The 470000-nt window shown below is 41.9% G+C and overlaps 10 protein-coding genes across 33 annotated transcripts in view; 4 read left to right on the top strand and 6 right to left on the bottom strand.

Annotated features, from left to right (window-relative positions):
* Positions 1-58193: 58193 nt before the first annotated feature.
* Positions 58194-71622, bottom strand: MRPS34 (mitochondrial ribosomal protein S34). 3 transcript variants are annotated; one of them, XM_070761097.1, is made up of 4 exons: positions 71571-71622; positions 61966-62289; positions 60026-60068; positions 58194-59089 (listed from the first exon to the last, which is right to left on the bottom strand). In XM_070761097.1, exons 2-4 carry the CDS (start codon positions 62281-62283, stop codon positions 58833-58835), a joined length of 618 nt encoding a protein of 205 aa, XP_070617198.1. In that variant the 5' UTR covers positions 62284-62289; positions 71571-71622; the 3' UTR covers positions 58194-58832. The 3 variants fall into 3 exon arrangements, with proteins under 3 accessions (XP_070617198.1, XP_070617196.1, XP_070617197.1); XM_070761095.1 differs by lacking the exon at positions 71571-71622 and adding an exon at positions 64245-64896; XM_070761096.1 differs by lacking the exon at positions 71571-71622 and adding an exon at positions 63981-64031.
* EME2 (essential meiotic structure-specific endonuclease subunit 2) lies at positions 64661-73532 on the top strand. Its single transcript, XM_070761081.1, has 9 exons — positions 64661-64811; positions 65167-66245; positions 66837-66970; positions 67912-68001; positions 69185-69309; positions 71326-71425; positions 71698-71813; positions 72308-72497; positions 73238-73532. Exons 2-9 carry the CDS (start codon positions 65792-65794, stop codon positions 73406-73408), a joined length of 1380 nt encoding a protein of 459 aa, XP_070617182.1. The 5' UTR covers positions 64661-64811; positions 65167-65791; the 3' UTR covers positions 73409-73532.
* Positions 73533-73890: 358 nt separating this feature from the next.
* Positions 73891-84685, bottom strand: SPSB3 (splA/ryanodine receptor domain and SOCS box containing 3). Of its 9 annotated transcripts, none has more exons than XM_070761082.1 (7): positions 84354-84685; positions 80643-80791; positions 79278-79455; positions 78208-78395; positions 76905-77007; positions 76066-76191; positions 73891-75391 (listed from the first exon to the last, which is right to left on the bottom strand). In XM_070761082.1, exons 1-7 carry the CDS (start codon positions 84370-84372, stop codon positions 75006-75008), a joined length of 1149 nt encoding a protein of 382 aa, XP_070617183.1. In that variant the 5' UTR covers positions 84373-84685; the 3' UTR covers positions 73891-75005. The 9 variants fall into 9 exon arrangements, with proteins under 9 accessions (XP_070617183.1, XP_070617191.1, XP_070617188.1 ...); XM_070761090.1 differs by having other exon boundaries at positions 79278-79458; positions 84354-84549; XM_070761087.1 differs by having other exon boundaries at positions 84165-84389.
* Positions 84536-102694, top strand: NUBP2 (NUBP iron-sulfur cluster assembly factor 2, cytosolic). 3 transcript variants are annotated; one of them, XM_070761093.1, is made up of 7 exons: positions 84536-84952; positions 91527-91645; positions 96096-96294; positions 97786-97940; positions 99445-99555; positions 101438-101507; positions 102008-102694. In XM_070761093.1, the coding sequence occupies exons 1-7, from the start codon at positions 84937-84939 to the stop codon at positions 102151-102153; spliced, it is 816 nt and encodes a 271-aa protein (XP_070617194.1). In that variant the 5' UTR covers positions 84536-84936; the 3' UTR covers positions 102154-102694. The 3 variants fall into 3 exon arrangements, with proteins under 3 accessions (XP_070617194.1, XP_070617195.1, XP_070617193.1); XM_070761094.1 differs by lacking the exon at positions 84536-84952 and adding an exon at positions 84969-85004; XM_070761092.1 differs by lacking the exon at positions 84536-84952 and adding an exon at positions 89958-90118.
* A 2134-nt stretch (positions 102695-104828) lies between these two features.
* IGFALS (insulin like growth factor binding protein acid labile subunit) lies at positions 104829-129431 on the bottom strand. 2 transcript variants are annotated; one of them, XM_070761115.1, is made up of 3 exons: positions 129289-129431; positions 113293-113434; positions 104829-107356 (listed from the first exon to the last, which is right to left on the bottom strand). In XM_070761115.1, exons 2-3 carry the CDS (start codon positions 113300-113302, stop codon positions 105555-105557), a joined length of 1812 nt encoding a protein of 603 aa, XP_070617216.1. In that variant the 5' UTR covers positions 113303-113434; positions 129289-129431; the 3' UTR covers positions 104829-105554. The 2 variants fall into 2 exon arrangements, with proteins under 2 accessions (XP_070617216.1, XP_070617217.1); XM_070761116.1 differs by lacking the exon at positions 129289-129431 and having other exon boundaries at positions 113293-113488.
* A 34306-nt stretch (positions 129432-163737) lies between these two features.
* MRTFB (myocardin related transcription factor B) lies at positions 163738-277782 on the bottom strand. Of its 4 annotated transcripts, none has more exons than XM_070761111.1 (17): positions 277681-277782; positions 272881-272942; positions 246921-247087; positions 198607-198672; positions 196786-196841; positions 195397-195472; positions 193570-193731; positions 191747-191928; positions 188752-188895; positions 186634-186881; positions 185139-185292; positions 180462-181463; positions 178475-178618; positions 177466-177621; positions 173500-173637; positions 168224-168284; positions 163738-164415 (listed from the first exon to the last, which is right to left on the bottom strand). In XM_070761111.1, exons 3-17 carry the CDS (start codon positions 247072-247074, stop codon positions 163883-163885), a joined length of 3276 nt encoding a protein of 1091 aa, XP_070617212.1. In that variant the 5' UTR covers positions 247075-247087; positions 272881-272942; positions 277681-277782; the 3' UTR covers positions 163738-163882. The 4 variants fall into 4 exon arrangements, with proteins under 4 accessions (XP_070617212.1, XP_070617213.1, XP_070617214.1 ...); XM_070761112.1 differs by having other exon boundaries at positions 191747-191925; XM_070761113.1 differs by lacking the exons at positions 246921-247087; positions 272881-272942; positions 277681-277782 and adding an exon at positions 218340-218672.
* Positions 277783-284151: 6369 nt separating this feature from the next.
* ERCC4 (ERCC excision repair 4, endonuclease catalytic subunit) lies at positions 284152-324177 on the bottom strand. 3 transcript variants are annotated; one of them, XM_070761077.1, is made up of 11 exons: positions 323903-324177; positions 320882-321062; positions 315562-315757; positions 313612-313819; positions 308483-308663; positions 305317-305445; positions 302440-302550; positions 299301-299883; positions 296633-296725; positions 291622-291734; positions 284152-288313 (listed from the first exon to the last, which is right to left on the bottom strand). In XM_070761077.1, the coding sequence occupies exons 1-11, from the start codon at positions 324080-324082 to the stop codon at positions 287580-287582; spliced, it is 2709 nt and encodes a 902-aa protein (XP_070617178.1). In that variant the 5' UTR covers positions 324083-324177; the 3' UTR covers positions 284152-287579. The 3 variants fall into 3 exon arrangements, with proteins under 3 accessions (XP_070617178.1, XP_070617179.1, XP_070617180.1); XM_070761078.1 differs by having other exon boundaries at positions 302449-302550; positions 323903-324164; XM_070761079.1 differs by having other exon boundaries at positions 308495-308663; positions 323903-324164.
* Positions 324178-324582: 405 nt separating this feature from the next.
* On the top strand, positions 324583-335888 carry NME3 (NME/NM23 nucleoside diphosphate kinase 3). Its single transcript, XM_070761108.1, has 5 exons — positions 324583-325347; positions 327698-327828; positions 331583-331684; positions 333439-333551; positions 334932-335888. Exons 1-5 carry the CDS (start codon positions 325305-325307, stop codon positions 335050-335052), a joined length of 510 nt encoding a protein of 169 aa, XP_070617209.1. The 5' UTR covers positions 324583-325304; the 3' UTR covers positions 335053-335888.
* Positions 335889-337000: 1112 nt separating this feature from the next.
* MAPK8IP3 (mitogen-activated protein kinase 8 interacting protein 3) lies at positions 337001-438326 on the bottom strand. Of its 6 annotated transcripts, XR_011559848.1 has the most exons (32): positions 437822-438326; positions 425669-425789; positions 424209-424279; positions 422064-422155; positions 410055-410196; positions 406279-406522; positions 404036-404135; positions 402181-402299; positions 398991-399002; positions 389862-389919; positions 388064-388216; positions 384280-384361; positions 379296-379447; positions 376928-376984; positions 375336-375506; positions 373827-373953; positions 372673-372768; positions 370974-371138; positions 367630-367795; positions 365215-365400; positions 363074-363260; positions 361522-361644; positions 360362-360442; positions 359803-359870; positions 357305-357453; positions 355780-355951; positions 354459-354572; positions 353103-353141; positions 351262-351444; positions 349594-349737; positions 339605-340324; positions 337001-337482 (listed from the first exon to the last, which is right to left on the bottom strand). XR_011559848.1 is itself a non-coding variant. In XM_070761104.1 (31 exons), the coding sequence occupies exons 1-31, from the start codon at positions 438137-438139 to the stop codon at positions 340203-340205; spliced, it is 3987 nt and encodes a 1328-aa protein (XP_070617205.1). In that variant the 5' UTR covers positions 438140-438326; the 3' UTR covers positions 338248-340202. The 6 variants fall into 6 exon arrangements, 5 of the variants coding, with proteins under 5 accessions (XP_070617205.1, XP_070617208.1, XP_070617206.1 ...); XM_070761104.1 differs by lacking the exon at positions 337001-337482 and having other exon boundaries at positions 338248-340324; positions 384307-384361; XM_070761107.1 differs by lacking the exon at positions 337001-337482 and having other exon boundaries at positions 338248-340324; positions 437822-438284.
* Positions 438327-456936: 18610 nt separating this feature from the next.
* Positions 456937-470000, top strand: part of LOC139172207 (lysosomal dipeptide transporter MFSD1-like) — a 28839-nt gene continuing 15775 nt past the window's right edge. The window contains exons 1-5 of the mRNA XM_070761074.1: positions 456937-457058; positions 460823-460923; positions 463982-464106; positions 464208-464263; positions 466627-466770. Coding sequence (XP_070617175.1) covers positions 457034-457058; positions 460823-460923; positions 463982-464106; positions 464208-464263; positions 466627-466770 — 451 coding nt within the window. The 5' untranslated portion in view covers positions 456937-457033. The remainder of the gene's footprint in view (positions 457059-460822; positions 460924-463981; positions 464107-464207; positions 464264-466626; positions 466771-470000) is intronic.

Here is a 470000-nt window from a genome sequence, read left to right as displayed (position 1 = left end):
GTGAGTTAGCCGTGGTGAGTTGGCCATGGTGAATTGTCCCATGGCAAGTTGTCCCATGGCAAATTGTCCACGGTGAGTTGGCCATGGTGAGTTGGCCCCAGCGAGTTGGCCATGACAAACTGGCATAGACCCCTTTCAAGGATGTACTCAGATCTAAGTAGCAAAATAAAGCAAAGCCAAAGTTCTGTTCTACTTATTTGCAGTCTCCTTTCCCTGCGTTCATGTAGAATTTTGTAATCTGATTCATATTAAAAGGAGTCTCCAAGCGGGCGCAATAAAGCCAATCAATAAAGCTTGCCTGCCTCTCCCAAATTGTAAAAGTCAGATCCATAAAACGGAATAAGAGCAGGAGAAGCATATTAAAGGAAAGCCGGCAGCATCGGCTGGGTTTGAAACTTAGGTGAACAAGTAGACGTCTTGTTGCTATCGAACACGGATTCTATTGGGTGGCAACTGTAAACGAACAGACATATTGGATCCGATCACTTCAGTTTTGTTCATCGGTAATTCTCTCTATATATCCAAAAAACTACCCAAAATAGCCACATTTTTTTCTGGATGTGATCCACTCATTTAATGCTCAAATAATTGCACTGTTTCATTTCCAAATAAATGGCAAGAGGGAATCACTTCTTTGCAAATAAACCCAAAACGCGATGAGATCAAGGACAATAGACCTTTATTGTCCTATGCCGAGCTATGCCGAGCTCAATAAACAGCTTCCAGCAGGAAGATGCTGGAAAGCTGTTTATTGAGCTAGGAGCATCAGTGGAAACCAGCAGCCTCCACTTATATCAAACTGCCCTTTGGGGAAGAAGGCAGGGGAGGCAGACAAAGCATTTCTGGGTAAACGTAGCCTGGAGAATGTTCTCATCATAAAAACCTTCGCTTTCCGAGGAAAGAAATCCTGTGAGAGAAACAGTAGAACATATTCAAAGGGTTAGGGAATCATTGCACAGGGAACCAGATGTTCAAACTGCATCTGGCTTGTTTTTCCCACCTATCGAGTCCTTCCTAAGGACCCAAGGCAGATGCTGCCAAAGTTATAAATGTGAAAAAATGGTCAGAAGTCATTTTTTTCTCCCGTGCCGTTGTAACTTCGAAGGATTGCTAAACAAATAATTGTAAGTTGGGGACTTTCTCTATGCAGGCCAATCCTACCTGCTCAAACTCTTCGATGCACACTAGACGGAAGCAAGCTGTCTACTTGCGTACAATGATAATGATATTATTATTATTATTATTATTATTATTATTATTATTATTATTATTATTATTATTATTATTATTATTAATTAGGTTTGTATGCCGCCCCTCTCCGTAGACTCGGGGTGGCTCACAACACAATAAAACAGTTCATAACAAATCTAATAATTTACAATTTAAAATATTTAAAAAACCCCATTATTAAGCAGACATACATACAAACATACCATACATAAATTGTATAGGCCCGGGGGAGATATTTCAATTCCCCCATGCCTGATGACAAAGGTGGATTTTGAGGAGTTTACGAAAGGCAAGGAGGGTAGGAGCAGTTCTAATCTCTGGGGAGAGCTGGTTCCAGAGAGTCGGGGCTGCCACAGAGAAGGCTCTTCCCCTGGGGCCTGCCAACCGACATTGTTTAGTTGACGGGACCCGGAGAAGGCCCACTCTGTGGGACCTAATCGGTCGCTGGGATTCGTGCAGCAGAAGGCGGTCTCGGAGGTATTCTGGTCCAATGCCATGAAGGGATTTATAGGTCATAACCAACAATTTGAATTGTGACTGGAAATTGATCAGCAACCAATGCAGACTGCAGAGTGTTGGTGTAACATGGGCATACCTTGGGAAGCCCATGACTGCTCTCGCAGCTGCATTCTGCACGATCTGAAGTTTCCAAACACTTTTCAAAGGTAGCCCCATGTAGAGAGCGTTACAGTAGTCGAACCTCGAGGTTCTTTTTATTAAAAATTGCTTTTAAATATTTCTCACCACCAGCTTTGGGAAACCCATCCACCTAGAGTGGGATTAATGATAATTGTTAGGACTCTGTTCATAAGGGTTGGGTTGGCAATATATTGGCTGCAGGTGTTGCAGGCTGCCACAAGAGGGAGCTAGAGTTCATAGCTTATTTCTCTGAGTCACCCTCCCTGTTTCTCTTTGGCTACCCACTGCTAATGGCTACTCACTGTTAGGTTAGATCTGCAATCTCTCTGTATTGTAGTTATGTATATCAGCTAAAATTTGTTTAGGCTTTATATCTTGTTTACTGATTATGACAAACACAACTGGTAAGAAAGACTATGTACTTAATAATATTTGGATTGTTATTCTGATTTATTATGTGTATGTCTTTAGACTGTTTATCTGAATGTGTTATTTCTCAAAGTAAATTTTAATTTAAGTTAGTATACCTGTGTGTGGCTGAGTAATTATTCACAACTAATCTCAATCTAAACATTTATGTGTGTGTACAACCTTGGTAAACCAGGATTACTCTGCTCAGAGATTAACAATAATCTGCCTTCCATTGAGGACCTGTATACTACACGGGTTAGAAAGAAGGCTCAGAAAAGTAGGTAGGTAGGTAGGTAGATAGGTAGATAGGTAGATAGATAGATAGATAGATAGATAGATAGACAGACAGACAGACAGACAGACAGACAGACAGACAGATAGATGATAGGTAGGTAGGTAGGTAGGTAGGTAGATAGATAGATAGATAGATAGATAGATAGATAGATAGATAGATAGATAGATAGATATCCCATCCCATCCTATCATTCTCTACTCTATTCTTCCACTACAATCCATCTATCGTTTGCCTTATGCTGTCTGATCAGGAGACACATTTTTCTATAGAATGTAAAACCGTTGCAAGCTAATATCCCAAATGCAATTAAACTGCTGATTTGGTTACCATCTGCCTTCTCAGAAGTCTTATGCAATAGATAATAAAAGCCGTGTCAAATTAGCAGATGACAAGATTTTCCCCTTCCTCCCTCCCGGCCTCATTCTATAATCTTTTTGGCTCATTCTGTATTTTGTACAAAGTCGGATAACATTAAATTCTCTCGAACACAAAGAGGAATGTTAACAATAACAGTATGTAGGCTGCAAAAGAAAACCTCGTTACAATCATTCCTCTAATTATTTGTGTAGAGGGGGGGGGGGTCTTACTATGCAACAAACATCAAAACAATAACTTCAGCACAAGAGAGAAATCCTTCTCAACATGGAGGATTCTGTGTTGTCACTTATATGCCACATGGCTACAACCAGGAGCATCTGGTCAATTAAAAGCAATGGTTACTACTACAGCACTACATAAATGATTCTGTAAACACGTCCAGATCTGTGGGGTCCTTGGTGCTGTCTGAAATTGGTTGTTTTCTTGAAGATGTTTCATTGGCCAGCTAGGTAACATTTTATTTATTTATTTACTTACTTACTTACTTACTTACTTACTTACTTACTTACTTACTTACTTACTTACTTACTTACTTATTTTGTCCAATACATAATACACATTGAACAGAAAGATATGTAATAGTATAAGTAAAGAAAAGAATAGAAGAAAAGATATAAAAGTATAGGTGAACATATTTGAAAGGAAGAAAAGATAAATGAGATAAGGAGAGACAATTGGACAGGGGACGGAAGGCACACTGGTGCACTTATGCACGCCCCTTACTGACCTCTAAGGAACCTGGAGAGGTCAATCGTGGATAGTCTAAGGGAAAAATGTTGGGGGTTAGGGGTTGACACTACTGAGTCAGGTAATGAGTTCCACGCTTCGACAATTCGGTTGCTGAAGTCATATTTTTTACAGTCAAGTTTGGAGCGGATAATATTAAGTTTGAATCTGTTGCGTGCTCTTGTGTTGTTGCGATTGAAGCTGAAATAGTCATTGACAGGTAGAACGTTGCAGCATATGATCTTGTGGGCAATACTTACATCGTGTTTTAGGCGCCGTAGTTCTAAGCTTTCTGGACCTAGGATTGATAGTCTGCTTTTTTAGGGTATTCTGTTTCGAGTGGAGGAGTGAAGGGCTCTTCTGGTGAAGTATAACATTGTTCCTCAATCCCTTCTAGCATTGATGATGTTACCTTCAAGAAAACTGCCAAGCTCAGACAGCACCAAGGACCCTCCATTATTCCTCCTCCTCCCTCTCCCCTCCTCCTTATCCTTTCCACACAGCCCACCGTCTTCTAGCAGCTAATGATGTTACCTAGTTGACCCATAAAACATCTGCAGTTGGCCCATAAAACATCTGAGAAGTGTGATTACCATAAGATTTGGAGAAAGTTTTATGAATGGTTGGAAACTAAAAATAATTGAGAAGTATTTTCTTTTAATTACCTTTGAAAAAACACATGATGGTTTAATTTTAATCTATTAAAGACCCAGATGACTAAATAAGGACTGGTGGCAGCATTGAATAAGGAGTTAACACAGAGATGAAAGGAGTAATTAGATATTGAGTTAAGATGTTAAGATGTTTATGTTTTATTATAAATAGAAAAAGGGAATATAAGGGACTAGATTTCACAATATTGTTATTTGTAGATGAAATATATCTTGTGTGTGGTTAATTTTAAGTACATATTGAAAGTATTATTAGCACTTTTTTCTCTCTCTGAATGTTTAACATACCTAAGAAATATTATGAATTATTATTTTAAGCATTGATTTTGTGTTTTTTATTGCTCATGTTGTTTTACTGTATGTTGAAAGAAAAATAAAGAAAAATTTTATACCCACACACAAAAAAACCATCTGCAAAAAACCTATCAAGCTCAGACAAACACCCAGAACCCTACATTATTCCTCCTCCTCCTTCTCCACCACCATCTCTTCCTCCTCCTCCTCACAGCCAGCTCCTCTAGTCACTGATTTTGAACCAGGGGAACCGTGTCCGTTGGATCATAACAGACCTGTTTGGCTTGCAGAGGAGTCAGACAGTGAGGGGGAAGGAGAGGGGGAAGTGGAAGGTGCCGGAGAGGCTCCTGCAGAGCCTGTAGAATCCCCACTCAGAGCTTCGTCTGGGTCAGATGAAGAGGGGGTGATGGATGACCTCACCCTCAATGTTAGGGTGCGTAGAATGGTGGGCCGCCAGGAGCAGCTGCGCAGATGCAGACGAAGATTATAAAGCACAGCTGGGAGCAATTAGGAAAGCTTGCAGCAGGCTTTCAAAAGGGGAGGGCTTGCAAGAAGCTGTGTTGGAGTTATCATTCGGCAGTTAACAGGAACAAGGATACAGGAGTTCCTCAAATGAGTTTTGAATCTTGAGACATTTAAGCCTCGTTGTTGTACATTTGATTTTGAGAACATTAGAGCTCTGAAACCCAGTCATGTGAGTACTTTGCAGAAGCTCATCTAAGAGACATTTGTTGCCGGCTTGAGCTGTTAACCCTGACCTCTAGATCGTAAACCAACAGTCCTCTGCAGTCATTGTGGCTCTAAGCCAATTTGTACAGAAATATAACTTTGAGTTTGTAATCCTTCGTCTGTGTGTGTGTTTGTACACTGCCTTGTTGCGTGGCCAGCGTGCCAGACAGAACACCCCTTCTCTTCCACCACTACCCCCTCCTTCTGCTTTTCACACAGCCCGCCCCTTTTTGCACTAATAATAATAATAATATTACAAATCCCAGTGACCAGTTAGGTCCCACAGAGTGGGTCTTCTTCGGGTCCCGTCAACTAAACAATGCCGCTTGGCAGGACCCAGGGGAAGAGCCTTCTCTGTGGCATCCCCGGCCCTCTGGAACCAACTCCCCCCAAAGATTAGAATTGCCCCCACCCTCCTTGCCTTTCGTAAGCTACTTAAAACCCACCTCTGCCGCCAGGCATGGGGGAACTGAGATACACTTCCCCCTAGGCCTTTACAATTTTATGCATGGTATGTCTGTATGTATGTTTGGTTTTTATAATAATGGTTTTTTAACTGTTTTTAGTATTGGATTATTATTGCATGCTGTCTTGTTATTGCTGTTAGCCGCCCTGAGTCTCCGGAGAGGGGCGGCATACAAATCCAATTAATAATAATAATAATTATTATTATTATTATTATTATTATTAATTAGACTTGTATGCCGCCCCTCTCCGAAGACTCGGAGCGACTCACAACAAAACACAAAGCACAAATCTAATATTAAAAACAATTATAAAAACCCATTATAAAACAGTCATATCATCCAATTAAACCATACATAAAATGAAACAGCTAAGGGTCAGTTATGTCCCCCAAGCCTGGCGGCATAGGTGGGTTTTCAGTAATTTGCGAACAACTGATGTTGTTGTTGTTGTTGTTAATTTGTCAAAACATGTACAAGATAACAGGTATTGGTATGAATGTAAACAAAAGCAAAGTAGGTACAGGTAAATTTGGACAATAGGAGAATAAGACAGGGACAGTAGGCACAAGATGTTGCAGTATAACATAAATATGTTAGAATAGGATTGTATATATATCTGGACCTCTAGCATAAAAATGCTCTGCTTATTATAATCCAGGAGGGCACTAAACTTGCCTAGTTTGCATTCCTGGTAATTACAACAGGGAAACAAAAGGGCTCAATAAACATCTCACTGATAAACAAAGTCTACAGGACATTATAGGATCAAAGGGGGAGATTTACATTGCCTGAAGCATACACAGGAGGAGAGGGTGATTAAGGAAGATTAGTTGAGATAAGGCAGAAGGCTTCAGAGAAATTAGGTGTGAGAAACATCTGCTCTGAGGAAGAGTTTCTAGGAAATTGTTTTTTGATATCTATGGGAAAAGGAATAACTCAAAAGATATGTTTGAAGTTATGTTATTGGATGTATCACTTGACATGTACTTGTAATTATCCCCATTTCCTTATGCTCCCAAATAAAAAGAAGTGCATGGCTCTATAACCGTGTCACTTCACCCAGAGAGAGAATGTGTCCAAGTTTTCTTTCTAGGATTCGCGTTCGTGAGTGACCCCACACGGATGGGTTGCTCTTATCCCCATTGAAGACATCGTCTTCATCAGGGACTTTGACAGCATCCACAACAATGGACCATTAATGTTGTGATTCAGCCTGAGGCTCCTCAGGGACCGGCTGGAGCTCTGCCGGATCCATGCCCAGAGGAGGAGGACAGTGACCAGGAGGGGGAGGACCAGGCAGATGGGGGAGAGGAACGTCAGGAAGAGGAGGAGGGAGAGCAGCCTGAGACCCCAGGGGGGGGGCTCTCCCCAGCTAGTAGCCTGGATTCATTGGATGAAGACGCACAGGCTATAATAGACATGAGGCAGAGACGTGCAGCTCAAAGAAGGGGCCAATTAGAAAGGTATTTCCATCCCTGAATTGGCAACAGCTCAGCAGGGTTGAAAAGGCAGGCCCGCCCTTACAGTCTTGTGGAGAGTTATCAACTGGGAGTCCTGTGACCTTGCTTCAATTCTTGGCGTCTCTGATCTTGGCTTGTGGCCTAGAAGGCTGAAAGACTTGGGGGAGGCGTGGGTTTTATTATCTCCAGTGTTGTTTTTGCCAGCAAGAATCCTGTTTTATTGCCTGGCCTTCGTGAAACCTCTGTGAAGCTTTATCGTGTTCCTGTCTGTAAGAACAGTTTTTGTTACCTGTGTTTGCTTTGAATTATATAAACTGCCTTTGCTTTTTACCAGTGTGTCTGGATACTCTTTTTGGTTGGTGTTGGCGTATGGGGGGACCCAGACAGAACAATTAAACATCTGCAAGAAAACAACCAAGCTCAGACAACACCAAGGACCCCACAGAACTGAATCTCACTTAAAAGTTCACGGCAAGATAAAGTTTGGGCTCCATTTAGTCATGTCAACCTGTAACGCCTGAGCTCCTATTTAGCTTCTATTCTTCACCTCCCTTCCAGATTTCCTAACTCCTGTCTTGTCTTGACACCAGTTTCATCATGCAGAGACCAAAACAAAAATGACAACCTATTCTCTTGTTGTTGTTGGCAATAATGAAATCAGATCGCCTGCCCAGGTCTTTGCGGTGCTCCCATGTTTCTTTTGAATGGCTGCCCGTCTTTCTGGATTTCAAGGTTCGAATCTGCTAGTGCACCTCTCCAACGGTGATAATGAGAGGTGTCAAAAACGAGATGAGAGAGCGAGACGTGTGGCTTGGTACCCTAACAGGCCGGCTAATTAATTAGAAAGAATTGCCTCTCCATCTTCTGGCCAATCAGTTAGAACTGCAAAACAAGCTTACAGCTCTCCAAGCAAACAATTTTTCATTTCATTGTTTGACATCGTTTTGGTCATCAAATATGGACTCAGAATTGATTGCTATCTTTTCTCCTGAAATCCCATCCCACTCTGTAATATTCCTCTTCTGCACACCCGTGAAGTTGGCTTTCCTCTTCAATGATCAACAAACTCGTCACTTTTAGATATATTGATTCTTTGTGGTTTTTTAAACTCATTTTTATGATGACTATGATAATGATTTATCACTTATTAACCTTTATTTACATGGAAAGCTTATGCACCAAAGACAAATTCCTTTTGTGTCCAATCACACTTCGCCAATAAAGAATTCTATTCTATTCTGTTCCATTCTCCATTCCCTGTTCTCTGTTCTTTATTTTTTCTATTTTATTCTATTTTATTACATTTACTATTCTCTATTTTTTCAATTCTATTCTATTCTCTATTCTCTATTCTCTATTCTCTGTTCTCTGTTCTCTATTCTCTATTCTCTATTCTGTTCTGTTTTTCTATTCCATTCCATTCTCTATTCTCTATTTATTCTATTCTATTCTATTCTATTCCAATACAGAATCAATTTTGGGAAACATGCTTCTGTGAAGCACGCATAAAGCCATCGCAGATGAGAGGGAGAGTGCTAGAAAGAAAGAAATACAAAGCCTCCAACTGAAATGATATATTGCCTTATTCTGGAAGCCACCAAAGACTTATGATAACAATCCAGGTGGAGTTGTGTACAAGGATTGACAAATCAAGAAGCCATTGTTTTTATGCAAGCCCATTTCCATGTGTGTTGTTTCATTGAAAAACAGGACAGCTGAAGCATCAATCATTGTTATAAAGGAGGTGGTGACAATAATTGGCAGCATATTGTGAACCAGATAAGAGTCCTCCATTGTTACACCATCAGGATGAGCTGGAAAAGTCACTGATAAACTTGTCAGGGGTTTTTTCTGACTTGATTAAGCATTCCAGAGAATAGACAGAGTCTTCCACTGGTGGTGACTGATTCTTTACGTATTCGTTTACTCAGCAAATTAAAAACAGAGGTATCCCCCTGCCAACAAAAGCACATATAGACAAGGTGATTGTTTTCATAGTTGCAATGGATGGCTGTGAAAGTTGGACCATAAGGAAGGCTGAACCTTTGAACTCTGGCGCTGGAGAAGACTCCTGTGAGTCCCTTGGACTGCAAGGGCGATCCAACCGGTCAGTCCTAGAGGAGATCAACCCTGACTGCTCTTTAGAAGGCCAGATCCTGAAGATGAAACTCAAATGCTTTGGCCACCAAATGAGGACTCACTGGAGAAGAGCCTAATGCTTGGGAGAGATTGAGGGCAAAAGAAGGAGGAGACAGCAGAGAATGAAGTGGCTGGGTGGAGTCACTGAAGCAGTCCACGTTATCTTAAATGGACTCCGGACAGGGGGTGGTAATGGATAGGAAGGCCTGGAGGAATGCTGTCCAAGAGGTCATGATGGGTCGGACATGACTTTGCAACTAACAACAATTCATTTATTTTTAAAACAGACAGGCAGGTTGAGGCAGCTTTGATTGGTACCATTGCAATAGTAGTTACACAGTCCATACACATATAATCCTAATAATGGTTTACAAACCAGGTTATCGCATACAGCAAAATACAGTAGTCCCTTGCTATACCGCGCTTCACCTACTGCGGCTTCACTTCATTGTGGGTTTCTGAGGAAGTCGATCGGCAGATTTAAACAGCCCACCAAACTCGATCGGCAGGTTTTAAAAATATATATATATATATCTAAAATTGTAAATACTGTATTTAAATACTGTATCTAAAATAAATACTGTGTGGGAAGGGTTTATAAACACTTAAAACAATGAAAACTTACCAAACAATTACAATATAAATACTTAAATAAGTACTATCAGTCGATAAATTCCCCATCGCGGATTTCACCTATCGCGGCCAGGTCTGGAACGTAACACCAGTGATAGGTGAGGGACTACTGTATAGACACAGGAAATATAAATCTCTCTAGTATAAACTCCCCCAAGAGGAACATCATTGGCTCCCTCTTATGGTCAACCAGCAAATGACTCTTAAAGGTACAGTCTTCAACTTACATCGTTAGCTTCTCTATTGCAACACCCAGCATAGTTACATACAGTGTACTAACAATAATAATACTAACAACAATAACAATAATAATTGGCAGCATATTGTGAACCAGATAAGAGTCCTCCATCCTGATCTAAACCCTCTCTAGTCTGCAACTCTTCCCAAGGTCAATCCAACATTCCATTATATCTCATGACTTCACCTGATGCCCAGTTTGGATCTCAATCCTCATATTCAAGCAGTCATTAAATACTTGTCTTTTAAAATATCCACCTGTTTATGATTTCATAAAGCCTTTTATTATTGAATTTGTGTGGATGGTGTTTTTTATTATGATGATTGCTACATAAGCTTGATTTTTTAAAAAATTTGTAACACATTACATATAGGCCATGGTAAGCTGTGAGCCATGTGCATAGAGTGATTTGCAAAAAATAATTACATGAATGAATGCATCTCCTTGCTGTTTTATATTCCCCACTATCCTAATTCAGAACTTTTTTTTTGCTACAGGATTGGAAAACCTGATCTGAATGTTTCTACCATAGAGAAAAGAGTCAGAGATATCAATAATAACATACATGTCAGGCTTGAAAAGCTAATTCACACATTGACTTAACTACTTTATTGTATTCTGCCTATAATACAGGAATCTCCCAGTCTGATTACCTTCTCTTGAGAACAACATAGAAACATAGAAGACTGGCGGCAGAAAAAGACCTCATGGTCCATCTAGTCTGCCCTTATACTATTTCGTGCATTTTATCTTACAATGGATATATGTTTATCCCAGGCATGTTTAAATTCAGTTACTGTGGATTTACCAACCACGTCTGCTGGAAGTTTGTTCCAAGGATCTACTACTCTTTCAGTGAAATAATATTTTCTCACGTTGCTTTTGATCTTTCCCCCAACTAACTTCAGATTGTGTCCCCTTGTTCTTGTGTTCACTTTCCTATTAAAAACACTTCCCTCCTGAACTAGAGAAGGTTCCAAAGAACTTGGAGGAAGTCTATCTTTCCTCCAAGTGGTTTTGGAGGGAGTTTGTAGTTTTGTGCAGTGATTCCAGGCTAACTCTTCCTACCAGGCTGGGTGCTTGAAATAGTAGGTCCTCCTTGAATTCTATTGTGTAATCTCTGATTCTCAAAGAAACAAAAACAAAACAGAAACCATTCGATATCTGCCTGAGATGAAGCCACTTGAATGTCTTGTTAAAGTGCCCAATTAATGGGAAATTAGCAGGGTTGAAATTCAAAAAATTTCCCTACCGGTTCTATGGGGATGGCTTGATGGGTGTGGCGGGGGAAGGATATTGCAAATTCTCCATTCCCACCCCACTCTGGGGTCTAGCCAGAGGTGGTATTTGCCGGTTCTCCAAACTACTCAAAAGTTTCACTATCGGTTCTGCAGAACCTGTCAGAACCTGCTGAATTTCACCCGTGGGAATTAGTGGCTGGTGTTAAAAGTTGCCTCAAAATGATAAATGTGGAACTGATCACAGTAATCAATGCTTCCAGTTGCCAGTCCAAAGGATCCCATTAATCAAAGCCAAAAATGATTAAATTGCCTGGATACAGACAATTTCCAGCTACATTGATCACCAACATGCTAGTCAATCATCAACATCAAGTTTGATACCAGTTGTATTTGGAAGGGAAGGGAATATTTTGTCACTTTAAATGTATACTAATCAGTACACATTAAAAAGAAATTTCATTGCATTCAGCTCTCAAAAGATAACCATTTTGCATATACCCACCTACACACACATATATGACAGAGAAACATCACGGTCTAGTTAGAATGTATACATATACATGGCCAAGAAAAAAAAAGAATTCTGAGAATTCACCAGATGGATGGCATAAGGAACAAAGCTGTTCCAGAATCTAGCAGTCGTACTATAGATACTTTGAAGTCTCCTCCCAGAGGGGAGCAACAGAAACAAGCTGTGAAGTGGGCGGGTAGGGTCTCTAATGATGCTTTGGGTTCTAAGCTCATAGTGCTTATAAGCAATATGCTCAATGGGCTTCCTATAATCTTCTCAGTTGTCCTTACCACTCTCTGTATGGACCTTCTATCTGAGGCACTGCTGCCACCAAACTATTGCTGCCATCAGTGAATGCTTCATTGGCCAAGTGTGATTGGAGCAGGAGGAAGATAATTGATGGCTAAAGAGGGAGGGAGGGAGGGAAGGAAGGAAGGAAGGAAGAAAGGAGAGAAGGAAGGAAGGAGAGAAGGAAGGAAGGAGAGAAGGAAGGAAGGAGAGAAGGAAGGAAGGAGAGAAGGAAGGAAGGGAAGGAAGGAAGGGAAGGAAGGAAGGAAGGAGAGAAGGAAGGAAGGGAAGGAAGGAAGGGAAGGAAGGAAGGGAAGGAAGGAAGGGAAGGAAGGGAAGGAAGGAAGGGAAGGAAGGAAGGGAAGGAAGGGAAGGAAGGAAGGAGAGAAGGAAGGGAAGGGAAGGAAGGAAGGGAAGGAAGGAAGGAGAGAAGGAAGGAAGGAAGGAGAGAAGGAAGGGAGGGAAGGGAAGGAAGGAAGGAGAGAAGGAAGGAAGGGAAGGAAGGAAGGAGAGAAGGAAGGAAGGAAGGAAGGGAAGGAAGGAGAGAAGGAAGGAAGGAAGGAGAGAAGGAAGGAAGGGAAGGAAGGAGAGGAGAGAAGGAAGGAAGGAAGGAAGGAAGGAAGGGAAGGAAGGAAGGAAGGAGAGAAGGAAGGAAGGGAGAGAAGGAAGGAGAGAAGGAAGGAAGGAAGGAGAGAAGGAAGGAAGGAGGGAGGGAAGGAAGGAGAGAAGGAAGGAAGGGAAGGAAGGAGAGAAGGAAGGGAAGGAAGGAAGGGAAGGAAGGAAGAAGAGAAGGAAGGAAGGGAAGGAAGGAAGAGAAGGAAGGAAGGAAGGGAAGGAAGGAAGGGAAGGAAGGAAGGAAGGGAAGGAAGGAAGGGAAGGAAGGAAGGGAAGGAAGGAAGGGAAGGAAGGAAGGAGAGAAGGAAGGGAAGGAAGGAAGGGAAGGAAGGAAGGGAAGGAAGGAGAGAAGGAAGGAAGGAGAGAAGGAAGGAAGGGAGGGAAGGGAAGGAAGGAAGGAGGGAAGGAAGGAAGGAAGGAGAGAAGGAAGGAAGGAAGGGAAGGAAGGAGAGAAGGAAGGAGAGAAGGAAGGAAGGGAAGGAAGGAAGGAAGGAGAGAAGGAAGGAAGGAAGGAGGGAGGGAAGGAAGGGAGGGAAGGAAGGGAGGGAGGGAGGAAGGAAGGAAGAATACCATAGAGAGTGAAAGAGGGAAGGGAGGGAGGAAATAATTTTTATATTCTGCTCTTTTTGAAAAGTTTAAGAAATAATGCCCTTAAAATACATTATATTTATTTCGCATGTTTCAAAAATCCCAAGGAAAACATGAATTAAAATTCAAACTATTAATTTGACCGAAAGTTTCAGTCATAGTCCATGGTGACAGGAAACTATCCTTAGGGTCAGCCTCTCTGACAGTGAACCAATTATGAGAACCTCAAAGCTACGTTTAAGTTACCAGAAGTAAAACAAATTATCTTTCTTTTATTCTTTTGCTCCAGGATAAAGAAACGGGGTGGGGGTGGGGGGAGAGAGAGAAAAGAAATGAACTTCAATCAGTTTCTGTTTTTAAACACAAGCTTCGTTTCATTTGAGGAAACTTTGAAATTGGCAGTTTCTGGTTTTTGTCATTTTGGCGTTCTATTTGCTTCCTTTTTTACATAGATATATATACATAACTTAAGGACCTCGAACCAAAGGAAATTCAATTTGCAATCTCTCCATTCCCTTCCCAGATTTAACAAGACAAACATCATTTCAAAAATAAGCAAATAAATACTAAGCAGGAATTAAAGTGCGAATGTACTGTAAATGGTTATTTGTTTGTTTGTTTATTTATTTATTTATTTATTTATTCATTCATTCAATTTTTATGCCGCCTTTCTCCTTAGACTCAGGGCGGCTTACAACATGTTAGCAATAGCACTTTTTTTAACAGAGCTAGGCTATTGCCCCCACAATCCCGGTCCTCATTTTACCCACCTCGGAAGGATGGAAGGCTGAGTCAACCTTGAGCCAGTGATGAGATTTGAACCGCTACCATTTACCACCAGTAAAGAACTGGTGGGGTCATAAACCTGAGAAAGTAGTTGAAAACAAGCATGTCAAAATACTTTGGGACTTTCAAATTCAAATTGACAGGGTTTTGAAACACAATATACCAGACCTCACAATTGTGGAAAAGAAAAAACTGTTATTTTTGAAAATACAAGCCTGTAAAGTTCGTATTCTTGGAGTAGTCAGCTAGACCAGAACAGAAGGGACTCTGCAGGCCATCCAATCCAACCCCCTCTTCTACATTTATAAAAAATTTCTGTATACTATTTTATTTTTGAATTTTCTTACATCCTACAGAAGGAAGTAAGGAAGTACAGATTATCCTTCTTAGCTCCTTGTTTTAATTCATCACACCACTGGTTTCCTTTCTCTAATAAAAAAAAAGAGCCAATATGACTTTATATAATAATAATAATACAGCAGATAGGGATGAAAAGGGAGGGGAGAACTGATTATAGTGTAGGATCGGCAGAAGACGAAGAAGTTAGGAACAAGAACAAAAGAGCTGTGACACGCTATTAGCATGCGCACCAAAGATAGTATTTTGCTCAATAGGTTAATCCCCAAGTGGCTTTTCTTTAAAATTCATGCTAGTACGCCCGCAGAAGGGACAGTTGAAATAAAATTGTGACTCAGGACGGGAAACTTTGAAAAGATTGCATAAGTAAAAGGAACTTTTGAAGGTGGGATTGCCGGCAGAGGTGGGTTCCATTCTAATTCGGACCACATCGCCCAAACCATAGCAACAGGCTGGTGATGTAATTTTGGTTCTCTCTGTGCCATCTTTTTTTCTGAATTTTCACCCACTTTTCCTATGTTCGGATGCCTTGTCCTATTTTGTGCTTTGAAAATAGCCCTTCCGCCCATCCCCGGGTTTAAACTGTCCTTTATTTCTTCACCCAAAGCACAACTGATCAGCTCCTCAGCTATGTTTCAGGCTGAATCCAACTTCTGAGCATGCACAGATATGAAATCGCATGAAACATTGCGATGCAAACTGGTGGTGAAGGTAAATGGAACCCACCCCTAGTTGTAGGTAGGAGTCAGTCTTGGCAAAACTGAGCCTGTAACACAGGGGTGTCAAAGTGAAGGCCCGGGGGCTGGATCTGGCCACTCTGGAAATAGTGAAGAACTGGCCCGCAGTACCTCTGTCAGAGAAAGTGGAGTTCAGACAGCCCTCCCAAGCTCCATTTTCGCTGGCAGAGGCTTGCAGGAGACTATTTCAGCCGAAATGGAGGGGAGGGGAGAGAGGAAGGGGAAGAAGAAGAGGAAGGAGAGGAGAGCAGAGGAGGGGAAGGTAAAGGGAGGGGAGGGGAGGGGAGGGCAAGGGAGGGCAGGGGTGGAAAGGGAAAGGAAAGGAAAGGAATGCCCAAACATATATATGATGGAACAAAACAACGAATTTCGGAAACCTTTTTCTGCAACAACTGTTAATTTCAGGAGCTAAGTACCAGGAGGAAGGAAAGGGTTATATTGCCAAAAACAATGCGTATACTATATGTGCATGAAGCCACAAAGAATTAAGCTGAACAGAAATTTTATGTTGCTTAATTCCCAGATATTAAATGAAACGCGCGAACACCTCATGGGAAGAACAAGTTAAATGCTTTTTTTCTCCATTTTAAAAGTAGAGTGCAGAAAAAGCTATGTTTTTCTTTCATATTCGCTGCAGATCTGTAATTATTTGGGCTCTCCAGGAGTAGGTTTTTTTTTAAATTATGTATTAATAACATAACTGAAATAAAGTACCATATTTAGTCTGGCCCTAAAATCTTTCCATGCAGAGATCTTTATTAAATAAATTTACTTTGCACAGAATTAAAACAATTATTGCAGCACCAACGCAATTATTATTATCCATAAATAGGAGCATAAAAAGCGGGATATTATACGCAAACCTAGCCATTTTATTTAAAAAACAAAACAAAATTAAATTCAGATTTGAAATGCGCATTTGATGCTCAAGCAATAAATTGGATGCATTTCCTGGGCTGTTGCAGGAAATTGCATCTTATACTTCAGTTCAACTTTTTTGTGCTTTTAGCAATCTGTAATGTTTTGGTGACTTTCTCATTCATTCAGAACACATTGTATATTTAGAAGACCTATTAGTCTATGGTGCATAGATTAATCATTATTTGGTTGAAGTGTCTTCGTTTTTGTATTTCTAGAAAGTTTACTCATCCATACATAACAATGTGGGTGGTCCCCAATTTGCAGTTGACTTCCAGAGCTTCATCAAACAGAATGTCTAGGTTGCATTGGCCAAAAGGTCATCGGTTGTGTGGTCTGCTTATCTTTTGGAGGCTGTGGTCTGGCAGCAATCTGTTCCCACTTTCCTGGCAATGATGGATGAGCCTCCTCTGTGCCTTTAAGTTGCTTTGAGCAGGGGAGTTGTGGGGAGGAAAGCTGCTTCACAGCAGGCTCCTGAAAATCTCTCCATGATTGCAAGGGAAAGCTATCTTTAAAGAAACTCTCCTTGCTGCGATTTTGCATTTTCAAGTATGCTTATTATTACCACGGCAATCCCAAATGCTTGAGAACACAGTCTATTATCCATCTGTATTTAGGTTAACAGTTTGCATGTGACATGTAAATAAATGGAAGGGGATCTTGTGGGGGGAGGTGTGTGTGTGTGTGTGTCTATATATCTATATATCTCTATCTGACTATCATCTATCTACATCTATATCTACATTTACACCTATTTATCTATCTCTCCATCCATCCATCCATCTATCTATCCATCTCTATCATCTATTTCTATCATCTATCTGTATCTATATATCTCTATCCAGTTACCAAAAAATTTACTACCACACTGTGGGTGTGGCTTATACATTTTGTTTCAACATCTTTCAGTGCAAATTGGGCGCTCTGGGGTGGAGATCCAAATTTTGCTACCGGAACTGTGTTCCTGACCATTCCTGTAGGAGCCCATCACTGTCTCTATTTCTATCTCTATCCCTATATCTATTTATCTAATCTATCTATCTATCTATCTATCTATCGATCTATCGATCTATCGATCTATCGATCTATCGATCTATCGATCTATCGATCTATCTCTATTTATTTATTTATAAATGAATGAATGAATGAATGAATGAATGAATATGGTTTTTTTCTGTTGGATTACCCTGGTATATTGAAGGAACGTCACAGCTCCTTTTTGCCTCTAGGCCCAACCCAGGGCCATTTCAAGGTAGTTAATTTTTTCATAGCCAACAAACTATGTTCTGTATGTATCACATGTTTTTGCTGAATTTTTAAAATTAAGGGAGACTAGGATAGTACTATTTCGGCCTTGTTCTGGCCTCATCGGCTAAGGATATGGCTAGCTGATGAGGCCAGAACAAGGCCGAAATAGCGCTATCCTAGTCTCCCTTAATTTTAAAAATTCAGCAAAAACATGTGATACATACATACATACATACATACATACATACATACATACATATATCAACGACCCCAGGTGTTACCCCACTGACTCACCAGGAAGTTTCTACACAGCAGGCAATTGATGAGCCATCAAACTACACCCAGCCACCAGTATTTATAGAAGGAAGGCAGCTCAGGTCTCACAGTGTTCGCCCTAGAACAAGGACAGAAACACCAGCCTGAAGATGACGAGTGGGACCTCGTCGAAACGTCACCAGAAATTTCCAAATCCTACATGGGAAGAAACCCGAATATACCAAGACCTCAAACACATAAATAAAATGCAACCATCTCAACAGTATGATCGATGGATTTCAAGTGTTTCCACTGCAGATCAATAAAGGCTGTACGAATCCAACTAAAATCTTTAAAAAGAAATTAATGCTTTGGAAAAGGGGCCAGGCTATTTCAAAGACTGCCTCTCCCTTGTCACATCCAACCAACCCACCTTAGAACAATTAATCAGTAGAATGACTTGCTTCCAGAAGTTGTGAATGCGTCAACAATGAATTTTTTTTTTAAATACTGTAGATTGGATAACCATTTCAGAGAAATAGTTATCCAATCTACAGTATTTTAAAAAAAACTTTCATTGTTGACGCATTTGCAACTTCTGGAAGCAAGTCATTCTACTGATTTCAGAGAAATGGTATCAGTATTTATTCTGTTTTATTTTGGCAAGCCTGTATTAGGTAATAGATAGAGGTATAAACATGGTTATTAATGCATGAAATGGATACGAATAAGAGGGAACATTAGGACAGGTAAGTATGCTGGTGCACTTATGCACACCCATTACAGAACTCTTAAGAATTTATTTATTTATTTATTATTATTTAGATTTGTATGCCGCCCCTCTCTGCAGACTCGGGGCGGCTCACAGCAGGATACAACAATTCATGACAAATCTAAATATAATTTAAAATATTTTTTTAAAAAAAACCATTTACTAAGCAAACATACAGACAAACATACCATGCATAAATTGTACATGCCCAGGGGAGGTGATTCAGTTCCCCCATGCCTGACGACAAAGGTGGGTTTTAAGGAGTTTATGAAAGGCAGGGAGAGTAGGGGCAGTTCTAATCTCCAGGGGGAGTTGGTTCCAGAGAGTCGGGGCCGCCACAGAGAAGGCTCTTCCCCTGGGGCCCGCCAGCCGACATTGTTTAGTTGACGGGACCCGGAGAAGGTCCACTCTGTGGGACCTAATCGGTCGCTGGGATTCGTGCGGCAGAAGGCGGTCTCTGGGGTAAGGTCCAGTTCAAAGCACAAAAGAGGGTATAAACACCCCTCACTATCAACTCAATGTGGTCAGCTGCACCAGAACCTCAAACATGTGGTTCTGCTTCATCCATGAACAGGCTCTTTCCAATCAGCCTTCAGCCTCCATTTTGTCTCTAGTGCTTTCCTTCCGGCTTGGAATTGAACCAGATGGATATTTCTTCCAACAGTAGCCCCAGATAAATATAACACATAAACAAATAATAAGTAAAGTCTAACTACCCAAAGATTGATAACTCCCTTAAAATTACTGGATGGTTTTTCTTCCCTCCCTCCCTTTTCACCCAAAGTTTCGTTGATCCTGATCTCTGTTGAGATTCTCCCAAGGGGACGAAGGCCGATTGCTGTTGATGAGGAAGCAATTCAACCATGAGGAAAGACACTCCCGATCGTAGTAAATCCAAGAGTATTGAATATTTCAGAAGCATTCCTTTGGGGAATTCTTCCCCTGAAATAAGAATTGCACTTGTGATACATCCGGCATTAATATTAAAGTATTCGTCTCAGGGGCCTTATCGAAACCTCTGTGGTTGTTCTTCCGAGAGGAAGCTGCAATTGGGTATGCACATCTGTGGTTCATTTAAATGTCTCACTTTTGCCCTCTTAATAACACTTAGCAATTAACCCTCTACCTCCCACTGACATTTGGCACATATTAACTCATTAATCTTTATTCCATGAGAAAGAGATGAGAGAGATGAGAGAAAGGGGGAGATAGAGAGGAAGGAGAAGGAGAAGGAGAAGGAGAAGGAGAAGGAGAAGAAGAAGAAGAGAAGAAGAAGAAGAAGAAGAAGAAGAAGAAGACAGGAGGAGGAGAAGAAGAAGACAGAAGAAGGAGAAGAAGAAGAAGAAGAAGAAGAAGAAGAAGACAGAAGAAGGAGAAGGAGAAGAAGAAGACAGAAGAAGGAGAAGGAGGAGGAGAAGGAGGAGAAGGAGAAGGAGAAGGAGAAGGAGAAGGAGAAGAAGAAGAAGAAGAAGAAGAAGAAGAAGAAGAGAAGAAGAAGAAGAAGAAGAAGACGACAGGAGAAGAAGAAGAAGAAGAAGAAGGGGGAGGGGGAGGGAGGGAGGGGAAGGGAAGGCAGGGGAAGGGAAGGGAAGGGAAGGGAAGGGAAGGGAAGGGAAGGGAAGGGAAGGGAAGGAAGGGAAGGGAAGGGAAGGGAAGGGAAGGGAAGGAAGGGAAGGGAAGGGAAGGGAAGGGAAGGGAAGGGAAGGGAAGGGAAGGGAAGGGAAGGGAAGGGAAGGGAAGGGAAGGAAGGGAAGGGAAGGGAAGGGAAGGGAAGGGAAGGGAAGGAAGGGAAGGGAAGGGAAGGGAAGGGAAGGGAAGGGAAGGGAAGGGAAGGGAAGGAAGGAGAAGCGTTTAGGTGGGGTTATGCAAGATACTCGCCTAATCGCTGCCAAGGAAAATGGAATTCAAAGATAAAGCCTTCTGGGGGGATTAACAAAGAGGGCCTGTGGAAATATTTACTAACCCCTGGCATCCTGGACACAAACTGCTTCAATTCCTACCCTCAAAATGACGCTACAGAGCACTTCTCACCAAGACAACAAGACAACTAAAGAACAGTTTTTCCCCGAAAGCCATCACTCTGCTAAACAAATAATTCCCTCAGCACTGTCACACCATTTACAAAGTCTGCACTACTATTAATCTTCTCATCATTCCCATCACCCATCTCCTCCCACAACTGACAGTATGACTATAAATTTGTTCCTTGTTTATTTTATTTATTTGTTTGTTTGTTTGTTTGTTTGTTTGTTTGTTTTGTCCAATACACAATCAGGGTTTTAGTGGGTATATATCTATATACTGTACACATAGTAAAATACATGAAGAAGGTTATAGAGGAGATACTTATAGTAAAATATATCTAACAAATAATAGAAAAGAAGATTATAGTAATAGAACATATCAATGAAAGAGTAGAAGAAGAGATATAGGAATAGAAGAAAGGTATAGGAGATATAGGAGAGCAATAGGACAGGGGACAGAAGGCACTCTAGTGCACTTGTACTCGCCCCTTACTGACCTCTTAGGAACCTGGATAGGTCAACCGTAGATAATCTAAGGGTAAAGTGTTGGGGATTTGGGGATGACACTATGGAGTCGCGTAATGAGTTCCACGCTTCGACAACTCGGTTACTGAAGTAATATTTTTTACAGTCAAGTTTGGAGCGGTTAATATTAAGTTTAAATCTGTTGTGTGCTCTTGTGTTGTTGTGGTTGAAGGTGAAGTAGTCGCCGACAGGCAGGACGTTGCAGCATATGATCTTGTGGACAATACTTAGCTCTTGTTTAAGGCATCTTAGTTCTAAACTTTCTAGGCCCAGGATTGAAAGTCTAGTCTCGTAGGGTATTCTATTTCAAGTGGTGGAGTGAAGGGCTCTTCTGGTGAAGTATCTTTGTATTCTTATTATTTATATTGACTGGTTTCCTCAAAAAATCAGGACTCACCCAGAATGCCACGGGACAAGGGACAAACTACTCAAAATTGGGACCCTCCCACCAAAATCAGGACATCTGGTCACCTTAATATACACCAAAGACAAATTATATATAAGAAGGCGAAGTTGTAAGACATTGAGACGGGACATTTGGATAAAGTTCTCCGCATGCAGTCTGTTTCTTTCTAACTTCTTTATAAAGAATAGCAGCAAATTTCATTCCGGGGAAATAGCAAGCCTTAATTACGTTCTGCTTTACACAAGAGACCCAGCAGCCGTAGCCTATGCTTAATCACAACTTACACACACATAAAAATTACTGCCTTCAACATACATGCATTTCTTTTTAATTATACATAGGAAAGAGGGAATCAGTCTAATTAAGGAGCTCGGGTAAGAGCAGAAAAACAAAAATCTTTCCACCCAAATCAGAACAGGCCCCAAATTACTCTAAAGTGTGCTTGTTTTATATTTCCAAGGCTCCGAATGTCACAGTCTTCTTAAGTATACTCGAGATACGGCTGGTGTTATTAGATGATGAGTGGCTCCATGTTTTACAAGCTTGGTTTGACTATCTAGCCGCCCCGAGTCTACAGAGAGGGGTGGCATACAAATCTGTTGTGGTTAGCTCTGGCCCTGCTCCTGCCCCAAGCACTGTGGATGTGGGGGAGACATCCACATGCTGCAGGCCTGTTTTGCCGCCCCCCCCCCCAGTGGAATCTGATGATGAAGGCTCCTCTGACCAAGAAGATATGAGTGACAGGGAGGAGGAGAGTGTGGCAGACAGCTCAGAAGGAGATGAATTATCTAACTCCTCCTTGGATTCGGAACAAGAGTTAATGATACAGCCACACATGCGGAAAGCGATGCATAGGCAACAACAACTGAGAGATTATTATCAAAGAAAATGAGGCCACCTGTGGTTGGTGGGGCTGTGGTAATTAGTGAGGCTGCTATAAATAGCAGCCTGTGGTTTGGCCATTGTGGAGGATTATCTGATCGTTGTGTTTCGTGCCTGCCTTGCTGACTTTGACTTTTTGTGTGCTGATTTTTCCCCGCTTTGAAACTAAACCAGAGCAAAGTGTGTTTCACTTTGGGAAAGAAGAAGGACTGTGAATTGCCTCACAGCTGCAAGCTAAGTATCACAGAACTGATAAGGGACTTGTACAATTACCAGTTTGTTTGGAGACGAGTGCTCTTTGCTATACCAAAAGAGGGCTTACTTTAAGTGAATTTTCATTATAAAGAACATTGTTTTGAATTTTCAAACGTGTGTGTGTCTGAAATTTGTACCTGTGAATTTTTGGGAGGATTCTACAGAGAGCCTGACAGAACACAAATCTAGTAAATAAATAAAATAAATAGTCATATGCAGGTCTATTCATGAACATAGGGACATAAAGATTCCCGTGAAGGAGGGAGCAGAATCCAGAAAGGAGGTCAAGCTAAGAGGCAGCACAACCCAAAACAGTAGTCTTTTGCACAAATTGTAGTCTCCGAACAGTCTTCAAAGGCCAACCCCATGTAGAGAGCATGTATGATGCGAGATATAAACCTGCTTTGGGCACTCAATCCAGAAAAAAGTAGCCATCACTGCCCTATAATCCCCCAGTATTATTATTATTATTATTATTATTATTATTATTATTATTATTATTATTATTATTATTATTTGGATTTGTATGCCACCCCCTCTCCGCAGACTCGGGGCGGCTAACAACAATGATAAAAAAACAGCATGTAACAATCCAATTAATAAAACAACTAAAAACCTTATTATAAAACCAAACATACACACAAACATACCATGCATAACTTGTAATGGCCTAGGGGGAAAGAATATCTTAACTCCCCCATGCTTGGCGATAAAGGTGGGACTTGAGTAATTTGCGAAAGACAAAGACATAGTATCCATCAAGGTAAGAATATAAGGGTTGAGTCTGGCAAGATTCTGTCTAATGTCCATAAGCAAATAAAGAACTGAACTCTGTCTGGATTGTTCCACATCATTCTTGGGTTTAGCTTAACGTAGAGGAAAAGTTGGAGAGAGGATTAATTTTTGCTAAATCCACAGCCCAAGCCTAAGACTTTTCTCAAATGAGCATCCTAAATACATAGGAAATAATTATTTTCACATGGGATTCCTAGGAAATTCCTTTTCCCCATATTAGACTACTTTCCTTTCCAAAGTTTTGCGTTTATGTTATTTTCTCTTCCCCTAGTTTTACTACTATTTCTGCCTCTCATTCATACATAAAGAACAGCATCTTCCTACAAAAGAGGGAGCGCGAAAAATCAACCTGCAAGAAGGAATGTAATAATAGGCAGTATTATCATTTAAGTTATTGATCGTTTTCAAGCGCTGTAATTATAAACTCCCCAGTTGCTCCACAAAACTCCAAGCATCAAATCAATATTATAGAATCAAGGTCTAATTTGAAAATTCTCGTCTCTGAAAGGTTTTTTTGTAGAAATGCTTCCATTATCTTGTAACAATCCACAAGCTGGATGTCTTCCACACACCGAAGAGACTTTAATGACTTTGTTAATACTGTATGAAATGCATTGTGTTGATAATATAGATAGTCCTTAACTTACAACCATTGGTTTAGTAGCTATTGAAGTTGCTGTAAGAAGTGACTTTAGAACTGGTCCTCTCACATACAATCCTTTGTTCATGTGATTTGAGCAATCAATATATTTACAATGGTTGTGTTAGAGTTTGCAGCAACCCAACCAGCACACAAGTAAAGAATTCAGCAGGATTCATTTATAGAAGAAACTTCTTTATATACAACAATATAAAGCATGATGCATGTATACAATACTCATGCAGCAGAACTCAGAATCCAGAAGCACAGAATCAATCAGAAGCTATATAATACAGAGGTTATATTGCAAGGACAAAGCAACCCTTACATACAGATCAGACAAGCTAAGCTACATCTAGGCTCCCAGCCGTCTCGGTTACCAAACAGTCCCCCATTGGCTGACCTGTTACCATGTCTATTCCAATTCATGAACTCTCATAGGTAGCAGCATCCTGAAGTCATGAGATCTCCACTTGTGACCTTCCCAAGCAATTTTTAGCAAGCAAAGTAATAATAATAATAATAATAATAACAGCAACAACAACAACAACAACAACAACAACAATAATAATAATAGCATTGGAATTGACAAAATCTCCATCTGTCAATTGCAAAAGGCTGCTTTACTGGGATCGGCACACATAATTCGCCGCTACATCACGCAGTCTTAGGTGCTTGGGAAGCGCCCGACTGGTGATGAAATGCGAAATCCAGCATAGTGATCTTGTTTGCTGTGTTGTATTGACAACAACAACAACAATAATAATAATAATAGAATAGATTAGATTAGATTTATTGGATTTATATGCCGCCCCGTAGACTCGGGGCGGCTCACAACAATGGTAAAAAACAATACATAGTAACAAATCTAATATTTAGCAATCTAAATTACAGTTTTAGGTTAAAAAATCCAAAAGAAACCCCAATATATAAAAAACAAGCACACAGTCGAATCATACACAGAAACTACATGGGCAAGGGGGAGATGTTTCAATTCCTCCATGCCTGACGGCAGAGGTGGGTTTTAAGGAGTTTCCGAAAGGCAATATTTAATATTAAATTTTAATAATAATAATAATAATAATAATAATAATAATAATAATAATTGAAAACAATAACATTGTTACAAAATCATGACCTGTCAGTTACAAAATCACAATCTGTCAGTTGTAAAAGACCACCGTGCTTGGATATGCATGCATCATATGAAAATACATCACACAGTCCTAGAGGAAAAGCTTGGGAAGTGTTCGATTTGTGATATTGTGATACAAAATTCAGCATATCAATCTCGTTTGCTGTGTATTACTGTTTTTTGTGAATAAAATAATAATAATAATAATAATAATAACAACAACAATGACAAATGACAACAACAAGAAGAAGTCAATGAGGAAAGCTGGATTTGCTTAGCTACTTGCTGTTTCATTTAACAACTGTTGCAAAAAAGATAAAATAAGGCAAGACCCACTTAAAGACCTCCTTGCTGAGCAATAGAAATTCTGGTCCCAATCATAATTCAAGGGCTACCTTTGCATCTCCATCAGTTTTACATTTATTTGCTTGGTGGGTTTTTTTTTCTTTTTCCAGTGCTGTAAAATAGCTTTAGAGTTAACGAACAGCTGTTGTCTTGCCATTTGTTGAATTAGAATTGCATTCCAAAATTAACCTTAGTTACTTACTTCACTTCACTGGGGTCGTTAACCCACACGAGATAATTACTATTCAAACATTCAAAAATATCCAGAACTACATTGACATTGCCAGGATAAGCACGTACAGACAAAATAGAAAAGAGAAACGGCTAAAAGACAATATTAAATCAAATGTGCTAAAAGGTTTGCTTAGGCTACACACATCTAAGAAAAAAAAACTAAAACGTGCCATCTGGATAATATAAACTCGGAATAGCCATATTTTTAAAAAAGCAAATATTACATAAAGACATGCAGATCTAGACAAAGACAGAGACACAGGCGAATGTTACAACCACAGTTAGGACCAACATTTCTGTCGTTAAGCAAGTGGTCATTGAGTGAGTCATATCTGATTTGCAACCCTTTTTGCTGCAGCGAAGCCTCCCACCCCACCCCGAGATTTGTACTGCCCCCACTCTCTTCCGAAAGGTGTTAAAAACACATCGATGTGGGCAGGCCTGGGGCCGTGAGCAATACATGTTTTATGTATGGTATGACTGAGTTGTATGGTTACTTTAATGATATGGGTTTTTAGATGTCTTTTTAAATATTGGATTTGTTACATTGTTTATCACTGTTGTGAGGCGCTCCGAGTCTTCTTCTTCTTCTTCTTCTTCTTCTTCTTCTTCTTCTTCTTCTTCTTCTTCTTCTTCTTCTTCTTCTTCTTCTTCTTCCTTCTTCTTCTTCTTCTTCTTCCTTCTTCTTCTTCTTCCTTCTTCTTCTTCTTCTTCTTCCTTCTTCTTCTTCTTCCTTCTTCTTCTTCTTCTTCCTTCTTCTTCTTCTTCCTTCTTCTTCTTCTTCCTTCTTCTTCTTCTTCTTCCTTCTTCTTCTTCTTCCTTCTTCTTCTTCTTCTTCCTTCTTCTTCTTCTTCTTCTTCTTCTTCTTCTTCTTCTTCTTCTTCTTCTTCTTCTTTCTTCTTCTTCCTTCTTTCCTTCTTCTTCTTCTTCTTCTTCTTCTTCTTCTTCTTCTTCTTCTTCTTCTTCTTCTTCTTCTTCCTTCTTCTTCTTCTTCCTTCTTCTTCTTCTTCTTCTTCTTCTTCTTCCTTCTTCTTCTTCTTCCTTCTTCTTCTTCTTCTTCCTTCTTCTTCTTCTTCTTCTTCCTTCTTCTTCTTCTTCTTCTTCCTTCTTCTTCTTCTTCTCTCTTCTTCTTCCTTCTTCTTCTTCTTCTTCTTCTTCTTCCTTCTTCTTCTTCCTTCCTTCTTCTTCTTCTCCTCCTCCTCCTCCTCCTCCTTCTTTTCTTCTTCTTCTTCTTCTTCTTCTTCTTTTTATTATTATTATTATTATTATTATTATTATTATTATTATTATTCCAGACAGTAGTGTGTATTGGTTTTATACTTTTTTAATTGTTTGTACTATTTTTATTTTTGTTTATATTTTATTCTTGTAAGCTGCCCTGAGTCAGGGAAGAGAAGGGTGACCTATAAATCTAATTCATCATCATCATTATCATCATCATCATCACCATCATGCAGCTGTGAATCATGTAGTTAAGTTAGTCATGCAGGTGTTAAGTGAAGCTGATGCGGCCTGTGAGCTGTCTGCCCCTCTAGCAGCCGAATCCGAGGAGGATAGCTGAGCTATCAGCTTTCAATATTTAGCATAGTATTTGCACCCCAAAGCTAATTAATAACCCCAATTTACTTACCAGAGCTTACAAAACTTTCGCCAGACCCATCCTCGAATACAGCTCATCTGTTTGGAACCCATATCGCATCTCAGACATTAACACCCTTGAAAATGTTCAAAGATACTTCACAAGAAGAGCCCTTCACTCCTCCATTCAAAACAGAATACCCTACGAAACTAGACTTACAATTCTGGGTCTTGAAAGCTTAGAACTACGACGCCTTAAACATGATCTAAGTATTGTCCACAAGATCATATGTTGCAATGTCCTGCCTGTCAAAGACTACGTCAGCTTCAACCACGACAACAGAAGAGCACACAACAGATTCAAGCTTAACGTTAACCACTCGAAACTTGACTGTAAAAAATATGACTTTAGTAATCGGGTTGTTGAAGCGTGGAACTCATTACCGGACTCCGTAGTATCATCCCCTAACCCCCAACATTTTACCCTTAGACTATCCACGGTTGACCTCTCCAGATTCCTAAGGTCAGTAAGTGGCGTACATAAGCGCACTAGTGTGCCTTCTGTCCCCCTGTCCTATAGTCTCTCCTATATCTTGTATGTCTTCTCTACTAAATTCTCTATAACCTTCATTGTGTATTATTGTGTATTGGACAAAATAGATAGATAGATAGATAGATAGATAGATAGATAGATAGATAGATAGATAGATAGATAGATAGATAGATAGATAGATGATAGATAGATAGATAGATAGATGATAGATAGATAGATAGATAGATAGATAGATAGATGATAGATAGATAGATAGATAGATAGATAGATAGATAGATAGATAGATAGATAGATAGATAGATGATAGATAGATAGATGATAGATAGATAGATAGATAGATAGATGATAGATAGATAGATAGATAGATAGATAGATAGATAGATGATAGATAGATAGATAGATAGATGATAGATAGATGATAGATAGATAGATAGATAGATAGATAGATGATAGATAGATAGATAGATAGATAGATAGATAGATAGATAGATGATAGATAGATAGATGATAGATAGATAGATAGATAGATAGATAGATAGATAGATGATAGATAGATAGATAGATAGATAGATAGATAGATAGATGATTGATAGATAGATAGATAGATAGATAGATAGATAGATAGATACATACATACATACATACATACATACATACATAGATGATAGATAGATGATAGATAGATAGATGATAGATAGATAGATAGATAGATGATAGATAGATAGATAGATAGAAATAAATAAATAAATAAATAAATAAATAAATAAATAAATAAAAAAATAAAAAAAAATTTGGAGACGTTCAAAAACCATGGAGAAACTCTGCCCTGAAAGGAAAATTTTGCCTCCTGTTTATAATACTGTACTAATAAAATTACCTACCGTAGTTTCTTATTTTTAATCATCCCAAAACATTCTTCCTTCTTTAACTGCAAGCACTCCCCCCTTTTTAAATATATGTTTTATAAAACATAAATATATGCTTTCTTCCATTTTTATATGTTTTCTTTAATTCTATGTTAGTATTATTTAGTATTTATCATGGGTCTGACAATAATACTTTCATTTTATGTAACTTATGTTTAGACAATTTGTTCTCCAAACTCAGTTGTGGGTGTGTTTTTTTCACATAGATGTCTGTACTTAATCAGAAGCATATGACAAGGTCAGAAATACTAAAATGTGGGGAGAAAGCATCTTTCCATAAATATTGTGAATTCATTATAACACATTACACAATTCTTAATCATCGGTGTTTAGAGCTCTTGAAAGATCATTTTGGTACATGTCAAAAAAGCTTAATGACTAGGCTTGAATGACTGTAACCGTTGTAAATGTGTACATTTGTCACATAACAACATTACTGAGGCTAATACTGAGGACATTAAAAATAAAATTCCTGCAGACATTTAAAAGTGCTTTCCAAGGCTGGTGATAACTTTATATGGAAAAGTATTGCGGGTGGGTACAACGGAAATAAATCCATTGATCTTCTGACCAAGATTTTTTTGGGGTTGCCCAGCTATATAATGAATTCATTTGAATTATGCACTTTAATTAAGGAAGACAGTTTTTGCAGCAAATCATCTTTTAACAACCCCATAATCCCTGGCTTGGTGCAGTTTGGACTGAATGGAGATAGCAGAGTGCGGGTTTTTTTATTATTTATCACTTTATTCATTCAATTTTTATGCCGCCCAACTCCCTAGGGCAATGATGGCGAACCTTTTTTTCCTCGGGTGCTGAGAAAGCCTTGGCGTGTGCGAGTGCCCACACCCATAATTCAATTCCACCCCCTGGAGGCCCTCTGGAGGCCGGAAATGGCCTGTTTCCCAACTTCTGGTGGGCCTAATAGGCTCATGTTTTGCCCTCCCCGGGCTCCAAAGGCCCTCCCCCATCCCCCTGGAGGCTCTCTGGAAGCCAAAAACATCCTTCCAGAGTGTCTGTGTGACCCAAAAATCAGCTGACCAGCACACACATGCACATTGGAACTGAGCTAGGGCAACAGCTCGTGTGCCAGCAGATATGGCTCCACGTGCCACCAGGTTCACAGTCACTGCCCTAAGGATTCTGGGCAGCTTATTTATTTATTTATTTATTGGATTTGTATGCCGCCCCTCTCCATAGACTCGGGGCGGCTAACAACAGTGGTAAAAGCAACATGCGACAACCCAATACTAAGACAGCTAAAAACCCTTATTTTAAAGCCAATCATACATACAAACATACCATACATAAATTGTAGAAGCCTAGGGGGAAATAATATCTTAGTTCCCCATGCCTGACGACAGAGGTGGGTTTTAAGAAGCTTACGAAAGGCAAGAAGGGTGGGGGCTACTCTGATCTCTGGGGGGAGTTGGTTCCAGAGGGGTGGGGCCGCCACAGAGAAGGCTCTTCCCCTGGGTCCCGCCAAACGACATTGTTTAGTTGACGGGACCCGGAGAAGGCCCACTCTGTGAGACCTAACCGGTCGCTGGGATTCGTGCAGCAGAAGGCAGTCCCGGAGATAATCAGGTCCGATGCCATGAAGGGCTTTATAGGTCATAACCAACACTTTGAATTGTGATCGGAAACTTACAAACAAACAGCTTACAAACAAACTGTATGAATGGTGAGTCTTCTAGTCCAACCTCTGCTCAGGCAGGCAACCCTACACTACTTCAGACAAGTGGTTATCCAACATCTTGTTTAAAACTTCATTCACAACTTCTACTGATTAATTGTTCTCACTGTCAGGAAATTTCTCCTGAGTTCTAGGTTGCTTCTCTGCTTGATTAGTTTCCACACATTGCTTCTCGTTCTACCCTCAGGTGCTTTGGAGAATAGCTTGACTCCCTCTTCTTTGTGGCAACCCCTGAGATATTATAACACTGCTATCATGTCTCCCCTAATGCTACTGCTAACAGTTCTGGTCAATGACTTGCCTCCCATATCATGATATCTTTTAACATGGTTTAGCTTGGGCTTTCTCCAGCAAACCATGGCTTAATATGTTGATTCGATTGAGCTATTGGCTGCAGAATTCACATTGTGGGGAACGCTAGAGTCTCCAGTGGCCATTATGACTGGCTGCTTATGGCTTTTGGAAGTCTGGAGGATCATAACATTGTAAGTACATAGTGTTCTGACTCAGCCTTAATAGAACCAAGAAAGAGACTCCTTGTCCCAAAAAGGAGAAAAAAAAACCCTCTTTATTTAGCTCCTGTGAATTACTGGCATTCACATACTGGAAAAGTCCAGGCAATCATCCTTCCAAGGGTTAATTGCAATAAGAGACTTTATCAGTTCCTTGGGATACTTGCCAGCCTGAGAGCTTTCAGTCATGGCAATAAATCTCTACTGCAAACAAAGATTGCTTGGAGATTGGTTCATATTTATTTATTTTCCACTATCTTCCTTGGTTTCCCCCTTCACCAGCAACTGATATTAAAAAGGGGATTTTTCTTGCAAAATGTTCTTTTTCTTTTCCTTGGCAATTCTGATGTGATGTGACCTGAATCTCCATCTCTTGGATAAATGAGTCATTTCCCAAATTTTGTAGTGCAGTGCAGTGCAGTGCAGTGACAGAGATGAACAGAGTTGGAGGGGACCTTGTAGGTCATCTAGTCCAACCCCTTGCCCAAGCAGGAGAACTCTACACCATTTCTGACAGATGAGCAGTTCAATCTCTTCTTGGAAACCTCCAGTGATGAACAACTCCCACAACTTCTGAAGGTAGCTTTTGTTCCATGGGTTGATCGCTCTCACCATCAGACAATTTCTCCTTATTTCCAGGTGAATCTCTCCTTGGTCAGTTTCCATCCTGTTGTGGTTAGCTCTGGCCCTGCTCCTGACCCAAGGACTGTGGATGTGGGGGAGACATCCATCTGCTGCAGGCCTGTTTTTCCCCCTGTGGAATCTGATGATGAAGGCTCCTCTGACCAAGAAGACATGAGTGACAGGGAGGAGGAGAGTGTGGCAGACAGCTCAGAAGGAGATCAATTATCTAGCTCCTCCTTGGATTCAGAACAAGAGTTAATGATACAGCCACGCATGCAGAGAGCGATGCATAGGCAACAACAACTGAGAGATTATTATCAGAGAAAATGAGGCAACCTGTGGTTGGGTGGGGCTGTGGTAATTAGTGAGGCTGCTATAAATAGCAGCCTGCGGGTTTGGCCATTGTAAAGGATTATCTGATCGTTGTGTTTCATGACTGCTTTGCTGACTTTGATCTTTGTGTGCTGATTTTTCCCCGCTTTGAAACTAACACAGAGCAAATTGTGTTTCACTTTGTGAAAGAAAAAGGACTGTGAATTGCCTCACAGCTGCAAGCTAAGTATCACAGAACTGATAAGGGACTTGTACAAATTACCAATTTGTTTGGAGACAAGTGCTCTTTACTATACAAAAAGAGACCTCTGTTTATTTGCATTTTCGGTATAAAGAACATTGTTTTGAATTTTCAAATGTGTGTGTGTCTGAAATTGTATCTGTGCATTTTTGGGGAGGATTCTACCAGAGAGCTCGACAGAACACATCCATTATTGCTTATCTGTCCTTCTGGTGCCTTGGAAAATAGCTTGACACACACACACACACACCTCCTCTCTGGGCAGCCCCTCAAATATTGGAACACTGTTCTCAGATACTTGTTTAGAATACATTAAATTGAAAGTCTGCATGATGAAAAATAATCAGAACATAAATTAGTGCGGCTTCTGTTCATTTTCTTAAGATGTATTTTAATAGAGACACCTGGTGACTTGTCTTTTTTTTTCCCCAGAAGGGTGGGTGTTTCCCTAAATGTTTTTAACCTTTAAAGTACCCTAAGAACTCTTGAAAGAGAGACACTGGATCTGATCAGCATAATCAGCTTTATCTAAAGATACTTCTCAGAGGCAACTTGATCAAACCTCTCCTTTTAATCAGGTCTCCCAACTGAGTCGCCCTGGAACCATACAGGGCATCAAAGCAAGATGGATTCTTGACTTCAATTGTCTACTTATGCGCTTAGACATACTGTACTTTTAACCGGCTATCACAATCAGCTCCAATGATCTGAATTGAGCCAATTAGATTTACAAGTCAACTCCATGATGCAAATTGAATTGTGAGTAGATCACATCTCCCAGGGTGGCATGGCCATGACAGAAAAAGAAATTTATTTATTTTATTTATTTATTCAATGTTTTTATGCCGCCCTTCTCCTTAGACTCAGGGTGGCTTACAATATGTTAGCAATCACACTTTTTTAAAACAGAGCAGGGATATTGCCCCAACAGTCTGAACCCTCATTTTACCCACCTTGGAAGGATGGAAGGCTGAGTCAACCTTGAGCCGGTGATGAGATTTGAACCACTGACCTGCAGATCTACAGTCAGCTTCAGTGGCCTGCAGTACTGCACTCTACCTGCTGTGCCACCGCGGTGCCAAATCCAGACCAATAAACGTAACAATATATGACACTTGCCAGCAATTTGATAACAATTTGACAGGTGTTTGGGAGATGGGCATCATATACATTTAATATATTATGGTGGGTGGGCTGTACACAGTGAAGGGCCGCTCGTCTTACCTCCTACTGATAAATCCTCTGAGGCCGTCGCGGGGATGCGCCTACCCAATGGGTACATCGGTGTGAGATTTGGCTTCTGCGCATAAGCCGCAAGCGAAATCTTGTGTGAGGAGGCATGTGCGAGTGAGATTTCGGCAATTTTCAGCAATATCATTGCTTCCGCACATAGCCAAATCTCATGTGGGGGGGCGCAGCTGCGCACACGTCCCAGAAATTTGTATCGGGACGGAGTACCTGAGCTCACTGGCTGCTGCCCAGCACAACCAGTACAGTCAAATGGGTGTTTAGATTGGATTTGGCAATTTTATCCATCCAAGGATTTGAAATGGGCAGAAGCAGGAGTGAAAATTTTAGCAGGGGGTTCTCTGCCCAGTTGCTGGGTGGGTGTGGCCATGGTGGGTGTGGCCTAGTCAGCCTCCTGCAACACAACAAGGGGTCATTTTTGTTCTCCCCGAGTTTAGGAGCCTTTTTTTGAGCCTCCAGAAGGGCAAAAACCGCCTCCCCAGGCTCCCCCTCTGGCGGCTGGAAATAGGCCCATTTCTGGCCTTCACGAACTTCCGGTAGGCCTTTTTTTCACCCTCCCTGGGCATCCATACACACCCTGCACTTTCTTGCATTCAAAACAGGCCACGTGGGGGCTCCTGGGAAGGGAGGGGTGGGTGGGGCCAGCCAGGAGTGGGATTTGGGGGTTCTCCGAACTGCACAGAATCTTAGCTAGAGGCTCTCCTGAACCCCTGTGAACACCCAGCAATCCACCCCAAGCAGATATTGTCATTTGATGACATTAAAGATCTTTTGTCAAGGCCAATTATTATGGTTGGTTACATAGCCTGCCAGTTGTTTAGATTGGATTTTTTTTCCCCCATCCACTGAGTTCTTCTCAAGGAGTTGATGTTGTTTGATGGTCTTTAAAAGCATCGTCGTAGGACGTCAGCTGTTGCAAGTAAAGTTGCCTTTTGCAATTGACCAATGGTCATTTTTTCAGTGTCGATGGTGTTGCAGTTTCTACTTGTTCTTGACTTTTTGTGCCGCATTTTCTGAGCAGGAAAGAATTACCTCCGCCACCAGACACCCAACAATGCATCTGGGTGTCCTTCAATAACCAAGATTGCTCTGAAGTACATCCCGCCAACATTATCACTTTAAAGCTCATCTCCAAGCAGAAGAACCCAATGAGGGTATGGATTCTAAGAGCCTGGGAATGAAGGGGGGGTTTTTTAGTAGTAAGATCCCAAACTTAGACAGTTGCAACAGCCTGGAAGGGAGACCACATTTGCTTTCCTTGCATCTTTAACTTTTGTTGCTTCCCAAGGCTGGAGTGACCTTCCCTTGGTTATCGGAACAGAAATGGAAAGTAACAGCGAAAAAATATCCAAGGAAATCAAAGATGGTAAAAACAAATCTATTTGGCTTGCAAAGAGGTTGGCAAGAAAATTGCTTCGGTTGACATGCCTGACAACAAGAGAAAACCGATCCTTCGAAAAAGGAGATTTAATTCACATGATATGACAACCATCACAAATCCTCTCCACCTTTAAAGACAGCCGCAGGAAATTAAGACTCACCACAGCCTTGTATCTGATAGTGTGACAGTGTTACTTCTCCCTCAAGAACATGTCTTGATTGAAATCCTCAATATATTTTAGAAGGGCGTGACCATGTCTTTAAAAAGGATGCCGCTAGCCACATTTTTCCACGAAGGACTTGGGAGACATAATTAGATGGACTTCAAGAGCTATTCCACAGATTCCGGTGCTCCATCGGCTGTATCATATCTGTGTGGAAGGATCTCTTGTTCATCCACCCATTCAAGCTTTGACTTTCCACATATTTGAATCCAAAAGGTTGGACCTTTAAAAATACAGTGGTACTTCTACTTAAAACTTAATTTGTTCCGTGAGCAGGTTCTTAAGTAGAGACGTTTGTTTGTTTGTTTGTTTGTTTGTTTGTTTGTTTGTTTATTGATTGATTGATTGATTGATTGATTGGATTTGTATGCCGCCCCTCTCCGCAGACTCGGGGCGGCTAACAACAGTAATAAAACAGTTTATAACAATAATCCAATACTAAAAACAGTTAAAAACCCATTATATAAAAACCAATCATGCATACTGCGAAAGAGATCTTGGAGTCTTGGTGGACAATCAACTAAACATGAGTCAGCAATGTGCAGCAGCAGCCAAAAAAGCCAACTCAATCCTAAGCTGCATCAACAGAGGAATACGCTCCAAGACCAGGGAAGTACTAATACCACTCTACTATGCCCTGGTCAGACCCCACCTGGAGTACTGCATCCAATTTTGGTCACCTCACTACAAAAAAGACATCGAAACTCTGGAGAAGGTGCAAAAAAGAGCAACCAAAATGATTAGGGGACTTACAAAGAGAGATTGAGAGAACTGGGCATGGACAGCCTAGAAAAAAGAAGGTCTAGAGGGGACATGATAGCAGTTTACAGATACTTGAGGGGTTGCCACGGTGAGGAGGGGATCTCTTTATTCCCCAGGGCACCAGAGGGCTGGACGAGGAACAATGGTTGGAAGCTGACCAAGGAGAGATTCAACCTGGAAATAAGGAAGAACTTCCTGACGGTCAGAGCGATCAACCAATGGAACTGCCTGCCAGAGGAGGTGGTGAACTCCCCAACTCTGGACACCTTCAAGAGGAGATTGGACTTCCATTTGGCTGGGGTGCTGTAGGGTTTCCTGCTCAGGCAAGGGGGTGGACTCGATGACCTAACGGTCCCTTTCAACTCTATTAATAAAATAAAATAAAATAAATAAAATAAAAAATACAGACATACCATGCATAAAATTGTAAAGGCCTAGGGGGAAAGTGTATCTCAGTTCCCCCATGCCTGGCGGCAGAGGTGGGTTTTAAGCAGCTTGCGAAAGGCAAGGAGGGTGGGGGCAATTCTAATATCTGGGGGGAGTTGGTTCCAGAGGGCCGGGGCCGCCACAGAGAAGGCTCTTCCCCTGGGTCCCGCCAAGCGACATTGTTTGTAAGAAGAAGCAATTTTTCCCATAGGAATCAATGTAAAAGCAAATAATGCATACGATTGGGGAAACCACAGGGAGGGTGGAGGCCCTGTTTACTCCCAGGACATTCCTAGAGAGGCCCTATGGAGGCTTCTCCCCACCTTTTCTGGCCGTGTTTCCTCCCAGGAGATTCCAAGAGAGGCCCCACGGAGCCTTCTCCCTGCCTTTTCCGGTTACAGTTTCGAAGGCTCGGGTTTGTAACTGGAGAATGATTCTCAAGAAGAGGCAAAAAAAATCTTGAACACCTGGTTCTAATCTAGAAAAGTTCGCACATGTGCAGAAGCACCACACCCTTGCCTGCTACCAACAGCGAACCAATAGCGCTGGGATTTGAATCCTACTATTGATGAAGAGGGCTTTCATGGATAAGACACCACCCTCCCTGTGATTTCCCCAATTGTATGCATTATTTGCTTTTACATTGACTCCTATGGGAAAAATGGCTTCTTCTTACAAACAATGTCGCTTGGCGGGACCCAGGGGAAGAGCCTTCTCTGTGGTGGCCCCGGCCCTCTGGAACTCACAGTCTCCTGGTTTCTAACTTGCTGTCTTGGCCATTTGCCCAAACTGAATCGGTTCTGTTATTCTGTTCAAATGGATTCCAAGGAAATTTGTTTTTTAACGAACACTCTCATATACACCCTCAGACATGAACTTGCCAAAGTAGTAGACACAAACCTATTGGCTTTCACCAAGTCCGAGTGTGTTGGTTAGCTTTTTTTCTAACAGTGCAAAATAGGGTCATTCTTTGTCAAGTGGACCAGGTAAAATTGAAGCCTTATTTGAAAAGAAACCATCACAAAGGCAACATATATGATAGCAAAAAACGTGCTCTTTCTAATGAAATAAAAACAAAGATGATTGAAGGTGAGAAAACAGAGAGCAATAGAAAACAACATACTCTTTCTAATGAAGATGATTGAAGGTGAGGAAACATAGCTCTCTGTTTTCTCACCCCCCCAATCATCTTTATTTTTATTTCATTAGAAAGGTCATGTTTGTTTCTATCATATATGTTGCTTTTGTGATGGTTTCTTTTTAAATAAGTCTGCAAAATTCATTCAAGGGGACACCTGGTCCACTTGACAAAGAATGACCCTATACAGAGTTGACCCATAAGCTCAGACATTGGTGCAAAACCTAGCCTCAGTTATACAAGAACCTTAAATAGCTAAGAGGCCCATTCACATAAAGCTCTGCAGTCATGCATCTGAGGTCACTTCAGTAGTGGGTTCTAAAACCTGCTGCTACCAGTTCGCTTGTACAGTAGTACCTCTAGATACGAGTTTAATTTGTTCCAGAAGGGAGCTTGTATGTCGAACAACTCGTATCTGGAACAAATGGCTTTAGACCTTGTTTTTCCCCTACGAGATAACCAGAAGCAAGGATTCTTGCGCCACCTAGTGGACGCTCGGCTCATATCCCGAATTTGAGCTCGGGTCTCGAAAAGAAATTTCTCTCCCCTCGTGGCTTGTATCTTGGAATACTCGCATGTGGAGCAGCTCGTATCTACAGGTACTACTGTACACTCATTCTGCCGTGCAGAAGCATCCCAAGTGGGTGGGCGGAGCCTCCCAGCCCTGCCGCCGCTACAGGTTCATAGAACCAGGCCAAACCAGGAGCACCCTACCACTGCTTCATTTTGTTGAGAAAAGCTGCCCTTTTTTCACTGATTTTTCACGAATCCCCTCTTTGCATCAAACTCACGTAACCCACCTGTCACTTTTTTCCCCATTTAGACTCTCTGGGGTCCATAGTTGTCTCATTCTAATTTACACCCAGTTTGCCACTGCTGACTTTGAGTGGCATAACAAAAGGCAACATGGTGTGTCTGTTTTCATTTGTTGTATTTTTCTGGGTGTGTAATTATACAAGGATATAACTCTCTATCCATCGGAGAAAGCCCGCCCCTTTTCTATTTTATTATTGCTTATTAAAGCCTACCGCTGGTTGATTGAAGTGTGTGGGTTGCACTGAAGTTACAATACCTTGAAATACATATATAGTGTTTTGCTTCTGCCTCTGTTTGCTTGCTCAGCTGGGCTGCCCAGCAAACTCTCTTCATTAGGTGTGGTAAAATTGATTATTTCCTCTTGCAGAAATTAGACTGACACTTTGAACAGTTTGGCTATTTCTAAATTTTTATTTTAGGGCTTGAGTGTGATTAAAGTGGTTTTCATCCTCTGGTTTCATCTGCTTTTTTAAAAAAAACGGATGTCTGTATCTTTCTGTAAATTGAGGATGCTGTACAACTACTTCAAATTATAATAGATTTGTATGCCGTCCCTTTCCGTAGACTTGGGGCAGCTCACAACACAATAAAACAGTTCATGACAAATCTAGTAATTTACAATTTAAAATATTTTTTAAAAACCCCATTATTAAACAGACATACATACAAGCATACCATACATAAATTGTATAGGCCCGGGGGAGATATCTCAGTTCCCCCATGCCTGACGACAAAGGTGGGTTTTGAGGAGTTTACGAAAGGCAAGGAGGGTAGGGGCAGTTCTAATCTCTGGGGGGAGCTGGTTCCAGAGAGTCGGGGCCGCCACAGAGAAGGCTCTTCCCCTGGGGCCCGCCAACCGACATTGTTTAGTTGACGGGACCCGGAGAAGGCCCACTCTGTGGGACCTAATCGGTCGCTGGGATTTGTGCGGCAGGAGGCGGTCTCAGAGATATTCTGGTCCGATGCCATGAAGGGCTTTAAAGGTCATGACCAACACTTTGAATTGTGACCGGAAATTGATCGGCAACCAATGCAGACTGCATTTTAGGGCTTGAGTGTGATTAAAGTGGTTTTCATCGTCTGGTTTCATCTGCTTTTTTAAAAAAAACGGATGTCTGTATCTTTCTGTAAATTGAGCATGCTGTACAACTACTTCAAGTTATAATAATAATAATAATAATAATAATAATAGAACCTTGCCTTGGTTATAAATCATGATGGGTTTTATGATCTTTGGAGCAAGAACTTCTCTTCTTCTCCATAAAGCTAGTAGATTCAACACACCCACCCCCTTGTAAAAATATATTAGTAGACTTCGATCAAATCAACCTAGAGTTTAAAAAGCATATAGAACAGTGGTGGGTTTCAAAAGGTTTTACTGTGGGTTCTGTGGGGGTGGCTTGGTGGGGGTGGCAGGGGAAGGTTACTGCAAAATCTCCATTCCCTCTTCACTCCAGGGGAAGGATATTGCAAAATCCCCATTTCTTCCCGATCCGCTGGGACATGGGGAGCAGAGCATAGATGGTGGTGGGCCCAGCCAGAGGTGGTATTTACCGGTTCTCCAACCTATTCAAACATTTCCACTGACAGTTCTGCAGAACGGGTCAGAACCTGCTGAATCCCACCTCTGGTATAGAACACCCCTAAAGCAATTATATATCCATCCCTACTCAACCAAGTTTGAATGGGGAACACATTGTAGATATATGCAAGTTTTCACTCCTCTCCATCTCTAATTCTCCTTTTGCAACATAGGAAGCAAGGAATACAATCCTGCCAACCCACACTCAGTAAAAGACCTTGGAATACCATTATATTATTACCCACTGCAACAATATCGCCAAAACAGCTTCTAGAGTTGTTAACCTGATCCTACGCAGCTTCTGCTCAGGCAATCTCACACTACTCACAAGAGCCTACAAAACTTTTGCCAGACCCATCCTAGACTACTGCTCATCTGTCTGGAACCCATACCACATCTCAGACATCAATACCCTTGAAAATGTCCAAAGATATTTCACCAGAAGAGCCCTTCACTCCTCCACTCGAAACAGAATATCCTATGAAAATAGACTAACAATCCTGGGTCTAGAAAGCCTAGAACTATGGCGCCTAAAGCACGATTTGAGTATTGCCCACAAGATCATATGCTGCAACGTCCTACCGGTCAATGACTACTTCAGCTTCAACCGCAACAACACAAGAGCACGCAACAGATTCAAACTTAATACGAACCGCTCCAAACTTGACTGTAAAAAATATGATTTCAAAAAATCAAGTAATGGAAGCGTGGAACTCATTACCGGACTCAATAGTGTCAACCCCTAACCCCCAACATTTCTCCCTTAGACTCTCCACGATTGACCTCTCCAGGTTCCTAAGAGGCCAGTAAGGGGCGTACATAAGTGCACTGGTGTGCCTTTCGTCCCCTGTCCAATTGTCTTTTCTTTCTCTCACTTATCATATATATTTTCTTTCTTTCATATATCCTCTCCTCTAAGTTCACTTTTACCCTTATATATATTACTACATGTCTATTTTTCTTCCTATGTATTTGTGTATTGGACAAATGAATAAATAAAATAAAATAAATAAAATACTAAGCCTTTTGTACTTGTAAAAGACAATTGCGACGCATTAGCATGAAAGCAGGTCATAATTGTGTAAATTCTCATTTACAACGCAGTCCTTAATCCCAGGTGAGCGTACATCTGCTAGTTTTAGCAGCTTCCTCTTTCTTCTGGCTCTCTCTTCTGGTTGCCTTGGATTTCTCCACAACAGCAAGAAAAAAGCGAGGGTAAAAAACACTTAGCTACAAGCGTGTGCTGCAGTGAATAGTTACTACAGTACTATGAAAAATGGAAAGGAGAAGTAATGAAAGCTTGGGATGCAGGAGGCTGAATCCAGATGCAGAAATCTGACAGTGCCATCTTGTGGACATTCTGGAAATGACCATTTGCAGGAGTGGTAAACTGGAAAACTAAACCGAAACATTTTTTTTAAAAAAATTCCCAAATCAATAAAATTATGTTTCTTTCACAAACAAAAGGATTTTAGGGCTGAGAATGTTGTGAGCTGCTTCCTCCTGCGATCTGAAGCTTTAATCATATGAACACACACAAGGATTTGCTATCCAAAGGTCCAATATTGGGATGGAAAATAATTTCAATTCTGTCATGAAATTTCTGGAAGCAAAAGCTTCTGCAACAGTCAAACTTAGTGGGGGGGGAAAGTTGAATTCTCCAATTGGGGTTGCCTGTTGCAGAAGCAACATTTGAATCAGGCTAGAAATGATCTGATTGAATCATCTGTCTAATATATACTGATCAGGCATCACCAAGGACAGTCCCTGATTCAATTCAGAAGGGTCCTCCTTGGGTCCTCTGGGGAGCTGCCCAAGGTGCTGAACAGGCAGCACCACAGCCAGCTTAATTGGGCACACAGACCGCCCACTTATAGATTAACTCAAATATAACATATTTTTACAATCCGACCAATCAGGCGTTTACAGTGGGAGTGTTCCTCTGACTTTCCTGCCAATCAGCTAAAGAGCTTCCTGTTGGGAGAATTGGCGCTAGACGCATGGTTGGGAGTCACCACAACATGAGGAACTGTATTAAGGGGTAGCAGCATTAGAAAGGTTGAGAACTATTACTGTAATTCCTTTCACTGAATGGACTTGGGGCAGCTAAATAGAACTGAGCTTTTATTGGCTGGACACCCTTCCCGATGCCTACACGGAGTTCACAGCAGATATTTTCCATTTTGTTCCCTGGTAGAGAAACATCTGTCACTGCCTAGGATTGAACTCTCGCCCTCTCAAGTTTGAGGCAAGCATCTTCACCACTAGATGATTTTCCATTTCCTTCTCTTGTGCCTGGCGGGTCCCAGGAAAGAGCCTTCTCTGTGGCGGCCCCGACCCTCTGAAACCAGCTCCCTCCTGAAGTTAGAATTGCCCCCACCCTCCTTGCCTTTCGTAAACTTCTTAAAAGCTACCTCTGCCATCAGGCATGGGGGAATTGAGACATCTCCCCCGGGCCTATACAATTCATGTATGGTATGTTTGTGTGTATGTCTGCTTTAATAATGGGGTTTTTTAAATGTTTTTAAATTATTAGATTTGTCTTGAATTGTTTTATTGTTGTTGTGAGCCGCCCCGAGTCTACGGAGAGGGGCAGCATACAAATCTAATAAATAAATAAATAGTAAATAAATTCTAGTCAGGGATAATGAGAACTGTATTTCAATCCTTGTAGAGCACCAATTGTTCTCCATTTGCAACGTAATGTTAGAGGAGAATAAGGATAAGTTGTAACATTCTGCCTCACGGTTGGTTTTCACTTACTTTCCATACCATTTCGCAAATGTGAGCGCACACACCCTGTTCTGTCGGGCTCTCTGGTAGACTCCTCCCAAAAATTCACAGGTACAAATTTCAGACACACACACACGTTTGAAAATTCAAAACAATGTTCTTTATAATGAAAATTCACTTAAACCAAGCCCTCTTTTGGTATAGCAAAGAGCACTCGTCTCCAAACAAACTGGTAATTTGTACAAGGCCCTTATCAGTTCTGTGATACTTAGCTTGCAGCTGTGAGGCAATTCACAGTCCTTCTTCTTTCACAAAGTGAAACACACTTTGCCCTGGTTTAGTTTCAAAGCGGGAAAAATCAGCACACAAAGGTCAAAGTCAGTAAAGCAGTCACGAAACACAACGAACAGATAATCCTCCACAATGGCCAAACCCACAGGCTGCTATTTATAGCAGCCTCATTAATTACCACAGCCCCACCCAACCACAGGTGGCCTCATTTTCTTTGATAATAATTTCTCAGTTGTTGTTGTCTATGCATCGCTCTCCGCATGTGTGGCTGTATCATTAACTCTTGTTCTGAATCCAAGGAGGAGCTAGATAATTGATCTCCTTCTGAGCTGTCTGTCACACTCTCCTCCTCCCTGTCACTCATGTCTTCTTGGTCAGAGGAGCCTTCATCATCAGATTCCACTGGGAGCAAAACAGGCCTGCAGCATGTGGATGTCTCCCCCACATCCACAGTCCTTGGGGCAGGAACTGGGCCAGAGCTAACTACAACACCGTGTGGCTTCAAAAGTACCTAAATTGGACAGCATAGCGGTGGCGCGGGAAGCCTGGGCCCACCCATAGGCCGCTATTACCAGTTCGCTCAAACCTGCTGAATATCAGTTCTGGCCTGCCTCCTATTTTAATAAAAAAAAAAGTCCAAAGAATTCTGCAGGAAGGGAGGAAATGTTCACATGATTTCTCAACATAAAAGCTTCGTTTCATGCATCAAACATCCTGTCTGACCGGGGAGAAACAAGCCATTTGTTTGGCTTGCAAGCATAACAAGAATATTCCTTGCGCATGCAAAATTTGACAGGACTTCGTTTGTTTCCCTCACCTCCCACTCCCCACTACCACATCGTTTAATAAAAACAATTAAAAATAAATAAATTATGCTGCCAAAACAGAGCGACTTTAATGGGTATCACAAGTCAGCTTCTATGTTAAGTGTTTTTTTTTTCTTGAGAGTCAAACAAATCTTTTTGCTTCTTTAGGCAGGAACAAAACATAACTTCTGCAGTGTTCTGAGCCTTTTTTCAGGAGGAAAAAAACCCATAAAAATTTAGTTTGGGGAATTATATTCTGGCAGTGATTTTTCAATAAATCTAATGCAATCACAATTTTTAAGACGATATCAAAATTTGTTCTATTCACATAGGAGAAGAGCAAGCAGAAATGTTGGGTGAAGTCAAGAAAGGAATCAGTCTGGACTCTTGACATTCCCATAAGCAGTCTAAGTCCAAGCCCTCTTGTATTCTGTTGGTTCTTATCTAGCGCCAACTTAGTGCTGACCTTTAATTGGCTAGATTCTTGCGTATAGTCATGAGCAATAAATCAACTTAAGTGAAGCTTAATGTTTACCCCAATTCTTTGGGCCTGACAGTCCTGTGGTCGTTAAGTGAATCACCACAGTTAAGCAGAGTTCTTTTCAGGTGGGGAGAGGGAGTACAATGTCTATACTCCCAGCCTGTAGGCCAGATGAGTCACACGCTGGCCACACCCACTCCCAGTTTAGCAAAGGGGTAGCATCAGAGCTTGTTAATCTAAGGCAACTGGCAGTTGGAACAAATTCTTTTTGGGTTGGGAGGGGAAGTAGAATGTACTCCCAGCATGCAAGCCAGATGAGTCACACGCTGGCCACACCCACAGAGTTTAGTAAAGGGGTAGCATCAAAGCATGTTAATATGAGGCAACTTTAGACAGGTCTATGACAATTTGCCACAGTCAACTCACGATGGTCAAATCAATATTGTCAATTAAACACAGGATAAATTGCTGCAGCACAATTCAATAATTCAATTTAATTATTTATTATAGTTTAATAATAGTTTGTGTCAACTGGAACTTAACATTTAGTCTTGATTCTTTGTGCCTGAGAGTTCAACACACAGCTGAACAAAAAAGAATACTAGAACCTCGTTGTTGTTATTGTTATTTTTAACTTTAAAATAGTGTTTTCCAGTGTTTACAAATAATGTAGAGCGAGCCATTAGAAAGTAATCTGATATGGGGAATAGCTTTTGGGTAAGTAAAACAAGACCGTCTCGTTTTGCCATAAAACTAGTAAGCTTAAATACATCAAATATGTGAAAATATGTTCCTGGTAGATTTGATTTTCAGTAGAATAGGACAAAATTTATTATTTCTATGGCAAGGACATAACAGTAAGTTCACCAACCTTAGATCACAAAACATCCATCAAAGATATATAAACTCATATGACGCAGGAAACAACAAAGCTAAGCCTTTCATTGCAAAGAGATTGGTTTGCTCCAAAAATATTACGTTGTTGCAAGATATTTTCCTGATTTCTGTTCCCCCTAGAGGGTTCCTTCCACAGGTGATCCTAAACTTACAACCACAATTAACCCCCAAATTAAGTCCCAAATATGCCCATGTTACTCCAACACTCGGCAGTCTGCATTGGTTGCTGATCAGTTTCCGGTCACAATTCAAAGTGTTGGTTATGACCTATAAAGCCCTTCATGGCACCGGGCCAGAATATCTCAGGGACTGCCTTCACGAATCCCAGTGACCAGTTAGGTCCCACAGAGTTGGCCTTCTCCGGGTCCCGTCGACTAAACAATGTCGTTTGGCGGGACCCAGGAGAAGAGCCTTCTCTGTGGCGGCCCCAACCCTCTGGAACCAACTCCCCCCAGAGATTAGAATTGCCCCCACCCTCCTTGCCTTTCGTAAGCTGCTTAAAACCCACCTCTGCCGCCAGGCATGGGGGAACTAAGATACACTTTCCCCCTAGGCCTTCACAATTTTATGTATGGTATGTTTGTATGTATGATTGGTTTTTATATAATGGGTTTTTAACTGTTTTTTTAGTATTGGATTTTGTTGTACTGTTTTACTGCTGTTGTTAGCCGCCCCGAGTCTGTGGAGAGGGGCGGCATACAAATCCAATAAATAATAATAATAATAAATTTCTGTTTTGATCTCATTTGAAAGTGCACAGAAATGCATATAAAATAGATGTGAATATATGAAATGTAAATCAATATCATCTAAAATAAATAGTTGGGCTAGTTAGTACCTGTATAGATCAAAAGTATGCAAATTGTCTTTATGGCAACAAATACATGTTATATATCACAGATGCAGAGGGATTAAAATGCAAGTAAATATATGTAAAGTAATTTTATTTTTTTGCTTTACATTCTTTTTTGGGACTGTACATCACAGCTATAATTTCTTTCTGGGATTGTAATTAAAAAGAAAAACCAGCTTTTGCTTATCCATATAGATCGATTTAAATTTTTGAAACAACAACTTTTGGAAAAGTTTACTTGTCGATTAAGAAAAGGTAGAGTCATCACCAGTCAAGAGGCAGCTCAGAGGAACAATGGAGTTTTAATGATACAAGATCCTGATATATTGAGATATATATATATTTTTAATTCTTAGGTAGACAAGGCCTGTACCTTGTTCTCTGAATAATGTATGTGTCACATTGCAGTCAGTGGTCCCTACAATAATTGCCTGGCTCACAGTGATGTCTTTAAGCAGCAGGTTTCTCTCCTAATAACGCCAACCCTTTCCTATGTCTTCCTTTCTTCTTGTTAGCTGCTTTGCAGCTTCACAACTTCCTTCTAAGCTCATTATCTCAATCTCATGACTGTCTAGATCAGTGTTTCCCAACCGTGGCAACTTGAAGATATCTGGATTACAACTCCCAGAATTCCCCAGCCAGCATTTGCTGGCTGGGGAATTCTGGGAATTGAAGTCCAAATATCTTCAAGTTGCCACGGTTGGGAAACACTGGTCTAGATAATAATAATAATAATAATAATAATAATAATAATAATAATAATAATAATTTATTCGATTTGTATGCTGCCCCTCTCCGAAGATTCGGGGCAGCTCACAACAATAACAAAAACAATATAATAGTAATACAAATCTAATATTTAAAAAGTATATATAAAACCCCAACAATTAAAACCATACAACACATGCATACCAAACATAAAATATAAAAGCCTGGGGGAGGTGTCTCAGTTCCCCCATGCCTGGCAACATAGGTGGGTCTTGAGTAATTTGTGAAAGACAAGGAGGGTGGGGGCCGTTCTGATCTCCGGGGGGAGTTGATTCCAAAAGGCCGGGGCCGCCACAGAGAAGGCTCTTCCCCTGGGGCCCGCCAAACGACATTGTTTTGTCGACGGGACCCGGAGAAGGCCCACTCTGTGGGACCTAATCGGCCTAATAATAAGTCTAGGTTGCTATTACTGGAACGGCAGTGAGAAAGTGACTTACGGCTATTTTCCACATTTACGGCCATTGCAGCATCATCCCCATGGTCATGTGATCCAAATTCAGATGCTTGGCAATGGCTCATATTTACAACGCTCGCAGCATTCCAAGGTCACATGATCCCCTTTTGTGGCCTTCTGACAAGCAAAATCCAAAGGGGAACCCAACTCACTTAATAGCTACGTTACTAACTTAACACCTGCGGAGATTCCACTCTGCAACTGTGTTGAGAAAGGTCGTAAAATGGGGCAGAGCTTACTTAACAACCGTTTCAATTATCAATCAATCAAGAGTTAAGAAAAGCTACACCAGTGAGCTTCACTGGTGCGCGTGCCAAAAGGTGTGTATCGGGGTGCTAGCAAGCGTGCATCTGCCCACAACCTTTCCCCCCATGCATGCACCCCCTGCTTCCCCCCCCCCCTGCCCCACATGCTTACAGGTCTTTCTGAAGCCTGGTAGGTGAAAAAAATCCCCCAATGGGCAAACCAGAAATTTAGGAAAACAGATTTCCCTTTTGCCCATTGTGCTGTTTTTTTGCACTCTGGGGCTTCAGGGAGCTTCCCTGAACCATCCAGGGTGCAAAAAACAGCACAACAGCAAACTGGACGTGCGTTTTCCTGAACCTCTGGTTTGTCCGTTGGAGGATTATTTTTGCCTCTGGGGCTTCAGGGAAGGTTCCTTGAAGAGTCCAGAGGATGAAATGGCCTTTCCCAATGCCTAAAACCAGTTGGCCAGTGCACCATGTGTGCTGGAGCTGAAACCTAGCAAAGTCTGGCGTGCCCTCCAATATGGCTCCACACATAGGTTTGCCATCATGGATCTACACCACCCCATAGAATCTCAAGGACAAAGGGGTTATTTAGTAAGGCATCCTCTTGTCTTGACAGAAGATATTTTTTTAAAGAAAAAGGAAGCAGTGAGGAGAAAGCAGAAGGCCAAAATTGCTTTAATGGCCAGATATTAATAGAGAGGTTAGGTGTGACCCAGACTCTTTGCACTGAACAGTTAATTAACAATTAATTGTGTTCACTTTGGCAGCACATAAACTAGCAATTAGTTAATAGGGGTGACAAATAGCCTTTTATCTATGTTTAATCCATGAGAAATAATGTCGAACCTGCTAAGGAATTGCAGCGCCGTCTTTTTCGGTGATCTAATCGGACTGTGTAATTTGTTTTCTCAAGTATTGTCACCTTGAGGTCATCGGAGCCCGAACGGGCTTAATGGGAAAGGTGGGGGTGGGAAATGAGAGAGAGAGAGAACCGCATTATCTTCAAGTTCATAGACAGAAATATATGTACTGATGGGGCATCCCTGGTTTCACAGACAAAACAGGACCGCCTCCTACAGCATGAATCCCAGTGACCAGTCAGATTCCACAGGGTCAGTCTTCTCCAGGTCCCATCAACTAGAAAATGTCATTTGGCGGGGGAAGAGCCTTCTCTGTGGGGGGCCCAGCCTTCTGGAATCAGCTCTCCCCAGAGATTCCTGTTGCCCCCACCTTCCTTGCCTTGTGTAAGAGTCTAAAGACTCATCTATGCCACCAAGCCTGGGGTCATTAGATTCTACCCCCTGGCCAGTGAATGTACAGTAGGTTTCTTTGAATGGGAATGTGTGCATGTTAATAGGCCTTTTAGTTTTTCTTAAATGTAATTCTAAATTTTAAGTTTAATTATTGTATCTCGATGTACTATACTGCTTTTATATGTTGTAAGCCATCCTGAGTCTTTGGAAAGGGGCGCCATCAGTGATGGGATCCTATGGGAATGGTCAGGAACACAGTTCCGATAGCAAAATTTGGAGCTCCATCCCAGAGCACCCAATTTGCACTGAAAGATTTTGAAACAAAATGCATAAGACACGCTCACAGTGTGGTAGTAAAAATTTTGGTAGCCCATCACTGGGTGCCATATAAGTTAAATAAGTAAACAAGTAAATAATAAATAAATAAATAAATAAATACCGGTGTACCGGTAGCAAAAATGGAGCTGTACACACAGCTCTGCACGCACACACATTTCTGTGAGATTTTGCTTCTGCGTATTTATTTATTTATTACTGTACTTAGATTTGTATGCCGCCCCTCTCCGCAGACCAGGAAGCAAAATCTTGTGATGGGACATGTGGGTGTATGAGATTTTGGCAATTTTTGGCAAAAAAGTTACCCAAATCTCATGCACGCATCCACACCGGCCACCTGAAGCTGCGTATGCATCGCATTGGTAGCAGTAGTAAGTAGCAAAACCCACCTGTAGAATAGAGTAGAGTAGAATAGAATAGAATAGAATAGAATAGAATAGAATAGAATAGAAAAGAAATTCTTTATTGGCCAAGTGTGATTGGACACATAAGGATTTTGTCTTTGGTGTGCATGCGCTCTCAGTGTACATAAAATAAAAGATACATTTGTCGAGAAATAGAATAGAGAATAGAATAGAATAGAATAGAAATTCTTTATTGGCCAAGTGTGATTGGACACACAAGGATTTTTTCTTTGGTGTGTATGCGCTCTCAGTGTACATAAAATAAAAGATACATTTGTCAAGAAATAGAATAGAATAGAGAATAGAATAGAATTTCTTTATTGGACAAGTGTGATTGGACACACAAGGATTTTTTCTTTGGTGTGTATGCGCTCTCAGTGTACATAAAATAAAAGATACATTTGTCAAGAAATTGAATAGAATAGAGAATAGAATAGAATAGAATAGAAAAGAAAAGAAAAGAAAAGAAATTCTTTATTGGCCAAGTGTGATTGGACTCACAAGTATTTTGTCTTTGGTGTGTATGCGCTCTCAGTGTACATAAAATAAAAGATACATTTGTCAAGAAATAGAATAGAATAGAGAATAGAATAGAATAGAGTAGAATAGAGTAGAATAGAATAGAATAGAATAGAAAAGAAAAGAAAAGAAAAGAAAAGAAATTCTTTATTGGCCAAGTGTGATTGGACTCACAAGTATTTTGTCTTTGGTGTGTATGCGCTCTCAGTGTACATAAAATAAAAGATACATTTGTCAAGAAATAGAATAGAATAGAGAATAGAATAGAATAGAGTAGAATAGAATAGAAAAGAAAAGAATAGAATTTCTTTATTGGCCAAGTGTGATTGGACTCACAAGTATTTTGTCTTTGGTGTGTATGCGCTCTCAGTGTACATAAAATAAAAGATACATTTGTCAAGAAATAGAATAGAGAATAGAATAGAATAGAAATTCTTTATTGGCCAAGTGTGATTGGACACACAAGTATTTTGTCTTTGGTGTGTATGCGCTCTCAGTGTACAGAAAAGAAAATATACATTTATCAAGAATCCTGAGGTAAAAAATAATTGCCATAGGGTACAAATAAGCAATCCAATCATATTAGGAACCAGTCAGTATAAATTGTAAGACTTTGAAGTACAAATACTTTACTAGTCCAGAGAAACATTATATCTCAGTATTGAAACAGCCCCCTTGTTTATTTACTACTGGTAACAGAAAAAAAATATAGTTTACTGAATTGGGGGGAGGGGGAAAATTCACACTTTATAAAGAATTTTTAAACTGTTGACAGGCCAACACATTTCTATGAACCTTAAAAAACAAACAACCCAACATGGCAGCCTAGATAAAGCCAAGAACCCTGCAGTGTTCCTTTCCCTCAGGCAAATTATTATTTGTTTGTTTGTTGGAACCACTCCAAGTTGAATACCACAATAATAACCCACAAAATGACTTACCAGGGTAGTTGTTTTGCCTTCCCTGGAGAGGGGGAAAGAAGATTTGAGAAGGTTTTCTCAAAAGGATTCCTCAGTCCTGGTTGGACCATGCAGCAAATCCCCTCACAAGAATTGTCTGCAGAAGCTTCTAGATTACCAGCACAGGTGCTTGTCAGTAGCACTAATTGCAAGCACAAGTGTGAAGTAGATTGGGTGTGTGTGTGTGTGCCCAGAAATGCTAATTGCAAACACATGAGTGAAGTTGTGTGTGTGTCCCCAGAATTAATGCTCCAAGTCTGGTTTCCAGTAAACTTTTTGTATGTTTATCAGATAAAGGTGCATTTTTAAAGTTGATACATCACTGCCATTATAATCTCAATTTGCTTCTTTTATTTATTTATTTATTTATTTATTTATTTATTTATTTATTTATTATTTATATTTGTATGCCGCCCCTCTCCGCAGACTCGGGGCGGCTCACAACAAAATGAAACAATTCATAACAAATCTAAATTATAGTTTAAAATATTTAAGAACCCCATTTACTAAACAAACATACATACAAACAAACCATTCATAAAATTGTATATGCCCGGGGGAGATGTCTCAGTTCCCCCATGCCTGACGACAAAGGTGGGTTTTAAGGAGTTTACGGAAGGCAGGGAGAGTAGAGGCAGTTCTAATCTCTGGGGGGACTTGGTTCCGCAGAGTCGGGGCCGCCACAGAGAAGGCTCTTCCCCTGGGGCCTGCCAACCGACATTGTTTAGTTAACGGGACCCGGAGAAGGCCCACTCTTTGGGACCTAATCGGTCGCTGGGATTCGTGCGGCAGAAGGTGGTCCCGGAGATAATTTATATTTTGTGTTTTATGAGTTTTAAGAGTTGTTTTTCTATGTGAGCAAGAATAGAATAGAATAGAATAGAATAGAATAGAATAGAATTCTTTATTGGACATATGCTCTCGGTGAGCTGCCGTAAAAGGACACAACATGCCCCTACACCAGAGGTGCTACTCCTCCTAAACACCCCATACACTTCTCTCTCTTTCTCTCCTTCTCTCTCTCTCTCTCTCACACACACACACCGTTCCCTCTGCAAACTAGGGGAATTGAAAGAAAGAAGTAGGGTTTGAGGGTTTGAAAGGCTTTGCATTAAAACTGAGCAAGCTGCAGCCTTCTTGCTTATTCACGGCGGCACTCTGCCACCGCTAAAGAGCCTGTAAGGAGTTGTAATTTTCAGAGCACTTGACACCACGTTAATTCATTAACCCTCCAGACAGGCTTCACGGAGGAATTAAAGCGTTTTGTTCTCTTTTGATAAACAGCCAAAGGGAAGGGAAGGGAAAATAAAAGGAGGCTTGCCAAAAAAATATATATCAAAGAATGGGCAGTTACAAATGTGTTCGGTTATGATACCAGCAAAGAGGCTTGAAGAAGAAGAAAATTCCCTTGAGAAACAGAGTATTCCCCTTTACGCCTGTCCATGGAGTCCTCGACTTATAACAATTGAGACCAGAATTTCCCTTACTAAACACGGCGATTACTAAGCGGGTTGTGTCCAATGTTACGATCTGCTTTGCTAGAGTTAAGGGAACCACTGCGGTCGTTAAGCGAATCATGCAGTCGTAAAACGAATCTGGCTTCCCTCTTGACTTTGCTTGTCGGAAGCCAGTTGGGAGGGTTGCAAATGGTGAATATGTGACTCCGGGACAGTGCAACAGTCACAAGTACATGCCAGTTTCCAAGGATTTTAATCGAGGGATTGAGGGGATGCTGACAAGCACTTCAAAGTGCAAGGAATGGTTGGAAGTCACTTTTTTTTCAGAGCTGTTGCAACTTCGAAGGGTCACTAAACAAATGCTTGTAAATCGAGGAAGACCTGATTATAACTTCTCTAAAGGTATACAGCACGAATCCCAGCGACCAATAAGGTCCCACAGAGTTGGCCTTCTCCGGGTCCCGTCGACTAAACAATGTCGTTTGGCGGGCCCCAGGGGAAGAGCCTTCTCTGTGGCGGCCCTGGCCCTCTGGAACCAACTCCCCCAGGAGATTAGAACTGTCCCCACCCTCCCCGTCTTTCGTAAACTACTCAAGACTCGTTTATACCGCCAGGCATGGGGGAGTTGAGATAGCTCTTCCCCCTAGGCCATTACAAGTTATGCATGGTATGTTTGTGTGTATGTTTGGTTTTATAATTGGGGTTTTTAGTTGTTTTTTATTATTGGATTGTACATGTTGTGTTTATTATTGTTGTTAGCCGCCCCGAGTCTGCGGAGAGGGGCAGCATACAAATCCAATAAATTATTATTATTATTATTAAAGCTAAAGAGCTCAGTCAGATCCACAAGAGAAATGGGTTTCTACTGGTTCTAACCGGTTCCTTAAAACCAGTGAAGGGCTGCAAAAAATATTTACTACCATACTGTGGGCATGGCTTATTTGGTGGGTGTGGCTTGCTGGCCATGTGACCAGGTGGGAGTGGCTTGACAATCATATGAGCAGGGTGTGTGGCTTAAAGATCATGTGACTGGCTTAAAGGTAGCCAACCTGACGTCACTCACATCAAGGGTTAGGGTTAGGGTGCCTGGCCTCTCCTCGCCTCAAAGAGATATAATTTCCCTATCTGTTTACTATTACTGAACATCCAAAACATACTCTTAATTCTATGTATATCTGCCATATGCGTACATACGTATTACACACAAGCACACAAAAATATACATTATCTACTATATAAACTGTATGTGTATGTACACACGCGCACACACAGCTCTTCTATAATTATACATATTCAACTTCATTTAATGCTATAAGAAAAACATACCCAGAGCCCAGAAAAGAAAAAAGAAGAAAAAATTCTACCAGTTCTGCATACCTGACCAAATTTTTTCTACCGGTTCTGTGTAACTGACCATACCCGTGGGAGCCATCACTGCTTAGACCCTTAATAAATCACCAATGTCATGGAGTCAGTTGTCAGTGCCACCATCTTGGATTCAATTCAAAGTGTTGGTTATGACCTTTAAAGCCCTTCATGGCATCAGACCAGAATATCTCCGGAACCGCCTGCTACCGCACGAATCCCAGCGACCGATAAGGTCCCACGGAGCTGGCCTTCTCCGGGTCCCGTCGACTAAACAATGTCGTGTGGCGGGCTCCAGGGGAAGAGCCTTCTCTGTGGCGGCCCCAGCCCTCTGGAATCAACTCTCCCCAGAGATTAGAACTGCCCTCACCCTCCATGTCTTTCGTAAATTACTCAAGACCCACCTATATCACCAGGCATGGGGGAACTGAGACACCTCCCCCAGGCTTTTATATTTTATGTTTGCTATGTATGTGTTGTTTGGTTTTAAATGATGGGGTTTTATATGTTTTTTCTCTTTTAATATTAGATTTGTTCCACTGTAACATTGTTTTTATTATTGTTGTGAGCCGCCCCGAGTCTTCGGAGAGGGGCGGCATACAAATCTAATCAATTATTATTGTTGTTGTTATTATTATTATTTAATTATTATGCACATGTGCAGAAGCTATTTCTTACTGTGGGCAGGCACAGATGCGCAAAATGGGCACGTGTGCCCGATGTGACCCTGAGCAAATCGGCAGCAAAAAGATCCATAACCAACCCCTGGTCCACCATTCTGTTTGGACCAGATTTCCTCATTTTAAATCTGTGTTGTACTCATGATCCAATCTGGATTGGTCACTTGTACCATGGATTTAATCTTGCAGGTTTTGGGGACTGTGTTGTACTCGATACCCACGAGATACCATTTTTAAAATTGGGGTAGCCGGGCCTCCCAACCCACATCATTCAAACCAAGGTAGTTTTGCAGTAGGGTTGTTTGTTATAATTGTGTAAATGATTGCAGCAACGTTCCTCGGCGCTAATAGGATGCAACAAGCAGAGTGATTAGAAAAGTCAATCACACCGCCTTAAAATCCCACATTTGCAGCTTTCAAATTAATACAAAAATGTTTTTTTAATTGTCACTCTGCCGAGTTTACTGATCAAATTACTTTCCATTGGAGAATTAAACCTCCTAACAGGGGAGATGGCTGACAGAATGCTAAAGAGGCTTGATAGAATGAGTGCGTTGTGATAACTAAATGGAAAAAGAGCATTATGTTTTAACACTGATACGCAGATTATTTTCTGCTTTAAGCATAAATCTTAAACCACACCCTGCCTACACAATCCAGACGAGGATATTGTGGGGGACTCAGGAACCAGAGGCTTTCCACGGCTTAGATTCCAGGACCCATCATCCTTGGACATAATGGGGGGAGCCTATGGCAACTTAAAATCAATACTTCCAGACCAGTAGTGGGTTCTAAAACACGTTGCTACTGGTTCGCTCGCATGCAGCACTTCTGCACATGTGAAGTAGCGTCCCGGATGGGTGGGCAGAGCTTCCCGAGCCTGGTGTTTCCGAGCAGCCCAAGACCACAGAATCTAGAAGGCTTGTCCGACAACTAGTTGTCGGCTATAAAAAACTTATCTGCCTTGAATATGGCCCCTGACAGGGCCGAGTGGCAAAAAAGGAGTTGTGATGTTCCTTCAATATTACCAGGGTGACTCGACAAAAAAAATCACTCATATATATATGATTCGACACAAAAATATGTAACCCTTCCCTGGTGCAGAGCTGAAGGGATTGGATACTGTAGCCTATAGGATAATTCTCTGCCTTACAAGGCCAAAGGTTGCAGGTTCAAGTCCCAGTGGGTATGGCTAGCTGATGAGGCCAAAATAAGGCCGAAATAGATCTATCCTAGTCTCCCTTAATTTTCAAATTCAGCAAAAAAACAAAAACATGTGACATATATACCCACACACACACACACATATAAACTGCTCAAAAAAATAAAGGGGACACTTAAACAACAGAATATAACTCCAAGTAAATCAAACTTCTGTGAAATCAAACTGTCCACTTAGGAAGCAACACTGATTGACCATCAATTTCACATGCTGTTGTGCACCTTTAACTTTGCACAGAACAGAGTATTCAATTAGAATATTTCATTCATATATATACATATATTTCAGCCAAGAAAGGAAGGAAGGAAGGAAGGAAAGAAAGAGAGAGAGAAAGAAAGAAAGAAAGAAAGAAAGAAAGAAAGAAAGAAAGAAAGAAAGAAAGAAAGAAAGAAAGAAAGAAAGAATATTCTGTCCTGATTTCTAAGATGAAAAAGCTCTCCAAAGCTTTTGGTTGGGTTAGTGCAGTGATGGCAAACCTTTTTTTCCCTCAGGTGCCGAAAGCCCGTGCACTTGCCCACACCCATAATTTAGTGCTCCCCCAAACATCACACACACGGGCATGAGTGCACAACTACCACCGCCACTCTCCCATTTCCTTGAAGCCTGGGAAGGGCAAGAACAGCCTCTCTCGCCCCCTGGAGGCCCTCCTGAGGCTGGAAACAACCCATTTCCTGACTTCCAGCGGGCCCAGTAGGCCCGTTTTTTACCATCCACAGACTTCAGAGGCTTCCCTGGAACCTGGGGAGAGCGAAAATGGCCTCCCTAACTCTCCGGAGGCCCTCTGGAGGCTGGAAATGCCTCCCAGAACCTTCATGCAAGCCAAAAATCAGCTGGCCCGTGTGCACATGTGCACTGGAGCTAAGCTAGGGCAATGGCTCGTGTGTCGGCAGAAATGGCTCTGTGTCCCACCTGTGACACACGTGTCATAGGTTCATCATCACGGGTTTAGTGTTTGTTTTCTCCCAGAGGAATCTTTCAGAAACTCTTCTGCAAAGAGAGTTTATTACTGAATAAACTGAATATGACTGAACATCCAAAACATACCAAAAGAGCCGGGGTGGCACAGCAGGTAGAGTGCTGTACTGCAGGCCACTGAAGCTGACTGTAGATCTGAAGGTCAGCGGTTCAAATCTCATCACCGTCTCAAGGTTGACTCAGCCTCCCATCCTTCCGAGGTGGGTAAAATGAGGACCCGGATTGTGGGGGCAATAGGCTGGCTCTGTTAAAAAGTGCTATTGCTAACATGTTGTAAGCCGCCCTGAGTCTAAGGAGAACGGCGGCATAAAAATTGAATAAATAAATAAATACTCTTAATTCTATGTATACATGCCATATGTGTACATACATATTACACACAGGCACACAAAAATATACATTTATGTGTATGTACACACACAAACACATGAACACTCACAGCTCTTCTAAAATTATACACATTCAACTTCATTTAATGCTATAGGAAAAACATACCCAGACCCCAGAAGAGAGGGAGGAAAAAAATTCAACCGGTTCTGCATACCTGACCAAAATCTACCGGTTCTGCGTAACTGACTATACCCGTGGGAGCCATCACTGCTTAGAACCCTTAATAAATCGCCGATGTCATATAGTCACTTGTCGGTGCCGTCATCTTGGATTTTTGCTTATGCGCATGTGCAGATCAATAATTATTTTTGAAAAAGAAATTTCATGAACATTTCCAGTGGGTGCCACTGTAAGAGCTAGCAAGATTCCAACAGGGTTATATTCAAGTACTTTCTAAAGTGGTGATCTTACGGTTATGTGCTCAGGGGTAAAGAATGGAGGTGTTTATAGAGACACTTGGACATACATGAAGCACCCATGTAAAAACTTAAGTGTATTGCGTTAGGAAAATGCTTCCATTCAGGACTGACACCATTTCTTCACCAATCCACATCATAATGTCCATCTGTTTCAGAGGACAGCTCTGGCACAAATTCTTTGTACCCATGTTGTAATCATAGGTTTTTACGCACTGAACATTGGAATGGAATATTGCTGAAGAGTGATGTTTTAGCCTATTTGGGTGCTGAATAAAACCTTATTCTTCCTCTATAGAAAGGGAGCAAGTGTCCAGGCTGAGTAAGCAAGCTGCAGAATCCATGACCACGTGGAAAATAATTAACTTGATATACAGCATGAAGAAAACCTATAGCTAACTTCCATATAAGGAAATATATGCCTTACTCTCATTCCTTTGCTAATCACCAGTAAACACACAATCCAGGAAAAGGCAAAGAATGGAGCTTCCGTTAATTATCTATAGGGAAGTCACGAGGAGGTTGCCTTATACGGCGCATGAGTGAATGGTAGTTGGAGGATGGCCTAATGTATGTGGCGTTCGCGAATTGGTTATTCTGTACCACATGTCAGGAAAAGTGAAATACAATAAAAAGAGCAATCTTCCTTCAACCGAGGTCGTCTCATTGAGAAAATTATCTCCGTTGCTTCATTTTGATGTGGCAATCATGGCATTCTGTGCCTCCCTAGAGGTCGACCCACTAGGGGAGGGCTGTTTGCCTTCATACCCGTGATTGTAACATTCTTGTACCATTTATTTCTATCCCATTTTTATTATTTTTACAAATAACTGAAGGTGGTGAACATACTAATACTGCTTCCTCCTCCTATTTTCCTCATAACAAGCCTGTTTCATTTCCCCAATACATTTGGGGGAAAAAACAGGAAAGAACAATGCCACTTCTTAAAGTACAGAGCCCATTTTTTAAAAAAATTGGCATGCAATAATACAACATCACATTTTAAGATTGTGACTGGATTTAGGGGAGGAAAATGGTGCAATGCTAGAACGGACACCGATCTCTGTTCCAATCGATTATTTCAATTAGGAGTCCCTTTATATTGCTTCATTATTGAAATAGATTGATGTCCTTCCTTGGACTTGATAAGGAAGCAAGAAGAAACAAGGCAACGGGAATAGAAACAGATCTAAAAAACGAGATAGGATAATGGGGGAAATGTCAACGGAAGATTCGGATAGCAAAATTATCTTATAATTTTACTTATTGTGAGTGGGGTTTTTTTACCCCCAGCCTCAGCCACAGGATCATATTTCACAGAAACATCTCAGTGCAAGGCAGAATAAGAAAGTTGGGCTGTAGGATCACACCTGAGAATGTAAGAAACCCAAGAGCCATATCGAAGTCCTAAAGTCTTCAGACGGGGGTCCCTTCGGCTTGGCAAACAGGACGCTCCAAATCCAGCATGGGTTCTTCTTCAGTCAGTTTACCTTCTTTCTGCCTCTGAGCAAGGATCATGGCCCGCAGCAGTGGCGGGTAGAGGACATACCGGATTTTCGCCTCTTCCTCATAAGGGGTAAATTTCTTAAAGTCTTCCTCCTCGTGTTTTGGTACCATGCGCCAGTCGTGGTACATCACTTTGTCTATTTCTTTCTCTTCGGTTTCAGGCTTGCCTAAGAAGCAATGGAAAAGATGCAGAGAGGGCAGGCAAATCTTGCCAGAATGGAACACAATGTGAAAAGGAAGATTCGAAAGCCTAGACTGCATGCTGTTTCTTTTGTTATTTCATTTTTGTAATTATTTTGGGGTTTCTTTATGTAATACATAGTATCACACATGATTGGATTGTGTAATCTATCTGTCTATCTATCTAATCTATCTATCTATCTATCTATCTATCTATCTATCTAGTCTGTCTGTCTATCTGTCTGTCTGTCAGCTATCTATGTATCTATGTATCTATCTATCTATCTATCTATCTATCTATCTATCATCTATCTATCTATCTATCTATCTAATCTGTCTGTCTATCTGTCTGTCTGTCAGCTATCTATGTATCTATCTATCTACGTATCTATCTATCTATGTATCTATCTATCTATCTATCATCTATCTATCTATCTATCTATCTATCTAATCTATCTGTCTGTCTGTCTATCTGTCTGTCTGTCTAACCTATCTATCTATCTATCTATCTAATCTATCTAATCTATCTATCTATCTATCTATCTATCTATCTATCTATCTATCTATCTAGTCTGTCTGTCTGTCTGTCTGTCTATCTATCTATCTATCTATCTATCTATCTATCTATCTATCTATCTATCTATCCCAATCTAATTAATCTATCTATATCTCATATATACACACACATGAAAATTCTTTATGCTTTATATATATAAAGAGAATTGTTTATGAATACATAAATACACACACACACTTCTCTTTTGTTCAGAGTTGGGAGGGGGTTTAACACATTAGGCATCCCTTAATTCTTGACTCCCCCCCAGCCCAAAAGAATTGCCCTCACTGCTCCATGTCGTGAGACCTCATCCTTGCTGAAAGCTTCCTCATAAAATCTTCACCCATAAAAGCAAATCTTCCCTTACCTCTAAATGTCAGATATCCCCAAGCTTTTCCGTATTCCATTTTCTGTAGTAAAAGAACATCAAATGATTATATTCCATGCAAAATGAAGGGAAGAGGGAGTCCCACCCCTTCCTCTTCTCATCCTACTCTCTTACTCCCCATCTTTTTAGCTAGGTTGATTTTTTAATTGGTATCATTAGGTTTCATACAGTTTTATCTTTTAATATCGTAAGCAGATCGGAGTTACCTTCTTATAAGATGGGCAGCTAATAAATTTTACAAATAAAATAAAATGAATGAATGAATAACCTGCATACAGGTAGTTTTCGACTTACGTCCATAATTGAGGCCAAATTTCTGTTACTAAGCAGGACACACATTAAGCGAGTTTTGCCCCATTTTACAACCTTTTTTTGCCACACTTGTTAAGTTAGTATCATGACCACAGTGGTGAAATGAATCACTGCCATTGTCCAGTTAATAACACGGTTGTTAAGTGAATGTGGCTTCCCCATGGATTTTGCTTGTCAGAAGGTCCCAGAGCAGGGGGTGGGTTCTGACTTAGCCCGCTGCTGGTTCACTTCCTCAATGTGCGGGTGCAGAAGCAAAAAATGGTGGTGCCTATGCCACCAAGACAGCCGGTTCGGGGACGTGTCCAGCTCGCCATCGCTACCAGCTTGGCGAGCGGAGGGAAATTCCCACTACTATAGAACTGGTCCGACTAGAATTCGAGACCGAACCATAAAGAACAAATTGGAATCACTCTACACTTTGTCAATGCGTTGATGTTCCGGGTTGTAAAAAATTATAAATTAGTACACCCTCATTTGGTGGAGGGACTGAATGTATGTTGTTGGGTGGCGGGAGCACAATTCACTGTGCACTGTTTTGTGTTGTGTGTATTTTATACTATAAAAATCATTAAAAATTTATTTTTTAAAAAAATAGAACTGGCCCGACAGGAACCCACCTCTGATCACGTGACCCCAGGACCCTGCAACTGTCAGAAATATGTGTCAGTTGCCAAGCATCAGAATTTTGATCACGCGTTCATGGAGATGCCACAGCAATTGTTCGGAAACTTCAGATCGTGCAGAATGCAGCTGCGAGAGCAATCATGGGCTTTCCCAAAAATGCCCATGTAACACCAACACTCCGCAGTCTGCATTGGTTGCCAATCAGTTTCCGATCACAATTCAAAGTGTTGGTCATCACCTATAAAGCCCTTCATGGCACCGGACCAGGGTATCTACGAGACCGCCTTCTGCCGCACGAATCCCAGCGACCGGTTAGGTCCCACAGAGTGGGCCTCCTCCGGGTCCCGTCAACAAAACAATGTCGTTTGGCGGGGCCCAGGGGAAAAGCCTTCTCTGTGGCGGCCCCGGCCCTCTGGAACCAATTCCCCCCAGAGATTAGAATTGCCCCCACCCTCCTTGCCTTTCGTAAGCTCCTTAAAACCCACCTCTGCCGTTAGGCATGGGGGAACTGAGATATTCTTTCCCCCTAGGCCTTTACAATTCATGTATGATATGTTTGTACGTATGAATGTTTCGTTTTACAATAAGGGGTTTTTAGTTGTTTTAGTATTGGATTTACATGCTGGTTTTTTTGTGTGGTCCTTTTTGTTACTGTTGTTAGCCGCTCTGGGTCTATGGAGAGGGGCGGCATACAAATCCAATAAATGAATGAATGAATGAATGAATGAATGAATGAATAAAATAAATAAATAAAATAAATAAAATAAATAAAATAAATAAAGTAAATAAAATAAATAAAATAAATAAGTAAGTAAAATGAATAAGTAAGTAAAATAAATAAATAAATAAATAAATTGTGCGTAAAACAGTCATACGTTAATTTTTTTTAGTGCTGCTGTTCATTTCAAGCAATCAATAAACAAACTGTTGCAAATCGAGCATGCCTGAATTTACACCTTTCTCCAACCAATGAAAACACTCACCTCGGCTGTATAATCCACCTTTATTCTAGTAATGACCCAATAGCAAGGCTCATCGAATTCCCATACCCAGGATTTGCGTGTGACCATCCTGCCAATGCCAAAGAGGTGCAACCGGGAGAGCAGCATAAAAAGCCGGTTCTCATTCCTCACATCCTCCCAGGCCAGCACAGGGAGGCGCTTGCCGGTGAACGCCCGGGTCATGTTCTCGTAATCCACCGCATAACGTTGGGAGTCACGAGGTCGGTTTTTTAAAGCCCAGTATTCGCGGATTTTCTTGGCCTTGGCAGCAATCGGGCGGTATCTCAAGTAACGAACCATCGTTGCCTATGGAAAGATAACCCAGGATAGTTAGGTGTTCAAAGGCTAAGAACGAAAGTAGATTTAAATTGACCACCTGCCACAAAGCTGATTGGGGGAAGGGTCATCCAATCAAGTCTACCTTACAAGTCAGGAGGATGAAAGAGGACTAGGTAGAAAGAGGACTAGGAAGAAAGCTTGACTGCATAGATAGAGGTATAACAAGCAGGAAGAGGGAGATTGTGATCCCGCTGTATAGAGCGCTGGTGAGACTACATGTGGAATACTGTGTTCTGTTCTGGAGACCTCACCTACAAAAAGATGTTGATAAAATATCAAATAAAAGATGGGCAACAAAAATGGTGGAAGGTCTTAAGCATAAAACTTATCAGGAAAAACTTGATGAACTCAATCTGTATACGTCTGAAGGACAGAAGGGAAAGGGGGGACATGATCGAAACATTTAAATATGTTAAAGGGTTAAATAAAGTTCAGGAGGGAAGTGTTTTTAATGGGAAAGTGAACACAAGAACAAGGGGGCACAATCTGAGGTTTGTTGAGGGAAAGATCAGAAGCAACGTGAGAAAATATTATTTGACTGAAAGAGTAGTAGATGCTTGGAACAAACTTCCAGCAGACACGGTTGGTAAATCTACAGTAACTGAATTTAAACATGCCTGGGATAAACATGTATCCCTCCTAAGATAAAATACAGGAAATAATATAAGGGCAGACTAGATGGACCACGAGGTCTTTTTCTGCCATCAATCTTCTATGTTTCTAAGACTCCTGGGAATTCCCTCTTGGGAAATTCAACAATACTTTGAACTAAAATTAATCAAGGTTTATTGCACTATTCCCATAATGCAACCAACGGGTGCAGCCCCCTGCCCCTTCTGTTACCTGGGGAATTGTATTATTATTGAGTTATATTACTTATCAAATTCACTCTCTGACTTGTACTATGTTTCCCCGAAAATAAGACTCTGTCTTATATTTTTTTGAACCCTGAAATAAGCCCTTGGCCTTATTGCCATGCACTCAAAAGCCCGATTGGGCTTATTATCAGGGGATGTCTTTTTGGGGGAAAAGGCTATGTAACATCTTCAGCAGAAATTAGGGTATGTCAGTGCACTTTATATCATCATCATTAGTGCTGTTGATGTTAGTCTGGCTTTATAAATATACATATTTGGTGGTGGACATTTGTAATACTCCTTGCTTTTTATTTTATTTTTATTTCATTGTAGTCTTTGTCTCCTGGAGACTGTCTGGGCAAGGGCCTGCTTTAAACAAGTTCCTGCGTTATTCTATTAACACACCAATGCCACCAAAGCACGTCTTCATCTCCTTCTGGAGGTTCGAATTAGAACACAGAATAATAACACTGGTCAACACAAAAAAATAATCAGCAAAAGTAATATGTCCGCTTTATGGAGTTTGATGTGCTGATTCCAAAAATATGCTTAGTTTTGCTCTATCACATAAAGTGTGATATTTTGTTATTACATTATTTCTACATTTTCAAGGTACATGTGGAAATGCTGTTTTCTTAATGTTGCCAGTATATTTCCTATACCTAATAATAATGATGCTGCTCCGTGGAAACCATACCTGCTGCAAGAAAACTATATACGTTTTTGAAATCAGAAACAAAAAAATGATTCAGAAAAGTACAAGGTCAACTGCGATTATTACAAAAAAAAAAATTTGTGGACCTGTGTAATAGGGCGGTAAGTCTTGGAGGTCTTCTAGTCCAACCCCCTGCTGGAGCAGGGGAGACTATACTGTATATAGACACAGATTAACAGAGTTGGGAGGGACCTTGCAGGTCATCTTGTCCAACCCCCTGCCCAAGCGGGACACCCTACATCTGCCTCTACCTAGGAATCGAACTCACAACCTCTAGGGCTAGGCCACAGCAGAGCTGGGCAAATGGCTGTCCAGAAAATCCTTGACCGCCTCAGAGCCGGTCGGCCTACCTCTCAGGGTTGTCGTTTGGGAGACCAAAGAAGCCCTGCAGCTGAGCAAATCCTTCGCTCCCTTTAAGCCGCCCAGCGCTTCCTTCTCTTGCTCCTAATTCCCCGGCGACTCAAAGGCACCGCTCCGAGCAAGGGCGGTCCCCCTCGCTAAATCTTCCCCGAGCCTCACTTCCGCCTCTCTTCAGGCTTTGCTGGAATCCCAAACCTTCGCTCACGCTCCAGCAGGGACGGTACAACCTCATATGACGCTCGGCGAGGAACACTTCCGCCCCGTATTTATTTACTTTTTAAATTCAAATACAGTACAGCCGAGGTTGGTCCGTCGCTATAAATCATCCGGCCGCTCACGCACAGCCGCTCCTTTGCTTCCGGCCTTAGGTTTAAATTAGAGTACAGTACTGTGCAGTAAACGCTCCGTGAAAGGGCGAGCCGTCGCTATAAACGATCCGGCAGGCAACACTTCCGTTTCTTCCCTAAAATAATTTTCTTTTTCCCCCCTCTCCGGCATGATCCCGATGATTTCTCCGGCCTGCTTTGCTTCCCTTCGCTCTCCTTCTTCTCATGTTGGTTTGTTGTTTTCCCTCTTCGGCGAAATAGTTGTTTTGTCCCGATCCAAGTAGTATAAAGGGTTGCTTAAGAGCCTTTTCTCAATGGAACGGGGGTGGAATGATGCGAAACTTTTATATACTGTACTGCTCAAAAAAATAAAGGAAACACTCAAAGAACATATCCTAGATTTGAACGAATGAAATAGTCACATACTTTGTTCTGAACAAAGTTGAATGTGCACAACAGCATGTGAAATTGATTGTCAATCAGTGTTGCTTCCTAAGTGGACAGCTTGATTGACTTGGAGTTATATTGTGTTGTTTAAGCGTTCCCGTCTTTGCTAATGAAATGCATTTTTTTTTTTCGTTTCCAGGCTTGGAATCGTTGTAGCTGATATGGCTGAGGGAGACTGGACGTGCGGTTTTCTTTTATCCCCCACTCCCCTCCAGTGATGTCCCACAATGTTCTCTAACATAGCCCCACACAAGCGACCCAGATAAACCACTTGATCCGCTATTGCTGCATTGGTAGAAATGCTAGTGATGGGGAAAAGCTTTGCTCAGCTGCAGAAGCAACAAAACAAAATTAGACTTCAGGGGCAGAGCTTCTACAAATAAGTTGGCTTCTATTGATAGTATTAATATCCACGGATCCAAATGGTGTGAGAGGGAAAAGTATGACTTAGTATGACTTAGTTTGAAAAAAAGCTATTTCTGTTAATGAAAGGAGATCTGGTGAGCCTGGCTTTCCAATCAAATTGAGTTTGTTGATTTGTAGCCAACATTTAATCAGGATATTTGAAGAGTGTTTCATCATTGACATTTAATAATGACGAGAATGTAGATTTTTGCCACTAATACATATTAGTGCTTTACTGCAAATTTTTTATATAGAAATGATGCCCAACTTTTGATATTTTTACAAACACAGCTGGGGTTGGGTGGTTGCTGCCGATTTAACATTTGCACTGGATAATGTAAAGAGGATAAGCTTAAATCATGGAGGGGGAAAAGAAGACAGTTGCTCTTGATGGAAAAAGAGCAATCACGTGGGAAATCTCTGATTCTGAAGAAGACCGTGATGTTAAACCAGAATCCTCAACTGCTTTTGTAACTTATTCAGATGTTGGAGCTGAGGGCTGCTCAGATAAACAAAAATTAGAGCCAGGCATGGCTCTGCTTGAGGCAAAAGCAATTCCTTTACCATTGACACAAACTGTATCCTGTAATCCAAGGCCCGACAAAAAAAAGAAAAAACAGTCCCTGGAAAAAAACAAGATAGCCCAGATAAAAACAGAAGAAAAAAAGAAGAGCCTGCAGAAAAAAGAAGAGAAAATGAAGATAAAAGAGCAGATGGCAGCTGAAAAAGAGAGACGGAAAGAAGCTGCAGCTGCCTTGAAATTGCTTCGGCCCGATGAGTGCATGAAGCAAATGGTTGTCTGTGTGGATTCAGGTTGTATGTTTATATTGTGCGATTTATTCCTTTCCACTTTTGGCTTGGTATTTTTGGTGCCTTTACATCATTCCCTGCAGTTTGCTTGCAAAGATTTCAGAGGAAAAGTCAGTTACTTTCTCACCTAAGGCAGGACTAGAACTTAAAAAGTCTCATTTCTAGCCTGGTGCCTTTAACCATTAAACCAAAATGGTACTTTTCTTGGCAAGATTTTTGCCAGCACTTTGTCACTGTCTCCTTCCTAGGGTGATGGGAGTCAGGGAGCCCAAGTCACTCGTCTGGCTTTGTGCCAAATGTGGGACTACAACTGTATCCCAACCTCTGGCCTGATGTCTTAAACTGGGGATGTCAAACTTGTGGCGTCACGTTGTCATCACGTGACATGTCACAACTTTGCCCTTTGCTAAAGTGGGTGGGCATGGCCAGCATATCATTCATCCCATGAGTTTGACACCCCTGTATTAACACTACACCATCTCTACATGCTGCATTCCCATATTTTATCAAGAGGGAATTAGAGGGGAAGGGGCTTTGGATAGTACCGTGTAGAGGTGCCAACCAGTGATCCAATTTGTTATGCTTTCTCTTCAGGTCTTCTAGAGCACCCCGGTTCTGATAACCTGCTGGAAATTTTGGATTCTTTGGACTGTAAATACCATATTGAGCGTCAGATCATTCCAAACAGCATAACCTGGAGGAAAGTCTTCAGCGGTACATCTGGTTCAGTGAGTATCTCAATCAAAACTCCACTGGTAGCTAAAGACACAAGATTTTGTGTGTCTTACAACTGTTTCCTTATTCTGCTTTTGTGCTTTTCAGTCCTTGAAGGTTTGCATTCATTTAGGGTTGCCTCTGAAACACATCGAAGAGAGTTGACCCAACTCCAATAAAATACATTATTGTTGAAGGCTCTTACAAGGGAAATTCATATTTGGATTAGAGCAGATTTTTTCACTAGAAGTTGAGGACAGCCGTGTGTGTGAAGTGTTGCTCTGCTCCTATATGGATCACTGCTCTGATCCATTAACCTGTTTTGCCATACCTGTTAAATTCCTGCTCAGAAGTTAATAGGAAAAACAGATGCAAAGCAGTCAAGGAAGATAATAAATATAACAGGAGTCCCAGACTCAAATCTCTATTGGGTTGTCCCATTTACACCATTATTTGTTCGTAATAGATGTTTATCAGCTATGAAATTCACTGATTTTATTAGTTCTGAGGCTGTTCAGCTAATAAATCAGTCTGGCTTGCCAAACTTTCAAATATTTAAAAACCAGATATTTAAATCCTATCTTTGTATACTAAAGCTTACTGATTTGAAAGGGCTGAGGGCAGTCGAAAACATTTCGTCAGAAAAGTTTTTTCCAATTGTTTTTTATAGCAATTCTTGTTATCTCTAGATGGTGATATCTTTAAACTCTTGCACTAAAAACTGGGATGTGAGCTGGTCTGTGACAACTTTAAAACAAATTATTTGAAATTCATGAGGGAAGACAAAAAAGAATGCATGAGGTGAGAGAGGAAAGTAAGCTAAGAGAAGGATTAGGATCTCTCTGCTTCCGCAAACCACCATTGGGAGCAGATGCTGGATTTAGTAAGTTTTTAATTTGAGCTAGCAAAACTATTTTTTTTCTCTTCTTGCAAAATATTAACTTTATTTCCACAGGACAGTTCTCAAGAGACAGCAGGGGAAAGGGAGGTCCTGCTAGTGATGCAGCCTTTAAACTTCCTCAGACAACTTTCATCATCAGTGCAGGTGCTGTATGGTATCTTAACTTGTGAATATGATTATGAATGAGAAGTATTGGCTTTTATTCCCAGTTGCTTAATTGTCCTATTTTGCTCCATTTTTTACTGGGGCCCATTGCCCGAGTTTGCCTTGATTCTCTGCTTGTTATGCCTTGTATGATGAGGATGAGGAGAGAAGAGGGTGGTATGTTTCAGAGCTTTATCTTATTTCCAGATACTGTACCTAGGGAGATGAAGCTTAATAATTGAGAGGAAATGCAATAGAAAGCTAGATTGCAGGAGGCAGAATCCGAGAGGACAGTACTGGAACCATTAAGCAAAAAAGGTGAGCAGGGGAAGGGGGGGGAAGGTGAGCCAAGGCATGTGATGAAAAAAAGTATGGTACAGTATTTTTATTTTATTTCTTACATTAAAAAATCCTACACTGCATACTCAGCCAGGCATACTAGTTGCAATTTTCAAGTGGCCACTCGTGTGTATCTGTCTATCTATCTATCTATCTATCACATGTTTTTGCTGAATTTTTAAAACTAAGGGAGACTAGGATAGCACTATTTTGGCCTTGTTCTGGCCTTATCAGCTAGCCATACCCTTATTGGGATTTGATCCGGCAGCTTCTGCTTTTTAAGGCAGAGAATTAACCTCTAGGCCACCAGATCTGATCCCTTCAGCTTTGTACCAGGGAGGGGGCTATATGTTCTTTCTGTTGGATCACCCTGGTATATTGAAGGAACGTCACAGCTCCTTTTTTTACCTCTAGGCCCAACCCAGGGCCATTTCAAGGCAGTTAATTTATTCATAGCCAACAAACTATGTTCTGTATATATATAAATCCAGCACCTGGAAATAGAAAACAAATATATTCAAATATTGAAGAAAAAAGATAGCTAAGTGGTGGGTAATAACACAAAAGGAGGAGGTTCAAGTAATAATCAACTGTGACAGTATTTATGCTAAAAATACACCATGATATTCCAACCTTAAAAAGTACATCAGGGAAGCACATCATTTGTAAAATGACTCCAGTGCAGTTACCTGGGAGTTTAATATTGTCTTTTTCAGCTAAATAAATTAATGCAAACGCATTTGAAGTTTGAGTTCCTTCACCAGTGGAATCCAAAATAGTTTTAAAATTCATATGTAAAAGTGGTAGATGAGTTTTTGATTCTAAAATCTTGTTCCAATTCTAGAATGATAGTCTTGAGGGCCGGCAGAGCGCACCAGATCTTATTCATTCGTTTCCCTTTCACAATTTGGAAGATCCTTCTACAAAATCTTACAGCTTGGTTGTCGTTGGACTAGACACCTACCAATGGTACATGGGTGCGGGATGGCTGTGTGAGTTGTGGGTCCCAAAGAGCAAAGGATTGTGCGAGTTATGTGTGAGCTGTTCAAGAAGCTAAAAGTCTTAGTGTCCTCGATATACAGAATTGTGGGTCTTCATCTTGGATCCTTATATTTTGTTTCATGGCAATCTTGAATTTTTTATGATCTTGCAGATTACCAATAAAGATTTGAAATGGTATAAACATGCTATTCCCCACCTAACTGGGAAAAATTGATTCAAAAAGTATTAACGTGTGAACAGTCTTGTGTCAGGGTTCTAAATTGCATCCAAAACTAAATCAGAGTCCGAGGCAAAGTTTCAAGTTGCCTCATCTGGGAGCAACCGGATCAGAACTCCCAGGGAATTTCTCCACCAAGTTAAAAGTTCAAGCCCTTGTCCTCACACCCACAAGTCCATCACGTTGACAAATCTTCAACTGCCAACCTGGCAGAAATTCCCATCTCCTTCCATGCAGGTGCAGAAGTGCAAAGACAAAGGATGATCTTGACAATCGAGAAGGAATTTGTTATGGCTACATGCAGACATCCCTCATGCAATTTACACCTCCCAAATTCTCACAGCTAAAAGTATATTTTAACATAGCATAAGGTATGACAGGCCAAAGATCCCAATTAAGGGGGCTTCATCTTACTTATTCACTTGAGGCTGTTTATGGTAGGATTGTAGTAGGTCTAACTGGGCTTAGGATTCTGGGATTTCAACCATATAGCTGGCTTTCTGGTCAAAGGGTAAGCTGATACTAAATACAGAACAAACTCAAATGCTGACAAGGAAGACTCAAGTGTACCACGTCTCCTGGTTCTCCATTACCTTCTGCCGCATGTTAATTTAAGCTTTCCAGTCTTGTTTATAGTGCTAGGATTTCTTGGCTGCCCCCCAAGTATTAACCAATCTAATCCTGCTTAGTATTTTCAAGCTCATTTTAAGATTCTTAGGAAGCAGCAGCAGCAACAACACTTCTAACAATGAAAGGCAGTAAGACAAGTTCATTCTTTACTATCAAATACCTTGGTGGGTTAAATTAACATACACTTTCCCTGCATGAAGTTTCCAAACCACAGTAGCTAGACAAAAAAAACATTCTCTTCAAATCAATCTAGTGATTTCTGACAGTCTCAAAATGGGTGAACAGTGCAGTCAGGCGGTAGGGAAAGCAAGTAGGATGCTTGGCTGCATAGCTAGAGGTATAACAAGCAGGAAGAGGGAGATTATGATCCTGCTATATAGAGCGCTGGTGAGACCACATTTGGAATACTGTGTTCAGTTCTGGAGACCTCACCTACAAAAAGATATTGACAAAATTGAACGGGTCCAAAGACGGGCTACAAGAATGGTGGAAGGTCTTAAGCATAAAACGTATCAGGAAAGACTTCATGAACTCAATCTGTACAGTCTGGAGGACAGAAGGAAAAGGGACATGATCGAAACATTTAAATATGTTAAAGGGTTAAATAAGGTCCAGGAGGGAAGTGTTTTTAATAGGAAAGTGAACACAAGAACAAGGGGACACAATCTGAAGTTAGTTGGGGGAAAGATCAAAAGCAACATGAGAAAATATTATTTTACTGAAAGAGTAGTAGATCCTTGGAACAAACTTCCAGCAAACGTGGTAGATAAATCCACAGTAACTGAATTTAAACATGCCTGGGATAAACATATATCCATCCTAAGATAAAATACAGAAAATAGTAAGGGCAGACTAGATGGACCATGAGGTCTTTTTCTGCCGTCAGACTTCTATGTTTCTATGTTTCTATCTTGACCCCTGGTGATTGGACAAGTCCCTGCAATTTTTTTAGTAAGAATTTTGGAAGTGGTTTCATGCTTTCTTCCCAGAATGGAAAAAAGAGAGACTGGGCTAAAGTTAGCCAGCTGGTTTTGTGCCCAAGACAGAAAAAATTAGTCTCCTGGGTTCTAGCCTGGTACTTTTAACCGTTATACCAAAATATTAATTCCCCAATTGTGGTTCTCTGAATTGTCTAGGTATCATCAGCTTCCACAAGAAGAGCCAGTCATTGGACTGGAGAATGAAACATTGCATCTTGGTCCCGAACAGTCCATGACACGGCATCAAATTGAAGAGGTAAATTTAGCAGTGAGATTATCAACCACAGCTAAGGGCTCCGTTCTCCCAGGATATCCGGGTTATTCTTTGAATTCCTTGCCTGATTTAATTTACATCCTTACACCATATCAAGATGTAGTAAAAGCACTAAAACAGGAATTACCAGTTTGTCATTGCCTGAACATTAGCCAAGATGGACGGGAAGTGTTGAACCCTGGAACCTCACGAGTTACGCAGAAAAGCCAAATGTGTTTTTCTTCTTGTTTTGACTCTCTAACTTTCTCCTGCAGGCCCTGGTGGTGTTGCAACTCCAAGGTAACATACATGTCCTATTCCTGGAAACATGGCAAGAATTGGCCCAGCATGTTTTTGCGGTGACCAGAGCTATAGCACAGCGTCCTTATAAGTGAGTGTCAGTTGTCATGTTCCCTTGGCAAAGCTTGGAAGCCGTGAAGTAGAAACCAAGAACTCTTATTCCACAATTCTTTCATAAAGAAATCTGTAAAAAAAGGTTTTTGTGTGACTTTTGTCTTTGCAAGATTAATGAGACTGTTTCTATAAAAGAATTACTTAGCGTTTACTGTTAATATAGCTACTGCTTGATTTATGCTGCACTGAATTTAGAAGAGATCACAAACTCTTGCTTGTTTTGGTCTGCCTTGCTTGCAATGGTTAGTGTTACACAGTCCATTGATATACCTACTTCCTGTTAAATGTTTTAGCAGGGAACATTCTGAGCCCCTAATGGCTTCAGCCCCATTTTAGGAATGGGATGTCCTGACCAGCACGGAAACTGTCTGGCTCAAGACAACCCTTTCGGAACAGGTTATGGTGAGGTCCGACATGTTAAGCCAAAACGGTAGCCTAAGTATAACCCATATACAATGGCTTCTCCAACAGGAAACATCAGGAAAAGCAGCCTTTCTCCTTCTGTGCCAAAGGCAAGTGGGCTAGTGGCGTGCATATTGGCAAGGACGGGAAAGGGCTGCAAGAGACCTGGCTGAAACAGATCCAGCAGTTCAACCGAGTCAGTCCAACCATGGCAACAGCTATTGCCCAAGCCTACCCTTCACCAAGCTTGCTGCTGCAGGTCAGTTTGTTCCACCAATTGCTTTGTCTTGGCTGTAGAGAAGGGAAGAGAAATCAAGGGAGGCAATTCTCAAGAATAGGGGCTAAAATCAGGCACCAGATCTGTTGCGTCTCAAGAGTAGGATTAAGTAGGCTGCAAATACGTCACAGACACTTCAGCAAACAGGGAGGGAAATACTAGTGGTATGTTAACTTAGATGTTGTAGTGTCAAGAATTACTATGAAGGCTGGATAAAGCCACTCCTAGTAAACTTCATTCCATTCTCTCCTACAGTCAATTTCTCATTCTTCCAAGCCTACTGAATTCTCCTGGGTAGATGAAGCATTTCTGGACTAGGGTTTTTTCCGTCCTCTAAGTACTTGTTTCCCTGTAAATACAGCTCCATTTTTTATTCCTGTTAGCCACAAGGCTTCTATTTTGTTTATACAAGGGTCCTCCTCGAGAAAACAAATTGTAAATAGATCAAAGCCATAAATGAATTCATTAATTCCACTGGACTTTGTCTAATGCTGAGTTTTTTCTTAACCCAAAGCCTTGTTAGCGATGCTCGATTCGTTCTCCTCGTGGCAAACCAGTCTTGCTTACCTCAACATTTTTGCTATCAAAAGCTCTTTTTAGAGAATTAAAATTTTAAAACAGAGCTAGATAGAAGAGGATTAACACTGAAATAAACTCACATAGGCACAGAGACCAGATTACCAGAAATACATGGGAACTCGGTATCCTTTGCTTTCTTTCAGGCCTACCGGGAATGCAATACAGAGGCAGAAAGACGACTTCTCCTAAGCAACCTCCAGGTCACAACTGGGGACAATAAAACAGAGAGACGAATTGGCCCAGACCTGTCTCGCCGAATTTATCTTTTCATGGTATCGACAAATCCAGAGCTTGTCCTAGATTTAAGTTGTTGAAGCACCTTGTTGTACTGTTCTGACAAATGGGTCATAGCTCCTTAGCCTTAAAAGCTTACTGCCAAAGCTACAGGATTTATTGCAGTTTGTCAAAATCAATAAAAATCCTTGTGCACAAACGCTATCAATGAGCCTATTTTGACGTGTTTTTTTTAAAAAATTCTTCTCCTAAATAATTTATTTTGCACTGTTATTACAAACCATTATGCTGCTTGATTGAATTTATAAAGACACCCTTGGCCATAATTTTGAGTTCATGCATTAAACCATAATGTGGATTGGTGGCTGTATGTTTAAGAGGATTTAGCTTGAGTATAAAAAGTGTGAATAGGTATTTTAACTACAGGAAACATTTTTTTTTTAAAAAAGGAACACCAATTCCCTTATCTTAGTGCAATCTTAATCACAGTTATGTAATCAATTCCGTGACAAAAGATAGGTGCTCGCTTTCATTTAATCAGACGACACAAGGGAGCCAGAAGGGAATCTATTATACTGCCAAATCACAGTGGTTTAATTCAGAAAGTAATACTAATCCATGATGTATTACAAAACAATGCAGCTTTGTCCCCTTCATACACCTCCTTTCACAATGAACCATATTTTGTCATTTGCATTAAGCATAGGAGAAACCGAAGGGAATGCAATTGCCCTTGGGCTTATCCGTACATTATCAAGAGACCTTTTCTGGCTACCCACATAATTGTAAGTAATCATTAGGGGAAAATACTAATACTGGTTATTAAACTGCCAAATGTCCCGCTGGTACATATCCTTGCAGTTAATTTTAATGACACAAATCAAAGAAAGGATTGGAATATTTAAACTTACCTCCCAGGGAAATATACATGGGATGTGAATACCTTTAAATAAGTAAATTACAGTAGGCTGTGAAAGAGGAAATGCAGGACTTACGATCCAGAAGAAGAAAGCAGGAGCATCCAGAGCTGATGTTCATCCACATAATTCCCAACTACATTTGAATCAGATAATGTAAGTATTAGGGAACCTGATTAGAATTCTCTCAAAATGTGAGGACAGAAAGGTTGACGGACTAGCCTATCATCACCGATCAAGGTCTGCATATATTTTAATTCATTTGGGAATAGTTCAATACAGGAGAAGCAATAGACATGCAAAGAAGGTTGAAGAGTTGCAGGGCTCACATGATACCACTTAGGCTGTCAAAGATTTAACATTCTCTTCTGAATACCAAAGCACTGAGAATGGAGGAGACCCATTTGGCTCTGGAAAGACTGCTTGCTCCTCAGCTCCAAAACACCGGAGCCCTCTACTGCAATTCACATAGCACACACAGTAGGTTCGGAGAGTTCCCTAAGCATTCCTTTGGCTGCAGGAAGGATTACTTATTGATGCACTGGGCTGCTGAAAGCCTGACTTTCAAACAACCTGTGGCTAAACAGAGTTGATGGCCTGCTGTGGAGCTGTGGAAACTGCTTTGTCCCTTTAATGGTAGATTGAAATGGGCTTTAGTGTTCAAACAGGATGCAATCAGGAAGGTAAAATGTCACTGGGTAACACTGAGGGAACAGCTTATCCTTCATGACAACACTGTCTTTCGAAGGGGAGAAATAAATTATGTCCTCCACCTGCATCTCTTCCGATGACGTGCCTCGGCATCTGAGCAACAAGAGCTGTCTGAATCGCTTCCTGAGGAGGTGGAAGAGGAGGAGGAGGAGGAGGAGGAGGGAGAGGCGGAGGAGGAAGACTGGAGCGAGCCACAGTTCATGCTCAACACCCAGCCCAATCTGTTATGCAAAATCTGCTTGAGTCCTGGAGGGAGGGGAAGAACCTCCAGCGTGTCCATGTAGTCGGGAAGCAGCTGGCGGAGACGGTAGCAGCAGAGGTATTGCAGAGAGGTGGGGGTAGCACAGGAGCGGATGATTTTCATGCTACTTTTGGCTGCAGTCGAACACACCATCGGGTACACTCTCTTGTTCTGGAGCTTGGTGGCAGCCACACCTGAGTCAAAAGATCCGCAAACAAGTCCAAGGTTAACAGTCAGGCGTGGAATGGGATGGGGGAAAGACAACATAGAGAACGTCTGGGGGTGAAGTTGCACTTCCTTTATTCCTTTAGCATTTTTACAATGAGATACGAGTCCTCGGAGAGGGGCGACATACAAACCCAATAAATAAATATTCCACTTGGGCCACAAATACGTTACAGCTGCATAGTTCTGTTGTCCTTTTCTATGGACTCAATAGTGAAAATTGGCCAGTTTTTATAGTCTTCCCAGGAAACCATACGAGTGTCGTGGACAAATCCAATAACCAAGCAGCCAACTTATAAATTGTCATTTTATACATACGCAAAATGTTGTTTGCTATTTAAGAGGCCTTTATCTCTAGCAGAGACACCTTCCCCCAATCAATCTGTTAAATTGGTTTGTTAAAATAATTATTCTCTTCTAGTTTACATCATGCTATACAGGTTAGTTTTCAATAGGTAAATACTTAGGCAGTCCTTTCCAGGTGAAAATTGCTGTACCGCAAGATAGCCTCTCTCCCCTATTAAAATAGTCTGATTTTGGAATGGAAAACAATCTGTTGCCTTTTAGAGATCCTCCCATAAATTTTATCCATATTTCCCATATTTCACTAGTTGAAAAGTATATCTGGCCTCTTCCACCTTACCTATACATTTTCTGTTTTTGAAAAAGGTTAAAGTTCCATGCCATGTGTCCAGATGCACCCCAATAATGGAGCCCTGTCCAAACCTTGTCGAAAAATTGTTCCGTTCCCCCTTGTGCTGGAGGAGTCCTACAGAGAAAGGGACATTTGCCATTATAGTATTGTCAGTTTCTAATTTCTACAAAAGTAAAAAGGAACCCATAGAGTTCATCTAACTCTGTTTAATGCAAGAGGCAAAATAAGATTTTTGTCAGATAGTTATTTCCTTACCTTAACTTCTCCAGCAAAGTCAGTGGTCTTCTAAAACAATCCATTTCTTTTCAAGAGTTTTTATTAATGTTTCATCAAAATAGTCCCCCACTACCACCACCATACACACACAAATGTTTAGCCATTGATCTATTTCCTAGACCCCACAAAAAACAAGACTGGCATGATTTCTACCTGATGGCATTTTAGATATTTAAAAATGTTTCCTAAAAATAAACTGAAAACTTAATAAAGTGTCCAGTTATTCAAATAATTTGGATTTTTTTTTCTCTTCTAGTCCTAAGGCTTGGAATGTGATCTTAAATATTTGGGAAATTATAGTATTTCAAATCCCAAATCAATTTTGAGATTGTGTATATGATTTGCCATCACTTTTTAGAAATCATTCTCTAATAAAGAGAAACAAACATTTTCTGTGAATGCCAACCGATCTTTAATGCTAACCGAACAATATTTGCAAATCAACTATTACAAAGGAAGAGTTACATTCTTGTATTTGGACATAAGCTGCAAAATTTCATTGTCAAATTACAAATACAGATATAAATAAATGATACTTCTGCTGTAATTACCTGTGTAGGAAAGACCCCAGCTGTCTTCATCTTTTCCCAACAGGCTACAGAATGTGTGACGGAATTTATCCAGATTCACATCTGATGTTCCAATTCCCACCATCTAGAGGCCATGGGATGGAAGGAAGAAACACAAAAGTGATCTGAACGTTATGATCAAATCCCTATGATCAAAGATCAAATCCTTATGTAACCACCATTCATTTAGTGTCTGCTCAAAGTTAAGGCAGCACTGAATTAGAACCATGGCATAGCCTTATGGTCACTATTGTAATTTGGAAGTTTGGCACTTGGCACACATTTACAAATCATCACAGGAACCCAAGATCCTGTGATCTTTATTTGTATTTTTCACAGCTGATTTCCAACCACCAATGTCAATGGGAAAGCCAGCAAGAACTCACAAGTCAAAGTCGCGTGACATAATTAATAACCCATGGTGATTCACCTAATGACTAGCAAACTGTCATTCTAAGTTGGGCATGGTCATGTATTCTTTCTGAGTTTTGGCATACTATGTTATACAAGCCCAATCTCTGGAGGTTTAAAAAAATCACATGGGTTAGTGCCTTGTACAAAGCAGATTTATTTAGCCATTTAATCCAGTACTATGCTGTTCTAAGACTTATTTATCATCTGTTTCTTTAGCTAGAAATACCAGAATTTAAACCTCAAAATCTTACATATACTGAAAAGGACGTTTGGCAGGGACCTTTCAGTTATTATCCTCCAACAGTAGTGCCACATCCAGATAGCAAAGACACTATATGGAAAAACTGTGAGGACTCTAGGTGCCATATAGGAGAGTAATAGGAGGTTGAGAACTGGCCCCTTTTATCAGGAAACCACCTATATACAAATGGGCTGACTATAGAGCACACAGGCTGTTGTCCTTGTGAAAAGTCTACTTTCACAAGGACAACAGCCTGTGTGCTCTATAGTCAGCCCATGTGTATATAGGTGGTTTCCTGATAAAAGGGGCCAGTTCTCAACCTCCTATTACTCTCCTATATGGCAGCATTTGGTGCTTATGCCTACAAGATAGTAGTTTTGTTGATACTTGATCTTCCTCTATGATATCTGACTGTATTTTTGTAAAAAAAAATTGGCTACAAACTCTTCGGAGCTGGTGGAGTAAAATAAGTCTTAAAAAACAAAAATTAAAGACAGCAAATGGTGCTAACTACCCATTATGCTGCCCAACTCCTAGTGGCAGAAACTACCAAAATGTAATTATTGATGAATCATTAATTTTTTTAAAAAACTGATTACAAAACCTGTTGCCAGGTTTTATCCAGCATACCATGTCAGTGCCATAGACGGGTGAAGTCATCTTGATTTCCCAGAAGTGCTGACCCTCTACTAGTTCCTTGTTCCCCCGGATGGCAGCAGTACCACAACTGTAATCCATGTGGAAATTTACCTTACGATTATCACAAGTCAAAAGAGTATTTGCCGATTTGTTCAATTCATCCCATACCCAGTCAAAATCTTTGGAGAGAAAGACATGGAGAAGAAAAGTGGTATGAATGGGGAACACTTCCAGCCATTGTACTTCAAGTTATGTCTGTCAATTTGGTCCTAGTTGAAGAATTTAAAAAAATAGTCTAATTCAGGATTTTTTGTTCAAATGTAGTCTCAAGGCCACTTTAAAGATGTGTGAACTTCAACCCTCCAGAGTTCTCCCGTACATCTGAAAGTGGCCAAGTTTGAAAAGCACTGATTTAATTGCTAAAATTATAAATACATCCCTGGATATACCACAACATATGTAATAGCAAACACTAGACAAGATTTCTGCTCCCTCAAAATGTTCCCGTGTGCATTTGTGTCACTTTCCAAATAAAGTGTTCCCTCGATTTTCACGGGGGATGCGTTCTGAGACTGCCCGCGAAAGTCGAATTTCTGCGAAGTAGAGATGCGGAAGTAAATACACCATTTTTGGCTATGGACAGTATCACAAGCCATCCCTTAACACTTTAAACCCCTAAATAACCATTTCCCATTCCCTTAACAACCATTTACTCACCATTATTACAGGTACTCCCCATTGAATAAGACACTTAGTGATCCTGATATTTATAAATATAATTATTTATTAACAATAATTATTTTTTTTGTTATTTATTTGCAAAAATTATTAGTTTGGCGATGACATATGATGTCATCGGGTGGAAAAAACCTTGGTATAGGAAAAAAAGCAGTGAAGTATTTTTTAATTAATATTTTTTGAAAAACCGTGGTATAGGCTATTTGCGAAGTTCGAACCCGCGAAAATCGAGGGAACACTGTATATACTTATATATCTATAGCTCAACAGAGGCTAAAGGGATCAATGAGATAACAAAAGAAAGAATATTGAAGCTTTCTCACAATCATCTTCCTCTCCACACTGGCAATCTTTCATCCGATGAGCCATGTGGAAGTTAGAGCAATATGGAGTTTCGTTCTGGTTCTCGCAGTTGCAGTAAGACTCTCCTGTCACAGGTATGGCTGTGGGGATGGAAGGCAACTGAGAAGGAAATTCGGATTCTGAATCAGAGTCGCTGTGCTGCTAGAGAAAGAAAAAAGAACGGTAACCGTTTCTTCTTATTCTAAGAAAACATTTAGCAGCAACAGGGGCCCCTATACAAAGTTTAAGGTTTACATGCTCTGGATGTCACAAAGCCCATGCCTTTAATTTTTAGACAACCTTTCTGAGGTTGACTAGGATCAAATTAAATCCTGCCATATTCAAGGTAAATGGCTTTAATAAACTCCAGGATTAATCAGGGAGTTAATTATAAAATATTTGATTCAATACACTTTGAATTGAAGAAGTGTAAAATAAACAACCCTTGGAGATCAATGTTTGATAACCAAGCACATAAAACAATCATAGCACCAGGTACTGTTTATACCATTTTAAAAAAAATAGGGTTTAATCATTGTTATCTTTTTTAAATTAAAGAAAAAAAGAAAAAAATATACTTCCCACATTATTTTACCCAGGACTAGAACGTACAACTATTAGAACAGCAGCCAAATATTTTATTCAAGCCGTCTTTGTACTAGTTACATCAAGGCATAATTCTTTTTTTTTTAAAGTTGACTCTATGCCCTATTGCTTATTCTATCAGTAAGGGCAACTTGCTTCTTTCCATGGGCTGTCTAAATGTATAGCTTCTTCCATTAAAAAAAAAAACCTTCATTGTTTATTCAAAACGAAGAAGTCATGAATCCCAATCAGGATGGCATTGTTAACAAGCCATAGAAGGACTTTCTTGTTCTAATTAGATGCATTCATTTTTTAAAAAAGTAAAAAGTAGCAGCAATAGAAACCAGCAATTTAGTATCTCAGGTAAGAAGTAGGTACTTTTTTTTGCTTTACCTGGCATAAAAAATAAACTTTTCTAGGTTTCATTCAATTCCAACCTAATTATTAATTAAAGTTGTGCAGGGATCTATATTCAAGGGCAAAATTGATTTAAAACTTGCTTAAAGAAATTGCATATTTTCATGGGCTTCCATAGTTGCAACACGAATTCAAAAACAACTGTGTTGAAGTTAATGCATTCCTAGAAAGCACTACATATGTGCTGACATGCATTCTGAGCGCTGCATATAGTCTCTGAATTCAGTTTGTTGTATAAATGTTCAATCTGTAAGAATTTACAAGAAGAATCTGATGAAAGTGTCGAGTGTCCCAGTGGAATTGTGTTTTATAGTCAGTCTTGCAGAAAACAAAGTGTACTTCACCTGCCCATCCGTGTCAGATGACCAGCCATGGGTTTCAGAAGTTGTTGTAAAACTCCGTGAATCTGATTCTCGTCGCACTCCACTCAGAACATAGCGCCAAGCTCTACTATTGCGCATACGCCGCGCCATGGCCTCTTTGGAGAGGTAATCTGGAAGGCAAAGCAATATCTTACGCATAATGCCCTGTTCAAATGAATCATCACAATGTGCAACGTTTTTTTCCTTCAAACATTACATACTATGGTATAGATATAGTAAGCTATATAAGTAAAAAATTGAAACTTCACTTATCAGCTAGTGCCAATTTTATCACACTAGGCTTAAAAAAGAAATACGCACTCCGCCACAAAAAAGCAGGGAAATATGACAGTAAATAATTTTTGGCCAAGACAAACGAGATGGAAACCAAACGGAACAGAAAAAATATTTTAACCCAATCCTCAAATTGTTTTTCCCTTCCATCAAAAATCTTCTTCAGTAGAAGAGAAAGCATTAAATATACAGCTGAAGACAGGAAATGAGATAGCTATTCTTAAATAAGCGGGACTGAAGTATTTGTTAAGGACATTGGATGAATCACTGAGTTCAGTAAGCAGGGAAATGACCATGTGTATTTCCTGGTATGCATTAATGTCTAGCTTATTACAATATCCCTCCATCGATTTCAGAGCTCAATCAATCCAATAAAGTTTCAAAGCATCTTTTTTCTATCCATAGTAGCAGATATGGGTCAGCAAGTAACTACTACCCTAACCATTATTGGATGTGTAAAAATGCTCCCATATAGTTACTAATACTTAATAATGTTTACATTTTCTAAGACTCACTTCCAGCCAATTCACAATGATTACAGAGAGAAATCTAAATGTCACTTGAGCTAATGAGTACTCAATACTTAATGTCCCCAGATCTGCCTAACACAAGCATCATATAATGAACACACCTTATGATTAAAGGGATTCAAATGAGTGATCCAATAAATTCTGTTAGACAGATCAACAACTGAGCTGCCTTAGATTACTGCAGACATTTCTGTCTATGTGAAGGCAGTAGTTTTAAAAACTAGGGTGGGAGAAGGAAAATGAACTAAACACAAACAGCAATATAAGTACGGTATATTGAAGCAATCGAAGTATACTAAAGCAAAGGCATCAATTATCTAATATTTGAATCAGTTAGTTCCAAAACTGCTTTTTATTATAAGAAAACTTACAGTATCAAAATGAAAAAGGTTGAGTATGAATGGGGAAAGAAAAAGACATAAGATTTTGATAATTCTAAAATCAGTATTTCAGGCTATCTGGATCCAGATTTACAATCTAACCAGCATGCCTTTAGGATGTCAAAAGACAGTCATCGACCTTAGAAAGCAAGAGGTCTTCTCCTACACAAGGTTTGGCATCACAGAACAAAAAGAAATATTAAAGATATACGGTTTTCCTCTATCTTTTTTTCACTATCTCACCCTTCCTTTAGGAGCTTAAGGAGTGCATACCACTCTTTCCTCCCATTTTTTCCCCATAACAATACTGGGTGATAAGCTGGGTGAGGGAGTGTTTCAGAGCTTCTGTGTTTTGGAGCTCAACATTTTGAAAACCGCATTTCTTTGATAACCGCATTTTTTTTCTAGAATCACCATCAACAATGACTTCCATATGCCAACAAATGCAAAAGAATGGGCATCAGCCAGGCTTGAATATATTTGCTGCACATAACAGTCACCACCAATTGCAAACAAAATTTCTGTTTACAAAATGTGAGTTTCTCAACTTGTTTCAAACTCAGCAGTAGAGAACTTCCTTGTAAATTGAAAGCAGAATATAAAAGTAGTTTTTAACAATGAAAACAAGAATTAAGCACATATCCAACCCTGGGAGTTTTCAAAAAGATATTGGACAGCCACTTGTCCGAACTGGTATAAGGTTTCCATCTTGAACAGAGGGTTGGAGTAGAAGACCTTCAAGGTCTCTTTCAACTCAATTGTTTTCTTTGGAAATAGAACAACAAATCACCAAAGAGAGTTATCAGCTCAAACAATTTCTTACCATCTCCAGCCCACTTTTCCTCCCTTCAAAATTTTGGAAAGGAATATTGAGATTCAGAATGCTAACAGCCTTTTCCCTTCCCTTATCCCTTGCCAAGTCCATACTAAACTATCCCTGAAAAATCATTTCCAAAGGGACTTCTTCCCTGCCCAACTTTTTATTAACATCCACATGCTCTGTTGAAGCAGGTTAATTAAAAAAAACCCCATCACTTACTTGGAGCAGTATTAGATCAAATAATTTTTACTGTTAGTCTTTCAGCCCACTTCTCCAAGGAGGGGAGGGATAGCTACATCCTTTTGTGTTATACAACTATACTGCTAAAAAAAATTAAAGAAAACACTCTAATAACACATCCTAGATCTGAATGAATGAAATATTGTCATTGAATACTTTGTTCTGTACAAAGTTGAATGTGCACAACAGGATGTGAAATTTATTGTCAATCAGTGTTGCTTCCTGAGTGGACAGCTTGATTTCACAAAAGTTTGATTTACTTGGAGTTACATTGTGTTGTTTAAGTGTTCCCTTTATTATTATTTTTTGAGAAGTATAGATATACAATAGATGCAATGTAATTTTTTAATACCAAGTCTTCGGAGAGGGGTGGCATAGAAATCCAGTAAATAAATAAATATCGTATACATTTAATAAAGCTGCGGTAATTGTCCCAAAGAATGAGGAATAGTAGTAACCCAAGGAAAAAGAAGGCGGGGGGGGGGTGAAACATGTTTGGATAGGATAGATTTCAGATAACAAAAATGATTTTTAATCTTTGTTTAGTTATGAATAATGAGCTATACTAATTTGATTAAGAACAAATTGTAACTAGTTTGGGTATTTTACTTTTTATTATTAATACAACGTACTAGTACCAATAATAGATTAGTATAGTAGAATGAATTTGAAAGTATTTAAGCCAACGATATGAAGTACTGCAATGACATAGAAAGACATAAAAATGGTTAAGAGAGAACAAAGTTATCTCTCTTGTTTATAATGTAATTTCTTTCTTTTTTTGCCCACTTTCCTTTTTTTGATCTATTCATGTATAACATTTTTTTCTTGAATGTAACAAATATATAGCTGTAAGTCAATCTATTTTCTAATGAAAATAAAAATAATAATAAACAAAAAAACCCGAAGCCAATTCAGGTCAAAGGATTAGGCGGGTTCAGGAAGGACGTCCTCCATCCCGCCCGACGGAACTGGGTTGAAATTATGGGGAGAGGCGAGGACCCTCAGGAGGCGAGCCAGCCGCGGGGCCTCTCGACAAGGTCGCCCTTCCTTTCCCCCCTTCATTTAGTCCAAAGATTTCCCCCCTCAGGGAAGCCTCGAAGAGTATCCTTTACCCAACATCCCGCGCGAAAATTCCCAGCAAGCTTTGCGAAAGGCGCTTCAAAATAAAGAGAGAGAGCTTTTACTGTTATAAACTGTTCGAGGTCGGAATATCGGGTAGGCCGCAGGTTCCGTTTACCTCAGAGGTGCGCGCCGGGCGTCGGCCTCCGCTTTTTCTCCGAGGGCAGCGCTTCCCGCCGGCGGTTCCCAATCTGGGCCCGATTTCCCCACCCCCGAGACCTCCGCCCAGGCTCCCGCCTTTCCTTTCACCCCCGCCCCCCCAACGAATCCGCGCTCCGCGGCCTTCTCCCCTCCCTCCGCCTCCTACCTGCGTCATTGCGCGGCATCCGCCCCTCCCCTTCTCGCGCGGGGAAGGGGCGGAGCCGCCCTCTCGCTCTCCTCCCATTGGGCACGTCCCTCGCGAGAGGCTTCCACGTCCCTCTTCCTTTGAGGGGTGGGGAGGGGGCGGCGTTGGTTACTTCAAAATCTCGCTCCTCCCTCCCGGGCCGCGAGAGAAAGGCGCGCGCGCGCGGTACTCCCCGCACCTCGAGCTTTCATTGGCTTTCCCGGCTTCGAATGGGCGGCAGCTTCAGTGACGTCACAACCCGCCCTACACCCACTCTCTCCCGGCTGCCGGAGTTGCCTCGCAAAAAAAAAAAATAGGAGGAAAGCGGCTTCTTCAGGGGAATAAAAGCTGACTGGCTGAGAAAGGGTCCCGCCCCTAATGTATCTTTTCTTCCAATCGCCTTTTGAGGCAGGCACTCGTCGGCGAATGGAATTAGAAGGCGGGCGAAAACTGTTCGCGCTTGCCTTCTTATTAGTGTAAAAAAAGGGCGGTTATTCAAACCAGAAGCCTGATTAGACAACGGTGGTGTCACTCCGCCGCCGAGGAGAGCGTGAGGGAAAGCAATATGGAGGAAGAGGAGGGTGAGTGTGTGAGGGAAGGGGAGGAGGGGATCTGATGAGCGAAGTTCAATAGGTGAGGTTCTGCCTCATCAGAATGCCGGCCTTACCTTCAGACTAGGCCCGGCCCCACGGATGCGGGCAGTGGGTGGAACGGGGTCGCCCCTCAGTCGGGAATGCTCGTTTCTCTATTTACACGAAAAGCTCTGTGACTCGTTCTCACGTGAAGGCAAACACGCGGGTGGATGTTGGCAGTGATGGGCTACTGCCACCATGGGAGGGCAGTAGCCCATCATGGGAGGGGAGACGCAGTGGGGGTAATAGGTTTATGCACTATTTATTGAATACTTAATGGGTTTTTTTATTGTCTTTCCTTCTCTAGTACAGCGATACCTCGTCTTACAAACGCCTCATCATACAAACTTTTCGAGATACAAACTCGGGGTTTAAGATTTTTTTGCCTCTTCTTACAAACTATTTTCACCTTACAAACTCACCGCTGCAGCTGGGAAACCCCACCTCGGGACTTCCACGTTTTTGTGATGCTGCAGGGGAATCCCAGCAGCACAAAACGGGCACTTCGCTGGCAACGGAAGTCCGAAAGTGTGGTATTCCAGCAGCATTGCAAAAACGTAGAGGTCCAGAGGTGGGGTTTCGAGGACTTTGGTGTTTTTGCGATGCTGTGATTTCACTGATGCTCCCTTTGCTGGGAAACCCCACCTCTGGGGTTGCTAGCAAAGTGCTCGTTTTTACGCTGCTGGGATTCCCTTGCAGCATCGCAAAAACACGGAAGTCTGGAGGTGGGATTTCCCATGGAGGGGAGCCTCAGGGGAATCCCAGAAGTGCAAAAACAGGCTGGCAAAGGGGGTGAATTTTGGGCTTGCACGCATTAATTGCTTTTCCATTGATTCCTATGGGAAACATTGTTTCGTCTTACAAACTTTTCACCTTAAGAACCTTGTCCCGGAACCAATTAAGTTTGTAAGACAAGGTATCACTGTACCTTGTTATGATCCTTAATTACTTTTAAAATAGGAAATAATTAAATAGTATGTTTTTACCCATAAACGCTTTAATCATTTTAATCATTATCTAGAACTGAAGTTTTATAGCAATTAAAGAAAATTGAGCTACTTGCCTAATCTGTTATCCTACTGAAACTTGTGGCTTCAGGACAAAACCTTAAAATGTCACTGCTCCTCAACTCCACGGACTGCATTGGCTGCCAATTGATTTCTGGATAGACACACACACACAGAGACGGACAGACACACACACACAGAGTGAGCCAGGTTTTTCTGATCAGGTAATTTTGCTTGATGGATTGGAACTGCCAGCATTACTGCTTTAAGTCTAATGGCCAAGTGAGAAATTAAATCTAGTCTTACCAAATTCCAGATAGTGCCTTACTTAAATCCATTATGTCAACAGTGACATAACAAATGTGAGTACGTTTAATTAAATTGAAACCCATGTGATTAATTGGAATGGAAGCAGGAGGGAGACCAGATGGAATAAGCATTTAAAGCACAGATGTCAAGCATTTATTTCTGAATTTCAGTTATAGCCTTAAGCTAGTCAGCTGTTCCTACAATAATTCCTTATCTATTTGAGATTTTCCTTATAGGACTACATGAGAAATAGAATTCATTCAAGGCCTAATGTAAACAAAATTAAAATGTATCTTTTCATTTTAATTATTCATTAGACTCCACAGTTAAAGACTCCATAGTTCAACCCCAGTTATAAATATTCCCTATTAGTATTCATTATAACATTTCATGCCTAATATTTAGCTTAAATGTATATATTGTTTACATTATTTATTTACCCATCAGTCTGGATATGGTCCATCTGGATCTCCAGATTGTGCTAGTGCCATTTGGAAACAATTTCAGCAATTGGATAATGAGCATTTTTCTAGCTGGTGATGTTGAGATACCGTGCTGATAGGTCCCAAACTCTTAATACCACCAAGAAATAGATAATTAAAAAACTCTGAAGAGCATTCTCCACTTCCCTTTGATGATTCTACCACCCCCTCCGTAGTGGTTGCCCAGCCTCTGAATAGCATATAAATTGACTAAGTCTTTGAATGAACATTGGGATCAAAATATGATAGGTCAATGTGCTAGTCATATCATATTAATACAGTAGTCCTTGATTTATGACCACAATAAGGGCTGAGAAATCTGGTCATTAAGTGTGGCGCTTTATGATTGCATCCATTTTATATCCTTTCCCGTGATTGTTAAGTTTCCCCATTAAATTTGCTTAGTAGAAGCCAGTTTGGAATGTCATTTATAATCACGAGCACAGGGAAGCTGTGAAGGTTGTAAGTCATAAGTCCCTTTTTTCAGCACCATTATAACTTTGAACGTTCACTAAACCAATGGTCGTAAGTCGAGGACAGCTTGTACTGTCAGAGATATTCTAGCTGACCTTTGCTGTTAAATATTATATTTCCCTTTTATTTCCCTGTTGATAATCAAGTCCTGATCAAGGCATTCTCTTTGGATGACAATACATCCATTTTAAAAGAGAATGGCAAGGATGCACAGAATGTAAAAGCTGAACTTTTCTCCCAATTAATTTAATAGTAGAAAAAGAGAGGCAAATTACCCCAATTTTACCTTCTGTGGATTTCCTGATGAGCTCCGCCAGTGTCATCGAAGGCGCCATAATCCTGGTGCTGTCAATATCTTTGTCCCCCACCCGGGTTCAGGAGTCCTGTTTGCTAGGTTTCATTTTCCTAATACATTTTGGGATTCTCTGTCCAAGAGATGGTTTCTTCCTCTTATAATGCAGCTGAGTAACTTATTATGGTGCTCTTCAGCCTGGCTGTGTTAAATTGCAGGAAATTCCTGGGTGACTCAACATCTGCATAGTTATTCACCTTTTCCTTCTCTGAGTCTGATCACACACTAGGTGTTTACATGTTGGACGGTCTCCATTATAAGGCCCAATGACTGAGAAGCCATGGAATTCTAATCAACATGTTGTCTTGGATCTTGGCTTCCCCCAGATATAGGAAGTGTTGCAAATATTATTACCGGTTGCAGCAATTAAATGAGAGAGAATTGTGAATATGGATAGCAGAGGAGTTGGGCATGCTGGTTCTAAATTGTAAATTTATGAATCTTGATTTTAAACAGGCCAGCGAAGGCAAACCTTATTAAATTACTTTCATTTTTCTAATATGGGATGACTTTTCTTCTGTAATATTATTCAGAAATTCATTCCAATGCAGTCAGTAATACAGTGTTCCCTCGATTTTCGCGGGGGATGCGTTCCGAGACCGCCCGCGAAAGTTGAATTTCTGCGAAGTAGAGATGCGGAAGTAAATACACCATTTTTGGCTATGGACAGTATCACAAGCCATCCCTTAACACTTTAAACCCCTAAATTACCATTTCCCATTCCCTTAACAACTATTTGCTCACCATTATTACTGGTATTCACCATTGAATAAGACACTTAGTGATCCTGATATTTATAAACATAATTATTTATTAACATTTTTTTTTTGTTATTTATTTGCAAAAATTATTTGTTTGGCAATGATGTATGACGTCATCGGGCGGAAAAAACCGTGGTATAGAAAAAAAACTGCGAAGTATTTTTTCATTAATATTTTTTGAAAAACCATGGTATAGGCTATTCGCGAAGTTCGAACCTGCGAAAATCGAGGGAACACTGTACACACAACTTGCAACAGTTCATTTAGTGTCCATTTTGAAGTCAGATTGGCACTGAAAACAGTGACTTAACCATTTTTCACCCACTGTTGCAACATCCCCATGGTCGCGTGATCAAAAACCCACATTCTTGGCAACTGACATTTATGGTGGTCGCAGAGTCCCAAGTTTGTGTGATTCCCTTTTGCCACCTTCTGACAAGCAAAGTCAATGAGGAAGCCAGATTTATTTAACAACTGCATTACTAACTTAACAACGGCAGTGATTGACTTAACTGTGGCAAGATTGTGGCAAGAAAGGTCATTAAATGGGGCTAATTCACTTAATATCTTGCTTAGTAACAGAAATTGTCGTAATTGAGCATTACCTGTACATATTTCAAATCATTAATGGTGGTCTGGATCAAAATGAAAATCATCTGAACTTGGTTCTATGGAAATTAGTGAAGTAAGTTGCTTGTGACTTAATGGCCACGGATTTTGGTGTAAACAAAATCCAAATAGTTGAATTTGGATCCGAACAAACAACTGGGTTTATTCTTGCTTCACCAAGTCAGGCTCTGAGGCAGCATTCAACAGCTTTGTAAAAAAATAGCTTCAGCTTTGATTAGTCTTGTGCAATTTCATACATTCTGCAAACCTAATTTTTCTGCTGCCTTATTGATCCAGTCCATTATACTCTAAAAATGGGTTAATTCGAAAACCTGGTTAAGCTTGTTGGCTATCCCCTTGTGCTTACAATTGTGAGTTTGCCTTTTTGCTTTTTAACTAATCTATGTTTATTTTTTTTCTAATCTTGCTTAGAACACTTTAAATATACAAAAGCAGGAAATATAGAGCGGGCACCTTTTTAAGAGAACAGTTGCTCTGCTCTCTGATCCTATTCTAAGAAATTGTTTTCATTTGACCTTGGGCAATGTAGTCAAAACATACAAGCTTTGATGAAAATGTAGCCCATACAGAGAGCGTCTGGGTGATAAATTAAACGTTTTTGTTTGTTACGCAGTCTCCCTAATCTAAAAATTTACATGGTTTGATCGTTTTCCCAGCTTGATATAATCCAGATGTCCTCTCAGAATTTCCTAGCCAGCAGAGTCATGTGGATGGGAAGTTCTGGGAACTGTATGCCCAAACCAGGAGGTTGCCATGTAGGGTAAAGTTGTCCATCAAACCTGGCTGACCTTTCCGTTGTTGGCCAACAATAAGGCTTGTGAGTTTATATTCAGATCTGTTCATCAGGGTATGCAGCAATCCCAACTTGAAAAGGTGATTCAGAGCACATGCGTACACTTACATCACACCAATAGATATCTCCTTTGGGAAATTGCATCTGTTTTTTAAGATTTACAGAAGGAAAAAAGAGGCACTTGACATGCCCTCACATATTAGACCAGCTTTCCAGTTCATGCAGGAATGAGGGCAATTATAATCCATGATGCAAGTTTTGGTGGATTTCGGGAAGGTTTTTAATATACTAGTTGTATTCATTTCAGGTAAACTGTAACTTTTCTTTGGCTTTGACTTAGTGCAATGTATGACCCAGCCGGTATTAGCTTAGTCAAACCACAATTAACCCCGTAGGTTAGTGTGGGATGTGATTCCGTTCTTGACATCCTGTCACTTCTACAGCCACCTCTTTACATAAGAGCTTTGTTGCTTTTGCAGTTTCTGGCTTCTTTGGGAAATATAAAAGCAGCCATATCTCCTGTACTTGGGGATTGGTAAATATTGTTCTGTTGTACGTTTGGGAAAAGGGAAAGAGTTACTTTCTGAATTGTGGAGGTTTGTGTTTTAGAGTCTGCAGAATGGCTCCTAAGCTTTATCTCTTTTTACCTCCTCCTTTTTGTTCTTCCTCTCCCCCTCCTCCTCCTCTTCTCCTTCCTCTTCCCCTCCTCCTCCTTTTTGTTCTTCCTCTCCCCCTCCTCCTCCTCTTCTCCTTCCTCTTCCCCTCCTCCTCCTTTTTGTTCTTCCTCTCCCCCTCCTCCTACTCCTTCCTCTTCCCCTCCTCCTCCTTTTTATTTATTTATTTATTTTATTTTATTTTATTAGATTTGTATGACGCCCCTCTCCGAAGACTCCAAAGACTTTTGTTCTTCCTCTCCCCCTCCTCCTCCTCTTCTCCTTCCTCTTCCCCTCCTCCTCCTTTTTGTTCTTCCTCTCCCCCCTCCTCCTACTCCTTCCTCTTCCCCTCCTCCTCCTTTTTGTTCTTCCTCTCCCCCTCCTCCTCCTCTTCTCCTTCCTCTTCCCCTCCTCCTACTCCTTCCTCTTCCCCTCCTCCTCCTTTTTGTTCTTCCTCTCCCCCTCCTCCTCCTCTTCTCCTTCCTCTTCCCCTCCTCCTCCTTTTTGTTCTTCCTCTCCCCCTCCTCCTCCTCTTCTCCTTCCTCTTCCCTTCCTCCTCCTTTTTGTTCTTCCTCTCCCCCTCCTCCTCCTCTTCTCCTTCCTCTTCCCCTCCTCCTCCTTTTTGTTCTTCCTCTCCCCCTCCTCCTACTCCTTCCTCTTCCCCTCCTCCTCCTTTTTGTTCTTCCTCTCCCCCTCCTCCTCCTCTTCTCCTTCCTCTTCCCCTCCTCCTCCTTTTTGTTCTTCCTCTCCCCCTCCTTCTCTTCTCCTTCCTCTTCCCCCCCTCCTACTTTTTGTTCTTCCTCTCCCCCTCCTCCTCCTCTTCTCCTTCCTCTCCTCCTTTTTTGTGGTCTGTTTAAGGATAAGACCTGATGCCTAATTTGCATAAGGGGCACAATTTAACCAACCAAAACAATTACAGGAATTTGCAGGATGCCATTTCAGTCAGAATTGGAAGGAAGTCTTGGGTTGTGCTTGATTCTGCAAACCCTCCTCTAGCTCCTCATCTCTTATTTTTCCTCTCTTTTTTTTTGTCTCTGCTTATTTTCTCTTGTTCCTGGTTAGAGCGAGGCCAATTGGCTGGGGTCCAGCACATCATCCTGGTGCTGTCAGGGAAAGGGGGTGTTGGGAAGAGCACCATCTCCACAGAACTGGCTCTGGCTCTCAAGCATGCTGGGAAGAAGGTATGTGCCATTTATCTATCTATCTATCTATCTATCTATCTATCTATCTATCTATCTATCTATCTATCTATCTATCTATCTATCTATCTATCTATCTATTGGATTTGTATGCCGCCCCTCTCCGCAGACTCGGGGCGGCTAACAACAGCAGCAAAACAGTATATAACAAAATCCAATACTAAAAAAAAACCAGTTAAAAACCCATTATATAAAAAACCAATCATACATACAAACATACCATGCATAAATTGTAAAGGCCTAAGGGGAGAGTGTATCTCGGTTTCCCCATCATTTCAAGACAGGGCTGTACCAAAGTTAAAGCAGCCCCCATCACCACCTCACACAATACTCTGAATTTCTAGTGATTTGAAAGAAGCTTTTTTTGGGAGGGGGGGGCGTCAGAAAAAGAGAGATGAGGACTACAGGTTGCCCACCCAGCCCTACAAAGTAAGCCATGTAAAAGTGGGAACTTTTTAAGATTTGTAGACTTTCAACTCCCAGAATTCCCCAGCATGGCTGGTTGAGGAATTCTGGGAGCTGAAGTTTGAAAACCCCTGATCAGTGAAGGGCTACCAAAATTTTTACTACCACGTTGTGGGCGTGGCTTATGCAGAAGCCCCTGCATTTTCTTTCAACATCTTTCAGTGCAAAATGGGTTCTCTGGGGTGGAGCTCCATTTTCGCTACCCCACTGGGTCCGTCCCCCCCATCCGGGCAGCAGCCCACCCCCTGCCCCTGATGTATTGCAAATTAGGGATTTCTGGATGAAACCTGGAGATATACAGATCTCTTTGATAGGGCTGTACCTGCTAGACCAAGACTGTGATTTGATACCCACTTATTTCCCTGTGTCCTGCTATGATTATCACAACTGGTTGGATTGGGAAACGGAAGGTATCCAAACATAGGAAGCTTTCTTTCCTGTTAGGCTGAAGGAGGCTTAAGGAAGCAGTTGGCGTGAGTCATTTAACTCTTGCAGAGTCATCTCCCTCTAAGGCATGGTGGATACCGTGAGGCATTAAAAGCTGCACTTGGGCCCTGGGCTTTTTCCCTCCCCTGTAGAGATGGTGCTGATTCAGCCGGTTAAATTAAGTGGCATGGTTTCCTGATGTTCTGGAGTGGGAAAACATACAAAGCCTCTAGGCTGGCATCCTGTAGGAAAATGCATTGAACTCTCCAGAGATAGAGAGAGAGAGAGAGAGAGAGATAGACAGAGAGAGAGAGAGAGAGAGAGAGAGATAGAGAGAGATAGGGATAGATAGATAGATAGATAGATAGATAGATAGATAGATAGATAGATAGATAGATAGATAGATAGAGATAGATAGATAAATGGAGAGAGAGAGAGAGAGATTTATTTATTTATTTATTTATTTATTTATTTATTGGATTTGTATGCCGCCCCTCTCCACAGACTCGGGGCGGCTAACAACAGTAATAAAAAAACAGCATCTAAATCCAATACTAAAACAGCTAAAAACCCTCATTTGTAAAACCAAACATACATACATACAAACAAACAAACATACCATGCATAAATTGTAAAGGCCTAGGGGGAAAGAATATCTCAGTCCCCCCATGCCTGACAGCAGAGGTGGGTTTTAAGGAGCCTACGAACGGCGAGGAGGGTGGGGGCAATTCTAATCTCCGGGGGAAGTTGGTTCCAGAGGGCCAGGGCCGCCACAGAGGAGGCACTTCCCCTGGGCCCCGTCAAACAACATTATTTTGTTGACGGGACCCGGAGAAGCCCACTCTGTGGGATCTAACCGGTCGCTGGGATTCGTGCAGCAGAAGTCGGTCTCGTAGATACCCAGATCCCCAGTAAATGGAAAATCTCTGCCCTGCCTACTCCAGACCAACAGTGGGGTGCTCCCAGTTTGGCGTACCAGTAGCAGCGGTGGTGGGAGGCTCCGCCCACCTCCTGGGACGCTTCTGCGCATGCACAGAAGCATTGAGCACATGCACAAATCGGTAGCGATGGGATTTAGAAGCCACTACTGCTCCAGACCTTAGCCACGAAGGAAAACAAAATAAACAAAACGTTCAGAAGTTGTTATATTTATGTAGCTACTTACCAAGCACATCTAAATTATATTAAAGTCAACCAAAATATCTTTACAATCCCCAAGGCATGTCACAAATTTAAAATGTTTGGAAATTGAAAGCTGAAAATCTTGACACATCCTATGAAGTACAGACTGAGAGAGAGAGAGAGATTATCTGCGCCCAATGCAAGTCAAAGCAGGGAGCAGCGGGATGGAGCGTTTATTTGCTATTGGCTGTACTTGTTGGGATTGATGGCAGCTGGTCTAATATTGGAAGGACTATAGGATTGCCAGCTATTGTATAGAGTGGAGGGGGGAGAGGTAAATATTGTGTCAGGAGATCTGTGAAACGCAAGAGGTATCCGTGATAAGATTATTTGCTCTACCTTTTGAGCTTTGCATAGGCAGGGTGCACCTTATCACCTCGAGGTTCGATTACTGCAACGCTCTCTACATGGGGCTACCTCTGAAAAGTGTTCGGAAGCTCCAGATCGTGCAGAACGCGGCCGCGAGAGCCATCATGGGGCTTCCCAGATTCGCCCACGTATCTACAACACTCCGTGGCCTGCATTGGCTGCCGATCAGTTTCCGGTCACAATTCAAAGTGTTGGTCATGACCTTTAAAGCCCTACATGGCATTGGACCAGAGTACCTCCGGAACCGCCTGCTACCACACGAATCCCAGCGGCCGATAAGGTCCCACAGAGTTGGCCTTCTCCGGGTCCCGTCGACTAAACAATGTCGTCTGGCGGGCCCCAGGGGAAGAGCCTTCTCTGTGGCGGCCCCGGCCCTCTGGAATCAACTCCCCCCGGAGATTAGAACTGCTCCCACCCTCCTTGTCTTCCGTAAACTACTTAAGACCCACCTATACCACCAGGCATGGGGGATTTGAGACATCTTTCCCCCAGGCTTATTATAATTTATGTTTGGTATGTATGTGCTGTTTGGTTTTTAATTATGATAGGGTTTTTAGGGGTTTTTTTAATATTAGATTTGTGCCATTATAATATTGTTTTTTATCGTTGTTGTGAGCCGCCTCGAGTCTTCGGAGAGGGGCGGCATACAAATCTAATAAATAATAATAATAATTATTATTATTATTATTATTATTATTTTGACCCAACTGCTTCATAGCTCCCACTCAAGCTATCACAGGTTATTTCATGGTTTGCTGTTCTGCCTTTCCTTCTCAGGCGCACATTTTCCAATCGAAGACAACTCTAGATGCCTAGCTTGGTTGGTTGGTTGGTTTGGTTTCTGGAGTTTTAATAAGGCTGCTCCTTATTTTGTACTCACGTAGCGATCACAGGGAACTGCAGTTTACATGGTCTCAATTCTGTGGAATTGCCAGATTTTAATTTAAATGACGTGGCCAAAGTCTCGGCAGATTTCAAATGAGAATGCCAACATTTCAAGACGTTCCGTAGTCGCCTGTTTTTAAACCAGCGCTCTCCTTGCAGACCGTCAATAGCCGGGGTGGCGCAGCAGGTAGAGTGCTGTATTGCAGCCCACTGAAGCTGACTGTAGATCTGTAGGTCAACAGTTCAAATCTCATCACCGGCTCAAGATTGACTCAGCCTTCCATCCTTCCAAGGTGGGTAAAGTGAGGACCCGGATTGTGGGGGCAACAGGCTGGCTCTGTTAAAAAAAGTGCTATTGCTAACATGTTGTAAGCCGCCCTGAGTCTAAGGAGAAGGGCGGCATAAAAATTGAATAGATAGATGGATGGATGGATGGATGGATGGATGGATGGATGGATGGATGGATGGATGCATGCATGGATGGATGGATGGATAGATAGATACAGTAGATAGATAGATAGATAGATAGATAGATAGATAGATAGATAGATAGATAGATAGATAGATAGATAGATAGATAGATAGATACATTAGGTAGGTAGGTAGGTAGGTAGGTCGATAGATAGATAGATAGATAGATAGATAGATAGATAGATAGATAGATAGATAGATAGATAGATAGATAGATAGATAGATAGAGTAGACAGACAGACAGACAGACAGATACATACATACATACATACATACATACATACATACATACATACATACATACATAAATAGTGTCTGAACTGTGGATTGGCAGTAATAGCAGTAGCACTTAGGCTTATATACCACTTCACAGTGCTTTACAGCCCTCTCCAAGCAGTTTTGCAGAGTTAGCCTCTTGTCCCCAACCATCCAAGTCCTCATTTTACCCACCTTAGAAGGATGGAAGGCTTGAGTCAACCTTGAACCTGGTGAGATTCAAACTGCCAAATTGCAGGCAGGCAGGCAGCAGACGTAGCCTGCAGTGCTGCCCTCTAACCACCCCGCCACCCTTATTCCAGGCAAAAGCCTTGCGAGGTCTTTCTTTCAGAACATATGACTGCTTGTTTCTCTCTAGGTCGGGATCCTCGATGTGGACCTGTGCGGCCCCAGCATCCCTCGCATGATCAATGTGCAGAACCAAGATGTTCACCAGTGTGACAGTGGCTGGGTGCCCGTCTTCTTGGACCAGGACAAAAGCATCGCAGTCATGTCCATTGGCTTCCTTCTGGAGAAACCAGATGACGCCGTGGTGTGGAGGGGGCCAAAGAAAAACGGTACGGCATACGTCCTTGACCTATGACCACAACCATGGCCCAGATTTTCTGTTGCTAAGTGAATCAGTTGTTAAGTGAATTTTGCACTATTTTACAATCTTTCTTGACACAGCTGTTCAGGGAATCCCTGCAGCTGTTTTTTTTTTTTTGGATAAATTTTATGCATTTTTATAGTAATAAAACAAATACACACAACACAAAAACAGGGCACAGTGATATGTGCTCCCGACGCCACCCAACATCAATCATTCAATCCCTCCACCAAATGAGGGTGTACTAGTTTAAAATATTTTAAATCCAGGAACATTAACATATTTAAAAAGTATTGAGTGATTCCAATTTATCCAGTTTTTATCATTGTTGTTAGCCGCCCCGAGTCTACGGAGAAGGGCAACATACAAATCCAATAAATAAATAAAATAAATAAATTATTCTTTATAACTCAGTCTCAAATTCTACTAGCCATAAAACCTCTGACCCTATTCCATCTCCCCATCAGTTTTCCCCACTTTATTTTCATTGATCACATTCATTTTAATAGCCATGATTTCAAATTGAATGTGTTCCACCATGTCCCGATACCAATTTTGTATTGCCCATTTTGGTGCATCCTTCCAACCTAAAACTATTACTGCTTGGGCACTTTCTGTAGCTCCTTCCTTAATTTCTCTGAAATCACCCATATCCCTCCTGGTTACTAATACTGCCATCTCCTTTGTAATCGCCCATTTTTTATTTGTATTTGTATTTATTAGATTTGTATGCCGCCCCTCTCCGAAGATTCGGGGCAGCTAACAATATAAAAAGACAATGTAAACAAATCTAATATTAAAAACAATCTAAAAAACCCCAATTTAAAGAACCACTCATACATACAAACATACCATGTATAAATTCTATAAGCCTAGGGGGAAGGGAAATTTCAATTCCCCCATGCCTGACGACAGAGGTGGGTTTTAAGGAGCTTGCGAAAGGCAAGGAGGGTGAGGGCAACTCTGATATCTGGGGGGAGCTGGTTCTAGAGGGTCGGGAATTTTATATTTAACATCCTATTAATCTCATCTTGCATCTCTTTCCAAAATTTCTGCACTACCGAGCACTCCCAAAATATACACCTTAACATTCTTAAAAATACGCGCAAGTTGTGCAGGTGTATGGTACCACTTAGGAATCCCTGCAGCTGTTAAATTAGTAACACGCTTAAGTAAATTTGGATTCAGAAGGTCACAGAAGGGGATCGAAAGACCCCAGGGCACTGCAACCGTCATAAATGGTTCTGAATTTTGCTCACCTGACCATGAGGATGCGGCAGTGTTCGTAAGTGTGAAAAACGGTCCTAAGTCTACTTTTTTCAGTTCTGTAACTTCGGTCATCCAATGAACTGTTGTAAGTGGTTAGGACTGTCTTCTGCGTCACTTGGGTGGAGAAACATGGGGACATGTCTCTCGTATTCTTCCATGTGATCCTCATTTGCATGTTGTATCTTTCTAGCTTTAATAAAGCAATTCATCAGCGATGTTGCCTGGGGAGAACTCGACTTCTTGGTTGTGGACACGCCCCCTGGGACGTCGGATGAGCACATCTCCACCGTAGAATCCCTCCGGCCTTTTAAACCTCTGGGGGCCGTTTTGGTGACCACACCTCAGGTAACAGGCACTCGCCGCCACAAGCTTTGGATGTTCCGCTAGGCTGCTTGAGTCACATTACCAGTATCCATCTGTCCGTCCATTACCCTGGGGGTGGGGAATCACTAACCTCCTCAGAGAGGGTCTGCAACTTGGGCGTCCTCCTCGATCCACAGCTCACATTAGAGAAACATCTTTCAGCTGTGGCGAGGGGGGCGTTTGCCCAGGTTCGCCTGGTGCAACAGTTGCGGCCCTATTTGGACCGGGAGTCACTGCTCATAGTCACTCATGCCCTCATCACCTCGAGGCTCGACTACTGTAATGCTCTCTACATGGGGCTACCTTTGAAGAGTGTTCGGAAACTTCAGATCGTGCAGAATGCAGCTGTGAGAGCAATCATGGGCTTTCCTAAATAGCCCATGTTACACCAACACTCCGCAGTCTGCATTGGTTGCCGATCAGTTTCCGGTCACAATTTAAAGTGTTGGTTATGACCTATAAAGCCCTTCATGGCACCGGACCAGAATATATCCGGGATCGCCTTCTGCCGCACGAATTCCAGCGACCAGTTAGGTCTCAGAGAGTTGGCCTTCTCCGGGTCCTGTCAACTAAACAATGTCGTTTGGCGGGACCCACGGGAAGTGCCTTCTCTGTGGTGGCCCCGACCCTTTGGAACCAACTCCCCCCAGATATCAGAGTTGCCCTCACCCTCCTTGCCTTTCATAAGCTCCTTAAAACCCACCTCTGATGTCAGGCATGGGGGAATTGAGACTTTCCCTCCCCCCTAGGCTTATAAAATTTATGCATGGTATGTCAGTATGTATGATTGGTTTCTTAAATTGGGTTTTTTTAAATTAACTTAAATATTAGATTTGTTTACATTGTATTATTATTGCTGTTAGCCGCCCCGAGTCTACGGAGAGGGGCGGCATACAAATCTGATTAATAAATAAATAAATCCTGCATCCAGAGAAAATGGAACCTTTTACCTGAATACCCAAAAGTGGACTCCCCAGAGATTGACATTCTGCATTTCGTTTTTCAAGACTAAGAACTGAAGACGATGCCCCTCCAGTTTTTTTCCGGGGAATCTGCTGGAGAAGCATATGGGGTGATTCAGTAGCCTAGAGATGGAGCTCTTGCCTCACAATTGGTGTGTGTGTGTGTGAGAGAGAGAGTTTGATCCTAGGTAGAGGCAGATATTTCTCTCTCTGGGCCCACTGAAAATATATCTGTGGGGAGAAAAAACCCTCCGCATTAGTGACAGGAAGGGCATCCAGCAAATAAACAGCTCCATTCAGTTGCCCAGACTTCACCCCCGCATGGGATTATGGGGTTGCTGGCTGAGGAATTCTGGGAGTTGAAGTCCACAAGTCGTAAAGTTGGCCAGAGTTGGGGACCCTTGCTTTAGAAGATGCATTCCATTGCAGCTGCAAAGGGTTGGTTGGCGGATGATCATTTCTAACAAAAGCAGTTCACGCTTGAGAGCTTTCCCCCCTGAATTGACTTTCTTTCCTTCCTGTAGGCAGTGGCAGTGGGAGACGTAAGGCGACAACTGACGTTCTGCAAGAAAACCGGTCTGCGCGTCCTTGGGATTGTGGAGAACATGAGCGGCTTTGTTTGTCCCCATTGCTCGGTGAGACTCAGGTGCCAAGCCTACATTGGCCTGTGGAATTCATTGCTGTAATTAGTGACAGCTGCACGTCTATGGGGATTCTCAGTCATCCAGGTCATGGTTGTCCCAAAGGTGCTTTTTCCAAAGGCAGCTGGACTTTCTTGGTCTTTCTTTTGAAGACGTTTCGCTTCTCATTCAAGAAGCTTCTTCAGCTCTGGGTAGATGGTGGGGAAGGGAAGGATTTATACTCCTTGCAGACAGCTGGTCATTGACATTCTCTGCAAGGAGTATAAATCCTTCCCTTCCCCACCATCTACTCAGAGCTGGAGAAGCTTCTTGGATGAGAAGCGAAACATCTTCAGAGAAAAACCAGAAAGTCCAGCTGCCTCTTGAAAAAGCACCTTTAGGACTAGTGACAGCTACAAGAATTTCTAAACCTGAGGGCAGAAGGGAAAATAGAATTGCTTCCAGTGGTGTTTGGGTATAGTTAATTGCCATCCCATCCCATAGCAAGATTGAATTATATGTGGGGGGGAGTTTCTTTTAATCCAGGGTAGATTTTTGATGTAGAGATGTGAAGATCTGGAAAATTAATCAGGACAAAATGTGAAAGATCTGACCTCTGCCTCCACCCCACAAGAATGCCCAGTAGTGCAGAACTTTTGGGGAAAAGTGCAAGAGGATATTAATAGTAGTAGATCCTTGGAACAAACTTCCAGCAGACGTGGTTGGTAAATCCACAGTAACCGAATTTAAACATGCCTGGGATAAACATATATCCATTGTAAGATAAAATACAGGAAATAGTAAAAGGGCAGACTAGATGGACCATGGGGTATTTTTCTGCCGTCAGTCTTCTATGTTTCTATGTTTCTAATAGGATGTTAAATATACGATGGACAATTACAAAGGAAATGGCAGTATTAGTTAACAGGAACGAGATGGGAGAGTTTAGAGAAATAAAAGAAGCAGCGATAGAAAGCGCTCAGGTGATAATAGTCTTGGGTTGGAAGGATGCGACAAAATGGACAATACAAAACTGGTATCAGTATATGGTGGATCATATTCAATTTGAGATTATGGATAAGAGGTTGAATTCGGCCCATGAAACTGATCTGCGGGAACTGATGGGACGATGGGACAAGGTAAGAGGATATGTGGTCAGTAGAATTCGAGACCAAGGTATAAAGAATAAATTGGAATCACTTTATAATATGTAAATAGATATATGGCTCTTGAGTTAAAATGGTATATACAAAATATGCCCCCATTTTGGTGGAGGGGTACGAATGTTGTCTGGTGGCGGGCAGTAATCACTGAGCACTTGTTCTATGTTGTGTATTTATTATAAAATCAATAAAAATATATTTTTTTAAAAAATACATCCACCCCACAAGTCTGCAGTTTTCTTGGAAAGGTTTTGCCTTTTCTTTCAAAGACTAAGCGTGTGAGATTGGTCAAAGATCTCCCAGCTGGCTCTGTGCTCAAGGGGGATTAGAATTCACCTCTCTTGGTCTCTAGCCTGGTGCCTTAACCACTACACCAAGTTTGAGCTGAAAAGTCAAATCCTTACTTTTAAAGCCTTGCAGTTTTATTTTTACGGCCAGAACTCTGTAAATGATGGTTCTCCTTGGCCTGAACTTAAACTGGACTAGAGTAGAGTAACTTCTCAGTTGCTGGGAAACTCTGAGAAGGGATCTGCTGGGTATTTTTGTGGCATACAGGGTGGATCCAGTTGTCTCTTGCAGCATTTAGGAAAAGAAAGCCATAACTTTATGAATGTGCACAAAATGATAATTCTGTTTTCCAGCAGCTGTGACCCTTATTTCCGTCCATCTTCCTTCTTACAAAATCGAGCCTTTGTCGTCACCTGCTTTTATAACAAAGTTTTCTATCCGTTCAGGAATGCACAAATATTTTTTCCAAAGGAGGTGGAGAAGAACTGGCCAAACATGCAGGTGTCCCATTCCTGGGTGAGTATTTTCTCACTGAATATTAACTAGTAGTTAGCAGACATAACTGCAAACTCCTCTATCCACGGTTGTCTCTGTGGAGAACAGTCATAGTTGCAACATCGTATTGTCTGACTGTCAATTGGTTTTACCCTGCAATTTCTCCTAGGATTACAGCTGGGAGAATACAGATTTCAAGGAGCCATTGGTGTATTTTTTTTTTATGTAGCTTGCTAGGTTCACACAGCACGCTACTATAATAATGTGGCGTGTTTGGTTTTTAATCTTAGCAACTTGGATTGTGGTTTATTGCTTAGCATAATTTGTAAAGCCTGTCAGTTGTGACTTCATGCTTAAAGCCAGCCCTAATTCAGCATAATATCTAAACCAGGTTAACGAAAAAAGATGGGATGTAGACCACAACCAGGATATCAGACATGGAAAAAAGTGACATGTTAACTTTCCTTAGGAGGATGGAAGGAAGAAAAGCATTGTTCACCTTGGTATTTTCCTTTCAACAGGCTGTGTCCCTCTGGACCCACAACTTACCCAAAGTTTGGAAGAAGGCAGAGACTTTCTCCAGGAATTTCCCAAGAGTTTAGCCTTCTCGGCATTGACTGATATTGCCAAGCATCTTTTAGCCGAGGCCTCCACCTGTAGCTCTTGAGGCAGCAACCGAGAGTGGAGTTCCTAATGGACAATGTCTCCTCATTGCTCAGGCAGAAGCGAATGAATCTGACCAGGAAGTGGGGAAAGGTCTTTGGAAAGCCACATTCTGCAGCTACCAGACTTCAGTGGAGCAAATCATGATCCCTGAAATGAGTGTTGGTGCATTCTTCCCCCAACCAACAAGGGAGCCACTGGATGCTTTGGAGTGATCTACCCTGCAGTTAATTTTGTCAGCCCTTAGATTATTTCAGTTTCACACATGAAGAACCCTGGTCCAATGTGTTACTGTTTTACACATGAGAAAATAGCATTGTTTGGATACATGTTATTGAGAGACAGACAGAGAAAACTGTGGGTGCTTACATTCTGGATCTCTTCCTCTGTCACCATCCGTTGAAGCCTTTTAAATTGGTGCGTGTCAGTGAATGATCAGTGAAACTCAAAACTGGCATTCTCCATTGCTGTGCAGAATTGATCATGACTCAGGATTTATTTTTTTTTAAAATAACTGAATAAATTGTTTTCAATTGCAATCAAAATGTCTGCCTGTGTATTCTGCTTTATTTTTTGTATACAAGTTATAACACACACACAGAGTGTGTGTGTAACCTTTTTGCAGATAATGAAAATGAAGGAAGACTAGTATAGATCTATTTCAAACTATTTTACTCTAATTAGCTAGCCATACCCTTCCTGGGATTTGAGCCTGGGCACTCTGCCTCTAAGGTTCAAATCCCGGAAAGGGTATGGATAGCTGATGAGAGCTAAATAAATCAAAACAGGTCTATACTAGTCTCCCTTCATTTTCATTATCAGCAAAAATATGTTATGCATATAGAGTATAGTTTGTTGGCTATAAAAAATTAACTGCCTTGGATATAGCCCCTAGTAGGGCAGAGAGGCAAAAGGAAGCAATATGCTCCCTCTCATATTTGAGTATACCAGGGTGAATCAACACACATACGCACATATATACTATGTTTCCCTCAAAATAAGACCCTGTCTTATATTTTTTTGAACCTTGAAATAAGCGTTTGGCCTTATTGCCATGCACTCAAAAAAAGCCTTATTGGGCTTATTATCTGGATGTCTTATTTTGGGGGAAACGGTACATACATACATACATACATACATACATACATACATACATACATACATACAGTGCCTAGTTCAGATTGCACAACAGAAGGACTTCCCTTAGGCAATAACTTAGAAAACCACAACAGCCTGATGTCACTATATAGGAATAATCAAGAAATGCAGTTTGTGGATTCTTTTAAAAGGTTACTTAACCTTTCGTCTCTATCTTAAGCAGAGGTCCCCAAACCTGGCAAGCTATGCTGACTGGAGAATTCTGGGAGTTGAAGTCCACAAGTCTTAAAGTCCTTAAGAGTCTCACTTCTACATTCTGCATATTTACAGTATGTTGAGCTGTTCTTTGTCTGTTTACAAAAACAGAGATAAAATTGTCCAGGAGGACATATTGCTGTAACTTATCCCATGACACAAAACCTTTCATTTTCACAAAAGAATCCTGAAATGTTTTCATTTTCTAGCTTCTATGATAGCAAAAGGGGGAAATCCCCATTATCTCTTAGTTTTCATTGGGATGAAAGCAATTGCTAGGAAGTCTATGACAGAACTGAAGCGGAGGCTCCAAGAGGTTGTAAGTGGTGGTGACACAAGAGAAACTCTAGAAAAAAATGTAAATGTTAGTAAATTAAGGTCAGGATATTTCAGGAAAGACCAGAACATACTAAAATGGGAACTTGGGATTCAGAACTGAATACAGTGATCCCCCGATTATCGCGAGGGTTCTGTTCCAAGACCCCTCGCGATAATCGATATTTCGGGATGTAGTGGTGCGGAAGTAAAAACACCATCTGCGCATGCGCGCCCCTTTTTCCATGGCCGCACATGTGCAGATGGTGGAGTTTGCGTGTGGGCGGCGGGGAAGACCCGGGGAAGACCCAGGGAAGGTTCCTTCGGCCGCCCAACAGCTGATCTGCTCCGCAGCGCGGCAGCAGCGAAGAGCCGAAGATGGGGTTTCCCCGTTGCCCAGGCAACGGGGAAACCCCATCTTCGGCTGCCGAGCAGATCAGCTGGTGGGCGGCCGAAGGAACCTTCCCTGGGTCTTCCCGCCGCCCAGGCAAAGGGGAAACCCCAAGATCGCTTGCCCGTCACCCGCTCGCCCGGCCGCTCGCTTGCCGCTTGCCCGTTCGCCCGCCCGCCCGGCTGCTCGCTTGCCCGTTCGCCCGCCCGCCCAGCTGCTCGCTTGCCGCTCGAGAGCAAGAGGGGGAGAGATAGAGAAAGAGAGAGAAGGAAAGAAAGAGATGAGAGAGGGAGGAAGAGAGTGTGAGAGAGGAAGAAGCAAGATAGAGAAAGAGAGAGAGAAAGAAAGATGAGAAAGGAAGGGAGTGACATCATCGGGTGGAAAAATCGCGATATAGCGTTTCGCAATGATCGGGATCGCGAAACTCGGGGGATCACTGTATATGATCTGCTTTTCCCAATGAGATATGAGCCACAGTGACGCAGTGGTTAGAGTGCAGTACTGCAGGCTACGTCTGCAGACTGCTGGTTGCATGCAATTTGGTAGCTCGAATCTCACCAGGCTCAAGGTTGACTCAGCCTTCCATCCTTTTGAGGTGGGTAAAATGAGGACCCAGATTGTTGGGGGTATATAAAGTATACATCCTTTATAATGGGAGAAGGAAGAAAAAGAAAGATTAACCAATTTACTGGAATATTTGAGTCCTAAAGGCTTAAAAATATTAAAGGAAGTTACATTGACGCCACAGTGGTGATTCAGAACATTATTCAGAACATATTCACTATTTTCACGTGTGGATGGATGCAATGGCTCAGCGGCTAGGATGCTGAGCTTGTCGATCAGAAACGTCGGCAGTTTGGCAGTTCGAAACCCTAGCACCGCATAACGGGGTGAACTCCCGTTACTTTTCCCAGCTTCCGCCAACCTAGAGTTTGAAAGCATCTAAAAATGCAAGTAGAAAAACAGGGACCACCTTGGTGGGAAGGTAACAATGTGCCATGCACCTCTGGCATATAGTCATGACAGCCACATAACCATGATTGAATGAAGAAAGTTTATGCAGATTTTGCGGAAGCAATATACAAAGTTTGTCACCTTCTGAATTGTAACTTCCCAGCCCAATCTACAACTTTAGAAATGCCTGCTAGATTCTCAAGCAAGCACTAAAAAAAAAATAGTCTGGTCCAATAGTGGGTTTGATACCCGCCACTTGTTAACAGACCTTTGCAATGACCAAGGACACTTAAGTTGTGCCTGATTCCTGATAGCTTCTTAAGTCCAAACACCTAGAAGATTTGAGTCTGTACTGTTCCCTAGAAAGAAAGATTCTTGGAAAGCAACACTTTTTAACAGTCAACAAAATGGTCTTCTTGAATATCTCGTAGATCGAGTCCTACCACTTCTGCTGGGCTAAGGCAAGTGATATTGTTGTAGGTATATTCCGGGGCTTCTCCTTCGGTGATGGACTGTGTGTATCGTAGGACCACGCTGGGTTGCTGCAGAGCAAAGTCTCGAAGACCCTTGAGTGAGCAATTACACGCCCATTTGTTCCCTTCGAGCCATAGCTGAACCAGGGTAGGTGAGGGGCCGAGCCAGTCCACCGAGAAGGTTCTCAGAGAGTTGTTCCTGAGGTTCAGGTAGGTTAGTTTGGAGAAAGAGGCAAAGACGCCTCCATCCAAGTTCTCCAACAAGTTGTTGGAGAGGTCAAGCCAGGAGAGACGCAGCAACGGGGCGAAGGCTTCGGGGGAGATCTCTACCAGCTGATTGGAGGAAAGGAGGAGAAACTCGAGGTTCCTGAGGCCGACAAACTGATTTGGGGAGAGGCTCCTCAACTGGTTGTGCCTCAGGTCCAGATCAAGGAGCTCGTGTAAATCATTCAAGCTGTGGTCTTCGACGACGGAGATGGCATTGAATCTCAGGAACAGTCTTCGCAGGCTGGAGAGATCAGAAAACATTTGCGGTCTGATCCCTGTTACGCAACAGTTTTCAAGATGGAGGCTGTGGAGTTGGCTAAGGCCCCTGAAAGCGAACTCAGGAAAGGTAGAAAAGCAATTCCCGGACAGGTTCATTACCGCCACATTCGAAAGTCCGAGGAATGCCCCAGGCCTGATCTCCTGAATCTGGTTGTCGTTTAGAGTAAGAACCTCCAGCTGACCCAACTTATCAAAGCTCTTTTCCAGCAAGGTGTGGATCTTATTGTTGCCCAGCTGCAATTCTTCCAGAAACTGCAGGTCTTTAAAAGTCCTGGGGCTCAAACTAGCGATGGAGTTGCTGGAGATGCGCAAGACGTGAAGGCCCGAAAGGCCCAGGAACGTGTCTTCGAAAAGCGTGGAGAGGCGGTTGTGGGAAAGGTCCAACCACCGCAGGGATTTCAGGCCCATAAAGGCCCGCGGAGCAATGGCGTTGATTTGATTCTGGTTCAGGTAAAGCTTCAGCAGCTTGTGGAGCTTGGAGAAGATGTTGCCTTTGATGCCCTTGAGGGAATTCCAGCTCAGGTCCAGTTCGTGCAGCTCGCTGAGACTGTAGAACAACTGGTGTTGGAGATAATGCAGCTTGTTTCCAGACAGGACCATCTCCCTTACATTGGGCAAGTCATGGAAGACTTTGTCTGGCAGGACCACCAGGGAATTCCACCCTAGATTCAAGTACCAGAGGTTGGAAAGCCCAGCGAACACCCCTTCTTCAATCTTCTTGAACTGGTTGTTGTTGAGACGCAAGGAAGCCAGGTTCTGGAGGTGGAGGAAGATATTGGGCGCCAGCGACTTCAGCCGATTGCGTTCCAGGAGCAAAGAGTAGAGTCCTTCCAAGCCATGGAAGGCGTGTTGCTCAATCCCTGACAATTGGCTGCCCTGAAGGTTCAGAAATTCCAGGTTGGAGAGGTTCCGAAAAGCAAGCGCTTGCAAGGTCGTGAAATTGTTCCCATCCAGCCACAGCATCCTGGTGCTTCGCGGCACGTCTTCCGGCAAGGCGGTGAGGTTCCGGGCGCTACAGTAGACACTCACGTCATCGTTGCAGTCTTCAAAGCTACAAACGCATAGATTGGGGCACTTCTGACTTTCAGGACTCGCGCATTCTTTCAGCATTCTTGCTTCAGGATGCAGAGACATTGTCACCAAGGCCCATATAAGTGTCAGCATGGAGCCTTCCCCTGTCAGATGATGAAAAAGAAAAGAAAAAATAAGGAAGTTAACAAAACTGGGATGAACAGGCAGCCGGTGTAGAAGGGCGTGAAGAATTTTTAGCACACCTAGATAGTTGTTACGTGCTAAAAATTCTTCATTTATTTATTTAATTTTTATTGATTTAATTTTTATGTCGCCCTTCTTCTCTCAGGGCAGCTTACAACATGTTAGCAACATAGTTCTCTCTAAGCTGAGCAGTGAGCAATCGCTCACTTAAAAATCATCATCAACTCAGAGTTTTCCAAACCTGCCCAGAAGCCGAGAGGGAAAGAGTGAGAGGGAAGGAGAGAGAGAGGAAGAGAGAGAAACAGATAGAAAAAAGAGAGGAAGGAAAAGAGAAAGAAAAAGAATGGGAGTAAGGAAGAGAGAAAGAAAATCAAAATCTAGTTTGAAACTAGCTCAACTATTTAAGTGGCATTTTGATATTGATAGAGTTGCCCTATTATGAGCTCACTGTTATAGACACACAGTACAGTATTTTATTTTGAAATTCTCTGAGGCAAAACAGGGTGGGTTTTTTATTTGTTTGTTTGTTTGTTTGTTTGTTTGTTTGTTTATTTAATATTTCTGTGCCGCCCAGTCCCGAAGGGACTGCTGCTCAGACACTATACTTTTCTGCCCACCCCCCAAAAAAATTAGAGGGAACACTGGTTAGCAATAGCACTTTTTAACAGAGCCAGCCTGTTGCCCCCACAATCTGGGTCCTCATTTTACCCACCTCGGAAGGATGGAAGGATGAGTCAACCTTGAGCCGGTGATGAGATTTGAACCACTGACCTGCAGATCTACAGTGAGCTTCATGCCCTTCTATCAAGTATCAGATCGGTAGTAGAGTTGGAAGGGACCTTGCAGGTCATCTAGTCCAACCCTCTGCCCAAGTGGGAGACCTCTACATCTACCTCTACCTAGGATCAAACTCACAACCTCCTGATTGTGAGGCAAGAGCTCCACCTCTAGGCCACAGCAGCTGAGCCACGTCTCAAAGAGGCTTTCTTTTGAGTCATCCTGAGCCTTCTCCTTCCCTGCCACTGGGCTCCTCATCTCCAACTTCGCGAGCAATACTCGGAAAAAGAGAAGAATGAAGAAGCTCTTTGGCCTGTCCTCTCTTGCTGAATATGGGGGTAAATGGGGGTCCCAAGGAGAAGGATGTGGAAACGAGGAAGCACATTAAAAATCACAGCCCCTCAGCTTTCCCTTAAGAGCGGTCGGTCAGTAGGGCTCAATGCTCTCTTTGTCCTAGTGAATCTAGCACAGGGGTGTCAAACTTGCTTCCATTGAGGGATGGGCATCAAGGCTGTGTTTGACCTGGGGAGACATTTGTGTTGGGGGGGGGGCTGCGGCGGCCAGGTGCTAAGACAGGACTTCCCTCAGACCCTCCCTGACTCTCATTATAACCTTCCCTCCCTCCCTCCCTCCCTCCCTTCTTTCCCTCCCTCCCTCCTTCCTTACCTCCTCACCCTCCCTAGAGCCAGGGTGGTGCAGTAGCTAGAGTGCAGCACTGCAGGCTACTTCAGCTAGCTATACTTCAGCAGTTCAAATCTCACCACTGGCTCCAAATTGTCTCAGACCTCTATCCTTCCGAGGTGGGTCAGATGAGGGCTCAGATTGTTGGGAGCAAGAAGCTAATTGTGTAAACCGCTTAGAGAGGGCTGTAAAAGCATTACAAAGCGGTATATGTCTAAATGCTATTGCTATAGCTATTCCTTCTCTTTTCTTCTTCCTTCCCCCTCTTTCCTTCTCTTTCATCCCTTGTTCTCTTCCCCTCTTTTTTCTCTTTCTCCTTTCCCTTCTTGCACGCTCAAATGCAAAGGGAGAAACATTTCTCATTCTCTTTTTAGTTTGCTTTGCTAGCCCTCTCACGGCAGAAATGGAGCTCGGGGGGGGGGGAGACACGTTTCCCCCCCCCTGGCCATTTTCAGCTACGACAGCCTCCTGCAGCCCTCTGCCAGCAAAAATGGAGCTCAAGCCCTGAGCAGAAACACCGCAGGCCAGTCCTTTGCTGTTTCCAGGGTGGCTCTGCAGGCCATATCTAAGTACCCTGTGGTCCAGATCGGGCCCATGAGCTTTCACTTTGACACCCCTCATCTAGCACAATCCTCTGCACCATCTATCTTCCCTTCGGATCTCAGGACAGTGTTCAATTATTGCAATAGCCTCACGGAGAAGGCCTTACATGATGTTCATACTCTCACCCTCTTTACACATAGGATACACACACAGTGTATATCCTTTGTAGTAGATCCTTGGAACAAACTTCCAGCAGATGTGGTAGATAAATCCACAGTAACTGAATTTAAACATGCCTGGGATAAACATATATCCATCCTAAGATAAAATACAGAAAATAGTATAAGGGCAGACTAGATGGACCATGAGGTCTTTTTCTGCCGTCAGACTTCTATGTTTCTATGTTTCTATGTTTCTAATTCCCAGTAGAGCATTTGAGCCCCATTGAATTACACCTGGCTACCCCACGTCTAATGAATCCCAAAGAGCATGAAGTTAATGGCACGATGTCTCGTGGTGCTTAGTGTAACAGGAAACAACAACAGGAGACTCACAACAACAATGGGGTGTTTTTTTTTCAAATACTATACTACTATTTGTAGGGAAGCTGCCTCTCTAGAAGGGAGCATTGAGATTTGGCCTATGAGTACAATTGTTTAAAATGTACAGCCAATAAGAAATATTGAGGGTCACCCCACTCATTCCTCCAAAGTGATCTAGGGAAAGAATAATAAATAAAACCTTACTTCGCATTTCCTGCTATTACTACCACTATTTAAAAATGAATCCCTGTGTGTTACCTTAAAAAAAAAGAAACAGAATATTTTTTTGACTTGGGATTTATTTTATCAATGGCTAGATGTCAAAAACAGGGGCTAGAAACGGGGAAATGTATGAAAGGATCAGTGATACCAGGAAGATTGGTTAAAATATAGTATGACTATTATCAATATTATTAATATATGTTGATATAAATGCAATGAATATTGCTGTAAACATTTTGAATATTCCTAAAATGATTTGTACCCAATCAGCACTGGAGTTGGAATTTTGATATATAATATAAGAATAGAATAAGAATAGAATAGAATAAGGATAGGATAGGATAGAATAGAATTCTTTATTGGCCAGGTGTGATTGGACACACAAGGAATTTGTCTTTGGTGAATATGCTCTCAGTGTACATAAAAGAAAAAGATACATTTGTCAAGAATCATGTGGTACAAAACTTATTGACTGTCATAGGAGTCAAATAAGCATAACATAAAATAAAATAAATGAAATCTTATTGAAAAAATTACTGAAGGTTGGAAACTCAACATAAGAACTGAACCTCTTTTTTTTTAAAGGGACACAATTTGAAAAATCATGAACTAAATGGAAATTCTAAATTTTGAATGGAAAGGCAGCATAATAATAGAGAGAATGGCAGCGACCTCTGTGTGAGGCATCGTTACGAAAGCACTAGAATTAAAATCCCACCTCTTCTCGTTCCTTCGCACACGCAAGCACTTGCGCATAAATATGTTACTACACCCATGTGATTTGTCCTATCAGTGCAAGAGGGTGAAGAGAGACTTTTAACCCGAAGGCATAAGGATAGTTTGAGGATAGTTTAAGGTCAAGGTAGATTTGGCACAGAAGGTTGCAGCAATTTGATGGTCCTCCTATACCACCGAATGTACTTAGAAAACATAAAGAGCCTCAGTATTTCTTTTTTGGTGTAGCAGTTAAGACACTTAAAGGTGGGAAACCGCGAGTCCCAGTCCTTCCTTAGCCCCAAAATCAGCTGGGTAACCTTGGCTGACCCTCTTTTTTTGCTCTGGGAAGAAGGTGGCGAGGGCAAAACCACTGGGTGGAGAGGAAACGCCGAGAAAACTCATCAGCAATGAAATAACGGATGCAATTTAATGCATTTAAAACTGAGTTAAAATTATAAATTGATTTTTTTTCCGACAATACTTAATAGAAGTTACATTATTTAATAAAAGTTACAATACTTAATAGAAGTTACATTTTTACCAGCTGGTAAAGAAGCTGGTTTAAGTTTTATTTGACTTACAAGCTGTCTGAACCCAAATAAACTCTGGGTTGACATATGATTAAACAACAAAAAATTATTTCCTTTATTAAACAATTAAATGTTTAATGTGTGCCAAGCCAATCATTTGGATGGAGTGGGTTGCTAGCCTATGGCTAGATCACTGGTAACATCACCCAAATCTGAAAAGACCATCATTTGGAAAATAAACTTAAAAATCATAGCTATAGATAGCCCAGAATAGAAACTTCTGTGAACATGAACATCGGCAGCCATGCACGTTCAAGCTATGGACATGCATGTGAGGTGGCAAAAGGCATGTTTAACATGCTTATGATGTAATGGCAATTGGCAGAAACATTCAGAAGGCTAGAAATATTGAAACTGTCTTGAAAGAGAATGGGGAAAATTGATAAAATGACCTACCCTTGCCTTGCAGTTAAAAAAACAGTCTCTGCTAGACCAAAAATAAAGAAGTAATGGATGCAAACTAATGCATTTAAACGTTTTTAAAGAGGATTTTTTTTCAGACTTAACAACATATCACATATTTAACTCAGGCACCCTGCAACATAGTTGGCCATAATGAGAAATAATAATCGTAGTGGAAGCTCCAGTTTTATAATTTCCTCCCCGCCGCCCCCTTAGGTGCATAAGGTACAGAAGTGCTATGGAACTCATCACTATTATTTTCCAACAAGTGTTACAAGAGCCAGGTTAAGCATACCAGTGGCCAAGGTTTTAATGCGCCCCGCAATACCCAAGAATTAAGGAAATGCTTAGGGTGGTTGTGAAGGTTTCCTGTGAAAATGGTTTGAACATCCCCTTAGGCAAGAGAACACCCATACATTCTAAGAATGTAGCTAATACTTTAATTCCATGCAGGTTGATATGGCATGAGGACATAAGAAACTTGACCAGCTCCAAACTTGGCTGTAAAAAATATGACTTCAGTAACCGAGTTGTCGAAGCGTGGAACTCATTACTGGACTCCATAGTGTCATCCCCAAACCCCCAACACTTTACCCTTGGGTTATCCACGGTTGACCTATCCAGATTCCTAAGAGGTCAGTAAGGGGCGAGTACAAGTGCACTAGAGTGCCCTCCGTCCCCTGTCCTATTGCTCTCCTATATCTCCTATTCCTTTCTTCTATTCCTATAACTTCTCTTCTATTCTTTCTTAGATATATTTTACTATGAGTATCCCCTCTATAACCTTCATTATGCATTTTACTAGGTGTATACCCACTAAAACCCTCATTGTGTATTGGACAAAATCAATAAATCAATAATCAATAAATATGGTTTTTGTTTGAGTTGTGTTGCTTGCCTTCCCGTTTTCCTTTTGGTCAAGTCACCTGGTTGAAGTTGAGCAAAATCAAACCGTTTCCTCGATCCATACCACGTATACCTGTTCAGTTTTGCTCTTAATATCATATTCCTCTTTGATTTCTTCTTTCCCTTACCTGCTACTCCTGCCTGTTGCTGCAAAACCTGAAAGCAGTTTTGCCTTCTTTTAAAACAGACTCAGGATAAAGGGGACAAATAAAGGATTTGCCCTTTTTCCCTGCGGTGCTGATCTTTGTAACTGGCTACAGGTTAAAGCTAGGACACTTTGCAGAACAAATCCTGCTCCAAAACCCCCCTGCACGATTGTTGCACTGTGCAGCTAAAATCATGGAACGCTTTACCTTAGATACCCGTAGGGGGGGAAATAAAAGAGGAAAAATTCAGGAACGAACAGATGGATCCTGCAAAAGTTTTTTTCTCTTTCCACCCCACTGCAACAGCCCTTTTTCTATGGCAGAGTTGGTGGGACTGGCAAACCAAAACACAGAATCGCATTTTTCTTACCTTTGCTCATTCTGGCTGCTCTAGGGCTGAAGTGTCAAAAGTCAACTGGTCTGCGAGCAACCTCAGGTAATGCTGTCCTCTGGGTTTCCACCCCTGATACAAACAGAGCAGTTCAGCAGCTACCACCCTGTGGCTTGTCCAGCTATTTGGGAGAGAGGTTGGTTTTAACCCATCATTTACTGGGACACTGAATGACTGCAAGAGAGCAGCCTGGCCAAAGTTATTTTCCCTCCCGAGAAGGCAAAAAGGTTGAAGGAAGTCAGGCTATCTGGGCAGGGGTCTCTGTAAAAGTCTAAACTTTCCTTTAAAATTAAAACTCCCCTTTAAAAACTCTTAGAAACATAGAAACATAGAAGACTGATGGCAGAAAAAGACCTCATGGTCCATCTAGTCTGTCCTTATACTATTTCCTGTATTTTATCTTACAATGAATATATGTTTATCCCAGGCATGTTTAAATTCAGTTACTGTGGATTTACCAACCACGTCTGCTGGAAGTTTGTTCCAAGGATCTACTACTCTTTCAGTAAAATAATATTTCTTCACATTGCTTTTGATCTTTCCCCCAACTAACTTCAGATTGTGTCCCCTTGTTCTTGTGTTCACTTTCCTATTAAAAACACTTCCCTCCTGAACCTTATTTAACAATTTAACATATTTAAATGTTTCGATCATGTCCCCCCTTTTCCTTCTGTCCTCCAGGCTATACAGATTGAGTTCATTAAGTCTTTCCTGATACGTTTTATGCTTAAGCATAAATTAGATTTTAAAAAATCTTAAGACTTTTGAATAAATCCAGCGTCATATAGCTCTGGCCTGCTGGGATAGCTGAGTTTTAGTTTAGAATACTTGATTATCATTGCACCTGGCACAACGAAATTAAATGCCACCTTCAGTATACACCAGACACCAGAAAACTATACTGCTCAAAAAAATAAAGGGAACACTCAAATAACACGTCCTAGAGCTGAATGAATGAAATATTCTCATTGAATATTTCATGTGCATAACTATTCCATTTGCACAACAGCATGTGAAATTGACTGTCAATCAGTGTTGCTTCCTAAGTGGACAGTTTGATTTCACGGAAGTTTGATTTACTTGGAGTTATATTGTGGTTTTTAAGTGTTCCCTTCATTTTTTTGAGCAGTGTATAAAAATAAAGCATGAACACACTTCCTTCGCATTCTATACAATTGAATTGAAAACTCCTAATACTGCATTAGTATTACACTCTACAGCAATGGCAACTTGAAGATATCTGGACTTCAACTCCCAGAATTCCCCAGCCAGCATTCGCTGGCTGAGGAATTCTGGGAGTTGAAGTCCAAATATTTTCAAGTTGCCACAGTTGGGAAACACTACTCTAAAGTATACACTATAACAGGGCGCATGCTGATCCATCAAGCCTACCAGGCATCTGAGGCCAGAAGAATATTCATAGCAGAAGAGAAGTGAGCACTTTACAAAGCCAGAGCTGCAAATTATTATTATTATTATTATTATTATTATTATTATTATTATTATTATTATTAATTGGATTTGTATGCTGCCCCTCTCCGCAGACTCGGGGCGGCTAACAACAGCAGTAAAACAGTACAACAAAATCCAATACTAAAAAAACAGTTAAAAACCCATTATATAAAAACCAATCATACATACAGACATACCATACATAAAATTGTGAAGGCCTAGGGGGAAAGTGTATCTTAGTTCCCCCATGCCTGGCAGCAGAGGTGGGTTTTAAGCAGCTTACGAAAGGCAAGGAGGGTGGGGGCAATTCTAATCTCTGGGGGGAGTTGGTTCCAGAGGGTCGGGGCCGCCACAGAGAAGGCTCTTCCTCTGGGTCCCGCCAAGTGACATTGTTTGGTTGACGGGACCCGGAGAAGACCCACTTTGTGGGACCTAACTGGTCGCTGGGATTTGCTTTGACAATGGTGGCCACACATGTCTGTCCAACATGTGGCAGAACATTTACCAGCCACATCGCATAAAGCCCACAATCCATTAGATGTCAAGGTCCTCTTTGAACACAATGGACAAACATCACATTATACAGTAGATTTCAACGTACACTGCTCAAAAAATAAAGGGAACACAATATAAATCAAACACAAGTAAATCAAACTTCTATGAAATCAAACTGTCCACTTAGGAAGCAACCCTGATTGACAATCAGTTTCACAGGCTGTTGTACACATTCAACTTTGTACAGAACAAAGCATTCAATGAGAATATTGCATTCGTTCAGATCTAGGATGTGTTCTTTGAGTGTCCCCTTTATTTTTTTGAGCAGTATAGTTACCTGCCCTGGGCTAGAAGCTATTTTTCAGCCTACTTGTCCTTGTGTTTATTAACCTGTACCGTCTGCCATAGGGTAATAGTTCAAAAAAAAAAAAGGATGCCCAGGTTGAGATGGATCTTTAAGAATATTTTGAACTTTCTTAAGGCAGCGGGAGCTATAAAAGCTCTTCCAAAGAGGGGAGAGGGCAACCCATGATCCTCTGGGGAATGGCATTAACCCTCTGGAGCGCTGTCCTATCTGCCACTGTGCAATTGGCAAACCACAGACAGGTGCAGTAAGTTAAAATACTCTTTATGGCTCAGTGGTATTTTATTCAGTTGTTGTTTCCTGAGAAGTCTCAGTTTTTCAGGTTGATCTTTTGAATACTAGATCAAAGGGAGTGGGGTGTTAGGGCAGAGGGAGTCTAGAAAGATGTTAGATGTGGCTTCTGGATTTCTCCAAAGCATCCAATCGGGGGAGTATGTAGGAGCTGAATGCTGGAATGCCCATTGGCCTCATGCAACTGGGGTCTTACAATTTTGAGTTGTAGTGGTGAATACAAGATAGAGCTGAGGTGGTGCAGTGGGAAGAGTGCAATACTGCAGGCCACTGAAGCTGACTGTAGATCTTTAGGTCCGCGGTTCAAATCTCATCACCGGCTCAAGGTTGACTCAGCCTTCCATCCTTCCGAGGTGGGTAAAATGAGGACCCGGATTGTGGGGGCAATAGGCTGGCTCTGTTAAAAAGTGCTATTGCTAACATGTTGTAAGCCGCCCTGAGTCTAAGGAGAAGGGCGGCTTAAAAAAATCGAATAAATAAAAATAAAATAAATAAAATAGAGATACCGGCCTTCGACGATCAACCCTACGGCAAGGAGAGAAGAGACTATCTTGTATTCTCCTTGGGATTGGGTGGGGAGGATATGTTTGAACAGAATGAAGATACGGGTCCTCCTTAAAAGTTTCCTCTTGGAGGGCAAGGGCCATATCCCTGCCCTTCGTTTGCAGAGGCTCTATGGTTTAACCTCCACCGTTCCAGATAGTTTTGCAAAAGACATGATAGCACAGGAGAGCTGCCATTGGTCAATGGGGCAATTTTAAGAAGCCAGATCAAATGCCTAAGATAGATATGCTGGTGTGCACTATACTCCTTGGTGATTCTCTATCCTGCTAGCTGAAGTGACTGTGACAGGGAGGAGAAGCCTAGAAGTGGATGACAGTTCCCATCAACCCCCTGCTACTGGACTTGCTGGCTAGGATTTCAACTGTGTCTATATCACTACATGAGGGGTCCTTGGTGCTCACTGAACTTGGTTGTTTCCTGGTAGACGTTTCAATACCCAGACTAGGTAATATCATCTGTGCTAGTAAGGAGTGGGGTCTGTTCTCCATTTATATTCTAGTGGCCTGGCCTGGGGTGGTCTTGGGAGTTCTTTGGTTGAGCTGTTTACTGTTGGCTTGCTTGGTAGTTCTTTGATGGAAACATCTGCAGGAAAACAACCAAACTCAAAAGAGCACCATGGAGTCTTCATTTCAACCCCGAGCTTCAAATATTCTCTATTGGAATTGCTGCATACAAATCAGGTAGATATCCCAGTCTTACAACTTTTTGGAGAAGAGCAATCTGAATTCCTAATGATCCCCAACTAATCCCCGAGTCTTCGGAGAGGGGCGGCATACAAATCTAAATAATAAATAAATAAATAATAAATAAATACAGTCCTTAACTGACCTTTTTGTAGCCTTTTTGTACTGCAAAGATTGTCGCATCCTTTCCTCTCCTAATTAACTATTTAAAGGGGATAAAATTGTTAGGTTTCCACTTCTAGTGGGACAAGAAGCCAAACATCAACCCCCTCAGCCACCATTCAGAGGAAAGGCACATTCTCCTGGCCTCGTTCTTCCTACAGCAGAGGTCTCCAAACTTGGGGACTTTAAGACTTGTGGATTTCAACTCCCAGAATTCTCCAGCCATTTCTAGGAATTTCTAGGAAGTCCACAAGTTTTAAAGTTGCCAAATTTGGGGACCCCTGTCCTGTAGTATGGATCCCTGATTTCATCTTGCTTCCTAAGATTACAGTGGTCATTAGGATGAAGACAGAGGTAAGGTGGGTTTATTTATTCATTGGATTTATATGCCTTGCCCAGGGATACTTGTTCCCTGGGCAGATATTAAGTGTCCTGCTCAATTGCATATGCAGCCAAAGGCTAACAAGATGTCATTCCAACAGTTGCCCATCCAGCTGCTAAACAAGTCACCGAGCAAGTTTGTCTGGCCATGCTGGAAAGATGTTCTACTTGCTTGAGGACACCAGAATTTAATCAACGATTCTTAAATGGCTTACTAGGTTATGCAAATGTGGGCCACGATCTAACTGGAGGCTTTGAGAAGGAAGCAGCTTCTTTGAGAAGGAAAGAGCTAGGAACAAGGAATTATAAAAGGAATATTCACAAAGATGGAGCCCCATTCAGATGCCTTCTCCATCTCTGGCTTGGCTTTCCTTGACTATATTAGGGGATAGGAGGTTAAAATCAGGCTGGTTTCCTCCCGGTTTGGACCGGTTCGGGCAAACCAGTAGCAGCCCGCTGGTGATGTCACAATGATGTCACTGACCCGGTTCATTCATTGCCGGTCCATGAACACCGCCATTTTTTTTAAAAATGATTTTTTTTGTTTATTTTTTCTTCTGAGCATACACAGAAGCCAAGTTTCCAACACCGTGCATGGGGTCGGCATCTTTTTTTTGGCTTTTAATAATAATAATTATTTTTTTTATTTTTTTGCCACTGTGGACACGTGCACACGCGTGGGAGGAAACAAACAAGCAGGGAGGTGAGTGGATAAAACATACAAAGAACGGTTGCAGGAACTGGATATGTCTAGTTTAATGAAAAGAAGGACCAGGGGAGACATGATAGCAGTGCTCCAATGTCCTCGGAGAGGGACGACATACAAATCTAATATATTATTATTATTATTATTATTATATTATTATCATCATCATCATCATCATCATCATCATCATCATCTCAGGGGCTGCCGAAAAGAAGGAGTCAAACTATTCTCCAAAGCACCTGAGGGTAGAACAAGAAGCAATGGGTGGAAACTAATCGAGGAGAGAAGCAACTTAGAACTAAGGAGAAATTTCCTGACAGTGAGAACAATGAATCAGGGGAATAGAAGTTGCTTCCAGAAGTTGTGAATGCCCCAACACTGGAAGTTTTAAAAAAGATGTTGGATAACCTTTTGTCTGAAGTAGTGTAGGGTTTCCTGCCTAAGCAAGAGATTGGACTAGAAGACCTCCAAGATCCCTTTCAACTCTGTTATAATTTTCTATTCTATACTAGTAATTAAGGAAAAAGTACAAACTAAATAATACCAGTATATGATATGGGAAATATTTTATTAACGGTTATAGAGACTAAAAAAGAGAAACTGAAAATAAAAAAATGATTTAAAAAGAATGGAAAATATGTTAAGGTCGAGTTATAAATAAGATGATAATTGTTGTGTTATAACGATGAAGATAATTATGTACAATGTTATCATTATTGTATTCTTATTAGAAAACATGCTAAGAGGGAGTCAAGCTATTCTCCAAAGCAGCTGAGGGTAGAACAAGAAGCAATGGATGGAAACTAAACAAGGACAGAAGTAACCTAGAACTAAGGAGAAATTTCCTGACAGTCAGAACAATTAATCAGTGGAACAATTTGCGTGAATGATCCAACACTGGAGATTTTGAAGAAAAGACTGGATAGCCATTTGAACGAAATGGTATAGTTTCCTATCTGAGCACAGGGTTGGACTAGATGACCTCCAAGGTCCCTTCCAACTCTGCGATTCTATTCTATATACTTAACATCACAAAGACAGGGATGAAGTGTGCGGCTAGTATGTCAAAGCAATGGAAACTGCAGTTTAATGTTTCCAAATGTAAAATAATGCACTTGGGGAAAAGGAATCCTCAATCTGAGTATTGTATTGGCAGTTCTGTGTTAGCAAAAACTTCAGAAGAGAAGGATTTAGGGGTAGTGATTTCTGACAGTCTCAAAATGGGTGAGCAGTGTGGTCGGGCGGTAGGAAAAGCAAGTAGGATGCTTGGCTGCATAGCTAGAGGTATAACAAGCAGGAAGAGGGAGATTGTGATCCCCTTATATAGAGCGCTGGTGAGACCACATTTGGAGTACTGTGTTCAGTTCTGGAGACCTCACCTACAAAAAGATATTGACAAAATTGAACGGGTCCAAAGACGGGCTACACGAATGGTGGAAGGTCTTAAGCATAAAACGTATCAGGAAAGACTTCATGAACTCAATCTGTATAGTCTGGAGGACAGAAGGAAAAGGGGGGACATGATCGAAACATTTAAATATGTTAAAGGGTTAAATAAGGTTCAGGAGGGAAGTGTTTTTAATAGGAAAGTGAACACAAGAACAAGGGGACACAATCTGAAGTTAGTTGGAGGAAAGATCAAAAGCAACGTGAGAAAATATTATTTCACTGAAAGAGTAGTAGATCCTTGGAACAAACTTCCAGCAGACGTGGTTGGTAAATCCACAGTGACTGAATTTAAACATGCCTGGGATAAACATATGTCCATTGTAAGAGAAAATACAGGAAATAGTATAAGGGCAGACTAGATGGACCAGGAGGTCTTTTTCTGCTGTCAGTCTTCTATGTTTCTATGTATGTGGTCAAAATCGGCCTGGCTGCTTAAAAGAGGAACTTCGTCTTGTTGAAAGGGTGCAGGATCCCATCTCTTTAATGAAATTATCACCAATTGCTATATTGGCTTTGACACAAGGTTTCCAAACATTGAAAAGCTGTTCAGAGAAGGTGGCGTGTAGGAGGTTTCAAGACAAAAGGAAGACCAAGAGAAAAGGAGAACGGGGAAACGTCCTTAATTCTACACGCCTTCCAGAGTTTGTCCTTGCCATTGTTCCACATTTCTATTTAATTTAGATTTCCCCCTCCTTCCGCTCCTTCTCTTGTCTATTTTAACATTCTATTCTTGGAAATTACAGACCAAAAGGGCAAAATGAGAGATACACACACACAAAGAATCTCATAGGCGCTATGTACATATTGACACAATGCTCAGAAACACAGAGAGAGAGACATAGAGCGAGAGAGGGGGGGGGGAACCTGAGTCAGCAGAGACCTTTGAGCCAAGAAAGATAAAACCTGAAATTTCATTAAGCACTTCATTTCATAGAAACATAGAAAGATAGAAGACTGACGGCAGAAAAAGACCTCATGGTCCATCTAGTCTGCCCTTATACTATTTCCTGTATTTTATCTTACAATGGATCTATGTTTATCCCAGGCATGTTTAAATTCAGTCACTGTGGATTTACCAACCACGTCTGTTGGAAGTTTGTTCGAAGGATCTACTACTCTTTCAGCAAAATAATATTTTCTCATATTGCTTCTGATCTTTCCCCCAACTAACTTCAGATTGTGTCCCCTTGTTCTTGTGTTCATTTTCCTATTAAAAACACTTCCCTCCTGGACCTTATTTAACCCTTTAACATATTTAAATGTTTCGATCCTGTCCCCCCTTTCCCTTCTGTCCTCCAGACTATACAGATTGAGTTCACTAAGTCTTTCCTGATACGTTTTATGCTTAAGACCTTCCACCATTCTTGTAGCCCGTCTTTGGACCCCTTCAATTTTGTCAATATCTTTTTGTAGGTGAAGCAGGAAGAGGGAGATTGTGATCCCGCTATATAGAATGCTGGTGAGACCACATTTGGAATACTGTGTTCAGTTCTGGAGACCTCACCTACAAAAAGATATTGACAAAATTGAACGGGTCCAAAGACGGGCTACAAGAATGGTGGAAGGTCTTAAGTATAAAACGTATCAGGAAAGACTTAATGAACTCAATCTGTATAGTCTGGAGGACAGAAGGAAAAGGGGGGACATGATCGAAACATTTAAATATATTAAAGGGTTAAATAAGGTCCAGGAGGGAAGTGTTTTTAATAGGAAAGTGAACACAAGAACAAGGGGACACAATCTGAGGTTAGTTGGGGGAAAGATCAAAAGCAACATGAGAAAATATTATTTTACTGAAAGAGTAGTAGATCCTTGGAACAAACTTCCAGCAGACGTGGTAGATAAATCCACAGTAACTGAATTTAAACATGCCTGGGATAAACATATATCCATCCTAAGATAAAATACAGAAAATAGTATAAGGGCAGACTAGATGGACCATGGGGTCTTTTTCTGCCGTCAGACTTCTATGTTTCTATGTTTCTATGTCTCCAGAACTGAACACAGTCCTCCAAATGTGGTCTCACCAGCGCTCTATATAAGGGGATCACAGTCTCCCTCTTCCTGCTTGTTATACCTCTAGCTATGCAGCCAAGCATCCTGCTTGCTTTTCCTACCGCCCGACCACACTGCTCACCCATTTCGAGACTGTCAGAAATCACTACCCCTAAATCCTTCTCTTCTGAAGTTTTTGCTAACACAGAACTGCCAATGCAATACTCAGATTGAGGATTCCTTTTCCCCAAGTGCATTATTTTACATTTGGAAACATTAAACGACAGTTTCCATTGCTTTGACCATTTATCTAGTAAAGCTAAATCATTTACCATATTACAGACCCCTCCAGGAATATCAACCCTATTGCACACTTTAGAGTCATCATTTCTAGAGACAGTTATATGGTTATCTGGGGTTATTGTTTTTTTGTTTAAAAAAATGATGTGCAATACAGCATTTTTTTAAATAATTAACAAATAGCCTTCCCCATGTCTCCATTTTTTTAAATTTTAAATTATATGCCATCCAACTCACTCTGAAAAACTCTGGGTGATGGGAAGCACCCATACACATACGATGGGAAGTATCTCCTGACTGCGTTTTGTGATTTCAGCCACCACAAAATCTACGTGTCCAGCAGGAGAAAAGACGCACGTCCTACAGGAGAAATAAATAAAACTAGGGGATACAGTTAGGGGACGGAGTGGTGAGCCATGTTGCTTCCACCTTTTTTTTGCAGAATCTGTCCAGGTGGTTATACTTTCTGGCACGTGCCTTTTTCAGGGTTTTGTGAAGCTTTGGGATTTACAGTGATGATTCCCAAAGTTTCACAAAACCCTGAAAAAGGCGTGTCCTTGAGATCACCTCCTCCAGTTAAAAATCTACCCGCCCCGTATGTTGTGGATATAGAGAATGTAGGCATGCTGTGAGTTCCCTCATCCATCCTCACACCTATAGGGATGCACCTGGATGTGAAGCAGGCAAAGGACTGGAATCTAGCTTTTTATGGAAAGCTATGGGTCTGTTTCCCCAGTTTAGCCTGCTGAGACCACCACAGTCGGCACCATAGTTCCCTCTAAGCTGAGCAGTGAGCAATCGCTCACTTAAAAATCATCATCAACTCAGAGTTTTCCAAACCTGCCCAGAAGCCGAGAGGGAAGGAGAGAGAGGGAAGGAGAGAGAGAGGAAGAGAGAGAAACAGATAGAAAAAAGAGAGGAAGGAAAAGAAAAAGAAAAAGAATGGGAGTAAGGAAGAGAGAAAGAAAATCAAAATCTAGTTTGAAACTAGCTCAACTATTTAAGTGGCATTTTGATATTGATAGAGTTGCCCTATTATGAGCTCACTGTTATAGACACACAGTACAGTATTTTATTTTGAAATTCTCTGAGGCAAAACAGGGTGGGTTTTTTATTTGTTTGTTTGTTTCTTTGTTTATTTGTTTATTCATTTATTATTTCTGTGCTGCCCAGTCCCGAAGGGACTGCTGCTCAGACACTATACTTTTCCGCCCCCCCCAAAAAAAAAAAATTAGAGGGAACACTGGTCACCATCCATGATAATATCCAGGAAAGCAATTCAAACATTATTGAGGATGGAAGTGTTCAGAAACTTCAGATCGTGCAGAACATGGCCGCGAGAGCCATCGTGGGGCTTCCCAGATTCGTCCACATTTCTACAACACTCCGTGGCCTGCACTGGTTGCCGATCAGTTTCCGGTCACAATTCAAAGTGTTGGTAATGACCTTTAAAGCCCTACATGGCATTGGACCAGAATACCTCCAGAACCGCCTTCTACCACACAAATCCCAGCGGCCGATAAGATCCCACAGAGTTGGCCTTTTCCGGGTCCCGTCGACCAAACAATGTCGTTTGGCGAGTCCCAAGGGAAGAGCCTTCTCTGTGGCGGCCCCGGCCCTCTGGAATCAACTCCCCCATGAGATTAGAATGGCCCCCCACCCTCCTTGTCTTTCGCAAGTTACTCAAGACCCACCTATATCTCCAGGCATGGGGGAACTAAGACATATATCCCAGGCTTTTTTAATATATTTTATGTTTGGTATGTATGTGTTGTATGGTTTTTAATTGTTGGGGGGTTTTATATATTTTTTATTATTAGATTTGTCCCATTGCTATACTGTTTTTATTATTGTTGTGAGCCACCCCGAGTCTTCGGAGAGGGGCGGCATACAAATCTAATAAATTATGATGATGATGATGATTATTATTAATTATTACTGATTTACAGGGATCTTTTCCTCCATAAGTGCTGTATTAGGAATGTTAGCTTGTTTGGTTATTTAATGGTGTATTGATTTAATTAGGTCCTTTCCAGTTAGAAAAGACAAGACTATTCAGCACAAGAGCACACAACAGATTTAAGAACAGATTTAAACTTAATATTAACCGCTCCAAACTTGACTGTAAAAAATACGACTTCAGTAATTGAGTTGTCAAAGCGTGGAACTCATTACCGGACTCCATAGTGTCATCCCCAAACCCCCAACACTTTACCCTTGGATTATCTACGGTTGACCTATCCAGATTCCTAAGAGGTCAGTAAGGGGCGAGTACAAGTGCACTAGAGTGCCTTCCGTCCCCTGTCCTATTGCTCTCCTATATCTCCTATACCTTTCTTCTATTCCTATATCTCTTCTTCTATTCTTTCATTGATATATTCTATTACTATATCTTCTTTTCTATTCTTTCTTAGGTATATTTTACTATGAGTATCTCCTCTATAACCTTCATGATGTATTTTACTATGTGTATAACCACTAAAACCCTCATTGTGTATTGGACAAAATCAATCAATTAAACAAATAAACAAACAAATAAATAAATAAATAAATAAATAAATAAAATTTCCTACCTTCATTTTTTGTTTGCCTATTAGCCACTTTCCCACTTTGGGGAATGTGTGTGTGAGTGCCTGCTTATTGTCTTGTATACATCACAAGCAATGTGATGTGCTGGCAGCCCAAGGCTGGCAGCCACTGAGTGCTTTGCAAACAGCTTACTCTCATGAAATTCCTTTCTCTCCAATCTCTCTGCTCTGCAGGGGAAGGAGAGAGGAAAGCTAATTTTTATAGGCAAATCTATCCTTTGATGGACCCTTCTCCCCTCCATTCGTTTGTTTGTTTACTTACTTACTTACTTACTTACTTACTTACTTACTTACTTACTTACTTACTTACTTACTTACTTACTTACTTACTACTCAAGACCCACCTATACCGCCAGGCATGGGGGATTTGAGACATCTTTCCCCCAGGCTCCTTATAAGTTATGTTTGGTATGTATGTGTTGTCTGGTTTTAATATGATAGGGTTTTAGTTATTTCTTTTAATATTAGATTTGTGCCACTATAATATTGTTTTTATCATTGTTGTGAGCTGCCCCGAGTCTTCGGCATACAAATCTAATAAATTATTATTATTATTATTATTATTATTATTATTATTATTATTATTATTATTATTTGGATTTGTAGGGCACCCTTCTCCAGGAGACTCAGGGCAGCGTACAAGGTAAAATCGATACAAAATACAACATTTATGAAACCCAAGCATAAAACCTAAATCTTAAACCCCAGACATTTAAAAGCATTTCAACCAAATTCACTATTGCAACTTTTAACCATCTCTGAACAAGTAGCCAGTAAGTGAGGAATATGCATGATGTTTACAATGGCTAGGAAACAATCTGGAAATACCTTCAGAAAGCCCTATGGGCAAAGGTGAGTCCTGCGTAGATTCTTAATGTATCCATCTTACAAGAAGGTAGTACGCACCATTCCACGTTCCATGTAAGTGTGTGTATGTATAGAAAATAATTGATTTTATAAAAAAAAATTAGAGACCTAGAGAAAGATAATCAAGTTTTGCCACGAAATCTATCTCTAAGGATCTAGTGTGGAGCAAACATAGTAAGTTTTGTAGAAGCTGTGTTATTTTTCTGCAATTTGTAAATGAACCCAGGCGTTATATAAACGCTGGCTCACTGACGCCAAAACTCTTCCCCATTCAAAATCAAAGCAGCCTTGAGTTAACCCAGGGGAAGAGCCTTCTCTGTGGTGGCCCTGGCCCTCTGGAACCAACTCCCCCCAGAGATTAGAATTGCCCCCACCCTCCTTGCCTTCCGTAAGCTGCTTAAAACCCACCTCTGCCGCCAGGCATGGGGGAACTGAGATACACTTTCCCCCTAGGCCTTTAAAATTTTATGCATGGTATGTCTGTATGTATGATTGGTTTTTATATAATGGGTTTTTAACTGTTTTTAATATTGGATTATTCTTATACACTGTTTTATTACTGTTGTTAGCCGCCCCGAGTCTGCGGAGAGGGGCGGCATACAAATCCAATAAATAATAATAATGATGTGTGGAACTGTCTTAAATAATATTTCCTAGCCGATGCATCATTTTGATTTCCGGTGCCATTTTCTCAAAAGGCGTCCACCTTAGTTTTTCGACTTCAATCACTTCTTATTCATTGGAACGCCCTGCTCCTGGGAATATATTTTTAAATATTAAACTGAAGTATAGAAGTGCATTTATGGGTGGGCTTCAAAATTTTTAGCAAGGGGTTCTCTGGGTGGGTGTGGCCATGGTGGGTGTGGCTATTCAGCCACTTTCGCTACGGTTGGGGGGCAGCGTTTTTGCCATCGCTGGGCTCCGGAGGCTTTCTTCGAGCCTCCGGGAGGGCAAAAATGGCGTCCCTAGGATCCAGAGGCCTATGTCCGGCTTTCCTGAACTTCCGGTAGGCGTATTTTTTGCCCTCTCTAAGTCTCAGTGTGCCCCCTGCATTCCCCTGCATCCAAAACAGCTCGTGTGGGGACTCCTAGAAGGGGAGAGGTGCAAATTTGGTATCGGTACATGGTGGATCATATTCAATTTGAGATTATGGGTAAAAGGATGAATTCGATTAATTAAACTGATTTGCGACAACTGATGGGACAAAGGTACAAGGCAAGACGATATATGGTGTTGTGTTTGGGCCTGGGCCAGCCGTTGCCCCCACAGATGGGGGAGACGCGGCACACAGTGACTGTGAAAGCTTGGCTGACAGCCAGGATGATGTAGCAGACAGTCAGGAAGATGAGGCTGACAGCCAGGAAGATGTAGCAGTCAGTCAGAAAGATGGGGCAGAGAGCCAGGAAGAATTGGCAGACAGTTCAGGGGAGGGGGCTGGCAATTCGTCAGACAGTTTATCTTCTCTCAGTTCATCTGCAGGACAATACATTAATTTACGCAACCGAAGGGCCTTGCAAAGAAGGGATCGCTTTAAGAAGCATGATAAGCACACCTGGGCTGGGTGTGGTTCCCTTAATGAGGGCTAACGGCATAAAATGGGAACGGGGCCAAGGCAAACTGTGGCTGATTATCTGGGTGGTTTGTGTGGCGTCGTTTGTTCCTGCTTTGAAGTTCCTGCTCTTGGATTTCAACTCAGCGTTGTGGGAGTTGAAAACTCTGGGACAAGTTGCTGCTTTTGTGCTGTGAATATTCAGAGACTCTTGGAATATTTATGCTCCGTGACTTTTGTATTTGTTGGCTTCTCACTGAACTTTGTAGCTGACTGAATTTTCAACGAATCCTATGTGTTACTCCTGAAAGTAAGGACCATTTGCTTTAGACTTTTTTCTTTACTGTTTAATACAAGTTTGCTGACTAACTAAGCACGTGTGTGTCTGACCTCCTTTCCTGGACCGTTAATCATTGCTTGAGGCAGGTCAGGCAGAACATATGGTTAGTAGAATCTGAGACCAAGCTATAAGGAATACATTGGAATCTCTTTATAATATGTAAATAGAGACATTGCTCTTGAGTTAAAATGGTATACAGTGATCCCCCGAGTTTCGCGATCCCGATCATTGTGAATCGCTATATCGCGATTTTTCCACCCGATGACGTCACTCCCTTCCTTTCTCATCTTTCTTTCTCTCTCTCTTTCTCTATCTTGCTTCTTCCTCTCTCACACTCTCTTCCTCCCTCTCTCATCTCTTTCTTTCCTTCTCTCTCTTTCTCTATCTCTCCCCCTCTTGCTCTCGAGCGGCAAGCGAGCAGCCGGGCGGGCGAACGGGCAAGCGGCAAGCGGCAAGCGAGCGGCCGGGCGAGCGGGTGATGGGCAAGCGGCAAGCGGCAAGCGAGCAGCCGGGCAGGCGGGCGAACGGGCAAGCGGCAAGCAAGCAGCCGGGCGAGCGGGTGACGGGCAAGCGGCAAGCGGCAAGCGATCTTGGGGTTTCCCCTTTGCCTGGGCGGCGGGAAGACCCAGGGAAGGTTCCTTCAGCCGCCCAACAGCTGATCTGCTCCGCAGCGCGGAAGCAGCGAGGAGCCGAAGATGGGGTTTCCCCGTTGCCCATCTTCGGCTCCTCGCTGCTGCCGCGCTGCAGAGCAGATCAGCTGTTGGGCGGCCGAAGGGTCTTCCCCGCCGCCCACACGCAAACTCCACCATCTGCGCATGTGCGGCCATGGAAAAAGGGGCGCGCATGCGCAGATGGTGTTTTTACTTCCGCACCACATCCCGAAATATCGATTATCGTGAGGGGTCTTGGAACGGAACCCTCGCGATAATCGGGGGATCACTGTACAGTGTTCCCTCGATTTTCGCAGGTTCAAACTTCGCAAAAAGTCTATACCACGGTTTTTCAAAAATATTAAAAAATACTTAATGTTTTTTTCCCCTACACCACGGTTTTTCCCGCCCGATGACGTCATATATGTCATTGCCAAACTTTTGTCTGCCTTTAATAAATATTTTTTAAAAATAAACTTTAATAAATAACCCTGGTGAGTAATATCTAAATGGTTGCTAAGGGAATGGGGAATTGCAATTTAGGGGTTTAAAGTGTTAAGGGAAGGCTTGTGATACTGTTCATAGCCAAAAATATTGTATTTATTTCCGCATCTCTACTTCGCGGAAATTCGACTTTCGCGGGCGATCTCGGAACGCATCCCCTGCGAAAATCGAGGGAACACTGTATATAAGAAACACCCCCAATTTGGTGTGGGGTGTGAATGCTTGTCTGGTGGTGGGCACTGACCATGGAACACTTGTTCTATGTTGTGTGTGAGTTTTATATTCTATTTCTAAACATTAATTTAAAACATTAATTAAAAAAAAGGAGGGGAGAGCCAGAGTGGGATTTGGTGGTTCTCCAAACTGCACAAAATCTTAGCTAGAGATTCTCCCGAACTCCTGCCAACCTCCAGCAGCCCACCCCTGCATTTGGAATTTCTAACAATGGCTCAGAAAGATTTCTGCTTTAAACTCTGGACACCTTTTGCTGGCCAGTGTCAATAATAGAGACCTTGATGTACCAACCAGGCGAGCCAAAACTAGCACAGCTTCCTAATTTGCCAACAGGCCAGATTTCAAACACAAGAGGAGCAATATAATTTAGCACAACGAACCCCCGTTCCCGATTGTAATACCTTGAACCCCTTCCTGTATGATTAGAAGGAAGGCCCCAGAAAATGACTAGCAGGGAAGGAAAAACATCCCAAACTTGCTGGTAAGTTGTCATTAATTTTCATTTTAATAGACCATTCGCATAAATTTATCCCTGTTTCCACAGGATCTGTAAAAGAAAAAGAAACAAACAGTGGCACATTGACTAGCAATAGAATAAAATAGTCTATATCGTAAGGACTGTACCAGTAGAGTAGAGTATTATTAGCTAAGATAAAATCAATCTGTTTTGAGGCATTCAAGAGCTTAGGTCAGCGGTCCCCAAACTACGGCCCGTGGGCCACATGCGGCCCACTGAGGCCATTTATCCGGCCCACCAGTGAGTGACAAGAGTACAGGGAAAAGAGAGAGAGAAAGAAAGAAAAGGGAAAGAGAGGGAGGGAAAGAGAAGTGGAGAGGAATGAAGGAGGGAAGGAAGGAAGGAAAGAAGGAAGGAAGGAGAAATGGAGGGAACATGGAGGGAACATAAACATAGCTTAACATTGTAATTGGATTGGTGGGTATTGGATTTGTTATTATGTATTGTTTTTACTCTGTTGTGAGCCGCCCCGAGTTTGGGGAGAGGGGCGGCATATAAATTCAATAAATCTAATCTAATCAAATCAAATCAAATCTAATCTAATCTAATCTAATCTAAGGAAAGAAGGAAGGAAGGAAGGAAGGAAGGAAGGAAGGAAGGAAGGAAGGAAGGAAGAATTAAATGGAGGGACAGAGGAAAAAAGGACTGTTTTTGGGGGGGGGGGTAATTTTTTTTAATTTTTCTCTCAACATACATTCAAACAACACAGTGTTCCATCTCATTTTCCATGAATAAAATGTGGTATTTTGCTAGTAACTAATATCAATCATCAAAAAAGTTGCAAAAGTTTTTTTTTCTAATTTTGTCACCCAGTTACATTCATTTTCTTTTAATTAAATTCCCTCCTTAATGTTCCTTCAAAAAGTTATATTATATTTCTAACTTATTAGCCATTATGCCAAAGTGCTTCCTTCTTTCTTTATACATTTTTCATAAGCCAAGAAAACCTTGTATAGCCAATCAGATGTTAACAAAAGAAAATTAAAAACAAAACATAAACATATATGAATTTCAGACGTTCTCCCCCCTCTAAATAGTACTTTCCCATTTTGTTTTTTACTTTAAAACAAGGTATGTGCAGTGTGCATAGGGATTTGTTCATAGGGTTTTTTTTAAGTCCGGCCCTCCAACAGTCCGAGGGACAATGTGTAAAAAGTTTGGGGACCCCTGGCTTAGGTGGTCAATTTAACCACTCCCTGGAATTTTGCCCTTAAAGTAGTTTTCAAGGCCGTGTTGAACCATAAAAGCCATCTCCTTGAAGGGCAATTGTCTTTAAAAGTGATAGTTAGTAAATCTTGGCCAGTGGATACAAGACCCACCTTCAGAGTTCACATGTGTTGTGATTCAGCCTGAGGCTCCTTAGGGACCGGCTGGATCTCTGCCGGATCCATGCCCAGAGGAGGAGGACAGTGAACAGGAGGGGGAGGACCATGCAGACGGGGGAGAGGAACGTCAGGAAGAGGAGGAGGGAGAGCAGTCTGAGACCCCCCGGGGGGGGGGCTCTCCCCAGCTAGTAGCCTGGATTCATTGGATGAAGACGCACAGGCTATAATAGACATGAGGCAGCGACGTGCAGCTCAAAGACGGGGCCAATTAGAAAGGTATTTCCATCCCTGAATTGGCAACAGCTGGGTTTGGGTGTGGTTCTCCTCAGCAGGGTTGAAAAGGCAGGCCCGCCCTTACAGTCTTGTGGAGAGTTATCAACTAGGAGTCCTGTGACCTTGCTTCGATTCTCGGCGTCTCTGATCTTGGCTTGTGGCCTAGAAGTCTGGAAGACTTGGGGGAGGCGTGGGTTTTATTATCTCCAGCATTGTTTTTGCCAGCAAGAATCCTGTTTTATTGCCTGGCCTGCGTGAAACCTCTGTGAAGCTTCATAGTGTTCCTGTCTGTAAGAACAGTTTTTGTTACCTGTGTTTGCTTTGAATTATATAAACTGCCTTTGCTTTTTACCAGTGTGTCTGGCTACTCTTTTTGGTTGGTGTTGGCGTCTGGGGGGACCCAGACAGAACAACATGTAGGATTTCAGGTCCTCCACAATAATGTGATGTCAGGCAGCCGACATTTTAAAGAGCAGCTTATTGAAATTTGCCATGGCTGTCAGGTTAAGTTCATAAACCAGGCTCAAATAGGGCTTGCAAGGAGCACTGCCCTCAAGCCTGATGATAGCCAAATTACTGAGTAAACAGGGGGAGGCAGTCCTGGACAGTGGTTGTTACGGCATAAGGCTAGAAAGGAGACTGAGAGTTCTAGTCCTGCCTTAGGCACAAAGACTGTTGGGTAATCTTGATCCTGTTGCTTTCTGTTAGCCCTAGGAAACAAAAATCACTTCAAAAGTCTTGCTAAGAAAACTGCAGGAAGTGGGCAGGATTCAAGAATTAATGGAAAGCACATATGCAGGAGGGAGGGAGGGAGGGAGGGAAGGGAAGGAGGGAGGGAGGAAGAAAGGAAGGAAGGAAGCAAGCAAGCAAGGAAGGAAGGAAAGAAGGAAGGAAGGAAGGAAGCAAGAAAGGAAGGAAGGAAGGAAGCGAGGAAGGGAGGGAGGGAGGGAGGAAGGAAGCAAGGAAGGAAAGAAGGAAGGAAGGAAGGAAGGGAGGGAGGAAGGAAGGAAGCAAGGAAGCAAGGAAGCAAGGAAGGAACATTTGTTTCTGAACTTTGGCAACCTAAAGTAGTGTGGACTTCGACTCCCAGAATTCTCCTGCCACCAGTGGAACTCCGTCCATCTTCAAGCCATCAAGCCATCCTCCCCTCTCTTCTCTTCTCTAGGTTTGTCCTGAGAGACTCCCTCATGGAATGGAGCAGTAGGGAGTGTGTCATAACATTTCACCTGAGGCTGCAATCAGCCACTACCGCTGCCCAAAGAGGCGGACTTCCATTAAAGTTTCTTCTAGGAATTCGGTTTGTAGGCACAAGAAGGTGTGTTGTCCAATCAGATTAGATAACCATTGTCCAATGTAAAATTGACATTGGCGAGAAAAGAAGTCAACCTTTTGTTGAACACAGGAGCCCTTTTGACTACCTGACTTCTGGGCAGTGATGGTGTGGGGATGAAAAGTCCACTATCCAAACAAACATCGGTTCAGGAGGAAGGAAAGCATTGACTTTAGACTTGGAATGACCACATGTGAACACTTTAGAATTTCAAATCCTGGCAGTTTCTCTCAATCAAAGAAGTGTACAGATGGTAGACGTAGATTACTGGTAAAGGTAGTCCTTGACTTACCACTGCTCATTTAGTGACGGTTCGAAGTTACGACGGCATTGAGAAAAGGGGCTTACAACTGTTTTTCACACTTATGACTGTTGCAGAAATCCTGAAGCCACACGATCAAAATTCAGACACTTGGCAAGGGCTCAATATTTATGACTGTTCCAGCGACCCCCTGGTCAAGTTATTAAATTTTTGTGAGCTCCAGGCCAGCAAAAGTTAATGGGGAAGCCAGATTCACTTAACAAATGTGGCAAGACAATATGGTCATAAGTCAAGGACTACCTGTATTGCTATGATTTGTATTAAGTTGACAGCTACTTACTGCTAATAACAGCTGCCTCAACTATTGCTGAGATGCAGCCCAACCTGGGAATTTGGAAGGGGGGGGAATGTCTCTTGTTCTTACAATGGTAGAGATTCTTGTTGATCCAGGTCATGGTTGCCCCAGGGATACAGTAGAGTGGAATGGAATGGACTTGACTAGACTAGAATAGAATAACAGAGCTGGAAGGGATCTTGGATATCTTCTGTTGTGGTTAGCTCTGGCCCAGCTTCTGCCCCAAGGACTGTGGATGTGGGGGAGACATCCACATACTGCAGGCCTGTTTTGCTCCCGGTGGAATCTGCTGATGAAGGCTCCTCTGACCAAGAAGACATGAGTGACAGGGAGGAGGAGAGTGGGGCAGACAGCTCAGGAGATCAATTATCTAGCTCCTCCTTGGATTCAGAACAAGAGTTAATGATACAGCCACGCATGCGGAGAGCGATGCATAGGCAGCAACAACTGAGAGATTATTATCAAAGAAAATGAGGCCACCTGTGGGTGGGTGGGGCTGTGGTCATTAGTGAGGCTGCTATAAAAAGCAGCCTGTGGGTTTGGCCATTGTGGAGGATTATATGATTGTTGTATTTCGTGCCTGCTTTGCTAACTTTGACCTTTGTGTGCTGATTTTCCCCCGCTTTGAAACTAACCCAGTGCAAAGTGTGTTTCACTTTGTGAAAGAAGAAGGACTGTGAATTGCCTCACAGCTGCAAGCTAAGTATCACAGAACTGATAAGGGACTTGTACAAATTACCAGTTTCTTTGGAGACGAGTGCTCTTTGCTATACCAAAAGAGGGCTTAGTTTATTTGAATTTTCGGTATAAGGAACATTGTTTTGAATTTTCAAACGTGTGTGTGTCTGAAATTGTATCTGTGCATTTTTGGGAGGATTCTACCAGAGAGCCCGACAGAACATCTTCTAGTCCAACCCCCTGCTTAGGCAGGAAACCCTTCACCACTTCAGACAAATGGTTATCCAACATCTTGTTAAAAACTTCCAGTGTTGGAGCATTCACAACTTCTGGAAGCAACTTCTGTTCCACTGATTAATTGTTCTAACTGTCAGGAAATTTCTCCTTAGTGCTGCTTCTCTCCTTGTTTAGTTTCCCCCCATTGCTTCTTGTTCTACCCTCAGGTGCTTTGGAGAATAGGTTGACTCCCTCTTCTTTGTGGCAACCCCTGAGATATTGGAACGCTGCTATCATGTCTCCCCTGGTCCTTCTTTTCATTAAACTAAGCATACCCAGTTCTTGTATCCATTCTTCATATGTTTTAGCCTCCAGTCCCCTAATCATATTTGTTGTTCTTCTCTGCACTCTTTCTAGATCCTCAACATCTTTTTTGCATTGTGGCAACCAAAACTGAACGTTGTGTATTCCAAGTGTGGCCTTACCAAGGCGTTATAAAGTGGTATGAACACTTAGAAACATAGAAACATAGAAGACTGACGGCAGAAAAAGACCTCATGGTCCATCTAGTCTGCCCTTATACTATTTTCTGTATTTTATCTTAGGATGGATCTATGTTTATCCCAGGCATGTTTAAATTCAGTTACTGTGGATTTACCAACCACGTCTGCTGGAAGTTTGTTCCAAGGATCTACTACTCTTTCAGTGAAATAATATTTTCTCACGTTGCTTTTGATCTTTCCCCCAACTAACTTCAGATTGTGTCCCCTTGTTCTTGTGTTCACTTTCCTATTAAAAACACTTCCCTCCTGGACCTTATTTAACCCTTTAACATATTTAAATGTTTCGATCATGTCCCCCCTTTTCCTTCTGTCCTCCAGACTATACAGGTTGAGTTCATTAAGTCTTTCCTGATACGTTTTATGCTTAAGACCTTCCACCATTCTTGTAGCCTGTCTTTGGACCCATTCAATTTTGTCAATATCTTTTTGTAGGTGAGGTCTCCAGAACTGAACACAGTATTCCAAATGTGGTCTCACTTCACCTGATCTTGATTCTATCCCTCTGTTAATGCAGCCTAGAACTGTGTTGGGTTTTTTGGCAGCTGCTGCACACGGCTGGAGGAGGCAACTGGAGTTTCTTGAGGGGGGTTGGGGTTATTTGAAGATGTTTTGCTTTATATCCAAGAAGCTTCTTCAGCTCTGACAGCCTTCCATTCCCCACTATGCCGTCAGAACTGAAGAAGCTTCTTGGATGAGAAGCGAAATGTCTTCAAAAGGAAAAACAAAAGTTTTTCAACCGTTTCAAAAATCTAGCTGGCTCCTGAAAAAACAACTTTGGGACTGATTTTTACAGAAAAAAAGGAGATATAGGCACCTGTAACATGTTCAGTTCAGCCTGTTTCCTGGATTCTGAATCCTCTGTCCTCTGCAGTGGCAACAGGATTCTTGGATCTCTATTAAGTGAGGGGGAAAAGAGAGAGAAAATGAATATTGGCTTCTTGGGTTTTTGTCTTTTTTTTTTGGTTTTTAAACAACAAAGGTTTCTCTTTCCCTTGTTTGGTTGATTTCATGTTGTAACTAAAGCAGGTAGAGTGAGCTATAGTTGTTTTCTAAGGAGGCATAGTAGACCTCACTGTAAGGATGTGCATTTAATCGCTTTATGCTTGTACATGCAAACGGGCAACCTATAAATACGGTGGTACCTCTACCTAAGAACGCCTCTACTTACAAACTTTTCTAGATAAGAACCAGGTGTTTAAGTTTTTCCCCCCCTCTTCTCAAGAACCATTTTCCACTTACAAACCCGAGCCTCCGACACTGGAAACCGGAAAAGGCAGGGAGAAGCCTCTGTGGGGCCTCTCTAGGAATCTCCTGGGAGGAAACAGGGCTGGAAAAGGCGGGGAGAAGCCTCTGTGGGGCCTCTCTAGGAATCTCCTGGGAGGAAACAGGGCTGGAAAAGGCGGGGAGAAGCCTCTGTGGGGCCTCTCTAGGAATCTCCTGGGAGGAAACAGGGCTGGAAAAGGTGGGGAGAAGCCTCTGTGGGGCCTCTCTAGGAATCTCCTGGGAGGAAACAGGGCTGGAAAAGGTGGGGAGAAGCCTCTGTGGGCCTCTCTAGGAATCTCCTGGGAGGAAACAGGGATGGAAAAGGCGGGGAGAAGCCTCCGTGGGGCCTCTCTAGGAATCTGCTGGGAGGAAACAGGGATGGAAAAGGTGGGGAGAAGCCTCTGTGGGGCCTCTCTAGGAATCTCCTGGGAGGAAACAGGGATGGAAAAGGTGGGGAGAAGCCTCTGTGGGGCCTCTCTAGGAATCTCCTGGGAGGAAACAGGGCTGGAAAAGGTGGGGAGAAGCCTCTGTGGGCCTCTCTAGGAATCTCCTGGGAGGAAACAGGGATGGAAAAGGCGGGGAGAAGCCTCCGTGGGGCCTCTCTAGGAATCTGCTGGGAGGAAACAGGGATGGAAAAGGTGGGGAGAAGCCTCTGTGGGGCCTCTCTAGGAATCTCCTGGGAGGAAACAGGGATGGAAAAGGTGGGGAGAAGCCTCTGTGGGGCCTCTCTAGGAATCTCCTGGGAGGAAACAGGGCTGGAAAAGGTGGGGAGAAGCCTCTGTGGGGCCTCTCTAGGAATCTCCTGGGAGGAAACAGGGCTGGAAAAGGTGGGGAGAAGCCTCTGTGGGGCCTCTCTAGGAATCTCCTGGGAGGAAACAGGGATGGAAAAGGTGGGGAGAAGCCTCTGTGGGCCTCTCTAGGAATCTCCTGGGAGGAAACAGGGATGGAAAAGGTGGGGAGAAGCCTCCATGGGGCCTCTCTAGGAATCTGCTGGGAGGAAACAGGGATGGAAAAGGCGGGGAGAAGCCTCCGTGGGGCCTCTCCAGGAATCTCCTGGGAGAAAACAGGGATGGAAAAGGCAGGGAGAAGCCTCCATGGGGCCTCTCTAGGAATCTGCTGGGAGGAAGCAGGGCCTTCACCAGTGAAGGGCTACCAATTTTTTTACTATCACACTATGGGCATGGCTGATGCAGGACACCCTGCATATTCTTTCAACATCTCCCAGTGCAAATTGGGTGCTCTGGGCTGGAGCTTCATTTTTGCTATCCCACCCTGTGGTTTCCCCAGTCGTATGCATTATTTGCTTTTACATTGATTCCTATGGGAAAAAATGCTTCTTCTTACAAACTTTTCTACTTAAGAACCTGGTCACGGAACAAATTAAGTTCGTAAGTAGAGGTACCAATGTACAACTTAAAATGATTTTGAGTCCTTCCTTTTCTCTCATTGTCTTTGAAACCCTTGGCTTTTTCCTACTATTTTTTTTTTTATATTGGCTGATACTGTATCTGAAAAGAAGGGGGACATGACAGCAGGGTGACACCCGATATCTCAGAAGCTGCCACAAAGAAGGAGTCAATCTATTCTCCAAAGTATCTAAAGGCAGAACAAGAAGCAATGGGTGGAAATTAATCAAGGAGAGAAGTAACTCAGAACTGAAGGGAAATTTCTTGACAGTTAGAAATAAGTACTATATTTTTCGGACTATAAGATGCACCAGTGTATAAGACACACAAAGATTTCAAACAGGTAAGTAAGAAAAAAAAGGTTTTTGTCTCCCCAGCCCACAGGAGCACTCTGCAGGCCTCCCAAACCCTCTGCACACCCCATTTTTGTGAAAAACGGGGCCATTTGTTTGCAAAAATGGGATGTGGGAATAGGGCTTTGGGAGGCCAAAAATGGCTGTATTCGGTGTATAAGATGCACCGACATTTCCACAGTCATCAGTGCAACAACTTGCCTTCAGAAGTTGTGAAGTTTTAAAGACGTTTTTAAGAACACTGGAAGTTTTTAAGAAGAGCTTGAATAACCATTTATCTGAAGTGGTGTAGGGTTTCCTGCCTAAGCAAAGGGGTTGGAGTAGAAGATCTCCATGGTCCCTTTCAACTATTCTATTCTATTCTGTTTTATTCTATTCTGTTCTGTTCTGATCTATTCTATTCTATTCTTATTTCTGTTCTGTTCTGTCCTGTTCCAGACTAGTTCTCATTAATGTTCTGGACAAATTATTGACCCCCTCAGAGAGGGTACGCAACTTGGGCGTCCTCCTCGATCCACAGCTCACATTAGAGAAGCATCTTTCAGCTATGGCGAGGGGGACGTTTGCCCAGGTTCACCTGGTGCACCAGCAGCGGCCCTATCTGGATCGGGACTCACTACTCACAATCACTCATGCCCTCATCACCTCGAGATTTGACTACTGTAATGCTCTCTACATGGGGCTACCTTTGAAAAGTGTTCGGAAACTTCAGATCGTGCAGAATGCAGATGCGAGAGCAATCATGGGCTTTCCCAAATATGCCCATGTTACACCAACACTCCGCAGTCTGCACTGGTTGCCGATCAATTTCCGGTCACAATTCAAAATGTTGGTCTTGACCTATAAAGCCCTTCATGGCATTGGACCAGAATATCTCCGGGACCGCCTTCTGCCGCACGAATCCCAGCGACCGATTAGGTCCCACAGAGTTGGCCTTTTCCGGGTCCCGTCGACCAAACAATGTCGTTTGGCGGGTCCCAGGGGAAGAGCCTTCTCTGTGGCGGCCCGACCCTCTGGAACCAGCTCCCGCCTGAGATTAGAACAGCCCCCACCCTCCTTGCCTTTCGCAAACTCCTTAAGACCCACCTCTGTCGTCAGGCATGGGGGAATTGAAATATCTTCCCCAGGCCTATACTGTTTATGTATGGTATGTTGTGTGAATGTTTTTTAAATTATGGGTTTTTAGCTTTCTAATTATTGAATTTGTATTTTACATTGTTTTTCTGTTGCTGTTGTGAGCCGCCCCGAGTCTGCGGAGAGGGGTGGCATACAAATTTAATAAATAAATAAATAAACGAACGAACGAATGAACAAACAAACGGGTTCAAATTCAGAAAACTAAGAAGGGGTTTAGTCTCTCACAATCAAACAAGATTGATCAATTGTTACAACAATGCAACATGGCTGATGCACGCCCATGTCGGTCTCCAATGCAGACAGACTTTTATAAGTTGACATACCAAAATAGTCCTTTGTTTAAGGACCAAACACTTTATCGCTCAGTAATTGGGTCATTGTTATATATTAGTAGTTGGACAAGACCCGACATTTCACTTAGTGTGAATTTGTTGTCACGACACGTAGGCAACGCGACTGTATTTCATTGGTCATGTATAAAGAGATTGCTCAGATACATGAAGCACACGATGGACATAAAGTTGTTCCTGGAACCAGAACAAAACAAGTACCCTAAACTGATTTGCTATGCAGATTCTGATTGGGCGAGTGACATTGAAACTCGTCAAAGTACTTCTGGTTTCATAATGTTTTTGAATGGGTGTCCAATTTATTGGAAAGTCAGAAAGCAGAGATTTATTTCTTGTTCCTCCACTGAGTCCGAATATGCTTGTGTTTCTGACTGTTTCAATGATTTAACCAATGTTTCTGCTCTCATTACTAGTATCTGGGCAGAGCCAATGAAACCTATTGTCATTATGGAAGATAATATTTCAGTGAAATTCATTGCTGACGCTGAATATGTGGGAGCACGTTCACGGCACATCGATTTACGATATAAAAATGCGAGAAAATATGTGCAACAAGGATTCGTGACACTACAATATGTGCCTTCAAATGAACAGATCGCTGATGTGCTGAATAAGCCACTGCCAGCTGACCAACACGAATACCTTTCTGAGAAACTGTGCCTGAAGTGAATCAAAGTCCCTGATGACTGCCAAAGAAGGGGTGTCACGCTGAGTATTGCCAGCCAACAGAGACTTTCCTTAGTTAAAGTATTGCTGTGTTTCTTTATTTGCTCTGATCACACCCCCTCTTACATCACTCCCACAATCCTTATCTTTCTCTGTTTCTTATATATATATCCGCTTGCTTATGTGAGCGAGCACATTCTAATCTAACCTTCTTGTGTGCTTGTAGCCATGTTTTTGTTAGAAGCTGCTTGATAAAGCGCAGCTGGCTCAATGAACTTTTTCTGTTTATAAAATAGTTTGTTTTCACTATGGTTCCTGCCTGCTGAAGTCCTGCTTTAAAATCCATCCCCAACACAAACAAACAAACAAACTTTCAACCGACCCTTCTGCTCCTGCAGAAAAGCGTCTGTCCCTTCTTTGCGACAGATCAGTAATGAAACACAAGCCACTAACTTGAAGACCAACCTCTCAATGCTTAAGTCAAAACTGCCTGATTTATCCTTGGACAGATTGGCCTCCAATCGGGTGATTTACCTGCCTCTCTGCTTCTGCTTGCAGAGTCCGCTTCCACTTCAGAATAGGGAGGGGGCAGCTCTGGGGGACCAGGGTAAGGGGGAGGCCACAGAGGTAACATATTGAGAGAACCTGCAGGGTGGGGAAAAAAAGCATCGTATCAGAGAATCAGATGCGAAGGTACCCAAAGGTCCTATTCAAATATCAAGGAAGCAAGAACAGCAGATTCATTCTTCGGAAACGGTTGAGGTAAAGGTTCCCCTGCACATACGTGGTAGTTGTTCCCAACTCTAGGGGGCGCTGGCGCATGCACAGGAAGCAAAATCTTGCATTAGGACGCTCGCGCGCAAAAGATTTCGCCAATTTTCGGCGATTTCTTTGCTTCCGCTCATAAACGGAGGCAAAAAAACCCTGCTGAAAATCGGCAAAATCTCGTGCACACGAGCGTCTTTGTGTGAAATTTCACGTCCTACGCATGCGCAGAAGCCAAATCTCACGCGGGTGGTTGTGTGCATGCATCGGGGACAGCGTTATAATAATAATAATAATAATAAACATTATTATTATTATTATTATTACTATTACTGTACTATTATTATTTATTAGATTTGTATGCCACCCCTTTCTTCTCCTCCTCCTCCTCCTTCTTCCTCCTTCTTTTTCTCCTCCTTCCTCTTCTTTCTTCCTCTTCCTTCTTCCCCCTCCTTTCTTTTCTTCCTCCTCCTTTTCCTCCTTCTTCCTCCTCCTCCTCTTTCTTCCTCTTACTCCTCCTTCTTCTTCCTCCTTGCTTTTCTTCTTCCCCCTCTTCCTTCTTCTTCCTCCTTCTCCTCCTTTTCTTCTCCCCACCCCTCCTCCTCCTCCTTTCCCCTTTCCCATCCATCATCCATCATTGTCTGTCCACTGCAGGATGAAGGCCTCTTCCGCATATATCCAACTAATAGCGTCCTGAGCCTCCTTTTGCCAACTGGAACTGCTGTACTTGATGTCGTCCATCCACCTGGTTCTAGGTCTCTTCTGTAGACGCTTTTGATCCAAAACAAGAACTCTGCAAGCTTTAATATCAGGTCTTCGGGCTCTGCACAGAAGCGACATGGCTTCGTCACTCAACTGTCCCTCTCCCCCAGGGGCAGACCGATGTGGATATTGACTTAGCCTCTTAAGCCCGGTCACAGATGCCTCAGACAGCAGATAAGAAGCCTAGAGAGATACCCGCCAGCCATGGCGTATCTTCTGCCTATCTTTCTCAGCCAGCTGCCCTTAGGACTGGGGACAACTCTGTCCTCCATCAAAGGGAACGGTGGGCGAACAGCCTGTGTGGTGTCAAAGGGAGGGAGGTGTTCTGTGTTTTCTCCCTCTCAGGAATTCAAATGTCATTTCCAGAACCTCTGCCCTGGACAGAAGGACCACACGCCTTAGACACACGAGTGTCGTGTTGTGTTGAGCTTGTCTGTCTGTCTGTCTGTCTGTCTGTCTATATATCTAGCTATCTAGCTATCCATCCATCCATCTATCATCTGTAATTCTCCCTCCATCCTATATCTGTCTGTCTGTCCACCCAACCATCCGTCCGTCCATCTATCTATCTATCATCTGTCATTCTCCATCCATCCATCCATCCATCCATCCCTATCTATCTGTCTGTCTATCATCTGTCATTCTCCCTCCATCCTACATCTGTCTGTCTGTCTGTCCGTCCATCCATATATCTATCATCTGTCATTCTCCATGTATGCATGCATACATGCATGCATCCATCCATCTATCTGTCTATCTATCTTCCTATCTCTATAATCTATCTATCTATCTGTCTATCTGTCTATCTGTCTATCTGTCTATCTGTCTATCTGTCTATCTGTCTACCTGTCTCTATAATCTATCTATCTATCTATCTATCTATCTATCTATCTATCTATCTATCTATCTATCTATCTATCTATCTATCTATCATCTATCTCTCTCTACTCAGGTGTCCCCGAGGACATAGATAAACTTCCAAGTGGCCTCAATGACTCTCCAAAAGGATGCAAATGACTAGCTTTTTGCAAGAAGTGTAAATCTTTCCATTTTCCACATTACCATCCAGTCGAAGCTGAAGAATCCTCTTGGATGAGAAGCGAAACGTCTTCAAAGAGAAACCAAGAAAGCCCAGTTGTCTTTTGAGAAAAAAGCACCTTTGGGAAATTTGGTTAACACAAATAATGCACGTCTGTACTTACGGGTTGTCGGTGGGGCAGCAGGGTGAGCATAGGTATAGATGGAGGCGGTGGGGTATTCTTGGAGATTCGTAGCCTCTTTCAAAATATCTGTTGCATTAACAAAAAAGGTGAAGGTAGCATAGCACTGAACTTAAAGGAAATCCCTTTTTTTAAAAGTATACAGAGGGTCCTCGACTTACAGTAGTTCGCTTACTGACCATTCAAGATTAAAATAACAATAAAAGGGACTGACAGCCATTTTTTCACACATAGACCATTGCAGTTGATTTTCAGCTTACATGGAGGCTATGGGAGGGCGTTTTTGGCTTGTAGAGGGCCTCCAGGGGAATTGGGGAGGGCATTTTTCCCTCTCCAGGCTCCAGGGAAAGCTCTAGAGCCTGGGGAGGGTAAAAAACAGGTCTACTGGGCCCACCAGAAGTTGGAAAATGGGCCATTTCTAGCCTCCAGGAGTGGGGGCCGTTTTCACCCTCCCCAGGCATTGAATTATGGGCATGGGCACTTGCGCGTGTGCAATAGCATGCACACACACACTTTTGGCACCAATGGGAAAAAAGGTTCACCACATTGATCTGTAGTATCTGTCTATTATCTATCTCTATCTATCTATCTATCTATCTATCTATCTATCTATCTATCTATCTATCTATCTATCTATTTTGTCCAATACACAATGAGGGTTTTAGTGGGTATATATCTATATACACATAGTAAAATACATGATGAAGGTTATAGAGGAGATACTCATAGTAAAATATATCTAAGAAAGAATAGAAAAGAAGATATAGTAATAGAACATATCAATGAAAGAATAGAAAAAGAGATATAGGAATGGAAGAAAGGTATAGGAGATATAGGAGAGCAATAGGACAGGGGACGGAAGGCACTCTAGTGCACTTGTACTCGCTCCTTACTAACTAACTAACTAACTAACTAACTAACTAACTAACTAACTAACTAACTATCTATCTATCTATCTATCTATCTATCTATCTACCTACCTACCTACCTACCTATTTATCATCTATCATAATGTATAATCAATCTATCATCTGCCATAATGTACATTTCTCCAATTCTTTGCTATTTCTACGGATCAGGCACACATGCACAGAAATACACAGCAAACAGGGTATATCATCTGCACTTTGCTGTTTGCTGTTTGGCAAATTGCTGGGAGGCAGAGGCAGAATATTTTTCCCTTGTTTTCCTCCCCCAAAACTAAGCTGTGTCCTATACTCCAAAAAATACAGTAAGCTTCTTGCCCTTTAACTGCTTCTTCATTTTGAATCAGGAAGCCCCTTTCCTTTCATGCCAGAGAAAGCAGAATAGAAAGAATAAATCTTAGCTAACGGGTGAGAAAACAACTTACCTGAATCTACTAGATCTTTGATCATGTTTAGGCAATCGGATGCTCCATACTGGAAACTGAATTTGAAAGCAAGAAGTCCCTGGGTGGAAGCTGAGAAGAAAAGTCTACGCTGAGATCTTAAGTCAAGTCTGAGGCCTCACTGCAGAAGGTAACATCTATATCTCTCCTCATCTGTTGCCTCTCTTGCAGAGCCATTAATAATAATAATTAATTATTATTAATAGCGCTCCTGCAGAGCTATTAAAGCTACTCTTAGACCTCTTCAGATGTGTTAAGAGGTAATGATGAGAATTGTACAGGTATTCCCCAACATCACAACTGGAACTAGAATTCCCATTGCTAAGTATTTGTATTTGTATTTATTGGATTTGTATGCCGCCCCTCTCCGGAGACTCAGGGCGGCTAACAGCAATAATAAAACAGCATATAATAATAATCCAATACTAAAACAGTTAAAAACCCGTTATTATAAAGACCAAACATACATACAGACATACCATGCATAAAATTGTAAAGGCCTAGGGGGAAAGAGTATCTCAATTCCCCCATGCCTGGCGGCAGAGGTGGGTTTTAAGCAGCTTACGAAAGGCAAGGAGGGTGGGGGCAATTCTAATCTCTGGGGGGAGTTGGTTCTAGAGGGCCGGGGCCGCCACAGAGAAGGCTCTTCCCCTGGGTCCCGCCAAGCGACATTGTTTAGTTGACGGGACCCGGAGAAGACCCACTCTGTGGGACCTAACCGGTCGCTGGGATTCGTGCAGCAGAAGGCGGTCCCGGAGATAATCTGGTCCGGTGCCATGAAGGGTTTTATAGGTCATAACCACACTTTGAATTGTGACCGGAAACTGATTGGCAACCAATGCAGACTGCGGAGTGTTGGAGTAACATGGGCATTTTTGGGAAAGCCCATGATTGCTCTCGCAGCTGCATTCTGCACGATCTGAAGTTTCCGAACACTTTTCAAAGGTAGCCCCATGTAGAGAGCGTTACAGTAGTCGAGCCTCGAGGTGATGAGGGCATGAGTGAATGTGAGCAGTGACTCCCGGTCCAAATAGGATCGCAACTGGTGCACCAGGCGAACCTGGGCGAACGCCCCCCTCGCCACAGCTGAAAGAGTAAGTAAGTAAGGCAGCTGGTTAAGCAAAGCCGCAATATAATTTTACCTTCCTTTTTTTCTGCCATAGTTGTTAAGCGAATCACTGCAGCTGTTAAATGAATCACGTGATGGTTATGCCAATCTGGCTTCCCCCATTAATTTTGCTTGCCAGAAGCTGACTAAGAAAGTTGCAAATTGTGACTTCCTAAACCCAGGATAAATGCCAGTTGCCGAACAACTGGGTTTTGATCATGTGACTATGGGGGATAGCAATGAGCCATGGTGCCGCAGTTGTTAAACAGGCTACTTCTGCTGATCACCCGCTGCCAGCAGTTGGGCAGATCACCAGGCTCAAGGTTGACTCAGACTTCGATTCTCAGCTCTTAGACTTATATACTGCTCCATAGTGTTTTAAAGCCCTCTCAGCCGTTTACAGCAGGGGTCCCCAACCACCGGGCCGCGGACCAGTACCGGGCCGCGGGGCATGTTGCACCGGTCCGTGGAGTCAGCAGCTGCCGGCCCTCATGCTGCCACCCCCTCCCTCCAGCGCTTCGCCTCCCGCCGGGCAAGAGGCCTCGGGAGGCAGGTTCTGCCGGCCACAGGACGATGGACGGGACAGAGGGGCGGGAAGGACCGAGAGGCTCAAGCCTCTTTTGGCTTCTGCCGCGGGGCGCTTTTGCGTTTTTGGCTGGGGGGAGGCAGGAGGGCCAGCCTGACCCCCTCTCTCCAGCGCTTAGCTCCCGCTGGGCAAGAGGGCTTGGGAGGCAGGTTCTGCCGGCCACAGGACGATGGCGGGAAAGAGGGGCGGGGAGGACCAGCACCCCCATGCTTAATCCCGCCCCCAACCACGCCCCTTTCAGCCCCCACTGGGCCATAGAAAAATTGTCTTGCTGAAACTGGTCCCTGGTGGAAAAAACGTTGGGGACCACTGGTTTACAGAGTCAGCCCCTTTGCCCTTAACAATTTGGGATGGTGCAATGCTCATAATTTTGAGGACTGGTTCTCAATGCTAACTTTGTAACTTTGATTGTTAGCTAAACAATCGCCATCACTCTACTAAACAAATAATCCCCTCAACACTGTCAGACTTTCTACTAAATCTGCACTTCTATTCTACTAGTTTTTCTCATCATTCCTATGACCCATTTCCTCCCATGTTGACTGTATGGCTGTAACTTGTTGCTTATATCCTAAGATTTTTATTGATATTGCTTCTTCATTGCTTATTTGACCCCTATGACAATCATTAAGTGTCGTACCACATGATTCTTGACAAATGTATATTTTATTTTATGTACGCTGAGAGCATATGCACCAAGACAAATTCCTTGTGTGTCCAATCACACTTGGCCAATAAAATTCTATTCTATTCTATTCTATTCTATTCTATTCTATTCTAAACAAATGGTTGTAAGTCGAGGGCTACCTGTATTTCCAAGTGGATCAGGATAAAGTACCAAGGGAACCCTTCTTTTGTCTCAGTGTAACCCCAGCTGACCTTGTAACCTCAGATTAGTGAGTTGAAATAATATACTGCTCAAAAAAATAAAGAGAAGACTCAAGTAACACATCCTAGATCTGAATGCATGAAATATTCTCATTGAATATTTCATTTGCACAGCTATTCTATTTGCACAACAGCCTGTGAAATTGATTGTCAATCAGTGTTGCTTCCTAAGTCAATCAGCGTTGCTTCCTTCAGTTTGATTTCACAGAAGTTTGATTTACTTGAAGTTATATTCTATTTTGATTTGATTTGATTGATTGATTTTATTGGATTTGTATGTCGCCCCTCTCCGTAGACTCGGAGCGGCTAACAACAGTAGTAAACAGCATATGACAATCCAATATAAAGTTAAAAACCCTTAATGTAAAACCAAGCATACATACAGACATACCATGCATAAAATTGTAAAGGCCTAGGGGGAAAGTGTATCTCAATTCCCCCATGCCTAGCGGCAGAGGTGGGTTTTAAGAAGCTTACAAAGGAGGGTGGGAGCAATTCTAATCTCTGGGCGGAGTTGGTTCCAGAGGCCGCCACAGAGAAGGCTCTTCCCCTGGGTCCCCTCAAGCGACATTGTTTAGTTGACGGGACCCGGAGAAGACCCACTCTGTGGGACCTAACTGGTCGCTGGGATTCGTGCAGCAGAAGGTTTTTCTAAGTGTTCCCTTTATTTTTTTGAGCACTGTATAATCCAAATTCAGCGAGGGAAATTTTTCCCCTTTCTCAATGGGATATATATATTGCAGCCAGAACCTAACTTCCTTCCCTACACGTTCCCACCCACGGGATGAGTTATTCAGAGGGAGAAAGGGAGCTGCGGAGGGAACTAGAAACTTGACAGCAGTTGATAAGGACAGGTCAATAAATTATGGAACCTACTCAGAGTTCCTTTGATGTGTTGAGGTTTGGAATCGGGCTCTTCCTCCAGAAAGCAATCTCCCAACAGCTGCAGCGGAAAACGGATGATGGTTGACCCCTTATCTTTATGCTGGAATATTATCTAGGAAAACAATCAAGGAATCAGGATAATTTCACCATAGTCCATCATTTGGCCTACAAATGTACCCACTCCAAAACTTAAGGAAAGCACACCAAGGTGGGATTCAGCAGGTTCTGACCAGTTCTGGAGAACCCATAGTGGAAATTTTGAATAGTCCGGAGAACCAGTAAATACCACCTCCGACTGGCCCCACCTCCATCTACTGGCCTCTCTATTTATTTATTATTATTTATTATTTGGATTTGTATGCCGCCCCTCTCCGAAGACTCGGGGCGGCTCACAACAAGTGAAAACAAATCATAAATAATCCAATTAATTAAAATATTTAAAGATTTTAAAAAACCCATATACTAACAGACACACACACAAGCACACCATGTATAAATTAAACGTGCCCAGGGGGAGATGTTTAATTTCCCCATGCCTGATGGCAGAGGTGGGTTTTGAGGAGTTTACGGAAGGCAGGGAGAGTAGGGGCAGTTCTGATCTCCGGGGGGAGTTGGTTCCAGAGAGCCGGTGCCGCCACAGAGAAGGCTCTTCCCCTGGGGCCCGCCAACCGACATTGTTTAGTTGACGGGACCTGGAGGAGGCCCACTCTGTGGGACCTAATTGGTCGCTGGGATTCGTGCGGCAGAAGGCGGTCTCGGAGATATTCTGGTCCCAGCTATCAGGGGGAAATTGGGATTTTGCAGTATCTTTCCCCTACAGTGGGAAGGGAATGGAGATTTTATAGTATCCTTCCCTTGGAGTGGAGAGTGAATGGGGATTTTACACACTGCTCAAAAAAATAAGGGGAACACTTAAACAACACAATATAACTCCAAGTAAATCAAACTTCTGTGAAATCAAACTGTCCACTTGCTGTTGTGCACATTCAACTTTGTACAGAACAAAGCATTCAATGAGAATATTTCATTCATTCAGATCTAGGATGTGTTATTTGAGTGTTCCCTTTATTTTTTTTAAGCAGTATAGTATCCTTCCCTTGGAGTGGGGAGGGAATGGGGGTTTTGCAGTCTCCTTCCCCTGCCACGCCCACCAAGCCACGCCCACAAAACAAGTAGTAAAAACAAATTTGAATCCCACCAGTCCTCAACTTAGAACCATCTGTTTAGTGGCCATTCATAGTTGCAATGGCACTTTAAAAAGTGACTCATGGCTACTTTTCACACAACTCTTGCAGAATCCCTGTGGTCACCTGATCAAAATTTGTGACGCCTGGCAAGTGGTTTATATTTATGAAAGTCGTGGTGTCCTGGGGGAGGGTATCACGTGATCACAATGTGTTACCTTCTCAGCTGGCTTCCAACAAGCGAAGTCAATTGGGTGGTGGGGGAGCCAGATTTGCTTAATGACTGCATAATTCAAAGTACTACCTTGCTTAGCAATGGGAATTTTGGCGTCCCCTGTGATTGTAAGTCAAAAACTACTTGTAAAATGAGCCTAACGTCCTTTTCAACACAAGGCAGGCTGCTTACAAGTTAATTGATGGAGGAAGACTGAACATGGTCCTGGTCAGGTTCACCCACCATCAATGAAAGATGGACTGTCATGTTTCTTTATCAAAGACTGTTTATTTATTTATTTATTTATTTGATTTTATTTTTTTTTTAATGCCGCCCTTGTTGCAGTATAGCATAAAATATGTTAGAATAGGATTGTATTATAATTATATATATCTGGACCTCTAGCATAAAAATGCTCTGCTTATTATAATCCAGGATAGGAGGGCACTAAATTTGCCTAGTCTGCATTCCTGGTAATTACAACAGGGGAAAAAAAGGACTCAATAAACATTTCATTAATAAACAAAGTTTACATCACTCCAGACAGGACTTTATAGGATCAAAGGGGGAGATTTACATTGCCTGAAGCATACACAGGACTGAGAGGGTGATTAAGGAAGATTAGTTGAGATAAGGCAGAAGGCTTCAGAGAAATTAGGTGTGAGAAACATCTGCTTTGAGGAAGCGTTGCTGTTGCCTTCTTTGGCCACCTGAACCAAGAGCTCTTACTTTGTATTGAGTGAGGTACAGCATCCCTTTCTTGGCGCCTTGGAGTTCTTCTGGAATACCTGGTTCCCCTTCCAGAAATAATACCACCTCACTATAGTGAGCGAGGACCCTGGAAATACAACCGATGGTGCAGAAGATTAAAACACATCTCGAGAAGGAGAGGGATTCTTCATAGGAAGGACAAATCATGCTAGGTCATTGATGGTGAACTTTGTTTTTTGCTTGGGTGCCAAAAAGGGTGCATGCGCATACGTTAGCACACACGCATGCGCCCACACCTGTAATGCAATACCCTCTTCCCATACATGTGCACACAACTCCTCCACATTGCCTCTTCCCATGCATACTTGCAGGTCTCACAGAAGCCTCCAGATTCTGTGGATGGCAAAAAACAGGACCAGCGGGCCTACCGGAGGTTTGGAAATGAACTTCCAGTAGGCCCATTGGGCCATTGTTTTGCCCTCCCTAGGCTTCAGAAGGCTTTCCTGAAGCCTTCGGAGGACAAAAACGGCCTTTCACCACACTCTGGAAAGCCAAAAATCAGCTGGGCAGTGCACACGAGTACTGGACCTGATATAAGGCAATGCCTCATGTGCCCTCAGATATGGTTCCATGTGCCACCTCTGGCAAACATGCCGTAGATTCACCATCACGGTGCTAGATCGTTCTACTGCAGTGTTTCCCAACCTGCACTACTTGAAGTTTTATTTGTTCTATCTGTCTGTCTGTCTGTCTGTCTGTCTGTCTATCTAACCTTATCCATCTATCTATCTATCTATCTATCTATCTATCTATCTATCTATCTATCTATCTATCTAATCTTATCTATCTATCTATCTATCTATCAATCTAATCTTATCTATCTATCTATCTATCTATCTAATCTTATCTATCTATCTATCTATCAATCAATCTATTAATCTAATCTTATCTATCTACTCTATCTATCTATCTATCTATCTATCTATCTAATCTTATCTATCTTATCTTATCTATCTTATCTTATCTATCTATCTATCTATCTATCTAATCTATCTATCTAATCTATCTATCTATCTATCTATCTATCTATCTATCTATCTATCTATCTATCTATCTATCTATCTATCTATCTATCTATCTATCTATCTAGACTTCTATGCCAGTGTTTCCCAACCTTGGCAACTTGAAGATATTTAGACGTCAACTCCCAGAATTCCCCAGCCAGCAAAGGCTGGCTGGGGAATTCTGGGAGTTGAAGTCCAGATATCTTCAAGTTGCCAAGGTTGGGAAACACTGTTCTATGCTACCCAATCCTGAAGGACTGAGGGCGGCTTACAACAATATAAAAATTACAAATAACCGCAGCAATAAAAAGAAGTCAAGGAAAAAACTAATTTCTAAAACCTAATTAAAACTAAAGTCAATTCAATTACATACATACTAATCATTCAAACCTATTCGGACACATGGACAAGCTAGTGGTTGATTTAGGGCCCCCAGGCCTGCCAGCATAGCCAGGTCTTCGTGGCCTTATGGAAAGCCAGCAGGATGGGGACCATAAAGACCTCGGGGGGAGTTGGTTCCATAAAGTCGGGGCAACAACAGAGAAGGCCCTTTTCCGCAGCCCCGCCAACCTGCACTGTTTAGTTGACGGGACCTAGAGGAGGCTGATATGATTCTGTGTGCTCTAATTGGTCTCTAGGAGGTATGTGGCAAGAGACGGTCCCGTAAATAATCTTGCCCTGAGCCGTATAGGGGTTAATAGGTAATAACCAACACCTTGAATTGTGATGTGGAATTCTAGGGAATTCTGGGAATTGAAGTCCATGTCTCTTCAAGTTCTCTACATTGAGAAAGACTGTTCTACTGTGCTGGTTGCCGTAAACACCTACCCCATAGTTGCTCTTGCAACCACATGCCACAACTTGTCCAAATGATATGAATTAGGAGACTGATGTAGAAATTTACAAGAAATTTCTTGCCTCCTCCTTCTCCTTCTTGTCTGAAGAAGATATTCAATATGCTCTCTTCTTCTGATGTTATTGCTTAAGATAAGAGCACTGCATATTTTGTCAAATCGTATGCTCAGATTTTCCGGGATAGGCTTCATTTTCCAGTGTTGTATGTGCCTTGAAACTTTTATTGTATAATTAATTGAAGATATTTTATTGTTTGTTTCTGGATGGTATTTACTACTTCCCTGTCTTGGGAGGACATTTATTTATTTATTTATTGGATTTGTATGCCGCCCCTGTCCGGAGACTCAGGGCGGCTAACAGCAATAATAAGACAGCGTACAATAATAATCCAATAATAAAAATGATTAAAAACCCATTAATATAAAAACCAGACATACATACAGACATACCATGCATAAAATTGTAAAGGCCTAGGGGGAAAGAGTATCTCAATTCCCCCATGCCTGGCGGCAGAGGTGGGTTTTAAGTAGCTTACAAAAGGCAAGGAGGGTGGGGGCAATTCTAATCTCTGGGGGGAGTTGGTTCCAGAGGGCCGGGGCCGCCACATAGAAGGCTCTTCCCCTGAGTCCCGCCAAGCGGCATTGTTTAGTTGACGGGACCCGGAGGAGACCCACTCTGTGGGACCTAACTGGTCGCTGGGATTCGTACAGCAGAAGGCGGTCCCTGAGATAATCTGGTCCGGTGCCATGAAGGGTGCATGGCACTTCTATACATCCATCTTTCAGTCTTTGGAGTTTCTCAGTCATCCAAGTCACAGTTGTCCCAAAGATGGTTTTTTAAAGAGGCAACTCGGCTTTCTGGTTTTTCTTTGAAGATGTTTCACTTCCCATCCAAGAAGCATCTTCAGCTCTTTCCTGTATATATCTTTCATCTTTATTATCCACAATTCACAACTTTCTGCTCTCCTGACTGCTCTTCTGCTCATGGGTCTGAGACATACCAGCTCAGGAAACCAACTCTAAGGAAGACTGAAACTCTACTTTACTGAGATAAGATTACGGTAGAGGAATCTTGAAAGTTTGTGGGGGGGGTTTCCCCTCTCTCTTCTATCCTATAAAGAGTCACCACCAGTGTCTTTCTAATATTATCTCCTTTTCTAGAGACTTAAGGAATGATTCTGCCTTGCTTTTTTGGGAACTTCAGATTATTTCTTTCAAAGCCATCTTCATGGCTCTCTACATTGGTTTTCTAGTTCAGGGATGAATTGGGGGGGCTTTTGGTACCCGCTTGAGTTTGGTTATTAGCACTGCTAATGTTACCTAGTTGGGCAATGCAACATCTGCAAGAAAACAACCCAACACAAAGAGCACCAAGGACTCCCACCAAATGTACAACCCAGTTTAAATTTTAAGTCCAACAGCAGACATGCACACTTATTTATTCTAAAAGCTACTCTCCTCTGTTCAGTCCGCTTCCATTTTTTAATGCTATTTTTATGTCTGTTATTCGAAATGCAGTTGAAGTATTTATCTTGTCCCACTATCTGTGCTTCTTTCCTTCTTGTATATACAGTGATCCCTCTATTATCGCGAGGGTTCCGTTCCAAGACCCCTCGCGATAATCGATTTTTCGCGATGTAGGGTTGCGGAAGTAAAAACACCATCTGCGCATGCGCGCCCTTTTTTTCTATGGCCGCGCATGCGTAGATGGTGGAGTTTGCGTTCCCCGCCGCCCACGCAAAGGGGAAACCCGATTCGGCTCCTCGCTGCTGCTGCGCTACCAAGCAGATCAGCTGCTGGGCGGCCGAAGGAACCTTCCCTGGGTCTTCCCGGCCGCCCACGCAAAGGGTAAACCCCGGCTCCTCACTGATGCACGCCGCTCGCCCGCCCGCCAGCAAGAGGGGGAAGACCCAGGGAAGGTTCCTTCGGCCGCCCAGCAGCTGATCTGCTCGGCGCAGCAGCAGCGAGCAGACGAAGATCGGGGTTTCCCAGCCGCCCATGCAAAGGGGAAACCCCGGCTCCTCGCTGATGCCCCCGCTCGCCCGCCCGCCGCCCGCCAGCAAGAGGGGGAGAGATAGAGAAAAAGAGAGAAGGAAAGAAAGAGATGAGAGAGGGAGGAAGAGAGTGTGAGAGAGGAAGAAGCAAGATAGAGAAAGAGAGAGAGAAAGGAAGATGAGAAAGGAAGGAAGAGAGTGACGTCATCGGGTGGAAAAATCGCGATATAGCGTTTCGCGAAGATCGAGATCGCGAAACTCGAGGGATCACTGTACACCAGTTCAAATATTTTCTTCTGATTTATGTTTAGCTTCTAAGATTTACTTGTTTCATATAGCTAGCCGGAAGAAAATATGTAATTCTTGTTTCTATTTCTTAGAACAGTATAAGTTATAGAATAGGATTCTTTATTGGCCAAGTGTGATTGGACACACAAGGAATTTGTAATGTGTAATATACATAATATATTAATATAATGCGTAATATAAATTGTTTATCATCACCATCCTCAATGTTTATACCTTCTTGACATTTTAAACATTTTTTAAAAATAGTGTTGGAATATATACTGCTGAAAAAAAATAAAGGGAACACTCCAAGAACACACCCTAGATCTGAATGAATGAAATATTCTCATTTAATACTTTGTTCTGTACAAAGTTGAATGTGCACAACAGAATGTGAAATTGATTGTCAACCAGTGTTGCTTCCTAAGTGCACAGTTTGATTTCACAGAAGATTGATTTACTTGGAGTTATATTGTGTTGTTTAAGTGTTCCCTTTATTTTTTTGAGCAATGTATATTAAAAAGGGTAATTCACTCCTTTGTTGTGCTACTAAATATTTGTTTTTCCTAATGCATAAACAAGTGCCGTTTGTTTCCATTTTAATAATAGTGAATCTCTCTCCTTATGTTATCTAATCTTATGATCTATAGACTAGAATAGAATTCTTGATTGGCCAAGTGTGAATGGACATGCAGGTGCAGATGCTCTCAGTGTACATTAAAAAAAGATACATTTGTCAAGAATCATCACGTACAGCACTTAATGATTGTCATAGGTTACAAATAAGCAATCAGGAAACAATATTAATATAAACCGTCAAGATACAAGCAAACAGTTACAGTCATAAGTGGGAGGAGATGGGTGATACCGTAGGAACGATGAGCAGAATAATATTAGTATATATGTAGTACGAGTGAATGCAGCCTTAGTGAATAGTTTGACAGTGTTGAGGGAATTGTGTGTTTAGCAGAGTGATGGCGTTCGGGGGAAAACTATTCTTGTGTCTAGTTGTCTTGGTGTGCAGTGCTCTACAGTGGCGTTTTGAGGGTAGGAGCTTTTAGTCTTCAACCTGTAATACAGCCTAATCCCACATTAAATATTGAGAACAAAAATCTTGAGAAATTCTAGATATTTCCACATTTCAACTAGATCAAATATGTTCCCTGCCCCCAGTAACTACTGAATCAGCCTTTATCCTTACTATTTTGGATGGGTTTAATTTACCTTTCCTCAGAATTGTTGGCTGACCTAGAGAACTGATATCGAGTCACCTCCATATTCAGAGAGAAGTCCCTTTTCTTTCTCCGATACTCAAACTCTCCCTTCAGATGAGCAACACTGGAAACAAAGAGAAATAACTGGATCATGTCAGTATCTCTGTGATGTCAGCGGGTGAGGTAACAGCCCTGACTTTCAGTTGAAATTGGGGTTGCTATATATCCCTTTCTTTCTCTGAGGAGCTGCTTCCATAGGGCTAGGTTTATACTGCTCCCATTCCTCTTTGCTGTCAATACTATTTTTTTCAGTTCTATTAGGAAATTAATATGACCATCTTTTTGTTCCATTTGCTTACAACAGTTGTGTGCGTGGTCCTTCCTTCCTTCCCTTCCTTCTTTTCCTTCCTTCCTTCCCTCCTTCCTTCCCTCCTTCCTTCCTTCCCTTCCTTCCCTCCCTCCTTCCTTACCTCCTTCCTTCCTTTCCTTCCTTCCTTTCCTTCCTTTCCTTCCCTCCTTCCTTCCTTCCTTCTTTCCTTCCTTCCTTCCTTCCTTCCTTCCTTCCTTCCTTTCCTTCCTTCCCTTCCTTCCTTCCTTTCCTTCCTTCCTTCCTTCCCTCCCTCCCTCCCCCCCAAAAACCTAACAATAACCTAAGTCTTCAACCTTTAACCAAAACACAAATTAAAATGGTAAGATCAATATAACTGTCAGGTTTAGAACAGTTTCAGTGAAATCAGCAGGATTTAATTCAATAAAGGCAAATTGAATTCCAGTTAGTTTCAACATGCCCACTAAACGTAGGAATAAATCTGGATTCCATGTTGTATATATATACTGCTCAAAAAAATAAAGGGAACACTTAAACAACACAATATAACTCCAAGTAAATCAAACTTCTGTGAAATCAAACTGTCCACTTAGGAAGCAACATAGATTGACAATCAATTTCACATGCTGTGGTGCACATTCAACTTTGTACCGAACATTCAATGAGAATATTTCATTCATTCAGATCTAGGATGTGTTCTTTGAGTGTTCCCTTTATTTTTTGAGCAGGATATGAAGATTCAGAAACTTTGTTCTTTCTATTCAGTTAATTATCTCCACCCATCATTCATTCTCCTTTAGAGAAATTAAATACGACTTACATTATAATACAATACTTAGCCTGTTTGTCTTTGGTCCTGGATATACACCACTTTCCAATGGTATTAGAATACCCCTTTTAAGAGATAGGAGTTTTAAAACAAACATCACAAATTAACCAGCACATCTATTAACTTGTTTTATTTGACACACGACTTGCAAAAATTGCTGAGATTTTTTTTTCTTTAGCTACAATCTTGCCACTATGTACAAAATATATGATAAATGTACTACACATATAAAAAATACAATATGCATTACATATATACAGTACAATGTGCAAAACATGGCAAAAGTCGATGTATGGAATCGATCGTAGGGGGGTGCAAACAGCAAATACAAAGGCATTGTGGTCTCTTTTACAAAGGCAATAAACCACTGGATGCTCGGCTCACCATCATGAGTCTTCCTTTTCCTTTAATATATATTAAAGGAATATATATATTATATAATCCGTTAACGAGGCAACCTGTACAGACCAGTATCAATCTTCTTCTTTTCATAGAGTGAGATGCTAAGACATAATTGGGAGTATGAAAAGAAGAAGAGAAACACTCGTCAAGCGAAGCACGATTGTTTACCAAGCAAGCAATACAGTAGTACCTCTAGATACGAGCTGCTCTACATGCGAGTATTTCAAGATACGAGCCACGAGGGGAGAGACATTTCTGTTCTAGTTCCAAGCTCAAATTCGGGATACGAGCCGAGCGTCCACTAAGTGGCGCAAGAATCCTTGCTTTTGGTTATCTCGGAGGGGAAAAACAACTTGTTCCAGATACGAGTTGCCTCGAGATACAAGCTCCCTTATGGAACGAATTATGCTCGTATCTAGGGGTACTACTGTACAGTGGAATAAGATCTCTCTGACTAGAGAGATCTGTGCTCATGTCTTAATTCAGTTTCACAATTTAAAAAAGAGAGAGGGGGGGCAGTATTCCTATTATTTGACACTAAGACAGAAGCAACCTCAGAAATATCTACATCTTCAATATAAAATAAAGATCCTTCCCCACCCACGAAGGTAACATTGGGAGGACAGTGCAGAAAAACCTCAATCCCCCCGCCCCTGTTAGATTAAAAAATAATTATAATTATAGGAGTGTGGGCCTTGGTGAAAGAAGTGGAAATGCTTTGGTTCTTCCTGGGCAATCTTGCAATCACCACTTCTTTAAGGCTCTCAATTTCTGAACCATGCAGAAACAAAGGGGGAAAAATACAAAATGCTGGTTTCTCGGTTCGCGTTATCAAAAACAGTGAAGGCACAAAGAAGCCTTCTGTTGTGATGGCACTTGCCAGATATATTTTTTTATTTTATTTTTAGGCTAGGACTATGCATTAGTTCAGACACATTCTGGCCTCGGCTGTAGAAAACAGAGCTAAAAGACTTTCCAAGCTGAAATTAGATGTGCATATATTTGGAAACCCCTCTTAGGTTCTTCTTTAACGCGCGCTATACAATTTTTATTTGCAAATGTGATTCCCGAAACAAAACATGTCCGTTTTTACAAGGTTATTTCTCCTCCCAGTTTTTACAATTATGAAGAAATGATACATGTCCTGCTAACATAAGACTATAATTCACTGTACAACAGGGCCAAGAGGTAAAAAGAGCTGCCACCGATTGCGATTTATTATCAAAAGGACAAGCGGTCTAAATTTATCAAAATGCAAAATTCAGTACAACCATATATTAGCTTTGCCTAACTACGTAAATTGCTTATCCAGAAATAGGTGCAATTGCATTTCCGTATTCCAGTTCTAACAGAACTTTACCACGATTCTCGTTTGAGAGCAACCCAATTCCAATGCAGCCTGTTATGAATCATTCCACTGACTTGGTTAAGTGAGGTATAATCCAGCCAAAGTAAAACACTTTAGAATCCTGTGGATTATCTGGAGACTTAAAAGTACTTTGGCTTTATCGTGGGTTTTGGGTTTTGGGTTTAGGCCATATACAGATTGTGCACATCAACTACCGTACTAACTTATTTTGTCCAGAAGCACGACAGAAATCCATGGGAACTGATACTCTGCTTTTCAGAACAAAAAGCGGGTTTGAAAACTTAAGAGCAATGGTTCTCAACCTGTGAGTCACGACCCCTTTCATGGGGGTCACCAAAGACCATCGGAAAACACATACAGTGGTACCTCATGATACGAACCCCTCGTCTTACAAACAACCCGAGATATGAACCCGGGGTTCAGAAATTTTTTGCCTCTTCTTACGAACTTTTTCCTTCTTACGAACCTGCCGCCGCCGAGAAGCCCCGCCGCCTGGCTGTTGCTTTTTGAAACAGCCGGGGGGCTTCTCAGCGTCCTCCTGGACCCGAACGCCAAACCCGAACTTCCGGGCTCGGCGTTCGGGAGGCCGCCGAGAAGCCCCCCGGCTGTTTTAAAAGGTGACAGCCAGGCGGCGGGGCTTCTCAGCGGCCTCCTGAACGCCGAACCCGGAAGTTCGGCAAAAGTTCGGGTTCGGGAGGCCGCTGAGAAGCCTCGCCGCCCGGCTGTCACCTTTTAAAACAGCCGGGGGACTTCTTAGCGTCCTCCTGAACCCAAACGCCAAACCCGAACTTCCGGGTTCAGCGTTCGGGAGGCCGCCCAGAAGCCCCCCAGCTGTTTCAAAAGGTGACAGCCAGTGGGCGGCGGTTTTTTGCAGGTTTTTTTTCATTGCAGGGATTAATTGATTTTACATTGTTTCCTATGGGAGACAATGTTTCATCTTACGAACTTTTTGTCTTACGAACCTCCCCCGGGAACCAATTAGGTTCGTAAGACGAGGTATTACTGTATTTCCAATTGTCTTAGGAATCGAGACATTGCTCCTTCTCTATCCGTCTCCAGGCAGGTCTACTCACAAAAAATGGAAAAAAAGCAGGCAATACTAAGCAAATGAGAAGCACATAGCTGCGGTAAAATTGATATTTACTCAGAAGGCATGCTTGGTACTACTAGACAAATTCCAAAGTTATTTTGTGCAGAGAAAGAAGAGGCTAGCAGTGCAATTTGTAATCAAAAGAGCCAAATGTTCATCTTACACCCCCCCCAAAAAATCAACTGTATAGAAATTACCCAAGCAATAACATATATGTCTGTGTGTACATGTGTATGTATATAAAGAAACTGTTCACAATATCAGATTCACATACATTTGGTAAATATCGCACATCTCTGGTTGTCCGATTAAAAGGAAAGCCAGATATGTTTCATAATAAAGTTCTGCTTTGAAATGCACAGAAAACAACACACACTCTTAACCAAAAAAAATAAATAAGATTCCGTTATAAATGTTCATGATCCCTTAATGTTTGTTTTCTCCCTAGAAGGAAGCTTCACACTGCTTATCCCACTTTGCTGCCTGGATTTCATTCCAGGCTGGGTTTGCTCCAGTATGGCTTAGATCAGTGTTTCCCAACCTTGGCAACTTGAAGCTATCTGGACTTCAACTCCCAGAATTCCCCAGCCAGCATTCGCTGGCTGGGGAATTCTGGGAGTTGAAGTCCAGATAGCTTCAAGTTGCCAAGGTTGGGAAACACTGGCTTAGATAGCACACTACGCATGAGGGCATTTGTGTAGCAAGCCACCAAATAATACAATTCATTTTTTTTAAAGCTCTATTTACAAGCTCTCTGCCATGGCAGCCCAGTCAGTAAGAGGACAAAAAAAAAAGCTTCCTACAAACTAACTGATGATTGTGGCACCTTCTAAGCCAAAAGAGATAGCAGATGAGCCAGAAAGTACAAACTATTGCTTCCAAGCTATAAGAAAGTACTTCTCAAACTGTGTGGCTCAGGCGCCATAGACAGAACCTGGTAGGTTCCAGCTGGATTACACAGTGAGAGACGCACACCCGCATTTCCCAGGCTTGTTAAAACCAGGCTGGCAACATGTTTTTAGAAGCTCTGTGGGTCCCATGTCTTGCCTCTACAGTATGGACATTTTAAAATGACGAAAAGAGAAAGGCGCTTGTTCAGTGTCAACAAGTGGATTGACAATTGGGGGGCTGGGAGGGGAGCTGCTTGGAAAAGAGGGTTCTTTTACAATTATGGGGGTGTTCGGGTAGAACTGACTTCGAAACTACAGTAGTACCTCTAGATACGAGCTGCTCCACATGCGAGTATTCCAAGATACGAGCCACAAGGGGAGAGAAATTTCTTTTCGAGACCCGAGCTCAAATTCGAGATACGAGCTGAGCGTCCACTAGGTGGCGCAAGAATTCTTGCTTTTGGTTATCTCGGAGGGGAAAAACAAAGTCTAAAGCCATCTGTTCCAAATACGAGTTGTTCGACATACAAGCTCCCTTCTGGAACAAATTAAACTCGTATCTAGAGGTACTACTGTACTGAGATGGCCCATGTATAACAGAAATATATCTAGCTGTGTAAGTCAACTCGCCAGCCCTGCTATGGGGATAAGGATATTAGAAGCCTGATGGTTCTGAAAAATACCAAATCAGGGGAAGTTAATGAGCTTATATCAGCCTTTCCTGAGTTCTCCGGGGCCCTTTTCCTCGTTCTCTATTTGCTCTGGGGTAGAAAGTCAAAAAAGAGAGGTATATATAGAAAAGCACATCTTGCTAAAAAGGCAAAGTGTACCTTAAATCCAATGGTAGCTGGGGATGGAAAGTCAGAGTTGCTAAGCATCCATATTCAAGCATAAAGATGCAGTCTAGCAATCCGCTCTTCTTTGGATTAAAACATCATATATGATGCATCTATGGAAATAATTCTAATTTGCAGCAATATAGAGCTCATATCTCGCAGGCATCCCTATTGAACCCAGGATAGAGTACTGGATATCTTAATTCAAACTAATATATGTGGGAGAAAAAGATATTTAGTGGAAGATTATTCTCCCGCAAAGGATAAGGAAATGGAATGGTAAAGGTGAAAATACTTACTTTCTCTCAAAGTCATTTCTTAGTGTCTAGCTGAAAATACTCCTAGCTCTAGGCTAAATCACAAAGAAAGTTTAATATAGTTAATTGAATAACAGCGTACAATAGTTCTAAAATAAAAATGCAAAATGGTACAAGAATATGGGGATCCCAAACTGATGTTTAGGGGGAAGTTGTCAATGTTTTCAGTTTTGGCCTGAAGCTACCCTGACGTCAAGCAAGAGTTTCTAAAGTATCAAAGCTCGTCTCGACAATTAAGCCAACCTGAATTGGCATCTTCACAGTTACGGATTTCAGGAGAAAACAAAACGGCAAATATGCACGGCAAATACACAACTGGCTCAAAATATTGTGTATCGGATTAGAAACACTAAGAGAAACCCTGCTTGACGGGGCCCAGTTTAGTTCTCCTTGAGTGACAATTCTACGGGATTGCTAAGAGCACAAGCAAAATAAGGTCCACTCCCCCCCACCCCTCCCGAAGAACCAAGTACTATTCTAACAAGAAACAATCCAAATTCTGACAGGTTCTATTTTTTTAAAACAAAAATCAAATTCATCTGGTTCTGTGGAATGAAAAGAGAACTTTGGCTTGAAAACCCCGATAGAGCAATCTTGTAAAACAGTGCTTCCCCTTGGCAGCTTTGTGTGTGGACTTTTACCCTCCGGTCCCAGAATTCTGTTGAGGGCGATGCTCAATGCAGAATTCTGGGACTGATTGGGAGTCTACATACCTGGAAATTGCCAAGGTTGGGAAACACTACTGCAGAAGGTTGCTCGGGTTTTTTTTCTCTTCCCTTTAGATTTCTTCATGATTAAAAAGACAGCTAGCTGAGCTTTACAAACATGTTGAGACCTGTGATTGACGGGTGCGTGTGTGTGTGTGTGTGTGTTTTAATCTCCACCTTCAAAAGAGAGAAAAAATATATAGGCTGTGGTGCAACATTGGGAAAGATTTGAATAGCGCTGATGGTGTTCAAAAGTAGTGGATGTTGAAGGGTTTTTTTTCCTTGTCAATTTTTCAATCCAGCTTTTATGCTTTGCATATGTATATATATACAGTGGTACCTCTACTTAAGAACTTAATTTGTTCCGTGACCAGGTTCTTAAGTAGAAGCAATTTTTCTCATAGGAAGCAATGTAAAAGCAAATACATAATGATACCTAATGCGTGCAAAACCATTAGGAAGGAAATAAAAGCTTGGAATTTGGGTGGGAGGAGGAGGAAGAAGAAGAGGAAGAGGACAGCCGCTGCCGAAGAAAGAAGGTGAGGGAAATTTAAAAAAATCCAAAACCTTAAGGCTTAAAAAAAAAAAAAGAGGGACTCTGAGGCGGTGCCCAGAGAAAGGAAAATGCTTTGTTTGCTCTGGGTTGCCAAAGCCTCCTTATGCGCGCCACCAAAAGGCTCCTCTGGCAGCCCAGAAAAGCCCAAGATGGCTGGGATTAAAGGGGGAATGGCAGGAAACTGGCCAGGCCTTCATGCCACTCTCAAATTTCCTGGGAAATTTTTCCGGGTTTAGGTTCTTAAGTAGAAAATGGTTCTTAAGTTGAGGCAAAAAAACCTTGAATGTCCGGTTCTTATCTAGAAATGTTCTTAAGTAGAGGTACCAGTGTGTGTGCGCGTGTGTGTGCATGTATATAATGTATATAATATATATACATTCTATTCATTTCAAACTATGAAAACTCATAATACATAGGGTGGATAAAAACAACCTAATCATGAGCTGTGCTCCATAATCCAGTTAGCAATTTTTACTGTATTAAACGGTCACCCCCAATTTAATGTTTAATGATGATTTTTAATTTTTTCTTTAAAAGTGAGATTTTAATTATTTTCTCAATAATGACATACTGAAACAAAATTCTCCCTGACATCTTGGGTCCCATTTTTTCTTATTTGTATTATTTGTCTGTTACTCCTCTATTCTTTTCATATGTTCCTTAATTTTCTTGGTTTATGCTTCTTTTTTCAAAAGGGCTTAATAAATGTTTAAAAGAGAGCAGCTCTCCTATAATATTTATTATTATTATTTTAATGCCATAGGGTAACTTCTAAACCAAATTAATGTGAACACCAGACTAAAAAACAAAACGTTTAAATACTTTAAGATGACAACTGATGTCCCCGAAACATTGGGGCAGGGAAAGTGTGAAAAATATTTGTCCCAATATGCACCAGTTCCTGCATATCCTCTGCACAAATTAAATCAAAGTTTTACCATGAATTTAACTGATTATGACATGTGTTAACGATGTCCATTTACAAAGGTTGCCCATTGCCAGTAACTATCATGGGGGCTGGGGGGGATTTCCTTTATTTTTTTCATTCAGCTGCTGCACACAGATAGTCTCCTTTTCACACATAACATTTCCCTAATGGCCCACTTTCTGTCTGCAGGTTATACGGTTATTTGTAACTCTCACGCACAAATGTCAAAACTAACTGAAAGCACCTTTTTAACGTATCAGAGAATATTTTTCAAGTAATATGGTCAATTTAAAGCTGAAATTCTATGCATTCTTATAAGAGAAAGAGCTGCTCTGAATAGAACGGGGCTTATTTCTGAATAAAGGTGCATAGGATTTAGCAGATAAATAAACGTAGGTAGGTAGGTAGGTAGGTAGGAAGGAAGGAAGGAAGGAAGGAAGGAAGGAAGGAAGGAAGGAAGGAAGGAAGGAAGGAAGGAAGGAAGGAAGATCTGTTCGTCTAACTAGTGAGAGAAAGGAGCTTTTTAAATCATGAAGAAATCCAAACAGCGTCTAGTTTCATCCTTTTATAAAATCCCATTGGTTTTTTACCTCTTTCAAAAGCTTTCCCACCATGTAACTGAAAGCTTTGACGGAAAGTTGCTACAGCATTGTTCTTAAGCCAAAAGGTTTGCTCTCAACGTGCCCACTCACCTGAATCGTTGCTCGTGACACGTTCTCATAACCTTACAGTAATCGCAATCCTTTCTCGTGGGAACACTCTCAATCTTTTTTATTTAAAAACCCTTATGCTCTGTGATTTTTATTTTTATTTTTAAATACCTAAGATAATTATAGAGATGAGCTTGAAAAACAAAGGGAGAGGGAAACAATGGACCTTATTGTAAGTGGAGCTTTTAAAAACATGGTCGAGTCCGGTTCTGCCTTTTTCTTTTTCTCCCAGTTTAATCCCACTGCAACTGCAGATCTTGTGGATCAAGGAAATCTGTTGAAAACATGCTGGGAGCCGTTGAGCTGAGCGGCGTCAATCCCGATGAAGCATTTGGCATGGTGAGGTCTAACCACTCCATATTGTCTAAATTTGGGTCTGGGAGGTCAAGGGACAAACACGAGCTGGGGGTGAACTGTGAATCAGAGGTCTCCATTGGGGAGGGAGAGTGGTCTAGTATCCCAGAATGATTCAGGAGGTCATTGTGTAGGTCCTCGATAACCGAGAACGGTTCCTTGTCCATGTTACTGCTCGTCAGGTGAGGCATCCCGTTCCCTGAGGGTAGCGCGCCTTCCAAAAGAGCTTCCAACTGGTTCTCCAGAGATAAAGCGAAATTGCTGGTGGGTTCTAAGGAGAGAGGGGGGGCCATTTGGACTTGTGGGGGTGGACGTGACACCACGGTGTTGACTGGCATTGTGGTGATGTTGGCGGTAACCGGCCTCATTTTGGAAATCAGAGAAGGTTCCTCCTTCATAGGCATAGAGATCTCTGTAGGAAAGACAATGGCAGATAAATCAGATTTTTTTTTTAAAAAAAATGTTTTTATCCAGTCTTTATTGTTTTTTATAAAAACTTAATGCTCCTTCTTCCTCCTGTTTTCTCCACGACAACTTATTTATTTATTTATTCAATTTTTTATGCCGCCCTTCTCCTTACACTCAGGGTGGCTTACAACATGGTAGCAATAGCACTTTTTAACAGAGCTAGGCTATTGCCCCCACAATCCGGGTCCTCATTTTACCCACCTTGGAAGGATGGAAGGATGAGTCAACCTTGAGCCGGTGATGAGATTTGAACCGCTGACCTTCATATCTACAGTCAGCTTCAGTGGCCTGCAGTACAGCACTCTACCTGCTACACCACCCCGGCTCATTACTCTTTGATGTGGGTTGGGATGACAGAGAGGGACTTGCTGAAAGTCATTCAACCAACTTTCATATCTAAGGTAAGACTAGAACTCATGGTCACCCAGCTGGTTTTCAAGGCCTAAGGTGGGACTAGAACTCACAGTCTCCTAGTGAGTGTCCCGAAGTCATCCAGCAAGTTTTCATGCCTAAAATTGGAAGTAGAACTCATGTCTCTTGGTTTCTAATCTGATGCCTTAATCACTAGACCAAACCAGCTCTATATTTCACTGAATCCATAAAGTAAAAAGGAAAGAAGTCATTTCAGTGGATTCCTTTAAGAAAATACATTATCACTCAGTGAACTTTCATTACTTTTAAGTCCCTCAGTCAATCTTTACACCTGTTACTTTGTTATAAATTCATTCATTCATTCATTCATTCATTTATTTAATTTGATTTTTATGCCGCCCTTCTCCTTAGACTCAGGGCAGCTTACAACATGTTAGCAATAGCACTTTTGAACAGAGCCAGCCTATTTTGCCTCCACAATTCAGGTCCTCATTTTACCCACCTCGGAAGGAGGGAAGGCTGAGTCAACCTTGAGCCGGTGGTGAGATTTAAACCGCTGACCGGCAGATCTACAGTCAGCTTCAGTGGCCTGCAGTACAACACTCTACCTGCTGTGCCACCCCGGCTCCCCTAACTTACAAGGCAAGATCAGACCAACAATATCAGTATAAAAAGGATTACTACTTTGTGGCAAGCTTTCTATTAAGGGAAACCATTTGGAACTATAACCCATGAATTAAAATGGATTTCTGTTTATTATGAAACAGATAACTATTTCAGTGAATCAATTATTTCATATATTTTTTCAGCTTAGGTCCATGAACCACTATACTAACTGAATGGGCACAATCTCTCTATTCAGAACAGCAGATTTTAAAAAAATGATTTGAATCAAAGAAACATGGTGTAATTACCCCTCCATTTGCAGGTTAAAGAATTATCAATAATTGTTTGATCTATGACAGAGATTAGGACCAAGCCAAACTAGAAACATAGAAGACTGACGGCAGAAAAAGACCTCATGGTCCATCTAGTCTGCCCTTATACTATTTCCTGTATTTTATCTTACAATGGATATATGTTTATCCCAGGCATGTTTAAATTCAGTTACTGTGGATTTACCAACCACGTCTGCTGGAAGTTTGTTCCAAGGATCTACTACTCTTTCAGTAAAATAATATTTTCTCATGTTGCTTTTGATCTTTCCCCCAACTCACTTCAGATTGTGTCCCCTTGTTCTTGTGTTCACTTTCCTATTAAAAACACTTCCCTCCTGGACCTTATTTAACCCTTTAACAGATTTAAATGTTTCGATCATGTCCCCCCTTTTCCTTCTGTCCTCCAGACTATACAGATTGAGTTCATGAAGTCTTTCCTGATACGTTTTATGCTTAAGACCTTCCACCATTCTTGTAGCCCGTCTTTGGACCCGTTCAATTTTGTCAATATCTTTTTGTAGGTGAGGTCTCCAGAACTGAACACAGTATTCCAAATGTGGTCTCACCAGCGCTCTATATAAGGGGATCACAATCTCCCTCTTCCTGCTTGTTATACCTCTAGCTATGCAGCCAAGAATCCTACATGCTTTTCCAACCGCCCGACCACACTGCTCACCCATTTTGAAACTGTCAGAAATCACTACCCCTAAATCCTTCTCTTCTCAAGTTTTTGCTAACACAGAACTGCCAATGCAAAACTGATATGGTTTTTCGATTATAAGGATGCCCATTTTGCTGCTTTCCTCACAATGCTGAATCAAAAAAACAAGTTTTATCCCCGGCTTCAGATTCTGTTATGTTCAAAAACTAACCCAACAGTAGGGATCCTGATTCAGATGTTATATTAATCCACAATTGGAGGTTTCATACTCTTGTTTAATCACTTCTCCTGCCCAGCATGAATTGCCATGTTTGATCTCTCTGAATCAGCCAAAACACGGCAGGATTTCAAAATGGTCCATCTACAGTTGTTTATTGGTATTCTATCCAGCCACAGAACATTGTGAAAACCTCTGGCCTTCAGCCTGCCTGTTACAGTCAAAACATGAGGTCTTGGCGGAATCACTGGTTACCACTTCCAGTTCAAATGATTCACTTTCAGAAACTGCCAAAATGCCCCTAGAACGGTATGATTTATGAGGTTTGGCATGGTCCAGAGGCAACAATGTTCTGTTCCTGTATTAATTTTGCACTTCTATAAATTCCGTCCAGTAAATTGTTCCACCAGTAAAATAAAAGCAATAGATTCTATTTCTTATTCCTTAGACCAGTGTTTTTCAACCAGTGTGCCGAGCGCACACTAGTGTGCCGTGAGACATGGTCAGGTGTGCCGTGAAGCTCAGAGAGAGAAAGAAAGCAAGAGAGAAAGAAAGCAAGAGAGAGAGAGAGAAAGAAAGCAAAAGAGAGAAAGAGAACAAGAAAGAGAGAGAAAGCAAGAGAGAGAGAGAAAGAGAACAAGAGAAAACAAGCTAGAGAGAGAGAAAGAGAGAGAAAGAAAGCAATAGAGAGAAAGAGAGGGAGGGAAGGAGAGAGAAAGACATAGAGGGAGGGAGGGAGAAAGAAAGAGAGCAAAAAAGAGAGGAAGGAAGAGAAAGAAAGAGGGATGGAGAAAGAAGGAAGGGAGAGAAAGAGGGAGGGAGAGAGAAATAGAGCGAAAGGGAGGAAGAGAGAGAGAATTTTTTTGTCCAAACTTTTTGTAGCCCCCACCCTCCCCCCGCTCAATGTGCCCCAGGATTTCGTAAATGTAAAAAATGTGCCGCGGCTCAAAAAAGGTTGAAAATCACTGCCTTAGAACACTCCTAACGTGGTCCTCTATGTTAGAGGTCTTCAAACTTTAAGACTTGTTGACTTCAATTCCCAGAATTCTCCAGCCACAAATTGTGAGTCCACAAATCTTAAATTTTCCAGGTTTGAAGACCTCTGCTCTAGATTAAAGGCGTTCAAAAATCAGTTCCCCAAATACAGGTAGCCCTTGTGCTATTATGAACCCAATTTCTATTGATGAGTGAGATGCTTGTTAAATGAGTTTTGGCCCATTTAAAGACGTTTCTTGCCACAGCTGTTAAGGGAATCACTGAAGTTGTTAGGTTAGCAACCTGGTTGTTAAGTGAATCTGGCTTCCTCATGGACTTTTGCTTTTCAGAAGGTGCCAAGAGGTGATCACAGGATCCTGGGACACGGCAACCCATCATAAATATGAGTCAGTTGCTATGGGTCAGTGTTTTTATCATCGTGGGGATGCCACAGTGGTCGCTAGTATGAAAAACAGTCATAAGTCACTTCTTCCAGTGCCCTTGTAACCGTTATTACAACTGTTATTACGAACTGTTATGAGTTGAGGTCTACCAGTAGAGTCATGTGGTCTATCTCAGTGCATCTCACCTCCGCTCTTAATGAGGATATCAAAAAGATCATCCATCTGCTGGCTGTGGGCACTGGAAATCTGTTAACAAAGAAAAAAAATCTTGTTTACTTTATCATACCATTGCCCAAAGTACAAAGTTGATTGTTATTCTACATGGCATTGGGCCAGAATACATCCGGAACCGCCTTCTACTGCACGAATCCCAGCGGCCGATAAAGTCCCACAGAGTTGGCCTTCTCCAGGTCCCATCGACCAAACAATGTCGTTTGGCAGGCCCCAGGGGAAGAGCCTTCTCTGTGGCGGCCCCGGCCCTCTGGAATCAACTCCCCCCAGAGATTAGAACGGCCCCCACCCTCCTTGTCTTATGCAAATTACTCAACACCCACCTTTGTCACCAGGCATGGGGGAGTTAGGATATTCCTTCCCCATGGCCATTACAAGTTATGCATGGTATGTTTGTGTGTATGTTTGGTTTTTTATAATAAGGGTTTTTAGTTGTTTTATTAAATTGGATTGTCACATGTTGTTTTTTTATCATTGTTGTTAGCCGCCCCGAGTCTGCGGAGAGGGGCGGCATACAAATCCAATAAATAATAATAATAATAATAATAATAATAATAATAATAATAATAATAATAATAATATCTCAGTGATGCATTCTATGTTTGTATTTAAGTCTTTCTGAGAAAAACCTGTCTTCTAGCATACAAAAAAGGTGTACTATGTGACTGGTAGTAGAAATCAAAATAACAGGATACAGCGAGGAACATCTGTTCAAAGCATGTCCATTACAGCACTAATTACATAGAGAAAAGACAGCAAGCATTCTCCCTGCTAGCATCAGTTGAATAGAATAGAATAGAATAGAATAGAATATCTTTATTGGCCAGGTGTGATTGGACAGACAAGGAATTTGTCTTGGTGCAGATGCTCTCAGCGTACATAAAAGAAAAAGATGCATTTGTCAAGAATCATGTGGTACAACACTTAATGATTGTCATAGGGGTCAAATAAGCAATGAAGAAATAATCAATATTAATAAAAATCTTAGGATACAACAACAAGTTACAGTCATACAATCCTAAGTGGGAGGAAAAGGATGATAGGAATGATGAGAAAAAATTAGTAGAAATAGAAGTGCAGACTTAGTAAAAAGTTTGACAATGTTGATGGAAATATTTGTTTAGTAGAGTGATGGCGTTCGGGGGAAAAATGTTCATGTGTCTAGTTGTCTTGGTGTGCAGTGCTCTGTAGCGACGTTTTGATCGAAACATGATCGAAATATTTAAATATATTAAAGGGTTAAATAAGGTCCAGGAGGGAAGTGTTTTTAATAGGAAAGTGAACACAAGAACAAGGGGACACAATCTGAAGTTAGTTGGGGGAAAGATCAAAAGCAACATGAGAAAATATTATTTCACTGAAAGAGTAGTAGATCCTTGGAACAAACTTCCAGCAGACGTGGTAGATAAATCCACAGTAACTGAATTTAAACATGCCTGGGATAAACATATATCCATCCTAAGATAAAATACAGGAAATAGTATAAGGGCAGACTAGATGGACCATGAGGTCTTTTTCTGCCGTCAGACTTCTATGTTTCTATGTTTGAGGGTAGGAGTTGAAGCAGTTTATGTCCAGGATGCTCATGAAGTATACAGGTCCTCAATAGAAGGCAGGTTGGCAGCAATTGTTTTTCTGCAGTTCTGATTCTCCTCTGAAGTCTGTGTCGGTCTTGTTGGGTTGCAGAACCAAACTAGACAGTTATAGAGGTGCAGATAGGTAAGCTGCTTTTCTGCAGGGAATTGTCCAGGTGCACTGACCTTTGCCCAAATTTTCATATTGTTCTGGCGTGTGGAATTACTGAAGGAAAGTTCACACCCCTGGATGACCATGGAAGCTCATGCCATGAATGAAATACTCTCATCCATTCTTCTTCTTCTTGTGCCATATCCATCATCGGATGTTGGCAATCATGCTGGCAATCCTATTTTGATCGACAGCCACATGGAAAAGTACTATTGAGATTAGTCCAAATCAAATTTTGAAGCCATGAGGTTCTTCTTCTGGCTCATTTGCCTTCAATCTATCCTTGGAAGCATGCCATATTTTTCCAGGTGTCACATCACATGTCCAAAATAATCTAACTTTTGTTTTTTGATGATTTCCTTTGACTTTCTCAGGTGGTAACTCTCATCCATGCTTGTTCCCAATAAGTTTAAGTTTAAGTTTAATCAGATTTGTATGCCGCCCCTCTCCGCAGACTCGGGGCGGATCACAGCAATAGCAATACAATGTAAGACAAATCCAATATTTAAATTAATTTAAAAAACACCACAAATTAAAACCAATCATACACACTAGCGTACCATGCATAAATTTTATAAGCCTAGGGGGAGGGAACATGTCAATTCCCCCATGACTGACGACAGAGGTGGGTTTTAAGGAGCTTACGAAAGGCTAGGAGGGTGGGGGCAACTCTGATATCTGGGGGGAGTTGGTTCCAAAGGGTCGGGGCCGCCACAGAGAAGGCTCTTCCCCTGGGTCCCGCCAAACGACATTGTTTAGTTGACGGGACCCGGAGAAGGCCAACTCTGTGGGACCTAACTGGTCGCTGGGATTCGTGCGGCAGAAGGCGGTCCCGGAGATATTCTGGTCCAGTGCCATGAAGGGCTTTATAGGTCCTTATCGTTTGGCAGGACCCAGGGGAAGAGCCTTCTCTGTGGCGGCCCCGGCCCTTTGGAACCAACTGCTCCCAGAGATTAGAATTGCTCCCACCCTCCTCGCCTTTCGTAAGCTTCTTAAAACCCACCTCTGCCGTCAGGCATGGGGGAACTGAGATATTCTTTCCCCCTAGGCCTTTACAATTTACGCATGTTATGTCTGTATGTATGTTTGGTTTTTATAATAAGGCTTTTTTTAGTTATTTTAGTATTGGATTGGATTGTTACATGTTGTTTTTATCATTGTTGTTAGCCGCCCCCGAGTCTACGGAGAGGGGCGGCATACAAATCAAATCAAATCAAATCAATCAATAAATAAATATTGATTGCAAGACTCTACCTTGCCAGTAAATTCACACTGGCATCCTTAATATTAGTCAGTCCATATCCCAAACTGGAAAACAGCCTTATCTGAAAGCTTCACTCATCTTCTAATGAAACAAAATCATTGAGAATAGTAGTTAGACCAGTTGTATTGTGTACTACAGGACTTATTTTTTGAATTGGCCTTTCATTTGATCCGACCCCTTTAATTTCAGAATTGGTTGTGAAGCTGCCCAGCCAGATAATTGTAATTTTTAGCCTTCTGGCCAATAACTAACTTTTGTTAGTTATTGGCCAGAAGACTAAAAAGGAGGGAGAAAAGGAGGGAGCAAAGAAAAATTCAAAAATTCAAAGAAAAACAAGAGGCACAAAAATTTAAAAGTTCTTTTGTTAGAAATGGAGTTAAATTCTCTTTCAAGAAATGGAGTTAAATTCTCTTTCAACTGGCAAACTCAATTTAGTAATTGCAGCTGAAAAGCTTTTCATGTAAAACGCCCTTCCAGCTGGTGGTTTTAGCAAAACTTGGCAGATTTTTCACCGGCGTTGAGGAGAGGAGGAGCAAGCTGAAGTAGTTGGATCAGCAAAGTCAGACAAAATACCGTTTCTCTTGCACTGAACCCAACAAGCAGCATTTGTCATGAACTGCCAAGCAGAATTTCTTGCTGAAGCAAACTAATATCTGGCTTCCTATCCCACCCTCGCCTCCAAGCTGATCTATAAAGAAAGCTCCTTATTCTCTTTGATCCTTGACAGCCTTTTTTTAAAAAATCCATTGCCAAACTGGCTGGCTGAGACTTTTAAAAAGTCATATTCCATCAGCTATATTCATGAGTAAGCAAGATATTTTATTTTGTCACACTCGCCTTGTCCTTAAATGACCTTGCTTTTCTCCCCTTAACACATTTTTAGTCTCCCTTACAAAGAAAACTCACTTTGGGGTTTTTTTCCTCCCCTGATGAAGGAGAAGTTGAGCCAAACCCCATTTCCATGGTTTGGCATGGTTTATCAACGCCTGCCCTTTGGGGGAATGTTGACATGGTGGACTTTCTCGAAACTGACTTGCCTTAAGATAGAAACATAGAAGACTGACCGCAGAAAAAGACCTCATGGTCCATCTAGTCTGCCCTTATACTATTTCCTGTATTTTATCTTACAATGGATATATGTTTATCCCAGGCATGTTTAAATTCAGTTACTGTGGATTTACCAACCACGTCTGCTGGAAGTTTGTTCCAAGGATCTACTACTCTTTCAGTGAAATAATATTTTCTCACGTTGCTTTTGATCTTTCCCCCAACTAACTTCAGATTGTGTCCTATTAAAAACACTTCTTGGGAAAATTGCAAATTATGCACCTTCGAGTCTGTTTTATTTTATTTATTTATTTATTTATTTTGTCCAATACACAATGAGGGTTTTAGTGAGTATATATCAATGTACACATAGTAAAATACATGATGAAGGTTATAGAGGAGATACTCATAGTAAAATATATCTAAGAAAGAATAGAAAAGAAGATATAGGAATAGAATATATAGGAATAGAATATATAGAATATATAGAATATAGTAACAGAATATATATATATATATATATATATATATATATATATATATATATATACACACATACATACACACACACACACACACACACACACACACACACACACACACACACATATATATATATATATATATATATATATATATATATATATATATATATATATATATAGGAATAGAGTATATCATGAAAGAATAGAAGAAGAGATATAGGATATATAGGAGAGTAATAGGACAGGGGACGGAAGGCACTCTAGTGCACTTGTACTCGGCCCTTACTGACCTCTTAGGAATCTGGATAGGTCAACCGTAGATAATCTAAGGGTAAAGTGTTGGGGGTTTGGGGATGACACTATGGAGTCCGGTAATGAGTTCCACGCTTCGACAACTCTGTTACTGAAGTCATATTTTTTACAGTCAAGTTTGGATCGGTTAATATTAAGTTTAAATCTGTTGTGTGCTCTTGTGTTGTTGTGGTTGAAGCTGAAGTAGTCGCCGACAGGCAGGACGTTGCAGCATATGATCTTGTGGGCAATACTTTTGTTTAGGACTGAGCAGCAATGAAGTCAGAGCAAATGGAAGGGCTCACATTGCATCTCTTTTATTGATTCCTTAATGGAGCTGGGTGCCTCAACCAAGACATATTATAGAATAAACAAACAGGCCTGCTCTGCCACTTACTTCTCGTTGAGAAGACTGTAGGTTGCGCGTCTGTTTGATGGCTTCTTCGTAACGTGGGGGGTCTTTTGTTTTGGTTCCTGGACTGTTGAACAAGGACTGTTGCAGAAGGTATTGCTGGGACTGAGCCGGGGAAGGCGGCTGTCGGAAACAATGGATTCAGTTAGGAAACAAATGTGGCAGCAAACAGATTTTAAAATAATGTTTTTATATTTTTTTTCTATTTTTTTTATTAGTTTTCATAAAATAGACAAACAGACATACATACATTCAACATAAAAGGTGGGGATATATTTCCCCCGCTTATCTCAAAAGTATGAAGTTAAGTACATAAAAAAGAATACATAATTGAATATATAATTGAATGTTAAAAAAAAATTTGTTAAACTTTTCATTAAAGAGAGTTCTTCTCATAATAATTCTTTGTATATAAACTAATTCTAATATATTTCAAAACCAAACTTAGTTTATCTAACGCTATTATAAATGTATAAATTGTTTTGGTTATACAGTAATAGCGTTAAAATAATGTTTTTAAAGAGATTCCCACCAACTCTTCTTTTTTATTTAATTGCATTGGGCACTTACTCATTGGTCACATTTATCCTGCTTTGTTATTAAAAGCAATCTCAAATCAAGGAGATAATGTATTATAATATTTTACTAAGAGAGTGAAGGGGGGGACACAATACTCTACTTCAAGGGTCCCCAAACGTTTTACACAGGGGGCCAGTTTGAACGAATCCTTATGCACACTGCACATACCTCATTTTAAAGTAAAAAACAAAATGGGAACATACTATTTAGAGGGGGGAAAGAAGTATAAAATTCATATATGTTTATGTTTTGTTTTTAATTTTCTTTTGTTAACATTTGATTGGCTTATACAAGGTTTTCTTGGCTTATAGAAAAATGCATAAAGAAGGAAGCATTTTGGCATAATGGTTAATAAGTAAGAAATATAATTGGTGTTGTACTTTTTGAAGGAACGTTAAGGATGGAATTTAATTAAAAGAAAATGAATGTAACTAGATGACAAAATTAGAAAAAAAACTTTTGCAGCTTTTTTTCATGATTGATATTAGTTACTAACAAAATACCGCATTTTATTCATGGAAAATTAGATGGTACACTGTGTTGTTTGAATGCATATTAAGAGGGGAAAAAAATACACACACACACACACCCCGCGGGCCGGATAAAGGGCCTCAACGGGCCATAGTTTGGGGACCACTGCTCTACTTCTCTTCTAAGATAAGCATGAGGTCTGCAACAAGCAGACACATGGAATCTCCTACACACAAGGGGTTTGTTCTTTTTCCATTCCATCCTGAGGTTTAATCAAAACAGCTTCTACTGTACCATTCCTAAAGGGAAATTTTATTTTTTCCTCTCAAACCTGAATGCTATGCAGAGGATGAATTAACTGGCAAGTTAACTCCTCCTTCCCTGAGCACTACAAAGGCATCAAATCATCCGTTTTCCTAACCACCTTTCTCCTTTCGAGTCACTCTCGACTCCTGGCAAACTAGAGGACAAAGTCCCTGTGGTTTTCTCGCAACATTTCTCTGAACTGGTTTGCCATTGCTTCTTTCCTAGGGCTGGGAGGGCATGACTGGTCCAAAATCACCAGTGGCTTCGATAAACCAGGACTAGAATTCAGGATTCCCTGTTCTTGCTTCAACACTTCAATATCTACACCAAATAGTCTCTTACATTAGGCATTAAGAATGGAACCCAGCAGCTTTTTCCGACTATTAAGAGAGACCGTGGTGGTGCAATGGTTAGAATAGAGTACTGCAGGCTAACTTTATTCACAATGTGCAGTTCAATCCTGACCTGCTCAAGGTTGACTCAGCCTTCCATCCTTCTGAGGTGGGTAAAATGAGGGCCAGATTGTTCAGGGAAAGTGGTATAAAAGTCTAAGTGCTCTTGCTATTCCCCATAGTCACATGATCAAAATCCATTTGTTTGGCAACTGGCATTTATCCCGGATTTAGGCAGTCACAATTTGCAACCTTCCTAGCCAGCTTCTGACAAGCGAAGCTAACGGGGAAAGTCAAATTGGCTTAATCACCACGTGATTCATTTAACAGCTGCAATGATTCGCTTAACAACTGTGGGGCGGGGGGGAAGGCAAAATTGATTGCAACTGCCTTACTTAGCAATGGGAATTCTGGTTTGTTTGTTTGTTTATTTGATTGATTGATTAATTGATTGATTTTTATGCCGCCCTTCTCCTTAGACTCAGGGCGGCTTGCAACATGTTAGCAATAGCACTTTTTAACAGAGCCGGCATATTGCCCCCACAATCCGGGTCCTCATTTTACCCACTTCGGAAGGATGGAAGGCTGAGTCAACCTTGAGCCGGTGATGAGATTTGAACCGCTGACCTTCAGATCTACAGTCAGCTTCAGTGTCCTGCAGTACAGTACTCTACCTGCTGCGCCACCCCGGCTCATGGTTCCGATTGTGATCCTAAGTCAAGGACTACCTGTACAATTCTCACCATTACCTCTTAACACGTCTGAAGTGGTCTAAGTTGTGAGCCGCCCCGAGTCTGCGGAGAGGGGCGGCATACAAATCTAAATAAATTAAACTAAACTAAACTAAACTAACTAAGTGCTATTGCTTTTCTAAGTGTGCAAGACGCTTTTGTGTACATGCAAGAGCTTTGAGGCCTGGGACAATGCTTACCTCTAGCATGATGATGGTGAACCTATGACACACATGCCACGGGTGGCACGCAGAGCCATATTGGAGGGCATGAGAGGCTTTGTCCTATGTCAGCTCAAGTGCCCATGTGCATGCTGGCCAGCTCATTTTCAGCCTTGGGGAAGGCTGTTTCACCCTCCGGAGACTTCAGGGAAGCCCTGGAGTGCAAAAAGTGGTCCAACAGGCAAACCAGAGGTCCCTTTTTCCAAATGTCTGGTTTGTCCATTGGATCGGTTTTTTCACCATCCCAGGCTTCAGTGAGGCCTGTACGCCTGCGCGGGGTTGTGTGTATGCACAGAGATCAGTACGTGTTGTGGTTAGCTCTGGCCCAGCTACTGCCCCAAGGACCGTGGATGTGGGGGAGACATCCACATGCCGCAGGCCTGTTTTGCTCCCGTTGGAATCTGATGATGAAGGCTCCTCTGACCAAGAAGACATGAGTGACAGGGAGGAGGAGAGTGTGGCAGACAGCTCAGAAGGAGATCAATTATCTTTCTCCTCCTTGGATTCAGAACAAGAGTTAATGATACAGCCACGCATGCGGAGAGCGATGCATAGGCAGCAACAACTGAGAGATTATTATCAAAGAAAATGAGGCCACCTGTGGTTGGGTGGGACTGTGGTAATTAGTGAGGCTGCTATAAATAGCAGCCTGTGGGTTTAGCCCTTGTGGAGGATTATCTGATCGTTGTGTTTTGTGCCTGCCTTGTTTTTCCCCACTTTGAAACTAAAGCAGAGCAAAGGGTGTTTCACTTTGTGAAAGAAGAAGGACTGTGAATTGCCTCACAGCTACAAGCTAAGTATCTCAGAACTGATAAGGGACTTGTACAAATTATCAGTTTGTTTAGAGACGAGTGCTCTTTGCTATACAAAAAGAGTGCTTAGTTTATTTGAATTTTCTGTATAAACAACATTGTTTTGAATTTTCAAATGTGTGTCTGAAATTTGTATCTGTGAATTTTCGGGAGGATTCTACCAGAGAGCTCGACAGAACAGTATGGGGGAGGGGGAATGAGTGTGGGTATATGTGGGTGCACATCCACACACCCTTTTGGCACACGAACCAAAAAAGGTTCACCGTCGCTGCTCTAGCATATGGTACAATGTGAGCTAGAACAAGCATCCTCTGGGCTTAAGAGGTAATCACCAACACTGCAAACAGGTGTGTTGCGTTCATCATAGATGGGCTGTCTGAAGCCTCTGAGCAATGCCCTGTTGGCGGGACAGGTTTCCACAATGGAGAACAAGCTCTACCTTCTGAAGAGGGTTCGGTCCATTTTGCACTAAGGGTGCTTGGTTCCCTGAGTGAGGCGTCGTATTTGATGCTGGCTTAAACAAAGGTTGCTGAAGGTTTGTAGCAGACGGGTTCTGATAGGAAAATACTGTGTTAGGTGAGGTAGGAGGAAATACCTGCAAAAAACAACAACATACAGTGTTGAACAAACCCTATATAAATATATTTAAACTAAAATATGCAGGGTGGATAGCAACAGCTAATATTTATAGCATAATAATAAAACTTAAATTGAGTTCAATCAGCCCAGAAAAGAATCCAAGTATTTTCCTTAAGAAATCCCAAAGATGCTTTTTTTCAAGAGGCAACTGGACTTTCTTGTTTTTCTTGCAAGATGTTTCACTTTCCATCCAAGAAGTTTTTTCTGCTGTGACTGGATGGTGCAGAATGGAAGGACATCCAGTCAGAGCCGAATAAGTTTCTTGGACCCAAGAAAGTCCAGTTGCTTTTTGGGAGGGGGAAAAAACCATGACCTGCATGACTAAAATGAGGACAGAGATTGTTAGGGGCAACAGGCTGAGTCTGTAAACTGCTTAGAGAGGCTGTAAAGCACTGTGAAACTGTATTAAGTCTAAGTACTATTGCTCCTTCCTTCCTTTCCTTTCCTTTCCTTCCATCCATCCATCCATCCATCCATCGTGTGCAATGATTAGAATACAGTATTGCAAGCTAACTCTGCCAACTTCCAGCAACTGTCCAGCTCAAGGTGACTCAGCCTTCCAGCCTTCCAGCCTTCCGAGGTAGATAAAATGATGGCCCAGATTGTTGGAGGAAATAGACTGACACTATAAACCGCTTAGAGAGGGTTGGAAAGCCCTGTGAAAGCGGTATATAAATCTAAGTGCTAAATCTACACGTTATTATTCCATCCTGGATCTTTTTTATTGAAGAATACAAGCCCACGCAAGTAATAGAATACAGAACTTTAACTACCAAGATATAATCCATCGCACATAAACTTTCACCAACCTTTCTGTTCTCTGAGGTTTGGCCAACTGCATGCTGTGGAGAAGCATTTTGTTTGGGAGCTGACATCTGCATCTGTGGTACTTTGGGGATCAAACTAGAAGTAGATACTTGTGCGATGGTTGGAATACCAACTTGTGTTTGAACCTACGGGATAAAAACGTACGGCTTCAATTTGTTGGATGCAAAACACAATTGCATTAATGTCAAGGCATTATTTTCTAATCTCAGTCTACTTCAAATGAAAAAAAATTTGCAGGACTTCTACAGTAATTAAGCCCCTCTGAAATTTCTGCACAAAACTGTAAGGAATAAAATGGGTTAATAATTATGCATCAGCTACAATATACTACCATCTGGAGAACTGGACAAATGAGGATGCCACAATAACCTCCAGCAGTTAAATTCCAAGGGAAATTTTATCATATGGAAAGTTTGTGTGCACATGGACATAAGTCTGCGGAGAGGGGCGGCATACAAATCCAATTAATAATAATAATAATAATAATAATAATAATAATAATAATAATAATAGCCTTACGATGACAAGACACTTTTTAGGGATAACATAAATAAAACTTTAGCCAAAATCAGGCACCTGTTTAATATGCTAAATGGATAAGAATTATTTTTATATCAAAGTGAGCATTTGAATTTTTGCTCACTACGTATTTGCTCCGGAAAATAGAGATAATTTAGGATTTGGGTAACCCCAGTCCCATTAATTTAGATTAGCTATTAGATACCCTATTACTATTTCAACTCCAATGAAACAAAAGCACCCTGCATTCATTTATGCCCTCGTAATTGTTCCTTCTTAGACCATATTAGAGATAATGTGAAGGCTCACCAGGTCTATGGGGAGTTGTTAAATATCCTAATTCCATGAGAGCGCATGTTACACCAGCTGTTCACAATCATGCATGCTTCTGTCAAGGGGATATTAAGAGTCGCAGTAGCACAGCGGTTAGAGTGCAGTGCTGCAGGCAACTTCTGCTGATTGCTGCCTGCCTGCAATTTGGCAGTTCGAATCTCACCAGGCTTAAGGTTGACTCAGCCTTCCATCCTTCCAAGGTGGGTAAAATGAGGACCCAGATTGTTGGGGACAATAGCTCTCTACAAGGGGCTACCTTTGAAAAGTGTTCGGAAACTTCAGATCGTGCAGAATGCAGCTGCGAGAGCAATCATGGGCTTTCCCAAATATGCCCATGTTACACCAACACTCCGCAGTCTGCATTGGTTGCCGATCAGTTTCCGATCACAATTCAAAGTGTTGGTTATGACCTATAAAGCCCTTCATGGCACCGGACCAGATTATCTCAGGGACCGCCTTCTGCTGCACGAATCCCAGTGACCAGTTAGGTCCCACAGAGTGGGTCTTCTCCGGGTCCCGTCAACTAAACAATGTCGCTTGGCAGGACCCAGGGGAAGAGCCTTCTCTGTGGCGGCCCCGGCCCTCTGGAACCAACTCCCCCCAGAGATTAGAATTGCCCCCACCCTCCTTGCCTTTCGTAAGCTGCTTAAAACCCACCACTGCCGCCAGGCATGGGGGAACTGAGATACTCTTTCCCCCTAGGCCTTTACAATTTTATGCATGGTATGTCTGTATACTGTATATGTTTGGTTTGGTAATAAGGGTTTTTAACTGTTTTAGTATTGGATTATTATTATATGCGGCATACAAATCCAATAAAAAAATAAATAAAATAGGCTGACTCAGTAAATGGCTTAGAGAGGGCTGCAAAAAGTACTGTGAAGCGTTATGTAATTCTAAGTGCTACTGATACTGCTGCTATATTAAACCATGGTTAATTTGCCTTCGGGACTAGAATCCCAAACCCCTGGATCTGTTTTTCACAAAACATAGCAGGAAGATTCCAAGTTCGTCCATAGCTTTTACTCCCCATATAACCCGGGGAGTAAAAGCTGTGGCCTTCATGAATGTCTCCTCGACTAGTAGTGGCCATCTAAGGTTGGCAGCAGAGGTTACCTGGATGTTGCTCACAGGCAGTTGCACTGAAGTGTCTGAACTTGGACCCTGCAGGGAGAGTGGCAGGAGCAGTTGGGCCGTCCCCGAGGCAGCCAGCAGAGCCTGAGGATGGGCGACGACAGCAGTTTGGGGCTGTCTCTGCGAGCTTACATAGAACTGAGACAGGATGTTCTGTGGCTCGGCTTGGGCCAAGGCTATCTCTTGCTTGACAACCACGGCCTTTTTGGCAACTAGGTTTTGGATCTCTGCTGGCCTGGGCTGCCCTAAAGCATCAGAGACCAACTGCCTTGATTCAGCGCTGTCTGCCGCGGTGCTTTCTTCCTTCACCGAGGAGCAGTTACGCTGAGGATTCAAAGCCATTGGTGAATTAGAGGCTGGAGGTTGGGCCAGCGGCTGCTGTTGATGGCTCCTCTTCTCGACCTCCAGTTGCATCTTCAGCACTTCCACCAGCTTCTGTTCTTGTTCCAGTTTTCTTTTGAGCTCCTCGATCTGCTTCTCTTTCTCTTGAAGCCTGCGGTCCTTCTCGGTGGCATCCAGGTCCATGCCGGATGCGTTTCCGGCGTCTTCCTGCGCGGCCGCTCGGAGAGGGGAAGCGCTCGGGAACTGCGATGGAGACATCATGGTCATAATTTCCGACAATGTGTCGGCCATGCTGGCATCGTCTGTTCCGAGACTGGACTGTTCCGAAGGAGAAGGGGAAGTGGGCAGAGGGGACACCACCTGTTCCAGCTGTCCTGTTTTGCTCCCGGTTCCAACAGGTGCTTTTTCTGAAGAGTTACTGGCAGCAGAATTCACTGCTGGCTTATTTAAGGACGCAGCAGGGAACGGTGTAGTGATTTCTCCAGGTTTGCTGGTTCCATTACTGAATGCAGTTCCTGTGTTACTAGTGCCAACGGAATTATTGTTAAGATCCTGATAAGGTTTCAGCCGCTCAATGAGATCCATTTTGGTTCCAGACACAGGCAATCCTCTAAGCTTTAATTCCATTTTCAGTTCAGCTACCTGAATTGGAGGAGAGGGGAAAGAGACAAAGGTTTTTTAATAGAAATGATGTCCCTAGAGCAGGGGTGTCAAATTCAAGGCTCGGGCTCAGATCTGGTGCTTAGATCTAGTCCATGGGGCCGCCCTGGAAACAACGAAGGACTGGCCCACAGTGCATCACACGACTCTCCCGAGCTCTGTTTCGGCTGCCAAAGGGTTTGCAAGAGGCAATTTTGGCCGGCAGAAGGTTGCAAGAGGCCATTGCAGATGAAAATGGAACTCGGAAGCCCATTTTCAGAGCACTCAGGCCTCCAAAGGGGCCTCCCTTCACAAGTGATGTCGAGTTGGCCAACCTACCCTGAGGTCAAACATAAACCTGATACAGCCCTCAATGAAATCAAGTTTGATACTCCTATCCTAGAATGAAGCAATCAAATGAAGAAATTACCATCAACAGATGCAATACCACCAGCAATGTATTGTTTGCTTGAATCCCGCAGAATAAAACTGAGAAGTATAATGTGCTCTGAATAATGGGCATGAAGTATTAAAGTTACCAGAAGCAATGGGGCCATGTGGGTCCTGCCTAAACAAATATTCAAACTCCGGGCTTTGTTTGAGACTTCCACGCACCTACATCTGAATATCTCTGCCTCTGTATACATCCTAATTCCCTGCTGATGGACAAACTGGTATGGTAAGTTGCTTACAGAGCTCTTGAGTTCTGGACTGGGCAATATTTAATTTCCATTGCATTTTGAAAGAATTATGTTTTTAAAGTACCTTCAACTCTGCATATATTTGGAAGCCAAGAAGAAAAGCAGGGAATTCTTGGTTGAAAAGGAAGGAAGGAAGGAAGGAAGGAAGGAAGGAAGGAAGGAAGGAAGGAAGGAAGGAAGGAAGGAAGGAAGGAAGGAAGGAAGGAAGGAGTCGTGCAGGCAAAGGGTAAGACCTTTGTTTCTGAACCTTGGCAACGTGAATTGCGTGGACTTCAACTCCCAGACTTCCCCTGTCAGCTGTTGAAAATATCATTATAAATATAATCTCTGCAGCTGAGGGAAGCGGAAGCCATGCAGACAACAGCATATTTAATTTATGCAGTTGTCCAAAGACTTCTGTAGATAAGATAATAGTCCCATATAGACAGTCCTTGCAGTTTGCTTACTGATAGTGTTAACCGGATGTGATCACAATTGTGGGATTCAGTTATACATTAAAGATGGAGTCGAAATTAAAAAAAATGACAAATCTTTAGGAGGTCTGCAAAAGTTCACTGTCCATTAGCTTCACTTCTTTCTGCCGTAATTCATTCAAGCAGGATACCAGATCCCCCTTAAAAAGAACAATGGATGTGAATAAGACTAATTCATGGCACCGGACCAGATTATCTCAGGGACCGCCTTCTGCTGCACGAATCCCAGCGACCAGTTAGGTCCCACAGAGTGGGTCTTCTCTGGGTCCCGTCAACTAAACAATGTCGCTTGGCGGGACCCAGGGGAAGAGCCTTCTCTGTGGCAGCCCCGGCCCTCTGGAACCAACTCCCCCCGGAGATTAGAATTGCCCCCACCCTCCTTGCCTTTCGTAAGCTGCTTAAAACCCACCTCTGCCGCCAGGCATGGGGGAACTGAGATACTCTTTCCCCCTAGGCCTTTACAATTTTATGCATGGTATGTCTGTATGTATGTTTGGTTTTATAATAAGGGTTTTTAAACTGTTTCAATATTGGATTGTTATATGCTGTTTTTATTGCTGTTGTTAACCGCGCCGAGTCTGCGGAGAGGGGCGGCATACAAATCCAATAAATAAATGAGTGAGTGAGTGAGTGAGTGAGTGAGTGAGTGAGTGAGTGAGTAAGTAAGTAAGTAAGTAAGTAAGTAAGTAAATAAATAAAAGATAAATAGATAAATAGATAGATAAATAAATATTTTGGGGGGGGTTAGAGGGCTGGGCTGGAAATAAACATACCATTTACTTTTACTAGTTAAATTTTAACCTGTTTATGGTGGGGGTTCACACACTTTGTGGCTCTGCAACCAGCCACAAGGCCTGTGAAGGCAAAGCAAGGCGCAAAGCCTGTGGAGAATTCTGACAATGCTCACTCAGCCCAGGCAAGCCTGATCAAGTTAAAAGACAAAACAAAACCAAGCAATGGGATGCACACAACTCCCACCTTCGAGCGACTCATGAGCCCCAGAACGAGTCCTGATCCACAATTTTAAGAATCTCTGCACCAAAAGTTTCTTCCGTGCCAAAAGGGCTATGGAAACTTTTTTCTGTTTATAGCTGAATAAGTGAATACCAAAAAAAAAGAGTGAGTCTAATTGCATCCTAGAGATTAACCCTCTATTCTTTTTGAAACGTTAACTGCTAACAGCTGCAATTTCGTTTCTGGGTTGTATGGAGCAGGACTATTAATAGGCAAGTACTTGAAGGCAGAATGCTAAAATTATCCCCCTGCCGGCTTTTCTAAACCAGTCGGGTTAACCGCCTTTGTGTTCTGCTATCCGATCCCATTTATCCACTTAATAACCGCTACAGACAAGATAAACTAAAAGATCACGACTGAAGTCTATCTGTACAGAGCAATCTCCTCTGTCGTTTTAACTCCGGCTCGGACCTGTAATTTACAGGATCCATGGTGATCTACCTTCCCTGTTTGTGTTAGAACAAGAGAGCATGTTTGGGCATCGTGCAAAAAAAGAAACACAAAAACAACACACAGCCCCCACCCACTTGTGAAGTGCGAATGATTCCTTTGCCGTCCTCCATACCTGAGAGCCTGTATCATTTCCCACTGAAATTTGGCTTGCAGAAATATATGGGAGACACTCTAGATCAGGGGTGTCAAACTTGATTTCCTTGAAGGTCACATCAGGGTTGTGTTTGGCCTCTGGAGGGGAGGGGGCACCTAGCCAGGGGACAGGGCCAGTCAACATCACTCAACATCACTCGTGTCAGAATGCCTGTGGTGGCCCGAGCGGTCTGGCAAAGAAAACAGGTTCCCCAGCTCCGTTTTTTTACTGCAATGGCCTCCGGCAAACCTCTGCCAGCAGAAACAGAGCTCCATTTTCGCTGGCAGAGGCACTGCAGGACCGTCCTTCACTGTTTCCGGGGCAGCCCCACGGGCCAGATTTAAGCATCATGTGGGCTGGATCTGGCCTGCAGGCCTTGAGTTTGACCCTCCTGCTCTACGTCTAGGGCTACATTTTTTGGTAAACTGAAAACAATACCACATTTCGATCATTTTTGGTGCTGAAGCGGGTGATGCTGGCAGCGGGATGAACTGGCAAAAAATAAAATGATTCGAAAGACAGATGAGTTAGGGCGGTATGTTATCAAGCATGCTTGAGTACCCACACTCATAATTCAATGTCTGGGGAGGACGAAAACAGTTTCCCCCACCCTATGGAGGCCCTCTGGAGGCCAAAAACAGACTGTTTTCCAGCTTCTGGCTTCCCTGGAGCCAGGGGAGGGTAAAAATGCCCTCCCGGAGGCTCTCTGGAAGCCAAAAACGCCCTCCCAGAGCCTCTGTGAGAGCCAAAAATCAGCTGGCTGGAACACACATGCACGTTGGAGCTAAGCTAAGCAACGGCTCATGTGTCAACAGATATGCCATCATTGAGTTAGGGTAACACAATTTTTAGGACCTTTGGAAGATATTTCATACTGCACTTATTAATTTATTTATTTTTTTACCTTCAAATCATCCAAGCTAGGAGGAAGAGGTCCTGGCTTTCTATTTGAAATATTAGTGTTCGATCTGGATGTGCTGACAGCTACCGAAGAGATGTTGTTGTTCAAAGCATTGAGTGATACATTCCCAGTGTTGCCCTGTTTGTCATTTATTTGTCTTCAAAGAAAAGAGGGGGGGGGGGAGACAAAATCAACCTTCAAAACCAAATTTATCTTTCCCATCCATTTCTTTCAACATTGTGCTGCCAATTTTTTCCCCCTCTTTAGCCGCCAAGTATTTTATCTATTTTAACTGGGTTGGCGTACAGAAATGTAATTTTAAAGCTTCAAAGTAATTGCCAGGCCAAAGCCATCGTTTTAAGTTAGAGACTTTGGCCTGCCACAAGTAGAATAGTACTGTGGGAATTGGGGAGGGGTGGTTACATGAGAGGGAAAAATACTAGCCACAACCAATTATTTCTAGAGATTCAAGGTCATCTTTTGTTCAGCACCAGCCGGAAGTACAGGGGAAGATTGAGCACCGGAGTGGTCCATGTGATGAACTTGTGGGTGTGGGGACAAGGGATGAACCTTAACCTGAGTGAACTGTAAGAAAAGTTAGTACAGTGATACCTCGTCTTACAAACGCCTCATCATACAAACCTTTCGAGATACAAACTCGGGGTTTAAGATTTTTTTGCCTCTTCTTACAAACTATTTTCACCTTACAAACCCACCACCGCCACTGGGATGCCTCGCCTCCGGACTTCCATTGCCAGCGAAGCACCCGTTTTTGCGCTGCTGGGAGTCCCCTGAGGCTCCCCTCCATGGGAAACCCCACCTCCGGACTTCCGTGTTTTTGTGATGCTGCAGGAGAGTCCCAGCAGGGGAATCCCAGCAGCACAAAAACGGGCGCTTCGCTGGCGACGGAAGTCCGGAGGTGGGGTTTCCCAGCGAGTGGAGCCTCAATGAAATCGCAGCATCGCAAAAACACAGAGGTCCGGAGATGGGGTTTCGAGGACTTTGGTGTTTTTGCGATGCTGCGATTTCGGTTGGCAAAAAGGGGTGAATTTTGGGCTTGCACGCATTTATTGCTTTTCCATTGATTCCTATGGAAAACATTGTTTCGTCTTACAAACTTTTCACCTTAAGAACCTCATCCCGGAACCAATTAAGTTTGTAAGACAAGGTATCACTGTATTGGGTTGGTTATAGTTCGTAACCAACATGGCTCTGTCAATAAATTTGAACTTGGAAGAAGACCAAGGTTTGGACTCTAATTTATTTCTCGGATGTTATTTGGAACACTGACAGTAATCTTGTTTAGCTTTGAAGAATTATTTTATTCCGTTAACATAACTTCGCAGACTAAACTGCAATGAGGAAATGGAAGTGGATAGACCAGGATTGAGCTCAAAAATTAATTGCTCCTTGCCCTTTTTTCAAGGGCAAAAAAAAAAAGTGGGGAGGGAGAGATGAGGAAACCAAAGAAGTCAAAAACTGTCCAAGATTCACCTACTTGAGTGGTGCGGGAAGAATTGTCTGGTAATTGTAATGTTGTTGCTGTTGGCTCAGAATTTGAAGTTGCAAGAATAGTTGTTGCTGCTGCAACAAACGAGCGTAGTTGGAGTCCATCGGGGGCTCGTTTTTCTCTAGTTTCTGATCAGGGGGGATATACTGGTGGTACTTCAGTTTCTTCACTCTGGGCTTTGGTTCTTTGGATTTCTTGCTCCGAGGTCTGTCGTTGGGGTTCTTGGGGTGAGGTTGCTATTTGCAGAGAGAAAATAAAAAGCTGTGGTTTGATCCAGAGCTGATGCTAAATCCAAAAACTTATATTCTGTGCTACAGTAGAGATTTTATTTTGTTGTTAGATCGGGGGCTTCCAAACTTGGCAACGTTAAGACTTATGGACTTCAACTCCCAGAATCCCCCATGCTGATTAGGGAATTCTGGGAATTGGAAGTCCACAAGGCTTAAAGTTGCCAAGTTTGGAAGACTCCAGCGTTACATGGATGTTTCTTTTCTCCAAAAACTCAAGAGGCTCTCCAATTTCATCCCCAGAACTACAAGTATATATGAAACAGTAATGATTGGCCCAAAGCCACTGAGTGAGTGGTTCATAGCTGTGTATGGATTTGACTTAATACAGGTAATCCTTGATCTACAACTACAAGGAAAGATCTGAATTTCTGCTGCTAAGGAAGGCGACTGTACCCAATTTTTACACACACACACACCCTTTTTTTTTTGCCATGGTTGTAAAGCAAATCAGTACAATTGCTAAGTGAACCATGCAGTTGTTAAACAAACCCGCATTCTCCCATTAATTTTGCTCACTGGAAGCTGGCTGGAAAGATTGAAAAATCACATATTCCTAGGAGACAGCAACCAGCGTCAACACATGCTGATTGCCAGATGCTGCCATGGTTTTAAGTGTTAGGATCAGTTGTCAGTTTATTTTTTCTGAGCTCTGTTGTAACTTCAAATTGTTTGTTAAGTTGATGGACTACCTGTATAGAAACTGTTATACTTCACTGGATCGGGAAAAGAAGTATATTTATAGCTTTGACGGTGAGAATTCTGGAATTGAATTCGGTATCTGACTATAATCCAGAAGACGATTATCTTTTAAGCTGTCTTAGCAAATTCTTTTCATTTTAGCAGCTGCTCTTAACTATTTCGCTTAACTACCCACCCACCCCCACATACACACCCTTAGCAGAGCAAACAATCTTACAGAGAGAAAAATACTGCTAATTATTGAGGCAGAAACATTAGTATATAAATAATGTAGGCTGCCAGAACTGTAGCTTTGCTTCATCAATCAAAAATTATTATCCTAAAATTTAGATCAGTGTCTCTTAAATTCCAATTTACTTTCTACTAAATCTGCACTTCTATTCTACTAGTTTTTCTCATCATTCCTATCACCCATTTCCTCCCATGTTGACTGTATGACTGTAACTTGTTGCGTATATCCTAAGATTTTTATTAATATTGCTTCTTCATTGCTTATTTGACCCCTATGACAACCATTAAGTGTTGTACCAGATGATTCTTGACAAATGTATATTTTATTTTATGTACGTTGAGAACATATGCACCAAGACAAATTCCTTGTGTGTCCAATCACACTTGGCCAATAAAAATTCTATTCTATTCTATTCTATTCTAATTTAAGTGTTAAAGCTTAGCGTTACAAGGTAAGGACTCCAGCAAAAGTCAGCATAACTTAAGGGTGATGTCACCCTTTGGTCTACTCAATTCAGTGTGATATCTTATAAAAACAATGCTATAAAAACTGGCAGATGTAGCTCCTTTCCTTTATTCATCTGCAAAACCGCTAATCCGGTTGGCGACATTCTGAAAAATACAGTTATGCTATTTATAATATCAATAGCCAAGGTTAAAAAATATTTAGTTTAGGAAAATGATTAATAGTTACTGCAGAGATGGGATGGTGATGAGGATTTCATGCTTGCTTGCCAATGCATACATGTGGGTTTTCCCTCCTAAAGGTTTAAAAAGCTCTTACCCAACTAATTATATATGTTATTATTCCTGGTTTAAAATGTTCATTTTTGCCAAGGAAAGCGGTATAATTAAGCCAACCCCCATTGGTTTTATTCTTTCCTACCTTTATTAGTGTTGGCCCACTGCAGTGTTTTGTGGCAGTCACAGAATTTGTGGTTAGAGGAGCAGCTGTCGTTGTGCGTGTGACATGCTGATCGGTGACAGGTGGCTTCAGAAAGTCAGTTCCAGGTATTGCTAAGGGGGGATACTGAGAGGCGCAGAAAATGAGAAAAGGCTATTTAAACATTTTTCAATATACAGTAGGTGCCCCCTTTCCAAAGTGATTTCGTGATATTTCATAATATCTGTATTCCCTGAAATCAGACGAAATTCTGAATTTTTCACGAAAAGCAATGTATGGAAAAAAATTAATTATGATTATTCAATAATAATCCAAACAGAATTATGAAATGTCTGTGCAATAGCCTTTTATTTTCCTTAAAATAAATTTAGGAGCATCTGTATGCCTTATCTCTGTTTTTAATCCTGAAAGTCATATAAAATTTTGATCATACCAATAATGGAGACTACTTGAAGCTCAGGGTTGAAATGGTATTCTCTGAGCTTGGTTGTTTTCTTAAAGATGTTTTGTGACCCAACTAGGCAGTGAAGAGCTAGCCCACTGCGTTCTCCCCCGTCCGAGCAGCAGCCCATCCTTACACATAGAGCAGAGGTACAAACTCAATTTCATTGAGGGTAACATTACTCATGCCCTTATCACCTCGAGGCTCGACTACTGTAATGCTCTCTACATGGGGCTACCTTTGAAAAGTGTTTGAAAACTTCAGGTCGTGCAGAATGCAGCTGCGAGAGCAATCATGGGCTTCCCCAAATATGCCCATGTTACACCAACACTCCGCAGTCTGCATTGCTTGCCCATCAGTTTCCGGTCACAATTCAAAGTGTTGGTTATGACCTATAAAGCCCTTCATGGCACCAGACCAGACTATCTCAGGGACCGCCTTCTGCTGCATGAATCCCAGCGACCAGTTAGGTCCCACAGAGTGGGTCTTCTCCGGGTCCCGTTAACTAAACAATGTCACTTGGCGGGACCCAGGGGAAGAGCCTTCTCTGTGGCGGCCCCGGCCCTCTGGAACCAACTCCCCCCAGAGATTAGAATTGCTCTCACCCTCCTTGCCTTTCGTAAGCTTCTTAAAACCCACCTCTGCCGCCAGGCATGGGGGAACTGAGATACTCTTTCCCCCTAGGCCGTTACAATTTTATGCATGGTATGTCTGTATGTATGTTTGGTTTTACAATAAGGATTTTTAACTGTTTTAATATTGGATTGTTATGTGCTGTTTTACTACTGTTGTTAGCCGCCCCGAGTCTACGGAGAGGGGCATCATACAAATCCAATAAAATCAAAAATCAAAATCAAATTAGAGTTGTGTTTGACCTTGGGGTGCCAGGATGGGTGTGTTTGACCTTGGGGTGCCAGGATGGCCATGGTAAGTGTGGCTAGATTGACATCATTCATGTCAGGGTGGCTGTGGTCAGTGAAGGGCTACCAAAATGTTTATTACCACACTGTGGGTGTGGTTTATGCAGGACGCCCTGCATTTTCTTTCAACATCTTTCAGTGCAAATTGGGTGCTCTGGGGTGGAGCTCCATTTTCGCTATCCCACTTCGTTCCCCCCGCATCCAGGCAGTAGCTCACTCCTGTAACCAGGTAACATCATCAATGCTAATCCCATTCCATTCTAGCATTGATGATATTGTCTAGTTTCTAGTAATGAAACATCTGCAAGAAAACAACAACTGTAAGCTCAGAAAGGACCTCTCAATTTTTTTTATTTTTTATTTTTATTTGTCCAAAGAGTTCAGAATAGTATATTTTTCATCTAGTAGATTAGACTGAGATGGGCTGATTTACCAAAAGTCACTCATTTATTTATTCAATTTATTTATTTATTCAATTTTTATGTCGCCCTTCTCCTTAGATTCAGGGCGGCTTACAACATGTTAGCAATAGCATTTTTTAACAGAGCCAGCCTATTGCCCCCACAATCCGGGTCCTCATTTTACCCACCTCGGAAGGATGGAAGGCTGAGTCAACCTTGAGCCGGTGATGAGATTTGAACCGCTGACCTACAGATCTACAGTCAACTGCAGTATAGCACTCTACCTGCTGCGCCACTCCGGCTCTAATTTTAGTTTAATAATAATTTTGAAGGGGAAATGCTTATTTACTTGCAACTCTATGACATCTAATTTCTTTTCTTTTTTGCTAGCTAGCTAACAATACATTTGCCAAGGTGGTGCAATAGAGCCAAGGTGAGGCAGTTGTTAAGAGCACAGTCCGTCAGGCTACTTCTGCTGCCTGCCGGTTGCCGACAGTTTGGCAGTCCAAATCTCACCAGGCTCAAGGTTGACTCAGTCTTCCATTCTCCTGAGGTTGAAATGAGGATCCAGATTGTTGGGAGCAAAGGGCTGACTCTATAAACTGCTTAGTGAGGACTGTAAAAGCACTATAAAGCAGCATATAAGTCTAAATGCTATTGCTAAGTCCTAGTGTTATTTTACCTTCAACATTAAGGAAGCAGTTATGACAGAATGGATAGAAAAAATTTGGCTTTCCTATCATAGAAAAGAGCCTGTTTTAATGAAGTATTGGACGCTGCTCCTACATAAGCTGAAGACTAATTATGCTCAACCATAAACACCAATCCATCTGTCTGATTTGATTCGTTCTTTCCTTAATTGCGACAAAGAGTCAAACTGGACCTCTGACTTTTCTCTGGAGGGGGGCTATAAGGACATAAAAAGGGACAGCATTTGCATCAGAAGCTAGAAAGACATCACTACCATGTTTCTCCAAAAAGACGACCCACCTTGAAAAGAAGCCCTACCATGTTTTTGAGCACATTTCCCTTGAGTACTAGTGCGAGATGAGTCAAGAATTAGAACCCTCCAAAAAGAAGTCCTAGCTGTTTTTTGGTGGGGTCAAGAGAAAATAAGGCACGGCCTTCTTTTTGGAGAAACACGGTATCAACGCAAGAGAAACTGCTTGATTTACATTGAGAGACAGCAACAATTCAAATGGCTGGCAAGGTACCTGTGTGGCTGAGGAAGCGGGAGTCACCGGCGAGGGTACGTCTTTTGTTTTGGGCTCTCCGGGGGAAGCGGTTGACCCTTGGGACTCCTGACTACCAGGCTGGTCTGGAGATAAAGCATCGCTGCTGTCTTCATCAAATGAGAATTCATCCAATGTTTGAGGATAGTTCTCCTGACCAACTGCTAAGAAAAAAAAAAGAAGGATCCTTCTTTTAGCTACTATATTTTTCAGAACATAAGACACATCACCCCCACCCCCCAAAAAGAGGGTGGAAATGTTGGTGTATCTTAATACATTGAATACAGTCATTTTTGCCTCTTGAAGTCCCACCCCCATGTCCCATTTCTGTGAAATATCGGCTCATTTTTCGCAAAAACAGAGTGCACAGAGAATTTGGGAGGCCTGCAGAGTGCTCCTGGGGGCTGGGGAGGGAGAAGGAAAAAAATGTTGTTTTTGTGAAAAACGGGCAAAAATGGGCTGTCTTTCCCCAAACCAGGGGCATTTTTGCCTTCCCCCAGCCCCCAGAAGCACTCTGCAGGCCTCCCAAAGCCTCTGAGTGCCCCAGAGTGCTTCTGGGGGTTAGGGATGACATAAAACATTTTTCTTTTACTTACCTCTTCGAAATCTTGGTGCCTCTATACACCAGTGCGTCTTATAGTCCGAAAAATACAGTAAGTCGTAATAGAGAGAGGAGACATTAAATACAGGTGGTCCTTGAACTTACAACCATAGTTGGGACCACAATTTTTGTTGCTGAGCAAGGCGGTTGTTAAGTGAGTTGAGTCCAATTTTACAAACTTCCTTGCCATGGATTTTAAGTGTGATTCACTTAACAACTCTGGCGATTAACTTAAAATCCATGGCAAGGAAGTTTGTAAAGTCGGGCTCAACTCAGTTAACAACCGCCTTGCTCAGCAATGAAAATTGTGATCCCAACTGTGGTTGTAAGTTCAAGGACCACCTGTATTTAATGTCTCCTCCCTCATTGATTCTGCTTGTCAGGAAGTGAACATGGGAAAGTGCAAATGGCCATCACATTGACGCAAGGGTGCTCAGGCCATGATATATACATTCCAGTTGCCAAGTGCCTGAATTTTAATCAGGTGACTGTGAAGACGCTGCGATGGCTGTTAAGTGTGAAGACGGATCATTAGTCACTTTCTTCAGTGTTGCTGTAACTTTGAACGGTTACCAAATAAATGTTCTTTTAAGTGGAGAATCAGTGAACACACCAACTGGAGGTACAGGCTTTGGTGAGCCCAATCATTTTTATTCTAACCCATAGGTCTTAACATATGGATTGTTTCCAATTATTTTGTTTTTTTTTCTCTTTTGAGAAAAGGACAACGGCTTTATTAAGCAGGTGGTGGAGCAGAAGATGGTTCTTTTATGGGGGACAACCCTCCAGATGGCCAAAGCTGGACTGATGGTACGTGTTCCATCAGTATGTTATGATCATAGAATCAGTTCCATCAATGTAACAGAAAGGCTGGAAAATATTATTCCATATGCTTTTGTTGAAATATCCAAAAAAAAATTATGGTACACACATTTAGACCGACACACACATGCAGATACACACAGAGTGTGTGCAAAGTGCGTGCGTGTGTGTGTGTGCATGCATGCATATTCTTTTTTCTTTTTCCTTTTGTCTGTTTTTATTTATGTTTCCAGTCTTAACAGACTACTTTCGGAGTGACAAACCAAGAATGCTCTCTTGAGGAAGTGTCACAATGACACCGAGGCACATTTATGACGGGGCATTGCGACACACTTCACGCTTCTGATTTTCACGCTTCAACAGGCCTCGCAATCCTACTTGCCTATAATTGCTTCTTTGACGCTGGAGTCTACAGGCAGAATATTCTTCTCCACGAGTTCCATAGGGCCCGGCCTCTGAGCAATCTTTTCATTCAGGTCATCGGCCAGTCGAGCCCTCTTTAACTTCATCTGAGTGGCCTGGAGAGAGGGTTCCGCAAACGTTTCTGTGGGGTGGGGGTGAGAAAGAACTACCATGGTTAAAAAACTTTGCAATATAAACACCACTTTCACTGCTTAGTGCAGTGATGGCGAACCTTTTTACCGTGGGTGCCGAAAGAGCATGGGTTCACGCTATCGTGCATGCATGAATGCCTACAGATATAATCCAATGCTTGGGGAGGACAAAAATAGCTTCCCCTGTGCCCCCTGGAGGTCCTCTGGAGGCTGGAAATGGCCTGTTTTCCAACTTCAGGTAGGCCCAGTAGGCTCGTGTTTCGTCCACCCCAGCTCCAAAGGCTAGAATTCACCTGTGATGGATAGATGTGGTTCTTGGGCATCTCTCAAAGCCAATGGCCCTGAGAATTAGGGAGGTCTTGAGTGGGAAACCCCCAAGGTCCCCTTCCAACTCTGTTATTGAACTGAACGTCACCTTCAATGGCACTACCACTGCCTTAGCATCCCTGCTCGGAGGTTTCCCGAGAGTAAAAACACCCTCTCCCATCCCTCCGGAGGCTCTTGGAAGCCAAAAATGCCCTCCCAGAGCCTCTGTGCGAGCCAAAAATCATCTGGCCAGCACACACATGCACACTGGAGCTGAGCTAGGGCAATGGCTCACTTGCCAGCAGATAAGGCTCCATGTGCCACCTCTGGCACCTGTGCCATAGGTTCACCATCACTGGCTTAGTGCATGAACCTAAAGGTGTGATAGAGATAGTAAAGCAAATAGTATAGGACCATGATAGCAAACCTATGGCACATTTGCCACAGGTGGCACCAGAACCTTCTCCGCTGGCATGCCAGCCGTCGCCCTAGCCCTGCTGTACTGTACATGTAGGCGCGCTTCCCATCGGTCAGCTGGTCTTTGGGTTTCTACTGCACATGGACAGGGTGCATGTACGAAGAGACGCTCATATTTGGGGGTTTTGAGCCTGTGCGTGTCCCTCTGCACCGCGTTTTGGGTGTGGAACACCTCCTGCACCAACCTAGAGCCAAAACGGGGTACGGGTGCACCATGCGTGCCTGTGCCCCATTTTGGGATGTGAAAGCCTCCTGCACCAATCTGGAAGCCAAAAATGGGTGAGGGGGGGTAGGTCACATGCGCTGGAGACATGCTCAGGGCGAGGTGCATGCATAGAGGCCTCACATTACATTTTGGGGGCACACACAGTTGGGACACTCAGCATCAAAAAGGTTAACCAAAAAAAATAAAAATAAAACAACCCTCCAGAGTTTCCGAATTCCAGAAGGCACAAACAATTCTGAAGTGATACTTATTCTATAAAAAATAACAGTTCCAATGAATTAAGCTTTAGTCCCTCCTAGTTAAACTTGAATCATTTTAAACCTGGGATTTAAATCCAGTTCTTGTTTGCTGCGCTTGGTTCTCACAATAAGGCAAACCATAAACTTCAGTTTATAAACTGTAATAATGAGATTCATATACATGACATATTAAACCAAAGTCAAACAAACCATATTATGCTGGAATATACCCACTGTCATTTAGTTAGTATGGAAAGTCACACCGTTTAAAAACCTGTTGTTGGGGTTGGAGATACAGGTAAACACATGGTAAAGCTGCCACCTTACATTTTTTTGCCGAGAAGGTTTCACTTATCTATTGAGAAATTTAATCAGGAAATAGGAAATCAAAGTACGGAGATTCTCACCTTCAAGAATATGCATCCTGACTAATTCTGATCGATCAGGTCTACTGCGTATTTTATGCTTCAAAAAGTTTTCAGTCTAGAGAAAAATAGGTAAAGACATTACACTTAAGTGGTAATAAGCACAAAATAGTCCAGTTTTGCTGAAATTGACAGAAACTGCAAAGCACCACCAGCAATGTTTTTATCTGACAATGCTTTGCAAGATGTTGCCTGATATTATAAAACTAAATTTAATATTTATTTTTAAACCATTTAAAAATTCATTCTTGGTAATTCATTCAGCAAGGTATAGAATGCAAACTGAACCTCGTCAAGTTTTATACTCCAAGTTTTAGTACATTTAAGAAACTTATTGTTACAGATGGTGTGCTTCTATTCTTCAAAGCAATAACACAAATAGAATTCTATCTTTATACAGAAATACAAAGTTAATTAGTCTATATAATCTAACGTTTTTAGGAAATGTGCAACAGTTGCAACCAGTAAATGAGGGGTGTTATTGAATAGATTTTGAATTTTAAAATAATTGTCATCATTACTTATAATGTGGTTGTTTATCTGAGCACTTTAAGCAGCATTAATATATGTATTTTCCCATAAACTTGCATTATTTGTTCACGAAAGCTTATAATATATTATAGTCACATGTATTTAGAATAATATAAAACATTATGGACATTAAAAATGTTCATGTAACTGTGGGTGTTTTTGAAATTGATTTTAATAATAATAATAATAATAATAATAATAATAATAATAATAAATCACCAAGTTATTTCCTTATTTATCTTAGTTTCTAAGTAAATGTAATACTCTTTTTCAAGAAAAAAAACAAAAATAACTGTGTTATCCTCATTAATAGGTTTTGAAAATTCAGGTGATAATTTAAACATATATTTGACTTCTCAAATATAGGCTTCTTTAGAAGTTTAGAACTATAGAGAGGATGGCTTGGTTTTAACTGTTAAATGAATAATTTCCATTATTTATCTTTAAGTTGAAGAAATAGATTACTATAACGGTCTTTGGCCAAAATAATTCTAAGAGTTAATAACTAAATATATCATGAATAATTATTGGCTTCCAAACATAATACTTCAACGGCCAGGTATGAAGCTCACTTTACTAAGGAGTACATAAGTCTAATTGCAAAGATTAATTTAACTAATTTTGAAAGTGGCTATAGAACTGCGTGGTTAATCAAGCTATTGCTGATGCTTGAGTTGTTTGAATTAGATCTGCCTCAATTTCATTATAGAATGAACTACGTTTTCGTTTCTAAAAATCTGTAACAATTTCTCCTTGTTTTCAAAAGTCCTTCGTATAGCACTTTATCCAAGACAATCATGCGCAAAGAATGAAAAATCATGCTCAAACTTGATGTCTCACCCTGGCTCTTTCCAAACTTTTTATTTGCTCATGAAACGCAGCTGGGCTCTTCAAAGCTAAAACAAGGAAACGAAAAAGGATTATGAAGCAAGGAGATCACGAACGTGTATATGAGTATCTTACATTCAAGCAGGCTGTTTTAGCTGGCTTAGCAGAATGCTAACTGACCTGTACATAATGATTGGCTGTAATGAAATCCCCCTGCCTGCTATGTACTGGATTCCAGATACTCCGATTAACTTCATAAATATGGAGTAATAGCTAAAAGACCAGGAACATAAAATGGGCTTTTCGCACTAGATTAGATTAGATTAGATTAGATTAATTGGATTTATATGCCGCCCCTCTCCGCAGACTCAGGGCGGCTCACAACAATGGCAAAAACAGTACATAGTGACAAATCTAATATTTACCAATCTAATTACTGTTTTAGGTTAAAAAATTAACTACTCTTATCACAGCATAGGTAGGCAAATTATGTAACAGCTATAATAGTAATATTTTAAAAATTGTGTTGCACCAGGAGCCTGGTGTCAAACGAACAGGGATAATTAATGCTGGCCTACTTTCTTCAGTCTCTCTTTTCATATTTTGTATTATTTTAAAAAACCAGTATTGCATTTCCTTTACGATTTAGGCTGGAAACAAAACAGAACACCATATAAACAAATAGCATGATAGACAATGGTGGGATCCTAAGCCCACTGTGAGTAACTCCACCCCACCAGGCAGAATGCAAGCAGGCCCAATAATAATGAACTAACAATCCCAGTAATATTTTTTTCCCTTGTTATGTGGTTGCTGCTGTTTGTGAAGCAGAGGTCTTCAACCTTGGCAACTTTAAGACCTGCGAATTTTGGGAGTTGAAGTCCACAAGTCCTAAAGTTGCCAAGATTGGGCACCCCCCACCCCACCCACCCAAAATTCCTTTTTTTTTTAAAACAAATCTTTCAACTCAGGGTCCAAACTGATCTGGGAAGCAAATTAGTGCAACCCATTTAATGCCATGATATAGCATGACATGTTTGTGGATCTGTTATCACCGCAGCGATATTTTTCTCAGGCAAATCTCAGCTATATCAGGTAACAGGATGGTGTTTGCATGACACATGAAAAACAAAGAACACAACTATATCTGATTTGCAATTCTCAGTACCCCAAAATTAATGTGGAACTCTTGGCTAACGAAAGATAGTGAATCCTTACCCTAACCCTAAGTCATAGTAAACAGCTGTGTGACAAGCATACACAGCTGATGTGGCCTAGAGGTAGAGCTCTTGCCTCACAATCAGTAGGTTGTGAGTTGGATCCTAGGAAGAGGCAGATGTAAAGCCTCCTGCTTGGGCAGGGGGTTGGACTAGATGACCTGCAAGGTCCCTTTCAATTCTGTTAATCTGTACACCTGCATAATATGTTTGACAGAAAGAGCTGCCACAGGACATTTAGTTTACCAACTTTAGGGTATAAGAAGAGGGACTTGTTTTTAATCTCTCAATGGCTTGGTCCTCTTAATTCATCCAGACACAAAAAATAGTCTTGTTTCTGCATATCAAATTAAATTATTATGAATCATTTCCCCCTTATTTAATTTCCAATTGTTCATAATTTAATTGTAATGAATTCCAGGTTTAATAGGGTAATATATTTTCCATTAATTTCCTTTAATTTTCAGATGTTAGCAGAAGTAATATTTACAAGAGTTGTCATCCTCCCTTTAAATCCTGACGGGTACTAAATGTTATCATCTATTTCCTTTCATCTTTAATAAGACATCTAAGCACTCCATGTTACACAAGCCGCAGAAAATGAAATTAGTCTTACGTGGCATGATTCCCTGGTCCACCAGCTGTTCTCTTGTTCGCCTTTGCTGTAGCTTCAGCTGAAGAACTAGCAAGGGAGAAAAGGGATTTATTACTTGACAATTAAAAATGCTGCATTCTTTTGAGAACTAAATCATTTAACATTAAGTGTTTAATTGTACCCAGGGTACATTCACTGCTCAAGAGGGTGAGATTGTGTGCAGGCAGCTCTTGGCTTACAGCAAGGGTCCCCAAACCTGGCAACTTTAAGACTTGCGGACTTCAACTCCCAGCTGGAGAATCCTGGGAATTAAAACCCACAAGTCTTAAAAGTTGCCAAGTTTGAAGACTTCAGGTTTACAGTCGTTCATCACAACCATTTGAAGTGTCAATGGCATTGACAAAAGTGACTTAGGACCATTTTACACACGGTGACGTCCATGTGATCAAAATTCAGGTGCTTGGCAACTGACATGTATTTATGACAGTTGCAGTGACCTGAGGTCACGGGATCCCCTTTCACGACACCAAATTACAAAAAATTGTTGAGTTCACCATCAGTAATAATAATAATAATAATAATAATTTATTAGATTTGTATGCCACTCCTCTCCGAAGACTCGGGGCGGCTCACAACAACGATAAAAACAAGCCCTTCATGGCATCGGACCAGAATACCTCCGAGACCGCCTCCTGCCGCACGAATCCCAGCGACCGATTAGGTCACACAGAGTGGGCCTTCTCCGGGTCCCATCAACTAAACAGTGTCGGTTGGCGGGCCCCAGGGGAAGAGCCTTCTCTGTGGCGGCACCGGCTCTCTGGAACCAACTCCCCCCGGAGATTAGAACTGCCCCTACTCTACCTGCCTTCCATAAACTCCTTAAAACCCACCTTTGCCGTCAGGCATGGGGAAACTAAACATCTCCCCCTGGGCATGTTTAAATTGTGTATGGTATGCTTGTGAGTGTGTATGTACTATATGGGGTTTCTTTTTAAATCTTAAATGTTTTAAATGTATTCAGATTATTTATGATTTGTTTTTCTCTGCTGTGAGCCGCCCCGAGTCCTCGGAGAGGGGCGGCATACAAATCTAAATAATAATAAATAAATAAATTATACTGGCACAAATCTAATATTTTTAAAAAAACTAAAAACCCTATCATAATTAAAAACCAAACAGCACATACATACCAAACATAAATTATAATAAGCCTGGGGGAAAGGTGTCTCAAATCCCCCATGCCTGGCGGTATAGGTGGGTCTTAAGTAGTTTACAGAAGACAAGGAGGGTGGGAGCAGTTCTAATCTCCGTGGGGAGTTGATTCCAGAGGGCCGGGGCCGCCACAGAGACGGCTCTTCCCCTGGGGCCCGCCAGACAACATTGTTTAGTCGACGGGACCCGGAGAAGGCCAACTCTGTGGGACCTTATCGGCCGCTGGGATTCGTGCGGTAGCAGGCGGTTCCAGAGGTACTCTGGTCCAATGCCATGTAGGGCTTTAAAGGTCATGACCAACACTTTGAATTGTGACCGGAAACTGATCGGCAGCCAATGCAGGCCACGGAGTGTTGTAGATACGTGGGCGAATCTGGGAAGCCTCACGATGGCTCTCGCGGCCGCGTTCTTCATGATCTGAAGTTTCCGAACACTTTTCAAAGGTAGCCCCATGTAGAGAGCGTTGCAGTAATCGAACCTCGAGGTGATAAGGGCATGAGTGACTGTGAGCAATGACTCCCTGTCCAAATAGGGATGTCAGCTGTGGATCGAGGAGGACGCCCAAGTTGCGCACCCTCTCTGAGGGGGTCAATAGTTCCCCCCCCCAGGGTAATGGATGGACAGATGGAATTGTCCTTGGGAGGCAATACCCACAGCCACTCCATCTTGTCTGGGTTGAGTTTGAGTTTGTTGACACCCATCCAGTCCCCAACAGCCTCCCGGCACTGGCACATCACTTCCACTGCTTCGTTGACTGGACATGGGGTGGAGAAGTACAACTGGGTATCATCCGCATATCCACACTCAAGGCATTTATATGGTTTTCCTCATGTTAGATTCCTCGACGGGGGGAAAGGTCCTGCTTTGAACTGAAACTTTTCCCCCAGTCCAGGCTTTTTTATGATTTTTGTCCCGTGAATCATTTCATGTCTGTAGAATTCTTCTGATATTGAAACACATTCCGGATTCCAGGCAATTCTAGGGTTTCACTCAATAGTGTCAACCCCTAACCCCCAACATTTCTCCCTTAGACTATCCACAATTGACCTCTCCAGGTTTCTAAGAGGTCAGTAAGGGGCGTACATAAGTGCACCAGTGTGCCTTCCGTCCCTTGTCCAATTGTCTTTCCTTTATCTCATATATCATATATATTTTCTTCCTTTCATATATCTTCTCCTCTATTTTTTATTTTTCTTTATATATATTAACTCATGTCTATTCTCTTCTATGCATTGTGTATTGGACAAAATAAATAAATAAAAATAAAAGGTTTGCATCCTTAGTAAAGCTCTCAAGCCATTTGCCCTGTTTCCCTGAAAATAACACCCGACCTTATTTTCTTCTGGGCCCCCAAAATAAATAGGACTTATTTTCATGGAAACACAATTTTAGGGTGATTATGGGGTTTCTCTCCAGTGGATTATTTGCTGTTTGTAAAAGCTTCCTCCGACTGAAGCCCTTTCAAGCAAAGTCAATAGGGAAATCAGATTCACTTTACTTTTGTTATTACCGTGTTTCCCAAAAAATAAGACAGCGTCTTATATTAATTTTTGCTCCCAAAGATGTGCTACCGCTTATTTTCAGGGGATGTCTTATTTTTTTTTCCAATGAATTATATCCTGTATCCTGCTGCAGCAAAAATGCATCCAAACACGCAGCTGCATGTTGGATGCGTATTGGATGTGTTTTAAATCTGATTGATGCAACGTTTTGCAATGCAATTTATGGACAGCAGTGTTATATATGTTCTGTTCGGGAATACTGTGAAATGAAACATCTCCTACGTCTTACTTTCGGGGGTGACTTATTTTCGGGGAAACAGGGTAGCTTCACAATTGCAGTGATTCGCTTAGCAACTGTGGCAAGAATGCAACTAACTTCTTGCTTGTATCATTAAGATTTTTATTAATATTGATTGTTTCCTTGTTGCTTATTTGACCCCTATGTCAATCATTAAGTGTTGGTAACTCATGATTCTTGACAAATGTATCTTTTCTTTTATGTACACTGAGAGCATATGCACCAAAGACACTTGGTGCAATCATCCTTGGCCAATAAAGAATTCTCTTCTCTTCTCTTCTATTCTATCCTATCCTATTCTCTTCTTATTCTCTTCTCTTCTATTCTAAGGAAGGGATGTACAGGGGGCAACACTCATTTCAGGACTGTCTTGCTTAGCAATGGAAATTGGGAGCTCAATTGTAGCCATAAGTCATGAACCAACTATAGTGGGTGTACACAACACAGGCAATATCACCGGATATTTAGTGATTATGATAAAGAGAATCTCTAAGATACAAATACTTTTATGGGCAATAATGTACAATGTTTGCAGGGCAGCTTCATACAATCATGTTCGACAATGGACAATGCTTAGGTTGGCATTATTTTCCCACAATCACATAGCTCAGCACCACAAATATTAAGACCAATGTACAGAGAAGGTATCGTCGTCGTTATTATTATTATTATTATTATTATTATTATTATTATTATTATTATTATTATTATTATTATTATTGGATTTGTATGCCGCTCGGGACGGCTAAGAACAATGATAAAAAACAACATGTAACAATCCAATTTAATAAAACAACTAAAAACCCTTATTATAAAAAACCAAACATACACACAAACATACCATACATAACTTGTAATGGCCTAGGGGAAGAAATATCCTAACTCCCCCATGCCTGGTGACAAAGGTGGGTCTTGAGTAATTTGCGAAAGACAAGGAGGGTGGGGGCCATTCTAATCTCCGAGGGGAGTTGATTCCAGAGGGCCGGGGCCGCCACAGAGAAGGCTCTTCCCCTGGGGCCCGCCAAACGACATTGTTTGGTCGACGGGACCCGGATTAGGCCAACTCTGTGGGACCTTATCGGCCGCTGGGATTCGTGCGGTAGAAGGCGGTTCCGGATGTATTCTGGCCCAATGCCATGTAGGGCTTTAAAGGTCATTACCAACACTTTGAATTGTGACCGGAAACTGATCGGCAGCCAGTGCAGGCCGCGGAGTGTTGCAGAACCGTGGGCGTTTCCCAATTCTGATCAACAGGTATATACACGAACACATCAGTAAAAAAAACCAACTAGCATAATTTTTGCAGATGCTCTTGTCTTGGTGCTATTAATACTCATGAATGCATCACAGGCCAACGGCAATCTCAGCCATCAATGTTCTCCGCAACAGCACTAAGAACTCAAACTTGGAAATGGGACAAGAATACTCGCTGGCGTTTCTCCAGTTCAAAACTTGGAACCTCTGGGAAGGCGCTATTCTCTACCACACCTATGTATGGGGTGAATCAGGGACACAGGGAAAGAGTTAAGGGAGAACTACATGTTTATAGCATCCCCAATTTTATTAGTGTTCCAGCAGATCAACAGAAGGGAGAGTTTTATTTGCTGTGCAATCTACTTTTTATCTGTTTCCAATTATATGTTCATGTTTACCCCCGGATCTGTTTTACAATAGGAAAATAAAATTTTGTAAGCTAGTCTCTGTCTCTCTCAGCAATGGTTTTAAAATACGTAATTGGGAATCTATGCACAATACCTTTAGTGGCTTCCTGAGAGCATAGTACATTAAAATCAAAGCAATATTAAGGTATTAAAAACAAAATCATCTAAAAACAAGTAAACTTGCTGCTAAAATATATAGAAACATAGAAACATAGAAGACTGACGGCAGAAAAAGACCTCATGGTCCATCTAGTCTGCCCTTATACTATTTCCTGTATTTTATCTTACGATGGATATATGTTTATCCCAGGCATGTTTAAATTCAGTTACTGTGGATTTACTAACCACGTCTGCTGGAAGTTTGTTCCAAGGATCTACTACTCTTTCAGTGAAATAATATTTTCTCACGTTGCTTTTGATCTTTCCCCCAACTAACTTCAGATTGTGTCCCCTTGTTCTTGTGTTCACTTTCCTATTTAAAACACTTCCCTCCTGAACATTATTTAACCCTTTAACATATTTAAATGGTTCAATCATGTCCCCCCTTTTCCTTCTGTCCTCCAGACTATACAGGTTGAGTTCATTAAGTCTTTCCTGATACGTTTTATGCTTAAGACCTTCCACCATTCTTGTAGCCCGTCTTTGGACCCGTTCAATTTTGTCAATTGATAATAACCTTCCATAATGTTATTGTCTTTTTTTTCCTGGCAGAAAAAGGTAAATATTTTAAAAGGCTAATGATTTTAATATGCAATATATCTTTTATATTTTTAAAAACGCATTACAATTGTTTTCATAGCCCAAAATCATTAGTTTATACCAGAGCAAAATAAAATCTAAACGCTTGTAGAAAGGGCAAAAGGTCTTTGTGGAAAAAAAGTAAAATATTGCATAAAACATTATTCTTAGATATGAAACTTGCAACTACAAGTCGGTTTCCCATCACTTCCTCCAAATCAACCAAGATATTGCATTACGCAAAAAATGACGGAGATTCCCCAATGAGATTAAACAGTTAATAGTAATAAGAAAGCAAACTTAGAAGAAAAATATTTTCTTCTGGGGGAAAAAATGAAAAAGCTAAACTTTCTGACCTTTCTACAAAAATAAGAAATGCACGATATCTATCTACCTATCAGTATACAGATTTATTTTTCAACTCAAAGTTAGATACAATATCTCTATCAGCAGACTTTTTTTTACATATTTTTTTTTTAAATTGGTAAGCTCTTAGGAGTCAACTAAATATGATTTGGGCAGCTATATAATTTTGTTAATTAATTATTTAATGAATTAATATAAATACCAGTGGGGATTGAATAAATTACTGGATAATTTCTACCTGCAGCTATGCCATTTGTATTAAGACATAGCAAGAAAAGTGCTTTTTCCAAGGAAAAGCTTCATCGGTTTTTTAATATAAGGAAAGGCGAGTCATTTCCTTATTTTTTTTAAACCCTTTTGTTTGTTGGGCTAATTTTTCTTTGGAAACAAAGAAAATAACTTGATTGGAGTTTAGATTGCAACTCTTGTTTGTCCACTCATGCAGAGGCCAATTAGTAAGAACAAAAACAAATTATTAGGAAACTGTAACTAATCTTTTAAAAAACTCTGAACATCAACTATTTAAGTTACAATTATGTCAAAGAGTTCAACCATGCTACAATGTCAAACATCTGCATCCAGCCCAATGGTTGTGAAATCTACTCTGAATAAGAAACTCACCGGAGGTTTTCTGCTCTTTGTATGGACTCAAGAAAGTATAAAAAGTGTTGGATATCTTGGCTCGATTGAGAGGACGGGGGAATCTAGCAATTGTAAAAACAACTGCTGCCAAAAGTACAAATGACATTAGCTGAGCAGAAATCCTATTTGTTACATGGATTACCAAAATATTTACTACTGCCAGAAACCCAATGCAAGCTAAGCCATGGCTAAACTCCGTGGAGGGTTGTTTTCGCCAAGGAAAAGCAATAAAAATGTTTTATCAAATCATGGCAATTAAGTGTCTTGCAGTAAATTTAATGGGGATTATGGCTCTGTGATTCTTTCCAATTGGTCAGAGAGCCTTGACATTTTCAGTCTCATAAAACGTTACAGTCGATAACCAAACACTTGCTGTACGGCGGTATTAAAATATAATAACATTATCTGAAAAGATGACACAGTTAACTTTTGATTTGTTTCTTCTTTGTTATGGCTTTTGCCTGTGTTAGCCATCCGGTAATTTGATTTTGAACTACTATTCAGAGAAATAACCAGGAAATAAACATGTAATGTTGGATTTAGATATCTGGCACTAAGATATTAAGACAGAGATTCTCAACTATTTGTCAAATTATTTGGTGAATAACAAAAACTCCGAAGGGTCTTGGTAGAGTGGGTTATTAATCTTCTGCTATCCACATTGGCTGTTTTAGAATAAAGACAAAGAAAGGTAATGAACTATGGACCACTTTTAAACACTATCTGCTGTCAGGGGCGGCTCCCCAAGAATTGACTCAAAATTTAAAGAATAGCACCTCTTCAAACCTTCTTGGATCCTCTGCGATGAAATTGCAGCCCCCCATGGTTGATAATATGCCTTTAATGATAATACATCTCTTATCATTGCTACCGTGTTTCCCCGAAAGTAAGACAGTGTCTTACTTTCTTTTTACCCCCAAAAGCCCCACTACGTCTTACTTTCGGGGTATGTCTTACATTGGAAAAAAATTGAAAGGGTCACGTTCCCGAAGGCATCTCCCCAGAGTCCAGAAGGGCAGCCGCGGGACAGGAGCCTCGTGAGCCCTTTTCCAAGTTCAACCTCAGGGCTCCAAGCGGCGTGCACGCGTGGAGCCGCAGACGCGTGTCGGGGAAGCATGTCTGGAGGGGAGGAGCCGTTCTGCGCAGTTGGGCAGCCCCATCTGCCTGCCGGAAAGGAGGCGGGCGAAGGAGGGCGCAGCTCTGGCCGCTCGCCTCGGAGCCGGTCGGCCTCGCTGGCCGCTTGCAGCCGAGCCTCGGCAGGACTCTGTTGCTGGGACGAGCGCCTTCGCTGCAAGCCGCCGCCCGCTCGGCTCACTTCGGACCAGCGCCGTTCTTCGCTTTGCCAAGCCGGGGAAGAGGCGGTGGTGCCGCGGCGAGGCGAAGGGCGCGCGGGGAGCTTGGAAGCGACATCATCAGGCTCCCCCCCCGGCAATACCCCCGTGTTTCCCCGAAAGTAAGACATATGTCTTACTTTCGGGGTACGGCTTATATTAGCTGACCGCCCTGAAACCCCCGATACGTCTTACAATCGGGGGTGTCTTACTATCAGGGAAACAGGGTATCTACCATAATTGTATATCTGACTATTTCAATAGCATTTAATCCAAACTCCAGCAACTTTTCAATCATTTTGAGTTATCTGAAGTGCCATAGAAGACATGATACCTTTCGTATTTGTAAAGTAAATTGTTTGGGCAGCCCTTTCACTATTCGATTCTTGTTGCATTTCAACCTCTAAAGGAAATGTTATGCTAATTACCCAACTGCTTGAGTGAGCAATCTCTGCTAATAATTTCCATGACAATTAACAGAAACACATTCATTAAAGGATCCTAGAATTCCTCATGCAGTCCAATTCAATGAGTTGGGAGAAAATCAAAAGGAGTGGTATGCATCCCTTTAGGTGCCCCTTTTCATTAAGTCAAGAGATAAAATTCCAATTGTTAAATGAGACAATTGGAGAGGGAAACTGTTGGTCCTCCTCCTGACATTCCTTTCTCGCTCCATCACTGCTGGGATTCCCCAAAGGGCAACCCCAGGTGTTAGGTTGCACTCTTACCACCCATCAACCGGAAATCTGACATAAGCCACTCAGAGGGACATCCACTTTCTAAACATTGTTCTATCACTTTGCTCCCTCGGGGGAGGTTTTTAAGAAGAGACTGGACCACAGTTGGTCTGAAATGCTATAGGGTCGTGATGGAAAACCTGTGGCACCCAAGCCAGAGATGGCATGCAGACTCCCTCTCTGCGGGCGCACCAGCCATCACTCCAACCCAGCTCCACCGTGCGTGCGCACACACCTCCTGCCTGCCAGCTGCTCTTCAGGTCTCTGCCGCGCATGCACCGGGGCACCTGTGCGGGGTGTGTGTGCTCACATTGCATTTCTGGGCCTCGCACGGCACCCCTGCACCCTATTTTGGCTTCCAGGTTGGTGGGGGAGGCCTTGCAGGCCCAAAACGGGGCATAGGGGTGTATGTGGGACCCCCACACCCCATTTTGGGCCTGGAAGGCCTCCTGCACCAACCTGGAAGTCAAAAATGGGTGAAGGGGGGCAGGATGCAAGTACGGAGCTGGGGCACGTAGGAGGATGGTACATGCATTGCATTATGGGTATAGGTGTGCAAGCATGCTGTCACACGAGCGCTTTGGGCACATGACAACAAAAAGGTTAGCCATCACTGGTATCGGGCCTTCTGCTTGAGTAGGGGGTCGGATAAGGAGGTTATACAAGGTCCCTTCCAACTCTGATATTTTATTACTCCCTACTATCCCCCAAGCTATCTAATCTCCCTTCTATCCTCAAGGTCAGTGTTTCCCAACCTTGGCAACTTGAAGATATCTGGACTTCAACTCCCAGAATTCGCTGGCTGGGGAATTCTGGGAGTTGAAGTCCAAATATCTTCAGGTTGCCAAGGTTGGGAAACACTGCTCTAGGTCAGGGGCCTTGAACCTTGGCAACACTTAAGGCTTGTGGACGTCAACTCCCGGCATTCCTTAGCCAGCTGAGGAATTCTGGGAATTGAAGCCGCCAAAGTTGCCAAGGTTCAAGACCCCTGCTCTAGGACCCCCTCCTCACTAAGTGCCCAGAAGGATGACAGATGGACCTTCTCATTCTGCAAGGTCACATGCCACCTAATCTTGTATCTCACCCAAGTAAACCGAACACAACCTGAGCTCCAGAGCAGGACAATCTAGGCAGTAATCCACATCCTGGTATTCACTCTAACAATGCCAACAACTGAAGCCCAACTTATTTGCCAGAACATCCTGAAAAGACTCGCAGCAGGGATGGAACAGTCTGCGGTTAGAACCTCAACCACCATATCCACCAACTGACAGCTGTCCCCTCTTCGGCTTCCACAGCAGCACTTTCCAACTCTCTGGTCAGAGAAGGCTCCATCAGGCTTTGTCCTTTTTGCCACCCTCACAAGGACATAGAGATAGTCCTTGGCTTGTGATCACAATTGAGCCCAACATTTCTGCTGCCTTTCTTGACCCAGCTGCTAAAGTGAATCATCGGTAACATGGTTGTTAAGTGAATCTGGCTTCCCGGTTTCTTGTCAGAAGGTTGCAAAAGGCGATCATGTGACCCCAGAACACTGCCACCATCATAAATATGAACCAGTTGTCAAACATCTGAATTTTGATCACACGACACTGGGGATGCTGCAACGATTGTAAGTGTAAAATTGGTCATCAGTCACTTTTTTCAGTGCCATTGCAACTTTGAATTTATTTATTTATTTATTTATTTATTTATTTACTTACTTACTTACTTACTTACTTACTTACTTACTTACTTACTTACTTACTTACTTTACTTACTTACTTACTTACTTATTAAATTTGTATGCTGCCCCTCTCCGCACATTCGGAGCGGCTCACAACAGCAACAGAAAACAGTGTAAAATAAAAATTCAATAATTAGAAAGCTAAAAACCCATAATTTAAAAAACATTCACACAACATACCATACATAAACAGTATAGGCCTGGGGAAGATATTTCAATTCCCCCATGCCTGGCGACAGAGGTGGGTCTTAAGGACTTTGCGAAAGGCAAGGAGGGTGGGGGCTGTTCTAATCTCAGGGGGAAGCTGGTTCCAGAGGGTTGGGGCCGCCACAGAGAAGGCTCTTCCCCTGGGACTTCGCCAAATGACATTGTTTGGTCGACGGGACGCGGAGAAGGCCAACTCTGTGGGATCTAATCGGTCGCTGGGATTCGTGCGGCAGTGAATGGTCACTAAATGAACTGTTGTAAATTGAGGACTACTTATACATGCTGCCACCTGGGGGCTCTGCCTTTCCTTCCTTGCCTAGATTCTTTTGGGGGTCAGGGAGAGAGGACTTCTCTCTAAGGATGAGGTTAAAATCTGATCTGAGCCCTAAGTGGTCCTCAGTAATCCATTCCAAAAACTGTACATACATTATCCCACAAACAATCTATTGCCTCTAGGTGCAATGAAAAAGCACCTTATTTTGCCATATAACAGCAGATTTATACTGAAATAAAATATCATTTTTAAATGCTTTCCAAACAATTACTGTATATTTATAATTGTCAAGATGTCATTTTTCTCCAGCTACATTGCGCACAAAAAACACAATATTTTGACTATTGCTGAAAGGAATAATAGCATTCAAAAGAGAACATCCAATCCCCTTGACCAACTTTCAAAAGATACTAGGCATGGTTATTCTGATTTATAAAATGAATTACAATGTCGCTTTCACTTAGAATCCACATGGAATATGGAACATCTGCCCATATTATTCAAAAGCTGGACAAACAGGGATTTTTTAATTGCTATCATAGATTTTCTGATATTAATAAAGCAAACAAGGCGTTCAATTGTACGTTTTGTATTTTTACTTTAAAATGTACAAAATAATATTGCAATGGGATATCTTCAGTTCCAAAGCAAAACAGATTCAGTATTTGGATTCTAGAACATATTCTTCTTCCTAGTTGTTGTTGGTTTTCATTTTTAATATTACCGTGTTTCCCTGAAAATAATACATGTCCTGATATTAAGCCCAACAGGGCTTTTCAGGGCATGCGTCGAAATACCCCCCCCCCCCCAAAAAAAATAACCCCTGCATTCCCTGCCCCATCTGCCACCCCCAAGTTGTGACCGAACATCTTACCAACATCTGGCAGCTTCACCGCTTCTCTTTCTCATCCTCTCTTTGGAGGGAAACTCCTTGAAAAGTAAAGAAAAACTTCTCGCGAGTGCGAGCGATTAACAATTTCTTGCACTTGGGAGAAGTTTTTCTTTACATTTCAAGGAGTTTCCCTCCAAAAAGAGGCTGAGAAAGAGAAGCCGCGAAGCTGCCAAATGCTGGCAAGATGCATTTGGGGATGGCAGGGGAGGCAGGGGATGGAGAGGGGTGGGTTGCGAGAGGTGCATCTTACCAGCATCTGGCTTCTCTCCGCCACTACTACTCTCTCTCGGCCAGTCTTTGCAAGGAAACTCCGATGTAAAGGTAAACTTCTGAATGAGCTGCTGCCGCCCAGGATAATGACGTGTGCAATGGGCTCCTTCACAGTGGCCCTGCTCTTTCTTCTCCTGGCGAGTGGCAGCCATGCACCCAGAGATCAGCAGGCCAGATTCGGTGAGCCAGATGCACTGCTGCCACTCAGGAGAAGAAGAGAGAGAGGAGGTGCTGTGATAGAGCCCATTTCCATCCCAAGTGGTGACGACGCATTCAGCTCCCTGAATCTGGCCTACCGATCTCAGCCGGTGAGAGGGAATGCCAGGTGGGGAGAGGTGGGGCGACGCATAGATCGAGGTGGGGGTCCCCCCGCCATCTTTCCTCCCCTGCTCACCGGGCATGGCAGGAGCTGGAAGTTATCTCCCCGAATATGGCCTGCCGATCTCGGCCAGCAAGGGGGAGAGCGCCACCTCTCTCTCTCTCCTTCTCCGAAACATCGCAGTGCCTCCACTCTCTCTTTTTTTTCCCTGAGTGGCAGCCGTGTGTCTGGAGATCAGCAAGACGGATTTGGGGAGTTGAATGTGCTGCCGCCACCCGGGAAGAGGACAATGTGAGAAATGGGCTCTCTCACAGCGCCTCTTCTCTCTCTTCTTCTCCCAAGCGCCAGTGGTGCATCCAGCTCACAGAATCCGCCCTGCTCATTTTGGACAGCAGCATCTCTGACCCGATCCTGCGAGAGCAATCATGGGCTTCCCAAGATATGCCCCTGTTACACCAACACTCCGCAGTCTGCATTGGTTGCCGATCAATTTCCGGTCACAATTCAAAGTGTGGGTTATGACCTATAAAGCCCTTCATGGCATCGGACCAGAATATCTCTGAGACCGCCTTCTGCCGCACGAATCCCAGCGACCAATTAGGTCCCACAGAGTGGGCCTTCTCCGGGTCCCGTCAACTAAACAATGTCAGTTGGCTGGCCCCAGGGGAAGAGCCTTCTCTGTGGCGGCCCTGACTCTCTGGAACTGCCCCTACCCTCCTCGCCTTTCGCAAACTCCTTAAAACCCACCTTTGTCGTCAGGCATGGGGGGACTGAGATATCTCCCCCGGGCCTATACAATTTATGTATGGTTTGCTTGCGTGTATGTCTGTTTAATAATGGGGTTTTTTTATATTTTATATTGTAAATTATTAGATTTGTTATAAACTGTTTTTATTGTGTTGTGAGCCACCCCAAGTCTACGGAAAGGGGCGGCATACAAATCTAATAAATGAATGAATGAATGAATGAATGAATGAATGAATAAACAAACAAACAAACAAGCAAACAAACAAACAAACAAACAAACAAACAAACAAATGCTGTGGCCACGCTGATCCCGCTTCATGACTGCAAAAATACACACACACCCCTGATAATACGACCAAGGCCCTATTTCGGGGGTCAAAAAATATAAGACAGGGTCTTATTTTTGGGGAAACAAGAGTAGAACAACTTTTATTGAAAAAATATTGCAAATATTGATAGCAGTAAATTGAAAAGAATTATTGGGTTACTGTTGTGTTTAAAACAGTCATTCATATAGCTAGAGAAAAGGCTGCTGTTGCAAATTCAGTATAAGCACTGTATAGTTACAAATTACCCAAACCTTTAAAAGACACTTGCAAATTACCATCTTTTCATATTTACGCAGGCACCAGACAGTGAAATTACTTTTTATATTTTTAAAGTTTTCATCCAATCTTCCTCAGTCTGTTCTTTTCTACCATCCCCAGAAGGCTGACAAAAATGGCCACTTGCCTATAAACGTTCTATTCTCGATATGTATCCGAAATCATAAAAAATTTAAAGTGACAAATTCTGCTTTTGCATTCTAACACTTTACTATTTGTTTTTATTTACCGGTACCTCAAATATATTACTTGCACTGTATGGTTCTTGTCAGCCCTCTGAAGTAGATAAAATCAGGAAATAGGAGTTATAGATATCGTGGAAAGATGGATTGTAACAGAATCCTGAAAATCTTTCAAAAAATCTTTAATTTAAAAAAAAAAATCTTTTGCTTAAATTAATAACTACTGTAACTCAATAAAGACAGAGTTGTCCTGAATTCCCTCTACCCCACTGTTTCTACTGTCCTAAGCACATAACTTTTTTTTGTTAAGTCTATAATCCTTTGACTGCATCAGAATTTCACAACTTACATATTCTTTGGACTATAAGGCGCACCGGTATATAAGAGGCACCAAGATTTCAAAGAAGTGAGTGAGATAAAAAGTTTTTGTCCGCCCCAGTCGCCAGAAGCACTCTGCAAGCCACCCAAACCATCTGCATGCCACGTTGGTTTTTTTTTGCAAAAATGGGCCTGCTTTTGCAAAAACGGGGGCGTTGTCGCCTTCCCCTAATCCCCAGGAGCACTCTGCAGGCCTCCCAAAGCCTCTGTGCACCCTGTTTTTGCGAAAAACAGGTCCATTTTTTATAAACATGGGACATGGGGGCAAGGCTTCGGGAGGCCAAAAATGGCTGTGTTCGGGGAAAGGGGTGTCTTATACTCTGAAAAAATACGGTATTCTCTATCCAATATAACAGGGTTATTTTTTAATAAAAAAGACTATTGGTTTAAGAGAAGAACATATTCATTCCTCATTTCACTTCCGGAAAGCTAAGGGACTGGGAGCAAAGAATGCTATCTTATCAGATATGTTTGTCACACGGTTAACCAGAGTTATGTCAATGGAGATTCTCAGCCGTCTGAGTCATGGCTGTCCCAAAGGTGCTTTTTCAAACTGGACTTTTCTCTGGTTTTTTTTTCCTTCAGGACATTTCACTTCTCATCCAAGAATGTCTTCAAGGAAAAACAAAGAAAAGTGTTTGAAAAAGCACCTTTTTGATGATCCGGATAGCTGAGAATCACCATAGACCCATGGTGGCGAACCTATGGCATGTGTGCCACGGGTGGCACATGGAGCCATATCTAAGGGCACACAAGGCTTTGCCCTATGTCAGCTCCAGTGCACATGTGCGTGCTAGGAAGCTGATTTTTAGCCTTCTGGAGGGCAGAGGAGGCTGTTTTGCCCTCCCCAGGCGTCAGAAAAGCCTCAGAACCCTTTCCACAGGCTCCAGAGGCTTTCCTGAAGCCTGGGGAGGGTAGAAAATAATAATAATAATAATAATAATAATAATAATAATAATAATAATAATAATTTATTGGATTTGTATGCCACCCCTCTCCGCAGACTCGGGGTGGCTAACAACAACATTAAACACAATATATACAATCCAATAATAAAAACAACTAAAAACCTCTATTATAAAACCAAACATACACACAAACATACCATGCATAACTTGTAATGGCCTAGGAGGAAGAGCTATCTCAACTCCCTCATGCCTGGCGGTATAAATGAGTCTTGAGTAGTTTACGAAAGACAGGGAGGGTGGGCGCAGTTCTAATCTCCGGGGGAGTTGGTTCCAGAGGGCCGGGGCCGCCACAGAGAAGGCTCTTCCCCTGGGGCCTGCCAAACGACATTGTGGGCGTACTAGAAGTCCAAAGGCCTCGGTGAGGCATGCGCGCATGCATGGGGCAGCATGGGGGAGGGTTTGTGTGCGCACGACCAGCGGGAGGGCATTGCATTATGGGTGTGGGCAAGCGTGTGGAAGCTATTGCGTGCCCGTGTGCCCTTTTGGCACCTGAGCAAAAAAAGGTTCACCATCACTGCTATAGACATAACTCAGTTACTACATTTATTTTATTTTATTATTTATTACTTAGATTTGTATGCCGCCCCTCTCCGAAGACTCGGGGCAAACCTATACCATGATAATATACCATTCTTTGCTCCCAGCTTTATGGTAGTTGAATGAAGAATGAATATCTTCTTCTCTTAAACCAATAGTTCCTTTTTAAAAAAAAAAAAAACAACCCAAATTATATTGGATAGAGAATAAGTTGTGAAATCCTGATGGAGAGAAGACTGTTGAAAAAGCACCTTGGGGATACCTAGAGTTGTTGCACAGATGTTTTCTTTCAAGCTCAAAATAAAACACTGAACTCTAAAGGTTCCATCAACCTATTCGGGGGTTAGCTGAAATTCTATAGAATGAATGAAGTTTGCCCTGATTCGGCGGGTCATGACTTGTTCAAAAGAGGCTTGAAACAGATTAAAATGTTTCAGCAGCAGGACAAACAGTGGGAGTGGAGAACAAGCCTTTTGGGCTGTTTTACATCCAGCTGACCATGAAACAGCAGCAAAGAAATTCAGAAAACTCTCCCGCCTACTATTCTGCACTCCATTATTAGCCCACTCCATTATTAGCCCCGTTATAAAATATGCAAATAGAATTATTTCCCAATTTTTTTAGCAATTTTTTTTTTAAAAAAAACGCCTCATATGTACTGCAAAGAATGATGAAAGTGCACAAATTATTAAATGTTAATTATTCTATTCTGGTGCATAAAAGAAAAGGAAGATGAAATGTTGTAAAAATAGGGGAGGAATATGCAGTGGGTAATTCACTACCAAAGCTAAGGGGCCACGATGGAACTGTGTTAAAAAGGTACTAAAAGAAATCTGCTAAATGTTTCAACACCTGAAAGTAAATGAAAAGCCACAGAAGGCTGGTAATCTCCACGTTTTCAACGCAAGTTCAAAATAACCCTGACAAGAAATGCAAAATTGACTTCCATACAGCTGCTAATTCTTGTTGTTCTCCGCTTAAGCATGGGAGAAATTACAGCACCAGCAATTCTGCACTTGCTGCCTGGATTGATTTTGTTAAAGGAAAATTGTTGCAAAAAATATTTAAATGAAAACAATCCTGACATGAGATATTAAGAAATAGTCAGCTCCAAATGGATACAAAATATGAAATACGACAATCGTTTGAATAATTTTTCCCCTTAGATTTTGTGGCTCCAGCATCTTGTTGCTGTATTGCAACAAGAATTCACACACACACACACACACACACACACACACACACACACACAGAGATTAGTCTTCGGAGAGGGGCGGCATACAAATCTAATAAATAATAATAATAATAATAATAATAATAATAATAATAATAATAATAATAATAATAATAATTCTAAGAATCAAAGCGAACACATGGAAGTGGATGGAATCTGCAGATTAGCTGTCCTTGCATTGCCGTATGACTAACAGAACCCTTTAAAAACAGTTGTAACATAGTTAATGAGCGATTAAAATTATCTAACTATGAAAAGCGGTAAGTACAGTTACACACTACACTGAACTGTACAATGACTGGTTCAGCGCGTTGCACGGACCTATTCCCTGTGTTTTATTGCCATCTCCTCTTGCGTGAGCTGAACCAGTTACGAGGTGGGTTTTTTCAATAAAACAAACCTGATTTCACGTAATATCTGAGTAAAGTCATGACCTCCTCAGATGGGCTGTCTGAATCCTACAAAGAAGATGGTAGAGAAATGGCATCTAAAGAAGGAAATTATCTCTTAGTAGAAGAACGCATGCATTCATCTTTGCATATAGAAACATAGAAGATTGACGGCAGAAAAAGACCTCAGGGTCCATCTAGTCTGCCCTTATACTATTTCCGATATTTTATCTTAGGATGGATCTATGTTTATCCCAGGCATGTTTAAATTCAGTTTATTTTTTATTTATTTTATTTATTTATTTATTCATTTGTCCAATACACAGATACATAGGAAGAAAAATAGACATGTGATAATATAAAAGAGGGTGAAAGTGAACTTAGAGGAGAGGATATATGAAAGGAAGAGAATATATACGATAGGTGAAAGAAAGGAGAGAGAATTGGACATGGGACGAAAGGCACACCAGTGCACTTATGTACGCCCCTTACTGGCCTCTTAGGAACCTGGAGAGGTCAATCGTGGAGTAAATCCACAGTTACTGTGGATTTACCAACCACATTTGCTGGAGGTTTGTTCCAAGCTTCTCCCAAAGCAAGAAAAAAAATTATTTGCAAATGCCAACATGTTCAATTTTGCCTCAAAGACAGAAAGCTACTACAGTTGCTCAGCAAATCTTCCAAGAAGAGCCTGCCACTTAGCCTGAAACACGAACTGTCACAGTCCACTATCATTCATGGTTTGAAGGGAGAAACGCACTCATTTGTGCTGCTCTGTTATTTGCTCTTGTTAAGTTGGGTGTTAACATGCCGCATCACAGCATTAAGTTTTGGTCAATTTAGAAGCTCAATGAGGACCTGGATTGTGGGGGCTGGCTCTGTTAAAAAGTGCTATTGCTAACATGTTGTAAGCCGCCCTGAGTCTAAGGAGAAGGGCGGCATAAAAATTGAACGAATAAATAAATTGAATAAATAAATGAGTGACTTTTGGTAAATCAGCCCATCTCAGTCTAATCTACTAGATGAAAAATATACTATTCTGAACTCTTTGGACAAAGAATGGGATGTTATGGTGATGATCAAGAACAGACAGGTAGGAAGAAATGACAGCTGCAATTTAATTAAACTGACATGATATTAGGCATCTCTGATCATCTCAACTATCTATCTATAATCAATAGTCACAGAAAAGGAGAAATTTTTTGAGACAAATCAAATAATTTCTCTGTCCTTTGGGAAGGAAAATTTTAGGAATAGCAGTAAATATCCCATTGTAATAATAAGGAAGAGATATATTTATATGCCGCCCCGAGTTTGCGGAGAGGGGCGGCATATAAATCCAATAAATCTAATTTAATAAGGTAACAGTAAGGTAAATCTTAAAACCAGTACAATCTACTTCCAACTTTCCCAGCGCAGGTTTCCTCATGATATTTTTATTAACTACAGAATTATGTCTTTCTATGGTAAGGCAAAGCTATTGTCTTGAACTGAATTATGGATATTCCAGATATCCTGTTTTTGTATTGCTTTCCGCTCATTGGGGGAAAATGTTGGTCTTTAAGGAAGACGACAATGAAAAATATATGGCAATTTTTAGTTTTGGAATGGATGCAATTCCACAATTTTAACATTAAGATATATATATTTCTGCCTAGAATGAACCACAATACAGCTGCCATTTCCTCAATGTTTACCAGAGTTATTCTCTATATTTGAATGGTTTAGAAGGAAAGGAAAAAAAATAGTAATCTGGTTTGAAGGAAGTGCCAATTGTATATCAAAGGAAACAAACACTGTTCTCTGGCTCGCTACCAAATACTTCACAGCCTTTTCCAAAAGAGAAAACTAGACCGAGATTTGTAAATGAAGCTGTATATCGTTGTTGGATGAAATATGAGGAGGGGGAAAAGGTATAATAGAACTTTGCACTACAATTGGAAGACCAAGGTAGCTTGCATTCAATACTGAATACCAATACTTGTGGGACAAACGAATTCTGCCACCGTCCAAAAATGCTTTAGCTTGTAAAATTTAACGCACATGTCGTATCGGGGAATGAAAATATATTTTTCCTACTCCTAAAACTACTGCACATCACTCTCATTAGCTCAGTTGCCTCGCTGAATATTTATAAATCTTCCTGCTTGGTAATTTTTTATTGTAATTGTTTTAACATAAGAAGGCTCCAAGCTTCACAAAACGTAACTGCATAATACAAGGAGAAAAAGAGCAAGCTATATCAAAATAGGAAATGCTATAATGGAAAGCAACAGTCACAATACCACAAAAATACTTTGCTCTGGAAGGTCTCGGTTGTAAAACCGAACAAAAACTACTGCGTGCACATCATTAAAAAGATTAATTGCGCTTCAAGAATTGGAATTGGAGAAGAGCCATACGGCCAACCTCCACCCCGTTCACTTTTATAACTACTGGTTATAAATTCCATAACTGCTTATCGATATGCGCCGTTCCTCAAAACAAAGCAGCATTTAATGCTGAGTATTTTTCTTCCTCGTCCTCCCCCAGGACTGACCTTCCTTAAGACACTTTGGGAAGTCTGGGTCAAGGCATTCCTTTCCCTTTAAGGATTCGATATCTTCAAAAGGTAAAATCCTGGGGAAACTCTGCTGTTGCTGCTGCTGCTGCTGCTGCTTCTTGGAGCTATCGATCATGATGGGATTCCTTCAGAAAGGCAGCATCTATGGTAGCGGAGGGAGAGAAACCAACCTACAAGCCAGCCGGCGGTGTTGTGCTGCTCTTTTCAGTCACTTTGGCAATAATTGAGCAATTATGTCTTTACAGCATCTGAAAGAAGCCATTAGCCTTTGCTTCCCAGCTTGACCGGAAAAAGTATATTCAAATGACTAAAAGCACTCGGAGAAGGGAGGGAGGCTCCAGCTCCCAAACCCCACCTTCCTTTCCCAGGCAACTGTTCCGGATCCCTCCCCTTTCTCAGCCACCCTGGTTCTTCTCCCCGTTGCTTTGCATTCAATATGCAGTTTGATGGTCAGAATCATCTGACAAACACTGAGTCAAGCAGTTAAAAATAAACCCCAGCCGTTGCAGAAGGAGTAACATTTGGCAAAGCTGCACCTACATAGAAACATAGAAGTCTGACGGCAGAAAGAGACCTCATGGTCCATCTAGTCTGCCTTTATACTATTTTCTGTATTTTATCTTAGGATGGATATATGTTTATCCCAGGCATGTTTAAATTCAGTTACTGTGGATTTACCAACCACGTCTGCTGGAAGTTTGTTCCAAGGATCTACTACTCTTTCAGTGAAATAATATTTTCTCACGTTGCTTTTGATCTTTCCCCCAACTAACTTCAGATTGTGTCCCCTTGTTCTTGTGTTCACTTTCCTATTAAAAACACTTCCCTCCTGGACCTTATTTAACCCTTTAATATATTTAAATGTTTCGATCATGTCCCCCCTTTTCCTTCTGTCCTCCAGACTATACAGATTGAGTTCATGAAGTCTTTCCTGATAAGTTTTATGCTTAAGACCTTCCACCATTCTTGTAGCCCGTCTTTGGACCCGTTCAATTTGGTCAATATCTTTTTGTAGGTGAGGTCTCCAGAACTGAACACAGTCTTCCAAATGTGGTCTCACCAGCATTCTATATAGCGGGATCATAATCTCCCTCTTCCTGCTTGTTATACCTCTAGCTATGCAGCCAAGCATCCTACTTGCTTTCCCTACCGCCTGACTGCACTGTTCACCCATTTTGAGACTGTCAGAAATCACTACCCCTAAATCCTTTTCTTCTGAAGTATTTGCTAACACAGAACTGCCAATACAATACTCAGACAAACTCCTCATCTTAGGAGAGATGTCCTTTGGGGGTCTCTTCTTTGGGAAAGGGTTTGGGGTTGTTGTTTTTTTAAAACGCTTTCAGCTGCCTAGTGCGTACCGTTCTTTCTTCGATTTCTATTTTTTTTTAATTCATTTGTCCAATACACAAGTACATAGGAAGAAAATAGACATATGATAATATAAAAAGGGTGAAAGTGGGCTTAGAGGAGAGGATATATGAAAGAAAGAGAATATATATATGATAAGTGAAAGAAAGGAAAGACAATTGGACAGGGGACGAAAGGCACACCAGTGCACTTATGTACACCCCTTACTGGCCTCTTAGGAACCTGGAGAGGTCAATTGTGGAGAGTCTAAGGGAGAAATGTTGGGGGTTAGGGGTTGACGCAATTGAGTCCGGTAATGAGTTCCACGCTTCGATAACTCGATTGTTGAAATCATATTTTTTACAGTCAAGTTTGGCGCGGTTCATATTGAGTTTGAATTTCTTGCGTGCTCTTGTGTTGTTGCGGTTGAAGCTGAAGTAGTCATTGACTGGTAGGACGTTGCAGCATATGATCTTGTGGGCAAGACTCAAATCATGTTTTAGACGCCGTAGTTCTAGGCTTTCTAGGCCTAGGATTGTAAGTCTATTTTCGTAGGATATTCTGTTTCGAGTGGAGGAGTGAAGGACTCTTCTGGTGAAATATCTTTGGACATTTTCAAGGGTGTTGATGTCTGAGATGTGGTATGGGATAGCTCTAATATTAATGCTCTAATACAAAAGGAGGATTGTACATAAGTTAAAATAGTTATAAGTTGAAAACTATATTTAAATACAGATCTATGAGCTCTGATTTGCCAATTATAGAGTATTAACATGCTGTATGTTTACCTATCTACTGGTCACTTTATCCTGGTCTATTTTGCTGGCCTTAACCAAGGGGGAAAAATGCCTGAGCAATCTGGAATGATTTCAAAAAGAAGCCATACATACATGCATGCATGCTCTCTCTCTCTCTCTCTCACACACACACACACACACACACAAACATTTAAAGCAACATGGGAAGAAAATCTTCACCACCTTTGTACAAAACCACTCCTTTTTTTACAAACCTCCCAGGAGAATAGACAACTATTCCATTCAATCAACACACCTCAACAATCAGTAAGACTAAATATAGGCACATGTAAAGACCCCGAAGAATAACAAACAGTTTTGCTCCTGCACAATCCCCCTTCATTTCAATGTCCCTTGTACAAAAACAAAAGTTTACGTTGTTATTCAGAGGCAAAGCAAAGCAAACAGCTGCTCCGGTATGGAAAGAGACACAAGTGATATAACTTGAGTTCTAGCAAGTTATATCAGACAAACAAACAAACCTGCCGTCACCCCAGAGGTTTCCTCACAGTGCAATCACTGACATTTTTTTTTGTTTCAACAGTCATTCTACACACCTATAATTCCAAGGAACTACTAGCCACCCAATCAAGGACCCACCAATTCAAACAAATAGTGAACCACAGCCTAAACACGCAACCATCAAGAACACTCCTACCAACACGGAGAGGGAAAGCCACTTATATATCAATAGAGAACAAACACCACTCCCTTCTAGCACTGATGACATTATTTATTTGTTTGTTTGTTTGTTTATTTTATTTTATTGGATTTGTATGCCGCCCCTTTCCGGAGACTTGGGGCGGCTAACAGCAATAATAAGACAGCGTACAATAATAATCCAATACTAAAAACGATTAAAAACCCATTAATATAAAAACTAAACATACATACAAACATACCATGCATAAAATTGTAAAGGCCTAGGGGGAAAGAGTATCTCAATTCCCCCATGCCTGGCGGCAGAGGTGGGTTTTAAGTAGCTTACGAAAGGCAAGGAGGGTGGGGGCAATTCTAATTTCTGGGGGGAGTTAGTTCCAGAGGGACGGGGCCACCACAGAGAAGGCTCTTCCCCTGGGCCCCGCCAAGCGGCATTGTTTAGTTGACGGGACCCAGAGAAGACCCACTCTGTGGGACCAAACAGGAGGCGGTCCCTGAGATAATCTGATCCGGTGCCATGAAGGGCTTTATAGGTCATAACCAACACTTTGAATTGTGACCGGAAACTGATCGGCAACCAATGCAGACTGCGGAGTGTTGGTGTGACATGGGCGTATTTAGGAAAGCCCATGATAGCTCTCGCAGCTGCATTCTGCACGATCTGAAGTTTCCGAACACTTTTCAAAGGTAGCCCCATGTAGAGAGCATTACAGTAGTCGAGCCTCGAGGTGATGAGGGCATGAGTGACTGTGAGCAGTGAGTCTCGGTCCAAATAGGGCCGCAACTGGTGCACCAGGCGAACCTGGGCGAACGCCCCCCTCGCCACAGCTGAAAGATGTTTCTCTAATGTGAGCTGTGGATCGAGGAGGACGCCCAAGTTGCGAACCCTCTCTGAGTGGGACATTACCTAGTGAGGTAATGAAATGTCGGCAAGAAAACAAGCAAGCTCAGAGAGCACTAAGGCTTTAGCCAAGCAAAACATGAAGTTGGGGAGAAAGGATACAGTCCATCTAGGAAAGAAAATATTTAGAAGCAAAAAACTAAGGGAAATAAAAGAGGCACTGGAGCTATGATAAGACGGGATCAACAACTGAAGAAGAGGCAGGGAAACAAGCTGCAAGTCATGGGAACATTAGATCAGGTGGGAAAAGGCGATTTAGAAAAATAAAAGCTGTTGTGCTGTACTGGGGAAGGGATGGGAAAAGATCCTGAGCTTAGCTACATAAGTTCCCTGGGTAAATTTGGGCAGGTTACTCTCTCTCAATTTATTTTATTTATTAGATTTGTATGCCGCCCCTTTCCGTAGACTCGGGGCGGCTCACAACACAATAAAACAGTTCATGACAAATCTAATAATTTAAAATAGTTACAAAAACCCATTTTTAAGCAGACATACCTACAAACATACCATACATAAATTATATAGGCCCGGGGGAGATATCTCAGTTCCCCCATGCCTGACGACAAAGGTGGGTTTTGAGGAGTTTACGAAAGGCAAGGAGGGTAGGGGCAGTTCTAATCTCTAGGGGGAGCTGGTTCCAGAGAGTCGGGGCCGCCACAGAGAAGGCTCTTCCCCTGGGGCCCGCCAACCGACATTGTTTAGTTGACGGGACCCGGAGAAGGCCGACTCTGTGGGATCTAATCGGTCGCTGGGATTTGTGCGGCAGAAGGCGGTCCTGGAGATATTCTGGTCCAATGCCATGAAGGGCTTTATAGGTCATAACCAATGATCCAAAGGTGTTTTTCTAAAAAACAATTGGACTTTCTTTGGGGCTTTTTCCTTCCTTGAAGTGGTTTTGCTTCCCATCCAAGAAGCTTCTTCAGGTTTCAAGGAAATAAACAAGGAAGTTCAATTATCATTTGGAAAAGCACCTTTGGGGCAACCATGACTTGGACGATGAAGAATCTCCATAGACATCTCTCTCAATAACAAATCTATGTTACAGATTTATTGTGGGGAATAATAGAATGAGGGGGTGTATTCATTCTCTCTCCCCACCCCATCCATTTCTATAGGTATATCTATATCTATGTATTTACTTACACACAAGCACACGCATCTTATTGAAAGTTGAGATATAAATTAAGTATTTATATACTTAAAGACGAGGAAAGCATTAATTATTTTAGCTGAAAATCTATCTTTCTGACCAGGAATGAATAGGCAATTCCAACATTTGAATGATATCTATGTAACATAAAATGATTTTGTTACACCAACACTCCGCAGTCTGCATTGGTTGCTGATCAGTTTACGGTCACAATTCAAAGTGATGGTTATGACCTATAAAGCCCTTCATGGCACCGGACCAGATTATCTCAGGGACCGCCTTCTGCTGCACAAATCCCAGCGACCAGTTAGGTCCCACAAAGTGGGCCTTCTCCGGGTCCCGTCGACTAAACAATGTTGTTTGGCCTTCTCTGTGGCGGCCCCGGCCCTTTGGAACCAACTCCCCCCAGATATTAGAATTGCCCCCACCCTCCTCGCCTTTCGTAAACTTCTTAAAACCCACCTCTGCCGTCAGGCATGGGGGAACTGAGATATTCTTCCCCCCTAGGCCTTTACAATTTACGCATGGTATGTCTGTATGTATGTTTGGTTTTTATAATAAGGTTTTTTTTAGTTATTTTAGTATTGGATTGGATTGTTACATGCTGTTTTTATCATTGTTGTTAGCCGCCCCGAGTCTACGGAGAGGGGCGGCACATAAATCCAATAGATAGATTAGATAGATAGATAGATAGATAGATAGATAGATAGATAGATAGATAGATAGATAGATAGATAGATAGATAGATAGATAGATAGATAGATAGATGATAGATAAGATAGATAGGTAGGTAGGTAGGTAGGTAGGTAGGTAGATAGATAGATAGATAGATAGATAGATAGATAGATAGATAGATAGATAGATAGATAGATAGATAGATAGATAGATAGATAGATAGATAGAGTAGATAGATAGATAGATAGATAGATAGATAGATAGATAGATAGATAGATAGATAGATAGATAGATAGATAGATCATAGATAAGATAGATAGGTAGGTAGGTAGATAGATAGATAGACAGAGTAGATAGATAGATAGATAGATAGATAGATAGATAGATAGATAGATAGATAGATAGATAGATAGATAGATAGATAGATGATAGATAGATAAATTTGTAACTCTCTTCTATTCATGGTCCCTCTATTCTTCTTTTTTTTTTTAATTTGTGTGAAATTTTTTAAGCAGAAAAATTCTAATACTTTCTTTGTGCTGCAGCACTTATCCTTATTAAATCACTCCAGAGAAGCAACTTCTTCTCCTCTTTGGGCTTTTTAATCTCTTATTTTCAGTGTAAGCATCCTTTTAATCTTTTCAGTTAGTAATCAAAAGCAGCCTCCAAAATAAGCCATCCAATCAGCGAAAACAGGTTTCCTTAATGGGTCCCTGGAATTTATTATAATTGTGGCACAACCAAAACCAATTTCTGAGAGAAAAGGAAATGATTATTTTGCTCTACTGCCAGCTAATTATTATGGCCACTTTGGGAGCGATATAATATATTATGCCTTGATCCAATACCTTTACAAAATTCATGGTTTCTTCTCCACACAAGTTAATCAATCCAGTTATAATTAGTATAAATAATGTAAATTACGGTCTTAGGAGAGATGGAGTGAAAAGTATTGATGCTTTTGAACTTTGGTGTTGGAGAAAACTTCTGAGAATACTGTGGGTATCTCAGAAAATAACATTACTGTCGCCTCTTTAAGATAAACCAGAGCAGGGAAAAAAGGCAGCTCAAGAATCACAAAAATAGTTATTTATTGTTCTGGGTACAATAACAGAAGCATGAAAGTCTGCTAGAGTTTCCCTTTGCTCTTCTTATATGAAACAGAATCAAGGCAGGGTTATTTTGACTTGGTTCCTCACACTCTCCTCCTTTTGTCTGTTTTTTAGTCCTTTGATAGAAACCAGACACTTAAAACTGTATCACAATCAAAATCCCAAACATGTTCAGATCCATGAACAGCCTGGCCCCAAATACCTGAAGAGAAAAAAATAGTTCTCAAAAGCTTTCCAACAGGATAACCGGCTCGGGGCCCTCTAGATCTCTTGTGAAATTAAGAGTCATTGGGGAAGAACTCGACTTACGACAGTTCATTTAGTGACCGTTCAAAGTTACTGTGGCACTGAAAAAAAGAGACTCATGACTGTTTTTCACACTTACGACCATTTCAGCATCCCGTGGTCACGTGATTTACATTCGGATGCTTTACAACATGTAAACATGTACAACATCTTCATGCTTATGATGGTTGCCGTGTCCTGCAAAACGTCCCAGAACATTTTGTAGTGCTCTGATAAGCAAAGTCAATGGGGAAGCCAGATTTACTTAACAACTGCTGTCGTTCACTTAATAACACCGGCAAGAAAGGTCGTAAAACGGAGCAAAGCTCACTTAACAAATGTTTCATTTAGCAGCAGAAATTTAAGGTTCAATCGTGGCCATACGTCAAGGACTATGTGTACTTGGAAAAAGTAGAGGCAAATGAAAATTTGGATAACAGAAATAACAGCAACTCAGGCTCATAACAACTCAGAGTTTAATAGATGGTCAATTGGTCAATAATGAGTAAATGATGTTCATCAGGCTACAAATAATTGGGAGTAACTAATTAGACACACACATACACACACACACACACACACACAACCAGAGGGGGGGGGAAATATTTTTTTTAAAAAACATGCAAACGGGCAACTTTTATAATACAAAATATCCCCAGACCCTCAAAATTTTCAGTATTCTCTGCCACAAGACTTCCACTATGGATTTACAGGGTTTTTCCTCTACCGTGTGTGTTTGTGTGTGTGTTTGTGTAATCTGCACAAACTTCATTTATACAATATGAATTTGCTTTAATTACGGTTATCATGACTGATGGCCATATGTCACTGTGAAAAATGTGTCCTGATAGATCTATATAGAATATGCAAGTCATATATTTTGAATCCATTCTCCCCTTTAGTAACGCCAACAACATATGTTGACCAAGTATATGTGTCTGAGATGATCTCATCTTTCTACCCTAAAGGGATGAATCACTGCAAAAACCCTCTTTTGTATACCGTAGGGTGATTTCTTACTCACCAAAAACTCCTTTGATACATAAATCAAGTTCGCTTTCCCATTACTTCACTATGAGCTTGAGAAGTAGAACTCTAACTATTAAAAAGTTAGAAATAGACCTAAATAAAAATCTTCCTGGCAACTGCAGTAAAAAAACAAACAAATACCCCAGAGACCTCCATCAAATTTGGCAGAATCAGTGTAATGCTGAGACAATTACTCCAGATGATTATTTTTACAAGTTCATTTTTTAAGGAAAGCATTTGTTGGCCCAGATATTTAATTGCAAGAGATATGCATATAGTGTTGATGTTAAGTAACATATCTGCTTTGCCTATCTTCAGCAGATAAAAATAACAATTTGCTAATGTAACAGAGACTTGGGTTCTTAACATGCTTTAAGAAGGGAAGCACTTAAAAAAATTCCATTGAATTTTCTAGATTTTAATGTCCCATTATCAAAGACATATAAATTATTAAACTTTGATGCAAGTCTTTATATGCTTTTGTGTTATATAAACAAAATCCCAATAAAAAGCTCCTTAATCTTTCGGTATGCAAGACACAATTACACCTATGTTCTGGGTTCACATTTTAATTCAGCTACTAATACAAAAAATCAGTATTGTATGGAACCATAGAAACATAGAATCACAATAATAAATTATATATTTACATTTAAGCCCATTCATAAAGAGTTAATTTTTTAAAGGTCAGCTTTAACCATTATTTTATGTAGAAAAATTAAAGTAATTATTTTCCATACAGTTCACCCCTCCATATGTCCAATATTTTCAGATTAGTAGGGCAAATTTAAATCTAGCATTATCTTAAATCTCTTTTTAAATCTACATTAGCTATTCTGGTTTCACGCTTTTTAGCATATTAAGTTTCCGGTCACAATTCAAAGTGTTGGTTATGACCTATAAAGCCCTTCATGGCACCGGACCAGATTATCTCAGGGACCGCCTTCTGCTGCACGAATCCCAGCGACCAGTTAGGTCCCACAGAGTGGGTCTTCTCCGGGTCCCATCAACTAAACAATGTCGCTTGGTGGGACCCAGGAGAAGAGCCTTCTCTGTGGCGGCCCCGGCCCTCTGGAACCAACTCCCCCCAGAGATTAGAATTGCCCCCACCCTCCTTGCCTTTCGTAAGCTTCTTAAAACCCACCTCTGCTGCCAGGCATGGGGGAACTGAGATACTCTTTCCCCCTAGGCCTTTACAATTGTATGCATGGTATGTCTGTCTGTATGTTTGGTTTTATAATAAGGTTTTTTAACTGTTTTAATATTGGATTGTTATATGCTGTTTTTTACTGTTGTTAGCCGCCCCGAGTGTACGGAGAGGGGCGGCAATCAAATCAAATCAAATCAAATCAAATCAAGAAAGAAAGAAAGAAAGAAAGAAAGAAAGAAAGAAAGAATGAATGAATTACTGTATCTGAATGTACTGAAAAGCCTTTGGACTGATACAAGGAATGTTGTAAAGGAATTGCAGTTTTACACATATCTTTCAATGTAGCTATTTCTCTTCCGAGAGCTTTTTTTTTTTACAAACTTAGAAATAATTACTTTCTTCTAACCAAGGTCATCACCTACAAATTAGCTAATGCTATTTTTATTCCAATGGAGTTACCATCAAGCTTTGCCAGAATAATTTAAAGTGAAACAGGAAACACAAGACAAATGTTTTCCAAAGCGGGTATAAATAGCAAAATCAAAATGTAGATCCCTTTATGAAGCCATTCCAAAACTGAAGCAACAGGGACAATCCTTTAATTGCTCGTTCAATTTTTTATTGTCTTTTCTAAGGCTTCCCAGAATGAGCATCAATAAGTACCAGATGAATTTATGGACATATATTTGATTAAAATCATGCAATCATGCAATGGTTGAGTTGAGATGTCTTGTTCTCTCTCAAGGTAGATATAGCGTCCAGGACTGGGTTAAATGCATCTGCTTTGTGATTGGACTGAGTCTGTCAAAAGCTGTTTAGGTCCCGCCCTTGTCACTATGCTTGACAGCTTTTACTCAGTCTCTCAGCGAGGACGGTTGTGTCCAATCATTCCTCCTGTCAAATTAATGTATTCTTGGGTTCTATTCCAGCTTGGTAGCCCTGTATTAGTTTAAGTAGTAGAAGTAGTAGTAATAGAAGAAGCTTGTTTAAGCTAACTGACCACAAAACTTTTCATTGGCAAAACAAACAAAGTCAATAATTTTGGGAGCTAAAGAGATTTTCGGACATGTTTGGCTTCTACAGGCAAGATATAGATCACTAGCAGCAAATTAATTCAACTGAAGCATCAGACTTAGTACTTTTTATTGTAAATAAGTCATTTTGTAGATGACCTAGAGACAGCAATGCCCTGAAGTCACCTGGAATTTAGTTACTTAGTTGTTTGTAGACAGCCTATTTGGTTGACTGAAGGCAGACGAGACAATAATTTGTCATCAGCCATAAAATGACATCACAATCAATGCATATTAATAAGTAAGGCTCCTCCAAGAGAATCAATTCCAGAATAAAACTCTAAGCCCACAATAACACAATCACTGATCAAGTCTCCAATCACATAAAATAGTTTATTTATTTGTTTAGCAATAAGAAGTACAGAATACCAACAATAAAAAATATTCTTTAACTCAGTGTTTGACCCCTGGCAGATGCCTACGTTCAGATATTCTGTGTACTGATGGGAAAGAATGTGAAATTGTGGCTTGTTACAAAATACTGATTCATCAATTGGTTTCCACTGCTACCTCTTTTATCGCTCCTGGAGGCTCTTTAGCTTCTCTTAACGTGATTTGCAAAGAGGAGGATGGACACATTTCTGAAATAAGGATTTCTACTAAATCTGCACTTCTATTCTACTAGTTTTTCTCATCATTCCTTTCACCCACTTCCTCCCATGTTGACTGTATGACTGTAACTTGTTGCTTATATCCTAAGATTTTTATTAATATTGCTTCTTCATTGCTTATTTGACCCCTATGACAATCATTAAGTGTTGTACCACATGATTCTTGACAAATGTATATTTTATTTTATGTACGCTGAGAGCATATGCACCAAGACAAATTCCTTGTGTGTCCAATCACACTTGGCCAATAAAAATTCTATTCCATTCTATTCTATCAAATGCACCAACCCCAAAACCAAAACTTTCTGGAGAAACCTATTATTCACGAACTACCACGTATTGTTCTGTTTCGCAATTTCTGGAAATAAATCCTCAGAACTAGAAGTGGTTCTTAAATGATCCATTTGCCTTTCCAGTCCAAGTTTGGCACGTGGTCCATATGGGAAACATAATGATGTGGAATTTCCAAAACAATGAGTTTCTGAATCAGAGAGATATTGCCAGAACCTTATTCTACAGTTTTGGGTGGGAGTCATGCATCCATGATCCTGTTTCTAAGAATGCACAAGGGATTTGTATAGATCCTTTCTTGTTAATAAAAACAAAGCCAGCTTCTCACTTCTACAAATAAAATTAGAATTGAATTGGAATCAGAGGCTGGCACTTACCAAAGCATGCATACATAAGACCATTAATGACTATGGCTAGACCTCACTACAAGTCTAGCCAATATTCTGATTAGATCCATCTCTCTAGCTTTCTCAATACATAGGTGAGCTCCTTTAGACTCTGTTAGTCATTAAATACATAAACACATCATAATGAATTGATTTTTCAATTCAACGTCTTTGCTTCCAACCCACAAGTGCATCACAGAGTGGGCCTTCTCCGGGTCCCGTCAACTAAACAATGTCGGTTGGCGGGCCCCAGGGGAAGAGCCTTCTCTGTGGCGGCACCGACTCTCTGGAACCAACTCCCCCCAGAGATTAGAACTGCCCCTACTCTTCCTGCCTTCCGTAAACTCCTTAAAACCCACCTTTGCCGTCAGGCATGGGGGAATTGAAACACCTCCCCCGGGCATGTTCAATTTATATATGGTATGCTTGTGTGTGTGTCTGTTAGTATATGGGGCTCTTTTTTAATCTTAAATATTTTAAAGTTATTTGGATTATTTATGATTTGTTCTATCGTGTTGTGAGCCGCCCCGAGTCTTTGGAGAGGGGCGGCATACAAATCTAAATAATAAATAAATAAATAAATAAATCTATATATAGTGATTTACAAACAAATTCTTCAGTAATTTTTTATGAACATTGGGAAATCAATGTTAGACGCTCAAAAATTATACAGTATAATTTAAATCTTAGCAATTATAAACAAATCAACAATTGAACAAAACACTATAAATAAAGGAAATCTGAAGTAAAATTAGTCAAACAGAATGATCGCAACACAATTTGCAGAAGAACAGTTCAAAGTCTCCATGGAAACAAGATTATTTTCCTTGTATGAAACTCTTCTGAATATATACCCAGCACGGTACAGATGAATATAGGCAGTTATCACCAAAAGAGTGCCTGGTTCAGTGCAGGACATACTTTAAATCTAAATTCTCCTTCACATTTAATGCCTTCTTGAAAAAAATACAGATTAAGATAGAAACATAGAAACATAGAAGTCTGACGGCAGAAAAAGACCTCATGGTCCATCTAGTCTGCCCTTATACTATTTTCTGTATTTTATCTTAGGATGGATATATGTTTATCCCAGGCATGTTTAAATTCAGTTACTGTGGATTTATCTACCATGTCTGCTGGAAGTTTATTCCAAGGATCTACTACTCTTTCAGTAAAATAATATTTTCTCATGTTGCTTTTGATCTTTCCCCTAACTAATGATAATTAAATATTTATTTCTATTTTATTATTTTATTAATTGGATTTGTGTGTTTGTTACCATTTTAAGTTACCATTTGTTACCATTTTAAGAATGCCACATTCGTAAAAAGTTAACTGAGCTTGCAGAAATGTTGAAGCTGATTTGGTTCAAGAAAAAAAAAGGATAGACCTTTTCCCCCAAAGACTGGAATCTGTATATGGATAAAGAGGTTTGGAAAAGGTTTAAGATTATATTTATTTGACAGAAGGAAGGATAGAAAACATGACTGTATGCGGTCCCCCACTTTTAAAATAAAATATATTTCTTTATTTCTTATTTTCTGTCTTTCCTTTTTTGTTTTTGTATTTTATTAGGCTGGAAAAAAATGTAAAAAAAAAAGAATGCCACATGATAGCAAAGGGTTTCAAGTAGCTCTGGCCACAATCAAGTTATGGATTTCCAAATTAAGAATTTGCTTTCTGTTGAGCATAGCCAAAGCCTTTTATTGTGCACTGTGTTCAAGATGGAACTGTCAACTATGGCAAAAACCAGTTAAGAAAAATACATAATTTGATCCTATACCAGGTAAATGGGAATGAACTAACTGTATACATTATCTCTGTTCCAACCACAGTTGAAAATGAGGCTCTCCCAACTCAACGTACAAAAATTACTCTACAGACAATTATTTTATTTTATGTAGAAACATAGAAACATAGAAGACTGACGGCAGAAAAAGACCTCATGGTCCATCTAGTCTGCCCTTATACTATTTCCTGTATTTTATCTTACAATGGATATATGTTTATCCCAGGCATGTTTAAATTCAGTTACTGTGGATTTACCAACGACGTCTGCTGGAAGTTTGTTCCAAGGATCTACTACTCTTTCAGTGAAATAATATTTTCTCACGTTGCTTTTGATCTTTCCCCCAACTAACTTCAGATTGTATCCCCTTGTTCTTGTGTTCACTTTCCTATTAAAAACACTTCCCTCCTGAACCTTATTTAACCCTTTAACATATTTAAATGTTCCGATCATGTCCCCCCTTTTCCTTCTGTCCTCCAGACTATACAGATTGAGTTCATTAAGTCTTTCCTGATACGTTTTATGCTTAAGACCTTCCACCATTCTTGTAGCCCGTCTTTGGACCCGTTCAATTTTGTCAATGTGTTTGATTCTTTGTTGTTCTCTATTTCTGCAGTGTGTTATTTTTTAAAATCTAGGAACAAGAGAAAAACCCTGTTGCTGATGTAGACATCTTTTCCTAGCATAGAGTTTTGCATGAATTGTTCTGTAATTTGAATATGTAAATCAAGGTGGCTCTTCAAATCTAGGAAAAACTGAATCTGAAAACAAATTAAATGATAGTAGTTCACTCTCAAATAGGAGCCGAATTCTTTTTTTTCTTTTGCAACATAATCACCAAATGGTTAGTTTGAACACTAAATATATAAAACAAGCAGACAATGAAACAACACTTAGCCCTCTATTACTGATTCAGAGGACAACTCTGGAATGCAAAGGTTAGCTGCATTTGAATGTTACAATACAGTATACAGAAGCTGAATGCATTCCTTATAACAGAATCCATAAGGTCATTTAATCATACTTGAGGATGACTGTTTTTGCATTAATAAATTTATTTATTTATTTATTTATTTATTTTATTTATTTATTTATTTGATTTGATTTGATTTGATTTGTATGCCGCCCCTCTCCGGAGACTCGGGGCGGCTAACAGCAATAATAAGACAGCGTATAACCAATATTAAAAACAATTAAAACCCATTATAATTAAAAACCAAACATACATACAGACATACCATGCATAAAATTGTAAAGGCCTAGGGGGAAAGGGTATCTCAATTCCCCCATGCCTGGCGGCAGAGGTGGTTTTAAGTAGCTTACGAAAGGCAAGGAGGGTGGGGGCAATTCTAATCTCTGGGGGGAGTTGGTTCCAGAGGGCCAGGGCCGCCACAGAGAAGGCTCTTCTCCTGGGTCCTGCCAAGCGGCATTGTTTAGTTGACAGGACCCGGAGAAGACCCACTCTGTGGGACCTAACTGGTCGCTGGGATTCGTGCAGCACTAAAATCACACACTAAAATTAGAGAGGGCTATAAAGCAGTGTAAGTGGCATACAAGTCTAACAGCTATTGCTATTTTCATTAAGCATTCCAGTGTATAGGTATTTTAAAAAAAACATACAGAAGACACATTTTAAGGAAGAAGGCCGTTATTTGAAAAGATACCAGGTGTGCCAATTTTCACCACACCGTTTCAAAGCAAGAACATTTTATCAAGTAACATTAACAGCACAGTTTGACAGAAGGCCTGGCATTCGTGCAAGTGAAGTTATTCCTGCCTTAATGGAAATGCTGGCATAATTGCAACAGCCGAAGATTTTTCTTTTGACTGCTTGCTTAGTGCAAAGAGACGCTGCCATTTCATTTTTTTTCTCCAAAACATGAAGTATTTTTTCAAATGCATTTTAAAGAAGAAATTGTAGAATGGGTTTCCATCAGGTGTCCTAAAATAAAGACAAGCTTTGCTCTCTCTTTTTTTTTAACCAAGGAAATGAAAGTGGAATTTACCTGGGAGAGAAAAGAACCCCAGAGATTTTACTTATGTGGGTGATGACATATTTTCAAAGCATGCAGACTCTGAGAAGTACAAAAACTATGGAGAAGAGAAATAATGGAATTCAAAGCGTTTTAAACCAAAAGCAGATACCTCGCAACCCAATGAATCATTCTGAATATACCAGGATGATGCAACGTAGAAAATAATGATCAATTCTGTGTTGGCTCAGAATGTCAAGATACAGACAATATTATCTGTCCAGCCACAGAGAAATTCTCCCATGAAAAAAAAAAACCATCATTGAAGAGCCACTCAAGTTTAGAGTCAAGCCCTGAACCTTCCAATTAAAATGTAATTAAACTTTCCAATTAAAAGGAAAAGGGTTTATTTAATTCTTTAACTGCTGGACAAGGAGAACAGAGATGTAATAAATAAATGTAATACAGTGTTCCCTCACTTTTCGCGGGGGTTGCGTTCTGAGACCACCCACGAAAGTCGAATTTCCGCAAAGTAGAGATGTGGAAGTAAATACACTATTTTTGGCTATGAACAGTATCACAAGCCTTCCCTTAACACTTTAAACCCCTAAATTGTGATTTCCCATTCCCTTAGCAACCACTTAGATTATTACTCATCATATTTATTTATTAAAGTTTACTAAAAAATGTTTGGCAGTGACATATGACGTCATCAGGCGGGAAAAACCTTGGTATAGGGGAAAAAACTGCGAAGTATTTTTTAATTAATATTTTTTAAAAACCGTGGTATAGACTTTTCGTGAAGTGCGAACCCGCGAAAATCGAGGGAACACTGTAAATGTAAATATTAAAAAGATATTTCTAGCAGCATTGGTCTTCAGAGCAAAGGGTCTAAGCATCATTAATTCTCACGTGTAGGGGTTTCCTTTGGCCAAGCCTCATTTGTTTTTCCAGCTGAAGATGAAAAACAAATGAGAGCCGATGTGATATAGTTGCAAGTCACTCAAAGCCTATGTGACTTTAAAGAGTAATTGAAAAATTGCAGGTGGACATTATTTTGTTATTAATTTATTAATTAACCTGCCTTCCATTGAGGACCTGCATACTGCACGAGTCAAAAAGAGGGCAGGGAAAATATTTACTGACCCCTCACATCCTGGACACAAATTGTTTCAACTCCTACCCTCAAAACGTCGCTACAGAGCACTGCACACCAAGACAACTAGACACAAGAACAGTTTTTTTCCGAACGCCATCACTCTACTAAACAAATAATTCCCTCAACACTGTTAGACTTTCTACTAAATCTGCACTTCTATTCTACTAGTTTTTCTCATCATTCCTTTCACCCATTTCCTCCCATATTGACTGTATGACTGTAACTTGTTGCTTATATCCTAAGATTTTTATTAATATTGCTTCTTCATTGCTTATTTGACCCCTATGACAATCATTAAGTGTTGTACCACATGACTTTGACAAATGTATATTTTATTTTATGTATGCTGAGAGCACATGCACCAAGACAAATTCCTTGTGTGTGTCCAATCACACTTGGCCAATAAAAATTCTATTCTATTCTATTTTATTAACTCTATATACTGCCCATCTCACCGGAGATGTAATTCTGGATGGTAGGCTGCCTTTGAACTCACCAAGGGAAAAGGATGATATAAATATGCAGTTAAGTAAATAAGGACAGTTTTACGGGAAAAATTAAGAAAGCATCTTAATCACTACTGAATTTTCAGGTTCACAGAGGAACCATGTTTCAAATTGGTGGGTTTAAAAAGAAGCAGAAACAAAACAAAACAGAAACTGAGCATAATTGTGTAAGTATCAATGTGTTTATTGCAAGTGTAAGTCTTAAATAAAGTATTTAAATAAAGACCACTTCCTTTCCTTTTTATAGTACTGACGAGGAATGCATATTATTCCTCTATCGTACTTCAATTAGAAGGCTTCTATTTATTTACTTAGAATACTCTTGTGCAATCTAGATCAATCATAAAAACACTGGATTTTTCTGTAGAATTCTAAAAAATATAGAGACAGAGAGAGAGAGCACAGAAAAAAAGCAGAAACGCAAAAATCCCCAGGATTTCTACTGTACAGCATCACGCTGTTTAAGCAGCTACTCATTCCCCTTTCCGTTTTGAATATAGTTCCCTCACAATTAAATGCTAGGGTTTCTTTGCTTAGAAAGGAGGAAGGAAATAGGCTAGAATTGTAAAATACCATGTATGACTCGTAACACATACAGTGGTACCTCTATCTAAGAACGCCTCTACTTAAGAACTTTTCTAGATAAGAACCGGGTGTTCAAGATTTTTTTTGCCTCTTCTTATGAACTGTTTTCTACTTAAGAACCTGAGCCTTCGAAAAATTTCCCAGCAAATTTGAGAGCGGCACAAAGGCCTGGCTGCTATCATTCCCCCTTTAATCCCGGCCATCTCAGGCTTTTCTCAGCTGCCAGAGGAGCCTTTCGGTGGTGCTCCCCATCTCGCCAGCCTGGGTTTCTCTCTCTGGCGCAGTGTATGGGAGGCAGCCTTGCGCCGGGTGTATGGGAGGCGCATGCTCCTCCTCGCTGCCTCAGAGTCCCTTTTTTTTTAAAGCCTTAAAGTTTTGGATTTTTTTTATTCCCCTCACCTCACTTTCTTCCTTCGGGAGCGACTCTCCTCCTCCTCCTCCTCCTCCTCCTCCTCCTCCTCCTCCTCTTCTTCCTCCTCCTCCCACCCAAATTCTGAGCTTTTATTTCTTTCCTAATGGGTTTGCATGCATTATTTGCTTTTACATTGATTCCTATGGGAAAAATTGCTTCTGCTTACAAACTTTTCTACTTTAGAACCTGGTCATGGAACAAACTAAGTTCTTAAGTAGAGGTGCCACTGTATTTACAAGGATTTCCTGTCTCTGTTCTTCAGAATTCTCCCCTAAACTAAATCATAAGGAGATTTAAGCCTTTCTTAACATAAAGGTAAATCCGCGGAGAGGGGCGGCATACAAATCCAATAAATAAATAAATGAATGAATGAATGAATGAATGAATGAATGAATAAATAAATAAAATATAGATATAAATATAAATAAATAAATAGAATCTCATGCCAGCAGAGGGGATTAGAGATGCTCACTTGAAAGAAGATAGAAGGTTATCCGTGGTGACTACAATAATGTTTCCATAATAATTTTTTTTTAAATTATTTGTGGTGTGGATGGAACCATCTGGGGGGAAATGGCAATTATTTCTATACTTCCTGGATTTATGTTAGTGGCCACTGTAGGATACCAAGTTTTGGGAGATGCTTTTAAATTGCCCTGGTATCATCTTAGATTCTTATTTTGCTTCCTCTGCGGTGGCAAAAAATACTTTAAAATATGTTTCTAAAATGCATTGTATCCCAACTTAGTCACTGCTATATCCCATATAATAGAATTCTTTATTGGCCAAGGAATTGGCCAATAATTCCACACAAGGAATTTGTCTTAGGGGCTAGAGGCTGTTGTGGTTGGCTCTGGCCCAGCTCCTGCCCCAAGGAAGGTGGAGGTGGATGTGGGGGAAACATCCACATGCCACAGGTCTGTTTTGCTCCCGATAGAATCTCCCGACGAAGGCTCCTCTGATGAAGGAAGCGTGAGTAGCAGGGAAGGGGGGAGTTTGGCAGACAGCCCAGGAGGAGATCAATCATCCTTATCATCCCTGGATTCTGAACAAGAACTTATGACAGATCTATGCATGCGTAGAGTGATGCATAGAAGAGAACAACTGAAGGATTATTACAGGAGATAAGTGAGGCCACCTGTGGTTGGGTGGGGCTGCTGTAATTAGTGCTACAGATAAAAAGAACAGCGTGCTGGTTTAGCCTTGTGGAAGTTTATCTGATTCATAGTTTCGTCAAGGTCGTGTTTTTTGCCGTTTCCCTGTTCAAGTTTGTGTGTGGACTTTCTGCAGTTTAGAATTGGACTCAATTTCCCAGTTATTGGGTGAGAAATTGGATTGCATTTCACCTGTGCCTTGTGTGTATCAGAAAATCCCCTTGACATTTAAAAAGGGAGCAGTTTCTGTTTTTCTGTTGATAAAGACTTTTGGTTTTCCTTCTATCGTGTGGTGTGTGTCTTCCTGGACTAATTACCCTGTAATTACGGGTGGTTGGGACACGCGGGCAGAACAGAGGCTAAAACATATGAAGAGTGATTGCAGGAACTGGGTATGTCTAGTTTAATGAAAAGAAGGACTAGGTGAGACATGATAACAGTGTTCCAATATCTCAGTGGATGCCACAGAGAACTATTTGGAGACTATTCCCCAAGGCAACTGAAGATAGAACAAGAAGCAATGAGTGGAAACTAATCAAAGAGAGAAGCAACTTAGAATTAAGGAGAAATTTGCTTACAATTAGAACAATTAATCAGTGGAACAGCTTGCCTCCAGAAGTTGTGAATGCTCCAACACTGGAAGTTTTAAAGAAGATATTGGATATAGAGTTAGTACAGTATTCATCTTGACATGCCACTATCGCATATCTGTTCAAGATTTATTTGTTCATTTAAAATATTTACATAGCTGCTAGATAATAGGCTAATAAGATGTTTTTGCAATGCCCTCAGATCACACAGCTCAGCTTCATAGAATGCAGAAATGAAGATTACATCATGTCAAGAAGAGCTTTGGTCTGTTAATAATAGAATTTATTTAGAGACACACAATCTAAAGAAAGATTACTCTACTGCCTGAAAGAAACCGATTATTCCATCCGGGGATGGTGAAACTGGTTGAGCAACTATGACATTTGCTGGAAAACTACTAACTCAGTCCTTCCAGATAAAAGAGATTACTCAGGATTGCTCAAATTGACTTCCCAACTTTTGAGCAGCGCTAATGATGGAAGGCTCTTTTAAATGAAATTATAGTAAAGCTAAAGAGGACACAAACGACAGGAAGTTTATATACTGTACCTCTTGATCACGAGTTAATAAGCTCCACTTCTTGGAGCACAAACCTTACTGTTGATTCTAGACAGAATCCATAAACTGATACTTGAAGTTCTTTTCCAAACAGATAAGTTTTTCAATTTCTCCTACTTCTTTTCTTTTTTCCCCCCTTTTTTTTCATGGGACTTTCTATCAAGGAAACAATATTATTTACGTTTTATGCCAATATGTAAAAAAGAAAAACACCCAGCATCCTTTCCTCAATTGGGAATGAGGAAGAGGGACATTCTAAAAGCATTTATCTGACAAAGTCTTACGAATGTACCCTAAAATGTTTCTTGGTTTAACTGATGGATAGAAACCAAAAGTACAGTGTATTCAGGTTTTAAAAATTAACATTTTAGTTTTATTAGATTAGATTAGATTAGATTAGATTTATTGGATATATTTGCCACCCCTCTCCGCAGACTTGGGGCGGCTCACAACAATAGCAAAAAACAGTACATACCCTGTTTCCCCGATAGTAAGACACCCCCGATTGTAAGACGTATCGGGGGTTTCAGGGAGGTCGGCTAATATAAGCCGTACCCCGAAAGTAAGACATATGTCTTACTTTCGGGGAAACACAGGGGTATTGCCGGGGGGGGAGCCCGATGACATCGCTTCCAAGCTCCCCGCGCGTCCCTCGCCTTCGCCTCGCCGCGGCGCCACTGCCTCTTCCCCGGCTTGGCAAAGCGAAGGACGGCGCTGGTCCGAAGCGAGCCGAGCGGGCGGCGGCCTGCAGTGAAGGTGCTCGTCCCAGCAACCGAGTCCTGCCGAGGCTTGGCTGCCAGCGGCCAGCGAGGCCGACCGGCTCCGAGGCGAGCGGCCGGAGCTGCGCCCTCCTTCGCCCGCCTCCTTTCCGGCAGGCAGGTGGGGCTGCCCAACTGCGCAGAGCGGCTCCTCCCCTCCAGACACACGCTTCCCCGACACGCGTCTGTGGCTCCACGCGTGCACGCCGCTTGGAGCCCTGAGGTTGAACTTGGAAAAGGGCTCATGAGGCTCCTGTCCCGCGGCTGCTCTTCTGGACTCTGGGGAGATGCCTTCGGGAACGCGACCCTTTCAATTTTTTTCCAATGTAAGACATACCCCGAAAGTAAGACGTAGTGGGGCTTTTGGGGGTAAAAAGAAAGTAAGACACTGTCTTACTTTCGGGGAAACACGGTAGTGACAAATCCAATGCCCACCAATCCAATTACAATTTTAAGTTAATAAATTCATAAAACAATCCCAATATATATATAAAAAACAAGCATACAATCAATCAAACGGCAAAACAACATGGGCAAGGGGGAAATGTTTTAGTTCCCTCATGCCTGATGGCAGAGGTGGGTTTTAAGGAGTTTACGAAAGGCAGGGAGGGTGGGGGCAATCCTAATCTCAGGGGGGAGCTGGTTCCAGAGGGTCGGAGCCGCCACAGAGAAGGCTCTTCCCCTGGGTCCCGCCAAATGACATTGTTTAGTCGACGGGACCCGAAGAAGGCCGACTCTGTGGGACCTAACCGGTCGCTGGGATTCGTGCGGCAGAAGGCGGTCCCGAAGATATTCTGGTCCGGTGCCATGAAGGGCTTTATAGGTCATAACCAACACTTTGAATTGTGACCGGAAACTGATCGGCAACCAATGCAGACTGCGGAGTGTTGGAGTAATATGGGCATACTTAGAGAAGCCCATAATTGCTCTCGCAGCTGCATTCTGCACGATCTGAAGTTTCCGAACACTTTTCAAAGGTAGCCCCATGTAGAGAGCGTTACAGTAGTCGAGCCTCGAGGTGATGAGGGCATGAGTGACTGTGAGTAATGACTCCTGGTCCAAATAGGGCCGCAACTGGCGCACCAGGCGAACCTGGGCAAATGCCCCCCTCGCCACAGCTGAAAGACTACAACTAAGAGTACAATGGTTTCCATAGTATGATTGTTGAATGAATTGTTAATGGAATTTTTTTTTAAAAAAAAAACAGAATTTTAAGGATTATTTTTTATGTATATTAATTGGATTGTTTACTACTGTCTCTTTTATATGCTGTGAGCCGCCCTGAGTCCTCGGAGAGGGGCGGCATACAAATCCAATTAAACTTAAACTTAATTAAACTTATTGTACCTAGGCATTACATCAATATCCCACTTTCCTTCAAAAGCAGTAAACATACCATATACTGTAGTAAAAATCAGACTTGTTCAGTGGGCAGAAGAAATCTCTCTCTTTCTTTTTTCTTTTTCTCTCTCTCTCTCCCTCTCTCTCATACACAAACACACAGAGTTCTTGTTTAAAATTCTCCCTCCTCCAGGCTGCTATTTGCCCTAAGGAAGATGATACTCCAATGACCTCACGGTGTGAGACAAATGTCTAAAAAATCTACTGCCACTCTCACTTTGATGTTGCATTTAAACGGGCTTTCCCCCATAAGTGTTTAACAAATAAACCACCCATCTTAACATTTGCTTACCAAACATAATGTCAAGCTTCTCCATTCTGCCCAATCATAAATATCCCACAATCCTCACGAGAAGTTTATTCACAGACCCACTTTATTTCTGTGTTTTATTTACTGCCTCGGTTGAATATATTAAGCGGCAACTCATTTTTCACATGAAGGAAAAACAGTCCGACTCATTGGAAGTTATTTCCTGTTACTGTTTGCTTTTAGGTCATTTATAGGATATTAGCATCGTGGCATTCTTAAAAGCCGTTGTACTGAAATGTTTGAAATTTCATTCATCCAATCACTACGCTCAAGATTTTTTTAATACTCCAGGAAAAGGAACATCCTGAATTGAATGACATCCTCTGGGGAAATGTTCATCTTAAAAACAGAAAACAAAACAACCATGCTAAACTGATTTCCAAATAAACAATGTTTTTATACACACACACACACACACACAAAAAAAGGTCTGGAAATTTACACATTAAATACTTGGATGGATGGATGGATGGATGGATGGATGGATGGATGGATGGAAGGATAGATGGATGGATGGATGCTTTTACTTTTAAAATTTGGACATTGGTTGCATTTCTGGTTATTTTGTTAAAGCGAGGGGGCAGGGTCCTTAATAAATCTCACTAAAAGTGACAGAGATTTAGCTTAAGTGTTTACCAAAAGGAATGACTCTACAGAAATTCCTTTAAGAAGCCTGTGAAAATGTCAGTCGAGAGTTGATTTTAGAGGTCAGTTCTCTGGAGACCACTGGAGCTTGGCCCGTGGGTCTTTTCACATGCTTTAATATTTGAAATTTGTTCCTTGCAGACACTGACAGATGCCTGGGGATTGCTGGGATTGTGGGAACTGGCAGTCCTGAGGACAATGACAGGCTAAATGGGAAATAGCACATACAAGTTCTGCCTCCTCATTTCTTATAAGCTAAGAGACGTCACTGCTTAGAAGATAAATGACAGGGGTTGGCAAAATGATTCACATATCACAGTTTCCTCCCCCTCAATTGTTACCATATTGGACCCCGAATGAATTTAATTTACAGTGAATTTCACCACACATTTTGTTTTTATATCATGGAACAGCATTGATCAAAAAAGTGTGGTTTAAATAACAATCATTAAACATTTAAGCACCCCACAAGGGAGAGACCTAGAGGTCGACCTCTGACCCCCCACTAACACCGACTGCGACCGACCAGAGAGGTAGGAGAAGAACCACTGGAGAACAGTGCCTCCCACTCCCAACCCCTCCAGCCGGCGCAGAAGGATACCATGGTCGATGGTATCGAAAGCCGCTGAGAGGTCAAGAAGCACCAGGACAGAGGACAAGCCCCTGTCCTGGGCCCGCCAGAGATCATCCATCAACGCGACCAAAGCAGTTTCCATGCTGTAGCCGGGCCTGAAACCCGACTGCTGGGGACCTAGATAATCGGCTTCTTCCAAGGACCGCTGGAGTTGGAGTGCCACCACCTTCTCAACAACCTTCCCCATAAAGGGAAGATTGGAGACTGGACGGTAGTTATTAAGCACGGCTGGGTCCAGGGAAGGCTTCTTGAGGAACCAGCTCCCACCGGAGATTAGAACTGCCCCCACCCTCCTTGCCTTTCGTAAAGTTCTTAAGACCCATCTCTGCCATCAGGCATGGGGGAACTGACACATCTCCCCCGGGCCTATATAGTTTATACATGGTATGTTTGTGTGTGTGTTTGCTTTTAATAATGGGGTTTTTAGTGTTTTTTAAATTATTAGATTTGTTCTTACATTGTTCTTGTTATTGTTGTGAGCCGCCCCGAGTCTACAGAGAGGGGCGGCATACAAATCTAATAGATAGATAGATAGATAGATAGATAGATAGATAGATAGATAGATAGATAGATAGATAGATAGATAAATTTAAACATTTAAAATGACAGAACTGGATTTAAAAGATAGCCTTGCATGCCAGGTGATCAATTTATTAGCAACAATTTGTGTTTTCCTCATTTAAACAAGAACTGCATCTCAATGGATAAAGGTTAAAAACATTGATTTTTAAAATGGAACCTGAAAAGTAAAAAAAATGTGAAGACTAACTGTAAGCAAAGCAACTTTCAAAATCAAAATCTCGGATCAGTACTAAAAGCTTTTTGATGAAAGACTTTAGAGGAATTATATTTTTGGAAGACTGGTCTCGCCAACAGTTGATTTGTACTCAACTATATAAAACAACAGCTAGCTCAGAGGCCAGAAAATGTCATACTTCCTTTTAGATCAGTTCTAATTTGTGCTGAATTCCCTATGGACTCTGGATAACTTAACAGGCTGCATTTCCTAAGTTCCTGCTGAGAAGATAAATGAAATTTAAGCCTGGGTTTCTATGACAAAAACAAGGCAATACCTCATGACACAATGGATTCCCGTTGACAAGATATACAACATTGTTTTCACACTCTGTATTTCAAACTAAGGCAGCAATGGAAAAAAATACACTAGATCAACTTCCATTAAAGAAACCCAAAAGACAGAGCAGAGCAATGAGTTGCTGCAAGTTTATATATATATATATTTAATTTAATTTAATTTAATTTAATTTAATTTAATTTATTGGATTTGTATGCCGCCCCTCTCCGTAGACTCGGGGCGGCTAACAACAGTGACAAAAAACAGAATGTAAAAATCCAATATTACAACAGTTAAAAACCCTTGTTATAAAACCAATCATACATACCAACATACCATGCATAAATTGTAGAAGCCTAGGGGGAAAGATTATGACGGCAGAGGTGGGTTTTGAGGAGCTTACGAAAGGCAAGGAGGGTGGGGGCTATTCTAATCTCTGGGGGAGTTGGTTCCAGAGGGTCGGGGCCGCCACAGAGAAGGCTCTTCCCCTGGGCCCCGCCAACTGACATTGTTTAGTTGACGGGACCCGGAGAAGGCCCACTCTGTGGGAGCTAACTGGTCGCTGGGATTCGTGCGGCAGAAGGCGGTCCCTGAGCTAAACTGGCCCGGTGCCATGAAGGGCTTTATAGGTCATAATCAACCCTTTGAATTGTGACTGGAAACTGATCGGCAACCAATGCAGACTGCGGAGTGTTGGTGTGACATGGGCATACTTAGGGAAGCCCATGATTGCTCTCGCAGCTGCATTCTGCACGATCTGAAGTTCGTATATATATTCAATATGTTCAATAAGGACCTTTTTTTTATTCACACAATATATTTCAATCCCATCTGATACTACTGTATTGTTAAAACACAGATTCTTAGGTTTTCAGTCAAATAGGAAGACGGAAATGAAAGAAGTAAACATTGAATATAGAAAACTCTTTTTTACAAAAATTGGAACCTATCACTGTTTGACCTGTAGTTTTTTATCAAATAAAATTTTTGTACACAAGCAATTCTGCCAAAATCATACAGAATGGTTTTGAGTTTTTTGTTTTGCTTTTTTGTCAACCTTCCCCCAAATAATAAACTGTTGATTTTTAATATGAAGTAAAAAATCAAGTCACAACAAGCAAAGGATGAATAATCCATTTCAGGCTGCAAAGGAGATTATAATAAAATCTGCTTGAAAACTAGGATGAAAAGCTTATTGGAGGAAATCCAGAGAGTTCAGGATACATTGCCAATTATAAGCTATACATTCTAAGCAAACATTTTCAAGATCTGAATGGACTTGTTAGAACTTCTTTGAGCAAAGCCAACTTCCCTATGCTGGAAGAGGACAAAGCCAAGGAATATTGGAAATACTGCAATTATAAGCAAATTGGTTGCCTCTGCTTAGTCAGACTTCCCAATAAGCTGCACAGGACTATTGTTTTAATGGTTCATTCCCAAGTCAATATTGATTCCTGGAATCCTAAAAACACGCTCTAGAACTGTATTACCTTTGGTGTTATGTGAGAAGATGAAGATAATTGCCTGAATGAACACTGCATTAAAATATTTCAATGGGGCATCAATGAAATCATGGTCCCACAGTCAAAATCAGTTATCACATGACACGCACTACTGCTATCTGAAAGCATGAGCCACACTGGCATCGACAACTGTCTGACTATTGTCTGACTATTGTTGTGCTGCTACAGAAACAGAGGTTTATTACTCCTCTTTAGCACATCATTTCCAATTCCCTGCAAATTCCCTCCCAGCTATGTTCTGTCGGGCTCTCTGATAGAATCCTCCCAAAAATGCACAGATACAATTTCAGACACACACGTTTGAAAATCCAAAACAATGTTCTTTATAATGAAAATTCACTTAAACCAAGCCCTCTTTTGGTATAGCAAAGAGCATTTGTTTCCAAACAAACTGGTAATTTGTACAAGTCCCTTATCAGTTCTGTGATACTTAGCTTGCAGCTGTGAGGCAATTCACAGTCCTTCTTTTTTCACAAAGTGAAACACATTTTGCCCTGGTTTAGGGACCGCCTTCTGCCACACGAATCCCAGCGACCAGTTAGGTCCCACAGAGTGGGCCTTCTCCGGGTCCCGTCAACTAAACAATGTCGCTTGGCGGGACCCAGGGGAAGAGCCTTCTCTGTGGTGGCCCCGGCCCTCCGGAACCAATTCCCCCCAGAGATTAGAATTGCCCCCACCCTCCTTGCCTTTCATAAACTAGTTAAAACCCACCTCTGCTGCCAGGCATGGGGGAATTAAGATTTCTTCTCCCCTTAGGCCGTTACAATGGTATGCATGGTATGTTTGTATGTATGTTTGGTTTTCTATATTAAGGGGTTTTAATTTGCTTTTAGTATTGGATTATTATTGTATATTGTCTATGATTGCTGTTAGCCGCCCCGAGTTTTCGGAGAGGGGCGGCATATAAATCCAATAAAACTTGAAACTAAACTTGAAACTTAGTTTCAAAACGGGGAAAAATCAGCACACAAAAGGTCAAAGTCAGTAAAGCAGTCACGAAACACAAGGATCAGATAATCCTCCACAATGGCCAAACCCACAGGCTGCTCTTTATAGCAGCCTCACTAATGACCACAGTCCCACCCAACCACAGGTGGCCTCATTTTCTTTGATAATAATCTCTCAGTTGTTGCTGCCTATGCATCGCTCTCCGCATGCGTGGCTGTATCATTAACTCTTGTTCTGAATCCAAGGAGGAGCTAGATAATTGATCTCCTTCTGAGCTGTCTGTCACACTCTCCTCCTCCCTGTCACTCATGTCTTCTTGGTCAGAGGAGCCTTCATCAGCAGATTCCACCGAGAGCACAACAGGCCTGCAGCATGTGGATGTCTCCCCCACATCCACAGTCTTTGGGGCAGGAGCTGGGCCAGAGCTAACCACAACACGCTACCTCCATGAAATACATTAAAAAGGTAGATACAGAAGCAGAATTCAATTCACTCTTCAGAATAGGCAAAGATTGAAGATCTGGCGTCATGGAGATTTCCAAGATAAACCTTGATATTGCTGGCTAAAACAGTTGTTTAAAAAGATGTAGGAAATCACCAGATAAGCATGCAGCAGTAAAAGAACCATATAGGCAAGTGTGTGTTTTCCCAAACAGATGTGAAGTATGAAGACCACACCAAATGGAAACATGTTCAGTTTTCAGACTAGACATGCCCTGATTAAACCTCCTGTTTTCCTTGCCAAAAGAAACAGTGAAAGAAGACATGAAAACAAACATCCGTTACGTTCTATAAATGACCGACGAAACGAACATTCCAAAACTAGATATTAAAATATAGGGAATGTTCATTAGATGAGTGTTGCCTGCCTGAGTAATTAGTACCTTATATAAGGACTGGAGGATCATTGCATCTGGAAATCCACCTATGTTTATGAGAGAATAACATGACCCATTTTTGCAACGTTACAGAACACTCAGCCATTGATTTTGCAAATGGACATTAACCCAAAGAATGGCCAACTTAGATCAAAATATTAAGCATGGCATCAGCCACATGTACTTACCACTCTTCCTTTCATTGAGAGGAGGTAAATATTGGTTTGGTTGCAAAGAGAGTTCTTGAAATTCGTGGGCTACTGCTTCGCTGTGGGGACTAGGTGCCAGGCGTGGTAATAATGGCAACTCATCTTCCGGCTCCACTGTTCCCTTATGTTCCATTGTGATCTAGCAACTAGAGATAGTGACAACAGAAAATGACTTACTGGAAGCATATTTATTTATTTATTTATTTATTAGATTTGTATGCCGCTCCTCTCCGCAGACTCGGGGCGGCTCGCAACAGTGATAAAAAACAATATGTATTGACAAATCTAATAATTTAAAATCTAAAATAGCAATTGTACATTTAAAAAATCTAAAAACAAGGAACCCCAATATAAAAAACATACATACAGTCATATCATGCACTAAAACTACATAGGCAGGGGGAGATGTCTCAGTTCCCCCACGCTTGACGACAGAGGTGGGTTTTGAGGAGTTTACGAAAGGCAAGGAGGGTAGGGGCAGTTCTAATCTCTGGAGGGAGCTGATTCCAGAGGGTCAGAGTCGCCACAGAGAAGGCTCTTCCCCTGGGTCCCGCCAGATGACATTGTTTAGTCGACGGGACCCAGAGAAGGCCAACTCTGTGCGACCTGACCGGTCTCTGGGATTCGTGCGGCAGAAGGCGGTCTCGCAGGTATCCTGGTCCGGTGCCATGAAGGGCTTTAAAGGTAATAACCAACACTTTGAATTGTGACCGGAAACTGATCGGCAACCAGGGCAGACTGCGGAGTGTTGGAGTAACATGGGCATATTTGGAAAAGCCCATGATTGCTCTCGCAGCTGCATTCTCCTATTGACAAAGCTGTTCAAAAAAAAGAGCCGCCCAAAGATTTAAGGATATGGAAGCACAAAATGGCATTGCTAGCCTTAGTAAGGTGGGTAACTTGAAATGACTGGACAAATACAAACACACTTTTCAAGTAGACAGCTATTTGAAGTTACAACTGCCAAAACATCCTAGGGAGATATTTACGCGAGCGAGATTCTAACAGCGTGACACAATGGGTCTATACCCTACAATGACATCACCTGGCTCACATCCTATTTGATTATTTCTTGCATAAGGGGGGGAGTGGCAGGTACCTTGATCTACATGCCAAAAGAATGACCCATTGGGATCCCCAGATCAAAGCAACTGACCTTACGTGCAGCCAGAATTTGAAAATAACATTTAACACAGCACAGGACTTAAACAAAATGGTTCAGTTGAGATTTGCATACGTGGAACGGATAAGGGTAGATTGTATGGGTGATACTGAAATATACTTTTATGTCATTTTATTCTATTTTACATATTTATGTATTGAGCTATACTGCTCAAAAAATAAAGGGAACACTCAAATAACACATCCTAGATCTGAATGAAATATTCTCACTGAAAATTTCGTTTGCACAACTATTCCATTTGCACACTAGCATGTGAAATTGATTGTCAATCAGTATTGCTTCCAAAATGGACAGTTTGATTTCACACAAGTTTGATTTACTTGAAGTTATATTCTGTTTTTTAAGTGTTCCTTTTATTTTTTGAGCAGTGTATATTGCATCTTATCCTATAACTATTGTATTTTACTCTACTCTTATTTTAAATTGTTTGCATAGGATTTTATTGGTGTTATGTGTTTGAACTTTGTGCTTTGATATGGCCTATAGGCTAATCAATAAAGCTATAATAATAATAACTAGGAATACAGAGGAATCATTGAGTCTGTCATCTGCACCTCTATAACTGTCTGGTTCGGTGCTGCAACCCAACAGGACTGACACAGACTTCAGAGGACAATCAGAACTGCAGAAAAAAAAATTGCTGCCAACCTGCCTTCCATTGAGGACCTGTATACTGCACGAGTCAAAAAGAGGGGGGGGTTGATATTTACTGACCCCTCACATCCGGGACACAACCTGTTTCAACTCCTACCCTCAAAACGTCGCTACAGAGCACTGCACACCAAGACAACTAGACACAAGAACAGGTTTTTCCGAAACGCCATCACTCTACTAAACAAATAATTCCCTCAACACTGTCAGACTTTCTACTAAATCTGCACTTCTATTCTACTAGTTTTTCTCATCATTCCTTTCACCCATTTCCTCCCATGTTGACTGTATGACTGTAACTTGTTGCTTATATCCTAAGATTTTTATTAATATTGCTTCTTCATTGCTTATTTGACCCCTATGACAATCATTAAGTGTCGTACCACATGATTCTTGACAAATGTATATTTTACGCTGAGAGCATATGCACCAAGACAAATTCCTTGTGTGTCCAATCACACTTGGCCAATAAAATTCTATTCTATTCTATTCTATTCTAGAGATAGTGACAACAGAAAATGACAATATGGAAACATTGACAAGGCTGTTCAAAAAGAATAATTACAAATATTCAGCTACTTCAACCAGATCCAGGAGAATCTCTTCAGTTTAAGAGCCAACATTCTTCGTGACTTGCACTGTGTATTTTTCTACTCTTGTATGCAGATAGTAAATGGCTGTAAATTCTGTTTCTCCAGCTCAAACTATTTCAGCCACTTAAAAAGATTTTCTTGCTTTGAAAATGCTCTGCTCATTTTTATGACTAAAACCACATCCTGTGGATGGTAGTCCATACCCTCTGCCTTGCTTGCACATGTGGACAAACTCTATCCCCAAACTCCATATTTGTGGCTATGGGATTCAGTGGCCTGAGACTTATGCAATCTTAATAGATAGAAGAATCCATTTCTGTGATGAACTTGTTATTTTTTAATAACATGTGATTTATCTCTTCAACTCAATTAATTAAAATTATTATTTCACATCTGTTAAACACCCCTTCCAGTAACCTGTTTTCTTACATTAAACCATGGTCTGATTAATTAATTAATTAATTTATTCATTTGTCCAATACACAAGTACATAGGAAGAAAATAGACATGTGATAATATAAAAACGGTGAAAGTGGGCTTAGAGGAGAGGATATATGACAGGAAGAGAATATATAAGATAGGTGAAAGAAAGGAAAGACAATTGGACAGGGGACGAAAGGCACACCAGTGCACTTATGTACGCCCCTTACTGGCCTCTTAGGAATCTGGAGAGGTCAATCGTGGAGAGTCTAAGGGAGAAATGTTGGGGGTTAGGGGTTGACACAATTGAGTCCAGCAATGAGTTCCATGCTTCGATAACTCGATTGTTGAAATCATATTTTTTACAGTGAAGTTTGGCGCAGATCGTATTGAGTTTGAATTTGTTGCGTTCTCTTGTGTTGTTGCGGTTGAAGCTGAAGTAGTCATTGACTGGTAGGACATTGCAGCATATGATCTTGTGGGCAATACTCAAATCATGTTTTAGACGCCGTAGTTTTATGCTTTCTAGGCCTAGGATGGTAAGTCTATTTTCGTAGGATATTCTGTTTCGAGTGGAGGAGTGAAGGGCTCTTCTGGTGAAATATCTTTGGACATTTTCAAGGGTGTTGATGTCTGAGATGTGGTATGGGTTCCAGACTGATGAGCAGTAGTCTAACACGGGTCTGGCAAAAGTTTTGTAGGCTCTTGTGAGTAGAGTGGGATTGCCTGAGCAGAAGCTGCGTAGGATCAGGTTAAGACATAGTTGGCTGGATTAATGTGCTATCAATCATGATATACAAACCAAGAGTGAGGATAGGTAATAAACTACCCCAAAAACAAATAAATTGTGTCATCTGGATCCTTTTAGCAGATTACTTCATATTAGTCCAATGTGCAACATGTACAGTATTGCATCTTCCATTTTATAATAAAAACAACCAACAATGCACAAATAGTCAAATAGCATAGCTGAAAATAAATTGTGTTTAATTTCTCTGGACAAATGATGTCATACGTATCTACAGAACAACAGTGCTGTAATTTTTCTTTAGCAGCTTTGTCAGCATACTTCCTCTTCAATCCAATCAAAGGACCTCCTATAAACATAAGACAGATAATTCAGCCTTGACAGAACAGTGAGTTCTTGGCTTTTGGTAAATTGTGACTAATTAAAAACAAACCATGTCGGTTATAAGGCCGAGGTTAGGAAGCTGATGAAAGAATGTACTTTAGCAAAAAGGGACACTGGGTTGGAATAAAAATCCCAGAAAACCTCTACTGCCCAGAATTAAGAGAGAGAGTGTGTGAGAGAGGTGGAGGGAGAGAGAGAGGCAGAGAAAACTTTCATATATGTTATTCCTTCATTTCAAGATAAATTTGAGCACAGATTTAATTCTATGGGAAAAATCTTGCTATAGCAAGAAAAATAGAATAACAGCTTGCATTGGCTGCCGATCAGTTTCCGGTCACAATTCAAAGTGTTGGTCATGACCTTTAAAGCCCTACATGGCAATGGACCAGATTACCTCCGGAACCGCCTGCTATTGCACGAATCCCAGTGACCGATAAGGTCGCACAGAGTTGGCCTTCTCCGGGTCCCGTCGACTAAACAATGTCGTTTGGCGGGCCCCAGGGGAAGAGCCTTCTCTGTGGCAGCCCCGGCCCTCTGGAACCAACTCCCCCCGGAGATTAGAATTGCCCCCACCCTCCCTGTCTTTCGTAAACTACTCAAGACTCATTTATACCGCCAGGCATGGGGGAGTTGAGATATTCCTCCCCCCTAGGCCATTACAAGTTATGCATGGTATGTTTGTGTGTATGTTTGGTTTTATAATAGGGGTTTTTTAGTTGCTTTTTATTATTGGATTGTACATGTTGTGTTCATTATTGTTGTTAGCCGCCCCGAGTCTGCGGAGAGGGGCGGCATACAAATCCAATAAATTATTAATTATTATTATTAACACAAAAGTGTTGTTTCCAAAATGCTTTGCATAATATTAACTGTCCTAATAACTTCAAGTAGCTAGATGACTTCACAGAATATTGTCTTAACTTAACTAGCTACTTAGAATAAACTGGCACAAGCTATGTTGTGCGGAAGAACCCTGGGCTCTTAAGAGATTAGTCAACCCTTGCTAAGAAATCCATTACCATCACAACATTATAAACGGCTGACAACTATGTTAAAAACTGGTGCCTGAGAATGTATTTTTCTTCCCCTTTCCACTTTCCTTCTTATTTTATTTTTAAAACTATACAGAGGGTAATCTGGCACTCCTTTTGGCTAAACCCAAGTATTTAGACATTTAGAAACAAAACAATAAACCAGATGAGCCACAGCTCAAATCTAGATGTTATGCAGAGCAAGGTGGAATTCTTGGTGGCCAGAGAAGACCATCAATCTACTGTATTGTTTTAATTACGGAATAAAACCAGACACCAATTCAGAAACAAAATAAATGTCAATGCAAGCATGTACGTAATCATTTTTAAAACTTGAGAAGTGAAGACAAAGTGACTGAAGACATGTAAGGAAAGAGACAGGCCACATGGTCATAAGTGTGAATCCATTTCATCCAATGAGTGGGGGGAGGGGGGGTTGCCGGAAAATGGGAAAGCGTGGGGGAAGACAGCAAAATGCGATCATGTGTCCATGGGACAGAGCAACTGCTCATAAATGCATGCCTTTTGCTGTGTACCCAAAATGCAATTGTGTGACCATGAGGGAGATGCAGAAGGGAAGAGGAGAGGAGAGAAAGAAGAGGAGAGGAGAGGAGAGAAAGGAGAGAAGAGGAGAGGAGAGAAAGGAGAGGAGAGGAGAGGAGAGAAAGAAGAGGAGAGGAGAGGAGAGAAAGAAGAGGGGAGGAGAGGAGAGAAAGAAGAGGAGAGAAAGAAGAGGAGAGGAGAGAAAGAAGAGGAGAGGAGAGGATAGAAAGGAGAGGAGAGGAGAGAAAGAAGAGGAGAGGAGAGAAGAGGAGAGGAGAGAAAGAAGAGGAGAGGAGAGGATAGAAAGAAGAGGAGAGAAAGAAGAGGAGAGGAGAGAAAGAAGAGGAGAGGAGAGAAAGGAGAGGAGAGGAGAGGAGAGAAAGGAGAGGAGAGGAGAGAAAGGAGAGGAGAGGAGAGAAAGGAGAGGAGAGGAGAGAAAGGAGAGGAGAGGAGAGAAAGGAGAGGAGAGGAGAGGAAGGAGAGGAGAGAAAGGAGAGGAGAGGAGAGAAAGGAGAGGAGAGGAGAAGAGAGGAGAGGAGAGGAAGGAGAGGAGAGGAGAGAAAGGAGAGGAGAGGAGAGAAAGAAGAGGAGAGGAGAGGAAGGAGAGGAGAGAAAGGAGAGGAAAGGAGAGAAAGGAGAGGAGAGGAGAAGAGAGGAGAGAAAGGAGAGGAGAGGAAGGAGAGGAGAGGAGAGAAAGGAGAGGAGAGGAGAGAAAGGAGAGGAGAGGAGAGAAAGAAGAGGAGAGGAGAGAAAGAAGAGGAGAGAAGAGGAGAGAAAGGAGAGAAGAGGGGAGGAGAGAAAGAAGAGGAGAGGAGAGGAGAGAAAGAAGAGAGGAGAGAAAGAAGAGGAGAGGAGAGGAGAGAAAGAAGAGGAGAGAAAGAAGAGGAGAGGAGAGAAAGGAGAGGAGAGGAGAGAAAGGAGAGGAGAGGAAGGAGAGGAGAGAAAGGAGAGGAGAGGAGAGAAAGGAGAGGAGAGGAGAAGAGAGGAGAGAAAGGAGAGGAGAGGAAGGAGAGGAGAGGAGAGAAAGGAGAGGAGAGGAGAGAAAGGAGAGGAGAGGAAATCCCTTATCTCTCCAGTGCAATATTTCAGCCAGTAGTGGGTTGCACGTCCCAGACGCTTGCACATGCGCGCCTGTATGAGATTTGGCTCCTATGCATGCACTGCAAGTAAAATCTTGCATGAGGATGCTCGTGCGTCCGAAATTTCATTGATTTATGGTGTTTTTTTACTTCCATGCGCGTGGAAGCAAAGAAATTGCCAAAAAATGGCGAATTCTCACACGGGTGAGCATCCTTACATGAGATTTCATTTCCAGCGCATGCACAGAAGCCGAATCTCATGTGGCTGCATGCCTGCCCCCTAGATGTGCTGGTCTCTGGGTGCGCACCAGTAGCACTGGAGACGAGGAACCCTCGCCTGATTTCAGCTAAATGCTTCCCCCCCCCCCCCCGTCCCCCAGGTAAGGATAGAAACTTATTTCTCACTTCTTCTTCTTAAATTCTTACATAATTTCTGAAAGCGTGTATTCAGGAGATAAAATGGGACTCATGGTCGATGGTGGGTGTATTGTTTGTTAAGCTTTTCTCTTTTTATATCTATGATTCACTGCTCTTAAGGACGTTTCATTTTCTACCTTGCTTATCCCTCCGCTCTTCTTTCTGCAAAGTGTATTTTTTATTCCTTCTTATTCACTGACTATCAGTCATTTTCAAGCATAACCACTGTGGCCTTGATGCGCTGATCGGAGCCATGCGACTGTTCTGCTACAGCTTATAAATGCTTTGTTGCAATGACTTCCAGCATATTCTTTGCTGGAGTCCCTGCAAGCCATTTTTGTTTCATTTTGTCAGTGAAATGGACCGTCTGAGGACGATGGCGTGTAGGTAGTCCTCGACTTACAACCGTTCATTTAGCGATCATTCAAAGTTACGACGGCACTAAAAAAAAGTGATGTATGCCTCTTTTTCACACTTATGACCTATGCAGCATCCACATGGTTACGTGATTTACATGACCTATTCGGACGCTCGACAGCTGACTCACATTTATTGAAGTGCCCTGGAGTCACGTGATCCCCTTTTGCAAACTTCTAATGGATAAAATCAATGGGGAAGCCAGGTTTACAACCGAGTTACTAATTTAAGCACTGCAGTGATTCACTTAACACAGTGTTTTTCAACCAGTGTGCCGCGAAGCTCAGCAAGAGAGAGAGAGAGAAAGAAAGCAAGAGAGAGAGAAAGAAAGAGAAAGAAAGCAAGAGAGAGAGAGAGAAAGAAAGCAAGAGAGAGAGAAAGAAAGAGAAAGAAAGCAAGAGAGAGAAAGAGAAAGAAAGCAAGAGAGAGATAGAAAGAAAGCAAGAGAGAGAGAGAAAGAAAGCAAAAAAGAGAGGAAGGAAGGAAGAGAGAAAGAGGGATGGAGAGAGAGAGGAAGGAAGGAAGAGAGAGAAAGAGGGAGAGAAATAGAGCAAAAGGGAGGAAGAGAGAGAGAGAGAGAATTTTTTTTGTCCAAATTTTTTTAGCCCCTCCACTCCCTCCCCCCGCTCAAGGTGCCCCATTATTTTGCATATGTAAAAAATGTGCCGCAGCTCAAAAAAGGTTGAAAATCACTGACTTAACAAATGCAATGAGAAGAGTTATAAAATGGGGGAAAGGTACGCAACAAATTTCCCACTGAACAACATAAATTTGGGGCTAAATTGTGGTTGCAAGTTGAGGGCTTATCTGTATTTTACAACCTTAAATGCTCCTACATTTCATAAACTGCACATAGTGTATATAGCTTACGAATGGCCAAAGGTTCCTGTTAAACATAAGCATTGGATTTACAGATACGTTAAAAAAAACATTTAAAAAGGATTTTGGAATTTAACCAAATGTACAATAATATGTGGTTGTTATTGCTTAATAATTAGCTTTTTTATATTCCTCCTGTCAGTCCCATTTTATGTCATTATATGTTCTCCCAATCACCCACACACACATTCAAACAGGTAACGTGTTAGAAGAGTCATTCCAGAGCAGAATCCCTATTAAAGTTCTAAGTAAATGCAAATTACTACCTTGGTAGCTTGAGCATCTTATCCATCAAAAGCTGTTATTTTAATTGCCCAAACTCAAAGGAGTCTACATTCTGCTAAAACTATTTAAGGTCAGGAAATTTATTTGATATGAAATCAGTGCTGTATATTTGCCACCATCAGAAACTGAACTGGAAAAAAAATGAATAAGGCTAGAAACCCTGCTAAATAGGCAAATTAGCCCCTTGCTTTGAAATTCCAAACTTCAACTGATTGAAATGCTTAATTATATAACTCATGATTTAACTGCTATCTTTACTATGTTCGTTAAGCAAAGAGGACTGCTTATTGAAATACGCATGTGGTACCTAGCAACAACTGCTTCCAATTCTCATTACTATGGTTACATGCAATATAAAAAGAATCGCTATCAAAGAAAAGCAAATTCTATGAATAAGAAAAAAAGATTAAGCAAGCAAAACTCTTTAGAAACTAGCATTACATTAGACAGAGGCTGGATCGGGCAGCGGCTACAAAGAGGATATAGAAATTCAACTGGTCAAGGAGAGGAAAAATAATTAGATTCTCATTCCAAATATCCACAAATTCCAAAGAAACCAAAATTTAGCAGCAAGTTTTCAATCCTCATACACAGACATTTTCAAATACAGTATTCAAGTTAAAATACAGTATTCAGGTTAATTTTTTTTAGGAGCCACTCACAAAATGATTTTAAAGGGGGGTGGGTGGGAATGAATTGTGATATTTTCCTAACTCAAAACCAAAAATATAGCTATTGGGGAGCTGGGATTTCCAATCACATTAAAAAAAAAGAACTATGAGACTTTCTATGTCTAAAATTTAAGGCCGTACATATTCTCACCTATGCCACCAAGCTTGGGGTCATTAGATTCTGCCTCCTGGCCAATGAATGTACAGTGAGTTTGTTGATTGAATGGATATAAGTGTACTTTAATGAGTTCCTTAGTTTTTAGATGTAACTTCTAATTTTAATTTATTGGATTTTGATGTATATTGCCTTTTTATATGTTGTAAGCCGCCCCACGTCCTTGGAAAGGGGCGGCATATAAATCAAAATAATAAATAAATAAATATTCTACAATGTTTACCCTTCCAAGTAATTTAAATTCCACTTTGACAAATTTTAACTTTACAATAAAAACATAATGTGCTAGGTTAAAAAAAAAAGTTTACCAAAAGCTGTTTGCACACAATTAAGTTAAATAAGCACTAGTCCACACAACCTAAGCCTTTTAACCGCTACATGTAGCCTTTTTCAATATACATAATAAACAGCTCCCTAGGAAATAGACACCAGGAAAAAAAATATTAAGTATGGCTCTGAGACATTTTGCAAGAAAGAAACAGCATTCCTGGCCTGCACTGGCTGCTGATCGGTTTCCGGTCACAATTCAAAGTGTTGGTAAAGACCTTTAAAGCCCTTCATGGCATTGGACCAGAATACCTCCGGAACCGCCTTCTACCGCACGAATCCCAGCGGCCGATAAGGTCCCACAGAGTTGGCCTTCTCCGGGTCCCGTCGACCAAACAATGTCATTTGGCAGGCCCCAGGGGAAGAGCCTTCTCTGTGGCAGCCCCGGTCCTCTGGAATCAACTCCCCCTGGAGATTAGAACGGCCCCCACCCTCCTTGACTTTCGCAAGTTACTCAAGACCCACCTATATCGCCAGGCATGGGGGGATTAAGACATCTCCCCCAGGCTTTCTTATATTTTATGTTTGTTATGTATGTGTTGTATGGTTTTTAAATTGTTGGGGGTTTTGTAATGTAATTTTATTATTAGATTTGTTCCATTGTTATACTGTTTTTATTGTTGTTGTGAGCCGCCCCGAGTCTTCGGAGAGGGGCAGCATACAAATCTAATAAATTGAATTGAATTGAATTGAATTGAATTGAATTCCAAAGCTGTTTTAACCAGAGAAAAATGTTACACACCTGCTTTTTTCCCCTTAGGATAGGTACCGTAGAAATAAAGGTAGTCCTCGATTTATGACTGCAATTAAGCCCACAATTTATATTGCTGAGTGAGAAATTTGTTAAGTGAGTTTTGCTCCATTTTACAACTTTGCTTGCCATCTTTGTTAAGTGAATCACTGCGGTTGTTCAATTAGTCACAGGGTCATTAAGTGAATCTGGCTTCCCCATTGTCTGTCAGAAGACTGCAAAAGGGGATCACGTGACCCTGGGACATTGCAACCGTCAAAATATGAGTCAGTTGTCAAGCATTTCAATGTCCATGATGATGGTGCAATGGTCCCAAGTGCGAACAATGGCCGTTAGTCACTTTTTTCCAGTGTATTTGTAACTTCAGACAGTCACTAAATGAACTGCTGCATGTCGAGGACTACTTGTAATGGCAGTGGCTTGGGCCAAACACTAATGGCAAAGCATTAGAAGCAAACAGAAGATTTTAAGAAGAAGAGCTTTTGGGGATCGAGTGAAGATCTGCCTACTCCAGGATTCTGTTCAACCAGATGTCCCTAGAACAGTGATGATTAAGCCCTTTTTTTCCCTGGGAGGCCGAAAGTGCATGCGTGCATGTGCCCACACCCATAATGCAATTGCCCTGTACGCCCCATCCATTGCGCATGCTTTGAAACCTCCCTGCTCACTGGCACCCTGCGCATGAGCGCATGACACACATACCCCAGCATTCCCACAGGCCTAGCAGACTTCCTTGAAGCCTCCAGAGGCCAGAAATGGCCCATTTCTGGACTTCTGGTAGGCCTGTTTTTTGCCCTCCCCAGGCTCCGGAGGCTTTCGTGGAAAAAGTGCCCCCCCCCCCCAGCCCACAGGAGGCTGTTTCTGGATTTCTGGGAGGCTCGTTTATTGCCACCACCACCCCGAGCCTCCTCACAAGCCCTGTATTTACCTGGCACCCAAAATAGGCTGTGTGGAGAATTCTGGGTGGGGAGGGGCAGTGTGGGTGGGACCAGCCAAAAATCAGCTGGCTGGTGCACACACACGCCCACTGGAACTGTCTGGCCAGCTTAGCATAACAGTGAAATCATAAATGAATTTGACCAGCAAATGTCCAGCACCATTAAGAGAATGCAAGCACGTCAGTAGCACTGTAGAGCCGTCTTGAATGTAAACGGGAAAATATTGTAAGAAAATAAAGGAGAAAATAATGAAGTCTACGGAGAGAGGCGGCATACAAATCCAATAAAATGAAATAAATGAAATGAACTGATCTAGGGCAATGGCTTGCGTGCCTGAAGACGTGGCTCCACGTGCCACTTGTGGTAGGCGTGCCTTAGGTTCGCCATGACAGCCCTATAAGCAGTGAAGGGTTACCAAAACCTTTACTACCACACTATGGGCGTGGTTGATGCAGGACACCCTGCATTTTCGTTCAATATCTTTCAGTGCAAATTGGGGGCTTTTTGATACCCCACTGCATTCCCCCCCCCCCGTCTAGGCAGTAGCCCACCCCTGCCTATAAGGTATCTTTAAGAAATAGCCTTATTGTTGTTTCTTAGCAACTATTATGTATGATTTGATTTTGTTTCTGAAAGTAATACATTGACTTTAAAACCAGCAACTGTCATGAAATCTTTCCATGTAAAAGTATGACCATCCCTATATGTTAATATCAGTCATCAAGGCTAGGTGTTCCCTCCCATTTATTCCAGACCTAGACTGGAATGCCTCTGGATTCCAAAAAAATATTTTACTTTATTCAAAATGTATCTCCAACCTTTTTTTTTAAATAAAGTTTTTATTTGCAAGAATAAATACAATGAATACATTTAAGTGTAAATAACAGTGTAAACATGTCGAGATACAGGGGGAAAAGGGGGAAAAAGAATTGGGTAATTGAGAAACAAAGATTGTGCATCAAAATATGGCCTAAACAATATGCATTTAACAGTAAACAAGAACAAAACAAAACAAACAGACAAGCAAACAGACAAACCAAAAAAAAAAGAGAAAAGAAAGAAGAAAAGAAAAAAAGAAAGGAAAAGGGGGGTGGACTTTCTTGGGTTCCCACCCCCCTTTGAAAACATTTTGCTTCTCATCCAAGAAACATCTCCAGCTTGGAACTGAAATGATTCTTTAGATACGAAACATTTATTTTCAAGGGAGGGGAAAAAATCAAGGAAGTCCAGGTGCCTTTTGAAAAACAATTTGGGGACAACCACGACTTGGATGATTGAGAATCTCCACGTACATCTCAAACCCTGATTAACAAAGACTCAAGATATCATGCCACTGTTTATTATAATACAACTGAACTCAGAAAAACTAAACACATTGAAGAGTTTTTCTTTGCGAAGGAAGCAATGATCTGTGTGATTAACATGAACCAAGTGCTGTTTACTTTATCAAAGGGCTATGACTTCTTCCATTAAGTTGGGATAAGCTTAAATTTCAAAAATCCATTATTTTCTTACAATATTTTCCCGTTTACATTCAAGACGGCTCTACGGTGGTGCTGACGTGCTTGCATTCTCTTAATGGTGCTGGACATTTGCTGGTTAAATTCATTTATGATTTCACTGTTATGCTAAGCTGGCCAGATAGTTTCATTTAAGAACAACCTGCAGGTGTTGCACTATTGATTCGTATCCAACACACTCTTAAACCAAACAAAGTGAGGAAAACATTACAATCTAACTAGGGAGGAAGGAAGTTCGGGTTTGATTCCTATGTGTACAACAAGCACATTTTCAGCTGTTTTCTTAAACAAGTCCACTCTGCGGTGGAAATTTTATCAACAATATTTATTCCTAAAGAACGAGCATACCATCTTCCAACCTTAAATGCATAGGCACACTCTGTGCACACTGTTATATGGGAAAGCAAATATTTATCTGCATTTGAAGTAATTTTCCCAGAAAACAAACTTCCCCCAGAGTCTTTACGATTTTGAGCTAGTATGCAAGCTTCGGAAAATGTCCTTGGTCTTACCTCCCCCAGGTGTTAGTGCAGGAGTCATCAACCTTAAACACTCAAAGAGCCACAAAATTATGGAACACAGTAGGACTAATTATATTTCAATGTTTTGAATAAATTCATGAAGTAACGTATGGTATAGATAACAAAATATATACTTGCTCATTGGAATGTAAACCGAGAATGAAACATGAATAGAACTACTGTAACAATACGAATTGCTATATAACAATATTTATATATTAAGGAATATAATGGACTTCTGTAATTTTTACTTTCAAACTCATTATACAGTACTTGTATTTTCCTTTTCCCTCCTCCCCCCTCCCTTTGATTTTGTACTCTCCTTTCCCCTTCCTTTTTCAATAAATTAATAAATTATATTTTAAAAAACCAAACAAACGAAGAGCCACAAAGGTCCTAACTGGAAGCCCCCCATTCAATTCTGGAACTGACCGGAAGTCCGGTTCCCCCACCAGTGTTTCCTCCTACCGACGCCGTGTGTCTTTTTTCCTCTACCTGTCCTAACTGAAAGCCCTATCAGTTGTGGGGGCTGACTGGAAAACCCATCCTTTGTCACAGAGTCTCTTCCTCAACACTGTGAGCCATTCTTCCCCACCTGCCCCCCAACGTGAAATTCCTCTCAAAATCGTGGTGCCAACTGGCGACAGGGAGCTGCAGCATCGGGATGAAAGAGCCACATGCAGCTTTGTGTTAGAGCAACCCTTTATCTAAATTCTAAAATTCCATCTAACTGAAATACAGTGATACCTTGTCTTGCAAACTTAATTGGTTCCGGGACGAGGTTCTTAAGGTGAAAAGTTTGTAAGACGAAACAATGTTTCCCATAGGAATCAATGGAAAAGCGATTAATGTGTGCAAGCCCAAAATTCACCCCTTTTGCCAGCCGAAGCGCCCGTTTTTGCACTGCTGGGATTCCCCTGAGGCTCCCCTCTATGGGAAATCCCACCTCCGGACTTCCGTTGCCAGCGAAGCGCTCATTTTGCGCTGCTGGGATTCCCCTGCAGCATCACAAAAACATGGAAGTCTGGAGGTGGGGTTTCCCATGGAGGGGAGCCTCAGGGGAATCCCAGCAGCGCAAAAACGGGTGCTTCGCTGGCAACAGAAGTCTGGAGGCGGGGCATCCAAACGGCGGCGGTGGGTTTGTAAGGTGAAAATAGTTTGTAAGAAGTAGCAAAAAAATCTTAAACCCCAGGTTTGTATCTTGAAAAGTGTGTATGACAAGGCGTTTGTAATATGAGGTATCCCTGTATTAGACTTCCACTGAGAGCCTAGGTACAAGCTTCCTGGAATTCAGTGGGAAAATTAATTGTGGTTTCTTTGTATCAGTCCACTGATTCCAGGATCCGCAGTGGTAGTTTTCAGCCCCCTCCCACATGGCTTTCAGTGAGAAAAGACCCAGCTCTCTGCCCCACTCCATTGCCACAAACAGTGTGTGTCTTGGGTTCAAGGCATAGAACAGAACAAACACCTACAAAGAAAGTAGGAAAGAAGTGAAAGAATAGTTTTTGGGAAGGAAAGATTGTAGGATGACAGCCTGTCCGCTATCACCATTTCTTGGCAGCATTTGTTCTCAAACTCTCATTGGTTTGAAGTTATTGTGGAAAACACACTTTTTTCTTTTAATTAATAAAGTGCTGCTTCTATGAGATTACTTGCTCTTGTGCCCCCTGGTCTTCAAAATAGCTGTTTAGCATACCAATACATCACTTACTTATTCTATTAAGAGGGCATGATTAATACTTTTAAACCAAAGCACACGCTTCCCACACATTTCTACCATTGTGACTTATACCTCCGCAATTATTTTCAGTTTGCATGAGATGCAAGCCCTAAGCATCGGCTTGAACATTGATTGTGTTGCTTACTGCAGTACTAAAAACTGCTTTTCAAAATTAACGACTACACTTAACATTTAATCTTGAACATTTCTTTTCAATTTCTCACCTTTTCATTCCTTAAGGGTGATCCACAATTTGTATTTTCTTAGTTGCAAACGCATAGCTACACTACAAAGCGGCACTAGCTGAGTTTATAACACCAGCTCTTGTGTCCTCTCCCTCTTCAGCTGTCACAAAAACAAAAAAACTGACAGCAAACAGCACTCCACAACAAACAAGCAAGCTCAGAGGGCACCAAAGACCCCTCATTTCAACCCTGAGCTACAAATAGTCTCCTTTACTGGTACAAAAAACAAAAGCCGGAATCTTTATTAAGTATATTTACATAACAATCGTGACCATAGGAAACTGGTAAGGCTGTGGTCCCCAAACTACGGCCCGCGGGCCACATGCGGCCCACTGAGGCCATTTATCCGGCCTGCCAGTGAGTGACAAGAGCACAGGGAAAAGAGAGAGAGAAAGAAAGAAAAGGGAAAGAGAGGGAGGGAAGGAGAAGTGGAGAGGAATGAAGGAGGAAAGGAAGGAAGAAAAGAAGGAGAAATGGAGGGAACAAGGAAGGAAGAATGAAATGGAGGGACAGAGGAAGGAAGGACAGTTTTGGAGGGGGGGTAATTTTTTTTAATTTTTCTCTCAACATACATTTAAACAACACAGTGTACCATCTAATTTTACATGAATAAAATGTGGTATTTTGTTAGTAACTAATATCAATCATCAAAAAAGTTGCAAAAGGTTTTTTTTCTAATTTTGTCATCCAGTTACATTCATTTTCTTTTAATTAAATTCCCTCCTTAATGTTCCTTCAAAAAGTTATATTATATTTCTAACTTATTAGCCATTATGCCAAAGTGCTTCTTTCTTTCTTTATACATTTTTCATAAGCCAAGAAAACCTTGTATAGCCAATCAGATGTTAACAAAAGAAAATTTAAAACAAAATATAAACATATATGAATTTCAGACCTTCTCCCCCCTCTAAATAGTACGTTCCCATTTTGTTTTTTACTTTAAAACAAGGTATGTGCAGTGTGCATAGGGATTTGTTCATAGTTTTTTTTTATAGTCCGGCCCTCCAACAGTCCGAGGGACAGTGAACTGGCCCCCTGTGTAAAATGTTTGGGGACCCCTGTGGTAAGGTAAAGGTTCCCCCGCATATGTGTGCTAGTCATTCCCGACTCTAGGGGGTGGTGGCTCATCTCTGTTTCTAAGCCGAAGAAGGAACTTACGAAAGGCGAGGAGGGTGGGGGCAATTCTAATCTCCGGGGGGAGTTGGTTCCAGAGGGACGGGGCTGCCACAGAGAAGGCTTTTCCCCTGGGCCCCGCCAAACAACATTGTTTTGTTGACGGGACCCGGAGAAGGCCCACTCTGTGGGACCTAACCGGTCACTGGGATTCATGCGGCAGAAGGTAGATACCCTGGTCCGGTGCCATGAAGGGTTTTATAGGTGATGACCAACACAAGTAACAAGAGCTCCCCTCGTTACAAGGCGCTAGGGATTCGACCCGCCGAACTGCCGACCTTCTGATCAACAAGCTCAGAGTCTTAGCCACCGCGTCCCATCACACCGGTACCTAACTACCCTGTTTGCCCCAAAATAAGACATCCCCTGATAATAAGCCCAATTGGACTTTGGAGCTCATAGCAATAAGGCCAAGCACTTATTTCAGGGTTCAAAAAAATAAAAAATAAGACAGGGTCTTATTTGGGGGGAAACACAGTACAGTGATCCCTCGATTATCGCGGGGGTTACGTTCCAAGACCTCCCGCGATAATCGATTTTCTGCGGTATAGTGGTGCGGAAGTAAAAACACCATCTGCGCATGCGCGCCCTTTTTCCATGGCCGCGCATGCGCAGATGGTGGAGGCGGGGAGCGACAAAAGTGCGGAAGCCGACAAAGATTGCTTTGAATGTCGGCTGCCCCCGCCCCCCCAGCACCTGCCCGCCCGCCGCTCGCCGCTCGCCCGCCCGCCCGGCCGCTCGCTCGCCGCTCGCCTGTTCGCTCGCCCATTCGCTCACCCAGCCGCTCACTCGCTCGTTCGCTCGCCTGGCCGCTCGCTCGCTCACCGCTCGCCCGTTCGCTCGTCCGGCCGCTCGAGAGCAAAAGGGGGAGAGATAGAGAAAGAGAGAGAAGGAAAGAAAGAGATGAGTGAGGGAGGAAGAGAGTGTGAGAGAGGAAGAAGCAAGATAGAGAAAGAGAGAGAGAAAGAAAGATGAGAAAGGAGGGAAGAGAGTGAGAGAGAGGAAGAAAGAGAGAGAGAGAAGAGTGGAAGGAAGAGAGAGAGAAATGATAGAAAAAAGGGGAGAAAAAAATAGAAATGAGAAAACGATTGAAGCAGAGAATGACAGGAAAGAAAGAGAAAGAGACAGAGAAGTGACTCTTGGTGATGACGTATGACGTCATTGGGTGGGAAAAACCGTGGTATAGGAAAAAAACCGTGGAGTATTTTTTAATTAATATTTTTTGAAAAACCGTGGTATAGCGTTTCGCGAAGTTTGAAGCCGCGAAAATCGAGGGATCACTGTATATTCATACGTTCATTAGCCTCAATATGGTGGGCCCCAGGGGAAGAGCCTTCTCTGTGGCGGCCCCAGCCCTCTGGAACCAACTCCCCCCAGAGATTAGAATTGCCCCGACCCTCCTTGCCTTTCATAAGCTCCTCAAAACCCACCTCTGCCGCCAGGCATGGGGGAATTGAGATACTTTTCCCCCTAGGCCTCTACAATTTTATGCATGGTATGTCTGTATGTATGTTTGGTTTTTATAATAATGGGTTTTTAACTGTTTTTAGTATTGGATTAGTATTATATGTTGTTTTATTATTGCTGTTAGCCGCCCCGAGTCTCCGGAGAGGGGCGGCATACAAATCCAATAAATAAATAAATAAATGAATCAGAACTGTTAATTAAAGAAACTGTTTTAGTTAAGCAGAAGTGATATAATGATATCCACAGAGCAAGTAATTTCAATGTTTACTATTACAGAATTCTAAAAAGGAACATAATGAAACATTTTGTACAGATATTCCGTTGCCTTCTGAAAGACTTGTACATGTTCCAGAAGGCAAGACAAGAAATGATGGAAACTAATGAAGGACAGAAGCAACCTAGAACTAAGGAGAAACTTCCTAACCATGAAAACAATAAACCAGCGGAACAGCTTGCCACCAGAAGTTGAGGGTGTTCCATCACTGGAGGCTTTTAAGAAGAGTCTGGACAGCCACTTATCTGATATTGTATAAGGGCTCCTGCTTGAGCTGGGGGACGGACTGGAAGATTTCCAAACTCCCTTTTCAACTCTATTCTGTAAAGTAAGTTAAAATCCTTCCCCAGGGCTAATACTGCCTTGAGAAAAGGTTCTGAACATGAACTTCACTATGGCTAGTGATATGATCAACAGATTAGACACGCTGTGGTTGCCACTAGCACAAACGAGAATGTTGGACGTAATCACTACTTTTTCAGGAGGCTCATTTGGGGATTTTAGATCAGCTAATGTCTTACAAGGCATCTGAGGTCATTTATCAAGATGGGAGGAGGAAGAGCAAAGGAGCCCCTTGGTTTTATCAAAACCATGCCCAACATGAAACGAAATCCGTGGCTTTCCACAAAAACCATCAGCGGTGTGGCTCCTTTGAGAATCGGTTCTGTGGTAACCCAGGCACATAACACCAAAGTTGTAACTCAAGCAATTTAAAGGGGGGAGGAGAATGCAAACCATGCCCCCACTGCAACATCCTAAAGCCGCCTCTGTCTTGAAACTAGCCGATGTAAGTTGCACGTGACTTTTGGATATGGGTTTCATGCTAGGCATATCAATGTGCTCTGTGAACTGGAATAGTGGTTAGGATTGTTATTCTCTAGAACAGTGTTTCCCAACCTTGGCAATTTGAAGATATCTGGACTTCAACTCCCAGAATTCCCCAGCCAGCATTCGCTGGCTGGGGAATTCTGGGAGTTGAAGTCCAAATATCTTCAAGTTGCCAAGGTTGGGTGGGAAACATTAAACATCTCAGCTGCTTTCCGCATTATTGTCTATGATGCTGTGTCTAAGAGTAGGGCTGGGAACAGGAAACCCTTTTATTGTAATGATTCTGTTCCTGTTTCACAGGCAGATGTCAAAAGTTGAGTCTGCTGTTCAATCCTGTGAGATTTATGTTATCCTATTCTTTCTCACACCCACACCATGATTCAGAGACAGTCTAATAATCTGAAGACTTTGCTATTTCTATTCCCTTCTTACAACCCAGTAATCCCTTAATTCGGGGGACCGCAGTAAAAGTGGATAAGGGTGAATAAATTGTGGCTCACTCTTCTCAAGATGACCGAAAAGGATTCATGACTTGAGTTTCCTCTGAATGAGCCTGAATTTCATGTGTGAAGAAGGGGGGGGGGGTTTGATGGGTAGCTCTTGGACCCTTAGATGCTGCTACAGTCAGACATATAGACTAACAATCCTGGGCCTAGAAAGCCTAGAACTATGGCGCCTAAAACACGATTTGAGTATTGCCTACAAGATCATATGCTGCAATGTCCTACCAGTCAATGACTACTTCAGCTTCAACCGCAATAACACAAGAGCACGCAACAGATTCAAACTTAATACGAACCGCGCCAAACTTGACTGTAAAAAATATGATTTCAACAATCGAGTCATCGAAGGTGGAACTCATTACCGGGCTCAATTGTGTCAACCCCTAACCCCCAACACTTCTCCCTTAGACTCTCCACGATTGACCTCTCCAGGTTCCTAAGAGGCCAGTAAGGGGCGTACATAAGTGCACTGGTGTGCCTTTCGTCCCCTGTCCAATTGTCTTTCCTTTCTTTCACCTATCTTATATATTCTCTTCCTTTCATATATCCTCTCCTCTAAGTTCACTTTCACCCTCTTTTATATTATCACATGTCTATTTTTCTTCCTATGTATCTGTGTATTGGACAAATGAATAAAATAAAAAAATAAAATTAAAATAAAAATATATTTTAAGGACACGTACAAAGCCATGACAAATATCTTACCAGCCTGATGATACCTCTGACTTCATAACCAATAAGAATAAAGTATTGTAACATGTTTTAATTCGGGTCACATCGGGAGACTGTCCAAAATCTTCTATTAATTCAACATGAATAGGAATCATGAATTACAAGCAGCAAATCATTAATAGCATGTATAATTTGCATTAAGATAGCATGTTTTGGTTTCCAACCTGTTTCCGAGCACAAACCAAACTTAAAACCAATTTTTATTAGAAAAAGTCTTTACCAATGTGAGTCTTATAATAAGCAGGGATTTTTTTCTGAAGAAAATGTCCTTGTGAAAAATGTATCTGATAAAACTAGCAGTTTTAATCAAAGAGGCAAAAATAAAGCATGTGTTAAATATGTTAATTTATAGGTTGCATTTCTGTAGAACATTCTAATTGCAATATTTGATTTTATACTTTAAATCGAAGTGTTATATTTAAATTGCTTTCAGGCTTTGCAATAAGTGCTAATTGCTTTCAGGCTTTGCAAAATTCCTACTTAAATAGCAGTTATTTTTAAAAACATAAGTAAAATTCCCAGTACTATGGCCTATTAGAAACGTGATTTCAAAATAGATATACCTTTTATTGGGCTCTGCAAATAATCTGAGTTAATCCTAGCAGAACTGTGTTCTACCACTGCTAAATAAAATATTTTATGATTCCGATAAAATAAAATAAAAACTTTCTTCCAAGTGTAGAGGACTTGGAGATTTTAAAGTAGAATTACATAAGGATGAAGCTATTTTTGGCTCTCCCTTGATTCTCTGAATATAAAAATGATTTTGCCAATGAAGAGATAACACATGTCCAAGTGCCCAACCCTTGATCCAACACTACAAGTGATAGAAGAATTATATTTTATTTTGTGATAGAAGAATTATTAAAGCCAAGAACATATCCACTTAAAGGAGTTTTATTTTTTTGTGTATGTGGATGCTTGTTCCAGGAATACGATACCCAACGTTAGTAAATAAGGAAAGCGAATATATTTTCATTATCCTATTTTTTCTATAGTTTTCACAAATCTTTTCCAAGTCCTTAATGCATTTTATCTTGTGCACTAAGATCCCTGTTACGGCGCCTAAAACACGATTTGAGTATTACCCACAAGATCATATGCTGCAACGTCCTACCAGTCAATGACTACTTCAGCTTCAACCGCAATAACACAAGAGCACGCAACAGATTCAAACTTAATACGAACCGCGCCAAACTTGACTGTAAAAAATATGATTTCAACAATCGAGTTATCGAAGCGTGGAACTCATTACCGGACTCAATTGTGTCAACCCCTAACCCCCAACACTTCTCCCTTAGACTCTCCACGATTGACCTCTCCAGGTTCCTAAGAGGCCAGTAAGGGGCGTACATAAGTGCACTGGAGTCCCCTGTCCAATTGTCTTTCCTTTCTTTCACCTATCTTATAGGTATTCTCTTCCTTTCATATATCCTCTCCTCTAAGTTCACCTTCACCCTCTTTTATATTATCACATGTCTATTTTTCTTCCTATGTATTTGAGTATTGGACAAATGAATAAATAAAATAAATAAAAATAAAATATGTTGCAACCTTGTGTAAAACTTGGATAGTTAAAATTGTTTAAATCTAGAGAGAAGTGTTTTCCACTTGCTTATATTTTCATGCTAGTAGTATTTATTACTGGTAAACTAGCATAAATTATTTTAAAGCATGCATCCTCTTATTTCTACATTCAACTTCATGATTACAGAGCTGAAAGAGAGGTGATTAAATAACCAACAAATTGTCAAGAACAGGCTTTCACACAAATATTAAGCCTCCCATGGGGATCATGCTATCAGTTTCTATCTCTAATTCACTGTAAATAGATGGGATGAAGGTTTTAATCCTTAAAGCCAAAGCTAAAATCTGTAATTACCAATGCATGTCTCTGAAAAATCCAGTTAAATATCCCAGCTAACACTGCTATGATTTCTCAACTGTTATACACGGAATTAGATTTCATTTACTACCCAAAATTTAGTCTGGGGATAGGATTGACATTTTGACTGCTGACTGCTGCTATCACCACCTGGATCAATACATCCTTTTCGCAGAAGCTCTCAAAACCAAATGTCCTATGAACAAAATAAGAAGAGAGGAATGCAGGTGGTCCCTGATTTACGACCTAAATTGAGTTTTGCCCCAATGTATACCCTTTCTGCCACAGTTGTTAAGCAAATCACTGAGGCTGTTCAATAAGTCATGCAATCATTAAATTAATCTGGTTGCCCCATTAGATTTTGCTTGTTGGAAACCGGCTGGGATGGTTACAGATGGTGATAAGCCTACAGACGGCATATAAGTCTAATAGCACTTAGATTTATATGCCGCTTCACAGTGCTTTCCGGCCCTCTCTAAGTGCTTTATAGAGTCAACCTATTGGCTCCAACAATCTGGGTCCTCATTTTATTGACCTCAGAAGGATGCAAGGCTAAGTCAACCTTGAGCCAGTCAGGACTGAACTCCAGACAGTCAGCAGCATTAGCCTACAACACCGTATTTATTTATTTGTTTGTTTGTTTATATTTATTTAATTTATTGGATTTGTATGCCGCCCCTCTCCGTGGACTCAGGGCGGCTAACAACAGTGACAAAAAACAGAATGTAAAAATCCAATACTACAACAGCTAAAAACTCTTGTTATAAAACCAATTATACATACAAACATACCATGCATAAATTGTAGAAGCCTAGGGGGAAAGATTATCTTAATTCCCCCATGCCTGACGGCCGAGGTGCGTTTTGAGGAGCTTACGAAAGGCAAGGAGGGTGGGGGCTATTCTAATCTCTGGGGGGGAGTTGGTTCCAGAGGGTTGGGGCCACCACAGAGAAGGCTCTTCCCCTGGGCCCCACCAACCGACATTGTTTAGTTGACGGGACCCAGAGAAGGCCCACTCTGTGGGACCTAACTGGTCGCTGGGATTCGTGTGGCAGAAGGCGGTCCCTGAGATAATCTGGCCCGGTGCCATGTATTCTAACCACTACGCCACCAGGGCTCCTAATGCAACATTCAATCAACTACAGCAATAGCAATAGCACTTAAGACTTATATGCCACTTCAAAGTGCTTTACAGCCCCCTCTAAGTGCTTTGCATAGTCAGCCTATTGGCTCCAACTATCTGGATCCTCGTTTTATCCAACTTGGAACGATAGACGGCTGAGTGAACCTATGATCACATGATCAGAAATACATGCCAGTTGCCAAATTCCTAAATTGTGGTCACATGACCATGGGGAAGATGCAATGATCATGAGTGTGAAAAACAGCCAAAAGTCATTTTTCCCCAATACGGTTGTAACTTCGAATGGTTACTAAACGAATGGTCGTATGTCGAGGATCATGGCACTTAATTCCACCCCCAAACAGCTCATTTTCATTATAGATGGCAGTTATAGGACCATATAGGTTTATTTTTTCTCCCCCTCCCCTTTTTTATTTTATAGAATACTCTGGGATGGTGATGTAACTTACAAATCGGGGGAAGAAAAACCAGACAAAAGAGTTCCAATAAAAAATACACAGTAAACAACTTAAGCTGTTATTTGACAATAGCTGCCTCATAAGAATGTGATATTTTAATGCCAAAAGAATTCACAGAAAATCTTCGTCAGTGCCCATCTCTCCTCCCTCTCACACATATAATAAAAACAAAGCAATATGTGAAACAAAACTCCCACATCCATTTCTCTGCTTATTGTGTTACCAATTTGACCTTTCGAACGTTTATTATAAACTGCAGTATTTATTCGTATCATTAACTTTATCCATATAATCAGATTTTTTTTTGTAGGCTAGGTGTTTCAAACACTTCATCTACAGTACCCATTTAAAATGGCTTCTTTTGTGATGGTAGAATAACAATAGCAATAGCACTTAGACTTATATAGCACTTTCACAGTGCTTTCCAGCTCTCTCTAAGTGGTTTACAGAGTCAGCATATTGCACCCAACAATATGGGTCCTCATTTTACCCACCTCGGAAGGATGGAAGGCTGAGTCAACCTCAAGAAATGCTTCCAGCACAGCCCCACATAAAAGCAGAAAGAACCAAAGCCATTAAAGTAAGGCAAATATATTTTCTAAGAACAAGTAAATAGATTTTAAAAATATATGAGAAAATGCATTAAAATTACTGCCCTTCCATTCATGGGTACGTTTTAAATTCCAAAAAGGTTAGAAACATATGGAACTTCTATAGTAGGGCAATAATAGTCATATTATTTTCACAAATATTATTTAAATTATCGCCTCAGCTTCAAACTGAGAGAACTGTTGCTTGATCAAAAGTGAGACCAAGTTCATTTGGGTTTGTGGCACAAAATTCAATGATCTTTTGGACAGTGATGACTGTAGATTTGTTTTGGCAAAGTATTTAGTTATACAGTGATACCTCGTCATACAAACTTTTCGAGATACAAACCTGGGGTTTAAGATTTTTTTGCCTCTTCTTACAAACTATTTTCATCTTACAAACCCACCGCCGCCACTGGGATGCCCCGCCTCCAGACTTCCGTTGCCAGCAAAGCGCCCGTTTTGGTGCTGCTGGGATTCCCCTGAGGCTCCTCTCCATGGGATGTCCCACCTCCGGACTTCCGTTGCCAGCGAAGCGCTCGTTTTGGTGCTGCTGGGATTCCCCTGAGGCTTCCCTCCATGGGAGCCCCCACCTCCGGATTTCCATTGCCAGTGAAGCGCTCGTTTTTGCGATGCAGGGATTCCCCTGCTGGGGTTCCCCTGCAGCATCGCAAAAACACAGAAGTCCGGAGGTGGGGTTTCCCATGGAGGGGAGCCTCGGGGGAATCCCAGCAGTGCAAAAACGGGCGCTTCGGCTGGCAAAAGGGGTGAATTTTGGGCTTGCACGCATTAATCGCTTTTCCATTGATTCCTATGAGAAACACTGTTTCGTCTTACAAACTTTTCACCTTAAGAACCTCGTCCCGGAACCAATTAAGTTTGTAAGACAAGGTATCACTGTATGCTGATTATAACTCTCACCTTTCCAAAAACAATAAATCAAAATAATACAATTAAAACGAACACATATTTATAGAGAATTTTTTAAAAAAAACTTAGTAGAGCTTTTCCTTTCCATAGAATAATGCATAACAGTGGTTGAAATTTAAGAAAAACATGTTTCCCCCAGATCTAATGATCCTCTACATCAGAGGTGGGATGGCCTTTTTATGTCTTGTGGACTACAACTCCCAGAATGGCTGGCTCAGAAATTCTGGGAGTTGAAATCATAAAGGGATCATTGTTCTCTATCTCTATGTGGCCGAAACTCCTAAAATAGTGGAAACTGCAACCCTAGCAAAAGTCCATGCCATAAACGAATGTTATTAAGTATCTTGAGAAGTGATGAACTGGATATGTTAGCAAACTAAATCTCTCAATTCAGTTATATGTTTTTAAAAATTATTCAATTTTTCAGTAATGTATGCCAAAACGTAAAATCACTTACCTCAATAATAATCACTTGAAACAGTGTTCCTTACAGTCTCTTTCAACCCACTTTCTGTCAATCTGAAAGGTGAAAAGACAAAATCTAAAATAAACTTTTTACATATTTTTTCAAAAAAAATAATCCTAGCTTCTAGTGCAGGAAGCTACAATATTTTGTATAGCTGAGCTACATTTAATTTTGCTTTTTGAGCTAATATACAGAAAATATATAAATATAATATACAGAAAAGATTAAACTGTTTTAACAAATTATTAAGAACATGTTATTTATAACATGTTAGCAATAGCACTTTTTAACAGAGCTAGCATATGGCCGCCACAATCCGGGTCCTCATTTTACCCACCTCGGAAGGATGGAAGGCTGAGTCAACCTTGAGCCGGTGATGAGATTTGAACCGCTGACCTGCAGATCTAGCAGTCAGCTTCGGTGGCCTGCAGTACTGCACTCTACCCACTGCGCCACCTCGCCTCTATATTTACACTGCTCCTACTGTTTTATTTTTATTTGGGGCTCAATAGTAATAATAGCTAGTATATCTATCATTTATGTATCATTAAAAACATTCCCAGGTATATTATAGAAAAAAGCATGTTTTAAAGTATTTATAAAACATTTTTTCCCCCCTGTAATATACCTGGGAATGTTTTTAATGATACATAAACAGTTCCATTAGCTTTAGCTAAAATGAAAGTAAAATTGTTATGGGAAATACTAGATAATTTCATATAGCAATAAAAGGCTACTGAAGCAAAATGTATCAAATGAAAAAGCAAGAGGAAAAACAGGTACATTTTGTTATAAAGCAGGGTGTAAATAGAGCTCTAGGCAGAGCTGTTGTGTGTCAAACTTCTCGTTCAATATACAAAAATTCCCCACATGTAAACATATTCACACAATTGGCAATACCAGTATATTTTTATATCATGACGGACCAACTCATATAACTAAAAACAGCATATGCCCTTCTGATATACTGTAACACAATTAGTCGTGCACAAATAGCTTCTTAAGAGAGCACTCTTTTATATTTTTACTTTATTAAACAAAAAACTATATTGAATATGGATTTGTTTAAAAATAAATACACATAGGATTGGATTTATTCCCTACTCTTCTAGAGGGCAGAAGTAGAAGCAATAGGTTAAAATCACAAGAAAGGAGATTTAAGCTAGCCATAACAAAAAAAATCTATTCTGACCACTTCAGCTATCAAGCCATTAGAACAGGCTATCACATGAAGTGGTGTGTTTTGCTTCCCTAGAAGTCTTCAAACATAAAATCGTTTATTCAGACGATTTCTTAAACATTTTTATCTTAGGACCCCTTCCCACTTTTAAAGATTATGGAGGACCTCGAAAGAGCTTTCTGTTTGTATGGGTTATATTCACGGATATTTACTACATTAAAATTGTATCAGATACTTTCCCTGCCATTATTATTTCTCACAGTTGTTTGGTAGGATTTTTAAACAGTGTCATTTTGTAACATAGGCTGGTGGTGAGTAATTCTGATTTTGCGGAGCCCTGAAACGCATTATCAGGTTAATACAATTAAGAAATTCAGTCTTGGGTCTTCAAAGCCGCAAGATTGTCTTGCACTGAGAAGATTCAAAGTTAGCTCTGATAAAATCAAAGAATGCCACTTTGACCCTGATCGCAAACAGGAATATCATCAGCAATACTCCTACACCTCCCTAATTTCCTTCAAACATACTGGACTGGCAGCAGTGGCTATAATTGGGTATTATTTAGTACACATTAAAAAAACAACTTAGGAGGGAACTTACTTACCAGGACATTAAATGAAAAGATTTTGTGTTCAAGTATTTTACACTCTTGTGCTGTGTGGAAACATTCAATAGGCGTCCAACTGCAGTTTAAATCAGGGGTGAAAGGGTTCGCTCGTACCTGTCAGTTGTCGGAGAGACAGTCGCAAAGGGAGCGTGAGGCTCTGCCCACTGCACAGATGCCATCATTTGGGTTCTTTTACCCTCCATGCAGGCACTGATCGCTTTGCGAATGCGCAGAGGGTAAAAGAACCCAAATGGCAGCATCAGGGCAGGTGGGCAGAGCCTCGTGGTCCTTTCGCGATCTGGTCTCCAATGAGTGACAGGCACGAGCGAACCAGAAGCATTTCACTCCTGTTTAAATGGTATAGCTCAGATATGAGCTTACCACCTGATGCATTGCTTTTATAAGGAGACACACACACATACAACTTCAATTTTTAAAGGCACTATGGATTCCGGAAACAACAGAAAGATAAGCTACCTTCCTCCATGACCACAATACTCCTGTAATCACAATTAGTGCACAAGGTAGAATGTGTTAAGGACTAGGAAAATATTTGTGAAAACTATAGAAAAAGTAGGATGATGAAAACATATTTGCTTTCTTTATTTACTAACGTTGGGTATCGTATTCCTGGAACAAGCAGGATTCGGTTAAGAAATAAGCTACTGCAATGTTTCCCAACCTTGGCAACTTGAAGATATTTGGACTTCAACTCCCAGAATTCCCCAGCCAGCGAATGCTGGCTGGGGAATTCTGGGAGTTGAAGTCCAGATATCTTCAAGTTCCAAGGTAGGGAAACACTGAGCTACTGAACAAGAACTGGATAATCAGTATTCAAGGAAAGCAAATACTGTATGTACAGTATTTACTTTTACTTGTTAAATTTGTTTGCTGCCCATTTCAGAATGAGAATATATTGTATCAAATGTATCAATCATCTTTAAAATCTGTTTCAGAAGTTGTTCAACAAGACATGAATATTATGCAAGAGAAAAAGTCACAAGGTTGCAGAATAACCTGCTGACATCAGGCCTTTCACTCTTTCAAGGTTATTATATTAGGAATAAAATGGACCTCGATTTACAGCAGTTCTTTCAGTGACTCTTCGAAGTTACAACTCAAAGTAATAACTAATGACCATTTTTCACACTTATGACTATAACAGCATCCCAATAGTAATCTGATCTGCATTCAGATACAGTACTTGATAACTGAACTAACAGGACTACCTGTGTTACAAATGTCCATTTTATTCCTAATATAATAACCCTGAAAGAGTGAAAGGCCTGATGTCATATTTATAACGGTTGCAGTGTTCAGGAATCATTTTTGCAACTTTCTGACAAGCAAAGTCAATTGCGAACCCAGATTCAGTTAACAAACATAGGACTAATTTAACAACAGCAGTGATTCACCTAACAAATGTGGCAAGTCGTAAAATGGGACAAATTCATGTAACGAATTTTTCATTTAACAACAATAAATTTTGGGCGTAAGTTGAGGACTATCTGTAGTGGCAAATATCTGTGCGTTGGACATAAAATGGACATTGTTTTGTACTTTATAGTTTGGTATGTGCTTATATGTAAGTACAGAATGAGACCTATTTTTTCCCCACAATAATGATCCTCGGCTGAGAGAAAGAAATGGCCCAAACAGTTTTTGTTATTACCCCCACCATCGTCACAAAAGAAAACAACTGTTCCTTGTACTTTGTTTGTTTAATTGTTTTGTCAACAAGTGTAAGTAAAAAAGTATCAGGTGTAGACATAGGCATGGACGCATGCAAAAATGGCACAAATAAATGGATATAAATAAACAATTTCTGCGGGGCTTGAACTGGTTGATTTTATCATGACATTGTTGTTTTTAACTATAAGGCCCTTCAAGGTAGGGTTAAAAGGCAAGCAAGCAGAGGCATTAGGCTACTATCGGAATGACCACTACTGATGGTCCCACGGAGGCAAAGAGTGGCATGCCTAATAAAGAACTGCAGAAAAAAAACAATTGCTGCCAACCTGCTTTCCATTGAGGACCTGGATACTGCATGAGTCAAAAAGAGGGTTGTGAAAATATTTACTGACCCCTCACACCCTGGGCATCAACTGTTTCAGCTCCTACCCTCAAAACGATACTATAGAGCACTACACACCAAGACAACTAAAACAATTTTTTCCCCAATGCCATCACTCTGCTGAATGAATAATTCCCTCAACAATGCCAAACTATTTACTAAGTCTGCACTACTATTACTACTAGTTTTTTCTCATCATTCCTATCCCCTATCCCCTCCCGCTTATGACTGTAACTTGTTGCTTGTGTCCTTAAGATTTTTAATACTATTGTTTCCTGATTATTATTTGCACCCTATGAAAATCACTGTGTTGTAGGTCATGATTCTTGAAAAATGTTTCTTTTCTTTTATGTACACTGAGAGCATCTGCACCAAAGACAAATTCTTTGTGTGTCCAATCACACTTGGTCAATAAAGAATTCAATTCTATTCTATTTACTCTACTTTATTTTGAAGTGGAGGGGCCCAGATAGGCCAACCATTCACTATGAATTAACTACTTTAATTAATTTAAATGCCCCTTGACTCCGCCCCTATTTTCCTCCTCCCCGCTCTCCAGCCACCCTATCCAGAGCCCGCAGATGGCATGTAACCTGCAGTCCCGCCCTCCCTGGGGCCAGGAGGCGGGGCTTGGCACGCAGCCGCCGGGGGCGTGGGCTCGCGTTCTCCGCCTTAAACCCCGCCCCCATTCTGAGGAGAAAAAAAAAAAGACAGACGGGGACGAAACTCCGCCGCCGTTCGCCTCAGGTGCCCGAGGGGGGCGGGCTGCTCGCAGGGAGGAAAGTTATCGTCCCTTCCCACTTTTTTTACTCCCGCCTCAGGCACTCTTGAGTCGTTGGCGAAGGGGAGCCAACTCCCCCCATTCCCGACGCTCTCGGGACGTCCCTCTCTTTCAAAGCCCCGCCGACCGCAAATCCGCCCCTCACTCACCCTCTCCGGCCGCAGCTGCCGCCGCCGCGGACATGTCCTCTCGCGAGTTTTGGTGGGCGGGATTTCAGCCCTGGCGCGTGCGGGAGGTGTGTGGGAGAATACAGCACTCAGTCACGCGTCGCGGGGGGGGGGGGGGAGAGCGGCGGGGGAGGGGCGGTCAGAGGCGCGCGCCCGGCTGTTTAGAACCGGAGGCGGGACGAAGGCTCAGGGGAAAGGCGGGGCCCTGCGCGCCCCTGCCCTGTGATTGGCGCAAAGAGGCGCCCGGAAGGAGGGGCCTGCTAGCCCCACCCACACCCCGTGAAATGGCTCCGCCTCCTCTATCCGGGTATATTCTCCTCAGATTGTCTCTCAATTGAGGCTGTGAGAGAAAAAGGGTGTCTTGCTTTTGAAGTTAAGAAAAGGAAAAAACGAAACAAACAACACTGTCCTTCGTCCAGGGCCGTTGTTTTGTTTCTTTGGAAGGGACCTTGGAGGTCTTCTAGTCCAGGGATAGGCAAAGTTGGCTCTTCCATGACTTGTGGAATTCTGGGAATTGAAGTCCACATGTCATAGAAGAGCTAACTTTGCTTACCCCTGTTCTAGTCCAACTTAAGCAGGAGAGGCTGGATATGTCCTTGGATCCTTTGTGAAATGTTTTATGAATTAAAGGAAATACGTTCTAATTTTGAGGAACAGCGGCATCACAACATTTGTGGGTGGACAAGTAGATTTGGAGAAAAAAGTTTATGATAAGGAATATTATACCTAGGGAGAGTTCTTGATTGCACCTCCATAATGAAAGCAACCAAAAGAGAGAGAAAAATGGAGTTCTTTTTCCTCCATTTTCTTCATCAAAATTTACATCAATATCCAAACTTGTTGCTCCTGAATGGAATACTAAATTGACCAAGGCTGAAAGTGCCTCTTTATTACTGAATATTAATTACACTGCACTGCCTGGATTTATGCGAAGCATTAAACTATTGTTTTTGAAAGTTGGCCATTTTCAAGATGAGGGGACTTCAATTTCCAGAATCCCCAAGCATCTTAGATCTACTCATGTCCTGGAATCTAGATAATTGTAGACAGATGCTGCCTAACTTCCTTCTTAAGTTCAGGTAGATTTTAGAAGGAATTTATGGAATATCTACAGATACGTGTCAAGTATCAAGAAAATAGCCAGTAAAATCTTCAATTTGCAAACCTGGAAAATGACAGAATGGCCAACGGATTGGAAGTGGTCAGTCTACATAGTAGTGTTAAAACAAAGGGTTAACAGAGGGTGTGAGCGGTCCTTCGTTATCTTCAATTTCACAAGCTAGCAAAATAATTGTAAGGTCTTCAACCTTGCATGCGCTAGACATTCAGACAAGAACACAAGATATTATTGCTGAATAATTGAAATATGGTAAAGAAACAAGTACATTTGCTTCATTGATTATAGAAAGGTTTTCAACTGCATCAACTGTAGAATGTTACAAAAACGGGAATCCCAGGACATCTCGTGAATTTGTGTAAAACTTATACAAAGGGCAGGAAGCCACAGTCTAGACACTACATGGTGAAGCAGACTGGCTCAAAGTCAACAAAGGAGTGAGACATTGCTCTACATTTTGTTTTCATTCATTCAATATACTGTATTATGATTCTACACTGGAAGAAGAGGTCAGCGCGATTTTAACAGTGGAGGAAGAAAATCAATGGCTATGAGGATGACACCACCGGAAAAGCTAAAAATGCAAATGTTCTTCAGGCTCCAAGGAATGAAAGTCAAACAGTGCAGTGCAGTGAAAAAAAATGGGACAAAATGTAAAAAGACAAACTAATAATGGGAGCAACAAAGGCAATGAGCTGTTGAATTGACAATGAAAAGACTGAAGTGATGGATATCTTCTGCCTTTTAGGGTCATCATAAATAAAGGAACCAACAATGAGAAATATGCTTCAAACCAACACTTGGGGAAAGATATCCAGATGCAGTGATATACATACTTATAGCTACAAAGAACAGAACTCTGCAAACAATGCTTTCCTCTGTGATATTTATTGATATGAAAGCTGCCTCCAATGTTAAGCTATTTATATTATAAAATACATCAGGGAGAAGTCATAGGAAGGGTGTTCCATAAGCCGTGTTTTTATGCTTTGTAAATAATGTTTTGTGGCAGGTCTCCACTTGTGAGTCTGCATATACTTTATGAAAATTCAGTTAGATGTATCATGAATAATCTCCATGAACTATGTGCAGCGATTTGAAAGAATGCCCAAAGAAACATGGCTAAACAAGTTAAGCTTTCTGTAAACAAAGTCTTACAATTAATTCTCCTTTAAGTCCCTAACCATTGTGTATTTCCAAAAAATAAGCAAACAAATTTTATTGCATAATCAACCTAACTTCTCAGAAAGATTCCAGTTTTCAAAAACAAAATGAAGATGAAAGGCTTATTTGATTTTTCTAAACAATTTGGAATAGGAAAATATATGAGGGATTAGCTGAACAATATCTAATTAGGTTTGGAGCAATAATTTTACTAATTAGATTTTGAACTTTTCTATCACTTTTGTTTTAGATGATCTGGGATTAAAGTACCATTTGGTTGGTTGGTTGGTTGGTTGGTTGGTTGGTTGGTTGGTTGGTTGGTTGGGAGGGAGGGAGGGAGGCGGGAGGGAAGGAAGGAAGGAAGGAAGGAAGGAAGGAAGGAAGATCGAGTGGGATAATGGTGAGCCTTATTCCACTTCCAGTGTCATTTTCCCATTGGAACCAGAAGGATATTCCTTCCAACAATTTAAACAGATTAATGTCAATGGTAACAGGTGTGTACTGAAGGTTACGATTAATTCTAAATTTCATCTCTTTCCCATTCCCCCCAATGGTACTTTTGTTTAAATTCTTGCCCAAATCTGACTTATTTTGAAAGGAAAAATATGTTTGGCTAATTTATAAACAACTCAGCAGAGATCAGGGGAATAGTTTACTCGTATGAACAGAAAGCCCAATAAATTTGATCCCATAGCCTAAATTGTACTTACTATTGCTTACTTTCATAAGTACACGGCTGAGCAGTCGCTGAAAAAAGATAGCTTAAAATAGGAATTGGAGGAAGGCACTTGTACAGGACTGATTGCAAAAAAACCAAACCCCTTTAATCTGTAAAAGTCCAGAGGATTAAAGAACTTGAAGAGGCATCAGAGTGCCAAAGCTCTTCTATTATATGAAGTACAGTATAAGCATTATGAGATAAGTACATCTGACCCAGGAAGAAAATAAATGTTTAAAATCAACTGCCTGCTTCAAGGGGATTTTTCCAGTCACTTCCTAAGAAATTTTGCTTCCAGCCTCAGGCTTTTTCTCTGCAAGTTCTAACTACCTACCTGATAACATCATCTTTTAGGAGCAGGGCGTAAAAAGGATGTTGTAATAGGCCATACGATTATGTTTGTAACCAGAGATCACACTCAAAAGGTTTGTCCCTTTGGGAACAAAAACAAGGGCAAGTGTCACACCAGATGTTAGAAAGGAAGGTGACACTTGAAGCCTTTTATAAAAAGTGTGATTTGAACAGAACTTTGAGAAAGAAGCTGATATATTATAATTGAGCTACCAATGCCATATTTTGAAAGCTCCTTTTGTGGCTGGAGAGTGGCCAAATCTGTTGCTAAAAACATGTTAGTTTAAGTAACTGGCTCTAACCTGGTTTTTTTAAACTTATAAAATGTTTCTGGCACTTCAGTTAGAAGCTCTAAGTGACTCAGGAATTAATACTATAAACCATAATCGCTCACTTGCCTGAAGCATGAGGTGAGGGGCAAATATATTTGATAAATAAAAAACAGAATAAGCAACCAGTTACAATTTGAATGAGCAGGTAACTGATGACTCCTCTTAAAGCCTGCCAAATAAATGTACTAGTCTCTCAGGTGTAGAGTAAAACGAATTCTGACTTTTCTTGATATGGGTGGCATTTCTACTAAATCTGCACTTCTATTCTACTAGTTTTCTTCATCATTCCTATCACCCATTTCCTCCCATGTTGACTGTATGACTGTAACTTGTTGCTTATATCCTAAGATTTTTTATTAATATTGCTTCTTCGTTGCTTATTTGACCCCTATGACAATCATTAAGTGTCGTACCACATGATTCTTGACAAATGTATATTTTATTTTATGGACGCTGAGAGCATCTGCACCAAGACAAATTCCTTGTGTGTCCAATCACACTTGGCCAATAAAGAATTCTATTCTATTCTATTTTAATTGCCCTCTGGAATAATAATAATAATAATAATAATAATAATAATAATAATAATAATAATAATAGAGAAGGAACCTTCTTCACTTTGCAGAGCAAAGCTGTCCTGGAGGGTATGGCCACATAAGAGAAAGCTCTTGATCTTTTTCTAATGATGTCCTCAAAAAGGATCAGGGAGATCGTCTGTGATCCACTGTCAGCTATGGAAACTCCCACAGCGACACGGAACTAGCAGCCCTGCCAATGCAAACACCCCCATTATGTTATGGCAAGTAAAAAATGCATTATGTACACCTCCTTGAGCCCCTGAATGAAAAGACGGGGTGTAAATCAAACGAATAACTAAAATATACAAGGCAGGGTTATCTGCGAACCATTTATTGACCTAGCTCTACAAAAGTGGAAATGTGTCATTGAGTGTTGAAGGAAAAAACAGTGTTTGTTCCAATTTCCTTTCTTCTCCTGCCAAAGGGAACTGTGTTATCCACCACCAAGGTTAGAACCCTTTTGTTCCAATACTAATTAGAACTAATTGTAGAAAAATCTGAAGCAGCCCAATTTTTATCTTCATGCCGCGAAAGTCTTCAACGCCCAGTTTCTTCAAAGCACAGGAAAGCGGGTGAGGCCGGCTGCATTTCCATTTTGGGGGCTGGCCAGCCCATGCAACTTAAGCTCAACCACGCTAGAGTCCCTGGGATTTAGATTAACGGCCTTGCACACACCGGTCATTTCAGCCAAACCAGTGAAAAGTCTTTGAGGTTACGTCACCCGCAGGGGTTCCTCCAAAATGTCACCAGCAGGATTGCCCTCGCCTGGCAACGGAGACTCCACAAAAGCCCAGGTCCTTTCTTTTGTCGGTAATGTGAGACGGTACCTGTTTGTACGTGAATGATGCCTGGAAACTTTAGCTCAGGCGACTCCGCTTTAAATATAGAAGAGGTTTGTTTGATTTGCAGACGGCACCCAGAATAAATAATGAGGTAATTTTTAAGAGGATCTCGAGAGTCATCTGTTATTGATTGTTGCCAAACGGGGCACATTTTCCTCCCTTCAGTTTTTGAAAGACGCATCACCACGTTAACTGACTCTTGGCCAAAAGACGGGCTTAAAATAACATGGATAAAATAACATGGACGGGCTACAAGAATGGTGGAAGGTCTTAAGCATAAAACATATCAGGAAAGACTTCATGAACTCAATCTGTAAAGTCTGGAGGACAGAAGGAAAAGGGGGGACATGATCGAAACATTTAAATATGTTAAGGGGTTAAATAAGGTTCAGGAGGGAAGTGTTTTTCATAGGAAAGTGAACACAAGAACAAGGGGACACAATCTGAAGTTAGTTGGGGGAAAGATCAAAAGCAACGTGAGAAAATATTATTTCACTGAAAGAGTGGTAGATCCTTGGAACAAACTTCCAGCAGACGTGGTTGGTAAATCCACAGTGACTGAATTGAAACATGCCTGGGATAAACATATATCCATTGTAAGATAAAATACAGGAAATAGTATAAGGGCAGACTAGATGGACCATGAGGTCTTTTTCTGCCGTCAGTCTTCTATGTTTCTATGGATATCAGCCATACATTTTTCCTTTATCTGCGGAGAGGGGCGGCATACAAATCCAATAAATTATTATTATTATGAAGGTTCTTCCTGTAGTTTTTGCACAGCCTTGCTGGTTTCTGCAGGGGGGACCCACAAATAGGAGCAGACTTGGTAGATCTGCAACTCAGTGTTACATGAAGACTCGTGCTCAATGCTCATTTGACTGTTCCAGGATCCACTACCTGAAGCATCTTAGAATTTTTAACCCAATGTATTTTTATGCTTCTGCAGATTCCCAGGTTTCCATGCTGATGAACCTAGTTTGTCTATGAATACGTAGTACATGCTGGCTTTGCTTAATACTCATCAATAGATTTCTGATCAGGATATACAGTATCTGCATACAAATAAAAAGAATTTGAATGCAAACATATGGCCCGAGAATGCTGATGGCTTTACATCAGGCTAATACAGTATTTGGTCTGGTGATAACAGCAACAGACTACAAACACAGGAGTTCTAGACCCATAAAAGTCGATTGGGTGACTCTGGGCCAGTCCCTTTCTTTAATTCAATCCACCTCACAGACCTGTTGTTGTTGTTGTTGTGAAGAAAATAGGAGGAAGGAAGGAATATTAGGTATGTTTACCACCTTGGGTTATTTCTAAAAGGAGCAGAAATTTACTTCTTTCCGATAGTTAATTTTCTTTTAATGCGAGTACATAAACAAAGACTCTAATATTTGTAGGACACTTGGAAATGGTAGATATCCCAATTCATTACAGAATCATATAAAAATCAAAATTCTATTAGTAATGACTCATCCTATCCGCAGCAGACTAATACTTGATTCCCAGTTTTGCATTTTAGTGATTTCTACAAAAAACCCCAACCAAACGCATCCCACCACAGTGTGAAATATTCAGAAATAAAATCTTCCATCTGCCTTATCATTGAGATGAAAAACATGCACTGATTGGGCTCGTGGGAAATTTTTAGGCCATTTCATATACTGCATTGTGTCTATTACGAAGAAAGAAGTATAGCCACTCTTGTATGTATTTATTTATGTACAGTTCTCCACACCAGGATTGTAATAGAGAAGCCATTCCTATTCAGTTTCCCAAAACACCCAAATGACTGGCGTAGTACTTCCCCTTCTGCAGAGAGGTTTGGTAGTAGGAAAAATGAAGAAAATCAATGTGCTTGTTTTATAGAAGACCATTTCTATCCGAAGTGCAATAAAACGACAATGCCCTTTCAGTCTAAAAAAAGTTCCTCGTTTAAAGGCTGTGTGGCTCAAATCTGATTTATAGATAAATAACTTGAAAAGGGTTAGCAGAGCCCAGGGTTGGGTTCCTCCCAGTTTGGACCAGATTGCCGAAACCATTAGTGATCCGCTGGTGATGCAACAATGGTGCCATAGATCCGATTCAGACGGTGCTGGTCTGTGTGCGCTGTTTATGTTTGGACTGCTTTTCCTCATTTGCTGCTTGAAAAAGAGCTCTTCCGCCCGCCGTCAGGTTAATACTAACCTTTATTTCTTCACCCCAAACACAGCTGCTCAGCTGCGTTTCGGGTTAAATCCTGACTATGAACATACGCGGAAGTAAAATTGCATGATGCGAACCGGTGGCAAAAGTAAGTGGAACCCACCCTTGGCAGAGTCTCTCTCTCCTCCCCACCCCCAATGGTACTCCCTTATTTAGCAAAGAGTCTGGGTGATTATCTGGACATGCATAAAAAACACTTTCCCCCTTAATGATGACGAGGACTGTATTTCTCTTTCAATTTGAGTAATTACTTCTAGTCATACATTAACAGCGCTCCTTAACTTTGGCAGTTTTAAGAGGGATGGACTTCAATTCCCAGAATTCCCCAGGCCTGGGGAATTCTGGGAGTTGAAGTCCACCCCTCTTAAAGTTGCCATGGTTGAAAAATATCTGTACATGTCACACTTAAAATAACTGAATTCGGTTTTAGCAATGCAGTAAGGGGAATCCATTTGGATCTACTCCCCCAGGAATGGTTAATTATCGGCCAGCAATTTCTCTGCTCTTGGAAATTCATCTGTTTTTCCACCTCAAGTTGAAAAAAATGCACCTAAAGCAATGTTCTTAGATTTGGCTAGCAGAAATGATAAGAAGTTGATCAAGAATTAGATTCTCAACCCTTTTCATGGCATAGATGTGAAATTAAATCTGCATTTATTTGCAGATTTATTTGCCTGGAATAAAAATAGTTGCAGTACAAAGAAAGGCAACGCAGTATTAAGTTTATAAATAAGTCCAGGCACCGTCTTAAAATACACTTACTTTCTCCTGCGTGACAGCTTATAAAATGTCTCTTCTAAGATAGAAAATTTCCTTTTACAGTTTCCATAAACATGAAAATGAAAAGAAATAGTATTTAAAAAAAAAACCCTGATCAATAAGGCTGTGCTGTATTTCATGGATTAAAACTTGGGATCAATTTGCATAATTCATTCAATTTTTTTTTTAAAGCATCCTTGTTATGCATTTGAGGCCCACAACGGCTGCCAGCAGCCATGAAGAGATTATAGGCCATCCAAAACAGCAGCAATGCATAAAAAGACCGAAATATCTGCTATTTTCCCGGTTTTCATCCAAAGCATTGATTAAACAAAAATGAAAGCTACTTCTGTCAGAGCTCTTGTAACTAATAAAGGGAATGTGTGGATATCCTAGGTCTAGCTAAATGGCTTTTGACAGGCATTAAAGCCCTTTAAGTCAATATTTATAAAATGTGCATTTATGGGGGTTTTTTTAAAAAAAAAACACCTCCAAACCTTGGATGAATCCCCAAAAAGAGCAGGAGCCAAAATCTACTTTAGATCCTCCTCCCACTTCTTTTCAAACAAACGCAGACTGCGAAATGCAGCTATTTCTTTAAACGGTAATCCTATGGCAGTTCCGTGTTATATAACTTCCAAGGTTAAGCAAGAAAAAAAACCTGAAAAAAGTGAAGCGTGCGTAACCAAAAAGTCTGATGACAAAAAAAAAAGGAATGCATTTACTGTGGGCATTAGGCCCAAAACTATCTGCTCGCTTTAAACAGTGCCTGTAAAACAATGGCTACTCTACGATCTGCGGACTACAACTCCCAGAATTCCTGAGAGTTGCATGGCTGGCTTAGGAATTTTGGGAATTCAGGCCGACAGGTCACAAAGTGGCCATGGTTGCATGCTCCTGCTTTAAAGCTTGCAAAGTAGAGGTATCAAACTCAAGGCCGGGGGCTTGGATACGGCCCTTGGAGTGCTTAGATCTGGCCCATCTTGGAAATAGCAAAGGATTGGCCTGCAGGGCCTTTGCTAGCGAAAAGGGAGCTTGAGGAGGCTGTGTGAAACCCCACCCCCAGCTCTGTTCTTATTGGCGGAGGGCTGCAGGAGGCCTTCGTGGCCCAAAACAGAGCCTGGGCGGCCTGCACAGCCTCTCCGAGCTCTATTTTCATTGGCAGAGAGCAGCAGGAGGCCACCACAGCTGAAAACATGGCCAAACATGGACCTTGGAGGGCTGATGTGGCCAAAAATGGAGCCTCGGTGACTGACATCGAGCTGGCCACTCCCACTCTGACCACACCCCTCCCCGGCCCGCCAGGGTCAAACACAACCCTGATGCGGCCTTCAATGAAATCAAGTTTGACACCCCTGTTGTCAAGGAACCAGGTAAAACAAAATGTCCCAGGTGGCATCTGGAAGACAGGAATGTTACAATTTGCCAAATGGCAGATACCACACATTGCAGATTTTTACACACACACGCGCGCACAAACGCACACACACAAGCACCTGTAGACCACTTCTTCCTGGAGCCCACCGTCGCCTTCTGCAAAAACCTGCGACCGAAGGAGAAACTGCAGCTCCTCCTGTTAAAAATAAGCTCGGGATAGACAGCTTGGCGCACACAAGAAAAACTTGAGGAAGGAACTTTGTGATATCCGGGAGCGTTTGGAGGACCAGAAGAGGACATCTGGACGATCGAATTACCTTTCTCTCCCCCTGTAAACTGGCCCGGTTTAAAGAGACTGTACGCACAGGTCCACTGCTATGTGACAATCCCCACGAATCAGGGCGCCTTCTGAAGCCCAGGGACGAGGCGTCATCACCTCTTGGTTTTCCCTTGAGAAACGGCCTCCGTCAAAGGCAAATGGATGAACTCGTAGAGCTGCTTGCCATTGGCCGCGTTGCCCAGAAGTTCGGCCAACTTCTCTTGAGAAAAAGTGACGAGTTCCGCGAGGCTCTCGACGCGATTCATGACGGCCTGGCAGTTTTTGGAATTGATTCCAGGCATTTTTAGCAGGAAGTCTTGAGGGCCGGGATTGTATTTGTCTCGTTCGGGGAGGGTTTCGGAATCAGCCGTGATGGCCAAAGCCGCCGTTGCGTCAGGCTGAGGCCTGTTCTGCTTCAGTTCTTCAAACACTTCGGCTGTGGCGTGCGGAGACGGGCACCACAGGAGCCGGAGGCGCGGGAAGTGGAGGGTCAAGAGAGCGAGCTTGGAAATCACGTCGCTACTGGAGATCTCCTGGTATAGAGAAGCCCGGGGAGTGAGACAAAAGGGTTTGCTGGCATCAAACTCAATCAGCAGGACAGGCCGTTGATAGTAGCGGCACATGGAGACGCACTGAGTGTACAACCTGCCGTTGTTGAGGGAGCCGATGAGGTCACTGGTGCTCTTGCGCTCCACGCAGATGTCCGGGGTGAGGATGTAATCCCCGACTTCTAACGTCACCGGCTCAATGTCGATGCCCCGCCGATGAATCAAGGAGGGAAGCTCGCTGCGAAATTCACGCATGTCCACCACGATGCTGTGCTGCACAATTTTCTGGTGTTGGCCACCTAAGGAAAGCAATGAGAAGACTTAGCAGTCATTTCACACTGATTAATAACTGTTGTGGTTAGCTCTGGCCCAGCTCCTGCCCCAAGGGCTGTGGATGTGGGGGAGACATCCACATGCTGCAGGCCTGTTTTGCCCCCGGTGGAATCTGCTGATGAAGGCTCCTCTGACCAAGAAGACATGAGTGACAGGGAGGAGGAGAGTGTGGCAGACAGCTCAGAAGGAGATCAATTATCTAGCTCCTCCTTGGATTCAGAGCAAGAGTTAATGATACAGCCACGCATGCGGAGAGCGATGCATAGGCAACAACAACTGAGAGATTATTATCACAGAAAATGAGGCCACCTGTGGTTGGGTGGGGCTGTGGTAATTAGTGACGCTGCTATAAATAGCAGCCTGTGGGTTTGGCCATTGTGGAGGATTATCTGATCGTTGTGTTTCGTGACTGCTTTACTGACTTTGACCTTTGTGTGCTGATTTTTCCCCGCTTTGAAACTAAACCAGAGCAAAGTGTTTCACTTTGTGAAAGAAGAAGGACTGTGAATTGCCTCACAGCTGCAAGCTAAGTATCACAGAACTGATAAGGGACTTGTACAAATTACCAGTTTGTTTGGAGACAGTGCTCTTTGCTATACCAAAAGAGGGCTTAGGTTAAGTGACTTTTCATTATAAAGAACATTGTTTTGAATTTTCAAACATGTGTGTGTGTGAAATTTGTACCTGTGAATTTTTGGGAGAAGTCTACCAGACAGCCCGACAGAACAATAACAGGGAGCTAATCTCTAGCTAACGGTTTGTCTAGTTGCAGGATGGGAAGTGGTTGTGAATTTGCCTTGCATCCTAAGACATCCCAGCTTAAGCTTTAGGATGAAAAGAATAGTAATAATAATAATAATAATAATAATAATAATAATAATAATTATTATTATTATTATTATTTATTAGATTTGTATGCCGCCCCTCTCCGGAGACTCGGGGCGGCATACTTAGTACTTAAGGATGAAGATACTCCAAAGATGAAAAGCCAGGTAGTCCCTGACTTAAGTGTTGCGGCCCGCCAGCGAGGAGGTTGGGGAAGAACATGCGCTAGTCTTGGAGTCTGGGAAAGGCTCAGACGAGGGCTCTGCGTCAAAGGCACAGAAGGAGCCAAGACCATCTGACAGTTAGGTGCAGCCTTCGGAGTCTGACAGCAGCGAGGCAGAAGAACAGTGGGAGTCTGTTCCCAATGGGCGTATGCGCAGAGCTGCCAGAAGACAAGAACCATTCAGAAAGTAGTAGGGTCGACTAAGGTGTAAGGAGATGACTGGCCCATGCCATAAGCTATAAAAGAAACGCGAACGGGACGTTAGCTTTTGCAGGAAGCAATCAGTTCATCTGACCGATTCAAGATTTGAAAATTCTGTTTGTGACTCTGCGCCAAGCTTGGCCTTGCCCTGCAGTCTGGAAATTAGCTCCCTGGCGGCGTTCCACCTGAGATAGGTGTGTGTTGATAAACCTTCCTCTGAGAGACTGTTTATCAAGCCTTGCGGACTGTAAATGAAAGTAATTTACAGTCATATAAATCAGTGTTTCCCAACCTTGACAACTTGAAGATATTTGGACTTCAACTCCCAGAATTCCTCAGCCAGCGAATGCTGGCTGGGGAATTCTGGGAGTTGAAGTCCAAATATCTTCAAGTTGCCACAGTTGGGAAACACTGGTATAAATAAAAGAGGTTTCATGGGACCGAGATTGGACTTTATACTTTCTAAGAGAACCTAGGTCAGAACACTTATGACCAGACATTCCATTGCTAAGCAAGGCTGCTGTCTAGTTACGCCTGATTTTATTACATTTTTAAACCACATTAAACAGACTGTTAAGCAAATCGCCGTAGCTGTGAAGTGACTCATGAGGACATTAATTACTGTATTTTTCAGAGTCGAAGACGCACCAGAGTATTAGACACAATTTAGTTTTAGGGGAGGAAAATAGAGGGGGAATCTACCTACCAGGTATTCATCAGGCTAGCTTCCTTAATCTGGTCAGCTATATTAAAAAATCCGTACTATCTGGGCAGTTTGATTGTAGGACCAATTACCATATTTTTCAGAGTATAAGACACACCTTAGTTTTGGGGGAGGAAAATAGGGGGGAAATACCAGTATTCATCTGGCTAGAGTCCTTAGTCTGGTCAGCTTCAGCACATTATTTTATCCCCTGGTTGGGGCTGAAAATAAATCTTCTTTGGAGAGAAAACAAGCCTGCAAAGACTTAGGGAGGAAAAAAAACTTCGGAGTAGCAATGAAAAAATCCTGCAAGCTGGGAAGATCATTAACACCCCGTTTGGGCTAAAGGGAAAATAAACTTCGAAAAAGCTACATTTGGAATATAATACACACCCAAATTTCCAGTCTCTTTTGGGGGGGGGGGGTGCGTGTTATACTCTGAAAAATATGGTAAATCTATTTCCATATTTTCCTCATCAGAAGCCAGCTGGGAAAAGGTCTCAAACAGTGATTATATGGGAAGGAAGCAATGGCAAACCACTTCTGAAAGACAAAATTGAATGGAAGGAAAACCAATTGCTAGTTTACATTCACCGTGTTAATTTAGGGTGCCAGCTAGCACTAGGGCGAACGCTTAAAAATGGAATTAATTAATTAATTGGATTTGTATGCCGCCCCTCTCCGCAGACTCGGGACAGCTAACAACAATAATAAACACAACATGTACAATCCAATAATAAAAAACAACTAAAAACCCCTATTATAAAACCAAACATACACACAAACATACCATGCATAACTTGTAATGGCCTAGGGGGAAGAGCTATCTCAACTCCCCCATGCCTGGCGGTATAAATGAGTCTTGAGTAGTTTACGAAAGACAGGGAGGGTGGGGGCACTTCTAATCTCCGGGGGGAGTTGGTTCCAGAGGGCCGGGGCCGCCACAGAGAAGGCTCTTTCCCTGGGGCTCGCCAAACAACATTGTTTAGTCGACGGGACCCTGAGAAGGCCAACTCTGTGGGACCTTATCGGTCGCTGGATTTGTGCGGTAGCAGGCGGTTCCGGAGGTAATCTGGTCCATTGCCATGTAGGGCTTTAAAGGTCATGACCAACACTTTGAATTGTGACCGGAAACTGATCGGCAGCCAATGCAAGCCATGGAATTGTTATTTAACCGATCCACGTACAAACCAAAGCTATCGTAAGTGGTACGGGACATTCACACAACCATTTCATTCATCAATGTGAATCCAGCCCCCCTAAAAGAGACAAAGACTGAGACACAGTCTTTAAAAAGAGTTGCAGAGTGTCCCAAAACAGACCTGCTTTGCGTGTGTCAATCGAAACGGTGGCTGCCGCGGAATCTCTTGCTAAATCCAAGTTGGTTTCATCTCGCCCTTCTCTTTCTTCTGGAATGACCATGACGGCCTTCTCCCTGAAAGGAAGGAGAGAAAAAGAGAAAAAGGAGAGAAAAGGGGTGCACCAGTATTAATTAACGTTTAAGCACTAAAACTGTCCAGTATGAACATGGGTGGCGGCGGAGAGAATCCACTCCAAAGCCATCAACATGTTTTAATTCTTGAGTCAGTGATACGATAGGCAGCTGTAGAAATGATTGCATAAATGAAATTTCTCCCAAGGTCACCGAGTGCTCTGTCTGGAGATGGTGGACAGTGTTATTATCTATCGTGAGAGTAACGTCGAATCATGGCCGAATTATGATTTGTTTGATATGTATGAGTGTACAAGTGTATACTGCAGTTTGAGGTTTTTTTACTGATGAGTTTAATGGGTTTATTACTATTTTTATGGTTCTTATTTGACTTCATTGCTCACAGTCACTCATGCCCTCATCACCTCGAGGCTCGACTACTGTAACGCTCTCTACATGGGGCTACCTTTGAAAAGTGTTCGGAAACTTCAGATCGTGCAGAATGCAGCTGCGAGAGCTGTCATGGGCTTCCCCAAATATGCTCATGTTACTCCAACACTCCACAGTCTGCATTGGTTGCCGATTAGTTTCCGGTCACAATTCAAAATGTTGGTTATGACCTATAAAGCCCTTCATGGCACCGGACCAGAATATCTCCTGGACCGCCTTCTGCCGCACGAATCCCAGCGACCGGTTCAGTCCCACAGAGTTGGCCTTCTCCAGGTCCCGTCGAGTAAACAATGTCGTCTGGCGGGACCCAGGGGAAGAGCCTTCTCTGTGGCGGCTCCGACCCTCTGGAACCAGCTCCCCCCTGGGATTAGGATTGCCCCCACCCTCCTTGCCTTTCGCAAACTCCTTAAAACCCACCTCTGCCGTCAGGCATGGGGGAACTGAAACATCTCCCCCTTGCCCATGTTGTTTTGGTGTTAGATTGATTGTATGCATGTTTTTTACTATTCTGGGGTTGTTTTTTTAATGGATTATTTAGTTTAAAATTGTAATTGGATTGGTGGGTATTGGATTTGTTATTATGTATTGTTTTTACCTTGTTGTGAGCCGCCCCGAGTTTGCGGAGAGGGGCGGCATATAAATCCAATAAATCTAATCTAATCTAATCTTTCCAACGTATTATTATTTTATTCTATTGTTGTAAGCCGCCCTGAGTCTCTTCGGGATTGGGTGGCATATAAATCAATTAAATTAAATTAAATTAATTAAATTATCCTACTGTATCTGACAGGGGAAGGTCCGACTTATAACTCACCAATAGCTTGGAAATACATGGGGATCAATGGAAATATTTTTAATTTACTGACTTCCTCAAGGCAGAAACTCAGGCAATTAAATCTAAGTGGTCCTTGACTTACAGCCATTTGTTTAGTGACTGTTCGAAGCACAGCACTAAAAAAAGGGACATATGCCTCCCCCCCCCCCAAATACTTAGGAACGCTGTAGCATTCCCCATGATCACGTGATCAAAATTTGCATGCTTGGCAACTGGCTCGTATTGATGAATGTTATGAATGAATTCCACCTACTTTTGCATCTTTCTGACAAGGGAAGTCAGAAAGGCTCTCTCCCTCTCGCTCTCTCCCTCTTTCTCTCTCTCCAACCAAACATCCATCCATTTATCCATCTGTCTGTGTATCCATCCTTCTATCCCAGTGATGGCAAATCTTTTTTGGCCATTTAATCACCTTTTAAGTGCCAAAAGGGTGTGCACACGCACATCCATAATACAGTGCTGTTCCCAATGTGCATGCGCGCAACTACCCCCCCCCCACTGCTGCCCTCCACACATGTGTACTGGCCTTACTGAAGCCTCTGGACATCTTGTAGGCCCGCTAGGCTATTTTTTGCTCTTCCCAAGGTTCAGGAAAGCCTCCTGAAACCCAGGGAGGGCGAAAAACAGCCAAATGGGCCAAACGGAAATTTGGAAACGAACTTCCAGTTGCCCCGTTGGTCTGTTTTTTGTCATTCCCAGGCTTCAAGTGGCTTTACTGAATCCTGGGGATGGCGGAAAACAGCTGAAAAGTAGGCTGGCCAGCATTCTGGAGCTGATATACAGCTTTGCCTCGCTGAAGTTGACATAGGGCAATGCCCTTCAGATATGGTTCCACGTGCCACCAGTAGCACATGTGATATAGGTTTGCCATCGCTGCTGTATCCATTATCCCTCTATCTATCTATCTATCTATCTATCTATCTATCTATCTATCTATCTATCTATCTATCATCTATCTATCTACCTACCTACCTACCTACCTACTTATCTATCTATCTATCTATCTATCTATCTATCTATCTATCTATCTACCTACCTACCTACCTACCTACCTACTTATCTATCTATCTATCTATCTATCTATCTATCTATCTATCTATCATCTATCTATCTATCTATCTTATCTATCTATCTATCTATCTATCTATCTATCATCTATCTATCTACCTACCTACCTACCTACTTATCTATCTATCTATCTATCATCTATCTATCTACCTACCTACCTACCTACTTATCTATCTATCTATCTATCTATCTATCTATCTATCTATCTATCTATCTACCTACTTATCTATCTATCTATCTATCTATCAATCATCTATCTATCTATCTATCTATCTATCCATCCATCCATCCATCCATCCATCCATCCATCCATCCATCCAATTTATTTGCCACCCAGCTCTTATCCGATGACTCGTCCTCTTCGTGCATTACAGAGTGCTGGATTAAAACTGGATCCCTTCAAATGCCTTTCAATCATTTACCATTCTCTCCACCTGACATGCAGAGAGAGAGAGAAAGAGAGAGAGAGAAAGAGAGAGAGAAAGAGAGAGAGAAAGCATACACTACTTCATCACCCAGGAGAAAATACTAACTGCCTCCTACAGCTGCCGCCAAGACTCCCTCTGCCTGCACCCTCTTAACTTGTTATATAACTCATTGCCCATCCTTTCCATCGTTTTACATAATTTTTGCTACCTTGGAAACGTGGGAAAGGGAAGAGGACGACAAGGGCTGCATAGCAACAGAAAGCTCTTAGCAGTCCTCCAAATGGGTAGAAATATTTTTGGGGAGTTCTCGACGAGAATTGCGCTTATAGGAACTGGCATTATAACTTGTCCAATTTTAGAGCAGGAGAAGGTGGTGAAAAAATTTACCCACCATCTGTCAGCCCTCTGAGGTGGGCCAGTCTAGGAAACTATCCCGATGGTCTTGACTTAAAAACCTGGCTCTGTGAATTGGCCTGGGAACATGTGTGCGTGTGTGGTTGCTAAGTGGACAGCAAACTCCATGTCCCATCCCTACTTGCTGCTCCCAAGTCACCATTTTTGGTGCTTTTTCAATAATCATATTGGTGTATTTTCTTTTTTCCTGTTTATTTATTGTTCAATTATTTTCAGGTTCTTTAAACTTTAGGATTAGAATTCAGAATTAGAATAAAGCTGGATGGAAGGGACCTTGGAGGTCTTCTAGTCCAGCCCACCTGCTCAAGCAGGACAAACTATACTTCCCTTTTATTTCTTCCTTGGTTTAAGGTTGTGAGCTGCCTAAAGTTTTTTGCCAGGTGGGGAGGGGGAGTAGAACGCCTAACTCCTTAGCATCAGAGTGTGTTAATATAAGGTAAGTGGCAGTTGGAACAGTTCTTTTCAGGTGGGGAGGGGGAGTAGAACGCCTAACTCCTTAGCATCAGAGCGTGTTAATATAAGGCAAGTGGCAGTTGGAACAGTTCTTTTCAGGTGGGGAGGGGGAGTAGAACGCCTAACTCCTTAGGATCAGAGCGTGTTAATATAAGGCAAGTAGCAGTTGGAACAGTTCTTTTCAGGTGGGGAGGGGGAGTAGAACACCTAACTCCTTAGGATCAGAGCGTGTTAATATAAGGCAAGTGGCAGTTGGAACAGTTCTTTTCAGGTGGGGAGGGGGAGTAGAACGCCTAACTCCTTAGCATCAGAGCGTGTTAATATAAGGCAAGTAGCAGTTGGAACAGTTCTTTTCAGGTAGGGAGGGGGAGTAGAATGTCTAACTGGCTAACCAAGGTATTGGTTATTACCTATAAAGCCCTACAGGGCTCAGGGCCAGACTATTTCTGGGACCGTCTCCTGCCACATAACTCCCAGAGACCTATAAGAACACACAGAATTGGCCTCTTCCAAGTCCCGTCAACCAAGGAATGCAGGTTGGCGGGGCCATGGAGGAGGGTCTTCTCTGTTGTTGCCCCAGCTCTATGGAACCAACTTCCTCCCAAGATCTGTACTGCTCCAACTCTGTTGGTTTTTCGTAAGGTGCCCATGTATCATGGCCTTTTGTATGAATGTTATTTATTTATTTTATTTATTTATTAATTGGATTTGTATGCCGCCCGTCTCCGAAGACTCGGGGCGGCTCACAACATATGAAAAAACATAACAATGCATCCGAAATCCAATTAATATGACAATAATAACTTTAGAAATTTCTAATATAATTTAAAAGAAATGTTCATTACGTATGCATGTTAATGGGACTATGGTTTTTAATTAAGATTTTATAGTTTAGTTGTTATATTTGAATTCTTTTTACTGCCTTTGTAATTTTTATACTGTTGTAAGCCGCCCTGAGTCCTTCGGGGTTGGGCGACATTGAAGTCAAATAAATAAATAAATTCCTTAATATCAGAGCATGTTAATAGGCTAATGATAATGATATAAATCATTAAATACTATTGATCTTATGGTCATTTTGAAAAATCCTTTCTTAAAGAGCATCTAGAAGCCAAGAGGAACATACATGCCATGTTTCAAGTTTTTAGGCTTTACAGTTCTGGGGTTTTCGTGATGAGCGAGTGGTATTTGGCTTTTATATATAGAGAGAGAGATTAATGCTTTGTAAAGGTAAAACCCAGGAGGCCTTTTACCGAATTAGTTTTTCAAAAGCTTCCTTCTCTTTCCTTAGCGTGGTAAGGTAGCGCTGTTCTTCCGTCGACCCTCCATAGATCAGGAAGTAAACCCTGCAAGGCAAGACAGGAAACATTTTCAAAACCAAAAGACTCCGGCTGGATGTCAAACCAAACCAACTTGGCCGGGCGGTAGGAAAAGCAAATAGGATGCTTGGCTGCATAGCTAGAGGTATAACAAGCAGGAAGAGGGAGATTGTGATCCCCTTATATAGAGCGCTGGCGAGACCACATTTGGAGTACTGTGTCCAGTTCTGGAGACCTCATCTACAAAAAGATATTGACAAAATTGAACGGGTCCAAAGACAGGCTACAAGAATGGTGGAAGGTCTTAAGCATAAAACGTATCAGGAAAGACTTCATGAACTCAATCTGTATAGTCTGGAGGACAGAAGGAAAAGGGGGGACATGATCGAAACATTTAAATATGTTAAAGGGTTAAATAAGGTTCAGGAGGGAAGTGTTTTTAATAGGAAAGTGAACACAAGAACAAGGGGACACAATCTGAAGTTAGTTGGGGGAAAGATCAAAGGCAACATGAGAAAATATTATTTTACTGAAAGAGTAGTAGATCCTTGGAACAAACTTCCAGCAGACGTGGTTGGTAAATCCACAGTAACTGAATTTAAACATGCCTGGGATAAACATAGATCCATTGTAAGATAAAATACAGGAAATAGTATAAGGGCAGGCTAGATGGACCATGAGGTCTTTTTCTGCGGTCAGTCTTCTATGTTTCTATGTTTCATCCTGGCTTACAAAATAAGCTACGATGGCTGGGCACATTCATAAGGCTAACCCATTAATCATGTCTCCTAGATCACAACACACCAGAGTCTACAAAATGAACACCGGGTTAATGTGAATCCAGCTCATTTGTATCCCTGTGGTTTCCTGAAGATTAAAATAACAAATTAAAAAATAAATATGGCCTCCAATGGGCCATCCCAATTCTACACTCGTGTGTCATAATCAACTTGTTTTGAGCCAGCCAGCCCTGTTTCTCTAAGCAACAAGCAAGTTTTCCACTTTAATAAGAATTAATATTAAGAATTAACAAGAATTAAGAATTCTTATTAATTAGAATAAGAATTAAACCCTGTGATTCATTCTGTAGGAAGGAAAGGCTCTGATCAGATTTCACAACCTACATGTCATTCCTCGTTATAAGGCCCTGGATTAATACTGCAAAAAGACTGTAGACATTCTCCAAGCCAAATCCAGTGGGGCCTTTGGTTAAAAAAGGAAGGAAGGAAGGAAGGAAGGAAGGAGGGAGGGAGGGAGGGAGGGAGGGAGGAAGGAAGGAAGGAAGGAAGGAAGGAAGGAAGGAAGGAAGGAAGGAAGGAAGGAAGGAAGGAAGGAAAAAAGATAAAGGAAACACTTAAACAGCACAATACAACTCCAAGTAAATCAAACTTCTGTGAAATCAAACTGTCCACTTAGGAAGCAACTCTGATTGACAATAAATTTCACATGCTGTCAGCACATTCAACTTTGTACAGAACAAAGTATCCGATGAGAATATTTCATTCATTCAGATCTAGGATGTGTTCTTTGAGTGTTCCCTTTATTTTTTTGTATATTGAGAGTATTGACTGATGTAATTGTATGTGACTAGGATTGTTCTTGACTAAGAGATTTGCCAAAGTAAATAATATTTACACACTTAATGTATCTGGTTATCGGAATTACTACTTGTATCTCTGGGCTATCAGCTAAATATCTACTAGGCCTCCCTGTTTCCTCTGTGCATCCTTGGTAACTCAAGGGTCACTAAGCTCACTCCTTAACACCTTTGGGACAAGCAAGCTCAGACCTCTACCATTTTTATTTCTCCTAATTAGCTAGTGTTGTGGTTAGCTCTGGCCCATCTCCTGCCCCAAGGACTGTGGATGTGGGGGAGACATCCACATGCCGCAGGCCTGTTTTGCCCCCGGTGGAATCTGCTGATGAAGGCTCCTCTGACCAAGAAGACATGAGTGACAGGGAGGAGGAGAGTGGGGCATACAGCTCAGAAGGAGATCAATTATCTAGCTCCTCCTTGGATTCAGAACAAGAGTTAATGATACAGCCACGCATGCAGAGAGCGATGCATAGGCAACAACAACTGAGAGATTATTATCAAAGAAAATGAGGCCACCTGTGGTTGGGTGGGGCTGTGGTAATTAGTGAGGCTGCTATAAATAGCAGCCTGTGGGTTTGGCCATTGTGGAGGATTATCTGATCGTTGTGTTTCGTGCTTGCTTTGCTGACTTCGACCTTTGTGTGCTGATTTTTCCCCGCTTTGAAACTAAACCAGAGCAAAGTGTGTTTCCCTTTGTGAAAGAAGAAGGACTGTGAATTGCCTCACAGCTGCAAGCTAAGTATCTCAGAACTGATAAGGGACTTGTACCAATTACCAGTTTGTTTGGAGACGAGTGCAAGAGCTATACCAAAAGAGGGCTTAGTTTAAGTTAATTTTCGTTATAAAGAACATTGTTTTGAATTTTCAAACGTGTGTGTGTGTGTCTGAAATTTGTATCTGAATTTTCGGGAGGATTCTGCCAGAGAGCCCGACAGAACAGCTAGGAGTATAAACATAGCCAGGACGATCTCTTTCCGCCATTGCTCCCTTTTCGAGCCAAGTTACCTCAGCGGCTTTCCTGGCCTGCTCGCCTTGTAAACTTCCAGCTGGCGGACGAAGGTCAGCTCCGCGTCGTACAAGACGACGTATCTGGGCTCCACCTCATGCAAGACGGACGTGAGGGCGTACGGGTCCCCGCAGCCGTTTAAAGGATGGATGACGGTCAGCGGTTCCTTCAGGATACCGTAATAGGCGTCGGGGGAGGAAAGCTTGAAGGGGAGGTCTTCCGCTCTTTCCCCCCCGTTGCTCTCCTGGCTACTGTTGAGGCCCTCGGAATCAAGGTCTTCTTCGGCCTTGACGCCTGCCCGCTCCTCGGTGGACAACATTTGCGTCAAGGTTAACTCCGCCGTTCTCTTTCTCCTCTTTGGCTTGGAGGATTCCGTTTTGGCTTTTTTGGCTGGCGGCTCTCGGCCGTTCTTGTCGCGGCTCTTGGCCTCTCTCCGGTTCTTCAGGCCGGCCGCGCTTGCTTCCTTGTCCGACCCGAAGGTTTTGTTGTAAAGTCTGGTTAAATAGGCTTCGGCCCCGATGGCGATATATTCCTTCAGCTGCGCACAGGTGCGGTCGTCGCTGGCACAAACCAGCACTCGCCCTGCATTCAAAGAGAGTTTATTATTATTATTATTATTATTATTATTATTATTATTATTATTATTATTATTTATTGGATTTGTATGCCGCCCCTCTCCGCAGACTCGGGGCGGCGAACAACAATGATAAAAACAGCATGTAGAAATCCAATTAATAAAACAACTAAAAACCCTTATAATAAAACCAAACATACACACAAACATACCATGCATAACTTGTAATGGCCTAGGGGGAAGGGCTATCTTAACTCCCCCATGCCTGGCAGCATAAATGAGTCTTGAGTAGTTTACAAAAGACAGGGAGGGTGGGGGCAGTTCTAATCTCCGGGGGGAGTTGGTTCCAGAGGGCCGGGGCTGCCACAGAGAAGGCTCTTCCCCTGGGGCCCGCCAAACGACATTGTACGTGTACGGCTTGAAAACAAGTCCCATCTTTCACCTCCTACAGGTGGTCCTCGAGTTACAACCAGAGCTTCTGTTGCTATGCCGACAAAAGAGGGTGGTGCCTGACTTTACGACTATCATGTGAAACGCCGTAGTTGATAAGTGAACCCCGCAGTGGTTAAGCGAGCCCAGATTCCCCTCCTTGACTTTGCTGGTTGGAAGATGGCTGGGGAGGTCACAAATGGTGGCCATGGGACCCATACATTCTGGTTGCTAATCACCTGGATTTTGATCACATGACTGGGAGGATGCTGCAATGGTCGTAAGTGCAAGGACCAGTCATAAGTCATTTTTTCCACCCAGTCCCATTGTAACTTTGAATGGTCACTAAAGGAATGGTTGTAAGTCGAGGACCATCTGTATTTTTTATCAAAAAAAAGAAGTATGGAGTCTTCACAAAATAGGGTATCTGTCACCATCCTTCTAATAAAAGTACTATTGTTTGGGGACTCGGACAGTCTGGAACAAAAGTTTTACATCTGAAGTTCAACAGAAGAGGTTCAGGATGGAATGAAGGGGTATCCTTCCTTCCTTCCTTCCTTCCTTCCTTCCTTCCTTCCTTCCTTCCTTCCTTCCTTCCTTCCTTCCTTCCTTTCCTTCCTTTCCTTCCTTCCTTCCTTCCTTTCCTTCCTTCCTTCCCTTCCTTTCCTTCCTTTCCTTCCTTCCTTCCTTTTCCACCCTCCCTCCCTGAAAAACCTCCCCCTTTACAAAGCTCCAAAACTAGTTTATTTTTTACAATTTCAACACATTTATGATTTTGACAATGCTAATGGTCCAGGTTGCCTCAGGAGATAGTGTCTTTCTTTAACTTGAGACTGGACCCTTGGGAATGGAAGCCTCGACCAGACGACTTTAGAGCTGTTTTTCCTAGGATTCCCAGATTATTTCACAATACAGTGAACCCTCGAGTTTCGCATCCTCGAGCATCGCGAAAGGGCTATTTCGCGAGTTTTCAACCCGGAAGTAAACTCCACCATCTGCGCATGCGTGCCTTTTTTCTATGGCCAGGCATGCGTAGATGGTGGAGTTCCCCAGCTGGGAAGCTGGGCGGCTTCCCTGGGTCTTCCCCCTCTTGCCCCGGTAAGACCCCAGCGGCGGCGCGAGCAACGGCATGGGCGGGCGGGCGGCACGCGCGGGGACACCCCAGCTCCGCTCCCCAGCTGGGGAGCGGAGCTGGAGTTTCCCCAAGCGCGCGCGGTGCGTTGCTGGGGCCGCTCCCCAGCTGGGGAGCGGAGCTGGGGTTTCCCCAAGCGCGCGCGCGCGTTGCTGGGGCCGCTCCCCAGCTGGGGAGCGGAGCTGGGGTTTCCCCAAGCGCGCGCGCGTTGCTGGGGCCGCTCCCCAGCTGGGAAGCGGCCCCAGCAACACGCGCGCGCTTGGGGAAACCCCAGCTCTGCTCCCCAGCTGGGAAGCGGCCCCAGCAACGCGTGCGCGCTTGGGGACACCCCAGCTCCGCTCCCCAGCTGGGAAGCGGCCCCAGCAACAGCGTGGGCGGGCGGGCGTCACGCACGCGGGGAAACCCCAGGCGCGAGCAACGGGGTGGGCGGGCGAAGGGCGGGCTGCGGTGGAAGTAAAAACACCATCTGCGCATGCGCAGATGGTGTTTTTACTTCCGCACCGCTACTTCGCGAAAAATCGATCATCGCTTGGGGTCCTGGAACGGAACCCTCGCGATGATCGAGGGACCACTGTATCACATTTTTCTCCTTATACCAAAACATCTTTTACACTGAGCCTCTATTTGCTGAAGGCAACAGAAGTTCTTTCAGAGGTCGTGTGGGGTCTACTTCCAATTTCAAAAGAGGCCTCTTCCTTGAAATGTGCACAAAAAGGGCAGATGCTCCAATGATGTTTCTGGCTGTCTCACCCTGTCCATCCTTGTCGGGATCAGAGGTGGGATTCAGCAGGTTCTGACCAGTTCTGGAGAACCAGTAATGGAAATTTTGAGTAGTTCAGAGAACCGGTAAATACCACCTCTGAGTGGCCCCGCCCTCATCTATTCTCTGCCTCCCGAGTCACAGGAAATGGGGATTTTGCAGTCTCCTTCCCCTCCACGCCCAACAAGCCACACCCATAGAACCAGTATTAAAAAAATATTTGAATCCCATGGAGGTCCTCACCTGGCCCACCTAGTGCTTCGCAGTTGGCGTTCTCCTTTTCAATCTCCTTCAGCACTTCTCCCAACGCTTCCCACTTGGGGCTGCCTTCCAGGACCAACTCCCGTTTCTGTTCTGAAACACAAAGGATGAGGTTTCTATATTTGCAGCATCCACTCAACATCCAATCTTTTCTTTTGAATTTGGCGGCTGTAAGCTTTTCCGGAAGCACCAGCAGAACAATTTTTGAATTATTTTAAAAATTATTTGAGAGCAGTGTACCTTCTGATGCCCTCCCCCCTCAAAACCCTGTACTGGTAATCAATGTTCCCTCTAATTTTTTTTCGGTGTGGGCGGAAAAGTATAGTGTCTGAGCGACAGTCCCTTTGGGACTGGGCGGCATAGAAGTATAAATAAATAAATAAATAAATAAATAAATAAATAAATAAATAAATAAAGATAAAAAGATAAATAAGATAAATAAATAAATAAATCCCCTTTTTATTAAAAGAAATTAATAATAAAACAAAACCAAAATCTATTATTATTATTACTATCTTCTCTTTTTCCATCCCTGTCTCCTCCCCCCTTGTGTGTGTGTGTGTGTGTGTGTGTGTGAACTCTTGAACCATTTCCAATAACAGGTGAGCTATTGGAAATGGTTCAAGAGTTCACACACACACACACACACACACACAAAAAGGGCTGGGGGTTTTTTCTCTTATTATTTGGGTGCTTTTTACCATATGCTTTAAATCAAGAGTCATTTCTCTCTCTTTCTCTCTCCCCCTCTTTCTCTCTCTCTCTTTTTCTCACTTTCTCTCTCCACCTCTTGTTTTCTTTCTCTTTCTATTGCTTTCTTTCTTTCTCTCTCTTTCTTTCTATCTCTCTTGCTTTCTTTCTCTTCTCTCTCTTGCTATCTCTCCCCCCCTTTCTCTCTCTCTCTCTTTCTCACTTACTTTCTCTTTCTCCTCCTCTCTCTCTCAGCGAGGGGGCTTTCATATTTCTTGCCACGTTGGTTAGCAAGAGTAATAGCATTTAGACTTATACAGTGTTCCCTCGATTTTCGCGGGTTTGAACTTTGCGAAAAGTCTATACCACGGTTTTTCAAAAATATTAATTAAAAAATACTTCGCAGTTTTCCCCCCTATACCACGGTTATTCCTGCCCGATGATGTCATATGTCATCGCCAAACCTTCGTCCGCCTTTCATAAATATATTTTTAATAAACTTTAATAAATAAACATGGTGAGTAATAATCTAAAAGGTTGCTAAGGGAATGGGAAATTGCAATTTAGGGGTTTAAAGTGTTAAGGGAAGGCTTGTGACACTGTTCATAGCCAAAAATAGTGTATTTACTTCCGCATCTCTACTTCGCGGAAATTCAACTTTCGCGGGCGGTCTCGGAACGCATCCCCCGCGAAAGTCGAGGGAACACTGTATAACCATTTCACAATGCTTTATAAGTCTACAGAGAGGGGCGGCATACAAACAAATCTAATAAATAATAATAATAAAATATAATAATAATAATAATAATAATAATAATAATAATAATAATAATAATAATAATAATGGTTTTCCCTCTCTAGGCAGTTGACAGAATCAGCCGATTTGCCCCCCAACAATCTGCGTCCTCAGTTTACCGATCTCGGAAGGATGGAAGGCTGAGTCAACCTTGAGCCAGTCAGGATCGAATTGCTGGCAGTTGGCAGAGTTAGCCTCCAATACTGCATTCTAACCATGGTGTCATCAGGGCTCCTAATCCAACATCCAATCAACTACTGCAATAGCAATTTATATACCACTTTACAGTGATTTACAGCCCTCTCTAAGCAGTTTACAGAGTTAGCATATTGCCCTCAACAATCTGGGTCCTCATTTTATCCACCTTGGAAGGATGGAAGGCTGAGTCAATAGTAATAGCACTTATATACCACTTTTCAGTGCTTTACAGCCCTAAGCGGTTGACAGAGTCAGCATATTTCCCCCAAGAATTTGGGTCCTCGTTTTACCCACCTTGGAAGGGTAGAGCGGCCGAGTCAACCTCGTGACTTTGCTTGTCGGAAGGTTGCAAAAGGGATCGATCACATGACCATGAGACGCTCCAACCATCATAAATATGAACCAGTTGTCAAGCATCCGAATGTAAATCAGGTAACCATGGGGATGCTTGCACCGGTCGCAAGTGTGAAAGAAGATGATGAGATCATTTCTTCAGTGTGTCGTTCTAACTTGGAAAGGTCACTAAATGAACCATTGCAAATCGAGGACTGCCTGTGCATCTTAGGCTATCTCAGTGTTTTTCAATTATTTCCTGTTACGTCTCCCACTCCCAGGAAGAAGTAAACATTTCTTGACCCCCTAACTCTCCGGTGGGAGAATTGTTTGCAATATTCAGCACGTTTTCGCTGAAAAAACTCAAGCGGCTTATCAGCGTGATTGGGGTGGGATGTGTTTAAGTGACGCCTTAATTTATTTGGTTTCATGCTGTCCGCTGCCAATATTTTTAGTCAACATACCGGTCTTTCGTCGTATCCCACCATAGTCACAGTGAAGACCAGCGCTACCTACGCTTCATCATATTTCCTCGTCTTAGCTTTCAGGAGACTTACGTTTGTCTCATTAGCTCCGTCTCTCTCCTCCTTTCTTTTCATCCCTGTTAAATATTTTTTCATGGTGTCTCTTAAGGATTTGTTATCTGCACTTCACATCTCTTGCTCAATGCTCTGTGTGCTTTAGTTCGGTGCAAAAAAACCCCTTCTCCTTGCAGCAAAAAATCACATTCCCTGGAGTCACGCATCCCCTCTGGCATTGCTCTGCGCCCCCCACCCCTGGGGGGCCCCTCCCCACTATTTGAGAAACACTGGGCTATGTCGATGAAGAATGGTGTGCTCTACCTTTTGCCTCTTTCACATCTGTTTTCTCCGAGCCTTTTTTTTTCTTATTGGCGTTATCTTCTGGCAGGCGATAAACTCTGCTTCGAGCGTTTAGAAACATCGATGTACTCGAATCCAGGAATAGCCAGCCTGGGAGATGAATACAAAGACAGGTAAGACGATAAGAGAGATAAACATTATAGAATAGAATAGAATAGAAATAGAATAGAATTTTATTGGCCAAGTGTCATTGGACACGCAAGGAATTTGTCTTGGTGCATATGCTCTCAGCGTACATAAAATAAAATATACATTTGTCAAGAATCATGTGGTACAACACTTAATGATTGTCATAGGGGTCAAATAAGCAATGAAGAAGCAATATTAATAAAAATCTTAGGATATAAGCAACAAGTTACAGTCATACAGTCAACATGGGAGGAAATGGATGATAGGAATAAATATAAACTTAGTGATGTGATGTTCATAGGAAGAAAACTCGCTTTGTAAGTTGAGGATTATCTATAATGGCTCCGAACACCTGCGTTGCTAAAGAAAGGCAGGTGTTTGGAGCATTATAGATAATCCTCAACTTAATGACCGCAGTGGGGCCTATCCGTTATGATCGTTAAGTTGTGGCGGCTATAAATGGAGGTCTTCATAGGACCAATCTGATTTTACCACCTTTTTTGTGGCGGTCGTGAAGCAAATCACAATGGCCACTAAGTGAATCCGCAGTCATGAAATAAACCCCTTGTTCGCTATGGGGCGTTTTTGTCAAAAAGCCACTAGTGAACAACAGTTTTCAGTAAAAAAAAATATAAATCACAAATAATAGATCTATAGGTTAGAAACGACGAAATTTAAAAAGGTACAGTAGTAAGAAAAGATGCTAAATAATAGTAAAAATGAAATATCCTTGTATTAAAACAGTACTATTGTAAAATTGACATATTAGTAAGAAAAATATTACTGTTTAATATAAAAAGAAAATTATGTAAGGATGAATTTGCTCGTACATGTTTATATGTTTATATTACATGTATATATTATATCTTTATTATAGGTTGAAAAGAGGGACAAACGAATAAGAAATGGATGTAAATGAATACAGGATAATTAATAAGTAGATTGTAAAAAGCTTTTTTTTTACCAAAAAAGAGCTTTTTTTAAAAAAAAAATCCCATCTCAATTTTGTGATAGTCCTGCTAGTGATAGGACTTTCTGATTTATTACCTGCTTGTAATAGGCACACTTTGTTAATGTACTAAACATTAGTAGATACTAATAGGCACACTTTGTTAATGTACTAAAGAGAAGCAATTTAGAACTAAGGAGAAATTTCCTGACTGTAAGAACTATTAGTCAGTGGATCAACTTGCCTCCAGACGTTATGAATGCTCCAACACTGGAAGTTTTTTTAAAAATATTTTTTTTGTTAAAAAATAATCTATTTTTTTCAATTCAATTCAGTTCAAGGAGCTGCTGATACAGTTCTACAGAGGAATCACTGAGTCTGTCATCTGCACCTCTATAACTGTCGGGTTTGGTGCTGCAACCCAACAGGACCGACACAGACTTCAGAGGAGAATCAGAACTGCAGAAAAAACAATTGCTGCCAACCTGCCTTCCATTGAGGACCTGTATACTGCACGAGTCAAAAAGAGGGCAGGGAAAATATTTACTGACCCCTCGCATCCTGGACACAAACTGTTTCAACGCCTACCCTCAAAACGTTGCTACAGAGCACTGCACACCAAGACAACTAGACACAAAATAGGTTTTTCCCAAAACGCCATCACTCTACTAAACAAATAATTCCCTCAACACTGTCAGACTTTTTATTAAATCTGCACTTCTGTTTCTACTAATTTTTCTCATCATTCCTATCACCCTTTTCCTCCCACTTAGGACTGTATGACTGTCACTTGTTGCTTATATCCTAAGATTTTTCTTAATATTGCTTCTTCATTGCTTATTTGACCCCTATGACAATCATTAAGTGTTGTACCACATGATTCTTGACAAATGCATCTTTTTCTTTTACGTACGCCGAGAGCATTATTATTATTATTATTATTTATTAGATTTGTATGCCGCCCCTCTCCGTAGACTCGGGGCGGCTCACAACAGAATAAAACAGTTCATAACAAATCTAATAATTTACAATTTAAAATATTTAAAAAACCCCATTATTAAGCAGACATACGTACAAACATACCATACATAAGTTGTATAGGCCCGGGGGAGATATCTCAGTTCCCCCATGCCTGACGGCAAAGGTGGGTTTTGAGGAGTTTACGAAAGGCAAGGAGGGTGGGGGCAGTTCTAATCTCTGGGGGGGAGTTGGTTCCAGAGAGTCGGGGCCGCCACAGAGAAGACTCTTCCCCTGGGGCCCGCCAACTGACATTGTTTAGTTGACAGGACTCGTAGAAGGCCCACTCTGTGGGACCTAATCGGTCGCTGGGATTCGTGCAGCAGAAGGCGGTCTCGGAGATATTCTGGTCCGATGCCATGAAGGGCTTTATAGGTCATAACCAACACTTTGAATTGTGACCGGAAATTGATCGGCAACCAATGCAGACTGCGGAGTGTTGGTGTAACATGGGCATATCTTGGGAAGCCCATGATTGCTCTCGCAGCTGCATTCTGCACGATCTGAAGTTTCCGAACACTTTTCAAAGCATCTGCACCAAGACCAATTCTTTGTGTGTCCAATCACACATGGCCAATAAAATTCTATTCCATTCTTATTAGATTTGCATGCTGCCCCGAGTATCCAAAATACTTGTCTGAGGCTGACAAACGTGCCTCCCTACAATCCCAGAAAAAAAAGATTTCACCACTTAATTTTGCTTTTGGCTTGAACCTGCCCCAACAGATGGCATCAGAAACGCTAATAATTTCCACGTGTGATAAACGTCTTGAAATAGCCCACCTCCCAGCGCCTGACGTTTCCCTCCTTCCCTTCCCAGCGGCCAAGAGCTCCTTATATAACGATGAAGGCGTTTGATGCCAATGGTACATGTTTTCAAGCAACAGCCTTTCAGTGGGAGGCTGAATATATTTCGTGTCCTCCAGCCTTCTGGAGGGATGGGAACATTCGGGAACATTGGTGCCCGGGTGTCTGTGGCTTTGCTTCTAAATTAAAACTTTCTGATCACCGAGCGAACCGAACGATTCCTACCTGAATTCTGACCGAAAGCTTTCTCCGACGCTTTGAGGGACTCTAAGAGATGAAGGAAAGTGACGCAGTCGTATTGAGTCAAGTACTGTAGCAACGTGCGGAGGATCTTCAAATCCTGGACGAGAGATTTGGTTTTGGATCCAAGCTGGTGCCAAAGAGGATCTAAATAATGACGGATTGTCTGGAATTAGAGCATTGGGAATGAGGGTTAGTGGGCGATGTAGGGATCAATGCCTGATCCAAACCAGCTGACCTCTTAACAGAACTTGACAGATTTAGCAAGAGCACTTGGACTTATATATACTTCTTTCACATGGCTTTATAGCCTTCTCTAAGCAGTTTGCAGAGTCAGCCTGTTGCCCCCAACAATCTGGACCCTCATTTTATCCATTTTCGGAAGGATGGAAGAAGGCTGAGTCAACGTTAAGGCAGTCAGGATCAAACTCCTGGCAGTGAGCAGACTTAGTCTGCAATGCTGCATTGTAATCAGTGCAAAGGAAGGGAGGGAGGGAGGGAGGGAGGGAAGGAAGGAAGGAAGGAAGGAAGGAAGGAAGGAAGGAAGGAAGGAAGGAAGGAAGGAAGGAAGGAAAGAAGAGCACTTAAGACTTATATACCGCTTGACAGTGTTTTCCAGCCCTCTCTAAGCAATTTACAGAATCAGCCTGTTGTCCTCAACAATCTGGGTCCTCATTTTACGAACCTCGGAAGAATGGCTGAGTCAACCTTGAGCCGGTCAGGCTCGAACTGCTGGCTATGGGGCAGAATTAGCCTGCAATTCATATTTAGAGGCTGCAAACCTTTAAAAAGAATCAAGTCATATATTTCTTTCCATTCTTCAATGTTGCCCATTCACAGCCACATCTGATTCCATTGAAATTTTTTGTTCAACTTTTAGGGACCTTAGATTAAAGCTGCTTAGTCCAAGAGGTAGGTAGGTAGGTAGGTAGGTAGGTAGATAGATAGATAGATAGATAGATAGATAGATAGATAGATAGATAGATAGATAGATAGATAGATAGATAGAGGTGTGTGAGTGTGCGTATGTATATACACATATACTGTATGTTTTTTTTCTGTCGAATCACCCTGCTATACCCAAATATGGGTGGAAGCATACTGCTTCCTTTTTGCCTCTCAGCCCCTCCTGGGGCTGTCAAGGCAGTTAATTTTATAGCCGACAAACTATATTCTGTATATGTAACATATTTTTGCAGATAATGAAAAGGAAGGGAGACTAGTATAGATTTATGTCAAGCTATTTTGCTGTCATTAGCTAGCCGTACCCTTACCGGGATATGAACCTGGGTAATCTGTCTATAAGGAAGTAGCTTTAAACTCTAAACCACATGTTCTCCTCTTCTCAGCTTGTTTATATGATTTTATATATGATTTCAATGATGTTTTGATCTTGGCACACAACCACCCAATAAAAGAACATTTATTTCATTGTTAACGAGTTTACGATAAGCGAGCCAGAGACTTGGAGACCTAATAAAACATTCTTTTATATAAAAACACAGTTCAAGTATTAACAGATGTCAGCCCCTCTGTTGTTAAAGAAAAGAGACTCTGCTCCCTAAACTAAACACAGCTGGAAAGAAAGGAAAAAAGTTCAACTGGGGAGTTTCGACAAGGTGCTGCTGAAGATCATGACATTTCACAAAACATTAAAAAAACAAAATAACACAGCAGAATTCCTTCCAAAAGAAACAGATGCATAATCTGTGGAGGGTTTTGCTAAATTAAGGGAAGGGAAACTGCCGTTAATGGATGCAAGATGCATCGCTTCTTCGATCAACATAAACTTCACTACTTTTTCCTCCTTATAACTTACTGTATTTTTCAGAGTACAGTGATACCTCGTCTTACAAATGCCTCGTCATACAAACTTTTCGAGATACAAACCCGGGGTTTAAGATTTTTTTGCCTCTTCTTACAAACTATTTTCACCTTACAAACCCGCCGCCGCCGCTGGGAAGCACCCGTTTTTGCGCTGCTGGGATTCCCCCGAGGCTCCCCTCCATGGGAAACCTCACCTCCGGACTTCCGTGTTTTTGTGATGCTGCAAGGGAATCCCAGCAGCACAAAAAACGGGTGCTTCGCTGGCAACGCAAGTCCGGAGGTGGGGTTTCCCAGTGAGGGGAGCCTCAGTGAAATCACAGCATCGCAAAAACACAGAGGTCCGGAGGTGGAGTTTCGAAGACTTCAGTGTTTTTGCTATGCTGCGATTTCACTGATGATCCCTTCGCTGGGAAACCCCACCTCTGGACTTCCGTTGCCAGTGAAGTGCTGGGATTCCCCTGCTGGGATTCCCCTACAGCATTGCAAAAACACAGAAGTCCGGAGGTGGGGTTTCCCATGGAGGGGAGCCTCAGGGGAATCCCTGCAGTGCAAAAACGTGTGCTTCGGCTGGCAAAAGGTGAATTTTGGGCTTGCACACATTAATTGCTTTTTCATTGATTCCAATGGGAAACATTGTTTCGTCTTACAAACTTTTCACCTTAAGAACCTCATCCCGGAACCAATTAAGTTTGTAAGACAAGGTATCACTGTATGCACCTTAGTTTTGGGGACGGAAAATAGGGAAAAGACTCTGCTTACCAGGTATTCATCTGGTTAGCGTCCTTAGCCAGCACAATATTTTATCCCCTGGTTAAGGCTTTAAAAAACTTTATTCAGAGAGAGTAACAATGAAAGAGCTTGCAAGCCAGTAAGAGCTGGGAACATCATTAGCACCTAGAACGAAACATTCGGAGCAAGTAGAGCAATGGGGAAAAAAAACCTGCAAAGACTTAGGGCTTGGAAAACATTCTTCCCAGAGAGTAACAATGAAAGAGCTTGCAAGCTGGTAAGAGCTGGGAACATTGTTAGCACCTGGTTAGGGCTGGAAAGAAACTTATTCAGAGCAAGTTAGAGCAATGAAAAAAATCCTGGGAAGACGTAGGGCTTGGAAAACATTCTTTGAAGAGAGTAACAATGAAAGAGTTTGCAAACTGGTAAGAGCTGGGAAGATCATTGGCAGCTAGTTAGGGCTGGGAGAGGGGGGAGGAAACCTACATTCAGAGTATAAGACACACTCAAATTATCAGTCTATTTTAGGGAGGAAAACAGTATGTTTTATACTCCAAAAAATTATGGTAGCCAAGTATTTCCTTTGCTGAGCTGGGATTCTGAACCGGAATATCCTTCAAATGCCAGAGCTAAGCTTGAGAAGCTGAAAGCTCTTTTGTCTTCATTTCAGCTCCACATTATCTCCTTCATTTTCGAATGACCAACTCCTCCCGACAAGACTCAGACACAAGGAAATCCAACTTAGAGCCTGCAAATGCAGTTTTAGTAATCAGCACAGAAATATCACCGAATCAGAGGGAACACCGGTCCAACTCAGAACGCTCATGTTTGGAAGTAGTGCGTTTTGATTCGAAGAAAGGCACGATGCTACTCTTTTAAAACTTACAGTAGTGGCCAAAATTGTGGAATCTTTTTGGGAAAAGTATATTTTTGAAGCTTGGTGGATAATAACACCACTTTTGGGGGAGTTTTTCAAGATAATCATAATCCACTGCTGGAATGCCTGGGAATAGCCCAGACCTTAACCCAATTGAAAATCTATGGAGCCGACTAAAGAAACTTATTAGTTAGAAGTGACCCAGTAGTAAAGCCCAGTTAATAGAAGCAATAATTCCATCTTGGTTTCACATGATAACAGCTGCAGAACTAAAACACTTGGTTCACTCCATGGGAAGACTCCCTGAGTCTTAGGAAAAGGATGGCATAGAAATCTAATTAATTAATTAATTAATAAATAAAGAGAAAGAAAGAAAGAAAATAAGAAAGAAAGAAAGTAAGTAAGTTGTTGTAAGGCCACAATTCATGCTAAAGGTTACCCAACTAAATATCATGACCTTTAAAGCCCTACATGGCATTGGACCAGATTACCTCCGGAACCGCCTGCTACCGCACAAATCCCAGCGACCGATAAGGTCCCACAGAGTTGGCCTTCTCCAGGTCCCATCGACTAAACAATGTCGTTTGGCGGGCCCCAGGGGAAGAGCCTTCTCTGTGGCGGCCCTGGCCCTCTGGAACCAACTCCCCCTCCTTATAACCGTTATTCTAATAGCAAATCCTCCCTGTCTTTCGTAAACTACTCAAGACTCATTTATACCGCCAGGCATGGGGGAGTTGAGATATTCCTTCCCCCTAGGCCATTACAAGTTATGCATGGTATGTTTGTGTGTATGTTTGGTTTTATAAATAAGGGTTTTTAGTTGTTTTATTATTGGATTGTCACATGTTGTTTTTATCATTGTTGTTAGCCGCCCCGAGTCTACGGAGAGGGGCGGCATACAAATCCAATAAATTATTATTATTATTAATTATCAACTGACAGTGATAATTTTTGTATATCTTTTGTATATTTTGTATATCTCATTTTTTCTATGGTGATCATTTTTGTATATCTCGTTTCACTTTTCTTCCTTATAACCGTTATTCTAATAGCAAATTCTTCTTAAAAGTTGCAGTGTTCCCTCGATTTTCGCAGGGGATGCGTTCCAAGACCGCCCGCGAAAGTCGAATTTCCGCGAAGTAGAGTTGCGGAAGTAAATACACTATTTTTGGCTATGAACAGCATCACAAGCCTTCCCTTAACACTTTAAACCCCTAAATTGCAATTCCCCATTCCCTTAGCAACCATTTAGATTATTACTCACCAGGGTTATTTATTAAAGTTTATTTTAAAAAAATATTTATTAAAGGCGGACAAAAGTTTGACAATGACATATATGACATCATCGGGCGGGAAAAACCGTGGTATGGGGGGGGGACACAAAGTATTTTTTAATTAATATTTTTGAAAAAACCGTGGTATAGACTTTTCGCGAAGTTTGAACCCGCGAAAATCGAGGGAACACTGTATTGCATTACATCCTTGATTAAATTACCTTTCCATTGATATATAATTTTAGGGTACAACTCCAAAACTAAGTGGTGTCATTGGCTAGTTTTAGAAAAATATACTCTTCCCGAAAGGTTTCCACAATTGTGGCCGCGGCTGTAGGACGCCAATGCAAATCAATGCATCCCCCAGGGGCAAACGGATGAGGAGAAGGGCGCGGAGGTGGTGCTACCTTTTCAAAGGCCGTTGCGATGGCGTTCTCCAAGGACAGATCCTCCACGGCCAGAGCAGGGTTGCACTGCTTCAGTTCTTTCAGACACGCGTTCAGGATGTCCAGGATGGAACTCTGGATGGCACGCATGGATGGCGTCATAGTGATGTGGATCTCCACCACTTCAGGTTTGTGTCGCTCTAAGAAAGAGTGAACCACCGCGTGAAACCTGGGGAAGAGAAAAACGGGGAGATCTCAGCACAAATCGGCCCTTCCCGCCCGTCCTGGTTCATAGCTATGGACAGTTTATAGAAGTGGCCTCAGGTTGGAAGGATCTTTTCAAGCCAACGGAGGCTTTTCACAAAAGCAATTGGGGGTTTTTTTCCCCCTTTGAAAACAGTTTGCTCCTCATCCAAGAAGGTTTGTTCTGGCCCATTGGTGGGGTGGGGGGGTGGAGGTGTAGGGCGAGAAAGAGAAAGAGAGAGAGAGAAAGAGAGAGAGAGAGAGAGAGAAAGAAACAGAAACAGAAAGAGAGAGAGATGGAGAAAGAGAGAGATTAGATTAGATTTAGATTGTTGTGAGCCGCCCCGAGTTTGCGGAGAGGGGCGGCATATAAATCCAATAAATCTATATTGGATTTATATGCCGCCCCTCTCCGCAAACTCGGGGCGGCTCACAACAATAATAAAAAACAGTACATAATAACAAATCCAATGCCCACCAATCTAATTAAAATTTAAAATTAATAAATTCATAAAACAGTCCCAATATATATAAAAAACAGGCACACAGTCAATCAATCAAATGGCAAAACAACATGGGCAAGGGGGAGATGTTTTAGTTCCCCCATGCCTGACGGCAGAGGTGGGTCTTAAGGAGTTTACGAAAGAGAGAGAGAAAGAGAAAGAAACAGAAAGAGAAAGAACGAGAGAGAGAGAGAAAGAGAGAGAGAAAGAAACAGAAAGAGAAAGAAAGAGAGAGAGAGAAAGAGAGAGAAAGAGAGAAAGAAACAGAAAGAGAAAGAGAGAGAGAAAGAAACAGAAAGAGAAAGAAAGAGAGAAAGAGAAAGAAAGAGAGAAAGAGAAAGAAAGAGAGAAAGAGAAAGAACAGAAAGAGAAAGAGAGAGAGAGAGAGAGAGAGAAAGAGGGGGGGAACCTGGGCTGTCCGTCAGCCCTCAGATAGACAGCCAACAGCCTCCATATCTGGAGGTTGTGGATGAGGAGGAAGAGGAACAGCTGGGTCCAGTGCCTGACACACGGATGAGCAAAACGCAGAGAAGAGGAGAGCAGTGGAAATCCTTGGGACGGAAGAGACACCGCTGCTAGCAAAATCCCTCCCTAGCTCTGGGGATAAAAAGCAGGGGGCGGAGATGAATCAACTCTCTTGGGAGATTCGCATTGCACCCACCCTCCTGGCCTTTCGTAAGGTGCTAAAAACTCACCTTTGTCGGCAGGCCTGAGGCCGTTTAGTACTAGCATCTTGCTCCGGCCAATGATGTGAATGTAGAATCTTGGTGAGAATGAACATGAGCATATGATTTTTAAATATCTTTTGGGGTTTTAGTACTAATGTTATGTTTGGGTTTCTCTTTGCGGTGTTTTGTATTGTATTCCTGTTTTTGTAAGCCGCCCTGAGTCTGCGGAGAAGGGCGGCATAGAAATCCAAACAAACAAACAAACAAACAGATGTGGCAGACCACTATTCATTCCCTTGCTGGACAGACTTCTTAGCCTGCGGTGAAAGAGAAACTTTTTGCTAGGGCTGCTGGCGTTTCTAATAAAGGAATCATTGATTTAACTTGGCGTGTTTTGGGGAGCTGGGACAGAACAGTTATCTTCAGTTCTGGATGAAAAATGAAATGTTTTTCAGAGGGAAAAAAACCCCCTTACCTTTTGGAGAAGCACTTTGGGACAACCACGACCGGGTAACTGAGAACCTCCCTAGATCCTTCCCATCCTTAAGCCACCTTACCTTGGCCAGAGATACAGCTTCCTCACGAAGAGGTTCCGCATGACTCTTTCCACCTGACAAAAGCCGGTGTTAAAAGCCAGCGCGTTATCGGTGAAGGCTTTGACGAAACCTTGCTTGTTCTTCTGGCGATACAGCCGCAAGATGAAAGCTTCTTGGCAAGACTCGATGATTCTGTGGGCTTTGTACACCAGAATTCCTGGAGGAATAACAAGAATAAATTGGAAGCAGCAGGGGTGCTTGTGTGAGGAGTCCAGAACAAAACGCACGAACGGAACGTGAAGTTTTTCAAGGCAGGTCAAGAATTTGAAAGGTTTTTGCCAATGAAACAGCATGAGACATTTTAACTATCCTCTGGCAAGTTCTGCAGAGAGACAAGGAGGGATTCTTTTAATTCCTTCTTCGGGGCAACAGGGTCCCTGGTATAAAATCTGCTCAAGGAATTCAAACAAGAACCGGAAGGACTCCCTGACCTTAGAAGAATTGTCCAAATGAAATACCAAAGCTTTATAGGATGCCTCTACTCAGAAATATGACCCATGGAATATAGCAGGATTTACTGTTAGGAAAGCTGTTAGGATTAAGGAGCAACTTTCCTTCCTTCCTTCCTTCCTTCCTTCCTTCCTTTCTTATTCATTCATTCATTCATTCATTTATTAGATTTGTATGCCACCCCTCTCCGTAGACTCGGGGCGGCTCACAACACAATAAAAACAGTTCCTGACAAATCTAATAATTTACAATTTAAAATTTAAAATAGTTAAAAAAACCCATTTTTAAGCAGACATACCTACAAGCATACCATACATAAATTATACAGGCCCGGGAGAGATGTCTCAGTTCCCCCATGCCTGACGACAAAGGTGGGTTTTAAGGAGTTTACGAAAGGCAAGGAGGGTAGGGGCAGTTCTAATCTCTGGGGGGAGCTGGTTCCAGAGAGTTGGGGCCGCCACAGAGAAGGCTCTTCCCCTGGGCCCCGCCAATCGACATTGTTTAGTTGACGGGACCCGGAAAAGGCCAACTCTGTGGGACCTAATCGGTCGCTGGGATTCATGCAGCAGAAGGCGGTCTCGGAGATATTCTGGTCCGATGCCATGAAGGGCTTTATACGTCATAACCAACATTTTGAATTGTGACCGGAAATTGATCAGCAACCAATGCAGACTGCGGAGTGTTGGTGTAACATGGGCATTTTTGGGAAAGCCCATGACTGCTCTCGCAGCTGCATTCTGCACGATCTGAAGTTTCCGAACACTTTTCAAAGGTAGCCCCATGTAGAGAGCATTACAGTAGTCGAACCTCGAGGTGATGAGGGCATGAGTGACTGTGAGCAGTGACTCCCGGTCCAAATAGGGCCGCAACTGGTGCACCAGGCGAACCTGGGCAAAAGCCCCTTCCTTCTTCTTTCCTTCCTTCCTTCCTTCCATTCATTCATTCATTCATTCATTCATTCATTCATTCATTCATTCATTCATTCATTCATTGGATTTATATGCCACCCCTCTCTGAAGACTTGGGGCAGTTTACAACATATAGAAAAAACAATGGAAATATCCTGAATCCAATTTTAAAGTTAAAACTTACTAATCTAAAACACGAGTTCCTTAAAAATCAATCACTCCCATTCAAACAATCAAGCATGCATTCCATTCGTCAGCCAAGGAACTAAGATCTAATGTCCCCAGGACTGTTGGCACAAATGGGTCTTGCGGAAGGCAAGGAGGTGGGGGATGGTACGAATCTCTGGGGGGAGCTGATTCCAGAGGGCCGGAGCCCCCCCAGAGAAGGCTCTTCCCCTAGGCCCTGCCAGATGACTTTAGTCTAGTTGATGGGACCTGGAGAAGGCCGACTCTGTCGGGCCTGACCGGTCGCTGGGACTCATGCAGCAGGAGGCGGTCCTGTAAGTAATCTGGTCCAATCCCATGTAGGCCTTGGTCAACCAAAATGATCAACCAGAAACTAAAGAAAGGCACAAGCTACCCTTAAAAGCAGTGGTTGATGGCCCCGGGTTTTTTTTTTGAATGCACCTTTAAACAATTGGGTATCTTCGACAATAAAAGAGATCTAAAATCAAAGGGTCAGAGAGATTTCCAGGGCTCCACATAGCCACTTTGTCCCAACCAATCAGCTACAAATGCTGTTGCTATTCTGCGATGAAAAGAAAGACTAGGGGAGATACGATAGCAGTGTTCCAATGTCTCAGAAGTTGCCACAAAGCAGAGGAAGTCAAACTATTCTCCAAAGCACCTGAGGGTAGGACAAGAAGCAATGGGTGGAATATCAAGCAAGGAGAGAAGCAACTTAGATCTAAGGAGAAATTTCTTGACAGTTAGAACAATGAATCAGTGGAACAGAAATACCTGACAATGGGTCTGACCCAATACCATAGAACAGCACTCACTAGAGCAAGATTTGAGCAGTTAGATTCTATGGCCAAAATTGGATGATTCCACCAAGTACAGTGATACCTTGTCTTACAAACTTAATTGGTTCCGGGACGAGGTTCTTAAGATGAAAAGTTTGCAAGACGAAACAATGTTTCCCATAGGAATCAATGGAAAAGCGATTAATGTGTGCAAGCCCAAAATTCACCCCTTTTGCCTCGAAACCCCACCACTGGACCGCTGTGTTTTTGCGATGCTGCAATTTCACTGAGGTTCCCCTCGCTGGGAAACCCCACCTCCGGACTTCTGTTGCTAGCGAAGTGCCCGTTTTTGCACTGTGGGGATTCCCCTGCAGCATCACAAAAACATGGAAGTCCGGAGGTGGGGTTTCCCATGGAGGGGAGCCTCAGTGGAATCCCAGCAGCGCAAAAACGGGTGCTTTGCTGGCAACGGAAGTCCGGAGGCGGGGCATCCCAGCGGCGGCGGTGGGTTTGTAAGGTGAAAATAGTTTGTAAGAAGAGGCAAAAAAATCTTAAACCCCGGGTTTGTATCTTGAAAAGTTTGTATGACGTGGCGTTTGTAAGATGAGGTATCACTGTACCCTATTTTGAGAGAACGTGCATTTGCGGTGCACCAGAAATAGAAGACATTGCATATGTGCTACTCAATTGTAAACTATACTCCTCAGTTAGACCTCAGTATTTAGAATAGAATAGAATAGAATTTTTATTGGCCAAGTGTGATTGGACACACAAGGAATTTGTCTTGGTGCATATGCTCTCAACGTACATAAAATAAAATATACATTTGTCAAGAATCATGTGATACAACACTTAATGATTGTCATAGGGGTCAAATAAGCAATGAAGAAGCAATATTAATAAAAATCTTAGGATATACGCAACAAGTTACAGTCATACAGTCAACATGGGAGGAAATGGGTGATAGGAATGATGAGAAAAACTAGTAGAATAGAAGTGCAGATTTAGTAGAAAGTCTGACAGTTTTGAGGGAATTTACAGCCCCTACTTGACAAAATCATACACTGGGACTGTAATAAACAATTATCATATTTTCTTCAGGGTACAAATATATATGTAGTTTCTAGAACCGCTAAGTTTATAGTCAGGGCTGTTCAGATGAGAATACGTTTTATAGAACATATTGGGGTGGCGTGCAAAGGAGATGAACTCATGTAAGAATATTTTATATCAGTATCTTAGATTTGTTTAATATAATCCTTTGCACGAGTTATATTCTCATGTTTTACTACTCAGTTTTAGCATATTATACTGCATTTTAACTTATTATTTATTCAAATTCCCTCTATTTTAGCCAATTTTATTGTATTTTAACCAGTCACAGTTTTATGACGACCGATGTGGTCCTTTTCCTCGCTTTGATATGGTCGATTGACTAATCAAATAAAGTTGATATTGATTGATTGAATCAGTGGAACAGCTTGCCTCCGGAAGTTGTGAATGCTCCAACACTGGAAGTTTTATTTATTTATTTATTTATTTATTTTAAAAAAGAAAGGTTTCTTTAAAAGAAAACCAAATTAAGATGTTTTACCGATGGCATCTCCCACCGAATAGAATTGCTAAGATGTATCCAAATACCTCCCCAAATTGTTGGAAATGTAAAAGTGAAATAGGTTCTTACTATCACCAATGGTGGACATGTAATAAAGTCCGGACATATTGGAGAATGATAGAAAAAATGATAAAAGAGATTACATTATATGAAATAGAAAAATCCCCTGAATTTTATCTCCTAGGCATAGCTAAACAGAAATATAAAAAAGATATTTTTTTTCTGGTTGTACATATTTTAACAGCCGCTAGGATAGTTTATGCACAAAATTGGAAAGGGGAAGATATCCCCAAAAAAGAGGATGTAGTTTAAAAAATTCTGGATTGTGCAGAGATGGATATGATGACGAGAAGGCTGAATGATCAAGAAGAATCTGATTTTTATATTATTTGGGATAAAGTTTATACATGGATAGATAAGAATAAAGTTGAAAATAAGGTAACGAAAACGGTATGAATATACAGTAATTAAATGTTATTGATATTTTTTGTTGTTTTTAGTGTTGTTGGCTTCTCTATTTTATCAATTTAACTTTATGTCTAGTAGAATAGGTAAACAAAGTTCTTTTTTTCAATTAGAATATTAGTTTGATTTAAAGATTTAAGATTTTATCCTTTTTTCTGTATTAAAAATTGACTTCAAGAAAAGAGGGGTAATTGTAACCCCTAATATGTGTTTAAATGTTTGTAAGTTTGTATGTCTTTTTTATTGAAAAATTAATAAAGTTTATTATTTTAAAAAAAACCACTGGAAGTTTTAAAGAAGATGTTGGATAACCATTTGTCTGAAGTGGTGTAGGGTCTCAATTCTTCTCTTCTCTTCTATTCCCCTGTTCCCCAGCTCTTGTTTTAGCTGCTGGCTTTACAGCCCTCTTTCCCAACCCTGGTAACTTGAAGATGTGTAGATTCCAACTTCCAGATTTCTCCTGCCAACGTGGTAAACATTAAGGCATGCCGTCTGGGAAATTCTGGAAGTTGCAATCCACATATCTTCAAGTTGCAGAGGTTGGGAAACTCTGGCTTAGAGAGACAGAAAGTGACTAGTTCAAGATTATCTGGCAAACCTCATGACCTAATTCCAGCAATATCTCAATCCATCAATAAGCCACACAGGTTAAAAGGAATGTCGGTGATTAATCTGTAGCTTACAAGCTGCGGTTTTTAATAGCGCTTCTCCTACACTGCCCTCTAGTGGCAATGGCCCTATAAAACAAAGAACATTATTTGAAATTTGCCTTCACGTGAATGGGGAGGAACAATAGCCCTGCATTTTTCAGTCTAGACTCAAAACTATGCATGGCATGCAGAGAGGTGGGAATGACACCCGGGTTTTCAACTTCTTACCAGTGATAAGATCTGCAGGAATCCTGTTGGTCAGAAAATCCACCACCAGAATCCGGCTAGTGGCGAAAATAACTCCTCCCTGTGTGTAAACCTCATAGCGGCTGCTGCTGGCAATTTCATTCGTAACTCGCCGAGGAAGATAAGCAACATTATCCGTCTTTAACTGGTCAATAAAGTATTCCTAACAAAGGAAAAAAGATTCAGAGTAAAGAGGAAGATAAGGAACAGTTTATTGTCTTTCACTGATTGCTAAAATGTGCCTGATAAAGGAAAAAATATTTTATTTTATTTATTTATTTTGTCCAATACACACTGAGGGTTTTAGTGGGTATATATCTATATACACATAGTAAAATACATGATGAAGGTTATAGAGGAGATACTCATAGTAAAATATATCTAAGAAATAATAGAAAAGAAGATGTAGTAATAGAACATATCAATGAAAGAGTAGAAGAAGAGATATAGGAATAGAAGAAAGGTATAGGAGATATAGGAGAGCAATAGGACAGGGGACGGAAGGCACTCTAGTGCACTTGTACTCGCCCCTTACAGACCTCTTAGGAATCTGGAGAGGTCAACCGTAGATAATCTAAGGGTAAAGTGTTGGGGGTTTGGGGATGACACTATGGAGTCCGGTAATGAGTTCCACACTTCGACAACTTGGTTACTGAAGTCATATTTTTTACAGTCAAGTTTGGAGCAGTTAATATTAAGTTTAAATCTATTGTGTGCTCTAGTGTGGTTGTGGTTGAAGCTGAAGTAGTCGCCGACAGGCAGGACGTTACAGCATACAAAGCCTTCCCTGGAGCTTGGGCAGGGAAAAAACGCCCTCTCCCATCTCCATAGAGGCTCTCTGGAAGCCAAAATCGCCTTCCCAGAGCTTCTGTGTGAGCCAAAAATCAGCTGGCTGGCACACACATGCATGTTGGGGCTGTGCTAGGGCAATGGCTCGCATGCCATTAGATATGGATCAACGTTCCATCTGTGCCATAGGTTCACCATCACTGCCTTAGGCTAATTCCTTATTAGAGCAATTGTTTTTAAACTGCTTTTTTTATTTCTGCAAATCTTAAACTCTCCAAATTCACTATCAACTATTAAGCATAAGTGGGAGATTTGGCCTACATCAGAATTGATTTTCAGCAAATGGAAAAGGACAAGTAGCATTCTGTGTCTCCTGCCAACTAATGATATTCAAATGCCTATCGATAGTGCAAATCCTATGCATACTACTCAGGAATTAACACCCCTGTTTAATTCAATGGGGCTCCATTACTTGATAAATATTTTATACCATTGCAATCTAAGGGTGTCATACAGAAACAATTCAGATTTATAACGTGGTCTATGAATGTCTGCTTAGATGTAAAGTGCACTTTTTCAATGGGGCTGCTTTTCTTATATGTTCCTAGAACTATGTTCAGATATAGCAATAGCTCAGATTTATATCCTGCTTCAAAGTGCTTTCCAGACCTCTCTAAGCAGTTTACACACTCAGCATATTGCCCCCAACAATCTGGGTTCTCATTTTACCGACCTTGGAAGGATGGAAGGCTGAGTCAACCTTGAGCCTGGTGAGATTTGAACTGCCAAACTGCAGGCAGCCAGCAGTCAGCAGAAGTAGCCTGCAGTACTGTATTCTAACCACTGCGCCACCACAGCTCATATGGATGGATGGATGGATGGATGGATGGATGGTTATAGATAATGTTCCTCAATTTCTAGACAGTCTCGCAGCCCAACTCACCTCATAGGCTTGTTGTGGAGAAATAGGAGATTAGATATATTCACCACATTGAGTTATTTATAAATAATAATAATAATAATAATAATAATAATAATAATAATAATAATAATAGACAGAATATCAATAGGCACATCTTCTCATGGGTGGTTCTGGCAGAACACTCGCACAAATGATGCCATGAGTCTCGACTGTCACAGAGCACGAGAGTTTGGGTGGAGTGTTTTACACCACATTTGAGGAAAGTCCTTCTTAAACTGGACCATCATTCAGAAAAGTGTTCTAGAAATTCTATGAGTTTGGGCCAATCACCAGTATATTGTGAGTTCTAGTCCTGCCTTAGACCTAAAAACCAGTTGGGTGACTTTGGGCCAATAACTAGGAGATGTTGGGAGTTCTAGTCCCACCTTAGGCCTGAAAACCAGTTGGATGACTTTGGGCCAATCGCTAGGAGACTGTGAGTTCTAGTCCCACCTTAGGCCTGAAAACCAGTTGGGTGACTTTGGGCCAATCGCTAGGAGACTGTGAGTTCTAGTCCCACCTTAGGCCTGAAAACCAGTTGGGTGACTTTGGGCCAATCTCTAGGAGACTGTGAGTTCTAGTCCCACCTTAGGCCTGAAAACCAGTTGGGTGACTTTGAGCCAATCGCTAGGAGACTGTGAGTTCTAGTCCCACCTTAGGCCTAAAAACCAGTTGGGTGACTTTGAGCCAATCGCTAGGAGACTGTGAGTTCTAGTCCCACCTTAGGCCTGAAAACCAGTTGGGTGACTTTGAGCCAATCGCTAGGAGACTGTGAGTTCTAGTCCCACCTTAGGCCTAAAAACCAGTTGGGTGACTTTGAGCCAATCGCTAGGAGACTGTGAGTTCTAGTCCCACCTTAGGTCTGAAAACCAGTTGGGTGACTTTGGGCCAATCACCAGGAGATGTTGTGAGTTCTAGTCCCACCTTAGGCATCAAAATTAGTTGGGTGACTTTGGGTCAATCACCAGGAGACCATAAGTTCTAGTTCCACCTTAGGCCTGAAAACCAGTTGGGTGACTTTGTGCTAGTCCCTCTCTGTCTCAGCCCAGCCTACCTCACAAGGTTGTTGTGGTGGAGTTGTGAGCCGCCCTCCACCCTCCCCCCGTGATTGACAAGCTGGCCCTTCCCACCCAAGCAGGGCTAGCATTGAACAGCAGCCCCCTCGGCTTCCACAAGGTCAACCCGGCGTCCACCCGGCCCGAGCGTCTCGTGGTGGGAAGGCGGCCGGGCTGAGGGAGGGTCGCCCCTCCTACCTCCTCCGCAGGGCCGGTGTTCAGCACCAGGACCAGCCGGGTGGGTTCGCAGTAGAGGCGAAGGAAGCGCAGGAGCAGGCGGTCGACGCCCATCCCGCGGGCGCAGATGACCAGCCCGTCTTGGTGGAAAAGGTCCAGGAAAATCTGCGTTTCGTGCTCCAGAGGCGGCCCGGCCGCCATGGCTGAACCCGGCTGTCACCGGCAGCCTCTCTGCGCACGCGCAGAGAGCCATGGAGGGGGACGAGGTAGAACGGCGCAGACTGACTTCCCGTGGCGCTCCTTTCAGGCCGGAAGCTCCTCTTATTGATGGTGGGCGGGAGTGATGGGGAGAAAGAGCCTGAAGCAACTCTCGTCGATTAAATTACAGACCGCGCTGCTGCCATCTAGCGGTCGGCAGTTTGATTGTTTCAGAGTACAGTACAGTACAGTACAGTATTGCAATTGTTTGTATTACAGTAGATCCAGTACTAGACTTATATTCTGCAGCGTTCTCAACCTTCATAACATGTCTGGACTTCAGCTCCCCAAATTCCTCAGCCAGACTTCTTTAAAATAGAAAAGGTCACCTAAAATCCACCGTTCTAGAGGGCTTTACAAGCATGGGCCACCAGAAGAGGTGGCCACGACTTGTATCGAGATTAAGACAGCAGAAGAAAAGGGGCGGTTTGGATGGCCAGGAGCCTCCCTCCCTATTACGCAGCCAGTATCCAATATTGTAATTTTTCCTCCATAGAAGAGGGGAAAGGGGAAAGGAAAAGGGGGGAAGGAAATGAAAGGAGGAGGAGAGGAAAGGAAGGAGAAGGAGAAGAAAGAAGGGAAGGAAAAGAAAGAGGGGGAGGGAAGGAAAGGAAAGAAAAGAAAGAAAGAGAAGGAAAGGAATGAAGGAAAGAAGATGAAAGAAAATGAAAGAAAGAGAAGGAAAGGAATGAAGGAAAGAAGATGAAAGAAAATGAAAGAAAGAGAAGGAAAGGAATGAAGGAAAGAAGAGAGGAAAGAAAAGAAAGAAAGAGAAGGAAAGGAAAGGATAGCTCAATTTTAATTTAGTTCAGTTTAGTTTTTAAAGCCTATCCAACTTGGCCACTTTTTAAAGACTTTTGGCCACTTCAACTCCCAGACTCTGCCTGCCGTGCTGGGAATTGAAACCCACCAGGTCTTCAACCTGCCAACATTGGCCAGCCCGGCTTTCAAGGATCCCATTCAGTTCGTGCAGAGAGATCTCCCCTCCGCTATTTTGAACTGCGGCAGCCGCGCGCCTCCGAAGCCCAAAGCTCCGCCCCGGTGGAAAGGCGTGTGCACGCGCGCAAGGCATTAAACCCAGGCGCACCGGCCAGGTTGGGCTTCCCTTCCGGGTCCCTGCACGTCCCCGCTGCTACTATCTGCTGCTGGTCATCACCATCCCATCATGATTTTCTTGCTGGCTTTCTTTGCCAGCATCTTCCAGACAGGTGAGCCGGGAGGCGAGGGAAGGGACCAGGTGGGATGTCTCAGGGACCGCTTAACCATGGTTCGATCTTCTGCCCATCATCCCCAAGCTGCGGGTCAAGGCTTCCAGACAGCCCTTAGTCCTTTCTGGATCCGTCAGATGGGGTTTTTTTTTAACGGGGTGGGGTTCTTCCTTTCCCCACGTGCAAGAGACCCCATCCCTCATTCTGAGTGCAGAAATAGCAAGAGCATTTATTATTATTATTATTATTATTATTATTATTATTATTATTATTATCATCATCATCATTATCATCATCATCACGCAGTCCTAGGTGCTTGGGAAGCGCCCGACTGGTGATGAAATACAAAATCCAGCATAGTGATCTCGTTTGCTGTGTTGTAATATTATTATTGTTGTTGTTGTTGTTGTTGTTATTATTATTATTATTATTAATTAGATTTTTATGCCGCTCCTCTCCGAAGACTCGGAGCGGCTCACAACAACAATATACAATACAAATCCAATGATTAAAAACAGAACAGTTAAAACCCTTAATTTAAAAACAATCATACAACCCAAACAAACCATACAGAAAACGGGACTGCCGAGGGGGATCAATTTCCCCATGCCTGGTGGCAGAGGTGGGTTTTTAGGAGTTTGGGAAAGGCAAGGAGGGTGGGGGCAATCCTGATCTCCGGGGGGGGAGTTGATTCCAGAGGGCTGGGCATATATTTAGACTTATATGCTGCTTCCAAGTGCTTTTTACAGCCCTCTCTTTCTTGCTACAATTAGCAATAATATTTAGACTTATATACTGCTTCACAGTGCTTTACAGCCCTCTCTAAGCATTTACTGAATCAGCCTCTTACCCCCAACAATCTGGGTCCTCATTTGACCCACCTCGGAAGGATGGAAGGCTGAGTCAACCTTGAGCTGATGCTGAGATTTGAACTGCAGCTAGCAGTTAGCTGAAGTAGCCTGCAGCGAAGGGAATTGGAAGCCTCCCTTTTTTGCAAACCCCGTTGAGGATGCCTCTTCCAGGCTAATCTGGAATTAAAAGGTGGTGGGGGCAAGCTCTCTTTCGGACGAGAAGGATTCATCCTTTTGCTCCTGATTGGGCTGGGCAGGAAGGAAGGAAGGCGATGAGGCTGCAGTTTATGGGATGCCCTTGGGACACCAGCCTTGAGCTAATTCTTAAAAACATCTTCGCATGCTTGCTGGGAACAAGCATCCTTCCACCCTTTTCTGTGGCTTGCAGAAAAGATGCCATCAACACACAAGCTATTACCGTTAGTCCTTGATTTACAACCACCAGAGACCAGAAAGGGTCCTTGTTTTTTCTGTCTAAAAGCATGTTTCTGGGGATATTCAATATAATATATATTCTATATAAAACTCACTTCTGTTGTCAAGCGTGGGGGAACTGAAACATCTCCCCCAGCCTATGTAGTTTTTTGTGTATGATATGACTGTATGTATGTTTTTTTAATATATATTGGGGTTTCTTGTTTTTTAGACTTTTTAAACGTATTATTATTATTTTAGATTCTAACTATTAGATTTGTCATTATATATTGTTTTTATCATTGCTGTAAGCCGCCCCGAGTCTACGGAGAGGGGCGGAATACAAGTCTAATAAATAATAATAATAATAATAATAATAATAATAATAATAATAATAATATTCTGCCTTTCTAATATTTCTTAGGATAGTGATGGCGAACTTATGGCACGGGTGCCGGAGGTGGCACGCGGAGCCATTGCCTAGCTCAGCTCCAACATGCATGTGTGTGCCAACCAGCTGATTTTTGGCTCACATTGAGATTCTGGGAGGGCATTTCTGAGCCTCTGGGGGGATGGCGGAGGGCGCTTACTCTCCCTCAGCTCCAAGGAAGCCTTTGGAGGCTGGGGAGGACAAAACACGAGCCTACTGGGCCTACCAGAAGTTGGGAAACAGGCCATTTCTGGCCTCCAGAGGGCTTCCGGCAGGCAGGGGAAGCTGTTTTTGCCCTCCGCAGGCGTTGAATTATGGGTGTGGGCACTCATACATCTGCGAACAGAACAGGAATAGAAAATAGAATAGAATAGAATAGAATACCCACACTCTTTCGGCACCCGAGGAAAAAATGGTTCACCATCACTGTCCTAGGATATTTCATTTTTCTAGGAGAGAGGTGGGTGCTAACTTCCTACAGTTGATTGAACACTCCTCTAGCACTCATGATGTTACCTAATCTGGGTAATAAAACATCTGCAGGAAAACAACCATGTTCAGAGACCACCAAGGACCTGTTTTTAGATGTTCCTCCACCTTTGAAATCTTAATACCTTGCCATGTTTCTGTTGTTGTTGTTATTGTTTATTTCCAGCTTTTACGGGGGTAAACGAGCGCACTTTCCTTGCCATCAAGCCAGATGGGGTACAGCGGCATCTGGTTGGTGAGATCATCCGGCGTTTTGAGAAGAAGGGCTTCAAGCTGGTGGCGATGAAGCTCATGCAGGTGAGAACAGCCAGGGGAGCCCCCAGGTAGCATTCAGGGGACTCTGTCTGACGTTTGTCTCCATTATGGGCAACCTGGTCTGTTTTAAATGAGAGGTGCGTGAATGGAGCCTTATTGAAATTCACAGATCTAAATCATCCCCATCTCCAACCCTGCTGTTCTGTTCGGGTCTGTGAGACCCGAAATCAAAGTTTGAGACCCTGTAAAAAAATTTCCCTGCATATCTGAAACTTGAAATTTCATGACTTTTCATCGTTTCAGGGGTTCTCTCTATGAGAATTTTTTCGGGGGTGTGTGGGGTTTCTTTCTTGCTGAAAAAAAAAAGTCACACTTGTACTGTTCCCTGGTCACCCTGACCTGGACCAAAAACTCTTCATTTGAAGTGCTTATGTTTGGTCAGTTTGAAAACTTTTTTCACTTGGAAAGTAGTCTGACCATTTCTGCACACAATGATATGAAAATTGAACTGAAAAGAATTATGCATATTGCTTAATTTTGATTATAAAAGGCAGACCCCCCCTTTATTTGTGAACATTTTTTTCAATTTATAGATAGTTTAGCTTGCAAAATGTGTTCAATTTTACTAAAGTTGGTGTGGGATTGGTAGTTTGAACATTTCTGAATGTAAGAAAAATATAAATGAACTGAAAGAAATGATTCTTATTGGTTTTTTAAAATCAGAAATAAGGCCTCCCCCACCCCCTTGGCTGCTTGCAACCATTTTCACTTTATATTTTTTTAGGCTACAAATCTCTAAGGAATTTCCCCCCAAAAGTTTTGATATACTAAATTGAACAATCCTGATCATAAGAAAAATAGAAATGAACACACCCCCTCGGCCTTGCTGTGTGCCATTATTTTTCACTTTTCACAAAAACGGGGGGGGGGACATTTTATCAGCAAAATAAACCAATAAGCATTAATTTTTTCATTTTAATTTTCATTTCAATGTGTGCAGAAATGTTCAAACTTGTTTCCAAGTGAAAAAAGCTTTCAAATTGACCAAACCTAAGCACTTCAAATGAAGAGTTTTCGGTCCGAGCCAGGGTGACCCGGGAACATAACATTAGGGAGTTTTATTGAACAGAACAGCATTAAATGCAACGCTGGTCGGTTAACAGAAATGAAGACAAATGAAGGCAAAATAATAATAAAGGATAATGTTTGCAGGATCTAATTTGGGTCAATCACTGAGAATGGAGGTTTTATCTTCCAAGCATCTCTCTAGCATACTCTTCTAAGAGAGAGGCTCCCTGCACGACAATGATGGGTTCCTATGGGTATGGTCAGGTACACAGAACCAGTAGCAAAAATTTGATTTTTTTCCCCTTTTTTTCCCTTCTGAGCTCTGGGTATGTTTTTCCTATCGCAGTAAATGAGGTTGAATGTGTATAATTTTAGAAGAGCTGTGCGTGCATGTGTACATACAGTTTATATAGTAGATAATGTCTATTTTTGTGTACCTGTGTGTAATATGTATGTACACATATGGCATATATACATAGAATTAAATGGTATATTTTGGATGTTCAGTAATAGGAAATAGAGAGGGGAAATTGTATCCCAGCGACCGATTAAGTCCCACAGAGTTGGCCTTCTCCGGGTCCCGTCGACTAAACAATGTCGTCTGGCGGGTCTCAGGGGAAGAGCCTTCTCTGTGGCAGCCCCGACTCTCTGGAACCAGCTCCCCCCGGAGATTAGAACTGCCCCCACTCTCCTTGCCTTCCGTAAACTCCTTAAAACTCACCTCTGCCGTCAGGTATGGGGGAATTGAGGCATTCCCCCCGCCTCGCCTATACAATTTATTTATGGTATGTCTGTGTGTATGTCTGCTTTAATAATGGGGTTTTAAAATGTTTTTTAAATCTATTAGATTTGTCATAAATTGTTTTATTGTATGCTGTGAGCCGCCCCGAGTCTACAGAGAGGGGCGGCATACAAATCTAATAAATAAATAAATAAAGAAAGAAAACTCTTTGAGGCGAGGAGAGGCCAGGCACCCTAACCCAAACCCTTGACTTCCGTGACATCAAGTTGTCCCCCTTTTAAGACAGTCACATGACCTTAAAGCCACCCCGGTCACATGATCATCAAGCCACTCCCACCTGGTCACATGGCTGACAAGCCACACCCACAAAACAAGCCACGCCCACAGTGTGGTAGTAAAAAAAATTTGCAGCCCTTCACTGCTGCACAAGTCCAAAAGCCGAGAAGACTAAACCAGGTGACTGATTGGATTGGGTCCTGCAAAAATTAATACAGTACAATAAATTAGATCAAAAAACTAAAATGGCCATCAAGGAGACTTTACAGCCAGTGAACATGTCCTCAACTATTTTCCTGAGTTTCATGCCTGGGAAAATAGCCAAGTCTTAAGGACTTTCTGAAAAGCCAGCAGAATCAGAGCTAGCAGTAATATGATGTGGCATGATGTGCCCAAGACAACTTCTATTATTTAATTGTCTCTTTCCCTAACTAGCTGCCATTTTACAGATCAAGGATTCTGTCCGTTTAACCCAGTATTTCCCAACCTCAGCGACATTTAAGATGAATAGATTTCATCTCCCAAATTCCACAGTGAGTTGGCATGCTGGCTGGGGGAATTCTAGGAATTGAAGCCCACCCTATTTTGAAGTTGGCTACGGTTGACAAAGCAGATGTAACCAAAACTAATTATGATTATTTTAGCCTTCCTCTGGTTTGGTGATACAGTGTTCCCACGATTTTCGCGGGGGTTGCGTTCCCAGACTGCCCGCAAAAGTCGAATTTCCGCGAAGTAGAGATGCGGAAGTAAAAACACCATTTTTGGCTATGGACAGCCAAAACCTACCCCCGCGCACCCTTTTCCAAGGCCGCGCAAGGAGCCGGGCTTGAAGTTGGGGGCGGGGAGCGATGAAACTACGGAGGTCGGCAAAGATTGTTTTGAATGTCGTCCGCCCCCGCCCCCCCAGCCCCACTGGCCCTCGCGCCGCTATCCCCTGCCCGCCCGATCCGCCCCTCTCACCGGCTTTCTTGGGGCATGGGTCCTCCTGCAGCAGCGCTGGCAGCTACAGCTTCTCGTCCTCCTCATTCGGCCGCTAGCCGCTCTGAGCGCTTTGAGAATGCCCGCCCCGCCCCTCTCACAGTCCCTTAGCTGAGAGCGCTTTCGTCCCAGCTGTCAGCGAGGGGGCTGCAGGAGAGGCGGGGCAGGCATTCTCACAGAGAGAGAGCAACAGACAGAGCGAGATAGAAAGGAGAGAGGGAGAAAGAGAGAGAGAGAGCAAGAGGGGGGGAGAGTGGAAGGTAGAGAGAGAGAGAAAAATGATAGAAAAAAGGGGAGAAAAAAGAGAAATGAGAAAATGATTGAAGCAGAGAATGACAGGAAAGAGAGAAAGAGAGAGAGAAGTGACTCTTGGTGATGACATGACGTCATCGGGTGGGAAAAACCGTGGTATAGAAAAAACCGCGGAGTATTTTTTAATTCATATTTTTTGAAAAAACGTGGTATAGCCGTTTCGCGAAGTTTGAACCCGCGAAAATCGAGGGATCACTGTACTTGTTGCAGACAACAATTACTTACCATTGTTCAATATCTGTTCCTCATTTACTATTTCATTCCTACAGGATGCGTACAAAATGCCAGATAGAAATTAAACGTAGAGATCTAAGCTGGCTGACAGATAGGTCTTTTTATCCCTTATCTTGTATTATCAGTATATATATATTTACAAAAGTCCATAACGTGTTAATTGCATCTGATGTATCTTCTGCTCAGGCTTCGGAAGAGTTGCTGAAGGAACATTACTTCTCTCTCCGTGAACGTCCTTTTTTCAGCCGCTTGGTGAAATTCATGAGTTCGGGACCGATTGTGGCCATGGTGAGGAACAGAGATGTGAGAGGCTAAATATCAAATCATTAACATTTCCTGAGGTCAGATGGTCCTCGCTGAGAGACAACAGAAGTCCAAGGGCTCTGGTAGCTTTCCAGACTCGGCCCGAGATGTTCGTCAGGTCAAGCAAGATTGGCCAAGTGGGACTTTCGAGTTGCAAGAATTTTTCCTTCTCCATTTACAGTGTTCCCTCGATTTTCGCGGGTTCGAACTTCGCGAATAGCCTATACCACGGTTTTTCAAAAAGTATTAATTAAGAAATACTTTGCAGTTTTTTCCTATACCACAGTTTTTCCCATCCGATGACATCATACGTCATCGCCAAACTAATAATTTTTGCAAATAAATAACAAAAAAAAATATTCTTGTTAATAAATAATTATGTTTATAAATATCAGGATCACTAAGTGCCTTACTCAAAGGTGAGTACCAGTAATAATGGTGAGTAAATGGTTGTTAAGGGAATGGGAAACGGTAATTTAGGGGTTTAAAGTGTTACGGGATGGCTTGTGATACTGCCCATAGCCAAAAATGGTGTATTTACTTCCGCATCTCTACTTCGCGGAAATTCGACTTTCGTGGGCAGTCTCGGAACACATCCCCCGCGGAAATCGAGGGAACACTGTATCTCCATTTCCTAAAATGTTCTCCCCTGGGCTATTTTTATCCATCTTCTGAAGTTTCTAGGGCAGCCTCAAAACAGCCTGGATTAAAAACAGGGAGATTTTCATGACTAAATATTTGGTGCACATTTTGTTGAGGCTTTGTGGCGTCTGTCTTGAGCACTTTTTTCTTAGCCTTACTAGTTTTGAGAAGATGTCACAATCTTTCTTGCCAGTTGGGGCAGAACTGAACAGAATAGAATATAGAATAGAAAATAGAATAGAATAGAAAATATAGAATATAGAATAGGGTAGGGTAGAACAGAACAGGAATAGAATATACCGTTTCCCCAAAAATAAGACGTACCCCGAAAGTAAGGCATGTCAGAGGTTTTGCAGAATTTGCTAATATAAGGCACCCCCCGAAAATAAGGCGTAGTCAAGTTTACATACGGTACGGTGGAAAAACATACGGTACCATCCAAAGCTGTTCATAGCGGTACCGTAATAATGTGGCGTCCCCTGCTGGCCCCTTCCATCACTTTGTACCGTCCAGTACAGCAGACACAGTCTGCTGCTGTCTCACCGCCATTACAGTCTCCACTACAGTACGTAGACTGTAGTTCCTCTGGTGGCCGGAAGCTGCAATAGCGGGAGTATACTGTTGTACCATATAAGTGCCGCCGTTTGGGTGTGCAGGTGCCATACTGACAGGTACCGTACCGTAATCAGTGTACCGTACGGTACACTTTCTTTGGGGGTGTCAGCTTTTCTGCCTGTGAATTTGTCTTATTTCAGAAATATAAGGCACTCCCTGAAAATAAGACATAGCACAACTTTTGGAGCAAAAATTAATATAAAACAGTGTCTTATTTTCAAGGAAACACGGTAGAATAGAATAGAATAGAATAGAATTCTTTATCGGCCAAGTGTGATTGGACCCACAAGGAATTTGTCTTTGGTGCGTATGCTTACTTGAGTGCTTTCTCAGCTTCATTAGGAAAGTGGGGGTTTTGGGGGGGGGGGAACAGAACCATTTAACCAAAATTACATTGTTCCTGCAAGAACTTTTGGGCAGCTGAAAAAAAGATGCATCCAAGTTGTGGCCGTTGACCATTCTTCTCCATTCACTTTATGTAGGTCTGGCAAGGACAGGAAGTGGTCAAAACTGCACGTATGATGATTGGCGAAACCAACCCAGCCGATTCCAAACCTGGAACCATCCGAGGAGATTTCTGCATTGAAGTGGACAAGTGAGTTGAAGTCATTAAGTCCTCGGCATACGACCCCGTTTGATCCTTAGTTATTTCTGTGCTAAGTGAGATGAGCGAGTCTGCGGAGAGGGGCGGCATACAAATCTAATAAATTATTATTATTATTGTTAAGTGAGTTTTGCCACATTTTACGACCTTCCCTGCCGTGGTTAAGTTAGTAACATGGTTGTGATATGGCTTCCTGCATTGACTTGGCTTGTCAGAAGGTTGCAAAAGGGAGTCACATGACCTTGGGGTGCGTCAACCCGTCATAAATATGAGCCATTGGCCAAGCAATTTTGATCTCCTAACCATGGAGATGCCACAGTGGTGGTAAGTCCCCAAAAACCTTGCCATAAGTAACTTTTTTCAGTGCCGTTGTAACTTTGAATAGTTCACTGAATGAACATAAGTCCAGAACAGCCTGTAGTTTCCTTCTATTATCAAGCCTGTTTCATTCCAAATGAGCCTGGGTGGCGCAGCAGGTAGAGTGCTGTACAGCAGGCCACTGAAGCTGACTTGTAGATCTGAAGGTCAGCGGTTCAAATCTCATCACTGGCTCAAGGTTGACTCAGCCTTCCATCCTTCCGAGGTGGGTAAAATGAGGACCTGGATTGTGGGGGCAATAGCCTAGCTGTGTTAAAAAAAAGTGCTATTGCTAACATGTTGTAAGCCGCCCTGAGTCTAAGGAGAAGGGCGGCATAAAAATCAAATAAATAAATAAATTCTGGAAGGTCCCTAGCAAGTCCGATATTTAACGGGATAAACAGTGGAACATTGGTTCTTTTAAAGTCCTCTTGTCTTGATATTTATTAACAACCCCTACATTATTAGTGGTTGTAACACGCTGACTACCATCACCAGATAATGTCAGAGCCATGAAGTTAGTTGGGGGAAAGATCAAAAGCAACATGAGAAAATATTATTTTACTGAAAGAGTAGTAGATCCTTGGAACAAACTTCCAGCAGACATGGTTGGTAAATCCACAGTAACTGAATTTAAACATGCCTGGGATAAACATAGATCCATCCTAAGATAAAATACAGGAAATAGTATAAGGGCAGACTAGATGGACCATGAGGTCTTTTTCTGCCGTCAGTCTTCTATGTTTTTATGAGCCGTCATACATTTAGCAATAGCAATAGCACGTAGACTTATATACCGCTTCACAGTGCTTTACAGTCCTATCTAAGGGGTTTACAGCTTATTGCCCCCCAACAATCTGGGTCCTCATTTTAGAAAAATTATTTCCTCTGTGTCTTGTCTCTCGATGGGAGGTAGGAGGTGCTTATCTTAGAGGGAAGTGAACCTTGTACGAAATGCATTCCCTCTCCAAATCAATCCAACTTCCTTTTACACTACTGTTTCCTCCTTTGCAGGAACGTGATTCATGGCAGTGATTCCGTAGAGACCGCTCAGCGAGAAATTGCACTCTGGTTTCGTTCCGAGGAGCTGTTCTGTTCTTCGAAGGATAGCAAAGAGCACTGGATTTATGAATAACCATTCGAAAGAAAAATCTTGGGTTGCTTTTGGGGGTCTGGACTTCATTTGGGGAAATCTTCTGAATGTATTGCATACTGACGCACATCCAATCGAGCACTGGTTGAGAAAACCTGTTCTAGCTATTGAGTGTAATATTACAATAATATCTGTGAGCTACAAAAGCACAACTACACAGAAGTCTTCCAATCAGATATTATTCTTCAAATGTCCCTCTTACATTAAGCTTTCCACTCTAAGTTCTTATTCGGCTTTGTTTCATTGCTGGAGCTGTCTGGACAAAGCTGGGGAATGTTTCTCGAACCTTTTATCTAATTCTCCAAAAACTCACTCCAAGATAAAAAGAGAGAGCAATCTAGCTTATGTTTGACTGCCAAGCAATTAAAATAACTTGTTCCCAATTAACAGGAGGGAACAGAGCCTTATAATCAATGTCTTTTTGGGGGGGGTCCTCCCTCCCCCCATTTAAATGCTCATTCTCTTTAAGAGGAAGAAAGAGTGATGGTTGAAAAGGCAGAATTTCGGGCACTGTGGTTTTATTTCCCCCCCCACCCCCCATCTAAAGTGAGTTTTAATACTTCAGAATCGGCAGAATTCATTTTTAATGTTATGCTCTTGGAATTGCAAAAAAACAAACTGTATAGAACAGGAAACAAATCCAATGCCTGTTTAAGAGAGATCGATCTGCAAGGTTTCTATGCTATTAAATTACCAACTCAGATGCTGGAACGAGACGCACAGCTCTATTTGCAGATATTTTCCAAGGATATTTGTTTTGTCTGTACGAGCTTTTCAACAATTCATTTTGTTTTTGTAAAATAAATGTGGGAAAGATGCTCGTTTTCATTCCTCCTGTTTTCAGAGAGGTGGTGTCACTGGAGCCTTGCGGCTTCTGATGAAGACGAGGAAGAATAGGAATGCCACCTTGAGGGATGGCAAAATAAGGACGCCGGACATAGAGGAGCGAAAGTGGCAGTCGTACAGTGCATAGCCTTTAGAAGAGAGCCTTTGTAGCTCATCATTGAACTATGGTGCTCTGTGAGCTTGGCGGTTGACTTGCAGACATTTAATTACCAAAGTAGGTCATATCATCAGTGTTGGTGAGAGGGTTTCCCCTTCCCCCTTGGAGCTCTTTGATCAGACTATTTACTATTTAAACGTCTATGGAGATTCTCAGTCATCCAGGTTGTCCCAAAGGTGCTTTTTTCAGGAGGCACCTGGACTTTCTGGTTTTTCATTGAAGATGTTTCGCTTCTCTTCCAAGAAGCTTCTTCAACTCTGGGTGGTGGGGAATGGGAAGGATTTATACTCCTTGCAGAGAATGCCAATGTCCAGCGGTCTGCAAGGAATTATAAACCCTTCTGCTCCCCACCATCCAGTCAGAGCTGAAGAAGCTTCTTGGATGAAAAGCAAAACGTCTTTGAAGGAAAACCAGAAATCCCGGATGCTTCTTGAAAAAGTCCCTTTGGGACTGTTTACTATTTCCCCTCTCTGCCAGCAACCAACACCCAGATAAATAGATTAAAACAGGGGTTAAAACCAAACCAAGGATCAATCATTAATCAATACTGCAATGAAAAAACTACCAACTGAGACAAACAAACAATAAACAGCAGCCTAACCAAGGAACTGCAAGGAAAGAACAACATCCCTACCAAAACTAATAGGGCAAGCCATTACAGTACATTGAAAACGAGAACAACCCCCACCCCCATCTGCCACTGATGACAATACCTAGTTGGGTCACGAGATGTCTGCAAGAAAACAACTCACTTTGAAGAGCACTAAGGACTCCATGATATGTACCAAGCACTTTAGAGTTCTACCCATTGACAATGTCACTTTTTGCACTGTTGTGTGTTCCAGCAAGAGATGGAGGCCTCTTTTTGGCAGTTGGATGTGGGAGACTTCCATCTTTCTCGGAGGTTCAGCAATACGCTCAGACCCATGACGATAATAACATTTTTATTTCATACAGAACAGATATGATTTTCAGTTAGTTTGGTAGCACGGAAGGGGGAAAAGCACGGGAGAGGTTTGTTTTTCATACAGCCGCCTCTTTACATCTTCAAACAAAACAGCAGAGTTTACAGCCTCAAGACACGTTTTTGTTTTGTTTTTTAAAAAAAATCCTTTCGTAACGTACAAGTCAACTTTACATACATCACAGTGGAATTGCAGCAGGAAAGGTCTCTCCGTGCGGTCCCTCCACGTCAGCGTTTCTCCAGGCCGGCTGACGGCCCCTAAAAAGGAGCACATTCTTTGGGTGCTGTTTCCTTCACTCTCCTCCTCCTCCACGCCATTCACACATATGTGCTTCTTTTCAACATGCTCCCAACCGCCAAAGGCTTGGGAGCAGTTGCAGTAGACAAGCAAAGTTTAGGATTAGTAAATGCCAGAAAAAAGAGAGAGGCTGGAGGCTTCATCAAACTTTAAAAACAAAGAAAGAAACAAACTTGGTTTCAAATATATGTAAGAACAGGATGTACTCTCGTGCCTTTGCTAGGCTTCTGTTTCTTTATTTACTTATTTATTTGTAGAGTTTCTTAACTTCGGCCACTTTTAAGAAGTCTCAGCTTTAACTCCCAGAATTCTCCATGATTTGAAGTCCAAATTTCTTAACGTACCCGAGAGACGTTGTAGGGTACTCAGCCTAAACTCCCTCCCTCTCTCTCTCCCCTTTCTCTCTCTCTTTCTCTGTTTCTTTCTCTCTCTCTCTCTCCCCCTTTCTCTCTCTCTCTCTCTGTTTCTTTCTCTCTCTCTCTCCCCCTTTCTCTCTCTCTTTCTCTTTCTGTTTCTTTCTCTTTCTCTCTTTCTTTCTCTCTCTCTTCCTCTTTCTCTCTCTCTCCCTCTCTCTGTCTTTCTCTTTCTGTTTCTTTCTCTCTCTCTCCCCCCTTTCTCTCTCTCTCTTTCTCTTTCTGTTTCTTTCTCTCTCTTTCTCTCTTTCTTTCTCTGTCTCTTCCTCTTTCTGTTTCTCTCTCTCTCCCTCTCTCTGTCTTTCTCTTTCTGTTTCTTTCTCTCTCTCTCCCCTTTCTCTCTCTCTTTCTCTGTTTCTCTCTCTCTCTCTCCCCCTTTCTGTCTCTCTTTCTCTTTCTGTTTCTTTCTCTCTCTTCCTCTTTCTGTTTCTCTCTCTCCCTCTCTCTCTCTTTCTCTTTGTTTCTTTCTCTCTCCCCCCCCTTTCTCTCTCTCTTTCTCTTTCTGTTTCTTTCTCTTTCTCTCTCTCTTCCTCTTTCTGTTTCTTTCTCTCTCTCTTTCTCTCTCTCTCTCTCTCCCTCTCCCTCTCTGTCATATATATGTTTGTTTGTTTCTTCATTCTCCCCTTCAGAAAATGCACTGCTCTGTAGCTTTACCCCTCCCATCAAACTAAGGACAGCTTCCTTTCTGAGACATGTATAGCACTGCGGCTTCAACCAACCTTTTATTTTTATCACGGAACCAATTTTGTTGGCTTGATGGCTTTGTCGTGCTATTATCAACCTTCCTCACTTTGCTGCCCTTTGTGTTAGAAATACAACTTTCTGAATTTAGAGTTTTGGGGGAAGGGAGTCCTGATATGTCAAGGCAGATGGCAACACCTGATACAGGAGACTAACAACTAACCCCAGGGTTGTAGACCAGACTGGGTATTTGAAAGAAGGAGAAGGAGAAGCCAACATGGATGTGGCATCGATGAAGACCTTAACTCACTGGGGGAATTGCCTTTATGGACCCACCTGGAAGGCAGCCAGTTGGGAAAGGCTAGAAAAGGATACTAAGACCATCTGGGATGGTCCTGGAAACCACCTCCAAACACTGTATGTGAGAAGATAAAGTTCACCTCCTTAGCAGCTTTTTTTGGACCTCATCAGACTCTTAACACTGTCCTCCACCGTCCGCCTCAATTCCTTTTGCTACTTCTACAAGTCCTAGTCTAAGAAGGAAGACCTCCTGAACCTCCAGCTGCCCTTCACTTCCCCTCTTCCCTACTTCCTTCTCCCGGACAATTGCCTATCTCTCTACAGATTCAACCCTTACATTCCCTGACCCATTTGCCTTCCACATTTGCTTGATTTCTCCTAGTTTCTACCTGATTGTCTCTTTCTGAGATAGATAACCTGAAAAATTATATGATTTATATTCCTGCAGCTCTCAGTAGAGCACCTCCAGATACATCGAAGGTGGTTTCACCCTCCAAAATATCCATCCAATGCAGCTCTGGAAAATGCAATATTTCAAGGAGGAAGAAGTTCAGATGTCTCTGGCTTGCTGTAGACCAAACGCCAAATGTGTACACTTGCCTTCCCATCCTTTAGAATGCCATTTTCTATAAGGCAGTAGCATGAAGACTATTCCACCTTCAGATTAACTCCATGCTTATCTGGTAAACCCTTATCTATACTGCATCTCTATCCTTCTGCATCTTCAAAGAGCCCAGAACGCTTTCCAAACAGGTGCCTAGACTGCAGTGAACCCACCAGTGCCCAATTAAAATAAATTTAGTGATGGGAACTCATCCTGTGGTCAGAGCCCATATTCTACATACAATGCCAACTGCTATAATCCCCAAACATACCTGCAAACCTTCCTGGTACAGATTTTAAGATACTTTAGCCAAGTTCAGACCGCTCCCAAATTCGTGCCTGGACCTCACAGGATAATTGTGAAGGAGAAAGGACAGGGATGTTGGTTGCTCTCAAAAACATCTCATACTGGCTTGGAGACCAATCCAACTGTCGACACAGTTTCCATGGTGGCAAAGGGAGTAAGCCAGTTAAGCAGTTCATAGGTACTTTACTCCATGCAGGTAGGGAAGGAAGGAAGAGAAGGAGGGGGCTGCCTTGGAAAAAGTTGTCCAGTCCTTCTGAGCCAAGGCTGTGGTCTTCCTTTCTATCTTGGCTTCTGATGCAACAGACTTCATCCCAAAATTCCCTCCTGCCCAAAAGCCAAAGGTAACCCAGCCAGTCTATACAAGTCCCACCAGCTCAACACCATGACTGTAAACCTGGAGAAGGAAGGAGCCACTGCATGGCACGGGGATAGTTGTAGTTATCTGGGATCGGACAGGCCGGCGGTAGGAATTATGCAAAAGTTCTGTATGTACATATTGGCATTCAGGAAGTGGGTGTCAGTAGAAGGGAAAAAATTATACTGGCAGGAAGAGGAAGAGAGGCTCATTCCGGGATATAAGACACCTGCCAGACGATGATGTGGCTTCGTTCGGCCTTGGAGAGGATTGGCTTCACCTGGGCAACATCGCCCGTGTTTTCTTCGGTCTCGTCGTCTTCTCCGTCACCTTTACAAGGAAGAGGAACAAAAAGAATAGAGTGTGGGTGTCAAACTCAGCTTCACTGAGGTCCGCATCAGGGTTGTGTTTAGCAATAGCATTTAGATGGAGTGGGTGGTGCACCAGTTGCGGCCCTATTTGGACAGGGAGTCATTGCTCACAGTCACTCATGCCCTCATCACCTCGAGGTTCGATTACTGCAACGCTCTCTACATGGGGCTACCTCTGAAAAGTGTTCGGAATAGGCGTTGATTGCTTACCTGAACGCCTCTTCTCGTACGGTGAGTGGGTACAGCAGTCACATGGGGGTTGCTCCTGTCCAATCCGTTGGAACTGAGCCTAGTATTAAAAAAGACTGCTGGATCCGCCCCTTCCCCAGAATTCGCGAATCCGTAGACTAGGCTCAGTAGTGAAGCTCTTTAATGTTCAACTCTCATGTGTTATAAGAAAATAGAATAGAAGGTAAAGAAGACCACACATAGGGAGGGAAGTGACTGCTGTACCCACTCACCGTACGAGAAGAGGCGTTCAGGTAAGCAATCAACGCCTATTCTCCGTACTGAAGGAGTGGGTCCAGCAGTCACATGGGACATACCCAAGAGATAGGTCCCTAGGGTGGGAGTACATTGCTATCGTGAGAGATAACGGATTGGAGTACTCTTCTGCCGAAGGCAGCGTCCGCTGATGCGTACGAATCGATTTTGTAGTGCTTTATGAAGGAATTTGGCGAGGCCCAAGTGGCTGCTTTGCAGACTTCTTCCAACGGAGCCTGAGTCGCCCAAGCGGCAGATGTGGCAGCACTTCTGGTGGAATGCGCTGTAATATTCCTTGGAATGGAGAGGGAAGCTGTCTCGTAGGCCTTAGAGATGGTCCCTCTGATCCAACGACCTATTACTGTAGAAGACACTCTGGATCCCAAGGATCTGGGATGGTAGGCTATGAAGAGTGCTTCAGACCTCCGGATGGATCTTGTGCGTTGGATATAAACCTTTAGCGCTCTAGTGAGATCCAGAGTGTGCCATCTAGTTGCCAGGGGATGCTCTCGTTGGAGGCAGAAGGAAGGTAATATGATATCCTGAGATCTGTGGAACATGGAACTAACCTTTGGTAGAAAGGTGGGGTCCAGTCGCAGAACCACCTTGTCCTGGTGAAACTGACAAAGGTCCTGTCTGATAGAAAGGGCTGCCAACTCAGATATGCGTCGGGCGGATGTAATCGCCACCAGGAATGCTACCTTAAAGGATAGGTACCTGAGGGACGCAGAATTCAGGGGGTCGTAAGGTGCCTGAGTAAGAGAGTGGAGAACCCGTGGCAAGTCCCAGGTAGGATATCTGTGGATTTTAGAAGGCCTGAGGTTGGCCACTCCTCTTAGAAATTCTTGGATTTCTGGAAAGGAGCGGAGGGGCTGCCTGCGAGGCTCCGCCAAGACGGAAGAAATGGCGGCCAGGTGTCGGCGGATGGTGCTGGTAGAGAGGCCTTGGTGGAAACCCTTCATGAGGAAGGTGATAACTGAGACATGGTTTAAGGATTCTAATGAATGGGAAATATCCATACCAGGATATACACTGTATAGGAAGGATAGAATAGAGAGAAGGGGAAGTGGAGTAGCCATTTATGTTAAAGAAACTCTAAAAACAACACTAATTCAAAATACATGTCAAGATCTAGAGACCCTCTGGATTTGCATGCAAAATAAAGACGGTTCTGTCATTAGAATTGGGGTGATCTATAGGCCTCCAGGGCAATCTGAGGAATATGACAACAAGATGGTGGATGAAATTACCCAAATGGCAGTAAAGGGAGATATTGTGGTTATGGGTGATTTCAACATGCCTGATGTTGACTGGAATATCCCCAGTGCCCTTACATGCAAAAGTAAGAATATAGTAGAGGCCTTTACAGGAGCAGCTCTGGCACAGCTGGTTAAGACACCAACTAGAGGGGAGAATATTCTAGATTTAGTTTTTACAAATGGGAATTGGGTTTCAGATGTCAAGGTGGGAGAAAATTTAGGTTGCAGTGACCATCTATGTTTGTGGTTTGATGTAAAAACTCATTGTGAGCAATCCTATAATGCAACCAAAGTATTGGATTTCAGAAAAACAAATTTTAATGCAATGGGGGAATATTTAGATAATGAATTAAAGGGGAGGGATAAAATGGCAGGAGCGAGCACCCAGTGGACTGTATTTAAAAAGGCCATCTTAAAAGCCACTGGACTGTATGTAAGACAAATAACTAAAGGTAAAAGGAAGAAGAAACCGCTATGGTTTAGCAATGATGTAAGGACTATAGTCAATGAAAAAAAGGCTGCCTATAGGAGGTATAAAGAGTCTGGAAGTATAGCTGATAGGGAGGTGTATAAAATGAGACAGAAGGAGGCGAAACAGATAATATATGCTGCTAAAGCCTCAAAAGAGGAAGAAATTGCCAAATCTCTAAAGAAGGGGGATAAAACCTTCTTCAGATATATTAGTGATAAGAAGAAGAAAAACTGCGGCATCACGAAGCTTAGTACCGGGAAAAATACATGCATTAATGGGAATAAGGAGATCGCTGACCATTTCAATAGCTACTTCTGTTCAGTTTTCTCAAAAGACACCTTACAAAATAATACTATAGAGGGATATAGCATTGCCTCCAACTGTACGGATTCAGCTCCAGTGATCTTAGAAGCCGATGTCTTAGAAGAACTTGAACGATTAAAGATAAATAAGGCAATGGGTCCAGATGGCATCCACCCCAGAGTTCTTAAAGAACTCAGATCTGTCATTGCTACCCCCCTGACTGATTTGTTTAACCAATCCTTGTTAACAGGAGATGTTCCTGAGGATTGGAGAATGGCAAGTGTTGTGCCTATCCACAAGAAGGGCAGTAGAGAAGAAGCTGGTAACTACAGGCCAGTTAGCTTGACATCAGTTGTCGTTAAAATGATGGAGACTCTACTGAAAAAGAGGATAAATCAGCACCTAAAAAACAATAAATTATTGGACCCAAATCAGCATGGCTTTACTGAAGGCAAATCATGTCAGACTAATCTCATTGATTTCTTTGACTATGTCACAAAGGTGTTGGATGAAGGTGGTGCCGTGGATATTGCCTACCTGGACTTCAGCAAAGCCTTTGATACGGTTCCACATAAAGAGCTGATAGATAAATTAGTGAAGATTGGACTTAATCCCTGGATAGTTCAATGGATTTGCAGCTGGCTGAAGCATAGACACCAGAGAGTTGTTGTGAATGGCGAGTATTCTGAGCAGAGTCAGGTTACAAGCGGTGTGCCACAAGGGTCTGTTCTGGGTCCTATTCTTTTTAATATGTTTGTGAGTGACATAGGGGAAGGTCTGGTAGGGAAGGTTTGCCTATTTGCCGATGACTCTAAAGTGTGCAATAGGGTTGATATTCCTGGAGGCGTCGGCAATATGGTAAATGATTTAGCTTTACTAGATAAATGGTCAAAGCAATGGAAACTGCAGTTTAATGTTTCCAAATGTAAAATAATGCACTTGGGGAAAAGGAATCCTCAATCTGACTATTGTATTGGCAGTTCTGTGTTAGCAAATACTTCAAAAGAAAAGGATTTAGGCGTAGTGATTTCTGACAGTCTCAAAATGGGTGAACAGTGCAGTCAGGCAGTAGGGAAAGCAAGTAGGATGCTTGGCTGCATAGCTAGAGGTATAACAAGCAGGAAGAGGGAGATTATGATCCCGCTATATAGAATGCTGGTGAGACCACATTTGGAATACTGTGTTCAGTTCTGGAGACCTCACCTACAAAAAGATATTGACAAAATTGAACGGGTCCAAAGACGGGCTACAAAAATGGTGGAAGGTCTTAAGTATAAAACGTATCAGGAAAGACTTAATGAACTCAATCTGTATAGTCTGGAGGACAGAAGGAAAAGGGGGGACATGATCGAAACATTTAAATATATTAAAGGGTTAAATAAGGTCCAGGAGGGAAGTGTTTTTAATAGGAAAGTGAACACAAGAACAAGGGGACACAATCTGAGGTTAGTTGGGGGAAAGATCAAAAGCAACATGAGAAAATATTATTTTACTGAAAGAGTAGTAGATCCTTGGAACAAACTTCCAGCAGACGTGGTAGATAAATCCACAGTAACTGAATTTAAACATGCCTGGGATAAACATATATCCATCCTAAGATAAAATACAGAAAATAGTATAAGGGCAGACTAGATGGACCATGGGGTCTTTTTCTGCCGTCAGACTTCTATGTTTCTAATTACTCGGGCCTTCTCCAGGAGGATTTTGTTGATCACGTCTGGCAGAATTGGAATTGGAGGGAAGGCATACAATAGACCTGGAGGCCAAGGACTCCTGAGAGCATTGATTGCCTCTGCTCCCGGAGACGGGAACCTGGAGATGAAGCGAGGGAGCTGGGCATTGGCTTTGGTCGCAAATAGATCCAACACTGGATGGCCGAACCTGAGGCAGATTTGGTGGAACAGTGACTGATGGAGATTCCACTCGCCTGAATCTATGGTCGCTCGCGAGAGCCAGTCCGCTTGGACGTTGAGGCTCCCCGAGATGTGGTCGGCTAGAAGCGACTGGAGATTTTTCTCTGCCCAAAGGCCTAACTTCAGGGCCTCCCTCATGAGGGCCTTGGATCTTGTGCCTCCCTGTCTGCAAATATGGCTTTTGGTGGCTATATTGTCGGTGAGAATCAGCACATGCTGGTTGGAGATGTGAGATTGGAATTGTTTTAGAGCTAGAGACACGGCTCTTAATTCTAGCCAATTGATGGGCCTGGAAGCCTCCTCCGGTGACCATGTGCCCTGAGCTAAAAGACCCTGGGCGTGGGCTCCCCAGCCCGAGAGGCTGGCATCTGTGGTGACTACAAACTGGTCGGGGCACCGGAAGGGGGATCCCTTGTCTAGGGCTGGAGAAGTCCACCACTTGAGGGATCTGCGAACCGTCGGTGGGATGGTGATGCGACGATTCGAGTTGCTGTGGCCCGATCTCTGGAATGGTAATAGAAGCCACTGTAGTTCCCTGGCGTGAAGACGGGCCCAGGGGACAATACCAATACATGACACCATTTTACCCAAAAGGGAAGATAGGGTGGCAATGGAGGCAGATTGCTGGGGCAGGATGCGAGCAATGAGATCCAAAATGCTGCGTTTTCTCTCAGTGGAGAGGAAAACCTGGGATATCTCAGAATTAATGATAGTTCCCAGATGCAGAATGGAAGTGGATGGATCAAGGTGGCTCTTTTTAAGATTTATGGAGAAACCATGATTCTGTAGAACCGACATGGTAAAAGAGAGGTCTGCAGCCACACCAGTTCTGGAATTTCCATGAATTAAAATGTCATCTAAATAACATAAAATATGAATGGGAGAGGCCCGGATATGAGCCGCCAAGGATCCCAAGAGTTTAGTGAAGACTCTGGGAGCTGAGGAGAGCCCAAATGGCATAGCCCTATACTGAAAATGCCTGCCTTGAAAGGCAAAGCGCAGAAATTTCCTATGGACCTTGGCAATGGGGATATGGAGGTAGGCCTCCGTGAGATCCAGAGACACCATAAAGTCTCCCTGATGTAGAGCTGCTAAAATGGAAGATAAGGAATGCATTTTGAATTTCCTATATTTTATGAACCGGTTCAATTTCTTTAGATCTAAGATGGCTCTCCAGCCTCCAGAGGTCTTAGGGACCATGAAGAGGATGGAATAGAAGCCTAAACCTCTCTGGAGAGAGGGGACCGGTTGAATAGCTCTAATAGTCAACAAATGAGAAATAGCCTCCTCCATTCGGATACGAGATGGAGGGGAACTGGGAGAAGGACAAGAAATAAAACGGTTAGGGGGAGGTGAAATGAACTCTAACCTTAGGCCCCTTTCCACAGTGTCAATGACCCAGGGGTCCTTACAAGAACGGTGCCAGGCGGAAGAGAACCAGGCTAGGCGACCGCCTATGGGAAAGGAGGAAAACTTACCATCTGGCTCTTTTGGAAGCCCTGGTAGAAGAGGATCCTCTCTGATAACGGGAACCTCTGCCCCTGGTGGTTCTAGATTGGGATCGAAACCGAGGGGAATACTGACCTGGACTCCTTTGAAATGCGAAGCCCTGATCCTGTTGACGCCCTGTGCGCCGAAAGGGCTGTGGTTTAGGGGCCTTCTTGGTGGTAGGTCCCAAGACCTTTTTCTTGTCTGTGGTCTCCGTAAGGAGAGGGTCCAGAAGGTCTCCGAAGAGGAGGTTACGTTTCAGCGGACCCATGGCTAACTGCCACTTCTGTCTTACTCCCGCCTGCCAAGGGCGGAGCCATAGAAGTCTTCTGGCCGTTGTGGAGGCTGCTACTGACCTGGCTGCAAATCTGGAAGATTGGAGGGTAGCATCTGCTACATATTGGGCAGCTGCGAAGATTTTGTTGAAATCCTGTTGGCCCCGTAAGTCATCTGGAGGCAGGTGTGGTTGGAGCTGACGAAGCCACAAGAGCATAGCTCTGGAAAAGAAGGATGCCGCTGCAGCACTCTTAATGGCCCATGAGTCTGCAAGGAGACTCCTTTTGAGCATTTGCTCAAGTCGTTTGTCCTCTGGTTGGAGGACCTCCTCTGCTTCGCCAGGCATGGCGGCAGTCGAGTGGAGTGTCTTCACTGGTTCATCTGGCTTGGGACATGTTAGGAGTTCCTCATAGGAGGAGGAGAGCTTGTAGAGCTTCTTGTCCTTGGGAGTGGGAGTAAAGCCAGCGGTTGGGTGGTCCCACTGTTTAAGCAAGGCATCCTTAAACAACTTGGGCATAGGAATTACCTCATTGTCTTCCTGTTCTTCCATGAAATAAGGAAGATTTTCCTCCGGAGGGTCTGAGGAAGAAGTAGCCTGTTTTTCTTGCTTTAAGCAGGAGAGATTTGAAAAGCTGCGAAGGAAAGATAGCAGCTGGGGCTGGAATCTTAATCTGAGATTCCTCATCTTCCGACAGACGCTGAAATGGGTCATCATCCTCTTCTGCATCCACGTCCTCATCCTCTTCCTGAGAGGAGTCAGAGACCTCCATGGCTGGGGCTCTGTAGGAAGGAGAAGAACTCACGGGACGGGAGGAGCGTGGAGGGGGATGAGACAGAGAAGGCACATTGAAAGATGAGAGTTTAGCGTCAATGGTGTTAGTCAGAATAGTCAAGATAGACTGAAACTCCGGTGGCAAGGAAGAAATATCAGCCGGAAAAGCCGGAGGATCCCTGAGGGCCTGAGCAGGTTCTGGCTGGGAGGAATCCTCGGTAATATCTGGCTCCTCTGGACCTAAACCCCATAGGTTAGGTTGGGGTGGATTTAGGTTTGGCTCATCCAGGGATAGCACAGGAACCCCAGAAAGAGGCAGGTTAGAGGCCTCCGGGGGGGTTGGATTGATATGCACTTGGGCCTGCACCTTAAAACGTTTGGCTGATTTATCATGTATTTTTTGTAGGGCTAGGTCCCTTCTCTTCTCAGCCCTGGTGGGCTTGGCTAAGGAATGGGCGCCTGAGGAAGAGGAGGAAGAGGCCTGGGGAACCTCAGTAGAATTACCAGTAGGCCTAACCTCTTTGGGACCTTTGGTAGTGCCTCTCTTGGGAAAAGAAGCCATAGTCTGAACAAATTACAGAAGACGAGGCTTGAGCCAAGAAAATAGGGGGGAGAAGAATTTTTTTGAGGGATTTCCCAAGAGGATAAGTGACCCTGCTCCTAGGCTCAGGAGCTGCTGCGCCTTAAGGGGCAATCCGGACGGTACCAAGAGTTCTTGTCCCTAAGTGCAGCGTGGCAGGCCTCGCTAACTTAACTTTAAGAAAAACCAAGGCACACTGGTTGGAGGCCACTTCCGTGGAGAATAGGCCCGAGGGAACTCAAAGCGACGACTCCAGGGTCAGGCGGCGGGCTGGAAGCACTAATGGCCGACCCCTTAGGGCAAAACCGAAAGTGCCAATTACTGGGCGCGAGAGCCTTGGCGCCAAAAAACCGCTCCGTTAATTGCAATCGGAGAAACTAAGCCCGGGAGACAATTCAAGTCCCACACCGCGGGAGGCAAATAGCCCTTAATTATTGTTAAATAAATCAAGCTTGCCCCCGGCAGGACCTCCAAGGCCGTAAAACCAGACCGGCCGCGGCTACAGCACGGAGGGAAAAACCGCGAATGGCTGAGCCGCTAACTTCTCCCCCAACTCAAAGCCCTGTAGGGCTGAGTAAAATCCACTGCCGGCAAGCTAAAATGGAAAATTCTTACTGTTTTTAGTTGAGAGAGATCGAAGGGAAGGTGTTTTATCGAGAGGAACGAGCATTCACACACATCCGAGGATGCGAACTGAGCGAATTCTGGGGAAGGGGCGGATCCAGCAGTCTTTTTTAATACTAGGCTCAGTTCCAACGGATTGGACAGGAGCAACCCCCATGTGACTGCTGGACCCACTCCTTCAGTAAGGAGAAACTTCAGATCGTGCAGAACGCGGCCGCGAGAGCCATCGTGGGACTTCCTAGATTCGCCCACGTTTCTGCAACACTCCGTGGCCTGCATTGGCTGCTGATCAGTTTCCGGTCACAATTCAAAGTGTTGGTTATGACCTTTAAAGCCCTGCATGGCATTGGACCAGAGTACCTCCGGAACCGCCTGCTACCGCACGAATCCCAGTGACCGATAAGGTCCCACAGAGTTGGCCTTCTCTGGGTCCCGTCGACCAAACAGTGTCGTTTGGCGGGCCCCAGGGGAAGAGCCTTCTCTGTGGCAGCCCCAGCCCTCTGGAATCAACTCCCCCTAGAGATTAGAACTGCCCCCACCCTCCTTGTCTTTCGTAAATTACTTAAGACCCATCTATACCGCCAGGCAAGAGAGAGTTGAGACACCTTTCCCCCAGGCTTTTTTTTAATCTCTATGTTTGGGTATGTATATGTTGTTTGCTTTTTTAAATATGATAGGGTTTTATGTGCTTTTTAATATTAGATTTGTTTTCGCTGGAATATTGTTTTTATTATTGTTGTGAGCCGCCCCAAGTCTTCGGAGAGGGGCGGCATACAAATCTAATAAATTGAATTGAATTGAAATTGAATTTATATACTGCTTCTTAGTGCTTTTAAAGCCTTCTCTAAGCGGTTTACAGAATCAGCATATATTGCCCTCAACAATCTGGGTCCTCATTTTACCACCCCGGAAGGATGGAAGGCTGAGTCAACCTTGAGCCGGTGGTGAGATTTGAACTGCTGAACTACAGCTAGCATTTAGCTGAAGGGCCTGCAGTGCAATATTCATTGGGCCATCATCCGCAGAGACAAGAGACAAGGATGCGATGCGAAACTCACCAATCCGGAAGTCAATGTATCCTTCGCCCCCACTTAACACGAGGACATTTTTCAGCTTCTGTCCTTCTTCCTCGACGGTATCTGTGCTGGGGTTCTCCGAAGGGCTATCCAGAACACTCCCATTCAACGTGGCAAGGACGTTTCCTAGAAGGACGTGGAGCTAATTAGTAGCAGCTCCACCACAACTGTTACATAGAAACATAGAAGACTGACGGCAGAAAAAGACCTCATGGTCCATCTAGTCTGCCCTTATGCTATTTCCTGTATTTTATCTTACAATCGATATATGTTTATCCCAGGCATGTTTAAATTCAGTTACTGTGGATTGACCAACCACGTCTGCTGGAAGTTTGTTCCAAGGATCTATGATTCTTTCAGTAAAATAGTATTTTCTCACGTTGCTTTTGATCTTTCCCCCAACTAACTTCAGATTGTGTCCCCTTGTTCTTGTGTTCACTTTCCTTTTGAAAACACTTCCCTCCTGAACCTTATTTAACCCTTTAACATATTTAAATGTTTCGATCATGTCCCCCCTTTTCCTTCTGTCCTCCAGACTCTACAGATTGAGTTCATGAAGTCTTTCCTGATACGTTTTATGCTTAAGACCTTCCACCATTCTTGTAGCCCGTCTTTGGACCCGTTCAATTTTGTCAATATCTTTTTGTAGGTGAGGTCTCCAGAACTGGACACAGTATTATTTCAAATGTGGTCTCACCAGCGCTCTATATAACTGTTTGAGAAGAGGACTAAGCTTTGGAACAGCAGCTCGAAGCAAAAGGAAACAGGATGGACGTGGAAATGTGGGGGGTTTTTTTAAATCACAGGGCAATTCTCTGCTACTACATCCTACCTATCAACGACTAGTTCAGCTTCAACCGCAATAATACATGGGCAAAAAATCGATAAAAACTCAAGGTCAACCTCTCCAAACTCAACTGCAGAAAATACAACTTCAGCAACAGTGGTTGGTGCCAGTAATGCTCTACCTGTCTCCGTTGTTACATCTTCAACCAGATGTAGCTTCAACCTTAAATTGTCTACTGTGGACCTCACCCAATTCCTAAGAGGTCTGTAGGGGGTATGCATAAGCGCACCAGTGTGCCTACCATCCAGAGATGGAAATTCAGTAGGTTCTGACCAGTTCTGGAGAACCGGTTGTGGAAATTTTGAGTACTTTGGAAAAAAAATACCACCTCTGACTGGCCCCGCTCCCATCTATTCTTTGCCTCCCAAGTCCCAGCTGATCGGAAGGAAATGGGATTTTGCAGAGGAGAGGGGAGGGGTGGGGAGAGGGGAAGGGAAGGGAAGGGAAGAGAAGAGAAGAACCTTGGAGGTCTTCTAGTCCAAGCCCCTGTTTAGGCAGGAATCTCTGTACTAGTTCAGACAAATGGTTGTCTAATCTCGTCTTAAAATTTTCCAGTGTTGGAGCATTCACAACTTCTGAAGGCAAGTTGTTCCAAGGATTAATTGTTCTAACAGGAGATTTCTCCTTAGTTCTAAGTTGCTTCTCTCCTTCATTCGTTTCCACCCATTGCTTCTTGTTCTACCCTCAGGTGCTTTAGAAAATAGTGACTATCCAGAAAGAAATATTTTGGACCTGTATAAACCTGCTTGGGGAAAGTTGGTGTTTAAGTTATACACAAAAAGACTGAGAGATGCGCTACTGACCAGGTACGGAGACAAAGAACTTGACTGCATCACGGTGTCCATGGAAGCAGAGTTGGGCTTGCGCCATAGAACAGTATGGGATAAAGCTACTAGTGGACTTGTCACTGTTGTCATCTCCACCATAGACATGGATGACGCCTCCAGGGCGGTTCCCCTCTCCAGATGTTGGTGAGGTCTTGTTGGCTGAGACCAAAGGAAGAGAAATAAAAGTCAACAAGGGAGGTAGAAGATGGATGGATGAAGCTTCCTTTCACAGGCCATTTGGGAAATATTATGGATAATCTCCTGATATCACACTTCCAGGCAGTGTGGACTGTAATCATCCCCAATTAAGTCACCTACTGAGTCACCCCACTATTTCATCTGTTCCATTTCCCAGCAAGTTCCCGTCCTTCCGGTCAATGACTACTTCAGCTTCAACCACAACAACACAAGAGCACACAACAGATTCAAACTTAATATTAACCGCTCCAAACTTGACTGTAAAAAATATGACTTTAACAATCGAGTTGTCGAAGCGTGGAACTCATTACCAGACTCAATAGTGTCAACTCCCAACCCCCAACACTTCTCCCTTAGACTCTCCACGATTGACCTCTCCAGGTTCCTAAGTGGCCAGTAAGGGGCGTATATAAGTGCACTGATGTGCCTATCGTCCCCTGTCCAATTGTCTTTCCTTATCTCATATGTCATATATGCTCCCTCCCTCCCATCTACTTCTCTTCTTTTTACTTTCTATCGTCATATATATTACTTAATGTCTATTCTCCTCCATATGTATTGTATATTGGACAAAGAATAAATAAATAAATAAATAAATAAGTTCTGAATGAAAGGGGAGGGGGATGAATAAATGGCCCAAAGAAGACAAGTCAAGTCAACAGATGACAAATCAAGGGTCGGAAAAATGAGTGTGTTGTGATTAGCTCTGGCCCAGCTCCTGCCCGAAGGACTGTGGATGTGGGGGAGACATCCACATGCTGCAGGCCTGTTTTGCTCCAGGTGGAATCTGCTGATGAAGGCTCCTCTGACCAAGAAGACATGAGTGACAGGGAGGAGGAGAGTGGGGCAGACAGCTCAGAAGGAGATCAATTATCTAGCTCCTCCTTGGATTCAGAACAAGAGTTAATGATACAGCCACGCATGCGGAGAGCGATGCATAGGCAGCAACAACTGAGAGATTATTATCAAAGAAACTGAGGCCACCTGTGGTTGGGTGGGGCTGTGGTCATTAGTGAGGCTGCTATAAATAGCAGCCTGTGGGCTTGGCCATTGTGGAGGATTATCTGATCGTTGTGTTTCGTGACTGCTTTACTGACTTTGACTTTTTGTGTGCTGATTTTTCCCCGCTTTGAAACTAAACCAGAGCAAAGGGTGTTTCACTTTGTGAAAGAAGAAGGACTGTGAATTGCCTCAAAGCTGCAAGCTAAGTATCACAGAACTGATAAGGGACTTGTACACATTACCAGTTTGTTTGGAGACGAGTGCTCTTTGCTCTACAAAAAGAGTGCTTTGTTTATTTGCATTTTCAGTATAAAGAACATTATTTTGAATTTTCAAATGTGTGTGTGTCTGAAATTGTATCTGTGCATTTTCGGGAGGATTCTACCAGAGAGCTCAATAGAACAGAGTGGAAAGCTTATTTGTTGTGAGCCTCTCCAAGTCTTCGGAGAGGGGCAGCATACAAGTCTAATAAATAATAATAATAATAATAATAATAATAATAATAATAATAATAATAATAATAATAATAATAATTATTATTATTATTATTATTATTATTATTATTATTATTATTAAACATCCAAGCCTAGCAATCCCCTTGTTGGTTTAATACTTACCCCTGAGCCCAAGAAGCTGACCTCTGTGAAGGACTACAGCTAAGGCAGAGGAGAAAATGAGGAGAGAGGGAAAGAATAGATTGAAGGGGGAAAGGGAGAAAAAAGTGGTTATTGGGAGAACAGTTAAAAAGAATCTTGGCAGAAACACTTGTCATTTTAATGTAAATTGGTTCTTTTTTCTTTTTTCTTTTAAATATTTTTATTAATTATTCAAAGATAAACATAACATAAAACATATAAAGGAGCTATTGCCGCTCCGCTCAGAATAGAAGTCTTCATTGTACATGAACAAAAAAGATGACATTGTATTTGATCAATCCAGAGAATATTTAAAGGTATCTATGATTATGCTCTATTGTTAAAAAGAAAAAAAAATAAGATAAAGTAATGAGAAAATAATAAAAAATAGAAGAAGATGTAAAAAGAAAAACACATCTAATAATTTATATATGTAAAAAGAAGACTTATAACAGAAATTTGAGTATAAAAAAAGTAAAGAATCTACTGTAACTCACTGTAAAAAAACACATCTAGTCATATATTAGAAAATGTATAAAACTTAATTATAAATCAAATCAAACTAAAAAGAAGATACTATATTACATTTTAGTCTTGAAATGCCCTAATTTACATAACAAAATCTATTGAATTTAATCTTACCAATATTGCAACAACTTTATGAATTTTTTGTTCTATCCCACCAAATTGGTTCTTTTAGAAACATAGAAACATAGAAGTCTGATGGCAGAAAAAGACCTCATGGTCCCTCTAGTCTGCCCTTATACTATTTTCTGTATTTTATCTTAGGATGGATATATGTTTATCCCAGGCATGTTTAAATTCAGTTACTGTGGATTTACCAACCACGTCTGCTGGAAGTTTGTTCCAAGGATCTACTACTCTTTCAGTAAAATAATATTTTCTCATGTTGCTTTTGATCTTTCCCCCAACTAACTTCAGATTGTGTCCTCTTGTTCTTGGGCTCACTTTCCTATTAAAAACACTTCCCTCCTGGACCTTATTTAACCCTTTAATATATTTAAATGTTTCGATCATGTCCCCCCTTTTCCTTCTGTCCTCCAGACTGTACAGATTGAGTTCATTAAGTCTTTCCTGATACGTTTTATGCTTTTTTCATGGAGGGAATAGATACAGATTAACAGAGTTGGAAGGGACCCTGTAGGTCATCTACGGTAGTCCACCCAGCCGCCCAAGCAGACCCTAGACCATTTTTGACAGATGGCATTCAAGTCTATTCTTGAAAGCTGCCAGTGATGAAAAACATTAGAAAAAATTCTGACGTTTCTTCATATGACAGAGGAAAGAATTGAAAACATGTAAACGTCAACCACTTACTCTCAGTCAAAGGGATAGAAATTACCACTCCATTGCCCGTGCCAACCCACAAGCGATTGCCAGCGATGAGTAAAGCTGTGATCCGTACAAAGGAGAAACCCAGTTTTCCAGTCCCTGAGAAGAAGAATAACATGTTATTGGTTGGTATTACCGTGTTTCCCCGAAAATAAGACAGCATCTTATATTAATTTTTGCTCACAAAGATGTGCTACGTCTTATTTTCAGGGGATGTCTTATTTTTTTTTCAATGAATTGTATCCTGTATCCTGCTGCAGCAAAAATGCATCCAAACACACAGCTGCATGTTGGATGGATGTTGGATGTGTTTTAAATCTGATTGATGCTTTTTTGGGATGCAATTTATGGACAGCAGTGTTATATATGTTCCATTCGGGAATGCTGCGAAACAAAACGTTTCCTACGTCTTAGTTTTGGGAGATGCCTTATATTAGGCAATTCTACGAAATCTCTCCTATGCCTTACTTTTGGGACTGACTTATTTTCGGGGAAATAGGGTATGCAAGCGACCCCAAACGTTCAAGAAAGACCTGCAAACATTAGCTAGCTACTGTAGGAGATCACCAGGCTGAGCTGGAAGGTGGGGTTAAACATGTCATTAGCTTGGAATACAGTGTTCCCTCGATTTTCGCGGGTTCGAACTTCGCGGAAAGTCTATACCACGTTTTTTCAAAAATATTAATTAAAAAATACTTTGCGGGTTTTTTCCCTATACCACAGTTTTTCCCACCCGATGATGTCATATGTCATCGCCAAACTTTCGTCTGCCTTTAATAAATATTTTTTTAATAAACTTTAATAAATAAACATGGTGAGTAATAATCTGAATGGTTGCTAAGGGAATGGAAAAGTGCAATTTAGGGATTTAAAGTGTTAAGGGAAGGCTTGTGATACTGTTCACAGCCAAAAATAGTGTATTTACTTCCGCATCTCTACTTCGCGGAAATTCAACTTTCGCGGGCGGTCTCGGAACACAACCCCCGCGAAAAGTGAGGGAACACTGTACTTGCGTAGCTGCTTGAGACTGATGTTTGATTCCCAATGAATTCCTTTGACTAATTTGTCTTGACCATTAGTAGGTCAGATTCTTGTGTAGAGACAGCACGGAATAAACTTTTAATGGTTTGAACTCTTGTTCTAGCTTACTTGGGCCTGACAGCTAATTTAACCAAGCTCACTTGAGACTTCAAAGGCCATAGAAGGACACTATTGTGGGAGGCAATGCCAGGCACACGAAACAGCACGGAAAAATAACTGAAAGGGTTGAAAAGGAGGAATGCTTCCAATGCCATTTTCACTTTACCTAACATTTTGCTGACATAGGGCTCAATATCCACGTCCTGGAGATGTTGATGAGTGTGGGCATGATAGAGCCGTAGAGTCGAGTCCAGACGGATGGAAACCCAAACTCCATCTCCAATCCAGGCCAGCTGCCGGATCTGGCTCTCACGGCGAGGGTGAGCATCAAAGGACTTCTGGAAAACGATCAAGGAAGGAAGCTTTTATATTATAACAATTACCAACCTAACTTTCTCTGTTTCCTATGTGTCCACTAGTGCATCACAACCTCAAATATTGGCCAGAATATTCTAAAAGTATAGCTTTTCTAATAATGATCTCAGTTGCCTTGCTTAAAAGTAACTTGCATTAAATTATCTACTAATCCGTAAGCAGGTTTCTCCCGCACACCCAAGAAAGAGCGATTGTTGACTTCTGACCAGGGCAAGAGTAGCACACCTCAAAGGATTCAAAAATTCAGCCAGGTCAGGACAAAATCTCACCCTGATTTAATTTAAATTTAATTAAAAGTGAAATAAATGATATCAGTGAGGTCATTCCCCCATTTGTTTGATACGTTTTCTTTCCTGGCCCATGAAAAATTACAGTTTGTTGACAACTCTAGGAAGAATTCTGCAGGGGGTGGGTGGACAGAGACACCAAAATATTACAGGATGCAGCTGAACCCCTGTAGGCACCCCTGTTTTCAAGTGGTGTGGTCCATAAAAGCTTATGCAAAAATAAAAATGTTCTCTAGTGCAGTGTTTTTCAACCAGTGCGCCATGGCACACTATTGTGCCGTGAGACATGGTCAGGTGTGCCGCGAAGCTCAGAGAGAGAAAGAAAACAAGAGAGAGAGAGAGAAAGAGAGAGAGAGAGAAAGAAAGAGAGAGAGAAAGAAAGAGAAAGAGAGAGAGAGGAAGAGCAAGAGAGAGTGAAAGCAAGCAAGAGAGAGAGGAAGAGCAAGAGAGAGTGAAAGCAAGCAAGAGAGAGAAAGAAAACAGAGAGAGAGAGAAAAGTAAAGCAAGAGAGAAAGCAAGAGAGGGAAAAAGAAAGAGAACGAGAGAGATAGAAAGGAAGAGAGAGAGAAAGAGAACAAGAGAGAAAGAGAAAGAAAGAGAGAGAGGGAGGGAAGGTGGGAGAGAGAAAGACATAGAGGGAGGTAGGGAGGGAGAGAGAAAGAGAGCAAAAAAGAGGAAGGAAGGAAGAGAGAAAGAAAGAGGGAAGGAGGGAGAGAGAAAAAAGAGAAAGAGAGAGAAAGAGGGAGGGAGAGAGAAATATAGCGAAAGGAAGAGAGAGAGAGAGATATTTTTTTTGTCCAAACTTTTTTTAGCCGCCCCTTCATCCCCAATGTGCCCCATGGTTTTGTAAATGTAAAAAATGTGCCGCGGCTCAAAAAAGGTTGAAAATCACTGCTCTAGTGTGATCACAACTTCTGGATGCTTCCTTTGTCAAAGTAAATTGAACTTTTAATATCTCACGAAAAAGAAGAGAGCAGGAAGGGGCTGCCTAAGGATAGCAGTAAACCCCTGATAAGATACTCCAGGTACCTCGATCTGCATTGTCTTTGGCTGGATAACATGGATTTTGTTCTTATAGCCGCACCACACTCTGTCGTATACCACGGCCATGCAGCGAATGGAATGATGGGTGTGGCCTAGATCCATGAGATGGTAGTTGCTGAGATCCCACTGACCATCTAGAGAAAAATGGAAAGAGGAAGAGGGAAGAGAAGAGAAGAGCTGTCTTAACGATCTTCCTGGCTTGCAGGATTTTTTCATTGCTCCTCTGAAGAAGTTTTTTTCCAGCCCTAAGTCTTTGCATGCTTGTTTTCATTGCCACTCCCTCCAAAGAAGGTTTTTTTTTCCAGCCCTAACCAGGGGATAAAATAATATGCTGAAACTGACCAGACTAAGGATGCTAGCCAGATGAATACCTAGTAGGTAGATTCCCCCCCCCCATTTTCCTCCCCCAAAACTAAGGTGTGTATTATTATTATTATTATTATTATTATTATTATTATTATTATTATTACTATTATTATTATTATTTATTAGATTTGTATGCCGCCCCTCTCCGTAGACTCGGGGCGGCTCACAACACAATAAAACAGTTCATGACAACTCTAATAATTTACAATTTAAAATATTTTAAAAACCCCATTATTAAGCAGACATACATACAAACATACCATACATAAAGTGTATAGGCCCGGGGGAAATATCTCAGTTCTCCCATGCCTGACGACAAAGGTGGGTTTTGAGGAGTTTACGAAAGGCAAGGAGGGTAGGGGCAGTTCTAATCTCTGGGGGGAGCTGGTTCCAGAGAGTCGGGGCCGCCACAGAGAAGGCTCTTTCCCTGGGGCCCGCCAACCAACATTGTTTAGTTGACGGGACCCGGAGAAGGCCCACTCTGTGGGACCTAATCGGTCGCTGGGATTCATGCGGCAGAAGGCGGTCTCGGAGATATTCTAGTCCGATGCCATGAAGGGCTTTATAGGTCATAACCAACAGTTTGAATTGTGACCGGAAATTGATCGGCAACCAATGCAGACTGCGGAGTGTTTGTGTAACATGGGCATACCTGGGGAAGCCCATGACTGCTCTCGCAGCTGCATTCTGCACGATCTGAAGTTTCCGAACACTTATACTCTAGTGTGTCTTATACTCCAAAAAATATGGTAATTGGTTGTTGTTTATGAGGGCAGCCAGTCAGCATTAGCCATGGCAAAGGGTAGAGCTGTGAAAACACGCTCGAAGCACACAGACTTAATGTCAGAGAGTGTGTTAAGGATGGCCTAATTCACTTGGAGTACTGTGAAAGTTCTGATAATCTTGCTGACAATTTCACCAAGGCGCAGGGGGCTAAAACCACATATTGATAATTGTACCGGGTATAACCTGAAACCTTAAATGGGACTGTGTTTAAATGTCACTCCTAGGGGGGAGATTGTTAGTACAAGGTACATGGTTGTTAGGGTTTGCCATTGTAAACTACCTACTGTAGTCTCTTGTACTATCACTTTAAATATTTTGAGCTGGTTCGCCATAAGAGGGCGCCAGTACTCCTTCCCTCAATGATGCTTTATCGCTCATTCACTTTTGCTTTGCCTTGAGGGGGAGTGTACTTGCTCAGTGCTTGTGTTTGCTTAGTGCTTGTTATGGATTGTTTCTGTTTTGTATACAGTGTTCCCTTGATTTTCGCGGGTTCGAACTTCGCAAAACGTCTTTACCACGGTTTTTCAAAAATATTAATTAAAAAATACTTCGTGTTTTTTTCTCTACACCACGGTTTTTGCAGCCCGATGACATCATATGTCATTGCCAAACTTTCGTCTGCCTTTAAAAAACATTTTTTTAATAAACTTTAATAAATAAATATGGTGAGTAATAATCTAAAAGGTTGCTAAGGGAATGGAAAATTGTAATTTAGGGGTTTAAAGTGTTAAGGGAAGGCTTGTGATACTGTTCATAGCCAAAAATAGTGTATTTACTTCCGCATCTCTACTTCGCGGAAATTCGACTTTCGCGGGCGGTCTCGGAACGCATTCCCCGCGAAAATCGAGGGAACGCTGTATATGTAAATAGTACTTATTAAGTATAACTAAGTCTGTGTCTTTTTCTTTGGCTTTACCACACATCCACATTCTGTTAAAATTCTCTGCTCAGTGTATGTCAAAGGTCTCATAGCCTAGCTATACCGAGACATACCAACAAATCAAACTGCCCAGATAGTATGAATTTTTTAATATAGCTGAATTGGAATTTGTTTTCTTAAGAGCACTATTCCATGCCCTGAACTCTGAAAGCATAATCCAATCTAGACCTAAGTTGACAACTGAATCTCTAAATAGGAGTACACATGTCTCAAATTTCCATGGAACACACAAAAATGTTTCCTGCCTGCTTAGATTCTGCCACCTGCAGTGTTAAGTGGTCATGAGACAAGTTCATTTTTGCAAGCGCACCCCCAATAGTAATTGATCCTAGTTAATTACTTTTACCACTTTTCAAGCAACTGGATATCATTTGTAGCAATTGACACTTACCTTCTCCCCGATGGAATATGGCCAGGGTCCCATCTGCCAGAGCCACAAGGACTCGCCCTTTCACATGCCTAAACAGACAGAGGAAAGAGGAACACCATTTTTCAAGTTACATGGAGGTTCTGCACAACGTCTTTCAGGTAGAAGAGAAAGATCTGCATTTGAGAATTCTGAAGTATGACAACTATAGAAAATTTAGCATCCTAAATATCTCAATTTTCAATGAAAAATAACAGCTAAACTTCGCGATATCAGTAATGCAGGGTTTAATTTCGCTTTTTTGAGATTGGAGGTGGTATTTAAGCAACCACTCAGAATCAGTCAGGTGAACCAGGCAGTGTAGAAATTTGATAGCTAGGAGAGAAGGAGAGCGGGAAAGAGAGATAGGAGAAAGGAAGAGGGAGAGAAAGTGGGAGGGAGGGAGAGAGAAAGAGAGAGAGAGAGGTTTTTAACGCAAATACACAAGTTTTGATTCTTTTCATTTTATTTTAGCAAGAAATATTCCATACCTATTCCACACCTATTTATCCATAAAACCCCTAAATTCATCTTGTCTACTTACACCAAACTTAGTACTGAATCCTTCAACTTGATGGAATGTAGGCACTTCTTCCAGTTTGATACTGCTGAGTGTACGTACAACCTGGCAGGAGGGAATATGAGACAGGATTAGGTTGGCAGTGGAATGGATCATCTTCTTTGAGATCAGAAGCTAAACAGGCTCAGGTCTGGTTAGTACTCCGATTGGAGCTCCGCCACAAAAACCTCAGCTATAGGCCAGATCTGACATTGGGGGGAAAATTCTTAGAGTAAGGGGAGGGGCGGCATACAAATCCAATAAATAAATAAATGGCAAATTGCCAAAAAACTACAAAGACTATGAAATTGTCACAAATTGAGTCAAGTAAAAGGAGAGCTTGCTTTTTACTTAGTTGGCCAGCCCAGCATTTTTCAAATTCAGCAACCTTAAGATGTCTGGACTTCAACTCTCAGAATTCCCCAGCTAGCATGCATCTTAAGGTCACCCCGTTGGCTTTCATGCCTAAAGCGGGACTAGAACTCACAATCTCCTGGTGATTGGCCCAAAGTTATCCATTTGGCTTTCATGCCTAAGGCGGGATTAGAACTCACAATCTCCTGGTGATTGGCCCAAAGTTATCCATTTGGCTTTCATGCCTAAGGCAGGACTAGAACTCACAATCTCCTGGTGATTGGCCCAAAGTTATCCATTTGGCTTTCATGCCTAAGGCGGGATTAGAACTCACAATCTCCTGGTGATTGGCCCAAAGTTATCCATTTGGCTTTCATGCCTAAGGCAGGACTAGAACTCACAATCTCCTGGTGATTGGCCCAAAGTTATCCATTTGGCTCTCATGCCTAAGGCGGGATTAGAACTCACAATCTCCTGGTGATTGGCTCAAAGTTATCCATTTGGCTTTCATGCCTAAGGCGGGACTAGAAGTCACAATCTCCTGGTGATTGGTCCAAAGTTATCCATTTGGCTTTCATGCCTAAGGCGGGACTAGAACTCACAATCTCCTGGTGATTGGTCCAAAGTTATCCATTTGGCTTTCATGCTTAAGGCGGGTCTAAAACTCACGGTCTCTTTCTTTCCAGCCTCTCTTTCTAGCCTTAAAACCACTAGACCAAAGTGGCTCTCTCACTGAGGTCTGATGGCATTAGTAATAGATGGGCTGCGAAAACAAAGCCTGCGATTCTTACCAGCCATTCTGTGCTCCAAGCCACATGGTGGGGGCGGCACTGGTGGTAGCACCCACTGTATTGCCATTTGCCTCTTGATCCGGCACGGTTGTGCTCGACTCCATTTTTGGATGTCCGTTCTCACTGTTGGCAGAAAAAACATCCCCCTTTTTAAGTTTCTGATTGCATAGGAGAAAAAAAAATGCTTTATACAGGTAGTCCTCCACTTACAAACACAATTGGGACCAGAGTTTCCTGTTGCTAAGCAAGGTAATTGTTAAGTGACTTGTGCCCAATTTTATGACATTGCCATTGTTGTTAAGTGAATCTGGTTTCTCCCATTGACTTTGCTTGTGGGAAGCTGCCAAGAACACGGAGGGCTATCAAGTGCCCCTGGGTTGCTTCAGTTGTCCTAACTACACACTAGTTACCAAGTTACCCAGATTTTAATCATAAAAATTGGCGATGCTGCAATAATAAATGTGAAGACTGCTCATAGATCATAGAAACATAGAAACATAGAAGTCTGACGGCAGAAAAAGACCTCATGGTCCATCTAGTCTGCCCTTATACTATTTTCTGTATTTTACCTTAGGATGGATCTATGTTTATCCCAGGCATGTTTCAATTCAGTTACTGTGGATTTATCTACCACGTCTGCTGGAAGTTTCTTCCAAGGATCTACTACTCTTTCAGTAAAATAATATTTTCTCATGTTGCTTTTGATCTTTCCCCCAACTAACTTCAGATTGTGTCCCCTTGTTCTTGTGTTCACTTTCCTATTAAAAATACTTCCCCCCTGGACCTTATTTACCGTATTTTTCGCTCCATAAGACGCAGTTTTTTTCCTCCCAAAGTAGGATGAAAAATCAGCCCCGTCTTATGGAGCGAAGATGCAGGCAGGGAGGGGGGGGGGAGGCGCTGGAGCAGAGGGGGCGCAGGGACGGGGACAGGGGGGGGGAATCGTCTGAACGCGGTTCCGAGTTGGGGGTTCGGGGGGGTGCTGGGAAGCCCCCCAGGCCGGCTGCGATCTTTTAAAACAGCCACGCCGCTTCTCAGCTGACTCCTGAAGCGCGGAAGTTCGCCTTTGGCTTTTGGCTTCACGAGTCAGCTGGGAAGCGGCGTGGCTGTTTTAAAAGATCGCAGCCAGCCTGGGGGACTTCCCAGCACCCCCCCGAACCCGCTTCCCAGCTGTTAAGTTATTCTGTTATTGTAATAAATATTTTAGCCCACTTTTTGGCTCAAAATATTTTTTTTCTATTTTCCTCCTCTAAAATCTAGGTGCGTCTTATCAGCAGGTGCGTCTTATAGAGCGAAAAATACGGTAACCCTTTTTCACTTATTTAACCCTTTAATCACTTTTTTCAACACTGCTGTAATTTTAAACAATTGTAAGTTGAGGATTATATTTAAACAATTGTAAGTTGAGGGCTATATCTTACATCTGGCCAAGTTTTGATCTTTTCAATTGGCATTTTCTATTCTGCAACTGACTGTCCCTTTTCCATTTATTCTAATTCGTTGCTGAGCTCCTGGAACTATCCAAGACAAGAGCAAGCCATGACTCTTTTACCTGTTCTGTCTTGCAGGTGCCTGAGCTGGAGTTGGATCGGTAAACACATGTTCTGTAAGCGGGCCAGTCCGGACCTGGGCAGGCTCCGTTTCGCTCACGCCGTTCTCTGGCACCTCCGTGGCTTCGGTGGCCTCCTCCGTGGACTGGGACTGATCAATCCTACCATTGCTTGTTGCAGCCACTTCATCTAAAGGCAAAATAGTGTCATTAAAGATAAGGTATGAACAAAAAGAGTGGTTGCCTTTAACAGATGTTGGTCCAGCTATTAACAGAGAAATCAGGCCCCAACCCAAAAAACACATCATAAATTTTAAAAGGCAAAATAATTCAGAGCTGCTAAGAATCCCATAGGATATAAAGCCCTTCATGGCACCGGACCAGATTATCTCAGGGATCGCCTTCTGCTGCACGAATCCCAGCGACCAGTTAGGTCCCACAGAGTGGATCTTCTCCAGGTCCCGTCAACTAAAGAATGTCACTTGGCGGGACCCAGGGGAAGAGCCTTCTCTGTGGCGGCCCCGGCCCTCTGGAACCAACTCCCCCCAAAGATTAGAATTGCCCCTACCCTCTTTGCCTTTCGTAAGCTGCTTAAAACCCACCTCTGCCATCAGGCATGGGGGAATTGAGACCCTCTTCCCCCTAGGCCTTTACAATTCTATGCATGGTATGTATGTATCTATGATTGGTTTTTTATAATAATGGGTTTTTAATTGTTTCTAACATCAGACTACTATTGTACACTGCTTTATTGTTGCTGTTAGCTGCCCCAAGTCTCCGGAGAGGGGCGGCATACAAGTCCAATAAATAAATAAATAATATAATATTTAAAAAAAGGTTGGTCACTTAGCCAGCCAGATGTCTAGACTGGATTTGGCATTTTTATCCAACCATCAAATCAGATAGGTTATTATCTGTTCACAACACTGTGAAGTGACAGCTGCCAGTTCTTTAACTGGTGCTGGCCTTTATAAGTAAGCATCAAATTCTTCCCAAGAGGGTGTTGTAATGTATTAATGTGGTATGTGTGCAGATCCAGGCAGTGTGGTGCTTTGCAATTGACAGGTGGGGATTTTGCATTATTAATAAAACAATTTGGTAACTTGAAGTAAAATGGAAACGATTTTAATGGTCATTTAATAGATTTCAACAAAGAAAAGTAGAGTCATAACTGAATTCCACTTGCCAGTTAGAAAGATAAAAACCATCTCTATCAGAATATTGATAATTGAAAAGCACACTCTACTGCCACCGAATATTTATCCTGAAGATTTCAATGGCCTTTCCCCCTTCACTAAGATAATCCTGGTTAGATCCAGACAGGGGTGGTTAGCTTAAACCCAGTGGTCCCCAAACTACGGCCCGCGGGCCTCATGCGGCCCACTGAGAGCATTTATCCGGCCCGCCAGTGAGCGACAAGAGCACAGGGAAAAGGGAGAGAGAAAGAAAGAAAAGGGAAAGAGAGGGAGGGAAGGAGAAGTGGAGAGGAATGAAGGAGGGAAGGAAGGAAGGAAAGAAGGAGACAGTGAACTGGCCCCCTGTGTAAAAGGTTTGGGGACCCCTGGCTTAAACCAGTGGTTCCCGACCTTTTGTGGCCATGCCCCACCTAAGCATCTCTAAAATCCTGTGGCCTCCCCCCCTCCCCCATGACATATAATTCTTATTCTTCAAAAAGTGAACTAAGCCTAAAGGAGGAAGCCTAAAAGGCCATTAACTAGGTTTAAACAAAGTTCCAATTGCCCTCATTAAAAATAAAATTGCCCCCCTGTAGGGCATGGGCCCCAAGTTGGGAACCAGGGGCTTAAACTCTGTGGAATTTCAATGAGTGTCTTGGTTCAAGTAATGGGTATAGTTTTCTCTATTTTCTTTTTCCTCTCAATGGGACCCATTCATAATTTTATCCATATGATAATTCTAGGCAGCAAGATTTTAATATATACTGAATTATTTGGGTGATTCTGTACAATTAAATTCAAGGTCATTCAATCATACTTGGCCACTAAAGAATTCTATTCTATTCTATGCTGTTCTGTTCTCTTCTCTTCTATTGTGTTGTGTTGTGTTCTATTCTATGGACCATAAACAAAATTAAGCAAAAACAAGTTGAGGGGGGAAAAAAGGTGTCCTTAAAATTGCAAACATACTTTGTCCTTTATCCAACACGGGGGTGTCTCCGCGAGAGGAGCAATTGCTACTAGGAACATTGCAACGAGTTGCGCATCCAACTAAAGTGATGCCTGCTAAGACTCCATCTGTTCCCGAAGATTCCTCAGGATTCAAGTCCCTTTCTAGAAAGATTTCTCCAGGAGGATAGTCGGTATCACAGGCCGCTGCAAAGATAGCAATAGCAATAGCACTTAGACTTATAGATCACTTCACAGTGCTCTCTAAGCAGTTTACAGAGTCAACCTCCAGCTCTCCAACAATCTGGGTCCTCATTTTGCCTGCCTTTTAAGGATGGAAGGCTCAGTCAGCCTTGAGCCTGTTAAAATCAAACTTCTGGCAGTGGGCAGAATTATCCTGCAATACTGTATTCTAACAACCACTGCACCACCATGGCTCTTATGATGGGAAGGTAAGTGAGGCACATCCGTGTGAAACAACATCATTGGTATCTTAGATTAGACTGTGTTAAAGCAACTTCCTTGGTACATTAAATAATTTTGGCCATTGGAAGATAAGTGGACTTCAACTCCCAGAATTCCCCAAGCTAGCAGGCAAGATCAACGTGTCATATCCATGTAAAGCAATATCAATGGTATTTTAAGGTTTGGCAAATACAGTGGTACCTCATCATACGAACTTAATTGGCTCCAGGAGGAGGTTCGTAAGGTGAAAAGTTCGTAAGATGAAACAATGTTTCCCATAGGAATCAATGTAAAAAGCAAATAATGCGTGCAAATCCTTCAGGAAAATCCCAAACTTTAGAAGGGAGGCGAACAGAGGGCAGGGAGGAGGAGCTAAAGGGGGCGGGTGGAAGAAGCAAGGCTAGGCTAAAGGGTGAGTGGGAAGGAAGAAAGGCAAGGGGGGCGCCCCTCCCTTTTCTTTCTTCAAAAGACACCATTTCAGTTCCTTTGCAAGCACCTTGTTCTCTGCAAAAATTTTCCTCCCCCAAGCTGCCCCTCCCTCCTCCCTTTTCTTTCTTAAAAAGACACCCTTTCAGTTCCTTTGCAAGCACGTTGTTCTCTGCAAAATGTTTCCTACTCCAAGCAGCCCCTCCCTTTTCTTTCTTCAAAAAAGGGGGAAAAAAGAAACCCCTTCATCCGAGCAGCAGCTGCTTGGGTTCGTAAGGTGAAAATAGTTCGGAAGAAGAGGCAAAAAAATCTTAAACACCGGGTTCGTATCTTGAAAAGTTCGTTAGAAGAGGCATTCGTAAGATGAGGTACCACTGTACTGTGAACTTAGCCCTGCGTATCACACTTTTCCAGACAAAATATCCATTCAATTTCCAAAAGATTAGAATTTATATTTGGAAACAAGTGAGAATGGAAGTTACTGCACATTTAGGTTTTGAAAAATCATCTTATCCTACTATGTCCAGCCAAACCAAATTTAGACTTGGATAAGATGTTAGTGGATAAGATAGTTTCCCTTTAATTATAAATTAACAATACGAGTTTCTGAACATCATAAGAACTAGGATTTTTTTCCCCCCAAAGGGAAACTAACAAAAACAGGATACCAAGTCCCAGCCTCCATATTAAATTTCAAGCTTGCCCCTAGAGGTCTGTACTGTGCTTTATGGAAGTAGGGGACTGCTTTTTTATGAATGATGTAAAGTATTTTTCTAGATTGCTGTATTATTCTAAATACAATTTCTTGGGAATGACAAGCTTTGAAAGCAACAACTGAACATTTATGGACCAATGTAGCATTATCCATGATAGGGAATGACAAGCTTTTATAAGCCTCCCCAGAGTCGCCTTGTGGCGAGATGAGTGTCAAATAAATGTACAGTGATACCTCATCTTACAAACGCCTCGTCATACAAACTTTCGAGATACAAACCCAAGGTTTAAGATTTTTTTGCCTCTTCTTACAAACTATTTTCACCTTACAAACCCACCGCCGCCACTGGGATGCCCCGCCTCCGGACTTCCGTTGCCAGCAAAGCACCCGTTTTTGCGCTACTGGGATTCCCCTGAGGCTTCCCTCCATGGGAAACCCCACCTCCGGACTTCCATGTTTTTGTGATGCTGCAGGGGAATCCCTGCAGTGCAAAAAATGGGTGATTCTCTGGCAACGGAAGTCCGGAGGTGGGGTTTCCCAGCGAGGGGAGCCTCAGTGAAATCACAGCATCGCAAAAACACAGAGGTCCGGAGGTGGGAGGGGAGCCTCAGGGGAATCCCAGCAGTGCAAAAACGGGTGATTCGGCTGGCAAAGGGGGTGAATTTTGGGCTTGCACACATTAATCGCTTTTCCATTGATTCCTATGGGAAACATTGTTTCATCTTACAAACTTTTCACTTTAAGAACCTCGTCCCGGAACCAATTAAGTTTGTAAGACAAGGTATCACTGTATTTCTTTTAAAAAAGACCCCAGGTCTATCTTCACTTGCCTGGAATGCTGGAGATACAAAGCACGTGGGCATTGCAAACGGTGAAATGATCCACCACCGTTCCTGGCTGGTTGGCATCGATGATAACAACTTTGCTAGTAGATAAGGTGCTGGTGAGGATCCAGACTCTACTGGATGTGGCATCCATCTCATGCAGTTCTTTGGTCTGTGGGAAAGCCAAAGGGTGATGGTTATATGGCCGGGTGGAGGGCAAAGAGTGGGAATTGCACCCTGCAATCAGAACAACCCTTCCAGGTTGAAATACTTGCTGGACGATCATATCAGATCATATCACTTCAGATTGTGCAGAATGCAGCTGCGAGAGCAATCATGGGCTTCCCAAGGTATGCCCATGTTACACCAACACTCCACAGTCTGCATTGGTTGCCCATCAATTTCCGGTCACAATTCAAAGTGTTGGTTATGACCTATAAAGCCCTTCATGGCATCAGACCAGAATATCTCCGGGACCGCCTTCTGATGCACGAATCCCAGCAACTGGTTAGGTCCCACAGAGTTGGCCTTCTCCGGGTCCCGTCGACTAAGAAATGTTGTTTGGCAGGACCCAGGAGAAGAGCCTTCTCTGTGGTGGCCCCTCTGGAACCAACTCCCCCAGATATCAGAGTTGCCCCCACCCTCCTTGCCATTCGCAAGCTCCTTAAAACCCACCTCTGTCGTCAGGCATGGGGGAATTGAAATTTCCCTTCCCCCTAGGCTTATAGAATTTATACATGGTATGCTTGTATGTATGAGTGGTTCTTTAAATTGGGGTTTTTAGACTGTTTTAATATTAGATTTGTTGACATTGTCTTTTTATATTGTTGTTAGCCGCCCCGAGTCTTTGGAGAGGGGCGGCATACAAATCTAATAAATACAAATACAAATATCGTGACATGATTTTGGACAGACATCTATCCAACGCCAACTTATAGCCCCCGTACTTCATCACCTAAGTTAGAATTAGGGAACTTTTGAAAATGAGAGATAAAAATGAAATCAGATTTTTTTTTCTCTTAGATTTTATATGTTGACTGCAAGCATGGTATGCACAAAAAAGTGAAGTTTCCTACTACGGATGAATGGTTGCAGAAGTTGGGGGAGTTGGCTGAAAGGGCAAAATGGACCACTTCGATTAAAGAAAAGAACCTAGGTACTTTTGTTTCCACATGGAAACTGCTTCTGAACTTCATGCTTGAAATTTGATTTGGGGTTTTACCGATTAGATTGATAGATCTTTATAGAAGTGGCTTGTTCATATTATTATGAGAAAGCAAACGGTTGTGATTTGACGTTAATTCCTTGTTTTACTGTAACAGAGATCAATGCTTCCTTTTTTTCTTTTTTCCTTATCTTTCCTCACTTCTTTCTTTCCCCCTCCTCCATTACTTTTCTATTTACTTTGTATTTTGTGTTTTATCATACTTTATAATTAAATTAAAAATGTTGACTGTAAAAACATAGAAACATAGAAGACTGACGGCAGAAAAAGACCTCATGATCCATCTAGTCTGCCCTTATACTATTTCCTGTATTTTATCTTAGGATGGATATATATTCATCCCAGGCATGTTTAAATTCAGTTACTGTGGATTTACTACCACGTCTGCTGGAAGTTTGTTCCAAGGATCTACTACTCTTTCAGTAAAATAATATTTTCTCATGTTGCTTTTGATCTTTCCCCCAACTAACTTCAGATTGTGTCCCCTTGTACTTGTGTTCACTTTCCTATTAAAAACACTTCCCTCCTGGACCTTATTTAACCCTTTAACATATTTAAATGTTTCGATCATGTCCCCCCTTTCCCTTCTGTCCTCCAGACTGTACAGATTGAGTTCATTAAGTCTTTCCTGATATGTTTTATGCTAGGGAACTGGTGTGAACTTCCAGATGTTGCTGAAATGAACTCCAGTTATCAGTTAACCTAAGTTCTCAGTGGGCTCCAGGATGTGAACAGAGCGAGATCTCAAGTTTGCTCTTACTGGATATGTTCCCTGAGCTGACTGTGGTTCTACTTTATGAATCAACCCTGGTTTTAGCTGAGCCTCACCCAGTCTAGAGTGGGATGGTTCCTGCAGTACAGGGAAGCAATATCAGTTTGCTAAAAATATTCCATCGAATATCAGTTTCAAGAATGCGCAGGTAGTTCTCAACCTACGACTGTAATGGAGTCTGGCAGGGAATAAGTCATCATGGTCATAAAACAGAATCACCCCCATTGCCAACCTTGATTTTATGACCTGTTCTGCAGAAGTTATTAAGTGAATGCTGCACTCCCAAAGGAAATGCTGTGGCCATTAAGCAAAGCAATTGTTTCCAGAAAATACATCATCAATAGTACTCAGGTGACTGGGAGACATTACAAAGGACTATAAGTGCGAGCTGGTTGCCAAGCATCTAAAATGCAAGCACACAGCCAGAGGAAAGCTAGGGGTGGCCATTGGAATTCTGGAACCAAATCATAAATATTCCCGTCGACTAAACAATGTCATTTGGCGGGTCCCAGGGGAAGAGCCTTCTATGTGGCGGTCCCGACCCTCTGGAACCAGCTCCCCCCTGAGATTAGAACTGCCCACACCCTCCTTGCCTTTCGCAAACTCCTTAAAACCCACCTCTGCCATCAGGCATGGGGAACTGAAATATCTTCCCCAGGCCTATACTGTTTATGTATGGTATGTTGTGTGCATGTCTTTTAAATTATGGGTTTTTAGCTTTCTAATTATTGAATTTGTATTATATATTGTTTTCTGTTGCTGTTGTGAGCCGCCCCGAGTCTGTGGAGAGGGGCGGCATACAAACTTAAAAATAATAATAATAATAATAATAATAATAATAATAATAATAATAATAATTGCACTTGGCAAGGTCCGTCTACTAGCTGAACAAGTAGCTTCTCACTCATCTGCGCACTGTCCCACTATTCTGCAGACTTGGAATTCCAGAGGGTCGGGGCCGCCACAGAGAAGGCTCTTCCCCTGGGACCCGCCAAACGACGTTGTTTAGTCGACAGGAATACTTATGATTTGGTTCCAGAATTCCAATGGCCACCCCTAGCTCTCCTCTGGCTATTAAAATCCTCATTATTTAAATAACAAAGTTCAACTTCCGCTACTTTTATTGAAATAAATGTTTATCAATGCTGAAGTTTCAATATTCATTATGCTTAGAAATTAAGTGAACTGTATTGATAGGACTTAAGATGCAATGTGCCTTCATCTTTCAGGAAGATTTTTTTTTTTTTACAAATGATCCAGCCCAGAAAAAAATTAAAATTGTTTTATACAAATTATCCAGCCCTGGAGGAAAAAACACCCCATGTATGCCTGCACATATGCTTTATGCCCAACCTTTTTCTTTTCTGGAGATGTGTGATTACTCTTTGTATTCTCTCCTTCTGTCTCTCGATCACACGTTAGTGGATCACATCCTGGATCAGGCTTTTGACCATTTGTAACATCCGGTTCCACTCCGGGCTTCCAGCCTGTCAAATTTACACCAGCTGCACACCATAACTGTAAATATAAAGGAGAAAACAAATGTAGGCTTCCTTTCTGCATTGGTTGGCCAATATGTCCATAGGTCGTTGTTCACAACAATGATAGGAATATTGTCACAATGAAATCATTCAAGAGGGGGTATGGTAGGGGGGACGTGATAGTAGTATTCCAGTATTTGAGAGGTTGTCCCAAAGAGGAGGAGGTCAACCTATTCTCCAAAGCATCTGAAGGCAGGGAAAGAAGCAATGGATGGAAACTAATCAAGGAGAGAAGCTAAAGAGAACTAAAGAGAAATTTCCTGACAGTGCGGAACAGCTTGCCTTCATAAGTTGTGGGTGCTCCATCCCTGAAGGATTTTAAGAAGAGACTGGAGAGCCACTTGTCTGGAATAGTATATAGGGTCTCCTTCTTGTTCTGTCGGGCTCTCTGGTAGAATCCTCCCAAAAATTCACAGGTACAAATTTCAGACACACACACGTTTGAAAATTCAAAACAATGTTCTTTATAATGAAAATTCACTTAAACCAAGCCCTCTTTTGGTATAGCCAAGAGCACTCGTCTCCAAACAAACTGGTAATTTGTACAAGTCCCTTATCAGTTCTGTGATACTTAGCTTGCAGCTGTGAGGCAATTCACAGTCCTTCTTCTTTCACAAAGTGAAACACACTTTGCTCTGGTTTAGTTTCAAAGCGGGGAAAAATCAGCACACAAAAAGTCAAAGTCAGTAAAGCAGTCACGAAACACAAGGATCAGATAATCTTCCACAATGGCCAAACCCACAGGCTGCTATTTACAGCAGCCTCACTAATTACCACAGCCCCACCCAACCACAGGTGGCCTCATTTTCTTTGATAATAATCTCTCAGTTGTTGTTGCCTATGCATCGCTCTCCGCATGCGTGGCTGTATCATTAAATCTTGTTCTGAATCCAAGGAGGAGCTAGATAATTGATCTCCTTCTGAGCTGTCTGCCACACTCTCCTCCTCCCTGTCACTCAAGTCTTCTTGGTCAGAGGAGCCTTCATCAGCAGATTCCACCGGGGGCAAAACAGGCCCGCAGCATGTGGATGTCTCCCCCACATCCACAGTCCTTGGGGCAGGAGCTGGGCCAGAGCTAACCACAACACTTCTTGAGTAAAGGCTTGGACTAGAAGACCTCCAAGACCCCTTCTAACTCTGTCATTCTATTATTCTGTGTCAACCTCTTTTGACTTGTCTTGCCTTCAAAGCAAGAAACCATGGATGGACGAGAGAAGCAACTTGGAACTAAGGAGAAGTGAGGACAGTGAGGACAATTAACCAGTGGAACCAGCTCGCCTTCAGATGTTGTAAATGGTCCAACACTGGAAGTTGGACTGTCCAAGAGATTGGACAGTCACTTGTCTGAAGTGGTCCGGGGTCTCCTGCTTGAGCAAGGTCCCATCTTATTTTATTCTGATTGATTGATAGATGTAAAGTCTTCTAAAAGTGTGATTCAGCCATCGGTTACCTGTAGAGTGGTAATCTTCCCACTGTAAGAAAGGGAAAAAATTGCCCACAATTGACATTACCTTCATGGTAGGGTCCTTCTCGACAAGTGGGCGACAGTAAACAGGCACAGGCACATTTTTCATTCGATTATCTTCTTGGCCACCGTTGGGACTCAGCTGTTGGGAGCGAAGAGACAGCACAGTTCATTCTTTTTTAATTGTATTTATTTATTTATTTAGTCAAGTACATATTGGTAATATATATAGATATACAGTTGTTTATATACATGGAATGGGTACTGATAAGAGGGAATATTAGGATAGGGACGGTAGGCACGCTGGTGTCCTTATGCATGCCTCTTACTGACCTCTTAGGAATTGGATGAGGTCAACAGTGGACAGTCTAATGGTAAAGTTTTGGGGGTTTGGTGACGAAACTACAGAGTCAGGTAGTGAATTCCAGGCATGAACTAATTGGTTGCTAAAGTCATATTTTCTACAGTCAAGTTTGAAGCAGTTTACTTTAAGTTTGTTATCTGTTGTGTGCTCATGTACTGTTGTGGTTGAAGCTGAAGTAGTCATTGAAAAGAAGGACGTTGTAGCAGATGATTTTATGAGCTATGCTTAGGTCGTGACGAAGGCGATGTAGTTCTAAGCTTTCTAAGCCTAGGATTTCAAGCCTAGTTGCATAAGGCAGTGTTTCCCAACCTTGGCAACTTGAAGATATTTGGACTTCAACTCCCAGAATTCCCCAGCCATTGAAAGCTGGCTGGGGAATTCTGGGGGTTGAAGTCCAGATATCAAGTTGCCAAGGTTGGGAAACACTGGCATAAGGTATTCTGTTGCGAGTGGAGAAGCGAAGGGCTCTTCTTGTAAAGTATGTCTGATATGCGGTGTGGGTTCCAGACATATGAGCTGTATTCAAGGATTGCCCTGGTGAAAGTTTTGTATGCTTTGGTTAGTAGTGTGATATTACCAGAGAAGAAGCTACATAGGATAAGGTTAACAACTCTTGAAGCCTTTTTGGCGATGTAGTTGCAGTGGGCTTTAGCACTTAGGTCATTTGATATGATATTACTCTCAAGTGCTATTGCTGTTCAAATCATTTATAATGCATTGAAGGTAAAGACCTGGAAACTCAACCAAAAGGAATCAGTGTAGAAAGGGAACAAAAACACACTTCCTGCCAGCAGGACTTTGTTACATCTTCCTGTCTCTTAGCCAAGATACATTACCTGTTTGTATTTGGCTGGCAGGCTCCACCCACAGGCCTGTAAGCGGCCATCATCATTCCTGACGTGTTCACGGACTTGGCGGTATTGCTCTCGCTTCTGCTCACGACGTGCCGATGACGTGCAGTCACTGAGGAGAGAAGGATCAGGAGGAAGACAAGGGCAGACCAAGAGGACAAGGAAAGGTCCCATCGCGGTAGGAAGAGAAGGAAAAATCCAGTACAGGAAGTCCTCAATTTATGCCAATAATGGACTCTGATGGTGCTAAATGGTGTTAGCCGCCCCGAGTCTACAGAGAGGGGCGGCAAACAAATCCAATAAATTATTATTATTATTATTATTATTATTATTATTATTATTATTATTTATTATTAAAGCCAGCCATCATTTGACCAACCTGATTTTATCTTTTATTGCAGTGGCCTTTAAGCAAATCCCCATGGTTCATTAAGTGAACTCATGGTTTTTAAATGAACACCACAGTAGTTAAATGAAGCTATTGTTCACAACAGGGCATTGTTTTGCTTTAAATCGGAAGTAAACACTGGCATTCAGCAAAAGCATTGTAAATCATGCTCACGTGACAAAAGGGACCCAGCAAACAGCTGTAAATGTGCTCACAGGATCACTCATAATGTGAGTGATGTGAGGGGTGTGTGCAGCCATTGGAACTTCGGAACAGCTCACAAATACTTTTAGAGGGGTTCATTATAATTTTGCAACTGGACTGCAATTACATTTGTGGGGGTTCATTATAACATTATAACCAGGGTATCTACAAGACCGCCTTCTGCCGCACGAATCCCAGCGATCGGTTAGGTCCCACAGAGTGGGCCTTCTCTGGGTCCCATCAATAAAACAATGTCATTTGGCAGGGCCCAGAGTAAGAGCCTTCTCTGTGGCGGCCCTGACCCTCTGGAACCAACTCCCCCCGGAGATTAGAATTGCCCCCATCCTCCTCGCCTTTCGTAAACTCCTAAAAACCCATCTCTGCCATCAGGCATGGGGGAACTGAGATATTCTTTCCCCCCTAAGCCTTTACAATTTATGCATGGTATGCTTGTTTGTATGTATGTTTGGTTTTTAGAAATAAGGGTTTTTTTAGATATTTTTAGGATTGGATTTACATGCTGTTTTTGTTGCTGTTGTTAGCCGCCCCGAGTCTGCGGAAAGGGGTGACATACAAATCCAATAAATAGATAGATAGATAGATAGATAGATAGATAGATAGATAGATAGATAGATAGATAGATAGATAGATAGATAGATACATAGATAGATAGATAGATAGATAAACAAACAAACAAACAAACAAACCAACAAACAAACATCAAAGAGTCACTAAACAACCATCGTAAGTTGAGGACTATTATATTATTTATTTGCTTGTTTGTTTGTTTGTTTGTTTGTTTGCTTGCTTGCTACCGTAGTTTAACTCAGCTCTTCTACAAAAGCACAAACTGCTCAGCAGCCCTTCTAGTTTCTGATAAAGAAAATCAGAGCCAAACTTACTCATCTGGGAAAAACTCAAGTGTTCGGTTCCCGGCAGAGATTTGGCACAGGGTGTGACTGCGACGCTGGCTTAACCCAGCTGCTGTTGGAGATTTGTAGTGGATATTCACTGATGGGTAGCTCCGTTTTGCTGGTGGAGGGCTTGAGGAGGAACTGAACAATCGGCTGAAGCTGGGGAAGGAGACAGAATATAGACAGAATAAAGGCAAGGTGTTATGGATTCCAAATCTGATGTATTCCCCACACAAAACAGGCCTTGGGCAGTGTAGGTCTTCTCTGAGGCTCCTCAAGGAAGCTTCCTTACTTGTTTGCTTCGGCATTTGCAGACACTGTCTTAAATTGGCACATGCATTTTAAATGCAAGCTAGGAATTAACTAGTCATGAAAACTGACCTGTGCAAATCTTTGGTTTATTAACTACGACGCCTTAAACATGATCTAAGTATTGCCCACAATATCATATGCTGCAACATCCTGCCTGTCAACAACTACTTCAGCTTCAACCGCAATAACACAAGAGCACGCAACAGGTTCAAACTTAATATCAACCGCTCCAAACTTGACTGTAAAAAATATGACTTTAGCAATCGAGTTGTTGAAGCGTGGAACTCATTACTAGACTCCATGGTGTCAACCCCCAACATTTTCCCCTTAGACTTTCCACGGTTGACTTCTCCAGATTCCTTAGAGGTCAGTAAGGGGCGAGCATAAGTGCACTAGTGTGCCTTCCGTCCCCTGTCCAATTGTCTCTCCTATATTTTATATATCTTTTCTCCCATCCGTATATCCTTCCTCTACTCTTCATTGATATATTCTATTCTCATATCTCTTCTTCTATCCCTTCCCTGATATTTGCTACTACACGTTTTTATTCTCCTTAACTTTTGATTTGTATTGGACAAAATAAATAAATAAAATAAATAAATAAATAACTGTGTATACTCAGGAATAGAATAGAATAGAATAGAATTTTTATTGGCCAAGGGTGATTGGACACACAAGGAATTTGTCTTGGTGCATGTGCTCTCAGCGTACATAAAATAAAATATACATTTGTCAAGAATCATATGGTACAACACTTAATGATTGTCATAGGGGTCAAATAAGCAATGAAGAAGCAATATTAATAAAAATCTTAGGATATAAGCAACAAGTTACAGTCATACAGTCAACATGGGAGGAAATGGGTGAAAGGAATGATGAGAAAAACTAGTAGAATAGAAGTGCAGATTTAGTAGAAAGTCTGACAGTGTTGAGGGAATTATTTGTTTAGTAGAGTGATGGCGTTCGGGGGGGAAAAGAAGATAAGCAGAAAATCTAATCCATGTTATCGATAAGATGATTGGCACTTGACATCATTTCTCACCAGTCTTTATTAGATTCCTACTTAAAAGTTTTTGAATCCTCTTTAAGTGGGTTAAGCCTGAGGCTTCTCCCCAGTGCTATTCACGGAGCCATTTGCAAAAAATAAGGCTGCCTTTAGAGATCATAAATGCCTTAAACTTTTGCTACTGTACTACCGTATACTGCAAGAATATCTTATATACCCAAATCTCTTTGTTGATATCTCGTAAGTAAGCTCTGCTACTTACAATTGCCAAATGGTGGATTTTTTCTTCTCCTGAACAGAAGGATGTTCTCGGGAGGCTCTGCAGACGAAGAGAAACAGAAAATTCAGAAATGGCACATGACAAAAAGATGTTTTGCCTACCCCTCCATCACTGGATAGAATTCCAAATTCAGCTGGTTTTCTGGTGGTCACTGGTATTATTCCTTTAAGTGCTTTGCCTAAAAGAAGGAGGTGGCTTCACGAGATGTGGGGGTGTAAAACATCTTCTCTCTGAGTAGAACAGTGTTTCTCCACCTTAGCAACTTGCAAAGCTTTCAAGTTGCCATAAGCAGGAGGGGAGGGGAGAACTGACAGAGCTGCTTGGTTGCCCTAACTGAAACTGCATCCCACAAATGCTTTTCTACAGATTGTGTCCTAGGTTACCAGAATCAGCAGGAAGGGTGTGGCTTTCACAGTGCACCAACGTGGTTCATTGAAGAATATTATTTATGACATGCGCGCCGGGGGGGGGGGGACAGAGTCACCATAAATTACATAAGGTTAATTCAATTCAATTCAATTTATTAGATTTGTATGCCGCCCCTCTCCGAAGACTCGGGGCAGCTCACAACAATAATAAAAACAATATTCCAGTGAAAACAAATCTAATATTGAAAAGCACATAAAACCCTATCATATAAAAGCAAACAACATATACATTCCCAAACATAAATATAAAAAAGCCTGGGGGAAAGGTGTCTCAACTCCCCCATGCCTGGTGGTATAGATGGGTCTTGAGTAATTTACGAAAGACAAAGAGTGTGGGGGCAGTTCTAATCTCTGGGGGGAATTGATTCCAGAGGGCCGGGGCTGCCACAGAGAAGGCTCTTCCCCTGGGGCCCGCCAAACGAGATTGTTTGGTCGACGGGACCCGGAGAAGGCCAAATCTGTGGGACCTTATTGGTCGCTGGGATTCATGCGGTAGCAGGCGGTTCCAGTTAATTCTGACTCCATCGAGTATTGCCGGAATGTTGCTCCTAATAAATGATTGTATTTCTTCTGAAACTTGGCTCATGGTTCATGAATTAATTAGGGCATCTTTTGGAAACTTCACAGGCAACTTTAGGATGAGTGGACTCAACTCCCAGAATTTTGGGAGTTGAAGTCCACCCCTCTTAAAGTTGCCAGATAGGAAAAACACTGAAGTAGAGGATCAAGAGGAGAAAATTGGGACAAGAGGCAGTTTGGCATCATCCTCTGCTAAATTATATCATCTGTATGTTTTATTTCACCTTACTGATGAAAGTTTTCTTATGGCTACCCACTGACTAGTCATAATCCCCAATTTAGGACACCTTGACCAACTAAGAAATCTATATCCCCAGGTAAATGCTGTTAATGGTTGTATGGAGCTCCCAGGTCTACTGGTAAGGTATTTCAAATGCCAGAACTAAAAGGAGCCAGTGAACAAAGGAGACCTGACATTTCAGTAATTTAGAATCATTGAGTCATTCATTGTAGTTGCTTAGTTTAATTCTTTATCAAATGTTACGGGGAAATCACCAGAACTAAATTCTTACTCTGTTTTCTTTTTAAATAATGGCCACTGATCCCTTGCAAAATGTCTTCCTGGTGGGCCCTGTCCAAGGTTCTGAAATAGGATCGATAGCCCTACAACAGGGGTGTCAAACTTGATTTCATTGATTTTCATTGAGGAAGGAAGGGAGGGAGGGAGGGAGGAAGGAAGGGAGAGAGGAAGGGAGGGAGGGAGGGAGAGAGGAAGGGAGAAAGGAAGGAAGGAAGGGAGAGAGGAAGGAAGGGAGGGAGGGAGAGAGGAAGGAAGGGAGAGAGGAAGGAAGGGAGAGAGGAAGGAAGGGAGAGAGGGAGGAAGGGAGGGAGGGAGGAAGGGAGAGAGGAAGGAAGGGAGGAAGGGAGGGAGGGAGGGAGAGAGGAAGGGAGAGAGGAAGGAAGGGAGAGAGGAAGGAAGGGAGAGAGGAAGGAAGGGAGGGAGGGAGGAAGGGAGAGAGGAAGGAAGGAAGGGAGGGAGGGAGGGAGGGAGAGAGGAAGGAAGGGAGAGAGGAAGGAAGGGAGAAAGGAAGGAAGGAAGGGAGGAAGGAAGGAAGGGAGAGAGGAAGGAAGGAAGGAAAAAACGAAGAGCAATAGCAATAGTACTTATATACTGTTTCATAGTGCTGTACAGGCCTCTCTATACAGAGTCAGCATATTGCCCCCAACAATCCTGGATCCTCATTTTGCCAACCTCAGAAGAATGGAAGGCTGAGTCAACTTTAAGCCAATCAGGATCGAACTCCTGGCAGTGGGCAGAATTAGCCAGCAACACTGCCATTAACAGTAAAAAAAACCACACCAAACAAACACCAGTTCACCTCTAATGCTGCAACCATCCTCACCTGATCATCTCCGTCCACCTGACAGCCTCCTGCAGTTCCATCAACCTTTCTTTGTACTGGTTGCGCTCCATCAGAACGCGAGCCATCTCCACGCGGGTGAAGCGACGTCTCTGAGCAATAGGGATGTTGTCCTGCAGGGGGGAGGAGGAGGACTTCAACCCACGGGAAATGAAAGGGGAAGGAGATTAGTACAACACCAAAAGAAGGAAGTTAAAAACATTAGTTCCCTTTGGGTTTTCTATTAATCCCTCCCTCCCAGTAATGACCTTTAAAGCCCTTCATGGTACTGGACCAGAATACCTCCGAGACCGCCTTCTGCCGCACGAATCCCAGCGACCGATTAGGTCCCACAGAGTGGGCCTTCTCCGGGTCCCGTCAACTAAACAATGTCGGTTGGCGGGCCCCAGGGGAAGAGCCTTCTCTGTGGCGGCCCCGACTCTCTGGAACCAACTCCCCCCAGAGATTAGAACTGCCCCTACTCTCCCTACCTTCCGTAAACTCCTTAAAACCCACCTTTGCCGTCAGGCATGGGGGAACTGAAACACCTCCCCCGGGCATGTACAATTTATGCATGGTATGTTTGTGTGTGTGTTTGCTAGTACTGTAAATGGGGTTCTTTTAAATCTTTTTAAATATTTTAAATTTATTTGGATTTGTTATGAATTGTTGTATCTTGTTGTGAGCCGCCCCGAGTCTGCGGAGAGGGGTGGCATACAAATCTAAATAAATAAATAAATAATAAATAAATAAATGAATAAACAAACAAACAAACAAACAAATAAATACTTAGGTTCTGAAAATTAGCTCAAACCCATTTAGTGAAGACTAGCATTTATCTGAAGAAGCAACAAAAGTTTAACTACAAGGCAGAAATGTTTAACTATGGACAGAAATGTTTTATTTTAGAGACAAAAAGAGACTTTGGCAGATTCTGTTTCCTCCTCTAGACCAAACCAATCAGGTTGTTTAAAAGTGGTCCAGCCGTTTTCTGGAAGAAAATTTCCTCAACGTAATTCCTGCTAGCCCAACCAAGAATGGCCAGTTCAGCAAAATCTTAAGAAGAAACAGAATGTTCTCGAAATCCATGGAACGGAACATTTTGTGCCAACCTACTTAACAGATTTTTCTGCAAGCTAATATTAACACCCAGGCTTAGTTTCCTGTCTTCAGATATTGGTAAGAGTTAGTAGGTTCAAATTAAATTAAATTAAATTTACCCACTGAACAGCTTTATCACAGAGGAAGGGTGCTTTGGGGAAAATGGGATGAAATGCTGAAGGGAAACTGTTTTAAAGTACTAGACCAGGGGTCAGCAACCTGCAACTCTGGAGCCACATGTGACTCCTTCATTCCTCTGTTATGACTCCCTGTTGCCAGTCAGCTCCACAATTGATAAGGCTTTCAGTTAGGATAGGTAGAGGAAAAAGGATGCTGTGCTAGGAGGAGACTCTATAGTGGGGGAAACCGGACTTCCAGTTGGCTACAGAATTTAACAGGGGGGCTTCCAGTTAGGGCCTTTGTGGCTCTTTGAGTGTTTAAGGTTGCTGACCCCTGCACTAGACAGAAGGATCTTAGAGAACATTGGACATTAGAGAAACATCTTTCAGCTGTAACGCTCTCTACATGGGGCTACCTTTGAAAAGTGTTCGGAAACTTCAGATCGTGCAGAATGCAGTGCAAGAGCAGTCATGGGCTTCCCAAGGTATGCCCATGTTACACCAACACTCCGCAGTCTGCATTGGTTGCCAATCAATTTCCGGTCACAATTCAAAGTGTTGGTTATGACCTATAAAGCCCTTCATGGCATCGGACCAGAATATCTCCGAGACCTCCTTCTGCTGCACGAATCCCAGTGACCGATTAGGTCCCACAGAGTGGGCCTTCTCCGGGTCCCGTCAACTAAACAATGTCGTTTGGCGGGCCCCAGGGGAAGAGCCTTCTCTGTGGTGGCCCCGACTATCTGGAACCAGCTCCCCCCAGAGATTAGAACTGCCCCCACCCTCCTTGCCTTTCGTAAACTCCTCAAAACCCACCTTTGCCGTCAGGCATGGGGGAACTGAGATATCTCCCCTGGGCCTATACAATTTATGTATGGTATGTTTGTATGTATGTCTGCTTAATAATGGGTTTTTAAAAATATTTTAAATTGTAAATTATTAGATCTGTTATGAACTGTTTTATTGTGTTGTGAGCCGCCCGAGTCTACAGAGAGGGGCGGCATACAAATCTAGTGAATAAAATAAAATAAATAAATCTTAAATGTGATAGAAATAAGGCTCTTAATTGCTATACAACTATTGCTTAGATATAGCTCGAATCTCCTGCTGTATCATATGCTCATTCTTATCCATTTTTAAAATATCTAAACATAACTTTGCAGATACAGTATTTTGGTCCCAGAATCAGTTGCACGATTGTTGTTTGCCATTTAGCACTTATTATGTCTGCTTATTCCATAACACGCGGAACATTGAGAGAATTTTGCATCAGAGAAAGAAAAGCACATATATGTGGGTCAAAGTAGCTATGTTAAATAGAAGACCGAAGAAACATGCTGTTAATACATTAAATTAAAACCAGCCTTCTTAGAGCATTGTGTGAATGGGATGATTACATTCTTTTACCTTGGATTTCAAAGCCCGAACAAGATGATGGGTGTCCACAGACTCAAATTCAACCCTGATAAGATGGAGTGGCTGTGAGTTTTGCCTCCCAAGGACAATTCCATCTGTCTGTCCATCACCCTGGGGGGGGGATTATAAACCCCCTCAGAGAGGGTCTGCAACTTGGGCGTCCTCCTCAATCCACAGCTTACATTAGAGCACCATCTTTCAGCTGTGGCGAGGGCGGCGTTTGCCCAGGTTCGCCTGGTGCACCAGTGGTGGCCCGATCTGGACCGGGAGTCACTGCTCACAGTCACTCATGCCCACATCACCTCGAGGTTCGACTACTGTAATGCTCTCTACATGGGGCTACCTTTGAAGAGTGTTCAGAAACTTCAGATCGTGCAAAATGCAGCTGCAAGAGCAATCATGGGCTTCCCCAGGTATGCCCATGTCACACCAACACTCCGCAGTCTGCATTGGTTGCCGATCAGTTTCCGGTCACAATTCAAAGTGTTGGTTACGACCTAGAAAGCCCTTCATGGCATCGGACCAGAATATTTCCAGGACCGCCTTCTGCCGCACGAATCCCAGCAACCAGTTAGGTCCCACAGAGTCGGCCTTCTCCGGGTCCCATCGACTAAACAATGTCATTTGGTGGGACCCAGGGGAAGAGCCTTCTCTGTGGCGGCCCCGACCCTCTGGAACCAGCTCCCCCCGGAGATTAGGATTGCCTCCACCCTCCTTGCCTTTCGCAAACTTCTTAAAACTCACCTCTGCCCTCAGGCATGGGGCTTATATAGTTTTATGTATGGTATGCTTGCATTGAATGGTTTTAAATTAATGGGGTTTTAGATACTTTTTAAATATTAGATTTGTTTATTATATACTGTTTTATTATTGTTGTGAACCACTCTGAGTCTATGGAGAGGGGCGGCATACAAATCTAATAAATAATAGTAATAATAATAATGATGATGAATGCAGTCTACAACTATTTCTACATGTGGGGTTTTTTTTAAAGCCACTGACTCTTCTGCATGAGACAGTATGAGACCAGAAAAAGAAAGGAGGAGGAGATATTAACTCTTAAAGCACCCTCCTGTAACTACTATATGGTTTTTCTAGAATGAGTCTTCCTGATGTTTTCAATAAACCTATAGTGAATGTCATTTAGGAAGGACCAGGGGAGACATGATAGCAGTGTTCCAATATCTCAGGGTTTGCCCCAAAGAAAAAGGAATCAAATTATTCTCCAAAGCACCTGAGGATAGAACAAAAAGCAATGGGTGGAAACTAATCAAGGAGAGAAGCAACTTAGAACTAAGGAGAAATTTCCTGAAAGTGAGTACAATTAATTAGTGGAACAGCTTGCCACCAGAAGTTGTGATTGCTCCAACACTGGATGTTTTTAAGAAGATGTTGGATAGCTATTTGTCTGAAGTGGTGAAGGGATTCTTGCCTAAACGCGTTTGGACTAGAAGACCTCCAAGGTCCCTTCCAACATTATTACTGTAATGCTCTCTACATGGGGCTACCTTTGAAAAGTGTTCGGAAACTTCAGATCGCGCAGAATGCAGCTGCGAGAGCAGTCATGGGCTTTCCCAAATATGCCCATGTTACACCAACACTCCGCAGTCTGCATTGGTTGCCGATCAGTTTCCGGTCACAATTCAAAATGTTGGTTATGACCTATAAAGCCCTTCATGGCACCGAACCAGAATATCTCCGGGACCGCCTTCTGCTGCACGAATCCCAGTGACCGGTTAGGTCCCACAGAGTTGGCCTTCTCCGGGTCCCGTCAACTAAACAATGTTGTTTGGCGGGCCCCAGGGGAAGAGCCTTCTCTGTGGCGGCCCCGACCCTTTGGAACCAACTCCCCCCAGATATCAGAGTTGCCCCCACCCTCCTAGCCTTTCGTAAGCTCCTTAAAACCCACCTCTGTCGCCAGGCATGGGGGAATTGACATTTTCCCTTCCCCCTAGGCTTATAGAATTTATACATGGTATGCTAGTATGTATGATTGGTTTCTAAACTGGGGTTTTTTAAATTCACTTAAATATTAGATTTGTTTACATTGTATTATTATTGCTGTGAGCCGCCCCGAGTCTGCGGAGAGGGGCGGCATACAAATCTGATTAATAAATAAATAAATAAAATAAATTATATTTCTATTCTATTCTATAATTGGTTGTTAAGTTACCCATTCCCATAATCATGAGAATGCACTCCACCACAGACAGTGATCAAGGACATGGCAATACTCTGATGAAAATGCAGTGATGTCATAATTTCAGGATCATTATTCAAGGAAATGGAAAACGAAGACCCCCCCTCCCCAAACCCCCTCTTTCCCTAGGCATTTTAATAATGTAATATACCAATTCTGTACAGAGATAGCCGCTTACATCCTCCACCTCTTCTTTGGGTTCTCGGCGAGCAACTATCACCTCTGATTTCACCCTGGAGAGAAAAAAGAATGAAATTTATGAAACATGTCCAGAAGTTACACAAAGGCAGAACAGGAGGAGAAAAAACCCCTTAGAAACATAGAAACATAGAAGACTGACGGCAGAAAAAGACCCCATGGTCCATCTAGTCTGCCCTTTTACTATTTCCTGTATTTTATCTTACAATGGATATATGTTTATCCCAGGCATGTTTAAATTCGGTTACTGTGGATTTATCTACCACGTCTGCTGGAAGTTTGTTCCAAGGATCTACTACTCTTTCAGTAAAATAATACTTTCTCATGTTGCCTTTGATCTTTCCCCCAACTAACTTCAGATTGTGTCCCCTTGTTCTTGTGTTCACTTTCCTGTTAAAAACACTTCCCTCCTGAACCCTATTTAACCCTTTAACATATTTAAATGTTTCGATCATGTCCCCCCTTTTCCTTCTGTCTTCCAGACTATACAGATTGAGTTCATTAAGTCTTTCCTGATACGTTTTATACTTCAGACCTTCCACCATTCTTGTAGCCCGTCTTTGGACCCGTTCAATTTTGTCAATATCTTTTTGTAGGTGAAGGTCTCCAGAACTGAACACAGTACTCCAAATGTGGTCTCACCAGCGCTCTATACAAGGGGATCACAATCTCCCTCTTCCTGCTTGTTATACCTCTAGCTATGCAGCCAAGCATCCTACTTGCCTTTCCTACTGCCCGACCACACTGCTCACCCATTTTGAGACTGTCAGAAATCACTACCCCTAAATCCTTCTCTTCTGAAGTTTTTGCTAACACAGAACTGCCAATGCAATACTCAGATTTAGGATTCCTTTTCCCCAAGTGCATTATTTTACATTTGGAAACATTAAACTGCAGTTTCCATTGCTTTGACCATTTATCTAGTAACGCTAAATCATTTACCATATTACAGACCCCTCCAGGAATATCAACCCTATTGCACACTTTAGAGTGAATTTCCAATCATCAGATAGGTTGGATTATTTTCTGTCCCCCAAATCTAAGAAAAGTTAGTAGACCTCTTTGCATCATCTTGAGAATAGTCAGAAGACAGAAGGAATGTCTCCTAGGAAACTAGCTTTAATCCACGTAGAAACATAGAAGACTGACGGCAGAAAAAGACCTCATGGTCCATCTAGTCTGCCCTTATACTATTTTCTGTATTTTATCTTAGGATGGATATATGTTTATCCCAGGCATGTTTAAATTCAGTTACTGTGGATTTATCAACCACGTCTGCTGGAAGTTTGTTCCAAGGATCTACTACTCTTTCAGTAAAATAATATTTTCTCATGTTGCTTTTGATCTTTCCCCCAACTAACTTCAGATTGTGTCCCCTTGTTCTTGTGTTCACTTTCCTATTAAAAACACTTCCCTCCTGGACCTTATTTAACCCTTTAACATATTTAAATGTTTCGATCATGTCCCCCCTTTTCCTTCTGTCCTCCGGACTATACAGATTGAGTTCATTAAGTCTTTCCTGACACATTTTATGCTTAAGACCTTCCACCATTCTTGTAGCCCGTCTTTGGACCCGTTCAATTTTGTCAATATCTTTTTGTAGGTGAGGTCTCCAGAACTGAACACAGTATTCCAAATGTGGTCTCACCAGCACTCTATATAGCGGGATCATAATCTCCCTCTTCCTGCTTGTTATACCTCTAGCTATGCAGCCAAGGATCCTACTTGCTTTCCCTACCGCCTGACTGCACTGTTCACCCATTTTGAGACTGTCAGAAATCACTACCCCTAAATCCTTTTCTTCTGAAGTTTTTGCTAACACAGAACTGCCAATGCAATACTCAGATTGAGGATTCCTTTTCCCCAAGTGCATTATTTTACTAAACCATTTACCATATTACAGACACCTCCAGGAATATCAACCCTATTGCACACTTTAGAGTCATCGGCAAATAGGCAAACCTTCCCTACCAAACCTTTCCCTATGTCACTCACAAACATATTAAAAACAATAGGACATGCTTTAGAATAGAATAGGACAGTGATGGGGAACCTATGTCACAGGTGCCACAGGTGGCATGCGGAGCCATATCTACTGGCACACGAGCTCTAGTTCAGCTCCAACATGCATGTGTGTACTGGCCAGTTGATATTTGGCTCATACAGAGGCTCTGGGGGGGGGGGGTTGTGGCTTCCAGAGAGCCTGCATGGGGATGGGTGAGGACATTTTTATCCCCCACTGGTTCCAAGGAAGCCATTGGAGCCTGAAGAGGGTGAAACGTGAGCCTACTGGGCCCATCAGAAGTTTGGAAACAGGCCGTTTCCGGCCTCCAGAGGGCCTCCAGGGGGCAGGAGAAGCTGTTTTCACGCTCCCTATGCATTGACTTCTGGGTGTGGGCACTCGCACATGTGCAATAGCACACACCCACGCTTTTTCGGCACCTGATGGAAAAAAGGTTCGTCATCACTGGAATAGAATAACAGAGTTGGAAGGGACCTTGGAGGTCTTAAAATTCAAGAGATTAGATTAGATTAGATTTATTGGATTTATATGCCGCCCCTTTCCGTAGACTCGGAGCGGATCACAACAATGGTAAAAAACAATACATAGTAACAAATCTAATATTTAGCCATCTAAATTACAGTTTTAGGTTAAAAAATCCACAAGAAACCCCAATATATAAAAAACAAGCAAACAGTCGAATCATACGCAGAAACTACATGGGCAAGGGGGAGATGTTTCAATTCCCCCATGCCTGACGGCAGAGGTGGATTTTAAGGAATTTCCGAAAGGCAAGGAGGGTGGGGGCAATCCTAATCTCTGTGGGGAACTGGTTCCAGAGGGTCGGAGCCACCACAGAGAAGGCTCTTCCCCTGGGTCCCACCAGACAACATTGTTTAGTCGACGGGACCCGGAGAAGGCCCACTCTGTGGGACCTAACCGGTCGCTGGGATTCGTGCGGCAGAAGGCGGTCCCGGAGATGTTCTGGTCCGATGCCATGTAGGGCTTTATAGGTCATAACCAACACTTTGAATTGTGACCAGAAACTGATCAGCAACCAGTGCAGACTGCGGAGTGTTGGAGTAACATGGGCATACTTAGTGAAGCCCATGATTGCTCTCGCAGCTGCATTCTGCACGATCTGAAGTTTCCGAACACTTTTCAAAGGTAGCCCCATGTAGAGAGCATTACAGTAGTCGAGCCTCGAGGTGATGAGGGCATGAGTGACTGTGAGCAGTGAGTCCCGATCCAGATAGGGCCGCAACTGGTGCACCAGGCAAACGCCCCCCTCGCCACAGCTGAAAGGTGTTTCTCTAATGTGAGCTGTGGATCGAGGAGGACGCCCAAGTTGCGGACCCTCTCTGAGGGGGTCAATACCTCCCCCCCCCAGGGTAATGGAAGGACAGATGGAGTCGTCCTTGGGAGGCAAAACCCACAGCCACTTGGTCTTATCCGGGTTGAGTTTGAGATATTATAATGAGAGAGAGCGAGGGTCAGAGGGAAGTCCTGCCTTAGCATGTGGCCACCACAGGTGCCCTGATATGAGTGACGTTGAGCTGGACACACCCACCCTGGCCACACTCACCTGAGCCACACCTGCCCCGGCTCCCTAAGGTCAAACACTACCCTGATGCAGCCCCTTTAATGAAATCGAGTTTGACACCTATGAACTATTTTAACCCTAGAGAAGCAATACCACTTGAGAAATGAACCCCAAAAGCAGATGGCCACTCACTTTTTAAGCTCTTCCTCAAGCTCCTTGATACGGGCTTCCATTTTGGATTTCGCCTGCTTCGCTGCTTCCAGCTCTCCTTTCAACGCCTCCTGTTCTCCTGTTAGCTGGTCCACTTTTGCAATTAAGTCATTCTTCACAATATTCAAAGCATTTCTGGAGCACGGCAAGTCACCGAAAGAAACAGAAATATATTCAGCCTCAGAATACGGCTAGCATCATAGGAAAAAAATATTGATCGGTAACATAAAGAAACGATGGGATATCGCGCAGAATCATAGATAAAGCATGGTTATTTAAACCAAACCTTGAATTTTAATTAGTTGGATTCCGTTATCGATGCAATGAAAATAAACACACTATAGTCTTTCCTAATCAGGAGACTAAATTGTCAGCTATTTATTTACTTAGCGTATGGCAAATACATGAACTTATAGTAGTTCACATGCTCATACAGTAGTTCAAATGTTAATGTCAGCTATTCAAAGACAAGGTGGTCTATGTTGAAAAAATCAGACATTGGCCCAGTGTAAGCTCTTGACAGACATTTGGTGGATATTTTGTCAAGGAGCACCATAGTCACACTGACGGGTAGAGCAAGGCCCCACTTAAACAATGAGTCCTAGCAACACCATCCTGGGTGCAGATCCTGTTCAGAATTGACCAAAGCTGGCGAGGAAGGTCAAAACTTGGCACCTTTTGTATAGGGTCATCTATGTAACTGCCTGTATCTGGCCATTGAGCAGCTCATTTGGCTTTCCATTGTGTGTTGATATCAAAGTTGTTAGACAGCTGTTGAGCGAGAGCCAGAGAGGGCTTTCTGGATTTAAGCCTGCCCATTGATAGATGAGAAAGATCAACCATTGTCAGCTATAATCCTTCCCGACATGGCTATGGGTTTGGGAGTCCACCAATAGAAAAGGTCATGGTACGGGCAGAATATGTTCCCCATCTCTGCCTTTGCCAATTGATTGGGTAGTAGGTTGGGTGAAAAAAAGCTTCAAAACACCAAGATCTCAGCAGAATGAAGAAATCAAGCACAAGCTGTTGTGGTTAGCTCTGGCCCAGCTCCTGCCCCAAGGAAAGTGCAGATGGATCTGGGGGAAACATCCATATGCCGCAGGCCTGTTTTGCTCCCGATGGAATCTGCCGATGAAGCCTCCTCTGACCAAGGAAGCGTGAGTGACAAGGAAGAGGGGAATTTGGCAGACAGCCCAGGAGGAGATCAATCATCTGTACCATCCCTGGATTCTGAACAAGAATTAATGACACATCCACGCATGCGTAGAGTAATGCATAGGAGACAACAACTGAAGGATTATTACAAGAGCAAATGAGGCCACCTGTGGTTGGGTGGGGCTGCTGTAATTAGTGCCACAGATAAAAAGAACAGCGTGCTGGTTTAGCCTCGTGGCAGTTCATCTGATTCATTGTTTTGTCAAGATCGTGGTTTTTGTGCCGTTGAAGATTGTGTGTGGACTCTCTGGACTTTAGAATTGGACTCAATTTCCCAGTTATTGGGTGAGAAATTGGATTGCATTTAACCTGTGCCTTGTGTGTACCAGAAAATCCCTTTGACATTTAAAAAGGGAGCTGTTTCTGTTTTTCTGTTTATAAATACTTCTGGGTTTTCCTTTTATTGTGTGGTGTGTGTCTTCCTGGACTAATTACCCTGTAATTACGGGCGGTTGAAAGACGCCGACAGAACACAAGCTAAACCGAACAAAACCAACACATGCAGCACCTCATCAACCAGGAACTCATGCTAAAGTCACGGCAGCAGGATAGGGAGGGGTCTTACTTGGTTTCTAGCAGCTGCGTATTCTCCATCAAGAGATTGCCCACTTCTTTGCCCATTCCTGGGGAAGGTGGAAAAAAATAAAAGCCATATAAATTTTGACACATACATTTTGGCAAAAGAAAAGCTCTCCCCTTTCTCAAGAGAGATAACTTTCCTGTGCAAAAGCTTCTCGTTAGTTACAAAGAGTGGAAGGAATGGCCTCCGAAGATATGTTCCAATCATCCCAAAACTTCTTTTAGAAGTTACAGTGGAAGATTATTTGGGGGGCTTGCTATGCTGGACCACAGATTTTCTGCCTATTCTCTCAATAGCTGTCATTTTTGTAAAGAAGTCTAGCTAAGGACCTGTTCAAACTACACTGGCTTGCTTTCAATCTGGATTTAAAGAACCATGGTTCTGCACAGGCAGAACGGGGCAGAGGTCGACACACTAAATTCAGCAGTTCTAGGTTAATTTTTTTGTTTAGCCCAGAAGCAAACTGAGCTTCATTTACAGCCTAAAGTATTTAACAGAATTGGAGCAATTTTTTTTAAAGAATGAAGAAAATGACTATATAAGCTACTCTTTAAGGAAAGTTGATACAAACAAGGAATAATTATAATGAAAATTTTCTTTGGAGCTTAACAGCCATTGGTGACCATGGGGCCAAGCATTTTGGGCCCAGTCGTTCTTTGGACAGAAAACCACTAAGGAATCGAAGATTATGAGCTAGGCTGGAAAATCCAAAAAAAGCTTGCCAGATAAAAAAACAACAGTGGCATACTGTTGGCAAGAACAAGTTTGCAATTTGTCTTTGGAATTATCAAGAGCTTACGTCAAGGGAATCTTAATTTGCCTTCTTCATAGGTCAAAACACCTTGTCAACCTTGGCTGAATTAAAAAAAAATACTAAATAGGATTGGTCCTGGTTTGTCTCTGGGTTGGAAATACACGGAAGGAAATTCTGGGAGATAGGCTAGACTGAGAAAGCAAGACAAGTTCCTAATAGTACAATCTCGCATTTCTACACTTTCCCCAAGAAATGTACACGAAGGTGGCTATGAAGTCCACGAAACCCTACACTCAACCTGAAGGAGACCTCATATTTCTACTTCGATGTGTAACTGCTAAATTGGTCCTGCTATATGCCCAGCCGGCGGTTTAAAACCGCCAGCTGAAATTGCCTATGGGGCGGGGGCGATGATGAGCTAGCTCTTTTCAGAGCTAAAGACTTCCGGGTTCATTCGGAACCCGGAAGTTCAGCTTCTGGCAGCGCGCCAATGAGAGCGCGCTGCCGGCTTGCTCAGGAGGGTCCCAGATCGCCCTATTTAAAGGGCGATCCGGAAGGGACCTCCACATTGCCGCTTTGCAGCGAACACCCGCCCACCCTCCGCTATCAACAGTGTGTCCTAAGGAGGTCGCCTTTGGGGCCGAATAGGAATTTTTTGCGTCCTCCCCTTTAGAGGCGGCCGTTTTTTCACCTATTCCACACTGACGGTGCGGACTGGATTGGTTAGGGGGTGCAGCGCATTTAGTTATTTAAATAGGCCTGCCTTTGGTCACTGGGGTTTGGCAGGTTGGGGGCGGAAATGGGCAATTAGAAGCAACTGCGCATGCTCCTTTTGGGCACCCTTAAAGGGTGATGGACCACCTCTCTCCAGGAACTAGAGGTTCGAGCAACATCAGGGATTGGAGAGAGGATGCCCATGGGAATCACCGGATCCAATCTCCCTTGGGGATTGGAGGGTGAACTCCTCCCACACGACGAAGGGGCGTGGCTTGGATCCAGGTGAAGGTGGTACCTCCACCTGGTTCAGCAAGCAGTTCTTGCCCTATGTTGCCAAGGAATTTTATGGTAGGAATTTCCGCCCCGTTAGTTTGGCTCTGCAGGTCCTTAGTTTGTTTTGAATTAAATATTCAAAGTTACGTATTTAAATTTATTTAATGTTATTTAAATTTATGATAATTAATACATGACCCTTAATTAATCCACAATATATGTCTCAGCGTCTTTACTCCGCCTCTGGGGGGCAATACAAGGCCTTCAGGCTTTTATAACCCACCTTTCACCTGGCTCAGTTTTAAGCTGATACTTCGTTGACATAAAAGCATTCATTCAACCAGAGGACAACTGTCCAATTTATTAAGGCCACTGAAAGATCTGTGTTATACAGTAGTGAAAGAAAGAATTCCACAGGAGCATTCCAAACATGGCAGTCTTTAGTTTTTGAAAATCTTCAAGGGTTTTTCACAAATAACTACCTTTCTCTCACCTGATTGAATAAACTGAGATGATAACTCTGATTTAGATGGACCTCAAACCATGGGAGAGTCATTTGGCACCCTTGGAACCAGTTAAGCTTTATCTAAGATAAGTTATACAAGGAAAAGCTTCCTGTGTATGGTGCTATACTTGCAGCCAATTAAATTGCATTGAAGTTCATTCTTTATAGGGCAGGTTTCACTTCAATGCTCTGAGAATTCAACAGAGAAGAAACAGGTTTCTTCCATCACAAAATGGAAATGGTACTACTTTGAATCATTTAGTCCCAGTCCCAGATGTTTAAAAGGAGAGGTCTTCTAGAGCAGTGATTTTCAACCTTTTTTGAGCTGCGGCACATTTTTTACATTTACGAAACCCTGGGGCACATTGAGCGGGGGGAGGGGGGGGCTAAAAAAAGTTTGGACAAAAAAATTCTCTCTCTCTCTCTTCCTCCCTTTCGCTCTATTTCTCTCTCCCTCTTTCTCTCCCTTCCTTCCTCTTCCTTTCTCTCTCTCCATCCCTCTTTCTTTCTCTTCCTTCCTTCCTCTCTTTTTTGCTCTCTTTCTCTATCCCTCCCTACCTCCCTCTATGTCTTTCTCTCTCTCTCCTTCCCTCCCTCTCTTTCTCTCTCTCTCTTGCTTTCTTTTTCTTTCTCCCTCTGTCTCTCTCGCTTGCTCTTTCTCTCTCTTGCTTTCTTTATCTCTCTCTCTTGCTTGCTTTCTCTTTCTTTCTTTCTTTCTCTCTTGCTTGCTTTCTCTCTCTGAGCTTCGCGGCACACCTGACCATGTCTCACGGCACACTAGTGTGCCGCTGCACACTGGTTGAAAAACACTGTTCTAGAGATCCAATACATAGCCAACCTCTGCCAGCATCCAAACACTCTTCTACTTCACACTGCGTAGGAAAAATAAACTGGATTGTTGTTTCTTTTTTAAAAAAAAATGTGGGGTCTGCTTAGGTTGCTTTCATGGGACAAATGCATACTCAGGACAAATGAAAAGTTAACAAGAGAACCATGGGAGCATACACAAGAAGTGAGAACACATCACAACACACCGGGGCAGTGCACAGACCTTCTTCCCACAATCAGATGGAGATGAGTTAGAGATGGCAGAGGGATGCCCACTTCCCAGGGAGAATGGAAAAGCAGCTGCAGTTGTGTTGAGAGGACATGAAGAGATTAGTCCCTTTTGATGTTTCAGGCAGCATTTGATCCGCGTGCCATTTCGTAGGGCACAACCAAGAACTAAATTTCATTTCTGAGATTTGTGAGCCGCCCAACTCATTTCGGATTCTTTGGGGACATTAACAAGGAACTGCTCCTTGTCTTGCCTTTTCCTTCTGAGTCCAATCTGGCTAGTGGAAGAATCCAAGAATGAGGTATCTACTTCGTCCTAGCACTTCTTGAACATTCAGAGAGAAAAGGTGAGCAATGGCAACTCTTGTGACAATGGGCGACTTAGTCCATGACATCCAATCCTGATATTTAATACAGACTTTGAATGCAAGTTTCTTTACATACAGTATAACCTTCTCCAATTTTAGAATAGAAAGATGAGGTTTTTTTAAAAATCAACAATATCGCTAAACAAATAGGAGTCGGAAATCTCACCAAGAATCATCTGGTCATCTTGGAGTAGATCCCTGTATTTTAATATTCTTTTTTTTGAAAGAAAAAAAAAGATCTGCAATGAAGATGCCCTGATGCTGTTTTAAACTGGTGGTGGAAAGAAGCTATGATAGAACATCTCTACATGCAGAAGATTAGCAATTCAAGAATAGCTTCTTCTCCCCACACACATACATGATTTTCTGAAATGTGTGATTTTGAAAAGAAACGCTTGGACCACGAGTCAGAAAAACTGCCCAAAGCACCAGTACAACATGTCAAGGTAAACAAATCACAAGGAAGTGGGTTGCTTAAGACAGATCTTCTCACCAGCTTGCCCTAAGAGCAGAGTTTTCAAAAGAAAGAAATATGGAGGGGAAGGACTCGTTTTTATGTCCCCCTCTTGGAAGCTGCTTGAAACATCAAAGCGGATAACCACCTAAGTCCCAAGAGAAGAGGAGAGGACAAGACTTCCTAGATGATGGCAACTGAAGAAGATCGGCTTCTCCAAAAATAAAAGCACCTTCATTACCATCACAGGGATCAATACAAAAAACATAAACCAAGTCCCAAGGGATCCCAGAAAGAAGACAAAAAAGGGATGAAGAGATGCCAAGTGAAAGGAAAGGGGAACACCCATAGGTTTTAAAACTGGCTTTCGCCTTACCAAAGAAATCATCCCGTACTATGAAAGTCATTGCATATGAGAGAAGAGGGAGGGAAGGAGCAAAGGATCCAGAGATACGGAAGAGAAAAAAAAGGAGGGAAGGGGAAAGGGAAGGCAGGGAGAGAGAGAAAAAGCAGCCATTAAATACAACTCAGCAAATGGTGATACCGTCTTAGCACGTATGCGTATGGGGAAAAAATCATTTACATGACAGCAAGGCAATTCTTCACCGGTCTGATCCAGCTTAGCAGAAGGACCTGGTTTTTGAGTGAAACCAATCAAGGGACAACTCATGAGGCCATCATTGTTCTCTCCACCAGAGTAACAGGCACTTTTCAGCTTGTCAGATGTGATAGTAGAAAATACGGCCTAGAGAAGTTCCAGAAGAATATAAATTCTGGGTGGAAAGCTTGAAAGAGGAGCACCCTAACTTCTGATTTCAAAAGAACATCAGAACTCTAAAACCTTCTCCTCCTTTGGTAAATAAAATGTTCTCTGTGGGGTGCTTGGAGCTCTCTGAACTTGGTTGTTATTCTTGCAGATATTTCATTATCCAACTAGGTAACATCTTCCATGTGAATGAATGAGTTTACCTAATTGGGTCACCTAGTTAAGCTTAAGATGTTACGTAGTTGGGTGTCAGGCCAAGGCCAAGTACAATGTGGAACAATTCAGCCAGAGTCCAGTTCTTTATCTGCTTACACACAGCAGACAGAATCTTGCCAAACTAAATACTTACTACTCCTAGCTTGTTGTGATTCAGCCTGAGGCTCCTCAGGGACCGGCTGCGTCTCTGCTGGATCCAGGCCCGGAGGAGGAGGACAGTGAACAGGAGGGGGAGAACAGGCAGACAGGGGAGAGGAACGTCAGGAAGAGGATGAGGGGGAGCAGCCTGAGAGCCCCGGGGGGGGGGGCTCTCCCCAGCCAGTAGCCTGGCCTCATTGGATGAGGAAGCACAGGCTATAATTGACATGAGACAGCGACGTGCAGCTCAGAGACGGGACCAATTAGAAAGGTATTGGCATCACTGAATTGGCAACAGCTGGGTTTGGGTGTGGTTCTCCTCAGCAGGGTTTAAAAGGCAGGCCAGCCCTTTAAGCCATGTGGAGCGTTATCAACTGGAAGTTCTGTGACCCTACTTTGCTTCTCGGCGTCTCTGATCTTGGCTTGTGGCCTAGAAGACTGGAAGACTTGGGGGAGGCGTATGTTTGTTATCTCCAGCGTTGTTTTTGACAGCAAGAATCCTGTTTTACTTCATGGCCTTCGTGAAACATCTTTGAAGTTTCAGCGTATTCCTGTTTGTAAGGACATTTTCTGTTACCTGTGTTTGCTTTTAATTCTATAAACTGCCTTTGATTTTTACCAGTGTGTCTGGATTCTCTTTTTGGGTTGGTGTTTGCTTCTGGAGGGACCCAGACAGAACATAGCTCAATGAATATGCCATTGGAGAGTTTAGAGAATGGCTGTTCTAATTCTCTTCCTCTGTCTCCTATCCAGCTCCGGACTGCACTACCTCTTGTCTCACCCCCTTTCTGGAATTTGATTCCCACTTCCTTGAAAACTGCTGTTTTGCTATAGTCCATCAACCCAGTTTTCTCTCCATGGACACCATCTCTCACATTGGGTAATGAAACATCTGCAAAACAAAAAACCAAGCTCGGAGAGCACCAAGGGCTCCCTAGTTCAACCTTGAGCTACAAACATTCTCTTCTAAAGTGTTGTCTAATAAATTCTAAAGAAACCCAAATCAAAATCATATGCTCTATTTTGGGTTAGATCCAAATGTGTGTTTTTTTGTTTTGAGAGAATGAGAGGGAGGTTTTGGGAAGAGCTCCTTGCATTCAGGGAAACAAGGAATTTGGGGATCCATCTCATGGTATCCATCTCATGGTATCCTTACGTCCCCTTCTTAGAACTGGAACATAGCAGATGAAGAATGCTGTTGCTCTAGGACCTTTTTTCTTAATGTTATAACAGCAAGAATCTTTCCTCCTATTGAACAAGATTTCTGTGCCTGTCCTAGGCAAGATACACAAGTAACAAACAAACAAAAAGTTTGGGGGAAGGAACCATCAAAATCAAATTGTGCCTTTTCATAGGCCGCAACCAAATTAAAGATCTTCACTGCTTAATCAGTCATTCTCAAAGGCAGCGAAATAGGATTAAAGAGCATAAAACATCTTGGATTCCACCCTGGGGATGCAGGCCCACGTCTGTAGTATTAAAACACAGAAACACCCAAACTCTAAGGAAGAGCTCATCTTCTCTTGGAGGAGGAGGTTGGTGCGAGGAAAGTCCTAGCATTTTTACTCTCGTTGGAGAGAGTAGATGCTAGTGTTTTTACTTCCTTTGGAGAAGCAGAGGGATGTAAAACTGGAAGCTACAAAGGGAGCAAACTAGGGTTAGTGAACCTTTTTCTATTAAAGGTTGCATTTGAGTTGGGGGGGTGATGTCTCAGGGGGTCATGTTTCCAGGAACTAGAAGAACAGTAAGTGAAATAAGTTTCTTTCGTTTTTGTTTTCTTTCTCTGTCTCTGTCTCTTTCTCCCCCACTCTCATCTCATCTATCCATTTTGATTTCTGGAAAATAAATTCACTTTTTTCCACCTCCATTTTTTACCTGCTTCTCCTTATGAGTTCTGGCCCATTAGAACCACAGAACCTGGTCTTGACTGAGGCTAAATAACCCGAGAGCTGCAGGGAGCCTATCCTGACGACAACCTCCCAATTTCAGAGATGTAGCGAAAACATTGAGTTTCTTGGTGCTGCTTCTACCGCTATCTTTAGAATAAGGAATAAATGAAAGAAGGACTTAACAACTATTGGATTAATCTAAACGAGCTTTCTGTTCCTCCAGTGACTAAATACAGTACTTGTAGAGATGGTGCTGCTCAGGCAACAAAGTTTCATATCCAAGTTTGGTCAGCAGTAGTACAACCTTGTCAAGGACCAATGCAGCCTCAAATTATGGGCAGTCAATTACATAAAAAGTATATACAGGCAGGATAGGATGGCAATCTCCTTTTCCCGCTGTTGCCTCTCCGGGAACAGGTTTTCCAAAAGCACAAGGCTTTCGATTCCAAAAGGAGTCAGAGAGCCATCAAGACAAGTAGCTACTTGTCTAAAGTCATCAGGCATTCAAATTGACTCAAGGGAAATTTTAAGTTATACCAGGTAGTCTTGGTAGATTTAGCTAAGAATGAATTTGATACCATTGTTGTACATAAGACTGGGAATTTGGGGGGGGGGGGATAGCCAAGAAAGAACTAACAGATCACTCTGCTGAATCCATGGGGTCACCAAGACTTAAGCTCCATCCAAGGAAACCATCTTTTAAAGATAGTAGACCTCAAAATGAACTCTGGCAAAGAAGGGGGAAATATAAATGTTCAAGTGAATTAGTTCTTGATTATATGAGATAAGAAAAACAATCTCTTGCGTTCTCCTCTAAAGGTCCCGGGAATATTAGTAACAATTGGAAAAAGGAGAACATCACAAGCCAACTCATTGTCCAGTAGTTGTTTCCCTCACCCCTTTGTTGTTAATTTATTGGCGGTAGTGCCAGATCCATCCAGTTAACACTAATTAAGACAATAATTTCGTTCTGGCAACCTCTAAATACAGCAGGACTATAATTATCACTATCTTTGACTGAAGACTAACTTGATTGGGGATGAAGCCCAAACACAGCACAGGGCTATACTTTAGAAACTGATGACTAGCATTATTCTCGAAATATACATTTTTAAATCACCTAAGAATGGAAGGTTATTTAAAGTCGGGTTTTGAGTCCTGACATGTTTTAATCAATAAAGAAAGTACAGTCTTCTTCCCATATATCGGGGTATCCCACCTTAAATCCCAAAGTAGATGGGATCAAGTAGACAGAGACGAGGGAGACTGCAGTAAGGAAATAGAAGCAAAAAAACAGAAAGTGGTCTCTTGTGTTCAGATATCTAACTGTCAGGAGCAAGCAACCATCATCATCTTCTTTTAACAACCTTGCGGGATGAAGTCTGGGAAACTGAATGGAGCTAGCGGAGCGTTTACTAGCCAGATGCCCTTCCTGTCGCCAATGCAGAGTTTTGTTAAGCAAATATATTCTCATAGTGCCCAGAGAGAGAAATATCTGCTTCTATCTAGGATCGAACTCACAGCCTCCTGATTATGAGGCAACAGCTCCACCTCTAGGCCACCACACCAGTCCTCAGGAGCAAGCAGCCAATAGCCTCTCATAAATACCCAGTTAATACCTTTATGGTTTGCCACATATGTTACAAGAATCTCTTCATACTGCTTGTCTTTCCCTGGGAATGACCAGATAAGGCTTAATGGCTCTTGGAGGAGGTCAAGCTTATGCTGTATGTGGCTGTGCAATTATTCCAAGCTAGGTCCTTGCTTGACTCCTCCTTCCAGTCTAGCTGGCAAGTTCCCAACATCCACTGTCCAAACTAATAAAAGTAGGGAAAGGCAGAACCAAGTTAACAAAAGGAACTGTGGCAGGATTTATTACATGTGACTGTCCTCTTCATTTGTTTTAAAATTCTAGAAAATAAAAAAAAAGGAAAATGAGAAAATAAACCAGGAATCTAAGGAGAGGAGAAATACACACCTGAAAATTCCCCTATGGGCCATGTCCCACGAAGCACAGAGAGAGGAAGGAGTGGATTGTGGGGAGGGAAAAAAAGTCAATCAATGTCTAACACCAACAACAAAAAAATAATTCTTGGATTTTTTTTCTTTTCCCAAACAACTCCCTCCTCCCTTCCCCAAACCCCAAGACAACGATTCTAGCGTTTCCATATCAGAAAGCATGAAATCATAAAGACAAGGTCCACCGTGACCATAAACAGCATGAATTTACATGAGGAAAAGCGTGAGGGGCATGAGAGGGGAAGGGTCGATGTTTCTGATGAAAATATGGCTGAGAAGTTTGCGAGCCCCTCGTTTAATCTTGCTTTTTCTCACAGTGGTATCTGATTTTCATTAAGGAAGAATTTTCTCTTGCTTTCTTTGCATTGTTCTGCTTCAACATGTTGTGGTTCAGCCTGAGCCAGATCAAAGACCAGCTGCGTCTCTGCTGGCTCCATGCCTGGGGGAGGCTGAGAGCGGAGAGGAGAGTTCTTTGCAGTCAGACAGGGCAGACAGCAGTCACGAAAGTGAAGGTGATGCAAGGCCTGGGAGCCCTGGGGAAGGGCTATCTCAAGCAAGTAGCTGTGATTCCCTGGAGTCTCTGGATGATGACGCACAAGCTATCATTAGTATGCGGCAGAGACGCATAGCTCAAAGGAAAAATCAACTGCATACATATTATCATCGTTGAATGAGGAACACCAGGGGTTGGGTGTGGTCCTCATTCAATGCTGAAGGGTTTATAAGGCATGAGAACCATTCCGGCAGCGTGGAGTGTTATCAAAGGGGAGTTGATGTTATTTGCATTTTCTCTCAGCGTTTCTGTTCCTGGCTCGTGGCCCAGCAGCCTTGAAGATTGGTGGGAGGTGTGTGTCTGTTGGCTCAACAGCCTCGTCTGGTATTAAGCATCCTGTGTTTCTGTATGAACCATTGTCTTTGTGTATCTATTTGGAGTTCCAGTGTTTTCCTGATCTGTAAGGACATTTTCTGTTGGCTTCTTTTCTCTTTACCATTATAAAACTGTGTTTGGTTTCAACCGGTGTGTCTGGCTTATTTTTTTGGGTTGGTCATAGCTTCCAGAGTGACCCAGACAGAACACAACACAGCGAGGGATAAAAGAGAAACATGACCTTTTGAAACCAAAATCTCGCTAAAACATTTAGGAGTGTCCCACCAGTAGCTCCACAAACACCTCAAGCATACCTTAGATGTCTACAAAGGATATTGTCCTGTCCTATTATGGGATCTTTGTTTGTGTGTTTGAACGGCTTGGATTCAGGTGTCACATTATCACATATGAAGTATTTTGTTTGTTTCTACCTCTCTGTGGTGTGTGGAGGAGGGAAGGAAATGGAATAAGTTATCATTTGTTTGAGGGCAAGCAGTCTGCAACCGTGGCTTGCTGTGGCTTGCTTACGGATTGCAACTGCAGCTTAGCATGACATGCAAATTAAGAATATGGTTTGTTAGTCGTTTTCTGGCTTGTTCATGGTTTCCTTTGGGCCCTAAACCTCCTTCTAACTATCCTATAAGATGCCAAGCGAGCCCAACAATTAACAAGTGGCAGGAACCAACCAGGAATTGAGCAAACAAGCTGTGAGTGAGCTGTTGTGAAGACCTAGCTCCTTGGACAGGGCTAAGTTGAAGGGATTTTGTTGGGAGGGTTTGGCAAATCTTTGTTTTACAGGAAGATTGTGAGCAAACTAGAATTATATAGATGGCAGTATAAGTCAAATAAAGATCTAAAGGCAACAACCAGTAAGCTAAATTTGTTTAATCATAGTTTCTGGGATTAATCCATAAGAGATTATAGAGCCAGGGTGGCGCAGCAGATAGAATGCTGTACTGTAGGCCACTGAAGCTGACTGTAGATCTGTAGGTCAGCGGTTCAAATCTCATCACCGGCTCAAGGTTGACTCAGCCTTCCATTCTTCCAAAGTGGGTAAAATGAGGACCTGGATTGTGGGGCCAATGTACTGGCTCTGTTAAAAAGTGCTATTGCTAACATGTAGTCTAAGGAGAAGGGCGGCATTAAAAAATCAAACAAACAAACAAATAAAATTGCTCACAAACCATAATAGCTAGGTACACACAACTTACAATATATATTTCCACTTAGTGACCACAATTGGAACCAGAAATTTGATTGCTTAAACCAGTGTTTCCCAACCTTGGCAACTTGAAGGTATCTGGACTTCAACTCCCAGAATTCCCCAGCCAGCATTTGCTGGCTGGGGAATTCTGGGAGTTGAAGTCCAAATATCTTCAAGTTGCCAAGGTTGGGAAACACTAGCTTAAACCAATGGTCTCCAACCTTGGCAACTTGAAGACTTGTGGACTTCAACTCCCCAAATCCCTCAGACAGCTGCTGAGGAATTCTGGAAGGTGAAGTCTACAAGTCTTAAAGTTGCCAAGGTTGGAGACCCCTGGTTTAAATGAAATGGCTGATAAATGAACCTGTGACTGTACGAACTATTTGCTTTGTTTTCAGCTCATTTATTAGCTATAGCTTGTTTGCTTTACTAAATGCTTTTAAAAATCTTTGGTATAAATCTCTACCAGGTAACTGGATAGGTTGCTGTACCTTGTGAGTGGAGAAAAAGTGAGAACAAAATATGATTCCAATCAGAGAATCCATCTTTTAAAAAAACCCCACCCAATGACATATTTTAAAGGTATAATAAGTTCTATAGTTGGGAAGAATAACTGCCTAAAAGATGAGAGAATTGCATAGGAAAGATTCTTAATAGCCTGAGAGTAACAAAGGCATCATTACACCACAAAACAATTTCCCAATCTCGAAACGAATGAAATAAATTAAGCAAATTAATTATAAAAATGCAGAACAAAAAATATTCATACATGTGCTAAGAGGCTGTCTTTATATATACTGCAGAATTCTGCAGAATGCATAATCCTGATTAGTAAATAATTGCCTTTTTTATACCTATACACTCCGGCATACATTAGATAAATCTCAAAAGTTGAATTCAAATATCACTGATTGGTTTCATATTTTCCTTTTCTCTAGATATTTAAATTACTGGTATACAGTAAAATATCTACTGACATTTTACAAATTTGGGTCCAAAACATACTTCAAAGTATTGTTGTGAGAGTAATCAAACGTAAGGGTTTTAAAAGCCATGCCTTTTTGAAATAATCTTTACCTAGTAGATCTGCTCCTTCATCCACGTCTCCAATGGCCTCTGAGCCCACTTCGGTAAGCTCGGTATACAAGGAATCAGTATTGATGCCAAATGCTTTATTCACTATCCCTTGTGTTGGGCTATTTAATAATAAGAAAAAATTAGAAACACATTGCAGCAAGAGATATTTTTTGTTTTCCTCTCTTAATTCCACCCTTTTTACCCTTATCCAAACCAGCAAAAGCATGTTCTACAGAGGAAAGAAACCAGAAATTTGTAACTGACTGTTCAGGACAGTGCTTCTCAATCTTGGTCATTTGAAGACACATGGACTTCAACTCCCAGGATTCCCCAGCCAGAGGAATTCTGGGAGTTCAAGTCCACATGTTTAAAGTTGCCAAGGTTTCTATGTACAGTGGTACCTCAAGATATGAACCCCTCATCTTACGAACAACCCGAGATACGAACCCGGGGTTCAGAAAATTTTTGCCTCTTCTTACGAACTTTTTTCGTCTTACGAACACCAAACCCGAACTTCCGGGTTCGGGAGGCTGCTGGGAAGCCCCCCGGTTGTTTTAAAAGGTGACAGCCGGGCTGCGGGGCTTCCCAGCAGCCTCCCGAATCCCGAACTTTTGCCGAACTTCCAGGTTCGGGGCTCGGGAGCCTGCTGGGTAGCCCCGCAGCCTGGCTGTCACCTTTTAAAACAGCCGGGGGGCTTCCCAGCAGCCTCCTGAATGCCGAACCTGGAAGTTCAGCTTTGGCGTTCGGCTTTGGGAGGCTGCTGGGAAGCCCCCCGGCTGTTTTAAAAGGTGACAGCCGGGCTGCGGGCCTTCCCAGCAGCCTCCCGAACCCGAACGCCAAACCCGAACTTCCGGGTTCGGGAGGCTGCTGGAAAGCCCCGCAGCCCGGCTGTCACCTTTTAAAACAGCCGGGGGGCTTCCCAGCAGCCTCCTGAACCCGAACGCCAAACCTGAACTTCCGGGTTCAGCATTAGGAGGCCAATGAGAAGCCCCGCCGCCCGGGTGTCACCTTTTAAAACAGCCGGGGGGCTTCTCGGCGGCCTCCCGAACGCTGAACCCGGAAGTTCAGGTTTGGCGTTCGGCGTTCGGGAGGCCGCTGAGAAGCCCCCAGGCTGTTTTAAAAGGTGACAACTGGGCAGCAGCGGTTTTTTTGCGGGTTTTTTTGTTGTTGCATGGATTAATTGACTTTACACTGTTTCCTATGGGAAACAATGTTTCGTCTTACGAACCTTTCGTCTTACGAACCTCCCCCGGGAACCAATTAGGTTCGTAAGATGAGGTATTTGCAAATTAGGAATTCACTAATTGCATAAATACACTTAGAAACAGTTTGCTTAAATACATGAACCAACGGAAATAGTTGACCAATAGTATTTCTTTCTTTTTCTTTCTTTCCTCTTCTTTTACCTTTCCTTTTTCCTTTTTTCTTTCTTTTCTCTCTTTTTTCTTTATCATGCATAAATTTAGTCTAGGCTTAAGTGATAACTGGGTAATTAAATAAGAACAAGTTATAGTAAATACACTTAATTGATCTAGAATGTGCATAGAAAAAAGAATGGTAAACTGCTGAAATGTAAGCCTAAAAATTTCAACCTGTTAAGCATGTTTGTCAATTTTGTTTATTTTAATTGTTTCAATAAAGTCTATTTTTTAAAAAAAATAAATAAATAAAGTTGCCACGGTTGAGAAACACTGGTTTGGCAGGATAGCTGCTCTACAAGAAGTTGATTTAAATGACAATGAGTATAAATAGACCATCTTCATGAACTAGGATGTCTGTTTTAATGATTTCCCACTATTTGAACCCTTTAAATTATTAAGCCCCCCCCCCCCCCCCCGATTTAAAATATTCTGACCTGTTCCCTGTGCGCTCAAGTCTAGGGTCCTGGCACATGTCCAACTCTGGAGTAGAGTCAATATCTTGAAAATCCGACCCTTCATCACTGCTTCCCATTCCTGCAACAAAAGCATGGGGAACCATGTATTTATTTATTTACTTATTATTTATTTATTGGATTTGTATGCCGCCCCTCTCCGGAGACTCGGGGCGGCTAACAGCAACAATAAAGCAGTGTACAATAGTAGTCTGATGTTAGAAATAATTAAAAACCCATTAATATAAAAAACCAAACATACATACATACCATGCATAGAATTGTAAAGGCCTATGGGGAAGAGGGTCTCAATTCCCCCATGCCTGACGGCAGAGGTGGGTTTTAAGCAGCTTACGAAAGGCAAGGAGGGTGGGGGCAATTCTAATCTTTGGGGGGAGTTGGTTCCAGAGGGCTGGGGCTGCCACAGAGAAGGCTCTTCCCCTGGGTCCCGCCAAGCGACATTCTTTAGTTGACGGGACCTGGAGAAGATCCACTCTGTGGGACCTAACTGGTCGCTGGGATTCGTGCTGCAGAAGGCGGTCCCTGAGGTAATCTGGTCCAGTGCCATGAAGGGCTTTATAGGTCATAACCAACACTTTGAATTGTGACCGGAAACTGATCGGCAACCAATGCAGACTGCGGAGTGTTGGTGTAACATGGGCATATTTGGGAAAGCTCATGATTGCTTTCGCAGCTGCATGTATGCCCTGGAACCAACAGAGCATTTGGAATAAACACGTGTCATTGCTCTTCTCCTTCTCTTGAAAAACACTGAGTAACACAGGTCCCGAAGGGACTTTTTCAAGAAGCAACTGGACTTTTTTTCTTTGCAGATGTTTCACTTCTCATCCAAGAAGCTTCGTTAACTCTGATTGGATGGTGGAGAATGGAAGGATTTATACCCCTTGCAGAGAAAGCTGGTCATTTGCATCCTTTTAGGTTTATCTATGTGCCCCGGGTCACCCGAGTAGTGCAAATGGGTGTGGAGCCTTCTTGTGTTCAACAGTGAAGGGACAGAGGGCAGAAAGCACAGCTCCAAAACAGAGTCCTTTTCAGCAGTTCCAAGAGTGCTCCACACCCATTTGCACTACTTAGGTGTCCCCGACAACACAAATAAACCTCCAAGTGGACTCAACGACTCTCCAAAAGGATTTCTCCATTCCACAGACCTTCACATGCCAAAGATCCTCAATAGACATATTAACATCCTTCTATATGTTGAGGACATGGTTCTGATGGCACATTCTCAAGCAGGCTTGAGAAGACTGATGAGGAAATTTAGTGATTATTGTGCTCTTAACTACTTGAACATTAATAAGCACAAATCCAAAGTGGTGGTTTTTGGGAAAAGGCGAGTTAAATATAACTGGTATTTAGATGGGGAGCCTATAGAATAAATAGACAGATTCACCTACTTAGGGGTGGTTTTTACAGATACAGGGCCCTGGGCCAATCATTTTAAACAAAATTCTATGAAGGCCACAGCAAGCTCTAAAACGTTAATTAAACTACTTAGTTATAATCACCCAAGCTCCCTGCTCCCAATTCTAAAGGTCTATAAAGCAAAAACTACACCTGTGCTAACATATTGTGCAGAATTGTGGGGCCTGTTAAAGGCTGCACCACTAGAACAAAACCAAGCATGCTTTCTAAGAACCATCTTGGGGACCGATAGAAATACATCCGCAGCAGCAGTAAGAGCTGAAACTGGCATCCACTCCATCTACAGTTTAACAGTTATTAAAGTCTTCAACTATTGGTGGAGGATTCTCCTAATGGAACCTGACAGACTCCCAAAAATGTGCTTAGAAGAACAAAAGGATACAAATGACCAGCTGTTTGTCAGAAGTGTAAATCCTCCCCACTACCATCCAGTCAGAGCTGAAGAAGCTTTTTGGATGAGAATGGAAACGTCTTCAAAGAAAAACGAGAAAGTCCAGTTGCCCCTTGAAAAAGCCCCTTTGCGACAACCATAACCTAGACGGTGGAGAATCTCCATAGACACCGAGTAACACAATCTGTGTTTTAGGGCATCGGAAGTATCACTCAGCCACCATCCACAATGCATGCCATCTTGTCTCTCTGACATACAGATAGTCCTTGACTTACAACCATTCCTTTAGTGACCATACAACAGCATCGAAGAAAGTGATTTACGACCACTCCTCACGCTTACAGAAGCTAAGACGTTCAGGAAACAAGTTAAGCAGATACACCAACTCTACCTATGCTCACGTTCCTTGTCTCCTGGACCACTTGAACTTCCATGTTTCGGCTGTTCCGTTTCTCCCGCGACCGTTTGTTGTTTTTGGAAGTGACGTACTCGTTCATTGACTGAAGGCTTTCGTTCAGGGGCGTCACAGCAGCCGAGGGCACCGAGGACGTGGGGGTATTGGATTTTGTTCCCGTGGTGCTGGGCGTGGCGGCTGCAGAGGACTGTCCTGATTCTGACATTTCATCGGGTGGACACTGGTACGAAACGGGGTGGGAGAGAACAAAAAAAAAAGAGAGAGAGAAGATATCCAGACCAATCTTTTGTTTTTCCCTTGGCTCTATTGCTGCCTTTGGAGCATTAAGAACTATGAGTGTAAGACGCCAAGCAGCAGTAATGGAAACCACGAAATGAACAACACTGTGACACAAAGCTTTATGGCTGAGGGACATCTCTGCTGTCAAGACTGCAAGGTCTTGAAATGAATGCATTGGGGCCTGAATGTTGGCATTGCCAAAGCTAGTTGAGCAAGTGCCAAAAACTATTTCCTCCCCTGCAACTTTCCTTCTGCCCAGTAGGCTGCTAGAAGTGGGCCTGATTAGTTTAGTTTAGTTTTAGTTTATTTAGATTTGTATGCCACCCCTCTCCGAAGACTCGGGGCGGCTAACAACAATGAAGAAAACAAATCTAATATTAAAAAGTAATCTTAAAAACCCCAATTTAAGAGACCAATCATACCAACAAGCATACCATGTATAAATTCTATAAGCCTAGGGGGAAGGGAGAAAATAATTTCAATTCCCCCATGCCTGACGACAGAGGTGGGTTTTAAGGAGCTTGCAAAAGGCAAGGAGGGTGGGGGCAACTCTGATATCTGGGGGGAGCTGGTTCCAGAGGGTCAGGGCCCACTTATCCTGGCTACATCTCTATTCACCTGCAATGGGCTTCAAAAATTAAGTCACTAGTATCCAGAAGTGGCTGCAACTCCCTTCAACTTCTTCTCAGACTTAAACCTCTAAATATGCTGTAAAATCTATATTGTATTTCATACACAGTAGGGTGCATAATTAATTACTGCCTCCTTTTAGTCAACTCCAAAAGAACTCCAATATATTAAGCAACCCATTGTCCTCTTCTTATTCTGAACAAATCTGAATAACCCCTGCCGTTACAACCAAAGTTCATAACATTTGGTGGGCAGCAGGTTGCTTATGTCTCAACCATCAGCAATCAAGAACTGTAGTCGCTGAGACAGATATGAAATTTGAGCCCAACAGTATCGCCAAGACAGCATGGATGAAAGAGAAGACAGCAAAATGGAAGCTTCTCTCCATCAAGTTCAAGAACTTCCCATTTAGTGTTTTTTTCAGCAGCAACCGTTTCAACATCTGGTTTGGGATAGATGCCTAATGGAAGCAAAATTGCTTGAGCTAAATAAATATATGGCTAATTTTTAAAGGTCACATTCATATCAATGACAATGAAGACCATGAAAAGATGACTGCTTAACCCTTTGCAGCTGCTTATGACTTCAGGAAGGTAAGCCTTGTTTTGAAGTCACCTACATCGAATGCTGGTGAGATTCAAAACAGTTCAACTGTGATTAAACATGAGAAAATCATTTAACTTAACAATGGTGTGTTTCCTGTGCAGAAAGTATTAATTTTCTTCAGTGTTCTGGGCTCACTAAGGGGATTGGCTGTTGGCATAGACGTTTGCTTGACTTCCAGCAAATGATGGAGAAGTAAGTTCCCACTGCAGTCTGTTGTTCAGAAAGAGATAAAGGCATAACAAGCCTACTATCTGTTGTGGTTAGCTCTGGCCCAGCTCCTGCCTCAAGGACTGTGGATGTGGGGGAGACATCCACATGCTGCAGGCCTGTTTTGCCCCCGGTGGAATCTGTTGATGAAGGCTCCTCTGACCAAGAAGACATGAGTGACAGGGAGGAGGAGAGTGTGGCAGACAGCTCAGAAGGAGATCAATTATCTATCTCCTCCTTGGATTCAGAACAAGAGTTAATGATACAGCCACGCATGCAGAGAGCGATGCATAGGCAACAACAACAACTGAGAGATTATTATCAAAGAAAATGAGGCCACCTGTGGTTGGGTGGGGCTGTGGTAATTAGTGAGGCTGCTATAAATAGCAGCCTGTGGGTTTGGCCATTGTGGAGGATTATCTGATCATTGTGTTTCGTGCCTGCTTTGCTGCCTTTGACCTTTTGTGTGCTGATTTTCCCCCGCTTTGAAACTAAACCAGAGCAAAGTGTGTGTCACTTTGTGAAAGAAGAAGGACTGTGAATTGCCTCACAGCTGCAAGCTAAGTATCACAGAACTGATAAGGGACTTGTACAAATTACCAGTTTGTTTGGAGACGAGTGCTCTTTGCTATACCAAAAGAGGGCTTAGGTTAAGGGAATTTTCATTATAAAGAACATTGTTTTGAATTGTCAAACGTGTGTGTGTGTCTGAAATTTGTACCTGTGAATTTTCGGGAGGAGTCTGCCAGAGAGCCCGACAGAACACTATCCTATGCTGTTTCTAGGACTAAGGGTAAGTACATTCTTATTGAAAAGGGAGAATATGGAGAGTTGAATTTAAACCATCCATATCAAATAAAAAGCCCATCCTTGAATCATCCACAGATGATGAGGCACAAATGTTGTATGTTCTTCTTGTTGCTGTGCCTTCACCATGGAGGATGCTCCAAAATATGAAGGGTAGCAAACAAGCATGAACAGAATTTTTGCATCTGGTCATAAAATATTCCGAGGTCCTTCTAAAATTGCTAAACTGAATCTCTCAATGAACCCTATCAGAGGTGGGTTCTTCCCAGTTTGGACTGGTTTGCCAAACCAGTAGTGATTCACCAGTAGTGACATCACAATGATGTCATGGAACTATTCGGTTGGTCCATGGGTGCCTCCATCTCCCCCCCCCCCCAATTTTTTTGGAATTCTTTTTTTTTTTTAAAGATTTTTTTGGGGGGTTGTTTTTGTTTTTTTCTGTACATATGCTCAATCAATCAATCAATATCAACTTTATTTGATTAGTCAATCGACCATATCAAAGCGAGGAAAAGGACCACATCGGTCATCATAAAACTGTGACTGGTTAAAATACAATAAAATTGGCTAAAATAGAGGGAATTTGAATAAATAATAAGTTAAAATGCAGTATAATATGCTAAAATTGAGTAGTAAAACATGAGAATATAACTCGTGCAAAGGATTATATTAAACAAATCTAAGATACTGATATAAAATATTCTTAAGTGAGTTCATCTCCTTCATATGCAGAAGCTGAGTTTCCAAGACTGTGCATTCAATCACCGTCTTGTTTTCTGCCTTTTTGGGGGGTGGGATTTTTTTCTATTTTTTCTTTCTTTCCTTTTTTTTTGTTATTTTTTTCACAGTTTTTTTTTTCTTTTGAACATGCTCGGAAGTTGAAATTTCCAGCACTGTGCATGCAGTCACCACCTTGTTTTTAACTTTTTGGAATTTTTTTTTGCCACTGCCCATGTAAACACACCCACCCACAAGGCAGCAAGGTACGTTAGAACCCGCCCCTAGACCCAACCTGAATAATCAAAAGGGAGGAATGCTGGATGATAGATTGCCTATTCCTGGAAAGGTATAAAAAGTTAAGCAAACAGGCTGGACCAGGGCAAGAGGAGAATGGTTTAGGCTGCAAAGGGTTACAGACACAAAGGGTCCTTCTCCCTTGATGGAAAACATAATTTGACAAGTGGGCAGGGAAGCTCTCATTTCCATGATAGTTGTAAAAAAACCTTGTAGATGGAGTTGGACTGCAGCTGACTGAGGTCACCCAGGTGCCAGTGGTCCACTGCAGGGGCAATCTTGGCCCCCACCTGCCCACGTACCATATCATCTGTGAGGGGGATGTTCAGAGAATTGGGCCGCCTCTTCATGCTAGAATGAGAGAACAAGAGAAAAGAGAAGGGGGAAAGAGTTAGTGAAACAGGGCAGGCTTGAACACATGAAAAGCAACAATTCTTTTCTTTTAAAAAAACCCCCACATCTTGCTATAATAAATAACATTCAGAATACCAGAGTTGGAAGGGGCCTGGGAGGTCTTTTAATCCAACACTATCCTCAAGCAGGAGACTAATGCTAAATAGAAGAGAATATCTATAGCTTCGTGTTGAACTGTGGGGTCCTTGGTCTGTCTAGTCCAGGGGTCAGCAACTCACGGCTCTGGAGCCTCATGTGGCTCTTTCATTCCTCGGCTCACTGTTGCTCAAAATATGTATCACAACTGCCGATGTGTGCCACCCACCAGCATGCAATTTATTGAGCTTTTTGACACACACACCCCTCGGTAAACCAACCATGGATACATCCAAGAAAAAAAGTTTTAGAAGAAAACAATACGTTTAATTCAATATATATGCTAGTTTTGTGGCCGCTCAGGAAATAGTCGGGAACAAGAAGAGTTTTGTGACTCCCGGTGTTTTCTTTTTGGTAGGAAATGGGTCCATATGGCTCTCTGAGAGTTTAAGGTTGCCGACCCCTGGTCTAGTTGTAGTTTTCTTGCTGATGTTTCATTAACCCCATTCCCTTCTAGCACTGATGATGTTACCTAGTTGGGTAATGACACATCTGCAAGAAAACAACCACGTTCTGAGAGCACCAAGGTCCCCAGAATTATAATTCAAGTGCTCTTTAGGATCCATTGTATATAAACCTGTCTATGATATGAATTTGGGTTGAAATGAATCACCCATGTTATTCCAGCTCGTAACCACAGGCTCTAAGGAGATGGAATATCAAAGAATCTTCCATATAATTCCTTAGCAGTCTCTCTCAAGCTCAGCATTGAAAGCCAGTTGAAGTCCACATCTCTTCCAGCTGCCATGTTTGAGAAACACTGCTTTAAGAGGTATCAAGTAAATGGTTTAACTGTGCCACAATGACAGCCATTTTCCATTTAAAGAACAGCATCTAAGTTAGTTGGGGAAATTATCTTGGTGCTGAAATCTTCAACACCAGCATTTGGGGAACAAATACATTTCACAATGTTCTTTCCTATCCACATTCCTGGTCACTAAGATAAGAATATTCCTTATTCCAAGTTTATTTATTAATCAATGTTGTATAGCCATCCATCTCTCGAAAAGGAACTCTGGAAGGCATACAGCAAGTTGGTCTACTTGTTCTTCTTAGTCAAAGAAAGTCAAGTTTCCAAATTGAGTGCAATTTCTCCTGATTAATGTGTCCTCATGGGTTTTGTTTTTGACAATAACACACAAATAATTTGCCATTGGATCTTCCATTTAACTCTCCACGATTAGCAACACTTGGCTAAGCATTTACATTCACTGTTAGGTGTCAAATAATTCTGGTTTCTACCACATTCTAATAGGTGTCATACTAGAATTATTATTTGCCATCAAAGTAAGTAAATTTAAGTAAAGTTAATCACGTTTAGCTTCCAGACAAGTTCCTTATGGAGGGTTACCTTCTGTTAATGCCTGTCTGATGGACAAGATGAAAACAAACTGGTGGAGGTTGGGTTCGGATTCCACCGAAACTAGATGAAGATATATTTACTCCATCAACCATTATTTTTTTCTGCCATTCTCCCTTCACCAGGTAGCTATGAGGTTGACCTTGCCAGCAATGGGCTTTTTGCAAAATGGGTTTCAAATCTTGCACGTGCTCTTAGGACCTAAAGTTGCTTGTCTTGCTCTAAATGGCCTGATGATTTTGCCAGTATTTTAAACAAGGTCCTTTTACAGATTGTTTTGGAAATGTTAGGAGATAGACATACAAAGCATGTGCTCTGCCACTGAAATTTTTATTTTATTTATTATTTATTCTTTGTCCAATATACAATACATATGGAATGAGATAAACATTAAGTAGTATATATAGGGATAGTAAGTAAAAAAGAAGAGGAGTGGATGAGAGGGAGAGAATATATAGGATATATGAGAAAAGGAAAGGTAATTGGACAGGGGACGTTAGGCACATCAGTGCACTTATGTACGCCCCTTACTGGCCTCTTAGGAACCTGGAGAGGTCAATCGTGGAGAGTCCAAGGGAGAAATGTTGGGGGTTGGGAGTAGACACTATAGAGTCCGGTAATGAGTTCCACGCGTCGACGACTCGATTGTTAAAGTCATATTTTTTACAGTCAAGTTTGGAGAGGTTAATATTAAGTTTGAATCTGTTGCATGCTCTTGTGATGTTGCGGTTGAAGGTGAAGTAGTCGTTGACCGGAAGGACATTGCAGCATATGATCTTGTGGGCAATACTTAAATTGTGTTTTAGGCACCGCAATTCTAAGCTTTCAAGACCTAGGATAGTTTATAGATCTTGTTACGATCAAAGGAATTTATGAGAAAAAAAGCCCAAAATTGTATTAATTAAATCATGACAAGAAGCACAGAACATTATATTCTTTCTCTGCACCATCTCAAGGATAGATTGGCTGTGGCACATTGGCTAAAGGCACTGGATAACAATGTGGGGGGCTACCAAAGCCTTGCTTAGCCTTGAAATTATCTTGAGTTCAGTTATTCAAATAACATTCTATCTAAGCCAGTTGAGTTGCTATGAAAATAAAAGAGGATTGAAAAGATCATGGCCATGACTCAGACACTTTGAAACAGAAATAAGGTAAAAATGAGATCAAAAGAAGAAGGGAATGGTATAAGACACTTAATGTGTAACTTGATCCTTCTTATGTTAGGACAGATTGACAAAAAGGAATGAAAGTCAGAGAGTACAAATCTATCCAAGATTGGGTGACTATCCTTTCTTTTTCTCTGCGTTTTCCCAGTAGGGTTGTGTTGTCTTCCAGTTTTTGGTCATTTGCAAAGTTGAAAGTAGAAGGCAAAAATATAAATTTTCCAATTCCTAGTTTAGTAAAACGCAACAGATGTGTTCAAACAACATGGAATTCCCTATGAAATCTTATTTATTTATTTATTTATTCATTCATTCATCCATCCATCCATCCATCCATCCATCCATCCATTCATTCATTTATTTATTTTGTCCAATACATAATACACATTGAAGAGAAAGATATGTAATAATATAAGTAAAGAAAAGAATAGAAGAAAAGATATAAAAGTATAGGTGAACATATTTGAAAGGAAGAAAAGATAAATGAGATAAGGAGAGACAATTGGACAGGGGACGGAAGGCACACTGGTGCACTTATGCCCCAACATGAGAATGTGGTTCATACACAGCCAAAATATGGTGAAATGCTAAATATCTAACATCAATTTTGTCTAATCTTTTCTGCTAGCTAACCCTCCCCACCCACCCCCCAAAAAAACCTGGCAGAAAGTTTCTTTCAAGCAGCTCTCTGTGTGTAAGGAGTGATTCCCCTCCCCAACACACAAAAGTGCTCCTTTTCAGCACTATCTCACCAATGTTTTCAGTTTTTTGAGGGAGGAAGAGATTTAAATACAATAACGACTCCAGTTTCAACCAGATTTTTTATAAACGTGTTCCTTTCTTATCCTAAAGATTGGAGATGGTTAAAATGAGAGTCAAACTTCTCCTCGAGTGACTCAGCTTCCTTTGAACTGATTCCAAAATGGAGATTTAATCCCGGTGAAAAGCAGCTCAGAACTTCAAATGTAAAATTGAATGCTCTGGAGAAAGCAATGACGGGAAAAGCTGATGAGCCTCTTTTAAATTCCCCTATGGCGAAGAAGTCATATGAGTCACTGCTCACAGTCACTCATGCCCTCATCACCTCGAGGCTCGACTACTGTAACGCTCTCTACATGGGGCTACCTTTGAAAAGTGTTTGGAAACTTCAGATCATGCAGAATGCAGCTGCGAGAGCTATCATGGGCTTCCCTAAATATGCCCATGTCACACCAACACTCCGTAGTCCACATTGGTTGCCGATCAGTTTCCGGTCACAATTCAAAGTGTTGGTTATGACCTATAAAGCCCTTCATGGCACCGGACCAGATTATCTCCGGGACCGCCTTCTGCTGCACGAATCCCAGCGACCAGTTAGGTCCCACAGAGTGGGTCTTCTCCGGGTCCCGTCAACTAAACAATGCCGCTTGGCGGGACCCAGGGGAAGAGCCTTCTCTGTGGCAGCCCCGGCCCTCTCGAACCAACTCCCCCCAGAGATTAGAATTGCCCCCACCCTCCTTGCCTTTCGTAAGCTACTTAAAACCCACCTCTGCCGGCAGGCATGGGGGAACTGAGATACTCTTTCCCCCTAGGCCGTTACAATTTTATGCATGGTATGTCTGTATGTCTGTTTGGTTTTTATTATAATGGGTTTTTAATTGTTTTTAGTATTGGATTATTATTATATGCTGTCTTATTATTGCTGTTAGCCGCCCCGAGTCTTCGGAGAGGGGGGGCATACAAATCAAATGAATAAACAAATGAATGACTGAATGACTGACTGAATGAATAAATAAATAAATAAATAAACAAACAAGCAAATAAATAAAAATATAAATAAATAAATAAAAATATAAATAAATGAATGAATGAATGAATGAAGGAAGGAAGGAAGGAAGGAAGGAAGGAAGGAAGGAAGGAAGGAAGGAAGGAAGGAAGGAAGGAAGGAAGGAAGGAAGGGGATCAACAGGAACAAATGTAATAACCTCATGAGTAGTTAACAAAATCTCCAAACTGGCATCTTTTCCAAATTTTGCCACTTAAGGACATGGACTTCTCCCCTAGCAGGAGACTAAGAGGGGGTCTTTGAACTTTCTTTGGGGGAAAAAAAAGAACTATCTTTCTCATGTATTTTATAGTAGCCACTGTTAATTTTTGTTTCTGGGCATCAAAACAACAGCTGCAACCCACACACCCCTCCAATAATGCTGAAAAACTGAAAAAGAAAATATTATAATTATGTAAATATTATAAAATTACCCAATACTGCAAGAGTTGAGATCTTAGCAAACTAAATAGGTATCACTTTAAATGGTACCTATTGTTTCTACTTCAAACATGGTGGTCTGAGCAGACATTGGAGCAAGTAGCCCATCCCAACACTCTATACACAATTTATGGAGATAACAGGTATGGCTATCAGGCCTGATTCACACTCTGAACTTGTGCTCAACAAAGCTCAGGTATGTTTTTCTCTGAAGTTCAGAAAAGAGACTGTCCCACTTTCCTTTAGCAGAAGTACAAAACAGCAAACTATGGTTGGTGATCAGAAGTTCCATGATGAGGATGAACATGATGATGATGAACATGATGATGATGATAAGAGAAAACTCAACCCCTTCCCCAGCTTAGAAAAAGTCCGCCAAATTACCTTTTTCTCCATGATGGGTGGTGACTGAAGTGACAAACAGAGAACAGCCAACACAAGAGAGGTAATGGTACAAGAAGCAAGACAAGAGAACAACCATTAGAGTGTGAAAGTCATGCAAGCATGCATTGACATGCTCAGGCAACATGCTCATTAGAACAGAGATTGACACGCTGGCCCAGAGCTTCACAAGCACATTGTGAAGCAAGGATGAGACTATCATATGTACAGTTACACTGCGTTGCTGGTCTCCAATGTCAAGAAAAGTGATCTTTCTTTATTGTATAAGACACTTTGCAAAGATTGGAAATAGTCATTTCAACGTAGATTGCACGGTTTTATCATTCCAACAATGGTTTCTGCATTCATGGCAGGAGATGGCAACTGTATAACGCTTGCAAAATATAGTAAGCCAAAATTTTATAGAACTCTTGTTTTGGAGTATAATTCTTTAAAATAAGTCAGGGATCATAAATCAAGAACATATAATAGCTTTCATCTCTAGCTTCTTCTTAGGAATGGGACAAATAAGAAATTGGAGGGGGGGGGACTTGATAATATTGATACAGATAATAGTTATACAGTGATACCTTGTCTTACAAACTTAATTGGTTCCGGGACGAGGTTCTTAAGGTGAAAAGTTTGTAAGATGAAACAATGTTTCCATAGGAATTAATGGAAAAGCGATTAATGTGTGCAAGCCCAAAATTCACCCCTTTTGCCAGCTGAATCACCCGTTTTTGCGCTGCTGGGATGCCCCTGAGGTTCCCCTCCATAGGAAACCCCACCTCTGGACTTCTGTGTTTTTGCAATGCTGCAGGGGAATCCTAGCAGGGGAATCCCAGCATCGCAAAAACAAGTGCTTCGCTGGCAACGGAAGTCCAGAGGTGGGGTTTCCCATGGAGAGGAGCCTCAGGGGAATCCCAGCAGTGCAAAAACGGGTGCTTCACTGGCAACAGAAGTCCGGAGGTGGGGCATCCCAGGGGCGATGGTGAGTTTGTAAGGTGAAAATAGTTTGTAAGAAGAGGCAAAAAAATCTTAAACCCCGGGTTTGTATCTCGAAAAGTTTGTATGACGAGGCATTTGTAAGATGAGGTATCACTATACATGAATTTACCTATGACTAGATCTCATAATATACTTATTTTATATTGAAGGACAGAGATGACTTGAATGGAAGACTCAAACTGGACATAACCCTTAATGCTTAACCTTTTTCATAATCTCAGGAATATGTAAATATGTATTTTTTTCTTTGTGATTCCTTTTTCTTTTTGTTTAACCCAATAGAGCTCTTAGATCATGAAAGCAGAGAGAGAAAGAAAGAAAGGACTAAACATTTCAAAATAAATCAGTTCCTTTTATGTGGAAATGAATACTCCTGAAGTCCTAATCATGGTTTTCCAATATAATATTTCATCTGGCTTACTGACAATTTTCTCTATGTCTCCTAAAACTGTACCAGAAAATACTTGGGTAGATATACTGTATACAGTGTTCCCTCGATTTTCGCGGGTTCGAACTTCACGGAAAGTCTATACCACGGTTTTTCAAAAAATATTAATTAAAAAATACTTTGCGGGGTTTTTCCCTATACCATGGTTTTTCCCACTCGATGACGTCATACGTCATCGCCAAACTTTCGTCTGCCTTTAATAAATATTTTTTTAATAAACTTTAATAAATAAACATGGTGAGTAATAATCTGAATGGTTGCTAAGGGGATGGAAAATTGCAATTTAGGGGTTTAAAGTGTTTAAAGTGTTAATGGATAGCCAAAAATAGTGTATTTACTTCCGCATCTCTACTTCGTGGAAATTCAACTTTCGCGGGCGGTCTCAGAACGCATCCCCTGCGAAAAGCGAGGGAACACTGTATTCTAATAAGAACTGCTGATTTTCTTCTAATGGTGACAACTGGGAAGAAAGTAGCAAGTAGGTTTATGGTTGGTTTTTGATTGCCTTCATCTAAAACTCAAGAATTGTTTATTGGGAGTGGGGTATAGATCTCATGCGAGTTCCCCAAAAGGTTTACAAATTACCAACATTTCAGGGGAAAACTCAAAACTTTAAAAATAGCAGGATTTAAAAGAACAGCAGAAAAGACGGGAGGATGACTCTCAGATCTGGCTTCATACTACTTCACATTTTAGTGATCCTAAGTTTATTGAGGATGGGGACATTTTTCCATGTGATGATGGGAACACGGAAACATTCCTTGTGACTTGTTTCCATTAGAGTTTCTTTCTATGAGTTCGACACACATGAGTTTCCACACACGTCTGTCCCAGTGGTAACCGGAACCAGAATACTGTATCTCCGGGACCGCCTTCTGCCGCACGAATCCCAGCGACCAGTTAGGTCCCACAGAGTTGGCCTTCTCTGGGTCCCGTCAACTAAACAATGTCGTTTGGCGGGACCCAGGGGAAGAGCCTTCTCTGTGGTGGCCCCGACCCTTTGGAACCAACTCCCCCCAGATATCAGAGTTGCCCCCACCCTCCTTGCCTTTCGTAAGCTCCTTAAAACCCATCTCTGTCGTCAGGCATGGGGAAATTGAGACTTTCCCTCCCCCTAGGCTTATAAAATGTATGCATGGTATGTCAGTATGTATGATTGGTTTCTAAATTGGGGTTTTAAATTAACTTAAATATTAGATTTGTTTACATTGTATTATTATTGCTGTTAGCCACCCCGAGTCTTCAGAGAAGGGTGGCACACAAATCTGATTAATAAATAATAAATAAATAAATAAACTATCACACATATCTGTCCCAGTGGTAACTATCACCATCATCTTGGAGTTAGGATAAGTTTCTCCTAGAACAGTAAAATGCTTGGACTACTCTTTGTCTCTACCCAATGCATTCTGTACCTTCCTAAATAAACAGTTTTTGAAATCTCAGAAGTTGAGTCTTTCTCATCCACAAGATCTGTGAATGAGGTCCAAATTCATAATCAGATCAGAAAAATATATGTTCTTATATGTCATTAAACTCCATTAATATTTTTCTAGGGTTGAGTTCCCCAGTTTCTTGAAGATGTGTGGTGTCCACAGAATTTTGGGAGTTGGCTGGGGAATTCTGGGAGTTGAAGTCTGCACATCTCCAAGTGGCCAAGATCGAGAAACATTGTCAGGGGATCCTCAATCCCTGTGCTCATCCTGTACAACAGGGGTGTCAAACTCGATTTCATTGAGGGCTGCATCAGGGTTCTGTTTGACCTTGGAGGGCTGGGGTGGGCATGATCAGAGTGGGTGTGACCAGCTCGATGTCACTCGTGTTGGGGACGCCTATGGTGGCCTGACGCTCTGCCAGCAAAAACAGGCTCCCGAGCTCCATTTTGGCTGCAACAGCCTCCTGCAACCCTCTGCCATCAAAAACAGAGCTCAAGGGGGCTACACGCAGCCCTCCCAAGCTCTGTTTTCATTGGCAGAGGCATTGCGGGTCAGTCCACTCCGTGGCCTGCATTGCCTGCCAATCAGTTTCCGGTCACAATTCAAAGTGTTGGTCATGACCTTTAAAGCCCTACATGGCATTGGACCAGAGTACGTCCGGAACCTCCTGCTACCGCACAAATCCCAGTGGTCGATAAGGTCCCACAGAGTTGGCCTTCTCCAGGTCCCGTCGACTAAACAATGTCGTCTGGTGGGCCCCAGGGGAAGAGCCTTCTCTGTGGCGGCCCCGGCCCTCTGGAATCAACTCCCCCCGGAGATTAGAACTGCTCCCACCCTCCTTGTCTTCCATAAACTACTTAAGGCCCACCTATACCGCCAGGCATGGAGGATTTGAGACACCTTTCCCCCAGGCTTATTATAATTTATGTTTGGTATGTATGTGCTGTTTGGTTTTTAATTATGATAGGGTTTTTAGTTTTTTTTAATATTAGATTTGTGTCAGCATAATATTGTTTTTATCGTTGTTGTGAGCCACCCTGAGTCTTTGGAGAGGGGCGGCATACAAATCTAATAAATTATTATTATTATTATTATTTCCAGGGCAGCCCCAAGGGCCACCTCAAAGCATCCTGCAGGCTGGATCCATGAGTTTGACCCCCCTACTGTAGAAAATCTGCCCCTCTGAATCAGTTGTTGCCATATTATTTTTGAGTCGCAAAAAAGAAGGCAAGCTTCTCAAACTCATAGGAAGAGACTCTAATGGAAACAAGTCGCAAGGAATGTTTCCGTGCTCCCATCATCACGTGGAAAACTGTCCCCATCCTCAATAACCTCGGGAGTTACGGAACACGTTCTGTGCTCATACACACATCCCCATTCTAAAGTATACAGAATATCTCCACTTTTTTAAAAAGAGGGGGGGATCGTAGCACAATCACAGCGCCAAACACATGCAGAGGTGGGTGAGATAAAAAACGTGGACAGTTGAGTACAAGTACAGCCAGATACGAGCCAAATACAAAAGAGTCAGTCCTTTCGTCCCCTGTCCAATTGTCTTTCCTTTCTTTCACCTATCATATATATTCTCTTCCTTTCGTATATCCTCTCCTCTAAGTTCACTTTTACCCTTATATATATTACCACATGTCTATTTTTCTTCCTATGTATTTGTGTATTGGACAAATGAATAAATAAAATGAATAAAAATAAACTGACTGAGATGAAGGAAAAAGACTCCTGATATTGGTTGTTGGGTCACAGAAGATTTGCAGAGGATACCAATCCCCACAGCACGTAGGGATTTAATTAAACAACCTTCTTTTCTCTCCTCTGGAAGCAAGCCTATTCACTCCAAAGATGGACAACTTGTCCAACGTTGAAGAGATTAATGCTCCTGCTGTCTCCATGATCTCAATCGCTGTTCTATCCCCACCTTTGTAATTTATAACCCCATTTCAGGGTGGGTCTGTCCCTGCCTAGGACACAAGGCATCTTGAAGCAAGAGACTGCAGATAATAATCCTCATTGGGCTCCATTCCCCACCGCAAGCTGTAAGCTGTTAAGACTAAGTCAGAAAAGGTTTTGACCTTCTACAGATGTTCCTCTACTTACAGCAATTCATTTAGTGACCGTTCAAAGTTACAATGGCACTGAAAGAAGTGACTATGACCATTTTTCACCCTTATGACCATGGCTGAAATTCAGATGATTAGCAATTGGCTCATATTCAATAAGAAAATTAAAATAAAATAAAAACTTTTTAAAAATTTGCAGCGTCTCTGGGTCCCCTTTTGCGATCTTCTGAGAAGCAAAGTCATTGGGGAAGCTAATTTCACTTAACAACTGAGTTACTAATTTAACAACTGCAGTGATTCACTTAACATCAGTGGCAAGAAAGGCCATGAAATAGAGAAAAATTCACTTGACAACAGTCCCGCTCAGCAACAGAAATTTTGGGCTCAGCTGTGGTCATGTACATGGTAGATCTACAAGGTAGATGTACAAGTCAAGTACATGGTAGCCTTTCAGCAAAAAAATTCCTGCAGGCCTAAAAAAGGTACAACTGCTTTTAGAATTATGTTAACTTCAAGAGGATTTATTTAATCTCGCAATGAGTGCTCCTTCCTAACTACTGTATTTTCAAAGAGTGCATAGCTCTGGTTTATAGTTCTTTAAATTTTGGGCTCAGCTGTGGTCATGTACATGGTAGATCTACAAGGTAGATGTACAAGTCAAGTACATGGTAGCCTTTCAGCAAAAAAAATCCTGCAAGCCTAAAAAAGGTACAACTGTTTTTAGAATTATGTTAACTTCAAGAGGATTTATTTAATCTCGCAATGAGTGCTCCTTCCTAACTACTGTATTTTCAAAGAGTGCATAGCTCTGGTTTATAGTTCTTTAAAGTAGAACAGGAAGACACAAATATAATTTCCAGCATTTTGGCCTTTGGACTCTAATTACTTTAAAGTATTTGTTTCTAATCTCAAATAAGACAAACTTCTTACCAAGGAAATTTACTATTTACAAATAGTATTTGTATAGGAAATTTACTATTTACAAACTTCTTACCAAGGAAATTTACTATTTACAAATAGTATTTGTATAGGAAATTTACTATTTACAAACTTCTTACCAAGGAAATTTATTATTTCCTTACCAAGGAAATAGTAAATTGGGAAAAAATGGGGGGAAGGGACCATCTTAAAGGAATTTACATTCAAACTTTTAAAATATTTTTTAAAAATTCTATTGCGATACAAAACGCATTCACATTCACTACCCTTTGAAATCATGCTTCACAACATCTGGACAAAGTACTGAACCCCTGGAGATGAAGGTCTAAACTAGCTTTTCAATGACCATGCCAAAGGGAACAGTGAAACAAGCTGTGTTTAACACAACTAGAGGCATTTCAAGCATTTTCCCTTCACTCTCCCCATGCAGATCCCACCGTCGTAATTCACCCTCCCTTCCCAAGGAGGCTCAAAGATGCAGCCCGGCTCATCTATCGTCCCAAGATGCTCATTTCGGTTACGTGGAGAGAAACATCTATGCAAGATCAGAACAGGCTTTTTTGCCTTGAAACCCTACTTCCTTAGGGGCAGAGCCGTGGGGCACACCCTACCTTCTCCCAGATAGGCCACTCTCGTTTTGGCTGTTTCCAGCGACCTGCTGCATCTTGGATCTCTCAATGTGCTCCACATAGGTTTGGATCATCTGTCAAAGAAGGGAAGAAAAAGAAAGATAATGCTTAATCCGGATTCCCTTTCCAATTTGAAATGGGAGCAGAGTCCAACTTTTTCTGATTTGGAAAATGCTTTTGCTTTTCAACAACAACAACAAAAAAGTGTTATGGCTTTTCTGTACAGCAGAGGCAGAACTTAACAAACTTCAGCTATGGCTGAGTTGTGATGCTGCAGTGGTTAGAATTAGTGTTGGGTGAACCGAACCCACACAATTCGGGTCCGTAACGAATTTTGAGGTGTTTGGCATGCCAGACCCGAACCCGATTTTTTTAAAAAAAATCGTGCTCCGGTTCGGCGTTTGTGCTGAACACCGTGAAAGCCACCGCCCGGCTGTCATCTGCTGAGAAGAGGAGGAGGATCCGGGCGCTGGTGGTGGCGGAGGAAGGCGAACACCGGGGAGCTGTCAGCCAGTCGGGAGGCTGGGAGGGTGGCACAAAAGGAGCTGGGGAATCCCACGAAGAGATTCCAGGGGTGGAGCTTTGACGTCACGTATACCGGCAGGTTGCTAAGGACGCCAAGATGATCACTTCCTAGATTCCATGGAATCCAGGAAGTGATCACCTTGGCGTCCTTAGCAACCTGCTGGTATACGTGACGTCAAAGCTCCACCCCTGGAATCTCTTTGTGGGAGGGATTCCCCAGCTCCTTCAAAGGAAGGTCTTTTCACGTAAAAATAAAAATGTTTATTTTTATGAAAAAGGACGCCGCAGCGGCGCTGCAAGCAAAAAGCGGTCCTTTCCTGTAAAATTTTTTTTTTTTTCATTTTTACGTGAAAGGGCCTCCCTTTGCTTGCAGCGCCGCTGCGGTGTCATTTTTCGTAAAAATAAAAATAAATAAAAATAAAAAATCCGTAAAAATAAAAAACGATGGGATTGCAGGGGCGGAGCTTTGGCGCCACAGACCGTTTGGGTTCGGCCGAATTTTGCGTGAAGTTTGTCCGAACTTGCCAAACCCGAACACCATTGGGTTCGCCCATCACTAGTTAGAATGAAGTACTGCAGGCTATTCCTGCTGAGTCCTGGCTGCCGGCAGTTTGGCAGTTTGAGTCTCACTGGCTGAAAGTTGACTCAGCCTTCCATTCTTCCAAGGTCAGTAAAATGAGGATCCAGACTGTTCGGGGGCAATTTGCTGACTCTGTAAACTGCTTAGAAAGGGCTGTAGAGCACCACGAAGAGGCATATAAGTCTAAGTGCTATTGCTATTGCTGTAGCTGATTGGATGTTGCATTAGGAGCCCCGGTGGCACAGATGTTAGAATGTGATATTGCCGGCTGACTCTGCCCGCAGTATGGAGCCTTCTACCGCATGAATCCCAGCAGCCGATAAGGTCCCACAGAGTTGGCCTTCTCTGGGTCCCATCGACCAAACAATGTCGTTTGGCAGGCCCCAGGGGAAGAGCCTTCTCTGTGGCAGCCCCGGCCCTCTGGAATCAACTCTCCCCGGAGATTAGAATGGCCCCCACCCTCCTTGTCTTTCACAAGTTACTCAAGACCCACCTATATCGCCAGGCATGGGGGAATTAAGACATCTCCCCCAGGCTTTCTTATATTTTATGTTTGGTATGTATGTGTTGTATGGTTTTTAAATTGTTGGGGTTTTTAATGTAATTTTGTTATTAGATTTGTTCCATTGTTATACTGTTTTTATTGTTGTTGTGAGCCGCCCCGAGTCTTCGGAGAGGGGCGGCATACAAATCTAATAAATTGAATTGAATTGAATTGAGTCCAATCCTAACTGATTCAAGGTTGACTCAGCCTTCCATCCTTCTGAGGTTGGTAAAATGAGGACACAGATTGTTGGGAGGCAATATGCTGACTCTGTAACTGTAAAATATCATGAATGTATATAAGTCTAAGTGCTACTGTGCTCCAATACCCACCACAGTAGAATAGAAGATTAGAAAAGATGGAAAACTAGTCCCATACATCTGAAAGGAGCTAGGGCTATTGCTGCCATTTATTTTTAGACCTATACATTCTAAATAATAATAACCAGATTTCATCCATCGTAGTAAAGAGGAGATACCTCTGTGTGCCGCTGGTGTAGAGCGTTGTATTCTTTCTTCATTTCAGATTCACGCTCCTCCAGCCGGGATACTGTCCATTATTTAAAAAAGAAAAAAGAAAAGAAAAAGAAGTGGATTGAGGAGAAATGGATCACTGTGAGAAAGACAAGTTGTAAAAGGAATGAGGATATTTCTTCAAGCTTGCTCTAGTTTACTCCCAATGCTTTGTTATAACATTACAAATCAACAAAAGAGTAGGTTGTGCCTCGATTTCCTGGTGGCCTTAAGCACCAAGAAGCACGTACTTTACAGGTAGAGATCTTAGATTCATTCTCTGAACTTTTAAACCAAGCTAGAAATAGCCAAACCTTGAGACTAGTCAGACCACAGTTCTATCTAATGTAATGGCACCTTTGTAAACAAATTGGATTTGGTTCCCTATGAAAACTTATTTGGAAGGCCAGGAAATGAAACAGGAACCTTTTGCATTCCAGTAAATGCTTTACCTATGAAGCCAACTAGCTTTGTTCATGATGCATTCAGGGAAATCCATGCAAATTCCACCTCTCACAATACTAGACAAATTCCACCTCTCACAATACTAGACAACACAGTATCAACAGTAGAGACCTTCAAATTTCTACGTTCTATCATATCTCAAGACCTAAAATGGTCACCTAACATCAAAAACATCATCAAAAAAGCACAACAAAGAATGTTCTTTCTGCGCCAGCTCAGGAAGCTCAAACTGCCCAAGGAGCTGCTGATACAGTTCTACAGAGGAATCATTGAGTCTGTCATCTGCACCTCTATAACTGTCTGGTTTGGTGCTGCAACCCAACAGGACCGACACAGACTTCAGAGGATAATCAGAACTGCAGAAAAAACCATTGCTGCCAACCTGCCTTCCATTGAGGACCTGTATACTGCACGAGTCAAAAAGAGGGCGGGGAAAATATTTACTGACCCCTCACATCCTGGACACAAATTGTTTCAACTCCTACCCTCAAAACGTCGCTACAGAGCACTGCACACCAAGACAACTAGACACAAGAACAGTTTTTTCCCGAACGCCATCACTCTACTAAACAAATAATTCCCTCAACACTGTCAGACTTTCTACTAAATCTGCACTTCTATTCTACTAGTTTTTCTCATCATTCCTATCACCCATTTCCTCCCATGTTGACTGTATGACTGTAACTTGTTGCTTATATCCTAAGATTTTTATTGATATTGCTTCTTCATTGCTTATTTGACCCCTATGACAATCATTAAGTGTTGTACCACATGATTCTTGACAAATGTATATTTTATTTTATGTACGCTGAGAGCATATGCACCAAGACAAATTCCTTGTGTGTCCAATCACACTTGGCCAATAAAAATTCTATTCTATTCTATTCTATTCTAAATTCAATAAAATCTGTGTATGGCATGCGGTAGAATATGGCCAAATTCTGTCAATGGCTGTACTCACTCTGGTCCGCATAGTTCTTGGCCTTCAGCTCCAGCTGCCGTGTTTGAAATTCCAGGTGCTCCACCTGAACCTGCAACTCTTTCTTTTCCTGTTCCAGTGCATCTTCAAATTCAATAAATTTCTATGGAAGACAGAAAGAACAGAGAGCAAAGAAATTGTGACTTTTCACTACAAGCTGTAATCAATCAAAAACTGTTCCTTCTTTCAAACAGTGCAATTTTCCCATGAAAATGTGTTATTTTTAAGCATATAACAACTGTGTCACTTAAACAATATTTTGGAGTCTTGTTTTTTTATTTAAAAAAATTATTTTGGCTTTGCCCAAATGTTTTTTTTTCTCTCTCCACACCAGAGGTCTTCAAACTTGGTAACTTTAAGACTTGTGGACTTCAATTCCCAGAATTCTCCAGCCAGCATAGCTTGCTGGAGAATTCTGGGAGTTGAAGTCCACTGGTCTTAAAGTTGCCAAGTTTGAGGATCCTTGCTCCACACTGTAACATTTCTTCCTTTGACTGCAGTCCGGGATTCAGACCTGAAGGCAAAACACAAGATTGTAACAGATGTTTACAATCTTTAAACCATGCATTAGTTTGGCCAATTCCCCATTATTGATCTGAAGCACTATACACCACTCCTTGTGTAGGTACAAAAATCTCCATTATAAAGCCAGCTCTCTGCATCACCCAATTCCCAATCTATCTTGGTTTCATCTGTTGAAACCCCCTGCTGAACCATGATAGTGTCACTGGCTGGTTCCTCTCTGGCTCTACTATTTCCCCTTTATTTACTGACCCCTCGAATCCTAGACATAAATTGTTTCAACTCCAACCTTCAAAACAATGTTATAGAGTACTGCACACCAGAACAACTAGACACAAGTTTTTTCCTGAATGCCATCACTCTGCTAAACAAATAATTCCCTCAGCACTGTCAAACTATTCACTAAGGCTGCATTTATTATTTAGATTTGTATGCCGCCCCTCTCCGCATTACTATTACTATTAGTCTTCTCATCGTTCCTATCACCCATCTACTGCCACAAATGACTGTATGACTGTAACGTGTTGCTTATATCATTATTATTATTATTATTATTATTATTACTACTACTACTATTATTATTATTATTATTAATCAGATTTGTATGCCGCCCCTCTCCACAGACTCGGGGCGGCTCACAGCAATAATAATACAATGTAAACAAATCTAATATTTAAGTTAATTTTAAAACCCCAATTTAGAAACCAATCATACATACTAGCATACCATGCATAAATTTTATAAGCCTAGGGGGAGGGAAAGTGTCAATTCCCCCATGCCTGACGACAGAGGTGGGTTTAAGGAGCTTACGAAAGGCTAGGAGGGTGGGGGCAACTCTGATATCTGGGGGGAGTTGGTTCCAAAGGGTCGGGGCCGCCACAGAGAAGGCTCTTCCCCTGGGTCCCGCCAAACGACATTGTTTAGTTGATGGGACCCGGAGAAGGCCAACTCTGTGGGACCTAACTGGTTGCTGGGATTCGTGCAGCAGAAGGCGGTCCCGGAGATATTCTGGTCCGGTGCCATGAAGGGCTTTATAGGTCATAACCAACACTTTGAATTGTGACCGGAAACTGATCGGCGACCAATGCAGACTGCGGAGTGTTGGTGTGACATGGGCATATTTAGGAAAGCCCATGATAGCTCTCGCAGCTGCATTCTGCACGATCTGAAGTTTCCGAACACTTTTCAAAGGTAGCCCCATGTAGAGAGCATTACAGTGGTCGAGCCTCGAGGTGATGAGGGCATGAGTGACTGTGAGCAGTGACTCTTGGTCCAAATAGGGCCGCAACTGGTGCACCAGGCGAACCTGGGCAAACGCCCCCCCTCGCCACAGCTGAAAGATGTTTCTCTAATGTGAGCTGTGGATCGAGGAGAACGCCCAAGTTGCGAACCCTCTCTGAGGGGGTTAGTGATTCCCCCCCCCAGGGTGATGGATGGACAGATGGAATTGTCCTTGGGAGGCAAAACCCACAGCCACTCCGTCTTATCCGGGTTGAGTTTGAGTCTGTTGACACCCATTCAGACTCCAACAGCCTCCAGGCACCGGCAGATGTTTTAGGGGAGAGGCAGTCCTACAAATAGCTTGGCCCCAAGTCATAAAGGGCTTAAAAGGTGATAACAACCAGCACCCTGAATTCTCAATCTTCTTTGCATGATTCTACCTAGTGGAAAAACATTTACCCATCATGACACTATATTGTAAGCTGGCACAGTGTCCACTGTTTTTCTTCATTGTTTTCACAAAGTGATCGAAACTGATACATTTTGGGAAACTGACAAATATTCAACATAAACTCTATTTAATATCCATCATTGGTTTTCAGAAAGTTCCAATGAAGCAAAGAGATAAGGAATCTAGTCCACTGCATACTTCTAGTCTTTGTCAATAAAATACTGGATTCAATTCTGTTCACCTTCCTTGAACTTGGAAACATAGAGAGAAGCTAGTTTTCAAAATAATTATTAGTACAGTAAAAAAAACCCAGTGTATTTATGAGTAGCCTGTGATGCTACCGTATCCTTAATAAAAATAGACTAATCCACAAGTCTTGACCATAGTTCCCTCTAAGCTGAGCAGTGAGCAATCACTCACTTAAAAATCATCATCAACTCAAGAGTTTTTCAAACCTGCCCAGAAGCCGAGAGGGAAAGAGTGAGAGGGAAGGAGAGAGAGAGGAAGAGAGGAAGAGAGAGAAACGGATAGAAAAAAGAGAGGAAGGAAAAGAGAAAGAAAAAGAATGGGAGTAAGGAAGAGAGAAAGAAAATCAAAATCTAGTTTGAAACTAGTTCAACTATTTAAGTGGCATTTTGATATTGATAGAGTTGCCCTCTTATGAGCTCACTGTTATAGACACATAGTACAGTATTTCATTTTGAAATTCTCTGAGGCAAAACAGGGTGGGTTTTTTATTTGTTTGTTTGTTTGTTTGTTTATTTAATATTTCGGTGCCGCCCAGTCCCAAAGGGACTGCCGCTCAGACACTATACTTTTCCGCCCACCCCCCCCCCCACCCCAAAAATTAGAGGGAACACTGGTCTTGACTACCTGAATAATTCTAATTTTATACTAGCAAAGAAATGGAAATGAACCAATGTCTACAAACATGATGATCATTCAGAGCCAAACCATACTGAAATCTTTTATTACAGAAACTCAGTACCCTGGAGTTTTATTTCTCTTCTGCCAATTTAAGTCATAAGCTGCAAATGCCCAGCTGGGGAAGGACGACAGCTCAGTGGAAATGGTATATACTTTGAAGATAGAAGTTTCCAATACGTATTTGATTTTTTTTTTTAAACATTCTAGTATCAGATGATGTGAAAATCCTTTGGCTTGGTCCCAGAGAACCATATTCCTCTTTAAATAATATGCTGCTAAATAAGCAAAAGGCTTAGACTTATGTCACTTTGATCTCTCTTAAAATACTGTCAGTGGCAATCGGTTTCACAAATTAGCAAGTATTAATAAGGTTTCCCCCCCCCCCTCTTTTCTATCAGAGTGGAATTTCTAAGTGGAATATCTGGCATATCTTTTTTTGCATTGGTCATTTCAGAAGATGCTGCTACTCAGCCTAATAATTATTGGTATTTTAAATGGAATGGAATGGAGAATAGAATAGAATACAAGTGCGAGTACACTAGAGTGCCTTCCGTCCCCTGTCCTACTGCTCTCCTATATCTCCTATACCTTTCTTATATTCCTATATCTCTTCTATTCTTTCATTGATATGTTCTATTACTTTATCTTCTTTTCTATTATTTCTTAGATATATTTTACTATGAGTATCTCCTCTATAACCTTCGTCATGTATTTTATTATGTGTATATAGATATATACCCACTAAAACCCTCAGTGTGTATTGGACTAAATAAATAAATAAATAAATAAATAAATAAATAAATAAATAAATAAATAAATAAATAAATAAATAAATAAATAAATAAATAAATAAATAATAGAATAGAATAGAATAGAATAGAATAGAACAGAATAGAACAGAATAGAACAGAACACAACAGAATAGCAAAGTTGGAAGGAACTTTGGAGATCTTCTAGTCCAACCCCCTGCTTAGGCAGGAAACCCTACATCACTTCGGACAAATGGTTATCCAATATTTTCTTAAAAACTTCCAATTCTGGAGCATTTACAAATCTGGAAGCAAGTTGTTCCACTGACTGTTCTAACTGTCTAACTTCCAATTGTCTAAATGTGATTGTATGGAATACTAAGACCGGATTCCCAAAATTGTTTGTTTAATCATAATTTTTAAAAAATTATTATTATTATTATTATTATTATTATTATTATTATTATTATTATTATTTATTGGATTTGTATGCCGCCCATCTCCGCAGACTCGGGGCGGCTAACAACAATGATAAAAACAACATGTAACAATCCAATTAATAAAACAACTAAAAACCAAATATACACACAAACATACCATGCATAACTTGTAATGGCCTAGGGGGGAAGGAATATGTTAACTCCCCCATGCCTGGCGATAAAGGTGGGTCTTGAGTAATTTGCGAAAGACAAGGATGGTGAGAGCTGTTCTAATCTCTGGGGGGAATTGATTCCAGAGGGCCGGGGCCGCCACAGAGAAGGCTCTTCCCTTGGGGCCCGCCAAATGACATAGTTTGGTCGACGGGACCCGGAGAAGGCCAACTCTGTGGGACCTTATCAGCCGCTGGGATTCGTGTGGTAGAAGGCGGTTCCAGATGTATTCTGGCCCAATGCCATGTAGGGCTTTAAAGGTCATTACCAACACTTTGAATTGTGACCGGAAACTGATCGGCAGCCAATGCAGGCCACGGAGTGTTGCAGAAACGTGGGCGAATCTAGGAAGCCCCACGATGGCTCTCGCGGCCGCATTCTGCACGATCTGAAGTTTCCGAACACTGAAATGTGTTCATTAAAGCCAAGTCAAAATTAAACAAATTATATCAAGGCTTAAAAACTATCTATTCTGACTGTACATATGTCAAGAGTGAAACATTAATGGCTACATGCCTCATTCATTTGAACTTATCATTACAGTTAGAGGCGGGAAGTGTTGATTACAAATGGGTCAGTTGGCGAAACAAAACTTCCGACAGTCCCATGGAGCCTTGTGACAGTCTGGAAATTTTTCAAGGACATATTAACAGGTGTGAAGAGGAAGGCAGATGGTTCTCACAACAAGATAACTGGTTTACGTGGGATCCTGGGGATTGGGCAGGGAAATTCTTTGCCTAATACCATGAACTGGTGCTGGAGAATTTCAGAGTTAGTTTTACCTTAACAATACCGTGCTATATATTCAAGAAACTAGCAAGATTTTCATAAATGAAAATGATCCTGGACTTTTATTGGGATACTCAATGGTGATAAGAGGTCATACATGTAACAGGGTTTCCCAATCTTTTTCCCTGTATTTTTTTCTTTTATGTACACTGAGAGCATATGCACCAAGACAAATTTCTTGTGTGTCCAATCACAATTGGTCAATAAAGAATTCTATTCTATTCTATTTTAAACAAGCTCCAGGTTGATGTCTATGGATTTCAACGCCCAGAATTTCCCAAGAAGCATATTTGGAACTTGCTTAAGTTGGAAAGCAGCTGGGGTGGTGCAGCAGGTAGAGTGCTGTACTGCAGGCCACTGAAGCTGACTGTAGATCTGCAGGTCAGTGGTTCAAATCTCATCACTGGCTCAAGGTTGACTCAGCCTTCCATCCTTCCGAGGTGGAGGACCCAGATAATGGGGGCAATAGGCTGGCTCTGTTAAAAAGTGCTATTGCTAACATATTGTAAGCCGCCCTGAGTCTAAGGAGAAGGCTTGGCATAAAAATTGAATGAATGAAAAAATAAAATAAAATAAAATAAAATAAAATAAAATAAAATAAAATAAAATAAAATAAAATAAAATAAAATAAAATAAAATAAAATAAAATAAAATAAAATAAAATAAAATAAAATAAAATAAAATAAAATAAAATAAAATAAAATAAAATAAAATAAAATAAAATAAAATACATACATACATACATAAATGTATAAGGCAGAATGCACGGATTAATAGCTTCTCTTTCCTTGTCAATTATTTCAGGAATTTAATGTTTGTGACAAATATGCATGTGTTGGTGTAGAGGGCAAAGGAAAATGGATTTAAAGGATTAGAGGGCAACCAATCCAGAGAAAAGTTTTCTGACCTTGGGCCAAGGAAGTAATTTAAGAAAACATCTCAGAGAAGCTACTTCCTAGTTCACACAAAGAAAAAAAAGGAGGGAGAAAGCTGATCATATTGATTTCTGGTCTTTCTAAATACAGACATGTATTTTGGGGGGAAAGAAAAGAAAAACTCAATTAAGAAAGCAGGAAAATTCAGAACGGTTCAGGATAATTTTATGTGATTGTCCAGGGATTTTAGGGAGATACACCCTCATATTTCTATCGCATCTGCACATATTTCTTCTACTATTCTCACAGCCGTCTATCAGAAAACTGCAAAAACTAAGAAAATTGTTAGGCAAACCACAGATTTATATTTCCCATCAAGCCATGTTAACAGTGGTATATTGAGTCATAATGGTTGCACAGGAATAAGACATTAAGCCATAATTGATTGGTTTTCATGCTTCTAGTTCAAAAGTACATGCTAAATCAGCAAAAAAACATATCCAGATTATTTGTGCTGAGCCTAATATGTTTACTCAACTAACGTATAAACACAGTGCAGCTCATTCTAGAAACATAGAAACATAGAAGACTGACGGCAGAGAAAGACTTCATGGTCCATCTAGTCTGCCCTTATACTATTTCCTGTATTTTATCTTAGGATGGATCTATGTTTATCCCAGGCATGTTTAAATTCAGTTACTGTGGAATTACCAACCACGTCTGCTGGAAGTTTGTTCCAAGCATCTACTACTCTTTCAGTAAAATAATATTTTCTCATGTTGCTTTTGATCTTTCCCCCAACTAACTTCAGATTGTGTCCCCTTGTTCTTGTGTTCACTTTCCTATTAAAAACACTTCCCTCCTGAACCTTATTTAACCCTTTAACATATTTAAAAACATACATATTCTCTTTCAGTACTTCTGTAGTACTCAAAATTTTCTAACAATCAACTATTTCTTCCCTAATCTAAGAATCTAGAGACCTGACCCAGTCAAAATGCAGCAAATTTCTCTTACTGTTTTATCCAGAGAAGCAGGCGGCTATCTTAATACAGTTATTTAAAAAATCAGCACTTCTTCAATAGCAATAGCATAAGGTAATACATGTCCACCCTTCCACCTCTCACAATACTAGAGAACACAGTATCAACTGTAGAGACCTTCAAATTTCTAGGTTCTATCATATCTCAAGACCTAAAATGGTCACCTAACATCAAAAACATCATCAAAAAAGCAGAACAAAGAATGTTCTTTCTGCGCCAGCTCAGGAAGCTCAAACTGCCCAAGGAGCTGCTGATACAGTTCTACAGAGGAATCATTGAGTCTGTCATCTGCACCTCTATAATTGTCTGGTTTGGTGCTGCAACCCAACAGGACCGACACAGACTTCAGAGGACAATCAGAACTGCAGAAAAAGCAATTGCTGCCAACCTGCCTTCCATTAAGGACTTGTATACTGCACAAGTCAAAAAGAGGGCGGGGGAAATATTTACTGACCCCTCACATCCTGGACACAAACTGTTTCAACTCCTACCCTCAAAGCGTCGCTACAGAGCACTGCACATCAAGACAACTAGACACAAGAACAGTTTTTTTCCGAACGCCATCACTCTACTAAACAAATAATTCCCTCAACACTGTCAGACTGTCTACTAAATCTGCACTACTAGTTTTTCTCATCATTCCTATCACCCATTTCCTCCCATGTTGACTGTATGACTGTAACTTGTTGCGTATATCCTAAGATTTTTATTAATATTGCTTCTTCATTGCTTATTTGACCCCTATGACAATCATTAAGTGTCGTACCACATGATTCTTGACAAATGTATATTTTATTTTATGTACGCTGAGGGCATATGCACCAAGACAAATTCCTTGTGCGTCCAATCACACTTGGCCAATAAAATTCTATTCTATTCTATATAGAAGGTAAATCCCCCTGGATTTGACTTGCCTGGATCGTGATTATAATATTTTGTGAGCTCACCCTACATAAAGCAAGATCAGAGTCGTAAAACAAAATGTACTGAAAGTTGTCAAGAATAAGAAATTGGACTTGTTTCTAATTTAGGCAAGAGTAAAGGAACTGTATTAATGCACTTGTGATGGTTGTCAGAGTGTGTTAGCCACAAAGTGCTTTTACAGAAATGGGGATGTAATTATGTGGGAGCTCTCATTTCTTTCCCAATGGACAGCTGGCCATCTCAGTCCTAATCTCACCATTGGCAGAAACACAATAGGAGACCAGGCCTCCCTGCTGAATTATTTATTTATTTATTTATTTATTATTAATTTATTAATCAGATTTGTATGCCGCCTCTCTCCGTAGACTCGGGGCGGCTAACAACAATAATAATACAATGTAAACAAATCTAATATTTAAGTTAATTTTTAAAAAACCCAATTTAAGAAACCAATCATACATGCTGACATACAAGGGGAGGGGCGGCATACAAATCTAATAAATAAATAAATAAATAAATAGGTAGGTAGGTAGGTAGGTAGGTAGGTAGGTAAGTAAGTAAGTAAGTAAGTAAGCCTAGGGGGAAGGGAAAGTCTTAATTCCCCCATGCCTGATGACAGAGGTGGGTTTTAAGGAGCTTACGAAAGGCAAGGAGGGTGGGGGCAACTCTGATTTCTGGGGGGGAGTTGGTTCCAAAGGGTCGGGGCCGCCACAGAGAAGGCTCTCCCCCGAGTCCCGCCAAACAACATTGTTTAGTTGATGGGACCCAGAGAAGGCCAACTCTGTGAGACCTAACTGGTCGCTGGGATTCGTGCGGCAGCAGGCAGTCCCGGAGATAGGAGATATTCTGGTCTGGTGCCATGAAGGGCTTTATAGGTCATAACCAACATTAATAGAAAGACACGTCCAAGAAAGACAAATCTGGAAAAATGGGGGGGAGAGATTAATCCTGACTGCACCATCTTCAATGTTAAACCTCCTAGCCTCCCATCTCAGCAAAATATCATCAGTAAAGCAACATTTCAAAATAATGAAACTGAAAGCACATTTGTGGGACAACTGCGGGACAAAATTGGAAGAGATTAGAAGGTAACTGTGGTATAGAAAAGCAATTCTCACAAGCCCATCACCCACCATAGCCAGACATGTTTATTGCCTAACCATGGTGTGATGAAGATTACATGACTCATGAAGATTGAAACCATTGCTTGCAACTAACAGTGTCTGAACTCAGTTAACATACTAAGAGCACATGAAATGAATCAGGTCACTGGGTGAAATGATTTTAGTTTGTGTTCTGTCGGGCTCTCTGGTAGAATCCTCCCGAAAATGCACAGATAGAATTTCAGACACACACACGTTTGACAATTCAAAACAATGTTCTTTATAATGAAAATTCACTTAAACCAAGCCCTCTTTTGGTATAGCCAAGAGCACTCGTCTCCAAACAAACTGGTAATTTGTACAAGTCCCTTATCAGTTCTGTGATACTTAGCTTGCAGCTGTGAGGCAATTCACAGTCCTTCTCCTTTCACAAAGTGAAACATACTTTGCTCTGGTTTAGTTTCAAAGCGGGGAAAAATCAGCACACAAAAAGTCAAAGTCAGCAAAGCAGGCAGATAATCCTCCACAATGGCCAAACCCACAGACTGCTATTTATAGCAGCCTCACTAATTACCACAGCCCCACCCAAAGACAGGTGGCCTCATTTTCTTTGATAACAATCTCTCAGTTGTTGCTGCCTATGCATCGCTCTCCGCATGCGTGGCTGTATCATTAACTCTTGTTCTGAATCCAAGGAGGAGATAGATAATTGATCTCCTTCTGAGCTGTCTGCCACACTCTCCTCCTCCCTGTCACTCATGTCTTCTTGGTCAGAGGAGCCTACATCAGCAGATTCCACCGGGAGCAAAACAGGCCTGCAGCATGTGGATGCCTCCCCATATCCACAGTCCTTGGGGCAGGAGCTGGGCCAGAGCTAACCACAACAGTTTGTAGCTCTATTTTGGCTTTTTATCTCAACAAGCAAATAGATCCAAGTTGCTGGAACAGCTGGATTCACATAGCAGTTCAAATTTAATTTAGAGGAGTCAAGAAATTCTTGCAGATCAAATGCATCTACTAAGTTATTCAAATGGACTTTCTGGCCACTTGCCACCACCAAAAAAGACCTTTTTGTGTTTGGTTCCTCCTTTGTTTACAAATGTATCTTTTTATTCTATGCAATGATAGAAAGTATATTTTTGCTGGCATTTTTATCAGCTACAAACATTCCTTTCACTAGGCATGGATGGTGCATCCAAATGTTAAATGGAAGAAAAGACAATCACTTGGAAGCAAGCTAAACTTCTGAATATCAAAATCTAAAAAAGGAGGGGGGGGAGAGAGTATATTTCCAAAAATTGGGACAGATAAACCATATTTTTCCAAAAAAAAAACCTAGCTGGGTGACTTTCTGACGTCCTCCGAAAATAAATTATCTCGTTTTGAGACAGAAATTAATACAGAGACAAGCCAATCTATTTGGCTGACTGCCAAGGAGAATAGAAAAAGCATTTGGATGAATGCCTCCATAATATACCAGCAGTTCCCACATCTAGCAACCTCTAATTTTTATTTTTATAAATATTTATTATTATTTTTTATAACTAACTAACTCGAGGCGGTGAATATACATAATACTACTTTCCTCCTATTTTTCCCACAATTCTGTGAGGTTAGTTGAGCTGAGAGAGACCCGCCAACCCAAGGTCACTCAACCAAATTCACGCCTAAAGTGGGACTAGAACTCACGGTCTCCTGGTGATTGGTCCAAAATCATCCAGCTGGCTTTCGTACCTAACGCAGGACTAGAATTCACCAACTTCTGGTGACTGGCCCAAAGTCACCTAACTGGCTTTCAAGGATAAGGCGGGACTTAGATGCAGGGCCTCCCAGTGATTGGCCCAAAATCACCCAGCCAGCTTTCATGCCTAAAATGACACTAAAACTCATCTACTCCTGGTTTCTAACCGGGTGTCTTAATTACTAGACCAAATAAGCTCTCAGATTGTTGGATGACAGTTCCTATTATCTTGAGCAGAACAGCTCATCAAGGTTGGAGATGAGAATGAGAAGCAAAAACTTCTGAAAGATGACAGACCCACTGGAGGTTAGGAAAATGGGATGGCTGATCCAGAACTGTTTGATGGGATTGGGGGGGAAAGTGATGGGGAAAATGAATTATTCCCCACTATGCCATTTATTCATTGGAAACCAACCTCATATTCCTTGCCCTCTTTTCCCCCATAAATCACGGAAGATTTCCAAGCCACTCTTCTCTTTGCCCTTCAAGAAAGCCAATTCACAACTGATTCAAGCCCTGAGACGATTTAAGCCAGTGTTTCCCAACCTTGGCAACTTGAAGCTATCTGGACTTCAACTCCCAGAATTCCACAGCCAGCGAACACTGGCTCGGGAATTCTGGGAGTTGAAGTCCAAATAGCTTCAAGTTGCCAAGGTTGGGAAACACTGATTTAGGCCACCTCTCCCAATGCTTTTCTACACCTGCTTTAATTTTTTTTAAAAAAATTATTTTAATCCACCCTAAGAGAAAAGCAGCCAGAACCTTCTTTCAGACACAGCCCCTGCCTGAAAAGAGTGGAATAGCTATAGCTCAGCCCCTGGCAGGGAGCTTCTGCCCCTCACCCCCAAGGAACCGATCCAAAGCTCCCAGCGTAATAAATCAGCCCGATGTTGTTCCTGCCACAGAAGAAGCTGCTACTCCTCCGATGGCTCTGATGTAGTGGTGAGGATGGAGAGGGAGCGATGGAGGGGTGGATGTTCAGCTGCAAGGGAGGGAAAGGGTGGCTCTACTCGCGAGTCAGAGGGCCGGAGAGGCCTCGTAGCCTTCCCACCCTGAGCTCCACGGCCAAGTCCGGGCCTCCGGCTCGCCCTCCGGGGTGGGGGACGGGGAAGTGGGGGAGGTTCTGCCCGCCTGGCTCACCTCCTCGGCCTGCTTGCGCAGCGCCTTCTCCCGCTCGTACTGGGTGAGGAGCTGCTCGTTGTCCTCCCGCAGCAGCTCCAGCTCCACCTCGTGCTCCTGGTTGTCGGTCAGCACCGAGTCGAGGTTCTCCAGCACCGTCACCACCAGCGGCATCAGCTCTTTCACCACCTCCTCGTCGTAGCAGCGGATCAGGCGCTCGAACTCGCGGTAGATGCTGTTGGCCAGGCCCGAGACGCGCTCCGACATCACGGAGCCCGAGCAGTAGTCGTCCCCCGGGTAGCCGCCGACGCCGCCATCGTCCAGCTGGATCTCCAACATCTTGGCGGACGAGGAGGCGCCGCCGCCGCCGCCGATGCGCTTCCCCTCCGCCGCCGCCGCACCTGCTCGGCCGGCTTGCAGAAGATGGACGGAGGCAGCGGCAGCAGCAGCGGCGGCGATGATGCTCCCCCGGCCTCGGCTTCGGTCTCCCCCCACTTCTCCGGCGCTCGCTCGCTCGCCCCTGCCCTGCGCCACTGGCCACTCCCGTCGCCCGCCTCTCTCTCCCCGGCTCTCCTGCCTTGCGCGCACAGGCGCAGCAGAGAGGCAGAGGCGGCGGCGGGCGGACGGGCAGGCGCTGGCTCTTCCCGGAGGGAAGGCTGAGAAGGGGGTCTCTGGGGAGCCCCCTCCCCCGCACAGGGAGGGGGCTTTCATTCATGAAATCTCTGGGTTGGATGGGCCATATAAACAATCACAACAAGAAGGAAGGGCTCTTCTTAGTTTGGAGAACGTAGAATGATAGGGTTGAAAGGGACCCTGGAGGTCTTCTAGTCCAACCCTGGTTCATTTCTGATTTCCTTTGAGTTTGATGGGATGGATACACAAGATCATAGAATAAGAGGAGGAGGAGGAGGAGGAGGAGGAGGAGGAGGAGGAGGAGGAGGAGGAGGAGGAGGAGGAGGAGATGGAGGAGATGGAAACTGCCTTTTCTCCAGCTCATTGAAGCTTTCCTAGAATCTCCCTTCCTTGTTCACCCAACATCCCAGCGAGGCTGGCCAGCAAAGGGAAAGCAACGGGGACAACCCAGTGCCTGGCTCAAAATGACCTTGAAACTGGATTTTTTTTTTGGTCCTCCTTCAGTGCTGCGATCACTGGCACCTTATCTGTTCAAAATAAAGTCTTTTTGGAGGGAGGGGGAGTTGGAAGAGGCAATTGCTCCTGGACCCATCAGCGTGTTCAGACAACACAGTGATTGAGAGTAATGAAGGAACTGGCAGGCGCAAGTCTTTAGCTTGGCTGATTGGAAACTTAATTTTGTTTGCAGGCTTCATTTGTTGTGTGATTCCATGCGTTGCGCAGGTCTTAAAAATGAATTCATTCAGTGAGTAAGAGCACATCAAGTCCCTGCTTTCCCCTCAAACGTACTGGAAATGAACATGATTGGTAAATCCACAGTAACTGAATTTAAACATGCCTGAGATGAACATAGTAGATACTTGGAGCAAACTTCCAGCAGATGTGGTTGATAAATCAACAGTAACTGAATTTAAACATGCCTGAGATAAACATACGGTATATCCATCCTAAGATGAAATACAGGAAATAGTATAAGGGTGGACTACTAGATGGACCAGGAGGTCTTTTTCTGCCGTCAATCTTCTATTATTATTATTATTATTATTATTATTATTATTATTATTATTATTATTATTTATTAGATTTGTATGCCGCCCTTCTCCGAAGACTCGGAGAGGAACATAAGAGGGGCCCTGCTGAATGGGGCCAAAGCCCATCGAGTCCAGCCTTCTGTGGCCCCCAATGGCCCCCCACTTGTCCAGGGGGACCTTGAGCAGAAAGAGAAGGCAAGACCCTCCCTTTCCCTGGACGCCCTACAAGTGGTACCCAAGAGTGGTACCCATAGAGGCGGCACTTGGACACCTGTTTCGAGAAGGAAGGAAGGAGGGAGGGAGGGAAGGAAGGAAGGAAGGAAGGAACATAAGAACAGCCCTGCTGAATGGGGCCAAAGCCCATCAAGTCCAGCCTTCTGTGTCCCATAGTGCCCCCCCAATTGTCCAGGGGGACCTTGAGCAGAAGGAGAAAGTAAAACCCTTTCTATGTAACAAATAGATGGGTAATTTTTCACTCAAGGAAATTATATAAATTGACTAAAATCTCATTTCAAATACTGCATTAAGAATTTCTTACACACTCCTTGTTATTGGACTATTGATATTGATAGATAAATGGATGGAAGAAATGCTATTAACATTGGTACAATTATAAAAAAAAGGGGAATGTCTCAAATTAATATTTTGACCTGGACTTTCAGAGCCTTGAAGAAAGCCTTTGAATGCTGCTTCCAAATTTGTCCATTATATTTAGTCCATCCCAAAGGAATCATTCCTCATTTTGTGTTAATGAAAATGGAATGAAAGATCTCTTCTAAGAAGATGCTGGCATTAATTTCCAGAACAAGCTGGAAACATAGAAGATTGAAGCCAGGAAAATACCACATGGTCCATCTAGTCTGGCCCTTATACTATTTCCTGTATTTTATCCTAGGATGGATATATGTTTATCCCAGGCATGTTTAAATTCAGTTACTGTGGATTTACCAACCACGTCTGCTGGAAGTTTGTTCCAAGCATCTACTACTCTTAGACTTAGTAATGTATAGAATTAGTAATTGCATTTTTAATACTGTATATAATCTTTTCCAAGGCAATTTACAGGTTCAAAATGTTAAAGGATAAAATATTTTCCCAAAAATAAACAGAATAAAGTTTGTTCAAATAGTTTAAATATCTGACTTTGAGCCAAGTCTGTTTCTAGTTGTGAAATTATGTAATATAAATCTGTATGGAATACAAGTAAAATTATTTGACCCCCAGTTCCACAAAGTCCACTAAACATTCTGATTTACGCCACAATGTAAGATTGTGTTACTGCATATACCACTTATTTAAAGTCTCCATCTAAGTTACACTAGGAGTAAATCTATTTATCCAATATTTCCCATTCAATTACATGGCTGACGGATGGAATATGCTTTCTATTTGATAATGCAACACGGCTTCCCCATCATAAAAGTTATTACTGGGCTAAATGGAATACCCTTAGGATGTATCCTTGCATCATACGAAAGAAAATTAAGAATTGTCAGTCTAAAAGGACAGACTAAAACCCATCTGCATATCCTAGGAGTAGGAATAGTAATAGTAATGAATAGTAATTCCTACTGATAGTAATAGTAATATAAGATCATATTTTACTATTACATTGGTTGTTCAAAGTTTCCTTTTCTATTCAAATCTAATATATATAGAAGAAAAATCCTTGTGTCTGATTTCTATGTCCATACATTACCTTTAATAAATAAATATTCCATAAAATAGATTTGTGGTCTGATTAGCCTCTTTACCAGTCTATGAATAAAATTTAATTGCACCTAAATGAAGTTATACTGGTTATCACCAACAATAATCTCACTATTAACTTCTCTGCAGTTTCCTCCCTGCAAATGCTGTCCTATTCTATGATGTATAATGAATGAAAATTAATATTCCTGCTACTTTCCATTTATTTTTTACTCACTGTTTTAAATACTGTGCCTTATTGATATCTTACTGTATTCTTGAATACAATAACAGTAAACCCATGTCTACCTAGCAGTAATGGTTTGATCCCAAAAATAATTGCTTGTAGAAACAGTTGATTTTAAACTTTCCCAGTAATTTAAATGGGGCTTGCACAAGATAATATTCCTAAATCTGGTAGCGCTTTTTCCAATTGACATTTTCTTTAAGTAAAAAGCAAAAGATTTCATGAGTTGCAGCTCACTTTAACAGATGTCATTGATACCTCAAAAAAGCTTTTAATAAAAATCATTAATTGGAAAAGGTGCTACCCAAAGACCTCTGATTTTTGCCACCATATGAATTAATATGTCTTGCTCTTACAAAGATACATTTCTGATGGATTATGCTTCCTTTTTTGTTAAGGAGGGGAAAAAATGCCATTAATGTCGAGTATTCTGAGAAGAGACAGGTTACAAGCGGTGTGCCACAAGGGTCTGTTCTGGGTCCTATTCTTTTTAATGTGTTTGTGAGTGACATAGGGGAAGGTTTGGTAGGGAAGGTTTGCCTATTTGCCGATGACTCTAAAGTGTGCAATAAGGTTGATATTCCTGGAGGGGTCTTAATATGGTAAATGATTTAGCGTTACTAGATAAATGGTCAAAGCAATGGAAACTGCAGTTTAATGTTTTCAAATATAAAATAATGCACTTGGGGAAAAGGAATCCTCAATCTGAGTATTGCATTGGCAGTTCTGTGTTAGCAAAAACTTCAGAAGAAAAGGATTTAGGGGTAGTGATTTCTGACAGTCTCAAAATGGGTGAGCAGTGTGGTCGGGCGGTAGGAAAAGCAAGCAGGATGCTTGGCTGCATAGCTAGAGGTATAACAAGCAGTAAGAGGGAGATTGTGATCCCCTTATATAGAGCGCTGGTGAGACCACATTTGGAATACTGTGTTCAGTTCCGGAGACCTCACCTACAAAAAGATACAGTATTGACAAAATTGAACGGGTCCAAAGACGGGCTACAAGAATGGTGGAAGGTCTTAAGCATAAAACGTATCAGGAAAGACTTCATGAACTCAATCTGTATAGTCTGGAGGACAGAAGGAAAAGGGGGGACATGATCGAAACATGTAAATATGTTAAAGGGTTAAATAAGGTTCAGGAGGGAAGTGTTTTTAATAGGAAAGTGAACACAAGAACAAGGGGACACAATCTGAAGTTAGTTGGGGGAAAGATCAAAGGCAACATGAGAAAATATTATTTTACTGAAAGAGTAGTAGATCCTTGGAACAAACTTCCAGCAGACGTGGTTGGTAAATCCACAGTAACTGAATTTAAACATGCCTGGGATAAACATATATCCATTGTAAGATAAAATACAGGAAATAGTATAAGGGCAGACTAGATGGACCATGAGGTCTTTTTCTGCCGTCAGTCTTCTATGTTTCTATGTTTCTATTAAGCAGTTGTTTCTGGTGCATTAGATTCAACCAAACTCTTTGGAGTAACTTTATTAGCAAGCATCACAATATATTAAATTGTGCTCTTAGACAGCTAGAATGTCCTTGACAAAACATAATAAGGCTGCTATTACTGAATTTTCAATTACATTTGTCCAAGTCCCAGAGACTCTGGGTAGTTGTATTTACAACAGCCCACAATAACCATTTTACTGATTTTACAATAGCCTTCTTACTGAGAACAGTTCTTTCTGCAGGCTTCTTCAGTTTCTAATTCCTCCATTAGAATGTAAGACTGAGTTTATATGTTTTTGTCATGTACGTATTGGTGGTATACAAAGATATAATACAGTTATATACATGATATTAGTAAAAGAGAAACATTAGGATAGGGAACAGAAGGCACTTATGCAGGCCCCTTACAATTTTTCTTTTATAGCCGTTTAAAAGCATTTTCTCTCTCTTTTGAGTCTGATTTTGCTTTCTTTTCTGATGGTTTATGTGATCTTTCAGGGAGATATGTATCATTTAGGGTTTTTTTAATAGGACGTCCCTATGCATGACTCAAGAGCAAACAGTAAAAGATTCATCTGAGAGGATCTTACTACCACGTCAGCAAAGAATCGGAGATGAAATTAACTGCTTATCTAGAGGCAAGTAATATAATCCTTCTCCCACACATTCACTCATACACCACTTCCCAAATGACTAATCAATGAGGCATTAGGAGACTCCGACATTGGTTGTAGAGCATCTGGTTGTGAAGAGACAGAAGGCAAAGAAAAGAGAGCCAAAAACTCTCAAGGGAAACCTTTTCCCCACTGCTTATAAAAGAGCCGTAAAAGATTGTTCAAGGCTGCTGATGGGTTTGTCAGGATCTACATAGAATGGAGTTTTGGATAGCTAATATCAAAATGTTTGGGGCTTTTTTTAAATTAGTTGGATTTTAAGCAGTTGCTCTTTTAACATGCACAAAACAGATAAGGTAAAAAGAAATAAAAATGTTCAGAAATGCACCCATGCTTTGAAGAAAGCAAATGAAAAAAAAGGTCTCTAGGAGATTAGGAGGAACTGCTGAATACTCTTACCAATATAATAAATTAACAGTAAGTATTTGTTGTGGTTAGATCTGGCCCAGCTCCTGCCCCAAGGACTGTGGATGTGGGGGAGACATCAACATGCTGCAGGCCTGTTTCCCCGCCCCCCGGTGGAATCTGATGATGAAGGCTCCTCTGACCAAGAAGACATGAGTGACAGGGAGGAGGAGAGTGTGGCAGACAGTTCAGAAGGAGATCAATTATCTAGCTCCTCCTTGGATTCGGAACAAGAGTTAATGATACAGCCACGCATGCAGAGAGCGATGCATAGACAACAACAAGTGAGAGATTATTATCAAAGAAAATGAGGCCACCTGTGGTTGGGTGGGGCTGTGGTCATTAGTGAGGCTGCTATAAATAGCAGCCTGTAGGTTTGGCCATTGTGGAGGATTATCTGATCGTTGTGTTTCGTGACTGCTTTACTGATTTCGACCTTTTGTGTGCTGATTTTTCCTCGCTTTGAAACTAAACCAGAGCAAAGTGTGTTTCACTTTGTGAAAGAAGAAGGACTGTGAATTGCCTCACAGCTGCAAGATAAGTATCACAGAACTGATAAGGGACTTGTACAAATTACCAGTTTGTTTGGAGACGAGTGCTCTTTGCTATACCAAAAGAGGGCTTAGGTTAAGTGAATTTTCCTTATAAAGAACATTGTTTTGAATTTTCAACCGTGTGTGTGTCTGAAATTTGTACCTGTGAATTTTTGGGAGGAGTCTACCAGAGAGCCTGACAGAACAGTATTTTGCTAACATATCGGTTATATAATCAAGTGTATTAAACGTGATTACTTTCACATTTAGGAATGAACATGGCTGTGCTGGAAGTTGAAACATTAATTTGTCCTATTTAATTCTATCACATTTTGCAGACTCTTTTTCATCATACGTTCTATCCTCTACCAGCTCGTATTTCACTTTGCTTGCCATCTAATATGGATAAGCTTAATAATAATAATTTCTGTGCGTTCTTTTAAAATTGACTCCAACAATACACGTAATTAGGCTGCAATTATTCCATGCCTTATGTCAGTGATGGTGAACCTTTTTTTCCTTGGGTGCTGAAAGAGCATGCACACATGTGCAAGTGCCCACACCCATAATTCAATGCCTGAGAAGGGTGAAAACAGCTTCCCCCTCCACCACCACCCCCGAGGCCCTCTAAAGGCCAGAAACAGCCTGTTTCCCAACTTCTGGTGGGCCCGGTAGACTCCTGTTTTGCCCTCCCCAGGCTCCAAAGGCTTCCCTGGAGCTGGGGGAGGATAAAAACGGCCTCCCCCATCCCCCTGGAGACTCTCTGGAAGCCAAAAACGCCCTCCCAGAGTCTCTGTGCAAGTCAAAAATCAGCTGGCCAGCACACACATGCACGCTGGAGCTGAGCTAGGGCAACGGCTCACGTGCCAACAGATGTGGCTTCACGTGCTGAAGGCAAACTGCCCTCCCCCAGTGGGTCAACCTCTAGGGAGGGACAGGATGCCATGATTGCCACATCAGAATGAAGCAACGAAGAGAATTTTCTCAATGAGACGACCTCGGTTGAATCAAGATCGCTCCTTTTATTGTATTTTACTTTTCCTGACATGTGGTACAGAATAACCAATCCGCGAATGCCACATACATTAGGCCATCCTCCAACTACCATTCACTCATGCGCTGTATAAGGCAACCTCCTCGTGACTTCCCTATAGATAATTAACGGAAGCTCCATTCTTTGCCTTTTCCTGGATTGTGTGTTTACTGGTGATTAGCAAAGGAATGAGAGTAAGGCATATATTTCCTTATATGGAAGTTAGCTATACGTTTTCTTCATGCTGTATATCAAGTTAATTATTTTCCACGTGGTCATGGATTCTGCAGCTTGCTTATTCAGCCTGGACTTTGCTGCCTTTTGATAGAGGAAGAATAAGGTTTTATTCAGCACCCAATTAGGCTAAAACATCACTCTTCAGCAATATTCCATTCCAATGTTCAGTGCCTAAAAACCTATGATTACAACAACATGCCATCTGTGGCACCCATGACATAGGTTCGCCATCACTGCCTTATGTCATCCAGATGCATTAGGACCATGATTCCCAGATTTTTCAACCATCAGATACAATTATCCAATCCATTTGATCAAGTTTTACTTGGCTCAGGGTTTTACTCTGATCTGGCTCAGTTCTGTGGTGTCTTCAGCTTAGTCCTATCATAGGATCAACGAGATAATTTAAATAAGAAGAACAATTTTTTTTCTCTGCCCATGGCTCTATGAAGACCTTTTCCTGGCCCCTATGTTATAGAATGATACACAATATGTATTTGCAGAAACTGCTTGGGGATTCTTCAATAACCTCCAGTATGCAATTTATAACTCTTACAGGACATATTTCTGTGCCAATATTGTATTGTGCTAATTGATAACACATTGATTGCAAGTTTGATGCAATCAAGCTCTTCATAATATTTTTTTTTTGCTTACTTATTTTTTTTTTCTTTTTGTGAGTTTTGGCCTCTGCTGATTTTCACCAAAATAAATAAACCAGCTGACTGAGTAGAAAACATATCCTATTCACTGTTTAAAAAAATAAACTGACCATCCAAGTGACTTGGATGGCCAGTTCTGCTATTCAGTGGATACTGAATACTGTACAGCAGAACTGACCATCCAAGTCACTTCCGTATTGTTATAGCAAATAATTGTATTACAGAAAGAATTATTATCTAAAAAGCAGCATACATAAAGTTGGTAACAGTCTCTCTCTGCCTGGAGGCTTATAATGTGGAAAACATAAAAAGATAATGGCAAAAAAGGAAGTTTGGTGAGCTATTACGGTTAAATGAAACTGTTCTCAGATACCAAAAGGAACTGAAGTCCCAGCTGCACCATCAGATGATCTGGCTTCCAATTTTTCTCTGTCCTGTAACCACTTAGAATAACTGCTACTAGATTGTGGAAGGAAAGTAAGAGTTTGATGGAATAAAGCTCACTGCAGAGTGGGTGGATAGATGTTTTCAGCCTTTTATTCTGTCATGCACTCTGGTGGAATTATATAACAGCACAGGGAGAGGGGATTATTTCTGAGAACGATGAAGTTTCAGGTTAAAGCTAATCTTTAATATTGCTGTCTAATCCATCCAGCTATAAAATGCATACATCTCATTCTCATATAAGAATAACATGTCCTTTCCTATTTGCAAAACTTCCCTAAGATGGGACCCATGCCACTATTATGCACGGCATTTCTTTTTTCGGCATGGATTTTATTCCATTTTTTTTTAACAAGTCACTTAGGAGATTTTTATAATGGAGAGCCAAAGAGCCAGAAGAATAGTTCAAATGCCTGGCGACGGTTTGATTTGTTGTTCTTTTGTGGGGAAAGCATGATAGTCAAGCAACGGGAAAGGTAAAGTTTATTTTTTTTTCTCAGGCCTCCAATTCCCAAGAGGTATTGTTGGAGGAAGAGCTGAGTCATTACTATTCTCTCCTCTTTCCATGCATATAATAGTCTGCACCGCAGAGGAGTATCTTTTGTCCTGAATAATTGACATGGCCTGAGAAGCATTCCTTGATAATTAATGTGAAATACATACCAAGCTCACATCCTGTTCTACCTTAGAAGCCAGCAATATATTCTAAACTCTCGTGCTTTAATGCTTATTACTGGGTTTCTACCACAATTTCATCGACTGCAGGAACAACAGTGCCAGTGACATGGAATGTAAAACAACTAATTAAATTATTATGCCTGTATTCACACAACACCCTGAATCTTTGTTCCTAGCATCCCTTCGATAGGAAAGTTTTGAGCTGAAGTCTTCAAAGGACTAAAACATTGATGGCAAACTTATGGAATGAGTACCAGGGGTGGCACAGAGAGCCATCTCAGTGGGTATGTGTGCTGTTACCACATGCTCTTCTGGTTTCCAGTGCACACGTGAGTGCCAGCCAGCTGGTCTTTGTAGGCATCTGAGTGCCAGAAAACAGCCTGAAAACTGCCCAAAATACCCCCCAAAGGACTGTTTTGGGGCCAAACAAAACAAGCCAAAAATGACCCCAAAGCAGCCTGAAAATGATATGGAAATGGCCTGAAAATGGCCAAAAATCAGGCATGCACATGCCTGCCAGCTGGTGTTTGGATTTCCAGTGCTCCAGAGTTCGCACATGTGCACACATGCATGTGCATTCCAGTCTGGGCACTCGGTGCTGAAAAGGTTCACCATCAGTGTACCAGTACAGTGTTTCCCAAGCTTGGTAACTTGAAGATATTTGGACTTCAACTCCCAGAATTCCACAGCCAGCATTTGCTGGCTGTGGAATTCTGGGAGTTGAAGTTCAAATATCTTCAAGTTGCCAAGCTTGGGAAACACTGTACTAGAAGATGCTAGATTTGTTTGTAAGATCTTGCTTATATCCTAAGATTTTTATTAATATTGCTTCTTCATTGCTTATTTGACCCCTGTGACAATCATTAAGTGTCGTACCACATGATTCTTGACAAATGTATATTTTATTTTATGTACGCTGAGAGCACATGCACCAAGACAAATTCCTTGTGTGTCCAATCACACTTGGCCAATAAAAATTCTATTCTATTCTATTCAAGCACATGTTTTTATTTCTTCCTAGTATTTCCCCCACAAATGCAGGGTCTGATTCCACCCTACACCCCCCCCACCCCGATCAATCTAGTGTTGCATCTGGAATAGCGTCTTTCCACAGATATCCGTCTCTTATTATTGTAAGTTTCTTCTGATCTGTTCTTATTCTCTGCTCACCATTCTAGCTACTTAGCTGGACAGCTCCGCTGTGCTTTCCTTTTTGCCTCTCTCTGCTGGACAGCTCCCTTGTCTCATTATTGTTGGAAATCACAGGCTCTCAGCACTACCTCTGTGGGGGGGCGGGCATATTTGCTGGCAGGAACACCCTTTCCGGTTGATTTATGACGATCAATACCACTCAGAAGTCTCGTTTCCCCTTTTACATGTAGCTGAGGTTTTAAAGAGCAGCAACAGAGAAAACAAAAGAAAGGAGGGATGTGATATAATCTAGTTAGATTTCTCCCCGGCTCTGAGTTATCATGCATGAAATTAAATGATTCCTCAGCCTGGCGGGGAGCTGCTGCATTTAATTGGTTTTGAGACTGATTGTGGAAAAAAATGTATTTGCAGCTGTTTCTCCTCTTCCCTTAGGTCTTCCTTAGGCCAATGGAAACTGAGTCATCACAATGAAGCAGCAAATAACCGAATGCAGTAACTACCTCTAAAACATGGGTCCTCAAACTACGGCCCTTGAGCCACAATTAATCCAGCCCACGCAGGACCACAAGGCTGCCCTGCCCACATTGCCCCACCCACCCTTCAGTAGAGCCAGGACCTGCCTTCAGGGGCTCTGTGGGCTGGAACTGAAAACTAATTTTGGCCTGCAGAATACTTCTTGAGATGGGGGGAGAGGTTTGAAAGGAGCCCAAAAATGGGTGAAAATAACCTATTTTTGGTGAAAAAAATGAAGCATTTTTGCCTGATTTTGCAGAATGCTACTGGAGGTGTGTGTGTGGGGGGGGAACAGGGTGCATAGATGCCCCAGGAGGCCAAAAATGGGCAAAATGGCCCATTTTTCACCTCCTGCCTACAAAAGAGAGAGAGAGAGAGACAGAGAGAGACAGAGAGAGGGGGAGAGAGGAAGGGGGAGAGAGAAGAGAGGGAGAGAGAGGAAGGGGAGAGAGAGGAAGGGAGAGAGAAAGAGAAACAAGAGATGGAGAGAGATAAAGAGGGAAAGAGAGCGGGGGAGAGAGAGAGAGAAAGAAAGAGAGAGAGGGAAGGAGGGAGGGAGGGAAAGAGAGAAAGGGTGAGAGAAGAAAGAAAAGAAAAGAGAAGAGAGACACAGAGAGATTTCTGAAGCTTCCTGGGGCTGAGAAGAATTGCTGCAAAACTGAGTTTTCTGAATTGGATTGCTAAACAACTGAAAAAATGATCTAGTAAAAAGAAAAGGCAACCAAAAGAGCAACATGCAAACAAAAGCAAATAAAACACTCCCAGGAGCAAAACAAATATTAAAGTTTAATTTCTGTGCATTGTTCAATGGACTGTTAAATTGGCCAGGCCCACATAGTCACATGAGCACCTAGCCAGTCCAGGCGCCCCCCCCCAACCATCTGAGGGACTCTGAATTGACCTCCTGTTTAAAAGGTTTGAGGACTCCTGCTCTAAAAGAAAGTCGTGTTGAATCAGAGAGAATTTTGACTAATAAAAGAAGATGACACAATAAGAAAGTTTGGGGGAAAGCAGTAACATATTTATCTTCTTATATATCGCCATCACTCTACTAAACAAATAATTCCCTCAACACTGTCAGACTTTCTACTAAATCTGCACTTCTATTCTACTAGTTTTTCTCATCATTCCATTCACCCATTTCCTCCCATGTTGACTGTATGACTGTAACTTGTTGCTTATATCCTAAGATTTTTATTAATATTGCTTCTTCATTGCTTATTTGACCCCTATGACAATCATTAAGTGTTGTACCACATGATTCTTGACAAATGTATATTTTATTTTATGTACGCTGAGAGCATATGCACCAAGACAAATTCCTTGTGTGTCCAATCACACTTGGCCAATAAAATTCTATTCTATTCTATTCTATCCCATGTATCTGATTATACACACACGTAATTTTAATTTAAAAGGCTTGATTAGTTTGTACTGTATCTTGTATTCTACATCTTAGAATTATCAGAATATTACATGGTGGGGTTGCAACATAATACACCACTGCATTCTCTTTGTATTCCAAAATATACAGAAGAAACAGGACAAAAGAAAGCTGTTTTTCATAGAAGCTCTTTGGTGCAAAGCCAGTGATTTTACTTAAGTGCTTCTTCCTTAACTATGTCCTTGAAGCTTTCCAAATGCAAGGAACATTGATTAAAAGAAACTCTGAGGTTGTACAATTATATCAATAGCTGACTGGCACAGTGCATGTAGCTATGTAGAGGTAATTTTTCTACAATGCAGAGCTTTGCTACAGGACACATTTCAACACTATTCTTTCTATACAAAAGAATCAGAGAAGATAATAGGCAGCAGAGATCAAACCATTTCTGAGGAATTACAGGGATTTTACAGGTAGATAGAAAGGGTAAGAAAGATGAAACAGGGAGCGCACTGGAGATGACACAAAATAAATTTTGTGCTACCTTTTAAACAAAAAAAATATATGCATGAATGTTTTTGCACTTGAAGGAATTGGAAAGGCATCAGACTGAAAAGGGCACTGTAGTTCAATACTAAGTAATAACATTGAATTCAATAAGTTATATTTTGAAATATGATTGTGCTGCCAAGCAACAACTGACTAGAATAGATCTTTTATGCATTTCCTTACTTTTGTACACATTGAAAACACTTTCAAAATTTAAATAAGTTTTAGATACAGGTAGTCCTCAACTTACGACCACAATTTTGCCCAAAATTTATGTTGCTATGTGTTGTGATTCAGCCTGAGGCTGCTCAGGGACCAGCTGTGTCTCTGCTGGCTCCATGCCCGGAGGAGGATGACAGCGCAGAGGAGGGGGCTAAACAGTCGGACGGGGGAGAGGAAAATCAGGAATGGGATGAAGGAGAACAGCATGAGAGCCCCGGGGGGGGGGGGGGCTCTCCCCAGCCAGTAGCTTGGAGTCATTAGGTGATGACAAACAAGCTGTCATTGACATGAGACAGTGACATTCAGAGCAATGAAAGGAGCAGTTAAAGAGATATTATCACCATTGAAGTAGAAACAGCTGGGTTTGGATGTGGTCCTCATCAGCAGGGTTTAAAAGGCAGGCAAGCCCTTGAAGCCATGTGGAGTGTTATCAGCTTGACGTGGCGTTATCCTGTCTTGTTTCTCGGCGTCTCTGTTCCTGGCTTGTGGCCCAGCAGCTTTGGAAGATCCATGGGAGGTATAGGTCTTCTATCTACAGCCTTGGCTTGGCAGCAAGAATTCTGTATTGCTGCATGGACTTTTGGCCTTCGTGAATATATCTGAAGATACAGCATTTTCCTGTTTGTAAGGACATTTTCTGTTACCTGTGTTTTTCTTGAATTTTATAAAACTGCCTTTGCCTTTTACCAGTGTGTCTGGCTTCTCTTTTTGGGTTGGTATTGGCTTCTGGAGTGACCCAGACAGAACTCTATGTGAACCATTTGTTAAGTGAGCTGTACTCCATTTTACTACCTTTCTTGCCACAACAGTTAAGCGAATCACTGCAGCTGTTAGGTTAGGAACATTGGTTGTTAAGTGAATCTGGCTTCCCCATAGATTTTGCTTGTCAGAAGGTCGCAAAAGGGGAAGACATGACCCCAGGCCATTGCAACCGTCATAAATATGAATCATTTGCCAAGTACCCAAATTTTGATTAAGTGACTGTGGAGATGCTGCAATGGTCTTAAGCGTGAAAAACAGCCCTAAGGCACTTTTTCTCAATGCCGTTGTAACTTTGAACGGTCACTAAACGAACCGTTGTAAGATGAAGACTACCTGTACTGAGACCTCATGCTTTCCAGCATAGATACCAAGATACCATGCCGCCAACATTTCAGAGATGAAAATAAGGTTTGGCTCAAAAGACATTCTCCTATAGTACCAAAGCTCCATTTTTTCCTGCTTTCTCCCTCTTCTGGATGCTATAATCATTTGTCCTGAATTGCCATCTGCAAAGCCAAGAGGTTTATTGCTTTTTTGAGAAAGCAAAAAGCAATAAGTTGGCCTGCTCCAAATGCACTTTGTCATCTAAAGTTCTTTTTCACATCACAGCTCCTGGACAGGTGAGGTTATAAAAATGATTTTATGAACTTTAAGATCCCACTTACGATGTTGTTTTTTTCTCAGTAAAGGAATCATATCATTCAAGCTGTTGGTAAAATATAGTTATAAGGAAGATTTTAATGGCTATTGTCACTTTGGGGTTTATCGTTATTCTCTGATTTTATCATGATTCCAACGCCCCCCCCCCATCTGCCTTTATTACATGTATACACTTGGGTTTGTATATAATATTAAAACAGTACATTAATGTCTAGCCCACTCCTGTCCAGATGATTTTGGCAGTCTCACAAAGTTGAAATGAAACAAAATTCTGTAAAAACAGGATCAAACAGCAATTTAGGAGTAAAGTCCTTCAATCATGTTTCCAACAACAAAGGGGCTTGTCCATCCAACTCAAAGCCTGCAGAAAAAGCTATTTTTAAAAGATGGCATTGTAAGAGCCCTGCAGATATCCAAAGAAAATAGTATTTTCAAAGGGCCATTGCAGCAAACAACACCTGAAGGCCATATTGCATAAGAATACAGTCCATGTATATTCTAAATGTGCGGAATTGTGAGGAAACCCCACTACTGTTGCACCAGCAGCGAGAAGCATCTTGTGGCACTACATGGTATTTTATTTGGGCATGCATTGAATATACAAGCTTAATGCTTCTCTACTCAAAGAATGTAAAAAAAATAAAGCACAAATTACAATAATGGTGTTTTAACAATGCACTGCAGGTAATCCTTAACTCATGACTGTAATTGAGCCCAAAATTTATTTATTAAGCAGGGCAGTTGTTAAGTTAGTTGAGCCCCATTTTAGGACCTTTTTGCTATAGTTGTTAAGTGAATCACTGCAGTTGTTAAGTGCATTGGTCATGGTCATTAAGCAAATTTGATATCCCCCATTGAATTTGTTTGTCAAGAAGCTGGTTGAGAAGTCACAAAGAAGATCACATGACCCTGGAAAACGGTAATAGTCATAAACACATCATGCCAGTTGCCCTGAATTTTGATCACGTGACTATGGGGATCCTGCTTTGGTTGTTAAGTGTGAACAAAGGTCATGAGCCAAGGATTATCCATCCTCAAAACAACATGCGATATATATATATACTGTATATTGCTTTTGAAATAGACTTTGGCTGCAATTTTCAGCATATTTATGTGGAAGCAAACTGTACAAAACAATTGAATGAATGATGTGCCATTGAATTGATGGCACATCATTCTTACCAAAGATCTAAGTATTGCCCACAAGATCATATGCTGCAACGTCCTGCCTGTCAGCGACTACTTCAGCTTCAACCACAACAACACAAGAGCACACAACAGATTTAAACTTAATATTAACCGCTCCAAACTTGACTGTAAAAAATATGACTTCAGTAACCGAGTTGTCGAAGCGTGGAACTCATTACCGGACGCCATAGTGTCATCCCTAAACCCCCAACACTTTACCCTTAGATTATCTACGGTTGACCTATCCAGATTCCTAAGAGGTCAGTAAAGGGCGAGTACAAGTGCACTAGAGTGCCTTCCGTCCCCTGTCCTATTGCTCTCCTATATCTCCTATACCTTTCTTCTATTCCTATATCTCTTCTTCTATTCTTTCATTGATATGTTCTATTACTATACCTTCTTTTCTATTATTTCTTAGATATATTTTACTATGAGTATCTCCTCTATAACCTTCATCATGTATTTTACTATGTGTATATAGATATATACCCACTAAAACCCGCATTGTGTATTGGACAAAATAAATAAATAAATAAATAAACAAACAAACAAACAAACAAACAAACAAACAAACAAACCACACAGACAGATTTTCTCAAGGATCATTTTGGTACTACTGGTTTTCCAACGGTGCACCTGTTACCAATTTAATGGTGCAATTTACCTTGTTGATGTTTTTTTTCCTCCTTCTCTTTCTTTCGAACTTCCTGGACCTTATATACTTCTACAGAGGGTAGGTGTTCAGGCAAGATATTCAAACCATGGTAACGTGAGCCTTTGGTTATGTGTTCCTTGGGTAAGGACTGAAAGTTGACCGGTCTGATGATCCATTTGTTTTCATGGCTGTCCATGGTATGCTCAGGAATCTTCTCCAACTACAAAATCCAAAAGCATCAATAAGACTTTTGTCAGAGTAGGTAAAGCTTTGGATACTATCAAGTTGAGAACAAGTAAAGGGCGTACATATGTGCACTGGTGTGCCTTTCGTCCCCTGTCCAATTGTCTTTCTTTTTTTTCCACCTATCTTATATATTCTCTTCCTTTCATATATCCTCTCCTCTCAGTTCACCTTCACCCTCTTTTTATATTATCACATGTCTATTTTCTTCCTATGTATTTATGTATTGGACAAATGAATAAATAAATAAAATAAATAAGTGACTTCATGAATATTTCCATTCTGCTTACCTTACAATATGGACATGGTTTGCATTGCTTTTTTTTCATGCTGTTGCTTTGTTTTATTTTATTTGTTTACTGTGAATAGAATAGAATAGAATAGAATTATTTATTGGCCAAGTGTGATTGGACACACAAGGAATTTGTCTTTGGGGCATATGCTCTCAATGTACATAAAAGAAAATATGCATTTTTCAAGAATCATGAGGTACAACACCAATGGTCTTAGTGGCTTAGACTAGAAACCAAAATCTGCATTACTTAATGAGTTTTGTTTATTGTAATTGGAAGACTTTCGTTTCTGAGCCTCTTTTTCTTTCTTTTTCTTCTTTTTCTACCTTCAGTCTTCATTTTTATTTTCTGGTTTTTATTTCCATTTTAGTCCCCTACTTCTTCTTTCATTTTTCTTTCTCACAGGGGTAACATAATAGAAATACCCAAAACTTCATTCGTGTGCATCTCATTGACTTTGATGTTGGCGTTTAGACTGAAGAGAAATTAACTTGTGGGTGTTTTGAAAAATATAATCAGGAAAAATGTTTTAAAATTAATATCAAGGAAAATGAAGCAAAAATATATATTTGTTAAATTTATATCCTGCCCATCTCACTATCCACTCAGTGGCATGACATTGTTTTGAAAGAATGCGATTGATTCAGCTTTCTTGAAAATACATTTAAAACTTACTGCAAAAGTGTAAAATTTATGACTTTTTTATTGTGTATCCTCACTTCCTTTCTTTTCCCCTCCTTTTTTTCTTTAATATTCAATAAACTATTTTTTTTTAAAAAAAACTTACTGTATTGGCTCAATGCATCCTTGAAAAAAAGTTATTTAAAATTTAATTTATGAGGAAATAATTAATTTCCAAAAAAAAATAACTGTTTAGAATCTAATGGCATTGTTTGTCTGTTAAAACACTGTTTGATATTTTTTCTATTGGTGCAAGACACTGAAGGGGGGATAATTAAAAATTCTTTTTTCAAAGGAGTTTAGAAGCACCTGTGGGTTTTTTTTTGCAAAGAATACACATGGGGCACATTTTAAATTAAAAACGATGATTTTATGATTGGTCTTGTGCTATTATAATAAATGACCAAATTAGTAAAAGGATAGATTAAATAACAATACGTTTTTGTTTTGAGGTGAGGTTTTTTGTTTTTATTTATTTATTGGATTTGTATGCGGCCCTTCTCCAGGGACTCGGGGCGGCTCACAACATATCAGAAACAATATAATATATACATATCTAAAAATCCAATTAATACGACTAAAAAAAACTTTTAAAAATGTGATTTAAAAAATTGTTGTCTTTCCTTCTATCATTTTTACATTATGATTACGTATATGTGAAGTTTGTATATGTATGTTAAATATCTCAATAAAATCTGTTATGAGAAAAATAAATGAGCAAATATGGTAATTATTTATGGGACGTTTTCTAGGAATAAAAGAAGCCACAAACAGACATCACACCTCCCTCGCCCTGCGAGAGACAAATGCGTCGCCTCAGAAAAGGCGGGAACGGCCCTCTCGAAGGGAGGCGGAGCTTTACGCTGAGGGGCGGAGCATAGGAAGCCTCCAAGCATCCAAAGGGTGTCAACTGCAGGGGGCGGAGTTTGCAACTGCAGGGGGCGGAGGAGGCGTGGCTTGGAGGCAAAGCTCCGATTGCAAAGCTCCGCGTATAAGGGAGCGGTGGGAGGGGAAGAGGGCGGAGTTTCACGTGACCAGGGCGGAGTTTCGGGAGGGACGAGGTGGTAGGCGGGACGAAATGTGGGAAGAGGGAGCGATGGCGTGGAACAAAGAGCGCAGCTGATGAGGAAAGGGGCGGGGGACTGGATCTCGGGGGCGGGGCGGTGGGTGGGGCCAGTGTTTTTTCGGGAGAAGCTCAGTCGGGAATCGGAGCGATGGCGGAAGCGGCGGCCGAGAAAGGTGAGCAGTAGCGCGATTCCCCCCGCTGCACGAACCCCGGCTCCGATGCAACGGGGAACCGACTGCCACGGGGCGCTTTCTTCGTGTCAGGCTGGCAGGCGTGCTCTGCGTATGCTCAGAGGCCCCCCACCTTTTTCTTTTTTCATTGAGGACTAGTCTGATGCTCAGATCTGTCCCGGATCTAAACCCTGCACGTGATTTTCTCGAGATACGTGGGCAGGGGACTGGAGGGGAGGTTTGGTCGCTCCGACCCTGGGCGGGAGTAAAGCAGGAGTGCAAATCTGGTGCAAATATCGCTGGGGGCGGATTCCTAAAAAGAAGCGACGGGGGAGGGCGGGGGGCAACTCTTCACCATGGCTGGAATGTTTTAACTCTAGCGTACCTGTTGCGGGTTTGATGCACACCATTGCAATTAAAATTATAAATATAAAAGGTGTTAAAAACGTGAATTGGCAATAAGGAAAAACAATATGTAATGTGTAATGTAGAATGTGTTTCATTGATTTTTAATATATTGGGGTTTTTTTTAGCTTACGTAGTTTTTAATTAATTAGATTTGTTTCTGTATTCACTGTTTTATATTGTATGCTGTGAGTCGCCCTGAGTCATCGGAGAGGGATGGCATACAAATATAATAATAATAATAATCTATACAAGTATTAATATTAATGTATATATTAATATAACATTATCCTCGTACCTTGCCACAGCCAGTAAAAGCCACAGAGTCGGCTTTCTCCAGGTCCCATCTGCCAAACAATGTCGCTTGGCAGGACCTCGGGGAAGAGCCTTCTCTGTGGCGGCTCTTATCCTGTGGAATCAACTGCCCCCAGAGATTCGCATTATCTCCTCCTTACTAGCTTTCTGGAAAGCTGTTAACCCGGCTTTTCCAGCAGGCCTGGTGATTGTAATGTATGCATGGTTTTTAATGATATTATTGCTTTTATTATACTGCTGATTTTTTTACTGTTTTTCATTTCATTTATTTTCATTTATTTGGATTAGTATGCCGCCCCTCTCCGAAGACTCGGGGCGGCTCACAACAAGTGAAAAAACAATCCAATACATAATCCAATTAATTAAAATATTAAGTTTAAAAAACCCCTATACTAACATACACACACACAAGCATAACATGTATAAATTCAGCGGGCCCAGGGGGAGATGTTTAGTTTCCCCATGCCTGACGGCAACTATTTTTTAACTATAGTTGCATTATTAACTATTGTTGTATATTGTACTCAGCCACTCTGAGTCCATTTCAGAATGAGCGGCATATAAATACAAATATATATATATGGATCTGTTTAGAAATATTAAGAAATGGAAAATATGAACATCAATAAAATCAATAAAAATAGGTAAATAAAAAATTTCAGATTTTAAGCACAATGGGAGGAAAAACATTAAACGCAAAGTCCAAAAAAAAGCAAAAAAGGGCAAGATCAGAAAGAATATCAGGCTCCGGGTGAGAACATTTGGAAAAAGAGAGCAGTTGTGAGCATCCTGCTTTCGGGAAGAGATTTGCGCTGCCATTTGTGGGAAATTGTGTAGGGTCTCCTGCTTTGGGGTGGGGGTTGGACTAGACACTAGATGACCTACAAGGTCCCTTCTACCTCTGTAAATCTAATCATGCAGAACAGGATGTGGAATTAGGGGATCTTTGGTCTGGATTAAGCATGGGCTGGGGTATTTGGGCCTTTGCATTAGGCACTTCCCTATGAATAAAATCTCAGATTGGGTGTCAGCTGGAATGCAAGATTTGGATTATTTATTTGAATTTTTGTGGACGGCAAGAATGAAAAAATGGTATATGTGAAAGTGCAGTCACCCCTCAATAGACTGCAAAATGGGCCAGAATTTTTGTTGCTAAACAAAGGGAATTGTTAAATGAGTTGTCCAATTATTCAGCCTTTTCAGCCACAGTAGTTAAAGTGAATCCCTGCAACAATTAACTGATTTTTCTCGTTGACTTTATTCTTTGGAAGCAGGCCGGGAAGGCTGTCAATGGAGATCACGTGACCCCGGGACACTGAAACTGTAATCAGTACACGCCAATTGCACAAGTGCCCAAATTTTGATCATGTGACTGGGATGCTGGGATGGTTATAAGTGGAGGGACAACTCACAAGTCACTTTTTTTCAGTGCCGTTGCAAGTTCCGACAATCACTGAACGGATGGTTGTAAATCAAGGATTACTTGTAGCTAAAATATAGCAGAGCAAATATTTCCAATAAATGCCTTCCAAATTATATTGTAAATGTAAATGTATTCAACAATATAAAGCGCCTCCTTGTGGTTTTTGCTGCTCACTTGACATGAAAAAAATGGGCCTCAGGGTACTACATTCCAGTCTTTGGGAAGTAAAACAAACCAGAACCACAATTAGTGGGTTTGTGTAAACTAATAGTACAGTGTCTGGGCATTTTATCATTTGTTCAGATGCCAATGGAAATCAAAAGTTAAGGAAGTTATGATTAAATGGGCCCAATTTTTCTTTAATTGGACATGCCATAATATACATAATTAAAATTCGACAAAGATTGGATCTTCCAGATCCAATAAGGGGTTTATGTGTATGACTTGGAAATAAATATATTTGTAATAATTTGTATTCTTTACTTGTGTTTTTACCTTCTATTTGCTATAAATCATGAAATGAAGGACATATGTTTATATATTTATGTTTTATTTCTAAGAGACGTAGAATTAACTCAGTAAAGCATGAAAAATATCGATATGGAAAACCGCAAACTGAATATTGTGTAGTTATTTATAAAACACAATAAGGAAAGAGAGAGCAAGGTATCTCTCTATTTTTTTAATATGTATGTGTACAGTGATACCTTGTCTTACAAACTTAATTGGTTCCGGGATGAGGTTCTTAAGGTGAAAAGTTTGTAAGACGAAACAATGTTTCCCATAGGAATCAATGGAAAAGTGATTAATGCGTGCAAGCCCAAAATTCACCCCTTTTGCCAGCCGAAGCGCCCGTTTTTGCACTGCTGAGATTCCCCTGAGGCTCCCCTCCATGGGAAACCCCACCCCCGGACTTCTGTGTTTTTGCGATGCTGCAGGGAAATCCCAGCATTGCAAAAATGGGCGCTTCGCTGGCAATGGAAGTCCAGAGGTGGGGTTTCCTAGCGAAGGGAGCATCAGTAAAATCGCAGCATTGCAAAAACACCAAAGTCCTCGAAACCCCACCTCCGTACCTCTGTTTTTTTGCGATGCTGCGCTTTCCCTGAGGCTCCCCTCGCTGGGAAACCCCACCTCCAGACTTCCGTTGCCAGTGAAGCACCCGTTTTTGCGCTGCTGGGATTCCCCTGCTGGGATTCTCCTGCATCATCACAAAAACACGGAAGTCCGGAGGTGGGGTTTTCCATGGAGGGGAGCCTCAGGGAAATCCCAGCAGTGCAAAAATGGGCGCTTCACTGGCAACAGAAGTCTGGAGGCGGGGCATCCCAGTGGCGGCGGTGGGTTTGTAAGGTGAAAATAGTTTGTAAGAAGAGGCAAAAACATCTTAAACCCCGAGTTTGTATCTCGAAAAGTTTGTATGATGAGGCGTTTGTAAGACGAGGTATCACTGTATTTGTATTTGTTTTTGTATTATGAACTTGAATCTATATTTCCTAATAAAATTTATTATATATAAAAAATGAAATCAAAATCCTGGGGAAATTACCATGATATTTTTCTCTTTTTTTAAAATAGTAATTGCACATAGCTATTTTCTACCATTCTAATACTTTATTTCCCTTTGCAGCTTATTACAGATTCCTTGTACTTTTCTTCAACTGTCTCCTGACCTTTGGGTCCTACTTCTGTTTTGACATTCCCAGCGTCTTGCAAGAACAGTTTCAGGGGGTGAGTGTTTTGTCCCTTTTCTCTCTGACCCTGTTAGAAGTCGTCTTGGTTTCAGCCATGGAGCAAATAGATTAAGAGGTGCAAAGTTTCCAAGCCTTTTTCAAGTCATGTTGCAGAGATTTAACAAGGAATGTCAGCTTTTTATACCTGAGTTACCAAAGGTATATGTAGGAGTTTTTAAGAAACTGCACTGGAGGAATGACAGGCTACATTTTGGATAGCTGATGTAGCAGCTTCATTTGTTTTCTGTTCTGTTGGGCTCTCTGGTAGAATCCTCCCAAAAATGCGCAGATACAATTTCAGACACACACACACACGTTTGACAATTCAAAACAATGTTCTTTATACCGAAAATGCAAATAAACAGAGCACTCTTTTTGTATAGCAAAGAGCACTGGTCTCCAAACAAATTGGTAATTTGTACAAGTCCCTTATCAGTTCTGTGATACTTAGCTTGCAGGTGTGAGGCAATTCACAGTCCTTCTTTCACAAAGTGAAACACACTTTGCTCTGGTTTAGTTTCAAAGCGGGGGAAAATCAGCACACAAAAGGTCAAAGTCAGTAAAGCAGTCATGAAACACAAGGATCAGATAATCCTCCACAATGTCCATACCCACAGGCTGCTATTTATAGCAGCCTCACTAATGACCACAGCCCCACCCAACCACAGGTGGCCTCATTTTCTTTGATAATAACCTCTCAGTTGTTGTTGCCTATGCATCGCTCTCCTCATGCGTGGCTGTATCATTAACTCTTGTTCTGAATGCAAGGAGGAGCTGGATAATTGATCTCCTGAGCTGTCTGCCACACTCTCCTCCTCCCTGTCACTCATGTCTTCTTGGTCAGAGGAGCCTTCATCAGCAGATTCCACGGGGGGGGGGGGGGCGCGCAAAACAGGCCTGCAGCATGTGGATGTCTCCCCCACATCCACAGTCCTTGGGGCAGGAGCTGGGCCAGAGCTAACCACAACAGTTTTCCCAGGCTCTGCTTAAGAATTTTTAGATATTGCTACATACCGGCTTCACACATTGTACTAAACTATGGTTTTTAAACTATGCTTTATTGATAACTGACTGGGCTGTTGAATTATATACTAAGCCATAAATGTTGATCAGAAGACCGCAATAGTTGCATAGTGCGTTCCTTTGATACACATGAGCAAAACCAAACAACCAAAAGCACCTTGTGCAAGGAACAATGCTTTAGTCAGTAGATGGAATCCTCTAATTATCTGGAACAAATATGCAGGTGGGCCTCACCCCTCGCATCCTGGACATGAATTGTTTCAACTCCTACCCTCAAAACATCACTATAGAGCACTGCACACCAAGACAACTGGACACAAGGACAGTTTTTTCCTGAATGCCATCACTCTGCTAAACAAATAATTCACTGTCAAACTATTCACTAAGGCTGCATTACTATTACTATTAATCTTCTCATCATTCCTATCACCCATCTACTGCCACTTATGACGGTAACTTGTTGCTTGTATTCTTAAGAATTTTATTAATATTGATTGTTTCTTGATTGCTTATTTGAACCCTATGACAATCATTAAGTGTTGTACCTCATGATTCTTGTTAAATGTATCTTTTATGTACACTGAGAGCATCTGCACCAAAGAGAAATTCCTTGTGTGTCCAATCACACTTGGCCAATAAATAATTCTATTCTATTCTGTTCTATAGATCAGTGTTTCCCAACCTTTTTTGAGCACATTATTCACATTTTCAAAATCCTGGGGAACATTGAGGGGGGGGGGGCGCAAAAAAGTTTGGACAAAAAAAATATCTCTTTCTCCCTTTCGCTCTATTTCTCTCTCCCTCCCTCTTTCTCTCCCTCCCTCTTTCTCTCTCTCTCCATCCCTTTCTTTCTCCCTTCCTTCCTCTCTCTTTTGCTCTTTCTCTCTCCCTCCTTCCCCCCTCTTGCTGTCTTTCTTTCTTTCCTTTCTTTCTCTCTCTCATTCTGTCTCTCTTGCTATCTCTTTCTTTCTCTCTTCCTTCCTTCCTCTCTCTTTGGCTCTCTTTCTCTCTCCCTCCTTCCCCCCTCTTGCTGTCTCTTTCTTTCTTTCTCTTTCTCTCTCTCTCTCATTCTGTCTCTCTTGCTATCTCTTTCTTTCTCTCTTCCTTCCTTCCCCTCTCTTTGGCTCTCTTTCTCTCTCCCTCCTTCCCCCCTCTTGCTGTCTCTTTCTTTCTTTCTCTTTCTCTCTCTCTCTCATTCTGTCTCTCTTGCTATCTCTTTCTCTCTCTTCCTTTCTTTCTCTCTCTTGTTCTCTCTCTTCCTTCTCTGCGGAGGCCGGCAAAGCTTTTCCGGGTAGGCTGGCTGGGGGATAGGGCGCGCGCGTGCACGCACCCCCGACGTTCCAAAGAACCTTCTCCGACCTCCGCTGTGAGAAGGTTTTCTCCGAGCGCTCGCCGGAGGAGCTGGAGAAAGGGGCAGATCGAGCGGGCGGGCGGGCGGGGCGTCAGCGGCGAGAAGCCAGGGGTGCGAGGGGAACGGAGGCACTGGGGGGTGGGGGCAGCTGCGGCGCCGGCCTCCGCACTTTCATCGCTCCCCACCCCAAACTCCAACGCCCAGCTCCTTGCGTGGCACTGGAAAAGGGTGCTGCATTGCCGGCTTCTACCTGGTGCTGCCAAGGAATCTCCAGCTGGGCAGGGCTCTCCTTAAGCTCTCCTTTTTCCCTAGGAGCTTGGCGGCACACCTGGCTGTGTCTCGCAGCACACTAGTGTGCCGCGGCACACCGGTTGGGAAACGCTGCTATAGATAGATATGAGATACAGACATATAGATCTCTTTCCCTTCTTATCATCTATCTATCTATCTATCTATCTATCTATCTATCTATCTATCTATCATCTACCTACCTACCTACCTATCTCTCCATCCATCTATCTCTCCATCCATCTATCCATCCATATCATCTTTCTCCTTCTCCAATCAAGAATTTTGGCCAATAAAGAATTCTATTCTATCCTAAATCTGGATATATTTCAAATTGGCTCACTTGCAGTTTGTGATGTTGACAATTTTGTTTTTGTTCTGATTTGTCCTCCAGAATCTAACCTGCCCCAATGGAACTCAACACAATGGCACAGAACACAATGCAACGGCTGACTGTGTGGAAGGGCTTGGAATGACTCCTGAAGAGTACAATCTTCTGTATGCCATCTATGCCTGGACGTGAGTCTCTCTCTTTCACACACGCACAAACACACACAATATTATTTGTCTCCACCTCTTCCATGTGATTTATTCATTATTATTTTTTGGGTTTCCCTTAGTAACGCACTGGTGGTGATTGTGGCTGGCTTCCTGATTGACAAACTCGGAAATCGCTGTAAGTTTGGAGAAGCTGGATTATTTATTTAAATTCCTATGCCCGCCCATCTCAACCTTGGGTGACTGTGCCATTGTTTTCTTTGCCACTGGCCTGGCCTCTCTCCGAGATCATCTGGGGGTGTGTGTGGTGGTGTTGTGTATGTCCCTTTGTCTTCTCAAATCCAGCTGGCTTAAAGAAGACCTTTTCTGCTCTGTTGGTACATTATGAAGAGTTGCCTTTCCTGGAAGGTTGTTGGCATTTATCGCTGTCCGAGAAGTTTCACAAGGAGCTTTTAAATGTGAAATAGAAAGGTTCACTTTAGCCACTAAGTGTATAAAGGAACTCAGTTATGTTTTGGGATGCGTTTTGAAAATGAAGCTTTGTTTCGGACATTTAAATTCCACCTCCTCTTTTCTACCAGGAGACTAAAAAAAATCCGATTCTGAGTTGACAAAACGATTTCCATTCTGTTCTTTTAATAACAGTAGCACTGATGATGTTATCTAGTTCGGTTAATGAAACGTCTGTAAGAAAACAACTCAAACTCAGCACCAAGGATTCCCCAATTCTGTTCCTTCTCTCTGCAAACTCCACTCTCTTCTAACACTGATGACGTTACCTAGTTTGGGTAACGAAACGCCTGTAAGAAAACAACTCAAGCTCAGAGAGAAATAGAAACATAGAAGACTGACGGCAGAAAAAGACCTCATGGTCCATCTAGTCTGCCCTTATATTATTTCCTGTTATTTTATCTTACAATGGATATATGTTTATCCCAGGCCTGTTTAAATTCAGTTACTGTGGATTTACCAACCATGTCTGCTGGAAGTTTGTTCCAAGGATCTAATACTCTTTCAGTGAAATAATATTTTCTCATGTTGCTTTTGATCTTTCCCCCAACTAACTTCAGATTGTGTCCCCTTGTTCTTGTGTTCACTTTCCTATTAAAAACACTTCCCTCCTGGACCTTATTTAACCCTTTCACATATTTAAATGTTTCGATCATGTCCCCCCTTTTCCTTCTGTCCTCCAGACTATACAGATTGAGTTCACTAAGTCTTTCCTGATACATTTTATGCTTAAGACCTTCCACCATTCTTGTAGCCCGTCTTTGGACCCGTTCAATTTTGTCAATATCTTTTTGTAGGTGAGGTCTCCAGAACTAGCAATAGCAATAGTATTTAGACTTATATACCGCTTCATAGTGCTTTTACCGCCGGCTCCAAGCAGTTTACAGAATCGGCATATTGGCCCCAACAATCTGGGTCTTCATTTTACCCATCTCGGAAGGATGGAAGGCTGAGTCCACCTTGAGCCGGTGGTGAGATTTGAACTGCCAAACTGCACTTAGCAGTCAGCTGAAGTAACCTGCAGTGCTGCACCCTAACCACAGCGCCACCCCGGCTCATGGACCCGCTCATAACAACGCTCTGACCTAGCATTAGAAGTTGGCAGGCTGTGTGTTCTCCGACATCATACCTTTCATTTTGGTTACTTCTATGGATGGCTGCAAAACTGCAGCGTTTAAAATGATTAAATAATTTATAAATCTGGATTTTGTCTCCTCTTCCATTCTAATTTAAAAAGCACAATTTGTCTGTATACCGTATTTTTTGGAGTACAAGACGCAGCTTAGTTGTTGGGGAGGAAAATAGGGAGGGCACATTATTTTATCCCCTGGATAGGTCTGGGGGGAAAAAAAACTTATTCAGAGAGAGTAACAATGAAAACGCTTGCAAGCCAGTAAGAGCTGGGAAGATCGTTAGCATCTCATTAGGGCTTGAAAGAAACTTATTTTGAGCAAGTAGAGCAATGAAAAAAACCCTGCAAAGACTTAGGGCTGGAAAGATACTTTGGAGAGAGTAACAATGAAAGAGCCTGCAAGGTAAGAGTTGGGAAGATTGTTAGCAGCTAGTTAGGGCTGGGGGAAAAAAGCTACATTCAGAGTATAAGATGCACCCAAATTATCAGCCCTCTGGAACCAACCCCCCCCCCCCCCCCCCCCGGAGATTAGAACTGCCCCCACCCTCCCTGTCTTTCGTAAACTACTCAAGACTCATTTATACCGCCAGGCATGGGGAAGTTGAGATATTCCTTCCCCCTAGGCCATTACAAGTTATGCATGGTATGTTTGTGTGTATGTTTGGTTTTATAATAGGGGTTTTTAGTTGTTTTTTTATTATTGGATTGTACATGTTGTGTTTATTATTGTTGTTAGCCGCCCCGAGTCTACGGAGAGGGGCGGCATACAAATCCAATAAATTATTATTATTATTATTATTATTATTATTATTATTATTATTATTATTATTATTTATTGTACTCTGAAAAATACAGTATTTTTCCCCCCGCACCTATCTTTCCTCTCCTTCTCTCTATAGTTGGTGTCTTTGTTTTCTCCTTCCTGACCGTCTTGGGATCATCCATTTTTGCACTGGGCTCCCACCTGAAAGGAACGCCGTACCTCTTGCCCCTGATGCTAACAGGCAGGTTGCTTTTTGGTTCCGGAAATGGATCTCTTACAAGTAAGGAACCAGCACATTGTCTCAACGTGGTTAAATCTGGACTTTTGCTGACAAGGTTCTAGGAGCGTGGTGGTGCACCTGTGGGACATGTGCAGGAAGCGGCACACAGATCCACCCCATGCGCGGTACATGGCCTTGTTGTCTTCCACATTCCTATACGCACACGCACATCGGTCAGCTGGCTTTCGTGCACGGGAGCACTGAAACCCAGAAGAGCAGCGTTCCAGCGCACATGCGCACGGCAGCACCCAAACTTCCAAGTTACTGTCATGCCAGCTGTTCGTCAGCCGTGCGTTCCTGCCAGAAACCATAAATTCAGGTCCCAGCATGCGTATGAGTGCCAGGTTTCGGTGCTCCCGCATGTGTGAAGGCCAGCAAGGCTGTGTGGTCCAACCGGATGGTTTTGTGTCCCATTTCCGGCATTCATTTGTGTACACGGTGATGTAAAAGGTTAGCCACCACTGTTCTAGGAACTCAGGCAAAGCTTTGAATGTTTGAACTTGTTCCTAATTTTTTTTTCCTTTGGTAAGCAAGATGTCACCATAGCTGCTTTATTTTATTTTATTTTATTATTTTGATTTTTAGACTGCCCTTCTTCGGAGACTAGGGCAGCTTACAACATCGATCCTTGATACACACAACAGGAATCTTGATTTGAGTCAAGATGAATTCATGTCTCTTACTAAAGCCCCTTCCTCTTTTTAAAAAGTTTATCAAACCCACAAATCTGGTAAACAAATCGGGGCTTAGGGTGACATCTGAACCCATGCTTATCTAGTTAATGATTGAAAGAATTAACTTATTTAAAAAGAAATTATCAGTGCAGACTTCCTGATTCAGACCTTTGCAAACACAAATTAGCTTTCCTCTCGTTTTTATTGAAAAGGGATTAAAAATAACTTTAGTTTTACAGTGGTACCTCGTCTTACAAACGCCTCATCATACAAACTTTTCGAGATACAAACCTGGGGTTTAAGATTTTTTTGCCTCTTCTTACAAACTATTTTCACCTTACAAACCCCCCGCCGCCGCTGGGATGCCCCGCCTCCGGACTTCTGTTGCCAGTGAAGCACCCATTTTTGCGCTGCTGGGATTCCCCTGAGGCTCCCCTCCATGGGAAACCCCAGTTCTGGACTTCCGTGTTTTTGTGATGCTGTAGGGGAATCCCAGCAGGGGAATCCCAGCAGTGCGAAAACGGGTGCTTCGCTGGCAACGGAAGTCCGGAGGTGGGGTTTCCAGTGAGGGGAGCCTCAGTGAAATCACAGCATCGCAAAAACACAGAGGTCCGGAGGTGGGGTTTCGAGGGCTTCGGTGTTTTTGCGATGCTGCGATTTCACTGATGTTCCCTTCGCTGGGAAACCCCACCTCCGGACTTCCGTTGCCAGCTAAGTGGTCGTTTTTGTGATGCTGGGATTCCCCTGCTGGGATTCTCCTGCAGCATTGCAAAAACACAGAAGTCCGAAGGTGGGATTTCCCATAGAGGGGAGCCTCAGGGGAATCCCAGCAGCGTAAAAACGGGTGCTTCGGCTGGCAAAAGGGGTGAATTTTGGGCTTGCACGCATCAATTGCATTTCCATTGACTCCTATGGGAAACATTGTTTCATCTTACGAACTTTTCACCTTAAGAACCTCGTCCCAGAACCAATTAAGTTTGTAAGACAAGGTATCACTGTATATGGGAGTGTGGAAGCCTGTGAATGTTTGCTTTTCTCTGCAAAACGGGCCTTTTTTTCCAATGGAAAAATGAAGTGAGTTTGTTTTAATTTAGAAATCAAACGTGTAGCTTCTTCAAGCACAGGCAGCTAAAATAGCAGAATTTAAACACCTTGCCACACACAGAAATAACGTAGCAGAGAATGCAATATAAAAGCAGTGCCAATTGAGATTTCCGAATGGTTGCTAATTCTGGGAAAATAAATTAAGAAATGAAGATAAGTGGGAGATGAAATAATAATAATGATAATTACGCCAAAACCCCCACTATTCTCATTCAGTGGTAGCGCTCAGATAAGAGGCTCTTACCAAGTCTTCAGTCTAAGGCTAAGTGAACTTCTTGGCAAATACAGAAGCATTAAGATCATACGAATAGAAAGTAGAAACTATGCATTTAAATGGCAGTGGGAGTTACTCACACACTCCAATGTACAAAACAAGGTCAGATGAGATCTGAAAAGATAACCATGGTATGAGGCAAAGGTGTACGAGTGGGCATTTTTATACAATAGCAGCTTGATTATGGACCCTTAAGAGATATAATTGGACCTTCCATTCCAGCCAAGGTGGGGAATTTGGTTTAAGTCTGTGGATATTAATACTGCATCTGGGGAAAAAATTTGATTCAAAAGGAAAGGGATGAGCACTTCGAAAGATGTTTGAAGATTTATTTATTGGACACCCCACACCTGTGCGCTCAATAAATCCAATGAATTCTAGGCGATCAGTCCCCGTGGACTCTATTAAAATGGACTAGCATGGGTTGTGGGCTTTTTTTGCTGTGTGTTCCTTCTTCCTTCCTAATTTTTAACTTATTTTCTTCCTCTTTCCCTTCCTCTTTTTCTTCTCTCTCTGTCTCTCTTTTTTCTTTCCCTTCCACCATCTTTCTTTCTCTCTTTTTCTTTCCCTTCCACAATCTTTCTTTTTTCTTTTCCTTCCACCATCTCTCTTTCTCTCTTTTTCTTTCCCTTCCACCATCTTTCTTTTTCTTTTCCTTCCATCTCTCTCTTTTTTTCCCTTCCACCATCTCTCTCTCTCTCTCTTTCTTTTTTCTTTCCCTTCCACCATCTCTTTCTCTCTCTCTTTCTTTTTTCTTTCCCTTCCACCATCTCTCTCTCTCTCTCTTTCTTTTTTCTTTCCCTTCCACCATCTCTCTCTCTCTTTTTCTTTCCCTTCCACCATCTTTCTTTTTTCTTTTCCTTCCACCATCTCTCTTTTTTTCCCCTTCCACCATCTCTCTCTCTCTTTCTTTTTTCTTTTCCTTCCACCATCTCTCTTTCTCTCTTTTTCTTTCCCTTCCACCATCTTTCTTTTTTCTTTTCCTTCCACCATCTCTCTTTTTTTTTCTTTCCCTTCCATCATCTCTCTCTCTCTCTCTTTCTTTTTTCTTTCCCTTCCACCATCTCTCTCTTTCTCTCTGTCTCTCTGCTTCCATTTAAGGAAATAAAAACATTTGAAGCACAGACAGAGAGAGAGATGGAGGAAGGGAAAGAAAAAAGAAAGAAAGAAAGAGAGAA

The sequence above is a fragment of the Erythrolamprus reginae genome, chromosome 9 (assembly GCF_031021105.1).
Source record: "Erythrolamprus reginae isolate rEryReg1 chromosome 9, rEryReg1.hap1, whole genome shotgun sequence".
In the NCBI taxonomy this organism is placed as follows: Eukaryota; Metazoa; Chordata; class Lepidosauria; order Squamata; family Dipsadidae; genus Erythrolamprus; species Erythrolamprus reginae.
This window is presented reverse-complemented; position numbering and strand designations above follow the sequence as displayed.

Coding starts and splice junctions, on each gene's coding strand:
- SPSB3 (XM_070761090.1), bottom strand. Junction 79,459..80,642: donor CATCTGACACGGATGGGCAG/GTGAAGTACACT, acceptor TTCTTTCTCTAG/CAGCACAGCGACTCTGATTC. Junction 78,396..79,277: donor GTGTGGAGAGGAAGATGATT/GTGAGAAAGCTT, acceptor TTCTCTCCAAAG/ATTTTGACTGGGTATGGGAT.
- MRTFB (XM_070761111.1), bottom strand. CDS start 247,074: ATGGAACATAAGGGAACAGTGGAGCCGGAAGATGAGTTGCCATTATTA. Junction 198,673..246,920: donor TCTCAATGAAAGGAAGAGTG/GTAAGTACATGT, acceptor CTCCCTTGCTAG/TTCTTCAGCTGAAGCTACAG. Junction 181,464..185,138: donor CTAGCTTGGATGATTTGAAG/GTAAAAAAATAA, acceptor CCTCCAATTCAG/GTAGCTGAACTGAAAATGGA.
- EME2 (XM_070761081.1), top strand. CDS start 65,792: ATGGAGGGGGAAAAGAAGACAGTTGCTCTTGATGGAAAAAGAGCAATC. Junction 71,426..71,697: donor CACGGCATCAAATTGAAGAG/GTAAATTTAGCA, acceptor TTTCTCCTGCAG/GCCCTGGTGGTGTTGCAACT. Junction 72,498..73,237: donor CACCAAGCTTGCTGCTGCAG/GTCAGTTTGTTC, acceptor GCTTTCTTTCAG/GCCTACCGGGAATGCAATAC.
- ERCC4 (XM_070761077.1), bottom strand. CDS start 324,082: ATGGCGGCCGGGCCGCCTCTGGAGCACGAAACGCAGATTTTCCTGGAC. Junction 305,446..308,482: donor AGCTTTCGGTCAGAATTCAG/GTAGGAATCGTT, acceptor TTCATCTCCCAG/GCTGGCTATTCCTGGATTCG. Junction 288,314..291,621: donor GATTGACACACGCAAAGCAG/GTCTGTTTTGGG, acceptor TGCTTTCCTTAG/GTGGCCAACACCAGAAAATT.
- NUBP2 (XM_070761092.1), top strand. CDS start 90,058: ATGATGCAAGTTTTGGTGGATTTCGGGAAGGTTTTTAATATACTAGTT. Junction 90,119..91,526: donor ACTAGTTGTATTCATTTCAG/GTAAACTGTAAC, acceptor GTTCCTGGTTAG/AGCGAGGCCAATTGGCTGGG. Junction 101,508..102,007: donor TGCAGGTGTCCCATTCCTGG/GTGAGTATTTTC, acceptor TCCTTTCAACAG/GCTGTGTCCCTCTGGACCCA.
- MRPS34 (XM_070761097.1), bottom strand. CDS start 62,283: ATGGTTCGTTACTTGAGATACCGCCCGATTGCTGCCAAGGCCAAGAAA. Junction 60,069..61,965: donor AGGTGGATTATACAGCCGAG/GTGAGTGTTTTC, acceptor CTTTTACTACAG/AAAATGGAATACGGAAAAGC. Junction 59,090..60,025: donor GGGATATCTGACATTTAGAG/GTAAGGGAAGAT, acceptor ATTGCTTCTTAG/GCAAGCCTGAAACCGAAGAG.
- NME3 (XM_070761108.1), top strand. CDS start 325,305: ATGATTTTCTTGCTGGCTTTCTTTGCCAGCATCTTCCAGACAG. Junction 325,348..327,697: donor TGCCAGCATCTTCCAGACAG/GTGAGCCGGGAG, acceptor GTTTATTTCCAG/CTTTTACGGGGGTAAACGAG. Junction 333,552..334,931: donor TTCTGCATTGAAGTGGACAA/GTGAGTTGAAGT, acceptor CCTCCTTTGCAG/GAACGTGATTCATGGCAGTG.
- MAPK8IP3 (XM_070761107.1), bottom strand. CDS start 438,139: ATGTTGGAGATCCAGCTGGACGATGGCGGCGTCGGCGGCTACCCGGGG. Junction 404,136..406,278: donor GACAAGGAACGTGAGCATAG/GTAGAGTTGGTG, acceptor CTTTTGTTGCAG/GAATGGGAAGCAGTGATGAA. Junction 357,454..359,802: donor CATATTCCATCGGGGAGAAG/GTAAGTGTCAAT, acceptor ATTTTTCTCTAG/ATGGTCAGTGGGATCTCAGC.